The sequence below is a fragment of the Canis aureus genome, chromosome 37, assembly GCF_053574225.1.
Source record: "Canis aureus isolate CA01 chromosome 37, VMU_Caureus_v.1.0, whole genome shotgun sequence".
Lineage (NCBI taxonomy): Eukaryota > Metazoa > Chordata > Mammalia > Carnivora > Canidae > Canis > Canis aureus.
The window spans coordinates 22,666,169-23,224,932 of record NC_135647.1 but is presented as its reverse complement, the minus strand read 5'-3'; the positions used below and the strand labels follow the sequence as shown (position 1 = coordinate 23,224,932).

The following is a 558,764-nucleotide window of genomic DNA, read 5'->3' as shown; positions in this document are numbered from 1 at the left end:
CTCCTTTTCCTCTCTGGGGCCAGTTTCTCCAACCATAAAATGATGATAATTATAGGTGCCCTGCAGCCAGCTTTGTGAGTAGGAAATGAGAAGCTCTGGATGAAAGCAGGTCAAATTTATGGATCAAGAATACCCTATAAAAGCCGAGGTGATGCTGCTGCTGTAGGCCCGAAGCCTGCTTGCCGGGTTGGTAGTGGCATCCAGCGGCGGTGGCCCGCGTCCACCTGTGGCCTGCGGCTGCATCACAGTGTCTTAGGGGGCACCCGGGGCACCCAGGTGCTGTCTCAGGGAGGGAGGGGGTTCCCGGCTCCCGGCTCCCTCCTCCTCCCCCTCTCCTCTCCCAGCACAGAGTCCCCGCTCCCCCCCAGTCCATCCCACTGACATCATTGCTAGGTTCTTCGGCTTGGCCTCCACCATCTCTCCATCTCTATCTCCAGCTCCCATTTCCTCCCGAGCTTCTAGAGCCTTCCAGTTCCTCTCCAGAGAATGGCCCTGCTCCCTGTAGCTTCACTAACAACACAGAGCTACAGAGATTTTTCTGGAGGTAATTGCCTCTTGGTCTTTGTGGTTTCCTACAAGATGAGGATTTGGAGCCAAATAGGAGAAGAATATGTGACCTGGAAGGGACCATCTTGGGGACGTGGGACCCCAGTGGGTGGACATTTCCCCACCTGTGGCAGGGAAAGATCACCCTCGTGGGGGGTGCCCGCTCCACTTCGTCCTGCTCCGGTCGCTAAGCAAGTCACCTACCCTCTCTGAGCCTCTGTTCCCACATCTGAAACAGGGAAATCTGTTTTCCTTATGCTGGGAGGCAAGAGTCACTGCCTGTGACCGGTCGGTCGTTTCGTGAGCATGCGGTTGAGAAATAAATGACAGCATGGGTTCCCCGGGCCGCCCGCCCCTCCCCCAGGCCCGCCTGTCCTCTGTCCTCGGTCGGCACATCCTCAGAGGCACACAGGCAATTTATTCAATGATGCCTGCCCGGCCTAAGGTGACTCATCGAGGGCTGCCAGCTCCTACCGTCCTCCTCGGGGCCAGCGCCGCGCCAGCAGCTGTCACAGCAGCGCAGCTGTGGACGGGGGAGATGCTCCCCTGGAGCAGGCCTTGGGCAAGCTTTGGGGTCGGGGGTGTTCTCCGGACCCTCCCGTCCAGAAAGGAGCAGCTCTTTGGGCCCTTGGGCAGGGTGGTGGGGGAGGAGAGCCAACGTCGTCCCGCCATGTGTCATTTCCTGCTTTGGACTTGATGTCACTGACATCAGGAGTGTGAGCCGGGCCCTGCCTGAAGGCACTTTGGGGTGATGATGACAAAATTCAAACTGGAAAGGAAAGGAGTGAATTCCCGGTAGAAGGCTGGGCCTTGCCTGCGTCGTACAAACGGGCTCAGAATCCTGCCCCTGGCTCTCGGGGCCGTCGCCTCCTGCCCTCCCTCTGCTCTGGCCGGGGTGGCCTCTGCACGCCTGGGCTGTCCTGCGGGCCACTGCTGTGAGCCGAGGCCGTCTCTGCCGGGACACCTGTGATCTGGTTGAAATAGATCTAAATTGGGATCCTGAAATTTCGAAAACGTCAATAGGATAATGAAGAGCCAAGAACCATTCCGGCAACCAGGTGGCATGAATTATTCGGGAGCAGCCTCACAGCCTGTTTGTGCCCTCGGAGAGGGTCCAGGGGACAAGGCGCCTCAAAGTCTCTTTCCTGTGAAACGCTCCTGCAGCTGTGAGCACACGTTTGCAAGCTTTTAATAAAAGCATCTCCATATGAAGATGGAGGAATTTTACTTAAAGCTTTGGAAGTGCTTCCTTTTTAAAAAGACTTCCTCAGGGGCACCTGGGTGGCTCAGTAGTTTGGCACCTGCCTTGGGCCCAGGGCGTGATCCCGGGATCCGGGGATCGAGTCCCACATCGGGCTCCCTGCATGGAGCCTGCTTCCCCCTCGGCCTGTGTCTCTGCCTCTCTCTCTTGAATAAATAAAATCTTAAAAAAAAAACCCAAAAACCTGACTTCCTAAACTATAAATAGCCTGGCCCCAGTTTAACTTGCTTTGGAAACATCAATGCCAACAAGTTACAGTTTATAAATTTTTGCACCAGATAATAATAATTTGGAGTAAATGCACGGTAATGTTTTTCAGCCCCTTTCTGCAATGTTTCATGTCCCGGGATGTGTTATTTTTACTAGAATTGTCGCTCTGGGCCTTTCGAAGTTGAAAACAACAAATGTGTGTGTGTGTAATAAACACATACATTACATATACATATATATTTTATCATGGTAAGAAACTTATTTTTATATACATATTTTCTGACTATGAAATTAGAAGCTTTAGAAAATACAAAAGAATGGAAGTGTGTCTTTCTGCTCTTCTCTGTGTATACTTTTTTTTCACTGTGTTTGATGTACTACCTTCTTTTCTTCTTTCTTTCCTGGTCATTTGGGTGTTTTTGTGTGTTCCTTTTTAACGTCATTTCAGTTACATTTGCCTCGGACATTAAAAAAAGAAGAAACGCTGTGTTTTCTTTCACCATGGCTTACATCACAATCTCACAGATTCTCAAACATATATAACCTTCTCCCAACTGCTACCATTTTGCCCATAAGCTAGAGCATCTGGAACATACCAGGTTCTCCGAGCAAGCCCTGCCTCATGCAGCCAAGGCTGTTCCCAAGGCCGGAATGAATGTCGCCCCGTTTGGCGCAGCCCCACATTCCCCGGATGGAGTGAAGAACACAGGCCGTGGGTGGGGTGGGTGCAAATCCCAACTCTGACACTTATTAGCTGTGTGACTGAGAGGAAGTCACTTAAACTCTCAGTGCCTCACTTGCTTCATCTGGAAGATGGGAATAAATGGCAGTACCTACCTCCTCGGGTCGCTTCGAAGACTGAATGACGGGATATGTGAAAGCACCTAGAATCCACCTGCTGTGTTGCAGCAACCTCAGCCGTTGGAATTAGTATTCCTATTTCCTTCCTTCCTTCCTTCCTTCCTTCCTTCCTTCCTTCCTTCCTTCCTTCCGGGGGCTCCTCTCCCTAAATCAACTCCAGTGACGCTTTCCCCATGAGGTCACTTGCCCTCCTTTGTGCCTCATAATATGGTGTCCACATCTTCCTATCACAGCCCCAACCCTTAGTTCCTGGGCTTGCAGCAAGGAAGGCACCAGGAGAAATAAAGTCACGGAAGAACGAGCTGAGGCCCCTGTGCAGGCTGCAGCCCCCTCCCAGAGCCCAGGGCTCCGCAGGCCAGTGGGTGTTGGGGGGGCTTCTGAGCCCGCGCGCTGCACAGGCCCGGGAGGGCCCTGGAGGGCGTGCAACACGGGGGGCCTATTGCTGTCACTTTGCGACCCCCTGGCCCCCTGGCCGCCTGTTTTCCAAATGTGAGCCCTTTGCACGCCACAGTGTGAGTTGCCAAGTGTCTGGGTGAGGCCAACCATGCCGACTCCCACGTGGCCAAGCCCTGGGTGCACCCAGGGTGCAGGGCATTTTCCTGGGAGCCCCAGGGCTCAGCGGTGCCCCGTCTCACCGCCAGGCAGCCGGGTGGGGGAAGGCTGCCGTCAGCAGGTTCCTCCCGGGCTGTGCAGGCCGCGGTCGTGCGGAGCCTGATGGCTCTGCCTCGTGCTGCAGGTGTGCTGGGAGGCTGCCAGCAGTCCGGGGCGGCGGGGGGGCAGGGGGGGGCTCCCCTGGTTCCCTGCCCCGCCTTCTTGCTGCCCTCACCTAGACTGCCAGGGTTTTAGCCCATCACGCAGGAGCCCCCCTGCCCCCCGACACAGGCCGCACAGCTTTCCCCACGATGGTCTTTGCAGGGGGAGCATCAACCGGCCCCCACCCCTCATTAGATACCCCGGGGAAAGTGCACTCAAAATATGAAGTGCCTTTTTTTTTTAGCTATAAAATGATCCTGAGGCACATTTTTAAAAGTGTTTATTGGACCTATAGTGCATTTAAATTACAGTCTGCCGAGGTCTCCCTCATTGTGCAGCCAGGCGTCTTCAGAGAAGCCTCGAAACTGTTTCTCATTCGTGGTGCCCTCCTTTTTTCCCAACTAAATTCCAGAAATGCTTGCTTTGACTACTGTGTAGGAATACTATTTATTTGTAATCATTTTCATTTTATTTTATTTTTACGGGAAGCCCGTGTGTCCTATAATCTATCTCACTCTCTATTCTCCCATCTGGCAAAGATCAGTTTGTTCTGTGTTAATAGGTTTGATTCAGCTTTTGCTTTGTTTATTTTTTTTTATTTTTTATTTTTAGATTCCAATATGAGTGAAGTCATGTGGTGTTTGTCTTCTTTATTTCATTTAGCATAATACCCTCAGTGTCCATCCATGTTGTCACAAATGACATGAACTCGCCCTCTTTATGGCTGAGTAACATTCCATGGTGTGTGTGTGTGTGTACCACACCTTCCTTATCCATCCATCTATCGATGGACACTTAGATTGTTTCCATGTCTTGCCTATTATAAATAATGCTGCAAGAAACAGGAAAGATTGGTGCTTTCACTTTCTCTGGGTAAATACCTAGTGGTGGAGTTATTGGATCATATGGTAATTCTATTTTTAATTGTTTTGAAGATCCTTTGCACTGTTTCCCGCAGTGGCTGCTCCAATTTACATTCCCACCAACAATGCACAGAGGTTCCTTTTTCTTCACATCTTTGCCAACGTTTGTAATTTCTGGCCTTTCTGATTTGTGCCATTCTGACAGGTGTGAGGTGATCTCTCACTGTGGTTTTGATTGGCGTTTCTTTGATGATGCGTGAGGTTGAGCATCTTTTCACGTGTCTGATGGCCATCTGGATGTCTTCTTTGGAGAAATGTCTAATCTAGTCCTCTGTCCGTATTTTAATTGGATTGTTTAGTTTTTGGCAGTGAGTTGTATAAGTTCTTTATATGCTGTGGATATTAACCCCTTATCAGATATGTCATTTGCAAATATCTTCTCCCTTTCAGTAGTTTGTCTTTTGTTATTTCCTTCACTGCGCAGAACCTATTTATTTATTTATTTATTTATTTATTTATTTATTTGTCACAGAGAGAGAGAGAGAGAGAGAGAGAGGCAGAGACACAGGCAGAGGGAGAAGCAGGCTCCATGCACCGGGAGCCTGACGTGGGATTCGATCCCGGGTCTCCAGGATCACACCCTGGGCCAAAGGCAGGCGCTAAACCGCTGCGCCACCCAGGGATCCCAATTTGATGTACTCCCAATAGTTTATTTTTGCTTTGTTTTCCTTGCCTTAGGAGACATTTCTAGAAAATTTTTCTATGGCCAGTGTCAGAGAAGTTACTGCGTGTGCCCTCTTTATAGTTTCAGGTCTAACATTTAGGTCTTTGATCTATTTTGAGTTTATTTTTGTGTATGCTAATAGGCAGTGGTCAGGTCTATTCTTTTACAGTTTTCCAAGCACCATGTATTGAAGAGACTGTCTTTTTTCCACTGTATTTTTTTTTAAGATTTTACTTGTTTATTCATGAGAGACACAGAGAGAGAGGTAGAGACACAGGCAGAGGGAGAAGCAGGCTCCCTGTGGAGAGCCCGATGTGGGACTCGATCCCAGGACCTGGGGTCATGACCTGAGCCGAAGGGAGGCCCTCAACCACTGAGCCACCCAGGTGCCCCTCCCTAGTATGTTCTTGTAATCAGTTATTCCTTATGCCTAGTTGTCATGTAGTACAAAAATAGTAATAGGCAGCATTTCAAATATGTGGTAGATTAAGTCTGTTAAATTTCACTGTACCAAATTTTGTTGAACACTCAGAGTGTGATGCCTGTGTAACGTGCTAGCAATATTCTTTTGTTTTTCATGATTACAAGGAATATTTGCTACTTCCACTCTTTTAATCTTACCAGCAAGGCCAATTTTACCCATTTTACTATTTTACCACTATGAGCATAGCACTGACTAGTTTTCAAGACCTAAGAAATTATTTCAGATCAGTGGTGGTGGGGGAGAGGGGATAAAACTTGAAAATATGAGTATGAAAACAAGAAAACTGCAATAATAAAACTAATAAATGTTTAATTACATGTCCACCAAACATGTCAATTAGTCAAATGCAACTTAACTTTTATATCATAACATAAATTACAAGTAGTGTAAACATTTTACAAAACAGGTTATTTTCTGGATACAAAGAAATAATTAGATGTTTTTTCATAACTATAAAAAAAGGAGATTAAAGAAGATGGAGACAGATATGTTGGGAAAGGCATTCTCTGAAAGAGATTCATCAGAGCTGTGAATGTTGAGAGAGGAAAGGGAGGGGCATATTGTGGGCGAAAGGATCTTGGTGAAAATGAAGAGGAGGTGTGGTCGTGGACCAGGAATTTCCTCTCAGTGGCCGACAGGGGACACACTGGCCAAGGACAGCTTGGTGGGTGTGGTATGTTGGGGGAAGAAGGGAGGCTAAAGCCGTTGGGAGAACTGGAGGATAGAGAAGCAATGTATAACCAGAAATTTCTAGGTACTGGGCGTTTCAAAGTCAAATTTTTGTTAACTCAGGGAATACTGTGCTGATTCACAGGTGACTTTTAAGGGTGCAATTAGTGAGGCATCTGGGTCCCATTGAGATGCCGATACTGATAGAGGAGAAATGAGGCTGAAAATAGGGCACAGATTGAGAGTCTCCACAGTGAGGAGAGCCCACTACAGGCTGAGGAAGAGGCCCAGCAAACCAGGAGCTGAGTCAACCAATGAATAGTCAAGTCTCACTAGATATTGATGCCGGGACCAGAACCTGCTGCCCAATCTTAAACTGGAGCTGAAAGGAAGTGAGGGAGAAGCAAGACAAGGAAAGAAGGAAGTACATGTGAGAGGAAAGTTAGAATGGGCCGTTGACCCTGCGCAGCTGTCTCAAAACACCGTATGCTGCTACTCTGAGCCCAGCCCAAGATAGACGTTTCCACTGTAGCCACCTGCAGTTGCAAATTTAACTTACTGAGTTGGAACTAGTTCTTTTTTTTTTTTTTTTTTTAATTTATGATAGTCACACAGAGAGTGAGAGAGAGAGGGAGGCAGAGACACAGGCAGAGGGAGGAGCAGGCTCCATGCACTGGGAGCCCGATGTGGGATTCGATCCCAGGTCTCCAGGATCGCGCCCTGGGCCAAAGGCAGGCGCCAAACCACTGCGCCACCCAGGGATCCCGGAACTAGTTCTAAGTAGAACTGTTAAGAGCGGTTGAGTTTCTCTTTTGACTCTTTTTCCCACCTCTTGCTACTCCTTCCCAAATTTGAGCACATGGGCTCCATCCCCTTATGAAACTCTGTACCAAGGATACAGCTTAATACCAATCAGTTAAGGTCCTATATTGACGAGTATATTAACTGCTCCAAGAATATTCACATAGATTCTTCGACTTCAGTGGTCAAAAGGGACCTCAAAATCGTATTTTCTAAAATTAAAAGATACTCCAAAATTCATCTGTCTTGGTCGCCTCTTGCAGAATTCCCAACAGGAAGTCACATAGCCTATCCTCGAACACCTCCCTTAATGGGATGCTCACAGCAGCATCAACTGTTGCGCTGTTGTGTGACAAGTACTTTCCGTATGTTATGACGTTTAATCCCGACAATAACCCTCTGAGGTAGGTGCCATTATAATCATTTTCTGGAAAAAGGAGCTAAGGCTCAGAGAGATTGAATGCTTGCCCAAGGCCATACAGCTAGTAAGTAGAAACACCGCTTATTCTGTGACCATAGGTTCAGAGGTTGGAACCAGTTTCAAAGCCCATTCCCATTCCCCCAAACCGTCCACTGGGGGAAGCAGAATTCTGACACAGCCCCCAGAGCCACCTGGCCCTGGTGTGTACATACCTTTTTCCCACTGTTCAAACACTAACCTAAGGGATTTTGCAGATGTAAGTAAGATTCCAAGTCGACTTTCAAATAGGGAAATTGTGTGGGTGGGCCGCCCCTAATCACATGAGCCCATTTAAAGCAGAGAATTTGTTCTGGCTGAGGGCAGAAAAGGATATCAGAATTTCAAAGCAGGGGCACCTGGGTGGTTCAGTGGTTGAGCTTCTGCCTTTGGCTCAGGGGTCCCATGATCGAGTCCCGCAATGGGCTCCCTGGGAGGATCCCGCTTCTCTCTCTGCTTATCTCTGCCTCTCTCTCTCTCTCTCTCTCATGATAAATTAATATACTCTTAAAAAAAAAAAAAAGAATTTCAAAGGAGTAGAGACCCTCTCCCGCTGGCCTTGGAGGAGCCTGCCACCATGCTGTGGAGGGCCCTGTGGCAGGGAAAGGCCGGCAGCCCCGGGGAGCGAAGAAAGGCCTCTGGTCAACAGCCTGCAAGCAAACAGGAACCTCGGACCCATGAGCGTGAGGAACCGGATTCCACCGACCACCCTTGGGCCATGGAAGAGGGCCCTGGGCTCCAGATGGAGAAGCTCAGGATGGTCAGTTCAGCACGTGGGTGGAAGACCCACGACTCTCGACCCCAGAACCTGTAAGACAATTGTGATGCTTGAAGCCACGGAGTTTGTGGTAACTTGTGACCTAGCAATAAAAAACTATGGCTTCTCTTCTTTGGGGAGTGTCATAGGTCAGACCGCCAGAAGCTAACCTGAGACAACGCTTTGGGTGACATTAACCCCAGGAAGCAGCAGGAGGGCAGTAGGGGCCTGAGCCAGGAAACGGAAGCCCCCAGGCCGCACCGGGGCGGCCACAGGGCTCCAGGCTGGGGGACCTGTAAGGGGCGAGGTGGACCATCACCCGAGAGGTCCCCCCGAGAGCCGGGGGGCTCACCTATTCAGCCTGTCCTTCTCTGCAGTCCTCCTTCCAAAAGGTGTCAGGGGCAGAACATGCGGTAGGGAGTCTGGGAAGAGCCAGTGTCACAGGAATGTGGGCAGGTGCCAACAGCACCTTCAACCAAGACATTCCTTAGAAAGCTCCTTCATAGCCACTGACCCGCGTCATTTGGCCACCCGCCCGGGCTCGGCTCCTTAGCTAACGGTGTCTGTCCTCTCCATACTTTTCAGATGCCCCTAGTTTCCATCCTCCTGAAGTGCTGGTTCCGTCCCTTCCTGGGCTCCCTCCCGCCAGGCCCATGGGACAGGATTTGGAGTCAAGGACTAGTTCGACTGTCTTGATGGTGAGCTGAGACTGCAGCCCTGACCGCGTGGCTTCTGGGCGGCCTCGTCGTACCGGTGACTCACCCGAGGCCGCCTGGTTGTCTGTGGGGCTGCTGAGAACTGTGTCACCCTTCCTGTTCCTCTACTGTTAGTATCGGGATTGCAGGGAAGGACACTGCACCTCTGGGTGAGCCTGGGCACCCTGAGGGGCCAGGAAAGGCACCACGTCTCTGACCGTTGGTGCAGGTCACGATTTCAGTATTTGACATATTTACAGCAGATGCAATAAACAGGCAGGAGCAAGGGCACAGTATGATCCGAGGAGACGGGCCCTAAGCAGCTGCCTCCACTTCTGGGCATAACCTGTGCCCCTGGCCTTTGGCCTCCTGAAGTGGCTGCCCGCTGGCCCTGGGCTGCGATGCTACCAGAAGCCCACCGACTCCTGTGGGGACGCTGGTCCCGCTCTGTGTTCTTGACCCGTCCCAGGCCGCTGCGCGCTGGGAGGGCTCTAGAGGCCGCCTTGGGCCCACACTGTCCCCGGAGCTGCCCGGAGAGGGGCCGGGGGCTCAGGCCGGGACCCAGGCCTCTGTGGACCCCCAGTCTTCACCTGGCAGGCGACGCTAAGAATCGGGACTTGCCCGGCATTGAGGAAGGAGACTCCTGGAGCCCGTTGCCCTGACCGTGACTACGTACCGAACACGAAGTTGTCGGGCCTGAAGATCTGGCCAAAGGGCCCGGACCGGACCGAGTCCATGGAGCCCGGCTCCAGATCCACCAGGATGGCCCGAGGCACGTATTTGTTACCTGCGGGGAACAGAGCCGGACTTAGACTGGCGGGGGGCACAGGGATCACAGCCCGGGCTGTGCTCCATGCGCCTCTCACAGCAGCATCATTAGAGAAAATTCTAGCACCAGAGACAAAAGGCAGCGAACAGAGCTGTCTCTCTGCCTTAGAAGAGGAGCCAGCGGCGGCTGCTTAGTCATGGCCAACATGCAGGAGTCAGGGGGGCTGCGCCGGTCATTTTTAGCAGCCGACACTTTAAATGCATGCAAGCAGCCTCTCTGTGCCGGGGCCACCGGCTGTCCCTAGGACACTGCGTCCGCCCCAGCGTGCAAAGCAGGGGGACTGGGCAGAAAGCATGGCTCATCACCTGCAGCTTCATTGTAGTACACGTTGATTCTCTCCAGCTGCAAGTCGCTGTCTCCATGGTAACTGCCAGTGGGGTCGATCCCGTGCTCGTCACTGATGACCTCCCAAAACTGGGGAAAGACACACAGGTCAGGGAGGGGGCTGGCACCCTGGATGCCAGTGAGGAGGGCGGCCCCTGGGTCCCCTCCCTGTCCTTGGAGCAGGGGCCCCATGGGGGCGGGGGGGGGGCTAGAGCTGCACCCGTGTGCTGCGGGGGCTGCCGCAGGGGGGCTCGTCGGGGCGCAGGGCGGCGGCCCCTCCCCCAGGCTGCCAGGGGCACTGCCCCGGGAGGGGGGGCGCGGCGGAGGCCCCGGCAGGGAGAGCCCCGGATGCTGGGGAGGCGGGCGCCCCCGGCAGGGCTGAAGGTCACAGCCGCCCCTGATGGGCAGGGAGGCCTGCGGAGACCCCGCCCCGCCACTGCCTCGGGGATGCGTGCTCCTGCTCGGGGTGCAAACCCCACCGAGCCCTGTAGGCAGCAGCCCGACCTCGGACAGCAGCGGGCGGGTCGCCCTGTACCCGCGGGGGGGGGGGGGGGGGGGAGGGGGAGAGGGGACAGGGGAGGGTGCCGGGGTGAGGAGGGAGGGGGTAGAGGGCAGGGGGCGGGAGGAGTGGTAGCTCCGCTGGGGGGGAGAAGGGAAGGGGAGAAGAAGGGAGGCGGAGGGAGGAGAGGAGAGGGGGAGCGGCAGCCCTGCGGGGGCGGTGTCAGAGGAAGGGGGTGGGGGGGAGAGAGCAGGGGAGGGGGGAGGGGAGAAGGGGCGGGGGGAGCGGCAGCCCCGCGGGGGCCGGTTGGGGGGAGGGAAGGGGGGAAGAAGGGAGGGGGAGGGGGGAGAGGAGGGGGAGCGGCAGCCCTGCGGGACCGTGTCAGAGGAAGGTGGTGGGGGGGAGAGAGCAGGGGAGGGGGAGGGGGAGAGGCGGCGGGGGGTGGGGGGAGCGGCAGCCCCGAGGGGGCCCTGTTGTGGGAGAGGGTAGGGGGCAGGGGTGAGGAGGGAGGGGCGGGATGAACGGCAGCCCTACAGGGTGGGGGAGGAGGGGGGACGGGGAGGGGGAAGGAGGGGGTAGCGGCAGCCTTGGGGGGGCTAGTATCAGGGGAGAGGGGGAGGGGGAGGGGAGGGGGCAGGGGTGAGGAGGGCGGGGCGGAGCAGCAGCCCTACAGGGTGGGGGGGAAGGGCGAAAGGGGAGAGGGAAGGGGGCAGGAGGGGGGCGGGAGGAGAGGCAGCACGGGGGGGGGGGGGGGGGGGGCGGGGGGGGGCGGTGGCCCAGCCGCCTGTGAACGTGCAGGGTTGGGGGGAGGCGGGGGCAGGGGGGCGCCAGGGCCTGGGAGAGCCGAGGCCTCGCCCCCCCCCCTCCCCCACAGGCAGCGCCAGCCACAGCGGGGCTGGGCTCTGCGGCGTCCTGGTAGGGCAAAGCCGTGGGGTTCCGGTCTGAGAAGTGGCAGGTGTCAGTCACCCATCAGAACAGGCTCTTCTTTTACAGGCCGAGGCGGGCGGACCAGCAGGGACTGGGCAGGGACGGAGCTGGTGGGAGCAGGTGCAGAATCAGGTGGCCCAGCCGCAGCGTTGCCTCCTGGTCAGCAGGTTCTCAGACTGGACTGGTGAGGGGGGCAGTGCTCCCCTAGGCGCTTGTTTAAGCTCGGTGCAAGCCAAAATATGGGCTGTGGGCCGAGGAAAACCTGCCTACAGTTGGGTGAAGCAAAGGAGAGGGGGGAGTGGGCATCTGTGATCGCCTGGTCCACCTCCATGGTTTCTTAGGTACAGTGTGTGAACGCTGTGGGGTCGGAGTAACAGTCATCCTGAGGTTGGTGTTGGTTGGGCCGCAGGGGTGGGCTGCCTTCCATGTTCTCACTGGCTCTGAAGGACCCACTGTTACCATCGGCTGGGCGGGCCCCAGACTGACAAGTGTTGGAGGGTCTTCAAGATCAGGGGTGTCATAAGAGGCATACTTAGGAATATACTAAAAAGAATAACCATCAAGGGTTAAATGAGGCAGTAAAACCAGAATTTGAAGCTTGAGGGGAGTAGTTGAGCCGCCTCTGAGATGTTAGGCTTGAAGCATCCTTCGTGGCAGAATGGAGATGACAGTGGCAACCTGATGGATTTCCTGGTTCGCACTGGATATTTCTGGGGGGGCGGGCAGAGACATTTATGGGAGCTCAGGCACAGTGGTTACTTCTGAACCCTGCCCAGGTGCCCCTTCGGGAAGCCAGAATCATGTCCAATGCCAGACAACTGTTGAGGTCTATTCACTGGACTTTCCTATAGTTCTGTGGTGTTGGTGTCTTTGGTAACAGTGTCTATAGTTACGCTCTTTTCCAGAAGCAGAACATAGAAAATGTAGGAGTTCTGGCACACTTGCCGAGGGGCCCACATAGCTGCAGCTCCAGGTGCGGAGATTGTCCACGTGCAATCTGCTGTAGCAGTCAAGCCTTCTGAGAGTCCTCCAAACTCCGAGCCCCTTGTTCTAGGGCCTCTTGATAACCTGGCAAAGAAGGAAAGGAAAGCCTGTCAGGGGCTGGGGTTCCACATCCAGGCTTATAGGTGTAACATGCTTTTGAAAACCTTTTGGATCAAAAAGGCGCTGGAAAAAATGAAATCAGAGAGGAGAATATAGCTATGGTGATAAAAGCAGGCAGTCTGGCTAAAGATTTGCTATGGGCTAATAAGATTAGCTCAATAAAAAATAAAGAAATAAAAATTAAAAAAAAGATTAGCTCAATAATTTGATCTATCCCAACTATAGACTTTTTTTTTTCCATACTGCTCTCTCTGGTAGACAATGTAGACCCACCCAAAGCTTGCACCCCTCTTTTAGAACACGTCCCAAATCTAGGATGTCTGAATTTCCTGCCCAAACTGCTCTAGCTCATGTCTAGTGTGTGTATAAGTCTTTCTCCCTGAGTGTCCTGGAGGGCAGGCCATGCCTGCAGTATGTGCCTCTAGAACCACGTGGAAAATGCATGTGAAGATGGGGGGATAGAGTTGGGATGTGTGGTCTGGGACACCCACAAACATGCACATGAGGCACAATAAAAACTGAACACTGAAGCTCAGAGGAGCTTCCCTGGTCGGTGACACTCCCTGCACATTTCACACATCAATGCAGTGAAAGTAACAGGTCTTGACTCCACGGGAGGACAACAGGAACTGTCTACATAGCCCTCCCGACTCGGCCCCGGGTACTCTTCCTTGACCAATTTAATTTATATCTTTTATAAATGTTACCTATAAAAACAAATCTGTAACTGTGAATATAAGAGCTTTCAGCAAGTTCTGTGAGTCCCCCCAGTGAATTATCAAATCTAAGGGTAATTTTGGAGACCCTTGACCTTTTTTTTTTTTTAATTTTATTTATTTATTCATGAGAGACATGAGAGAGAGAGAGAGAGAGAGAGGCAGAGACACAGGCAGAGGGAGAAGGAGGCTCCATGCTGGGAACCCCGACCTGGGACTCGATCCCGGGGTCTCTAGGACCACACCCTGGGCTGAAGGCAGCGCTAAACCACTGAACCGCCCAGGCTGCCCTGGAGACCCTTCACCTTGCAGCTGAGGTCAGAAGCAGGAATGTTCTTGGGGGGCCTGGGTAGCTCAGTTGGTTAAGTGTCTGCTTTGTGCTCAGGTCATAATCTCAGGGTCCTGGGATGAAGCCCTGCATCAGGCTCCCTGGTTAGTGGGGAATCTGCTTCTCCCTCTCCCTCTGCCCCTCCCCACCACTGGTTCTCTCTCTCTCTCTCTCTCTCAAATAAATAAAATCTTTAAAAAAAGAAGAATTTGTGGAGGCTGAGAAAAATCAAGGCCATCCCACCTAAAGTTTAGCATTAGCACAAGTACAGCCATCTTAGGCCCCTGAATAAGAGCTGAACTTTATAGGAAAAACTGCAGAATGTCCTTGGCAGGGAATCCCATATCAGAAAGACAACTGAGCCCACGCCCGTAGTAGAAAGTCCCATATTAGAATGAGAACAGAGCTCAATGCCCTTAAGCCCCATATCAGAATGTAAACAGAACTTGAGAAATTCCTCCATCCCTTCTGAAAATCCCCTAGACCAGCCTATAAAAAACCCAGCTGTAACCCACTTCGGGGTCCAAGTCCCTGCTCCGCTGTGTCGGGTATACTTGGACCCAAGCTGGAGCTTGCTAATAAACCCTCGTGCGCTTGCATCGGTGTCGGCTCCTTGGTGGTTTCTCGGATTCGCAATCTTGGGCACAACAAAGTAGAGATGCTTTTAAAGACTATTCCCTCCGACTTCACAGTTGGCCCAAATGCTTCCCAGTTTGTGTCAGAAGTGGGATTCACTAGCCTGACTCTGACTCACTGAAACATATGGCTCAAGAAGAGGAGGATGAGTGAGTGGGGGATGGTGAACCTTTGATTCTGGAGCGACCCTTGGATACAGGAGGGGATCTATGCTGCCATTAGTCATTGGAGATAAAAGTTGCCAAAAGAGGGGCATCTGAGTGGATCAATTGGTTAAGCATCCAACGCTTGAATTCAGCTCAGATCGTGATCTCAGAGTCATGGGACTGAGTCCCATGCCAGGCTCCACATTCAGTGTGGAGTCTACTTGTTCCTTTCCCTCTGTTCCCCACCCCTTGCTCTCTTTTTCTCAAATAAATAAATTGATTAAATATATATATTTTAAAAGTCACCAAGAGAATTTAGAAATGTTGGCTCCAACTCCTAAGGAGTATGGATACATAAAGAAAAGCAAAGTAACAAGAAACGAGCAAATATCAATCTCTTGGTTGTTGTTATCTGTAATAACTGAAATGAAAGGTAAAGTGTTGGGTGGATCTGGAGGCTGAGCCAAGCTTGGAATCAGGCTGTTCTGAGTTATCTCAGAGCTGCCACCAAAGGAGATAGTTAAGCTGAAATCACAGATGGCCAAGATTTGCAAGATAGTGGTAGCGGGAGGTGAAGAGGAGAGTCAAGAGACTCATCCCAGGATGGAAACCTTTAAACAGTTATTGGATAAGCACAGCAGACACTGATGGGATCAGAATAAAGGTCTCATTGAAGCACTCTCAGAAGTTGGACAGACTGATGAGAACCTGTCTGCTGCCTGCCCCACCGCCTGCCCCACATCAAAAAGCTTTAAGCAAATCTGCTTTATGGCAAAGATGAACATGGGAAAGCCACTCTAGAGTTGCCTGAGGTGATGGTCCCACAATCTAATCATGTTAAAGATTGACAGAAGTCCCAATCTGCAACTAGGGACCCAAGGGCATGTACACATGAGTGAGTAAAATGGTCAGGGAGTCTAAGAATGATATTTCTGGGACTCCCTGACATGAGAGCCTCGTGCCCCATGATGCCACAGCTGGTGAAGTCCTAACAGGGGTTGCAGTTAGATTGGGGGGATGTGGAATGACACTGTCGGTGGGACTCAGGTGAAAGTTTGGATGAAGACTGAAATGTTTGAAGAGACTGTGTGGAGTTGTATCTCCTTTACCTGAATATATTAGGGGGTGAATATTTGTCTAATGGGGGAACGCTTCCCCTAGTATTATGCCATGGAAGTCATGTCAAGCCACCCTTCAGCCATTATTAAGTAGACAGCCAACGGAAGTCAATAACATTGCCTGAGCTCACACGATGTGGGCTGTTGTTCATTTGAATGGGGTGACGATACAGACATATTGTCTGTACAATAACACTGTGTGGGGTGTGGGGTGCAGACTGGGGCTCCTGACAAAAGCCTGTGAGTGCCAACCAGCAGTTACCATTGGGATTTCCATTTGAAAATTCCAGAACGTTCCCACTTGAATGACAACTACTAGCTCGCTATTTGACATTAATTGAAATTTTTCCTATGACTGAAAGACATAAAATAATCTTGAAATACCCATAATGTCTTGGGTAATATAAAAAAAAGTACTGTAATGGGGAAGGGAGTGCTGAGAAGTGTTCTATAATATAAAAGAAAGCATTTATTAGGGAATGGTACCAAGGGAATCCAAGGAGAAGTACTCATGAGCCGGGAGCTCCTTCTCCTCTAGGATTGACTTTGGAAACATCTGACCCACTGCTGGACCCTATGGCCACTTGGATGTTGCCATATAAACAATTCTCCATTGACCAACAAAGAGCTGCTTGGGTTTATGGATAGCAATTCCCAAATGAACATTTCCAAGCATCCTGTTTGGAAAGCTGCCACTCTTATTGAGGAAGGTAGAAACGATTCAGTTCAGTGGGCTGGAATGCATGCTATTTGCCTCTGTGTTTGGGTTTTGACTCCTGGTGGTGACCAATGGCTGTGCTGTGGGGTCAGGCAAATAGACTGTGGAAAGCTGGCCTATTAAGGGATACCCATATGGGACACAGCCCTAGGAAAATCACGATGGGAATTTGAGGGGTACATTAAAATGGGACATGTCAGTGCCCATGAGAAGAACCTCCTCCTGGTTGATCAGAAGTGTTTGGAATTGGCAAGTGGGAATCATTGAGGTGGTCTCCTGAGTCTATGGGATAAGTGGATGGGTAGGTCCTATAGCAATGTAGAGATGGGCTATGTTTAAACATATCCCTCCCAAGGCACAAAATACCAACTGTATAGTCTGCCCACAAGAAAGATAGAGGCTTCAGGTGGTTCTGGGGCAGCCTCCAGGGGGAAGCCATACACACAGCTGTCAAATCCGGCTCATGTGGGGTAGCCCCTAGACACTACAACTGCATTCCTGCTCTAATAGACACTTGCTCTGGATTGGATTGTGCATACCTGGTGGTGGAGGTGAATGCTCCAAATACCATAAAGGGACTGGACTGGAAGCCATTGTACAAATTTGGACCATCAAGTCATATTTCTTCAGCTTAAGGAACAGACTTTCATCCTCAGAGTTTGAAGATGACTAGAACAGGCAATGATTAAGGCATGAAGGGCTGGTATACAGGCCTTCATGAGTTTGGGCTCACACGCAACATGAAGGGCACCAATGAAGTGTCCACATTAGATGGATCTCTCCATTTTCCTAAGGGATCTGGGGAGTGGTCTGGGAGAGGATGCGATTACTCTACAATTCTTCCCCATGTAACATCTGCTTTCTTTTTTCCTACCTGATGCAGTGGTCCGGGGATCAGAGCAACAACCACAGATGCCGGTAGCAGGGATGATCTCTAAGCAAGAAACTATCACTATACCCTTAAATCTGTCAGAATTACTAAGGGCCTGATGGAGTGGGTGGTGCCTTTATCTCCTTTTAGAAAACTGAGGTTAACAGTGAATGCAGCTACATGGCCTTGAGGTCCAGAAAGTACACTATTTCTGTACCTACAGCCCTGTATACCTATATAGAAATGAGAGTTGATTGAGCAGGAGGTACTTGCTAGACTAGTATTGCTAATGGCAATCGAGACCAGCACAGTAGCCAAACCTGACATCCTTTCCCCAAAACAGGTGGAAATGGTCAAATTAGAATGGTAAATGTGGAGAGGGAGGAATGGTATATGAGGATAAAGGAATGAATAAATGGTTTATGCAGTGAAGGAAATGCACTATTAAATTGGTGACTTGAGAGACTCAGAGCAAGGAATGGTATTGTCTCTTAGCTCAATTATACCAGATGCCTTAAAAGGTGGCGTCCACGTTGGTGGGCTACTCTTGCCTTTGGAACCTTGAGAAGGTCGAACGAAAGCCTACAGATTGAGTGGCACGATGGAGGGAGAAGCCGTAAGATATGGTGATGGGCTGGACTAATTATTAAGGATTCAGTAGGGCTCTGGTCACGTGGCACATCCTTTGACTCTTCCTCTTCAGGTTGCCATGCTGTGATACGCGGTAGCACTGGCCTTGTTGATGACATTCAACCATCTAACGTAAACAGGTCTTCCGGTAATACTGATATTCGTAACTGAATATATTGAGAAATTGAGTTAAAGCCTTATCAGGATTAATAAAATGACTTTCTTGGGGGGAACAACTGGATTTAACTAACCATCAGCTAATTTTTGTGCTAAATAGTTCTACATAAGTGTATGGTAAGATACAAATAACAACATAAAAAGACGGGAAAAGAGTAATCAACCTAGTACAAAAATGCGAATATCTATGTCATGGCTTTCTAGGGTGAATTGATTAGTTGGTTACTATTGCTTTGTCTAGCAAATACTATATTAATTATGGATCCCCAGACAAAGGTGATTATTTTGCTGTTAACAGAGTCTTGCCCAGAAGCCAAGAGGTGCCACGTATCCAAAGAGAGGTCTGGCCTCTGCTCTTTGCTTCCGGGAGGTGATTTCTAGGCCCCTGGAATGTCTAATAGGAGCATCTTTATTTGCCTGAGGGCTTTGGCCAGAATGTCAATGTGCTTCATGATAGAGGCTTTGTACTTGTTTTGACTTCCCGGCAACTAGAAACTGAGGTTATCAGATAACCTCCAGGAAGGACTGGAAACTAAAGGTTGGTCATGTAGGGAGTATGTGTCCCTGGTGGCTGGAGATAAAAGCCTCAATAAAAATTCTGGACACCACTGGTTCAGGTGAACTTCCTTCGGTTGGCAATCCTCTACGGACGTTGTCATACAGAGATGCTGGGAATTAACATTGTCCTTGACTCCATGGGGATGGGACAACTGGAATCTCTGCATGCAGACCTTCTGGGACTCTTTCTCAAGTGTCTCCTCTCTTGGCTGATTTTAATCTATATACTTTCCCCATAATAAACCATAACCACGGGCATAAGAGCTGTCGGTGAGTTCTATGAATCCTTCTGGCAATATTAAAAGTGAGGTTGGTTTTGGGGGGCCCCTTGAATTTGCACCTGTTGTCAGAAGTGAGGGCAGTCTTCTGTGTGGACACTTTGTGTCCTTTAAGGCATACTGTGTCCTCTAGTTGGCCATACTTTATTCAGCAGATTAAGTGAATATTTACATTATGAATGCTGAAAACTCCAGCCTTCTACTCAGCAATTAGAATGCTGGCAGCCAGGCAGCAGAAGAAGCAAATATTGGTGGGATAATCTGGGCTATAAGATCATTTCAAGAAGATGTCATAATAATGATTATATACGCTATCTTTTGCTGCATAAAAATCCACCCCCATATTCTGTGGATTAGGACAAAATTTGTATTATTAATTATAGGTTTGAGGGTTGGCTGAGTGGTTTTGTTACAGGCCAGTTCATTTGGGGTTTGATGTTCTAGGGTAGCTTCACTCACATGTCAGTTGGTTGGCAGGCTTGTTGGTCTAGTGAGGAGCTCACTGTCATGTCTGGCAGTTGGCTTGATGTCAGCTGGAAAAGCCATGTATCTTTCATCATCCATCAGATTAATCCTGCTTGTTTATATGGTGGCAAAAGGGTCCCCAGTGGCAGAAGAGGGCAAGCCATAATCCATAAGTGCTTTTCCTACGCTTCCTTGTACCATACTTGCTAATGTTCCATTGGCAAAAGCAAACCAGGGAGCCAAACCCAGAGTCAAGAGGTGGAGAAATAGACTCCACCTCCTGATTGATAGAGTGGCAAAATCACACTATAAAAGAGTACGTATCAGTCAGTTTCTCTAGAAACAGAACCAGTAAAGCCTGAAATCTGTAGGGCAGGCCCACATGCTAGAAACTCAAGCAGGGTTACCATGTCAGAGTCTTGAAGGGATTCATCTCTGGGAAACCCCAGTTTTTGCTCTCAAGGCCTTCAACCATTTGGACGAGGCTCATCCCTATTACGAAAGGTAGTCTGTTAATAAAATGTAAGTAAACTGATTGCACATGTGAATCGTGTATATGAAATACCTGTTCTGCAACATCTAGACTAGTCTTTGACTGAAGAGCTGGATTCCATAGCTTAACCGAGTTGACACACAAGATTTCACCATCACAGAGCAAATATTCACTGTCACTGATGGTTCCCTAAGCAAATAACCAGACAGATTGCCCATAATTCACCCAATGAATCCCATGCTCAAAAAGCTCTATGCATGAACCCAGAGATCCCAAATAGTTTCTTAGTGTCTCTTCCTTAAAAAAAGAGCACAGGGTCCCCTGGGTGGCTCAGTCGGTTAAGCATCTGCCTTCAGCTCAGGTCATGATCTTGGGGTCCTGGGATCAGGCCTCACGTTGGGCTCGCTGCTCATTGAGGAGTCTGCTTCTCCCTCTCCCTCTGCACTGGTCCCCATGCTCTCTCTCTCTCTCTCTCTCTCTCTCTCTCAAATAAATAAATAAAATCTTAAAAAAAAAAAAAAGTGAACACACAACTGAAGATGACTAGATACCTGGAAGACAGAGGCTCAAACAAGCAAAGATTAAGAAGAATGAAAGAAGCATGAAGAAGATTATGAAGGGAAAAGAAAACATCCTTCAAAAATCTCATGGACTTCCTCAGAGAAGAGATGAGAGTGTATCTGTGAAATAAGAACAGAGCACGTTAAAAATAAAATTAGGGACGCCTGGGTGGCTCAGTGGTTGAGCGTTTGCCTTCGACCCAGGGTGTGATCCTGGAGTCCCGGGATCGAGTCCTACGTCGGACTCTCTGCGTGGAGCCTGCTTCTCCCTCTGTCTCTGCCTCTCTCTCTCTGTCTCTCATGAATAAATACATAAAATATTTAAAATTAAATTAAGTGAAATTAAGGAATTGAGAAAGATTCTTAGAAATTAAAAAAATATAAGAGCATAATTAAAGACTCAGTTGAGACGTTGGAAGATAAAGTCAAGCAAATCTAAAAATTATAGGAAAGAAGGGTGGGGGATGGAAAACAGGAGAGAACTTGATTAAAAAACTAGAGGGCTAGCCAGAGGGCCAACAGCAGATGAATAAGAGCTCCACAGAGAAGTGGGCGTAGAAAAAAAAACAACTGGGGAGAAATATGATCATATAAATATATGAAGAAAATGACAGAAGACTGTGAGTCCAGCTCTAGTTCTGTACGGTGGAGTCTATCACCTCCTTACCATCTGAAGGCATGATCTACTTGAGAATTCCTGGTCTCCCGTTGGTCTCTCAGGAAACAAATTCGGAGAGATTTGCACCGGAAGCACACTGGAGAACCCAGGAGCCGGACTGAGGGACTGTGCCCCTCCCCCGGGATGCCCGGGGGCGCTGATGACCCTCCAGGGACATCCCAAATTGAGGCAAGGGTGCTGAAGCTCTGCTCCACCCCCTCGCCTGCAACAGGTTCCCCAGGAAGGATGAGGCCTGTGGCTGAGGGCATCTCACCCTCCGGAGCCCAACCACAGGGAGCCTCAGGGTCCTGAGGGGGGAGTTCACTTCCTTAATTCAATTGGAAACTTCTAGTTTTGAATCCTCTGGAGTCCTGAATGCAACACGTGATCCCAGCCCCCACCACGCTGTCCAGCCCCGAGGCAGCACCCTGCGGGGGTGGGGTGGGGTGGAGTGGGGGGGTGGGCGGTGTGGCCTGCGGTGCCAGGCCCAGGCTGAGGGGGAGCAGGCTGGAGGGGGTGGAGGGGAGGCCTAGGCCCAGGGGAGGCCCAGGCTCAGGGGAGGCCCAGGCTCAGGGGAGGCCCAGGCTCGGGAGGAGGCCCAGCCTGGGGGCGCGTGGAGGCTTTCCAGTTCTGAGGCGCAGCAGCAAAGGGCCCATTGTTGCCACCCGGTCAATAATATGGTTTTATCTGTAATAATGCTGCCGTTTTGCTGTGGCCGTGTCCAGCCCACACCCATCCTTCACTCGGTCTGAATTCCAGCCAAGGGAAAGGGGGTGCTGGTGACCGGCCCTTCGCACCCCTGCCAGGCAGCTGCCCGGTTGACGTTGCATCAAAGACATTGTGTTTAAAACATCTCGGATTTACAGAGGTGCCCAAACTAGAAGTATTTGCATTTTAAATGATTTTTCAATTCACAAGAGATTTATCCTCCAGGGCCACATACCACACTTTCTGATTAGCTGTTAAATACCACCGCAGTCACAGAAATTGAATTAACGTCTCATTCGTAACCAGAGCAGCTTCCAGCCCAGCTCCTCGGAGGCAGCTGTGCGGTGAAGTGTCTGCCAGGTGAGTAGGCACGAGGGAGAGCCACGCCGGTCGGATAGTACCATCAATCAAGGCACTCACCCGCACACATGCACGCACGGATGCACACCTGCACACCCACACACATGCACGCACACATGCACACCCGCACACATGCCTGCACACCCGCACACATGCACATCTGCACACATGCACACCCGCACACACACACGCGTGCACGCGCACACCTGCATGCACACACACAGGAGGCGGAGATGAGCTCGTGGAGGTGAAGACACCGGTTCAGAGGCCGTAAGGAAAGGGCCGGGCAGCGTGCGATGCCAGCGAACAACTCCGCAGTTGCATCCGGAGCCGGCTGACAGCGCGGTTGCTGGAGTTTGCCATTCCGGTTTCCTAGGTAACCAGCACCCAGCCTCCAGGACCGGCTGCAGGCAGGGGAGGAAGGGGGGACCCCCGCTAGCCCTCACCGACCAAGGGCGGGGTGCCCAGGGTGTGAGGCAGCAAGGCCCAAGGCTCCCCGCGGGATTCTGTTCGCAGTGCGGGTTTGAAGCGTCCAGAAGCTTTCTGCCCTCACTCACTCCCCTGCCCTTTCCGCCTCTCCTGGGCGTTTTGTGCCTGCAGCCGGCTCCTTCTCCCTTCTGGAGGGGAGGGCCCGAGTCCTGAGTGCCTGTGCCCTCCAGAGCCTCCCCCGGCAGAGGCCTGCGGCGGCCAGTGCCTGTGCCACCCGCCCGCCCGGCCTGGCGCCAGGCTCCGGCCGTGCTGCTCACTCAGGCCCCCCCACCCCCCAGGCCCCCCCAGAGACAGGCTTGGGCTGAGGGAGGAGGGAGGAACCAAGCGGGGGGAGGACAGTCGCCCCTTTACTGAGAAGCTGAAATGCGCTTGGCTCGCGAGCAGCTCTCTCCTGACATAAATATCAGGGACCCTGGCGCTCCTGGGTGATGCTGCTAAAAGCCATTTCGCTTCGGTAGCGCTGCGCTCCGGGAACAATCGGAAAGGTCTATGGCCAGGCCGGTCAAGGCTCAGCACCTGCACCGGAAGTGCCGAGGGACGCCGGCCCGTCCACAGGCCACGGCCAGGGACGGCAGCCTCGATGCAGGGCTAGCCCACAGGGGAGGGCAATGCTGGGCTCAATTTTCGGTGTGGGAGGACAGCAGCAGCCAGGGGCCCGAGCTGGGCATGAGGGCGGTTGGCACCGTCTCTGGGCGGTGCAGTGCCCCAGGTCAGACTTTTAGTTTTGGACAGGCAGTGGCCACGGCTCCGTGTCCAGGCAGCAGGGCTGGCGGCAGTTCCAGCAGGAAGATGGGCTGAGCCAGCTCACAACCCCAGGACACTGCAGCTGGCAGCCTGATGTTAGGTGACCCTCTTGAATTAACGGGAAGTTTCCTGGGAGTAGTGATGGCATTGTGGGCATCACAAAGAGAATGTCTTTGTCCTTAGGAGGTGTACACTGAAACTTTTAGGGGTCAATTGTTATCAAGCCTATAATCTACTTTCAGATGATTCTGCAAAAAACATACCTATATATATTATATAGACAGATGAAGGTGGTTGGCGCATATATACACACACACATATACACACAAGCATTAAAATGTGTATTATTAATTTAAATAATCTATTGCACAATGGGCAAAACATGAATAACTTGAAATTAGAAAAGTAGTCAAGAACTGACAGAGTTATCCTTTCATCTTGTAGGTTTTAAGTGTTATTGTTTAAATACGTTTGTTGCTTTTAAAAAAAAATTTATTTATTCATGAGAGACACAGAGAGAGGCAGAGACACAGAGAGAGGCAGAGACACAGGCAGAGGAAGAAGCAGGCTCCCTGCAGGGAGCCCGATGTGTGACTGGATCTCAGGACTCCAGGATCACACCCGAGGCTGAAGGCAGGCGCTAAACTGCTGAGCCACCCAGGGATCCCCTGTTTTTTGTTTTGTTTTGTTTTGTTTTTAAAGATCTTATTTATGTATTTGACACAGAAAGAGCACAAACGGGGGAAGAGCAGGCTCCCCACTAAGGAGGGAGTCCGACTTGGGGCTTGATCCCAGGACCCTGAGATCATGACCTGAGCCGAAGGCAGACGCACATGAAACAGATTTATTTTTATCCTAAGTGGTACAGCTGGTTAATGTTTTGCCGACTTCCTCTTTATAAACGTGGTGGAGTCCAGAAAGGACAGAATAAGGTAAAAATGCTACCTTCCACTCCACCAGATAAAAATGTGTTCCATAAAGCAGGCTGGTGCGTTCTATTTTTATCTTGTGTTTTCTTGTTCCCGCATTTTCAGTGCTTAATTGTTTTTCTCATTCAAAAGAACGTTTTATCTGACTACCCATCCTGTGGCAGGAAGTAGAAGGGAGTGCTGTCTGGAGATTAAACCACAAAAGTGGACGGCAAGTCTTCTAGATCCCGGTCATGGTTCTGCTTTTGTAGCCCTGAGGAATAACTCGATCAACCAAAACACACGGAGCTGCCACACTTGGGGCCACTTGTACATAATTAGCAAGATTATTAAAAAGGGGAGGGCATTGCTATTTAGATGCTCGTGCAAATAGAACATGAATACATGGCTCAGATGGGTAAATGCATGAAAATCACATGATCATATCTATCTCCCCTCCTAGACTAATATCCTTACGGGCAGGAGCAGTGTCTCTCCTGTTTATATTTGTTTTCCCATTGCCTAGCTCCATAAATATTTGTTGATTAAATGGGTCAATCAATAAATGAAAAATCTAGAATAAAGAGATGTGACGATATTTGAATTTCACAACAGCCAAGGATTGTGCAAATCCACAATACAATTGTTTTTTATGTTTTATCACGTCTGTGGAATAAATATAACAGACCGATGTGCAATGCCCACAGGAGAAATGCTTAGTTAATGACACAGCATGATACGCAAGTAAAATAACTGTGTAGTTAAACAATGATTCAAGCTAACGTAAAAAAAAAACGAGACTAACTGCTGTGTTGGAGCAGTGGGATTTCAGGTAGCCTTCCTTAGCGTGTGGACCATTTGGTTTTTAATCAGAGTAATTTATAAAGGGGCATGGCCCGTGCAGGCAAGCGAACGCAGGCTGCTTAATATATAAGAAAACTGCACAACGTGGAAAATCATTTGCCTCTGTCACGAGAAACGTAGATTCCAAGTACATGTTTGTTGTTATTAGGATATGGGGAAGGAGAAGAGAGCCTGGGGAAGTAACAAAATCCTGAATCACCCAGAACCTAGGGCCCTGGCCTTGTTTCCACGAGCCGGTGGGCGGCGTGGATTGGACGGCCCGGGCAGCGCAGTGCACACATGAAAACGAAGTGTGACTTCGGCGACAAACAGCCGCAGCCTGCGGAACGGCAGGGGGTGAGTCTCAGGAGGAGGAGGACATCTCGTAAGTGGCCTGGTTAAGGCTTGACAAACTCTAGGTCTCTTCACTGCAAAGGTGAAAGCGGTGACCCCTCGTTCTGCGCGACAGGTTCATCTGCAGACCCGAAGCTGCGAACATGTTGACCGCGTGGACCACACGTGGGGGGCTTCAAAATAACGCCCCAGCAGCCTCGGACGGGGCTCATCCTCACCAAGAACCAAGAGCCAAATAGGAACAAAATGAGAGTGAGGTGCTTTTCATCAGGGTGGCTCCGTTTTTGAATCCGATTATGTCCATTGTTGGAAAATAGGAATGTGTAGGGCACCAACATGGGCATATAACAAATGTTCAGTCTTCCTGAAATTGGTCTTCATTTCCATCTCCAGAGCCGCTCTTGCGTTTGGCAGAAACAACAGCTTCAACGTAGTCAGGGTGGGTTGGTGTGGGTCGGGTCAGGAGACCCTCGGGTCTCAGGTCCCCCCTGGCCCGCCCGGGCGGAGGGGGTTTGGTGTGGGCCAGGGTGTCCGCCCTCCAGGGTCACACATTTCAGACCCCCGCCCCTGTAGGCTCACGTTATAAAGTCCACACTGACCTCTCCGGCCTTGTCCCCTTGTGATGGTTGATTTTATGTGTCATCTGGTCTGGACCACGGGGTGCCCAGATATATGGCTAAACATGATTTCTGAAGGGTGGTTCCGGATGAGGTTAGCATTTGAAACACTAACTGGGAGAGCAGATAGCTCTCGCCAGCGTGGGCAGGCATTAGCCAATGCACTGGAGGCCCCAAGAGGATGGCGCCTAGGACGGGAGCATTTGCTTCCTACCAGACCGTCGGGGCGGGATGTCTACCTCCTGCTCTCAGACATGGACTCGCCCGTTGGCTCCCGGGATTCTCAGGCCTTTGGACTCACACTGGAACTGCTCCATTCGCTCTCCTGAATCTCCAGTTTGCGGATGCCAGACCACAGGACTTCTCAGTCTCCGTAATCGTGTGAGCTAATTTTTTTTATAATAAATGTCTTTGTATGTATATACCCTATTGATTCTGTTTCTCTGGAGACCTGTGATGAACATACCCCCTGTCCGGAAAATGACTCTTTGGCTACCTCCGTTCTTCCCATGAAAACACAAAACTTTCCGTAGCTCTTTTGCAATGTTCTGGGGTCCCGCAGGGCTCCTGGGGGGCTGCTTCAGGACCTCTTGGCCCGGACATGCAACCTGTGATGTCTACTCTACTGCTGGCACATCAAGAGCTGGGAGGGAACGCGGTTCGGTTCCAAACCAAAATATAATCCAAATATCCAAAATAGAAACTGGTATGCAGATTTCTGGCTTGAGAAACTACCTAGGACTTGATCAGCGAGGAGGCTTTTGGCTGGAGGAACAGAAGATCCAACCGAAAATGCCTTTAACAGTTAAGGAATGCAATATCCCACGTGACAAAAATATTACAGCAGTAGCTCAGAGTGTGGTCTAGTGACCCCTGGAGGTCCCTGAAGGCCCTTTCAGGGCCTCTGTATGGTCAACACCATTCCAAGCGCAGGACAGACCAACAGATTTTAATTGTAATAAAGCAGAAGTTAGCAGCTATTTACAAAAGGTTTATTTCAAAAAAAGGTATGGGTTTTATTGAAATACAACCACACTCCTGTGCTTCTGTATCACTGTGGGTGCTGTTGAGCTACACGGGCTGACTTCGCAGTTATAATGGAAACTTCAAGTCCTGCAGAGTGGGAGACATTACTCTCTGGCTCTTTAGAGAAAAAATTTACTGAGCCCTGTAATAAAGTATAAGTATTTTTGGAGATCATTTCACAGTTCACATTATAAATAACCCTTAAGGAATTAGAACTTGTTAAGTTTTTGGTGTCTACCAAAGAATACCCACAATTATCTGAACATGCATAAAAATACTCCTCCTTTTCTCCACTGCAGATCTGAGTGAGGCCACTTTTGTTTGTTTTTCAACCAACACAACAGATACTAACAGACTGAATGCATAAGCAGTTATGAAAACCCAGTCGTCCCGTATGAAGCCAGACATTAAAGGGATTTGCAAAAATGTAAAACAATGCCACTCATATCTTGAGGCTACTTTTTGTTGTATAAAATATTATTTTTCACAAAAATGTTAGTTATGGTAATGTGTAATGGGTTTTCAATTCTGTAATAGATTATTTAAGTTAATAATTACTCATTTTAAAATGTCTTCAATTTCAGTTAATAATATGGTAAACTTTGATGACTATCACCCCCACACACAAAAGCTTGTTGGGATCTTCGGTGATTATTAGGAGTGTGAAGGGGCCCTGAGGCAGACATGTTTGAGAACAGCTAGGTTAGGGCTAGGGCAGGTCCAGGGTTGGTTACTCCATCATCTCACTGACGTTCCCACAGACCCAGGTTTTTTCTAGACTGTTATTCTCAACACATTGTTGGCCTTCCCCTTAGATTGGCTTCCCTCACGGGTGCTATGGCAACCCTTTGTGGCATCACATGTTTTGAGAGGCAGAAAAGGCACGACTTATTTTTGCCCAACTATTTTTTAAGAGCAAGGAAAACCTCCCTCAGAACCAGAGTATTCTTTTTTTTTTAAACCACATATTAATCCCCCCCCCCAAAAAAAAGCCTCATTAAAAGGAGTATATGGAAAGTACATTGATTCCAGACCAACCCTTGTGCCATAAACAACAACAGCACCAAAATCTGTGAAACAGCCATTTTCGCTCCTTGGAAAACAGACCCATGGGGACTGTAGCTTCTGAAAAAAGAGGAACAAATGAGGTGAACCCAACAATCATTTCCTTGTGCTTTCTGCCTAAAGAACCTTCTAAACCATAGTACAGAGAGAAGGAATCCAGGCGGAACGCAGCAGCCTTGCTGAGCTGGGAAGACAGAGATGGATGTTTGGAATGCTGCGGGAGGTCAAAGTTGCAAAGCCACGCAAGGAAATAGCCCCATAAATCTGCATGGCACCTTTGAAGGTTCAGGCAGAGGGCCGGCTTTGTGATGTACAGGTGAGATTCCACAAGGCCAAGCAAAGCACAACCACCAGGGAGAAGGGCAAATGTTTGGTAATTATAGCTTGCAGGGGGCTGGAGACAGGTGAGTTCTGACCAGCCGCATGGAGATATTTCAAAAAACCCAGAGGATTTCCAGTAGGATTCCCAGATGGGTCCCACCTTAGGAACAGAAGGTAAGTAGCACTGAAGGACAGGCTACTCCAGAGCCACCCAACAGAGCCTGGAAACAAGCCGGGGAAGGACCATGCTGATGTACAAGTTACCTAGGGCAAGCACAAAGCCCAACACTCTTTAAAAGAACGCAGCACAATCCAAATGCTTAAAAATAAGACATTTGCAGTGTCCTCAATTCAATTAGAAGACGCTAGACAGGAAAAGAGGTAGGAAAATGTAACCCATAACCAGGGGGAGAATCCAAGCAACAGAAAGGGAGCCAGAAAGGACAGATTTTTTAAATGTCAGTATAAGACAAGGATTTAAAAACAGCTGTTCCGAATATATTGGAGGATCTAAGCGGTCGGTGAAGCGGGGCTTGGAGACGGGTGCTGGCCTGGCAGCCGGTTGGGAGCAGGTCTTCCTGAAGTGGACTGGGCGGGGCTGTGGGGTGGGGCGGGGCCCTAGGGAGAGGGGCGGGGCCCGAGGAGGAGGGGCCGTAGGGAGAGGGGCGGGGCCCGAGGGGGCGGGGCCGTAGGGAGAGGGGGCGGGGCCCGAGGGGGCGGGGCCGTAGGGAGAGGGGGCGGGGCCCGAGGGGTGGGGCCGTAGGGAGAGGGGCGGGGCCCGAGGGGGCGGGGCCGTAGGGAGAGGGGGCGGGGCCGAGGGGTGGGGCGGGGCCCTAGGGAGAGGGGGCGGGGCCCGAGGGGGCGGGGCCGTAGGGAGAGGGGCGGGGCCGTAGAGAGAGAGGGGGCGGGGCCGTAGAGAGAGGGGGCGGGGCCCGAGGGGCGGGGCCGTAGGGAGAGGGGCGGGCCCGAGGGGGCGGTTCGGGGCCGTAGAGAGAGGGGCGGGGCTGTAAGGGCGTGGGGGCGGGGTCGTAGGGGTTGGGGCGGGCCATAGGAAAGGGATGGGGCCAGAGGGGCGGGGCCGTAGGGAGAGGGGCGGGGCCCGAGGGGCGGGGCCGTAGAGAGGGGCGGGGCTGTAGGGGCGTGGGGGCGTGGCCGTAGGGGTGGGACGGGCCATAGGAAAGGGGCGGGGCCGTAGGGTGAGGGGCGGGGCCCGAGGGGGCGGGGCGGTAGGGGCGTGAGGGCGTGGCCGGAGGGTCGTGGGGGCGTGGCTGGAGGGTGTGGCCCCAGGGAGAGGGGCGGGGCCCCAGGGTGGGGCGGGGCTGGGGGTGGAGACGAGGCTGGGGGGCACCGCGGCCTGTGAGCTGGGTGCGGCTGCTTCATCACTCTAGGCTGCGAGCACAGGAGTCCCTGCCCGACCCGCCCCCGCCCCCCGCCCCCCGCGATGCCTTGCACCGAGGCCTCTTCTGCTACCCAGACCTACGGGGCTGAGCCGCCTGTGAGGTTTTAGGAATCAGCTACCCAGCAACAAATTTTGCTCACCTGAGCCACCTCCTGAGACTCCTCCCGCACAGGCCGGAATAGCCTTGTGCCTCCCTGGAGCGCTCCCGGTGCTCCTCTCTGGGGCCGCGGCTACCTGGGCCCTCACACCTGCTCCAAATGTCACAAGGCACATTCCCGCAGTGGGTACCATCCAACTCCAGACTGGAGACGGGGACGCAAGCAGGCTTGTACACGAAGGTGGGATTACACCTAAATTGTAGAAAAGGGTGATGTCGCAGAGATTAGGGGAAGCGTGGGAGAAGTGCCTGGAAGGGAATTGGATTCCATAGCGAAAGATGAATCCAGGGAAGATAAAATGGAGACGTTTAAACCTAAAATAGCTTTTCAATCAGGACAAATTCTCAGAGATTGGCAGAGGGATTGTCCTCATCAGGATTCCTGATGAAAATATCCCTCAAGAAAAGGATATTCCAGATTGCGCCTGGAGTGCCAAGAGAGTTTGAATTCCAGGCCGTGCCCATCTGCTCAGCTGCTCCAAGCAGACCTGCTGGCCTCCGCGGTACTCAGAGCTGAGACTGGGCACTGGCTACACGGAGGAACTTGTACAAGCAAGATGTGGCAGGTACATCTCAAAGACATCATCGAAAAGCCTAAAGTTAAAAAGTTAAAAAGATTAACATGCTGCTAATCTCCTAAACTTTGCAATTCCATGTCTTGGACTTTATCCTAAGGAATAATTATGCCAGAGAACCAAGTTCAAAAATGTTGTCTTAGGCATTGCCTAAGTATTAGTGAAACAAAAATTTCCAGTGACAGGGAATTAAATAACTTTTGGCATATCCATGCATTGCAAGGCTATGCAGTCTTTAGAGACCTGTATGGACACCGAATAAGAGATGGATCTATATTGACACCAAGGTGCCATTATGAATGGGAGTCATAATATGATCATATTTTCATAAAAATATTTATTTGTATGTGCACAGAAGTAAATCTGGAAAGATATGCAGTAGGTGTGAACTGGTTACCCTACAAATGGTGGGACCAAGTGAAATGATCTTCTCACTTATACATGTATGTCTTTCTACAATAAAAACAGGTGAAACGTGTCTAATAAAGGAAAAAGAAGTCTTTATTTTGTGTTATTGTTGGGGTATGTGTCTGTATGATTTTTGAATGGGGGTTGTGATTTCAAGACAGGAGCAAGAAAATTATTTTCCAAAACCCTTTCTCCATAAAAAGGAAGAATGGGCTTTTAGCAATCCAATGACGCAAAGTGAAATGGTCACAAAACTTGTCAAATTAGGGCAGAGTAGCCATGCCAAACACTAGGTGAAGCAAGATAGAACTAGTTTTAGAAGGTACAAAGTGTTTGGATTTTTCTTTCATCACATTATATCCAAAGTTGAGAAATTTCCAGGGTAGGAGCAGAGCTAAGATGCGTGACCCGCTCTGTCTCTCAGTGCTTGGCAGTAGACATCAGCGTCATGCCCTCCGGTCCTTCGCTTGCCTACTTTGTCTTCTCCTTACCCTGTGCTGACAAGCGTTTTATTGATTCTGTCTTGACAGCTGGGCTGTAAAATGTCACATAGCACGGATGACGCACGTTCACCCTGAACATTTCTCATTCCTCAGCAGTCTGAGGCCAGCTATTCACCAGCTGCTGTGAGGCCAAAACTAATGACTTGGAAGCGGGTCGAAGTCCATGGGCATCTCAGATGGGAAGCTCTGCAGGCAGGAGTTCTTACCAGGAGCCGCGGTACTTGTACCAGAATGCAGTTCAGCAAAAAGTGGCTGATGGGGAAATGGTTGGACATTTGTCTACGCTTTAGAGACTTAAAGTTTAGCAGAGAGAGAACCAGAATCTCAATGTAAAATTGTCAGAACTAGGGGGTGCAGGGAATCCACCTGGGTGTTCGGAAAAGAATTCCTGAAAGGAGTGGCAGGGAGCCACATGTGGAGGTGAGCAATGAATGTCTATAGCAAGCTGGAGGGACCAGGTGCCAAAGCTCAGAGCCTCCGAGCAGGAGACTCGGGGGACAGGTTTCTGGCACTGGGCAGGGCATGAGGTAACCGAGCTGTCCTTGAGAGGAGAAGTCTGCTTCCAGAAGGTATCAGAAGGGCCAGGTTAGGGCACTTGCCCTTTATGTTTGCAGAAACAGAATTGTAGGGTTGTTGGTTTTTTTTTAGATTTTGTTTTTTTATTTATTCATGAGAGACACAGACCGAAAGAGAGGCGGAGACACAGGCAGAGGGAGAAGCAGGCTCCATGCAGGGAGCCCGACATGGGACTCGATCCCCGGTCTCCAGGATCAGGCCCTGGGCTGAAGGCGGTGCTAAACTGCTGACCCACCCAGGCTGCCCAGAAACAGAATTGTAAAAAGAGAAATAACAGGGTCGGATTTCATTTCCAATAATCTTTCCTGCCACAGGATGAAGTATGGGTTGAGATTTTTCTTCATTGCACAGGGCCTCTCACATGGTAGGTGCTCAGTAAATACCTGTCGAATGAAAGATCAGTGAAGAAAGGAAAGAAAAAATTCCTTTCTAATAGGCTTCATGGGTTTGCAGGAAAAAAAGATCATGAAATTGCAGACAGGTGGTTTGTGGGTGGGGGAATGCGACACAGATGTGACAGGCACAACCGGCTGCAGCTTTGTTTTATTTTGTTTTCACTCTGCTAATGTTGCTTGGGAAAGAGTCACCTTGCCATCCTCAGAGCGAGAGCGCTTTACACTCTGCCTGCGGCTTCTAGAGCTCTGCACTCCCAGGGAGGACTGGCGGGAGCACCCCCTGCCGCTGCGCTGGGTGCCTGTCAGGCGCAGGATCCCAGCGCCCCCCCAGCCGACTGAGTCAGAATCTGCATTCTAATGGGTTCCCGGGCCAGGAGAAGACAGCTTCCAGTTGGAGGTGCCAGTCTGGAGGCAGAAGCTCTACCCTGCGTGGGGAGCCCTCGGGAGAACCGGGGAGCGCTGGGAAGAGCTAGAAGCTCCCATTTCCTTAGTTCTGAGGCTAAAAGTGGAACCAAACAGGAATCTATGGTTTGCTCCTCAAACCCTAGCAATTCCACCCAGTTCAACCTCATATTTGCTTTTTTTGTTTTTGTTTTTAGTATATGAAAATTTATTCCTGTCATGCATGCACCATGAAACCTATGATCTTGGGCTTTCCTTCTCGCCTTTTCCAAAAGTAAGACATTGACTACTTTGACATCCTTAATGTCCCCAGGGATGTAAGTGACAGCATGACCTTTCCAACCAAATTCAGCAACCAGAACTTGATCATTTTCCTCAATAAAATTCGAACAACCATCATTGGGTACAAAGGCTTTGATATGATTTCATTTCTTTTCTTTCTTTTTCTTTTTTTTTTTTTTTTTTTGGCCATTCTTGATCAGCTGGACCCTAACGTGCAGAATTTGGCTGTTTGGCTTCAATCCCCCCTTTTTCCAGCACAATTCCCTTTGCATGGGAAGCGCCTCCAAAAGAGTTGGCCTTCAGGTCTGTGCCCACATGGGCTCTCTTGTACTGCTCATGACGCCGCTTCTGATCCAGATGGTGGCTACAGAGCTTCCTGGTATATGAAGCCTGCAACCCTTGTCCGTCCTGCCAGCACCACAGGCCTGAGCAAAGGAGCTCACCTCACACTTTGGGAGCACCCAGAATGAGTCTCGTGTGTCCCTGACTTCTCTTCGCTCAGCTACCGTGTGTGTGTGTGTGTGTACGTGCACCCTCCTGCTCCCTGACCTGAGTGCCAGCCATGCCTCCAGAGGAGAGACAGGCGGGAGGCTTGCCTGGAACGGCACTCCGTTTAAGAGATGACGGCTCTCCTGTACCATCTTTAATGCTGTCCATAGTTGTGACCACAGTCAGGAATGATACCAAGCACTGCCATGTACCAAGTGCTGTTCTAGGTGCTTTGTGTGTATTTAACCTTATGGAGCAGGCTTAAGGACTGTTCCTATTTCACTGACGCAGAAACTAAAACCCAGAGACGTGAACTACCCTGCCCAAGTCACACAGCTGGTAATCAGAATGATGCCTGATTATCACTTGGGCCCCTGGGGCGAGCTGCTTGATGCCCTAGTGGACAGAGCCTTTAGTGAAAGATCTTCACTTATTGCTGGCCATAAGAGCTAAAAGCTAGAGAAACTCCTCAGCAGGAGCTAGGGACTTGGTGAACAGTTTAAAACGAGTTAAGACCAGGACATAGAGGGAATCTGACAAGAAAAGAATCCTGTAACTTGGAAGTCCTTTGCTCCCAAGCTTTAGAGTTTCTAATTTCTTCCGTGAAGTTTCTAAGCTCGTCTTATGGAACTATCTTGCGAAAGGGCTCCCCACCTGGTGAGGAATGGAGGGGTGTCAGTGGACTCGTGGATTGCAGGAGCAGAGGTGACCTGCGGTGGCCTGCCTTAAGGCCTGGGCATGGGAGCTGGCACAGGGTCAGCAGGATCCCCAGAAAGGCCAGGGTGAGAGGCAGCTAGAAAGGCTGCTAGTCCTCCTGGACTTTGAATTCTCTTCCTCTTCCTCCTTCTTTGGTCAAGAGCTTCAGGCTGCATTTACTCTCAGCAGGTTCCCCTTTCTGGAAGGTCATTCTTGGGGCTCACAAAGGGAAGGCCTTCTTTAGTCCACATCCTCCTTTCACCCACCTCCTGCCTGGCCTTGCGGTTACTTCCGAGCTTCTGGTTCTGTAGGAAGCAACAGCATCACAGACCAAGAAAAAGCTGCAAAAAATAACTACATCTTTTATGTTTTTAAAAAAAATTCCAGTTGAAACCTTGCATAATTGAATACAGGACTCAACACTTAAAAAAACCAAACCAAACCATTCTTATGAATAGAAGTGAGACACACACATTGGAACTGCATAACGAAGGTCCGCCCACAAGACTGCTCTGGGTAAGAGCCGGGTAGATGGCAGCCTGCCGTCTGTCTGTGCCAGCACACACATCAACCCATTGGCTTTATGAGCATATCCAAACAAAGGAGCTTGATTCTGTGACATGCCAGCCTGGCTCCTTCACAGCCCAAGTCCACCCAGGTGATGCAGGGCTGGGGGTGAACATCACAGGTCGGGGGTGCAGGAATGCTCACTACAGGACTCCTCTTCCAGCAGAAGAGCTATAATCTGCTGGGTCTCCCACGAAGAGAAACAGATAGGATCTACAGCAAGCAGCAGCCATCCTGTCTTCCTCCCAGAGACCTGTCAACATTGCCAGGGGAAGAGGAAAAACAGATAAAAGAAGAGGAGGCCGGGATGACGGTGTTGAGAAGCACGCAGCTCTGCAGAGGAGACAGCGCTAATTACCTCTCCGCGTGTTCTCTAATAACACAGCGTGGCTGTTTCAAAAGCTGCTGTTTAAATGAGTCCACCCTCCTACCAGAACCCCGGTTCCTATGATTATGTGGATCACATCAGACTTTCTAGTTTGGGGATTGTAAGTGTGGCTTCTTTCTGAAAATCGCCCTAGTCTCAGACCAGTAAGTACTAGTTGATGTCATCTCGAGGTTTCCATATTTTTGTTTTTGTTTCAGAGGTAGAAGTGAGTGATTCATCAGTTGTGTACAACACCCAGTGCTCATCACGAGTGCCCTCCTTCAAGCCCACCACCCAGGTACCCCACCCCCCACCCACCTCTCCTCCAGCAACTCTCAGTTTGTTTCCTAGAATTAAGAGTCTCTTATGGTTTGCCCCCCTCATCTTATGTTTTCCTTCCCTTCTATGTTTATCTTGTTTTGTTTCTTAAATCCCACATGAGTAAAATCATATGGTATTTGTCTTTCTCTAATTGGCTTATTTTTTTCTTAGCATAATACCCCTAGTTCCAACCACGTCATTGCAAATGGCAAGATGTCATTCTTTTTGATGGCCGAGTGATATTCCATTGCATACACATGCCCCATCTTCTTTATGTATTCATCTGTCCATGGATGTCTGGGCTCTGACCATAGTTTGGCTACTGTGGGCCTTGAGGCTATTCCATAGCATCTTCACAGCAGTCACCGTAGCCTGGTTGTACTTAATTGTGCTTGTATTTGCCTTCCTGACTAACTTGGAAACTAAGGCTGGAGTATATTCATTCATATTTGTAATTTTCGCACAGTGTCGCACATAGTGGGTGCCCAATACATATTTGTTGAAGTAAATGGGTAATGAGATAGAGACACGACAGTCAGAACTTCAAGGCTTTAGAAATGACTGGGTTCTGGGAGATGTGGAAGGTGGTGGAGGTGGGCCATAGGTTTCAATCTCCCTTGACCATCTGCCTCTCCCAGCCCCCATCAAAAAACAGACGAAGGGGCTATACTAAATGAACTCTCAAACTAAAAAAATCAAAGCTCCCTTTCAGAATAAGCTGTACGGAGAGTGAAAACGGCTGGCAGCAGACTCCATAATATGGAGGATAGGATTAATAGCAAGGAAGGAAAAAGAAGAATCCCAGTAAAAAAAAGGAGGGAGCATTAAAGATCTCTAAAGTAGCTGTGGTTTCTGAAAACAACAGAAGGGGGAGCTATAGAGCCACACAGCTCCTAAAGCTATCCTGGCCTTTCTCTTATTCCTAAAACTACAATAAGACCCATTTCACTTAAACATGGGCAACAGAAAAGGATCATGATCAAATGGATTACAAAATTATTAATAAAATCAAGAAGACTTAGGAGCAGAATAATGTCTCTGCAGATGATGAGAGTATGCTAGAAAGACAACAGATACAAACTGGTGACAACTGTAACCTAAAATTTCAAATTAGCTAAAATGTAAAAAGAAAGAAGAAGAAGAAGAAGAAGAAGAAGAAGAAGAAGAAGAAGAAGAAGAAGAAGAAGAAGAAGAAGAAGTTGTTGTTTAAGCAAAGGATAACAAATAAGAAAAAAATGAGAATCTCTCTGAAATGAGATTCTTGGAGAAAAGAAATATTTGTAAATAAGTAAAAGACCAGGGATCCCTGGGTGGCACAGCGGTTTAGCGCCTGCCTTTGGCCCAGGGCGCGATCCTGGAGACCTGGGATCGAATCCCACGTCGGGCTCCCAGTGCATGGAGCCTGCTTCTCCCTCTGCCTATGTCTCTGCCTCTCTCTCTCTCTCTGTGACTATCATAAAAAAAAAAAAAAAGATGTTGAAATATGATAAATGGTAATTACACCTAAGCGGTGAGAATTGCATAATATATAGAAGTGTTGAATCACTATGCTGTGCACCTGAAACTAATATAACACCGTCTGCCAACTATTCTTAAATTTAAAAAAATTTTTTTAAAAAAAGAGATCATCTTAATAAAAGCAGCTAGACATGAGAATGGAACATTACATCTGGGGAAACAAAGTTGGAAATGACTAGTGACTGCTCATACAGCACAAGTCTGGAGACAATAGAATGGCATCCTCACAAGTGCTGGCGGGAAACAAGGTGTCTACGTAAAATTCTATATCCAGCAAAAATATCTGTCCAATATGGAGCAGAATAAAGACTTTTTCAGCCAAACAAAAGCCGAGAGATTCGTCGTCAGCAGATGTGCACTACAAAATCATATTGACGGAAGTTTTTCAGGTGGAAGGAAATGTGACCTGCCCAAACAGGTGAAGAGACCTGAATTGTAAATATGTGGATAAATATGTTCTCCTTGGGTTTTTTTTCCCCTTCGTTTTTAATGTCTTCTAATGAAAACTGTTTGAAGCAAAAGCAATGACGGTGTATGGTGGGGTTTTCAACTATGTGAGAATAAGATACGACTACAGAAGACAGGAGGGCAAGTGGGAGCATGCTGCCTGTAGGAATCTCACCCTGTGCATGAAGTGAGGCAGAATTATTTGAGGGTAGATGATGGTAAGTTGAAGATTCCTGTTTAGAGTCCCTGGAGTAACCACTAAACACACACACACAACTAAACCAATAGTGGAGATGAAAATGGGATAAAAAAAGCCCCACTCGGGCAGCCCGGGTGGCTCACTGGTTTGGCGCCGCCTTCAGCCCAGAGCGTGATCCCGGGGTCCTGGGATCGAGTCCCACATCGGGCTCCCTGCATGGAGCCTGCTTCTCCCTCTGCCTGGGTCTCTGCCTCTCTCTCTGTGTGTCTCATGAATAAATAAATAAAATCTTAAAAAAAAAAAAAAGGCTCCGCTCATAATAGAGAACCAACGAACAATAACCAAAATTGAAATTGAAAGTGTCAGGACCAACCTGAGATTGCCTGGCCCCCACAGCTGTGCTCTTCGTATTTCAAACATGCAAAGGCTGTGCCACGTGAGGCTTCGGTGTAATAGGTTTCTGAGAAAAAAATGGAACCTTAGCAAAACTCTAAGAGCTGAAAGCATTTGGGGAAGAGAAGTAAAGTGAGCTACTCTTGGGAGGGAGAATGGTAGGTGCAATGATGAAGGTACGAGAAGAGGAAGTACGACAGTTTTAGTTGGATAAGTTCAGCCGGGAAAGCGTTCGTGGGAGAGTAGCAGAGATTATGGAAAAGTGACGGGAGGTACAGAGCTTTGCCAGACGGTCCAGTGCTTTGAATGCAGACTTGGGCCAGTTGGTGAGACGGAGCATCTCTGAATCGGGCACCCATCCCTGGCTGCCACCCTGGACACCCCAGTTAGACGGGCTGCAATCCAGTTTTTTGGTGTTGTATCGCAAATAGCATGCACTCTGGGGCCAGAAATCCCCGGGGTTAAATCCAGGTCCTCCACTTAGGGCTGACTGATTTGGGGGCAAATTATTTAATCGGAACTGTTTTCAAAACTGTCAGTTCCCTAAAAGATGAGACTGCCAGTCACATGGCCCTTCCCTGTCCACCGCACGCCTGCTATGTGGCAGTGGATCAGTGTCTCCTTCCCCCTGCCCGCATTACTGATTCGGGGATGGGCACAGGACACGGGTCTGCCCAGTCTGGGTTCTTTTCTTTTTTTAATTTTTATTTATTTATGATAGTCACACAGAGAGAGAGAGAGAGAGGCAGAGACACAGGCAGAGGGAGAAGCAGGCTCCACGCACTGGGAGCCCGACGTGGGATTCGATCCTGGGTCTCCAGGACCGCGCCCTGGGCCAAAGGCAGGCGCTAAACTGCTGCACCACCCAGGGATCCCCTGGTCTGGGTTCTTTTCTCTGGGCCTCTAGCAATAGGGTATGAGCTTCAAGTGGCCACAATGTGGGGAGAGCCTGCCAAAGAATGAAGCCAAAACAGATGAATGCAGAGCTCAGAGAGTGATAAAGGATAAAGTTCTGGTAACATATTTAGAGGCTGCAGATGTGGTCGCGGTTGGACTTGAAAGATCTGCCCCTGGACTTTTTGATTATGTGAGTCAACAATTTCCCAAACTTACTCTTTTATAAGCAAATTTTTAAATGATTTTGGGCACCGTCGAAAGCACCTAAACTAGGGTTGCCTGGGTGGCTCAGTTGGTCAAGTATCCAACTCTCGATTTTGGCTCAGGTCATGATCTCGGGGTGGTGACCCTGCCCCGCCTGAGGCCCTGAGCTTGGTGGGGAGTCTGCTTAGGATTCTTTCTCTCTCCCTTTGCCCTTCCCTGCACCCTTTCTTGCTCTCTCTCTCTCTTTCTCAAATAAACAAGTCTTTAAAAAAAGAAAAAATTCTAAAAGCACTTAACCTATACAGGATTTCTGTAGGATGAAATGAGATAAACGTGTAACAAACAGCACACATTTGATTAATTCTAGCCATTATCATTTTCTTATTATTATCCTTAATGACATGTAAAACTCTGAACACGTAGATAGTAAAAACTTGATTTCATAGGAGGATTTATTTATTTATTTATTTATTTATTATTATTTTTTTTCATAGGAGGATTTAGAGAGGGCAGTTAACCTGTCAAGGTCTCAAAGTTAACAAATGACCTAATTGAGCTCTCTCTCCATTCTACACAACAGTGTCTGCAGTGACATTCCTGGCACATGGCAGGGAGATGTTGATACTCTTCCTCTTTCCTGCATATGAGATCCTAAAATCATGCCTATCCGCTCAGAGATCTAAAGGAAAGCAGGACCTGGAAAGTTGCTTTTCTGGATCTGGCTTGCTTAGGTATAGTTCACATTAACTCTGACTGATCTTACCTACTTAACTCTTGACTCCTTCTGTCTTAACCTCTGGAAGCTCATCCCCCTCAGCTGACCTCCCAGATTCCCAGCTACCTCTGGATGTGGGCATTCCATAGAGTCCCTGGCATGGGCTGGGCCTCTGGTGCTTTGACTGCATGCGTCACGGATGCCTACCAACATCCTTCCGAGCAAGTGTGTCCCATAATTTCCTCCATGTGACCCACGTGGTCCTACAGCTGCTCATCCCCGGTGTGCTCCCTGGTGCCCTCTCCTCCCACCCATTTCAGGGAAGCAGTCTTGGTTCTTTCTCCTCAGTGATCAGGTTTGTGAATCACAGTGAAATATGTTCACACACACACACACACAGATTCCACGGCCTTAGCCGATAAATGTTCACGATCAGCACAACCTAATATGAACATTTCACTATAGGTCGTTGGAAGGAATTTCTCCAGAATCTCGGACGTGTGCCGTCATCAGTTGACTATGAGTTAGAAGTGCTGAAAATTAAGTGGACATTTTGATTCAGAAATTTGAATCAAGAAATCATCTTTCATTCAGTCTTCGGCTCTCTGTTTCAGAAAATGGGGATTCTTAGCATGGAGCACTTTGCAAACTTATGTCTATGGAGAGCACTGGAAGAGGAGCAGAGAGATCTGGGTCAGTGTCATTTCTTAGCCACTCTTTAATTATGGAAGAAACTATCAGTTTCCCATACAGTGTCCATTCAACCCTTCCTTCCTTCCTTCCTTCCTTCCTTCCTTCCTTCCTTCCTTCCTTCCTTCCTTCCAATTGTTAGGGAGGGGGGATAATGTGCCCATCTAAATGCCTACTTTGTGCAACCTTCCTTGCAGAAAAGGAAATGTAAGTAGAAGTCATTCGGGGGACTCCTGACATGACCTTTAAAGTTGCTTACTCAGCTGGAAAGTACCTTTTTATCCTTCTGCTTCCTTCTCTTTCTTGCTTAGAATCCAGGTATCATGGCCAGAGCTGCAATAGGAGAACACGAAGTTGAAAGCCAGTGACAATGATCAGAGCAGAAAGAGGATATTGTGTAGCCACATGCCCTAGTCTGTGTGTCTCTAGACTCTTAAAGTGAGAGGAAAAAAAATAATTCAAAGTCATTGTTGCTAGAAGCCAAATATCAGCCCTAACTGATACAATGACCTGGGACAATGCTAATTAAGCAATGAGGCTTCATTTCCTTGTTTGCAAAATGATGGAATCACATGAGATCCCTATAGGACCCTCCATTTCTGTAACTACAATTTTAAGACTCTACAGAGGTGCACAAGTACAAAAGCCAGGGCATGCCAGGTCTCTATTCTATCTTGGCCTTCCGGGCAAATCTGAAAGCATTTATATCCTGAGTGGAAGTCAAAATAATTATGAACATAGAGTAACCACCATGTGACCCAACAATTCTGCTCCTGGACACATATCCAGGAGAAATGAAAACAGACACACACGTGCAAGCTAGTAAATGAATGTTCATAGCAGCATTATTCTTAATAGCTAGAAAGTGGAAACAACCTAAGTGTCCACCAGTTGATGAATGGATAAACAAAATATGGCATATCCATACAATGGAATAGTATTCATCCATAAACGGGAACGAGGTCCTGAGACATTCGACAACACGGATGACCCTTGGAAACATTGTGCTAAGTAAAAACCAAAACCAAAACCAAAAACCTGGACACAAAAAATCCCCACATGTACTATATGATTCCATTTTTATGAAATGTCCAGAAAAGGTAAATCCATAATGACAGGAAGATGGGTGGTTGCCAGGGCTTGGAGGGAGAGGGGATGGAGAGGAACTGCCAATGGCCATGGGGTTTGGTTTTTTGGGTGATGAGAATGCTCTGCTGTTACATGCTGGTAATAGTGGCACGACCCCGTGAATACACCTACGCTCGTTCACTTGTACTCTTTTGCGTGGTGAATCGTATGGCATGTAAGTTCTATCTCGGTTAAAAGAAAAATAGGGCTATGAAACATTTTGAGTGAAGTAGACTGCGCCCAAACCAACTTCTCTGGGTATGGGTTGGCCATTGTGCTTTCAGAAGAATGTGAGAAAAGGGGCGCCTGGGTGGGTCCGGCAGTTAACGCGTCTGACACTTGATTTCGGCCCAGGTTGTGATCTTAGGGTCTTGAGAGGGGAGCCCAGTATTGGGTTTTGCGCACTCAGCAGAGAGTCTGTTTAGGATTTTCTCTCTCTTCTTCTTCCTCCCCTCACCCCAGCATGCACATGTCTGAGCTCTCTCTCTCTCTCTCAAACAAAACAAAACCACATGATGACTAGGGTAGACAGGGGAAAGCCTCTGAGAAGCAAAGGTATGAGTGAGTCAGTTTTTCAAGTAAAAACCAACTCAGACATACGCATAGAAAAGCCTGACCAAAAAAAAAAAAAAAAAAAAAAAAAAAAAAAAAAAAGCCTGACCACGCAGTAGGCTAGCTCTTAAACAATGGGAATAAATCAGCATTATAATAGTCGTCAAATAGCTTTGTCCAGCATATGCCACTTCTTAACTAAAATGGGGGTGTGTAAAGTGCCACTTTCTACTCATTAAATTCCCACTCATTTTCACAATAACTGTGCCCCAATAGAATATTCTTGCAACCATGATTACATTAGGACATCGTGTATGTGGTGTTTTAGAACCAGGAATTTCAGCTTCATCCACCAGGGACCCCACGGGAGACCAAAGCCCCGCAGCGCTTCATCTGTGCCAAGCCCATCCAAGGAGGTTGAGCTACAGACCAAGGGACAGCTTTGGGTTTTTTCTGGAAGCCAGGAAATTTCTCTTTCCCTCCTTCATGTGGCCTTATACGTAACAGGGCCTGAGAGATGAAGCTGTAAAGAGAAGAACACTGAGTCCGAGATCTGATTTGCACAGACGAAGTTCAGAGATGTTAGGTCTCTGAGCCTCAGTCTCTTTCCTTACAAAATGAGGAGGTCAGACTAGAGGATCTCTTAAGGTTGCTTTTGGGTCAAATTTCTATTAATCTAGCATACTTGTAATGAAATGGGAAATCTAACATAGTCGAAGATCACCTCTGGGGCTGATGTAGAGGTGCAGGCAAATTTGGAACATGGTAAGGTTCCTATTCCTTCTAAGACTCCTGGGAGGACCTCAGGGTAATTCCAGCTCCTCCATCCTCACCCCAACCTTTGCAACATGCATCACATCCCAGTAGGTGTTATAATTTGGATACTGTGTCTGCCTAGAAGTGAATATCCTCTTGGTGGCACATCGGGGAGTAATAGCACATTTCCTTTGTACAGAGTTGAACACACACACACACACCACCACCACCACCACCACCATCCCTACCGTCACCGCTGCCACGACCGTCACCTCGACTACAAATCCCATCACACACAATGGTCATGTAACAAAGGAAACTCAGAGTTTCAAAAAGCATCTTTTAGGGGTTAGTGTGCATCTTCTTGCTTTTGAAGTGTTTTCCTAAGTATGGATTTCAAGTCATCTGGTACAACTGTGCTTTGAAAGCTTTGCCCCAGAGCATCCACTTGACTGGCCAGTCTGGCACCCATGGTTCCAATCACGCTGAAGTAAGCTCTAGCAGCGCGCGGACGTGCACATGCTGGCGGCTGGCAGGCTGGCCTGCTGGGCGCCTGCCTGTCCCCTTCTCACCAGGTGAGAAAGGGAAGCGGGATACTTAGAGCACTCCAAGGAGCACCTGGCAGCAATCCCTGTCTTCTCCAAAGCCACTGATTCATGTGGCTGACAGGTGGTGGGGAATGCGGGCCAAGGATCCAGGGGGTCTACGCAGCTGACCCAAGTGTCCAGGGCATTTAAAACCAATGTTACCCTTCAATTAAGTTCCTGGAAGCTTTACACCAGCTTAGCAGGACTGGCACCAGCCAGTTCACTGTTCTAGAGAATCGGGGAAGTCACTGAACACCGACCCGTTTGACCCTACTCATCACTAGGTCTAGTTTTTATAATATGTAATACTTGTAAGCTGCTGTTCTTGTCCATTTTCTCACTACTTAGACCCTGTTCACACTTTTCCTTGGAACTGTTCTTATATATACTTTGGCCTCTTTAATGTGGAAATTCCTGATGTACCCCTCACCTTTTCTCCTCCTCCTTCTTTTAGAAAAAATATTTATGTAGGAGTAGATCCAAGTAGAATGAAATAAATTCAGGGTCAGATTCAAAGTAACATTTTTTTCCTAGTTTTGCATTTGTCTACAAATCAGAAAAATCATAAGGCTACGGTCTTATTTATTCCTTCTTTCTATAGGGGTATGTAAATAGGTTTTGTGCACTTGTTTGTAACTTAACCCTCTACTTCTGTTCCCCAAATGGGAAGCTGGCCCAATATAAGGCAAAACACGGCACCATTTGGCAAAAATCTCCAGAGAAATTTGCAGGATAGTCTTCCTCATATACAATGATATATGCACAAATTTATTCTTTGGGGCACTATGAGAAAGAAGCATAAACAACCTACAGGGCCATTGGTAGGGAGGGATTAAATGAAGCATGGCACAGTTACATAACGGATACTGTATCCATCTCGAGGAGGGAAGGTCTGCATTTTAAACACACAGTTCAGTGAAGAAAAGAGGCACAGCAGTGTTACTATCATAAAATGTGTGAAGAAAGAAAAAAAGGGAATCGTCTCACACATTTGAAGATATGTGGAATATTTCTGCAAGGATGCTGCAGAGAGATCAGTGATAAGAATGTTTCCAGGGAAGAAAACCATAGCAAGGGACACGGGAGGACGAGCCGGATTTCCCACTCTCTTATCCTTTAGAATTGTGTGCTCTATGCAAGTAGTAACTATTCAAAAAAAAAATTTTTTTTTTTAAGGAAGAAAAGTCATAATGGGATTTCCTCATGAAAATTCACTTAGTCTGCTTCCAAGTAGGCATCCTTCCAGTTGATAAACTGTTTAAGGGCATTTGCAAATTTGTTTGATGTCACATCTCAAATTGGGTATGATTGTGGTTGGTTGAGTTTTACCACACCGACAGAGTAAATTCATTTGAACTTTTACCTATCCCTTCTGTTTCCTAGGGGGAGAATTTAATATAAATTTAATATTTGTTCTGAAAGTTGATGGACAATACAGAGGGATGTCTGGGTGAGTCCGTGGATTTGGCTCGGGTCACGATCTCAGGGTCCTTAGGATTCCAGCCCTGCATAGGCCTCCCTGCTCTGGGGAGTGGGTTGGGGGTGGGCATGGGGGTGGAATCTGCTTCTCCCTCTGCTTGTGCTCTCTAATAAATAAATAAAATCCTAAAAAAAAAAGAAAAGAAAAACCCAAACCAAAAAAAAAAAAAAAAAAAAAAAGAAAGAAGTCAATAAAGAGAAGGAGACAGAAGAGAGGACACCGTTAGGACACAAACGTTTATGTGATTTTAGCCATTACAACAGTAGTTCAGAAATATCTCAAATGTTACATTGATGTGGTCAATATTACAAAAAGAAAAAAACAGAAACAAACCAAAATGACAGGCAACAGTGAAGAGCACCAGAGAACCAGCGCACACACCTAGAGAAGACCATGCTTCTTGCCTTCCACTGCCCAGAGATTCTCCGCACTAAGCCCCCCTCCCCCGCGCTTGCCTCCTGCAGGCCCGCGCCCTGGGGCGCCCTGGGGCACCCTGGGCCACCCGGGGACCTCAGGCCTCCCTAGGCCTCGTCCTCGCCCTCCTCCTCCTCGAACTCCCCCTGTTCGTCGGCCGTGGCGTCCTGGTACTGCTGGTACTCGGACACCAGGTCGTTCATGTTGCTCTCGGCCTCGGTGAACTCCATCTCGTCCATGCCCTCGCCCGTGTACCAGTGCAGGAAGGCCTTGCGCCGGAACATGGCCGTGAACTGCTCCGAGATGCGCTTGAACAGCTCCTGGATGGCCGTGCTGTTGCCGATGAAGGTGGCCGACATCTTCAGGCCGCGCGGCGGGATGTCGCACACGGCCGTCTTGACGTTGTTGGGGATCCACTCGACGAAGTAGCTGCTGTTCTTGTTCTGCACGTTGAGCATCTGCTCGTCCACCTCCTTCATGGACATGCGGCCGCGGAAGATAGCGGCCACCGTCAGGTAGCGGCCGTGGCGCGGGTCGCACGCGGCCATCATGTTCTTGGAGTCGAACATCTGCTGGGTGAGCTCGGGCACCGTGAGCGCGCGGTACTGCTGGCTGCCGCGGCTGGTGAGCGGGGCGAAGCCGGGCATGAAGAAGTGCAGGCGCGGGAAGGGCACCATGTTCACGGCCAGCTTGCGCAGGTCGGCGTTGAGCTGGCCCGGGAAGCGCAGGCAGGTGGTGACGCCGCTCATGGTGGCCGACACCAGGTGGTTGAGGTCGCCGTAGGTGGGGGTGGTCAGCTTCAGGGTGCGGAAGCAGATGTCGTACAGGGCCTCGTTGTCGATGCAGTAGGTCTCATCGGTGTTCTCCACCAGCTGGTGCACCGACAGGGTGGCGTTGTAGGGCTCCACCACCGTGTCCGACACCTTGGGCGAGGGCATGACGCTGAAGGTGTTCATGATGCGGTCGGGGTACTCCTCGCGGATCTTGCTGATGAGCAGCGTGCCCATGCCCGAGCCCGTGCCGCCGCCCAGCGAGTGCGTCAGCTGGAAGCCCTGCAGGCAGTCGCAGCTCTCCGACTCCTTCCTCACCACGTCCAGCACCGAGTCCACCAGCTCGGCGCCCTCGGTGTAGTGGCCCTTGGCCCAGTTGTTCCCGGCACCGCTCTGGCCTGCCGGGGGGGGGAGAGATGTCATAAAATCACTGATGACTGGATTACATTCTTTCTTCCCTTAAGCCCTTTAATATAGATCAGTGAGTCAGTATTCAGATAAGATCGTTCCAGATGACCACCCAAATGGCCAGACGCTAAAATACTCGGTTATGGATATAATTACAAATGAGGAAGACTAAGAATACCTGGCTATTAAAGGTTGAAAGGCATGTTTGTTTGGTTATTTTAAAGATTTATGTATGTATTTAATCATGAGAGACACAGAGAAAGAGGCGGAGACACAGGCAGAGAGAGAAGCAGGCTCCCCGCAGGGACCTGGATGTTGGATCCCCGGCCCAGGATCCCGCCCTGAGCAGAAGGCAGATGCTCAGCCGCTGAGCCACCCAGGCGTCCCTTGAAAGGCAAATTTGCTTTAGCTTATCTGAAGACTGCATGGGCACACAATAGGGTGTTCCTCATGCAGGGCGTTCCCGCCGGCAGTCCTGCCCTCCACCCGGAGCTGTACAGTGTCAAATGAGCCTCCCCTGCCATCAGCCGTGCGGGTCACTCACCAAACACGAAGTTGTCGGGCCTGAAGATCTGGCCAAATGGCCCAGACCTGACCGAGTCCATGGTGCCTGGCTCCAGATCCACCAGGATGGCCCGAGGCACATATTTGTTACCTGCGGGGAACACAGCTGGACTTAGATGTGCAGGCAGAGAGCTCTAAGGAGAAAGGCTTGCCTCCCTTTTGCAGGCACAGCTGTCTCCCCAAACAAAGAAGGATGCACAACCACCAGATTCTCAAGGCTTTGGTTGTGAACCGCCCACTGAAATCCTGCAGTGAAACAGTGGGAATCCTAAATCCGCTAGCCTCCTCTCCCCTGGGGCTGCACTCCTGGAGTTAGTCCTGGGGAGGGGACAGTAAAAAAATGGTGGGGGGGGGGGGCGGGGCGGCAGGGTAATTACCAGTAGCTTCATTGTAGTACACATTGATTCTCTCCAGCTGCAAGTCGCTGTCTCCATGGTAACTGCCGGTGGGGTCGATCCCGTGCTCGTCACTGATGACCTCCCAAAACTAAGACACAGAACAGGTTTGCATTTAGCGGTGCCCATCCCCTCGCAGAGAGAGAGAGAGAGAGAGAGAGAGAGAGAGAGAGAGAGACCGGGTCTCACAATGGAAAGCCCTAGACTCAGTTCCAAAAACCCTAACCCTCAGGCTGCGCGACCCGGGGGCTTGGCCGCAAAAGGCTTGTATTTTTCAGGGTCAGAAAGTTGAAATTGGGCGTTTCCCCGGCGAACAGCTGCCGGCTGCAGGAGGTGGTGGGGGGGGGGGGCCGGGGCAGGGGGCGGGGACTGCAGGCGGCGCGCAGGGGGTGGGCTGGGAAGCGGGGCCCGGAGGGAACGAAGGGGAGCGGTTTGCATGCGGAGCACGTCCAGGGGCCTCCAGACACTCGCTGTCCTCCCCTCCCCCACGGCCCCACTGCGCCCCTGGCCCCACTGCGCCCCTGGCCCCTAGCCCCGCCCGGCCCAGCGAGGAGCGCAGAGGCCGCGGGCGCGCAGCGGGGCCGGGATTCCCGCTGGGTTACAGCAGAAAGGAAAGCGAGCCCCCCCACCCCCACCCCCGCCTCCGAGCCCACGCCCCACACCGCCGCACGGAGCTGCCCGCAGGGTCGGGGGCCGGGACCCCGGGGCACGCTCGGGTCGAGGCTCGCGCCCCAGGGCGCCGAGGGCTTCGGGCCCGGCACCCCCGCCCCCCCCACCCCGGGGCGCGCCCACCTTGGCGCCGATCTGGTTGCCGCACTGGCCGGCCTGGATGTGCACGATCTCACGCATGGTGCTGGCGAGCTGCTTCTGGCCCTGGTCGGCGTCTGGTCAGTCTGTCCGTCCTCCCTTAAACACCCACTGCGGGGCCACCGGGAACGGGCTCGGGGACCGCTTGGCTGAGAGCGCCGGCCCCGCGGACTCGGCCTTTTATGCAGAGAGGGCGGGGCGCCCCGCGCAGGCCGCGCCCCCAGCCCGAGCCCCCCCAGTCCCCTGCGCGCTGGAGCTCTCCAGGCCTCGCTGACGTAATGCTCGGCGCCCGAGGACCGTCCTGGGGGCCGGACCCTGGGCCCGCAGCCAATCAGCACCGGCCTGCAGACCTGGCGAGGAGCGGGGGCTTAGGGTAGCAGGGGGGGCGTGGGCATTGTCTAGGACTTGGGGCGGGGGGAGGCGGGAGAGCCGGGTGCTGAGAATTGGGGGTCGGTGAGCGAACTGGGGGTGGGGGTGGGGGTGGCGAAGAGAGGGCGAGCCCCGTGGCAGGCCGCAGGTGGGGGCATTGCTGGCTCTGGATGGCGGGGGGCGGGCAGGGGACCGACCGGGGCAGGTGCAGAGCCCTCAGGTGCGCCGCGCTGCGGGTGCGGCAGGTGCAAGCGCGGAGGGTCGGGTGGGTCTCACTGCACAGCCAGCGCTTAGGGAGGCGCCTCCTCGCCCCCCTACCCCCGCCCGGAGGTCCCTAAGCTGCCTCCCCCCCCCGGACACCGCTGCCTCCTGCCCAGCCCTGGAAGCCGCACTGTCCCGAGGCGGAGCCCTGGCCACACGGAGCCTTCGGAGCACGGGCGAGCCCGGGAGAAGATCGCGTGGGGTCAGGCCGTTGGGGGCTGAAGGGCCGTGCCCCCGGACCCCCGAGCCCCGGGGGGGGGGCCCTCCGCCCTGCCCCCAGCATCGCCCGCCCTCGCTTTGTCAAGGGCTCCGGGCTCCCTCTCCCTGCGGTTGCTGCATCCAAGGGGTGGGGCGAGCGCCTCGCCCCCTGCAGCCCCACCCGAGCCTCTCCAAGAGTCCCCAGCTCCCCGGCGGGCACCGAGGACTCCTCCACCTCCCGGGCTGGCTTTTGTTCCCGGGGAGTGGACAGGGTGGGTGTGGCTGTCCGCGCCCCGGGTCCTGTCCGGCGGTCGGAAGGAGGGTGGGGCCCGGGGGGCGGGGCTGCGGCGGAACAAAGGGCTCGCTAAAGTGAGGGGTCCCTCCCACAACTGAGCAGCACACCCCGGCGCCCTCCGGCTCTGAGTCGGGTTCACCCATTGTCCGGGAAGGAAATGGGTTCGACCGGCGGTCGTCGGCTACAGCCTGACCCCGCGGCGGCCCCGGGGTCCCCCAGCTCCGTGCTGCGGATGGGGTGAGGGACACGCCTAAAAACTGCGGCACCCGAGACCCCGAGGCGCACGGCGCGCGTGCGCGGACTCAGAGCGCTGACACCTCCAAGTCCCCAGCTTCTGGGGGGTCGAAGAAGAGGATCTCTTTGTTGCTTTCCGCGTGTCTGGGGGTGGGGGTGGGGACACCCTTAAACCTGCCTGCGTTGGAGGGTGGCCGCGGAGAGGGTGGGCTGGAATGTTCCTGTAGAGCTGGGGCCGCGCCCCTGCAATTCCACGGGGGATGCGCCCCTCCCCGTCGGCTGGGGACGGGTCGCCTGCGAGGTGACAGGACCCCTTTCCATCCTCGGGCGACAGGGGCCGAAGGGCCCGCGTTCCCGCGGGGGGAGCCGAGCCTGCAGCTGTTGAGAGCCTCCCAGACCCATCAGCAAGCTGTCACCGCCTCTCCCGCGGGGAGGTGGGAGGGGGGCTTCAGCCCAATTCCGGAGCACAAAGGGAGACCGAGAGAACAAAAGCCCAGCTCCCCCCCACCCCCACCCCCAGCGCCCAAGGCGCCCAGACTGAACCTCCGGGGGCCCCACTTCCCCAGACCCCGCTTCCCTCCTCGGGGTTGGGATGGGGTCGGGCGGGAGGCTGCGGAGCGGGGCCGGGGGGCGCCCACACGCCCCTTGCGGGCTCCAGGCACCCAGGCCCCTGAGATGCAGAAACGTGGAGGGTGAGCGGTTCCCAAGGTCACCCTGCAGGTTAACGGGGCTCAGGCTGCAGTCCTGTCCTGCAGGCGCCCCAGCGCTCGGGGAGGGGGACCCGAGCTGTGGCTGCTGCGGACACCGGGACCTGGGGATCCGGCTCCGGTGGGAGCGGGCAACGCTGGGAGGCACCCGTGTAGACGCGCGCCCCAGGGCATCTGCTGGGGGCCCGGAGGTGGGAGCCAGGCCCAGCCCCCCTCACCTAACGGTTTATTTTCTCGGCTTCGGTTAAAGAGCCAGATTTCCGCGGGGCGTAAGGTGAAAACGCGAGTTGGAGGGGATGCGCGTGAAAGGAGGACCCTTTCCCCTCGGGTTTATTTTAGGGGAAAAGGCCTGGGATGGGGTGAGGCTGGAACAACGTCTTCTGAAAACCCTGATGCCCCCCCTCTCATGCACCTGCCGGCCCTGCCCAGCCGGCATTCCTGCTAAGGGCTTTACACCTCCCCGTGCCCTCCCCTTCCCAATTTGGAATTAGGATGCTGCACACTTATAGCCTCACGAGAAGCTGATTTTGTGCGGGGAGGCTGCAGGCCGATGACAGCCAAACGCCTCCCCGCTCCGTCCATTTATGTGCTGATCCTTATCGTCCCTGTTCCCGCAGCTCGGGAGGAGAGGCTGGGTCGGCGCCTCCAAAGCACAAACAGATCCGGCCTCCGTTGGGTCCTCCTGCATTTCTTTTTGTGAATTATACCCAATTCTCTCCACCTGGGTCATCTTCTATCAGACGCCGAAGGTGTCAGGACAATGTATTTCACCATCGCAGCTGTTTGCTTTAACGATGGACCAGTATTTCTCAATTTCCCCTTCCCCGGACAGTCGTAGAAATAAAGGCAGCGTAAAATAAAATTCAGCATTATATTTTATGCAAAACAGATTGGGTGGCTGAGGTGAGACACCCCTTAAGCTACTAAAGTTGTATTTGCTCTCAGCACATTAAGAGTATTTTTTTCCTCTTTTTTCAGAGTGTTTTCAATGGCAAATTTTCAAGTGATTTTGCATGTCTCTACTATTACACGTAGAGCCATTATTTTAATTAACTGAAGTCTGGCGGAGAGCATTGTATTGCTGATTTGGAAGTACATTTTTAAAACATTGTTTCCTTAAAAACAGGTTTTTGTTTATTTATTTATTTATTTATTTTTAATTTTTTTTATTTTTAAATGCACTTCTCGAGACTACAGGACAGCTAGCTTGCGGACTTCCCTGCTGCCTGCCTGCATCCACCGCTTGATACGCAGCTCAGCCCCGGGAGCCTGACCGGCTGCTCCGCAGGTTTCCTAGGCAACCGACACTTGGCCAATGAATGAAGAGGAATTGAAAGAGACTGCAAATCCATCCTTATTCCTTTTTTTTTTTCTCTTCTCAATACTCTCCAGCTAGAAGTACTGGAAAGCTACCAATCCTGCCATCTCTGTGTGAAGGAGTCAAATGCCCGGAGGGAGGGGTCGCAGCCCCACTTTGTGACAGTGTGGGGAAGCGGTGCCGGGCTGCCTGGGCCCCGCCGAGGGCTCCGCTTCCTCAGCTTTGTCAGCCTCCCTGCCCCGGTCCCACCGTCCTCCCCCTCCTTTCCCAGGCCTTCCCCTCCCCCATGAGAAGCCCACGGCTCCAGCCTCAGGGGCCTGGTCCTTAGCAGTCGTGGGGCCCCGTGCGGAGCAGCCGGCCCAGGTGACAAAAGACCAGAACGAGCAGGGAAAAGGCTGAGTCCGTGAATGCAGGGCAGTGTGGAAATACTTTTGTTCCTCGGTAAGGCCGGCTGCTGTCCCGTTGCCTGCATTCGAATTTGGGTTAAAATGGCCTCAATCCAAAGAAGAGTGCTGAGCTTTCAGGCGCCAGATCTGCCTTCTTTGTCATACAAATGGGCAGAGGCCTAGAACCCGGGCTTTCCGGGGCAGCGCCTCTCTGTTGCCAGCAGCCTCTCCGCACCGCATCCGATCCCGAGGCTTCCTGGGCTGGGGGAGGGCAGGCCCGAGAAGCGGGCTCCGGACTCCCAGGTCACTGGACTTCACCGAGCAGAGACAGGTTGTCCGGGACGGAGGCCGAGGGGTAGAAGGGGCTCTTAGGGGGGACCAGAGAAAACGCCGACTGACGGCGGGCCCCTTGCAAGGTGCAGTGGGTGCAATGGACACATTTCTACACGAATCCCTTGTGAAGCAAGCCCAGGGCACACCCACAGATCGGTTCCGGAGCCATTCCCGGTGGCCGTGGGGTGGGCTGCGGGTACTAGGCCTGAGGCCTGCCACCCCCCCCCCCCCCCAGAGGCGCTTCCCGGCACCTGCTGCTCAGGAGGGTCTGGGCAGCTCACCCCGGCTCTTCTACATCTGCCCCTAGCCCTCTGCTTGCCACTTAAAATTAAAACTGTGTATTGAGTCCCTGGGGGCCACAGGTAAGCCTCCCACTCTTGATCTCAGCTCAGGCCTTGGTCTCAGGGTCATGAGTTCAATCCCTGAGTCCTGCTCCAGGTTGGGCATGGAGCCTACTTCAAACGAAACAACACAAAATAGCCCTGTGTATTCAGATGGCTAGGCACACACATACATAGGGTAACACCCTTCGCCTCTTGGATTTAGCTACCTGGTGGGTATTATCTATGTCTTCACGGAAAAGAAACTGGTCAGCTTCGGAACAGGAACTTTAAAGGGCTTGATATGGCCAGCCTACTTTTGAGAGCCACCACATATTTGTGGCACATTTTCAAGAAAATGATGCATTAAGGGAATCTCCAGGAAAACTCACTACCTCTTTCAAAATAACTCCGTAGAAAGGAAACTTATTAAAAGATACTGCTTTTCATATATGCCCAAAAGAATTGAAAGCAGAATTTCTTTTTTAAATATTTAATTAATTAATTAATTAATTTAAAAGAGAGAGAGAGAGAGAGAGAGAATAAGCAACGGGGAGGTAGAGGAGGTAGAGGGAGAAACAGACTTCCTGCTGAGCAAGGGCTTGGTCCTAGGACTCTGGGATCATGACCTGAGCCCAAGGCAGACCCTTAAACAACCCAGGTACCCTGAAAAACAGAATTTCGAAGAGATATTTGTATACTCATGTTCACAGCAACGTTATACCCGGCAAAAAGGTAGAAGAACTTAAGTGTTATCAACAGATGAATAAATAGAATGTGGCTTACACATACAATGAAATATTACTCAGCCTTTTAAAAAAAGGAAACCCTGGGCAGCCCAGGTGGCTCAGCGGTTTAGCGCCACCATCCGCCCCGGGTGTGATCCTGGAGACCGGATCGAGTCCCGCCTCGGGCTCCTTGCATGGAGCCTGCTTCTCCCTCTGTCTCTCTGCCTCTCTCTCTCTCTCTCTCTCTCTCTCTGTGTGTGTGTGTGTGTGTCTGTCATGAATAAAAAAATAAAATAAAATAAAATAAAATAAAATAAAATAAAATAAAATAAAATAAAAAAAGGAAATCCTGACACATGCTACAACATGAACTTTGAAGAGATTAAGCTAGGGAAATAAACCAGGTATCAGAAGACAAATGCTGTATGATTTCATGTATATGAGGTCCCCAGAATTGTCAAATTCAGAGTCAGAAAGAATGGTGAGAAAAAAAAAAAAAAAAAAAAGAATGGTGACTGCCAGGGGCTGGGAGGGGAGACAATGGGGAGTTCCTGATGAATGGAGCAGAGTTTCAGTTTTGCAAGATGAAAAGAGTTCCGGGGGATGAATGGTGGTGATGGTTGCACAGCATTAGAGACTATACTTGATGCCACTGAATTTACACTTAATAATTGCTATGATGGCAAGTTTTGTGTTCTGTGCATTTTATCACAATTAAAAATGAAAAAAAAACCCACTCAGGATTAGTTTCTTAGCATCTCCTAAATATTAAGCAGCATTTTTGTCTTGGTGCTAATATAGTGCTCTAAGTTTCTCAATGAAAGATAGATGATGATTGATAGATAGATATTCTTAAAACCAATGTCAACATCACCATTTATTGCTCCTTCTGTTACAGGTGAACTGGGGAGGCCCTGGGCCCTGGGGGCCTGGACCCAGCCAGACTTGAAGGAGTAACGGGAGCTTCTTAGTCTTGTCACAAGAATGAATTCAAGGACAGACACACAGCATAGTGGATGAATAAGAGAAGCAGGGAAATCTATTGGAGCAAAGGTGTACTCTCAAGATACGGAAGTGGGCATGGGCGAGCTCCAGCTCTCCAGAGAGAAAGTTGTTTGCCCTGGGGGTTGGGTTCCTATCTTTTATTGATAGTTGTTAACCAGAGGACAGAATATTCACTGGGGCAGGAAGCAGGGTTTCATGATTTTACTTCCTAATTTGGCCGGGGATTTCCTGTCAATGCACCCGCCATCTTGGGCCTGTCTCGTTTGATTGCACGGGCCTCAGGCCGGCCCAACAGCTGGTCATGACTTCCTCCCTGCTGACTTCCCGCTATCCTATCCTGTTAGAGCCTGTATAACCGCCTACTCTAACACTACCCTGGGCCAATTTACCACTGAAAGTGATGTCAGAGACAACTAACCTACTCATTGGGCCATGGCATTTCCTTGCTCATGTATCTCCACTGACTCACTATACCTCATTGTGTATGGTCCAAATTCTTAGCATAGAGTTCAGATCCTTTGAATCTGGATGTGATCTACCTTTCCAGGGTTACCAGCCAGCCTTCTGCCTAGACACAGTACATTCCAGGAGACTTGGACTTGCCCATTGCTCTGTTTTCTAGGTCATGTTCTTTTTTTTTTTTTTTTTTTTTATTCATGAGAGACGCAGAGAGAGGGAGAGGCAGAGATACAGAGAGACACAGGCAGAGGGAGAAGCAGGTTCCCCACAGGGAGCTCAATGTGGGACTCAATCCCGGGACTCCAGGACCACACCCTGGGCCGAAGGCAGGAACTAAACCGCTGAGCCATCCAGGGATCCCCTCTAGGTCATGTTTTCTGAGCCTCTGAGTCTCTGTTCACACTGCTCCCTCAACCTGGAGTGAACCTCTTCTCTTCTTCCTCCAGTGACGTTTCATGCATTCTTCATGACACAGCTCAACTATCTGTGATCTATCTCCCTGGTCACCAGGAACAGTGAATTGCCTACGTTATGCACACCCAGAAGTTTCTTCCTACACCTACTACGGGTTCTGCATTTATTACGTTAAAACAGTGGTCACCACACTTTTCCAGTGAAAAAAGAAGAGTTGAGCGCACATTCCCAATATATGCATATTTATTTATTCACAAACCATATATGCTTATTGTTGTAAGCCAGCATTTTAAGGTGTGGATACTTAGTATGAGATACATTGTTAATGATATCGGGTGTTAATATTTTCAAATAACGTTTCTAGAACTTTTAATATTATTTTGGTCAACATCTTGCTACGCTTGAGTTCCTCGTGGTTTTCTTACCTGGCAGTGGGCCTAAGAGCTTGTAAGAGCAGCAGGGTGTCAGCTCTGCCATTTCCTTATGTGTTTACATCACTAAAATCTGCTTCACCTTGCTACTTCTTTGCTGTAGTGTTTTAAGCCTCTGGCCCAGTTGAGAGGATCAGTGGAGCAAAATCGAGCTGATATGATCAGCAAACCCACTGTCAATTTCTCCTTCATGGACCTCCCTTTACAAGGAATGATTCATGACAGGTGCCCTGAAGACATAAGCATCCTGTGAGGACACTAGCCATTTGGAACATTAACTATTTAAAGAGTAACTTGTTTTGCTAGGAAATAAGTCTGAAAAGGAGTTCTCATAGTTTGTTTTCATGCTACAAAGGATGCTCTTGCCTTCCCCATCTGAGACCTTCAGATCAGATTAGAGTTAGTTCCATAGATGCCTCAGTTTCCCGCTGGTTTGTGACTTCTTGATAGCAGGGACCACACCATGTCATATTAGCCTTCATATCTTCCATGTTGCCTGGAATTTGCCTAAGTATAGGCAAACAACAACTAGTCTCTGAGTAAATGAAATACCTCAAATATGGGGCAACCATAAAAAAAAAATCTAGCTATTTCTAATCTGAAGCTGGAGCAGGTTATTCTGCAGGTAGGTAGTAAGAAACTGTCTTTCTCCTTTACCATTATCTTCCAGTCCAGCCAGGCTGAGTCCCATTCTTCCCAGACTCTGCTGCTCCAGCAGGATGGTGGATACTGTAGGTTCCACAAATGGGGGCCTTCTCTGGAATGATCTTTTGAATCCCTCCTAGCAGCTGTCCTGCCCTCCCCTTGCATTTGTGCCCTCTCTTACTCACGTTGGTAACGCCTAACTGATATTCCTGGTGAAGACTACCTAATAAGGCAGAAAGGAAGGAGAGAAGGATATTAGCCCTAGAAATTGGCATCAACTGACTAATTGATGGTGTCCTCTTTCTCATCATCAGAGGACTTAGTTCATGAGCAGGTTTGGAGATGACAGAACAAAATGGATTTTACCCCTTCTGAAAAGAGGAGAAAAACCAAAAATGTAAATTCCACCTTTCATGAATCTAGGGGAAAGATGGAACAGTCAGTATCAACTTTCTGGACCTCACTGGTAAAGAAAGAATCCTCTGGGCAACCCAGAAGAAAAGATCAAGTCATTCATAAAGGTGGGGGAAAAAAATCACAGTTGTTCCAGACTTTTCCAAACAATATTCAGTGCTAAATTCTCATGATTTTTCAAATTCTCATAAAATTTTTAAAGACAGTAAGTAAGTCCCGATATTTGTACATCCAGTTATACTGCTTTTTAATTTTAAAGGCAACAAGTATTTTTGAACATAGAAGAACTAAGGAAACATAGTATCTCTGAGTCATTTTTGGGGGGAACAAAAGGTATCCCAGAGAATGCAGAAATAGACCTTAGAAAGGTTGGCTTTTTGATAGCTTGTGACCCAAGAGATAATGAATGGGGCCTCTGAATAAAGCCTAGAAACAAGTATGGCAACCCTTCAGGTGGAGGAAGTTCTGCTCCTTCAGCAAAGGATGTTGGAAATGCTATTCTGTGATGCTGGTGATGACCCTGGCCGAGGACCTGAGGCTGCCAGACCTTTGAGTCCCCTGCAAACTGGGAATTAATTGGCCGTTGGCCAGTTTATTCTGGAAGCTACTTCTGCCGCAAAGAGCAGATGTCGGGTGACAGAACAGCAGACTGTAGAGAGGGTCAGAAAGGTCACATGATAAAATAAATCATTAACAAGTTGTAGGATTTCAGACATAAGATCAGAGCAACAAAGGCACCTTTTGGGGAACTCAGTAGGCAAATAAGAGTCTGTCTGAGGTGAGCGGCTTTTGTGACACAGTCAGAGGGCTTGAAGAAAGGAACACACTGCAGCAAAGAATCGGCTTCTTTGACAACTCAAGACAAATGCCACGTAAAGAATCAGGACAAGCTATCAGGGTGTCAAAAGTCTATAAAAATATCACTTTTTAAAATATTTATTTATTTGAGAGAGAGACAGTGGAGGATAGGCAAAGGGAGCGAATCTTCAAGCCGACTCCTCACTGGGTGTGGAGCCTGATGCAGAGCTTGATTCCACAGCCCATGAGATCACGACCTGAGCCAGACCATTCAACTGAGTGAGCCACCCAGTGCCCCCAACGAAGATCACTTTTTTATAAGGAATTTTGTAAAACTTTCAGAGGCAAAAGTATGCTGTAATGAAGCTAAACTAGCAAAGAGAAGGTGATGTCCAAACACCAGGCTTAAGAAGCGAATGACCAAATTTAAGAGAAATCTGGAACAGTTATTACGGAAAGATGACTGGAATAAGGAGCACTCTGAGCTCAACAGACTAACAAAATTATAACAGGAACCCTTAGAAAGATGTCTAAGAAGACTTGCTTTCAGAGGGAAGGAAATTAAAACTTTAAATCATTACATTTTGCAGTTGAAACTGAGGCAGATTATTGGAATGGGATTTTTTTTTTTTTTTAATTAGAGAAGGAGGAAGATAAAGGGCTCATAGACAAATCTTTGCTAAGTCCTTGTTTCTAACATGAGCTGACTGGTGACAGATCATTTAGGCATGCTCTTTGGCCACAATTCTGCTGGGAAACAAAGTACAGCAGCGGACATTACAGATCTTTAATGACCTCTAGCTAGAGAAATCCTTGGTTCTGAAAAAGAAGCTGACTCATTATTGGGATAAATAGGAAAAAGAAACAATGGAAGTTACCAGCTGCAGAAGAAGTGAAAACTTACAAAGGGGAACGCAGACACATTGAATGAATTATGGCCAACAGAGATATCTGATAAAACCCCAGACTGCTCTTCATGGTGACAAAGCTCATGACAGCTAGTCCCCTGTCCTCGCTGGAAGGGGAAATATGCCAGCCTGAGACAGAAATTCATGCAGCTAAACCAGGCCTCCCAGAGCGAAATCCTCGTCGTCGTGCTCCTCTGCTGCACCCACTGAACTGAGGCACACCCAGGACTCACATGGATCATGTAACCATAGCTCTGAATTTCTCTTCTCTTATGGAAGAGATATGCCCCCAAATGATCTGTCCTGGGGTGGGGGGGTGTCATATGAGGTTTCTAGAAATTTCCTAGGATGTGAGCTCCAGGAATCTTCATCAATAAATGCAGGAAACCTCTTTTTTACAGTGATGAGTATCAAAGGTAATGCTGGTATCAGAGAACCTGGGTTTTCAACAGAAGATGCCCACAGAGTCCACTGGGACACCTTGACCCTGCAGGTGGCTTCTGGGCCTCTGGGCCTTCTTTCACATCTCATTCTTATGGGGCTTCTCATCAAGACTTAGAGAATATTGTACACGTATGGCAGGTTTCCCCATGGACTCGGGGACATGTCTTCTGGCCCTGAAGACAGTCCAGCTTTGAGAACTGAGGCCCCCATACACTCTCCTTCTGACCTGAGAAGACCACTCCACCCGCAGGCCATCCCAGGACTAGGGACTATCGGTTTCCACCTTTTGCAAGATTAGGAATGTCTTCAGCCTCCAGACCTCACCGTCCTCTCCCGGCTGGTCACAGGACAGCTCACAGGCCTCTCTCTCAGACCTTCCTTGTGACAACAAACAGGTTGTTGGAAACATCCTCTATCCTGCAACCCATTTCCATTGTACTGTTTTTATTGAATTTCTTATTTGCTTAGGCTGATCGAAGCAAATCATGCATTGTGAGCCACAAATAAAGTAGGCTCTGACAATAAAGCTGCCTGCGACATGACCCAATCGTTTCGTTTTGGTTTCTCTAATTTGACTAACTAGCAAATTAGTTTAAACATTAGGAAAACATCATGAAAATTAAATGCCTTTTAAAAAAGATTTATTTATTTGAGAGAGGGAGAGTATGAGCAGGAGGGAGAGGTGGAGAGGGAGGAGCAGACTCCCTACTGAGCGGGGAGCCCGACTTGGGGCTCGATCCCAGGACCCTGAGATCATGACTTGAGCCAAGGGCAGGTGCTTGACCCTCTGACCCACCCTGGAACCCCTGAAATATCTTTAATAAATATTTTTAAAGTTTAGAAATGTCAAGGTACTAGAAAATGGAGAGAAACCCACCTTACTGTAATTTGAAGTGTGGTGAGGAGGTCCGCGCCTCCACTAACATCCTCACCCAGGAAACAAGTGGCCTGGAGTGCAACCACTCATGACTCATTCCTTTGTACTGGTAGTTGCCTTTATTCTAGAAGTGGTTTGAAATCATATGTGCTCCTAACAGTGGTAGCATGCTGCCATTTTAAAGGGGGTAGGACTTGTGTGACCAGGTTTTCTCAGGATCAGAAGAACCCAGGGAGGGTGAGTGGTGCCACAGTGGGAGGTGAGGTAGGGCAAACAGTGCTTGCCTCGTGGAGCTTCCCAAAGCCACCTTGGGTCTAGGTGTAGCAGCAAGGGTGATGTACTGGCGCTGTTCCTCGGTGGGCAGAGGAAAAGGCCTGGTAGGCTTTCCAAGGAAAATGTGATGGCGCTGGCCTCCTCTTGCGGAAGAACTAGGAAGCCCGTGGTAAGATGCTTCGGGCCTTTGGAAGCACAGCTGACCCCTGAACACTGCATCACGGGTTTGAACTGTGTGGGTCACTTACATGTGGATTTTTTCCCCAATCTATACAATGCAGGACAGTCGATCTGTTTTCTCTTCCTCATAATTTTCTAAATAACATTTTCTTTTCTCTAGCTGACTTTATTGTAAGAATGCAGTGTGTAATACATGCGGCATACAAAATACATGTTGATCGATTATTTCTGATATCACTAAGGCTTCCAAGTAGCTACTAGTAGTTAAGCTTTGGGGGGGGACTCCCTAAGTCCTGTGTTGCTCAAGGGCCAACTGCACTGTCTTGTGGCCCTGGCACACCCAGTCCATCTTTAAAACAATGTCGTTACAGGCCATCGAGTTCATCCAACAAATATTTACTGCGAGCCATGCACTGTTCTGGGCATCAGCGGGACAGCAGTGCGAGAATCAGGCTTAAATGCCCGCCCTCCTGGGAGCACTTCGCTGCCCTTGCCAACTGGGTTTCTTATTTCTTTTTTTTTTTTTTTAAGATTTTATTTATTTATTCATGAGAGACACACAGAGAGAGAGGCAGAGACACAGGCAGAGGGAGAAGCTGGCTCCATGCCGGGAGCCCGACGTGAGACTCGATCCTGGGTCTCCAGGATCACGCCTTGGGCTGAAGGCCGCGCTAAACCGCTGAGCCACCGGGGCTGCCCAGCTTTCTTATTTCTTTACCCTTCATAAGTTTTTTTTTTTTTTTCATCCCGTTTTGATTCTTTTCCATACCTCATTCTTTGCACGTTACTTAACGTGAATGATGAGAGGGAGTAACTAAAGGTCACGAAGGACGCAGGTGGCACTGTAACACCGCGGAGTCTGGGACGGCTTAGCGCACAGGTGCAGTCGACCTATGCCAGCTCGCTGCTGCTCCCTGTAAGGATGCCGTTCCAGCCTCCGATCCAGCTTCCCTTCCTCCTGCACCCTCACTGCTCTGTTTTCTGACCCCCTTTCCTCCATCTAAATGGCCTCAGATTACCTCGTCGAGGAAAATAAGTGACTGATCCTGGGATTTCATTGAAAACAAAGAAATAAATCCTCAGCCTAAAAATTGGCGTCTTTACTTATTATGGAATCATCACTAAGGTGACTTCTAAGTGTCTGAGAAAGTCGTGTTGGAGAGCCCCAGCCTGACCGCACTCCCACCGCCACCCAGTAGACTGAGGTCTCAGTGCTAAATGAATTCCACCTGCGGGGCTCCTCCGTGGGTCAGGTGTCCAGAAGACCGGCGAGGCTCCTTTCCCAGACATGCTCGCTCCCTGCCAGCTTAGCCAGGGGAAGGCTTGGAAGGTAGGGCCTCTTCCCAGGCAGCTATTTTCATAATGGCAAATTGATTCGGAACACAACGAGAGGCCGCTTCGCTCGCCAGGAAGGAGGCTTGCCCATCCGACGTCGCTTCCTCGGCCTTTCACCGGCCGGCTGGCAAAGCTCGAGCGAGCCGGCCTGCGCCTCCCGTGCCTCCTTCCTCTGTAGACGGGAGTAGCCAGAGAGGTAATGTGCTTTCCTGAGATGAGATAAGGTCGCCACGTGCTTTGGACGCTTCCCAGGTTGGCCCCACAGGGTCCCGGTGTGTCATTTCAGCCACCGAGGTGACACATCACCTTTGGATGGACATGGCCTGGGGGGCTGCACGCTGCACCGTACCTTTGTCGACAGTCTATATTCTTTGATTTTATGCTTTTTAGTCTATATTCTTTTATACCCTTGGCCTGCACAAGTGGAACATAAATTCAATCGGAAATTGTTCATTTAGCTTCACTGAACTTTGCTTTTTTTTTTTTTCTTTCCTTTGTTCCCCCACGATTGTCAGTCTCGAATTACTGAGCGAGCGCTCTTGCGGAGAGAGGGTGGCTATGCTGTTGGAGCAAATCTGCAATTTTATCGCACGCAGGCGCGTGTGTTCACAAGCGAGCCTCACATGCCTAACTTCAGTCCTGCTTGATGACCTTCGGGACCGTTCTCTGCACCGTCGATGCTTCTCTAATCTTGTGTGTGTGAAATGTTTGCACCGTCTTTCCTTTTATTGAACTGTCTCCTCAAGCTACGTTGCTGTAAGTAAATGCAGAACGTGCTACCATTGCCCTGCCATGTTTTTACTCATAATTCAGCTCAAACCTGTGTTAACACGTGACTTTATGACTTCTACCTTTTTCAGGTCTCTACCGACTGAGCTTTATTTTCTTCCCGTTTAGTATGTACACCTTTTCCCTATAACCCCAGTACGCGGCACTTCTTTATGCTATTTTCAGACTCCTGCTCAAACCCCAAGTTCTTCCATCCATAAGGGGTAATCTCTCTCTCTCTCTCTCTCTCTCTCTCTCTCTCAGAGATGGATTGTTTGGGTGTGTAGGCTTGCCCTGAGTTTGACTCCGGGATGAAATCAGGCCAGGCCGCCTCCACACCACTCACTAAGCTCTCTGTCTCGCTCTGCCCGGGACTCAGCAGCAATTTAGAGTTTTCAGTCCCTGGAGCAACGCCCGTGGCAAGATCCCCGATGGGAGAAGTGTGCTATTCTTCTGTGAAGTCCCAGACTGGCGAGTATGAAAGCCTGGTTGGAGAAGCTGAGCCCTCAGAACACAGACGACCGCAGGCAGACACTGATAGAAAAGACGTGCGTGCGAGGCCTCCATCTGTAACGAGGCCTTAGAGCTCTCCCTCACTCTGCACGCCCAGCAAGCCTCCGTGCTCCCTGCTCAAGTTTTGCAGATTCCCCTTTGAAGTCCTCTTTGCCACATTCCAGCCACCCAGAGAGACAGCTAGAGAGAGAGAGTGAGAGTGAGCGAGAGCGAGCATGCTGAGGAGCCCACCGACGTACCCGTGAGCTGGGGGTAGGGGTGGGCTTCTCCATAAGCGTGTGCACTGGGGTGCAGCGGGGCGGGTGCTGGTAGCCGTGAGTAGACACCACCCTGTCATGTAAGCTGGATCGTGCTTCCGATAGCTTATGCCTTTACCAGCTATTAGAGTTTGAAGGTTTTACCAAGACTTAGGCCTGTACAACGGGCCCCGTCCTCTGCTCTGAGCCCTACCTTAGCTACAAAGTTCGGAAAGATGAGAGAGGAGCCAGAGAAGGTGCTTCCTCCGCCCTAGGCTCGTCTCCCACCCGCTGCAAGAATGTCCGTGGCGTGCATTTGGGCAGGACAGATCTGCGGGAGGGCGGGATTCTGGAGCGCTGGCCCATCCTTCAGCCTCAGGTGGACCTTGATCCAGGAACGGTGCAGCGTCCATCCCAGAGGGTACGGACCTCTTTCCCATGGGCCGGTCAGCAGGTGCATCGGGTACGCACGCCATGCACAGAAGTTTCATTGCTGTTGATGTGGTTGTTGGCCTAGAAATCAGGCCCAGTTGGAGGCCCAGAGGGAAGGGGCGGGCTGGGCAGGATACGAGAGAAGCAACAGGTCTAGGAGTCTGTGACAAAGTTACATTGTCTTTCACCTGGGGGGCAGCCTCACGTCCAGTGCCAAGGGGAGCCCAGATGGCAGGAGTGCAGCAGAAGAGCAGAGTGGGCGAAGCACCGGGTGTGGAACGGAACAGCAAGCTCCATGGTGAAACTGAGGAAGATTAGCACCTCCCCTTTTGCTTGAGGGAGCCCTTGACTCTCAGAGCACAGTTCCCGTGGGGCAGGTGCTCACTGATGGGTAACTACCCTCATGGTCGTTCTGTTACAGGTGGAAGGTCCTCTGATGTGCCAGACGCTTGGGGACAAAATCTGGGCCCAGGAACGTGTGTTTCAGTGCTGTTGGCAGGAGAGGCAGGACGAGGGAGTTCGGCGGGGCGAGTGGGGTGAGCGGGGAAGACGCAGGCTGGCCTCTTGTCTCAGCCCGGGGGCTGTGGGCCCGTGAGCCAGTTATTCACCGACCGCCCCTTGGCTTTGTCAGTCTCCCAGTGAGACGCTGAGGTCTCCTCGTGTTGCCAGCATGGGGGCCAGAGCCGGCCCGGGTGGGGTGGGGGGTAGTGAGGGGTCCTCAGCCGTGCTTCTACTGTCCTGAGAAGCTGTGCAAGGTGGGACGGCTTCCAGAAAGTGGCTTTGGCCCCATGGGGCTCTCGGAAACGCTGTCGATTCAGAAGCTAGGAGGAGTTTAAGTAGGGTCATGTTGGAGTCAAGAGTCATTTGTGGTCTATTCTGGTTGTTGGAGGAGGACCTGTTATCCTTGGGACAGCCAAGCACACAGAAGCCCCATAGGGCGGTGGTGCTTGGTGACATTGGCTCAGAAGATGGCTGATACTCCAAGCCAGGAGTTTTCCTTTTTTCCTTTTATTTCTTTTTAATTGCGTTAAGACACACATAATAGAAATGTACCATCTTCATCGTTTTTAGGGGCCTGGTTCAGTGGCATTAAGTGCACTACTTAATGCTGTGGGACCATCGCCACCATCCACCTGCAAGACTTTTCTCATGTCGCAGAATTAATCTCTGTCCCCATTAAACACTGACTCCTCCGGCCCCGCCTACTGGCAGCCCCCCTACTCTCCTCTCTGAATCTGAGACTGTGACTGCAGCAGGAACCCCTTTCACACGGCGTAACTGGCTCATTTCACTTCAAGTAACGTCCTCGCGGTCCCCCATGATGTAGCCCGAGTCAGAATCCCCCTCCTGTTTGACACACGGTCGCCCCTCTCAGTGGTGCCCAGACATTCAGCTGAGGGGTTTCCACGGCGTCATATTGACTGGGGGCGTTTTGCTGAGGGCAGTTCTTTTTATTTATTTATTTATTTATTTATTTATTTATTTATTTATTTATTTATTTATTTATGATAGTCAGAGAGAGAGAGGCAGAGACACAGGCAGAGGGAGAAGCAGGCTCCATGCACCGGGAGCCCGACGTGGGATTCGATCCCGGGTTTCCAGGATTGCGCCCTGGGCCAGAGGCAGGTGCTAAACCGCTGCGCCACCCAGGGATCCCCTGCTGAGCGCAGTTCTGTTCTTCTCTTCCATAGGCTGCCCCCTCTTAGCTCTCCCCCTAATTTAGTAACAGCTTTCTGGGCGGCTGTGTCCTGTGGCCTCACCTCGGTTCCCAGTGTCCCCATCTTCTGATCACCTTGTCCCCACCTCCATCTGCCTTCCTCCCCCTCTCAGGCCTGGGGCCTCACTGCCCTGCCTGCCTCTCCAACCTGGTCCATCTGACTCCTCCTCCTCCCGCTCCTCCTCCCCTTCTGCTCTGCTCTCACCTCCTCCAGGAAGCTCTCCCGTGGGCCCCACCTGGGTTTGGTCACTCTTTATTTTTAGCGCAGCATTTCCTATGCTGTGTTGCGTTTTCGCTGGTTCATTTCTTTCACTAGAAAGAGCTTTTTCGGGATGGCTGGGTGGCTCAGTGGTTGAGCATCTGCCTTTGGCTCAGGGCGTGACCCCGGGGGGCTGGGATCGATCTCTGCATCGGGCTCCCCGCATGGAGCCTGCTTCTCCCTCTGCCTGTGTCTCTGCCTCTTTCTCTCTGTGTCTCTCATGAAAAAATAAATAAAATCTTAAAAAAAAAAAAGAGCTTTGTCTTCATTTTTTGCTACCCTTGCTGCCTGGCACACAGTGGGAACTCAGCAACATTGGGAGGATAACCGTGTACGAATAAACGAGAAGCTGCTTGGGGACTCGGCGTAAGAAGGCTGACCTTCTGTGCCAAGCAGAGGCCATCCCTGTGATCAGTGGGCTCGACGGCTGCGTTTTCTGGGCTGAGATTGGCCATAAAGAGGACCTTTCAGGGGGAGACATATTAAAGTTTGGGGTGAAGACTGAAGGTGCCAGAACGAGCTACGGCCTTGAGCGGAGGGAGTCCGTAGAACAGGTGCCTTTGAGGGCCTCCCGCTCCCCGGGTCAGCGCGCGAGCATGTGAGGACGAGCCTAAGGAGATGCTCAAGCTCCGAAGGCTGGATTCAAAACGCCTTTCGGGTCACAGGTGTGCAGCTCGGTGCGTGTGGCCGTCCAGAAGCCGGGGCCTTGCCTCTCCCTCCTCCTGCGGAGTGTAGCTGCTGCCCTGACCTCTAGCCCCCAGGCTCGGTTTGTCGTCGGGCCTTATGGAAACGGACTGGGACCCCAGTGCTCTCTGCCTTGCCTCCCTCCTGAGATCCTTCACCTCGGGCACAGTCCCCCCCCCTCCCCTCCCTCCCCTCCCGCCAGCTCATCCTCATCGGCAGGTGCGCAGGTGCCCTGGATGGCGAGCTTCACCCGGCCAGGTGTCTCCCCCTCCGCAGGCGCCTGCAGGGAGCTGGGGGGAGCTGCGGGGAGCCGACGGCCCCCAGGACGTGTGGCCCCGGTTTTCAAGGGCGTCTTTGTGTCCCTCCAGCACTCAGTGCGGTGCCTGGAGCACAGATGGCTTCAGTAAATGTTTGCTGAGCGAACCCCATGAATGGACATTTTGTCACTGGATCTTTTCACTTACCCCTTGGCGCATTCCCTGACTCCCCTCGCAACAGCCGCTTTCATGGGCTGCCGCTTTATTTATTGGGTAGTCGGGCTTGTGTGCGGTGCCAAGAGGAAAAAACAAGTGCAGAAATGGGTCCTCCCGGGCCACCGCATTCTCCGCAGAGGAGATCTCCTTTGTGCCAAGAACAGAACCATCTAAGGACGGGATGGGTGTTTAGAGTCCCCGGGGACTCAGAGGGCCATGTGTGGGGAATTGGAAGGGCCGAGTGACCCGGCTGGCAGACAGGCCCTGACTCACCCGATGCTGTGATGCTGCAGGCAAAGGCTTTCAATGTTCTCGGAAGCCCCCCCATGCCGGCCACCCAGCCAGCCCCCCCCTCCCAGCCGCAGGCCCTGCAGAAAGAGGCTGCTTCAGCATCATGTGATCTGCTTCAGCAGGAGGGAGGGGGACCGGGTGAGGGAGGAGAGAGAGATGGAGAGAAGCCGTCTTTTGTTCTCCCTTCCTCCATGAGCGCTTGTCTCTGCCTCAGGGCTCCCAAGTCAGGCCGAGGATTCTAGTACCTTCTAGTACCGCAGCGCCAGGTGCAGCCGGCAGACAGCGCGGGCTTTCCCTCGGCGCTGATTTGGACGAGGGGTACAGGTTCCCTCTTCCTGGGACCCCAGGGCTGTCTCTGCTTCCTGGTGAGTCTTATTGTGTCTTATTAACCCTACATGCCTTCCAGAGCCTGAAAGTAACCTCCCAGCACAGTCACACATATGGACGATCCCCTATTTCCCCAGCACAGTCACACATATGGACGATCTCCTGTGTCCCCAGCACAGTCATCACACATATGGACGATGCCCTATGTCCCCACCCAAATGAGGGTACACACTGTGCATGGAAAGAATGCCTCCCTGTGCATGGGGGAGATACATGATGAAATCATATTGAGGCCTATACTTGATATGAATTGAGATACATGATGAAATCATATTGAGGCGTATCTAAAAAGAATTCTAAAAAGAATTGAGATACATGATGAAATCATATTGAGGCCTATACTTGATTGAAATATTAAAAATCAGGTTTGTGTGGGGAGAATTCCAGGATTCGGAGAAGACACTTAGAGCAAAAGGCAGCACACATGTTCCACTGGTGTCGGTGACACGGCCCCAGGGCTGCTGTCCACCTCCATGGCTTGTTGTGGATGAACAGCCCTTGGCAGCTGGTGTGGGGAGGCCCCTTGTCCGGAAGCCTGTGGCTCCCTGGCCTGGCCCCCATCCCCCCAACCCCTCCCCCCATCCCTTACGTCCTCAGCTTCCTCAGGTCTGGCTGGGGTGGGGTGAGATGAGTTTCTGGGGCAGGTGCAGGATCTAAGGCCCAGCCCCACCACAGGGCCCAAGGACCTCTGTGCACCTCGTCTATTCCCCGAGGGTCCACTTCCTTGGGAACCAGAGCACCCGCCTCACAGGATTTTGTGAGGCATCAGGTCTTTGCTCCTGTCCCATTGGGCCACTGGCCTCCCCAGGCCCCGCGCCGCTGCCGGAGGCCCTCCAACACCCGTCTCCCGTGGCCCTGCACCCTCCTGTCTCCTCTCAGCCTGGCAGGCCTAAGCCCCCACCCCGTGGCAGGTGCCCCACCGCCCAGACTCAGCGGGCCCTGCTCCGGCCCGGCCTGCCCGCGTTGTTAGTCGTCGGTTGTCCTGCGACGGCCCGTCTGTGCTGGAGGCGGAGGTCAGGTCTCCGTTGCCCAGAGCTCAGGATCGTAAAGGGCGCCGAGAGGAGCAGAGGTCAGCAGGGTGAGGCCGACCTGCCCCCGTTCTCCTGCAGCCCCGCTGCGCTGCGTGGCCTTCCCTGGACAAGGCGGCAGCCTTGGCCCGCGGGGCAGGAGCCCTGTGACTCGGCACTCAGGGCTGCCGGCAGGTGTGCGGTGCCAGGGGAGCCTGCGGGGCCGTGGGGTGGCTGCAGGGAAGAGGGGGTGGCCGCTCGGGCCTTGGTGGGCTGCCCAGTCCGATGGTGGAGGCCGCGCTGACTTCCCAGCCTTCCTCTGGGGGGCGGGGGGCAAAGCTGGACACCAAGGCGCAGGTGCTTAAGGGCACCATTTGACATTTTTCAAAGAGTTACAAGAATCTCTTTGGGGTTGACTCCACCTGTGACTCACAGTGACACCATTTAGCTTGTGGCCAATCCACTCTGAGCTATAAAATCTGCTTCTTTCCTCCTCTGGAGCAAAGTGTTAGGATTATCTTATTTTCCTTTTGTGCCAGAGCCTGATGACATCAGAACTTGGGCAAGGGTTTTTCTGTGTGCTAAGAAACGGCGTGGGACAGCTGCTGCCAGCAAAAATATTTTGTCTGCACTTAGGAAGAGCGTGTGGGGGAAGCCGAGCGGGGCAGGCGGGCCTGGGGTGCGGGGCAGGGAAGAGGTGGATGTGCTTGAGAATACTGGCCTTGGAGGGGGGGATTCAAGGACTGACAGGGGAAACTTTTAAACACATAAGCGGTTCTTACAGCACCGAGAAAGTCTACCATTCTAGAAATCTTCCGTGGAAACAGACTGCTCGTATTTGATGATTTGGGGATGCGAACCTAATCCTCCTATTTCAAAAACGAGGCACGAGGAAAACTGCTTTGAAGAAATCACTTTGACTGTCATGTGGGGAGGAGGTGGCAAGGGGATGAGGGTGGAGGCAGGTGCCCGGGGAGTCCAGAGGAGAGTCGGGGTGGAAGGGCTGGGGCTGTCAGGATCTTGGGGGGCCAGCGGGATTTGCTGAGGAACGGGCATGAGCTGGGGGAGGATGAGGGGGTCCCAGGGAGGATGCCAAAGTGTTTGACCCAACTGGAAGAACACAGGTGCCGTTTTCTGAGACGAGGAGGACTGTGGGAAAGGCGGACTTTGTTGGGGACCCTTGTTGAGTTTCCAATACACGTTCAATTGGGGGTGCTGGTTAGACAGCTGACGCTGGGACGGGGGCTCAGGAAAGCTCAGAGACACAAATGGGGAGTCATCAGCGTGTAGAAGGGATGGAGGAGGGTCCCTGATAGGGAGAGCAGCTGGAGAGGACAGCAGCCACCGGGAAACTTCCACGGGGCCGGATGGGACTCTGAGTGAGAACCCACAGAGGAGCTGGAGGCTGGGGCCTGGAGGGGGCGGTCGGCACCCCAGCCCGAGGGAGATACTGATGGAGGCTCTAGGCCTTGCCACCTAGAGCTCTTCAGCGACCTTGGCAAGAGCCGTGTAGTGAAGGGAGGACAGCCTGATGGGAGTGAGGCTGGGGCAGGGAGGGAGAAAGAGGATCTGGAGACAATCACAGGGTCGCTTCCCAGGGGTTTGGCTGACGAGGAGGCCTAGACACGGGGCTGGAGGCGGAATGACATGACACAAAGAAAGATATCTCGTAAGATCATGTCTGTATGTTGATGACACTCATCTAGCACAGGTGAGAAAATCCGTGATGCAGAAGAGACAGGTACGGATCGCACCTGTGCTGTGTCTGAGACGGTGAGGAGGCAGGAGGGCAGGTGCACAGGTGGAGGGCTAGCTTCAGGTGGCAACAGCAGGCTCATCCGCAGTAACTGGAACAGAAGCGGGCTTCATGGGCTCAGTTGTAGACAGTTTGTTGGGTTTGGTGGGAGGAACAGATTTGGAGCAGAATGTGAATTATTGTACGTTCTTTAGATTAGAGAAAGGCCACTTGGGAGGGCAGGCACAGGCTACACCTCTTTTTTTTTTTTTTTTTAAGATCTTATTTATTTATTCATAGGAGATACAGAGACAAAAGGCCGAGACCCAGGCAGAGGGAGAAGCAGGCTCCATGCAGGGAGCCCAACGTGGGACTCGATCCCGGGTCTCCAGGATCATGCCCCAGGCTGAAGGCGACGCTAAACCGCTGAGCCACCCAGGTCACCCATGAGCCCCCCCGGGCTGCCCCAGGCTACACCTGTTGACCCCAGGTCCCTGGGACACCTTAGTGGAGAACCTGGGCAAACCCTGACTGGCAGGTGTAGGGACTCTCAATAAATCCTATATATATTTGCCAGTGTGGCAGGTGTAGGGCATTCTGATCGGCACGGGTGGTGAAAGAATTTACCCAAGCCAGGTCAGAGGAGATTGAAGCTTTTTGAATACATTGCCGGGGAGCAGTGGGCAGGTCAGCAGAGGAGAGGCGGCTGCCAGGAGGCGGCGCGGGGCTGTCGTGTGGCGTGGAGTGAGAAGGCAGGGGAACCCATGGGATTGTCCCTTTGTTGGTCACTGTGCCTGGTAGTAAGTAGCCCGTTGGTCAGTTAGGGCCTGTGGCCATTTCAAGGTGAGTCACTTAAGGAGCCCTTTGCGGCAGCTGAGCAGTCGCTGGGGTCCTTCGGCCTTGCTCCAGTTTTCATTGCTCAAGCCTGTTGCCTGCGGCCCCTAGAGCAGGGACATTTGGTGCCCATCAAGTGCTGTGTCTGCTTTCCAAATTTTGCACACGATCCCTCCTCCTGTCACAGGGCGGCAGCAGCAGGGGACCATTTCTGGCTATTGGCCACAAGAAGCTTTGATGTGTCACTTCTAGGTCAGAGCATCAAAGGGCCTGACCCGTCACGCAGGCCCCTCTTCTGCTGCCGTGACCCGAGGTGTCATCTGGGTTCCTCAGGACTGTGTGGAGCCGAGTCCTCCCACCTTACATCCTCCCCTCCCCCCTACCATTGCCCTTGCAGGATCGAAGTGTCACTATAGCCTCGCCTAGCCTGTGACGAAACCACGCACCACATCACCAGTCACGGCATGTGGCAGCGTTTGACTCACCTTTCTTCACCTGGAAGGGAGGGACCAGAGAGCCGTTTCCTTATTTCTCCTCTAAAAGAATCCCGTCATTCTTGGTTCCTACTGAAATTCATGCCAGACCAAGTCTCATCACCCCAGCTGGTGGCGGAAAGAGGACAGGGATGAATGAAAGCATCGGTGCTCCCCCCCCCACTTCTCAAGCAGAAGCTGGGAGGCTCCTCGGTGTAGCTGTGCTGCCCGGGGCTTTTGCATCTGCTGGTGTGGCCGGCGAGAAACAGGACCTGCTTGTCCCCTCCAGTCCCCCCGAGCGTTCTCAGACTGCAGAGCCAGGAGACAAGGCCCCCGGGACACAGGTCTCGAGCTCAGAGTGGGAACCGGGGACCCACCCTGCTCTCTGAAAGCCAAAGCTGCGCGGCACTTGGACCCCTTCCTTCCCACCTGCCACCTAGTGGGTCCCTGCGGCATCTGCACCCTGGTGCCCGGCGCCGCGAGGATCTGGTTACCATTCCGCATCCGCACCTGATCTTCAGGGGGCAGTGGCCTGGGAAGGCGCCTCAGAGCCAACCTGAGCCAACCTCCTCGGGTTGCAGCCAAGTAACAGAGACCTGGCTGGTTAGCGGTGGAGCCAGACCCGAGCCCGGGCCCGGGAGGCCCTTCTTCTTCCAGCATTTATTCGTTTACTCACTCAAGCATCAGTCAATATTTGTTTTGTGCTTTACCAGGTGCAGGGCCCGTGCTGGGCAGGGGGCTGCAGGTGGGAGACCCTGTAGCTGCCCTCGAGGAGCTTCCTGAGAAGGACGATGAGCACGCAGACAGGCCAGCAAAGAAAAGGATTGCTCTGCGGTCGGTACACGCAGGGCCGGGGGAGATGTGGCCCGGCTTCCCGCGGGGTGCTCCTTCAGGACGAGGGGCTTCTAGCAGCTGTGTCAGGGGCAGGCCCAGGCGGGGGGCATGGATCAGGGTGCCCAGGGCAAGCAGGTGGTGGTGAGATCCACAAGCAGCACTGTTTGCAGTGATAGGGCAGGGTCTTCAGTTGTAGTTGGGGAACCTGGTCGGGGGGTGGGGGGAGCATTCACTATCAGAGGGAATGCAGGAAGCAGAGGGCTGGGGGAGGGCAGGAGGGAGAGGGTGCATTGGGTGCAGACACACCGAGGGTCCAGGCGCCTCGGGGGACAGTTAGGAAATGACGGCCTGCAGGCAGTGGGCCTGTGTGTGCCTCCGGGAAGAGCCCTGACGGCCATACAGTCATACTTTTGAGATTCGGTGACAAGCAGATTCATGGCCATGATGAGCTGGCCCAGGGTATGCGCCAGGTGAGAGGAGAGCAGGCTACAGAAGGAGCCTGTCCCAGGTGGGGCTCGCCAGAAGGCAATGTCAGAAAGTTTAGTCCGTGTATTTTTCTTTTAAGATTTTACTTATTTATTCATGAGAGACACACACACACACACAGAGGCAGAGACACAGGCAGAGGGAGAAGCAGGCTCCATGCAGGGAGCCCGACGTGGGACTCGATCCCGGGTCTCCAGGATCACGCCCTGGGCTGGAGGCGGCGCTAAACCGCTGAGCCACCCGGGCTGCCCATCTCGTCCTTATGGTAAGGGTGGAGTCCCTCTGCCAGGATGGTGACTATTTAGGAATTGCTGGGCTCTGGACACAAGAAGCCCGAAACCCAACAGAACTCTTGCCGTGTCCCCCGGAGGAAGTGTCCTCCGTTTGCAAAGCAGAACCTCTACTGCCGCCGTCCCTAAGTGCAGGTTTGGGAGGGATAATCCCCTATTCCGTTCAGGCGTGATAAGAGGGGCTGCTCCTGCCCCCCTCTTGGATCCCTGACTTACCTGGTCTTCCTACTGGGAACGCAGCACCATACACAGCACTTTGGTTCAAGCTTCATGAAGGGTTTTGGAGGATGATTCTCCATCCTCGTGAATTACCACGTCTGAGCTTTTCGGCCTGCGTGGGCAGCTTGTGGGTGACGCAGACGGTGTGATGTGGCCTGTGGCTCCCACGGTTCTGGGCCCGCTCCCCCGCCTTCTTGGCTGTCTCTTGTGACGTGTGCAATGCCATGCTGCACGATGGATCGCACGCCCAGCACTCAGGTAATGGCCCGAGGGCTCTGCGGACAGGAAGGGCAAAGCCACAGCTGGAATGTGTTCTATCAGAACAAACTGTTAGCTCTTCTGGGTGGAAAGAGCCCAGCCTCACCAGCTTGCTAGGTTATGGTGCCATATCAGCCTCAGCCCGGCTTCGGTTGGTAGGTAGGATGTCTGGTGACAGCAGCAGCAAGAACAACTTTGGTAAGTGGAATTCCATGCTGTGGGCCCCTCAGAACCACCACCTCTGCTACCAGGGTTCCTCCGTTGGTGGCCCAGCCCTGGCTGGCAGGAGACAGGCTAGCCAGCATCAACTGGCCAAGTCATTTTGTCTCCTCATGTTCTCTGCTGGATGATAACAGGTGGCACAATGATCTTCACACTTCATGGACATTCTAGCCACAACCTCTTCCCCTGACCTCCCTGTCCTGTCCTCTGTCTTCCCATCTTTCTCCCCAGAGTTTCCCCGATCAGACAGGCCAATGCCTGGCCCTCTGCCCATTGGTCTACGAGTACTCTAACCTCAGGCCACTGCTCTGCCCACACCACGTGGATGACCAGGTACCCTGCCTGAGTAAGGCTGCAGGACCACTGCACCTGGTGTAACATGTACCCCTACACTGACCCATCCAAAAACCAGGCTCAGGCTTTCACCTCATTCGTCAGCCAATTCTGTGGGATCCCCCCTTACAGCCAGAGGTGCGAACTAAGACGGGGCCTGGGTGACACAGAGGTGACAGCGCTGTAGCGCATCAGTGTGATATTCTGTGGGATGTCTGGACAGTCTACATCTCTTCAGATGACATTCTGGTAGAGAGTGGATTGTTAAGACTATCTGTGAATATTGTGGTCCATCCCGTGCAGATGCAAGCTGTTTTTGTCCTCTTTTCTGACTGGAAAAGAAAATGTATTTCCCAAATCATTGGCCACATGTTATGTCCCTTTTGACAGGTCCCTTATGAGGCCTTATTATACTGCTCTTGCAGATATCACATCAGCTGCAACTGGGGCTGCTTCTTGGTTGAGTTTGTTGTAGTCTAATGTCATCTTCCAGGATTCACCTGGTCAAGTAGGAATATGATGAAGACCACCACCACCGCATCCTTTGGATCCTTGTGGCGGCACTAATTTCCACCATCCTCCCCTTGATGCAGTATTGCTTGGCTGGGGAAGGGGCAGTTTCTTAGGCTCCCACATAGCCTTCTCTGCTATGACAGCTCTCACCCCACAGGCCAAGGACCCACGGTGGGGATTGAGCCAACTTCCAAGTACGCCTATCCCAATTATATACTCAGGGACTAGGCAAATGATCCTGGGCGGGTGTGCAGACCAAATGAACCCCTAGCCAGGACTCTACGTATTGTCTGGTTCCTGTCTGCCCCTACTGTAGCAGGAGGACCTTGATGACGCTCCAGGTCTCCATATCTCAATTCCAACTCCGACTCTTGAGGTGTTCGGGTCTTCCTCTTTCCCTTGTGTAGTGCTACCTGAGTAAATGATCTTTGGTCTCTTTGAGGAGGGACCAGGAGGTCAGAGTGTGTATCCTTAATATGGTGTCGCAGGCAACCTGGGCATGTCTTTAGTTACTGGGTTCCAGGTCCAGGCACTGAACAAGGGACCATAAGATTTCACTGGTGTGACTGCACTCAGCCTCCTGATCATCCATCCCCAGTGTCTCCTGATGGTGTAAGGTGAATCAACTGTAGCCGTCGGAATCCATGGGCACTTTGATGCAAAAAAGGCCCATCACAGTTGACCTGCAATGGGCCCGCATGGCCTGGCCCCTGTACTGCCACCTGCATCCAGCACCAGGTGCGAGCTGCCCTGGGCAGGGTGTGTAGACAGACTCCAAAGGAAGTGACAGTAGAAGCCTTTCTGCTGACAGCATTTCTAGCAGCCGGGACAAGTCCTTCTGGAAGGCAGGTCTAGGCGGCCCATCTCAGAGCCCAGCACACAGTCTTGGGAGAAGCCACCAAAGTTGACAGGGTCAGGCTCTTGAGGATGTAGAGGAGCACAGGGGCAGAGCTCAGGTGGACAGATTAACCTTCAGCAAGCAGAGGGGAAACTCACCCTGATGGGGGAGGAGAAGGTGGTGAGAATGGGGTCAGATGAAGATAAGGGTTTGAGCAGAGGGACAAGGTGTTGGGGAAATCAAGCCTAATAACCTTCATTTTATTTGTAAAATTAGAAGCACCTTTGTGGTGAGCTTGAGCTTGGGGAGGGTTAGGGCTTGAGGAGAAGAGCCCCTGAGGTCACTGCCCTGCCCCTGACGCTGACCGCTGACCGCCGCAGGTTCTCAGCAAAGCCCAGCGCAGGAGGGCGGCGATTCTCCCTTCCAGCCCCGCCCCTCCCCCGGCCCCGCCCCTAGCCCCGCCCCTCCGCCTCCCGGCCCCGCCCCAGTCCCTCCTCCCGTCCACGTCCCTCCCAGGCCCCGCCCCTTCGCCTCCCGGCCCCGCCCCCTCTCCCAGGCCCCGCCCATCCTCCCGGCCTGGCTCCCCAACACCGCCCACCCGCCTCCCGGCCCCGCCCCTATCCCCGCCCCTCCGCCTCCCGGCCCCGCCCCGCCCCCGCCTATCCTCCTCCAGGCCCCGCCCACAGCCCCGCCCCTCCGCCTCCCGGCCCCGCCCCGCCGGAGCCCCGGGGAAGCGAAGGCGCGCTCGGCCTCTCGGCGCTCGCTTGCTCGCGTCTGGCGGGGGCGGGGCGGGGCGGGGCGGCGGCGGGGGCGGGGCCTCGGCGGGACTGGCGGCCTGGGGTGCGGGCGGCCGGGCGCATGGAGGGGCCGCGGGCCGCGGCGGGCGGGGACGTGTCCCTGCACAACTTCAGCGCGAGGCTGTGGGAGCAGCTCGTGCACTTCCACGTCATGCGGCTGACCGACTCGCTCTTCCTGTGGGTGGGGGCCACGCCGCACCTGCGCAACCTCGCCGTGGCCATGTGCAACCGCTACGTGAGTGCCGGCGGGGGGGGGGGCGGGGGGGCGGGGTCCTGGGGACCGGGCGGGGCGGGGTCGGAGGGGGTCAGGGTGGGGGCGGGGTCGGAGGGGGTCAGGGTCGCGGCGGGGTCCTGGGGACCGGGCGGGGCGGGGTCGGAGGAGGTCAGGGTGGGGGCGGGGTCGGAGGAGGTCAGGGTCGCGGCGGGGTCCTGGGGACCGGGCGGGGCGGGGTCGGAGGAGGTCAGGGTCGCGGCGGGGCGGTGGGGGGGGGCGGCGGGCGGTTGGTGGAAGGCGGAGTCCCGGGGGTCAGGCCGGTGTGGGGCCGGGCCGGGCCGGGAGGGAGGGAGAGTAGCCGCGGTGCCGGCCCCCTGGGTCCGCGGGCTGCCCTCAGGCCTCTCTGCGCCCAGGGACCCCTTCCTGTGATGCCTTGGGGAACGGGTCGGGCTGGGCCTGCAGCACCCGAGGGCGGAGTGAGGTCAGGCCCAGGCGGCCGCCCGCCGGTCAAGGCGCCCCTCCCTGTGGTTGCGGTGCTCAGGGCCTCAGGGCCTCGTGGTGCGCCCCCTGCTCTCCCGTCACACTCTCGCCCTGGGCGAGGGCACCCACCTCCGGGTTTGATGCCTCCTCTATACTGACCGCACCGAATCGTGCGTATGTTTCTAGGCCAGCCCTCTGCCCAGTTGTGGACTCCTGTGCCCCGGCCTGGAAGCCCGGTAGGCACCTCCCACTAGCCGCCCCGGGGTGGGGTGGCACCGCCTAGCCTTCCCGACCTGCTGCTTGCAGGGCAGGGCAGCCCGTCCGAGCCGCGGAAGCCCCACCTGAACCTTGACTCCTCTCTTCCGTGCTCCGCCTGGCCTGTGTCCCCGCATCTGTGGGCCCTGCCTTCCATCAGACCTGAGGGGGAGTCCATCCAGCCCGTAGGGCGACCCCAAAGGGTAGAGGCCTGGAGGCCGGGAGGCAGGGTCAGGGAAAGAGTTCACCCACCGCAGAACAAAGGAGACAGGTTTATTGGATGCCCCACAAGGGAGAGGCTGTCCCCCAGGAGGCAGTGGTGGCAGGGGAGGAGGTATGGGAACATAAGGCGTTCTCCTCCTTCTCTGGTACCTGTGTTGGGGGGTTAGCTAGGGCTTAGGCGGGTCACCTCAGGGGCCTGTTTGGGGCTGGAGGTCACTGTGGGCCCTTCTACCTTACTTCGGTTTCCAGTGTTCAAGGTGACGACCTCAAAGGGATCTCTGCACACCCATCGCCTCCTTTTGGGCTTGTCCCCCTGGGCCAAGCCTGCAGCATCCCCTTGGCTCCTGGCCTGATTCCCCCTTTGCTGCCTCTGTTAATTTCTTAGAGCTGCTGCAGCCAAGTGCCACAAGCTGGGCGGTTTAAACCAACCAAGATTGATCCTCTCGCGGGTTAGAAGGCTGGAGGTCTGAAATCGAGGTGTCGGCAGGGCTGGTCCTTCGGGAGGCTCGGAGGGAGAACTCTTCCCGTGACTCTCCCATCTTTTGGGGGTGCTGGCAGTCCTTGGCATTCCTTGGCTTGCAGCTTCACCACTCAAGACTCTGCAGTGCCACTGGCCTTCTTTTCTGTGTGTCTTTTCATGTAAAGACACCAGTCATAATAAATTGAGAGTCTACCCTATTCCAGTACGACCGCATCTTCAATGACAGCTTCATTACATCTGCAGAGACCCTATTTCCAATTTAAAAAAGTCACATTCACAGGTGCTAGGGGTTAGCATGTGCGCTTGTCTTTTTGGGGGACACGATTCAGCCCACAATGCTGCCTTATGGCCATTTATAGGGCAGCAGACAGCAATCAGATATTGTCATTCCCTGGCTCCAGGCCTTTCAGGAGGTACACTCGGAGCACAGTTCAGAGACTTGACAGTGACCCTTAAGCTCTGTTACCTGGTGGGGCTCCCCTGCTCCCGCCCTCGCCCTCTTCCCGGCCCACTCACAGGCCTCTTGGCTGCTCTAGTGCATGGGCTTGTCCCCAGGTATTGCTCCCTCTGCAGATTGCCATCAGTATCCATAGTGGTGGTGGTGAGGTTTGTCTTTTTATGGTCTTTGTAACCTGAATGCTTGACAAGCCACTCATTAAATTGGTTTTGAAGGAATGAATGAGGCCCCCCTCGGGGAACTCCAGGTTTGCTAGGGAAGGCTACCAGTAATCTGCATCCTGGTAGGCAGTAGGGATTGTAATCTCTGAGGGGCCTTGGGGTGGTGGGAAATCAGAGGAGTGAGCCATCAGGCAGGACCGGGGCAAAGTTTCGGGAAGGAGATAGCCTCTGAATGGGACTTCTGGATAGCTTCATACAATATCCCACTTCTGCCTTTGTCCTTCTTGCTGTTCTTTTTCCTGGGCAGGTTTTCTTTTATTTCTTTTCTAGTGGGTACCGGCAGCTGGGCCTTTGGGCAGCTGGCAGTTCCTTCTTTCATTGGAGGAGAGGTAAAGGGCCTGCAGGGGCATGGGGTGATGGGTGGGGTTGTGTGTTTGGAGGTTGTGGTGCCCTGGAGCCACCTCACCATCTCTCTTTTCTAGTCCTTAGACTGTAGTGATAGACAGTGGCTAAGGCTGTGGGTCACATGGGGCCCAGGACTGCTCATTGGTAAGACCAGGCATTGCTTCCTTGAGTCAATTTCAAGATTCCTCCTGTGGGCTGCTTTGGCACACTAGCAATCTGACCATTTGGGAGTTATAGCTCCTACTAGGGTTTATTTTCTCAACTGGAAGGTCACACTAAACCAAGATCAGGTAGGAAAAGGAAAAGGGGCCAGTCTCTGTTACCAGACCTGTCAGAACTTCAGTCCTACTCATTGGCCTTGTTGTGTACTTGTATGTTGTCTTCTTGGGCAGAGAACCCACTCTCCAGCTGGAGAGAAGAGGTATAAACCATAACTTAAGGCAGGAAACACAAGATTCCTGTGGAACAGGGCTTGGCAAACCATTGCCTAGGGGATGGCCTGCCTTCTACTTTTATAACCAAGGTTTTGGAACATAGTTCTGCCCATCTATTCCGTAATGTCTGTTGCAGCTTTTGTATATTGATGGCAGAGTCGAACAGTTAAAATAAAAACTAAGTGATTTATCCTCTGGCCCTTCTTAGAAAAAGGGTTTTGGACCATGCATGGAGAGTGAGACCAAAGGGTCGCTGACGTCTCCTCCTCCTCCCTTCCCCCTCGATCCCCACATGTAAGACCATGTAGAACAAAACCATACTACTCTGCTGCTCTTCCAGCTAGCCTGCCTTGCATCGAGTGGTCTATTTACGGCACTGAGAGGCATTAGAACAAGGATGATATAGAGTCCCTCAACATGGTGGAGGCCCATGACCTGGGAAGAAGGGACACTGGGGCCCTGTCTGCTCAGATGATTTAGGATGTGGTGAGCACACTTTGAGTGGACAGTGGTGCTCCAGCCATAGTAAAACTGAGCATGTATGTGCCTGGGAGACCAGCTGGGCATAGTATGATTTTGAAAATAATAAAGTACTGAGTAGGGTAACAATATGTGGTTTTTAGTTTTTTTTTTGGTGGGAAACGATCACCTTAAGGTAGATTTTCTGTTTCTAAAAGTTTAACTGTAAATACTGTTAGCATACAGCTGAATATTGAACTTGAAACTTGTAAACAGCAAATTCATTAATTGAGTTCACGATTTTGTTATCTTTTCAACAAAAAAGCTTGCAGTAAATGCTTTCATTCTTATCCTCTGTTTTTTGATCATCTCTTATAGACCTCAACAAGTTCTTTCTCCTTTTGAAGTGACTTTGAACCCCTAGGAGACAAGGAGCAGTCTCTGATCTGTGCCCTGCTCACAGTATCTGGCACATAGTAGGTGTTTATTCAGTTTACTTGTCTCTACCTGGACAATGTGGGGGAATGGGTGCCCACCCCAGAGCCTCTGGTTGCACAGGCTAGTTCCTCCAAAAATCTTGCCCTGTGGTGGGGGAGGAGTTAAGATGGTGGAGGAGTAGGGGGACCCTAAGCTTGTCTCATCCCTTGAACACAGTTAGTGATCAAATCATTCTGAACACTAAAAGAATCAACAATAGGTCTCAGAGAACAAAAACTGCAAGTCTACCAGTAGAAAAGTGACCACCTTTTGGATGGTGGGAGGTATGTAGAGTTCACTTAGGGGAGGTAAAGCTGTGGGTACAGAGGTGGGGAGGGAGCCTGCTTATGGAGGCTGCCACAAAGTATTTGAGCAATGGAGTGCAAAATCTGAACTTGTAGCAGTCTACTGTCGTGGGGGTTGTGCCTGGCTTGAAGGTGCTTAGGTGGTGAAGCAGGGCAGAGTGCCAGAAGTGACAGGGTGGTCTAAGGATTCCCTGGGTCGCAGGAAGAATGGGTGGCGCCAAGGTGCTGGGCTGTTCCCAGGCATAGGAGTGGGGATGCTGGCTGAGAGCAGTGGGTCTTGGTGCTGGCTTTCTGCTCTGACTTGCTGTAACTGTGAACTGCTGTGTGGTGGTGAGACTGCTTTCCTGGGATGGACAGAAAATGGCAGAAGTGCAGAGAGACCCTCTCCCGGAGGAACAATATGGGTCCATGCTGTGGGAGTCCCTAAAATTTGTAGTTTTGAAACTAAGTCATGTGCCTGAGATAAAAAAAAAACCTCAGGAACATCAGTTTCTGATGGAAACTGGGAACTGGAGGGGTGATTGATTGCTCTTCCATGAGGGCTCAGTGAAGAGTTGGAGGGAGTGAACTTTCCACTCCAGGGCTGGAGAGCCTGTGGTGGCCTATCCTGTCCGTCAGCATCCAAGGCCTTCAGGGAACAAAACAGCACCACCTAGTGGAGGCCGGGTCGCTTACAACAAGCCATGCTCCCTGGTGTCCAGGAGGCCTGTTTCCACTATGGCCAGTCCACCTGCAAATCAGCCCAGCAGGCCCCTATGCATAGAAGACCAGCACACACAACTGGCTGGCACCAAGTCTACTAATCATAGAGTGCTACAGAGTTTCTAGGGGGAAATAGGATCTAGCTTCCTTTTTGTTTGTATTCTTTATTTATTATTATTCATTCTCTTTTATCAATTCCTTTTTTTTTAATTTAATTTTATTTTTTTTTAATTTATTTTTTATTGGTGTTCAATTTACTAACATACAGAATAACACCCAGTGCCCGTCACCCATTCACTCCCACCCCCCGCCCTCCTCCCCTTCTACCACCCCTAGTTCGTTTCCCAGAGTTAGCAGTCTTTACGTTCTGTCTCCCTTTCTGATATTTCCCACACATTTCTTCTCCCTTCCCTTATATTCCCTTTCACTATTATTTATATTCCCCAAATGAATGAGAACATATAATGTTTGTCCTTCTCCGACTGACTTACTTCACTCAGCATAATACCCTCCAGTTCCATCCACGTTGAAGCAAATGGTGGGTATTTGTCATTTCTAATAGCTGAGTAATATTCCATTGTATATAATTATCAATTCCTTTTTTAATTAATATTTTAGAATTTTATTTATGTATTTTAGACATATTTTTTATTTTTTGATTTATTTTCATTGTATTTATGTATTTTTAAAGATTTTATTTATTCTTGAAAGACGCAGAAAGAGAGAAGCAGAGACACAGGCAGAGGTAGAAACAGGCTTCATGCAGGGAGCCCAATGTGAGACTTGATCCTGGGACCCCAGGATCATGCCCTGAGCCAAAAGCAGACGCTCAACCGCTGAGCCACCCAGGAGTCCCTATTTTTTAAATTTTCCTTTAATAAGCAGACCAAAACACACCAGGATCTAGTTTTTTTTTGTGTTTTTTGGTACTTTTTCTTTTCTTTTTTTTTGAGTGTGTTTTTTGTTTGTTTTATGTATTCTTTTGTGGACAAAATGATGAGATACAGAAATTCACCCTGAAAGAAATAACAAGAAGTAGAACTCATGGCGAGGGACTTAATCAATACCGTTAAAAGTAAGATGTCTGAACTAGAATATACTTATTTATTTCTAAAAAATTTTATTTATATATTTGGGAGAGAAAGAGAGAAGGAGCAAGTGCACGAGCTGGGGAGGGAGTGGTGGGCAGAGGGGCAGAGGGAGAAGAAAACGTAGACTTCCCACTGAGCAGGGAGCCCAACATAGGGCTTGATCCCAGGACCATGAGATCATGACCTGAGCCAAAGGCAGATGGCTAACCGACTGAGCCACCTACCTGTACCTGAACTAGAATTTCAAACAATGATAAGGAGACTAGTGGGGCTTGAAAAAAGCATAGAAGACACTAGAGAATCCCTTACTACAGAGATAGAAGAACTAAAATTTAGTCAGGGTGAAACTAAAAATGCTATAACTGAGATGCAATCCCAAGTGGAAGCCATAAAAATGAGGATGGACAAATCAGAGGAGTGAATCAGTGATATAGAAGATAAAATTATGGAAAATAATGAAGTTGAAAAGAAGAGGGAAAAAAGGTAATGGATCATGAAGGTAGACGTAGGGAACTCAGCGACTTATTAAAATATAATAACATTCATATCATAGGAGTCCCAGAAGATGAAGAGAAAGAGAAGGTTTATTTGAATAAATTATAGCTAAAAACTTTCCTAATCTGGGGAAGGACACAGACATCAAAATCCAAGAAGCACAAAGAACTGCCAGTAAATTCAGCAAAAGCTGACCATTGCCAAGGGATATCAGTCAAATTCAGAAAATACACAGATAAGGAAAGAATCCTGAAAACAACAAGGGAAAAAAAGTCCTTAACCTGCAAAGGAAGACAGATGAGGTTCGCAGCAGATCTATCCACAGAAACTTGGCAGGCCGGAAGGTAGTGGCAGGTTATATTCAACGTATTGAATGGGAAAACTATGCAGCCAAGAATTTTTTTATCCAGCAAGGCAGTCATTCAGAACAGGAGGAGAGATAAAGAGTCCCAGACAAACAAAAATTAAAGAGTTCATGCCCACTAAACCAGCCCTGCATGAAATTTTAAGGGGGACTCTTCAAGTGGAGAAAAAAAAAAATCAAAAGCAACAAAGACTAGAAAGGACAGAGAACCTCACCGGGAACACCAATTTTACAAGTAAGGCAATGGCAGTAAATTAATGTCTTTCAGGAATCACTCTGAATGTAAATGGACTAAAAGCTCCAATCAAAAGATACAGGGTATCAGAATGGATTAAAAAAACAAGATCCCCATCCATATGTTGACTAGAAGACACTCATTTTAGACCTAAAGACAGCTCCGATAAAAAGTGAGGGGATGGAGAACCATCTATCATGCTAATGGATATCAAAAGAAAGCCAGGGTAGCCATACTTAATATCAGAAAAACTAGATTTTAAAACAAAGACTGTAATAAGAGATAAAAGAAGGGCATTATATCATAATTAAGGGGTCTGTCCATCAAGAAGACCTAATAATTGTAAGTATTTATACCCCCATCTTGGGAGCGCCCAAATATGTAAATCAATTATAAACATAAAGTCTTTAATAATAGTACAATAATAGTAGGGGACTTTAACATCCCACTCACAGCAATGGACAGAAAGTCAACAAGAAAGTAGTGGCTTTGAATGATACACTGGGCCAGATGGACTTACCAGATATATTCAGAACATTTCATCGTAAAGCAGCAGAATACATGTTTTCAAGTGCACTATCAAACTCTTGATCTAACATCTTTTTATGATTAGCATGCATAATAGGATTTGTAGTAAAAATGGAACATTCTCCAGAATAGATCATGTACCGGGTCAGAAACAACCCTCAACAAGTACAAAAAGATCGAGATCATACCATGTGTGTTTTCAGACCACAACTCTGAAACTTGAAGTCAACCACAAGAAAAAATTTGGAAACCTCAAATACATGGAGGTTAAAGAATAGCCTACTAAAGAATGAATGGGTCAACCAGGAAATTAAAGAAGAAATTTAAAAAAAATGAAGCAAATGGAAATGAATGCACAGTGGTCACAAACCTTTGGGATACAGCAAGGCCTACTTCAAGAAACAACAAAAGTCTCAAATACAAAACTTAACCTTATACCTAAAGGAGCTAGAAAAGGAGCAGCCAGTCCACTCTCACCATTACTATTTAATATAGTACTGGAAGTCTTAGCCTCAGCAATCAGACAACAAAAATAAAGGTATCCAGATCGGCAAGGAAGAAGTTAAACTGTCACTATTTGCAGAGAGCATGATACTCTAGAAGATGCAAACAATTCCATCAAAAAATTGCTAGAAGTGATGTGTGAATTCAGCAAAGTTGCAGGATATAAAATCAGCGTGGAGAAATCTGTTGCATTTCTATATACCAACGTTGAAACAGCAGCAAAAGAAATAAAAGATGTTATCCCATTTGCAAATGCATCAAAAACAATAAGATACCTAGGAATAAACCTAACTTAAGAGGTGAAAGATCTGTACTGTGGAAACTGTAGAACACTTATGAAAGAAATTGAAAGAGGAGACAAAGAAATGGAAAAGCATTCCATGCTCATGGATTGGAAGAACAAACATTGTTAAAAAGTCTTACTACCCAAAGCAATCTACACATTTTATGTGGTCTGTGTCAAAATATGACAAGTATTATTCACAGAGCTAGAACATGTAATACTAAAATTTGTATGGAAGTACAAAAGACCCCAAATAGCGAAAGGAATCCTGAAAAAAACAGCTGGAAGGATCACAATTCTGGGTTTCAAGATCTATTACAAAGCTATAATCATTAAGACAACACGGTACTGGTAGAAAAACAGACACACTGATCAATAGAACAGAATAGAGAACCCAGAAATGGACCCACAACTCTATGGTCAAGTAACCTTTAACAAAGCAGGAAAGAATATCCAATGGGAAAAAGATAGTCTCTTCAAGAAATAGTGTTGGGAAACTGCAGAAGAATGAAGCTGGACCACTTTCTTAAACCAGACACACAAAGTCAAAATGGATGAAAGACCTAAATGTGAGACAGGCAACCATCAACATCCTAGAGGAGAACACAGGCGGTAACCTCTTTGACCTTGACCTTGGCCGCAGCAACTTTTTAGTAGACACATTGCTGGAGGCCAGTGAAACAAGCAAAAATGAACTATTGGGACCTCATCAAGATAAAAAGCTTTTACACAGTGAAGGAAACAGTCAACAAAACTAAAAGGCAGCCTGTGGAATGGGACAAGGTATTTGCAGATGACACATCCGATAAAGGGTTAGTATCCAAATTCTAGAAAGAACTTATTAAACTCAACACCTAAAAAACAAATAATCCAGTTAAGAAATGGGCAGAAGACATGAACAGACATTTTACCAAAGAAGACATCCAGAAGGCCAACAGACCCGTGAAAGGATGCTCAGCATTACTCATCATCAGGGAAATACAAATCAAAACCATGATGAGATACCGCCTCACATCAGTCAGAATGGCTAAAGATAACAACCCAGGAAATGCTACATGGTGAGGATGCGGAGAAGGGGGAACCCTCTTACCCTGTTGGTGGGAATGCAAACTGGTGCAGCCAGTGTGGAAAACAGTGTGGGGGTTCCCCAAGAAGTTCAAAATACCCTCGGAGCCAGCAATTGCAATACTAGGTATTTACCCAAAGGATACAAAAATACTGATCTGAAGTGATACATGCACCCCGATGTTCACAGCAGCATCATCAACAGCCAAACTATAGAGAGAGCCCAAATGTCCGTCAACAGATGACCGCATAAAGAAGATGTGGTATGTATACAATGGATATTACTCAGCCATCAAAAAGAATGAAATCTTACCATTTGCAACGACGTGGATTGAGCTAGAGTGTATTATGCTAAGTGAAATAAGTCAGAGAAAGGCAAATGCCATATGATCTTACTTATAGGTGGAATATATGAAAGAAAACAGAGGAACATACATTATGGGAAGTGGGGAAAAGAAGGGGAGGAAACAAACCACGAAAGTCTTAAAGATAGAGAACAAACAGGGTTAATGGAGGGAGGTGGGTGGGGAATGGGGATTAAGGAGGGTGCATGTGATGAGCAACTGGGTGTTGCATGTAAGTGATGGGTCACCAAATTCTGTTCCTGAAACCCGTATTGCACTGTGTGTTAACTAAAAATTAAAAAGGAGAGAAAAAGGCAAAAAAAAAAAAAAAAAAAAAAAAAAAAAGTCTTTGCTGAGGCTGTTTCTTTTAGAAGACTAGTATTTTGATAAAGGTAATTTTGACTATATTATAAGTTAGTTTTTTTCTTTTAAGCTAGGAATTTTAATGGTAAGGGGGATTACTTCCATAGTAATTGGAGGTTAGAGTTCTATATTTCAGAAGGGCCACATTTATTTCTTTAGTTTTACTGCTTCTTACCTGAAATGAGGATTGGTCTGACATACTCTGAGCTTTCTATTTTCATTATTTGGACGCTGATGGCTGATGCCCTTTGGCGGAGTCCTAGGGCCCTTGTTGACCTTGAAGGGCCCAGACACCTTCAGGGGAGACAAGGAGATAGGCACCCTGCCTTCTCAGCTGATGGCTAACTTGGCGGCCAGAGGGACCTGGAGGCACCTGGCACCCAGACTCTGTGATGAGCTTTCTTCAGGCTGTGCCCTTAATGATCTTGTTTGCTCCCGTCTTAGTCGTAATGTTGCCCTACAGCATTGCTTTGGAGTTTCCAACACTCAAAGAAGCCTTTTATGTAAAACAAACCTTCCAACTTACTGTCAGCACTGTGATGCCAGCTTCAGTGACCGTCTTCATCCATCCCGGCTGTCTGTTCTCCTGCGGTAGAGGGTCAGCCCACCTGGCTGTTGGTACAGGTGCCAGACCTTCTGGTGGTGAATGTCTGACCTCCCGGGACCTGCCGCTTGCCCACCCTCATGAAGAATCAGAAGCCGCAGACGCTTGGCTGATGGAGAAGCAGCATTGTGTTCTCTGTTTTCCCTTTAGGATTCCATCCCCGTGTCTACCTCCCTCCTCGGAGACACTTCTGACACGACCTCCACTGGCCTTGCGCAGCGCTTAGGTATGTACCTGTGGCCGGTGCTGCAGACGCAGCCCGATGGGGAGGGACCTTACTGTTCGATGGAACCACGAGGCTGGTCACTTCAGAAGGAGAGAATCCTTCTCCCGAGAGAGGAGCGCAGACCTCTGTATGTTGGGCCTCCTCTAAGGAGGGCTTATCCGTGCCCACGTCCCGTGTCAGGGCCGGCATGTTCTCCAGGTCAGTAAGTGACAAGGTGACTCCGCATGAGAGGAGAGTGAGTGATGCCCACAGTGCCCATCGGGCGGTGGCTCTGGGTCACCTCTGCATGATCGGGGGAGCCCGTGGAGCAGGGTGCCTGTACCGTGCAGGAGGGACTGTCCTCTGCTCTCCGTGTGGTGTCGTTCAGAGCTTGCGGGAGAGGAGGCTGGCCTGATGTGAGTGCGGTGTGGACGGTGGTGAGCAGCACTGTGAGGAAGGATGTGCCTCACACACATACTGTCTGTAACTGCCTGGGTAGTCCAGGGACAGATGTGGTGTGTACTGCCCCCCGCCAGTGCCACGGGGTGCCCGGAGACTCGGGACAGCAGGGCAGCCTGGGCCTCCCCCTGGGTCTCCGTACTCACCGGGGGTCCCCGCTGGCTCCCTGCACATGCACGTGCCGGTCGGTTCTGTCAACCTGATCCTGGCCAGGTGGGCGTTTGTGTGCCAGTGACTCCGGGGAGCACCCGCGGGAACATGGCCACACGGTGGAGCGGGGATGGGGCGTGGTGGGCAGGGTGAGGGCTGGGCGCCCTGGGCGTGTCACCCTGAGCCCTGGGCGTGAGCAGGGCGGAGACCACACGGGTGGCCATGGCCGCGCAGGAACCTAACCTCCGGTGAGAGAAACCTGGCTGGTCTCTAGTGTGCACTAGTTACCCCCCTAGTAGGTACTTGGTAACCTCTTCCTAGGAAGTAATTTTAGATTTAAAGGAAACTTGTGGCACAGATACAGGAGTTCCTGCCTTTGCCTCCACCTGCATTCCCGGTTGTTCCCACTCCCTGCGTTGATACTGTTGATTTGTTCTGAACCACGTGAAAGTGAGTGGAAGACAAGATGCCCCTTTGCTCCTCCCTGCGCCCTGCCCTGCCTGGCCCGGGGGAGCCGTGGGCGTGCTTGCGTTTATAGAGCCGGGGAACTGGGGGGACGGCTCCCGCTAGAGAAGGCTGGTGGAGCTTGTTCGCTTCGCTGTGCCACCATTCGGGTGGGCTCGGGGGAGTCCTAGCAATGGAAGCCGAGTAGCACTTTGCGTGCAACACGCTAGTTTGTGTGTGTGTATGTGTGTGTGCTTAGTTTTGTGCAAAGGATGTTTTTTTAAATTAATGTTTCTTCTCGTGTGGTTTACATCAGTTTATCATAATCTGTATAAATTGAAACAGAACATAGACAAATACGTCTTCACCAGCTTATTAAACTCAGAGATTAGCGGAGGGTCACCTCCTGCCTGTATCAACCAAACCCAGCAGCCGCAGCCCTTAGCCATTGCCCAGCAAGGACGGGCACACAGAAAAGGCGGAAAAGTCAGCGGTGTGATATAGCTGCTGGCAGCACCAAGGGACTGGTAATGCGCGGGTGCTGGGATGGTGGAGGGGCCGCCCAGTGCCACCCTGTCCTGTGCTGGTCCTCTCGAGCTTAGGTCTTGACCCTGCAGCTGGAAATGAATGACTTGCCTAGAGGGGTAACGGGAAGAGAGCGGAGTCCCGAGACAGGATGGTCTATGGAGGATGAAAGGAAGTAGGAACAGAGACCATCTAGTGGGTTCAGAGTAACCTCGGCAGCATTGGAGGGCTTTGGATGCACGGGGACGCCCTTTCTCCACAGACCAGAGGGCAGAGCTGGGTCTGTGGGTGGACGGTGCGGCCGGGCACAGTTGCGCTCCCTGTAGGGCCCTGTCTTGCAAGTACGTGGGAGTCAGAGTGTCCCCCACTGGGGGACGAGGAATTTCCTGCCACTGAACAGCAGGAGGCCAGGCGGGCTGTAGCATGACAGGTGCCACCTCCCCTGTCCTCTCCGCGTGGCAGGGCTGGCACGGTCCTCTGATGTGTGTGGGCTGGGGCGGGGGGCCCCGTGGGGAGTCGGGAGTTTGCACTTGCCCTGTGTGGGGGGAGGCCCCAGCACCCGTATGCTCGGTGCTACAGCGTCTGCTTCAGCTGTTACGGGTTGTGCGGGAAGGGGCTCACACGTGTCTCCATTGTCATTGAAAGTCGTACACTTGTGTGTGGGTTTGTGTGTCATAGAAATGTAGATGTTGGTAAGTGTTGTAGGATCATCTCCGGGAAGGGAGTGCGGTCGGCAGAGAGGGTGGTAGTGAAGGAGAACTTAAATACTTTACCTAAATATTTTAAAAAAGGAAAAAAAGAAACCAGCTTTTTAGGTAGAATGGTGACATTTGACCATTAGTGCTTGGATCCCCCGGGGGGGCTTGTGACTGTAGCTCCCCCGCCGCCCCCCACTCCCCACCCCCTGCCGCCCTCACCCCACAGCTCTGGCTCGGGTGGTCCAGGTGGGGCCTGCGAAGGTGCAGGGGCTGCCGGGGCCCCGGTGGCAGAACCAGTGTCGTGGAGTGAGGGGGCCTGCCCGGAGCGCCCTGTTCTCTCCCACGACCCCACTGGTCTCCCCCGTGCGCTCCGCAGAGGCACCCACGGCCTCCCGGCCTTTCGGTCTCGCGGCGCTGATGTGTCTTCTCTTTTTAGCCCGGAAGACCAACAAACAGGTGTTTGTCAGCTATAACCTTCAAAACACGGACAGTAACTTCGCGTTACTGGTAGAAAACAGGATCAAGGAAGAAATGGACGCTTTTCCGGAGAAGTTCTAGAATGCAGAGTGGCCGCAGTGAGGATTTGTAACTTTTGTACGATACACGTTTAAATAAACGGACGGCGTTGCCCTGCCACTGGGTCAGTGTGTTTCTGTTCTGTTTCTAAGCCTTCGTCCTACTGACTTGCCTCTTCCGCTCTGCTGGGCCCAAGGCCGCGTTGGTCGGCCTGGGGGAGGAGAGGGGCGAAAGGGCGGCCCGAGTCCCCGTGCGGCCCCTCAGGAAGAGGGGCAGGGGCTCAGAGGAGGCTTCCTTGCTCTGACGGGAGGAAGTAAATCCTCCGGACCCTGCCGTGGCCGCTCCCAATTAGAATTCAGGCAACAAGTCTTTATAAAACACGTGCTGGGGTGTCTCCTTACGTCCCGCTCCGGCTGAGCCCTTCCCTGGCTCGGCTGTTCCCGCTGTCTTCTCCCTCGGGCCTGGGTTCGACTCCTGCTCCACGCCGCTCGCTGGATTTACGGACTCGGTGAAGTCTGTAAGTTCGCTGAGCCCTGTTTCCTCACCTGCAAATCGGGAATAATCTCTACCTGGCTGGGTTATTAGGACTAAACACACACACTCCGCAGATCACGTAAGCGTCATGGTACTTCGGTCAGTGACCGTGTTTACCTACTTTGTTTTTATGGATCCAGATGCTTTATTTAGCTCCTTGCTCCTCCCGTTCCCATTGTCTGTCTTTTCCCCCAAGTCCCAAGCACCTGCTTTGGTTACTTTAACGCTTAGCCTCTTCCCACCTGCCACTTGCAGTGGATTCCAATCTCTCTAGTTCCACATGCTACACGTTTCCGTTCACACCCTTTTCCAAAATCCAGTATTTCGTGGGCCAGGGGCTCCTAACTGCAGCTTCACATCCAAATCCCCGCGGGTGGCCCTCCCCCATAGCCCAGGCCTGGCCCTTCCCCAGAGGCGCAGAGGCCCCGGAACCCAGGCTTTGGCGGATGCGAAAAGCTCTCTGTGTGCTGCTCCGTACAGGTGAGGTTGGGGACCACTGGCAAAGAACCTTCCAGTTCTCAGGGTCCACCTGGACCCCTTTTGTTGCCAGAGGCGGATGGTCCACGGCCCTGTAACACGTTTCATGCAGTGGAGTGGCAACCAGGGGTGGCTACGCCCTGGCCAAGACAGAGAGGATCAGGCCTGGGGTTCAAGAACTTGCCTCCCTCGCAGACTTCCTGTGCTAACCTCCGAGGTCGCGGCCACCACAATCGTAGCGTGGAAGCGTGGTGGGCGCCTCTCTAAGAAGAGCAAGTGACACAAAACCAGGGCTATGGAGAGAAGAGTTTGGTATAAATACTTTATTAAAGAAATAGTGTTTTCTTGTTAAAAAATACTACATTAAAGAAGAGAGTTTGGGGTTATCAGAACTTCCTCACAGAGTCACAGTGTAGGAGCGTCATCTGTTGAGCTCTCGGAACGGCCGGGCCATGGGTCAGCGGGACACCAGTACACACGCGGAAAGCACTGCAGTTGGCCGCCGGCCCGCACCCCTCGGGGGGTCTGAGAGCATCACTGAGTGGACAGTCTGTTCGATCCACTCTCTGCCTCTGCCTGCCTGGAGGCCTAGAGCCCTGCCGTCCCCGCGGGGTGAGAGCAGACTCGCTTTACCCAGGCGCTGAAGTACGGACAGCGAGAGCCGCATCGACAGGTAGAGTTTTTATTACTTGTAGTCAATGGTCGTGAAATGCCCTTCAGTGGATACCATCGGATGAGGTAGGGAAGACATTCCAGTGGAAATTTGTTAATGGGGCAACATCTTTTATTTCTGTACATTTACATACAAATTTCCCCCCAAAGGTACAACAGATGTGACATCATGCAGACGTTTAGCTTTGAACGACAGCTCAGAACTCAGCTGAGGCTTGTGCTGTGAACGAGCACCTCCAGAGTCATCCGGGTCGACGCGTACAGTAACACGGTTCGTACACAGAGACCTCCAGTGTTGGGGTTCGCAGAAAGGACAGAGGGAGGGAGGTGTCCCCCACGAGACATAACACACCGTACTGCTTTTCCAAAACACACAATACATTAACGTGAGGTGTTCTTTAAAAGAGTTGAAGCGTGGGCTCCCCCAGCACGAGCGTGCACCGCGCCACCGAGGGGCTGGCGATGCGATGGTCACACGGGTCATTTAATGGCACTTCAGTCATTTCTTGTTTGGCTCTAGGAAGCGGTAATTATGTTTGAGTGCAATGACTTCCTTTACGAGGTGGAGTTTTGCTCTTTTTTTTCTGTTCTGTGGCCAAACCAACTTACCAGCCCCTCCCTCCCCGCTCCTTGCGAGGGCGTCTACGGTTCCAGAAAACAGCCCCGAAAACCTTCCCAGTGTCTCGGGCGCGGACGCTCAGGGGATGCGGCCTGAACTGCCGACTTCTGGAAAAGGACAAAAAATAAACGAAGAGGTGTCCAGCCCTGTCTCAGGTGTTCACATTTGTGCATAAGTGTTGTTGGAAGGGGCTCGCAGCTCCCTGGTAGGCCAGCGGGGTACGGGGATGGCCGAGGGGGCTGCTGGGCACGTCTTGGGGCGTCTCCCCGGGCAGCGGGATGGGGGGTTGGGGCGTGCGGCGGGGAAGGCGGACTTGGGAGAGCAGGTGCCTGAGAAGTGTGTGCTCCCTGGCCGCGGGGCAGGCGGGACCCGGGAGTCCGCGCGCTGAGGCCTGCCAGGGCGCTGGAGGCTGCGGCCGCCTCCCACGCGGGGCAGGGCAGGGCGGGGCGGGGGTGGGGTAGGGAGGGCGGGGCGGGTTGGGCGGGGCAGGGGTGGGGTAGGGCGGGGGAGGGCGGGGTAGGGAGGGCGGGGGAGGGCGGGGCAGGGCGGGGCGGGCCTGGGCGGGGCAGGGTAGGGAGGGCAGGGCGGGGCGGGGGTGGGGTAGGGAGGGCGGGGCGGGCCTGGTCGGGGCGGGGTAGGGAGGGGAGGGCAGGGCGGGGCGGGGCGGGGGTGGGGTAGGGAGGGCGGGGCGGGCCCAGGCGGGGCAGGGTCGGGGTAGGGAGGGCGGGGCAGGGCGGGGGGGGGGGTGGGGCAGGGAGGGCAGGGCGGGGCGGGCCTGGTCGGAGCGGGGAAGGGAGGGCAGGGCGGGGCGGGGCGGGGGTGGGGTAGGGAGGGCGGGGTAGGGAGGGCGGGGCGGGCCTGGTCGGAGCGGGGAAGGGAGGGCAGGGCGGGGCGGGGCGGGGGTGGGGTAGGGAGGGCGGGGTAGGGAGGGCGGGGCGGGCCTGGTCGGAGCGGGGAAGGGAGGGCAGGGCGGGGCGGGGCGGGGGTGGGGTAGGGAGGGCGGGGTAGGGAGGGCGGGGCGGGGCGGGGGTGGGGTAGGGAGGGCGGGGCGGGCCCAGGCGGAGCAGGGTCGGGGTAGGGAGGGCGGGGGGGGGCGGGGCGGGGGGGCGGGGCAGGGAGGGCAGGGCGGGGCGGGCCCGGGCGGGGTAGGGAGGGCGGGGCGGGCCTGGTCGGGGCGGGGTAGGGAGGGCAAGGCGGGGCGGGGCGGGGGTGGGGTAGGGAGGGCGGGGCAGGGCGGGGTAGGGAGGGCGGGGCAGGGCGGGGTAGGGAGGGCGGGGGAGGGCGGGGCGGGGGTGGGGTAGGGAGGGCGGGGCAGGGCGGGGTAGGGAGGGCGGGGCAGGGCGGGGTAGGGAGGGCGGGGTAGGGAGGGCGGGGCGGGGGTGGGGTAGGGAGGGCGGGGCAGGGCGGGGTAGGGAGGGCGGGGCGGGCCTGGTCGGGGCGGGGTAGGGAGGGCGGGGCGGGGGTGGGGTAGGGAGGGCGGGGCGGGGCGGGGGTGGGGTAGGGAGGGCGGGGCAGGGCGGGGGGGGTGGGGCAGGGAGGGCAGGGCGGGGCGGGCCTGGTCGGAGCGGGGTAGGGAGGGCAGGGCGGGGCGGGGCGGGGGTGGGGTAGGGAGGGCGGGGCGGGCCCAGGCGGAGCAGGGTCGGGGTAGGGAGGGCGGGGCGGGCCCAGGCGGAGCAGGGTCGGGGTAGGGAGGGCGGGGGGGGCGGGGCAGGGAGGGCAGGGCGGGGCGGGCCCGGGCGGGGCAGGGGCGGGGTAGGGAGGGCGGGGCAGGGCGGGGCAGGGGCGGACGGGCTGGGCGGCCGGGGTACCCGTGGGCCCCGCGGCCGGGAGCTCCTCCGCTCGGTCCGCCCTCCCGGGGCCTGGGGCGCGGGCTTCGGGGCAGGTGCTCGGGGCGCGGGGCGTGGGGGACGGGCCGTGGCCCCGCCGAGACCTCGTGCGTCGGGCAGGGCGCGGTCCCGGGGGCCAGGCCTGCGCTCGCTTGTCTCCGGGCCGGCCAGAGCCCCCGGGCCTTGCGCCTTCCTCGGAGCTCGGAGCCGGCTTGCCCTACGCGAGCCCGTGCGGCCGTCCGTGTGTCCCTCTGTCCCGCCGCGGGGGGTCCGCACGGGCTAGAGGCCTGGGCGAGGTGGCACAGACGCAGGGGGTCCCGGCGGGCGCGGGAGGACCGAGGAGGCCGAGGGCGGGGCGAGCTGGGCCCACCGCGCGGCCTTCCTCTCCGCATCTCCCCGCCCGGCCCAGCACCCGCCGCGGGCGTCCCCGGCTCCCGGCTCCTGGCTCCCGGCTCGAGGCCGCGGTGGCCCTGGAGGAACGTGGCTCACGGCGAAGGCGCGTCGCAAAGTGCGGGGGGGCGGGGGGGAAGATTCTAGAAAGGAACCAGGCTGTCCGCCCGCACCTCGGAGCTCGGAGCTCGTTGGCTGGTGGCGCGGGGCCCCGAGGAGGCCGCCCCGGTCGGGCCCGCGACGGCGAGGGGGCGCCGGGAGGGGCGCGGGGAGAGCCCCGGGCTCCCGGGCGGGCGGCGGCTGCGGAACGTGGGTGACTTATTGCTGTCTCGCAACCGCTCCTGGTGCTTGCGGAGGCGGGGTGCGGGGGTGCTCGCCGAGAGCCTGAGTCCTGGTGCTTGCAGACTTGGGGGGGGGGCTCGCCCGAGAGCCCGGGTCCTGGTGCTTGCAGAGGTTGAGGGGGGCTCGCCAGAGAGCCCGGGCCCTGGTGCTTGCAGACTTGGGGTGGGGCTCGCCCGGGAGACCCGGTCCTGGTGCTTGCAGAGTTGGGGGGGGCTCGCCCAAGAGCCCGGGTCCTGGTGCTTGCAGACTTGGGGGGGGGCTCGCCTGAGAGCCCGGGTCCTGGTGCTTGCAGAGGCCGGGGGGGCTTGCCCGAGAGCCCGAGTCCTGGTGCTTGCAGAGGCCGAGGGTCTCACCCAAGAGCCTCATCCTGGTGCTTGCAGAGGCCGGGGGGGCTCGCCGGAGAGCCCGAGTCCTGGTGCTTGCAGAGTTGGGGGGTGCTCACCCGAGAGCCCAGGTCCTGGTGCTTGCAGAGTTGGGGGGAGGCTCACCCGGGAGACCCGGTCCTGGTGCTTGCAGAGTTGGGGCGGGGGGCTCGCCCGAGAGCCCGGGTCCTGGTGCTTGCAGACTTGGGGGGGGGCTCGCCTGAGAGCCCGGGTCCTGGTGCTTGCAGAGGCCAGGGGGCTTGCCCGAGAGCCCGAGTCCTGGTGCTTGCAGAGGTTGGGGGGGTCGCCTGAGAGCCTGGGTCCTGGTGCTTGCAGAGGCCGAGGGTCTCACCCAAGAGCCTCATCCTGGTGCTTGCAGAGGCCGGGGGGGCTCGCCCAAGAGCCCAGGTTCTGATGCTTGCAGAGGCCGGGGTCCTGGGGGGTCTCACCCGAGAGCCCCAGTCCTGGTGCTTGCAGAGTCTGGGATCCGGGGCCCAGGGGGACACGCCCCAGAGCCCCACTCCTGGCCCGGAGGCCCCTGTGCGGCCAGAGGTGGCGGGGAGGGGGGACGCGGCTCCCCCAGGCACTGCCGTTGGGCCAAGTCAGCAGGGGACGGTCATCTGGGCTGGGCACCTGGGGACCCCACAGGCAGGTCAGCTGGGTCCCGAGGGCTTTCGGTGGCACAGCGGCCCGCGGTGGGGGTGTGACCCTGCGGGAGCCGAGGCAAGGCGGGGGCTGGGCTCCGGCCTGCTCCCCCCTGCTCCAGGCAGCTCGCCAACCGGGACCACTGGCCACTCAGGACTTCGGTGGAAGGTTTCGGCGGTTCCCCCAGGAGCTTCCAGCCTCAAGTACGAATGGATGCTCTCGAAGGAGAAGACGGAGCTGGTTTTAATGGTATTTGGGAGCTGCTTTCCCCCAGCGCGGAGCACAAGCGCTCCCCTCACAGACACGCACACAGAAACCCCTTTAAAAACCAGACACAGACTCCCTCGCAAAAACCCAATCGATTACATTTCACTCTGTCTGCAAGGCGGTCACGGGGACAGGTCTGAGCGCCGCTGGCAGGTGGGGCCCAGAGCAGGGCCCGGTCCCTGTGCGGTGCCACCTCCGTGGCTGTGACCTTTGGGGCCGCCGCTGTCCCACAGCGTCCTCCTCGCAGCCGCGACCCGCTTCCGAAGGAGGTGGTTCTGTTTTGAGATCAGTTAGAGGAAAGGGAATAAAGTGCTTCTCGTAAAAATGACCAAAATAAATACAAACATCTCATGGCAGAAAAGAAAGTCTGAAGGGTTATCTTCCAAGAATTGGCTTCCCCAACACAACACACGATCCTTAGAGTTTTGGAAAGAGAATTTCCCCACACCGCTGACAGTCTTGGCATCCGCAGGGCTGCAGCAGCAGAGAACTGGGTTCTCCTGCCCCCCGCCCCCCAGCCCTACGTCGGGTCCCTGGTCTGTAGGCCTGCGCCCAGGCAGCCCCCAACGCCCCGGGCCGGGCGGCCCACAGTACCCCCTTCGGGGACGCCTGTGCCCAGAGCTACATGGACTTCATGCCGTTGGCTGTGGCATTCTCGGGCAGCCCGTCCCCTGCGGTGGCCGCATCGTGGAGGCCGGAGTAGTCCTTGAGCTCGGCGTTGGTGAGCAGGAGGGGCTGCTCCCCCTTCCTGTGCGACAGGAGCGGCTGCCGAGTGTAGTGCTCCCCGTTGGAGATGTTCTCGGGCAGGTTCTGGTTCCTGCTCTCGGGCAGCAGGAGGATGCAGATGATGCAGATGAGCGTGCAGCAGGCGAAGATGATGTGGTGCAGGAAGTAGCCTTTCTGGTTGTGCAGGTCGATGATGGGCGCCGTCAGCATGCCGAAGCCCGCGCTGGCCAGCACCAGCCCCAGCCCGCCGCACCTGCGGGAGAGCACGAGCGCACACCGTTAGCGTCTGCGGTCAGAGCCCGGGCGCCGCGGGGGGCCACGGTGACTCTGGGGTAGGGACACGCCTGAGCAGGATCCCAGGCATCACCCCAGTGCGTCCGCGTGTGGGATCCCCCAGACCACCCTCACCTTGGCTGTCTTTGTACCACCTCTGAGTAGCACTTTTTCTCCCCAGCTCAGAATTTTTTTTTTTTTTTACTTTATTTTAGAAGGGCAATTTTTTTTTTAATTTTTATTTATTTATGATAGTCACAGAGAGGGAAAGAGAGGCAGAGACACAGGCAGAGAGAAGCAGGCTCCATGCACCGGGAGCCCGATGTGGGAATCGATCCTGGGTCTCTAGGATCGCGCCCTGGGCCAAAGGCAGGCGCCAAACGGCTGCGCCACCCAGGGATCCCAAGAAGGGCAATTTTATAATACTGCCGTGAATGGAAAAGCAGCAGTACTCGCCGTAGACAGGCCACGACAAAGTATTATTAAATTATGCTATCTCCCAAGGTTCGCTCTCCGCTTAGAAACGGGTTAGCGGGGCGGTGGGGGTGGGTTCACAGGGGTCATAGAGGGTCTTACGGACATACCAGCACTAACAGATTTTTCTCTGGCCATGACTAGAGAGGCTGGAAGATACTTTAAAACACAACCGTGTTTCTCACTGTGAGTTCTTGTTTATTGCTGTGCCCCATGTCTTTCCTGAAAGCAAGCTGCCCTGTGTCTGAGAGCTGTCATGCCAGAAGCTGTGCCTGGTGACCGAAAGTCACAGCACACTGAGTTCAGGAAGTACGAAGTGCAAGCCTGGAGCAGGTGCCGCGTATCGCCACTCCTCTGCCATTTGAGGGAACCTACCAGAGTTCCAAAGTTCCGAGACAGAAATGAAATGCAACATTTAAAAGAACGAAGTTGGGTAACATCACACAGGAAAGTGAACCGAGAATGGATTACGGACTCAAAACGTAAGTGCTGAACCTGTAACGCTTTTAAGAAGAAAACATAAGGGGAAATTGTTGTGATCTTAGGTGAGGCAAAGATTTCCTACATATGACACTAAAAGCAGGATCTAGAAGAGAAGATGATCACTAGGACTTCCTCGTCCCTTGTGAAGGGCAGAAGGCTTTTTTTTTTTTTTAATTTCTCAAGAAAATGAAAAGCGAAGCCACAGACTGGGAGAACATGGATACTGAGCACGTCTGATAAAGGACTTGCATCCAGAGTATATAAAGAACACTTAGTAAGAAGACAAGCAATTTAAAATATGAGCCAGACATCTGAGTAGACATTACTTCAAAGACACTGTACAAACTGCACAACATTCAAAGCACCCAAGCAGATGTACAGTAGTGACACTGGCCATTGGAGAGATGCGCGCCCCAGCCGCAGTAAGGTGCTGCCTCACACGCGCTCGGACAGCAACAGTCAAAAAGGCAGAGAGCGACGGGGAGCCTGGGCTTTGTCTTCGGCTCAGGTCATGATCCTGGGGCCCCGGGACCGATCCCCGCATCATGCTCCCTGCTCAGCGGGGAGCCTGCTATTCCCTCTCCCTCTGCCGCTCCCCCTGCTTGTATGCTCTTGCTCTCAAATAGATAAATAAATAAATCTTTTATAAAAAAGGTGGAGTGGCAGCTGTTGGTGAGGCTGAGCTGAGAACGCCACCCACAACCACCGCAGCTGGGAAGGCAAAGTGGGAGCGGCCGTGGAAAAGCCTGGCAGTTTCTGAAGTAGTGACATGCAAACTTGTGTGTGACCCAGTGACTCCACTCTTGGAGACACAGGAGACACAGACCCCATGAAGACTCGGAAGCCAGTGTTCGCCGCAGCATTATTCCTTTTTTTTTTTTTTTTTTTTTATTTATTTATTTTTATTTATTCATTATAGACATAGAGAGAGAGGCAGAGACACAGGCAGAGACACAGGCAGAGAGAGAAGCAGGCTCCATGCACCGGGAGCCCGACGTGGGATTCGATCCCGGGTCTCCAGGATCGCGCCCTGGGCCAAAGGCAGGCGCCAAACTGCTGCGCCACCCAGGGATCCCCGCAGCATTATTCCTAACAGCCAAACCTCCGAAAGGACCTCAAAGCCCGTCACCTGGTGATGGATACAGCAAACATGGCACATCACGTCCAATGGGACAGCATTCTGAAGTCGGAAGAGAGTGGAGCGCTGACACAGGCCGGGACGTGGGGCAGTTTAAGATATTACACTATGTGACTGTGTGACTCTATTTTCTTTTTTTTTTTTTAAGGATTTTATGTATTTATTCATGAAAGGCACAGAGAGAGGCAGAGACATGGGCAGAGGGAGAAGCCGGCTCCGTGCAGGGAGCCCAATGTGGGACTCGATCCTGGGACTCCAGGGTCACGCCCTGGGTGGAAGGCAGACGCTCCACCGCTGAGCCACCCAGGTGTCCCTGTGTGACTATTCAAATAAAATTTTGGAAAAGCAGGGGGTTAGCAAATCTACAGAGAGTGTGATGGCCTGGGGCTGCGAATGGGGACAGACGCAGATGCAGATGGCCAGGACGGAGCTTTCTGAGTGGGAATGTCCTGGAGCTGGATCTATGGTGGCGATTACACTAAAGATGACTGGATCGTAGATTTAAAATGCGTGTATAAGACGGTATGCGAATCAGAGCTCGGTAAACCTGTTACAAGCCCCAGAACTGTGCCAGCCCGGGGACTGGGGCCTCCCGCTGACACGAACCCCCGTGCTTCCAGGGTGGGGTGGCCACCCAGGCCTCCTCCTGTCACCCCGAGCTGCTCACCCCTTCTGCTTTGCTTTGCCCCCCTTGTGGCTGAGCAGCGGCTCCCTGTGGGGGGTGGGGGGCCTTCCTGGGGCTCTGCTGTCAGCACTGACCGGAGAGCCGGCCCTCTGGCCTGCAGGTCCTAGGTGGACAGGTGTGACAGGAGCGGGGGCTCCCCAGGGGGACAGGGGTACCTTAGGGCCACCTTAATGTGGACACAGAGAGTTCATGGTCAAGACAGAGGGGGGCACAGGGAAGAAACGCTTTCTCACAAAGAATGGAACAGAACGACAATCGTGGGTGCGTGGGTGGACAACGTGGGGAGCCTCCCTTCCTCATTCTGTCATTTTTTTTTTTTTTTTAATTTGAGAGCGAGTGAGAGAGAGAGAGAGAGAGAGCCCATTAGCAGGGCTGGGGGAGAAGCAGGCTCCCCCCTGGGCAGGGAGCCCGATGATGCGGGGCTTGGTCCCAGGGCCCCGGGGTCATGACCTGAGCTGAGGCAGCCGCCTACCCCCCTGAGCCCCGGGGCGCCCCTGTCCTGTTTCAGAACAACAGCAAGACACTCCCCCTTTCTCTCAGCCCCAAAGGAGAAAGGCCTTTCTCTGCCACAGGACGGGGCTCCTCACAGCCCTGGTGCATGGGGGGGGGCATGGAGGGCACGGCCCGCAGGCCGACCAGGCACAGGGCCCTCAGGACAGGGTCGCGGCCGGGCAGTTGCCAGACTCCTGCGTCCCGCAGCCTCCTCTGCCCCACCCGTGACCGAGCCCCAGCTGGCTCCCCACTCAGGCTCCTCCGGGCCGCCCTCCCTGCACGGGCCTAGCCTGCAGCCCGCGTCCCTCAGGCCCTTTCCTCACCGCTGACGAAGTGACTTTTCCAGAAGGTGGAGTGGAGCACACCCCTCCCCTTCTCGGTCTCCCGAGGGCCCCCGCCCGACGTGCACCCCGCGCCCGGCCCCTCGGCCCCGGCCCCTCCGCGAGGCTCTGGCCTCTGCTCAGCCAGCAGGGAGGCCCGCCCGGGTTTGCTGTGGGGGAGGCCGGGGAGGCTCCTGCTCCTCGGCGACGGGCTCCGAGCACAGCTTGGGAGCCAGGGGCCTGGGTGAGAGCCCTGGGAGCCTCAGGGAGGATCTGGGACGCCGGGGTCCCCGGGGCCGGGGCTGCTGCTCTTCCCGCTGGTCTCGCTCCTTCTCCCTCCGTCCTTGGCCTCACCCAGCAGAAACGCTGATGGATTTCTAACGTCCTGGTTGCTGCGCTAATACGGGAGTGGCAAAGAGCAGGAAGGGACAGCAGGCAGGTCCATGGACTGGCTTGGGGTGGGAGGGTGGTGTCCCTCCGGAGGTGCTGGGGAGAAGCCTGATGGCAGGGCCCGGGGCTGAGCAAGTTCGAGAACTAAGAGGATGAAGAGCAGATGAGCCCTTCCCACCAGTCCAGAGCCTCCCGGGAGGATGGAGACCCAAAGTCGGTTGGCGGAGCGTGCTGGCACCACTCTGCTCCTTCGTCCTGCCACCCGCAGCCCGCGTAGGGCAGGATGCCTCTGCAGCTGCCTCACGTCCACCGCCCGCCCTCTTCCTTCCAGGGACCCTGGCTCAGGCTCCGTCTATACACACACACCTCACCTGGGCCGCCGGAGCTGCAGAAGTGCCCCGGCCCCACTGCCCGCCCGCCGCCCGCGCCCCTCGGTGTGTAGCCCAGGGACCCCGGTTGCGTTTGCGTCTCTGTGTGTCTAACAGACTTCAGAGGTTTTCACCAGGTCAGCCCAGCCCGGTGTCCCTGTGCACGGGAGGCAGCTTCCTGAAACCTCACACCTCCCAGCGTTCAGACCCTTGCATCTGGATTGTGAGCTGGGCCTAGTAATTTACTTTCCACCAATAAAATATGGGAAAGGTAATGAGACGTCCCTCCCCGTGATCAGGTTACCAAAGACCGCCTCCTAGCAGATTTTCTTGCTGGCTTTGATGAGGCAAGCTGTTAGGTCGTCATAGCAGGAACGAAGGCCGCCTCCGGTCAGCCCGGAACTGGACTGAGGCTCTGGGTGCAAGAGCCAGCGAGGAGCTGAATTCTGCTGCTCTGATCCACTGTCTGCCCCCTTCATATGTTGAACGCCCAGTGCGACCGTGTTAGGAGGTGAGGCCTCTGGGGGCTGATTAGGTCCTTTTTTTTTTTTTTTTTTTGATTTTTTAAAAAAATGTATTCATGATAGACATAGAGAGAGAGAGAGGCAGAGACACAGGCAGAGGGAGATGCAGGCTCCATGCCGGGAGCCCGACGTGGGACTCGAGCCCGGGACCCCAGGATCGTGCCCTGGGCTAAAGGCAGGCGCTAAACTGCTGAGCCACCCAGGGATCCCCGGGTGATTGGGTCCTGAGGGAGGGGCACTCCTGAATGGAAGAGGCACCCCGGAGAGCTCCCTCACCCCTCCGCGTGCGAGGACACAGAGGGAAGACGGCTGCCAGCGAGCCGGGAAGCAGACTAACCAAACCCCAAGTCTGTGGACACCTGGATCTGAGACTTCCATCCTCCGAGACACTAAGAAATAAGCCACTGTTGTTCACGAGCCACGCAGTCTGTGCTGTTCTGCTACAGCGGCACGGACACCCGAGGCAGCCAGCAACCACGGGGTGAGCGTGAAGGCCGTGGATTGTAGCCTGTGGGAGACCCTGAAGTGGGGGGCCCAGCACGGCCTCGCCAAGTCCTGCCCACAGACCCCGCGAGACAACCAACCTGAGCCGTTTTAAACCACTAACTTTGTGGGATAATTTGTTACACGGCAACAGGTAACTGGTAGGCTCAGTGAGCGACGGAATTTCCTGGCTTTAGCTATGCAAGAAGAGAGACCGTCACGGCCTCTTGCCCAGGTGGTGGTGCGTCGCCAGTACCAGGTGTTAGAAAGCCTTTCACCAAGGCAGAGACAAAGTGTGGGGGGAAGAGTCACGCCATCGTGCTACTGGGCCTCCAAGGAGACACAAATCAGGAATAGCAATATTTGGGGGGGGGGGGAGCATCTTCCAGAGATACCAGCCCCCTTCCCAGGCACAGGGTCCCGGACCACCTTTTACAGACGCTCTGCGCCTCTCTGTTGGCATTTCTTCAGATGCCTGGCGTCTGTTTGCTCTGCGAGCTTGTCAAGGGCAAGGATTATTTTCTAGGGTGTCAGCTGGCATGTGTTATTTATGCTCAATAAATACTGGATGCTGCGGATTACACTGGCTTCCTGGGTGGGAAGGTCAGCTGGCCCAGATGAATGGGGCGGGTTAAAAACAGATGACCCCCGGGAAGAGCACTGTGATGGGAGTCCCGTCTAAGATGAATACAAACACCTAAAATAGCCGGTTAGTCTTTCTGGGCGTTCCGGGCCACTCTGGAAACCCCAGGATGTTGCAAGGGACAGAGGGGCGCCGGGGAGAATGGATGTGTTTCCTCAGGGGTCTTCAGGACCAGTAAGACATCGCTTTCCCTGAGACCGTCTGGGTTTCTGTGGACCTCCTTGTCACAAAGCGTGGGTGGCCCTGACGAGCGGGGAGACGTAGCTTGCTCAGTGCTTACAAGTCCACGTGCGCGTTACGCCACAGGGGGTAGAGCACCTGAGCCGCAGGGAAGGCTGCACACAGACCCGCCGTCGAGGGGGCAGAGGTCCGCGTGCGACAAGCTTGCTACATGTGCCAAAACACATATTGATATCTGACATTAATAAATCATGTCAAGGGGGATCCTTGGGTGGCTCAGCGGTTTAGCGCCTGCCTTCGGCCCAGGGGCTGATCCTGGAGTCCCGGGATCGAGTCCCACGTCAGGCTCCCTGCATATGGAGCCTGCTTCTCCCTCTGCCTGTGCCTCTGGCTCTCTCTCTCTCTCTCTCTATCATGAATGAATAAATAAAATCTTAAAAAAAAATAAAATAAATCATGTCAAGTATATTTGGTTTACGGTAGGATTGGACAGCTCGCTTAAGTAGCCACGTCTATGTGCGTGTGCATATATATAAAATGCAGACTGTCCACGTGCATGCATCGTATGTGATATTATACATATTTTTATGTACTTTTTTTTTTCCGTGAAAGCAATTTTCTGTTTGCTTTTCTTTTTTTTTTTCTTTTTTCTGTTTGCTTTTCTATCAAGGATATCTTGCAATCATTCAGGATTAATTTGGGAACATTTCTGAATTCAGTATACCATTCTTGGCTTTGTGTTGTCTTTTTGAAATCTTGGTTTAGAGAATGGGGCCATTATTACAGGCTTGGCTTCCAGGTGCTTTACCTTCATTTTCCTCCCCTAAAATGCGGACTTGGTGCATTTCTGCTTTTCTTCAGGTCGTCACTAGACGGCAGCATATGCCCATGTTTGAATATCAGAGCCCCAGCCGCCTCAATTCATAGACAAAATAACCAGGGGGAGAATTTTGTCTCCCTGTGCTGTAGGGGCACAAAAGTTTTTAATATCTGGACTGGATATTGTTATTTCACTAGTAATAATATCTAAATTAAGGATATAAAGACTGATACACAGGCTGCTTACTATTAGCATGAAATTAAGAATTCTAGAATTTGGGACGCCCAGGTGGCTCAGGGGTTGAGCGTCTGCCTTCGGCTCAGGGCATGATCCCGGGATCCTGGGAACGAGTCCCACATCAGGCTCCCTGCAGGGAGCCTGCGTTTCCCTCTGCCTGTGTCTCTGCCTCTCTCTGTGTCTCCAATGAATAAAAAAAAAAATCTAAAACAGGAAAAAAAAATCTAGGATCTTCAAATCATTCTTTTAAACACATGAATACCAAGCATCTTCTGTTTAAACAGAACAAGCAAACCTCCCATTTCTCACTTCCTCTTTTGTATTGCTTAATTTGTCTTGACTACATTTCTTTGAAGTCAAGGATAAGCAAATATTTGTGCCGGTTTTACAGGAATCAATATAACTGCCAAAAATATTCGGGTAGGAATCATGAATAATATCAGTTGTCATCTACTGAGGCTGCACCCTTATATATACATATATATCTATATCTACTTGTTCTTCCTCAGTATCACTTCCATAGAACAAGACAGTCATAAATAGTCTCGTTTTAGGGCAAAGAGATGCAGGCTGGCAATAGGACTTGCCCGAGGCCACACGGAGAAACGTGGCCTCTGGCACCACCCACAGCTCCATCCACGCTCTCATGCCGAAGATCCAAATCTGGGGCTCTGGGCCACAGCATGTGCACTTTGGTTGTTCATCCTGCTGCCGAATTCCTGGCCTGCGTGCCTTGGCTCCTTGGCCTTTAGCATCCGTCCTCTGCATGTGTAGATTGTGTACTCACTGAGACATGCATTCATTAAGACATGAATTTTTAAAAGATGTTAAACAGACTCCAGGTGTCCCATTACACAATTCTATCCCTGTCCTTGGTGCCTCTTTTTGAGACAGGTTCAGAGCAGAAGACATCAGGCATCAGGTTCTCAGTCCGGAGGTGGGAACAGGGAGGAGTTACTCTGAAGGAATTTCTGAGAGAGGGCCAGTTCCAAGAAAGAAGCTTCTAGAAAAAGGGGTGGGTCAGCCCGAAGGGGAGGAAAGCAGAAGGTACCAGGAAGGAGCGGCTGAGCTCACGTAGAACAGATAACTAACAGCCAAGGCCCAGGGGCTCTGGAAAATGTGATGGGCTTATTGTGACCAGGGCCTGCCTCCTCTCAGAGCGACCCCTTTGGTGAGGGGTGAGGATGACAGTGAAGGCCTCAGGGGCTCCCAGATGGACACGGCATAGAGAAGATGATCCTGCACCAAAAAGCCACCAACTGCTTGCAGGTCAACCAGGCCCCGGGCCACTCGTCACCAAGCCAAAGGGGAGAGGGTGCTGCAGACATGGGCCTTCCCCAGGTGCCTGCAGAGGCGCCGGCTCCTGAGGCCACGAAGCGAACCGAGGAAGAGTGTGCTGCAGGTGGACAGCATCTAGGCCAGGCCCCGGCGGGAGGGAAGCACTTCTCTGCAATGTAAAGTGTGGGTGGGGTCTCATGAAACAGCAGTAAATCGTAAGTTCCTTAGACTCCAGTGAGTCTCTCGTTCTGGGACGAAGGGTTTCTACAAGCCTCTGTGCAAAACCCTTCTTGTCCTCCAGTTGGCTTCTAGCTGGTTAATCCTGGCATCTCAACCCCGGCTGCCGTGCTGGGTACGAACAGCCTTGCAGAAAAAGGTTCGTTCTGTATTCAGGAAAATGAAGCGCCGTGTAACGCCGTAGGTCGATTATGCTTCAATGAGTAAAAGAAAAAGCTCACCGGCCCCAAGCCACCCACCCTAGTTTATCTGGGATTTGGCTCTGTGACGTGTGAAGTGGGGTGGTGAGGGCGGCGGCGGGGGGCGGGGGGAGGTCAACTTCTGTCTCAGGGACTCGGTGGGAATTGTCGCCGAGCGTGGACGCGGGAAAGAGCCAGGCCTCTGACGGGGAGGGGCGCGGGGGTGACACCAGGACCCCTTCCTTCCCGGCCAGAGACCCCCTTCGGACTCGACTTCCTTTCATCCCTCTGCAAGAACAAAAACAGCACCAAAGGTCAAATATTTCTTCTCGCGTGTCATCGTGGCGGGCCGGATCCAAGAGCGCATTTGTTGAATGTCTAGCGCCAGACAGTCTCTGCGGGTCTGCCTCAGAGAGGAAGAGGCTACGGTACTGCCTTCGGCGGAGCTTGTGAAGCGAGTCTCAGCAGCGGGAGTTACGGGGTGGCGGCCCCCGGTCCCTCGGCGCTGCGGAGAGGCCAGAGGGCCGTGCGTGACCTCTGCTCTACGGGAGGGCCCTCCTCGCCGTGTTCCTTGGTCAGGGAAGGAGATTTTCACCGGCAAAGGAAAGACACGGAGGGAGATGCTGTCCGCCTGGGGCATCTTGCAACCTCAGCATGAACTAATAAGCTCAGGCGTCCTCTTCGCTTGGCCGCAGGAGGTCGGAACACGGTGCGTCACCGGGCGTCTCATTGCTTTTTCCCTCCTACACTGACAATCCCGTGCCATCATGTCCCACGGGCGCCCAGACTTGGCGTGTATCGTGAAAATCCGGGAGAATGAAGCAAAATGAGGTCACGTGACACTCCCCTCGTGGGCATGATTCCGGAGGTGCGGAGGCAAGTCCCCGCCTGCCCCCGCCCACGTCCCCCGCAGCACCCGGACCCACAATGTCTACGCTCGAGAAGCCCGCGGGTCGGCAGTGCCCAGGCGAGGTCCAGTGTGGCGCCAGCCGGGATGAGCCCTGCCCTGAGCCGCAACAGCAATCGCCAGGGAAGGGGCCCGGTCCTGCGGTGGGGGCCGCCCTTCTCCATGGAGGCAAACCCTTCTATTACGCTGTTATCGTCACAGCATCGGAGGGCGCGTGGCACCCGGTGCCACTCCCCGGACTGGCAAGGACGGAGCCAACCTTCCCTCAGGAACTGAAACCCCAGCCAGTGGCCCTCCAGGGGAACGGCGCAGAGCGTCCTGCACCTCGGAGAGTGCCCCACTCCCCGCTCCCCGCTCCCCGGGCTCGCGCCAGGAGGGATGCCCCGGTCAGGTGCCAGCGGACCCTCGCGGGCCTGGGAGTCAGGGCCAAGCTCCCCCCATCTGAAGCCCTGACGGCTCAGGACGCACGCTGCACCCCCGCCTGGAGGCCGGGGCGGGACAAGGGACACTTGGGTTCATTCCGCGGGAGCCTTGCTGCGCCCCCCGGCCCCCCGAAGTCCTAGGAAGAGGCCGCCAGGTGGGGCGCCTCCCGGGACCTACCTGATTACCGTGGGGGTGATCTCCGCACAGAAGAACACGCTCAGGCTTCCCACGGCGTGGGAGGCAAACATGCCCACGATGGAAAACGCGATGGAGAATTTGTCCTTGACGCTATCGCTCATACCTGAAGGAGAATCAGAGGGGGGCGGTGAGGGGGCGCCTGAGGGAAGGGAAAGGAGGCTGGCCAGGCAGGTGGGGGGCCGTGCGAGACAGCAGCCGGGCAAGGGACGGGGGACACGGGGCGCCTTCCCCTTCCCCCTCCCCAGGTGGGGGCGCAGCCTGGCACGCTCAGTTCCATCTGGAGACGGAAGAGCACCTCTGGGTGTACTAGGTCAGACCCTCTGGGCAGCAGACTTTGTTAGGGTTCCCGTGATTCCCCGTGGGCTTGATGTTGGAGCCCATGCTGACTGCCAGATTCCTGAGGCCACAAGCCTGGCCTGGGCCGGGGGGAAGGCTGGTGGCCCCCCCGGGGGTCCTAGCAGTGTCCCTCCTACCCCAGCCTTCAGAGAAACAAGGCCTCTGCACCCCAGAGAGCCCTGGCTCTTCCGGGCTCAGGTGTGACCCGTCCAGCACACAGGACAGGGTATGCCAGGTTGCATTTAAGGGAACAAAAACTCAAGCAACCCAAGCAGAAGACTTTATGGCCTGGAGGGACAGTGCTCGACCGGTCCAAGCACCTTGCAAATGGCAGCAGAGTCTGACTGCACACCCAGGCAGGTCTAGCACAGAGCACTGGCATGCTGCTGGGGTCACACATTCGGGGCACGGCTCAGTTCCCTGCAAAGCTGCATCCTGAATGCAGGGATGCCACTGCAGGGAGTCTCGACAGCACGGGGGCGGGTCAGGCCAGGCGTGTGTGGCCAGCGGGTGCAGCGGCAGCTCTGCTGTCCCCGCGGCCACGGACAAAGGCGGACAGCGGCCTCCCCTGGCGGCACGGTCAGCCGGCCTCCAGCGCTCCCCGGGGGTTCCCCGGGGGTTTCTGGTGTCACCCAGGCGCTGCCCCCGAGACATGCTGCAGCGGCGTCCTGGCGCCAGCAGGGCCCCGGGCTGACTGCCGATGCCAGGGGAGGAGGTGAGGCCATGCGTGCAAGCCGGGCACAGACGGGGCAACGAGGTGCTCTTTCTAGAGGTGAGAGGAAGTAGAGAATACAAATGTATGCTCATAGTGTCCAACCTACGGCCAACTTCAGCTGCAACTCTTGAAGGATAACAGGAGAGAGGAGGAGAGAGACAGGGAGGGAAACCACAGGTCTGTGAGTCTTCATGAAAACGCCCATTGGGGTGCAACAAACAGTGGCCGGGTGCACCGCACGGGCATTGGGGGCTCACCTGAGTCAGGATGCTGGCTGTATTTCCCGATCACTGGGCCCCCGGAAATGACGGCCCCCACGTGGACGAGGACGGAGACGGTAGGTAAAGAGGGGAGAGAGGAAGCACGTTAGGGAGGAGCCACTACAGGGCTCTTACGTGAGACTGGCTCCCAAGCCACCTCCCCGCCAGCTGGGGGCTGGGCCCCTGGGGGAGCAGGATCGACACCTGCGGGGGGGCCGGGTGCTACAGGGAAGCAGACGCCTGTGGGTGAGGGCGACCCGGGACACGGGATCGGCGCCCCCTCGACGCAGCTTTCTGCTGGGCGGGGAGAGCATGGACCCCTGCAGAGTGGAGGCCCCAGCACCGCTTCTAGACCTCACGCTGAAGGGTTAGTTTCCTCCTGAATAAAATCCTTCGGGAGCCACTGCAGGTCTGTGCTGGGGGGAGCAGCACGTGCTGCGGGGGTGGGGGGGCAGCCCGGCCGGCGGCGTGTCTGCAGGCTCTGAGCCTGGGGGTGCCCGGCCACTCGTGTGCACCACGCGCCCGGGGTCAGAGCGGCCCCGTGACACCCCCAGGGACCACCGCCTCCCTGCACGTCCGCCCGAGGCTCCCTGGAAGGGTAGGGCCTGGGGACAGACACCCCTCCTCTGTTCCCTGATCTGTCACAGCGGAATGCAAGGCCGCTCCCCCCAAGGCCCGGAAGGCACGGGAGGGGGGCAGCTCAGCAGTGGCCGGGCCGGAATCCGGAATCGGCTCGGCGGGCGCCACGAGGCCAGGCGGTTCCCAGTTCTTCCCTTTTCCTTCTGCTCCGACGCGGACGCTTGCCCCCCTGACGACGGCGGGCTTTCCGTTTCCCTGCCGCTCTGACCCCCGCCGCACCTGCGCCGGCCCAGAGCCCCAGTCCTACCCTCGGGGGCTCCCCTTGTGGAGGAGGGGAGCGGCGGGGGCACCTGTGTCCTGCGGCCCCGAGCCGAGCCGTCCTGGGGGGCCCCGAGCTTTCACACGTCCCTCTCTGGGTGCAGGGGCGCGGGGGTGGGGGGATGCCTGGCGCTCCCTCCAGGCCCGCGTCTTACAGCTGCAGGGGCCGCGTGGATGCTCTAGTTCGTCCGTGAATTATTTTTAACATTCACTGAGGAACTCTTTGGCCCAAAGACAAGCCGATGAACTTGGGAACAGCTGCTGGAGAGCAATGTCCCAATACAAGGGTGTCAAAGTTTCCCCGTATTTCCCATGAAAGGGCGCTTTGTTCTTCTGGTCACGTGATTGCAGCACAAAGAAACAGTGTGGCCCTCCGGGAGGTCACGTCCGCGGGGCCGGGGCCTCACGTGCGGGGGATGACGGTGTGGCCAGGAAGGCCCCAGCGCTGGGTGCGGGTGGGGGGTACGGGGTGGGGGGTGGGGGCAGGCACGACGCCTTCCGGCCAGGGTAGCCCCCGTGGACCTTGCAGTTAAAACCCGTGCTTCCCAGGGCACCTTCCTCGGGCTGTGGCTTTTGGGATAACAGGGCAGGTCACAGGGAACTGTACCCTAAAGTCTCACCCAGCTCTTCCCCAACAGCCTTTGGTGCAAGGCCAGCTCACGTCCCCTGGGCTCTGCCCCCCCTGCCCCCCGCGGCCCATCCAATCCCCGGGCCCCACTCACGGTTGAGGAGGCCGAGCTGCAGGAGCGAGGCCAGGGCGGTGAGGATCATGAAGAGCAGCAGCCCGCCCCTGCGCCCCAGGAACCTGACCACGACGCACATGGCCAGGCAGGACGCCAGGGCGATGCTGGCCACCGTGTAGTAGTCGGCATAGAAGTTCTCGAGGAGCGGCACCTTCACCTCGTGGCCCATCATGCTCCTCGCAAAGCAGTGGTGAATCCCGTAGCCGGTCAGCCTGTGGGAGACACGGACCCGGGGGGGGCGGGCAGTGGGCAGGGGTGCAAAGGCAGGAGGGGTCCGTGCCCGGGATGCACACGGGCAGCTCAGCCATCACAGGGGGCCTTGCCGCGAACCTGCGGGGTGGGTGCAGTGCCTGGAGGGAGACCTCAGGGCAGCGAGGGGCGCGTGCCCCCGCCCCCACCCCCACCCCTGGGTGCTTGCTCTGCTCTCCTCCTGCCTTAGCAGAAGAGTGGGAGCCTAGAAGCAGGAGGCCTGCTGTTAAAAGCACTCTCCACGCATCGACTCACCTAATCCCACGTTCGCACCCTAAGAGCTCCCGTCAGACCCATTTTACAGACGGGCTTCAGGAGGCTCCAGGAGGCTAAGCGGCCTGCACCGGTTACTTAGGCTGCCTACCTGGGCCTCTCCCTCTTCCTCCCATGCTCAGGATTCTGGAAACACGGGGGTCCTTCCAGAGAACTCCCTACCTCCCGCATTCCTGCTGCTATTGACGAACGCCCCTGGGGAAGCCTAGGACGTCAGGCCAAGTGAGGTCATCTGGCCTTGGACTCTTTGTTTCAATTCCTAAAGCTTACTACAGTTTCCCTCCCTTTGCCCTGGGGCCAGGCTCTTTCCTGCCTCCCCCAGAGGATCACAGAAACCTGCTGGGAAACGTGTGTCCCAACGGCTGGAGACAGATGTCCAGTCTGGGAACTGGGGACACTAGTGCACCCGGGCCCCCGAGGGAGGCTGCAGGTGCACGTGCACCACGAGGGCGGTGCTCGGAGAGCTCATTCGCAGCTATAAATTTCCTTCTCTCTACCCGCCCCTCCGCGCCCCTCCCTGCTCTGGGGAAATCAGAGTGCTTCTGTCACCCGCACGAGGACGCGTCAAGGTCAATGGCAGGACACCCCTGTCCCCGCAGGAGGAAGCTGCCCTTTGCCAAATGAACTCATTTCCACTCGGGAAATCCTCGGCAACTGGCGAGATTCGGTCCATCTCTGGGGACCCCAAATGACTGTCCCTGCTTCTCAGCCTACTGGGCTCTCAGGAAAATCTCCTCCCTCTGTGTTCCGTTAGGCAGAAAGTCCGAGTGCCACAGGTACGGAGGTCAGAGGGATGGATTCCCTCCCCGCAAACAAGCAGCACTCAAATGGAAACTTGGCATCTCTTCCATGTCACAGTTTGTGTTTCTTTCTTCCCCAGAAGTAAACGTTGGAAAAGTCATTCCATTTTTTTTTTTTTTTTTGTCATTCCATTTCTAATGGTCCCATCAGCCTGGCTCGCATCTGAGCCTGGACCGCGGCATGGTGGCCGGGCCCGGGGCCAGCGCTGGGTCGGGAGGCTGAGGCCTGAGGGTTCGGGCCTCCCTGTCCTCGTGTATAGGACAAGGGCGTAAAGAGGACCCCAGTATCGAGAGCTGCTTCGGTGCAGCTGTGGGGCACGGTGGGCCAGAGCCCTGGGTCTCTCTCCTTCCAGGACAGCAGTCCTGAGGCCCTTCCCAGAGGGGTGTAAGCTTCCCCCCAGGGCCTCTAACACCGAACGAGAGTTAACACACCCCTTCCCTGAGCGGAGGTCACCTGTGCGGTCGGGGGAGGGCAGGACTATGAGTGAAGATGAGAAGGACCTCCTTGGTAACGGGGTGCTGGGCCCTAACCCAGGGCCCCTTGGCCAAGGGCGAAGCTCTGGCCAGCAGCCCCCGTGTGGCCGTGGGAGGGGGCGGGCCCCACGGGCCTCTCCTCTACCCCCTCTCTTTTCTAGCCTCTTCCCGCCCTCTATGCCCTCTTGTGACTCACGAGTTCACACACAGGACCACGATGTTTTTCCACAGGTTCCGAGTCCCCACCACTTTGACGATGCAGACCTTCTTGGGCCTCCGGGAAAGCTCCTTCTCCAGCTCTGCAGGAAAAGAGAGCCTGTGACCTCCCGGCAAGGCCCCGGACACGCGGCCTCACATGCGCTCCCCAGTCTGGGCATCACGACAAGGGGAGCTTTTTTTTTTTTCTTTTTTCTTTAAGCCTCAGGATAGAATCCGGCTCTCAGGATAGAAACGTGTCCACAGAGACACTAGCTTTGCAGTTCAAACGTCCCCATGGGGCCTGAAGGGAGGCAGGGCAGGTGCCAGGGCACCCTGCCACCGAGAAGCCTTTCTCACCAGTGAGGCAGGTTACCCACAGAGAAGCCATCAGCAGGGACTCGCTCCACGTTGTGCGAGAACAAAGCTAAACGCCACTCTGGGTTACGGAGGCGCTAACCAGGCTCAGGCCCAGGCCGTGGAAGGAGCCAGCGGTTTCTCCCGGGGCGAGTCCCATCCGGCTGCAGGGCCGCTGGCTCAGGGCGGGAGAAGCACCTGCTCCTGCGCTCCTCGGGTTCGTGGGCAGCAAGTTCTGCGGCCGCAGCGCCCTTGTGCTGTCGCCCTCCAGGGCACAGGGGCCTCTGACCGCCGGGCACAGGGAAGGCATCCGCCGGAGGCTGCCGGTGCAGCTGGCACAAGGGATGGGGAGGTCCCAACAGGGAGCGCTCCAGCCTTCGGGGCCTCCCTGTGCGTTTTGGGGGCACGATGTCCCACTTCAGCCTCCTCAGTCCCTCCCTGCTCCTCCAGCCAAGCATGGCTCCGGGGAGCGACTCTGCCCACGCGTTCCCAAAGGCAAAGGACCTAACCCATCGAGTGGGCAGCCGGGGCTCCCCAGGGCCGTCCAGCCCACGAGACATGAGGCCACGGGTCAGAGGAAGCGAGGGAGGTGCGACAACTAGGCGCAATCCCGGATGGGGTCCCGAGACAGGCAGTCACTACTGGAGAGCTTGGTGACATCCGGGTGCAGGCCGGGGTTCGGTTAACAGTACTGCACCCGTGGCAGCATCTCGACTGTGACAAAGGTCCTGTGGTCATATGTTAACAAGGGGGAGACACAGGGCAGGGTCCTCGGAAATTATGTATTAGTTTTGCAACTTTTATGTAAACCAAAAATTATTCCAAAATAAGTTTATTAAAAAACAAAACAAAACAAACAAGCAAACAAAAGCAAGCAGCATGGGTGGGGAGGCCCAGGGTACTGAGAAAGGCTTCGGAGCTTGGAAGAAAGAGAATTTCCTCAGGAGGGACTCCAGAGCGGCCACCTACTGAGCGGACCGTGCTACCGAGATGCTCTCTGGTATTTCCGAGGGCCGTTCCCACCCCGACGTCCCCAGTTCAGCTCTCCTCTCCTCTCTCCTTCCTGCCACCTATGGCAGGAGGGTCACAAACCTTATTAGTTATAGTTTGAAGGAAAATATGTTGCTTAACCATGAGGGTTTAGGAGTTCCTTATTTAAACAATTTTTTTTTTTGGATCAATGTCCCCGGCTTGGGCATTGAAGGGTGAAGGAGAGGTCTTTCCAATGTCTGAGGCATGCCATGCCACCTGCATTTCCAGAATTTTCATCTTTCCCATATTTAGGTGCAAAATTGAGGTCTATGCACAAATCCAAACAGCTAGCACTTCGGCTGTCTATCCACGGATTCCCCCCAACTCCCAGGGTCTTCTGAACCTTTATTTTCCCCTCTGCAACCATAAGCTAATTTGATTTACAAACATCCTTTTCCCTTGGTCAAAACACAAAAAACCTTTTAAAGAACATGGAAATATTATGGTTAATGGATACTACTGGATCCAATTCTGAGTATCTTCATTGTTACAAAATTCATCAGGAGGGAACACCTGGGTGGCTGAGTTGGTCAGGCCTCTGCCTTCGGCTCAGGTCATGATCCCAGGGTCCTGGGATGGAGCCCCATGTCCAGCTCCTTCCTCAGTGGGGAGCCTGCTTCTCCCTCTCCCCCTCCCCCCCACCCCAGCTCACGCTCTCTCTGGCTCTCTCTAAAATAAATTAATAAAATCTTAAAAAAATAAAATAAAACTCATCAGGAATCAACTATAGCAGTCACATTTACTCACCATGGAAATCATCCAGGAAGAAAATGACTATTAGAATGTTTATATAAGTTTAATTTTTTTTTGTAATGTGGCCCAAACCCTACCTGTTAACATATTATTGTATATGAAACAGATGTTTATAAAGAAGCTGCAGCACTTGCAATTGTGACCTGAGTGATTTTTTTTAAAATAACACGAAACTGTAGAGCCCAAGGTCTAAGGAACTGACTGTAGTCTACAGAGGTAACTGCATTATTCTAAACAGAATTAAATTAACCTGTCTGGGGCTATTGATATGTTGTCTCTATTACACACATCACCAGCCTATTAACAACAATACAAACCGTCCTCAGCACTAGGTCTATTTCTCTGGGACAAAAATCTCCCAGCTCTGAGCTATAAGAACCATCAGACGGCTTTTGAGACACCCTAAGGGAACCGAATACGTCTCTTGTCATCAGAGGGAAACCCGGGACGTCCTCAAGTCCTTGCACGTGGCTGTGTGGCAGTACGGATGGGCCGTGTGAGCTGATCAGAGCCTGAGCACCGAGGAAATGACTGTTAAAGGCATTTCCTCTCCCTGTCCCTCCTCCCAAGCTCTCCCACCCTCTGGATTTACTGCCATTAGAAATATTTCAAAATAAAACCAAGCCGGGTTGCCTGAGTTTTGGCCAGCCGGCTCCATCCTGTAGCCGCCCCCCCCCCCCCCCCCGCCCTATCCCCTCTCCTCTGCATTTCCGCTGATCCTTGTCAGGTCACAACCTAACTTGGGATGCCGCGAAGGGTCCCACAGACCTAGCAGAACCCGTCATCATTCTTTTTATTGAGCTTCCTTGGGAAAGCTGCTCTGTGCCTCAGTTTCTCAGCTGTTAAGTGGGACAGTGCCCCTCTCTTGGAGCATTGCTACGAGGCCCAAAGGAAGGAAGCCAAAGAAGCCCCACGTGGGCCTCAGCGAGCAGGTGCCCTCCTAGCCAGTGCTTTGGCTGGCCAAGACTGCGCTGGCCTCCCCAACCAGCTGCAGAAGGGAGGGGTGTCCCTGCAGACACACAGCAGGCGGCACGGCCTCTGCATGGCGAAGAGGTCCAGGTGAGGAGCCAAAGCACGCTTCCCCAGGACAGCACGGGGACAAGGTGGTGGCAGGGCACTCAAGGCTCACGCCTGTGGGGAAACATACAGATGATAACTTGCATTTGTTTGGATGTAACGGGGGGATTAACTGGCCTTGCTTTTATACTCGTACACTGCTAACGTATTCCTGGTGAAACTGGAAAAGCATCAGTTATAGAAATGGGAAAAAAGAGACAAAAAGAGAAATGAGGGGAAAGGAGGTGGGAAGAAGAGCAGCAGCAGGAGGAGGAGCAGCAGCAGGAGGAGGAGCGGGAGGAGGAGAAGGATCAGCAGGAGGAAGAGTAGCAGGAGGAGGAGGAACAGCAGGTAGAGGAGCAGCAGGAGGAGGAGGAGCAGGAGGAGGAAGAGCAGGAGGAGGAGGAGCAGGAGGAAGAGGAGGAAGAGGAGGAGGAGCAGCAGGAAGAGGAGGAGGAGCAGGAAAAGCAGGAGGAGGAGCAGGAGGAGAAGGAGCAGCAGGAGGAAGAGTAGCAGGAGGAGGAGGAGGAACAGGAGAAGGAGGAGCAGGAGGAGGAGGAGCAGGAGGAGGAGGAGCAGCAGCAGGAAGAGCAGCAGGAGGAGAAGGAGCAGCAGGAGGAGCAGCAGCGGCAGCAGGAGGAGGAGGAGCAGTGGCAGGAGGAGGAGAAGCAGCAACAGGAGGAGGAGGAGCAGCAGGAAGAAGAGGAGGAACAGGAAAAGCAGGAGGAGGAGTAGTAGTAGGAGGAGCAGCAGGAAGAGCAGCAGAAGGAGGAGGAGGAGCAGGAGGAGGAGGAGCAGCAGGAGGAAGAGTAGCAGGAGGAGGAGCAGCAGCAGCAGGAGGAGCAGGAGGAGGAGGAGCAGCAGGAGGAGGAGCAGCAGCAGGAGGAGGAAGACCAGGAAGAGAAGGAGCAGCAGGAGGAGGAGGAGGAACAGTAGGAAGAGGACGAGCAGTAGGAAGAAGAGGAACAGGAGGAGGAGGAGGAGCAGCAGGAGGAGGAGGAGAAACAGGAGGAGGAGCAGCAGGAAGAGGAGGAGGAGCAGGAAAAGCAGGAGAAGGAGCAGCAGGAGAAGGAGCAGGAGGAGGAGGAGAAGGAGCAGGAGGAGGAGCAGCAGGAGGAGCAGCAGCAGCAGCAGGAGGAGGAGCAGCAGCAGGAGGAGGAGCAGCAGCAGAAGGAGGAGCAGCGGCGGCAGCAGGAGGAGCAGCAGCAGCCACCCCTACTGGGAGCCACTGTAAAACATGTGCATAAAAGCTCCGGGCAGGGGATCCCTGGGTGGTTCAGCGGTTTAGCGCCGGCCCCAGGGCATGATCCTGGGGTCCCGGGATCGAGTCTCACATCGGGCTCCCCGCAGGGAGCCTGCTTCTCCCTCTGCCTGTGTCTCTGCCTCTCTCTCTCATAAATCAATCAATCAGTCAATCTTAAAAAAATAAAATAAAATAAAAGCTCTGGGCAGAGGCTCCGAGGGCCGGAAGCGGAGGAAGCACCTGCCGCGTGTTCCACGCGCCCCTCAGGCCTCAGGTAAGGGCTGGGCAGGATGGCACGTGGCCATTTGAACAAGCGCTTCAGAAGCAAGCGGGTGGGAAGGCTGCGGGGATCTCCGCGAGGTCCCCCGCAGAGCCCACTCCCAACATCTACCCACGGGTGGGACAAGTGGCCGGCACGCTGACCCCGTGACTCCCCCTCGGGGCACGTGGCTGCCCAGGTCCCGGCCTGGAGGAGGAGGAGGTGTCCCCTAGGGTGCTGAGGGCGGGGCGCTAGCGGGGGCCAGCTGCAGGCTCCTTGCTTGCTATGCTGGGACTCTGGGCAGGGGACCTGGCCCCGGGGACCCTCAGCTCCGCACCTCACTCTGAACCGACAAGACAGACGAGCCAGAGCGGCCAGGAGGGCGCAGAACCGAGGCCCGACGCCGCGAAGGGCCGGGGAAGGCCCACCTGGGCCTGAAGCCGGGACTTGCCCACTGTCCGGGGGCCAGTCTCCGAGGGCACGCTGCAGGGACGGCCTGACGCGGGAGGACAGAGGACACCTGCCCCTGCGCGGGGCTCGCTGCTGCCACACGGGGTCCGTGGGCCGTGGGCTACGGGGCCCCCAACGCTTAGCCTCTGCGGCCCCGCTTCCCCACGTGTCAAGCAGGGGGTGGGGGTGATGCGATGACGGACCTCACTGAGGCTCTGGCAAGAAGCAAACGCAGGTGAAGTGTGTCACCCCCGCCTGCAGCCACTGCCCGGTGACTGCCCAGCGCACCACGGCTCAGGCAGGGCGTGCCCGGGGCCCCGACACAGGGTCCTCTCGGGTGGGCCGCAAGGGCACGGCCACTGTGGGGCCCGCAGGCCTGTTCTCCTGCACTCAGTGCTGAGAGTCCCGGGCATTAGGATGAGACAAGGAGAGGCGCCCGGACCCGACACCTCCTGTGACCCAGTGGTTATAGGAACGCCGCTCCGAGCGCATCCCAACATCTACCCGCGCTCGGCTAGAGGCTCCGCAGGGGAAAACTGGCACGCTCAGAGATCCACCCGAGACGGCGCCCACAGGGGAAAGGACGGGACGATGTAGGAACATCAGGTTTCCTGGTGCGAACACAAGGGGAGGAGGCAACGGCCGGGGTGTGGGCCCCGCCCGGCCCCCCAGACCCCTCCAGGCCCGAGATTCTCATCCCCAGCCACCCCGCTGGTCCCATGAGACACTGCCCAACCCCCGTCTGGCCTGCGGACACCTCATGCACTCATTCAACAGGTAACAGGGAAAGCCTGCTCTGCGGCAGGTGTCCCCTGGGGCTGGGATGCGGAAGGACGCAGCTCTGCACTCACGGCCTGCCACGCCAGGCCTCGGGGCAGGGCAGGGCGATGGGCCTAATAAGGAGCCACACCAACCAGCCTGCCACAGTGACAGGTGAGCCACTGTCCTAACTGGAGGGTGACCGGGCCCCTGAGAAGCTGGCCAGGTGAGCGTGGAGTACGCAGGTAGGAATTGGGGTGGGGGGATGGCCAGGTGAGTATGGGGCATGCAGGGAAGAACCAGGGTGGGGGATGGCCAGGTGAGTATGGGGCATGCAGGGAAGAACCAGGGTGGGGGATGGCCAGGTGAGTATGGGGCATGCAGGGAAGAACCAGGGTGGGGGATGGCCAGGTGAGTATGGGGCATGCAGGGAAGAATGGGGGGGGGGATAGCTGAGGTCACCGAGGTAACGTGGGTCGCCCCCTCCCCACCCCCAGCCTCCTGCGGGGGCGGCGGCAAAACTCATAAGCAAAGAAAGGAAAAAAAGGATTGAACACCGCTTTCTAAAAATGGGAGGAGAATGAATCAGTATAATTAGGATCGAGAAAACAAGCTTTTCCCAGACAGTATTTTACCCAGAAAGAAATGGGATGTGGTGGTTTCGTCAGGGAGACGCCAGAAGCAGATTATACCGCGGGACCCAAGGGCAGCGGGCTGCTAGTGAACTCGGGGAGACGGCTCGGGCATCCTGAACGAGCAGATGTGGCCCTGAGGGCAAGTCAGCGCGGCAGTCGTGCGCGGTCACACGGGTCCCCGTCCGCGAGCGGTCACCCCTGGGAGGCAGCAGAGCGAGGCTGGGCGACCTCCGGCGTGACGCTTGGCCTCTGCACCTGGGCGTCCTCATCTGCCGTCGGGGCCCGTACCTTCCCCACAGGACCGCGCCAGGGACTCTAAGGCCGGGCATGGGGAGCACTTAAGCGGACGTCAGTACTCGCAAACCATTCGGAAATCTGACGGACAAGCACTCTGCGAACGTCATCCCGTTTATCGTCGTCGTCACGGGCTAGGAAGGGGCCGCGGACGAGCCTCGGCAAAGCACCAGGCCTGCGTCCCGTCCGTGTGAAGCAGACCTGGCTCCTCGTGTCCTTGTCTAGGCCGCTAAAGCAAGGGCCGCAGGCTTCCGGAACCCCGCTGCTTGTGCTGGATCGCCAGGCCGACCCAGGCAGCCCCACAGAGGGACGCAGCCCCCCTCCCAGGTCAGGGGACAGGCCAAGGCATGGACGTCATCCCGCTCAAGCAGCAGCATCTGGGGAACTTCTACTGACTGGGAACCCTACGTCTGAATCAGGAGTCTAACCAAAAGCCCGCCTAGGAACCACGGAGGAGATGCTTCCAGAAGCCCTTCCTGGCCAGTGAGACGCCAATTTCTCACGTGTTCCTTCCTCATTGTGAAAAGAGACATGAAGCCAACGTTCTCCTACCTCGCTTAGGTCTCTGCTCCCCTGCTCCCTTGGAGCCAGGCTCCCCCACACACCTGCGACCCTTCATCACACCCTGTGCCTCTCCGCCCCGTGGAGTTTTCCGACAGCATCCAGCGTCCTGATGCGTCACACCTTGCACTGTCGCTAGGCCGTCCCCTGCTCACCTGTACGCTCCACCCACACGGCAAGGCTTTGCCTGGTTCCCCCTGTTCTAGAACAGTGCCTGGTCCACAGCGGGCACTTAGTACGTACCCGTTGGACAGAATTTCACATCACGGGGAGGGGGATTAGAGCTTACAGGTTATTCTCCTGGGAAATCTATAACGGCAGTACCACCTGCTTCAGGTCGGCAGGTTGTTGCAGGGGCCGGAGCTTGGCATCGGTTTTGCTGGGACTCTCAGAGGGTCTGTGCATCGTGTACACCAGAGTCTCTTCCAGTGCTTTTTAAAAATGCAACTTCTCAGAAGTTCTTCTGCTGGGTCAGAACCTCTGGGTACGAGGCAGGGAACCAGGAACATGGACTTTTAACAATTCCCTGGTGGCACTTATGGATCCCCAGCCTGAAAACTGCGATCTAGTGCGTCGTGATGCTCCTGATACACACAAATTCTATAGATCTGACTCCCGAGGGACGCCCGGGTGGCTCAGCGGTTTAGCGCCGCCTTCAGCCCAGGGCCTGATCCTGGAGACCCGGGATCGAGTCCCACGTCAGGCTCCCTGCATGGAGCCTGCTTCTCCCTCTGCCTGTGTCTCTGCCCCTCTCTCTACATCTCTCATGAATGAATTAAAAAAAAAAAAAAAAGAACTTAAAAAAAAAAAAAAGATCTGACCCCCGAACCTAATACACTACATGTCAACTAACTTGGATATAAAGAAAATGTTAAAAAAAAAATTCTATGGATCTGAACTACTAAATGAAAAGACTTCGCTTCTCTACTTCAGATGCCCAACAAATAGGTCAGAAACAGACAGTGGCATCCACGAAGGTGATACTCGGGGAGAGAGGCAGCGTGGACCAGCGCCACCCCACGCCGGGGCTCTGCAGGTGTATACACCTGGGTGGCAGGCAAGGCTGTGTCCCAGGCTCGGGTTGCATCCCTCCCAAGGACTCCTGGACGACGGGGCGCGCATTGGGCTCACACCTCACTTCTGGGTCAGGACAGGCCCTGTGGGGACGCCGCAGGGCACTGGACTCGCTCAGGAAAGAAGCCAACACCTCGGAGGTGGAGAGGATTTCGATCCACTTGCATTCCTAGTCTAGTTGCAGACCCACCACCGAGGTTGGGAAATGACACGGGGAAGACGGCGGCTTGGTAAGACGGCGGGGAGTCTGGGCCCAGGTCGGGGGGAGCCCCTCCGGGTCGGGGTGGGGCTGCCGGCTGACCTGAGCAGTACTCACCGGGCATCACACCTTTGATGTCACTCTCCGGGTTCATGCAGTTCTTCTGCGTGAAGTGCAGGATCAGCTTCTTCGCAGACTCAAACTGCTGGGTGGCCATCAGCCACCGCAGGGATTCGGGGAATATCCTTCAAAGAGACAAAGGGAACCGGTGAAGGTCTTCAGTTCTGGGGGAGGGGGGCATCCCGCACGCAGCCTCCGCCCTGGGGGGTGGGCGGCACTCACTTCCCACCCACCTGCACCCGTGGCCGTGAATGCTCGGGACTCTCAGGAGCCGAGTCAGAGAAGCGGACACCGTGGGCAGGGAAAGGTATCTACGTTTTTTTTTCTTTCTTTCTTTTTTTTTTTTTGTTTGAGCAGGTGTAAGGAATAGGATTTTTAAGGTGTGGCAGACAAGAACAAGAAACCAGTGTAAACTTTTCAAAAATAACTATGGATTTCTAGAGCAGGTTTAAACGGTTCGTGGAAGGGCTGCCTTTGTTGTATTTTGTCACAAAACCCAAATATGAACGGAACGGCTTTACGTCTAAGAAAATGCACCACGTGAGCCCCCGGACAGTTCTTTTCAGGTTTTGAACACTGGGAGGCTGCCACCGGGCGTCCCTAGACGACTGCTTGCATCTCGCTGCGGTGGTGCTGCGCTTCGGGTTTCATCAGCAACAGATTCCTTGTTTGTTTTTAGGCGGAGACCTTGTGAGGAGTCCCCAAAAACCAAAAAAACCCAAAAACCCCACTAGTGTTTTACTATCGATGCATTTTATAAGTTTACTTTTACGACAGTATTTGCACGTCGATCAAAGAGAACGGGGCGCCTGTTTGGAACGGGGGTCGGCTCACGTTTTCTGTACAATATTAGGCGATATTCTAGGCTTTGTGGGCCGACGCGGTCCCGCGGTTAAGCCCTCGACTCTGCCACGAGGGCACGCGGCCACGACGTCACGCGCAGGAAGAGGTGTGGCCGCGTGCCCTCGGGACTTGACTGCGGAACACGCGGCATCTCTACCCGGGAGAGAGAGAAAAAGCAAAAGCTGGAAATGGGGCCTGGGCTCCGGCTCCCGCCGCGGCTCGTCCTACGGCGCCCGGGGCTGCCGTCGCTACCAAGTCACGGCTGCACCTGCTCCCCGGGCCACACGAGCTCGGAGGAGCCGCTCCCTGGAGCAAACCAGCGGCCGGGTGGCAAAGCTGCCATTTGTTCGCACCGGATCCCATTGAATCAAGCGTGTTTTCTGTGTTGTACTTTCTCCAATGTGTCTGGTCAAGCCGTAGCGCCCAGGGAAGCACTAAGCGGCTCCTCCGAGTATAGATCTCGGCTCCTGGTTTGGGTAGAGCCCTTCCTCAGGGGCGGGGGGCTGCGTGGATCGCAGGTGCTTCTGGAAGCAACGCTGGGGAGGCTGGATGGACAGCCTGAGGCCTCCCGGTCTCCAGGTGTCCCGGACGGCGGCCCACCACCTGCCCTGGCGCTTGGCGCCGGGCACAGGGACGAAGTGGGGCCTCCTCGAATCCCGGACCCGGAGCTGCTTGGACTGCAGGGTGCGGCTCGGCAAGGTGGGGGTGCAGGCCCTTGCTGCCATCCTCGCCGTGCACGTGTGCACCTGCTGCAATCTGCTCAGCCGCTTCGGGAGAATCGTGGTACAAGGCATCTCAGGGGCACCTGGTGGCTCAGCAGTTGAGCATCTGCCTTCGGCCCAGGGCATGATCCCGGGGTCCCGGGATCGAGTCCCACACCGGGCTCCCCGCAGGGAGCCTGCTTCTCCTGCTGCCTGAGTCTCTGCCTCTCTCTCTCTGTGTCTCACAAATCAATAAATAAATCTTTAAAAACCACCACCGCCACAACAAAATATAAGGCATCTCAGAAAACCAGCTCACAGATTGCTCTGATATCACAAGTTGCTTTGCGGGTGGTCTCTGAAGTGTGGAATATGGTCTACAACAAAATGAGAAAGTTTCGAGTCCTTTTAAAATAATTCAAAGTAATTTACATCAAATGTTGATGAAACAAACTCTGCAGCAGGGAATGGAATTTGAAAATCAAGAGCACAGAGGAACACGATGCGGAAGAACAAGGCCCAGAGGGAAGGAGGAGGCAGGGGGAGGAGCACAGCTCAGCCCTCCCCGGGGAGGGGAGGCCGGGATCCCCAGGCCCAGAGGCTGCAAGTAAACAAGCAAGGGACGCAGCCACCCAGTGGCGCTGGGGCCCTCTTCCCGTTTGCCCTAAGGCTTTGCCGACAGGTGGGGAGAACCCTCGTGAGATGTTCACTGTCAGCAATTCTGATCCCTGAATGGGAGGTGAGTGACAGCCGCAGGACACTACAAAGCGATGTCTATTTGATGTCACTTGTCTTCCACGGAAAGCCCTGGATTATGCATAAAGAGCCAACATTTCCATCAGTTGAGGCATTAAACCCCAGTGAGGGCAGATGCCCACCTCTTACCAGGACCCACAGAGCCCTGGCCCTTCAGGGGAAGAGGCTCCTCTTCCCAGTTTGCAAAGCTGCAGAGGCCAGGGTCCCGGGGGGGGGGTGCGGGGGGGGAGGCCTCATGTGCGCTCTGGTGGCGCATGGACTCAGGGGTCTCAGGGATGCTGCGCTACTCCTGACTGCCCGGTCACCCTCTATCACTCATTTTTATCACCCCTAAATCATGCCTAAAGGCAACCGACTTTGAATAGCTAAAATTGATAAGAAAAAAATAAATGCCCTTACGGGAAATGACAGTGAGCAAGTTTCTTCCTAGAAAATCTTTGAGAATCGCGAAGCTTGTAGAAGAGGTTTCAAGGATAGCACCATTTGCAAATGCATGGCATAGTCTTCCGATTTAGGAAGTGGATGTGGGGGCAGCTGCGTGGCTCAGCGGTTGAGCATCTGCCTTCAGCCCAGGGTGTGACCCTGGGGACCCGGGATTGAGTCCCGCATCGGGCTCCCTGTGTGGAGCCTGCGTCTCCTTCTGCCTCTCTGTGTGTGTGTCTCTCATGAATAAATAATTTTATTTATTTATTTTTAAATAAATAATTTAAAAAAGTGGGTGTGGGCCTCTCTTGGAGCTCAAACATTCAGTCACCAAGTTATTTTTTTCTGATATGTGTTGATACATCCCAAACGGATACATCTCTGGCCTCAACCTAAGGGTCCTATAGAAGGAGGACTCTATAAATAAATAGGTAGATAGACAAAGTACGTAAACACACATAGACACACACACACACGATTTACAAGTGGTGCGGACAGAAGTCTGTGTATGGGGCACAGCTGGGGCCGAGGATGAGGGTGGGCAGTTACAGAAGCAGGGTGTGGGGAAGGCTTTGCAGGGTGCACTGCGTTGGGCTCCCAGGGAGACGAGCAGGTGCAGCATGCTGTGGCCGTGTGTGGGGGCAGGATCCCGAGAAGAGGTGCAGGGCCAAGGGGGGCTGCAAGCTCGTAAAACAGGAACGCTGGGTGTCAGATGAGAAGGATGAGGAGGCGGAGAGGGGCAGGACCCAGGCAGCGGAGGCCTGAGCGCCACGGTGTCCCATGGGCGGCAGCCATCTGGCCAGAAGGAAAGGAAATGAAGAAACGGTGCCTCTCAGAAGATGGGGACATGAGAGCAGGGCCGAGTCCCCTTAGCCACCCAACCCCGCTTCTGTGGCCAACGGCAGCGCCAACCGCCTGCCCTAGGACTGGACTTACAACCAGCGGGCACTCTTCCGCACGGTTCCCACATACTGAACGCTTTCAAGCTTGTGATGGGGCAGCAACAGCAACATTACCCTCCTTTCACAGATGAGAACGGTCAGGCACAGAAGGTTCGAGTTCACCGCCTAGACTCCAGAGCTGGTGAGGGGCACAGATTGATCTGCACCCAGGCGGTGATTCAGGAGCCGACCTCCTTCACTTGGGTGGAAGTGGCAAAGGAGCCCCCGCATGCCCAGATGGCGCGCAGGTGACGGGGCTCGGGAGGCGCTGCTCCAGCGCGGCTTCCCCAGGTGTTCCAGGGCGCCAAGAGCCCAGAGGGTGCAGGCACGGAGAGGCTGGGGTTCTAGGATGCCCACCACATCCTTAAATTTACTGCAAAGTCGTAAGAACTCGCTGGACTATGAGAACGCCCAGAGGCGGCTTTCTAGTTTGGATACTGTGCAGTGGGGCCCCGTTACGGGAGCTTAATGAAATCTCTTCCGGCAAGTGCCGAATGGAATACTAACGCCATGCAAATTAAAAAGCCGGCCGACAGCCCAGGAAGCAGGAGAAACGTAGCTGAACCTCCGAGAAATCGATCATTTTCAGCGAAAATAAAAGAGCGTGGTGGGCAGCGGGAGGCCGTGTCTGCCTGGCGCAGCCTCCCGTGCGGATGGTAGCAAAGTGACCTTGAGGGGGACTTCTGGTGACCTTGACAGGGACCCGGGCGTAGGAGCCACAGTGGCTTCTCTGGGAGGTCGCTCTGCAGTGGGCTGCTGAAAGCGGCCGTGGCTCCGGGAGAAGGGAGTGTCCACGGAGCCAATGGCTCGCCTCAACCCACAGGAGCAAGTCTCAAAAGCTGGAACTATTTACTTCTTTCAAGCTCATTATGTGGCAGTATTATTATTATCCTACTTTTTCAGATGGGGAAACTGAGGCAAAGAAAGTACGAGCACCTGGCCCAGATGACACAGCTAGTAAGTGGCAGAGCTGGATTTGAACCCGTGACTACGGAGATTTTCAGGCCAGGTGGCTCCATGAGCCCCAGGGCTTCTGCCAGAAGGATGTGGGCACAACTGCGCTCCATCTGCTCTGGTCCCACCCCCCACACAGAGAGCGAGCACGGAGCACAGCAAGGGTGGATGAGGAGCACTGCCAGGCAGGTGCCCCGTCTCTCCTCCGCCCGTGATCGCGGGTTGGATGTGCCTATTGCTCCAACGCAAATGGGTTGTTCGGAGGCCTTCTCCAAGCTACGCTGGGGATGGTCAGAAGGTCCATGATCCCGTCGTCATAATTCCAGAATCCAAAAGGTTCTGAAATCCCAAAACCTTACTGTTTGACTTGCTTGGCAATGAGACGGGAAGCGGCCTGACCTCACCGGAGGCAGAGCCAGACCTACTGTTCATGAGCACCTGCGTCTTCAGGCTCCGCTCCTCCTCAGTGCAGACACTTCCCTGCAGGAGTACTGACTCTGATGCGGAGTAGCTGAGGGCGTGATGCGGGCTGGACACCTCAGAATTTGGGGCAGGAGAGGGTGGAGCTGCACGCGGATGGCGCAGGGGGCATCTGTGGGGCGGGCGGTGTCCTGTCTGGCTCCTCAATGGCCTCCCGGCAGCCCTCAGAGGCGAGCCACCACCTGCACCGAGCTACGTCCGGGGACACCGGGCCGAAGCAGCCATGAAATTAATTTTTCATTAGCAAATCACAGATAAATCCAGTCTCTACTTAAAAATTAAAATAAGGGCGCCTGGGTAGCTCAGGCCTTTAAGCATCCGACTCTTGGTTTCAGCTCAGGTCGTGATCCCGCAGTCGTGGGACGGAGCCCCATGTCAGGCTCTGTGCTCAGTGTGGAGTCTGCTTCAGATTCTTTCTCTCTCTTCCTCTGCCCCTCCCTGCTCTCTCTCTCTCTCAAGTAAATAAATAAAATCTTTAAAAAAAATCAAAATAGGGCAGCCCGGGTGGCTCAGCAGTTTAGCACTGCCTTCAGCCCAGGCCTTGATCCTGGAGACCCAGGATCGAATCCCACATCAGGCTCCCTCCATGGAGGCTGCTTCCCCCTCTGCCTGTGTCTCTGTCTCTCTCTCTGTGTCTCTCATGAATAAATAAATAAAATCTTTTTTAAAAAAATCAAAAATATTCCAGCCCTCTCAGACCCCTTGCCCCAATCCTGGTGTCCTTACGTGGCCCCCGTCCTCCTTCTAGGGACTAACACCTGCCTGGTGGCGGCGATCCTTCCAATCCCGCTCTGGGCATTGTACTCTTACATATCTTGGTGCTTCTTTTGCTGCATGGCACTGCCCCCACTTTCAGCGCAAAATGCCAGTTTCGCCCTCAAAAATTCCCTTCCTTCCAGACTGGCGCATGTCTGCCCACTGGTGGACCAGAGACCATGACTCATAAATGTGTGCACAGGGGCTTCTCTCTTGAGGTCCTGGATAAAACCCACACTAACTTCCTACTTGTGAGCTGGGAACACCTGACACAAGGCTCACCCAACTTCAGAACCACCTGAGCAGCATCATTTCCCAGCATGCACTTGGAGCATCATAAAACCACCAATCTATAGAGGTCACTTACCCTGTGGCTTCAATTACTCTACAAAAAGCCAAGAACCCGCAATAAAGTGAAAAGGGCCTCTGACTCATCAATCCCATGGAGCTTTCAAAGGCCATCCTCCAGAAGGCAGAGCGAGGTTCCCGCTCGGACAGCCGTGTTCTAGGTTTGAAGGCCCCAGGACAAACAGGAGCGGGGGAGAGGCTGTTTGGAGCGGAGGGGGCACACCGGCTCGGGCGGACAGCAGGCCAGCCGCCAACGTGGGGAAGCACTGATGTTCCAACCTCCATCAGTGGCACAGGGCTTCACACATCACGAAGGCTCACACTACTAGAACACACGCGCCTCGCACCATAGTGCAAGTCCTCTAATCGCCCACGAGAAAAGGCAAAGTTACAAAAATGAACTTCAGAGTCAAGAGTGGTGTCTGACTTGCACTTAGGCCAGCATCACAGGGGAAAGCACACGGGCTGCCCTCCCCCCCATGCCTCTCATGGTGGGGGTACCAGCGGCAGAGTCACACCTGGACCTTGGTCTTCCTCTAGACCTCTAGACCATAGAATTTTCTCCATGTCACACTCTGTTTATAGCATTGCTTAAAAAGCAGGACAGTCTATTTCAGAAAGACGCCCACCAAATAGCTACAATAAAATGTTGACTCTTAAAGGGTGATGTGGAAAACTTATTTACATGGAACCATTTTCCCAATGGTATCACGTAAATGATGTTACCACGTCAGGGCTGATAAGTCTTCCGCGTTCTCCTAATTGCTACCACTTGATGGTTGTCCTTCAAAGCTGTGTGTCTGGGTGCCATTCAGACAAGGTGAACACTGTCTGCTCCTCCTCTCCAGCGCTCCCTGATTCACCACCTGCTTTTCAGATCACAACACTCTATGATTTGATAGTAATGTGTTGCTTCTAATACTCTTCCCCGTCTTTGCCTTCATTCCTGCTTTTTCTGTTACTTGGCTAAGTCTTAAGCCCATGTCATTTCCATCCATGGATCCGTTTCACACCTTGGGGTCTAAAACCTAGGTAGTCACTTAGTAGAATGAGGAATTAAAACTCAATACTAAAAAACAAACAAAAAACAAACAAAAAACCCTCAATACTGTGACCCTTTCATGATACTATGAAGTCAGTATTTTTTCCTTGACATTTAAAGATAAAAATCAAGTACTCCTTCTACTCAACTGGAGAACTAGACACAGACAATACTATCTGGGCCGTCTTCTTGCTAATTCATTTAACACCTGCTCTGATAAGACGCCAACTTGGCAATTCTCTACATTAAAAGCATGTCTGTACTCTTTAAATTACTGTCGTAGAATATTTATTCATAAAGAAAAAAACAGAAAGGAAGTTAAGATTAACAGATAATACTCTATTCATTTCATCCTCATTTGTTTTTCTGAAGTATTAATTTTAGGGTGATCTGTGTGTGGACAGATATGCCTTCACGCTGTCAATGCACCATTACATCATTCATGGAATAAATGTATATGGGGCATGGATCAACCTGCCAGCAGAGAAAAACATGTCAATTAATTGACGCTTTTTACAGGGTAAGAGCCTTCCTTAAGGAGGTCATCCAATGTAGAGGGAAGGACACGGGGGTGGGGGGTGGGGTGTTGGTAGAGCAGACTCATGAAAGTCTTTGTAGAAGTGAAGCTTCCCTGAATATGCATATGGGAAAAAAAAAATCTCTGGCTACTCTAAGGGTCTTTCTGGTTCTAGCTGTTGATACTTCAGGGTATTACCAAGTATTACAATGTTATGAAATGCTGAAAAGGGTCTCAGAGTTAAAAAAAAAATGAAATCAACGCCTAGAATTGAATGAAATACAAGTTGGGAGGATGTCTGAAGTTTTTGGCCCAAAGCTCTTACAAAAATATAGGCTTGGTTCCCGTAGATAAGCTTTCACTTGCATTCTTGTTAAACTTTAGTTCTGTCTGGCATGTCTATAAAAAAAAGGTACGGCGGTTTAGTTCAGGGGAGAGCAAATGAATACAAATTAGGTCTTTTTTTTTTTTTTAGCAAAAATTCAAATTCATGGTTTGGGCTAAACTTAGTAATTTAGGGGGAAAGGATGAGTATCATAGGATCAAATAAAAATTGGCTTTTGGGATAGTTAGGCCCCAAAGTTTTCCTGAGGCAAATGAACTCTTTGCAAATTTCTTTATAGAATATAAAGTACTTTCCTAATTAAATGGCCATCCATTTATTTGTCACATAAACTCAAAACTTTGTGTCTCTGATGTTTCCCAAAATGGTATACACCTAACTGCCACAATTCTTCCATCATAGAAAAATTATACAGGGAATGCACCCGGGGCTCCGGCTTTATACACCAGTTTTGTGACCTTGAGCCAATCACTTAACCCATTGGGACTCAGTTTCCCCACATCTGTAGGACAGGGTATGGGGTGTGGAAGGCACCTCACCCGGCACCAACATTCTCCACGTAGACTTCTATCAAGAAGCTAATGGTAACTGCTGCCTTCTTCTGAAAGGTTAAAAAAGGGGATCCCTGGGTGGCCCAGCGGTTTCGCGCCTGCCTTTGGCCCGGGGCGTGATCCTGGAGTCCTGGGATCGAGGCTCACATCAGGCTCCCAGCATGGAGCCTGCTTCTCCCTCTGCCTGGGTCTCTGCCTCTCTCTGTGTGTCTCTCATGATTAAATAAATAAATAAATCGTTAAAAAAAAAAAAAAAAGAAAGGTAAAAAAGATGCTGATCACAGCAGCGCACTGTAGGAATATTCTAACGCTGCTTTAGGTCTTTGCGGCAGAGAGAAGTCAGTACTGAAAATGTCTCTAGAAGCTAGCCTTTTAGATAAGCAACCCAGAACATTTAACAATTGATAAATAAAATCTTAAGATAAATTTAAAATCTTCCTCAGTTCCCATGCTAAACATGAAGGCTTCGAATTTGCCCCAAAATGTCCTGTAGCCTTGAGTGTCCCTGGGTTCGTTTTCTCCCCCTTCTGTTTACATCCTCTTTCTCCTGCTCCTCTTACTAGTTAATCCCTGTAAGCAATTATCAGGCTGCAGAAAGTATAAGGCACCCAGGGCATTCAAACAATAATGCTGTGGGGGGAATTACTTTGGCAGGCATTTTTGCAGCTGATAAATAAGAAAATGTAATGTTGAAAAAGAACTGGAGGGGAGAAGTGGGCAGAAGGAAATGCAGGCTTTGCGCCCCTTCTGCCTCTAGCTGGAATGGTATCGGCTCCTCTGACTTAGCAGGTTGTCCGGGGAGCCAGCTTCTCCGGACCCGTTGGCTCCCGTCTTGATGATAAAGGAGCCCATGGAGGCCACAAATTCACTGACTTGTCCCCGAGGGGCCTCTGCTGCTTCCACCCTGACCTCGGACCTGGCTCTGGGAAGCAGCTTCTTGCCATTGGCACGCCCACCCCTCCCAACCTCAACAGGAACTTGACGGAGCGAGGTCAGCCCCGTCTCATCCAGGACCCCCGCTTCTCGTAGCACCAGACGAGCACGTGCCAGGGTCCCCAGCTGACGGGGCTGGGCGCCCTTGGCCTCCCCGTTTCCATCCGCGTGGACTTTCGCCAGCGGCCAGCGGGGCATCCACTCAGCAGCTATCGTTAGACACCTGTCACCAGAGGGCCATATACCTGCTTTCCGGCAGCCCATCCCCACCACTCCCACCGGACACAGGTGCACACTTGCACACGTGTGCGCACACTGGCCCCTGAGCTCGGCCTGGTTTCAAGACTCTGTGATCCTGCACGTGGCCTGAAGCATCCCCAGTTTCCAAAAGGGAGTAGTGAGTGGAATGTTGGGGCGCAGCCTAGGCGTGGGGACAGTGAGGACGGGAGGACGGTGATGCTGGCCTTTAGAGCAGAGGCTACAAGGTATATAAGGGCCACGTGCTCCTACCTTCGCGGTCTTTCTCCACTTCGATTTGGAAGCAGTCTTGTGGGCCGCAGGGGTTCCTGTCATCTTACATAATCTCTGCCGACGCAAAAGTCAAAAATGGGGCAGCCTCCTGCCCGAGGGTTCCCTCAAATTCCATGCCACTAGCAAATCCCCAACCACCAAGTCAGAGAACATTTTGATCTCACTTTTAATTGCTCATTCAATTGTTCCGACTGAAATGTGGGCTCCCGTTTTTATTTTATACATTTGCCTTGGTCAGTATTAACCTCCCCCACACCACCGCCATGTAGATAATTGGCAGACAAATAGGATTTAAGTTTTTTTTTTTTGGCTTTAAATTTCCTAGAAGTCTTTCCAAATTACCTGTCGGATAACCTGTAAAAATAATTATTGCAGATTTTCTGGCTCCCGGAGACTATATGCTTTTTATGATTCACCTCTTCTACTTTCCTTTGAGGAAAACATTTTCTCGTGTGACTTTACTGTTGGTCTAAGTGAATTGAGTCTCCCTCCTGCTGTGCTGGGAGCTCCTGCAGCCCTTCTTGGACCAGTAATAGACTTTGCAGCATGTGGTACTTTGACCCGCTTCTGAAATAAAACCGTTTTTGATGGAAGAAGGTATTATGTCCCTCAGTGGTGTGTGGGCAAGAAAAAAAAAAAACTGATAATACACACACACACACACACACACACATATATATAACGTTTTAAAGGGTCTTTTAAAACCATTACAATGACAAAAGCAAAATTAATTCATCCATTTAACAATTTTTTTAATTGAGTCCCCATTAGGGAAGGTACTGAAAACTCAGTGATTTTAAGAATTTTTTTTTTTTTTTTTTTTTTTAAGAAATGTTTTTGTAAATGTTAAGCGAATGCTGAATCAAAAGAGGAACTAGGGGCAGCCTGGGTGGCTCAGCAGTTTAGCACCGCCTTCAGCCCAGGGTGTGATCCTGGAGTCCCAGGATCAAGTCCCACGTCCAGCTCCCTGCATGGAGCCTGCTTCTCTCTCTCTCTCTCTCTCTGTGTGTCTCATGAATAAAATAAAATAAAATAATAAAATAAAATAAAATAAAGGGAATTGGAAGAGAGAGCACTGGTGAGAAGCATCGCTCTGTGCCGGCACGGGGCTGCTCTTGGCGGGCCAGGGCCCTCCGCACCTGCCTGGGGAGCTGGCTCCTGCCCCCGGCGCCCAGCAGCACCACTCCCCGTGGGGCAGAGCCCAGAGGCGGGCAGTCCTCATTCCCTGCTGGCTTTCACTCCTCGGCTCCAGGTGCCAGGTCTAGGACAGCAAAGCAAGCTGTCAAATACCCCCATGCCTCAGTTTCCCCCTCTGTACTAGAGGCCTTCCTAGTACCTACTTCAGAGGGTCACTGGGAGGATCCAAATTATTGAAAGTGCTTGGCGGTGCCTGGCTCAGGGCAAACCCTCCAGAAATGTGAAAATTTAGTATTATTCTGGCTAAAATATTTCTGCTGATACTTAAAAAGAGCCAGTGTTACGTTGGACCATTTACATGTTGGAACTGTTGGTAATATTTTTACACTAGATATTTATCGAATCTGAGGCCATTTAAGTGTTTTACAATGGCTTTTTTTCCTTGAATTTTTTAAAAATTAAAATCCCTTTCAGCACATACCTTTTCCCTAAGGGTTTTAATGGTTTCACTCCTCCACCCTGTGAGCTTCTTACGACAGCGAGCTCTAATTTCCCCCGTTTCAAGGGTTTGCTTTCATTTGGGGAACTGATACTATTACTTATTCTCGGTGCTATGCAGTGCAGCTTGATCTTCCTCTAATTTCCTCATTATTTCCCATATGGTTTATTATCTCCTTCTTACTGCCTCCCCAGATGCTTCTGACGATCTCGCTGCCCGCCAGCAGCACTTTTTCTCCCATCAGGATGAAACTGCAACTGAAGGGGATCCCTGGGTGGCGCAGCGGTTTAGCGCCTGCCTTTGGCCCAGGGCGCAATCCTGGAGACCCGGGATCAAATCCCATGTCAGGCTCCCGGTGCATGGAGCCTGCTTCTCCCTCTGCCTCACTCTCTCTCTCTCACTGTGTGCCTATCATAAATAAATTAAAAAAAAAAAAAAAACTGCAACTGAACAAAGTGCGGTTCATGATTCACCATCTTCCCAGATCTCCACCAGGCCTGTGGTCTCTCGAAGCAGCGCATGCAGACCACACGTTAGGGGAGTCTGCGATGAGAGGCCTCCCTGGCTGGGTCCTTGGCTAAAGGCGTTGGAGGAAAACTGTGGCCAGCGTTCTCCGTGGGGGTGGGAGGCAGTGCTCAGAGGACAGGGGAGCCAGGGGGAGAAACCTGGCCCTCGTGACCCTTCATCACAGGCTGCGATCTAAGACTCCGAACCATGGGCGTGTGGAGGTTCAAGTCCTCATAGTGCGGATAAAATTATTAGACCCAGGATCTGGAATTTTTTTTTTTTTTTTTTTGCCTTCTTTCATCAGTGTGGAGAATACCTATGGCCTCTGCTGCTCTGCGAGGATAAGTCACACTCGCTCTCTGCACGGATCTGGGTTGCACAGCGGGGTCTTGCGGGACAGCTCATCCCTCCTCAAGCTTGGCATCTGGCTCCTTTCCCTACAGAACCGAGAAACCGGGGCGCCCGGGGGGCTTGGGGATGAGCATCTGCCTTTGGCTCAAGGCGTGACCCCGGGGTCCCGGGATCGAGTCCCGCAGGGAGCCTGCTTCTCCCTCTGCCTGTGTCTCTGCCTCTCTCTGTGTCTCTCATGAATAAATAAATAAAATCTTTTTTTTTTTTAAATAAATAAAATCTTAAAAAAAAAAAAAAAAGAACCGAGAACTGTCTTCTGGTGAGAAGCGTGGCTCCTCCCAGCTGACTCGGATCTTCCCTTGGGCCTTGACACCATCTTTTATTTGGGGCGGGGGTTTCGGTCCCTCAGTCCACGCCAGGACGTCTGGCTTTTTCCTCTGTACCCATCCTCCTTCTCGAACTTGAGCGCTCAGCACCCCCAGGAGGGCCTCTGAAGCCACAGAGCTGCTCCCAGGGCAGGGGCTTGGGGTGGACCCTGGGAATGTGTGTTTCTGACCAGTTCCCAGGTGGGAATGGGGCTGCGGGTCCAGGGACCCCACAAGGAGAACTACTGATGTCCGAAAAGCAGCTTCTGGTGACTTCCTCGTGCTGGAGTGTCCTGGAGAAGCTTCCGGAAGCCCTGGTTTCCCAGCTAAAAACAGCACTAGTCCCACCAGCCTGATCCAGGGGTTAGTGGCCGGTAGAGTGTCACACACGGAGGCTAGCAGCTGATCTCGGGGAAAGCGGGTCTCTAAAATTTTAAGGCACGTTTAAACCAGCATATGCTACAGGGCCTTTGCCCCGAAGGAGGCACAAGATGTGAGGCGCGTGATGCTTCCCTTCCTCGCCGAGCTGTGCCACGATGACACCCCGACACCGGCACATGCTGCTGATGGAGGCCGGGTGTTCTCATGTCGCAGTGACAGCGTTCGTTGAGGACCTTACGGGATCGACGCCGTAGTGGTCCCCCAGCCCACGCCAGGCCCGGAGCTGACGCGCGCATGCACTTGGGATTTAGGAACGATCACCTGTACTCAGCGTCATTAATTCACATGTTAAGGCACGGTGATGTCACGCGCCAACGTTTTGGAAGAGTGGCACTGCCACCTTCATGTCTTGCGAGTCCTGCTCTGCGTCGCTCCCTGAAAACGCTTTAAGGAGATGCCCTGTGGGTGCCTCCCCCACAGCCTCTCGCCCGGGGCCATCCTTCAGCAGGGAGATCCGCCCGGAGAGCTGACCCGGCGCCGCCCGGTCTGGGGGTCAGCCTCCTGATGCTCCAGCCGGCAGTTCTCTAAGATGCTGTCCCTCGGCGCAGACCTGGATCCCCAAATACACCGGCCCGGGCTGCGCCTTGCACGAGGGTTCCTGGCCGAGAAGGGCACAGTGTCACCGAGCCGCGCCCTGGAGCGGCTGCAGCGGGAAGGGACACCGGCTCCGCACTCGGCGCAACTGGAGAGCAGCAGCCCTCCAACCACTGCTTCTTCCTTCTTCCATCTGGGCTCATCCGCACGTAGCAGGTAGCAGCACATCTGAGCAGAGGTTCCCTTCCAGTCTCCCTTCACCTGTATTCGGGGTTCTGAATCTGCACGCCCCCCACCCAACCCCACTTGTTTTCTGCGGCCCTGGAAGAAATCCACATTTATTCTGGAAAAAAAGTCAGTGGGAGTTCCTTCTAGATCATTCCGGATGCTCCGCTGCCTTTTCTTAAGTGATAATGCAGACCCGGGCAAGATGACTAAGCCAGTACTTCTGTTAGGTTCTGGTGTCCCAAAGAGAGTGCGGCCCGCGGCCGCGGGCACCAGTGGGGATCACCCACGGCCTCGCCAGGATTTCCGTGCGGGGGGTGGCGGGGTGGGTGGGAATCTCTCCTCCTGTTCCTGCCTCGTGACGCTGTGCCTGAATTGGACTCCGCGAAGCATCCAGCTCCCAAGCAAGCACAGCCTTCGGTTCTGCTGGGCCGCTCAGCCTCTGCGGCTCGTCCCTCCCCCCGGCCCCGCTGGACAACAGCAGCTGCTCCTGCCGGGCCCCGGGAGGGAGAAGCGTCCCCCTCGTCGTCGTTCACAAGCCACGTCCTCCCCGGGATGCACCTGTACTCACCACACCCCCCGTCAAACCCCGTCCAGTCCGTGGGCCCCTCACGCCCCTTCCCTGACTGGCCTCTTCATTCCAGAGCATTCTGCAACCCTGGGAGCTGCTGCGGGGCTGCGTATTACTCATGCCTTATTTCCTGTACTTCCCGATGTTTCTGGAAGACTGCCCCCACCTCCGGTTAGCCAATTCTTGGGGACAGGCAACACTTCACCTTTCTTTTCTTTTCTCTTTTATGATTTCACCTTTCGAGTACAAACCGACCAATCAGTGCCCGCACCCCAACTGCCCACCTCCTCCGCGGGCTCTCACGTTCCAGCCACTGGGCACCTGCTCTCAGCGCCCCAGGACCAGGTGCCAGACAGCAGGGACGGCCCCTGGGCCCCAGAATCTGCAGAAATTACTCACCCTCGCCAACCCAGAGCCGGCTTACCCGGCCTCACCCCGTTTATTTCCAGCCAGAACTGCAGTGAGGGCTCTTGCCCCGTTCCCCTCCCTCCTCCTCCTCCTGCCTGCGGACCAGCTGATGCTTCCCTGCGGGGAGGCCCTGGGATGTGATGCGCCCCCTTCTCTTGGGGACTGAGAGCAGCACCCTGTCTTCTCCACAGCCGGTGGCCAGCATCTCCTGACCCTCTGGCCTCACCCGTCTACGCTTCCAAATGGGCTGGGTTGCCCTCAGGGCTCCTGGCTCCCCTCGGCAGGGGCGTCTCTGTTGCCTGCGTAATCGGACCCTCCCTCTCCCCGCCAGTCACCCCCTTTCTGCTACTCTTCGGGCTTCCCCCAGGTCAGGACTCGATGCTCCGGGCCCCCGATGGCCCTGTCCCGCCGCCCCAGGAGACTCCGGGTCCTGGCTCCTCGCACACCTGGGCCCAGCCTTTGCAGGTGAGCATCCACCCTGCCTCTGGGCCCACCCCGGGCCACCCTGGGGCCACCCGGGCACCCAGCCACCTAGTCAGAGCGCCCCAGGGCACATTCCTCCCCTGCTCCAGCCTCCATGTGTTTTCAGGGCTTTTAGGACCAGCTCATGGCGCTGAGGCCCCCGGGGTCCGACCCACCTGGGCTTCTGAGTGTGTCCTTGGCCCTTGGCCCTGCTGATCGTCCTCCTCCTCCAGGAGCAGCCATGGGGAGGCCACCTTCAGTCCCCTTTGCTTACTTTTTCACCCAGAACTTCGTGTGACTTCTTTTTGGTCATTCCTTGAGGCGTCAGCCTGAACGCCAGTCCCGCAGAGATGCCTTTCCCGAGCTCCCAGTCGCTCTCGGTCCCACCGCTTGAGTCCATGTCTTCCTAGTGCTGGTTATTCGGAAGAATATTATTTGCTCCCTTAGGAGATCACGGTCTTTGGGCCCCCCGGCCCCACATGCCCATTTTGGCCCACGTAGGTCCCAAATGCGGAGAGATTTTCGCCCACGCGCCTGTGTGGTGTCCGGGATACTTGGTGTCAAGGACGGCACTCGGCACGCGGTTGTGGTAACAACCTTAACAAACTGAACCACCTTCTTTTTCAGGTTGCTCTACTTTCTAGAGTTCCTGAGACGCAAATTTCTCAATTTATAGTCTCAGGCCCTCGCCACCATGGATTCCCACGGACTCTGTGAATTTTGGCTCGGAGTTCATCTTTGGTGAGAACTTGCTTCCCCGCGAGTCTCGAGGGCCTGGCTGCAGCAACCCTCCCCTGAGGTTTCCTTCTTGACCCCGAGGGTCCAACGAGCTCCTCTGGCTCTTATGATAATTTCCCAGCCTCACAATGCGGTGGGAGCGTGGAATACACGGCCATGTGCGGCGCAGACTTCACGGCTCCACTGTCTCCCGGGTGGATCATTTCGCCCACAGTCCGAGGCATCAGCCAGCTTCGGAGGTGGGTCCCTGCGGTGGGCAAAGGTTTTCTAATCCTGTTATTAGAGCAGTTATCAGAGTCCTGGCGTCATGCATGGAGCTCAGTTAGAAGTGCACGAAGGGCCTGGGATCTTAGCTCCAGCCCTCGGTGCAGGTGTTGAGACTCCAGCTCAGTTCAGATGCCCCGCAGGCCGCTCCCGCGTCCACTCCTGCTTGAATGTTCTCCTTGGTCCGGGCCCTCGCATGCCCCCGTCTGGCACTGGAGCTGAGCATTGTGTACATATCTGGTTGACGCGATATCTCATCCAGCACTGGGTGTGCAGCCCACCATCTGGACCAGAGAATCCCTCCCGGTCAGTCTCCACCCCTTGTCTTATTGCCCCCCTGCCAAGACCCTACAGGCCGGGGACTCTGCATTGCACAGTTTGGCCTTTGGTCCTTGTCAACACACCTGCGTCCTCGTCCACTCTCAGAGGTGCTCCAAAGTACAAAGCCCACTGCCGGGCACCCACCATAAGTACTTGCTCATTAAAGGAAAGAGAGTTTCAGTATTTTGTCATCCACAGCTGGCCTAGGGCATCCCCCCCCCCCCATCCTGGCAAACTATGGAGCCTGCAGGAGGGAGGAACTTCCTACCGCAGCAGATGGGAGGAGGGGTGGCGGGCGAGAAAAAGCCCAGGATTCCTAGGCAAAGGTGGAATGCATCTCTCAGCACTGATTTCTTTAGCCGGCCCCCAGCTTCACCCTGGTTCCCATGCATGTTAAGGGGCGACACAATCATAGCCATAAAGCCGCTGACCTTTGCCAGCCCTTATAGGTCAGACACGTGTCAGGCGCCTTAGAGAATAACATAAATAATAAATAATTACCACGATGATCACGGCAGTTGCCATATTTGGGCAGCGCCAGAGCTGTGACCACACGGTGTCAGTGACTTGGAACGGCCGTCCATCTGTTCGTCTGCGTACGAGTCTTACGTATCAAAGTACCCGAGTGCCCTTTTGTACTAGAAAGTTCTGTTTTTACTTTCAGGAATTTCAAGGAATTTTTTTTTTTTTTAGCTTTTATGGTATATTTAAATGCACGAATGTCTTACCTGCCATGAAACCCTGATAGACAAAGTCTGATATACTTTTTAAGTTTAAATAAGAAAATGAAATAAGATTAACAAAAACCCCAGTCCTTTAACCATGTGGGCCAGTCCCCCAGAGCCACCCCAAACCCTTCCCTGACGTCTCTCCCTGCCAGGTGTCCTCCTACTTGGGGCAGGTGGGAACAGCGCCCAGCTGAGCCTTATAGGAGTATGAGCCTCTCAGAGGCTGTGCCACTCCCTCCCCAGGCCTCCAGCATCCCCCACCCCGGGGGCCAGCAGACAGCCCTGGGGGCCCTTGGACACTGAAGTGCGTGCGGATGCCAGGCCTCACAGAGGCTCCTCCGGGGCGACAGTGCTTTTCTCCCAGAACAAGGGTCTCCAGTGGTCAGAGACAAGAGTCAGCTGCTCAGGGAAGGCAGGAGACAGCACTACGTATGGTAAGAGTGGCCCGGGTTCAGGGGCCAGCTGACGGCCTCAGTTTTGTCATCCGTATAGTGGGGTGACGAAATACAAAGATTTGAATAATCTCCTATTTGTACAGTGCTTGCAATTTGTGTTTGACATAAACACAGAATAAGGATTTGTTGAATAAATAAATGCCCTTGAATTCTGAAACAAGCAGGGCCCAGCTCGAGGTGCAGTGAGCGAAGGAAAAGGAGGGACTTGCCTGGAAGACAGAAGGAAGAGCTGCCCATCCCACCCCGCTTTGGGAAATGGTTTCATTCTTTGCCTCTTAAGACCTTGCAGGAGGGAGCAGGATGTCTTGACATATGCATGGCTCCCGCAGGAGGGGGGTGATGAGCAGCGCTGGAGCAAGACACACCTGCACCCTCGTGCACCGCTGCCTCTCTGCTGGAGGACCTCCTGCCAGGGTGGGGTCAGGGCCCAGCATCATGAAGCTACGAGGCAGGGCCTCGTTCCTCCTCCCTGGCACCTCAGAAGAGGAAGCCCAATGAATAGCCCTCTCTGCTCCAGTGGATGCTTAAAGCTGGTCAGGTCACAATCATAGCCGGACAGACCTGACCTCTCGCCAGAAATTTGGTTTTCATTAGTGACCGAATAAAAGCAACACAGTGTAGTATGTATTATCCACACTACAGTGTCTCACACTCACGTGTGACGTGAGTGCTGGCACAAAGAGGGGCGGGGAGGGGCAGGGAAAGAAAGAACTTATTTATAAAAAAGGTCAAACGCTCGTTTATTTCCCTAAACATCTCTCTATCCAAGAGCAGGGTTTTTCAACCTTGGCTAAACATTAAATCCTCTGGGGAGTTAAAAAAAAAAAAAAAAAAGTCTGGTCGCCATCTGGTTGCCCAGGTCACACGGCCCAGCCCAGTGTGTTCAGTTGTTTTTTCCCTATAGTCAACCAGCCGAAAGCCAAAGTTACACATGGTTCTCAAAGTCCTGGCGGACTCGTCAGGAGCGGGGGTGGACAAACTTTTCCTGTAAAGGACCGGAGAGTAAATATTCAGCTTTGTAGGCCAATGGGACTGTTCTACGTGTGCAACTGTAGCGTGAAAACAGCCAGGGCTGACACCTATGCAAACACGTGGGCATGGCTGTGCTGCAATAAAACTTTATTTACCCCAACAGATGGTGACGGGATTCGGTCCGTGGACTATAGTCCCTGCCCATCCCTACCCTAGAGGAGAGAAGGGGGGGGCTTTCCTAAGTCACTCCTTGAACACCTCTGTATTTCCCCCTCCCAACGCAAGAACCCTCCTTTTGCAAATCCATTCATAAAATTCATATCAAAATGAGCCAGCAGGCAGGTGTCCAACCAGATGGGCGGGGGGCAGGTTCCTGGAGTTGGATGCAGGGCACCCAACATGCATGTTTCAACACTTCCCAAGATACGAGGTTTAAAACATGAAATTTTATAGAAGAGGGAAATCCCTTCACACACACACAAAAAGCACAAGCAGAAGCCAGCAAGAAGCTGGGGGACCTGGGACCCAAGTCGGCGATGTCACGCGTCTCCTCCCCGGGGGACGCGCCCTGCAGAAAGCGTTGGCAGATGCACAGGCGGTGAAGCCTGTGGGGACGATACTCACGACCAATAGAGCAGCATGAGCAGGAAGGGGCAGATGATGAGGGCCTGCAGGACCTGCCAGTCCCGGCACAGGGCGGCCAGCCCCGGCATGAGGAACTGCCCCGCCATGGCCACGAAGCTCGCCACCATCGTGATCATGAACCGTTTCCCAGGGGGGCACAGCTCTATTCCTGGAACACAGAAGGGACAAGAGAGACGTGAGCGCCCTGCCCCATAGCCCGGAGGGGCCACGGGTACACCAGGGTCAGTGCACTTCTCAAGCAACCCCGAGAACCATAAAATCACATTTATTTGCCGGCCGCCACGAGAGCCCTACATCGCACGTCAATGTTGAAATCCTTGTTTTTACAGCTGGATGGGCCGAGGCCTGAACTGGGAAGGGAGCGATCGTCGGTTGCTCAGGGTCACAGAGCAAGTCAGTGGCAAAAGAACATTGTGATTCAGAGTTGCCGAGCCCAGAAACTAAGAAGCGCTGCTTTGTGCAGGGATACATAGTATTTGCACCATGCAATTGCTCTTCCTCTGCTTTCGGGATGTTCCTGAGCTTGCTGTAGGGCAGGATCTCTCTCATGCCCGTGTACATTCCTTCCCGTGACGATGCTGTATCAGGGGCCCCCGGAACCCCCAGATGGAGCACCAGGAGCGCCCATCTGCTCTCTCTCGCCACCTGCACCATCCCTCCTCCTGGTCCCGATGCCGGTGCTCCTTTGGAACCAAGTTCCAGGCAACCTATTTTACACTGTGAGACTAAGACAGACCAAGGGCATCACAGGTAATCTATCTGGATAAGACAAAAAAAAAAAAAAAAAAAAAAAACCCTGCAGAAAACAATCAGTAAAGCAGATGTGGACTGCGTGGTGAACTCCTCCTCCATGCTGGGACTCTGCGGGCCACTGCGAACGGGGGTGTCACGCGGCCCTTTCTCTGTCCCTACTAGATGGACAGACAGCTCCTCCGGCAGAGCCAAGCCTGACTCATCTGCAGGGCTTCAGAACAACACCACTGTCTGCCCTCGATGAACGTTTCCTGAATGCAGGGACACCACGGGCCCCCTTGTTGGCAAGAATCTATGCTTTTGATTTGACCTCGAGTAAAAACGATGGTCACAGAGCCTTCGGCTGGAGCCCCCGCGTGGCAGCCAGGGCACATCCAGGACGTGAAGTCCTGGAATCAAGGTCCCCAGGCACTGGAACACAAGCTCGCTTTATGTGTTTCCCCCCGCATGGAGCCCGTCATTTGTTGGCCAGTCTCCTTCTACAGCACGCAGTATTCTCTAAAGCTAGTGGGGATTTTTTTTTTCAAAGTATAGTTAAAATGACTCTTTAAAAAAAGAGGAGAGGAAAAAAAAAAGAGGAGAGACCCTTGGGAGACAATACTTTTTCTGCCCCTGTTACCAGAGACTGCAGATCCGCGGCTCTAGTCCATCTGCTGGTTGTGCAGGGATGGAGCAGAGGTAGCAGGTTGGAGGGGAGCAGGTTTGGGGGCGGGGGGGGGGGCAGGCAGACAAACTGCACTTGGCCACAAGGCCACCGTCTGCCCTAACGAGGAGAGGGCACCAAGACGGCTGGTGTCTACCCCGGCTTGACCACAGGGAAAGGATAATAAAGTCACCAAAACGTCCCCTGCTACACTGCCACAGACACACAGATGATCCTCACAGCCAGGGGGAGCGGGCCTCGCCGCACAGAGCCTATCCAGGACTTTCTACCGGTTAACTGAGGACACGGGACTCAGCAGGCCTCTCCCGGCCACTTACAGAGATGCTGTTCAATAGGCACGGGCGGGGGGTTCCTTTAAATGATCACTTCCTAGCGGGACTGGGGTTTTCACGCCAGACCTGGCGTTTCTGCTCCTGAAAGTAACGGATCGGAGTCTTTCCAGAAAAGCCACACCGGTGCAGGTGCCAGCTCGCACTTCGCAGGCGTGAGCAGTGGACCCGCTCCGGGCTCGGCGCAGGCTCATCTCAGATAAGGGGACTCGGCCCTTGGCCCCTCGGGTGAGCGTCAAAGTCGGAGACGCCGTCGCAACCGCACGTGGCTCCATGTCCGGGGCGTGCTGGTGCAGCGGGCACGGCCCAGGGCCTGCGCGATCTCTCGCTGCGCTCCCTCCAGGGCTGCGTGCACCGGGCGGGTCTGACCCTGTCCGCAGCTCCGGCACCTGAGCACGTGCAATCCCACACGCCCGTCTACACTCCGGCTATCGCACGGAGGATCACAAGGCAGCTTCCCCGACTAGGGCGCAGGCTTGTGGCGGCCCAAGGAAGTCTGCCCCTTGGTGGGCAAGTGATGCCCCACCCCCTGCGGCAAATGTCACGCTGTGACCGGCCCATACGTGAGCCTTACTGTTCACATGACAATGACTAACCCGCATAGCCTGTCTCCCGTCCGTCCTCTGCAGGTGGGCTGCGAATGGATGCTCTTACTCCTTGGGAGGTCCTGAAGGATCTACACCACCCGAGAGCTCCCCGGAGACGCAGACCTCAGGCCCCACCCAGACCTCCAGAATCAGTGTCTGCATTTTAGCAAGAGGCTAACCATACTTCCCCCAAACACGGTTACCCTCCCCCACAGCGCGGCAGGCGGCGTTCTTGCCTCCCAGACGCAGCGTCACAGAGATGAGTAAGCAGCATCCTTTGCTGACCTCTCTGCTCCTGTTTTTGCAAGGAATCTTAGCAGAGACCTCATGCTCTATTTCGCCAGGTAGAAAAATGGAAGAGCACCCTAGCTGATACGTGCACTTTAGCATTCCTGCCAGGGCAATGGAGAAACACGACAATCTGATGTAAGGACGCAGGTATGACACTTGCACATAATGACCTCTCTGCCTTGGCTCACCAGGAATTCTTTCCAAACTGCCTGAGATCAACTGTGTTCTGAAGGTGGCTATAAAGATGTTAAAAAAAAAAAAAAGCAATTATCAAAGAACCACAGGCGCTTCAGGCTTGCCATTAATCACAGGTTCCTTTTGGATGATGAGAAATCAGTTTTCCTGAAGTGGAAGAGAGGAAGAAATACATCAGGGCATTAAGGCCTTAGGTCGTGGCATTGGCAGCAGGGGGCACGGAAGGCCGGTGGATGGTTCCTGCCCACCAAGGGTCTGCTCCCAGCTCTGGCAACAGGAACACTTGGTGCAGAGGCTGACACACCTTGGAGACACCTACGGCCACCAGGCCAGGGCCATGGGCCTTGGGTTTGAAAGGCAGGGAAACCTGCCAGCAGCAGGGACTGGCGTCTCCGGTGCCGCTGCCTCCCCAGGACCCGGGGATCGTGGAGAACAGGCCACCGGCAGCACCTGGGTGGTAGGTCGGCCCCGAAGTCATCTTAGCAGGGTTTCACTTACGGGTAGCAACAGTCTTCCTTCAATATGTAAAATAATAAAGGTCACACGCACAAAAATCATCTTAGGTGAGGGACTGTAGATTCAAGTATAAAAAGCCCAGATTCTGGCACCAGACGGCCTGGGCTGGAATCCGTGCTCAGCACTTAGAGCTTGGGACCTTAGAGCTTGGATCAGCCATATGCGAGCTCCGTGCCTCAGGCTGGTCATCTGCAATATGGGCTATTGCGAGCACTAAATAAGCATAGAGTGCCTGCGTATAGAAAATGTGGTACGGCGGCTTTTCTTAGCAATACTATGGATTATGACCACACGTAATAAGATAATTATTGCCAAGTCGCTCTTTGGTCTCATTAGATCTTTTTACTATTTACCTGATCTGGTGAACTTCAGGGTAGGATGGAAGGGGCACCTGCCTGGCTCAGTTGGTAGAGCACACAACCCTTCATCTCGGGGTTATGAGTTCGAGCCCCACACTGGGTGCAGAGATTACTTAAAAAAATATAAATGAACGAATGAATGGATGGATCAATTCAGGGTTGGACTAAATTTTGTTCAAGGAGACTCAACAAGAGAACCTACGATGACAGTCTACACTTGTTCTTCTCCATGTATTTTATTTCACTGTTCAGGCCCAGCAACAATCCATCAATTAAAAAACAGAACCAAACGAATCCAAGAAAACCATATCAGAAACCTCTACTTTTAAATTACTTTTCCCCTAACGCCGTAACAGAGAAGGCTGAAAAGCTACTCTTCCAAGCTTGACAGACTGACAGTAGGCAGAGGAATCGCAGAACCTTATGAGAATCAAGCAGCATGGGACTGCATCTTAGTGGAGGCATTCGGCCTGTAGAACAACGAGGGACACAACCACAGCAGTCTGAGCATGCCTGGTACAGGGGCAGCCCCACGCCCCTCTGGGGACGTGTGCGGAAGCATGGCTCTGGGGCGGGAGATCTTTCCAGGGGCTGTAACCCTGGGGAGCTTTGCTTTTCAGAAGCCTTTGGGTTCCTACAAATTTCCTGGAGGACAAGAAGTGTGCTACCCAGATCAGTTGGTCTAGGTGATGGAGCTGGTCCTCCAAGTGTGAGGGGGTCACGAGCCGGCCCACCTGGCTCCTCCTTGGGAGGAGGGTGTGAGGATCAGTGTGATGGGTCAACGTGATGAGGCTAGGTTCTCAGGGATTCAATCAACTGTCATCTAGGTGTTGCTATCAAGGTATTTTTAATAGATGTGATTGAAGTCCATAATCAGTTGACCTGAAGTAAGAGCGATTATCCAAAAGAATCTGGGTGAGCCTGACTCGCTCCGTAGCCAGGCCTTACAAAACAGAGCTGAGGCTTCCCCAAGGAAAAACAGAGCATCCTGCCCATGGACCCCACACCCGAGGTCCAGCCTGTCCTTCCTGCCCGCCTGCCCTCCGGATTTCAGACCTGCCTAACCTGCCCCCATAGCTGTGGAAGCCCATTCCTTGTGGAAGATCTCTTCCTCTATGTCTCCTCCGGGTTCTGTTTCTCTGGCTGAGCCTCGATACAGAGGTCAGGCTTCTTACACCACATGGGGTCACACAGAGCCCCCACGAGACTAGCAGAACCAGATGAAATCAGCCCCAAGGTCTGAATGGTGTTAAGGGTGCAGAGCCCCCAGGTGGGTCCAGGTGGCTCCAACAGTCACATCCAGCTCCATGGTGACCTCCGACCCAAGGGCTCTCTACTGTGGCCTCAACTCCACGGCTGGTGACAGGGCACCTCTGGGGGAACCTGGCCCACTTGGAGGTGCTACAGGCAGAGCCTAGGATTCAGGGGACAATTACAGAGAAAAGTGAAGTTCCCCCAGAGAACCCCCTGAATGTCCACCAAGAACCTCACCCTGTGGAATATCCTTAGTTCACACCAAAGGCTCTGGCTTCTCGTTTATGCACTCTGCGTTGTCACGTTTAGCCTAATGGGGTTTAAAAGCCTACGGTTTAGCTGGTATTCAACGCCAAATAGTAACTTTGGAAGCTCCTTGCTGATACAATTCAATGAGGAAAAAAAAAAAAAGATGCCCTGTTCAGACAGAGCAGAATGTCTGCAGATCTGCACCCTCAGCACCAGCAGGTGCACCTGACCCCCCGCCTCGGGCCCCTCTGGGGGTGTTGGACCAGCGGTGCTCCACGGGCCGAGAAGCTTCCAGGCAAGGAGCACTGGGTGAGAGACAAAGCTCTGCACCAGCATCAGAGGAAGCTCATCTGTGCTTGGTGTCTAAGGGATCTGCCAGCAGGAAATATTCTCCTCCCACCTTCCCCACCCCCGCTGGATTACCTAACTGTTCGCTGGATTCAGGAATTACGATGGTTTGGTTTAAAAAAAAGTGGAACCAGGCTTAAAAAGACATGTCCCATCCTTCTAGAATATCTAAGTGAATGAAACATAGTCCTAATTCTTTCTTAAAATACATATTTCAAAAACTCTGTGTATGCTTGCGGATGGCTCTATGTTCTTGGGATTGTCCAATGCTCCTAGCCTCTTCTAAAATGAGTCTACGGGGGACACCTGGGCGGCTCAGTGGGTGAGCGTCTGCCTTCGGCTCGAGGTGTGATCCTGGGGTCCTGGGTTCGAGTCCCGTATCCAGCTCCCCACTCAGCAGGAAGCCTGCTTCTCCCTCTGCCCCTGCCTGCCACTCATGCTCGCTCTTTTTCTCAGATAAATAAATAAAAATGATTAAGTTAAAAAAAGCACACCCTCCTCCTAACGGGTTCAGCGCGCTTTCAGTGTACGCCCTACCTTACGAGACAAGTGGCCCTTGCAGCTGCCCTTGCTGCCCTGCCCCGGGTCACTCGGACTAGACCCAAAACACCCGTGCACACAGGCTGAGACCTCACAAGTCTCGGGAGAGGGAGGCGAGGCCCACTCAGGGAAGGACAGTGCCTCCCCAAACCTCAGTCAAGCACCAAAACATGATGCCTGGGGTGCTGGGGGGATGGAGAGACCCACGGAAGCACGTGCGCTCCGGCCGGCCACACGGGGGGCGAGCCCACAGGACGGCGCCTGGGCCCGTGCGTCCACACCGCACGGCAAGGACACATGCCCTTCACACAGGCCGCGTGTCCAGACTCGCGGTCCTCACGGAGGGCGCCCGCTCTCCCTCTCCTCTGCCAACCTTCCTCCAGGCCAATCCAGGAGCTCGGAAGCACCGCAGGCTGTAGGGGGAGGCCCTGCTATCTCCGGGCCGTCCTCCCACCTCCTCGGGGAGACCAGGCGTCGGCCACACCACCTGCCGCGCTCAGGCTCGGCCCAGGGGGCCCCCAAGCAGCTCCCGGGTCCCTGTGGGCTCCCCCTCACTTCCCTGCCAGCAAGGAGCACTCCCGTCCAATCTCTCCGGGCCTCCCGGCCTCCCGCCGCCTGGCACCTGCGAGTCCCTCCCCGCTTCCCCTCAGCCGCCCTTCCGGCCACTTACCCAGCCGGGCCTGGCCGCCCACGTGCCACTCCGTAATTAGAGGCCTGGTGGGGGACACAGGGCCCCCGGGATCCCGAAAACCAGACCTCCGGGCCTGTGACTGTGGAGTTCCTTATAGCGACAGGGCCCGGGACTGCCAGTCGGGTGGACTCCAACAGCCTTCAAGGGTAAGACTGTAAAGGGCTGCTGTTATCAGACGGAAGGCTGCAAATCCTCCCTTCCCCGTGCAAAGCTCCCTTTTCCTCTTCATTTAGGACCTGCCAACACAGAGGAGTGGTCGCGAGCGTCTGAAAGGCTGTTGGCTCTATTTAGAGACAGAGGAAACAAACACCGAGATGGAGCTGCTGCCTACAAATCGCGCTCCCGCGTCTGCCAGACATGCGGACAGAGCACGTGAAGCCCGAGTGGAAGTGCCGCATTCATTACCAGTTGGGCGACCTACTATGGTGTCTCCACTGCCGGCCTGGGTAACAGCTCCCACGTATCGGGGGTCAAACACTTCGGGTGGCATTTGTCACATGTTAAACTCAATCCGCACAACGACTCTATGATCTAAGTTTTTTTTTTTTTTTTTGATGCTCATTTGACACAAGAGGCCCCTGAAGCTCAGAGGGATTATGTGACTCATGGAAGATCACAGAGCTGGGGAAGGCACTAGGGAGGCGGTGAAGCCAGGTGCCCCCCCCCTCCCGTGCACCCTTCCTCCACCTGCTGCAGGCGGGAGCTGTCTCCCAACAGAGCCCCGGTGGCTGTGGCCTCCGTGCTGCGTTCCTGCCAGAGGCTCCTCCGCCTTCGCTCACCGCCCTCCCAAGGGCCTAGGACATTGCCTGGCACAGTAAATCTGTAGAAGCTCGTCTTCCATGTGAGTCCAGGATGGTCCACACAGTCTCAGGCTGATCAACATTTGGGGAAACATCAACCGTAAACCCCAGCTGCCCAATGTGAACCATAAAGTTCAGTTTCCTTTCTAATAATAAAATTATTTCTATTACTTCACTGTTTTTTTTTTTTAAATAACATTACAATTCCTCAAAATAAGGAATGGGGATTTAAATGCTCACTGTTTCTGCTCAGAAACACTATTTAAAAACAGCTACTGATGTTCGGCAGCACATCCTTAAGAATTTAAATGAATACCACTGTGTTTTTTTTTTTTTTGGTCTCCTGGTATTTAATGAGAAGAAAAATCCAAGGAGAGAAATGACTTCAAACACCAGAACAGCCTCAAGCCCACTGAAATCCCTGCAGTTCAGATCTGCGGCTCCTTTTCAAGCTCAGAGAACTCACAGAGACAGAGAGTGGGTGATTTTAGGGTCAAGAACACACTTTAGAAATTACTGTCCAGATTCTGCAGCTGCCAGTTCCAAAGTAACCATCCTCAGTCCTCATTTTCCCTGGTACTGTCCATGCTATGGATCAAGAACACACTTGCTGATTGATCCTGTTTGCATAATTAGATTATGCACGGGGGCCAAAGGAAGCCTCCCAGGCCTTGCGATTTGAAACAGCAGGTGTGGCCAAATAAAAGAGTCCTAAATTAGTTCCAGCCCTGACTTCCAGCAGCATGCACTGAGCTCCCCAAATGTCAGAGGGCAGAGATTACCCAATTTTCATTTCTCCCCACCACCATCATTGCCAATAGTGTCGTTATTTTATGAGACCAGCAAGCAATCAAGAACTTGGGGCTGAGTTTATGGTGACTAGAATATATCTCGATAGGAGTTCATAGGATCATCACTCGTAACGTGTAGCCACAGTAAATGCATTTCATTCTTTGGAATAACATTCCTAAATAGGGAAGAATTATTAGTGACTTAGTCCTTCTAAACGAGGCCTTCCTCTTTCCTTATTTTCTCATCTTCCCATCTTCTCTTGTATCTGTACTTTGTAAAAAAACTTTTGTAAGTTTGCATATTCGAGAAGAAGAGAGAAGAGTGTAATCAATCCCCATATACCATCTGCTAGGGTCAGCAACGATCAATGCTTTGCTTCTCTTGGTTCTTCTGTTTCTTTTCTCTCTTTCAATCTTTCCTGTAATATTTTAAATCAAGGGCAGCGGTTTAGCGCTGCCTTCAGCCCAGGGCGTGATCCTGGAGACTCGGGATCGAGTCCCATGTCAGGCTCCCTGCATGGAGCCTGCTTCTCCTTCTGCCTGTGTCTCTAGACCTCTCTGTGTGTCTCTCATGAATAAATAAATAAAGTCTTTAAAAAAATATTTTAAATCAAACGCTTGATATCAGGTCTTTCCATTTCTAAATACGAATGTATGGATGGCTCTTTATAAAAAGGGGACGCTTCCTTACATAAAGACATCATCACATCCAACAAAATCAACCATAATTCTTAATATTATTTCATATCCAGTCTGTGTCCACATTATTCAATTTCCTCAAAAAAGTCTCCATCTGGTTGTACTTTTAAAAATCAGGTCCAAATCGGGTCTATATGTTGCACATCTCTTAGGCTTCTTTCAAGCTAGGGAAGCCTCTCCCCATCTCCTTCTCCTCCATGGCACTGTCCTGTCGAAGAAGCCAGACGGGTTCTGGGTTTATGGGATTACCTTCCTGTGGTTCTTTCATACCCGAAACTGGAGGCTAGACCTAAAGATCTGGTTGGACTCCAGTTCAACGTTGTAGGTAAGAAGGGTTCCTGGGTGGGCCTGCACTTCCTGTCGCAGCATCCAGGAGGCACATCTGCTTCAAATGATGTGAAGATTAATCAGCCATGGGGGGCGGGGGCGCATCTCAGCCTCCCGTCCTGGAATCATTCACTAATATTCTTGCTGCTAGTTTTGATCCTCTGATGATCAATGCCCACATCCATGATTTCATTGGGGGCCTCGAAATGCTGATTTGGTTTTCTGATTCCCGTATTCATTTTCTCACCTTGAATTATCTTGTAAAGGACTTTTATTCACCAACGAGTGTGATTTCTTTACCTAGAAACGTAGTTAATTTGGAAGAGGCCGCAGTATATAATCATGATCACTCCGGGTGATGGATAATTTCACATGTCACGTCACCCTTCCACTGCACTCAGCAAAACAGAGCCTTCTGCGATTACTCAAGACCTCAGGTGATCTCCACCCCCCACCCCCCCCACTCCGACATCGTCATCTGCCTCCCTTCCCCTCCTTCAGGCCACTCTGGCTACAGTGGCCTCCTTGTTGCCCTTATTGGCCATCCCTGTGCCTGGGACACCGTCCCCAGAGTCACATGGGTCTCTCCTCCCTTCCGTAGGGTCTCTGCCCAAGTGGCACTGCATCAGGGAAGCTCAGTCTATGCCGAATAGTAATCCTTACCCCTTCTCACTCCCTGAGTTTCCCCCGATGACTTATCACACGGGTGATCTTAGAACACTGCTTCTCAAGCGTGGACCACCAACACCAGCAGCATAGGCATCACCCGGGAGCATGATGGAAATACAAATTTGAGGGCCTTTCTCCAGATCTACCAAATCAGCATCTGGGGTTGAGTCCAGCAAGCCGTGTTCGCCAGCCCTGCAGTGATTCCGATGATCTTCAAAGTTCAGACCCACTGCAGTGGACTTTACCCATACTGGATCACTTCATCCTCCTCTCACCCTATGAGGTAGGTAGGGTTCATCGCTGCATTTTCAAGGTGACAAAACATAAGTTTCCAGGCCCTAGGCCTGTGGGGATTTGGATTCAGGGGGGGCCCAAGGCAGGGTCTCAGAATCTGCATTTCTAACAAGTTCCTGGGTGATGCAGATGCTGCAGGTTCAGGGGCCGCACTTTGAAAATCATTGCTCTGAACCCTGCAGGCAGTTGTATACACCAGGATTAACTCTCCCTCCAAAGCATTAGCATATGGATAATAGAGCAAAACAAAGCTACCTTACAGCTCCTAACACCTGTTGGCTGACTGGCCTTGGAGGGGCTGGATGCTTGCTTTTTTTCCCTATCACTAGGATAGGAAAACTGCCTGATAGGCAAGGCAGGCAGGGGCATAAAAGACCTGGAATTGCAAAGAAATCTATTTTCTCCGTCTATTTCACAGGAAAGGAAACTCACAGAACATCCACCAGGGCTGGTGGAGTCAAATGCCCCGCGGGTAAGAACCTGGCGTGAGGGGTGGGGCCTGAGGCGAACCACCCAGTGCTTGCCTGGATTACAGACCTTTAAATTCCATTAGACAAGACAACACTGTCTGGGTCACACAAAACATGCCCAGGGTCAGGGTCCGACCACGCGTTGCCGGCCTGCAGCCACTGAGCCTTGCCCAAACTGCTCATTCCACTCAAGGGGAACGTAAGGTCGCGGGGTTACTTGGCAGCAGCAAAAGCAAGCGGGGGTTCCAAGCCCCGGGCTCGCTGGGCTTTACTACGTGGCCTCTGGACAACACATGTCCCCTGGATTGCTTCTGGTTTATTTTTAAATGGAGATTGCAATAAAAGCAAAGATCAAACTTGATGTGACATATGTCCATTAAAATGAGCTCTCTCCTCCTCCACCAGAGTGGAAAACCCCTTGGCGCTATATTTAGCCTTAAGAGCATCACCCAATAAAGAAAAGGTCACATCAGGCCAACAGCTGGGGAGAGATTCACGAGAACTAGGTCTGCGGGGAGGGGATCCGCGGGCCAGAAGGAGCACGAGTGGTTTCCTCTCAACCCAAGTGAAGTGGAGGGTTCTCGGCAGAAGTGAGCAGGAGGTTCCGAGAGGCCCTTGCATCCGGCGCCGTCTTGCCTGCGGGCCGTCTTGTTTCCAGTTTGTCTGACTTGCTGCTGGACTTTGAACTTCCTGCGCGTGGGGTGCGGGTGGGGAGACGAGGAGACGATGCGTCCTCCGTGGCCAAGTGTCTCCTCCCAAGTGGGAGAAGAGCCTCCGCGGGCACAGCTCTGAGGTCGCCCCCGGGGACCCGCACAGGCCGTACCGTGTTGGTCACAGCCACAGCCCTGTGGCTCGTACAGCGTGGGCTCGGCCGGTACAGGCTGAGTGGCCCGTTATAAGCTTCAAGTGAGGCTTAGGGCCCTCCGCAGCCGAGGGCCCCGTGTTTGCCAAGCTCCTGCTCCGCCGGGCGAAGCCTACGGTGACGCACCGCAGTGTGGCCTCGAGGCAGCCGTCTGTCCGGGCCCAGCCGAGCAGGGGCCTGGCCTTCCCAGGGGGGAGCACGCCCTTCTCTGCTGGGGGCTCCGCGCCCTCCGGCTGTAGGCTCAGGTCCCGACCCCGGGGCACCAAGCTCAGGTGCTGGTGTGTGTGTGTGTGTGTCCTCCGGCGTGTGGCCGCTTACCTGGGCCGCTCCCCGAGCTCCCCAAGGAGCTGGCCCAGGGACATGTCCGAGCCTGTGGCGGATCGCGGACCCCACCACACAGCTGCGCACAGCTGTTACACCGCAGGGTGGCTAGCGAGGCCGGGTCACGTCCACCCCAAGCGCGGCCTCCGCACCCGCCTGCCCAGCCCGCGGCTCTCCCACGACACCGGTCCCCGCCGCTCCTGGCCCTCTGCCCCCTCAAATCCCCTCCCAGCCCCCGCGGCCCAGCTGTCCCTGCACCTTCCCTCGCCAATTCCCAGGCCACCCTGCCAGATGTGACCCCCTCCCTCTGGACCCCAGGGGCGGTGCCACGCGTTCCGGAACCTCCTCCTCTGCCTTGGCCCGTGCAGCCGTGGCCTCCGCGACCACGAGAGCCCTGCTCGCTCTTCTCTGCGTCCTTCGTACTGCCTAGCATTGCGCTCAGCAGCTGCCAGATGCTCCACAAATGTTTGCTGAATGCAAACAGCAAAAGTGAGAGAGGCACGATTTTCCACGGGAGCCAGAAAATCTGGTTAATTGAGAAAGGACCACAGGTTGCATTAAACAGGTTGACGTGAGGCCACCGGCATCTGTCGTGAATGGAACCTCTGAGGGCTCTCTGCACCGGACACGAATGCAGCGAGCTCCCCAAAGCCCCTCTACAACGTAAGAGGCCGCGGGCTCATCATTAGAGGGCACCTCGGCCCCCACTCGGGCCCCCACTCGGGCCCCCCGCCGTATCTGCTGCTTAAGGTGGAGCGTTCACGGAGCTGCTCCGGTGGGGCCGGGCCACGGTGATGGCACCTGGCCCTTACACAGGGCAGGCACCTGTCAGTCACTGCGCTTGGCCCCTTTTCTTTTTATTCTTCTTTTCTCTTCACTCCCGCAGGGCAGCTATTAGGTCTGTTCTGTATGGATGGGATGAAGCGGGCTTGGCCAGGCTCGGTGACGCAGCCAGGTTCACGTGCAGCGGGGCGAGGGACCTCACCCACGTCCTGCTTACACGGCATCTGCAGGACCCCCCCCCCCCCCCCGCTTTGGGAGGCGGGAATGTCCTCACGTGAAGTCCAGCAAAGGCCCCCGACGGGCTCTCACACAACAGCTGCTAGAGGGAAGGGGCAGATTTGAAGCCCAGGTCTCTGTGAGCCCCGCGGGGGAAGTAGCAGGAGGGAAGGCAGGACTCCTGGGTCCGTACTCCCTGCGTGCTGCTGTGCATGGGGTGTGTGAAGGGTGTAGACAGCCAGTGTGGGATAGTCCCCCGGGGACTAAGTTTTCTCATCTGGAAGAGGAAGGTTGGCCATGTGAGGATGCCACCCCAGGACATGCCACTTTGGTAAAAGCACTGGTTTTGAGCTCAAGCAGCTGAGAAACAGCAGATACAGGCAAAGCGTCTCTGCCCTCCTCCTCCTTTCTGCCTAAAGGCAGGGCGATACATTTTTCTTTGTGAAGGTGTCCCTTTCCCTCTCTTGTCCCAGGAAGAGGAAACGAGATGACTCTTGTCACCGGAGGTGACACCGACTTGAGTCCTCATAACACGGCCTTATCTCCTACTACTTCCCCTACAGAGTTATATCTCCACAAAGTGCCAGCCCTAGAGGTCTGAACCTCTTTCCTTTTGAAGGCAACCTCCCCCTATATTACTGCTCTTCGTTAAAATTATATAATAAGCTCTCAGGCCTAAGTGAGAAGTCTAACCCCTTCTTTGGGGTTTTACTTTCTTTTCTGTGAGACTTTGTGTACACACGAAAATTAAAATATTACCATCAAATAAAATCTGCATGCCTTTTGTCAGTTTAACTTACACGGCCCCAGACACTGGACCTAAGAGGGTAGAGGAAAAAGATCTTTCCTCCCCTACAGTTGCACTCCTAAAATCGTAATATTTTTTAAAGATTGTGTGATAATTTTTGGTGATTTTTATTGAAAAGGAACAATGCGGGAACCCTGGGTGGCGCAGCGGTTTAGCGCCTGCCTTTGGCCCAGGGCGCGATCCTGGAGACCCGGGATCGAATCCCACGTCGGGCTCCCGGTGCATGGAGCCTGCTTCTCCCTCTGCCTATGTCTCTGCCTCTCTCTCTCTCTCTCTCTGTGTGTGACTATCATAAATAAATTAAAAAATAAATAAATAAAAGATTAAAAAAAAAAAAAAGAAAGGAACAATGCTGTTCGAGAAAGGAAAGCCTGTGCAAAGTCAAAAGTGCTCAGTTATATGAGAAGACGGTAGACTTTTGGATTTCTTCCTTTTGTCTGAGAATGTTGGCTCTTTCCAGCCCAGAGTGCTACGCCATTAAGAATGCTGAGATGGAGAGTAAGAGGCAACAGAGATACCAAGGAAGGGGCCTCAGGAAGCGGATTGGGGGATCCAGGAGGGCTTAACAGAGAACAGAAATCCCTAAGCTGAAATCTAAGAGACGTGGTGGTGGTGCCAGATGGTGGGCTGGGGAGAGAACACAAGAGAGAACAGTGGGGTCAAAGGAGAGGGTAGGCAGTCATTCCTTAGCCCACACGATGGCTTTGTGGCTATTATTCCCACCACAACTAAAATCCATGCCAGCTTGTTGCCTGCCGATGGGGATTTCACATCCCTTAAAACTCCCCGCCAATTCTGATTAAAAGTAAAACTGGTAGGCTTTCCCCTGGCCTCCCCACCCTACCCCCACTCCAATAACCGAGCACCATGCACGGAGGCCTTTGATGGAGACAGATGATGGTCTATCTTCAAAGACTGTGTCAAGCTTGGCTATAAAGCTTTGTGTTTCCTGCCCACTCCCCAGGTGCAGCTGAGTTCCCAGCCCTGGCCCCATCCCTCCTGGGGTGAGAGCCTCAGCTTTCCAACTCATCATGCCTCAGAGCATCTGCCCAAAGGCCAGGTTCCTGATGCAGATGTATGGGATTAAATACGACTATATCCACGAGAAGCTACCTTCTTTCTCTTGCTTTCCCACAGGATCGCCTACAAAAAGAGTTTTATCCAAGAGAGACAGGCTGGGTGGGGAAGGCAGTGGAGAGAATGGAAGCTTTGAAGCTGGTTGGACTTTCCATCTTCCAAGTAACAGGTACATGGCATTAAGCAGGGTACTTAACATACGCATGTCTCTCTTATAAAAGGATCGTAGGTACTGTCTGCAAGAACTAGAGCAGGAATGAAAGAAAATGATGACATTCGGCAGCATGCCTGGAATGTCCGCTCTAACGCCTTGAAACAGCACATCAGTGTAATTCAAGGACACTAACCAACTGTGTGCTGGCCAGGGGGCCCGCTCACAACCATAACAGAGGCTGTGACCAAAATGCCCCTTTAGTTCCAGGTAACCATGACATAAAAGAACTTTTGTAGAAGTTTCTAACTCTTGCAAAACTTGGGGACTTTTTGCATAAGAATGGCAACTTCCAAAATGACTGGATTTCTAACCACAGTATAAAGGCCTTGCTGAATGACCTACTGTGTAAAGGGGAGGTGGGGGGGAGATTTCCACGGTCTCTTGTGAAAAAGGATGGGACAATTGCCATAGCAAATTTACAGAGCAACAGAGCACAATTCTTATGGAAAACAGACGGGGTTGATGGGGAAAGCACAGCCCCACAATGTACCGAACACAGACCTTCCCAAGGTATCTGTGGATTTTGATGGAGATCCATTTGGAATGGACACATTTAGGGATCCCTGGGTGGCGCAGCGGTTTGGCGCCTGCCTTTGGCCCAGGGCGTGATCCCGGAGACCCGGGATCGAATCCCATGTCGGGCTCCCGGTGCATGGAGCCTGCTTCTCCCTCTGCCTGTGTCTCTGCCTCGCTCTCTCTCTCTCTCTGTGTGTGACTATCATAAATAAAAATAAAAATTAAAAAAAAAAAAAGGAATGGACACATTTAGCATTTGGAGAATGGAAGTCATTTAAGTTTAGAGTATTTATGTTTAAAAGAGTAGTGTTTTCACACTGCATTCCTTCTTTAGGGAGAAAGCTGAAGGGTAAGGAGCCCCATCTTTCATGTTCTGTAGACACATGGTCATTAACATCACATTTTGCATGCAACGATGCCTTCCGATAGGTTCATACTATTAAAAATGGCCTGCTGTGAAGTCAGGGGTTATACGGCTCCTTCGAGTTCTTGGTTCTGAAGGAAAAAAATGTTGAGAACACACAGTACTTTGTGAAGTATACGCCAAGGCCGCGGACAGGCTGACCCGACTCATAGATGCCCTGACGAGGCACAGTGGAAAGAGCCTCCCAGAAACCATTCTTTTCTATCAAGTTGAGAGGAAAATAGTCAACACAAAGGATTTAAAGTCTAGAAAAGTTACGCCACAGAAATTCTTTTTTTTTTTTTTTTTGTTCAAAAGATTTTATTCTAAAAGCCTACTTCTCACATGGTGCAAGACGAAGTCTTGAGGGCACACGTGAAGCTCATGTTTAGCAAGACAACTGTCAGGCCTCACTGGAAAATTTCTTAGTGGATTTGTTTTGTCCTCTCGCCCCCTCTCTCTTTGGTCCAGAACATAAAAACACAGAAAAAGCCATTCCATTACTGCACTTTGGATGGGAGTGCAGTGGGCACTGGTTAATCATTTCTGCGGTATCAGGCGACATTCAAATGTAAATGTTGTCACACAAAACGATCCCAGACGTCTGGGGGTAAATGTTCAGCCAGCACTTCTGATTCACGCTGGGTTGCCTTTGACCAAGTTGACAGAAGAGGAGGAGGCAAAAGAGCAGAAACCAAATGAACAATTCATTTATCATCTCCATGTGTGACCAAAGCTTTCCCGCCTGCATTGGGGGTGGGGCGGGGTGGGGGCAGGGGGCGAGAAGAAGCTGAGGGGAAAGCACAAGGGGAGAAACCTCCCAGCCCAGGCCTTGCCTCCCCCACATCTGATCTTAGAAGAACCAAATCCAACCTGTGTGATGTGCGTTATGCAAATAAACCACCCAAGTCAAGTCTTTAAAAAGAAAAGTTAACAGTTGTTTTTTTTTTTTTTTTTTTGCAAAGCCATATAACCAAGCTCCATGTCCTTCTGTCATTTCCTAACAACTCCTAGGGCTCAAGTGATTAAACGTATTTCAGTTCTCGGGGAGAGGACGCAATGTGCCTTGCAGAGTTAGGAAGATAATCTAAGCTCAAAAACTCCTACGCTAGGAGCCTTTTGTCCTTCTAGGTAGATGGTATTGGTTTAAATTCTAGATGAGTCCTGGTCCTCTGTCTAACATCAGAGAGAAGAACTTAATTGGAAAGCACAGACTGAGGTCAAAATGCAGGGAGCTGAGGTCCTGATTCACCAGCTTAAAACAAAATGCTGACAAAAACTAAGTTTTCTCTGGGACATACCCTCATCTCTCTGCCTGTGGATTTTGGATTTTGTTGGCGGCCCGCTGGGGACCTCGGAGCCAGGAGCCCTTGCATCCCTGCGTCCTGGTTCCAGTGGAACTTGAATTTCAAATCAAACCTGTTACGGCTTGATATTTTACGGATATATGTCTCCTTGACATAACATCGCTCTTTCAAGAAGCCTTTGTGTACTGTCGGAGAGAAAACCAGAGGCCCAAAATGGAGTCACTCTTGCCAGGCCACGTCACCAAACTGGGGCTTAGTATCTAATCTGATTGTAGTTTCAACCTCTCCCAGGAATGTGGTTCCTCACCAGCCAGTCAGGAATTTTCTGGTCACCACCAATCAGGTCATCTGTCTCCAGGGCCCTCTCTGTCCCCCCAAAGGAGGCTGAAGTAATCTACTAATAAGACCCCTTGCTCTTTCCCCTAAAGGAGGTGACCTGGCCTAAAACAGTCCTTTGTTTTGCCAATTACTTCCCTGTCCTGTCTTCCTTCTTCCTTCCTACAAAACCTTTATTTGTGTCCAACTCCTTGAAGCTCCCCGGTACTTGCTACACGGGTGCTGCCTGCATCATGAATCAATCAATAAGGCCACTTAGATCTTTAAAACCTACGCAGTTGAATTTTTGTTATTTCACAGTAGCTAACAAATGGAGATAAAGCAAAACTAAAAAGAATATCTCATTTCATTTAGGCAACCGAATACTAAACTTGAAATGCAGAATGAAGTACAATGAGCCTCAGAAGCCATGCAAGGGAGGCCACCCCAGGTCATCCCCTATACTTTCTGGTCTTCCTATGTGCAGAGGTCCCGGAAAGCATCCTCCAAGTGCGGCTTCTTTAACCCTCTGCATCAGATTTCCCTGGGGCCCTATGCCCAGACCTATGGAACCAAAACACTTATAGGATAGAGCCCCCTGAGGCCAGAGTTTAACAGGGGGAGCCAAGAGATTCTGATGTACCCTCAAGGTTAAGAACTTTTGTCCTTAAGTGTCAGCAAAATTGCTGGGATTTTCCATCTACCTCAAACTACTACTGCATGAGGAACACCTGTTACTTTTGGGGAGGAAAAACTTTTCTATATCCTCTTAGGTTCAATCATCAGGGCTGGTGAATTAAACTAATAATAGGTTAGCAAGAGAAAAGACAAAGTTTACTGGTGAAGGTGAGTATGCAAGGGCTCGTAAAGAAGGTGGCTTAGAGAAGTGGTTAGAATTTAGGGATTATATACCATCTTAACATGGGGAGGGAGTTAGGGTTTTAAGGAACGATAAATGGTAGGAAATGACCGCAAGATAGATGAGTGAAAGTACTGGAATGTAAGGTTTGTCTTAGTAAAGTCTGAGCAATTTCTCATCTCGGGGGACAGGAGTCATGCTTTTTGTCTGGAAGGGAAGCTTCTCTTAAAGGAGGATTTCTGACCGTTGAATTCTTTTGGAAGGATCTGCTTCGAGGCTGTCAGCAGAGTGCGGAGAAAGCTTCTTCCTGCATCTGTCCATTCTCAAATGCCTTCATCACAAAATAATCCTTATGCCACAGTGGTATAGTCTGGATCCTTCATTAGCAAATGCAGTCACCTGCATCACTGCATTTATGCCTAACTAACTACATTCTTGTCACAGAAACAAGAGTCGTTCTCATTTCACGGGGTGGCCCCCAGGAGGCTGGTTATCAAATAGGCTCCAGTCATATGGTTTATAATATTTAGAACTTGAACTCACACCTTTTGATTTTAAACACCATATTTATCCTTTAACAACAAAGCAAACAACCCCACCTTCCAAACACACTAGCTTCCTTTTAGTCATCTCTTTTCAATAAGACTAGCACAAGTTATCACCATGACTGTTAACGAGATCAGCCCTTAGTAAACTACACTTATCGACGAGGCCTCTATCCAGTGTTTGCTGAGACATAATTACACACTCAGCAACCAGCCAAATGTCTAAGGACCATAGGTTGCTCTTGAATTGTCCATCTGCTTCCAAACCTAATGACACTGACTGATGACCACAGGGACTAGGATGTCGTTAAACCTAGTGAAGAGCTAATCATTGTCAAACACTAGTACCTGCTAAGCGAGCAGCTCTTACACAGGAAGGGAGAAAAAGGTTTCGTTTGGAAAAGGACAAGTAGAAATACAAGAGGGAGCAGGAAGGAACTCATACTCTATAAATATTTAGGACATTATTTCCTTTAGTACATTTTAGACTTGGTTCGTTAATTCCTACAATCTTTTAAGAGGATTTTTTTTTTTTTTTTTTTTTGCTGAGGAATGACACACAAATTGGAATATACAGCCTGGTGTCTGATAGCATTGAAGAAATAGCCTAGTTGCTGCAGCTTTTTCTTCCAGAATTGCACCTGTCCAATATGGCGATCACATACGACTATTTAAATTTTAACTTAATTAAAATTAAATAAAATTTAAAAAATGTAGTGGTTCGGTGGCACTAGTCACATTCCAAGTGTTTTATTGGAAGCACTGATCTAAACTCTGATGTTAAAGTGTTGAAATAAGGACACTTTGCAAACATTCTTGAGAAAATGTAAATACAAAGGAGGTTAAAATTGAACTCAAAAATTTTTTTAAATCATGAAATATTTCAAGTACTGTTGACTCTTGAACAATGAGGCATTAAGGGGCACGGACACTCCAATGCAGTTGAAAATCCAGATACAATTCTTGACTTTCTCCGCCAAACTTAACTACCAATAGCTTACTGTTGACTGGTAACATAAATGGTAAATTCGCATTTACATTTTGTATATGTTTTATGCATAGTTTTCTTACAATAAAGTATAGAGAAAGAGTGTTATTAAAAATCATAAGAGAAAATACATTTATAGTACTGCTCTGTATTTTCTTAAAAAAAAAAACAAAACAAAACCCAACAACCATGTATAGGTAGACTGATGCAGTTCCAACCTGTGTTGTGCAAGGATCAACTGTATAGTAAAAAAGTGTAAGAAATAACAGAAAACATGTGGGTCCCCAACACTGGGCTTGGTCAAATCTTTCCATTTGCCATCTTTTCTCTCTCTGCCTTTGCTTTCAGTGAGAAATAAAACACAACATATATATAGAAGCCCCCATTTTAATGAATCCAATAAATGCTCTACTGAGAAGTTCAAAGCCTATAAGAAATGGTGTTCAACCAAACCATGTGGTTAAGATCCTGGGCTCTGGAAGCAGACAGCATGGGTTCTAAGTTCCCTGGACAACCAAGAACAATCCTAGAATGTTTGGAGTTCCATTGAAGTTTAAAGCAAAACTAATTTGGATGCAGAAGAGTGATTCAGAAAGATCCTTCTTCTAGAGGTAGAAATGGACCACACATCTTAGAAGAACCAATTTCAAACTTAAAGCGTATTAAAGTAATTGGACACACTCTTCAATATCACAACCTTCGGTCTTTCTAGCTTCAGGAACAAGCTTCTTGCAAGCTATCGGCCCGCTGCCTCCTTAGAACGAATAAAGGGGCTTGGGTAGCTCGAAGCAAATGCACAGGAAACATGAGTTTTTCTGGCAGCTCTGGGAACCTGAGCAGAGGCAACCATCTCTCTACTCTCGGTAAATCATTCCATACGTTTTAAGTGCCAGGAAACAAGGGGACCCCTCCCTGAGCAACCTTACATTATACAAAGAAAATGGCTATTTATCACCCAATGCCTGACAAAAGATCCATTGCTAAGTCTGTAATAAATATGACCCAATCCAAATGTGAAGAATCTATGGCTTTGTCAGAATTCTTTATTCTCTTCCACGTTAATGTCACTTCTATTATGCCCTCAAATCCAGAAGAGTCCAGGCATCAGCATTTGGGGAATGAGCACAGAGGTGTTTCAATGGCCACAGAGATTGCAGCATTTGAGAAACAAAAGCGAAGACACATGTTTGGGTTTCATGCAATCCATCTTTACTCATCCCGGGAAAATAGTTTCTTAGCAGGACGCCACTCACTTCTAACTCATGAAAGTACACGTACACGCCGTCTTTCCCAGGATGGGGAGTGGGACTTGTACGCACCCAGATGCGAGGCGGCATGGTCCACACGGTCAGAGCAGCTGACTACGGTAATACCCTTCCATTGTTTAGAAACGGTTCTGCCCCAGATGATCACTGTAACAGAACCGGCCTCCCTGATGCTAAACAGATTTCAGTTCTTGGTTTTACACGTATAACCTGCTGTACATACAGCTGAGCCTCTCCCTTATTTGGGGGTTTCCTAGTCTCTACAGCATGTAGTTTGCTATACGCTTCTTTGATTTTGGAGAATACACATGACCCAGAAGTGACATGGAACCGACGCTCACTGTCAGCTGTCCTATGCTACAAGGAGCTTCCATGCCAGTAGTTAAAATGTTCCAGGGGCGCCGGGCTGGCTCAGTCGGTAGAACATGGGACCCTTGATCTTCAAGAGTTGTATATTCAAGCCCCGTGTTGGGTGTAGAGATTACTTAATAAAATCTTTAACCAAATAAAATAAAATAAAAAAAATAAAAAAATAAAATATAAAATAAAATAAAACAAATAAAATAAAATAAAATATTCCATTTATAACCAGTTCACCCTGGTCCTGCTGAACCTCTTCCCCACTGTTACCTGCTCGAAGCCAGAGATGGGCTGCTCTCGCTTAGAGGCACGGGCTCCCCTCTGGTATGTGAGTGAGGCCGCCTTGCCCTGCCATAGGTCACAACTGTCTTCCAAGTTCCAGCTCTGCATTTCTGCTTGTAAGTCTCTGCCACACTGAAAACCCAGTACTGAACGTCTGGAACTAAATTCACCATGGCCACCCTCCCCGCTGCCTGCTGCCCCCTGCACAGAAGTCAACCCCTCTACTGACCTCTTCTGTGTGTTGATGGCATATGCACCACTTAATGACCCAGGTAAGAGCTGGGGCCTCTTCCTCTCCCTACCTGGACCCAGTCTTTAGATCGCACAAGCTTTCTCCCTACAGATCCTCTTAGATCCACCTTATTTCTATCATACGGCTCCAGCTCAGGTGGGGTCCTTCACCTCATCCAAATCTTTTGTCACAGAGGTTGCTATTCAGACTGGCATCTCACTCCTATGGTCACTAGAATTCCAGCGTCTGCAGCGACTCTTCTCGCTCCACCTTCCCACCACCACCCAGGCGCTGCACCCGAGCTGCGCTCCTTCCCTTGCCATCCTGCTGACTGCCTTCCGGTCTATTTTCTGTGATGCCTTTGCTAATCCTAATCCTCCTGGTAACAAATGTTACCCACCTTGCAACATCCGGCTCAGGAATCCTAGGACCTGGTACAACTGATTGGGGTCAGGACATTCATCTGACATACAGTGTCCACCCCCTTGTAGCATTTAAAGAGCAACACACACATTTTAACTTTAAACATTAAGGCACACAGCACTGTAGGACATTTTGAAAATATAGGTAAGTCTACATTAAGTGAATCACCAATAATCCAAATGCCCAGTGTTCATATTCCAGAGTATTCCCTCCTGATCTGTTAGAGTTATTTAAAAAACAAAACACATTATCAGCTTGCTCTCCTTATTTAGCACAACACTGCAAACATTTCCTCAAGCATTAAATATGCTCTTAAAACGTGATGTTTTGGGGCATCTGGGTGGCTCAGTCTGTTGAGCGACCAACTCTGATTTTGGCTTAGGTCACGATCTCAGGATCATAGGATCGGCATCTGGGTGGCTCAGTCTGTTGAGCGACCAACTCTGATTTTGGCTTAGGTCACGATCTCAGGATCATAGGATCGAGCCCCACGTCGGAGCCTGCGTGAGAGTCTCTCTCTCCCTCTGCCCCTCCCTCCACTTGCATTCTCTCTAACACAAATAAATAAAACCTTTAAAGTGTGATGTTTCTCGAGGGCATGAGGTGGGACTCAGCTACACCATGAGTTACCTTCCCCCCTGCTTCACCGCCACACATCTGGCTTCTTCCCATGTACAGTCACTTTATCTAAAATGCGTAGGTATTTATCTCCTCAGATGAACCCTGACTTGCTTCAGGGTCAGGTCCTCCCAGGAAGGCCCCAAGATCTAGGTACAACCGACCCAGAATGGGCCCCGGGTACATGCCAGCTGGATGAGGGACTTGAGGATTGTACCTGCTAACTCGTGAGCTGCCCCAGAGCTTATGTCTAATAGCAGAGCTGGACGTAGAGTATGGAATCCAACTGCAACAGCAACACCTGCTCATTTCCCTGGGGAACCGGAAGCCGGACCCAACCACCCCATGAATTTCCCAGCGGCTTGGATCTCTGTTTGGGTCTCTTGGAGCTCTCACACTGTTTCTCTTCCAGCTCCCCCTCCTTAGTAAGAAGCACCTGCTCCCACTCACAGCTCATGCTGGACACCTAGTGATTCTTCCGGACCCTGTCTTCTTCCTCCCAAGCCATCCCTGGCCCATGTCCTCTCCCTCTCTGCCTGTCCCCATGCTGAGCTGGTCTGCTCGCCCCAGGACGTTTGCGGCCGAAGCCTCTGCCCAGATGCGCTTCTCCTGTCCTTCCCCATCGCTAACCCTCCATGTCCCTCCCTGTAGCCTTTTTCTCTCCGCCTCATGATCTAGATCAGGTCTTCCCACATTCTTTCATACATAGCACCTGTCACACCTGGGGGACGTAACTGATTATCCGCGTAATGGGATGTAGCTCTTCTGCCCTAGACCTATGGGGACACCGTCCTACATCTTCAATACCGTGTCTCTGAGCCTCAGTGCCTGTACCACGTAGGTGTTCTGCGCTCGCGGAAGGCAGGAAGGATGTGGAGAAGGGAGGGACAGAGCTGCTTCCTGAGCATTGCCTGCTACAACGACTCCCATTTATGGGGTGGAGCCCTAACTTTACACCCAAGCCCAACTACCATCTTCCCTGGAGCAGGGGCCACATTTTCCGCGAGCTTCTGTTTTACCTTCTTGCATCTGCAAGGCTGTGCTCTGGTGGACTTATGGCCATTGGCTTAGAATGACAACAGCAGTCTGTATCTTACTCATTTTCCTCTCACGATTCTGTATTTCGCTAGGCCACTGCCTGGTTCCTGGCTCCCATCTGTGCATCTAAGTGAGCACACACATAGGGCACTGGCCCTGTTGACAGAAGACGCATCCTGCCATTGTGCATTTACCAGCTCAGCAATTCCTTGAGTGTCCACCTTGTTTCAGAGACTGAGCTGGGTGTGGTGCTTTCTCTACCTCCAGGACACACCTGCCAAACCCCTGAGGCTAGGCACCTCACTACAATGTCCCCTCCAAAACCAACTGAGCACCTGCCCCGGGGGAAATAGGGCTCCCAATCTTCCACCTGCATAAGGGTCACTGTGTCAGGGTCCTTGACCATGCAGACCTCCCAACCAGCCTACAGGGCAGAAGCAGTTAGGTCAGGACCAGGGCAGGGGAGAGGATGTCTGGTGTCCCTTAGATTCTTTGTTCTGGAGGGGAAGCCACTAATGCTCTCTTCCCTTCCACCCTTCACTTCAACCTTCATCACCACCCTGGAAATAGAAGCTAATCTTTCATTATCCCTTCAGAAGAGTAAACATTTCTCCCTCTGCGTAAACACGGAAGCCACAAAGCAACATCTGAGCCAGAGACACGGAAGCACGATGCTCCCTCTGGCTCTGCTAGCGCTCCTTTTCTCCCCACGGCTCTTACGTGGAACATTCCCCACTTCTCGGGCACTAGCATCCAGCTGGCCTCAGGGCTACTCTCTGTTCCTTTCTTCCTCTCAGTGGAGGCCTTCAGAGCTGAGGAAGCCCAGAGCCCTCCAGGGAGGCTGCCCGCAAGCACCAGGAAGCACAGGGCCGAGTTGGAGCTTCACACTGTTCAGTGGGAACCTCCAAACAGGTTTCTATCCCTCGCTTTTCCTTCTTCCTCCCCATTCCCATTTTCTAGAACTGGCCCAAGGCAGGAAACTGAGGATCTGTCTCCCCGCCTCCTCCCTCCCTATCCTACCTACTAGAACACTCTTCAGCCCAACTGGCTCTGAGCACCAGAACACAAAGCCAAAGCCGCAGGAGAGCCCTGGAACTCTCTCTAGGATGTGGATGGCCTATGAGGCATCCCCCGTGGGCCCTGAATTATTATAGGGCCCAAATATTCCTTCCTTCCTCCTCCTCCACCTCCTCACAGCCTGGCTTGCAGTTAGGCTAACAGTTAGGTTTGACATAAGGTGTTTGTATCAGATTAAAATGCATCATCCCTCTTCCCACACACAATTGTGTTTCTGTTTGGTGAAGAATACTGAACACCCGAGTACTTTAAATATCCCTGAGTCTGGGGAGGCAGAAAAGGACAGAGATGAAGAAGGATTCTTAGAACTACTTAGAAATAAGCAGAACATGGAAGTAGGAAACTCATTTTCAGTGGGCGGTGCAACCTAATACCACCAGGACACATATTTGCTTGTTGCTCCCACTTCTCTCCAGCTATAGACCGAGGAGAGTCAACCTGTGCTGAGTCTTGACACCTCTGACACCTGCCAGAAGACGAGCACACTCACCTCCGACCCCCCTCGTCGGCTAACAACCCTAACACTCCGTTGATTCTGAGTCCGTGTTCCCTGGGGTAGACAAAAGCCTGGGGAGGGCCACGGCTGACATGACATTTTTTCCAAGTACTCCACATGGGGACCCAGTACACACATTCCAGCAACAAAAGTTTCACGATACAACCCCTGACACTCTTACTATGTGCCATATACTAAATTCTATTTTTTTTCTTTTAAGATGCTAAGAAGGATCCCCCAAATGGGTCTTATTACTGACTAATGTGTTAAGAAGTGCGGCTTGAAAATGCTGCTTTACGATCAAGTTTGGAATCATTTCTCAGCCTTTTTGGCTGAGAGCAAGGGTAATGCAAAGCTCAGAAAACCATGACCCGCGGGCCAAATCCCACCCGAGGCCTGTTTTGCACCTCCTGCTGCCTATTTTTATTTGGCGTGTGAGCTAAGAATGGTTTTTACATTTTTAAATGGCTCCAAACAACCCAAAGAAGAATAATATTTCTTGTGTGAAATTTATGTGAAATTCACATTTCAGCGTCTGCCAACAACGTTTCACTGGAACTCGGCCACGCTCATTCACTCCAGAGTGTGCGCGGCTGCCGTGAGCCCAGAATGCCAGTGCCGAGCCGTGTGACACCAGCTGCGTGGCCCACGTGGCCTGAAACACGGAGTTTCTGACCCTTTACGGAAGAAGCGCGCCGGCGTGTGCTCTAAGGCTAGGCCAGGTGCAGACGGGATTATCTGGGTAATTGGTCAAATTGGTTGCCAGACCTAGGAGGTCACGGTTCTACTCCAGTTTGTAACAGCAAAATCAGTGGTATCACTTAAAGAAAGCAAATCATGATTTTTATTTGGGGAGCAGAGCCCTCAAGGGGGCTGAGCCACCTTCCTATCGGGGAGAGGACGCAAGTGGAATTTCTCAGGGCCTTGGGGAGACAGCCCTTCTCACTCAGGAGCTCCGAGGGCCGTCAGTTAGCATCGGCAAAGGGCATTTTAATTTTTCACGCTCTTCTCTTTCTGAGGCATTCGATTTGTCGGTGGAAGAGGAAGATTTTTAAAAAGCCATCCCTTTTGCGTTTAGTAACTGGCAATCCTGAGCCTGCATTTCCTCTACAAGAAGTTACACCAGGCGGATCAGAACGAATTTCACTTAAAATTCAAGGAACCAACATCAGCTGAAAAGTACTCTCAGAGTGGCTGCAAACAAAGGCCTCGGAAAAGGCTAATGCCATTTGTATAGAATTTCAGGAAAGAAAGTGAGAGCCGGAGAGGCCCCGCAGCTAAAGCCCGGCTTTTGTGAGGCTCACACTGCATAGAAAAGCAATCTCCCTGTTAGCATCGCAGCCCAGAGTTCTTTGTGCAGTGTAATCGGAGTACGGTGGAAAATGCGGGGGATTTAGCCTCTTGGGGGGGAGGGGGAAGGAGGGGAGAAGGAAAAGGTAAGGGGAAAAGTAATCTGATGTTATGGCTCACGCTGGCAGAAAGACAAATCTCAAGGTTTACGGGGGTGGGCGGGCCGCGCGGGCCCGGGGCTCCCCACCCGGGGTTCCGTCTGGGAATGCCGCGCCAGGCGGAGCCGTCACTGCATGTGCACGGTCGGAACTAAGGAGCAGCCACTGTGGCGGGATAAATGGCCCTTTCTTCCCCCACCTCCATTGCCACCCAACCCCAGCAGCTCTAGGAACCTCTCCTCTTTGCCTGCCCCAGCTTCAGCTCAGGAATGTGCCACTGGCTACTTGGAAGACTCCCCACGTAGCCCCCCAAGTCCTCCCCTGCCCCCCGCCGCAGTTGGCCTCATGGAGGCCATAATTTGTTGTTTGGTACCAAAGTGGTAGCCAAGGAGCCTTGGTGCTTCCTTGTGGGCAGTCAAGAGGCCAAGGCTCTAAGATATTCTCATCAGATATGCTTACCCCCACACGGGCAGGGTGAAGGAAGACAATGCCAAGGCCTGTGTCTCTCTCTGCAGATGGTGGGACCCTCCTGAGGCAGCCCTAGTTCCCTTGGGGCAGCAGCAAGTAGGAGAGCAGGAAGGAGCGCTCGGGGTTGATGCTCGCCCAAGGCCCAACTAGCAGGGCTGCTGCTTCTCCCGACATATGTGAGATGAAAGCTTTCCCAACCCCCCGCTGCTGGAAGGTGGGCAACAGGCGGAGAGCAAACCTGGGCCTATGGGGACCGCAGGGAAGGGTAGGTCATGAAAGGAGAAGTGCAGGTGCCTCTTGTCCTGTTCTGACAGGGAAGCGCGCACACGCACAGTGACACGGTGGACACGCCAAGCTTCAACTCTAACAGCGGTGTACGAAAGGGAAAGAAAGCTCATTGCAAGGGTCCAGTCTCTCCAGGTCCTGCTCTTTGTCTCTACCTCAGCCTCATTTTTCCACCTGGGTATCAGAAACCTCCACCGGGATTCCCCCGAATCATGGAAAACGGAATCACTTGGGTCCTTAAGTCACATTCTCACATCATGTGAAAATTGCCAATGTCTCAGCAGCAAGTTGGAGTTCTAAGAACGATTAGTGCTGCTTACCAGTATTTTTTTTTTTTTAAAAGGACTGCAATTCTGTTATGAATCTCAGTGAGGGCTTTTTGCTGAGACGGGAAAGCATGTAGTGAAAGCCCAGTTTGCACAAGAGTTTGGAAACACCCCCGGGTTCGCCAGGCACACAAGTTGAGAGCACTGCAAACATCTGTGCGGGTATCAGATAGCCCCCCGACCTCCCTGCTGCTGACAACCAACCGCTGCCCACCGGCTGTGCTTCAACAGAACTCTGTTGCTGGGAACAGGGCGGGCGGAAAGTCTTACTTAAAAGTGAAGGCGGTAAGTAAATATAATTACTGTACAAATATTGACTGTCCCACAACACATTGGACGGAGCTAAGACTTGCCAACACTCTGCTTAATCTAAAATCAGACATGACTTGCTAAGGTCCAAAGGAATAACCTTTATCTCCTGGAAGAAGGGATGGCAGAGGGTGGCCAAGCACACATGACTGGGGGCTTCCCCTGGCTTCCTGCGTTGAAACCTGGTTCTCCAATAAGTGCACAGAAACAGAGAAGCTCTGTTAGATTCCCCACACCACAGCCAGAACTCCAATTACGAGGGGCTTCCGTCCCCCGAGCCCCCCAGTTGCCAAATTCACCCTTCTCTGGGGCTGTTTTAGTCTGCTTTTTTTTCTTTAAGATTTTATTTATTTATTCATGAGAGACAGAGAACGAGGCAGAGACACAGGCGGAGGGAGGAGCAGGCTCCCTGCAGGGAGCCTGATGTGGGACTGATCCCGGGACCCCGGGGTCATGACCTGAGCCCGAGGCAGGCGCTCTACTGCTGGCCACCCAGGTGCCCCTGTGGCTGTTTTAGTTTAAACAACTGCCTGCATCTCCTCAGAACCTCAGAATCTGTCATGTCACGTGGCCAAAGCAGCCTGGATTGTCCCCAACCGAGAATGCAGAGACCCTGGGCTTTGACTCCTACTGCTGTGATTGAGGTGTCTTGCTACCCTTTTTTTTTAAAAAAAAAAAATCACATAGATATAGTTACCAGAAAAAAAGTCCAGATGAAAACATAAAGACTAGAAGTACTGGGGTTTGGGGGTGGTGGTGAGGGAGAGAATGTTAAGCAGACCCACCCCCCCCAGTGAGGACCCCATGTGGGACTTGATCTCACACCCTGAGATCATGACATGAGCTGAAGTCAAGAGGCCGATGCTTACTGAGCCACCCAAGCACCCCTAGAACTACTAGGATTTTGGTCCTCAAATCACCAAATGGGTCAAGTGTTGCTCTCCCAGGGCAGGGATGGCCTCCTCTTACGGAAGCTTCTGACAAGTTCCTTCTGTTCCTCCAACTGCCACCCCAATGCGCTCATGTCAGTCTTGCTCCCAGGACTGCTGTACCCAAGGGCCCCGATGCAGGGAGCCCCTGCAGCCCCTTTCTTAGTAGGGGTGGACCCCTCTTCTCCACCACTGACCGTCTCCAGGATCCCAGCTCTGGCCCCGAGCATAACAGCACCGAAGAAACCACACGCAAGGACTCCTTGCACATCCTAGCCAGTGATTTTTCTAGATCTCCTGTGCGTGGACTGTTTTGCTTTTTCTAAGAAGACAAGGGTGAAAAATGCCGTTCCTTGGGCAGCTTGACTCCTCGAATGTGTTCCCTAGAGTGACAAGCGGCAAAAGCATCTTCCGATCAGGTAAAGCTCGTTGGCCGACTTGAATGGCTCGTGGGGATTTCAATGATAATCACACCTATTTATTCCTCAGAGTTGGCAAGTCCAAGGCAAGAGCCCCATGAAAGGGTCAGGGAAAACTTCCAACCCAGAAACACACAGACCGCTTAGCGTGACGGGATGGAACTGATCCTTTCCCCCTAGAGGCAAAGATACTCCTTTCAAGAGGACTTAGTGGTAGATTCAACAGAAGATGTACATTTGCCAAGAAGCCAGGAAATAAGGGCACTCTGACACTGTCCCTTCTCCTGCCTTTGGTTTAATGGCACCTTTACCTAAAGGTGAAGGAAAGAAAATCCCAGAAAGCTTGACATCCTCCTTCTCCCCTGTCCCCACTGCATTCAGTGTGTGCCTCCATCGTAGCGAATACCGTAGTGCGGTCAGATGCTAGCGTCCGACTAGAGCCTGTGCCTCAATGGCAGGACAATGTCTTTTTATCTTCAGAGTCCCAGCATCCAGCCAGCGCTCAATAAATGGTGACACACCATTTGTTAGTGGATGAACTACATCCATAAATCAAAACACGGTCTCTGGGTTTTAGGAGATGCCCATTCAGAGTCTTAGGGGAAAGACAAGGAGTTGGAGGGGTTGCTCAGATTTCAATTATTCACACCACCTCTAATTTCCTACTAATCAATCAAATAATTAGTGAATGTCTACAATGGGGAAGGTACTGTGCTGGGCCATGTTACCATGTAATTGGTTGCTGAATCTCATAATTCAATGTCATCTTCTTCAATTAATACTCATCCTTCCACATCAATTAAGAGGGTAGCTTTGTTGGTTCATGGGTAGGCAAGATAGCGTAGTAGAAAAAGTAATGATCTGAGGGCCGGAGGGGTTAGAGCGTTGATTCTGTCTCTAAAAGCACGATGTGTTTGCGTGCATCTGGGCTGCACATTTTCATTTAAATTGGAAACAGGAAAAATACGCAGGCTTCTGTTATTGAGCTCACAAAAATAAAAACAAAACAACATAACAAAGAGCCCGAAACAAAACACTGCCTCTGCCTGTACAGCATGTTAGTATTTAAATCCTTATCTTCGGGTTCTTATCCTCCAGCAGCTTGGAAATGGTCTCCTCCCTTTGTGGTCACTGCCCTCGCCAATCAACAGAATAATCTCACTCCCCGATACCGGGTGGAATCTCTTCATCTTTATGTTGTGAAATAAGATGAACGGGGGAGGCCGTAGCACCATCCGTTTCCTTATCTCCGCGCTGAAAATCTGAAGTGAGAGCACCAGAGGAAAGAGATGAATGTGTTCCGTACGGCTTAAGCCTTTGAACTTAAAATAAAAAACCGGAGAAGACAAATTTCCAAACTTTAACACAGACGAAATAGAACCATGTTGTTCGATCCTGAGCAAACCCTAACGATCAAGATTGACGTCATTCCGGTTCATTCCTTCTATACCTGTCAACAGGTAGGAGCCTCCCGAACATGAAGCTGAGTTTTAAGAAAGAAAAAGGAGGAGGAGGAGGAGAAAGAAGAAGAAAGATGGAGAAAGAAGAAAGAAGAAGGAGGAGAAGGAGAGGAAGGAGGAAAAGGAGGGGGAGGAGGAGGAGGGGGAGGAGGGGGAGAAAGAGGAGGAGGAGGAGGAGAAAGAAGAAGAAAGACGAAGAAGGAGGAGAAGAAGGAGAGGGAGGAGGAAAAGGAGGGGGAGGAGGAGAGGGAGGAGGAGGAGGTGGAGGGGGGAGAAGGGAGAGGAGGGGGAGAAAGAAGAAGAAAGGAAGTTCAACAAGAACAAAGTAGGGTGCCACTTATTTTGAGCCTTTTAAACAGGTGAAACGGCACCCACGGGACACGAGACACCGGTGAGGGATGAGGAGAGACGTGGTAAAACCGAAGGGGATTCCCGGGGACGGGAGCCGGCAACGCGAACCTTCTGGGAACAGCGGGAGGAGGAGGACTGAACTACAAATGCCTCATTTCTGGGTCCGGGAGGTGGGTGCGCGGTACTGACACCTGCCCTGCTCCACAGTCATCGTACAGGGAGAAACCCAAGCCCACACGCGCCTCTGGCCCAGCTGCCAGCGCCCCGCGGGGTGTGGGAGCGAGGCCGCGGGAAGGGCTGGCCTCCGGGCGGGGGTCCCCGCAGCGCCTCCCCCTTGGCCGGTTCGGCCCCCGGGGCTGGGTTTCCCGGGGCCAGGAGCTGCTGGGGCAGCTGGGGCAGCTGGGGCCACGCAGGCCCTCCCGCCCGTGGCGCGGCCGCGGGCTCTGCAGAGCAACCACCCCCCCAAATACAGCGGGTGTCCGGTTACGCCTGAGCCCTGCAGAGCCCTCTCAGTCCTATAAATAGGATTATGAACATCACCCCCACCTCCGACATGGGGAGTGGCCCCCTGGAAGGTCAGGGCGCGGGCACAGTGATGCCAGGCGGCACCTCCGAGGGGCGCGGGTTTGGGACGCCAGCCTCGGGCCGCGGCAGCCCAGACCACGGGGCCGGGCAGCGCACAACCCAGGACTGAGGCGCAGAAGAGGAAGCCACGCAGAACAGGCGACAGCGCAGGCACCGAGGAAGCGCTCACACGTCGGGCAGCGCCCACAGAACATGCCCACGTCAAAGATCCAGCAGCACCGAAATGCCACGGGAGTGTTGATCACTGCTTTGGCCAAATAAACCCTCCCTTACCTCAAACAAAGGTCACATGCACCGTAAAACCCCCACTGCCAACAACCAGCTGCAGGACCGGTCAGGGCCCGGGGCAAGGCTTTGCTAATGATCACCCCCGGCTTTCACCTGCGAACACGCGCGGCCCGGCCGTGGGCCCCGGGTCAGTCCCTCATCAAGCAGCAGGAGGCAGGGACTTCGGGCACACGGCAGGCGCGCGTTCCCTAGCTCGTCACACGTTGCGCTAGCCACGGTCCCAACTCTTTCAAAAACTCAGCTGCATATACTGTGCTGGTGATGCCTTTCTAAATATCAAAAATAATAATAATAATAATAATTAAAAGCATGTCATAAATAGAAATGGACAGTCATTCTTGCTGCCTTTCTTTCTTTTTTCTTTTAGATCAGATTAAAATCTCCTTCAGTTAAAGACCATTGGACGCCCCATGCCCGGCTCCTGACCCGGAGAAAACACTGAATAATGGTGAATAAGGGAAAACGGAATGACAGCTGTGCATAATAAGTGCATTCCGTCTGCTTGCGGAGCCAGGAGGACGCAGCAGTGCCGTGCAGGGGAGAGGCAGGAGGAGCCCCTGGCCTCGGGGGCTGGCAGTCGGATGGAGGCGGCTCAAGGCCGGGAAACAAGGCCCTCCCTAGGGGAGATGCCTCTGCGGCAGGAGCCAGTCCGCCAGGAGACGCCACTTTGCACCTGCTAGGATGGCACCAAGGTGGGGAAGTTGGAGCCTCTGGGCACCGCTGGTGGCAACGCGACATGGCACAGCGGCGGCGGAAAACAGAAGGCTGGAGCCTCAGCAAGTTAAACGCAGGATTACCATACGACCCAGCAATTCCGTGGGTACCCTGGAAACATACCCCAAATAACCGGGAGCGGGGACTCCAAAAGATACTTGTGTACTCGTGTTCGGCACGAACAGCGTTACTCACGGTGGCCAAAATGTGGGGACAACCCGAATGTCCACCCACGAACGCACGTTAGATAAAACAGGGAACACGCCTGGAACAGGACAGCGTTCCGTCTTAAAAAGGAAGTTAGGCTCAGAGGAATAAGCCAGTCACGAAAAGGATTAATGCCGTATGATCCCGCTTACAGGAGGTCCCCAGAGTCACCCCAATCACAGAGACAGAAAGCACAAGGGCGGCTGCCCGGGGCCGGGGGCACGGAGACGCAAGAGGTCGGTTTAACGGGTACAAGTTCAGTGTTGCAAGATGAAAAGGTTCTGGAGATGAAGGGCAACAACGTGAAGCACTCTAGAATGGTTAAAATGGTAAATTTTATGTTATGTGTATTTTACCATAATGATAATAATAATAATAATAATAATAATAATAATAATAATAATAAATCCTCCCCTCAAACAAACAAAAGACCAAAATTTAAAGTAGGTGTATTTGCCCTTGGGAACTGGGCCCCCCGCGGTCTGTGCCCGGCCCAGCCCTATGCTACCCACGCAAGAAGGATCCTCGCGCAGGCCCCTCTTCTCCTTCGGGAGGATCGGAAAAACTCAATCACCACGAGGTGGAACGATCCACAGAGCCTGCTGCGCTCAGTTCTCAGTCCGGTGTGGCTTAAAACAGAGGATTACCTTCGAGTGGTGAGCTTTTGGCACGGGCCCAGGCGCAGGGGGTGGTTGGTTTGGGGCCTTTTCACCCCTGGGGTCGGCCCTGACAATCTCACTCCACGCATCCCCGTGCTTGGCTTGTCCGGACCTGCTTGCTCACCTGAGCCTCGGACGCTGTCCCAGGTCGTCAGGGAACGGAGGGCAGGAGCTGAGCCCTCTGTGCCACGGACAGGCTCCCCCAGACAGACGCCAGGGAGGTGGGCATCCTGCCTGGGCCAAGAGCAGGCCGGGGAGGGCGAGCTGAGGGGGGCTTCCCCGGGATGGGGGCGAGGGGCGCCACGAGCTGCGGGGGGCAGTCAGGAAGAGGAGCGCAAGGCCGGAGGGACCCCACGTCCGGGCTACAGAGAGCACCCCGCGTTTTACACGTCCACGGTTCACGTATTTTCTGTTTCTATGTATTTTAGGCTTGCCCCCAAGTGAAATGGCTCAGCTGACGTAGGACCTGGACCAGCTGGGATTCAGACCAGGGCTTCCTTCCCCTCCAGAAGCCCCGGAGCTGCACCTCACAAGGCGTACATACCCTCTGCATCGCCTTTCTACCAAAACAATGACCCACAACCAAACGGCACCTTGAGAGGGAGGACGCTGGGTCCCCCAAGCCCTCCCTTTTTAAAACAAGTTTTACGATGGTTCCTACATCACTTTTCATCTTTAAAAAAAAAAAAACTAGAATGAATTAAATCTGGCCAATGGGTGCTTTAGCCCACGTCCTGTCTTTCTCTGTCACAACCTCAAGTGCCTTGTGTCACCTCAAACAGCATCACTGTTGGCCAGGTAAGGACCAGCCCGTCGCGGTGATGGAGACGTCTAAAAGGTAGCAGCTGGGGGCCAAGATCCTGAGAGGGAACGGGGACCCTACCTGTTACCAGTTCCATCTCCAAAATTCTGGGGTTTGGGTCTCCAGGTTTGTACTTTCGACCCCAGTTTCCTAGAGGGCCAGGGACAGGGCTGATGCCCTGGCGAGGTCTCTCCGTACCACCAACCCCTCACTCTCCTCCGGAAGGGCCAGGAACATCCTATCTGTGAAGCACAGGCTTGACAACAACCGCGTTCTTTGCCAACATGCTTTCTGTTGAATCGCGTTGGACAGTAAGAAACACAAGGACACCTCAATGGACGCACAAGCCATCCATGCAGTAAGCGCTAGCGAAGTGTGACACAGGAGCCAATTCCCATGCTAACAGTTAGGAGCGTGTGGACGCAGTCCCTACCCTGGGGGAACTACAATCAGATCCAGAACACACCCCAAATCCCAATATCGTGCTGCCTCGGGCTGCCACGCAGAGACCATAACACACGTTCTTCAGAGGTTCATATGGGTACGAGTGAAATCAAAGGCTCTGCGAACCCTTATCAGGTATGCATGTGCGCACACACGCATGCACACACACATCATCATCGTAAGGTACATACAAAGTCCATTAGTACACATTTCAACCAGGCATTGAAACACCTACTGAGGGAAGCCCTCCTTGACCCAAATGGGTGTTCCAGGGGCAAGGGCCTGCTGGGGTGCTCGCTCGTAGGGTCTCTCCATGGAGCCAGACTCTGTAGGATTAGGACTGATGAGCCTCACAAAGCTCCAGACCCATCTTTTTAAAGAAGATAGCGCAGGGCCAGAGCTCTGGGGCCAGGAGATCCTCAGTCTGTCGTCCACGAACGTGGTCTGTCTCTCCAGTGCTCACACTGAGCCACAGAAAACGGCGGCCCAGCTGTAGGTCCCAGAAGCCTGCAGCACTCCCGTTAATCAGAAGAGGAAATCTTCCATTGCCACGGGTGTGAATGAAATATTAAACGGGCTCAGCCAATTAACGGCCTTTCAATGATGGATGTTCAGAGGCCGAGGAACTGAGTTTTGATCCACATTTGCACTTGATGGCTCAGCACTCGGCTGGAAGCAGTCTCCTGTTCTGCTGTTAGCATTCTGCTCACCCCCCTTCCCACCAAGCTGGCAGCGCTCGGTGGGACCTGTGCCCACCACGGCTTCTGGAAGGGCAGGGCCAGCCCCGGCAGCCTGGTCCCGGTGCCTAAAGCAGGTGCCGTTCCTGCCCGAAGAAGCCTAACGAGGGCCTTTCACTGCTACCCCAGGGCCTGCCCGCCCACAACTTCTGGAAAGGTCAGAAATGGGCTTTCCACTCAGCTGAGGACAAGAGGTGTCTTTGTGTGTGTGTGTGTGTGTGTGTGTGTGTGTGTGTGTGTGGCTGTGCTCCAATAAAACTTTATTTACAAAAACAAGTGGCGGGCCATAGTTTGCCAAGCTCTGCTCCAGAGGCAGCAGTGAATGGGGTCATCGTTAGCAGACAATTGCAGGGAACAGGGTGTGGTGGGTGGTGGGAGATGGCGAGATGAGGACCCGATCCAGGGGCTGCAAATAGAGGCCAGAACGCCACATTCTTTTTCAATTTGGAAGGCGTTGTTCAGAGAATATTTATTTTGCTTCACATTACCATGAGCTGATGGTTGGGCCAGACCAGGAGAACCTTAACTTCTGCGGTTCTTCTAAGATGGGATCATTAGAATTGCAATTTCAGTATTTGAAATCTAACAACTGGACCTCAGTTGTTGTTGTTTTTTTTTCTCCTTTAGGACCCTTTCTCTTTGTTTTGTTTTTGTTTGTTTTTTTTTTTAAATGACTGTGACCACCTAAGCAGTGGCAATTTTCTCCTGTGACTCAGCTTCATATTGTTTTAAAATGAATAAACAACCACGAGCAGTTGGTTCTTGCCTCCACCAGTCAGGTGCTTCTTCCTGTAGCCCTGGCTCGTCTGTCCCCACGCACAGCAGCAGGGGAGACGCTCAGACAGCGCAGAGAGCCATGTCACGTCGGGCTGATGGCCAGCAGGGGCCTGTGGGGCTCTGTCCCAGGGGCCAGGCCACCAGCCAAAACAGGACATAAGACATGGCCCCACTGGGATGCTGCAGGCTCAGCAGAGAACAGTGATGCCCCAGGGGGCAGAGACTGAAGAGAGGCTGGGAGGGAAGTAGGGGGGTGGCGGGGGGGGGGTGGTGGTCAGGAAGAGGGAGGAGGTCAGATCGTGGCTCATGGGCTCGCTTCCTCACTCGCTGCCTGGCTGTCCAGGGGTCACCTGGATGGTCTCATCAGGGGCCCAGCAGCCACACCTAGACTAGGACTCGGCACCCAGCGTGGAGGTGCCTGCCGATGACTCTCCCAGGCCAGCGGCACTCCGAAAATGCAAACCTAGCACTGCGCCTGGCCCCTCCTTGCTCCAGCCACTGCCCTGCCCTGGGGAGAAAGAAATAGGCTTTTCCAGGGGCAGGGGTGGGGGGAAGCCCATCTCAGCCTCTGCTCAGGCTGCACGTCAGCAGGTAATCTGTCGCCCACTCCCTTCTACCTGCCCCCGCCCCTCTTATCCTGGCACACTCAGGGGCACTAGCTTTACATTCCTGAGACGACACAGGGACATGGGATAGAGCCACAGCCTGCCCGACCCCACGAGTCATCAGCCACCTACTAGGCGCAGCCAAAGGGCATGTGTAAACTTTAGGCTACAAGACCTGAGTCTGGTCTAGTTGGTGGCACAGATGGGTGCCGACCTCACCTGGCCTGACCCACGGGCCCAGGAGGCACAGGACCGTGGCGTGGCCCAACATGCACGCACCTTACCACATCAGGCCTCCCTCGTCCAGCTCTCCCGGGGTGCTTTTCTCAGTCCCTTCAGGATAGAGGAGGTAAAGCATATACAGAGGGGAAAAGCCCACCAGCCAATCTGCAAACAAACGTGCAAAATGATCTCACTTGAAGATGAGCAACAAGTGTCTTGACAAGGCCACTGAACACCTGCACAGTTTCCTGGTCTGGAAGAGCCTTTCCACATAACGAGCGCATTTGATCCTGCATCACGGGGGGAGGTGAAACACGTACAATTCTCATTTTATGTTTTACCAACCTGAGGGTCAGCTCTCTGTAGTAAGCTGCCTGGGCACAGAGTGAATGAAGGCCTCACTTGAGGACCAGAATCCATGTTTTCAGACTCCTAGGTTAAGACTTTCATATTTAATTCCCTTCTGAAAACAAGAAACAAGGGGCACCTGGTGGCTCAGTGGTTGAGCATCTGCCTTTGGCTCAGGTCATGATCCTGGAGACCCGGGATGGAGTCCCACATCGGGCTCCCCACAGGGAGCCTGCTTCTCCCTCTGCCTGTGTCTCTGCCTCTCTGTGTCTCTCATGCATAAATAAGTAAAATCTTTAAAGAACAACAACAAACAAATAATAGTTGGGGTCAGAGCTGGTAAAACACCGTGGGATGAAGCTACACCTGTCTCCCATGCTCTGCTCACACCGTGTGAGGACACGCCTGGGTCTAGGCAGCTTGTCATACTACAGGATGAGGCCATACCTGTCCCACGTGCCCTGCTCACACCATGGGATGAGGTCCTACAGGGCTTAACTCAACACAGACCTAGGGGACAGTGTCCCCACTGCCACATTTCAGGGTCAGTTCACAAAGTGCGTATGCGAAGGAGCAGTGGGAGAGGGAGAAGTTCTCCAGGCCATGGAAACCACCAGGGCAGGAGGACACATGCCCCGTACCCATCCCTGGGCCTGCCGCTCGGGATGCGCCCGGCTGGGAAGTCCAGTGCAGGGGGTGGCAGGAGATGTGTGGCCGATAAGCCTGGGGCTCAGGTCGCTGAAAGGATTCTCAGCCTCATGGATGATGGGATGGGTTCAGAGTGGTCACTGGCTGTGGAGCGGAGAGTGGATCCGAAGGAGGGTGAAGCTGCTCTGAGTCCTTGGGAGCCAAGTGGAGATGAAAGGAACGAGAGAAAAGGTGGGGGGGGGGGGTCGGCTGCATCGCTAAGGTGGTAAACGGCTGTGGTGCACATGCACCGGTCCCCCGTCCTGTACTCTGGGCTGGGAAGACACGGGAAGATGCTGCAATCGTCCTCGCTCGGCACAAAGCTTGGAGAAGGGGAGGACTACCTGACATACCGGCTTCTGACCAGCCCAGCCAGTCACCAAGTCTTCGCTGAGCCCCCACCGTGTGCCCGTCCCACAGCTGCGGCGGGGAACAAAGCTGGCAGGGACGCCTGCCCCTGGAGCGCACCCACTTTCTATCTGAGAGTGTTTGCTGGCAAAGAACTCAACACTAAAGAATACAGACTAAACCTATAATTATAGAAACCATCCATTATGGGTTTTCTAGAATACGTCTGTTAAAAAAAACTTGTTTTCTGTTGTTACCATAAGACAAGCATTAAGCTGAAGGCGACCAGACTCACTTCGACCTGCTCCACGAGCGAAACAGCTGCCCAGAATATCCATCGTAGAAGAGCACTAAACCCCAGAGCACCCCTGGCAGCCAAATCTAGCCTGAGCAAGCGGCCTCTGGGTCCCACCCCATCCTCTACTTAAAAATACAATTTCATTGAGATTTGTCAATGTTGCGGCAATCGCCCCAGGTATTTCCTGTGGAAGGAAAGGGCAGGCGATGGTCTCAAGTCTCAGGCAGTGAGCACACGAGAGGGTCCTAAGTCCACGCAGACACAGTCTCGGTCAAGCCGTTCAATCCTTTCAATCCACGGACCTTGATACGACCTGTTTTCCCTCACCAGACGTTGGTGTCCGCAAACCTTTAGAGAAAGTGCACGTGTAGCTCGAGGGAAATGCTCTTTTCCACGGAGCTTCCTGCTTTCCCGGGCTTCTTGGAGGTCACAGGTGCATTATTCTCAGAGGTTTCGGAAATTCCAAGCACATTTCTTACGTAGTCTGGAAATCAAACTTTTGAGGCAGGCGGAGGGTCCAGGCAGGTGCAGTTGGTTGGCTACTCAAAGCCTGTCCTTTGGTCATCATTGAAAATGTCTATTTCTCTACGCCGTCACCACAGGCGTTAGTGAGCCAGGCCTGATGGCACCTGCAGGGCCATCCTGGGGCCCCCTGTCCAGGCCTCAGCAGCACTTGCCGAGAGCTCTGTGGTCACTCCCTATGTGTGTCCCCAGAGCAGCGCAGGTCCACGGCCACCCCAGCCAGGACTGAGCCCCATCTGGGTCACAGAGAGTGAGAGGAGGAGCCAGGTAGTCACTACATGGCTTAAGCACCACCTGGACAGGAAAACATCAGTATTCATCACGTGGACAGCCCATCACTGGGTTCCAGCGAGGTCAAGGAGACTGAGAATGTGAGAAAGGGCAGGAAGTCACGGCCACTAGGTCTTCAAAAGGACAAAAGGTGTTTTCTGGTACCGGGGTTTTCAACCAAACTTTGACTCCTTGGTTCTATGTGATAAAAATACTTGAGAGCACGTCCCTCTGGGAAATCTGCTTCCTGCTCTGGTCCTTCACCTAATGCACCTTCACATGATCCCGGCATTTGGGACACAGGTCAGGCTCCCCACCCTATGCCTGGCCCTGGCCCTGGCGCTCAACCAGAGCCATACACTTTTCATCGTAGGATCCACAGACGTGTTTCAGGGATACCCATGAATATTCTGTACTTTTATGTAAGATGACATGGGTGTGTGGGTCTGTGTGATACGCATTTTTCCAGGGGAAGGGCCCACAGTTTTCATCAAGTTCTCATAGGGGTCTCTGACCCAAAAAAGATTCAGAGGCCTCAAAAGCACTGCTTTAAAAGGAGCTTTCGTTTCCATCAAATTGGCCAAATTTCAATATAAAGTGGGTCAGAGCGATTAAAAGCTGAAGGAAGTCAAAGATGGGTGATTCAATCTGTAAGATTGTGGGGAAATTAAAACAAGCCCTCCGATGCTATGATTGAGGCAAAAGGATTCCAAGAGAAGGGGGAGCCACAGGCGGCACAAGAACAGGAGCCAGGCAAGGGGAGCCAGGAGCAGGGGCAACAGCAGACAGAGAGGAAGCTCTGCGCGGGGCTCCACGGTGGCCTGAGATGCGTGCAGCTCCTCAGGTGGGCCCTCGGGCGGCGCGACGAGGGTGCGCTCCTATTTTTACTTACACGTACTGAAACAAAAATGTGTATACAGCACACCAGTCCTGGCGTCCCTCCAGGCCCACGCTGCTGACATGTCAGGATGGCTCCGAGTGATGAGCTAATTAAAATTCTATGGTCTTTCCCAGAGATGGCTCTATTTTTGACCTAATTCTGTCACTTAAAGTGTGAGGTTTACTTTTTTTTTTTTAAGAAAATACTTTCTTTTTCCCTTCTTAATATTCCCATGAATCATTTAGCTTAGCTGATCATTCCTCCCGACTCCCTCAAGCATATCTTCACAAGACAGAAAGGGACACTTCAGCCAGAGGGGGCTAATGAGAGCAGCTGGATCCCGTGTCCCACCCCGCAGGACCTGTCATTACAAATACAAGGACCAGGGACACCCGGGTGGCTCAGCGGTTGAGCGTCTGCCTTCGGCCCAGGGCATGACCCCAGGTTCCCCGGATCGAGTCCTGCATCGGGCTCCCTGCATGGAACCTGCTTCTCCCTCTGCCTGGGTCTCTGCCTCTCCTCTGTGTCTCATGAATAAACAAAATCATTAAAAAAAAAAAAAATACAAGGACCAAAAAATCACCACAAGCAAGGACAAGAGTCATCAGCTCCCTCTAATTCTCCTCCAACCCTACGTTCAAGGCAGTCTCCACCTCGCCAATGCTTCCCCAAAGTTCAGTGTAACTTGCTTATTAGAAAGAACGGTGTAGTAATAACGTGTTTTTAGGTTCCCAATGTGACGTGCTTTTTTTCAGAGGCCCTGGCCTAGCCCACAGGAGGATTTTAACACACAGACTGCTGAAATGCCTCATCCTCCATATGCGTATGTGTTGAAATCACACGGCTTCAATATCAGAACTGGTTTTCTTTTTTTTTTTTAAATACCTTCTTAAATTTTTTTAAATTTTATTTATTTATGATAGTCACACAGAGAGAGAGAGAGAGAGGCAGAGACACAGGCAGAGGGAGAAGCAGGCTCCATGCACCGGGAGCCCAATGTGGGATTCGATCCCGGGTCTCCAGGATCGTGCCCTGGGCCAAAGGCAGGCGCTAAACCGCTGCGCCACCCAGGGATCCCCAGAACTGGTTTTCAATGTATCTTAAGCGCAACTCTTTTCCTGTGAAAATTTCCCTTCCACCCAGGGACACTTCCATATTCACGAGAAAAAAGAAAAAGAAAAACTCAGTACACCACAACTACAATGGATAGGTGTGGTGCATCCCACTTTTCTTTTAGGAGAAAGGGGCAAATGATACGAAAATAGATCCGGTTTTGCGAGGACGACGGTCTGAGGGTGGATTATGGTGCGCTGAACCTCACTTAATGGAATGCATGCTTCCATTAAAAAAAAAAAAAAAAAAAAAAAAAGCCTTGGTTTTTTTTTTTTTTTCCTCCTAAGCTTATTTTTCCATTGATCTTCTATACAAAACTGAAGGTGTTTAGGCACAAAAATTCTTTAAAAAATTTGTTTTGGGGGAAGAAATGACTTGAAGGAAAATTATTTTAATAAACAATTGTAAATCCTTAAAACAAGTTGTGAAGACTCTTGAATTGGTCCTGGAGGAGCTTCAAGTCTTCCCGGGGGCCCGGGGGGTGGGGCGTCCTCACAGACTTCCGAGGGCAGGTGGCCCTGGCTCTTGGTTCTGACTCGGTAGGGCGCTTTCTCCACGCGGGTGTAAAGACTGATGCTCTCTCCTAAGACCCCTGAGCTCCGGAGATGAGTGTCCAGTGGCCGAGGAAGGAGGGCCGTACCTGGTGGAGCTGCTCAGGGCATCGGCCCCCTGTGCCAGCCCGCAGCTGCCCTTGCGGCCAGGGGAAGCTCCCAGGGTGCCCTGTGCCTCTTGCTGTCCACGGTCAGAGGCAGGGGAGCCCCTCGCTCACCTCGGCACCATCACCTGACTGTGCGCCCACGTGCCCAACAGTTGACTCAAAGTCCAAGTTGAGCAAGCCCCAACCGTGACCTTGTTGTGCTGATGCTCACCTACCCCGTCAACATTTAATGAGGAGGGGACATCGATCCTGGTTTAGTTTCAATAATCTGATTGATCTCCTGAAATCAACAGGGCCTTCAAAGCCAGGACGGCACGGATTCACTCCTCCATGCGCCTGCTGAAGGGTCTCCTGACCGCCGAACCCCCTGAGGTCCGCACTGGTCCTGGGGCAGCTGTGCAGTAGGCCTTCGGAGGGCCGACAAGCAGCCAACTGCTAAGCGCTCAGTTTTCTGAAAACACCTCCTACCTGAGACTTATTTACCTGCTCAGCTGCTCCTGGAATGTGGCCTCATTCTTAGGAAACCACTTGATTTTATTTATTCTCTCGGAGATGCTGCACAAATATGAAGCACAATATGAAAGTTGGAAAAGGTGTCTGGGAGCATCTCTGTAACTGGTTTTCCTCTCCTGGAGCTTATGAGCATTTTATTTTGATGTTTATCTGGTGCCGTGGTAACCGGCGTGTCTGGAGGTTGACTTCCTAGACAGAGGACCGATTACAGACAGTCAGTGTAGCAAGCACTTACCTACCAAGTATGCAAGACACAGCGACGAGGCACTCTCTTCCCACAACGGACACGCATCAGAGTGCAAAGAGCTAGACAGGGAGCTGGCAGATTTTCCCCTTAAAAAGCCAACTATTTCAGGTGTCGTGTGGCCATGCGGTTTCTGATGCGTCCCCTCTGCCGCTCTCGTGCAAAGGCCGCCGCGGATGATAAACGTATGAGCAGGGCTGTGTTCCAATAAACCTTTATTGAACAGACCCTGAAACTTAAGCTTCTCATAATTTCCATGTGTCACAAAATATTCACCTTCTTCTGATGTTTTACAACTCATAAAAAATGTAAAAGCCACTCATGGCTCACAGGCCACATTGAGAAGGCAGCTGGCCAGAGCTGGCCGGCGGGCCTATGGCTTGCAGACTCCAGGTCTGCGCCTGGCCAGCTCTGTGGGGGGGAGGAACGTTGCCCGGACTTCCCGAGCCTCACTTTGCTCATCTGCCAAGTGGGGATAAGAGTCTTTGCCTTGTGAGTATTAAAAAATCAGATACCGGGCAGCCTGGGTGGCTCAGCGGTTTAGTGCCGCCTTCAGCCCGAGGCCTGATCCTTGAGACCCCGGATCGAGTCCCACGTCAGGCTCCCTGCGTGGAGCCTGCTTCTCCCTCTGCCTGTGTCTCTGCCTCTCTCTCAATCAGTCTCTCTGTCTCTCTCTCTCTGTGTCTCTCATGAATAAATAAATAAAAATCTTTAAAATAAAATCAGATACCTGAACAGAAAAAACTGATCTCCCTCCTGGAGGGGTGTCCTGTTTGATGATGACAATGACACTGACCATGGCAACGACAATGAACGACCCTGAACATTTGTTTCCTGCGAGGCGTGTGTTAAATGCTACCAGCTTGTAGAGCATTTCATCTCCTCTGTGGTGCCATCCCTTACCCAATGTCCCACCAAGAAAGGAAAAGCTGCCGGCGAACCTCTGACACAGCACCGAGAATGTGATGCGTTCTGGCTTCACCCATGCCCCAGTGTGTGTATGCAGCACGGAGCGGGATGCATTTTAGAACCAATAACAACGGCATCTCTGTTCAGCCCCAAACTATCTGGCGGGCCAGGTACTACCTAGGACCTAGGTAGTACCTATCGTTCCTATCGGGGAGACCGAGAAACGGTTTCGGTCTCTGCTGGCCCAGAGCTGGAAGCTCCGCTGTGTGGGCCTGAACACAGGGAAGAAGGTGAAGGAAGACAGCTGGTACTTTAAATATGAAATCCAGGGCAGGCCGGGTGGCTCAGCGGTTTAGTGCCGCCTTCGGCTTGGGGCGTGACCCCGGGGTCCCGGGATCGAGTCCCACGTCGGGCTCCCTGCGTGGAGCCTGCTTCTCCCTCTGCCTGTGTCTCTGCCTCTCTCTATCTCTCATGAATAAATACATAAAATCTTAAAGAAAAATAAATATGAAATCCAGGTTGAGGACTCTGGCACAATCGAACTCTCTCCTGGGTGAGGGGACACTGATCAGGCCAGTCGGTCACATCCGTCCGGTATCCCAGAGTAGGGTGTTAATGCAGCAGGAGGTGACGGGAAACAGCGCCCCTGAAATGCAGAATAAAGTGGCAAGGCAGGCCAGCATCTGAGCTTGCATAATGGGAATCCTGTCCAGGTCATGGACGGAGCAGGGCAGAGGAGGACGGGGACACATTTCCTACTCTTGGCTGTGTTTTCCTGCGTGGAAGGAATGCTTGGGGGTAGAGCCCAAAGGCCTGACAGCGGCTCTCCTGGGGGGAGGACCAGCCTTGGGGGGCGTGCTCAGGGCGTGCGGGCCTCCCACCTCCGCTGGTCGCTGGAAGCACGACACAGGTGCACGTCTGGGGGACGCAGAAATTACGAACAATTTAGGCCAAAATTCTCTTTCAAGTTGTGAATTGTTTTTTCTCTCCGCATTTGAGCTTTACATCTCTTTCTCCCTATTATTATTTCATCACCAAGTATTAATGAAGTGCTTAAAATATGCTCAAGGGGATGCGATTTCTCTTTCTCCTGTAAAATTCCAATTAGTCAAAAGCCTGCCCAACACGTACCTTCAGTCCAACTTGCTGTGCACAAAGGAGTCCGCACAGCAGACCTGACGCCGCTCTGCCTAGGAAGGGCTCCTCGCGTGGCCAGCCCTTGGCCGGCGTCTGGGAACCTGGACGGGGCGAGTCCCGCCGTTCCCTAACTGCCAAGCGTGGCTCGCTGCGGCCGCGCCGGGCGTGCAGACGGTGCGCTCTCTGCTGACCACCTGCTTGCCTTCTGCGAGTCTGGGATCTGGGACGTGCTGAGCAGAGGGTGCCGGTGTGACCGGCCTCCAGCAAAGACCTTGGGTGCTGGTCTCTGATGAGCTTCCCCGGTAGAGGAGCATTTATCACGTGCTGTCACAATTCATGGCGCGAGCAATGAAGTGCATCCTGCCTGACTCAGCCTCCGGGGGCCTCCGGAAGGCTTGAGCCTGGTTTCCTCCAGACTCTGCCCCCTGCACTTTTTCCCTTTGCTGATTTTGCTCTGTACCCGTTTGCTGTGATAAATCACAGCCAAACGAGACGCTGAGATGCTGAGTCCTGTGAGGTCTACTCACTCCCCCATCAATCCCAGGGGTGGTCCTGGGGACTCTGGACACAACCGTCCTCAGCCAATTCATTGAGGCAACGGTGCTGCGCCAGGCACAGGAAGGCCTGGGGGAGGGACACAGCCACGTACTCTCCTGATCTTGAAGCACGAGGCATGAGAAACCAGGTATCAGATGACCTCCTGTTCCATTCAGTGTTGACCAAGCACCCATCACATGCTCAGGGAGATACTAACCTTGTGATCCCTGCCCTTGAAATCTGCAGGCAAGTGTAAGAGACAACGATGGGGAGGACGACAAGAATGAGGTGATGGTAAGTAGGGGAGGTGACAGCTAATGCTTCCCGGGTGCTTACCACATGCCAGGCCCTCTTCTGAGCACTTTCAGTGTCAACTCACATAATTCTGACAGCAGCCCTGGGAGCTGGGTGCTCCTACTACCTCCATCCTTACAGATGAGGAAGCCAAGCACATAGGGGGAAGCACCACCCCAGGTCCCACAGCTAGTCACTGGCAACACATCCTCTGGCTTCAGAATCTGACTTAACTATTATGCTGCAGCGTCTTGCTCTCTGGACACGAGAGAAATCTGAACAAACATAAACAGGCTCAGTTGTACCTACATCTTTAACAACCATAGTGTTTACTATACACTCCTCAGTAGTAAAATTATTTGTATGCATGTGTTAATGCCTGTGCTAGACTCTAAGCTGTGTGGCCGGGCTCCTGCCCAGTGCACGTCTTGGTTTCTTCCACGGCACCACACCCGGCATATGGTAAGCACTCAGGGGCACACAGAAGGTAGAGGACAACCCTTCAGGAGTGGGGGGTCAGCACAGCCTAGAGCTAGGTCTCAGGGAGCACTGAGGGGGATCTCAAAGGTGAGCTCTGAAGAGTCAGAAGAGAAAACAGGTAATCCACGTGGTGGTAGCAGTGTGAGCAGAGAGGTGGACCCAGCAATGACCAGGGCATAGTGCAAGGACCAAGAGAAGACTGGCTGGAGTGAGGGGTGTGCCTTGGTAAAACGGAGTGAAATCCAGTGATGACAACCTCGTATGAGAAGTTGGAGATGCAAACCTAGGGGCAGCCAGTGAGGAAGAGAGTGACAGCGTTCAAAGGGGCCATTTGGTAAGACGAAGCTGGGGAAGAAGAGATGGATGGCTTGATGGGCCAGGGCCCTGGAGCCAGGTAAGGAGGTGAGAATCTTCTGGACGATGTGATGCCACCCCGCAGGAGGCGAGGCCCGAGCCCGAGGGCAGGGCCAGGGCCAGGTCTGCTGGGAAGACGAGCAGGGTCCCAGACAACGTGCCCTGCTGGTCCTTGACCATCTCAGACATTCCTTCCCGCTCTGACCCTTTAGGATCCCAATCGATTTGGGTTGGAATTAGGATGGGAACTGTGGGGTTTTAAGGACTGTTTCTGAAGAGAGAATGGGTGGACTCTGATAGCTAATTACAGCAGCAGGGGTGTCAAAGGTGGGTGCGGGCAACCGAGCGAGTCATGGTGACACGGACACCCGTAGGGAAGCCTGGGAATAAAATACAGACGTTCTCTATTACACACACAAAATATGTTTATACGAACCGTCTTAAGAGCTGTAAGAAGTGAGACTTTAAATGACAATAAGCTTCAAGAAAAAAAGCAGAAAAAAAATGTAAAATCAAGCCCAAGAGGAAATGTATTAGTTGGTAGTTGCTTTATCCACCCCTATTCATCATGTCACGTCTCCAGTACGCCCAGCTTCAAAACAAACCACCCCCTGTCAAAATATTGCTTATACAACTGCAGTTGGGTCTGATTAATTCTCATGATTATATCTGAGCACATTCTGTGTTTGGAAATAGAATATCAGTTACTGACCCTCAGGAAGCTAATTGCTTTTCCACATATCCTGCCTGGTGACGCATCCAGCTCAGTCACTCGCCACGACGACGATAGTGAACTTGATCGCCGGGGGAGCATCACGGGCCCGCGGGCCGGGGCTGAGGCCCCGAGTGTGGCAGACAGAGGAGCTCAGGGCAGGACCGGCTGCGTCCTACGGTGCAATCACCGGTCGGCACTTGTAGCTACGGCCACGCGTACGGTCTCTCTCCCCGGGGAGGGCACGTAAAGCCTCTGATGTGTGCATCTGCATCCAATATACAAGGCTGGCATTAAATAGGACAGGACGAGCATTTCTGCACAACGGCCCCCTGCCGGCTAATTACCTTGCCCTGTACACACACAGTAGGTCGCTACTGGCAAAGACCAATTTCTGGTTTCCTGGGGCAGAAAGAAGAGATCCAGACATAAATGTCTATCAACGTCTCTCTTCTGATTATAATATTCCCCTTAGAGGAAAGCACATGCCTCTTCTGTTTACTTGAATTTGCCCTTTAAGTAGTTGGTAGACCAGGAATTTTAAGAGTGGAGATGACTTCATTTGGTGCTGTGTGCATTTCAATTCCATTTCTAGCAGACATTAGGAAGTTTTTTTCTATATTTTGTCTTTGAATGCCTTATAGCCATATATGTTTCTCTAGGGAAACACACGGCATTTGGGGAACTGAAGATGCTGCAGATTTCATTAAACAATCGTGCCAGTAAGAGCACAGCCGTAAATACTACTGGCTGGCTTCAGAATACAAATGCTTACTGTGTGATCCTCTCAGAGTGGCACCCGCCAGCGAGAAGCCAGACCAAACACTGGACACCAGCCTCCTCCCTTCCCTCTTCCTTCCACGGCCCGACCTGAGCAATTCATATCAGCACTGCCGTGCCTTGGCCAAACGAGGTGACACCAAATCGTGCTGCTAAGTGAATCCCCCCAGAGCTCTCCTCTTCGGCCGACCCTTCTGAGCCACGAACGAGCCCCTCTAAGCCCCGCCACCTGCCACCGCCTCTGTGCTCACGCTCCAGCTTGCATTTGATACTGTCACCATGCATCCTCTTTCGCTCTAGAATGTGTCTTCTTGTCCCTGCCATGAAATACCTCCAGCCCTCCTTCCCCTGCAGGAAGGCCTTCCCAGCTCTCAATGCTCATGTCCTTCCCTGCTCCTAAATTTCCAATGACTTTTAGCCACCCTGCATCAATCTTTAGTTCATGCACTTGTATTACAAACATCTGAGTGTCTGCAAAATGCGGCTCAGTGTATTTAGGTGCAGTTCACTGCGCAAACACCGTGTTGGGTCCGTCGGACAAAACCCGACAGGACGCACATTCACCCTGCAGCCTGGCTGGAGAGGGAAGGGCCGCTGATCCTGCAAAAGGCAAAGTTAGGTGGGGCAGGGGCTCCGAGAGTCGGGGACCGCACCCTGGCATGGGGGGTGGGGAGATGGAGGACCCGTTTGGGAAGAGGGTGTCTTGTGCTCGCCCGGGCAGCATGTGTACTAAAACCGTGGCACAGAGAAGATGAGCAGAAGATTAGCACGGCCCCTGCGTAAGATAACAGGCAAATACATGAAGCAATCCATATTTTAAGAGTGGCACCTCCTCCAGTTGCCCCCACAGGGTACACACTTTGCAGAGACCAGGTGCGGATGCCTCTCCCTCCCTCTGGTCTGTAAGCAACACGAGGATGGGCAGGTGCCCGCGTCCCTGGCTCTCGTGTGGGTCATGTTCAAGGCAGCCCACGGTACCAGAGGTCAGGCTGCTCCTCCAACTGTGGGTTGCAGCAAACTAGTTCAGCTGCAGAGTCGGAGCGGTCACGCCGTGCTCCAGAAAGACCACGGGCGCCCAGAGCCATAGTGGCCAAGGAAGAGGCTGGGGTGGGGGAAGAGTCAGGAGGCCAGGGAGGCGAGCCGGAGGTGTGGGTGCCTCACAGCTGGGGTCCCGTCTCCTCCAGGGAACCCGTGCTCCGAGAGCACAGCGAGGCCCTCCCGCGGCCCGGGCCGGTGGCCACTCCGAGAGCAGGGGACATGGCCTGCCTCTGCCACTGTTAGCACACACAGGTCAGGGCTAGGTGACACCGCCACGGGGTCTGTCTGCATCGCTGTGCACAGGGAGTAGCCGGGCAGTTCTCCTAGGACTTAGAGGCCGACAGGACATGAGACCCTCAGCCCGTGAGCAGCAGCATCCGGCAAGACTCAAGCAGCACTGGAACAGGACCTCCTACAAACTGCCACTGCTGTCATTACCCCCCAGGCCGCAGGCCTCCATCCTCCTGGAGAAGCCAACAGCTCCTCCCCTTTGCACTCTCCTAGACAGCTCCAATCCCCCTTCACCGTCTGGGGGGCCATCAGAGTTACTCAGAGGTCTCCCTTCTAACTCGGGCTGTGGGTACCTCTCTTAAGCTCTCGGGGCGCCAGATTTTAGCAGGAAGGACAAGCGGGGCTGCAGTCTGGCCCCACGCTGCTGCAGCTCCAGCAAGCCCGTCTTTACAGGACAGCCTGGCCTGGGCCTCCCCGCCAGCCCGCCCCTGACTGCGCTGTTTCCTCCATGATGTAAGCCTGAGTCCCCTAATGAGCTCCCTGGAGAGTCCGTCCTATACCTGGCCTGCCTCTGAGACAAGTTCCACTCTCCAGTGCTGTGTGCCGACTAGAGCAGAAAGCTAAAACATCTTTCTCTTCTACCCAAGGGGCCTGAGCATCTTTCCCCCCAGAGATGCTCTTTCTCCTCTGGGCAAACGTCTTCTAATCTGCTAGATTAGAAGCTCTCTGAGGGGAAGGCCCACTTTTTAATGATAATCTCTAAATCTTAAAAGATCATCAAATGCTTTCTGAGGAAGCTCAGGCTGGTGCTTCTTATTTTCAAGGATGAAATTTTTATCTCCTGCTTTGGGACGCTGTCAGGGAAGCCGAGGACCCCGTGCACCAAGCTCAAGGTGTCCCATTTGGCTTGGCGTGGGGTGGGAGATGGGGAGGACAGATGGAAGTTCTACTTGCTTTTTTGGAAATTTTAGCTTCTGTGAAAGAGAAAGGCAAACATACCTCGTGGGGACTGGAACGCTGCCATGTTTCTTTTCCCTCAATATTAAATTTCTCCCACTAATTTTACCCCTGCTACGTATCACCTTGAACACAAGTTGAAAACCTAAACCAAAAAAAAAAAAAAAAAAAAGAAAAGAAAACCTAAACCTCTGGGGTTTGTGTTTAAGGCAGAAACTCATGCAATTCGCACCTGAAGTCATGCAGCCGGGTGGGCTCGGATTACTGATGACTGCTCCAGCCTCCCTCAGTTCCCAGCAGACGCGTTTCAGAGGGTTCCTGCCGTTTTGCTCATTAGGGTTGATGAACAACGTGCACACCTTTCCCCAGGGTCAGGGAACTTAGAACAGGATCGATTTAAATCTTTGGGGAGGGGGCAAGCAAAAGGGAGAGAGAATGCCTGTGTGTGAGCAAGAGAAAGAGAAGACTATAAAGAACATGATGATGGATAAGGAGGAGAGAAGGTGAGAGACACAGAAACCCTAAATGTCTAAGACACCGCTGATAAGAAAACAGGTTCCGGGCTGGGACAATGCTTGATATGCCAACAATGTACTAACTCTACAGGGCTAACGGGTGAATGGTTTGCCCAAACTTGACAAGTTAAGCAGGTTTGGGAAATATTTAGGTGGGAGTTGCAAATGAAAAAAGAATTTAGGTGGAAGCTGCCCAGTTTGGGCAAATGGAAGTGACGTTGTTGAACACACACCTGTGCCGGCCTACCCTGTACTGTCTGACACAGCTGGGTGAGAGGTGAGTGGAAGGTCTTCCTATAGAGAATCATTTCAAAATTATTTCAGTTTGAAATAATTCTCAAACCACAATAATAAGGAATGGATAGAAAGACTATCAAGGAAATAGCTTGCACATATCAGGGAACAGTATTTCTATACACTGGAGCCCCCGGACGACCGCCTGCCAATGAAACAAACACTTCTTGACCGTATCAGGAAGTCAGCTATTTTGGGATAAGACTTTGTAGTGTCTTATGGAGCTGGACCCCAATTTTGGAACTTATTTACTCTCTATAACATTTCATACACCCAAGGTTAATGCTAATACTCTTTCATGCTAGTCCGAACTCACGTCGAGTAATAACAATAATTAAAAAAAAATTGTACAAACGAGTTGTTTGCCAGGACAGAAAACTGCAGCAGGTTTGTGTAGTAGTCACGGGCTATGTCATGGTGCAGCGAAAATCAGCTCTTAACAATTTCAGAGGCTTCCAACATCGTTAGTTTATTTCTTGCTCACACTACATGCCCACTGAGGGTTGGTAGGGGGCTCTGCTGATCACGGTCACTCGGGACATGGGTTCAAAGATCAGACCATCTTGAATGTTCCTGGTTGACGTGTTACAGGCCTAGAGGCTGTCTCATTGGTAATTAAATGCTCCGGACCAGAAGGGACATGTCAGTTCCGCTTATAGCTCATTGGGCAGAAGTAGACACACGGACCTGACTGATCTCAAGGGAAATTCTGCCAAAAGGCACCAATGACATCCACACTTTGTGATGTGCAGCTGACTCTTTTAAGATGTTTCATATACACATCGTATGTGAAGACGCCGAGGCGATTTCCTGGCTGTTCTGTCCTTAGAGAAATGGCTGGCATCTCTAGGCCACTTTGTGTGTCAACACAGGAGAGCAGAATGGGGCTGACTAAGTCACCTCGGTGGTGAGGGGTATCAGGGGCATTCCCCAATAGAAGGTAACGACAGCCACACTTTAAAAAGGGTCAGTGCCAATACCAGGAGAAGCAGTGTCCCGGCGAAGGGTGGGGACTCTCCAGCTACACACATGTACAGCAATCCTGGTTCTACCGCTTACTAGCCAAGCGACCTTGGCCAAGTGACCTTTCTTCTCCGTGCTTTATTCAGCATCTGTGAAGGGGGTAATAGTACCTTCCCCCCAGGGTCGATGTAAGAGTGGAATGAGGAGCCAAGAGCTAGAACAGTACCTGGCAGTGCACGGTAAGCACTCGCTTTTGTCAATCCTGTTCTTTTTCTTAACCTCATCATTTGCACCTCCCTTCAGCCATCTTTCTTTCAAAATAACTGGCTACCACAACAAGCAAGTTGCATTCCTCACAATCATCCTGCGAGGTCGGTGTAAGTAGCCCCGTTTAAATCATGAGAAAACCAAAACTGACTCAGGTTTCAAATCTGTCTGAAGCTGCCTTGTTTCACTGCAACGTCCTACCTGGTTTGCTCCCGTATCATGAACTCAAGGGCGTGGCGTCCACGTCAACGTATGGAAGATGACCCGGCATGTGTTATTTCTCCACTTGTACCTGGACCTCCCCAAAGAAGCTTTTCTGCTCAACCCACCATTTTCTCCATCAGGCTATATGCAGTGTGCTTGGTAGAGTTAGGACGTCCACCCTCACTCTCTGTGCAGAGCCAGGCAGGCTCAAGCCTCCATCGCCAGCAATGAACCAGGAAGGAGAGAGTTGGGATGAAAGATGCTAATGTAGAGATGCAAACTCTGTCCCAGCCTACAACTCAAATATTACAGGAGTATTTTCATGCGTGCCTTTAGTCTATGTCTTATGCATATACATAGTCTATATGTTATATGCACACATGACAACCTAAAAGGGGCATTTTGGTTCTACTCTGAAAGGTGCTACTTTTCCACCTTGACGACAGCCATATCATTTTGCCTTAGGGCCTGATAAGGTGCCATAAGCCCACTCTGTTTGTCCTTCTCTGTACCAGACTTGGGGGGGGGTCCCCTCTGGAAGGTGCAGGATGATCAAGTAGCAGTACCGATCGATAGGTAATTAAGTGCTCCGGGCCAGTAGTGATGTGTCACTTCTGCTCACAACTCATGGACCAGAACTAGACACATGGAACCAAGGAAATCCTTTAGAGCAGAGGTTGGCACACCGTAGGCTGTGGACCAAATTCGGTCCAATGTTTATTTTGTAAATACAGTGTTACTGGACCACCCGTCTGTTTATGTATCATCTGTGGCTGCTTTCATGCTACAACGGCAGAGCTGAGTAGTTATGTGAGAAACCATACGGCCCCAAAGCCTAAAACAGTTACCACCTGGCCTGGTACAGAAAAAGAGTGCTGCAATAAGGGAGGTGCAGGGAGCAAAGGCCTCTGCCAAGCAAGCATGGGGTTGTGCTGGGACCCCCATGGCTGGCCCAGGTGGTCGCATCTGACTCTTGGTTTTGGCTCAGGTCGTGATCTCAGGATCCTGAGATCGGGCCACACATCAGGCTCAGCACTCAGCAGGGAATCTGATTGGGATTCTTTCTCTCCCTCCCCCTCTGCCCTCCCCTGTCTTGTTCTTGTGTGCGTGAGTGTCCACGCTCTCTTTCTCTTTCAAATAAATAAATAAATAAATAAATAAATAAATAAATAAATATCAATCTATCTATAAAACAAAACAAAAGGATGGGATTGCATGGATTACCATTCATGGGCAAACCCTCACACCAAAGGGGCACAGGGCTCACTTAACAAATGTTTCTTCCATGCCAGTTATTAGGACATCACAGCAGGCAAGATAAACTCAATCTCTGCCCTTCAGGAATTTAAAATTGTGTGTCAGGATAAAGATGGGGCATGAGGGAAAGAGAAGGCACAGAAATATGTAAAAAGGCAATTACAGGCCAAATAACGCTGGTATATTCACAGGGAAGTGAAACGAATGAATTGTAGCTATAAAGGTCAACACACATGCATCTGGGGAATAATGCAGAGTGCAAAACAGTGCTGTATGATTCGACTTACTAAAAGCCCCAAGCCATGCAAAATGAAATGATATACTGCTTATGGATCCTAAAAGATGAAGCAAATTGTAAGGAAAAGCAAGGTAAGGAGTTAACACCAAAGCCAGGCTCAGGGTTAGCGGGAGGGTGGCAGGGAGACAGAGGTGGCCCGGAGGGGCATACAGGGTATTTCATAAGACACGACCATATTCCTTTCCTAGAACTGAGTGATGAGCAAGCAAGTGTGCATGGTGTCAGAATCCTTCACGTCTGATCTGTACTTCGCTCGCTCTCTTGTATCTTCTAGATACTGAAGCGGACTAAGTTTTACAAGGAGAATCAATGTGATGAGCGCTAGCGTTCGGTGGGGAGTGCTGTGGGCACACAGAGGAGGGACCACTCACTCGGATGCTGTGGCTGGTAGGGGAATCCCTAGAGAAAACAGTACATGCCCCTTGAGGACTGGAGCAAATTTCACCCTGAGAAAAAGTCTGGAAAGCGTGTTCTAGCAAAGACTAGCCCGTGCAAGAGTCCAGAGATGCAACAGATTACAAAGTTCTCAAGGAACTGAAACCAGCAAACCAAGTGCTGCGTAGGGAAAGCAGGCTGGCAGGGGTCCCCAGGGCCCACTCTAGTGAGCTTTGCCAGCCACGGAGGAAAAGTGTGCACTTTATTCCAAAAGCAACTAGAACCTTTGAAAGATTTAAGCCAGAGAGTGTAGAGACATGATCGGAGCTGTCTTTTGAAAAGACTGTTCTGGCTGGGGCACCATCAGGTTACTCTGCTGCCCTCAAGTCCCCTCCGGTGTCTGCTGGGCTGAGGACAATGCCCGTTCCTGGATGTGTGTGTGTGTGTGTGTGTGTGTGTGTGTGTGTGTAGCAATGACCTGCACCCCTACTACTTAAATGAGCAAAACCAAGACGGTGTCGAGGCCAAAATGACCAGGTGCTTCATTAATATAGCAGATGCTTATTGACTATAGACCACGATAAGCAGAAATGTAGAAGTTTGCGGTAGGTCAATTTTTTGTACTTTGAAATAAATACTAGTGCACTAGTATAGGTAAGTAAGGATCAGTAAACTAGCTTACAACGGAGAAGAAGCGCCGCGGCGAATCTCTTTCAAAGCAGATGATCCCTCCCTAAAATAATCTCCTACCATATGTCAACTTTATAATAATAGATTTTTAAATCTATCATTCTCATTTTATTTGTTTTTTAACGATTTAATTTATTCATGAGAGACACACAGAGAGAGAGAGAGAGAGAGAGAGAGGCAGAGACACAGGCAGAGGGAGAAGCAGGTTCCATGCAGGGAGCCCGACGTGGGACTCGATCCCAGGACCCCGGGGTCACGACCTGAGCCAAAGACAGACGCTCAACCGCTGAGCCCCCCAGGTGTCCCTATCATTCTCATTTTTAACAAGCATTCTGTCTCAAATGCCTAATTCTAATAAATAAGTAAATAAATAAATATTTTTAAAAAGCTCGAATCTTTGAAACTATAGCTAAGTGAAGACTATAAGCACTCCAAGTGCTCTTAAGTCATAGCAAAGGAAAATCAGTTAACAGCCACGGTTCTCTAGCAGCAAGAACAAACATGGGTATACAGGATGCTACAAAGAAAACAAAACAGAAGACCAGCCCTGACTCCTGGTTTCATCATCACACCACTCCGTCCAAACTTGTACCTTAATTACTAAATAATGACTGTGTTTTTTTGCTTCCTGTTACTTCTATTTGGAAAAAAAAAAAAAAGTCAAAATCATCTCTTATTTGTTAACGCGGACAGTAATTTAGGCCAGGTCTCCAAAGATCGTCTCCGAAGAGGAGTTCTCAACACTGTACGACCGGCGACTCTGGTCCAGAGGATGCAAAAGAACTGAGAGCAGGGCCTCCAAGGTGGACAGCCACGTTGACGGCAGCGTCACTCATCACAGCCAAGAGGCAGACGCACGCTAAGTGTCCGCCAACAGGTAAGTGGATAAACAAAACGTGGTGTGGACGTACAATGGAACATTATTCAGCCTCAACAAGGAAGGAACTTCACACATGGGTTGGACCCTGAAGACATTTTGCCAAGTGAAATAAGTCAGTCACAAAAGGACAAATGCTGGATGATTCCACTTCCGTGAGGTCCCTAGGGTTGGTCAAGCTCATGCAGGAGGTAGAAGGGTGGTCATCAGACTAGGGGGGTGGGTGCGGAGGGGGCGTTAGTGTTTCGTGGGTGTAGGAGAGAGACGGTGGTGACGGTGCACGACGGTGAGAGCGCACCTAACGTCACCGAGCTGTACACTTCAAAACGGTGAGAGTGCTAAATCTTGCGTTATGTGTGTTTTATCACAATAAAGCGAAGAGTTCCAAAATACGGATGCCTGAACGAACCACACAACTGCTGAGGTTGTTACAGGCTAGCCTTGTCCCTCATTGCTGGACCTCATTGTCTTGGTGCCCTTAGAAGTCTGTGGGCTCCTCGGGGGAGTCTCCCAAGGTCACGGCAAGTGCTTGGCCAGGGGTCAGGGCCTCCCGATCCACCTAGCGATGGTTCCCACGTGCGCACCTGCTACCGGCCCACATGGGAAACAGAAACCTCTGTCTTCCGAGAACACTTAGTTGCCAGGATGCACTCGAGGTGGGATGTTGTGAGGGCAAATCTGGTCGCCAATTTTTTTTTTTTAATTTCTTCTCTAGAGAACATCCGCAGAAGAATCCACTAGGCTGCCAAACCACAGCAACAAGTGGCCCTGCTCTGAGCTCAAGCAGCCTGCTGCCAAACTAAACGCATCGCCCTCTCACCGACACGGCAAGCAAGCTGCCCACGAAACATCAGTCCCTGCTGGACACGGAGAAGAGACGTCAATACGTTTTTAAAAGTATCTTTCCTAGGGGCACCTGGGCGGTCCAGTCGGTTGAGCATCTGCTTTGGGTTTAGGTCTTGATCCCAGGGTCCTGGGGTCGAGCCCCACGTTGTCGGGCTCCCCGCTCAGTCGGAGTCCGCTTCTCCCTCTCCCACTAACCCTGCCCCCTGCTCATGCTCTCACTTCCTCTCTAGTTCTCTCTCAAATGAATAAATAAAAAGTCTTTAAGGAAAATACCTTTCCTAGATCTGTAATTACTGGCAAGATGAATTCTTAAATGACCCAACTCAACATTAGGTGGAAGTGTGACACCGATGCCACCAAGGCTCAGAAAGCATGGTAGGGCTTTAGAAAGGGGCTGGAAGGAAGGTGAGGGGGGAGGCAGGAAGGGCTGCCTGGAGGAGGCGGCCCTCGCAGGCACCTCAGAGGTCGGGGGCAGACAGGCCTCCCAGCTGGAGAGAGAGAAGAAAAAAGGAAAAACTCACTTGTTCCCCAGAAACCATAAATAGGGCCGACATGTATGAACTCTGCGAGGGGCCCCTTGTAACTGCTTTCTCCCTATTCCTCCTGGAAAAGTTGGCTTCTTCGGAAGGTCGGGGGAGGGGCTCAGGACAGAGCAGGCGTGGGAGGCTCGAGGTCCATGTGAGAGCCTCGTTCTCAGGGCCCCAGAGGGGCTGGCAGGGCCTCAAGCCCCCCCCCCCCCCCGCCCCCCGCGGCCCGGGCCCCCCACAGGCAGGGCAAGCGTGGTTGGAGGCGGCCCCAGGGCTCAGGTGAAGAAAGGGCGTCCACAGGACCCAGCAAGCCCGCTTCTGGGGGGAAGGCCAAGGGACCGAAACCCCCAGAACGTGTGCAGCCACGTTCACCGTGGCGTGACTCACCCCGGAGCGGGCAGCCCCCGGGGGCCAGGCCGGATGGCAGGACACGCACACGGCGGTGTGCACACGTGCTGGAGCACCGCCGAGGCACGGGAAGGAGCAGTGCGGCGCAGGCTGCGACCCGGGGGAGCCCTGAGGATGTCGTGCTGAGTGCGACAGGCCGGTCACCAAAGGCCGCTTGCTGCAGGAGTCCTCCCGGAGGGCCCTCGGGTCGTCAGGGTCATGGGGAAATAAAAGGGCGGCAGCCGAGCAGGGGAGTCCGTGTCCGCAGGGGACAGAGGCCCCGTCGCAAATGGATGGTGGTGACAGTCGCACAATGTGAACGTACGTGACACACTTAGATACGGTTGAGAGCGTCCATCGTACGCATTTTCTTTTTCCACAATTAAAAAAAATTTTTAGGGCATAGGCAAAGAATGAGAGTGCGAACAGAGAACCGACCCAGGGGCGTCCGGGTGAACCTCAGGGAAGGCCTCCCTGCGGAGGGCGGCGGGGGGGCAGGTGTCCACGCAGGGCTCCGGCCCCTCTCATTTCCGCGACTCCCCGGCCACTCCCCACAGGTTTACCTCTTCAGGCTGTTTTCGGGCAACCGCCTCCGCCTCCAACCTCAGGAAGGACTAAACTCATCAGGGTGACAAGAGTTAAGGCACCTCACTGGTCCCGGGGTGCGGGGGGTGACTGGTGAGAGCGTCGCACACGCCGAGGACACCAGCCTCGCGGGAAGGCGCGCACAGAAGTCCTGGCCACCGCTGGGAACCCCCCGTTAGCAGCTGCGAGGAACAAGTACCCGCCGGAACCGGTGGCGGAGATCTGCCCTGCCGGTGGCGTTTTTCTTCCTAACTCTGCGAACGTGTGGTCACTTGTCTTCAGAAGAGGACACTCAGCCAGTCGAAGGGGGAGCTAATATACGAGAGTGATGTCGTTATTTTGTGCCCAGTTTGGGATGAAATGATCCGACTTCGGCTGGCACGGCTTTACCAGGCCGGCTGCCACCGTCTGTCTGGTGGCTCACTTGGAACGGCGACCAGCCTGGAAGCCACAGCCAGGCACCAGGGAACAGGGCTCCCTCCACAACCTCTTGGCCTAAACTCAATCCTGCATCCAGGGGCGCTGAGGAAGAAGAGGCCTGGAAGGAAAACGCGTGACTGCCTGGAAAATTCACACACGCTCAGCCATCTCAACTGGCTTCAAATCACAGGAGGCACTAACCAGACTTGTAAAGCTTCCCCTCCAGGAGAGCGGAGAGGGATCGAGGCACATCCTACATTCCTCCATCCGCCTTGCTGCCTCTTTCCTCCAGGCCCGAAGCCTAGCCAAGTCCCCATTCAAACCCTACATGGGGGACACCTGGGGGGCTCAGCGGTTGAGCATCTGCCTTCAACCCATGGCCTGATCCTGGGGTCCTGGGACCGAGTCCTGCATCGGGCTCCCTGCATGGAGCTTGCTTCTCCTTCTCTCTCTCTCTCTGTGTCTTTCATGAATAAATAAATAAAATCTTTAAAACCAACCAACCAACCAACCCTCCATGGGCAGGCCCAGAATCCCATTCACATCTGCAGTGACCTCAGTCCACAGGCCCTCCATGAGGAAATGTCCTCAGAGCCCAGAGCAAACCTATTTCTCCCCCAGAGCCAGAGTGATGGGGTCTACCTCACGCTCACCTGCAGGTTTAAATATCTGCAAAGGAGAGCCGGAGCCGAAGAGACATCCCCTGCAGCCACCCTGTCTCCAATTCATGATCAACCTGTGTTCTATACAAAGGCTGGATAAAAACCGGGGAGCTGGCATGTCCCCCCCCCACACTGGACACTTGGCATTCCCGAGTCTGGGATACATCACCGGACCCTGAGGCAGGATATATAGAATTCTGCTTTCTTTATTTTCAAAACATTAGTTTCGGGTTCTATGGGCTTAAATTAAATGCTGGCTGTGGGTCAAACCACTGGCTGGACAACATTAGAGCCAAGAAGCTGGAGTCCTGCCTAAAAGCCCCACACGCCAGTACGAGTGAACCAGAATACTTGCCGTTGATGTTGGTTCCACTCCTTAAATGAATTTGCTGAACTGCATGGATGGAATATGGAGGAACAATACCCTGACTCTTTATAATGATGAAGAGTTCCTCAAACTTACGAGAAACCCCTGATGAGATGTCTTTTCCCATCTTTTACGTGAGATGTATTACTCATCCCTCCAAAGTTCTTGTTGGGTTATTGGTCTACTGGGCAGGCACCATGGGACACAGAGGATGTGAGATCAGCTCTGTCCCCTGTCTTGTGGAAAATGACGAAGAGACTGCTAATGAACCACGGAGAAATCGACTAAGAATGGTGAGGAAAGGGACGATGGTGACCCAACATCCTCATTCTTGACCAGCCCCTAGTTTTACGCCCGTTAAAACATTATCTGCACACCAATGTCCTCACCAAGTCACCGAGACCTCATTGTGACTGCTACCAGTTCCTTCATCAATGGTGGTGGGGCATGGTTGAGCTCATTTTTAAATCCAACCAACTCTTTCGGTGTCCTGCCCAAATCGATCTAGCCCACGAGGGGGTCACGAGAAATCCGAGCACATTATCTCTACTATTTACAACCGCCAAACGACAACCTCAGTTGTCCTTCACCCTTACGCTTACTAAGTGGGAATTGAACTAACAAGCTCCGGCCCATCCGGCGTTACTTTTTTACGATCACACACCTACATCTATTCTGTACTGCGCATAGATTTCCATCATGTTCCATGAATTCATTCAATGCATCCAACTCATATTGAAATAACCTTTCTGTACCAGGTACACAAGACGTAGTAGAGAAAAAGAATGGTGAGGGGCTGCTTTTGTGCAGCTCACTCTATAGAGTGGGCGAGCGGTATGCATGGAAATGCAAATAAATAGGTGTATTTTCAAGGAGTGGTAGGTGTTGAGAACAAGGCAGATGATTCTAAAGGAACTGTGGCCTGCTGATTGGACAGATGGTCTGAGAAAGCTCTGCAGATGTCATATGAGCAGAATCAGGGTGACAAGATTCAGGGAGGCAGAGGGGCCCGCAGAGGTCAGGGAGGCAGCATTTCTGGCAGAGGGAAAGGGTCGTACAAATGACCTAGGGGACAAGTGAGAGCTAGCATGTAAAGAAACAAAAGGCGGCCAATTTGGAATATGGTATGAGAGCAGCAGGGGTCAGACCACACAGAACCTCTCGGGCCATGGTCCGGAGTTTACACGGCATGATAAAAGCTGTTGGAGGGAGTGGCAAAGACCACCAGCCATCCCTGACCGCCCCCCCTTCCTGCAGGCATATGTCTGTACAAAACAAGACAGCATTTTCCAGCTTGCAGTTGGGCCTGGGCAGGTCACTGAGCTATGGCTAGACGGATGTAGGAAGTGGCACCTGCCAGTTCTGGGAAGTGACCTTAATGGGAAGCAGTGCTCCCTCCTCTTCTTGGCCACCCCTCTGCTGCCTGGACATGGATGCACGTGGCGGCCGGATTAGCAAACAAGGAGAGTCTGCAGCCCTAGTGTCACGAGATGACCCCTGGCAGCCCTGGACAGACTACGTTGGTGGCAGAAATAAACTTCTACTCTGTTTAAATCCCCGTTGTTCTGGTTTTCAGTCTTTTACCGTGAAGCCACTGTGAACCAACATGCAGTGCTTGAAGCAGGCGAGCATGAGGTGTGATTCACGCTGTAGAAGTGTCACCCTGGGTGACAAAGGGGAGAATCCATTGAAGAGGTGCGGGCAGGAGGCAGGCAGATGGGTCAGGAAGCTACTGTGATTCGCCAGGCAAGAAAGGCTTTGCCTCAGGGGGCTGCTGTGGAGGTGGAGAGAAATCGAGAGACTCAGAATACAATCTGGAGGAAGAGCTCAGGGGACAGGCTGACCACAGAAGAGGGAGGAAAGGGGGACTCGAACATCTCTGCCTGAGCACCTGCATGGGTGGTGGTTCTCCTCACTGCGATGAGGAAAGACCAGGCAGCAGGAGGCCCGAGGATGTGGGAGGGTGAGGGGTCTATGCTGGCCACGGTGGAACCGAATGCCTCCGGAATAGCCACCAGGCAGCTGGATATGTGAGTTTAGGACTTGGTGGGGAGGGATCCCTGGGTGGCACAGCGCTTTGGTGCCTGCCTTTGGCCCAGGGCGCGATCCTGGAGTCTGGGATCGAGTCCCACATCGGGCTCCCTGCATGGAGCCTGCTTCTCCCTCCTCCTGTGTCTCTGCCTCTCTCTCTCTCTCTCTCTCTGTGTGTCTATCATAAATAAATAAATAAATAAATAAATCTTAAAAAAAAAGAACTTGGTGGGGAGGTCAAAACAGATGATATAAATCATACGGAGATGATTTAATGTCGTGTTTCTAGCAGATCTACCAATAGAGTAGATCTCCAGCCACTTGCAGCTACTTAAATCCAACTAATTAAAATGAACAAGATTTTAATTAACAATTACAGACTCAGCTCTTCAGTCGCATGAGCCACATCTCTAAGGTGACCAGTGGTTAGAGCCCTGGCCAGCGCACAGAGACAACGCTTCCCTCATTACAGCAACGAGAGGCTGGTTTGGGAAGCACTGGTCTGAATCTCTTTAGAGATAGTTTATGGGGCGCCTGGGTGGCTTAGTCAGCTAAGCGCCCGACTGTTGGTTTCTGCCCAGGTTGTGATTTCAGTATCATGAGACCGGGCCCTGCATTGGGCTCCTGCTCAGCTTGGAGTCTGCTTGGGACTCGCTCTCCCTTTCCCGCTGGCTCTGCCCCTGCTCGCTCTTTCTCTCTTCCTCTAAAATAAACCTTAAAAAAAAAAAAAAAAAAAAGAAATAGTATTACGATCTATTTGCCTTGCCTCATGGGATTATGTGTGAAAGAGCATGAGACAGAAAAAAAAGGAGCATGCATTTTCCCGTTTGGCTTTTTTCTTTTATAACGGACGTGCAACAGCTATCGTTCCTCCTCTTTTGCCCAAATGCTTCTGGTTCAGCTTTATAAACTGTTCGTCATAATTTTCAATATTTGAGGAAATCAGAGGGCTGCACAACTTTAGGTTTTCATTTGTTCTTTCATTCTGAGTTGCTGTAGGGTGCTGGAGGCGGCCTCGCCTGGCCTTCTCGCGGCCCCCTCTCTGCACTCCACACCGACGCCAGAGCAGCCGTGATGGAGTGGAAGAGCCAACTGTGCAAACATTTGCTTCCACTGTCACAAGACCAAAAGGAAAAATGCCAAAAAGGAGAATCTGGAAAAACAGCAAAAGAGCAATTATCCCCTGAAGAGAACATGAAATAAGACCCTCCAGTGACCTCACAAAGGAAATGGAAAATAAGATCCAACCACGAACAGGTCAGAGAACACCACTGTGTCCTTGGGTAATGATTACAAAGGGAAAAATGGGATTTGGGCACCGTGATACCCTGGGACTTCAGCTTGGGACTCCCTGGGTGGCGCCTTCCGTAATTCAATTAAACCTTTTTAAAGAGCAAGATTCACGTATCCTAGAGTAACTTGCTTCTCTCCACCAATTCCGAGCTCACGTGAAAGTTCTAAAAATAATCCTTCTATGTGGCTAGCAGGCTCTAGTGTGTGAGCCTCGAGAAACCACCTAGAACATGAGGAAGCTGTGTGATGATTCCAAAGACCATCCAGTGACAAAATGTCAAGAAGAGGAGTGGTTTTGGTAAATCTCGTTTATGGGAACCACAGATTAAGAAGATGTGTTCTGCAGTCAACTTTCGCCCGGGATGCCATAGACTTCAAGGGGGGAAATTGTTCTGTCAAACTTGTTAAACTGCACAAACTAGTATTGCTTTCTGGCAGCCCGTGGCACAAGAAGGGAAGGACCCCTAGAGTTCTCTCCGCAAAACAGAGAACAAAAACCTGGCGATGGCTCCCCACTGCCCACAGAGAAAGCCCAAACATCCTGCTTCCTTGGCCTGAGCTCTCTGGGAAAGCCTTCCCAGCCCCTCCTCTGTGGCATCTCTGCATGGCTCCCACCGTCAAGAGGGCAGATCCGGGCTGGCCGGGCTCCCCAGTGAGAGGGGCGAGGTCAGCGTTGAGAAGGTGCCTTCCCCTCAGCATGTTGGGAGCAAGGCCAGAGAGCCACGGCGGAACCTGACCTGTGAAAGAGACAGGGGAGCACGGAGCAGACCTGAGCACGTCGTCTGCACCATCATGAAGTGGGAAAGGGAGCAGGAGGAGAGAGGACCAGGGAGAGTGGGTCACCCAGGTGGGGCCACCCTCTAGGACACCGGCTTCAGAAGTGGGGTGGGAAGACCGTGGTCATCTGTGGATGCATTCTTGGCAGTCTACAAGAATTTCTAAATTTTATGTCCTACTGTCAGTGAAAATGTTAGTCTATGTTAACATTAGGTGTAACCTGGCTCATGCGGATGAGCTGCCTGTAACCCAGGGTGGGCCTGAGATGCTCAAGCCCATGTCGCATCTAGAGGTCCACTCCCGAAGGCTGCATGAACGCTGGCTGCAAGTGGTCTGCATACAGTGGCAGGAGAACTGCGTGGCCGCACATGTACGACGGCACAGGCATAAGGACCTCGGCGGGGCCTGGCGTCAGGCAGAGGATGGGAGTTTTGCACCTGCCGCCTCTGTGAAGGCCAACTTCGTCGGCACTGGAGTACCAGGAACAGGCAGGTGTGAAGGTTTCTAGTCTCGATGCCAGTCATAAATGGATTAAATACCAATTTAATGAATGTTTCAATAATGATGAATCTACCTTTATCTTCAAGAGGAGGAGGCAGGTGAGCAGAGCATCAAGGAGGCACCCCATCAGTGTGAGCGAGTGAGGCATCGGGCAGCAGGGGGAGCCGGCAAAGCCTTAGCACGGTAACATCACTTTAGACAGCAAAATTCTGTGGAGAGGCATCATGTATGCTGGAATTTTTCAAGTCCGGAGGCCAAAGGAGATTAAATATGGAATTGCAGCTGAAGCTAGGTCTTTCTGCTATTTAACCCAACAAGGGTGAGCGGTGATTCTGTTTCATGGAAAGCCCTTCATCCATCACATTAAAGTACTGCTATTAATTTGGACTGTATTGGCTTCCAAATCGGATGTTGTTAACATTTTGATGTTACAGTTGGTTAGAAGTTATAGACACTAACGCAAACTCCTTACTCTGTACACATTTAAATAAGCTTATAATAACATATTTTAAGACGAAGAAAAAGGACTGTTGGAAACAACCCAACAGCAACGATCACAGACCCCGGAGCCACACAGACCTGGCTCCTTTAACTCTGGTGTAGGACCTTGGACAGGTTACCTCACCTACAAGTCAGGTTTCCATTTGTCAAATGGGGAAAGTAATGGTGCCCACACATAGACTTGTGGGGTGGGTGAAATGAAGGATTTATGTTGCATTAGCACGGCATCAGTGTGCAGTGCAAAGGCCAGTATTAGCTCTTGCTTAAAGGACCCCCTAGTGAACTAGACAAGGTCTAGGGACTAGAGGTTTCAGTTTCCTTATCTGCAAAATGGGGCCATGAGTAGGCTCTACTTTATATAGTTGCTATGAAATTTAAAATATACGTGTGGAGGGGTATGCGTGTGTATGAATGAGTAACTTGGCGTAGTATCTGAAATTAGAAAACGTTCAATAAATACCTTATGATTGTCCCCAAACAACTATAGTCATGACTCTTCAGTTTCTCCTTTTCATTCCTTCACATCAGAGGCCTACTCACCGTGCTCTATACACACTAGGCATGTGCTGGAGCACACGAGGAGGGAGTCAGCACACAAGGTTTCCCTCAACTATTCTGTTTAACCTTTGCTCGTCAGGGCTGCCTGTGATTCTTTCTAAAAGGAAAGAAGAGAGATTCTCTACCCACCCACCCACCCATCCATTCACCCACCCATCCATCCACCTGTCCATCTGTCCGTCCATCCATCCACCCATCCATCCATTCACCTACCCTCCCATCCATCCATCCATCGACCCATCCACCCACCCACCCATCCATCTATCCACCATCCACTCACCCATCCACCCATCTATCTACCCACCCATCTATCCGTCCATCCATCCATCCATCCATCCACCCACCTGTCCATCTGTCCGTCCATCATCCATCCACCCATCCACCCATCCATCCATTCACCTACCCTCCCATCCATCCATCCATCCATCCATCCATCCATCCATCCATCTACCCACCCACCCACCGACCCAACCATCCACCCACCCATCCATCTGTCCATCCATCCATCCATCCATCCATCCATCCATCCATCCAACCAAGTGAGGTATCATGAGATAGCAGACAAAATCATGCTTCAAGCACTGAGGCCAGCTAAACAGTGAGCCAGTGACCAGGGACAGAGGGCCAGGTGGCCTCCCGGCACCACCTCCCATATACCAAGGAAAAGCAGTCACAGGTGCCCCCCTCCACAAAGAGGCCGATAATATTTATCAACAAGACAAATCATTTGTACCCTCACCTGCTGCTCCATCTCAGGAGCCTCTGTGGTTGCAGCCCAGGGCCTCATATGTGCAGACAGCAATGCCAGCTTGACAAATGACAGAGATGTCAGGGAAGAATAGTCAGAAATTCCAAGTCACACCAGGATCGGCAACCGTCCTCTCTTTCTTATGCAAAACCGCTGCGATGGCAGAAGGGTGGTGGGCTGGGCCGGAAGAAGGGGCCCTAATTCTTGCCCTGCCCCCACACTGACAAAGGTTTCCAGAGAGTTCTGAGCCCTTTCCCAGAACTTGCACAAAACAAAAGATCAAGCCCTGAGGCTTTCAAAAGGCACAGGTTGGGAGGGACACAGGCACCTTTCAGCTTTCAAAGAAGGGCGGGCGAGACCAGCTCTGGTTGGACACACAGTACCCCTTTCTCCAAGAATCATCCAAGAATCTTGCACAAAACAAAAGATCAAGCCCTGAGGCTTTCAAAAGGCACAGGTTGGGAGGGACACAGGCACCTTTCAGCTTTCAAAGAAGGGCGGGCGAGACCAGCTCTGGTTGGACACACAGTACCCCTTTCTCCAAGAATCATCCAAGAATCATCAAATCATCAAATCTCCAAGAATCATCCCAGGGGAGGAGGAAGGGACCTTGAACAGAACAGCAGCCGTGGTTGGGAGACCCGTGACTCTCCAGGTGCTGTGTTCCACACAAGAGGCCCAGAGGAGCCCCACAGCTGGCCTCTGAGCTGTCCCTCTCGGGCCACCAGAGAACGCTGCCCGCAGGGGCCCAGCTGTGATGCTTCCTGGTTCCTTGGACCCCCCCCCCCCCGAGATTGGTTTCTCTCAGGGTCGAGGGCACAGCTTTAATGATGCTCAGAGACCCTGGGAGTCCAATGTCACAGAGAAGCGCCACATCCAGTCTCGGTCAGCAGGAGCCGCAAACCTGGCCAAGGGAGGGCCCACCTGTCACAGGTTTGGGGGGCTCCAGGGAGAAGAGCTGAATGGGTCCCCGCAACCCAAAAGAGAGCCTGGATGCTGGGCTGGGGGGCTAGCTCTTGTGGAAGGAACACTTCTCCAGACGGGGCAGCAAAACCAAAATTAAACACGGTGCCGTCCATCATCTCACCCCAAATACAGGGCAGGTCTTACACGCTCTTGGACCAGTAACTGGAAGGTGGCTCTGACAGCTTTTCCTCCCAAAGAGTCATTTGAAAAGAACAACAGAAAACCCTGTGCCATTTCGAAGTAAAGCTCTTCTTCATGCCCCACTCACCCCTGTCCTGGGTGCGTACGTTTTTCACACCAATCACATCAAGAACAAGAGCTGCCATCGTCCCGACATAGAGGAGGGCAGATAGACTTTCAAAAGTCACAGGTTTAGGGGCACCTGGGGGCTCAGCGGTGGAGCATCTGCCGTTGGCTCAGGGCATGATCCCAGGGTCAGGGGATCGAGTCCCACATTGGGCTCCCTACATGGAGCCTGCATCTCCCTCTGCCTGTGTCTCTGCCTCTCTCTGTCTTCTGTGTCTCTCATGAATAAATAAATAAAATCTTTAAAAAAAAAAAAGCTCACACCCAAGCAACATGCCCCCCATTTCTCTGGACCATGGTTTGCCAATGGTGATCACATCCACCTTCTGTGCATGATCCTTCACGGGTGAGACAATGGATCAGGCTGTGAGGTCCCCTGTGGCCAAGACCACAGTGGGTGAGTGGGGGCACGGCTTGCACCCCACCTTGGGGTCCCTCCCAGGAGCTTTTCCGTTGCTGACACGTGCTCGCGCACACGTGTGTTGGTGCTGAGAGGCTGGGGTGCGCTCCTCCGAGCTGGCCTTCCGGGCGGGCCACGAAACATCTCAGGGAGAGCAAGACCGTATCTCTGATTCACCGTGGCTCGGAAGGCCCCGTTGTTGGGCCGTGAAAATGTACTGTTTTGGGTGACTTCAAGGAAGAATAGTCATTACGGATTTGCCCCCTGATTCAATTTTTCTACCCAATTATAATGAACATTTGCCACTGTTAAAAAGGTGTGTTCTTGCACAGCAAGGATGTACTTAAGCCACTGAATGGGACCCTTAACGGCTAAAATGGTAAATTGTATGCTATATACATTTAATCACAATAAAAAAGCCATTTTCTTTGACATGGGGGCAGGACAGGATTCTGTGCAGAATACATAGAGTGAAGCCTGTACTGGAGTCACTAGATTAGGTTCCTCACTAAGTTGAGCGGTGCTTGCCTTTGCCCAGTCGCCTCCGACCTACCAGGCGGTCATTGCTACATCTAATGGGAGTTTCCCAAGCCCGGTCTTGCATCATGTCCCACCCTGTAGGCTCTTCCCTAGCTGCCCAGGTACCAGCCTATTCGGACTCTCTGCCGACTAGTCAGGCTATCACCTCCCATCTTCCCCAACTGGTTCTTCTACCTCCACCCGTTTAGTCCTCGTGTTACACGGTCCCTGGGTGATGTCAGTTATTATTCCCCGGCCCTTGACTGCTACCTGTATGCTCAGGACCCACGGATCCTGCTCCTGAACTTCTGAGTAGCCAACCACTTGCTAAATCAGCCCTCGGATGTCCTGAAGGCACCACCAAGTCATCATATCTGCTCCCGCCAAGCCTGCCAGAGGAAGGCAGTGGTCAGGAGCTTCCAAATCTACAGGATTTGGAATCAGTGCCAGGGCTGCATCCCTTTGCCCTCCAGTTGGAGGGGAATCCATCCAGCTGTCCAAGCTGGTCACCTGCCCTCCCCCCACCCCCGTTCTTCGGTCAGCTAGGCTGTGGCCACGGTGTCTTGAGGCTCTTCTCCTCCCTCACCTGCATCCTGCAGCAGCCTCCCAGCCTTGAGCCTGGCCTTCCTCCTTGGTCTGCTCTCCTCTGCCACAGCCTGAGTGATCCCCCAAGGCATACAATGGTTCGCCTGTCTTGCTTGAGACCCTTGGCTAGCCTGGCGTTGTCCCAGGGTTGTGGAGGACAGGACCTCTGGGCGCTGTCCCAGCCTCCGCCCCAAGCACGGGGCCCAGAATATACTAGGCTCTTTGGCGTCTGAGCACCCACTGCAAATAGCAAACACCCACTCTCCCTGACCTCACCAGGCTCACAGCTCAGGGGTTGCCTTCTGACACTCTCCCTTCAACCAGGCCTGTCCCTGCATCTTTACTCACTAACATCTGAGTGTCCTGGAGGGCAAGAAGTATGTGTGCCTCTGTGAGCTCAGCACCCGACAGTGCCCCGTAAGTGCTCAGGCCATTCTCCCCCCCGGCACGGAGTAGGCCCTAGCATGTCTCCCGAGTGAATGTGTGAAGGAGAAAGCAGTCTTGTGTTTCCACCAACGTCACCAAAACCCAAAACATAAACTATCTAAAGCAGAGTTTATCTGGCATGGCACAGTCACATGATTCAGGGCTGAGTACACCTGGTTTCATGTCCCTCCAATGCTGAAGTTAAGCTTAGAACTCAAAAGCCAGGGATCCCTGGATGGCGCAGCGGTTTGGCACCGGCCTTTGGCCCAGGGCGTGATCCCGGAGATCCGGGATCGAATCCCATGTCGGGCTCCCGGTGCATGGAGCCTGCTTCTCCCTCTGCCTGTGTCTCTGCCTCTCTCTCTCTCTCTGTGTGACTATCATAAAAAAAAAAAAAAAAAAGAACTCAAAAGCCAAATAAGTGGGGTCCCTGGGTGGCTCAGTGGTTGAGCATCTGCCTTTGGCTCAGGGCGTGACCCCGGGGTCCTGGGATCGAGTCCCGCATCAGGCTCCCCGCAGGGAGCCTGCTTCTCCCTCTGCCTGTGTCTCTGCCTCTTTCTGTGTCTCTCATGAATGAATAAAATCTTAAAAGAAAAAAAAAAAAAAGCCATAGAAGCTGCAGTAGAGACCAGTGGATTTTCATGTGGTTTTGTCCTTACTGTTACAGCAGTATTAAATGTTGTCATATAGGATCCATTGGGGGTTTTTGTTGTTGCTTTCCATCCATCTTCCCCACAAATAGTTCCAGGAAGGGATCTCACAGCTCCATAGGATGTAATTTGAAGGCCCATGTGCCTTGACTTAAGAGACAAGGGAGACAGAAGCTTTCAGATAAAGCAATTTGTCACTGACGTGGAGTAGGTCCACGGCATATGGTCCGCCGTTGCTCGATCTCCTGATTTCCAGATCTTTTTATCTCTCCTGCTAGTGTGGTGAACTGCTTTGTTTCAACGGAAGCACCACTGAAATTCTATTCTGGGAAAAACCCGGTCCTGAAGGATGCGCATGGCTTTTGTAACACCGTCCACTATGTGGAAAAGGCATCCAAATAGTCTCATTTCAAAATGCCAGATATCAAAGTATCTGTTGTTTTCCCCTCCAATTTGGAGACAAGATTATCTTCAGCAAATTTAAAACATTAAAAAAAAAAAAAGTGCTCTGAGGCGTACTTATACCCGTTGGCAACGTATACCTGCTGTCTTGCCCTAACATCTGGACAGAGGAACACGGGTGCATGGGTTACAAGGATGGCATCCTGCCCCTCACTCTTCCTCTGAGTAAGACCCCATGTTCCATCTTGACGCCGGGGGGTGGGGGGGCCTCAGTGGTTAAGCATCTGCCTTTAGCCCAGGGCGTGATCCCGGGGTCCTGGGATCGAGACCCGCATTGGGCTCCCCACACAGAGCCTGCTTCTCCCTCTGCCTGTGTCTCTGCCTCCCTCTCTATGTCTCCCATGAATAAATAAATACAATCTTAAAAAAAAAAAAAAAAAGAGGCTTTGTCAAAGGCTTTTGGTAAACTCTGACTCATTTCCTTGGTTGAAAAAAAGCCATGTCAGTAGAGCCGGTCCCACCAGAAGAACGGGGTTCTGGCTCCGTCATGCTGCTCTGGGGAGGGCTCAGGAATCTGAAGACGGGGAGGACTGAGAGAGGAAAGATGAAGGCCATGGTGACCAAGCACGCATTCTGTGCAAAACTGTCCCTTCACCCAAATGCAGTGCAAATATTTATTCCTCAGAAGAAGTGAACCAGAAGCCACTGGAAGCCACTTGTACTTGACGGTGGTAATCACCATTCTATTCATTCCATAGCTCAGCTGCTTGCTATGTGAAGAGTTCTGGTTCAGTCCATTTTTTTTTTTTAATGTACAGCATGGCATTGATGCTTTACAACCCAGTTGACGGAAATATGTTCTGAGGAGTAATATTTCAGAAAGACATCAAGTCATAGAAACACGTGCAGTAGTGAGGAAGAGTCACCCTGCATCAGCATGTTAGGAATTACTCAAGCACTTGGGTGAGAGGCTAAAGCTATCAGTGCCGTGCGGGGCATAGAACATCACCCCACCCAGAGCAAACTCAAGACCTTCCTGAGTCTCGTTGCCAATTAGACTTGGCTTCTGATTTTGCAAAATACTCAGTGACTTAGTCATCGGTGACATTTCTGGTCACTGCTTGATTATGTGTGAAAATTCATCCAGTGAAGCCAGTGGGGGCTTAAGGAGGGTCATTATAATGAGAACATGAAGCTTTGAGAAAAGTTTAAAAAAAAAAAAAAAGATTGTTCACTGTTGTTAGGTCCCAAAACAAAATTAAAGGATTGTTCATTTGCCCAAAGTAAGATATGGTCTCTGCCCCCAGCAAAAAGTAGATCAGAGTTCATTATTTCAAATTTGGGTGGCGGTGGAGAGGGGGGCAGCGACTAGGGGAGGCTGTCAATGATGGGGAAGGGGGAAGATAGATCAAATGAAGAGAGAAACTAGAAAAAGTATTTATATTGGAAAAATCGGTCTCCCATAGGACTTAGTACATCCAACATGAAGTTAACTTAAAAGGCGATAATCTCTCATGCGCTTCTTTTGAAGAAGAACATACCCTCTGATGTTAGGTATCGTGTCAGCCTGTACCGAAAAGCGACTATTTCTTTAGTGGCTGATAAGGCTTCCTTTTCATAAACAAATAAGGAGACATGACCCACTGCTTCTTTTCTCCACCTGTGGTTCCCCACCTTTTGCCCAGCAGAGTCAACATTTTCTCCCCCACTTTTTTTCTCCCTAGTCCCAAGGTAAACGGATGCAATTAAGCCACTGATGTAGCCCGAGTGTGTTTAATTATTTCGGTGTCTCCCGACGGCTTCGCGGGCAGATGGGAAGCACGACGGCATCCCTACACCATGCCATCCGCCTTCACGGGTTCTTCTTGTTCGCGCCAGCGTGCACTCTGCTCCCATGTAAAGGCTCCTGGGGAAGATGCCAATAATCTCTATTTTATGTCCTAATTACACGACCACGTCTCCCTTTGATGACTCGAAGGAGACAAAAGTTTAAAGGAGAGCGTATTTAACTGCAATGTACCTTAGAAAAATTCCAAAGCAGGAAAAAAAAAAAAAACCCCTCCGGCAGCCTTGCACATAAAGCTGAAAACTTTCACAAGTCAGCAGCATTTCGCAAGACGAAGAGTCCACCCTCTCGGCAAGCTACACAAGGAACAAAATCTGCACAAATCATTACTTCCCCTACTTCCATTGCCAAGCACCTGCAGGACTCAAAGAAGGATACTCAGTTCTCTCCTGAGAAAGCACCTGCAGGACTCAAAGAAGGATACTCAGTTTCTCTCCTGAGAAAATACAGGCCTTTCCAGCAGATGCATTAAGTGAGATTAAAACAGCAGCAGCAACAAAAAAACCTTATGGTTGAAGGGGTTGGGGAACGGCAGGACCATTAAAAATGTATTTTCCAAATAATCAATGCCCCCAATTTAAAAAACTTTTCTTTAGAGTCAATAAATACTTGGACCCCGTGACCGGGTTCTCAGTAATTTCCTTTAAGCCAAACCAGTTCCCGAGCTCTAACTAAGCGCATATACTACCCGCGTATGGGACATCAGTGTGCACGCTAGTTTGGAAATCCAGACCCAGCCTGCGCCCTAGACCTGGAGCCGGCCTCTTCGCTTCTCAGCACCAGCCTCTGTCTTTGCCTAACGCTGCCAGAGAGGTGGGCTCCTCTCGCCCAGCACGCCCCGCACCCTGCCCGAATCGCAGTGCCCGCTACAACTTCATTTCCAGTTTTGATTGCCCTTGCCAGTCTCAGCTCTCCTGCCATCGGCCAACCTCTCCCTAATTTACACTTGAGCTTCAGTATCCCCTCAGTGAACCCCGAGTCCTCACTGGCTCCCTCTCGCTTTATTCTAACTTTGCTCTATCACGTACTGCATCTGTTCAGGCCGTAGGTTGCTGGTTGGTACCCGGGAATCCTCATTGCCATGATGGTGGTCATGATGGTTGGCTGGTAACCCCAACTTAAGGAAACATAATTATTTATTTATGCCCTAGTCTATTTCAGAAAGAAACCTAAGGCTCCTTGCACACACACGGGGGACAGAGTAGCCCTTGCATTATGGAAACAGGAAAATGGGACAAAGGAAAAATGAAAGGAGGAAAGTTCAGGTGAAATTAGGAGAGAAGCCAGAATTTAAAGCTCAGCTCGTCAGGCTCATCACACACATGCCTGGATTAGATTCTAAGCTCTTGAGCTTCCTAGAGGCCAGTGAAGGACAGAGACTCACTCCTATCGGTGGCTGAAATATTATGGCTCACAGGTCCAACCAGGCCCACTTTCTGTTTCGGTTAAGTAAAGTTTTATTGGCACACAGCCACGCCTGTTCATTTAGGTATGACTTATGGTTGCTTTTGCCATATGGCGGCGGAGTCCGCGGCTGCTACGGAGACCTGCAAAGTCTAAAGTGTTTAGTTTGCACTAACGTTTGCAGATGACCAGGTTCTGTGATTCTGTGCACACGGGAGCAGAGCAAAGCACCTTCCGAGGATAAGCACACTCTTTGACAGAGAACGCTCTAGGATAAAGCACTCACTGTGCAATCCTGTGAAAACACATCCGAAGCTTCGTTTTCCGCAGTCAACCCAGCAAGGGGTTTCACGGGGCCGATGGCATGATGTCACAACACCTGCCAGCGAAACAGCCCTACGTGAGGCTAGAACAATACAGGCGAGGGGCAATTCTCTCCAGCTCTGGCTTAATTCAGGGAGAGTTGCAGAGGTGGCAAGTGCCATCACCCCCTCCTTTACGCACAGCAGACACGGCCAAGGACTCTGGGTGCCCTCTCCCAGGGAGCCCTGAAGCGTCCTCCTTAGTGTTCTCTACATTCCCTGGCAGCCGTGGCCAACTGCTAGCGGCTGGCATGCAAGACAGGACTGCTCTGAGGCAGTTTTCCATCAACACCCTGAGTCTGAGAAGCACCGAGCTGGTGACAAGGAGGTAATGCTCCTGCTACATTCCTGAGCGCAGCTCTTCTACTCATTCAATGTGCAGAGCCATCTCCATGAGTGGCATCTGCAAGGATGTGCTGGCCCCCTGCCATCCTGTGGGAACCAGGAGCCTCGTGAGGACAGCTGCCTGAGGAGCAAACCCATCAGGCCTTGTACATGTGTAGGGCAAGTCAGCTCTCCTCCAGAAAAGAGCATGGAAACTGCTCCTCTGCACGCAAGGACACAGGGCGTGCAAGGCCAAACAATGGCACTGGCATTGGGAACCTTCAAGCTCATTGCCCATGTTGTTTGTTCAGAGAAACAAAGCCTGCAAACAGCCATCACCCGGACCCAATGACCTTGAACTCACATAATCCTCAGGAATCCCTCCCTGCTGGACACAAGGGTCCTCAAACACTAGTAAAGTGGAAATGGTGATTTATAAGAAAGTACGATTCGGTTCCAGGTTGGAAGAAGAAGACACAACCACCAATTGTAGATGTGAAAGGACACATCTGTCATGTTCCCAAGCTCGTTCCTGGTTTGTGACTCTGAAACGATGTTATAAATTGATTCTGAGTCTCAAACAGGCACATGTCCGAGAATCAGAGCGACTGGGCACTGTCTCTGTGTGTGACTCTTACCCCTGTTGTCAAAGAGGAAGAAGCAGGCAAAATACATTGTAAATCATTTTATGTTATTCCTAACAGACATTTCCACCCAGTAGTGAAAAAGTATAAAACCAGAAATTAAGGGACGCTGGGTGGCTCAATGGTTGAGTGTCTAACTTCGGCCCAGGGCGTGACCCCAGGGTCCTGGGATTGAGTCCCTCTTGGGGCTCATTGCATGGAGCCTGCTTCTCCCTCTGCCTGGGTCTCTGCCTCCCTCTCTGCATCTCTCATGAATAAATAGAGTTTAAAAAAAAAATCTAAAAAAATAAAAAAATAAAAATAAACAGAAAATAAGTAAAACTTCAGTGCCTAAAACTTCTCTCATGAATAGATTTTTAAAAATCTAGAAAAAAAAAACCCCAAAACAAATAAAAAAACCAGAAAAATCAGTAAAACATCAGAGCCTAAAACCTCTGTCCTCACCGTGGGTTTGTGGCTATTTTGGTCAACACCAACGACCAAGAAATGAGATACAAGCACACCTGATGAGGGCATTAATACAGCCAACAAACACGTTCGATCAGTGGAGGAAACTTCTCTTTCCCCTAAAAAGGGCAGACGCTAACGCACGCTGCCCGCTGCTCTCCGGGAATGGGGCAGAGGCTCCCGCGCAGAGCGCAGCAGGTGGCACGTGAGCGCAGCCAGCGTGGACTCGACTCGGCGTGACCGCAGGGAAAGGAAACAGGACAACCTGTGGGAGCGGCGGACCCCGAGCCGGGCCAGGCCGCAGCAGCCGGGCCTGGAAGCGCGGGGTCGGGGGAGCACCGAGCACCCCGGGGAACGCAGAGGCCCGTCCACGCGAGCCCCGGCTGCACCTGGGCCGGGGTGCGGGCGGCGCCCCGGGGCCCCTGGAGCTGGCGCCTCCCAAAGCCCGCGGCCCCTCCCGTGACCTCGCGGCCCGGAGCGTCCTGCAGGGGGGCTCCGACTTACGTAGTGCGTACAAGGTGAGGATTATTCCAGCCAGACAGAACCCTTCGAAGAACCTGAGGGTGCTGAACATGGTCACGTTCACGGACAGGGCCACGGTGAGTCCAAAGATCAGAATGAAGATGATGGAGAAGAGCAGCACAGGCCGCCGGCCGACCCTGCACACGGAGAGGGCGACAGTTAGGGGTGGTCGCCGCGGACACGCTCGCCCCGGCGCCCACCCCGCGGGACGAGCAGCCCAGCAGGCTCTGCGGCCTCCAGGCCCAGCGACGCGGAGCCCGGGAAGGGCCCTCGGAGCAAGTTCAGCCCCAACACCTCGCTTTGCATTCAAGGGGGCACAGGTCAAAACAGTGTGGATAAGGGGGTGATTCAAGGCAAGAGTGACAGCATCATAACAGCTCCCCAAGCCCAGACCTTGGAATCTGCTCCAAAGTCAGCTGGGGGAGCCAAGTCGCCTCGCGTCCTTTCTCTGGGCCGCTAACCAGTCCTACCTGAGCTCAGTGCGGCCCGCCAGTCGGGGCCCTGATGGCTCCTGGTCTCTTCCAACTACATGATAAGAAATGCTTTTTAAGGGATCGCAGACTAAACCAAGAGAGTTTGAACAATAACTAAGGAGCATGGGCCTCAAAGTGAAGCCCCCACCCCTGCCCCGCCCCGACAGGTAGCCATGGGGTTGGAAAGGACCCGGCCTACTGTGTTTCTGGAAAGGGCAGCGCGCATGCTAGGTTGGCGGGGGTTACAGAGGGGCTGGTGCAAGACTGGTGATGTTTAGGGGGCGATGCGCTTCGAGCGTGGCAGGCAGGACAGAAGGGGGGGGTCCTAGGGCAAGGGGTGTCACTAGTTCTCCATCCTTCCAGAGGTATCTTGTCATCTCTTGCTTCATCAACTCAGTAGGGGGAAAAAAAACAACCCCAACTCTCCATCACACAAATTAACATTACAAATTCAGTTTGAACTGGAAGGATAGCTCACAGAAAAATGGGAACAGGGGACTCTCTGCCAAGGGAAAAACCTCTACACCTGGTACCCCAAACGCCTACAGAGCAGCTCAATGGCTCAGAGTGGCCCAGACATCCTTGTGACATTCTCGTGACAAAAACAGAAAGTAGATTCGTGGCCTACGGCTGAGAATAAGAATAGAGAATGCCTGGAAGCGAACGAGAGACTTCCGTCTCAGGTGATGGAAATATTGTAAACGTAGAGTGTGGTGATGGTTGTAGGACTCTGTAAATATACTAAAACTCACTGAATTACATGCTTGAAATGGGTGAGCTTTAGGGCATGTAAATTCTCTCTCAATAAAGCTGTTAAGAAAAAAGCAATTAGTAACGCATCTCTGTGTCCTGTGAAAGGAATGGATGCAATTTCAAGAAAATTTGGGGGAGGAAACTGCAGAGCACAATTTCTTTCATAAATTCTTAGTCACGCTGGTTTAATGAAATGAGGCCAGGACTATGAACTCAACGCCAATGCGAATCCACTCTCATCTGTGCTTTTACTAGGCACTGCTTCTCCCGACTGGTGCTGGGGCCATTAAGCCCTGGTCACTTAGGACCCTATAGGTAGTTTCATCCGAACCCAATTCACTTAAAGAAATAAATTTAGGATATGGCTTGGCTGGCCTCCTGAAATGAGGAGAAACAAAGATGAGATCTAACTTCTCCGTTGTTATTTCCCCTTCCTCGTCTGTAAAATGGGGATAACTGTCTGACTTCACAGCATTACTGAGATCACTACGGGAGATGATGGATGTGGGCACGATGCCTGCCACAGAGCGAATGGTTAAATGTCCAGCTCGCATGACTCCTTCTTACATCTCTACAGTTTGGATGCCCACCAAGCAGGGTTTGCCCTGTTCTGATACTTTAGAAAAGATCCTTGATTTTTTATTTTTAACTCGAAGAAACTATTCTAAATCTCTCCATCCCAAATGGCTGCTAAGATCAGTAAGTAAAAATTATTTTTAGCCCCTATGGGGCAGATGTGGCCTTTAAAAGCAGCCAGCGCAGTCTTGAATACAGGCTCACCACGTAAGAGCGGACACCTTGGTCTTGAACGCAAGCTCTTGGGAAAGAGTATGCTTGTTCAGGCGAGCCTGGAGTCTTCTTTGGAGGAGGACCGGCTAATGCTGGCCGAGCGGGGTTGTTGGCAGGTGTGAATATGTGCAGGTGATGTAGCAAGTGTTCAACCAGTGCGATGATCATCGGAGTTTTAGTGCGAACTGGCTTCCTCCAGAGCAGAATGCCCTCGGAGATGACTGACAAAACCACACTCCTAAACCCGTAACACAGAGCTTGGATCTAAAGCGGGTGGAGTAGTGGCCCTCAGGGTTGTCCACGTCCTACTCCTCAGAACCTGGGAGTATGTCACCTTTTATGGGCAAAGGGGGCTCTGCAGATGCGATTAAGGTTAAAGACCCTGAGACGAGGTGATGATTCAGGTGGATCCAATCTAAGTACCTGGAGACCCTCTTCTGACTGCAGGGGGCAGAGAGAGGCGGTGTGAGCAGGACCCAAATGCCACTGCTGGCTTTGAGGCTAGGAGAGGGGCCGCGAGCCAAGGAATACGGGCGGTTGCTGGAAGCTGGAAATAGCACAGGAAAGGATCCCTTCCTGAAGCCTCCAGAAAGACCACCCTGCCCGCACCTTGACTCTAGCCTAGTGTGAACTGCACAACTGCAAGTTCATTAACTCAAGCCACTGAGTGTGTGTTAATTCGTCACGGCAGCCATAGAGAAATAACACAGGGTCTCAGCAGGAAACAGATGGCCCACTCAGAAAGAGTGATTTGAGGAGATTTTAATAAAGGGATTGATTGCAAAAGGCTGGGCAGGCTGTGAGAGAAACCGTGGGACTGGCCACAGGAGGGGTGTTGGAGGGAGGACGGTCTGGGAACCCAGGGAGAGAGGCGCTGTGTGGAGGGGCCCCTAGCGGGAGGGAGGCAGCCAGCCCCTGGAGGCCCTGCGGAGGCCCAGCTTGGGACAAAACCCCGACCCCCTTACTCTGGTCTCTCTCTTAGACCTCCAGCTGGTGCTCTGTCCCCGGGCCCGGGCTTGGCCAGGAGCGAGAGGGCAAGGGGTCCTCTGGGGCAGTCTAGAAAGGCCAGGGCCCAGGGCCAGCTGGAGAGGGTGCAGAGGGGTTCTGGAGGGAGCAGCACACACCATTCAGAACAGAACCAACACCGAGGCAAGGGAGCTCATCCCGCCAGAGCGCTCCCTGGGCTGCTCCCTCTCAAACATCTCAACTAACATGTCACAGGGCAGGACATAATGTATATCCCCAAACAGGGCTTGTGTGGAAGAAAGGTGATTTTTTTTAAAGAAAAAAATGTCCCGGGGCACCTGGCTGGCTCAGCCAATAGAGCATGAATGTGGATCTCAGGGCCATGAGTTTGAGCCCCATGCTGGTGCAGACATTAGTTTTTAAAAATTAAATATAAAAGTGTTATTGCTAAAGTTTCATTATATGCTGACTTCGGTTTTAAAAAGCTCAACCTAGGGGATCCCTGGGTGGCTCAGCAGTTTAGCGCCTGCCTTCGGCCCAGGGCCTGATCCTGGAGACCCGGGATCGAGTCCCACGTCGGGCTCCCTGCATGGAACCTGCTTCTCCCTCCTCCTGTGTCTGTCTCTGTCTCTCATGAATAAATAAATAAATAAATAATCTTTAAAAAAAAATAAAAAGCTCAACCTGTGACTTGATCAACTTCCTCATGCAGCCATGAAATGGGTGCAAACAGCTGTGAAGTTTGGAGTTCCCTCCATGTGCTTATTTCCCTTTCAGCAAGGCTCTAGCAAGGAGAAAGGGCCAAAAATAAATGAATAAATCCAGGGTGGAAAACACCAAACTTTCAAACTAGAACTGAGGTCCACTTAAGAGGTTCAAAAACCAAGGCACAAGGCGGCCTGGCCTGCCTCCCTGGGTGCCCCTGCCCACGCACCGCGGACCGTGGAAAAGCAGCCGCAGAGCTGTGGCTTTCCAACACCAGGCTCTGGGCACTTGCTGAGGAAGCCCTCTGAGCTCCTCTGTCTTTTGTCCCCAGACCTGGGGGGTGACCAGGTATGTGCAAGAAGCAAGAAATTACAAAAAGCAGCTTCTAAGCACTTGAAGCCATTACAGACTGATCTATTCACCGAAGGCCAGATTTACTTTCCTGATTGTGTCTCTGAATAAGGGCCCTAAAAACCTCACCCAAGTCTGCCTTTTTTTTTTTTTTTTTAAGAAAGAAGTGACATGGATTATATGATTATATCCTCACAACCTATTCCAGTGTAGAATACTGGGAAACCAAAGTCCTCGTGGTTAAAATATTGGGATTCCAGTATATTTCAGATTAGTGTAGTTTACTCTGAAAACCTATATAAGCTCAAGCACTTTGTTTAAAAAAAACGCTACACTCTCCCTACTTCCCCACTTCACTCCCTGGCTCCCTGCAAAAAAAAAAACAAAAACAAAAACAAACAAAAGAAACACCAAAAAACCCTCAAGGGGGCCCTGGTATAGGTTTTCAGGGGTCACTGACAGCTTCTCCATCACTGCTCCCAGGGAATGTGTCCTTAAGAAGAAGCCTTTACAAAGGATGATTAAGCAAATTCTGAACACGCAGGAAATCACTTACGCGTGAATACAAAGCAACTCGCACATAGATGTTTGCTTTCGGGAAGAAATTTCCAGAACTTGAAAGTGGTTTCAGAACCCCTCTGGGCCCCCCTGCCTGCCGCCCCCAGGCTCTTGCTGGAGTGCCTTGACCAGCTTTGTCAGCTAACCAGGGGACAGCGGGCAACGCAGAGCAAAGCCACAGATGGAAGGAGTTTGCTCCATATCACTCTTGGCTCTTATGACATTGGGTCAAGATGTTCTTATTCACAAAAAGTTTCCTTAAAGATAAAAGAACACCAAGGTGTGTGTGTCTGGGGGGGGGGGTGGGGCGGGCAACTACCCCACACACCTCTCAACTTGGCAGCCCTGGTACTAGAAAACCACGTCCACACCGGGGCACTGGGCTCCCTGCTCAGATGTGAGCTGTGACCTTGTGACCACAGGGCCCCTTGAATAAAAGTGCTGTGACGCAGTCACTCGTGAGGAGGCAGGCTCTGGAGCCACCGGGCTTGGGTTCAAATGTGGACTTGCCAACGTAAAGCTGAGTCAACTTGGGGATTTTACTTAGACATCTGGGCTTCTGCTTTTCCACCGTAAACAGATACTAAACAGTACCTACCTAACGGGGTGCTGGGAGGGTGGGGCATGCTGATGTGGGGCAATGGTCAGCACGGTGCTTGGCAGCCACAGTCCATCAGTGTGAGTTAGGGGCTGATATCGTTGCCATCATGATTATTATTGCTATGATTCTCTCCAGGGCTTCTCTCCGTCTTTCTAACCTTGTGGCTTTATCATGAACCACACACTTCGCTCCAGGAAGCGAAGGACTAGGAACTCCTTACCCACCCACGTCTGAACACCCGCGTCTTCATTCTCCCCTCTGGCCACCACCCATCCTCTGCCTGCAGCAAGCATCCGCTATTCAAATGCTGCCCACTTGCCGAGGTCTAGCTCCCCACGGACCCTGCAGAGGCATCTCCTGGCCAAGCCAGCTACGGGACTGTGCCTCTCTGAAATCTGTGGAGTTCTGAGATGCCCATCGGCACAGCCCTACCCGTTCAGTTCATGTGGGTAGGATCCCTAGCTCCTCCTCTTCCTGATTTTGGATGCATCTCGTACCTCTACCTCCTGGGGCCCAGCCCACAGAGACCTGAACCTCTGCCCTCCAGCTCTTCCCGACTAAACAACAAACATCAGGAGCAGATGGGACTGTAGGTCACGTGCAGGTTTTGCTAGATTCTAGCAGCTGGAACATTGCAATGAATTTAAATTCTCACTTCAAATATTCTGTTATTCTGTTATCTGCACTGGCCAATCCTTTTAGTTCTGAATTGTCCAGGTGACAGCTTCGGCCCTCTGTGCCAGCACCAACACCGGGGCTGAGAAAAGACTCGGTAACAGTAAGCTAACACTGACCACTCTTCTGCAGCCAGCAAAGGCTTGCTGTGGCTTCCAAAGGTTCGTGCACTGGGCACGTTGGTACTCACCAGTCGGCAATGCATCCAGTTATTAGGTAGCCAAAGATTAATCCAACCAGTAAGGAGAACTTAGCGATATGGACCTTCCAGGCATTATCACACACAAGATCCCACTAGAGGGGGCAAATAGAAAATAAATCAGAGAGAAACATATACAGATGCCAGTTGTAGTTAATCACAAGGATAATACAGTCACTACGGTAAGGTGCAGGACGCCGTCTGTGGCACCAAGTCACACACACCATTAAGATTCCCTTCAGTGTGTTTGGAAATCCAACAACAAGAGAGAGAATTTGCCCACAAAAGGCAGCATACCGTTGTAGTCTGGGACAGTTTTATAAAAGTCTGAGGGAGTAGCCCAGGAAATGTGGGGGCGTGCGTCCCTCTGCACCAGCCACCACGGGGACCGTAAGGAGGCCGGGCGGTCCTCATCGCCGGCACCCCGTCCCACCCGCGGAGCTGTCACACGCCCGCAGAAGGGAAGGCCCCGCCAACTTCTCAAACAGGGCACCATGACACGAGGCAATTCAAAGCAACCTCTGTGTTTGCATCCCCAAGACCTCCCCCACGCTTCGTAAGTAGTCTTAAAAATAGAGCTAATAGTTAATGTCGAAATATCACCTAATAAAGCATTCTTATTTTTTCCCCCTTGGAAATATCCCTTCCGTGTCCCCCATTCCATTCCAAAGGGACCTGCTCCACCTGGAGGGGAAGCCAATCGATTAGTAAATACAACACTGAGACTCTTTTTACAATTCTGTTTTATTATTCAATAAAAAAAAAAATAAAACAAGTCTCCAAATTTTTTTGTCCTTCTGCAGAAGCAGGAGACAAACCCACGTTTGTTCCCTGGAAGCGATGTGTGTCCAAGTGGAAGACATGTGAGGACGTGGCGCTCATGTCTACATGCAGCTTCTATGTGGGCTTCAGGAGCAAACCGGCAGTGCCTCGGCTGGTGATGCCATGAAGACTGCACCCCCCACCCCACGTCGCCCCGCTGGACGCCCTCCTTCTGGCTGAAAGAAGTGGCTAAAGAACCTCAGGTCAGTGGAGGTGGAGAGACGCACCAGGAGGTAGGGGAGTTGGAAATGTCAGAAGTTCTGGAAGCAGAAGCGGGATTTGTTGGGGTGAAACCTGATCTTAGCTTTGTCTTACTCACTATGTCCCCCTGCGCCCTTGTCTGCCCATCTTGGGACCCACAGTAGAATGCAAGGGGGTCCTTACAAGGCATTGAAGCTCTGGTCCTGCCCCATTTCCAAACTTCTGGTCAGGGTGATGGAGCCCCTCACCCTGGGAAGGGGTGCCCTTAGCTGTGTGTGGGTCTCCACTTCACGGGCTTTGGGAAACGCCAGGCTTCTGCACCTGCTGTTGGGGACTGAAGTGCCTGGCCTGGGCGCAGCAGGAAGGCAGCCGCCTGTCCCACCGCTCCCTGGACTCCTCGGGACACACATTTGCTCACTGATGCCCCCAAGGCACATTTGACTTTCCAGATTCCAGAGACTTGGGGAAATGACTCCTCTACTGATCTGCTTCCAGAGTGATGTCCAATGCCAGGCTCAGGAAGAAAGGGAAGCACAGACCCCACGGGGCCTGGTCAACAATGGGCGGTTTGGGTTTGGTTCTTGTCAAGATCATGTGTTTGGGGACGGGCGCTGCCGGTTGCACAGATCTCATCGTTAAGAATTCAGAGACAGGAGCTCTTTAGGAGGTGAACGTCCTCCTGGGTCTATTCCAGTGGTTCTCAAAATGTGCTCCAGCGGCCAGCAGCCTCGGCATCACCTGGGAACAGGTCGGAAATACAAATTCTTGGGCTGCGTCCCAGACCCGCTGGAGTGAATGTAATTTGCAAGCCTTCTAGGCCATTCTGAGGCCTGCTCAAGTCTGAGAACCAGTGGCCAGCCCTGTCCCGTCGTTTCCCTCTCATTTTGAAGACGATGAATGAGCTTTGCAGTCCTGGGCTGGGGTTCAACCAACCCACCAAGAGTCGGGTGCGGCCAGATGCTGCACGAAGCATGCACAACAGGCCTGTCCGTTATTTTGTACTGCAGAGGCAGGACTGAAAAACCAGACTGTACGTGCGCTTTTGGAGGCAAGTCTGGAAAACCAACATTCATATATATTGTTTTCTAGGAGTAAATATATTTTTAATAATAAAAAAATACCACCCTGCAAGGTACAGCCCGGCTTCAGAAACGCAGGCCCTGCTTTCTTGTGTGAGTTACAGCATCATAACTAACTGCATGTGTAATATCCTGCTTCCCCTGCCAGGTTCATACATTCTGAAGCCATTTCGGAATCGATTTCTCTCCTCTCTGCCCAGCCCAGGACCCTGCCCACAAAGTAATCAGTTCCAAAAGTAAGAGCTACGTCTCTAAGCGCATCTGGCTAATCTGAAGAAGAGGTGCTGACAACACCAACACCTGTAATCATTAGTACCCCAATCACATCACATGGTCCCGCGCCTCCGCCTGGCACATTCTTGGCAGGAGAGTGACCTGGTCCCCTGGCTGCTGCCGAGGAGGAGGGCACCAGCTGCTGGCTCCGTGGCGGCGAACCACCACCCTCTCTCATCTCCACCCAGACTTCCCATTGATGAGTTTATTTGAGGTTAAGAGATGCAAAAGAGCACATTATGCTGAGATTCGATGGCCAGGAGACAAAAGAGATTTTAATAAAAGCATTCAGGGAGACGGGGGAAATGCTGATGCTGCTGTGAACTCAGCCACGTGAGCGATAACCATACCTGACCTTGGGCAGCCACGACTCAATTTAGTTGCTACCTAATAAGACGTCCTGCGGTCACCTCAATGCACAACTTCTATCAATTAACAATGCTGAGCACTGGGTGTTATGCTATATGTTGGCAAATTGAACTCCAATAAAAAAAAATTAACAATGCTGAGAAAACAGATGAGAGAGACAGACAGCACTGTTCTCACGGCTGGTGAGGAAAGGAAGCTGGGCCAGAAGTATCTGCGGGCACTGTTGTCCTCAGCCGGCGGGGAGGGGGGCCCAGGACGGGGCAGCCAGTGGGGGCTCCAGCGTCTCAATCGGGCACAAGAAGAGAAAACATCTCCGACTCAACAAGCTAACAAACTAACTCTAGACTCTGCAAGATAAGGTTCCTCGTGCCTGGGGATCTGTCTGTAACACCACCCTTGGTGTTACACCCAAGGTACACATTGTACACCCTCAACGTGCCCTGAGGCACATTCTAGAAGCTGGGGAGAGTGGGGCCAGAGCGATCCACTGTGATGACATCCCTTTGACTTCCACTTCGTGTATTGATCAAAAACGAACTGGGAAGACAAAATATGTTCAGACATGGTAATATCTCCAAAAGAATTTCAGAAGTATGAGGAAGCTTTGAGATCACCCTCGCTCTTGAAATTTGTTCCCGCCACTCTTGATAAGATACAGCTACTGGTCATTTTGCTAACCAAGACTGAGAGACTTAAAAAAAATCTAAAGTGTACAAAACCAGGACACCACGCCTGCCTCTCCACCCTTTGCACACCATCAAATCAATCATCAAGTCCAGAGGGTTCTCCCTTTCAAACATATCCTGCACCTGTCCCCATACTCCATCTTGACTACAGGCGATCTGACTTATCTGGACACGCCAGGGAGGCACTCACCATCCTGGTGCATGTTCCACAGGGTGAGCTGGAAGGCTAAAAACAAACCACTTCCGGACTCCCTTCCAGCTAAGGATTTGAATGTGACTTAGGTTCCGTCAATCAGTTGCACAGCCCAAAACAACTTGTAGTACACAAGCTAGATCTTAGTTTTGGGGATGACTTGAATCACAGTGTTCAGTGAGGAATACACGGGACATCCACTTTGCTGTTTGGAGCTGGCGGTGGTTGGTCTGGAGGAGGCTCAGGTGTGATCTTGAACCAGCAGTTGGACAGTGACCTCCTGACTCCCTAGCTTCCTCCCTGTGACCTGGCCCCCTGGGCAGGCTAGTTCTACAGAGTTGTTCTAGGAAATCTTCTGGAGGCCCAGCCTATAGCTGCTCCTGCACTTCAGGGAATACTGTTTCCCCATATTCAATTCCTGTCTCCTTAAACACTTAGTTTCTGTTATCTGCAAGTTAAACCCTAGTTTCTGATGAAACTTCCTTGGGATGGAGTTTGCAGGGTAAGAACAGGATGTAGGCCACGCCACCATCCTCTCTTCCAGAACTAATACAAGCATCTCTGTGCATTAACTCTGGCTTCCCTCAAATCCATTCCCCACAGAACAATGAAAACAATCCTCTAATTAAACATGTTAACACTTCATCAGCAGGTTTAACACAACCACAAAAGTGCTAAAGTCATGGCCCCATTTCATAATCTTAGGCTTGCTTTCTTTGCCATTGTCCCAAGACCAGCGACATTCTATGGTGAGGCCACGTGACACTTGCTAGCCATGACTAAATGGTGAGACAGATGACCCTAAAAAGTGGTCTCAATTTTAGCTGCACATGTTGTTTCCAAAAAAAAAGGCAGAAGTTATGGAAAATCTGGCAGACTTTTTTTTTTTACCTATACATTTCAAGGATAAGCTAAAAGAAATAAAATTTACATTATTTTCCAAGGAATGATCTAACTGCTTGACTTGCCAGAGTAGAGAAACACTCCTCAAGGAAACTAATGAAATTTCTAAAGAAGATGCAAAATAAATGGGACATAAGGAAAACAATCCCATTTTCAGTAATAAATCCTATGATAAAGCAAATGTAAAACAGGAACATAACAATATTGGAAGAAAACAGATAACTTATCCAATTTTGACGCAGAGATAAAATCCCTAAAGATAAGAACTAAGCGGAGAAACAGTTTACCTCTTACTATTTAATGACTATTCATTTAAATTATTATTTAAATTATGTGAATTTTGCTTAAATTATTTATTTAACTTATTGTTTAAGACTTCCATGCATTAGGGACATGTCAGTGGCGCAGTCAGTGAAATGTCTAACTCAGTTCTACTAATGAAAATCAAAGCACAATATTTTGTTTTCCAAAAAGAAAAAAAAATGTTTTTTTTCCCTAAATTGGCCAAAGATGTAGGAGACCCACAGAGGCACAAATCCATACTGGGAGTGTAAACTAGACACTGTGTTTCTGGAAGGCAATTTAACAATACACATCACATTACTTCAAACAGTGTACACTCTTTATCCCAACAACTCCCTTTCTTGGAACTTTCCCCAAGGACATGATCAGAGATGCCCCACAGAGATCCCAGTGCCAATGATGTTCACTGGTTGTTAACTTATAAGAATAAAAAGCAGGAATTTGACTAAATGTGTAGTGATACTGTACAGCCATTAAAATTCCTGCTTTTGATATACACAATGAAATATTACTCCACTATAAAAAAGAATGAGCTCTTGCCATTTGTGACAACAGAGATGGACCTAGAGGATCTCATATCAAGTGAAATAAGTCAGACCAAAGAAAGACAAATACCATATAATTTCACTTATATGTGGAATCTAAATACAAAACAGATGAATGAACAAACAGACACATGCAAAAACAGACCCATAAGTACAGAGAACAAAGTGGTGGTTGCCAGAGGGGACGTGGGTGGGGGAATGCGTAAAACTAGGGAACAGGGATTCAGAGGTACAGACTTCCAGGTAGACAATAAATAAGTCACGTAAATGATAAGTACAGCATAAGGAATAGAGCCAATAATATCATAATAATGGTGTATGATGATGGTAACTTTACTCATGGTGATGAGCACTGAGTAATGTACAGACTTGCTGAATCACCACGTTGCACTCTGAAGCCAATATAACACTGTATGTCAACTATACTTCAATTAAAACAAAATTTGCCTTTGGAAATTAATGACTGAGAAAAACGCTCATGATGTTAATGGTATGAGAAAACCTCAGAATTAAAAAACCTCCAGTGAATAGAAGAGACATTTAGGTACACAGGGGAAATTATTAGAAAGTATTCCAAACTCTTCAAAGTGATCATTTTCTGGAGGGTTGAATTAAAACTGAGTTTTATTTTTACTTATTTATTTTTTAAAGAGAGGTATTTTCTTTTTCTTTTTAATTAATTTATTTGACAGAGAGAGAGAGAGAGAGACGAGGGAGGCAGATGGAGAGGGAAAGGGACAATCTCAAGCAGACTCCCCACTAAACGAGGAGCCTGACGTGCGGCTCGAGCTCATGACCTTGAGATCATGACCTGAACCAAAAGCAAGATTCAGCCACTAACTGACAGAGCTACCCAGGCACCCCAAGACTGGAGTTTTATCTTTTGATTTCATATTTTTCTGGATTTTTTCAAATTTTCTACAATTGACCTATGTATCTTATAATGAGAGAAAATATATGGGTAAATATGCTGTAAACTCCCATGGTGAAAAGTGGAACTGGAGGTAGTGAGGGTAAGACAAAAATCATTAAAGATTAAAATTGACACCCAAAAAACCTTGCCACCTTTTCAGGAATATGCATTTTAACACAACCTAAGAACTGGAGCCTTAGAGGAAGCTTGTTTGGAACCTGACTTGAAGCAAACCAGATCTTCAGACTCTGAAGTTTACTCATGTTAACGCTCATTGACTAAAGCAAAAAACATTTCTTAGAAATGGGAAAAAAAGAAAATTTCCCCCCAAGTGTCATCTCTTGTAGTGGAGATCCCCCTTTGAGCTGACTCTGTTGGAAATCACATGCTTTCACCAATCCTCCCATCAGGCCTCTGTTCTAAACCTGAGGACAGTCATTTGAGATAAAAGGAAACATTTCTGCTCAGCACTGCAAAGGGGATAATGCCACTTAAAATTTCAGAAGCTTAAACAAACCTCCTGAGTTATAGGAATTAGAGAAATATAGGGTGAGCATTCATCTGCCACAGTTGCTCCCTGCAAGGTGGCATTTCAGCGGCCTCTCATGAACCACTGTTTTCTTTACCACGGACTGGCCATCTCCACATTTTTTCACTGGAAACCACAGAAATGGTACACAAACACACACACACACGCACACACACACATCCACTCACAAGATTAGCAGGGATGGACAGAAGAAAACAGCCCGCGTGAGCTAGACTGATAAAGCACAGCAGCTACAATGAACTTTTCCATGTTGAGGCAGCCTAGGCCATCCTGTGTTTTTAAACATAAATATTTTTTAATCTAGCAGTACGTGGATTTTTTTTTTCCTAAAAGATTCCAGCAAAATTCAAGATACACTGCATGTTTTGAAAACCCCGAACTGCTCTCTGCTTTTTGCCTCTAAGCTCATCCTCCAATTTTAGGAGATTCACTGTCAACAGTAGCCAACACCACTGCCAATTAAAGCTGGCATCCTTGCAAACTTCCTTAAATGACATAATGGATGCCCTTGCCAGGTACTCTGGGAGAATTTTTTTTTTTTTTTTAGTTTTGTTTCTCTGTTTTTCATTAATTGCTACTCAAATTGCTTTTCAACTTTTTTTCTTCACTTTCATTCCGAAAAACCAAATGTGGCCTGTGAAAGGAAACAGCTGCGCTGAAAATCGATTGCAAGCCCATTCATGCTAGAGGTGAGGCACACTTTGCCTCGAAATCCCGCATTTCCAATTATTTGCAAGAAACTCAAACCACAGCACTGAAGTTGCTTACACTTCTTAAACTTGACATAGTCCCATTTCTGACTAATACAGTAATTTAGACTCATTTTATCTTTCATGCGGTGATGTCAGTCTTGTTTATTTGCTTTTTCTAATGACACCTGTTACTGCCGGCTGCCCTTTGGCTGTCACCTTCCCTGGAAGAGAAACAAAAGCTACAATGCTTCAGCTGTTGATACTGGGGACTTCCCCAATTCTTCCTGAATTCAACTATTTTTAAAGGGCTAGAAATATAAAATCTCTGTTGAAGAGGATTTTAAAAGGAACCAGAAAAAGAACCACCCGAACAGGCCCTTTGTAACTGATGTAGCATCATCTACGGGAGACATGCTTTCTCCTTGACTTTTTCTTAAAGGAAATAAAGATATGTATTCTAAGAGGAGGTTTACATGATTGAGTGTTCTTATTCATTTGGTGTAATGCCCCCTATGGCATTTGGGGAAACTGAATATATCCCATAAGGCAGCAAAGATCATAAATAAGTAATGTCCTTCTATCATCCAAAACCATGGAGAGTCTTTCCAAATTCTGCAATGCATACTCTACTAATGGCCCTCACCAACTACCTCTAAAAAGGGAAATTAAGAGTAAGCCCTACAAATTAAAGAGGCCTGTTGCAAAACCAGGAAGGAAGGAAGGCCGAAAGGAAGGAAATAAGGCAGGCCCCCACAGTCCTAAGCACTAAACAGGAGGAACTATTAATGCCCCGAGTGAAATCAACACGGGCTTCTAGCTCACTAATTATACTAAGTAACTGGAAAACTTGGACTTGCAAAATTAAGAAGTTGCCTCCTATGTTACCAGAGGGTATCTTTTGGTGTGACATAATGCATGAGCAAAACTGGACTGTAACATTAACATTGAAAATAGCGCCACTAATTCCAGAAGGAGCCAAGCATGGGAAACTTTGCACCATGGGACCAGGGAAGCTTTGGAATGAGAAGAATTTGATGACCAGGTGATCGATCACAGAAGAATTCCGAGGCAGAAGGAAAACCATCTTTCACTGGCTGAGAACAAACGCCTCCATCCCTTCCCCCTGCCTGGTGGGCTATGCTCTGACTTGACACAGCCCCCTGAAGTTCCCTTTATGAGCCAAGTTGCCCCCACCCCCGATTCACATACCTGTCCCACCTGCTAGCCAACCTTTGCCATGATCCGGCTACACCAAAGCCCCCTCCAGCCCCTAAAAAGCCTCACGCTCTTTGCCTGCATTGCTCTTCTGCACCTGCCCCACAATATCCACATATACCCCAATTTTTCTGGCTTAATGCCTATTCCAAGGACAAGACTCATTTCAACCGAAATAATTTAGCATTGTAGATCACCTGTGGGTCACAGTACACTGACTCCCTGTACGGCTTGCGTTTTTTTCCTTTCAATGAGCATATATTACCTCTGTAAACAATGAAGAGGCAAAAGGGTACAAAGTCACAAAGATTCAAATGAACACATTTCCGTATCTCTATCAAGTTTAATAAACTCAACGGAGAGAGTCTTCTTCCTAAACAGGTCCGGTACCCCTACTCTGTACTTCTTTTTTTTTTTAATTTTTATTTATTTATGATAGTCACAGAGAGAGAGAGAGAGAGAGAGAGGCAGAGACACAGGCAGAGGGAGAAGCAGGCTCCATGCACCGGGAGCCCGACGTGGGATTCGATCTCGGGTCTCCAGGATCGCGCCCTGGGCCAAAGGTGGGCGCCAAACCGCTGCGCCACCCAGGGATCCCCTCCTCTGTACTTCTATGGCATCCTGGATCATGATAAAGACCCAGAATATGGATCACGATACCTTGTAATTGCCTATTGTTTATAAGTTTCTCCTCGCTGGCTTGGGGGGGCGGGGGGGTCAGCAAACTACAGCCTGTAGGCCCAATATGGCCAGACCACCTGTTTTGTAAATAAAGTTTTATTGGAACACAGCCACACTCATTCATTTACATATTTGCCTTTGGCTGCTCTGGCACTACCACTGCTTGTGTAGAGTTGAGTAGTTACAACAGGGACCATATGGCCTGCAAAGCTTAAAGTATTTATTACTTGGCCCTTCATAGTTAAAGCTTGCAAACCCTGGAACTAGACTGTAAGTCCCTGGAAGAAAGGGGCCCTAGTCCCCAAGCTCATGTGGCAGGAGGTACAAAGGTATATCTTGTGTAGGAGCTCCCACTCCCAGAAGTCGAAACATTCCTTGTGTTTGCTTGTGCTCACTGTGCCATGCACCTTCTTTTTTTCCCCTGTGATTATTTCTTTGACTATAACTTAAATAATTAATACATAATTATTATACAAAATTCACGTAGGCAATATTGTTTAAACGTTTCCACTTACCTTTCCACTATTAGCGATTTTCCTCCAGGGAGAGAGATCGTTCTAGTTTTATTATAAAAGCCAACAGAATAGTGGGTATGTGAGAAATCTGTTTAAAACAACGAATAGTTCTCTTAATAGAACTAATCTATTATACGAATTCAGCATTGTTTTAAGAAGAAAGGAACTAACATTTGTTAAGTACCTGCCATGGTCTAGCATTCTGCTAGCTGCTCTGACTAGACTCTCACATTCAGGCATCAAAATGATTCTATCACCCATGTGCCCATTTTACAGAAGAAGAAACCAAGGCCAAGAGAGGTGAAGCAACTAGTCAAAGGTCAAGTGGCTCTTCCATAGGAGATTACAAATCCTCGTCTGATGAAAACTTGCATTCTTTCCCCTCCATAAATTTAAAGAAATGGCTCTGGTTCATGCAAATAAAAACAATCCCCAGGTTTCTATTACATTGCCATGGGCTACACAGCATTCGTCTTGCCGGGGCTACACCACTTGCCGTACGGAAGCACGGTACCATAGCGGAAGTAGGACAGGCTTTGGTGTTATTTTGTCATTACGGTGACTAAACAAAAATAACCTGTAAAGAGCCTGTGAATAGCAGGTGTTTCATAAACGGCAGCAGTTAAAAATAAAAATATCCCAGTGTCTTTATTTTTCTTAGGAAATGTTAGCACCAAAATGCTAGGAAAAGCCAAGGTCAACATCTTAACTGAGACCAAATCTTGTCCTTCCTGTCACAGTCATCTGTTTTCATAATATATGAATCAGAGGAGTTGAGAAGCTAACCCGGCCTTTCCCCTGTTTCAACACTGCTCTCACCATCTTGAGCGGACATGAACGTTAGGTGAAAAGGTCTCTTCAAACGAGGGTGTTTTTGCTTCGTCCAACTCAGACTGGAAGGCAGGACAGCTGTGAATCTACATGATCCCCTTTCCCACGTCCAGCTACCTCATACAGGTCGGGGCCGCACCTGCCCCATGCCCTGGCCCAGCCTACTGAACCCACAAATGGTCTGATGAGAGGAAAGTATGATTTTTTTTAATTTTTACCAATCTGACCTTTGTCTTCCCAGCACTCGGGCAGGGCTGCCGGCCACCATCCTCCCTGAGGAAGAGCATCAGAGGAAGAGCCTTGGAGGGAGGTTGAGACTTAGGACCCAACAGCGGGGCTGAGCCCAGGCCCCAAATGGGCCTGCCAGTGGCTGGCGGTGGGGCTGACAGCCCAGATTCCGGGTCAGGGGCACCTGAGGTGAGATTCCAGTTTCGCCCTCTGACATTCGTGGGACCCTGGGTAGGTCTTTCACCTCTTGGGGCCTGGGCTGCAGTGTCTGTGATGTGGGCATCACAAGACCTGTAACGTAGCCTCCTTAGGAACCAGACTCCTACAAAGAGCGGGCCTCGTGCAGTAACGGGCACAAGGTGGTCGTCACTCGTTAATTTTGCCTGTCATTCCGGCAGCTCCTTGGGGGCCCCCTCTGTTGGCCAGTGACATCTGAACGTGGGCGAAATCAAGCAGCTACTTTCTCAAGGGGCCCCGATATTTCGCATCTGCTTATCCTGCAGCCTCTCCCCACCCGATCTGCACGAAGGGGTGTCCGTCCCATCTGCGTAGGCGGCACCTGCACACAAAGTAGGAGTGGCCGGTGTAGAAGCTGCCCCCAGGGGGCGGGCAGAGCCCCCAGGGATGGGTGCAGGGGGGCACGCGGGTGCAGGGGGCACCAGGCCTCAGGGCGCGGTGCCCTTCACTATGACCTCGTCAGCGGCGCAGCAACACCACTCCGGTTCCCAGACCCCACGATCATTTATTTAGATACACTGTTCCTCTGACCAAAGGTGGGGGGGGAAGATAGCAGACGATGCTATCCTACCCAAAACAGTGTTTACATTTTTTTTCTCCTTGAACTATTAATCTGCTAAAACCACTGTGCCGAACTGGCAACGTGACAGCACAGTGTGACTGTGCAGTTTGTCTCCTCAGCTGCCTGGAGCCCGGCGGGGAGCACGAGCATGCAGATAGAGCCCAGGGGGACCAGCGGGGACGGGCAGCCAGCAAGGGGTCCCTCGCCTTCCACTGCGGGGGCCTCGGATACCCCGGGCAGGCGGTTCTCCAAGCTCCGGCCTCAAACAAAACTCCAAAGCATCCTCAAGTCCAAGCCGGGCTCACCTCCCGGGGGGTCCTGCTCCCCACCGTGGATCAATTCTCCCCAGGACACCTGGCACAAGCCCACGTGGGCCTGGCCACATGTGTGGGAGAGGGAAACGGAGAGTGTGCTAGACAGTCTGAACCTCAGCAGGAGGAGAAAGTGGGCACCGGGGCCCTTGCAAGCCAAGGTAGCTGCACCGTGACCGGGCTGTGCGAAGTGACCAGTGGAGCCCCAGTGTGGCTTTGGTGGATGTCCTCAGCCCTTTTCCCTCTTCCCACTGCCGCGAGGTCACAAGATTATGCAAGATTGAAGGCTGGCGGCAGGCCTGGGATGGCCAGCTGCGGAGAGGTCACCATCCTGCTGTTAATGGACTGGAATGACAGGACGTAGGAGCTTGTCATGAGAGGCCCCTTCCGGTGACCACAATAAGCAGCTGTTCTGCTTCTGGGGACCCTGTGGTCTTTGTGCGATAGCACTGACCACTGGGTAGTTGCAGTGTCATGAACGTGGCCTTGCTTACCTGAAGCCGGGGCACCTGAACTCCATCCCACCCCTACGGTGTGCTCTGAAAAGGCACGACTCCGACAACCCAAATTAATATCCTCCTCAAACTGCTGACGCAACAGAGCTGCCTTTACGAAGCTTGTCACGCGTCAACCAAGTCCACTTATTAGGTGTGCCTCCTTCTTCCTCTCTCCACGGCAAATAGGAAGAAAAAGATGACAGGGTGAATGGTTCGTAAGTGAAACCTTGCCCCTGGACCGTGCTCCCCTGTGTAACTGCATCTCTGAAGCACAGTCGCCTCTGAGTCAGCAGCTGAAGCATCTTCTGGAGGCAGCATGCCTCAAAGGGCACCAGCAGGTGTTCGTTTCCCGAAGGGATGGCCAAATAATGTGACATCCAGCTAAACAAGGTGAAGCGGGGGTCTCATTTGCAGGAGGTCTCAGAGCCTTGACTCTGGTAACACGCTTCATGAATTCTGCGGAGGGGGGATCCGAAGGTGGCACTTCCCCGACTTATTTGACTTGGGAAACCTTCTTGTCCTTTAGAGGGCATATTTTTGGATTGTTGGATATCAGAGACGTTGCCTTGTATATTTTGTTTGCCCTTCACGACCTACTATCTCATCGCAATGCAAATCACAACACGTGACAATTCTGGGATTTTTAAGGCTGGAGTGAGACGGTCCTGTCACCCGTGGCAATCCACACGAGGGGGGGCAGGGTGCTAGCCGCGGGGAATCAAGGACATTGAAAGTAAGCACGGGGAGGGCCACCTGGGTGGCTTGGTCAGTTAAGCGCCTGCCTTCGGCTCAGGTCATGATCTCAGGGTCCTGGGATCGAGTCCCCCATATGGCTCCCTGCTCCGCGGGGAGTCGGCTTCTCCCTCTGCCTCTCTGCACTCCCCATCATGCTCTGTCTCTCTCAAATAAATAAGTAAATTTTTTTAGAGGAAATAAAAATGATAACTATTTTCCTCTGTCTTTGCAAGAGATTATAAAGGCTAATTGGTAACAGATGGACAAACATTAAACACTCTTAGGAAATGATAGGCAAAAGGTCAACCACAACAAGAGGCACTCAGCTGTGTAAAAATTCAGCCTCCTCGAAAAGCAGTGTGACTGCCCCGCACATCTCTGCCTTTCTTGCGGGAGGCCCTTCAGCAGCAGCCCAGGTGCAGCGGCACTTACGTACTCAGGGAAACTACAAACCCTCCCTCGTCCTGTACAAAGGAGTCTATGTTCCCCAAAGGAGCAGCGTTTCAGTCGGGCAAGATGCAAAAGTTCTGGAGACGTGTGGTGGCAATGGCTGCACAATGACGTGAACAATGCCACTGACCTATATACTTGAACGTGGTTAAAATGCTAATTTTTATTTTACGTATATTTTAACACAATTTTAAAAAATATTTATTTATTTATTTATTTATTTATTTATTTATTTATTTATTTATGATAGTCACACAGCGAGAGCGAGAGAGGCAGAGACACAGGCAGAGGGAGAAGCAGGCTCCATGCACCGGGAGCCCGACGTGGGATTCGATCCCGGGTCTCCAGGATCGCGCCCTGGGCCAAAGGCAGGCGCCAAACCGCTGCGCCACCCAGGGATCCCCAAAACTTTTTTTTTTTTAATGGATCTTTGAGTCTTAGCTTGAACCATTGAGCTGTATTCCAGTTCTATCAATGACAAACCCAAGATGTGCAACGGGGGAAACGGGCTCGTCACTCGGACACAGATGGCACTACCACTTTCAAGAGAACCCCAAATTAAGGTCTTAGCGGGAAGTAACGGTGCCCTCTCTTCCTTCCTGCATATTCTCAGTCCTATGGGTAATAATCGCAAGAAAATCTGCAAGGTCCAGACCCCTGGTGTGGCATCCTCTTGTCACCACAGTGACCAAACCTCATAGCGAGACAGACGTTCTCCTCAAACATGCCTGTGAGTGGAGGAGTGGAAAGGAAAGTCCCTCTCAAGAAAGGAAGCATGACTGTACCTTCCTATGTCATATAGTCACCCGCGCCCCTCAACCTTTGCCTTCAGCTCACAGGACATTCAAGGCAGGTGACCCCAAGTGCTTGGGTCCCGTCCTCACGCAAGTTGGTTTTCCTTCTCCTTTCGAGCCTTGGCCCCACGGCCGGCGGCTGGCCCAGGCCCACGGGGAGCTCCTTGGCAGGTCACAGAGGGTGGCACGGCCTCAGTAGTTAATGACTCTTCATTACTCATCTACCGAGTGCCACACCCCATGGAAATAACAGGGTGTGACCCCAGGGTTCCGGGATGGAGTCCCGTGTCGGGCTCCCTGCATGGGGCCTGCTTCTCCCTCGGCCTGGGTCTCTGCCTCTCCCTCTCTGTGTCTCTCAGGAATAAATACATAAAATCTTTAAAAAAAAAAAAAAGGCGTGGAGGAGGACTAGCCCCAGCAGTCATTTACCCTGTGGCGTGACCGGCGCTCCTGTGCCCACTACAGAGTGGCGCAGTTTGGCAGGTAGCAAGAGGGGGGCCCGGGCAAGGCAAGAGGCCCCTCACGGCGAGACAGCGGGCGGCCCTGCCCCGGAGGCTGCTGGCCGTCCGGACGCCGGCTCGCGGCTGTGCAGGTCCCCGTGGGCCGCCGGGCCGCCCGGCCCCTGGGCTGCAGTGCAGGTTCCATGTGGGAGCGGCCGCGAGGCCCACGGGCCGGAGATGCGCTGAAGTCCCGCACGGGGCGGCCTCTCTGCCCGGCGATCGGTGCCTGGAGGGTCCCCCCCAGCCCGGCACTCGGCCGAGGGGACGGGCAGCGCCAGCTCTCCACCTGCCCCCCGGCCCCCCCCCGGCCCCCGCACGGCCCCCCGAGGAGGCCTGGGGCCCGCATGGTGCCGCAGCGCTCCCGCCTCACGGCCCCGGGGAGATGGGGGGGGCGGAGCCCGTGAGTGAGCCCACGTTTAAAATCACGTCTTACAAATGTCTCTTTTCACGTCGCAGGACCGCGGCCTGCGCTCCTCTGCGCGACAGTGTGGGTGCGAAGGGCTGCCACCTCTGCTCGGGCTCCCGGTCCCCGCACAGCCGCGCCGCCGGGCCCCACGGTCGCCTCACCTGCCTGCTCAAGCAAATGTGGTGCGCGTGGGTGACACGGGTGTGCGAGCGCCGCCGGGCGTCCCGACCACCTGCCGACCGCTTCGCGAACACAGAGCGACGTGAAGACCCTGTGAACCCGCCACACTGTCGTGTGTTGAAGCGCGGGGGTGTCTGCCTACAGGTCCTGGCTTCCCGGAAGATCCAGACAGCGGCGACCACTGGGGGGACTCCGTTCTCCTGCTCGCATTCCCTCGGGCCACCGAGAACCCCCCCCTTTGATCTGAGGAAGGGAGCTGACAGGATTCTGTGGGAGGGGATCCCCTTGCCTGGGGTCCCCACACACCGGGCCTGGCTTTGCCCCGAGGTCCTCTGACCCTGCAGCGACCTGCCCTCACGGGCCTTACGGGGCCTCCCTGTGCACAGACGGGAAGGAGGTGGCGGCAAGGTCCCCACCAGCAGGAGGTGGCCCCGAAACGGCCAGGGAGCCCCGGCTGCTCGGAAGGGCTATGTGTGTCACAGGGGACGGGATGACACCACAGCCGACCTTTGAACAGCGCGAGGGTCGTGGGGTACTGACCGCGCCCCACCCCATGCAGCCGAAAACCCTCGCCTCGCCTCTAACTCCCCCCAGCCCTACTGCTGACCAGAAGCTTGGGGATTAGACGGCCGATGAACCGTCCTTCGCAAACGCACCGTGAACCGCATTCTTGGAATTCAGCAAGCCAGGGGAAAGGAGTGCAAGCGAAATCATAAGGAAAATACAGCTACTATTCTGTATTTCCTTTCTTTTTTTAAGATTTTATGTATTTATTCATGAGAGACACAGAGAGAGGCAGAGGCAGAGACACAGGCAGAGGGAGGAGCAGGCTCCATGCAGGGACCCTGATGTGGGCCTCGATCCCGGGACCCCGGGGTCATGCCCTGGGCCGAAGGCAGAGGCTCAACCGCTGAGCCACCCGGGCGCCCCACTGTTCTGTATTTCTTGAAAAACACTCCACATACAAGGAGACCCTTGTAGCTCAAAGCTCTGTTGCTCACGGGTCAGCCGTGCGTCACAAGAGCCGGGAACTCGCCCTTTGGGTGACAGGACAGCGGCTGGCTGGCCACATCACTCCCCGGCCTGGGCTCGCCCCGCCTGCCCTGACTCCTGGGCTGTCACCCCCGTCCCCCGGCCCGTTCATTCCTAGGGCCTCCTTCTCCACCCGGGGAGCGAGTCTCCGGAGCCCTGGTGCCCCAGCTCTCAAGGGCCGGGAAACCATCCTGAGGTTCCCACCCCACAGAGAACCTCCGCCCAGGTTCCCTGTCACTCCAGCGTCTACCCCTAAAAAGAAAAGACAAAGGAGGACACTTACCTCGATGATAAACCAGATTTCTCACTAGCTGCTCTGATTCTGTCAATCGACTTTCCAACATGAGAGCTGCGAGGTAGTGAGGACCGGAAGGGACGTACACAATTCGGGTCACGGTGCTCATGGCATCCCCGTGTGACAGCACAGACGGGGTGGGGGGGCACGCACGGGGTTCGCCAACAGGCGAGGCGAGAAGCTGAGGGTCTCCGCTGGGCCGCGGAGGGGACAGCTGCGGTTTCCCGCCACACAACCCAGTGTGACTGGTGTCCCTATGCTCAGAGGTGGTGCTGGAGCAAGGGGCAGACGCAGCGGCCTGCGCACCGCGTGGCTCCGCTTCTGCGATGCCCTTCGCTCGGCTCAGCTCGACTCCGCTGTGGGCCCGTGAAGCAGCAGCGGCCCGTGGGGGCCTCCGCCGGGCTGGAGGCCACGCTCTCCATCTCCCCCCACCCCGGGGGCTCATGGGTGGAACAGGGGCGAAAGCCGCCAGACACTGAAAATCTGTGCCTTTGACCAGCATGTGAATTACACTCCCATTTCCCAAAATCTGGGCAATTGTCTTAAATGGGTCCCCAAAGACGAGACCGCAATACCCACCCGACTGGGGCCTCCCGGCTTCTCCCTCCCTGGCGGCTCTCAGAGGGGGCGGCAAAGGGCAAGGGGCTGCAGGTGCGTCGACCGCTCGCTGCCAGATTAGCTCCAAGAGCTGGATTAACCGCAAGGAGAGGAGGCATCTGTTTGCACTTTCCCTCTGTCCCCGCAGGTCCCCAGGCCGGGCACTCGGGAAACAGAGGGCGCACGACTCTCTCAGTTGCTTTTTCAAGGCCTGTGGTTCTTAACCAGCGCGGTTCCAAACAAGAGCGTGATTGTAAGCGTATCAAAGGCAAGCAAATCCAGAGCCCTACCCTGGGCGTCCGCTGCTCCCTAGAGCCCCAGGCCTAGAGGCACCCCAGGAAGGAGCCGCGGAGCCCACCCCGCTCACACAGGCCGTGGGCCCGGGCAGGAGCTGGACCGCAGATGCTCCGGGACCCAAGGCCGCCCCTGCCACTTGGCCTACCGGGGCTGCTTAGCCACGTGCTCCTAGCCTCCCTGGACCCAAGTTCCTTACGAGTAAGCGGGAGCCAGGCCCACTTCTCAGGAGGGCTACTGTCAGGACTCCGTGGTGGCACGTGAAAGACCCCCGGCCCAGGAAACCTGCCCTGGCCGCCCCCCCCATCTCCCCCGCCGAGAGGTGCTCCACAGGCACTCCCACCCTGTTTGCAGCCACCTCTTCTCTGTACCTGCCCCTTTGTCCCCACCGGGGTCCCAACAGCACACATAACACACCACCGACCCCTTGATTTCACAGCCCCTGGATGCTTCGTGCGGCCCCTGCCTTCGCTGATACTCCAGTGGGCCTGGCTCCTCCTTCTCCAGCGCACCTGCTTGGGTCTCCAGGACCAGCTGCCACCATCCCCTCGCCTTCCCCAGCGTGGCCAGCCTTGTCTTCTGAAAATGTGGCACCGGGGCGCTGGAAGGCGCGCGTAGACGCTGGAGCTGGGGTGATGACCCCCAGTTCTCGGTAACGTGTTCCCTGGCCTCGCGGCTCCACCTCAGGGTCCTCCCCTGGCAGATGCGGCGCACGGGCCGCTCCACTGGCTCGTTTCACGGGGAAACGAGCGGCCTGCTCACAGCAGCCAGTGCACGGCGGGGGGAGGAAGGGCGCCCGGGAAGGGCACCGCCGTGGCCCTGCTCGAAGTCCTTCCGTGCCCTCCATCTCCTGCCCAAGTCCGGACTGCTCTGCAGAGAGCGACGGGCTGTGTGGTCATTTACATGCCTCTTCCCGCCAGCGCCATTCTCTGCAGAACCGAACTGCGTGGGTAGCCTCCTCCCATGTGACTCGGGGTGAGTGGCCCATCCGAGGGCACAGATGGCATCCCCCGGTGAGCGGTGCTGGTTCCGGGGGCGGGTATGCGGTGACGGAGGGCAGACGACAGAGAAAGATTCGGGCACCGTGCTCGATGCTCGAGGAGAAGGCTGCTGTTTCCTCTTTTCCAAGTCACGGGGGGTTGGGGGTGAGGCATCAAATGGGCTGCCACCAGGGGAAGCCTCCTTGCCACAACCAGGAGCTTAGCATTGCATCCCCTCAAAATACATCTGTTGGAAGTCCTAACCCCCTGGTTTCTCAGGACGTAGCTGTATTTGGAGAAAGGGCTTGTACTGTGGTTTAAGTTAAAATGAGGTCACTGACCAGCGTCCTTATAAGAAGAGATTAGGACACAGACACATGCAGGGGACGGCCCGTGTGAGGACACAGAGAGAAGGCCATCTGCAAGCCAAAGACAGAGGCCTTCGAACGAACCAACCTGCCAACACCCTGGTCTTGGACTCCCAGCCTCCGGAACCATGAAGAATAAATTCTGTTGTTGAAGCCACTCAGTCTGTGGTACAGACTCCTCTAGCATTAGACCGCACAAGGCCTGGAAGCATGCAGGGGAGCCTCTCCTATCTCTGGACTTCTAGAAACATCACAGGTGTTTCTCTGTATGTGTTTTAAGCTTGTCTGATCTGAGGTTTTCCACGATGCGCAGCAGACAGCACTCTAACGACCCCGCCAAGCTTCCAAGGCCTCGCCAATACTGTACGTGTCCCCTCCTAACGGAAGAGCAGTGCTCCCTCCCCGTCCTTCCACGGGACGCACATTCTGGTTATTCCCCACTCATTCCCGCCCTCGTCTTCGCCATTCTTTTGCTCCACGCTCCCCTGCGCGCAGACCGCTCCCCTGCTGCCCACCTCTGCCCACGGGGACGGCCGCTCTTCAAGGCACGACTCGCAGGCTCCTGCCCCCAGAGCCTGGACATCACACACGACTCCGGGCTTTCCTTGTGGAGTATTTTCCCTGCATCGGCTTTGCACTGTACGAGATTAGGCCACTGTATAGACCCTGTAGACTCACACGCATCACTCAAGAAGAGGTGGCCGTGCGTCACTGCCTCCCCACATGAAAGGAGAAAATGCCTTTTGCAGATTTTGCAGTGTGATACACTATGAGGCTCTAAATTCCCCGGTAACCTCCTTGCCTGTTCAAGGTCATTTCCGTTTCCCCCAAAATTGCTTTTGGAGATGAGATTCGTAATGGAGGTCACGGTTTTCCCTTTCACCATCCCTCCCGTTAGCCGCTTATCTGAGACTCTGTCGAAAAAGAACTAGAATCATAAATGGGGAAGAATCCGACGGCAGATGAGAAATGAATTACAGAGCGAAACCACCGCTTCTACTTAAACCACAACTCAAACGTGTTATCAGCAGATACACAAAACCAAAAATAAAACAAAAACAAACCCCAAACACCCTCATCGCCTAGATGATGCGCAGATTTCCAAAGCTGCTTCTTATGGGACTTCCTGGAAAAAGACTAAACATAAAACTTCTATTAAAATGAAATAATAAAAGCCTCACCTGGGAACACAGAAGGTTTCATGACTCACCAAGCAATCTGGCTGCAGAAACAGCCAGGGCCCTATGAAGCCACATCACCCTCCTGCACGTTACCACCTCTTGCTGGCTGACCTCTAGCTGAAGAATCTTTATTTACTACTTGCAAGTTCCTTCTGAGAGCCAGAGCAGACCCTCTGTGCCGCCCCAGGGCACTAGGCTGTCTCACCATCTGTGGCCCTCGACGGTTCTTTAGTAGGGATACCCAGCACCACAAGCACAAACTCCCGAAAAGTAACACAAATGAGCAGGACAGACAGACGATACCATGAGCACCCAAGGAAGGAAAGATCTCGCTGGGGAAGGTGCCGAGGCTGCCGGGGTCTGGACCTCCATGACGTGGGACGGTTGGCTTCGGTGAATGAAGGCGAGCATCTCCCCGGCAGCCCGGCTAACACCTCTCACTCTTACTTTCACAGGTGCTGGCCCTGAGCACAGGTGGGTGTCACGCCAGGACCACTTCACGTTCACTGCCTGTGCCCAAGGGAGAGGTCAAGCCCGATCTGTTACTCAGGGAATGTAAATAGCGTTTGTGTTCGACTCTGGACTCTAGTACTTGGTGTCTGCGTCCCCTGGGGGAGTTCTTGTTTCCTGCTGCTGAAAACATTATCAAACCACCTTAATGGGAATTAATTATGGAAAAGGCTAGTCTGAATTAGAGACATTTTGAAAATAAATACCTTTTACTTCCAAATAAATGTTTCCTTTTCAAGTAATTAACCATTATTCTGAGCAGAGGTTCAAAGGACCTACTTTAATGAGTGACTTGGTCATTGGCAACATGCATTTGTACATAAATACGCTAAGGCAGTGTTTCATAACGTGCTTCCCTAGGTAGGCTCCACCTGCCCGCTGACGCGCAGTTACACCACTTAGCAAACCCTTTCTTTGCAGAGGGCAAAGGGGCCCTGGCTGCCCTGTGATCATTCCTGGTGCGATGAATCGCCCTTCTATAGCTCCCGAGCCTTCATACCAACGCTTCCCTTGTGGGTTACAGAGGAGCCAAGGTCTCACCCGGGCTGACCCCGGCCATCTGTTGGGTAAGGTCAGGAAATACAATGAACTTTTGTATTAGCCTAGACCAGGGTTTCTCAAACTTGGCATGCCTAACCGGATCATTCTTTGCTGCGGGGGCCATCCTGTGCATTGTCGGATATTCAGCAGCATCCCTGGTCTCTACCCGCTGGATGCCAGTAGCATCCCCTTTCTCAGCTGTGACAACCACAAATGTTTCCAGACACTGCCAAATGTCCCCTAGTGGGGGGTGGGGGTGGGGACTTTACCACTTGGAAATCATCCAGAGAACTTTCGAAACAACTGATGCCTGGGTCCCATGGGTAGTTCCAAAAGCTCCCAGGTGACTCTAAGAGCTCCAGCCACCACCACTGTGATCCTAGACTCAGACCAGTTCACTATATCACTTTCATGAGAAGACAAGGCTCTGGAACTTAAAGTCCTGAAAAACAGTGACTTGGTGTAAACATAATAACCCACTCCACAGCCCAGTAGGAATTCAAGTTTGATTAGCTGCTGTTTCTTAGTTTTCAGTAACTCATGAAATTTGACTTGAGGTCTAAGTTGACCCATGTGACACCTGTCCTCTTCTTCTTCTTGTCATCCTAGAATTAAATCACCTTACCTTGCCCAGATGAGAGTAAGGACCCCTCAACTATCGCTTTACCTTTGCCATTCAACAAATGTTAATTGAGCACCTACTAGGTCCACGTTCTGGGGATACAGATCTGGGCCAGGAAAGCAGGGGCAGAAGACTGGAGGGGGATTGGAATAGGGAGCCAGGAAAGGTTAAGAAGGTGAGAGTATGATGGGGAGGGGAGGTGGATTCTAGACTGAAGGAGTTCCACCTGCAAAGGTCAGGTTGCTTGAGAAACTGAGGGCTGGAACAGGGTCCCTGCATGGCCATGATGAGGGCAGCACCGGAGAAGCATGGAGGGTACAGACAATCAAGGACCTTGAAAACCAGCCAACCAAGCCCAAACTCATCCTGAAGGTCATGGATTTGAAGCACAGAAGTAAAAACAGCTTATCATCATCAATTTAGGACCAAAACACTGGGATTTGATGCAAGGTTGCGGGGGGTAGATAAGATCAGGGGCCAGATGAGAAGTCCAGTCTGGTGGGTAACCAAATACACAGAGCCAGGGCTCTGAGGAAACATCTGGGTTATGGATAAAGATCTGGTGCTGCCCTACTCAGGGTGTGTGCTGGAACTCGGATGGTATGAGCTGAACTACGTCCTCCTGTGCCCGCTCTCCCAAGATAAACAAAAAACCCCCTCCAAACCCTCAAATGTTGAGTCCTGACCCTGAGGACCTCAGAATGTGACTGTAGTTGGAGATGGGAGCTTTACAAAGGTAATTAACTTAAAATGAGGTCATTGGGATTGGCCTTAATCCAACAGGACTGGTGTCCTTGTAAAAAGACACTAAAACACAGACGCACACAGAGGGAAGTCCGTGGAAGGTCACAGGGAGAAGACGGCATGCAAAAGCCAAGGAGAGAGGCCTCAGAAGGAACCAGCCCTGCCTACACTTGATCTCAGACTTCCAGCCTTTGGGATTGAAAGGAACTTAATGTCTGTTAGTTAAGCCCCACCACCACCACCACCCTGTCTGTGGTACTTGTTATGCAGCCCGAGCTGACTGAGACTCTGGGGAACCATCTGAAGGGAGTGGGTGGTGGAAAGGATTCCCAAAGGAGAAGAGCAGCCAGCGGAGGAGAAAAATCAGGACAAGCAGCCTTCCCCCATCATAAGGAGGGAGCGTCAAGGACTGAATAGTTACTGGCCATACCATGAAGAGGCTGATGGAGATCACCAAAGCAGGCTGCTAGCTGACCCTATCTGTGCCACAGAGACCATGAGGGCCAGCGGGCAAGGCAGGGATGCTGGACAAAGCCAGCACTTTCCAAGAGCACCAATCCCTAGGATGTGGCCACACCTGTGATGGGGGCTTGGTGATGGTTCTTCACAGAGGCCCAAACTAGTATGTGTGCTACAGGGGTAGCATGTGGCAGCCAGACAGAGGCCAGGAGGGCACGGTGACACACAGACCCACCCTGGGCCTGGGCATACTTCTGCCCTGGTTCTCTACTGTCTCTCTCCACAACCTCAGATAACTCACTGTCTACTGGGGTAAAAAATCAAACAAATCCCCAAGGACTGATTCTGGGGGCCTGTGCGCTTGGGCCCCATGTTCTGCTGCACGTGTACCCCAGCCCTGGCCCTGCACTACTCTCTTCCTAGCCTTTGTCAGCTCCTCTGCAGATGAGGCCCTTTCTATCTTTCAAGACCCCAGCCCGCCTTCAGGGCCCAGCTAAACTTCCACAGCACCCGGCTCTCCCTGCCTACGATGGGCATTTCCAGGGCTAAGCACATATCTTGAGGGCTTTCTCGGGCATGCTCACCTCTGCATCACACACCCTCAGCTCCCGGCCCTCACATACTTGTCCCAGTTGCTCCCATGCTGGGCCTAGAATCCTCCATATACCAAGTGCCTTGGCTCCACCAGGAGCTCCTGTTCCAGGGCAGCGACCATCTTCTGCCCATTTGTGTCACCCACCTAAGGCGGAGCAGGAGGCCTGCCTACAGAGCAGATGTTCTGGCCGAAGGACCAGGGCCAGGCACCACACAAGTGGCTGCAGAAATCACCTCTAAAAGCGGGGAGGGGAGGGACGAAGGGGTTGTATGTAACTGTCTTCCAAAAATAGGACAATACCTATGTGCATAGCAATGTCATTTCCAAGAGCCAAAAGGTGGAAGCAACCCAAGAGTCCATCAGTAGATGAAAGGATAAACAAAACGTGGTCTATATATACAATGGAGTATTGTTCAGCCTTCAGAAGGAAGGAAATTCTGGCACATGCTACAGCGCAGACGAACGCTGAGAACGTTACGCTAAGTAAAATCAGCCAGTCGCAAAAGAACAAGTACTATAATGGTTCCACTTATGTGAGGTCCCTGGACTGGTCTGATCCAGAGACAGAGAGTGGAGTGAGTGGTGGTTGGCAGGGGCCGGGGGAGAGGAGGGCACTTAGTGGTGAATGCAGGAAGAGTTTCAGTTTGGAAAGATGACAAAGTCCAGGAGACGGATGATGGTGATGGTTGTACACACTGTGACTGTACTTAATCCCATTCAACTGCACACTTAAACATGGTTAAAATGCCAAGTTTTATGTTACGTGTATTTTATCACAATTAAAAAAAAAACTTTTAAAAAAGTAGGACAGAAACTTTGTGTTCACTGCAAACGCTCATGTATATTCATTGGCGAACCGTGGAGTTCCTCAGTATGTAACAATCAAGGGTGCCCAATTTGTAAAGCATCTTTTAAACACACAGAAAAAAAGCAGCTTTTAATCTAATCTGGGAGGAAACACTCTGTAGTGCAAATTAGTATGCGGAGTGCATAACCCATCCATAATTTAATATGACCACTGGGACGCTTGTGGCTCTTGTACGCCAGCATCATCTTCTTTGCTCTTCTGGTTTAAATGATACTAAGAAATAAAGTGTGGCGGTTAGCTAGCAGAATTAAATTAGAGGAAGGACTGACCTTCCTCTCCACTTAAAAAACAAAAACCAAAAAACAAAAAAACAAAAATGGCCGATAGACACTTAACTAGCATTCCTATGACTTAACATTCTTTACCACACATTCCTATGACTCAGCTGTTTGGTTCACTGCTCAGATAAGTAAACCAACTGTCTCACTTCTGGGGCAGTGTTTTCAAATATAAGAAGGCTCCATGGATCCTTCTTGCTGTTGCACACCTTGAGCGAACTAAACGTTCAAAACTAAATTGGCTAGGGCTTTGTGAAGCTGTTCCCTGGGAAAAAGAGACCCACAAGAAGTATGTTGCACTTTTACTACAAGAAATCTAGAAAAAAGATACAAAGCACAACCTAAGAATAGAGAAGCAGAGAAGACACTGAAAAAAAAAATCAGGAAGAAAGACTTGCAAGAGCTCGGGGATACTTGCTTAGCTCTGCAGCAGATAACAGCTGGCTTGGTGAAAGATGACAGGCTAGAGGTCACCAGAAGCACCGCGACTCAGAAGGTCCCACGTCTGGCCTAATGCTAGGCTGTCATGTGTTGATCTTCATAATTTTTTGAACAAGGGGTTCTGCATTTTCTGCATTTTGCACTGGGCCCTGCAAATTATGTAGCTGGTCCTGACCAGCAGAAGGGTTTGGAAAAGCAAAGATACTCACTCTTTGGGGGTGGGGGGTGGGTAGGGCGAGGGTGGGGGCAACGATTTGTTAAGCCTGCTGCAGTCTCGTTCCAAGCTCTGTGATCTGGAGCTAATAACTGAGACCGTTTATCATTATTTCTAGAAAAGAAGCCTCAGAAAGAGTATCCTTGCCAGTTCCATACTAAGCTTAAGTGGCCAGTTAAGTTACATTCCGAGTCTTTGGGAAGAAAAAGAATGCTTTGTTTAAAGCATTTAATGGCTAAATTCTCGAGATTCGATTATTCTCGATTCATTGGCAAAAAGATTCGTCTCTAATCCCTTCCACGCCAGTGAAGAATAGCTCCTACCACCCCCGTCACATGGTCTGGAGGAGATCCCCAGCGCGGGGTAACTGCATCCCCTGCTCTGCAACCTGCTTGGACATCTGATTTGCCCCCAGGAATCTGGAACTCACAGAGGAATGCTGGCCTCTGTGCCGACCGCTGCCCGACCAGGTAAGCAAAAGCCTGGACAAAGTCAGTCTGTAGGGGAACAAGCTGACTTCTGGAGATAGGGCTGGGAGCACATGTGGCTTCTGACAGAAGGGCGGTGGCAACAGAGTTCCCGGAAGACTTACACGCAGCCCCCACCGCCACCCCAATTCTCTGGTTTCAGATCCCACCTTAGCTTCCCTAAGCCATTCCTGCATCTTTCCCTATTTTCTTAATGTAATGTGAAATTTTTTTCATTATTTGCAACCAAGAGTCACACAAGAGGTCCTGCGGAATATAACGCTACGCAAACAGAGCGGCCTGGAGAGCCCTCGGGCCGTGTTCTATTCCAGCAATGGTGTATTTTAGGGGAAATCCAGCTAAATCAGTCAATACCCATCGCCTCTCTCTCCTAGAGATATAGGCCTTGCCAATCTCCGGGTCACTTGTTCGGAGGAAGGTCTGCCCATACATAACGAGCAGCACTGAGCAGCCTTGAGCACGTAAGGGACAAGCCCCAAGTCACAGATGACCAGAGTCTGAAGGCTGCTGAGGCCGGTCCCGGCCCTCCAGTGAGCAGTCAGCAAGGACAGCATTCGGGGTGGGGGGACCTGCCCTCCGGGGGCACCTGCTCCTGGGGTTGGCTCTGTGCCTCAACCTCCCTGCCGTGAGGTCCAGAGTTACCATCCACTCCCCTAAAGCTCCAGTTTCTCCCACCCGCTTTCACCAGCACGGCTAGCCCGGACTTGTTAACACGTTTAGCTCGCTCTCCATTTAATGGCATCATCTCAGGTTTCTGAGCCAAGGCCTCCGTGGGGGTGTGAAGCCCCCAGCAGAGCCCTGCTCCCCGTTCCTCGAGGTCGGCCAGGAAAGCATTTTCCTTTTCAGGTCCTCTGGAGCCCTGTGACCAGTGACCTGAAAACAAACCAAGCCATTAAATGGTCTTTTTTTTTTTTCACCCGACTGGAGGTCCTCTTTGGTCAGATTCCTGAGGCCACCCTGGATTACGGTGTCCTGTGTGAAGGGCACACCTGGCTGGCCACGTTATCAGTTTCGGGGCGAGAGGAGGGGACAGGCGCCTTGGAGAGCCCAAGGAATAAATCACCCTCAGGTGTGGCCTATCAGCTCCTCCCCACCTAAGTGTTTCTCAGATGACTCACTCAGCTGGTCCTCACCCCGCAGACAGGAGGGACAAAGGGACCCGAGATTCCCAGGCTCCTCAGGGTTTCCCAGGCACCTGGAGGGAGGGTGGTGGACTCTCCCCAGCTGTCCTCATTCTGGCCTCACGACGGCCCCGGAGGGCAGGTGAGCGATGACCCACTTTCCTGATGAGCGTCCTGCTGCTCCCAAAGACAAAGCTGATGGAGTTGTACCTCCCACTGCCGGTAATATCTGCTGGTTCCAAGCAGCGGCCCGGACCGGAACCCACTCCCGCCAAACTGCAAAGCCCTTTCTCCTCTCTACATGGTATCAAATGCAGGTGAGCTCAGACATTTATGGTGAAGGCTTTTGTGGGTCAAAGACGAGGACGACACAGCCCCAGTGGGGAAAGGGGCAGGTGCCACTCTGGCCACCACACAGCTCGTGTCAGGACAGAGACACAGCCACGTGCTCGGGGCATGAAATGAGGATGAGAGACCTGAAGGAGGAACAGGGATTGGCTGGCTGGAGGAGGGAGGAAAGGGCGTCCCAGGTGAGTGGGCCAATGAGGCAGATGCAGCAGAGGTCAGGGAAGGCGGCCCGAGAGGCCGTCGGCACAAAGCCACAGCACAGCCAAGCCCACCCTGCTGGGCAGCTCCTAACGGGTGTGACCCTTCTCAGGTGGCGACAGGAGGACCTTCCTGGACAGACCAGTTACAAGGAACGAGCCCAAGCGAATGGGCAGGAGCACCCACCGGCACTTCCCGGCCCCTGTCCCTGGTGGGGGCTGCTCCTGGGCAAGAAGACCCTGCAGGGTGAGGGGAACTAGGTTCTAGCCCCCCAAGAGCTGGTGGCTCTGGATGGGTCAGTGACACCCCCCACATTCACTCTAGCCTCAGTCTCCTCATCTGTAAGCTGAGGACGTTGGACTAGGAGGTAATATTATTCCCTAGTCGTGCCTGGGACGATTTTTCACCTGGCACTCGGTACAGGGAAAGCTGGTTGAGTCAAAGTAAACTCTAGACTGATGGTTTCCCATATCAGGGTCTTTCGGCCCGGTGCAAAGTCCATCAGCACTCTCCCCCTTCAAGCAGGAGGGCAGGAGAAAATTCTAGAACACTCCAATGGGCCAGTGCTGCTTCCTCTCGATAGCCCTGGAAAGAGGCTCCAGGCCCACTTACCCCAGGTCGGGCCTGGACCTGCAGCTGCCTTGCGATTTCCCACAGCTCCCCCCCAGAACCTCTCCTTGGGCTGGCCGGCCTGCTTCCCACAGCCCCAACCACCCAGTTTCCCCGGGACCTTTGATGAGGCTGTGTCTCCCCATCAAATGCTGTCCCCCCTGCCCTCTGCTTCTCCACAGGGCCCCATTCCCCATCCTAGGCCTCCTCACTTCGCCGGTCTGCCTTGCGGCCCTCCATCCCTACTCATCCTCCTAGCTGAGTTGGTTCACCTCATGGCTGGTGTTCTGAACGTGACTCCCGGCCACCCTCCCCACGTTCCCACCTTCACTGCCTCCTACCAGTTCTAAGCTCTCACATACCACAGGGCCCTTGCAACTGCCATTCCCTCTCCTCTCTCTCCAGCTCAGCCCTCTGATCTCAACTCAGATGTCAGTTGCACTCAGAGACCAGGCGGTGTAGGCCGGGCTTTTTGTTCCTTCATTTCCCTTTCTTTCCACATACTTAGCTCCGTGTGTAATTAAAGGATTATTATTAATTAGTTAAGGTGTGTCCCCCCTCATTAGTCTAGAAGCTCTATGGGAGTGGGGCTGTCTCTATCATTGTATCTCGAACACATAGCACAAAGCTTGGCCCAACAGAGGGACTCATCTATGAAAGGAAGGAAAGAAAAGTCTATAAAAAAAAAATGGAAAGGAAAGGAAAGGAGTGGCCTGGGTCTCACTTAGTGGCATAAGAATCATTGTAACGACTGGATTGTCTGCAAAACCTTGATGTGTAGTGTTTGCCACTTGCATGGTGTAAATGTTCCCGCCATGGCGGAGCGGGAGCCACCGACGAGACATCCCTGAGTGCGCAGTTGGATAGAGACGCGCTGGCTCGGAGTCAGCAGAGGCCAAGCTGGCTCTAGCACACTGCTGGCTTGTGGTGACGCCACGGCTGACATTCAGAAAGCCCATCATGTTTTTAAATGACATCAACTTTTGACTCAATCCTACTTTGGACTGAAGACCAAAATGAATTGAGGCCTGCGAAAGAATGCTACAGACAAAAGAGGGGGTAAAAAAAAAAAAAAAGAAGAAGAAAAAAGAGGTTTCACAGCTAGATCAGAATGAGAAGATGCAGAAAGGTGAGCCCCGCTGCCTGGGCAGGAAGACTGCTGTGCTGGCTCCCAAAGATGACAAGGGCTGCCAAACAACCATTTAGCTTCTGGTCTTCCCACTGGCGCCGCTGCCAAATGCAGCGCCGAGGACATTGTTGTAGCAAGTCAAAAGCTGCATGAAATGCTGGTTATATCCAGGGACCTAATATTTATTTCCCTTTCTAGCAATTTATCCTACTGGCTCAATAAAAGCAAAATGGGCATCTGCGACACCAAATCACAGAAGTACCAAGATCAAAAAGTATTGGGAGAAAGTAGGGGTTCCCCCCCCCAATATCCCAGGATTATGGAAGCCCTACATCTAACGCAAAACCCAGAAACTGTAACGGATAAGATTCATTTGACTCTAAAGAAACCAAAAGTTTCTGTGTAACACCACCACCATAAATAAAATAAAAAGACAAACAAAAAGCCAGGGCAAAAACATTTACCAGACATCCAGAGAGTTAATTTACTTTATGCCTGAAGTACTTCCACAGAAACGTTTGTGTACTCCTCCCCCTCCAAAAAAAAAAAAAAAAAAAAAAAAAAAAAAAAAACAAACATACACAGGCAAAGGACCTCAGGAGCCAGTTTAAAGACATGGAAGCAAATGGCTCAAAAAACTTCAGAGACGTGTTTAACCTCCTTCCTCGCAAGAGGAATGCAAATTATAACAACAACCGAACACACCTCCCAGGTCAAACTAGGAGACACTGAAAAGTGTGCTAAGTCCTTGGTTGGGGAGGGTGTGGGGAACAGGAGCTCCAGGATTACTGATGGAAGTGTAAATTGGTAAGATCTCTAGGGACAGCACCGAACAACATCTATCAAAATTAAAATGTCGCAACTTTGACCCTCCACTTCGAAGAATTTCACGCATGCCAGATTTCATTATATAGTACACAACGGCAAAGAGGGGGAAACCACCTCAGCGCCCCCTTATTAGGTGCCTAATGGGGTCAATTACGGCCTGCCCACGCCGTGGAGGACTGCTGCTCGGACACCGTGTCACCGACGCGGACGGAGGGGCTCTCCACGTAGTGACAGGTGCGCATCCCCAACACTGGTGGCGACAGGCACAGAACAATGCGCAGATCATGTCATTGTTTGTGAGAGAAAAATACACAAATGAAAATATACTTGGGCTATTTCTAGAAGGATACATAAGAAACTGGTAACCATGGTTGCTTCTCAAGAGGGAAGCCGGAGGCAGAGATGGCAGGCAACGCCACTTCTACGGTCTGCTTTCTGCACCACGTGCATGCATTCTCTATCAGTTTCTAAAAACAGGCATAAAGATGTTCACCGTTGTGTTGCATACACCAGACAAAATAAGTAAAACACCCCTAGGATGACCTGACACTGGGTTATTTTTAAGATATTACTATTGCAATGAAATTGTAATTATTTTTAATCCTAATTAAATTGTACCGAATCGCTTTAAATACTTTTAGACTTGAGCCCCAGAAAAAGAATACAAATTACTTCCCAGGATATTTAAACAACCCTTAGATGTACTTACAGGATGAAAGCCAGCAATCTTTGAGACCTCATGGAGAACAGAAGAAGGAACAGAAGATTGGGGACAAACGTCCCAAACTTTATATATACAGAAAGAGAGTGGACCTTAGAAAGTTGAGCGGCGGACACTGATTTTTTTGGCTACACTCCAAGGACTCTTCAAGGAAGTGGTGAGCGTTGGAAACCAAGGGGGGGTTCACTCAGGACAACGCAGGGTCATGATGCAAATTATTAAGAGGAATATTGCAAGGTCAGCAGCATGGTTTTTTTTTTTTTTTTTTTTTTTTTTTTTTTAACCTCGTGTAAAATCTTTGACAATCCGAGCCACCAGCGGATGCTGGTGCAGGGACAGGGAGCCATGTCCAGCCTGGGTCCTCCCAGAGTCGACCTCTAACTGACTGCAGAACTCTGTTAGCATTTGTTTCAGGAAGGCACGGCAGGGAGATAAACCGCGGAAGTATGAATGTCACTAGGAAGTTGAACACAGGGCTCAAGGTACACAGCACCAGGCCCACTCAGGCATGTGTTAACTGATTATCCAAGATAATGCTCTGTGTGCAGACCGGCCTTGGGTTATTCAGCATTCTTAACGAAAGAAAGTAACATAATAAAAGGAAACATTTGGAAAACTTTATAGGGTCTCACGAAAAGAAAGGTGATATTATTATCATTATTATTTTGAAGGCACTGAAAGGTTTGGAACAGATAAGAAATACCGAAGACCAAGGCGCACGACAGAAATAAAGTAGATCCTAACAGGAGAGATCTAATAACCCAAAACTGTTACGATGAGGCCTAAATCGTGCGCCACGTCGCAGAAGTGTAGCCTGAGAAATCCTGGACGATGCAATCCCATAAAGATTTGGTGCCTGTGGTCTCCAGATAGAAGCAGCTTGTCATGTTTACTGAAAGCCTTCATGCATCAGCTGCAGGCTCCATCAGGGGAAGCCGAGTGTCCGTCCACGCTCTTGATTAGAGACACGGTGTCCTCCAGGCTGTGTTCTCAGTGTCCCGTTAAAGAGACGCATATGGCAAGTGCAGCAATCGGTATGGCCGACTGTGTCATGTGTGCAACGGCTGAAGTAGCTGGAGACTTTTTAGCCGGAAAAGAAACCTGGGTATTCTCAGATAGCTGGACATGTATTATGTAGAGGAAAAAGAACCCGTCAGGGGAGCAAGCCATACAAAGAGGCGTGAGGTGACCTGAGCTATATTCACCCAAAAGCACGCCTGCCTGCGAGGAAGAGCGACTGCGGAGTGAGCCGCCGAGCCAGCGGGACCCTCTCCTCCCAGCCTGGAGGGGGGTGCCCATGTCAGGGATAGTAATCAGGAGGGGAGACAGGCTTGTCGGCCCCAAGATCCCTTTGAACTATCATAACTGGAGATTCTAACTGGCTTGGCAGATCCACCTGTGCAGGTGCTACTTACAGCCTACAGGTGATGGGCCGTAAAAAGTATAATATGCAATACATATATATACACTATATAGCAGGACATGCACATACATTAATAATACGGATTTATAATACGCTGTCTTTGTAATACGACACGTACTCATAATAAAACATACACTCATAATACGATGTAACGTATGCCCGGCAGTTTTTCTGTATCCCCTGCCCACTGCACACTTGGGGACAGAAGGAACAGGACCCAGACTGGAGCGGCACATACAGGCTGAGGGACACCTAATGACAAGGACACTGTGTGAGTTTATCTGCAGGTGGATCGATCGTGGTATGAAGTGGGGAGAGAGGGTACAAAAGGCAACGGCTCAGACTCTGAACTTTCATCCACTGACGGAAGGTGAACCTTTCTGCTTCTGCTCTTAGAAACGAAGCTGACGGGCACCTGACCTCTAGAGCTGCACCCATCACGGTACACGTTCCGTATTTGTACACCTGATACAGCGTCCAGTGCCCACAGCCAGCTGAAGCGATATGGGCCTCAGTACCTGCCAAATGCGCCTAAAGAGCTCCTCAAGGCATTTGTCACGGAATAGAACATTGTAGAAGGACAGTCCTTTATTTAGATCTTATTTGTGCGTGAAAATCAATATGTCCTTTCTAGCCTTTATCTTGCAAGAAAATGTGTCTCTAACTGTTGTGCCGGGGTCTTCAGCTCCCAGTTTTGTCCCGCCAGCTACAGGTAACGGTGACGTAGCCACGAAGCAGCCCCAAAACATAGTGCACCCATTACTGCCATCTTTGACTCTCCTGAGTGCTAATTTAGAAAAACTGTCCAGCTCTCCACTGTGCCTTTAAAGCCTGTTTTCAAGGACTATTTTAGTTCTCTCATCCTGCCATCCGTGGCAGAGTGTGAATAGCTGCTCCTGGGTCCCCACCACTAGGATAATGATGCTCTATCCCACACCTCCTAACTTTCAAGTTCCCTTCCCCTCTGACCTCAGGGCAGAGCACCCTCTAAACACATTGGCTTTGATCTCTATTATTCCTCCTCTCCTTTAAAAAGGGGTTTAAAGTATTTGAAAATGTTGCCAAATCCTTACTTTCACAGACATACAAAGGGTATTAAAATAGTCACTGTAGTCATTGTTCTGAATTTTTCCATGCTGGTAACAAAAAACAAATGTTGCCCAGCACGGATGGGAAACAGAGTCACAGCAACACATTTGCAAAGAAGCTCTGGAGCTGGGGGGTGGGGGGGTGGGGGTGTCAAGGTGAACCGAGCCTGAAGGATCTTCCCCATTAACAGCTAATCCTGTCAGTTCCCACAGGACAGATCATTTCTTGCCAGGTTGGTACAAGATTAAAACAGTGATTATGATGATGTAAGAGTTTCATCTTACACATCCATGAGCTACAACTGTTTACTAACACTCATTTTGGGGCGGTGGGGCGGCGGGGTTGGGGGGAAGCACACGCACATTGTCACATTTCAGTCTCACGTTTAAACAAAGCACTTAAAACTCTGCCCGGCTGCTGCCCAGAAGGAGGGGGAAGGTCTACACTTACTTTGAAATGCAAATCAGTCATTTAAAACACAGAAGGGGCAAAAAAACACACATTGCTTAGCAAATGGCTCTCACACGTTTAAAAAAAAATCGGGAAATATAGACATGTCAGGGATTGATTGTCTAACAGTGCCCAGTCTCCATTTTTTCTGTGGGCCCCACATCTCTCAAAAAACACTGCTGCTCCTTTTCACACAATGCGATACCCCTGCCCGAGGGGTTCCTCTGGACTCCGGGCACGGCGGCCGTTGCTCAGCCGAAGCTTCCCAGGGGCTCAGTGTTTCAGACAAAAGCAGCTGCTGTGTAAGAGCCTCGGTGTCAGGGAAGACAAAACAAATTCCTAGTTTCCTTCCTGTCCTCTAGAGAGACGCCGCTCAAGTCGCGAGGAAACATTTGAGGGGACACTCGAGTGGCAAAATGTGAAGTCGATAAATACCCATCTTTGGAGAGCAAGGAGCGGGATGAGGAGGGAACAAGAATTTGCAAAAGCTCTTTGCTTCTGCGGCTGTAACTTAGGGGGAGGCTTTGGCCGCCTTTAGTCTGCACACCCAGCCTGGGTGCAGAGGCCGCGCGCAGAGCAGCACACCTGGGGCCACGACAGGGCTGTCCCGGGCAGGTATCTGTGTGCAGGAGGCGGCTGGCCCGGGCCGCGGCCGTCAGACCCTGAGCCAGGCGAGCGCTGGGCGGGCCGGCGGGTCGGCGGGTCGGCGGGTCGGCGGCCTCACCTTTCTGCAGAGCCACCCGGGGCCGGCGGGAGCGAGCGAGGGAGGGTGACAGCTCGCAGGGGAGGGGGGACGGGGCTCGCCTTCCAAACGTGCACCGGGGGCCGGAGCTGGGGTGCGCACTAGCGAGGGCGCTGGAGCCCCGTGCAGGGCTGGGAGGCGGCGTCCCCGGGGCAGGCAGCGAGCAGCCCCGCTCCCCACCCAGGGGCCAAGCCTCGGCGGGTGCAGGCACGCGCTGGCCGTGGGTGGCGTCCCCTTCGGGCACCCTGCGTGCCCCCGGGTGGGGTGGGGGTGCGGGTGCGGGTGCGGGTGCGGGTGGGGGCCGGGGGCCGGGGGCGGGGGGCCGGGCCGGGCGCAGCCCTTACCTTGCTCACCACGTTTTGGACGAGGCCGGTGCGGATGCCGTAGTCCCACGCGTGGCAGTCGCAGTGGGAGGCGTTGTCGGGCCTGTCCGGGGGGGACGGCAGGGGCGGCGCGTCGGCCCCGCCGCGGCTCGCGTTGCCCGGGGGCGCCCACGGGGCGGGCGCGGGGGCGGGGGGCGAGGCCGCGGGCCCGGTCCAGTTGGCCGCGCCGGGGACCCCCGCCGGCCCCGCGCCCTTGCCGGCCCCGCGGCACCAGAAGTTGGGCTGGTCCAGCAGGAAGGAGTCCGAGAACTGGCTGAAGCCGATGAAGAGCGCGGGGATCCAGGTGAGCAGCACGAGGGTCCTCTGGTAGCCGCCGCCCAGGCCCCCCAGGAACGGCAGCACCGAGCCGTCGTAGTCCAGCAGCAGGAGGCTGGGCGCCGCGGCCGCGCTGCAGCCCGGGGGCGCGGGGTGCGGGGCGGGCAGCGGCTGCAGGTCGCCGGCGGGGCCCGCGCGCCCCCCGAGCGCCGCCGAGGCCGCCGCGTCCCCGGGCGGCAGCGAGCCGTTCTCCTCGGCCGGGGGCGCCTGCCGCCCGGGCCCGCCGCCCGCCGCGTCCCGCCGCCGCTCTAGCGCCATGGCCCGGGCCCTGGGCGCCCGCAGACGCGCATAGACGCGCCCGGGCGGGAGGAGGGCCCCGGCCGCGGACGCGCTCGGCCGCCGCGGGGCCTCAGTGCGCCCCCATGCCGCGGCCCGGACCCTGCGGCCCCGCTCGGGCGGACGGCGGCCCGGGCCTCAGCCGCCGCCGCTCATCGGCGCCGCGATCTCCGGGGCTGCGCGCCCGCCGGGAGGCGAGGGCGGGGGCGGGGCGGGGGCGCGCGGCCGCTCCCCGGGAGCCCGCGACGGATCTGCCCGGCCTCGGGCGCTCCCGGAAGCCGCGAGCTCGGGTCCCCGCTGCCCGGCCCGCCGCGCTCTCGGGCTCCGGAGCCGGCCGCCGCCGCCGCCGCCGCCGCCTCCTCGCCCTCCGCCTCGCCCTCCTCCGCCTCCCCCTCCTCCTCCTCCTCCCCGGCCCGCCCCCTCTCCCCCCGCCGCGGCGGAGGTAACCGCGGCACCTGCTGCGCCCCGCTCCGGCGCGCGAGCGCCCCCTCCAGCCGGGCCGGGCTCCGCGGCGGGGGGCGGGGGGCGGGGGGCGGGGGGCGGGGAAGCGGGGAAACCGGGCACCCGGCGGCCGCCGGGCTGGAGGATCCCGGGCTCGGGCGGGCTGCGCGCGGGGCGAGGCGGGGGAGCAGCGCTGGAGACACGGGGGCCTCCTCCGCGCGCCCTCCTTGGCCGCGCTCTGCGCCCTGCACCCTGCACCCCGGGTCCCGGCGGTGACCTCGGCGCGCTCCAGGGGGGGCCCGCTCCCCGCCGTCCACGCCCTGCTCCCGGAGCCCCAAGTGGCCGGCGTGTCGGAGCAACACCCTCGCACTTTCTTTTTTTTTTTTAGATTTTTTTTTTGGGGGGGGTTCAGATGATGGTTGATGTGTGTGTGTGTGTGTGTGTGTGTGTCCGTGGCAGGAATGCGCATCGGCCAATTTTCAGGCCGCCGGTCCCCCGCTCCCCAAATCTCCATTTCGCCCCCGCTCCCAAACGCGTGCGGTGCAAGCACCCCGCCAGCGCGAGTTACACGGTGCGCACCGAGCCTCGAGCCGGGGTGGCCGCCCCGCCCCCGCCCCCGCCCCCTCCCCGAGGTCTCGAGTTCCCGTCTGCAACGCCAAGTGCACGGGCGCGCACATCCACATTCACACACACACGCACACGCACACGGAGCCGAGGCTCTCCCCCCTCTCCGGGGCTCCTGCTCGAACCTTGCCCAGCCCTCGCTATATAAATAACACCAGGCCTGCGGCAACCGGCTGCATTAGCATATTCCCCCTTGCAGGAGCGAGGAGAGCGCGGCACCTCTCACCCCGGCGGCCCCACATGCAGGAGACATTTCACATTCTGGGAAGTTTATTAATGGGAGTCTTAGAGCAGTCCATTTCCAGTAGGATTGGGGGAGGTGGGGGGGTGGGGGGAGGTGGGGCAGTTGGAGAATGTGGAAGACAGGCTCTTTCTTGCTTGACAAAGGGACACACTCTGGGCTACAGATGCTGAACGCGTTCGTGTGCATTTCCATCATTTGCTTATATTTTTAACCTGTTTGTGGGCATCGTGCGCTTACTACTAAAATACTGGCACATGGGGGAGGATTATTTCTGAAGTCTGTTAGGGGAGTTGGGCCTTGGGGATGGGAGGAGGTCATGGACTTGCCCAAGTGGCTGACAAGGGGAGATTAGATAACTGTGGGCCGCAAGGGGCCCACGGGGCTGCAGAAGACGCCAAACCTCTGAGAAAAGGATGTGAAAACCTGCACATGTTTAAAGAGCTTTGAGGGGGGTGGGAGGGGGAGGTGATAGGGCACATTGTAATGATTTCTATTCCAAATTCATATTATTTATTACTTTGATTTTTTTCTTTTCTCCCCTCTCCCTCTTAGAAGAGATAAAAAAAAAAGCCAAAAAAAAAAAAAAAAAGAGAGAGAGAGAGAGAATCAATGCAAAGTGTTTACTACCATGCCTGGGACAGAGAAAGTGCTTAATAATTGTTAGCTGTTTCTTATTACCACCACAGTTACTATTCTATAAAATCTACATTCTATTTCCGAATTTAAATATGACTTTACAGATATTTATTTCCTGTTTGGTGGCTGGTTTTTCCAGAAGAGTTCTATTTTGTGTTGGGCTCTACCTCTGTACCCGAAAGTCACAAGGACCTGTTTGTTTTCTTAGAACTCATCACAAAATAAGCATTGCCAGTGATAGTGATGGCCATTCCAATCATAATAATAAACAATATTAAACTCTGCAGGGTTAGTATTCAGATACACAATCTCATTCTGTCCTCATGGAACCCCCAAGAGGTGGTCTCCCAGATGAGGCTCCAGAGGTTAAATGCCTATCAGATCAAAGAGCTGGCCTACAGCAGAGCCAAATAACGGACTTCGAACCCAGAGCTTCTAACTGAACATTCCAGGGTGCCTCTATTTTAACATGCAGGGCCAGATTATAATACTATAGGAAGAATTTGGGGTTTTTTCTTTTTTTTTATTTTAAAAAATTTTATCTTTAAGTAATCTCTATACCCAATGTGGGGTTTAAACTCACAATCCTGAAATCAACAGTCACACACACTACCAACTGAGCCAACCAGGCGCCCCAGGAAGAATTTTAAGAGATATTTGTTAATTTGCATTTTTAGGTGGGAGAAACCCTAACCCCGGGGCGAAGTTTCATTGCCAAGCTGTTATTAGTCCTTGTCCCAAAAAGGTGATAGTAATCCTCGGATGGAGGGTGCCTGGCTGGTTCAGTTGGTCAAGCATCTGCCTTCAGCTCAGGGCATGATCTTTGCTGTCAAGCCCCACCAAGGCTCCCTGCTTAGCTGCAGCCACCACCCCTCCGCCCCACCATGCTTGTTCTCTCTCTCTCTCAAATAAATAAATAAAATCTTTTTTAAAATTCCTCAAATTAGAAGATGCACTAGAAGATGGTCCCCTATAAGACCCAAGCTAAAAGGAACCAACATAAAATGTTTGCAATTAGCCATCTGCCGTCCTGACCTGGCCCTGACTTGACTTGTAATTAAGTTCCTGATTAGATTAGAGGTTTCCCTAAATCCCTCTCAGATCAGCATGCTCCCCCCAAATGTAGTCAAGAAGATAAAAAAGTAACTAATTAAAATTAAACTGGCCTTCAATTCATTAAGACATATCATAAATGACTTCTAGAGGAACCTAGAATGCAAGGAGTAAGAAAGAGGAATTTGACCCTCGGATAACCTCCAGGGTGAGTATGTTCACCCGCTAGTGTGGGGCAGCCAATCAGGCACCCACTATCATATTACTTTTCTGGGTGCTAGCTGTCATTAAGTGGTAGTTTTCTCATTTACTTCTTTAGTTACTACTTCCTACATCTAGATAGATCCTTTATATTTGTACTAAGCTGTATTTCTGGTGCCTAAAACAGTGCTTGGCACATGCAAGATGCTCAATACACTCAAGACAATCAATTTGCTGAATACATTAGCATATTAAGTTATTATCACTTGATAGTATCATCAAAGACCCTACAACTCTGTTTACTTTGATTCTTAAGTCACGGAGCAACCTTTTCCTATCTGCTTGGTCTCTCATATACGGTGCTCAGATCAGCCAGCATGAGAATCCATTTGAACAATTATATTTCTGATTACAAGTTATTGTGGTTAATGGATTAGCTCCCAGTATGAAGTTCTTGTGCACAGTTATCAGCTTGCAGATAATTGACCTGGAAGCCAAATGCAGCTCACAGACCACATGCAATGTTTCCAGAAAAAATAGCTGTCAACATTTGAAAAGCAGGAGACAGAACATTTAAAAAAACAAAACAAAACAAAACATAAAACAACAACAACAACAGCAATGAAGTAACCCTGGCCCTTTTGCCCATTTTTGCAGGGCTGTGCTTCCTTTGAATATAGTAGATGGGCAGGTATTTCCCAGCCACCCCTTGTCCCTGCCTGGCACACACCCTTCATGCATGCCATTTGTCTGGCCCCCAAAAGCATTTGAGTTTTTGACCCTAATTTATATTATTGTCCTGAACTCATTCATCTCCATTATGAAAAAGAAAACCACAGACCCAAATGGAGTCACTTATGCTAGGGCATGTCGTCAAACTGGGGCTTAACATCTCACCTACCTGCACTTAGAGCCTCCTCCAGAAATGTAGTCTTAGCTGGTCACTCAAGAATTTTCTGGTCAGTACCAATCAGGTCATCTGTCACATGGACCCTTTCCATCCTCCAGAGGTAGATGAGATAATCCATGCATGAAGACTTTTTGTCCCCGAAAGAAGTTTCTTCACCTGGAAGAAACTTTTTGCTTATGACTTCATTGCCATCTTTGAAAACCTTTTCCTTTCTATAGCCCTTTGGAGCTCTCATCTGTGAGCATGAATCTGTAGCCCAATTCATAAATGAATTAAGAAGGCCTATTTGATCTTTAAAATGTACTGTGTTGGGGCAGCCCCGGTGGCACAGCGGTTGAGCACGGCCTCCAGCCCAGGGCGTGATCCTGGAGACCCTGGATCGAGTCCCACTTCGGGCTCTCTGCATGGAGCCTGCTTCTCCCTCTGCCTGTGTCTCTGCCTCTCTCTCTCTCTGTGTGTCTCTATGAAGAATAAATAAATAAAATCTTAAAAATAAAATAAAATAAAATGTACTGTGTTGAACTTTTGTTATTTAACACTGTAAAGAAGCTGAGCCATTTCTCTCTTGCTTTGGAACCATGTTAGATAATCTATCAGTTTGCAATTTCCTAAAAATGGAGAAAATAAAGGAAAGATACAACCTAGTCATGAATATAACTTGAACAATTTTATTTCCTTGGAGATGATGGCAGGGAAAAAAAATTAGCTTCCTTCTAAAGTTGATAGAGATCTAATTTTAAGTCCTCCATAATTCTGTAAAGGTTAGTTCCAAGGAGTTGGTGTCAGGGTTAATTAACCTAGAATATATACTACTAGTCATAGCAAATGGGTTTCACATTAATTTTACTTGTATGTTCACTTTTTTTTGTTTATTTATTTATGTAATCTCTACACCCAACATAGGGGTTGAACTCATGACCCTGAGATCAATAGTCACACACTCCTCTGACTGAGCCAGCCAGGCACCTCTGTATGTTCATGTTTTTTATTTATACTTGAAATTTAGATAGATACCATAGTCTGGAATATCAGGTGTCTTTCTTTTTTCTTACTGCAGTTTGATTTCTCTCTTTCAAATAATTGGTTTGAAAGTGGGTTATCTTGATTTGGGGGGGCAGGAAAAAGTGGTATGAAATTACCTCAAACTCTACATGTGTGTAGTTGAACATGACTTATATCATCCTTTGACTTTTGGAATGTTAACTCTGACTTTCTAACAAGGAAGTTGACATTTACAAGACCTATCATAAATGAAAATGAAAAAGCTACTTTTGTTCAGTGGCAGAAGTAATAAAAATGTCACATAACCTATCCAAAATAAAACTACAGGTAATATCTTAAGAACTTACTCAGTGAGTACAGCCAAATTCATCCTTCCTGATCAAAAGACCAAGTAAAATAAATAACAAAATGAAGATAAGACTTCCACACAAAAGGCTATTCAATTGTAAATGTGATTGATAAATCCAAATTACTTTTAAAAGCTTGGTCAAAATTTAAGTGTGAACTCTTTTAATTGAATTAAAAAAACAATTAGTATAACAAATTGATCTAGAATTTGATGTTGGCTTCTGTTTGCTAAAAAATCACAGATTTTTACTTTTTTTTTTTTTTTAATTTGCTTTATTGTACTTCACAATGTTCTTTGTCTCTCTCACATACACAGAAAAAGGATAGAACGCGGGACTGACAGGTGAGCATTATGTTTCATTCCCGCATGGAAACAGCCTCTGTTGCTTGGGAGAATCCTCCCAAAATTTGCAAATGAACTTCAGCTGTCAAGTATGGATTGGGGCTCTCAGCAATGAATGGGCAATCTGAAGATCATCATTGTCAGGAGGGTGTGTGGGAACAATCAAATAACAAAGATTTAGAGAAAGAGACTGCCACTTCCTAAAACAGGTAAAATGATGCTCTTTAAACAACTCTTTCCCTGGGACTCCTGGGTGGCTCAGCGGTTGAGCTTCTGCCTTTGGCTCAGGATGTGATCCCAGGATCCTGTGATTGAGTCCAAGTCCCACATTGGGCTCCCCGCAGGAAGTCTGCTTCTCCTTCTGCCTGTATCTCTGCCCCTCTCTCATGAATAAATAAATAAAATCTTAAAACAACAACAACAACTCTTTCCCTACTAATTCTAAATGAAGATGAAGAAAAATTCTCAACTGCATGGTTTAGGTGTCCTAGCCAAATCTAAATCTATTAAGCTTATTTCCTTCAATGACTAGAGGCTACAAGAGTATGAGAGTAAGGAATAATTCTAAATGGGGTAAATTATAGATCCAGAATATGCTTTCTGAGGCAAGAGCTTTTGACTAAAAAAAATTTTTTTTAGATTAATTTTTTTGGTCTCTAATAAGGTTAGAATTGAATTAGTTTGAATTTATGGCTCTGGTCCTGCAGGACCTTTGTTTGTAAAGAATTAGCCATATATGCATAGGATTGTCACTGTACATTGTGGGTCACCGAATAGGGCTTTGAATAGAAATGTAGTGCTTCTAGAGCAAAGTAATATATAAACATATAAAGTCACTGAAGCATCTTTTTTGTTAACAATATTTTAAACACGAAACTAAGCTTTTAAACTTGAGCAAAATACCCTCGCTATTTCAAAAGGTCAAACAACCCAGTAGCAATGAGCATACCTAGTACTGGTTCTTGGTTTCTAATACCATTCTCCAATAAAAGGAACCAAGGCTCCTTGAGAGAAATGGTTGATTCTAGGACTGGGCTGGGAAATATATAAGCTGAGCCCAGGGCACCTGGTGATGCCTCAAAGTGAGAAACTGCTGAGCGCCCATCTACCCCCCCCACTGTGACAGGGTTGTGTCACAGGAGCCTATGGAGCTCCTAATTTAACAACAAAATAGTGTTGTATAGTAACCCAAAGTATAAAACAACTACTAATGAATACATATGGATGTAAATAAATGATTGAATAAAGAAAGAAATGGGAGGAGGAGACATATTTCCCATGCAGAAGAGTTCCAAAGAACGTGAGTAGATGCATGGCCCTCGAGGAGGTCAGACATAACTCTCAAGTGTGGGCTGTACAGGGTATTTCTTTCCAGTGCAGAAAGTATGGAAGGGGAGGGACGGGAAAGAGAAAAGCTCAGTGGAGAAACCTGATAATCACTACCTGAGCCAGGCGAGCAAGATCAACATCAGTAGTGATAAGACATGTTGATAGCATGTAGCCTCCACATGATGTGATGAGAATGGCTCTTTACCTCTGTGATCTTCCTTCCTGAAACCCATAACCGCAGTTTAACCATGAGAACATCAGATGAGTCCCAAATCCAGAATGTTCTATGAAATACCTGACCATGACCAGTACTAAAGAACAAGGAGAGTTTGAGAAACTATCCCAGCCAAGATGATCAAAGTGTCAAGTGGCTTCTGCATGAGATCCTGGAACAGAAAGAGGACATTAGGTAAACACTAAGAAAATCTGAGTGAACTATAAACTTCAGTTAATAAAAATGTATCAGTGGTGGTTCATTACTTGTGACAAATGTAAGATGACAATAGGGCAAATGAGGTAAGTGGCATATAGGAACTGCCTGTCCTGTCTTTGAAACTTTTTCTATAAATCTAAAACTATTCTGAAATAAACACCTGGTTTTTTTTAAAGAGGATTTAACAGTCTTTTCAAGCATCAATATTTCATTTAAGTGTAAATCAGTAATTTTGCCCTATGATGATCTTTTTGTGTGTGTGTGTGTGATGATCTTTTGAATCGAGTAAACATCTAATGGTTTGTAACCCAGAGTTGATGGGGGAGCAGAAGAAAATGTAAATAATTGAAAAATGTTAATAAAGTCTTGTTATAGTGACTGATTTTTTAAAAATACTCCAAAATGTTAAAAGATGCCACCAGAAAACATTGTCAGCTGTGGTCCAGGCTCTGGTCTGTCTGAAAGGCCACCAAGCCGGGGTGAGCCTCAAGCCCCATCTGAGAAAGTCGGCAACTATAATTTTGTTTCGATTCCCCTTTCATTTGAGTTCACGTCCATAGTTTGCTATGTTTTCTCCGTACACTTAGAAATGCACTCAAATTTCCCTTTAACTTCTCAGAGATGTTTTCCTCCTGTCATGTTAACCTCCTCAAAGATTCCATTTCTTTAAAGTTAACATAGAACCTTAAGGGAGCCTGCAAAATACGTGGGTATGGGATAACCAGCACACTTTTAGGAAATGTAATAGAGAAGCCTGTGGCCTCCAGGTTAACGGTCTTTGACAGAGTCTTTTTATCAGCCAGAAAATGCTGGGAATATAAATCTAAGGGCATTCAAGTAAAACTCCATTTTCTAGTATATGTCCCTAAAGGTCCCGGTCCCTGATTTATATGCCTCGACAGCCCCACTGCCTGTCACAGGGCCTGGCACTCAATAAATATTTGGGGAATGAATGAATGAATAAATGAAGAATGGGATAATAGATAAGATTTTGTCAGGGAGGGCAGCCCGGGTGGCTCAGCGGTTTAGCGCCTGCCTTCAGCCCAGGGTGTGATCCTGGAGACCTGGGATCGAGTCCCACGTTGGGCTCCCTGCATGGAGCCTGCTTCTCCCTCTGCCTGTGTCTCTGCCTCTCTCTCTCTCTCTCTGTGTGTGTGTGTGTCTCTCATGAATAAATAAATAAAATCTTAAAAAAAAAAGATTTTGTCAGGGAGAGAAGAGGGAACAGTGTATTCCAAGTTGAAGCGGCAGCAGGAATAAAAATATAAAAGTAGTAGCAAGAATTGCATGTTTGGAAAATTTTATGGACCTCACGCATTTCTATAATATGATTTAGTTATACTTGATGGACTGAAATTTGATGATACTATTTTAAACATAAACATTATGAGCCTTGAAGTTAAGAAAATCCTAGGGAAATACCTCACTTTAAAAAAAATTTTGTTGAGCTAGATCTTACATAGACACATTTTAACTGTGCAGTTTTATGGTGTGTACACACCTGTGAGACCATCACCCCAATCAAGATATAAAATATTTCACTCACCCAAAAAAGTTCTGTTGTGCCTCTTTGCAACAAATTCCCCAACCCCACACACGTCCTTAGGCAACTACTGATCTGCTTTCTCTCCCTATAGATACGTTTTTCCTGTTCTAGAACGTACAATACGAGGAACTGGGCAGCATGTGCTCTCTTGTGTCTACTTCTTTTACTCAGCATGACGCTTATGGAATTCACCCATGTGTTGTTGCATGTCCCAGTATTTTATTCTTTTTCATTCATTGCTGAGAATTGTTCCTTTGCGTGACTATGCTAGAACTTGTTATCCATTTTGTTAATGGGTGTTTGGGTTGTTTCCAGTTTGGGGCCACTTTGAATAAAGCTTCTAAGAACCTTCGTATGTGGTTCTTCATGTAGACATATATTTAAATTTCTCTTGGGCGTAGATCCAGGAGTAAGACTGTGCGTTGTATAGAAAGTCCTATCTCACTTTTTGAAAATGATACCTGGGAGGTCACCAACTCACAAAAACTGTCCTTATGACCACTATTAAACAAAGAACCCAGGGCTGGCGAGGGCATCATCTGAGCCAGCATGGAACAGCTTACAAGTCTAAGAAATCAGAAAAATGCTTGTATTCTTTGAGGACGCAAGTAACAACGAAGAGATGCCACAGGATATGCTGGCGAGTGAGTCTAAAGCTAAAGTGAATTCTTTACGTGTCAGTATCTGAAAATTGATTTCTTTTAGGTGGCATGCGAGGGTCTCATCATACTTTCCTACATAGCAAAAAAAGGTATAGGAAATTACCAATACTGGACGAGCATTAGTATTCTTTTTCATACCCAAACTATAGAAAACCCAAGGCAAACTGACTTATGCAAACAAGGGCAAACACGTTAGCTAATGTAACCGGGAAGACCAAGGCTTGCGTGGCTTTAGACATGGCCGAGTTCTGGTCTGTTTCCACCTCTTGGATTTATTTTCTTCTCTGTGACCTTCATTCTTGGGCTCGCTGCTGTGTTTCCCCTGCTCACGCTTGGCAGTTCCAACAGGAAGAGAATGCCTCTCTCCTAAAAGCTCCAACGATATCACAGCCAATCTCATTAGCTCTGATTTATGGCTAGTTGGGTCATTACTATTTTTGACACTATCACTGTGGTCCCCAGCCTACGATGCTCTGGTTGGGCAGGCTTAGCCAACATGTCACAGAGGTGGCCGTAGCCTAGTGCGAACCATGAGGATTGAAGTGGAATAGTAGACTAGCCCAGGCACAGTACGGGAAGGAGAAACAACGATGGCCATTTCCATCGTTCCTGTTAGAGATTATGTGCAAATTCTAGATTTCTAAATATTTAGAAATCATTGTGGGCCTCCAGGCTAAAGCAGAAAGTAGGTGAGGTGTTAGTTACAAACTGTGTCAGGAAAGCATCCTCCTTTTCAGGATAACACAGTGAAGAAATTAGAGAGAACTGTTACCATAAAAACCCCAAGGACCCCAAGTTAAACCCTATCTTTCATCTAAAGCAAATATGAGAACACTATTAACACGGCCCATCGTTAGGTGAAAGGGATGGAAAGGGACTTCCAAGGCCCTCCCGGTTAGGATGACGGTGGGGGATGACGTCAGAGCTTTGCTCGGATCCCTCAGGCACCTCTCAACTATTTTTGGAGGTCTGGGGGTTGGAGAGAGGGAGGCCAGCTCTCAGGGGCTTTTAATTCCATCATCCCACAACTCAGACTTTTTTCCCCCAAAGCATCACTCTTGGATTATTGAAGCTGACTTGCCAAGGAAAGAGGAAGTCTCTGGGAGTTAGTTCCCCCTTGTCCTGTGACAGGTGAGTGTGGAACAACAAAAACCCCAATTCCCTTGCTTGCTTCCTGGTGCAAGAAGCCTCATTTCAGGGTCGACTTTTAGTCATCAAAGCCCAAGTACGTGAGGATAAAAGTCTCAAGCCCAAGAAATGCTTGGTAGGAAAACAGAACATCTGAAGCCAGACTTCCTGACTGTTTGTCTAGACCTTATAACCGTCTGGTGATGTGAGCTGGAACAAGCCATATCACATTCTTCAACTGTAAAATGGGAACAATCGTAACATCTGCCTCACCCGCCTATCACGCAGTGCTGCTCTGGGAGCGAATGAGATCATGTGAACCAAGGGACTTGCGAATGTAAACAGTGGCACAAACACCCAGCATTATTTAGGTGCTATCAGAAGCAGTCATCTTGACCCCAACCACCTGAGATAGCTCTACTGAGTGTATCTGACGCTTCATCACCACAAGCCCAAGGTCAGATTTCAATAGCAATCAAATAGAGAAGGAGGTTGGAATCCCCAGCAGACATTTCATTCCATTAGCTCTGCTAAATAATTCTACAGTAGAGTCAGACAGACACAGAGCTTGAGTTTGCTGCCTGTGGTCAGACTTCCTGGTAGCGAACGTTTGCTGGCCCAGACCTTTGTGTATTGTCCTGAATGCCCGGTTGGCTCCCTTCGGCCAGCAGCAGAGGAGCCGGTCCTCCATCTTGTCTTCTAGACTAAATAAACATCATGAGGGGTGGAGAATCGGGACACCGTGTCTCGTCCATCCGGCCCAGCATTTCCTGCTCCCTGCCCCTGATTTTATCCACTGGGCAGATCTGATACTAGGTCCTGGCCTTACCTCATCCTGCTTACCTTATCTTGCTGCAAACGCATTGCTCTGCATCTTTGACAGAACCAGAAATCTGAGCCATTCCCAATAACCTGAATAATGATCGTAGCTACCATACGTGTGTTCCCTCACTTAAAGGACCCAGCACGTCTATGGAGGTGCACACCACTGGGCCATTTGGGAATGAGGAGGGCTAGTTTTAAAGATGTTAGGTAAGTTGCCCAAGGTCACACAGTATCAGAACCAGGACTCAGGCCCAAAATTCAGAGCAGCCTTGTGGCAGAGCTCAGGATCCTAGTCCACTACAGGCCCCCGCCCCAAACTTTGGTAGGAGGGAGCTCCCCCACCCCCAGGTCTCTGTGATTCAATTGGATGAATGTCCAGATCTCACAGGGCTCATCCCCAGCCAGAAGGCTGCTGCCCCTCTCTCTCCGCATCCTCCCAGCAGCAAGTCACACCTACTGGGCTTCCTTGGCCCCTGTGAGTGCCCTTGCTTCTGGAACCAGCTTCCTCTCTGCTCTAACACCAGTGGCCTTGGGAAACCCCAAAGTGCTTCCCTACAGGAAAATGTCCACTTACAGATAGATCCTCAGGCCGTTACTGTCACCCACTGCCCACCCGGGAGACATCTCTGAGCCCTTTGAGCTCTCCTGGAATTGTTTACCTAGTCAAGGGGGTGATTTCGGCATTAACCTTTAGCCAGTCAACAAAACAGAACTCTATCCAATGAGAGTTTCTTATACATTTGCCTGATTCCCTTTTGTTTAGGTTCAGAAACATTCTGAACATTCTCCCACTGAAAAGACTCTAGGATACAAAATTCTGTGTCTCCCTCTCTGTCTTCATTGTGTGAGATGCTCAGAAAATCCCACTGTTGCAAACAGAACTAACCAGAAGCACAGGTGAAGCACCTCAATCCCTCACCTTTCTCACCAGGCCTTGGGGATTCACCACCTCAGGCTGGAGCCAGAGCTGGTTTGAGTCATCGAGCATACATCTCGAGATCCTGGGGGATGCTTCCTACTGGAAAGATCCAAGAAAGGAGAAACTAAATTCCACGACCAATGATCCTATTTTTTGTTTTTGCCCTTTCCCCCCACCTCATTCATTTAAAAATGCCTTGCATCAGATGAGACTTTGACGTAGAAAAATAGATATTTTCCAATGAGCAGGCCTGAATGTGTACATGCGAATCTCTCTCCTCTTCAACGGAGGACAATAGTCTTATAAAAAAGTGCAGCCATTGTTCAAACGTTTGTTGGCCCTCTCTTCTGGAAATTGCATTTGGAGTCTGTGGCACAACCTTTTGAATAGTCTCTCTTGTGATTTTTTTTTTTTTTTTTACGCTCTCGACTTTAAGAAAAAGTAGCTAAAAGTCAATTGAAACCAAGTTTACCTATTAAACTGAAAAATAGTATTTGAGGCTAAAAATGATGTGAGAGTGTAAAATAAAGAGGAAGAATGTCTTTTGTTGTCCTTACGGTGGCTCTGACGGTAATGATTTTCTTCTGAGGCACACAAAAGCTTTTCGGGAGAGAAACCCTCACCCTGTGACAAGGCAATTTGAGATCAGGCTCTGGCTAGCTGCTCCAGAGCTTGCTTTCTTCTCCGTCTCCACTATACAATACCACCCCTTTTTGATCTTTGCCGAGTGTTTATCATTCACATTTTCATTTAACGAGAGTGAGGAGTGTCTGAGCCCCAGGAGGAATTGGTGAAGAATTTAAATCTTTCCTTGCCCATGTGTCCTCCATATAAAGGCATGTTTGATATTTGCCTTTAATCGGATGGGCCTTGCTTTCTAACTGAGGGAAGATGAAAGGTTAGCATACAAAGTCCTCTCCCTCTGCACTCTCTCTTCCTTTTTTATGTTTCCCTTCTCAAAGGAGTAAACATGTGATGGGTTCACATTCATTCCCACCTAATGAAATCCCAGGGTGTGCAAGCTCGCTGATGGTGAGCTGGCAAGTTTCAACAGCAACTCACCTTTATCCGTAGTTTGATAGGGATCTTTGGTTCCGGGTAGCATGCTGATGAGCTACTTAGGCCATTTAGGGAAAATGATTCAGGTGGCCCCCCTTCCTCTTCCAGCTACCACGGTTTCTGGACTCCAATAGATGGCTCTCATTTTCCCCTTCAACGTTGATTCCTCACTCCCTTCTGGAAGTGTCTACACTGGCATTGAGCTTCACTGTTTCAAGTTCTCTGTTGCTAAGAGATGCTGTTCTGCTGTAGACCCAAGTGTGAACTCACGCTAATTAAGGCCTCTATGTAGCTTTGCAAAGAGCCACTTGCACTTTTGCCCAGGGCAAGGAGGACATTCTTTTCATTTGTTTCAAGAGCTGCCTGTAGGTGGCCACCATTGGTGGCTGATCAAAATATCAGAGGGGAAGGAGCAGCTTGTTTCGGGTTGGGCTTGTTACTGATTTGCTAATGCACCACACCTGGTTTGCTTGCAGGATAACAAAATATGACTGCTCCCTTTCTCAAGCAGGAAATACAGTTGTTGAATGATAACAGATAAGGAAGGTAAATGGAACCTCTCGTCACCTACCTGAAGCCTCCTCTTCTGGGAGAGGAAACTGAGGCCCCAGAGAAATGGAATCCTTTGACCTAAATCAAAGAGTCCATCAGATGTCAGCCAGGGACTAGGGCTCAGTTCTTCGGATTCCCAGTAAGACATCCTTGATGCTTGCCTCCCTGGAAACTGAATTTGTGTCGAATACCTCTTGATCAATAGCCAAACCATTGATATACAACCATTCATGTTCCCCTTTAGCAGAAATGATGGATTTTCATTTACCTCTGATGATTCTCCTACGTTATCTCTCTGAAAATAAATAGCTTACATGAATTAAAATAGGCTTCCTCCCAGAGACTTCAAAATCTCTGAAGACCCAACTGTGTATCCTTCATATTCTGTGCCTGGTAGGGGCTCAGTGAATAGTGAGTGGAGGGATGGATAACACAGGGTGAAACCAGCTAACCCACAAAGGACTGCATGGACTCTCCCGTTAGTGTCAACGAATTTAGTTAACTGGCCACACGTGAAAGCAAGTTCCGCCACCATCGTTTACCTCTATTATTTTGATGAAGTTGGCTTATTTTTAAAACATCAATGCAATACTTACAGTAAATCAAAATCCAAAATGAAATGTTACTCATTCAAAGTTTCACTTTATTTCCAGATTTTTTAATTATATGAGTCCCAGAGAGAAAGGTTGTTCTTCTGAAAAGGCTACCCTCTTTCCTGAATTCTGCCCTGCTTGAAGTTTCTGCTCTTTTAAAAATTTCTCTTTTTCAATCAACCTCTGACCTCACTCTGATTCTAGGAAGAGCTGACTTATGTCCCCAGGGAATCATTTCACAAATATCTGAGAGCTCCACACAAACAAGGCCACAAACAGCCCAGGCTCCCATGACTCAGCACTAATCTAGAGCCACACAGGTTGGGGGTTCCTCTAACGGCTTGTTAGGGGGGTCCAGGGCCTCGGTGGAGAAAGAGGGTCCTCTTTCTTTCTGGCAACAGAATTAAAATGCTAGACCGACACAAAGTGAAAGAGCTTTGCAAAGCTGAACACAGTGCAAATGCTCATTATTATATTAGTACTGTTATTCTACTACAAAGACTCAATGTCAGGGGAAGTGAGTACTTCTGGAAGGTGGTGTTCTTCCCCAAGGGCTTGAGGGCCACTCACCGAGAGGCGTGGGCATTGCACTCTTCTTTGAGGCAAATAAGCACCAACCTGGAGGAGTTAAACCTTAGGATCAGGACTTCTTACATCACCGGAGTCTTAGGCAGATGGCTCCTCCCATCTCTTGATTCCTTTGGGCGTTACATGTTTTTTATGCTTACACCATGTAGTACTTAGAGGGTGCTTATAAACAGACTAAAAGATTCCCAAAGGGTGCTTTTCTGATTGCTACCAAGGACCTTAAGGGGTGGGGGGGAAGCTGCTTGATAAAATACTGTTTGGATCAGGCAACTGAGGACAGGACTCACTCCTTGCTCGGGCCCATGTGTCTCCTTTGTGACTGCCCCAAATGTGTTGATTCTAGTGCTGACTTCCTGTCTTCTAGACTCATAGGTAGGAACTGTGGGATTAATCCGAATTTAAAACACTTTATTAGGGGTACCTGGGGGGCTCAGTCAGTTGAGCATCCAACTCTTGGTTTTGGCTCAGGTCATGACCTCAGGCTCCCTGTTGAGTTGGGAGTCTGCTTGAGATTCTCTCCCTCTCCCTCACCCCTGGCCCCACTCACGTGCATGTGCGCGTGCACACTCTCTCAAATAAATAAATCTTTTTTTTTTAAAAAAAAACAACACTTTTTTAGCCAGTGATGGTAAAAGTTTTTAAAGTGTTCATGATTTTCAGTGGGTTGCTGGGATTGTTTCTGTAGCAAGAGAAATGAGGTTGCTGTGAAAGGTGTCATATGGTCACAGACACATTTTTGTTTCCAGGACATTGTGGAAAACTCTAGAACAATGCAAGGCAAGGCCTGCACCATCTTTTAGACTTGACATGGAGTTTGTAGATACTGGAATTAAATTAAATTATTGTGTTTGTGTGTGTGTGGGGGGGGGAAGATCCACATTTTTCATCAGGCTTTAAATGGGGCCCAGACTTCTGGAAAGACTAAGAGTTTCTGAAGTGGAGAACTTTTTTACACCAATTTACTAAGGTGTGCCATTAAAACACACACATAGCGCTTTGCTACGAAATTTTAAGCAGGCACATTTTCTTAAATGCTGAAACTTTATAAGTAAATTTATTTTAGATTTAGAACTTAAAAAGGGGGTAGGATGTGATTCCATATATTAAAGCGCTTTAGAACCATCCATTCCCTGATGAACTCTTTGAGCAAGGTGTCAACAAATGTGATTCTAGTTGATTCATATAACTTTCTTTGAGTTCATGTCATTCGCCATATATTGTGATAAGAACGACTGCCCCAAAGAATCCATAGTCCAGTTAGCAAATGAGGATAAGGCTGTTTGTTTTGAGAAAAATAGATGTATTGCATACACAGACAACTCTCGACCTAGACAGGGGTTCAGAGAAACCTTAGGACAGGTGACTGTTGAAGTATATCCAGATCAGAGTTTTCGGAGTTGGCCAGAACCGGGGACGGCGGGCAGGAGGTATGGAGGCAGCAGGAGCAGTTTCATGGAGGCTGCTCAGACTAAAGTCTGTACATTAGGAATAACCTGAGGCTTGTTAAAATGCAGATTCTGAATCTTCAGGTCTGGATTGCACCTGAAATCTGCCTTTTTAAGAAGCTGCTAATGATCGCTGCTGGGCACCCCCACATTGTGTCTCAAGGGGAGGAGAAGAGGTGTACACGGGCCGTGTAGGGACCAACCAGCAAGTAGCCTGGGGTGGCTGGACCTCAAAGAGGGCTCAGGGTAGCTTTGCTTCAGACACCTGGAAGAGCCTTTCTCTCTCTCTGAAATGCTTCAAACACACAGAAAAGTACAGAGAGTGATATAAGCATGTACCATCCAGACTTTACAAATGTGAACGTAACCGTTTCATGTGTTTTATTTTGTAAAGTTTACATATTTATTTGACAGAGCACAGGCAGGGGGAGAGGGAGAAGCAGGCTCCCTGCTGAGCAGAGAGCTGACGTGGGGCTCTGTCCCAGGACCCTGGGATCACGACCTGAGCTGAAGGCAGACACGTAAGTGATTGAGCCACCCACGTGCCTCGGCTTGATGTTTTTTAGAGGAACCTTTGAAACTCCTTTCACACCTTCCTTCATCTTCCCCTTATCCTGCCCTCAGCAGCCCCCTCTTCTGATCCTGGTCTCTCTCTTCCATCCATGCTTTTACGTATGTAAAATATGTGAATAATCAATATTTAGTGGTGTTTGGATTTTAGGTAAGTAACACTTTATAAGCTTTCTGCACCTTACATTTTTACTCAATTCTATGTTTTCCAAATTTGTCCCGGTTGACACTTGAAGACCTAGTAGATTTATTTTGAACGGCTATTTTAGTATTCTTTCTTTTCTTAAAAATTATTTTTGTTTATTCATTCATGAGAGACACAGAGAGAGAGGGGCAGAGACACAGGCAGAGGGAGGAGGAGGCTCCTCGAGGGGACCCCGATGCAGAACTTGATCTCAGGACCCCGGGATCACGGCCTGAGCCGAAGGCAGATGCTCAACCACTGAGCCACCCAGGTGCCCCTATTTTAGTATTATTTCTATAAATGTATTACAATTCATACATTCATTTCACTACTGGTGAAGATTTGGTTCCTTCCCAACTGTTCATTCTTAAGAGCAATGACTTAGTACACTGGGTACTAACCCCCGATCGCTCACGTGCGTTGTGAGTACCTTCTCCCAGGCTCCTGCTGATTTCCTTGTCCTTATTGGCTTTAACTTCACTTACGGGGCCTTTTGTTAGATGGAAGTATTAAATTTTGATGTAGTCCAATTTGTCAATCTTCTTCTATTGTTGGTGCTTTTTAGATATTATTTAAGAAATGAAATTGTGCTAACTCAGTATTTTGCAAACAATAGAAGTCGGTTGAGAAGAGTTGATACAGTGTTTTGGGTGAACTTGACTGTGGTTTTCTTAACTATTTTCTGAATTGTTAGTACAACAATGTCTCTTTACAATAGTTACTGCACAGAGGCGGTCTTATTTGATCTTCTTCTCAAAAAAGGCTGGTAAGTTCTTCTCAATAGATATAAAGGTAAGTCTTACACTTTTTATTTCTTTTTTTTTCTTCTTTAAAGATTTTATTTATCTATCCATAAGACACACACAGAAACAGGCAGAGACACAGGCAGAGGGAGAAGCAGGCCCCATGCAGGGAGCCCGATGTGGGACTCGATCCCAGGACCTCAGGATCATGTCCTGGGCCGAAGGCTGGCACTAAACCGCAGAGCCACCTGGAGTCCCACACTTTTTATTTCTTAATCTTCTCTTAGTTCTTTTTTTATATAAATTTATTTTTTATTGGTGTTCAATTTGTCAACATATAGAATAACACCCAGTGCTCATTCCATCAAGTGCCCCCTCAGTGCCCATCACCCAGTCACCCCCACCCCCGCCCTCCTCCCCTTCCACCACCCCTAGTTCATTTCCCAGACTTAGGAGTCTTTCATGTTCTGTCTCCCTTTCTGATATTTCCCACTCATTTTTTTCTCCTTCCCCTTTATTCCCTTTCACTATTTCTATATTCCCCAAATGAATGAGACAATATAATGTTTGTCCTTCTCTGATTGACTTATTCACTCAGCATCATACCCTCCAGGTCCATCCACATAGAAGCAAATGGTGGTTATTTGTCGTTTCTAATGGCTGAGGAATATCCCATTGTATACATAGACCACATCTTCTTTATCCATTCATCTTTCGATGGACACCGAGGCTCCTTCCACAGTCTGGCTATTGTGGACATTGCTGCTAGAAACATCGGGGTGCAGGTGTCCCGGTGTTTTACTGCATCTGTATCTTTGGGGTAAATCCCCAGCAGTGCAATTGCTGGGTCGTAGGGCAGGTCTTTCTCTTAGTTTTTAAGTGTGTTGCCCACTGCTGGGGTCTTTGGCTGCTACTCACTGGTAGGTGGGAAAATCCCCTACTCCTTCAAAATCTTCAGCCCAGCCCCGCACACAGTGACTTCTCCTGCCCGCATGGTCTCTCCTCATGCCTTCTCTTTCCCTGGTTTCCACTCCTATTTCTTGTTTGTCCAGGTCTGGGGTGGACACCTTCTCTCTTCCATCCTTTCAATAATTCTCCATTTTTCTGACACCAACTCGATGTCCCATAATTCAGTTCAATCTTGACACTAACTGCCCAGAGTTAGCGCCGACTAAGGGACTCAGCCCCACAAGACAACCCCCGCTTCAGATGCCGGTTGCAGGTCCCAGGTCTCCAGGTGACCCATACTTCTGTCCAGCTTGGCTACAAATTCAGGGGTCCCCAGAATGCATCTTCAGATTTGATAACTTCCTAAAATGACTCACAGAACTCAGGAAAGCACTATACTTACAATTAAAGTTTAATTATGAAGTATACAACCCAGAAACAGCCTAATGGAAGAGATGTGTAGGACCAGGTCTGCAGAGGCCCTGAGTGCGAGCACTTGTGTTCCCAAGGAGTTGAGGGGCATCAGCCTCCCAGCACACCACTACGCTCACCAACCAGGATGCTCCCCCAAACCTTGTTGTTCAGAGTTTTTGTGGAGGTTTCATTACCTCGACATGATTGATTGGCCATTGATGGTTGAACTCAACCTCCAAACTCTCTCCTTAGAGGTCAGAGAGTGGGGTTGTAAGTGCTAGTCCTCTAGTCACATGGTGGTTTCTCTGTGGACCACCACCATCTTAAAGATGTTTAGGGACCCACCAGTAGTTGCCTCATTAGCATAAACTCAGGTATGGTCACAAAAGGTTCATTGTGAATAACGAAAGATATGCCCATCACTCAGGAAAAGCCAAGCATTTTAGAAGATCTGTGCCAGAAAATACATTTTTTTTATTATACCACAACCCCAAGTTGTTTCCCTTAATCCTACCCACACCTTCTGATGAATCATCTGGGGGGAATTTGTTTCCCAACTACATACCTGTGACCTCCTGCAGACACAATGGCCATCCTTCGTTCCTCCATGTGTACGTACCATCACCACAACATTTGTAACGCCACATCACAGCATCCTGAGTGCCTACGCGTGCTCTTCTCTAAATTGTAGACACCTGGAGACAGAAACATGTTCTACGCACCCCTGTATTCTCATCACTCCAGCCCAGCATCTTGCCCATAATGGTTGTCACTCATTCTTCTAATGGATTAGTGAATTATTCCATTTCTCATTCTGGGCATTCATTCATTCAGCATCTCATATGTGAGAGACTGCCCTACGTGCTGGTTACAGAGTCACTGCTAGCTGAGTCCTGATGCTCCCGTGGGCTTGGACTTCATCTTGGAGTAGACAGAAGGACTGTCCAGGTTGATCTCTGTTTCTACCACACCTTGGACATGCCTCAAAAGGAACATAGGTCTCCTACACAGATATTGAGACTACCTGTGGCAGTGATGACCCCTCTGTGGCTCTCTGGCTGGGGGACAGTCGTTGCTCCTGTACCCTCATATTACAGGGACCTCAATGGCCTCTCTTCTAATACCTGAGGATCAATGGTTTATTTGACTCTGAAATGGTTTCTCCTCTTGGAGAGAACAGAAACTCTGCAGATTTTTCTCTCTGCCTGAATGGAAAGAGGGGAGAGGTTAGGATCTCAACCCCGCCTGGTTCAAATCCTGCCTCTCTACTCACTTGGGCAAGGTGCTTCATTCAGTTTGTACTTGCCTCAGTTTCCACATCAATAAAATAGGGATGATAATAATACTTATCTTTTAGAATTAATTTTTGGATTAAATGAACACTTAGAGCATGTTATAAATACCTAATAAATGTCATCTGCAACTAGCGCTTCTCCTTTATAACCATCCTTTCTGGGAGGAAATAAAATATATCTCCATGTGTACAAAGGAACGCTGGAGAGACATATCAGCAACCACTAAATAAGAGGTAGGAGAATGATTTTTTAATACACAAATTGTTAAATCAACGTTTTCACTTGTTCTGAGTTTTAACCATGAATATCTATTTTAAAAACTCTTTTTCTGTTATACCTGACAGATTTCAAAGTCTTTCCTCTGTATGTATCTATGAGTATCTGAAGCTGAACATGCACACACACGCACACACTTTTGCACTCCTCCACCTCCTCCCTGCCTGACTACTTCACAATAAACATCTCCAGTGGCTTGTCTTGCAACTTCTCTACTCATCGGGGTTGAGCTAGAAAATGAGCACTGGCATTAATGGCGGGCGCAGAACACATCCCATTGGCAATGTCCTATTTATGTGAACTTGTACTTCTATCAATGATGGCAAAGAAAAACAAATATCAAAGCAGGGCCCGGATTTAAAATGATTTGAATATATTATAGAACATTAATTCCATAGAGGCTTTCAAACCAGACTGATCATGCATTTGAAAATCATTTATCTTAAGTGGGTCTCTGAAACGTTCCAGGACATTAAAAATGACGGTGAATTATGTTTACTTCATGTTTTACAGTAAAAAAATAGGAAGCATCACAATTCTTGTTCGGGATAAGGGCATTTTTTTTCTAATCCCATAATTAGCTCTGTGAGCATCCAAAATAATATCTAATTCCAGTCTTTTGAATAGCCACCTCTTTTTTAAAAACCCAGCTAATGTATGCGTTTGCAGACACAGAGACCAAAATAAATCACATGGTGCCACTTTGGTTCCTTTAGTGATGGGATGCAGGGGAAAGAAATGAGAAAAGGAAGTCACGGCTGGCATATCCAGCTCTGGGAGCTTGATAGCACCCCTCCCGTATATCTGCTGAGTTGTCCGTCCTACACACAACCCCACTGATGTGGGAGATGGTGGACCAGGCTATGGCAGCAGAGATTAAGAGGGACTTTGGCCCTCAGGAGTTTGTTGTTTAATGGGAGAGACAAAACAGAATTAGTGACTCTAATACTCCATGGGAAATCCTAAATGACGGAATGACCGAAGTACTCTTAGAGCATACAGAGGTGAGGTGCGTGTAAACATAGGTGAATCTGCTTGCAACTATTTATTGGTTTGATTATCTTAAGGATTTGTCTTGTTGGGGTTGATGTGTGGCAGTTTTCTGTTTGCTTTCTAATTCACGGTATGATGCTTGAGGCATGAAATCTAGCAATGCTTCCTTAGCAATGCTGTGTTGTGTGCGTGTGTGCGGGAATTCACTCATCATGCCTTCACCTGGCGGAAGGCTCTATGCTCGTTTCTGGGAATACGGAGAATCCACGGGATGTTAGTTTGTGGTTTAATTATTAAACAGTGCTTACTACCAACCGATATTATGGTTCCATGTCCCTAGACAACAAATCCCCACACCGGAGAGTGTTAGCAGGGTGACTGAGAACCTAGAAAATTAAGAACACGAGAGCCCAGTGACTGATAGCCAAAGCCTCAGGTACTCTGAGCTAGGTCGCCCTCCCCGAATGCCCCAGGCAGGCCCAGCCAGGCCACGCTGAGACTGAACACTGCCGAGACTCCTTTACAACACAGTATTTGCTCTCCTTGGTCTCTGTTCTAAAACCGTGTCCCCAGGGGACGCCTGGGTGGCTCAGTCATTGAGCGTCTGCCTTTGGCTCAGCTCATGTCCTGGGACCCTGGGGTTGAGCCCTGCATTGGGTTCCCTGCTCAGTGGGGAGTCTGCTTCTCCCTCCCCGCTCCTCCCCTTCCCCGCTCATACTCTCTGTCTCTCTCCCTCTCTCTGGAATAAATAAAATCTTAAAAACAAAACCAAAAACAGAGTACACAAAAGAGGATGCCGCCCTTTTTGAACTCAGCATCAGGCAAGAGGTCATTGTGAAGGGTGTGTCCCCAGGGACGAGGATAGAGATGGACTTTGGCTGTTCGACCATTAGACTTATGGGATCTTGGAAAGCCGTGACTAGGGATTCCTTAGGTGTGCAGGGTACTAACATGCCTCCACGTTCACGATGGGATTTATCCCTTTATACTCTAGGATAAAGTTACATTTCCCCTCCCACAACAAAACTGAGACCTATTGTGGTTAAATGGCTTCCTCCTGGAAGAAGGGCCAGGATGAGAGCAGAAGTTGACCTGAATGAAGTCCACGCTCCTTCCACGATGTCATCTAAACAGATATATGCTGTTATGGACTTAGTTGCGGGACGAGTTTCCTATGCTGAAGCCCCAACCCCCAGTGTGACTGTATTTGGAGATGGGGTATTTAAGAAGATAATTAAAGCTAAATGGGGTCATAAGGTAGGACTCTAATATGAAATGTGACAGAACTGGTGTCCCTATAAGAGGAAGAGACACCAGATCTCTTTCTCTCTCTCCACATGTGTGCAGAGAAGAGGCCACATGAGGATGTAGCAAGAAGGTGGCTGTTCACAAGTCAGGAAGAGAGCCCTTGCCAGGAGCTGAATTTGCCAGCACCTTGATCTTGGACTTGTAGCCTCCAGACCTGTAAGGAAATAACATTTCTATTGCTTAAGCCACATAGTCTATGGCATTTAGTATGGTAGCCAGAGCAGACTAATACAGATTTTGGTACCAAGAATTGGTGTACTGCTGCAACAAATTCCCCAGGACTGGAGTGGCCTCGAAACTGGGTAATGGGGAGGGGCTGGAGGAGTCTCAAGATGCGTAACAGAAAACAGCCTAGGTTGCCAGGCATGACTGTTGGTAGATGGATGTTAAAGGTGAATGTTAAAGGTGAGGATGTTATGGTGAATCTGGTGAGGTGTCAGGAAGGAAGGAGAAGAGCTGGAGAGAGAGACTCTGTCATCTTAGAGGATGTGTATATCACCATGGACAGAATGTGGGCAGAAATACGGACAGGAATGAGGAATGTGTTATTGGAAACTGGAGGAAAGATGATCCTGGGCTCAGCTGTGTTCTTGCGTTCTGTGGAAGGTAAAACTCGCAAGCAATAAAATTGGATATTTTGCTGAAGAGATTCCTAACCAAACTGTTGAAGAAATGATTTGGTTCGCTTACAGTACAGCATGAGGGGAGAGAAATTGGGAACAGGGACTCGAACAGCTATATTTGTATGCCCAGGGTTATAGCAGCACTCTGCACGATAGCCAAGAGGTGGAAGCAACCCAAATGTCAATCAGGGGTTGAACGGACAAAGAAAACGCATTCTAGATGCACAATGGAATATGATTCAGCTTTAAGAAGAAAGGGCGTTGTGACACGTGCTACAATGTGAAGACATTGGCCTAAGTGAACTAAGCCAGACAGAAAAAGACTAATACTGGATAGTTCCCTTCATACGAGGTTCCCAGGGTAATCAAATTCACAGAGACAGAAAGTTAGAAGGGTGGTTGCCAGGGGCTTGGGGAAGAAGGGATGGGAAGTTAGTGATTAATAGGTAGAGAGGTTCATTTGGAAAGATGAAAAGGTTCTGGTGATGCGTGGAGGTGATGGTTCTACAACATCGTGACTATACTTGATGCCACTGGACTGTATACTTAAACAATGGCTAAAACAGTAAATTTTATGTTATGTATTTTTAGCACAATTTTTCAAAATAAGAAACATATTTTTTAAATATTTTTTTTAAAGGAAGAAAATAACTCTTCATCTAATTTTTAGGTCACAAGAATTTGCCCTAAACTTTTGACCCAGAAGAGTCAAAACTTTTTAATCTCTCTTACCTAAAGCCTCTCTTTTCTCCATCCTTTGCACCAGATCCTGCCATTTTTACCTTGGAGTTGTCCTTTCTTTTCCATCCCCATCCTGCTACCCCAGGCCAGGCCAGGCCGGCAGCTCCTAATGCCTGCCTGACTCTTCTCTGGTGAGTGTCCCTGTGACCTCTGGTTGCTCCTATTCTGCTTCCTGACCAGTCTGAATTACCCGCCTTGCTTCATACATCAAGGCTTTGCACACCCACTGTCAGCTGGCCCCACCTAGCTGGTCAACCACAGTCAGCTGGCCTTGCCCAGCTGGGTAACCCTGTTGACCAGTTGTCCCAGCACACACCTGCTGTGCAGGCAGGCCGGCCTCCCAGAGGTCCCCGAGACAATGCCTTTCCTGTCTCTGTGCTTTGTGTCCATGTCATCCTCACACCCCACAATCCCCCCTCTCAGTGCTTCCTCTGCTCAAGTCCCAATCCTCCTCCTCCACCTGCCGCTGTTCCCAGTCATCTCCCTGTCCTTCAGCTGCTTTTACCTTCAGCACCTACGCTGCACAGTGAAGCACCTGGCTGCTGTCCTCGGCATTACCCGGCCTCCCCAGGTAAGGGGGAGAATGCTTCCTGGTGTGGACCACCAGTAAAATGCTTTTCTGCTTTCTTTGGACCTAGCAGAGTCCTGAACTCGCAATTGATATTCCATAGCTGCTGGTTGATTGATATGAATAGGTATCAGCGTAAGAGCTGAGCTGAACAAGAACATCAGGTTGCTAATCAGTTTCCAAAATATCAGCTGAGCTGTTTTGATTTTATTTAGGATGCACTGTCCTGGCCTGAGGGTACCTGCCGGTGGCAGAAATATGCTGGGTCCTCATTTGGAAAAAGACAGCTTGCAGAGTCACTTGAGGGCAAGGCTGAGAGCATCAGGGCAGCATTGCGTGGGAAGCAGTTGAAATGTAAGACGGAGGAGCCGTCAACAAGGACTCTTCAGTCATCTTGTACAGAAACACCACTTTATGGAAAGGCAGCTTAGATTCCAGACTCTCAGATCTCAGTGGTGGGCAGGAAACTAGGTGGCCAGGCTGTCGGAGCCTAGACTGTCTTCAGGGGAAAAGGGAAGGTCAAGGTCGAAGATGACTCACCATCCCTGCCTCGCACAGCAACCACCTCCCATCCTTTCCATTCTCTCTCCTGCTGAAGCTGCATCCATCTGCGTAAATGAAATAATCAGAAGTGTTAGAGGGTAGGGCATGTCTCTGGATAGTGAGAACTTGACTTTTGAGACCTCAGTGCCCTGATACTCGTTCCTCAAATACTTGCTGGACCCCTCTATGTGCCAGGGGCTAGAATAGAGCAGCGATTCTGCAGAGACCCTGTCCTCCTGTGATGTTGCCGTGTGGTAGGCACTGTGCTAGATCCTGGAGACTCTGGGGCAGATAAGGTGGCCTTACAAGAAGGGACTTATGGTCATCCAAAGAGACAGTTGTCAGCAGGCAGTTACAGCAGTGAGTGCTATGCATTCTAAATAAAGTCCTTGTTCAGGGACTTGTTTGGGACTTAGTGCTCATGTGTCCTACACTTGGTCAAAGAGGCCAATAGGGCCACATTTCATCTTTGCTTGTTTTGTTTTTTCAAATTCCATATGATTTTTCAAAACCACCTTTCTTTGGAATACCATTCTCCAGTTTCCTCAGATCTCAGCCTCTTGCCTCCCTGTCAACACTAACAGGCCTACATAGGCCAATATCTTGATGATTTTCAAGCACCTGATCTCGGGACTGTCCTCCTGGGTCATGGTCCCTGGAGAACTGGTGGCAGAAGGCGCACTTCCATCCAGACATCCTCCTTCTGTTAAAGCACCTCCAGCAATGGAAAGACTATTTCCTGTCCTTTGAGGATTACAGGTGTTGTATATAGGGTGGGAGCTAGAGCACAACTCAGTGCATTCTTGGAAAATGAGTAAATGTCTCTGTTCTAAATAAGGGAACTGACATGATAGCCTATGTCTCAGCCCCCTGTACTTTCAGGCAAGGATGATCTCACAAAGCACTAAAATGACCTCATTCTGTTATTGGAAGAACAAATGATTTGTCTGTCCACAGATATTTTCTCACCATTAAAATCGGTGGTTGAAATTCCCACAATTAAGGTCAATTATTGAACAAGAACACCTGTTAAAATGCAAACATATGACCCATGGGAAGGGTACCTGAAAGCAATGATGGAAATGCCTGGGGGACTTTTTAAAAATTCTGAGGCCCATCCCAGACTAATCTGGATCTCTGGAAGGTGGGACCATAAGGACCTTGCTCAGGCTCCCTAGGTGGGTCTAATGTGCTGTGAAGGTTGAGGGGCTGCTGCCCTGAGTTCACAGAACACAAGGAACTGTTGAGAATTGGCCAGTCTTACTCACACATCAGCAAATCCTCTTCAAAAAGAGAATAGTGATCCTAGGAGAGGTCCTATTCCTTCCACACTCAAACTATTGTTCATAGACCACCAGCTTCAGCATCAGCATCATCTTACCATTTGTTTTAAAAATACGGAGTCTAGGGCCCACCCAAGATTGACTGGATCAAGAATCTGTATTTAAGGAGGTCTTCAGATGACTCCTGGGCATATTCCAGTTTGAAAGGGGCTGTACAAGATGATGTCTTTCAAAGACTTATTTATTTATTATGGAGAGAGTGAGTGCATGTGCATGAGCAAGGGAGGGGCAGCGGGAGAGGAAGAGGGAGAGAAGCCCAGTCCCTGAGGAGCGCAGAGCCTGTCCTGGGGCTGGATCTCATGACCCTGAGATCATGACCTGAGCTGAAATCAAGAGTCGGGCGCTTACCTGCTGAGCCACCCGGGTGCCCCCAAAGTGATGTCTTTCAAAGTCTACTTTGGTATCCACTCAGTTACTCACTGTCACGGCTGAATTGTATCCCCTCAAATTCCTATGTCAAAATCATTCTCCTCCAATACTTCAGAGTGTGAACTTATTTGGAGATTAGGGCCTTTACAGAGGAAGTCCAATTAAATTGGGTGACCTCCCACATCATCAAGGTGAGTGCTAATCCAGTAGGGCTGATGTCCTTATAAAAAGGGGGAATTTGGACCCAGAGAAATACATATAGAGACAGCATCATATGAACATGGGGATGCCCTTCTACAGGCCAGGAGAGAAGCCTGGGGCAAATTCTTCCCTCACAGCCCTCAGGAAGAACCAGCTCTACCAGTACCTTGCTCTCAGATTTCTGGTCTCCGTAACTAAGAGACAATAATTTCTTGCTAAGCCTCCCAGTTTGTGGTACTTTATTACAGCAGCCATAACAAACAAACAACAAACAAACAAATTCACCCATGCTGCCTCCTATCTATTTTATATACAAACTGCCCACAAAAGGACCAAAATCTCTCCATCCACCACTGTCATTCCTGGTCCCCAGAACCTTCAGGTCAGGACAGTTCATGGACCACTAGCCAGCCTATAGATTGGCTGCCCAGGGTCTCGAAGCCCAGGGAAAATTCCATCAGCTGTGGGTAGCGTAGTGGTGGGACCCATGACCAGCTTTCTCAGAAGGCTGAAGGGTTTCCTGGAATGGTCAGAGAGATGTTGCTGTCACCAAGTCCCCTAATCAGTCTTGAGCACCCACCATGGCCAGCACACTCTATAGGACACTGTGGGGACTAAATTATTCTTATCATTATCAAACTGCCCAAAGTATTTGCAGACTGGTTGGGAGGAAGTCTTGGTAACCCAATAGATAGTTTTGGGGGCCACTCACCTCTCTCGAGGCATCTGCTTATAGTCCAGTGTCTTCAGCCAGGTGTTGTAAGACTCAGCCCCTCTCTGCCCCAACCCCAGACCCAATTTCAAGAATTTAGCAAAATACAGGTTTTGTTGGGAGGCGGAGGAAAGGGTTGCTCCCACGGAGGCAACCGTCTTCAATATATCTTCCAAACCTGTCTCTCCCTTTGGACATTACCAAACTTCCCTTCTTAATCTTTAATGGCTCCACTTCATCTTCTTCTTGACACCTCTTCTTAAAATTTTGGCTTTTTAACATGTCCCACCCCATCGAACAAAAGCCAATTGAACAGCATTGTCGAGGGGCTCGGGCCACGATCACGGGGGGCACACTTGGTGTGCACTTGCACGTGGGCAAGCGGGGTTCATTACTAGCTGCAGTGAGAACCTCCCTGTGAGGAACCTGGGGATCTCAGTAGGAGGGTGCTCGAAAGGACCTGTTATAGGATTGGGGATGTGGCGGCATGATAAGGAAGCCAGGGTTGGCTCTAAGATGGACTGGTTGGAGGTTGGATGCTGTCAGAAAGTGGGAGCAATTCTTTGGGCTCCTCAGTCAATCGTTACGAGGAGGGGAGACTAGAACAACATAAAGCTCTGATTGGCAAAGTAGCAGTTGCTCATTTTAGCCCAAAGAGAGGCCTGTCGGGGGAATATTTTTGTGGGTGGTATAGCAACCTCGTTTTTGTCTGCGCTTGGATGAAATTATGAGGTGGCCTTGCTTTGTCTCATCTAATTGTGGTTTCAGAGTGATACCTGGGGTTGGGGTTCTGTGCCAACCAACGCTATGGGGGGCTAGTCTGAGAGGAGGATAGCGCGGCCAGGCCGGCACCTGGCTGTCAGGGGCTGCTCTGTTAAAATTGTCTTCACATTCAGCAAAAGTAAAACCTCTGTGTTTTCAGCCCATCCCGTTTGTCTGTTGGTTTTTTTCAAATGTAGCTCTGAGCAGGGGTGCGAGGCCTGTTGATCTCATGTGTCTCTTACATCAGGGCTTTTTTAATGAAACGTCAGGACAGTGTATATATGGACACGTCTATTGATCTAGTCCACATCCACTTACCGAAGGCCTCCTAGGAGCCAGGGACTGACCCGGGCATGAGGGCTTCCGGGATGAACAGTACTGATCTCCAAGATGACAAGGGGTTTATTACGCTTGTTGGAGGTGGGTGCATGAGTCTCCTGCGGCTGCTGTAGCAAATGCCATGAGCTGAGTGGCTTCGACAACAAAAATTCAGTTCTTCAAGTTCTCGAGGCTGAAGTCCAACACCACGGTGTCAGCAGGGTTCGTTCCCTCTGTGGCCTCTCTCCTTGGCTTGTAGATGCCGCTCGCCTGTGTCCTCACGTTGTCTTCCCTCGGTGTGAGTCTGTGTCCTGATCTCCCCTTCTTATGGGAACCCCAGTCATGCTGGAATGGTGCCCGTGCTAGTGATCTCAACCCTAATTACCTCTTGGGGTTAGGGCTTCAGAGGTGACTTGTGTGTAGGGGGTGGAGATGGGAGGGACACTACTTAGAGGGAGGAAGGGTCAGTGCAGGGTGAGGGCGCAGAAACCCCATAGAGGGGTGGGGGCCAGGCCTTCAGGATGACTAATTACCCAGGGGGCACAGGCTTGGAGGGAGGAGGCGCGGGTTTCCTGACCACAGGGCGACAGCTGTGCAGAAGGAGCAACGAGGAGGGGCAGCTGGTTACCCCTTGCTCTCCTGGCAAGCTTTTTGGGGCAGAGATGAGGGGTGTGACCCCCCCTCCCCTCGTTGAATGGCTGAATCTGGGATGATTGTGTCAAATTGACTCTGAGAGCTGGTTTGGCAGCCATGTGAAGAGAGGGCCCGCTCCTGCTGGACCCTTGGGGACCTTCTGGTTTGTTCGTCTGTGTCCTTCATGCCCCTGCCTCTGCGGGCCGCCCCCCTCCTCGGGCCTCTGAACAGGCTCGGACTGCAGCCTCGTCGCCTGGCAGCTGGGTGACTCCGCGCTGGTTGCTGTCTTCCTCAGCTCCCGGCCCTCACCGGAGCATGGGGCGATGCCAAGTGCCCCCTAGAGCTGCCCTGAGGATGCTGGGGTACAGCGTCCGCCTCGGCTCCTTCCCTTCCTTCTGCTATAGCGCAGCGGGGACGCAGGAGACCTGGCTGGCAAAGAGAAGGGGAGCACCAGGGCAAGTGCACGCCGTCACACGCTCCACCTGCTGCGGCGCTGACACCTGTTGCATCTGAAAGTTGGAGAGGAAGGTGTGACAGGGTGTAGTTCACAGCCTAGGCACATTCCAGGTGCTACGTGTTTACGTTAAAAGGAACCTTGAGGGATGCCCGGGGGACTCAGTGGTTGAGTCTCTGCCTTTGGCTCAGGTCGTGACCCCGGGGTCCCGGGATCGAGTCCCACGTCCGGGTCTCCACAGGGAGCCTGCTTCTCCCTCTGCCTGTGTCTCTGCCTCTCTCTCTCTCTCTGTGTCTCCCACGAATAAATAAATAAAAATTTTTTTCTTTTAAAAAAGGAACCTCAAAACCAGCTATCCACCGCCCCATTTTATGGTTGAGGAAACTGAGGCCCGGTATGGATTGACCAGTCTCAGTGTAACAGCAAACAGCTGAGGAGAGAACGCGGGTTCGCATGCAAGACACAGCAGGGCAGGTTGGCTCACTGGGCCAGACTGGGGTCACCGAAGCAAACAAGGCCATCCTCTAAATTTAAGAATTGATCATCTTAGCTAATACTTGTGCATGGTTTTTACCACGGGCCAGGTGTTGTTCCGAGTGCTTCACCCATGTAAATGCATTCAGTTCTCTTGACGGTGCCCTGTCATAGGGGTGTAGCCCTCATTCCCATTTTACAGGTGAGGACACTGAGGCACCAACCAGGAATCGCCCAGGGCCACCCCGTGACGGAGGTGGAGCGAGGACTTGGAGCCAGGCGGTCTCGTCTGCCGGGTGTGTGTTCTTCACCCCTGTGGTTTCCTGCTCCGGGGCCGTGGCTCCCAGGGGCTCTGGGCGAGCAGCGCCTGCATCAGCAGCAGCTTGTGGAGGATGCAAGTCGCTGGGCTGGCCCGGGGGTGGGGGTGGGGGTGGGGGTGGGGGTGGGGGGTCAGCGAGCTGTGCTTTCACAGGCCGTGCGGGGGCTCTGACCTGGGCCCCAGGTGGAGAGCCTCTGCCTTTCTCTCCCCTCTTCCCTCCGAGGGCCTGTGCTGGAGGTGGAGCGGGAGGCTAGAGGGATCCATTAGCGAGGCTCTGGGAAGTTTCCTCCAGGACACACTTGGATCACTGCTTTTGAATTTTAATGAGTGTAAGAAATGATCTGGGCTGGGAAGGTGCCATATTGGTATTTCGTCCATTTATTTCTGCAGAAGTAAACTTGGGGCTTATTTATACTTTTCCTTCTTTCCCCTTGCCTAAGTACCTACCACAGAGTGGACCATTGGTAATCAATAAGCTTTTATGGTGCCCCTAAATTACTTCTTTTCCACACCAAGCTAGCCTGAAAGCAATAGATCACTGATGGAGAAAGGCTTTCGGGATGGAAATCATGTCTGTGGGAGAGAAAAAAGGACTCTGGTGTGACGAGGTGGGGAGACACTCAAAGCTGGCCTGCCTTCATGCCTGGTTCCTTGCCATTTGTTCCCTTCCTTTCCTTCCTTTCCTTCCTCTTCCTCTCTTCCCTCTCCCCCTCTCCTCCTTTTTCTCCTCCTCCTCCTCCTCCTCCTCCTCCTCTTGGTAAAAGGTACAATCCAATTCCATCATTGCTATTTAAAAAGTGACTTAAATAGGGTTTTTGGCACTAATTTAGAGCATCAGCCTCAAGAGCAGAGATAAGAGCTTAACCGAGGGGAGCAAAGAAACCAGGAGCGGAAAGAAGGAGCAGCGTACTAGTTGATTTAGATGGGATTTGACTTTACCTTTTCTTTTTGATGAAGGAAGAAGGGATCCTTTATGAGTCACGCAGGAAAGCGAAGCTGCCCTGTGGAATGCCATTGCAGATTAGTGAGCTCTGGGGTCTGTTGGGAGAGCTGACGGCTAAAGTGTGCAGACCTGAGAAACCCATTTGGGGGCTTCCGGGAACAGACTGACTCACGACAACACTAAGGAAATTGTTTCTGGATTGTGAGAGAGGGATGCCCCAGCGGGAAGTATTCAGGAAGCCTACTGAGAGGCAGGGGGCGAGGTGAGGAATGAGTCTGCAGGGCCCCAATCAGCTGGGAGGAAGACCCCGCCGCACGTGCGAGATGGAGGAGCAGGAAATTTGCTTTCTTTCAGTCCTTCTTTTATTATATCCGTCCTGAGAATCTTCATAGCCCCTTCAAGATCGTTTGATTGTAGCCCTTCCCTCTTGGCAAAGAGAAAGACGCCTGTAGAGTAGTCAAGCAGATTCCACTACTTTGTATTCATTGCTGGGAGTAGGGGTCAGCTGGATTGGAAATCTCCATGCACCTGATTTCAAATACTCTCTCTCATAAATCTAACCAGCTGAAATGCAAAGTCTTTCCAAGTGGAGGTCTCCCTGGACCTACTTCAATAAATATAGTATATTAAGAAAAGAAACAAATTGCTGTTTGAAATCAAATCCATCTGTTTTTTTTTTTTTTTTTTTTTTAAGAGATTGGATTCTCTGAAAGGACGTGTTAGGAGTAAACACGGGATGTTGTGCTATTAATGAGGAGCCCCCCCCCCTCCCATTTCAGCCAAGCCTCTTGATTTGGATTTGTACAGGAGGAGAGTCCAGGGCTGATCTGGGCATAAGGGCTGCGGGAGCTGAAGAGTTGCTCTACAAACCAGGGCGGGAGGCACTCGTGGTTCCTGGCAGCAATTGCGGGGGAAGGAATGAGGCAAAGGGGGAGGAAGAGTTGGGCTGACCCGGGCGCGGGTACAGGCCTGGGTTGGGCCCGGGAGGGCGCGGCTGGCCCGCAGAGGAGCTGAGCTAACATCAGGAACAGAGCGTTGACCTCGTTCTGTAAAACCTTCCTCCGTGTCCTCCCGTCTTCGGGAAGTGTGCTGGGCATGCACAGGCCCTGCGCCAGGGCGGTTTCTCTGGCAGAGATCCAGGAGGGGCCCGGCACCCACGTCGGGCCCCGGGGATGCTGCGCGGGCCCCCCTGTGGACTGACATCACCCGGAGTGGGCGTGGGCCCAGGGCCAGAGGGAACCGGGGAAAGCCTGGCGATGGCACTGAACTTGGCCACGCTCTGCAGCAGGGGTGCAGGCCGGGCACGAAGGGCACTCGAGGCGTTGAGGGCGATGGTGCCACCGCTGATGTGGGTTACAAATGAGTGAGGAATGTCGCACCTGTCGCACCTTACGCCACGTCTGTGAACGACGGTGGTTGGTGAGTGGTTTCCCGTCTGGCTCCTGTCGCTCTACAGATAGACATTCTGTGGAAGAACAATGCTATTTTGTGGGTATAGATTAAAATAATTGAATTCAAATGAGCCTTAGGTGGTAACTCCCTATGTGACCCCTGCAAGACCCTTAGTTCACTTTGTCAGGGTTTTCTTAGTGGAAAAATAGGTCTAATAGTAACATGTGAGCCTACTTTCCTCTGAGAATTATTAGAACAATACACATGTGAAGGACCTGAATGTGTTTTGAGCCAGGAGAGGAAGATTCTAACGTGACCCTGTGTTGGAATGCTGCCTCTCTTCCTATTTTCTTGTTTTCTGGACCCAGACCAGAACAACACAATAAAAGCACAACCCAAACCAAAACCAACAAATGCAAACATAACAACAAAAAAGAGGGTCAGGTTCTTATGAGAAGAGCCAACCCCGGAGAGAGGACGGATGTTTTCTGAGGCTGCCAGCGTGGGCCACCTCCTGTTTCCTGCAGGTCTTCGTACCGAACCCAGGAACCTGGTGGGGAAAGAAGGCTTCCGAGGAGGAGCTGTTGGACGCCGGGTGCCACGGAAGGGGGGACCCTCCGGTCCACACCGGGGCGGGTGAGGGGAACTTTCAGAGAGTCTGTGAAGGCCCCGGTGCCTGGGGGAGCCCGAGGCAGGCCTGGCTGGAGCTGCCCCGACGGCAGAGCGCAGGGAGCCGGCATCTGCAGAGGCAGGACCTGGGGAGTGCGGGTGAATGGATGGTGGAGAGTGGCCGGTGCCATCTCTTCCGATGGGACCATGGCCTGGGACCTGCCTCCGGGAGAGACAGAGTCGAGTGGCAGCTGAGAGGATGCTGGCGTGGCCGGGCGGAGGGGGGCACAGCCCACACCCAGTGGTGGGGCGTTGGGAGAGTCCTAGGAGGAGAGGTCTCTAGGGAGCCACAAGGCCACCTGTGGGAGAAAGAGAAGCCACCAATGTGCCATTTTCCTGGGTCTCCTCTCTCCCCTCTGGCCACCCTGCAGGCCAGAGGTGACATGGAGAGGGGAGTGGAGTGGAGCTTCGAGGCAGAGAAATGGCCAAGCAGCCACCTGGCTCCCTTGCCCACCCTGTGTGCCCTGGAGCCTGCCTCAGGTGAAGCTGGAAAGCAGCAAAAGGCTTAAGCTAACATTAAAGGCTTGATTTGGATCCCATGGAACTTTTTGTACCAGAAGACCATTCATTAAAATCACAAAGGTCAAGGCTTCTGAGATATATAGTCTAGGCAGGGGAAAAGGAATTTGACCTGAGGGTGATTTGGGGGAACAAGAGAAAGAAGAAGGAGGGGGGGGAAGGGCGGGAGGGGGAGGGGGAGGCATTTTGAGGTGTGTCCCTAGTGGGGCAGCTTGTTCCAACAACTGCTCATGCCTGTGTCAGGTGGCACATGAGCACGTGGCCGTGGAAGAGGGCCAGGCTATGAGCTTCATCAGCCTAAAGCAAATTTGAGCTTAAAATGAGTTCAAATAACCCATGATGACTATTACAGTGTTCCAGGAGTCCTGTAAAGCTTCATGTCCACGAGGGGCCACTGCATGCTCTCCAGTTAAAAGTCTCCAAAAAACCTTAAATCATGCGTATCCATTAGTTGAAGAAACTAATCGGTCTTATCAAATGTATTCATATGTGATTGTACAAATATATTAATTATCAAACATCATAACACACAGGGTTTCCTTGCAGATAGGAGAAAATTTAAGCAGGAAGGATTTAATACAAGAAATCAGATGCATAGAAAGAGGTAGGGAGGAACAGGCTGTAAGAGCCAAGAAATGATTCCTAGAACAGCCCTATAGGATGGATCTGGGAAGCGGGCTTTTATGTCCCACTCAGCCTAGCAGTTGTGGGGTCAGGGTCTCCTGGCTTCAGCTGCGGAAGCCTGTGACTTTCTGAGTGCCTAATCCACCGGCAGCAGAGACCACCCCTGAGGTCCCCACCATTCCCTGGGGGGACAAGCCAGCCACGCGGGGCGGAGTGGTCACATCAGGGCTCTTCCCTCACGGAGGGGCCAGAGATTCCTGCTCACAAGGGTAGACAGCAAATCCTGGATGTAGCTAGGCCTTCCGCATCTGTGTTGTCTCCGCCACGCTGTTGCTGTGGACCTGGCATGCCTCATTCACTGTCGCGGGCTTCTGCACAGCGTGGCTTCTGACCCGGGAAACGGCCCCACGGCGAGGGAGGTGTGGTAAGGGCCTCGCACCTCCTCATTAGGCACATGCTCCATCACCTGGAAAGCAGCCGGGGCCGGGCTGAAGGGCGGGCTGGCTTGCTGCAGACTTAGGCTGCCAGCCGGGACACAACACACTGAAGGTGGGATTCTCTCTTAAAGGATGCTTCTCAAGATCCGCAGATCCAGGAATCAAGAAATGGAAGTAGAGCTGCCCTTCCCTCCATTGTCACTAATAACCCACCCGCAGAAATCGTGCTTCTTGTTGCAGCATCCCTGAGCTCTGCTACGTTGGGGGTCTTAGTCCAAGAGTTAATGCTTCCATCATTGGACATCGCTGAGTTCTGTGATGAGACTGCCACTGGGCTGTTTTGGGCTTATTATGCCACCAGCCACTGGGTAGAAGAAGGGGTCACTCTAATGGCTGGAGTGATCAATCCCAATAACCAAGGGGGGATCGTGTTGCTGTTGCCCAATAGGGCAACAGGGACTATGTCTGGAAGCCAGGGGGTTCCTTGGGTGACTCTAAATGTTTCCATGCTTGTAGTGGAGGTTATTAGGGAACTATAGACCTCTCCCCCTCCCTAACAAAAAAAGGAAGAAGAACTCGTTGAGATTCAGACCATTTTGCCGATGAGGTTTCGGGTCATTTTACCAGGTTATGATGTAGACGAGCAGTTGCAGTTCTGGCTGAGGGCGAGGGAACTACGGGATGGGAGGTGGAAGAAGGAAACCATAGGCACCAGTTACAGGCTTGGGACCAGGGACGTGAAGGAGGCCTGAGGTGGCTCTGCCTCTTTTCTCTTTGCTTAGATGTCTCTTTACCTGTGTCTTCTCTCTTCTCCTTCCATTGTTATTTTATAAGTGAATTAACTTTATCATTTAGTCCTTAGGCTACAGAACATTTGGTGGGACTGTGACTGACTTGGAGGAGCAATGACCACATCCAGTGATGGGGACCATGGCTATGGCACCTCCTCATGAAGGGAAGGGCTGAGTACGACACTTCAAATGTGTATAAAAGAATGCATCTGGAAGCCTAGTAGCCAAAGGGGCCGAGTGTTGTCAGTGATCAATTTAGTACTTTGTATCACCAAATCTTCCCTTCTCTGAGCTTCTTCTTGATTCTGGAGCTGGATCTGTGTCCTGCAGTGCCTGGCAGCCGGAAGGTCAGCAAATCCCCACCGGTGCTGCTTCAGGTGGCTTTGGAGTGGAGGAAGTCCACCGAGGCATCTCCCAGGATGTCTGGGAGCTTTCTGAGGTACTTTAGAGACCAAAGTTCCAGCAAAGTCTGCTGGCAGAGGCACCCTAGCAACTTGTCTGCTATCGGCCTGGCCGCAGCCATGACCTCAGGGGCAGGGTGCGGATCCCAGCTCGGGGAGGGGGCGCGCTGGCCTTCTCCAGCGCACTGGTCAGCCCGACAGCTATGGCTCCCTCTCACATCTGCGCTTCCTGGAGTTCTTAGAGTTCTCTTTGCTTCTCATAGCCACCCCTCATCATTCCCTCCCCCATGATGGCTAATGATTCTCTTTGTGGAAATTTGCCTGTTTAAAATTACTGGGTGGTTTCTCTCTCTTGATTGGGCCCAGAGGGATAACATTGCAAGAAGGGGCTTCTCTGCCTGGACTCAGGGTCTTTTCCTCTTGTACCTGTGCCCTGGCTCTCCTCGGAAAGCTCCCCACCCCCCACCCCCCCCCCCCCCCCCCCCCAGTGGCACAAGGCAGAGCAGAGCACATTCCCTGTGAGGGGTTTCATTGGTGGTGGCCCAGGTGACCTCCTGGAAGGTCTTCCTGACATCCGGAGGGTGCTCCCCAGGGAGCCTCTCTAGCCACTTTTGCTGGCACCACGGCCAGCAGCGTCCGGCCCCAGCCTGTGGCCCTTGGTGAGCTCTTCCACCTTCCAGTAAGCCTCACCCCACCTTGCAATGAGGTCTGAATCTCAGCCATGGTGGGGCGAGGGAAACCCTGTGCGACTGCGCTGCTTCCTGGGATTTGAGTCCTCAGCCATAGAAGTAGTGGCTGCCACTTACATTCGCTACTTCTGTTTTTTTCAGTGTTTTTTCTACCCCTCTTAGGAGTGAATTCTGTGTTACTTAATAATTCTACATATTAAACTTTCTCTGTTCCAATGACTCCTGTGGCTTCTGTCTCCTGATGGGATCCTGCAAGATACATTTACTATGAAATATCGTATCTGGCAGGGTTGCTTGTGCATAACAGGAAGGCCAAGCAGAGATATAATCCAGAGAATCAGGTGCTTAAAAAAGCTGGAGGAAGATAGTCTAGGCTGGAACATGGGCAAGGCCTCCAGGAATGCACTGCAGACCAAGGCTCACAAGGGAGCTGCTACCTTTGCCACTCAGGGCATTGTGGGGTCAGGAAGCATGAACAGGGGATCCCTGGGCTCTGGGAACAGGGCGCCTTAGCAGCAAAGCAGAAAGCAGAAAGTCGCTGCCATGCTGCACCTGGGTGGCCCAGGAAGTGGATGTCCCACTTATTCCCTCGCTTAACCTTCCAAATCCAAGTCTCCTGTGATTGCAGCTGATTGCAGATGTTTTACAATACAGAGCATTAATACAAAATTAGAGGTAGATTGAGGCCAACACATCAGGAAATGATTGCCATTGGAAGGATAGCTTATTTCTCATAGATCCCAAGAGAAGCACGAACCATGCAGGACCACAAGGGAGGCAACAGGGTCATCCAGAAGGCAGAGGAAGAGAGTGGGAAACATAAATAAGAGAGTCTTTCTTGTGGTTTCTGCAGCATAGAGTGGATGAGGTGGGGTAAGCAGGCTTGGGATTGGTTAGGTTAGAAATTTTCTGCAGGCTCTGGGGCCCACTGGCTGTCCCTGCTTGTCTGGCATCTGGCCCTGGGGTGATGAGAGCAGGTGCACTGTGGCTGGAGTGGGAGAGCCCACAGGGGAGGCGGGAAGTTGGGGTGCAGGCTCTGATTAGATGGTTTGTGTTTGGAAAGTGCTCCCCACCCCAGGAAGACTCCTCCTGGTGTGCATGTGGAGGATGGGCAAGCGAGGCAGGAGGCCGAGACAAGGTGGCTCAGGCATATCACTGGGCTGTCCAGGATATGGCTCATTCAGTTTGTGCACATAGGGCAGATGTGAAAGTTTATAGAAATGAGAAACATGGTCCATACACGAAGCTCAAATACCTGTGGAACCTTAGCCATGAGGGATCCAGCAAGCGTTTTTCAGCTTTCTACGCTTTGCAATCAGGAAGACAAACCAGCAAAAGCTTGGAACTGATGCTGAGCTAGCCAGTCTCTCGTCAAACACAAACTCACACACTCACACACACACACTCACACACACACACACACACACACAGCACACAGCACACTCCACAAATATGCGGAAAAAAGAGAAATTAAAAGTTGAGAGTTAAGTTTTAGGCACTCTGATAATTTCTCCCTGCACCACAGGGTCCTTTTGCAGACCTCTCTAAGGAGACTTTAAAGAACAATACTAAAAAGCCACATGACAATGCTCCATGGCAGGATGACCTCACCCACTGCAAAGGGCCCCACAGGCTTGAAATCATTTGAATCCAAACACAACATTGTGAGGTAAGCCAATCAGGTATTACCCCTATTTTATAGATCAGGAAACTGAGGCCCAGAATGGTAAGTCACTCATCCGCCATTATATCGTAAATAGTAGCAGACCAGAGGCTTGAGTTCTGATGTCTTCTTGGCCGTGCACCATAGAGTTTCATGAATATTCGAGAAGAGTTGTCAGTCTAGAAAAAAACTGATCTTGATATCTGGGTTCTAATAATTATGTATATCTTTGATTTTCTTTTAGCTTAAGGCCAAAAGCTAAGTAAATGTTTAGGGAAAAAAAACCCTTCATTTGAACTTCAGATAACATATTATCTAATGATGCACTGCCATAAAGTTTAATAGCTTTAAAATCCACAGCTAACATTATCCTTAATGAAGAAAACCTGAAACCTTTTTTCCTAAGGTCAGGAATAAGACAAGGACGTCCATTCTCACGAGTTTTATTCGACATAGTACTGGAAATCCTAGCCACAGCAATCAGACAACAAAAAGAAATAAAATGCATCCAAATTAGTAAGGAAGAAGTAAAACTTTCACTATTTGCAGATGATATGACACTATACAGATAAAACCCAAAGACTCCCCCCTAAAATTGCTAGAACAGATAAACAAATTCAGTAAAGTCACAGGATACAGAATCAATGCACAGAAATCTGTTGCATTTCTACACACCAATAATGAAGCAGCAGAAAGAGAAATTAAGAAAACAATCCCATGTACAGTTACACTCCAAATAATAAGATACCTAGGAATAAACCTAACCAAAGAGGTGAAAGATCTGTACTCTGAAAACCATAAAACATTGGTGGAAGCAATTGAAAATGACACAAAGAAATGGAAAGACATTCCATGCTTATGGATCAGAAGAACAAATACTGTTAAAATATCTGTACTACCCAAAGAAATCTACACATTTAATGCAATCCCTATCAAAATACCAAAAGTATTTTCCATAGAACTGGAACAAATAATCTTAAAGTTTATACGGAACCACAAAAGACCCCGAGTAGCCAAAGTAATCTTGATGGAGAAAAGCAGGCTGGAGGCATCACAATTCCAGACTTCAAGCTCTCTTACAAAGCTGTAGTGATCAAAACAGGCACAAACTGGCACAAAAATGGAGACATAGATCAATAGAACAGAATAGAAAACCCAGAAATAAACCCACAATTATATAGTCAACTAATCTTTGACAAACAGAAAAGAATATCCAATGGGGAAAAGTCTTGTCAACAAATGATACTGTGAAAACTGGACACCACATGCAAAAGAATGAAATTGGACCCCTTTCTCACACCAGACACAAGAATAAATTCAAAATGGATGAAAGACTTAAATGTGAGACCTGAAACCATAAAAATCCTAGAAGAGAGCACAGGCAGTAACTTTTTTGACATGGGCTGTAGCAACTTTTTCCTAAATAATGTCTTCTGAGACAAGGAAAACAAAAGCAAAATGAACTATTGGAACTACATCAAAATAAAAAGCTTCTGCACATTGAAGGAAACAACCAATAAAACTAAAAGGCAGCCTATGGAAAGGGAGAAAATATTTGCAGATGACATATCTGATAAAGGGTTAGTATCCAAAATACATAAAGAACTTATACAACTCAACACCCCAAAACCAAATAATCCTAAATCCAGCTAAAAAATGTGCAGAAGATACAAATAGATATTTTTCTAAAAAAGACATAGGAGTGGCCAACAGTCACATGAAAAGGTGCTCATCATCACTGATCACCAGGGAAATGGAAATCAAAACTCCAATGAGATACCACTTCACAACTGTCAGAATGGCTAAGATCAACAATGCAAGAAACGCAAGTGTTGGCGAGGATGTGGAGAAAAGGGGACCTCCGTGCATTATTGGTGAGAATGCAAACTGGTGCAGCTACTGTGGAAAATAGTGTGGAGGTTTGTCAAAAAAGTTAATGAAACTACCTTATGATCCAGCAATTGAACTACTGGGTATTACCCAAAGAATGTAGAACATCAACTCAAAGGGATGCACGCACTCCTGTGTTTATAGAAGCATCACTTACAATAACCAAGGTATGGAAGCAGCCCAAATGTCCATTGAATGATCAATGGACAAAGAAGATGTGCTATGTACACACACACACACACACACACACACACACACAGGAATATTACTCAGCCATAAAAAAGACACCTTGCCATTTGCAAGAACATGGATGGGGCTAGAGAGTATTATGCTAAGTGAAATATGTCAGACGAAGAAAGATAAATACCATATGATTTCATTCATATGTGAAATTTAAAAAACAAAACAGGCAAAGGGAAAATAAGAAAGAGAAAGCAAAGCAAGAAACAGACTCTTAATGATAGAGAACAATCTGATGGTCACCAGAGGTATGGGGGGAGGTGGATGGGTGATGGATGAAATAGGTGATGGGGACTAAGGAGGACACGTGCTGTGATGAGCACTGGGTGTTGCATGGACCTGTTGAATGGCTATATTGTACACCTGAAACTCATGGAACACCGTATGTTAACCGGAATTAAAATAAAACTTTAAAACGAAGTTTAATGGACTTGAAATGGTGTGTGTAGACTCTCACCCCTGTATTCTCACTTTACCTTTCCAGTATGAACAGGCACATCCAGAGAGGGTGGCCATTTCTGATTTCTCTGATGAAGCAAGGCCAGCAATAACATGCACCGCTGCACACCAATGCAGAGCTGCAAAGGCACAGAGTGCATAGTTTTGACGTTTCTTAAGTCATATGAGCACATTCTGAAACAAAAAAAAAACATGGGATGCCTTGAGTTCTTGCTGAGTAACCTGTTTCTAAATAAACCACATGCTTTGAAAAAAAAAAATAGTCCATTGAGATTGAGAAAGAACCAGTGGAAAGATACCCCGAGGGAACTCGGTGACTCAACATTGTAGACAAATAAATTACACCTCTGGTTCAGACTAATTCTGTGTGTGAGCTTCTAAAAAATAGGCAAACAAATGTGAAGAGTTACTTAGAGTTTAATTGGTTTAATGCATTAATCACTGCATTGCAAAACAAGGAGGCTAAGCTAGCAAATTTAATTGTGGAAGGAGAATCCAATTGAAGGTTTCATTTATCAGGGAAATATTTACCTCCATTTTCTCCACATTTCTATTACAGCAAGAGTAGTCCTTCTTCATTTGAGGCCTTTGTGTCACTCGAGAAACCAGAATGCTTATTTCACTTTTGTAGCACCGAAATGGAAAAAGAAATAGGTAGCTTAAGTGGGAATCAGCTAGAAGGATCAAGTTCACCTGGTGGGGAAAATCCACAGGGACCCAGTTGGCTGTTGTTTACTCTTCATGTTTACACGAAGGAGTGCCATGTCACCCCCAAAAGGGAAAGAGAACCCACGGGGTTGCCTCTGTGGTTGTTGGAGAAGTGGTCAGTTCCGGAAAAATGACGTTTTAGAATCAAATGTGCAGGAGAACGCAATACCTTTTGCCCATTAAGAAGGTATTCTATGGATTACGAATCTTTGCTGTATTCTGTGGAGAAACGTCGAATCTTAAAATACTTTTTTCTAGCATCCAGGAGCCTAGATTTTCATTTGCGTCTACCAGGGAGATTGAAACTAACCGTCTCCCTATGGGCGCAGAAAGAGTGAGAATGGAAAGCAAAATAATCTCAAGTCTGGGGTGTGACACCAAGGGCACGCAGACATCTCGTTCTAGCAGCTGGTGGCCTATCCTTCCTTCTTTCCTCTCTGACCCCTTTTATAATTCTCCAGGGGACCACTCCAGAATCTTAATTAAGAACATGAGCTTTTAATTAATCAATGGCTGAATAAAGAAACTGTCATATATATTCACACAACAGAATATTATTCAGTCATAAAAAAGAAGGAAATCTTGCCATTTGCAGGAGCATGGATAGACCTAGAGGGCATCGTGCTAAGTGAAGTCAACCAGACAGAAAAGGACAAATACTGTATGATCTCACTTATATATGGAATCTTAAAAAAAAAAAAAAAAAAGAAAAAGAAAAGAAAAGGAAAAGTAAAAAAAAAAGAAACCGAGCTCATAACTACAGAGAATAGACTGGTGGTTGCCAGAGGTGAGGGCCGCAGGGGTGGGGGAAAAGTGCAAAAGTGGTCAAAAGGTACAAGCTTCTACTTATAAAGTAAATCAGTGCTGGGGAGATAATGTCCAGCATTGTGACTATACATACACAGTAACACAGTACTGTAGATTTGAAAGTTTGTAAAATAGTAGATATTGAAAGTTCTCATCGCAAGAAAAAAGCACTGTCACTCTATGGTGATGAACATTAACTGGACCTTGCGGTGAGCATTTCATCCTGCATACGTGATCTGAATCACGGAGTCCTACACCTGACTAATATAACCTACTACATAAGTTACACCTCAGCAGTAAGGGTGGCTCAGGGCATGACCCCGGGGTCCTGGGATCGAGTTCCGCATCGGGCTCCCCACAGGGAGCCTGCTTCTCCCTGTGCCTGTGTCTCTGCTTCTCTCTGTGTGTCTCTCGTGAATAAATAAATAAAATCTTAAAGAAAAATAAAGTATGCAAATCTTAAGCATAGAGGTCATCTATAAAATACATAACTTTCTGGACAGAAAATCCATGAAATGGCCAGCACGATGAATGAAGAAAGCACATTGCCAAAATGCGTAGACACCAGTAAGAAGAGAAGGCCCTGAAAGCTTCCAGAGAGGAAAAAAAAATGGTCACATGCAAAGCCAAGAGAATCCAAATGTTATGGGGGCCTCTCAAAAACTGTAGTAGAAGCCAGAGGACCAGGGAGAAATGATTCTCAACTTACCGATGATCAGTCCAGAGGTGGGGTGGAGAAAGACACTTGTCAGATGTGCGTGGTGGAAAAATGTTGATGTCTCATGAGCAATTTCATGAGAGTTATTAGAAGATGTGCTCTTGAAACAAGGTGCACCAAGGAAGAGGTGGCTGACTCCAGACCAGAGAATTTGAAGCCAGACTGATGCTCCCGGCCCTGACGGAGGCAGGAGGACTGAGGGTCTGGGAGAGATGTAGCCTAGAAAAAAAAATGGGATAGTTAAGTTAGATATCTGATATGCTCGGCCACGTGGGTAACAATATTCAGAAGGTTTTCATAATTTGTTGAGGATTTTGGGAAGAATTGACAAAGAAAGCAAACAAAAAATATGATTGGCTCTAGAAATGACAGCTATCATTAGATCCAGGGGAATAAATGTAAAAATATGTGTAAGGAATGAATTAAATCACAGTTCCTGGTCATGATATTGTAAGTGCAGATGATTGATGTGACCAATAAGGGAAGGTGGGAGTGTGTGGGACAGGAGACAGAGTGCCAAGGTGATGTAATACGCAGTTTTCATGACAGGAGATCAGCAGACAATGTCTAAAATCAATAAACCAAGAAATAATGATCCAATGATATTATTTAGAATTAGGGCTGCAAATACCGGAATAGCGAAGAGTTCAAGGTACCATCTTTCATCACAAGGCTTATTCTCTTTGATTTTAATTGTGAACTTTATCACTTTGATGACTTTTAAAAGGACATGGCAAAGAGAAAGGAATTTCGGAGACGGTAGTGTTGGGAGAAATGGCTTCTGATTTGCAAGAGCAGGTGCTCGGGGACTTAGAAAAGGTAGTGCTCCGAGGGTGCAGTGAATGCCACAAACGGTGCGCTGCAAAGGGAGCCAATGGCCCAGGCTGGATGGGTGGCTCCTCGGAGCTGGATGGGTGGCTGGGGGGTGGCTGGGGCAAGGCGCTGGAGAGGGAGCCCTCCCAGCAGGCCCAGTGCGGGGGGGGGGGGGGGGATGCCTCCTCGCCCCCTCCCCTCTTTCTACTTTGCGGCCCGTGGGTCAACCCTTGTTCTCTCTAACCTTAGATTTGCTACAAGAGGGGGTTGGGCTGGTGTCTCCTAAGGTCGCTTCTGTCTCTAAGATCCAGGTCATCTGTGACTACAGGGGCCCAGAGCAAGGGAGGCGAAAGTAGAAGCCAAAACGGAGAGACAATAAAGAGGAGGAGGAGAGGCGACAGGAAGAGAGAGGAGCCAGGGGGGTGGGGAGAATGGAAAGAGAGAGGAAACCCCGACACCCTGCATTCTTGAGAGTGAAGCCTGTGCCTCGACATCCTGTATCCTTAATGGAGACTAATTAAATGATGGGAGCGCAGCAGAGCAAAGAGCCCTCAGCAAAGCATCTGGAAATAGAAGGCTCGGTATTTATTTGGAAGACAGTAATTTCATTTTCCAGGGAGAATTTTCGGTAAAAAGAGTTTACACGGGCAATTAAATTCTTACCTTTCAGCATAGCTGCCTGAGAGCTATCAAAACAAGAATGTCTCGTATTTCCCATGAGTCAGCACTCTCTGGACCCACGGTACTGGACTGGGCCCTCGCGGCACCATCGCGAAGTCCTACTACTCTCCGCACTCACCCAGCAGGTGCGCTGCGGCTCCCAGAGGTGGGCCCATGCGGCCAGCAAGAGGGCAGAAGCCCCGAGGGTCAAGCCAAGGTCTCTTTTATTCCCAAGCCATGTTCCTAACCTCTCCCCCCCCACCCCTGCAGCTCTCCTAACTTCTCCCACTTCTCCATATCCATCCCCATCCCCATCCTCTTTGTCTTTGTCTACTTCCTGGTCTTCCTTTTCATTTTCTCCATCTGAGCCTTCTCTGTCTCCTCCCCCCTCCTCTTTTATCTTCTTCATCTTTTGGAACAGGCACCGCATTCATATTGTTCAAAAATGGAACCAACAAGGAAGGTAGGCGCTGAGAAATCCTGCTCCTCCTCTGCCGCCCAGCCACCCACTCCTGCCTCCACTCCGAGGCTCTGCCGTCGTTGGTTTCTTGGGTATCCTTTCAGGGCATCCTTCCGCCAACACAAGAAGACAGAAATGATGTTCCTGTTTCCTACTTTCTTACCGCAAAGTTAGCATACCACGTTATTACATACTTTTGCATTTTTCTGTTTTCACTTATTGATGTGTCCAGGCGATATTTTTATTTTAGATCGCATGGAGCTTCCTCTTTTTTTTTTTTTTAAATTGCATGTATATTACAGGGGCAGGCTATTCTAGGGTGTGAATAAATCGTAGGTTTATTTAGCCAATTCCTCAGGAATGCACTTGGGTGGTTTCCAGGTGTTTTACTATCATAAACGATGCTGCAAGGACTGGTCTTGTCAGATGTAGTCCATACCGATCAGATACAGCGTAGCTCCAGAAGCAGGGTCGCTGGGTCAAAGGGGAAGCGTATTTGAAGTTTCCATGGCGACACCTCCAGGGAGAGTTGTACCCTTCCTGGCTTCCACTGAGGACGAACAGCATCTGCTTCCCTAGCATTTGGCCAGTGGGGTGTTTTGTCAAACTTTTGGAAGTTTTCCAATTTGACCAAGGACAAATTGTGCCCTCGTGGAGTTTTAATTTTCATGTCTGTGATTATGAGTGCTCACACATATTTAGGACCATTGGACTTTCTCCTCCTGTGAACTGCTCACGACCTTTGCCCATTTTCCTACTGGTCTTATGGCTTTACTCTTTATTTCTCGCAGCTCGTCACATCTTTCAGAGAAAAATCCTTTTCTGTGTCATGAGCTACAAATGCTTCCCCTAGTTGTCTTTTTTCTTTGTGTTGTGCTCTGATGACATTTTCTATATAGAGGTGATTGTTCTTGGTTCCAGTCACGATTATGAGCTTTTTTCCCCGTTGCTTCTGGAGTTTGAGACACAGATATGCCAATCTACTCCAAGGTTATTGGATCAATCAGAGTCCTAATCAGAGTCCCAATTAGGATAATTCCAGAAGAGTTTATGTACAAAGGAATTAGTTACAAGGGGTGTGGGCAAGATTTAGGCCTCCACCCCTCAAGGGCAGTACAAGAATCAGGGCCTAGGAGCAATAGAGGTGTCATTACCCCTGGGCTTCAGGGGGCAATGAGCAGAGGGGTTATTACAGCCCAGAGGGAGAGAGAGCTGTGTAGACCAGGCCAGCTAGAGAAGAACATTTGTGTCTGTTGGGGAAACAGTGGCCTACAAGAGGAAGCCAAGAAGTGAACACCCTACCCTTATTTCCCTCGGGCCCTCCTGTGTCCTGCCATGGCTCCCCATTGGCCAGAGGGTGCAGGATCCTACTGGAATCATCCATGCGAGCAGCCTTTCACAGCGGACAATAGGGATGGTGAGTGGATCGGAACTCTGCGGGGTGGGGGTGGGAAGTGGAGGAGACCCAGCACAGTCAGAGAATGCCTGCTCGTAATACCTCCACAGTTTTATTTTTTACCTTTAAAACTGACCCATTGGAGTTTGCCTTGATATACTTTACTAGGTGTGGCATGGTTCCAACTTTATATTTTCCCTAATGGCTATCCACTTGTCCCAACCCTGTTTGTTACAAAGTTCGCCTTTACCCACTGATTAGAGTAACCATATTTGTCACATGATGTCAAATGGAACATCTCATGTAGATTTGGGTCTATTTCTGGATTTTCTCTTCTGTTGCATTGGACCCTCGTCTATTCACGTACCATTCTGTATTAACTACCAAGGCTTTATGATGGGTTCTAAAATCTGGGGAGACCAATCCCTCCTCATTTTTCTGTTTTAGGTTTTTCCTGGGCTCTGCTCACTGGTTTGTTTTGGCTGAACCTGCTTGTCTATTTCTGAAGGAAGGAAAGTTATTAGCACATTTTGGAGGATTATGTTAAATCTATAAATTTATGGATGGATGCCGCACATCTCTAAACCACAGTAGATTTCTTCTTTGAAACAGCGATTTGTCAAGAAACCTGGCAGGTGCTACCCTACCAATGAGAAAGTTACGATATACAATAATGGGACTGATATCAGGTCCCTCCCTATGGGATGCATTGAGAACACACCACTCAGAATAATGTTCCTGCCAAAAATGTCTAACCTACAACTCATCTTGAGAACATATTATATAGAATCAAACTGGGGACATTTCCTGAAAGAGATGGTCTATACTATTCAAAAATATCAGTATTGTCAGTTACGACTCAATTAAGCTGAAAAACAATCAGTATCTTGAAGGACAAAAAGGGATAAGAACGTTGTTCTAGATAAAAAGAGACAAAGGACATGACAACTACAGGCACTATGTGGTCCTGTTTGGATCCTGGATCAAGGGAAAAATATCCGTAAAGGATGTTAATGGAAGAAGTGACAAAAATTGAATATGTGCTGCCGCTCAGGTCATAGTACATTGGTATCAATGTCAAATTATTTGAATTTGATAAATGTACTGTGGTTATGTAAGAGGATATTCTTGTTCTTACAAAATGCATGATGAAATATTTAGGGGCAAATGGTGTTTGCTACTCACTTTCAAAATACTCAGAAAAAAATGATATACATATGCACTTAGATAAGAGTAATAAGGTAAATACGGAAAAAATGTAAATAATTGATAACTGGGTGAAAATATATAAGAACTCTTGGCTTTATTCTTAAGACTCCTTGGTAAATTTAAAATTACTCAAAAGTAAAAAGTTAAAACAAAAGAAAGTTTGGGTGAGCGGATAGAGAGAAGATAATGCTGAAAGGTATGAACTCCTTCCTGCTTTTAGCCAATTTGAGCTTGATTCTGTCTTGTAACCCGTTGTCTTAAAACCCAGAGGAATATCAAATTAATCAATATTAGTCAAGCTTTCTTTCTTTCTTTCTTTCTTTTTTTTTTTTTTAAAGATTTTATTTGTTTTGAGAGAGAGAGGGAGGGAGAGCACAAGTGAGGGGGAAGGGCAGAGGGAGAGGGAGAAGCAGGTGCTCCACTGAGCAGGGAGCCCAGTGGACCAACAGACATGGGGCTGGATCCCAGAACCCTGGGATCATGACCAGATGCTTAATTAATTGAACCAGCCGGGTGCCCCTGAAATCTTATTTTCAATTCCCATAGCTAATCACAACTCTGACTGCAACACACACAGCCACACACACACATCTGCTTCCACCTGAAGCAGCTCCAACTAGTGAGTTGTTATTGGGCATTGCCATGCACTGAATGCCTCCTGCTCACAGGACCAAGAGAACGTGCAAGGGAGCCAAGCTTGCCCCTGGGATTTGAGTGCTCCCAGTGCCAATGACCAGCCAATGTATTTGATTTTGGTTCACAAAACCAGAGGGAATCTCTCTGATGTTCTTCTTTGGGCCGATCCCCACAATAATAAGAACAGTGGCCTCTGTGACTGCGCCCACCACGACTAATTTCTGGAATGCTAACTGTGTTCCAGACTTTGTGTTGTTCACTTAATCTCGCATGATCTTGTTTTCTTAGAAGAACCTGGTGGGTAGTTACTATTATTACCCCCATTTGACAGATGGGCAAAGTGAGCTAACTCCCCCCTCTAACAAGTGGTAGGAATGGGACTCAAAGCTGGCCATCTGCTTCTAGAATATGCTCCTTATATTCTCTGTGGCATCTTCACAATGCCCAATGTCAGATGCAGTCTCAGAGGTAGGAATCCACCTCCCAGCCAGCAGGCGCTGGGCTGGCCACAGTGAAATTGAGAGAAGCTGTAATAATCACTAGAAACAGATAGCTCATTGCCTTATAAAGTGTGGACCACTGCTCCAGAGGATCAGAATCCTTGTTGGCCAAGAACACGGCCTCCAGGAACCTGTGAGAAGGGTTTGAGAAGGGTTTGTATACAAATTGTGCATGCTCCAGGAAAGGATTCAGAAATAAATCCTCTGGATGAAAAGGAAGAAACAAGGCCAGTGACAAAAGGAAACAGGATTCAGGGAACAGATGCTCTTTTGCAAACAGACACAGAAGCTCTAAGGGGTGGGCACAGGAAAAAGCAGCGTGAGGGACAGTGATGCCGCACGGTGAGACACTGGATGTGGAGCAGGAAGGAGCCGACTCCCACCTGGGCGACGCTTCTCAAAGCCGTTAGCAGATGAAATCCAGCATTTACTGGCCGCTCTTCTGCTGCGCTCTGAAGGCAGTCGGGAGCGTGTGTGTGCACATGTTCCATCCCCATAACACACACACGCACACACACACAGATTGCATGGAGGCTCATCTGGGTTACCTGAGGATGCCGGGGTTAACTGGATTCTTGTAAACTATTAATCCCCAATTCTTGGCAGAGCCAGATTAAGGAGCGGCCCAGCTGGGCAGCAATTGCCCGAAGTGCCACTCCACATGGGCCACAGCAGCGGCCACTCTTGGTCTCTGCCCAAGTCCCCAGAGGCCCACTTGTTCTTGAGTGCCCAAGCCCCGGCCTCCCTGTGCTTTGCTTCTGGCCCCTGTGCCTGGACAACCCACGGGGGGACTAGAGAGGTTTGCCTGCATGTGCAGTCCCACTAATGTGTGGTGGTGGCGGCGGGGGGTGGGGGGGCGGCTTTAGCAACAGCTCTCTAGGGAAGGAGTATGAAAACCCAGGTCCCCTGCTTTGACAGAGGGCAAAGTCCAAGGAGTAATTTTCACTCTAGATCGATCTGAAGAACAGGCTGAGGCAGTGTTACAGCCCACTGTGGCCGCCTCCCATTTCCTGTTCGACTCTCCCCACCCTGAATAAATCACAAGCACACAAACCCTGGCCTCAGGCTCTGCTTTGAGGGAGTCTGGCCTCCAACAACCACTATCACCGTTGGAGAAATGTAACGAGGAAGAGAAAAATGACATTTGCCTATAGAACTTGACTCAGGGTTATTGCCCAATGTGCTTGGAAAGATTTCCCGATTATTTACTTGGGTGTGAGGGGTGAGCCCCACCCTCTCCAATGTGCTGGCTCAAGTGTTTTCTAGAGAATGCAGATCCAGTCCCTGTGGGCTTTTTGTTGGTGTGTTTTCTGGGCTCGATACATAAATTGGAGGGGGTGGGCTGAGCAGAATTGCTTGGGATGATGGTGTGGAGATTGAGCTTTGCCGGGAGGGGACAGGAAGGAAGAGGCTGGAGCGGCGCTGAGCTCCTCCTCGATGTAGATATTGAATGGTATTAAATTCCATTAAAACGTTAGTTTTCTTGGAGCACCCTCATGCCTCCAGCTGCCCTTGCTTCCTGGTGAGAAAGAGGCGAGTTTTCTCTGAGCTCTCTGAAGAGGAACTAAGAAAGACACAGGGCCAGGGCGGGGAGTGATGTGCATGGAGGCCCATCTGTGGCACTGCAGTCCTCGAAGGTCTGCTGCCCATCCCAGTGGCCTGAGGGAGTCAGCGGGACCAGTGGGGACCCTCCGTGACTGTGGGACCAGTCACAGTTGGGGGAGGGGGTCTGGTGCAGTCCTGGGCAATGACATCTCATCTGTTAGCGTAGGGACATTCTCTACAAGGTAGAGAGAGAGAGAGGAGCCAGCCCCTTCCATGTCAACAACCCATCAGACCTGTACTTTAAGTCTGAATTTGGGTGGAACTTCCGTGTTATGAGCAAATTAACAGGCTAGATGACCATCCTACCAGCTAATGGATCCAGTGACTATACCTGAGGTTTAGCCAAGCTAACGTCTGCAGCACAACACAATCAAGAAATGTATGAATCACTCACATGTTTACGTATCAACTCTCCAGATGGAGTGTTAGCTTGCTGTGGGAGCCCCGTGTCATCCAACCCGACCAGCTATGGACCAGCTCCTGTGCTGCAGGTAAACAAAAGGAACAGGCCTCCCTCTGGCTTTTGATGTGCTTCCCAAGTACCTGGGAGTTATGACTTGTGTCCTAATTGATATACGAGGGGACAGACTCCGTGGCTTGCTCAGCAGCAAAGGGGCACAACGAAAGGACTGGTGTCATGAAGGGAAGGCTCAGGCTAGATTCAGTCTCCCTGAGTGGGCGGGCGAGGTGCAGACCAGCTGAGCTCATAGAGCTGTGGTGGACAGTCAGTGGAGTGGTGCACGCTCCACGCAGAGTGTCTGGGAGAGTAGCTGGCCCAGAAAGGATGTAGAGGGTATTGTTCTTATGTACGCACACGTACACACGTGTAGTTGTTCATACTTTGTTAAATTGTGATATACGAACACTCAGTAATGGGTAATAATAAATGATTAGGTTATAGCTCATTTTTATATGATATATGTGATGCATTATTATTTCAATGGTTACATATACGATCATGCTTTATGTTAATATGCTATGTACGATATATTGCTATGTTGTTATATTAACATATCATGTGTAATAGCCTACAGTTCAGTAATTTATTATGAAGCATTATATATTAAATAACACTACCATTTAATTTTATATATTTAGTTAATGTATAAAATCGAACAGTATTGTGTACTAGGATGTTATATATGCAGAGTACGTATACACAGTGCATATTATTGTGGGCAAGGGTCTCATGCTGGGAATGTTCCAGCCTGAGGAGAGAAGAGGCGTCAGTCTGCTAGGTGTAGCCTGTTCCAGGACACAGAGTGGGAGGGAAGGATGGAAGGGGATTTTAGGATTCCTTTGTCATGGCTCCGCGGGGATCTGAGCTGCACTCAGTAAAGACCAGGGGACGCTCACTCCCTCACAAGCATGCCCTGGGCGCTTCGTGCAGGCCAGGCACTGTGCTAGCTACGGGAGAAGCAGCCACAAATGACATAGGTGGGGCCTCTCCCTGGTGGAGGCCATCAGTGCACAGAGGGAGTCCAAGGAGACCTGGGAGGGGGTCACCCTGAGAAAGAGAAGAGAAGCCCAGGGTGCCCCCACGTGGAGTGAGGAGGGGCTGAGGCCCGACAGCTATGGGGAGGGGTCTCAAAGAGGCCTGGGCTCCGGCACAAGGAGTTAGGTAGGTGAATGGTGAAGAGAAGGGCTGGCTGGTGCACAAAGAAAGTCTCATACCCAAAGCCAGCTCCTCTGAGGTGCGTAGGGGGGGCCCCTGGGTGGGTGATGCCAAGCGGTAGCTCAGGGAGTCAGGGCCCTGTGCTGTGGGCCGGAGAGGCAGCCTTGTACCGGAGCTGGGGCCTGGAGGCTGAGGAAGACCTGGAGGGCTCACCGAAGCCAGAACAGGGGCTCAGTGCTGAGGGGTCCTGCGCACCTGGCGCCGGGGTGCAAGAGAAGGAGGCATCAAGGGAGACTGGAAGGTTCTGGGCTTAGTGACCTGAACAAAATCCATCGTTCTTGAAGATGGGGGATGCATCTTGGGAAAAGGCTGAGCTTGTTTTAATATTTCCAGCATCAGCTTTGGAAGAGTTGGCTGAGCTTGTGTTTTTGGCTTGTTTCAGGATTCATACGTTCAAATAGACTGACGAAACAAAAACACGGTTTTTGAATTAGTCACGGATACCCTCTAACTGAACAAACCACTGGCTTGCTTGCTAATTGCTTGTAGTCGCCAGGATCATACATATGGACGATGTGGGAGTTCCCGCTCATCACACGCACGCACACAGCCCGTGAATGCGTTACAAAGGTCTAGTGATCTGACTTCTGAGAATCATGTGGAAGGATTAGAATAAAGACTAGAGGTTTAAAAAAAAAAAAGGCTAGAGGACACGGGTGCCCCTTCTGACTCCATGTGATGAACGTCTCAGCAGTTAGGGCGACGCGTGTGGACGAGCTCATCTGCAGGGAGAGGGGCACCCTCCTGCCGTGGTTCGAAGAACCCTGATCGAGGACACAGTCTGACATGTGCACGAACGGGCAGATGGCCACAAAGGTGGCTCTCAACCCCGAGTCTACGGTCCTGGGCCCTTGCAGCCTTATAGAAGGGACCTTGGGGTCTTCTCTTACTCCCCCAGGTGACTACTTCCTGTCCACAGTTGCGTCAAAGCAGGGGCCCCTATGCACAGTCTCCTTTGGGAGACCCTGGGCACACGGGCCTGGAGTCCCTGCTGGTCCCTCCTTTCTCCCCCTGGTCTGTGAGCCGGTGCTCCCCAAAGCCCTGCCCTGAGCTCCAGGAACCTGCGGCTTCCACAGTCACAGCCCAGCGGCCAGACTCAGCCTCTTGCCCTCACATCGGCTCCTTGCCCCATCACACAGCCACCCCCCTCCTCTCCTATCTCCCCACCTCGTCACCCTTCACTCCTGCCCCCCGCCCTCACGTCACTGACAAGGGAGCAGAGCCGATGGGAGCCAAGCACTGTCTCTGCAGAGATGGCCACAAGGCTAGGAGGAGGACTCTTCCCAGGAGACCATGCTGCTCGGTGGCCTAAAGATGCAGAAGGCCAGACTGCTCGTGGCCTCCCCCAGGGTACCCGGGTAAGGCCATCCTGTCTGTCCCCTGCCCCTGAACTGGCACAGAGAGGCAGGTGGGAGCCTCGGCCCGTCATCCCCGGAGGCCGCGGGCTGCAGCGTGGTGGCCGGCCCGCTGTCCCCAAACAGGGCTCTCTGTGGGCATCACCGTCGGCCAGCTGTGCCAGACCGCAGGGCTTGCCCAGGAAGGTGCGTGGCCGCGTTCACATTCGGATGGTGGTGCACAAAGCGCTCACACCTTGAGGAGGCGGGAAAATGGCCCTGCACTGACACGTGGGACCCTGTGCCCTGGCTGACCTTGGAGACGCGGCCCACCGGGCATCCCTCTGTCTCCTCCTCTGTCTCCTCCTCCGTGGCTAGAGGTCGTCGAAAGCGGTCATCTCCCAGGCTCAGCCAGCTGGAAACCTCCATCGCCTGACAGCTGGCATTCTAGGAAGGAATTTAAATGAGCGTTTACTGTTCTGCACCCCCGTAGTGCTTCTTAGGTCACAAAATTACGAAGTCAAAGCAAAGCTGGACACAGAATATGCCCTTCTGGGTGGCAGCTATTTCTAGTGTGTTCTTGGGCTCCAGAGCTTGCCCTCGGTCAGCAGGGTTTGTGCTTCCTCCTTTTCAGCAGCTGCTTCTTGATGCTGGCCAGGGACAGCGCTGCTCCCGCACCCACGCCTGTGTTAATGCCTCTCTGGGACCCCGGGGTGGCAGGGCACAGGAGACCGACGACATGACATTTGGGGGCAAGGAAAAAGGAAACTGATGGGAGCAGAGATAAGCCAGAGTCCGAGATTCGACCAAAGGGCATTTCCGGCCAGAGGGAGCCTTGGCCTGTCCCGGGCCCCCGGATGAGTTAGCACCGGCCGGGCAAGCACAGCCTGTCAGGCCCCGAATCTGTGATGGAGCAGGATATTGATGGTGCTGGGGTGCAAGTGAGAGAGAGCGAGGGAGGGAGGGAGGGAGAGAGGGATAAAGAAGCAAGAGGCATTCAGCCCCGGTTTTCCTTCCAAAAGCCGTTCGTGACCGCGAATGCCAGTGCCACGCGTGCAGGCGTGTCTGTACTAAGCCCCGAGCAGCCTCAGGTGCCGCCACATAAGTGGGAGGTGGGCTGGCGTGGAGGGGAGGGCGGACCCTGGAGGCCCAGGCCTGCTGCCACCTGCCCATCGGTCTGCACAGCTGGCCACCTCTGGCCGCAGCAGCAGCGGCTGCTCATCCCAGGCCCGGGCCCGGTTCTGCAGCGGTAGCAGTGCCTCGGGGAAGGTGCTGAGCCCAAGGAGCTCCCGGCTCACCCTTGCCTCTTTCCCGGCAGATTCTCTTTTTTTTTTTTTTTTTCCGGCAGATTCTCTTGTCGTGGACGGGGTGGCCACATTGCCAGAGAATAGGAGCCTGGAGCAGGGGACACAAAATACATTCCAGACAGAAAGAAGGGATTCACGTTTCCCTTCCTGTACGGGGTCAGCCCATCTAGGACAACAGGGCCATCTTCCCCCGCTCCTGCACCCCCCCACGGCTGTGTCTGGGATCAACCTCCCAGAACTAGGGTGTTGGGGAGAAAAGAGAAATGAAAATGTAGTCTTTGAAGACCGGGCACCATGCACTTGTACAGGTGCAAGATTCCAGGGGGCACGTCGGTCTTGGTTTGGTTGGACGACATCTGGTGCAACACTCTGCATAGTTAACAGCACGGCAATCCAATGCAGCGAGCACTTACTAACTAGCAACTGTGTACCAGGCACGCTGCTGGCTGCGGTGGCTCAAATATGACTCAGACTCCGACTTAGACGCTTTCTCGTGGTCTTGGAGGTTGTCAGGGAGGAAGGTCGTGATAGAAGTGCTTACTGCAGCAACCTCGTGAGTGGTCACTAGAATGTTGGAAAGAATGGATGAAGACGGGGCGGTCTGCATGTGCAGTGGAATATTCCTCAGCCATCAGAAAGGACGGCTACTTTTTATTTACATCAATGGGGATGGAACCAGAGGGTCTTATGCTGAGTGAAATAAGTCAATCGGAGAAAGACAATGATATGGTTTCACTCATATGTGGAATATGAGAAATAGTGCAGAGGATCCTAAGGGGTGGAGGGGAGCTGAGTGGGAAAAAATCAGAGAGGGAGACAAACCACAAGAGACTCCTGACTCTGGGGAACACACTGAGGGTCGCCGGAAGGAAGGAGGGTGAGAGGATGGGGTAACGGGGTGATGGGCATTAAGGAGGGCACGTGATGGGGTGAGCACTGGGTGCTACATGCAGCTGATGGATTATTGAAAAGTACACCTGAGACTAATGAAAGGGAAAAGAACAAAAATCATTGCATTTAAATTTTACTTATTTTATAAAAGAACAAAAATAAACTGAAGTGCTTGAACCCTAAGTAAGTGTTTCTTGAGTACATATTCTCTAAATAGAAGAGTTTATGGGAAAACTCACAGTTTGGGGTTTTAGAGCTGTCCACACACACACACACACACACACACACACACGCGTGCGCACCGGAACCCTATGTCTGGATTTCAGGACATCCCTGGTCGTCTCTTCCCGAATGAAGATGAGGATGTTGGCATTCTCCTAGTGCTTCCATTTCTCTTCCTCTTCCTCTTCATTCTGTCCAGTTATATTGTTATTTCTAGTTGAATGGAGTTCCCTAAAAAGAGAGGCCCTTGTCCTAGCCCCCCGGTGGATGTGACTCTATTTGGAATTGGGGTCTTTGCAGATGGAGTGAAGTTAATGAGGTCACGGTGGGTTACGCTGGGCCCTAACGCAGGGAGCGGTGTCCTTGTAAGGTGCGGGAAGTTTCGGCACCGACACGCAGAGGAGAGAGGGCCGTGGACAGAGGCAGATGTTGGAGTCGTATAACCGTCGACGGTGGAAGGCCCAGTGTTGCTGGCAACCCCCGGGGCCTGGAAAGGATTCTTCCTTTGAGCCTCCAGAAGGAATCAACCCGGTCACCACCCTGATTTGTACCTCCAGCCTCCAGAACTGTGGGAGAACAGGTTCGTGCTGCGTAAGCCCCCCCGGTCGGTGATGCCTTGTTAGGGCAGCCCCAGCAACCAGAGAGCTATTTTTACATCGTCCCAGTTTGCATTGTCTGTCTGTCCGTCACGTCCTGGTTGGGAACCACAGCTCTCGTTGGTGTGTGATGTGTGTTGGACCCTTCCACGGAGTCACTGTTCACCTGCCGTTTCCTGAGGCGTGCGGTCTCCCTTTCCTCTTGCCTGGTTGTTTTATCTTCCCGTCGTGGGAGTCTTGGTGACTTCCCCCCACCCCCCCTCCACCCCCCACCCCCTGTCCTTCACCCTGTTCTTTGTGCTATGTGTCTGCTTGGCTGCCCAGCCATTCTCTCATCGGCCGCGTGCCCCGGCAGCTCTCCACAGACCTTCTGTTTGCTCTGAACTAAAGAGGATAACTTGACATTTCTCCTTCCTTCTCTGAGACCAAGTTGTTTCTCTCTATGAGCAATTTGAGGCCTGAGGACTTTCCTGTCTGTTGCCTCAGAGAATTGCAGGTGTGGAGGGAAGGTCCATTCAATGGACGTGAGCTGGTATACGTGTTGGACTACCTAGACTTTCTTTCATGAGAGGAAGTTGCGTTCACCACGTGGCGACAGGCTCTACTGCACATGGTTAGGGCATACCCGCTCTATTGGAACTGTGCTGAGGGTTTCAGGTTATTGCCCTAAAGCAATGTGCGCTCCCCAGCGCTTTAGGTCAGGCCCTACTTCACCCACTTCCCTGTTTTGCCCATTTTCATCCACAACTGACTCCTCTACTCCTCTGTCAGAAGAGGACAGAGACAGCTCTTCTTCTAACCTGGCTCTCAGGATTTGGGGGACCCACAATTGTGGCTCTGGGAGCCGTGTGGCGCCTGCTTGACCACCTGGCTCTGCTGGGTCTCTGCTCTGTGATCCATGCTACATTCTTCCTTGCCTTGGCTTCCAATTTTTGAGATGTGTGTTTTTTTGTTTTTTTTTTTTTTTGAGTTATACTCATTTTCTCCTTGGTTGCTATTTGGAATATTCCTTTTTTTTTTTTTTTTTTTTTGCCAGTTTAATTTTTTTCCCTTGCTTGTGTTGAGAATTGGGAAAATTGGGAAGAGAGGGGGTCCTGGGTGGCTCAATCACCTAAGCATCTGCCTTTGGCTCAGGTCATGATCCCAGGGTCCTGAGATTGAGCCCTGACTCAGGGTCCCTGCTCATGGGGGAGTCTGCTTGGCCCTCTCCCTTGGTCCCCGTTCCTGTGCTCTCTCTCATGCTCATTCTCTCTCTCAAATAAATGGATAAAATCTTTTTAAAAAGAGAGAGAGAATTGGGAAGAGAAATTCTGTAAAGCCATCTTAACTCAGAATTTCACTGCTAAAAGTTATGAACTTATGTTGAAGCTGTTTAACATCGTAGCAGCTGATGTTGACTAGGTCAGTGGGTGACACTACTGTCAATCCAACTTCTAATTTCATCACCCTCCCCGCCTTTTTTTTAAAGCTTCTATTTATTTATTTGAGAAAGAAAAAAGAGAGAGTACAAGTGATGGGAAGGGGCAGAGCTCTGGAGAAGCTGACGCTCAGCTGAGCATGGAGACTGACACAGGGCTCGAACCCAGGACCCCAGGATGATGACCTGAGCCAAAGGCAGATGCCTAACCAACTGAGCCACCCAGGTGCCCCTCATTTCATCATCCTCAGCCTAGGGAATTTCTTTTCCCAATTCTCTCTCTCTTTTTAAAAAGCTTTTATCCATTTATTAAGACATCCTCATCTTAGAAAAAAGAACCACAAAGGATGAGTTTTGCTTGAGAGGCAGTGTATTAGTCAGGGTTCTCCAGAGACACAGAACCAACAGGATCAATTTACATCTGTATGTGTATCTAATTAGAGATTTATTATGAAGAATCGGTTCATGTGATTATGGGGGCTGAGAAGTTTCACAGTCCATGTGCAAGAGCAGAGACCCAGGAGAGTTGAGAGTGCAACTCCAGTGTGAGTCCAGAGGCCTGACAATGAGAGAAACCAATGGTGTCAGTTCTGGTCCAAGTCCCAAGACAGGAGAAGATCAAGCTTAAGAGTCAGACAGGGAGAGATGGAGAGCTCCCTGTTCCTCCACCTTTTTGTTCTATTTGGGACAACAGTTGATCTATTTGTTCTATCTAATCCAGCAGATGGATGAGGCCCACCCACACTGGGGAGGGCAATCTGCTTCCATGAGGCTATGGATTCAGATGCTAATGTCTTCTGGAAAAACCTTCACAGGGACAGCCCAGGCAACACTTAACCAGAGTCTGGCCGTCTTGTGACCCAGTCACGTGGACACATAAAATGAACTATCACAGGCAATATTCAGCATGATAGCTAAGAATTCGAACCCTGGAATCAGAAAGACACAGGATTTGACTTCACCTTTCCGCACCATAGATCCCCCATCTGTAAGACGGGAATGAAAAGAGTGCTTGTGATCAAGGGTAGTTGTGAGGATGGAAGGTGATAAGGCATGAAAGCCATGAGCTTTATGATTGGCTTTATGAAGAACACTTGGGCTGGAACGTATTGTAAAGTCCATCTGATCCTTTCTTGTATATTATATAGGAATGATGAAACTGGACCCCAGACAAACTCAGTCTATCTCTGAGGAGAGCGTAAGGTAATGGAATTTGTGCATAGTGTCCAGAATGGAAATAAGAGATATAAAGCGAGATTATAGATCATACCGTACCAGGCAGTGTATTTGTTTAGCTGCATTGATGAGTCCAGCTGTCAGGGCTGCAGGGGCTGCCGTGGGCAGTGTCTGGAACAGGATCTAAAATCAATCAGGTATTTGGGCCCTTACTGTCAGATTACTGGTGTAAACTCCTGGATTTATCCCAATGGGGCGGTCTTCATATTCCTCCATTTCTCCATTAGCTTTATCTTTTTGCTTTTTACCAAATATGCCCTTTTGGGGAGGAATTTTAGAAAAGCAATTAGGTGAGTGCTATGGGAGCCCAGCCATCATCAATAATGGTGTCAATACTCAGCATGATTTATTTATCACAACAAAACTTCTGAGCACAAGGCCCTCACCAGGCATTCCTTCCTTATCCTTATGCGACCTGGGGATGCAAAAGAAAGGGGTTTTTCCTCTTCTTTGGGTCTTTCCTGGGAAATGGAGGCACACAAGGGTCCAGGGTTGGTCTGGGGCACTTGCTTATCAAGAGACACTCAACAACTGAACAACTCAACCTGAAGATCACCTCCTGAGACAGGAAGTCTCAAGCCCATCGTGTCTCCTTGCAGACCACACCACCTCTCAGGTGGTCTCATCACCCCCCCACCCCCCCCATCCACAGCTAGGGAGTGGGACTCCTCAGGCAGAAAATAAGGCTCATTGACATGGTTTGGCCATGGATTTTACATGTGGTTCCAGTCACCAGGATAGCAGGTACTTTCATTTCAGTACGGTGGTTTCCAAGGAAACAACTTTATGACTTAAGACTCAAGTCTTCTTGGTGTCTTCCCAGCCATGCCTTCCACTCGGCTTTAGAGGCATAGGTGGCTGCAGAGGTGTTCCTGTGTGCCCTAGGGTATCACTTAGCTTGCTATCTGTCCCAGGCCTGGTCATTCTATCCTGAGCATACTAGGTGCTCAACACATATTTGTTGAACTGACTTACATCAATGAATCTATTCATATTCAAGGAATAATGGTTTGGTAACACTGAGGATATTCCAAATAGATTTCAGAGGCAATACCAAAAGGACACCTTGCAGGGGGGCGGGGTGTCAGGGAAATTAAATAAAGGAACATCGGCTACTGTAAAGGCTTAACGCAACAATGGTTTATTTTGCCACTACATGCTAGTCCAGGGTAGGTTTGGGGCACCTCTCCCCCAGGGTCTGGGCTCTTCTGTCCCTGTCCTACCTGCAGGTAATTCCTACAGAGAATCCAGCTTCTGAGCCAAATACGGATGATGAAAGCTCTAACTTCAATCGAAACTGTCCTCTGTCTCTACAAAATGCTAGACTTACAACCCAAATACTGATTTTATTTATTTTTAAAGATTTTATTTATTTATTCATGAGAGACAGAGAGGCAGAGACATAGACAGAAAGAGAAGCAGGTTCCCTGCAGGGAGCCCGATGCGGGACTTGCTCCTAGGACCCTGGGGTCATGCCCTCAGCTGAAAGCAGATGCTCAACCACTGAGCCACCCAGCTGTCCCACAAATACTGATTTAAAAAAAAACAACAACAACTGTATTTATGCTAGTGGCCAGGAAAGCCTAATTAGAAAGTGTCATTACATTCCCAATTAGTTTTATCAAGTTATTTTGTTCTTTAAAAAAATGTATTAAATAGGTAATGGTGCAATACAATGAGCAGAATGCAAAAGAAGTAGAATGCGTTGCCCACACAAGTTAAGAATCTATCTTGGGGGGATAAACGGATAGTTTGGAAGGAAGTAAAAAGTGAGAGTGTCCTGTCTAATGGGTATCTGAAGCTGGAGACCATGTACATGCCATTGGTTTTGTTGGAAGTGGGCACATGGAGGCATGAAATGGTGCTGTACCAAGCAGTTTGCTGACTCAGAGAGCAGATTTAAAATCATCTCCTTAACAATGTATTTGATTGACATTTTTTTTTTTTTGGTAATGTGATAATAAGTGGTCACAGAAGAAGGTGCAGGCTTAAGAAATTAACATTTATGAGATGTGAAAGACACAGTTACTAGGGTAACGTTTTTGTGGGTGGGGCCAGACAGGCAGGTGGTGGTGTGTTAAGTGGGTCCCACTGTGTTTATTTGGATATTTTTGGGTTTTTTTTTTTTTTGGCTTGGCCAAAAATTCATTTTTCTGTGTACTGTGTTTTGCAGAAATCATGTGCTGATGGTTCTTAATAATAAAAAAAAGGAAAAAGAAAATATGTACATTTGTATAATGGCCAGAACTTCATTGTATATGACAGTATTAGCACTGCTTCAGCTAAAGGTATAATTTTTGTGTAAACTAGAAGCAGGACAACAGCCACAGAGGAAAAGAGATAGTTTCAGCCGCACGTTTACTTTTTTTGTCTGCCTCCTTGTTGGTAACGCTAAGAGATGGTGTGGTTTACATGGTTTTGGAGGAAAACATTACTGTTTACTTTAATCTTAATATGCAAACTATCAGATTGAAAAGAAAAAGTGAGCATCTCAGTAGGGGTGAGTCAGGGTCTTTTAGGAACATCTTGGAGAGACCCTACCTGGATCCTTGTATGACTGGGAAAGGACAAGTAGGTGAGAACTGACCGGGCAGTAGAACTTTCCAGCAGAGTGGGTTGGGGGAGGAGGCAGGAACGGAGCTCTGATAGGGGAATAGCACGGGGGGAAGACCCGAGGCAGAGAGAGTGTGGTGCTTTCAGAGGCTGGAACAATTTCCTGTCACCGGAACATCTGGGCAGAGGAGGCAAGCGTGGCCCAAGAGCTGAGCAGGTGTCACGGCTGAAGTCCTGCCGGCTGCGCGCTGGTCAGGCCCTTGGACATGTGTCTCCCCTTGGCTGTGTCTGGCCTTTCCTTTGCAGCCCAGCGATGCCGTCTCGGGTCCCGCCCGAGCTCTTGAGCACCTGGCAGGCACGAGGCTCAATGACCCCAGGTGAGGGGCTAGCAGAGAGCTGCAGGTGCTCCCACATCAGAGACGAGCCTCTGGGCGGGGAGGGGCATTTGCCACGTGTGTAACCCATAAAGGATCAGGGCCAGAGACCATGGAGAAGTGCTCCGAATCGGGAAGAGATAACCCAACAGAAAAACTAGGCCACGCCGCGCAGACTGCGCGTTTCACGGAAATGGAAGCGCGAGTGGCCGGTGACGAAATGAGGAGATGCCATCAGACCAGTAAGCGGGAGAACGTGCGTGATCTCGGGACGTAGGCCCTTGCGTATCGGGTCAGGCGGGCCGAGGGGGTGTTTAGGGCAAAGAGTGCCTGGTTTTCATCAAGTGAGAGACCGCTGCCTTCCTTTATGGCTAAGGAGGCAAAGGCTGCGTTTTTGGTTAATCCAAGCATTTCATTTAGTTTAATTTTGGTTTCTGCAGAATAGTGAATGCAGCTGCCAGAGTCACCGGGAGTGGCAGCCTGAAGCTATCGTTGGAAGAGGGTCCTGACAAAGTTTTCCAGCTCGGCCCCCGCAGCCCTGCTCCTGTACCCATGTTCCAGGCAGAGACTAAGCCCGTGGACTATGCTGCAATGTTCTGAACCCCTACAGTGCTGCATATGCCTCCCGCGCTGGTTGGACAGACGCCTTCTACTGCATCCCCTGCCTCTGGGAAACTCCTACTCAGCCCTCAAAACCCACCTGAAAATTCCCTCTATGACACATTCTTTTCCTGATTTGCATTACTGCGGCCCCCCTTCTGGACTTCTGCCCTTAAAACAGAAAGAAAACTCTCTTCTACTCTAGCGCTTATAGTGCTATATAGTGCATGGGCTCCTCGTGTAGGGACGCTCATGTATCACTCGTCTTCTGCTTCCAGGTGTGAGACTCTCAGGATGGGAATTGCATCTCTTCACTTTTGCGTCGGGACGGTGCCTGGCCTTTGGGGGGTAAATGAGCGACTATCCTTCTACGTGAAAGTGAACATCCGCAAGGTCTCTGAATATTTTTAGGCTGATCATTTCATCTGTGAGGCAGTCTTGGTAAATGGGAACTCGGCCAACAGTAAGACCAACAAACAAAAGGCATCCTTCCAGGGACTGGTGGGTACTTCGACATTAATTCTCTCTCCCCACCCAGAATCGAGCATAACTGCTTTTGGCACCAGTGCATGATGCCCCCTGCTTCAGACTTGGGGCAACTGGTCTTCATGAGCTGCAGTAACAGTGGAATTGCACCAAAGTATTTGTCCTTTTTGTGCCTAGAGGTCACACAGGGACTCCTTCCTCTTTGCATCCACGGGGTCCTTGCCGCCTGCAAAGACCTCACCCCACCCTGGGCAGGTATGCAGGAAGGGGACGCAAATGCCATGCTTTGCCTGTGACATTTACTCAGCTCGTGGCAGCCTATTTCAACAATCCTAGCCCAGGCCGTCACTGTCCTGCTGGAAAGGGCTCGGTCACGTTATTAAGCAAAACTTCCAGAGAGCAGACTTCTTTCTTTCTTTTTTTTTTTTCAATTTTATTTTATTAAAATTTTTTTTAAAGATTTTATTTATTTATTCATGAGAAGACACAGAGAGACAGAGAGAGAGGCAGAGACACAGGCAGAGGGAGAAGCAGGCTCCATGCAGGGAGCCCGATGTGGGACTTGATCCCGGGACCCCAGGATCATGCCCTGGGCTGGAGGCAGATGCTCATCTGCTGAGCCTCCCAGGGATCCCATGACTTTTCTTCTGTAGAGGGGAATCTGGATATGCTCCCAGGGCTTTGACTGGGAACAGGGCTTCCCTAGTGTTCCGTGGGTGGGGACAGCCATGAATCTAGAAGCACAGTGCACCTGCAGCATCTGATGCAGAGACTTGCTCAGCTCCTCCCGAGTGGCCAGGGGCCACGGCAACCGTCTGCCAACCTGCCCTCAGCGGTGAGTTCACCCCAGGCTCCTGCTCCCAAGGCCTCCAGGGATCCCCAGGGAAAGGACTGTGCGTTTATTCACCCGGCCTGGTGATTCAGCCCTGCTGACGGTGGAGATGGTCAAGTTTGCTTTAAGGGTGGATTAAACCTCTTAGGACCCCCAGAGGGCAGTTAGATTCCCAGACAAGGGGATTCTCAGAAATGTCCTTGTAGAGCCTGAAAGAGTTCATTAACTCCACTTAGTGAGGTATTTACTGCTAAGGATCTCAGGCCAGGTGATAGTTGATAAGATTATCTGGATAATAAAGATCAAAGAAATCCTTGCTCCGGGAGTGAATTAGCTGGACAATGCTTCAATACCCCACCATGGAGCCCTGGCTAATAAACACGTTTTTCTGATTTGGGAGTCAGACCTGTTTATACTGAAATCGACACTGGGGGCAGCAAACCTTTTTCATAAAAGGCTAGGTGGTAAATATTTTAGGGTTTAGTAGATTTTTGTTGAGAATCTACTATGTGCTGAGCGCTGGGGAAGGTGCCAGCCAACGGTTAATAAAAGGCACAGTCCCTCTCTTCATAAAGCTTATAATCAGGTCTAGTGGAGGTTACAGAAAAATGAACAGGCCTTGACACTGCTGCATGAAGAGCCCTGGGTGGGGTCATTTAAGTTTCGAGAGCAGAGAAGGACTCTCCCTGCTAGACTTGAGAGGTCCTGGAGGCGGTGGCCCCAGAGCTGTCGCTGGAAGGAAGACTACGAATTGGCCAGGCTGTCCAGGGGGATCCGGATCTGGGAAAGGACAAAAGGGATCGTCCTGATGAAGGGGAAACACTGAACCTGAGAAACAGAAGGAAAGGTGCCGAGTCCCGAAGCATCGAATTCTGGGGCAAGCCGTGAGCGGTTAGCCGGAGGGATCCGGGAGGCCTAACCACGCAGGATCCAGGGAGCCGTGGAACCAAACCAAACCAACCAACATTCGATTGAGTAAACCTGAAGATCTAATGGGCTTTATGAAGCGATTCATGAACCAGGCAACACCTCATCCTCCTCTAGCAGATATTAGGGAGCTCTGAGGAGTGGTACAAAAAGAAAGGTTTTGTAGGAAGGTGGATGGGGCCAGAAGGTCGTTAGCAAAAAAAAAAAAAAAAAAGGGACAGAGAGAATTGTTTCAGGCAAGGTCACCTTCCCTTGGGGAGATGGCAGGGGTCTTCCTAGGTGGGGGCCTTCCTCTGGGCGGTGGAGAGGGCCCTGGCGAGATTCTATCATTGGTGAAGATTCCTGACGGACTGGTGGGGAACCACGTTGCTCAGGGTGGTTGAAGCGGTCGTGAGATAAAAGCAATACCATTTTGAGCCGGTGGTGTCCTTTTCGTTTTTAAATTCCAGTAGAGTCAACACACAGTGTTCTCTCAGGGTCAGGCGTACTAGATAGTGATTCGGTTGTCCTCTGCATTTCGCCGTGCTCATCAAAATGAGCGTCCCCTAATTCCCACCACCTATTTCACGCACGCCCCCCACCCCCGCCACCTTCCTTCTGTCAACCACCAGTTCTCTATAGTTAAGAGTCTGCTTTTTTGTGATTCTCTTTTCAACAGGATGATGGAGAAAAGATTGCACGTAAAGAGAAAGGCATCTACCTCTGGGCTGCAGTCCTACCTCCGTGCTGCAGGGAAGGACCGGGAGGATGTGGTTAGGGACTTTTTTTTTTTTTAAAGATTTTATTTATTTATTCATTAGAGATGCACAGAGAGAGAGAGAGAGAGAGAGAGAGAGAGAGGCAGAGACATGGGAAGACGGAGAAGCAGGCTCCGTGTGGGGAGCCCGATGAGGGATTTCATCCCAGGACCCCAGGGTCATGCCCTGAGCCCAAGGCACATGCTCAACCACTGAGCCCCCCAGGCGTCCCCGGTTAGGGACACTTGTGCAGTGATCCAGGCGGGGACCGGTGTTGGTAGCCAGATGAGGTGATGCCAGCAGACGTGGGAGAAGCACCTGCATTCGAGTGCATTAGGGCTGCGCAGGAGGCCACACAGGCAGACACTAATAAGTCTACGTTGATGATCGGTTCTCTTTCTCAGAGGACGAATGAGCAGGTTGGAGGTCTGTGAGGATGCAGCCGTGGGCATGGAGCCAAACTTGGATGTAGGGTCAAATGCCCCTGGGGAACCCGAAGTGGAGAGAGTGGCTCTGAGAGCCTGGCAGGGAGGCCGGCAGCGGCGGCCAACGTGACAGTTGTCGCCCGAGCCAGGCTCTAAGACCTTGGGCGAGATGAAGGGAGCTGCTCGAGTGGCTGAGTGGGTGATGGGCCCGAGGGAGCCTGCGTTCATCCCGGCCGGTGACGGAGGCAGGGGGTCAGGCCCCGTGGCCCTCCTCGCCGCCCGGGCAAGGCTCCCTGGCAAACCTGCCCCGCACATCTTCCCTTCCTTCCTCGGGGCCGGAGCTCTGGATGAGGTACTTGCTCCCGGGGGTTCCTGGCCACTCGACGTTGCTACCCGCCGGTCAACAGCGTGGCCTCTTTGCACGGCTGCCCCATTGCCTTCTCGGGGGAGCTGCCGGCTCGGGAAGGGGAGGGAAGCGGAAGGCAGCCTGGCTTGGCTGCATCCATCCTCTTCCTCCGGCAAGTGCTCCTCCTGCACAGAGGCCCGGGTCTGTGGGGAGCTCAGGGTGCGTGGCCGTGACCGGAGCCGTGGAGTAAGGACCACCTCTCTAACCATTTCTCATCATCTCTCTCTCATTTCTGGCTGAGCACTCAGCAGGAGCACCGGGACGTTCATGTTTCCAGCAAGATCCTGTTCAGGATGCTGTGCGTATTCCCCAAGACAACGGGCATCTCCTCTACAGCTCTCCTTTTTTTCTTTCTAGACCCTTACCAGAATCGTCTTTAACGTCCCTATTTCTACCAAGAATTTCTCAAGGCAATCTCGGTTCTTCTAACACGTACCTCAAAACTTCTCCAGGCCGCTCCCCATCACCCCATCCTAAAGATACTTCCAGATTTTTAGGTATTTATTAGAGTAGCACCCCATTTCCCAGTACCAAAATCCATATTAGAAAACAAAACAAAACAAAACAAAAACAAAACCCATATTAGTTCGCTAGAGCTGCCTTGTGCTTACCACAGACTGGGCAGCCCAAACAACAGTCTGAGTTAATTAGTCTTAATCGTCTGTGGTGGATTATTTTCTGTGTCACTTTGACACTGGGCCACGGGATTCCCAGATATGTGGTCACACGTTATTCTGAAGGACCACCACAGTAGGTGAGGTTGCCGTTTACACTGGTAAACCAAATAAAGAAGATTGTCTACTCTCATGTGGGTGGGCCTCGTCCAATCAGTCGAAGGCCTGAATAGAGCAAGAGGACTGGCCTCCCCTGAGCAAGAGACGATTCCTCCTACCTGACTGCCTTTGACGTGGGACATCAGCTTTCTTCCTGCCTTCAGACTTGCACTGAAAGATCAGCTCTTCCTGGATCTTGAGAAAGGTCCAGAATGCACTCAACTTTAGCTTGTAGAGAGATACACGGAGGCATTCAGGTGTTTCAAAGGGAGGATGAGGGGAGAGGGGAGGGATGAGTGGGGCTCACTAGTCAGGGGAGAGCAGAGTTCCAAGAGGCAGGTTGGTGGGCTCTGGTCCGCGTGAAACCCATTTGGGTTTGCTCCTTGTTGCTTATTGAAGTCAGGTTCCTACCCTCCCACAGAGGCCGGGAGCGGGGACCCTCTCTTCAGGTGTTGGCTGGAGCCAACGAGTCAGTTCCTTCGGCAGCCTCAGGTTTTCTCCGGTGGGTGCTCTGGGGGGCACTAGATCATCAGAGGGATGTGGCCTTGAGCTGCCAGGAACCACATCGGTGTTTTGTTCAAGGCCACAGTGGGTGCCTAGTTTAGAAGTGGGCTCAGAGGAGCCTGGCTAGTGTGGTCAGCAAAATGCCTGGTTCCAACCGGGACGTCTAGAGCGGGGTGGCCCTGCAGAGGCGCGGCCCTCGGAGGAGAGGCCACCGGCGCTGTGCTGTGACCGGGCCTGGACGTGCTGCCTGTGACCTGCAGGTCCCAGCTCTCAGCTGCCACGCTCCCCGCCACCAGCAGGGCCGGTGCCCAAGGCTCAGACAGGGTGGGGGTCTGCAGCGTGAGAAGCCCATTCCTGCGGCCCAGGGGCAAGCGCTGACACCCCTAGGGTTCCCAAGAGGTTGCAGCTGAGAGGTCTCATGACTTAGCTCCTTATTCCATCCCTGCTGACGGGGTCAGAAGGCCCGCGGAGGCACAGAAGGTGCAGAAGGAAGATGCAGAAGGCGAGGGAGCAGCGGTGCGTTCACTGGGCTGCCGAGGACGCTGTGGGTTCGCGCTCCCCATCTGGGGGCCCCGGTGCTCCCACCACGCGGCTTCATGTCCCATTTAGGGCCTTCCTTTGTTTGACTTAAGACTAACTTGGCCTTCGCAGCCCCAGTTCTGAATCTCCCTCACTCCAGCAAGGACTGAGGGAGGCGACGAGAGCCCAGGGCATCCCACTCGCCCACGGGGAGGCTCTGACACAGGCCCCAGGGAGGGGGGGGTTAGTCTAGTAACAGGATGGGAGAGGCCACACCCCCTTGCTGGCCTTTGGTCGTCTTGCGGGATCTCACTGGTCGTCCGGACGTTAGGGCAGCGACCTGGGTTCTGCCCAGACACTAAGGGCAGGAAAGGCGCTTGTTTTGTTCTGTTTTGCTTTGTTTTCAGCTTTCATTGTACGGGGATGAATGCGGAGCTCAGTGTGGACGGTTTCTTTTATGATGATTCTAATCCCGGAAGAAAAGCCAACTGCCGTTTCGAGTGGAAAGAACCAAACTTCGAAGCTCGCTTGGCCCAGCTGCAGGAGGCCCAGGCCGGGGGAGCCGCCCGCCGGGACCTGGGGCCTCGAGCACACACCGGACCGCCCTCCGGCTCCGGCCTGCGCTGGGTGCACCTGCAGCCGCCCACAGGCCCCGCTCTCTTTCTCTTTCTTTTTCTTTGTTAAAAGAATAATAATTCTTTTATTGAAGTTCGATTTGCCAACATATAGTACAACACCCGGTGCTCATCCTGCCAGGCGCCTCCGTCCGTGCCGTCACCCAGTCATCCCATCCCCCCGCCTGCTCTGTCCCCAATCCGGGGACAGTCAGCCTGTAGATATACTATGCTGCACTGTCATTTTTTTTTTTTCAGATTAAATCAACTTGACAAATGGACATGAAGGAGAACCGTGAAGGGGATGACTGAGGTATCCCGGAGGGTTTCTCCACCTTGCGTCGGTGTAGGAGATCCCAAAACATAGGTCCATCAGCAGTGTCCCCAGAAATTGCCCAGCTTTCCAGAGACCCCAGAAAGGAACCGGAAAACCTATGTCGCCAGTGACGGTGTTGCATGTCTTGAGCGTAGGGAGGATAAAACCCATATTTCAAGCCGTACGATCGTAAGAGATTATACGTCATTCGTCAGAATAAACGACCAAAGTCGTAGCGTTACAAGAAAGTTGGCTCCACGTAGCTGGGCAGTGAATTTAAGGAAAAAACACCTGCTCTGAATTCTTAGGTCAGCGCGACAGGTTGAATTGGAAAACATCCCCCCTCCCACCACCACTGCTCTGTCACTCACCTGGCTTCACACCTGACGGGGGCACAGAGAGGGCCCTACCAGGGGCCTCAGGCCCGGAAGTGAGTGCTCGGTTTCCTTTCCTGGAGGCACATAGAAGGCCAGGGCCCTGCGGCCTGGGTTAGAATCCTGACTCTGCCGTGGCTCCGCAGGCCGAGAGCAAACCCCTCGCGCCCCCGGCTCGTGCTCTCTCACACCAGGACGGTGGTGGCTCCTAGCCCAGGAAGCTGTTTCCAGATTCGGTGAGTGAACGGGTGCTGAGTACGTAGCAACCGGCAGACAGTAAGAAGCCCACAAAGTTAGTACTGTCTCCCTCCTGTCTGGGGGGGGGGGTGTCCTGAGATCAGGGGAGCTGCCTGAGATAGCATCACCCGTGACACTCGACAGCTGTCCAACCAGACCGTGCCCTGGAGCTGCTGGTCTACCTGAATTACATTGTCTTGTCTTTTTCTTTTTTTTTTTTTAATTAAAAAAAATTTATTTTTATTTTTATTTATTTATGATAGTCACAGAGAGAGAAAGAGAGAGAGGCAGAGACACAGGCAGAGGGAGAAGCAGGCTCCATGCACCGGAAGCCCGATGTGGGATTCGATCCCGGGTCTCCAGGATCGCGCCCTGGGCCAAAGGCAGGCGCCAAACCACTGCGCCACCCAGGGATCCCATGACTCTCAAGTTTTAATTAAGAAATTCCAAACAGAATTTGGTCCATGACAGCAAATTAGTAAAATGTAATAAGAGTTATTTATACAGCCTTCTAAGGCTCTGAATGTCCTGCATCTGGTGTCTCTACCCCCTGGTGGTACCTTTCACATGGGAGATTTCATTCCTGTTTTCAGGGGGACATGGGAGGGTCAGAGTGTCCTCCGTGCACAGGCTGTCTCTTAAAAACGTCTATTTTAAATAATCAATATGCCTAAGTGACACATTTCAGGTGGCCTGCCATGGCTCCCACATTTGCATCCTGCAATGACTCACATATTATAAAGTATCACACAGAACGTGGCCACCACAGTGAGTACTCCCCAAGGTTCCTATATTGCATGCTTTTAGGGCCACTACAGTACTTGTATTTATTTATTTATTTATTTATTCATTCATTCATTCATTCATTCATTCATTCATTCATTCATTTATCTATCTATTATTTTTACAATTTATTTTGTTTATTTATATTATAATAATTATATTATTATAATTATATTATTTATTAAAATTTATTTTTAAAGTTTATTTATTTATATTATTTATATATTTTTTTATGGGAGGTCGATTTGCCAACACATAGCATAACACCCAGTGCTCATCCCGTCAAGTGCCCCCCTCAGGGCCCATCACCCGGTCACCCTGAATTACATTTTCTTACTTGCAACATGAGCTTTTTACGACTCTTGTCAAGAACGGGGCTCCTGAGCCCAGCCTCCACGGACGGGTGACCTGTACTGTTAGGCGGGTGTTCCAGAAAGGCTTTCCCCTTAGCGGCCCCTGGGGAGTGCAGAGCCCTGAGCCAGGTGCTCGCAGCTGCGAGCGGTGGCAGGGGAACCTCCCCCGGATCCCCAAAACCCCCAGAGGAGCAGCGACTGGGGACGTGGCTGAAAGCTGCAGTGAGGGATTGGATGCTCAACCCCACGGCGGGCTGCTGATGCTGGGAAGGACGGGGTGGCCGGGCAGGGAGCCGGGGGTCGGGAGGCCTGCTTAGTTATTTTTGTCCTTTTCTCGGATTGTCCTTTAAATATGATTTCTCCCCAGGGAACGATTGCCAGGAACAAAAAAACTGGGGTGAGGCAAGCAAGGCAATGATGCTGCCCTGGTGCCTGGGCCTCGGCCGCCGATCTGGGGTGCCAGACGGGCCTGGGAAACGTCGTGGGAAAGGAGAGCTAACGTCATGGTTCTTGTGCCAAAGAAGCTTTGCAACTTTAAAAGAAGGGAGACCAGAGTCTAAGGAGAGCGAGAGGCACACTAAAGTGGCAGTTTCTGGTCTGACCGGTCACTGAGAGAGGAAAACCTAGAAGCGGACTCTTGGCGATGAAAGTGCGCGGAGGGCAGGACAGTCAGGGCCCTCCCGCAGGTGCGCACGTGGCGTCCTACCAAAGAGCAATCGTCTCTCCAAATACTTGTTGGGTGTTTCTAGTTCAACCTCTCCCAATTTGCGAAATTACCTAAAAAGTGTAAGGTCGGCGAGGTTGGAGGGCAAGGCTGCGCCAGCCCGGAGCCCCTGCCCGCTGTCTGCAGAGCCCGCCCCGGCCCGGCCTGCCCTCCCTCCGGGGCCCTTCCCCAAACAGGTGTGGGCATGTGCCCCGACTCGGCACCCCCGCCGCCACCCCGAGGTGCAGAGGTTCTGGGCTGTATGGACACGCCTCTGGCCTCCTTCTGAGTCCTGCCTGCCGGTCCGCACGGGGAAGTTTTGATCAAGCTTTACTTTTTACTTAACAAAAACATAAATGAGTGTCCAAGGTGACTCGCATTCCGATCGGAAGACGTGAGGTTTGTGGAGATCGTTTCACTTTCGGCCCACTTTGTGGGCCAGTGTGTCCACACGGTCAGGGTGGCCGCGCTTTCTGCAGCTGTCGCGGGGGCAGCGGCCGGGCCCCACGGGCGACCTGGCCGTCTGGGCTGCGTAGTCGTCGGCTCGGGGTGGCCCATACCGCCTCGGTGGCTGCCCTCGGGCCTCTGCGGCGGACGCCGAGCTTTGTGACACTCACAGGCTGGTCTCCAGCGCGGCTGCCCCTGCAGAGGGCGTGTCCTGCCACATGTCCCCGGCCTGTCCTCCCTCCGGGGCCCGCCCAGCCTGGCATCTGCTGCGACAGGCCCACGCGGGCCCGGCTCCTCCGCCAGAGGATGGGCCCTCCGGAGGCTGTGGGGGGCAGCGGGGCAGCGAGGGCTCCTCGAGGCCTGACACGAGCCTGGAGGCCCAGGCCCGCGGAGGCTCCTTGGGCCTGGGCCAAGTCAGAGGAGAAGAGACGCCGCCACCCGCCCTGCCCGCCCGGGGCCTCCTCCCCTCCATCCCCGGCCGCCCGTCCCCTCTGCTACAGCGACTGCTTCTCTGACGCCGACTCGGGCCCTCGGAGGGGTGGAAAGATACCCCTTGTGCCCCCCGAGCGAGAACTCCAAAGGGAAGGAAACCTCGTGGAAGGTCCTCTTTCACCACCACACCCTGGTTGAGAGCCGTCCTGCCGCAGAGAGCCGTCCTTGTCCTTGTCCTCCCGAGCCGCCCTTTCTGGTTTGATCTCCCCTGCAGCAAACCCCGATCACCCCCGGGCAGATGGGACCCTAATGCATGGTGCGCTTAGGGAAGCGTGGAAAGTCCTTAGTGATAGTGGGGATGTAATCCTGGTGTGTGTGCGAGCATGAGTGTGTGAATAAAATAACTCTTAAAAAATAGAATCCGCCCGGACATGCGGCCCTGCATGCGTGTCCTGCTTTGTTCACGCAGCAGGTGTTTTGCATCTCACCTGTCAGGACCCACGGGCCCTTTCTTTGAATGGCACCAGGCTAACCCGCCCTATGGGTGGAGGCAGGGGAGTGCACTTAAGCCCTTTCCTGTGATCTTTCTTCTTTCCTATCAAGAACAGTGGAGGGGAAGGTCCATTGGCTCTTCCTAAAGGCAGGGGAGTAAGGGTCTGCGTCGGTCACCCTGTGCCTGGGGCCCAACAGAACGAGCAGGTGGACGGAGATCAATGAACGTGCAGCAGGTGGCTTCGTCGTGCCCGGATGGATGAAGGTATCCCCTGGCTCCTGCTGCACGTTGGCCGCAGGGTGCATTTCTAGAAGTGGAACTGTAAGCCGGGGCTATGCGCACGTCCCCGGACTCTGAGTCGCCAAGCTGTGCTCCGAGTGCGTGGTGCTAACCCGCCCGGCCTCCAGCACATCCTAGACCGACCTAGATTTCCTCAGAGGCTCGAGCCTGTCGGGCCTGGTGTGCAGGCGGCTTCCCTCGGGAAGCGATTCCGGGGAGTGGGTGGGGAGGAGGGAGGACCAGCAGGGAAGGAGGGGGAGCGGGGGGGGGGGTGGTTACTGAGCTGGCCACTGCTGCATCGGGCGGCCCTTCCCTCTCCCGGCGCCCAGGAGCTGTGGAGCGTGTGCGCGGAGTTGCTCTCCGAGGGATGGAGGGGAGAGCACGGGGTCTCAGCTCCCGTCAAGGCGTCGCCCCCAGAATGTGTTGCCTCTGACTTCTAGTGTGTGGCTCGCATGCCCAGAGGGGCCCAGGAAGCTGGGGTAGGGGACAGGACAGAGGGCAAGAGACTGGAGCCCACAGAGGAGAGGGCCACGGGCCGCACCTCACAGCTGGTTGCTACGGCAACGGCTGGACCGCACCGGTGGGCAGCGGGGCGGGGGGGGGGGGGTTGGTGGTGGTGGTGATGATGGGTGACCCATGCGCTCCTGTCACCCGGACCTTGGCTCACAGCTGAAATCCTCATGCTGCTTAGTTCTTGCCGGACTGACAAATGAAAGGAGGACCCTTGCCATGTGAAAAATGTGCATGTCTTGGGGCCCCGGGGCGGGGGGGAGCGGGGGTCCTCAGTCGGTTAAGCATCTGCCTTCAGCTCAGGTCACAATCCCGGGGTCCTGGGATGAGCCCCACATGGGGCTCCCTGCTCAGCGGGGAGCCTGATTCTCCCTCTGCCCCTCACCCCATTTGTGCTCACACTCTCTCTCTCTCTCTCTCAAATAAATAAATAAAATCTTTTTTTTAAAAAAAGAAAAAATTGCGTTTATTTGTAGATATGGCTAAAAAGCTTATTGGCCAATTTTATTTGTTCTGTGGATTTAATATATATATAATCATGTATACATATAGGTATGCATATGCATACATATATATAAATTAATTAAAGACTCCCTTCTTGTGAAAAATTAAGATATGATTGTGACCACCCACCCCTTCCTCAGAGGGAACTACTCTTCTTATTTGGTTTTTGTTCTTTTGGATTTTTAAGCTATGCCCTTGCATAGTCATATGTTTCTATAAAAGTACATGGTTTTGTGGCTTCCCCCTCCCACACACAGACACACACACACAGGCATGCAGACACAAATACACGTATGTGCGTGTATCTGTGTATCCGTATACTTGTAAACGAATGCTATTATAGGTATTATTCTGAAGGCCATTGATTAACTCAAACACATGGTTATTTTTCATATCAGTGCATATATTGTTGCTTTGTTCTTTTAAAACACAATGTGCCACTTTATAATACGGACACAGCACATCACCCCTTGAAGATAACTATTTGGGGTTGTTTATGGAAGATCATGATTACAATCAATGCTTAGATGAACACACTCCCTTTTTGGCACATGTATTGGCTTTTTCTGGGGTAGGTACCCCAAAGGGGGTTCATCTGCTTGAACTTTAATAACATTTTTAATAAATTCAGCAAAACACTAATTGCTTACTTTGGCACAGATGCTTGCACGCCAAGACTGCCTGCCTCTGGATGGAGCGTAGAGGTCTTAGGACACGACTGGGTGACTTGAGGCTGACGGTGCTGGGACCTTGCAATGCAGGAGCTACTGAGGAGTCCAGATCAAGACCCATCAAGGATGCTTGGCCATGCCTGTCCACAGTGTGGGGTGTGGAAGTGGGAGGGCAGGGCTCCCAAAGGTGTGGACTGTGGGTTGGCAGAGTCAGGATGGCTTCCCTACATGGGTGGCTTGGCACGGTGGGAGGCTGAGGGCCTGTTTGAAGGGGCCTTAAGTCTGATGGGCCTAGTTTGGGGGGTACAGGGCAGGAGGGAAATGAAGATGCAGGCCCTGAGACTCGCCAGTATTCCCAAAGCCCAGGGAGGAGCCAGGGGAGTGAGGAGTTGGCTCCTTCCCCTAAAGTGTATCACCTGGTGCACACACGGAATCCCACCCCTGGGAAGCCACTACCACCCTACAAGCCTCCAGTGGCTGCTGCCTCCACCTAGGCCCAGGGTGAAAGGTCCAGGGATTCAAGACCAGGTCCTAGGGTGTCTGGGGGTGTCTCTGACACCTGTCAACCTGAGCCTTCCGCCTGGGCTAGCTGTGTCCTCATGGAGTTTCTTTTAAATTTTAATACATCCTGACAAATTGTTCTTGTACTTGGTTGACCTCCCACCAGGAGTGAAAGGCCTGTCTCGACACCGTCACAGACGCTTAATGTTGTCTAGCAATTTAGACGAATGAACTTCACTGCTGCGATAATTTGTCTTTTCTTGTTTAGAGTGAAGTCTCTTTTCATATGCTTTTTGGTCACTTCATTTCTTTTTTTTTTTTTTTTTAAGGTATTTTTATTAAAGGATAGGGACAGGACCTGTGGGCAGAAAGAGCTGCTTTGGCCATTTCTGCTTCTACTGTGGATTTTCTGTTCCCATCACCTGTTCATTAAAACAATTATTTTGTCTTTTCACTATAGATTTGCAAGAATTTTTTACATATTGAAAATACTGTTTTACCTCCATCTGTCATGTAGGTTGCAAATATTTTTAGTTGTTCAGATAGTATTTAATTTCATTTCTAAATCTTCAATATTTAAGTAGCTATGCAGTTTTTATTCATGAATTTAATTTTTTATGACTTATGGGTTTTGTTTCATGCTTAGAAAGAATTTCCCCCTACACAAAGAGTTGTTTGTATTTTCTTTCCTTTTCTTTTTTTTAAAGATTTATGTATTTGGGAGAGAGAGAGAGAATATGTGCACGAGCACATGGAGGGAGGCACAGAGGGAGAGAATCTCGAACAGAATCTCTGCTGAGTGCAGAGCCAGATATGAGGCTTGATCCAATAACCCATGAGAATATGACCAGAGCTGAAATCACAAGTCAGACTCAACTGGCTGAGCTACCCAGGTGTCCCAAGAGCTTTCTGTATTTTATTTTATTTTATTTTATTTTATTATTTTATTTTATTATTTTAATTAATTAATTAATTTATTTATTTTGCTTTCTGTATTTTAAATAATTTTACGTATTGTTTTGTAATATTTAATACTGTGGCTATCTGGAATTTATTTTCCTCATGGCAGCAAGTTATGCGGTGGAGGGGGACCATCTAACATTTCTTCCTCCCACCTTCCCCATTGTGCCAGCATCATTTATGAGGCCCCTACCTTTCCTTCACTTACGTGAAAGTCTACACACGACTGGATTCCCGCAGACTCCTATGGGTGAAATCTTCATTTCCATTCTTTCTTCCCACTCCTCACTCCCTTTGGTAGCTCTTCCTCCAAAGAGGAAAAGTCATGTTTTATGATTGGACAGGCTTTGACACCTGAAATACTGATGAGGTGACGTTTGAGCTTACATGTGGTCATCTCTTCGCTCTGTTGCTGGGATCGGCCCATTCGGCAGACCCACCTCCTCTTCTGGGCTTCCTTCCTCCTGTGGGCAGTGGGCTGGGCTGAACCAGCCTTTTCTCTCTTCTCCTCCCCTCCCTGCCTCCACTCTGACCAGGCAGGTCAGGAAGGCTGAAGAGAGGTCAACAGTTCGAAGGTGGTCCTCAGGGGTCGAGGTCTGTGAGGCACTGAAGTGGACCCTGGCTGTGTACACTCCATCCCGGAGATTCAACTGATGGCGCCCTGGCAAGAAGGGGCAACTCCATGCCTGCTCACTTACTGAGAGTTATTTTTTGTTGCCTCTTTAGCTGTTGCACGGAAACTTCTTCGGGAAGGAAACTCCAAGTAGGAGGGTTGAGTTGTGGGCTAGGAACTCCCATTCCACGCAGTGAATGCACGTGTGCACATTTGTGTAGGTTGCAAATATTTTTAGTTGGTCAGATAGTGACCAACTAAATGTGTGTGTGGGGGTTTCTGTTTCTGGTGATCTTCTTGTGCATTTGTCTGGCAGCATCAAACTAGATACCATGCTAGCCTGCGGAGTGACGCTTGGCTAAAGGTTAAGCTCTAAAGTAGCGTATAGGGCTAATGTGGCACATAGGCAAAATTGCTGCTGAAAATTTCTTAAATTGACCATAAAGTGCAGTGGACAGAGTGCTGGGCTCAGCAAACGCTCAGCACAGACGGTTTTCCCTCCATTGCTTGATCTAATTTCTGTTCTTCCACTTGGGTGAGGGGGGCGAGGGGGGCGAGGGGGGCAGTGAGGAGGATGGGTTTCTTTAGGAGCCGTGTTGTGTAGAGACACACACCTGCAGCATTAGGCCCACACACGGCTCAGTGAGAGGCTCACATCACCAGAAACCCGGCCATGGAGACTTGAGGGGAACCGCAGAACTCCGGCTCCTGCCCCTTCACACCGCCACGGTGGGCAGGCTTGCTGGCTGGCACTGGCTGCATTGATCTGATAGGGTGGCTATAGCCAGTCCCATGGGCTGGGGGGCTGACCCAACACAGATTTGCTTCCTTGCTGTTCTGGGAGCTAGAAATCCAAGATCGAGAGGTCAGCAGGTTGATTTCTTCTGTGGCTTCTCTCCTCAGCTTATAGATGGCCTTTTTTTTTTAAGATTTAAAAAAAGTATTTATTTGACAGAGAAAGATTGCACAGGCAGGGTAAGTAGCAGGCAGAGGAAGAGGGAGAGTCAGGGGAAGAGGAAGAGACCCCGATTTGGGGCTCCATCCCAGGACTCCAGGATCATGACCTGAGCCGAAGGCAGATGCTTAACTGACGCGCCCCTGGATGGACTTCTTGATGCTTGAGTGTCACCTGGTCTATCCTAGGGAGTTTCTGTGTGTGTCCAAATTCCTCTTCTTATAAGGCCCCAGTCAGATTGGATTAAGGCCCAGCCTCATGATCTTGTTTAGCTTTCATTATCACTTACAGGCCCAATCTCCAAATACAGCCACATTCTGAGATACTTGGGAGTTAGGACTTCAACATGTAAGTTTTAGGAAGTGGGATGAAACCCAGCCCATAACACTGTTGAAATCTCTGTCAATCAATCAATCAATCAATCAGGCAACCAATCAATCAATCTCAACTTTCTCTCTCTTTCCATCTCTACTATCTACCTATCTATCCATCTATCTATCTCTATCTCCCCAGAGACCCCTATGGAAGGACACCACATGGAGTACCTCATTTCATTTTTTTAAAAGATTTTATTTATTTGTTCATGAGAGACACTGAGAGACAAGCAGAGACACAGGCAGAGGGAGAAGCGGGCTCCCTGCAGGGAGGCCGATGTGGGACTGGATCCCTGCACCTGGGATCACACCCTGAGGTGAAGGCAGATGCTCAACCGCTGAGCCACCTGGGCGTCCCACCTCATTTCATTTTCGCAAAGCACTTATGAGTGCTTTCAAGTTTCTAGGTGGATTGGGGGCTATATTTTGGTGGTTTACCTTAGCTATGTTATCAGAGAATAGCATATGTCTGATTGCCATCTATGTATCTGTCTACATGAACTTGTTAAGATTTTCTTTATGGCACAGTTTATAAGCAATTTCTTTAACTAGTAGATGAATATTTTGAAAAGATTTTCTTTTTTATAATTTTATAATTTTCTTTTTTATAATTTTATAATCTTAATTTTAATAGTATAACTATTAAATAAAGCATATTGTGCGACTCATATGCTCTCATCATATTAGTTCTTTTTCTACTGGATTTGACATAAATTTATAAATCTCATCATGATCTTATTTGAATAAACTTGAATTCCTAATTTTTTTTGTTGTAAGTACTGCCATGCAATATAATTTAGTGTTTGTCTGTTACAGTTTATTTAGAGATAGTATGTTTTATCAATAAAGTTCTTCTCAGCCTTATTTGATGTTTTGACCTTAAAATGTACTCTATGTGGGGTTACTATTTTTGCCATTTGAATTGTTAGCAGAATTCTGATATATTCTTGCTCACTTTTATTTTTTACCTTTTTCCTTTAACATTTTTTTAATAGATAATACCTTATAAGTAGCATTTAGCCGTTCTTTTGCTTTTTTATTTAATCTGTTTTTTTTCTTTGAATATAAGACATGGCAAGGAGAATAATTTTATCCATGAGCACTATTATTTATTGCGATGAATGATATACTTAATCTTTCTCTTGCCATCTTATTTTATGTTTTATGTTCTTTGTGATTTCTTATTGCTTCCTTTTTTCATCTTCCCTGTCTCTTCTTTGTTTGATCATTTTTTTGGATTTTTTTTCCTGCTCTAGGGATATGAAATATTACACCTAAATGTTAGTCTAAGAATGGTTACTCTTAAATTATTACAAACATATTTTTTCCTACATTCTTCTATCAAAGTTAAGAATTAAACATTATTTATAACCAGCAGCCTTCATATAGCCAAGAATTCAACATGCACTTACTTCCCTTTTCTTTCCCTTATCACCTGTTTTTTATTAAATAATCTGGAATTTTATTCATATTTCTCCTCCCATTCATTCCTCAGAAAATAGTTTAAAACTCATTAATTTGCAATGTTGTGCATAATTATGAGGATTGGAAGTTGCAGTAGTTTTAATATTTTTAGGATGGAGAAGAAAATCATTTTGGAGTGTATACCACTCTTCATTTTACGAAGTAAATTTGGTGAACTCCTTTGGTCACGTAAGAAAGTACTCATTAGGGGAAAGGTTGAGTCAGCCCACATGGAGCTGACTCAGACTGAGATGTGAAGTGTTTTGTTCAGTAGATATTTGTTAAACTGCATTAAGACTCATCTATGGTGGAAATCACTATTCTTAAGTGGTGTGTACGTCTTACAAGTCATTTATCCAGGAATCAGTTGGGTCTATAACCTGGGTTTTATGCAAGGCTGATTTTTCTCCACCTCATGTAGAAGGAATGAGTGGGTTTTGCACAGATCTGGCTGTTTTGATCCAGTGGTGTCCAGTGCGGGTTGTTCAGGAGGGAATGCCCAAGTGTTTGGGAGAGAGTATTGTGGGTCGTTAGAATTATCTTCACTGGCCCATGAGAATAGGACTTAATGTTTTGTGTTGGGTTGGGTTAGGGCAACTCGGAAGAAAACAAAAGTTTTTACTGTCAATAATTTAGTATTTCTTAATAATTGTTTTGCTATCATGTGTGTACATTTTCAATTTATGGGACTGCTATTAAGAAGATGTTGGTATTGACTCTCTCACAACTTCTGAGTTCTTTACCTTTCTTCGCTGTAATTTCTATCTCTTTTCCTCTTTCATCATGTTGAGGGGGTACTTTGTTCCACTGATTTACCAATTGTAAAATTTTATTTTTAACAATGTTCTTTCTGGGGCAGCCCAGGTGGCTGGCTCAGTGGTTTAGCACCGCCTTCGGCCCAGGGCCTGATTCTGGAGACCTGGGATCAAGTCCCGCGTCGGGCTCCCTGCATGGAGCCTGCTTCTCCCTCTGCCTGTGTCTCTGCCTCTCTCTCTCTCTCTCTTTGTGTCTCTCATGAATAAATAAATAAAATCTTAAAAAAAAAAAGAAACAATGTTCTTTCTGCTGCTCAGTTCCTTGATTAAATGTTATATTTATTTGATTATTGTTCTTTCTACAATTATTTTTTATGTCTCTGGTGGGTTCTTTTTCAGAGGAGGCTTCGGATGTTACTGTGAATACTATTCAGAATTTATTAAAGATTATCTTCTGTTCTTCACATTAAATCTTTTTAATTGGGAGCCATTTGTGCTGGTTGCCTGGCTTAGTGTCCTTTCTGGTTGCTCATTCTCCTCAAGAGTCTAGTAAATTATCTTGGCTTTTTCATATTTTTAAATTATAGTTCGGGCTCGTAGGACTCTCTTAGCACCTAGAAGAGGTTAATATGTAATTCTCTCTCAAGAGCATGCTGATCTACACCAGCCCTCCCACCCCTGTGAAGATGCTAACTGGAGAATGTTCTAGACTCAAAGAGGGCAACCAGTTACTTTGCTTGAGAGCCTGTGAGGTGTCCTAGTGGCTCCCTGCCTACCCTGCCTCCCTGACAGATGATTCATTCAACATATTACATTGTATTCCAGTGAATAAAGATGGCATTTAATTGAATCCAAGCTGTGTTTCCTTTGGCTAATAGTCTTTCAAGTTGGTAAAAATGACAGATTTCCTTAGTTTCAGTGTAGTTATAATTCCTATGATTCATTTTTATGTGTTTGGTAGTTTTTTTTCTTTTCTTTTCTTAAAAGTTATAGATATAATTACCATTCCGAGAAGCCTTCCAAAATATTTCAATAGAGTAAATGTTTTATGTATATTTTTATAATTTTTAATGATTGAAAGCATTAATTAATAACCTGAACTGCCTCTAAATACAGAATTGAAGTGTAGCGCACTATGAAGTTTCCCTAGGGCTAGGATTCAGAACATCTGGGTTCCAGCACTGGTTTGACACAAGCTGTGTGACTGAGAAATCACATCTGCTCCTTGGGCTTCTCTTTCAATTTTCTCATCCATTAAATGAAGGTAGATATTTCAGACATCGTGAATCCTACCAAAATTATTCATATCTTCATTCAGTAAGGACTCATAGCCAGATAGGGAACTATGCACAAAAATAAAATATTAAAAGGGAAGAAAATTAAGGAGGAAAAGAAGGAGGTAGAGGAAGAGGAAGAACAGGAGGAAGAGGAGGAGGAAAAGAGTGCCCTCAGTATGTCCTGAGTCAATCAGGAGAGACGACATTAACCCATTCAATAACTGTTATACTACAACAATGCATAGTGTTTAAGAGAGGAGTGAGATCTTCACACCTCCTGGAAGTTAGAGAATAGTTAGGATTTCTATTATAGAGGTGACTCCAACTTGAGTTCAAAGGCTGACCAGGAGTTTGTCACAGGGATAAGTGAACAGCCAGGAGGAAGGACCAGAATGAGCCAGTTGGCTGGAGACTGGGTAAGGAGAGGCTAGGAGGGGCAGTGGGTCTGGGGCATGGGTGAGGAGCCTCTGAGACCTGCTAAGGATGAAGGGCTGTGGGACACTGCTAGGGACCATCTGGAGCCCAGGAAAGGAATGTTAGAACTTATTTGGGAGGCGTACAGCAGACCTGGTGGCATGAACCATGAGGGGAAGATTATTGGTTTGTAGAAGAGTAATGGGACTGGGTGGACTGTCCTGAGGATGAGGAGACGTGGGAAAAGGACGTGCACACTTGGATGGAGGGGCTGGAGAGGCAAAATCTGCAGGACGGAGCTAGATTTTTATAGGTGCAGGAACATTTGATGAGAGTTTAAAACATCTCAGGAGACAAAAATCCAGAGGGTGCCAAAGAGAGGGTAGGGAATATGGAAATATTGTTATATCAAGTGGAAAAAAGTTGGGATAGTTGCTTGGGGATGGCAGTACCAAGAGAATAGGTGGCCCACAGGGCTCCCAGCATAGGGAGAGGATAATGGGGATGATAAGGAATGTAGGGTCAGTTGGCCTTAGCTATCACTGTCACAATAGGCTGGGCTGTTTTCCAACATGAAGACAGAGAGAAGCCAGTGACTGGCAAGAATTCCTGCTTAATAAGTCATCATAAGTATGATATTTACACTTAAAGGCACAATAGATATTTTAATTAGGTTGATGGCACGTCCAAGCAGTCATTCTAAATTAATGGCAGCCTGCTTGTGGCTGCCTTTCATCAGCCTGAGTGATCGCCCTGTCCTCTTCCTGGTCATGTCATGGACACTCCTGCTGACTCCCCATTAGCAATTGGTGGCAATCGCATCTACAAAGCTCTACCAATGCATAGCCCTTGAGTTAAAAATTGTCCACTGAAAATGGAGCAGACTCCTATAGATAACACATTGGCCTTCAGAAGCCAATTGTCATGTAAGTATTTCTAATTATGCAAACGGAACAATATTTCCAAGCAGTGCCAATTGAGTAGTTCCACTGTGTTTCACGTGGAGTCCTGCCCAGGCAGGGGGAGCATTAAAGTCGAGGCACAGACTCATGTAGGGAACACTCACAGCAAGACAGGCAGGAGGATGACATTCTATCATAGAGTAAGTACACACTGTGGATACTGTTGAAAATAAGCTATTATACTATGTACACAGTCTCCAATGAGCTGTCTCACTCCATCTAGAAAATAAACACATCTTACTTTCCCCTCCTATGGTTTTTCTACTCTATTTTGTTACCATGCTTACCTCATGTTGGCTCCCCCAAGTATTCTGGAGGCATTTGGAACAAACTGCTTCCACTTAGGAGGAACTGCCCGATCAGTGCAAATCTCTTCCCCTCTTGGCAACTCCTAGGACGCCTCCCGCTCTGGGTTCCCAGGAGGGCAGGGGGTAGGAGGGTAGGTTGACGGCCAAGACTGCACTAGGATAAGTGTATTCCTGGCATCCCAGGTCGGAATGATAGTGGCTTTTCAAAACAATGTTTAGAAAGAGTGATTTGGTTTTCTGGAATAATTAGTAATGCAGTCCTGCTAATTAATGGGCTAAACAGATTTTTTTCCCTCTCAAATAGCCTATCCTATTTACATAATGTCTGCTTATTACAGTGCTTGAATTTTTCAGTAGCTGACTTATAATTTTTAAGTAGCTGACTTTTAAGTAGCTCAAGCTGACTTGAGCTCTCAAGCCAGACTCTGGTGGAGACACCCAGGATAGGAAAGAAGCATGCAAAGAAGATGCCAAGCACATCACACCAAAGACATTCCTTGTTTTGCCATTTTGTAATCAAACCAAACTCTACCCCTGTTGCTGGCAACCACCGATCTATTCTCCACACCTATGGTTTTGCCTTTTCCGGAATGTCGTGTAAATGGAATTATGTACTATGTAACCTCATTAGTCAGGCTTTCTACATTTAGCATAATGTACTTGAGAGTCATTTTATTTTATTTAGTATATTATTTGTTTTTGGTTTTTCGTTTCTCTGCCATGTTTTGTTCTATTCTCTTTTTCCCGGTCTTTGGACTCTTGGAAAATTTTTTCAGCATTCTATTTTTGTTTAGCTCTTGCTTTTTTTGTCTATAGATCTTTGCATTTTTATTGTTTTTTTTTTTTTTCTGAGAAAGAGAGAGAGAGATAAAGAGAGAAAGAGGAAGGGGAGGGTCAGAGAGAGGGAGAGAGAACCCTAAGCAAGCTTTGTCCAAACTCACCATGGATTCGGAGGCAGGGCTCGATCTCATGACCCTGAGATCGTGACCCGAGCTAAAATCAAGAGTCGGGTGCTTAACCAACTCAGCCACCCAGGTGCCCCAATCTTTGCATTTTTAAAGTATTGTTCTAGATCCTTTGTTCTAGATCCATGTTCTAGAGCATGTACAATATACATGCTTTTTAAAAATATAGTCAACTTATCAACTTTTACCATAAAAAATATAACATAGGGATCCCTGGGTGGCAGCGGTTTAGCGCCTGCCTTTGGCCCAGAGCGCGATCCTGGAGACCCGGGATCCAACCCCACGTCGGGCTTCCGGTGCATGGAGCCTGCTTCTCCCTCTGCCTGTGTCTCTGCCTCTCTCTCTCTCTCACGGTGTGCCTATCATAAATAAAAAAAATAAAAATAAATAAATAAATAAAAATATAACATAGAAGCTATACAACTATGTAGTTCATATAATCCTGTATATGTATTGGAAATGCCACCAGACATTGTACTGTTTTATTTTGTTTTGTTTTCAATAGTAATAAATATTTTAAGAATGTAAGGGAAGAAAAGTTATTTATTTATTTAATGTATCTAGTTGGGTTATTTTGATGATTTATTTATTTATTTATTTATACTATTTTATAGTTTTTGTAATCTCTGCCCCCAATGTGAGCTCAAACTCACAACCCTAAGATTAAGAGTTGCATGTTCTATTGATTGAGCCAGCCAGGCACCCAGGAAGCTATTTTATCTTATTTTATTTTTTAAAAATTAGTTTAAGGGTAGAATTTATTGATTTATCAGTTGCATACAATACCCAATGCTCATTACATCACATGCCCTCCTTAATGCCCATTACCCAGTTCTCCCATTCCCCCCACCCACCTCCCCTCCAGCAACCCTTGGTTTGTTTCCTAAAGTTAAGAGCCTCTTATGGCTTGTCTCCCTCTCTGTTTTCACCTTATTGTATTTTCCCTTCCCTTCCCCTATGTTCATCGGTTTCGTATCTTAAATTCCACATATGAGTGAAATCACATGGTATCTTTCTCTGACTGACTTATTTTACTTAGCATAATACCCTCTAGTTCCAAACATGTCATTGCAAATGGAAAGATTTCATTCTTTTTGATGGCTAATATTCCATTATATATATATATTCACAACTTTTTTATCCATTCATCTGTCGATGGACTTCTGGGCTCTTTCTATATTTTAGTATTGTGGACATTGCTGCTGCAAACTTTGAGGTTCATATGCCCCTTTGAATCACTGTGTTATATCCTTTGGATAAATGCCTAGTACTGCAATTTCTGAGTGTTAAGGTAGCTCTATTTTTAACTTCTTGAGGAGCCTCCATACTGTTTTCCACAGTGGCTGTACCAGTTTGCATTCCCATCAACAAGGTGAGAGGGTTCCCCTTTTTCTACATCCTCACCAACATATGTCCTTACCTGACTTGTTAATTTTAGCCATTCTGACTGGTGTGAGGTGGAATCTCATTGTGATTTTGATTTGTATTTCCCTGATGCCCAGGGAGGTTGAACATTTGAAAGAAAAGTAATTTAATGTTTATACAGATCTTTGCCAACCTGATTGCTTTTCCTTGACTCTTGAAGTTACAAGTTTTCCTCCAGCTTATAGAGCTTTATTCAGCATCCTTCTAGTTGATGTCTCTTGATGACAAATACTTTTAGTTTTTAATCATTGAGAATATGTTTCATATTAATTCCTGAAGATATTGCACTTGATATAGAATTCTGGATTGGTGAATATCTTTTAGCACTCTTAAGATGTGCTCCAGTCTTCTAGCCTCCATGGTTATTTGATGAAAAATCCAGAGTAATTCAAATTGTTGTCCTTTTGTAATACTTTGTTTTCCTTTGGCTGCATTCAAGACATTTTCCTCATCTCTGGTTTTCAGAATTTGATTAGGTGAGTCTGGGTATGGTTTCCTTCATATTACATTTTGCTGCACTTCTTAAATCTTTAAATTTATGTCTTCTACAAATTTGGACAATTTGCTATTATTTCTTTAAAACATTTTTTTCTTCATCAATCCTTTTTTCTTCTCCCCTAGGACAGTGACACAAATGTAAGACATTTAATAATGTTCTCCTGATCCCTCATGCTTTGTTCATTTTTTCCCCAATATTATTCTTTTTTCTTCAGACTGTATAATTTCTATTTATATTCAGTGTCACTGACTTTTTCTTTGTCATCTGCATTTTGCCATTGAGCCCACCCATGATTTATTAATTGGAGATGTTATATTTTTTCAGTTTTAAAAATTCCATTTAGTTCTTATTTGGTCTTTATTTATTGGCTGAGATTTTCTATTTTCCTGTTTGTGTAGAGTGTTCCTTTTTACCTCATCAAGTACAGTTACAATAGCTGCCTTTAAATACTTTGGTAATTCCAACAGGGAATTGGACACATTTTTTCTCTTTCTATGTCACTTAATTTTGGATGAATCCTGGACATTTTGAATATTACATTATAAGGCTCTAGTTTCTGTTAAAGTCAAGAAGAAATATAAAATCTGAGGATATGCACAACAAATAAGACACTGAATCAGTAATTTAAAATTTCCCCCAAAGGAAAGCACAGGACCAGATGGCTTCACAAGTGACTTCTACTAAGCATTTGAGGGAGAATTAATACTAATTTTTCTTAAACCCTTCCAAAAAATAGAAGAGAATACTTCCTAACTCATTCTATGAGGACAGCATAGCCCTGATATCAAAGCCATACAAAGACTTGACAACAAAAGTAAACTATAGACCAATATCCTTTGTGAATGTAGATGCAAAAAATTCTCAATAAGATACTAGCAAACCAAATTCAACAGCTTATTAAGAGGGTTAATACATCATGACCAAGTGGTATTTATCTAAGAAAGCAATGCTGGCTTAGCATGTGGAAATAGTTAATATAATATACCATATTAATAGAATAAATTTAAAAACTTATATGGATATCTTAGCTGATAGAGAAAAAGCATCTAGCAAAATCCAATACTCTTTCATGATAAAAACATTAAAAAAATCAAGAATAGGATGAAATCTCCTTGACATAATACAAGACATTTATGAAAAACTCAACAGCTAACATCATACTCAGTGAAAAAGAATAAATTGTATTTCCCAAGATCAAGATATTGGGAATCAAGATATTGCTATTCAACAGTGTATTGTAAGTTCTAGCTAGAAAAATTAGGTAAGGAAAATGAAGAAGGAAAGAAAGAAACAAACAAAAGGCATATAAATAAGAAAGGAAGAAGCAAAATAATCTCTATTGGCTGATGCCATTATCTCATATATAGAAATTGCTAAATAATGTATATACAACTACTTGAGCATATAAAGTCTGCAGAGTTAGTTGTAGGGCACAAGGTCAACACACAGAAATCACCAACTATAAACAATGCAAAAAAAATTAAGAGAACAATTTCATTTATCATAGCATCTAAGATAATAAAATACTTAGGAATAAATATAACCAAGGAAGAGTAGAAATTGTACACTGAAAAGTATGCAACATTGCTGAAATAAATTAAAGAAGACCTAAAAAAATGAAAAAACATCCCATGTTCACGAAATGGAAGATTTAATATTTTCAAGATGGCAAAACTACCCCTAGCAATTTACAGATTCAATCAGTCTCTACCAAAATTCCAACAGGCTTTTGCAGAAACAGAAAAGACCAACCCTCAAATTCATATGAAATTGTAAGGATCTCTAAATAGCCAAAACAATATTAAAAAAGAAAAACAAAGTTGGAAAACTTATGCTTCCCAACTTGAAAACTTACTACAAAGCTATAGTAACCAAAATAATGTGGTATTGATGTAACAACAGATATGTAGATCAATGGAATAGAAATATGTCCAGAGATAAACTTAAGTCTATAGTCGATTGATTTTGACCAGGGAACCAGGACCATTCAATAGGGGAATGAATAGTCTTTCTGATAAATGGTGCTAGGACAACTGGATATCCACATGAAAAAGAATGAAATTGGACTGCTTCATACCATTTATGAAAATTAATTTCAAGTGTATCAGGTATTAAAATATAAAAACTGAAACTATTAAACTCTTAAAAAGAAACAAATCTTTATGAGTTTGGATTTGGCAATGGTTTTCCAAATAAGACAACAAAAGCATAAGCAAAAAATTTAAAAATAGATAAGTTGGACTTTATCAAAATTAACAATTTTGTGCAGTAAAGGACATTATCAAGAAGGGAAAAGAGAAAATATTTGCAATCTTTTATCTAATAAAGGCCTCGTATCCAGAATATATCAAGAACTTTGCTTCAACGTGGATGGAACTGGAGGGTATTATGCTGAGTGAAGTAAGTCAGTCGGTGAAGGACAAACATTATATGTTCTCATTCATTTGGGGAATATAAATAATAGTGAAAGGGAATATAAGGGAAGGGAGAAGAAATGTGTGGGAAATATCAGAAAGGGAGACAGAACGTAAAGACTGCTAACTCTGGGAAACGAACTAGGGGTGGTGGAAGGGGAGAAGGGCGGGGGGTGGGAGTGAATGGGTGACGGGCACTGGGGGTTATTCTGTATGTTAGTAAATTGAACACCAATAAAAAATAAATTAAAAAAAGGAAAAAAAAGAACTCTAACAACTTCATAACAAAATTTCAAAAGGCCCATTAAAAAATAGGTCAAGGACATGAATAACTATTTCTCCAAAGGAGATAGACAGTTGGCCAAGAAGCACATGCAAAGATACTCACCATCATTAGTTATTAGGGAAATGCAAATTCAAACCACAGTGAGATAATACCTCGCACCCCTAGGATGGTTACAATAAAAAAGACAATAACAAGCATTGTCAAGAATGTAGTGAAACCGGAATCTTCACACATTACTGGTGGGGATGTGAAATATTACAGCTACTTTGGAAAAGAGTTTGGTGATTCCTCAAAAAGTGAAATATAAAATTCACTCCTTGGTGTACCTAAAAGTTTGAAAGCAGATATTCAAACATAAACTTCAGATGCCACTTTGTTCTGGTTGTAGCCTGACCTAGCTGTACTTCTCTTTCTGGACATTTTTTTGTGTCTTCTAAACCTCCTTTGTTGAGAGTTTTTATCATGACTAGATGCGTCTTGTCAAATGCTTTTTCTGCATCTATTGAGATGATCATTTGATTTTTATCTTTTTTCTTATTAATTTGATCTATCATATTGATTAGTTTGTAATATTGAGCCATCCTTGCCTCCCTGACATAAATTCTACTTGATTGTGGAGAATATTTTTTTTAATGTCTGTTGAATTCAGTTTACTATATTTTGTTGAGGATATTTGCAACTATGTTCATCAGAGATGTTGGTCTATAGTTTTCTTTTTTTTGTAGTGTCTTTACTGGTTTTGGTATCAGGTGACACTGGTGACATAGAATGAATTTGGAAGCTCTCTGTTCTTTTCCATTTTTTGGAATTGTTTGAAAAGACTAGATATTAACTCTTTTTTTTAATTAAAATTTTTAATTTAAGTCTTTAATTTTCCAGTATATTTACAGTGTTATATTAATTTACAGTGTACAAAAGATTCAAGAATTCTAACATTATTCAGTGCTTATCATGATAAGTGTCTTCTTAATTCCCTTAATTACTTGTTTTATTCATCCACCCAGCCACTTCCTCTTTGGTAACCATCACTTTGTTCTCTACAGTTAACAGTCTGTTTCTTGAATTTGTTTCTCTGTCTCTCTCTTTTTTCTCCTTTGCTCATTGGTTTTGTTTCTTAAATTTCCCCTGTAGTGAAATCATATGGTATTTGTCTTTCTCTGACTTATTTCTTAGCATAATATCCTCTAGTCCCATCCACATAGTTGCAAATGGCAAGACTTCATTTTTTTATAGCTGAATAAAATTCCATTGTATAAATATACCACTTCTTCTTTATCTGTTCATCTCTTGATGGATACAATGGCTGCTTCCACAATTTGGTTATAGTAAATAATGCTGCTATAAACATAGGGGTGCATGTACTCCCTTGAATTAGTGTTTTTGTATTCTTTGGGTAAATACCCAATAGTGTGATTGCTGGATTGTAGGGGTGTTCTGTTTTTGATTTTTTGAGAAACCTTCATATTGTTTTCTACAATGACTGCACCAGTTTGCATTCCCACCAACAGTGCACAAGGTTCCTTTTTCTCCACATCCTCGTCAATACCTATTGTTTCTTGTGCTGTTGATTTTAGCCAATCTGTCAGGGGTGCAGTGATACCTCATTGTGGTTTTGATTCTCATTTCCCTGGTGATGAATGATGAATGGTAATGAGCATCTTTTCATGTGCCTGTTTGCCATCTGCATGTCTTCTTTGGAGAAATGTCTGTTCATGTCTTCTGCTCATTTTTTAAATTGGGTTAGTTGTTTTTTGGGTGTTGAGTTATATAAATTTTTAAAATATGTTTTGGATATTAACTCTATTGGATATGTCATTTGTAAATATCTTCTCCCATTCAGTAGGTTGCCTTTTAGTTTTGTTGATTGTTTCCTTCACTGTGCAGAGGCTTTTTATTTTGATGTAGTTCTAATAGTTTAATTTTGTTTTTATTTCCCTTGCCTCAGGAGACATATCTAAAGAATTGTTGCTACTGCCAATGTCAGAGACATTACTGCTTGTATTCTCTTCCAGGATTTTTGTGGTTTTAGGTCTTGCATTTAAATCTTTAATTTATTTTGAGTAATTGTGTGTAATGTAAGAAAGTGGTCCAGTTTCATTCTTTTGCATGTTACTGTCCAGCTTTCCCACACCGTTTATTGAAGAGACTGTCTTTTTTCCCATTACATATTCTTTCCTCTTTTGTTTCAGATGAATTGACCATATAATCATGCTTATTTCTGGGTCTCTACTCTGTTCCATTGATCTGTGTGTCTATTTCTGTGCCAACACCACACTGTTTTATTCACTACAGTTTTGTAGTGTAACTTAAAGTCTAGAATTGTGATACCTCCATCTTTGTCCTTTTTCAAGATTGCTTTGGCTCTTTGGGGTCTCTTTTGGTTTATACAAATTTTGGGATTATTTGTTCTATTTCTGTGAAAAATGCTTTTGGTATTTTAATAGGGGTTGCATTGAATATGTAGATTGCTTTGAGCAGTATGGGCATTTTGACAAAATTTTTCTTCCTATCCATGAACATGGACTATCTGTCCATTTCTTTGTGTCATCTTCAATGTCTTTCATCAGTGTTTTAGAGTTTTCAGAGTACACATCTTTCGCCTCTGGTTAAGTTTATTGCCAGATGTTTTGTTATTTCTGGTGCAATTGTAAATGGCATTGTTTTTTTAAATTTCTCTTTCTTCTGCTTCATTATTAGTGTATAGAAATGCAAAGATTTCTGTATTGATTTTGTATCCTGTGACTTTATCAATTTCATTTATCAGTTCTAGCATTTTTTTGGTGGAGTCCTTAGGGTTTTCTGTATATAGTATCATGTCATATGCCAATAGTGAAAGATTTATTTCTTTATTACCACTTTAGATGCCTTCTATTTTTTTTGTTGTCTGATTACTGTGGCTGGGACTTCCAGTACTATGTTGAATAAAAGTGGTGACAGTGGATATCCTTGTCTTGTTCCTGATCTTAGGGGAAAAGTTCTTGGTTTTCCCCCATTGAGTATGGTATCAGCTTTGGGTTTTCATATGTGGTTTTTATTATGTTAATGTATATTCTCTCTAAACCTACTTTGTTGAGGGTTTTTATCATGAATGAATGTTGTACTTTGTCAAATGCTTTTTCTGCATCTATTGAAAGGGTCATATGGTTTTTATCCTTTCTCTTGTTGATGTGATGTATCATGTTGATTGATAGGTATTAATTCTTCTTTAAATGTTTGGTAGAATTCACCTGTGAAGCCATCTCTTCCCAGATGTATATCTGTTACGAGTTTTTTGAGTATTGATTTGATTGCTAGTAATTGGTTTGTTCAAATTTTCTATTTCTTCCTGATTCAGTTTTGGAAGATTATATGTTTCTAAGAATGTATCTATTTCTTCTAGGTTGTCCAATCTGTTGGCATATACTTTTTCATAATATTCTTTTATAATCTTTTGTATTTCTGTGGTGTTGATGTTATTTCTCCTGCATTTCTGATTTTATTTATTTGAGCCCCCTCTCTTTTTTCTTAATGAGTCTGACCAAAAAATTTTCAATTTTCTTTATCTATTCCAAGAACCAACTCCAGGTTTCATTGATCTTCTATTATTTAGTCTCTATTTCTCTATTTGTATTTATTTCTGTTCTAATCTTTATTGTTTCCTTTCTTCTACTGGCCTTGGGCTTTGTTTATTCTTTTTCTAGTCCTTTTAGGTGTAAGATTAGTTGCTTATTTGAGAGTATTCTTGTGTTTTTTTTCTTTTTAAAAAGATTTATTTATTTGTTCATGAGACACACACACACACACACACACACACACACAGAGAGAGAGAGAGAGAGAGAGAGAGAGAGAGAGACATAGCCAGGCTCCCCACAGGAAAAGGAAGAAGCAGGCTCCCCAGAAAGCCTGATGCAGGACTTGATCCAGGATCCCAGGATCAAGCCCTGAGCCAAAAGGTAGACACTCAACCACTAAGCCACCCAAGCATCCCAGTTTTCTTGTTTCTTAAGGAAGTTTTATACTATTATGGTCAGAAAATATCCATGTTATGATTTCAGTTTTCACCACTATCTAATTTTAACAGGCCTTCATGAGGATGATTGAAAGGAAGGACATTTCCAAACTGTTGATTATTCAGAATGAATGATATACACTTACTTTTCCTTTTCCTTCTAGCTACTTCTTAGGGCTAAATCATCCACCAATCCATCTATCCATCCACCCATCCACTTGTCATTTACTGAGTACTTACTGTGAACCACTCTTGTTGGTAAACACTCACATATAAGTAAAGGAAGACGTTGTATGTATTTCTGAGGACTTCAAGATCTATAAGCAGAAAATAATTCTGTCTGATACACAGGAATCAATGCGCAAGTGTGTGAGTGTGTAGGTGCTTCTACCTCTCTTTTCAGTGACTCAGGATCATGTTATGATTTAGTCCATACTGAATCCTTCTATTTATTTGGGTTAAGAAAAAGAGAAAGAAAAACTGAGCCTTTCTCTACCATACAAAAACTCTTAAATCTTAAAATCAGAGTGGAGGCCAGTGTGTTTTTTTTTTCATTGCATTGAGAATGATCAGAAGGAAAGAAAACAGCAAGTCTTAAAATCTTTTCTTGTTTTGTACCAAGTTTGGATTTTGTTTTTCCTTCACATTTTCTTTGTTCTTTCCCCAGTTTCTTTGTTGTTCTCAGGAAGGCGAAATATTCTTCCATTTTCAGCCCAGCAGAGTGGAATTTATACCCAAACATCCTCATCAGATTGACAAAGCATCCTGCAGGGACATCATGGAGCTCATTTAATCTCTGGGAGAGGTAAGAGAGCAATGAGAGCTGGACAGGGGAAACCTGCAGTGATTTTTGTTGATGTATGGTTGCTTTGTTAAAAGAGAGAAACTTGCATTTCTGTTTCTTTTTCTTTTATGAGTTTAAAAGCTAATTCTAGACCCAAATTGGAAGAAGTTTTAGAAGCAGAATTCTATAGCAGTTTGAGAGCAAAATGATGACAAATGGCATTAAAAGTATGCCTATTTTCTGACTGGAAAGGGAACTCTGGTTTATTGTTGCAGATTTTCTTTCTATATTCTGCATAACTCTAACAGTGACAGTGATTGGACCAGAAAAACAAACAAACAAACAAAACTAGTCTTCTGGGGCCCCAGAGGACCTGTGACAGTCTAAAGGGTATGAACTGTACTCCAATTTTGCCTCCTAAGTATCAGCAGAGGAAGCAGAGAGAGGGGTTGGTGGGATAATAATTGCAATAGATTTTTTAAAGATTTATTTATTTATTTTTAAGGAGAGAGAGAGAGAGAGAGAGATGAGGGAGGGGCAAAGGGAGAAGGAGAGGCTCTCAAGCAGACTCCCTGCTGAGCACAGCCCAGTGGAAGTCTTGATCTGACAAACTTGAGATCATGACCTGGGTAGGAATCAAGAGTCAAATGTTTAACTGACTGGGCCATCCCAGTATCCCACAAATGATGTAGACCAGGCACTGTTATGAGAGATTTGTAAATGTGAACTTATTTATTCCTCACAATACTGTGTGAGATGAACATTATTATGCACATTTTGTGTATAAGAAAACCAAGATTCAGAGAGGGTGAAAAACCTGCCCAATATCACACAGCTAGGAAGGCAATGTAGTTTAAGACATCCCAAATCACAAAATTATAAAGAAGAGGACAGGGATGTCTGGGTGGCTCAGTTGGTTAAGCATCTGCCTTTGGCTCAGATCATGATCCCAGGGTCCTGAGATCGGGCCCCACGCCAGGTTCCCTGCTCAGCAGAAAAGTTTGCTTCTTCTCCCTCTACCCCTCCCCCAGCTCATGCACATTTATTCTCTCTCTCTCTCTCTCTCTCATATAAAGAAATAAAATCTTAAAAAAGGGGGACATTTACAGGAAAAAAGGAAAGATGATAATTACTTACATGTTTGAAACTCTGCAATCTTTAAGTTACTTCATATCTCATTTGGTACATTCATTCAACATATATTTATGGAGAAACTACAGATACTACGGTGCCAGATACTGTGTATTTTAAATATATAATGTATTAATAGAAAATCTGAGGTATAGTAAGGCCAACAGATCAGGGGATGATTGCCTCTGAAGACCATGGTGGGACCACATGAGAAAGCATGAGGGTTAATCAGGAGGGGAGGGGTGGGGGAAGCTGTGGGTAAGAGCCTTCATTATGTTTTCTGCAAGAAGGAGCTGGTGAGGCAAGGTAATCAGTTTTCAGACTGGCTGTTTTGAATAATTTCAGTGGGCTCTGGGACATAGGGACTGTGCCTACTTGTCTAGTACCTGACCCTGAGATGATTAGGGCAGGGAAAGAGTGGTGTAAAGCATGAAGAAGATGTTGGGATGTGGGCTTTGTATTGGTTGGTTTGTATTTGAAAAGTACACTCATGGGTGAATTGTTTACAATCTCTAGGAATGGAAATTGGCTGTTCCTGGGAAAGAGTCTCTTCAGGATCAGTAAGGTGCTAGATATCAAAGCATCAAAAGTACAGAAAATAAAAGATGTGGTCAATATACTGTGCTAAATGTTAGGGAAGTAGCAGTGAACAAGGCAAGTAACAACAAATGTGTGTGTGTGTGCATATACAAGTAGTAGATATTAAAGAAGTATATGATTTAATGATTAATTGCAATCCTAGTAGATTCTGTGGCAGAGAAGTTCAAGGTTCTAGAAAAACATTCAACAGGGAACTGGCCTACCTTGGGGGTTGCCATTAAGATGTTGACTCAGTCTTCCCACCATGGACCTCTACACAGGCGATTGCTAAATCATCCTTGTGTGTCCTTACCTAGATGGCTAGGCAAGTGATGAGAGAGAAAGAGAATATTGCGGGTGGCAGCTATTCTGTTCATTACCTACCTTTGGAAATCATATTGTACCACTTCTGCTCAATTCCTTTCCTTAGAGGCAGATCACTAAGTGCGGTGCACCTTCAGGAGAGGAGAATTAGACTGAAATAAGAAGTGTCAAATAATTTTTCAACATATTTTTAAAATACTAGTCTCCTACTGTCTAATTATTTTACTTCTACAGATGCCTTAAACCTCATAATAAAATAGTTTTTAAAAATTTAAGACATCAATTTCCCTTAAAGAAAATAAAGGAAGAAAAAGATCATCTTTTATATTTTCTTACACATTTAGCATTTCCAGTGCTCTCCATTTCCTATACACAGGAGTTTCCTTCTGATATTATTTCCTTGCAGCCTGAAAAGTTTCTTTAGAATTTTTTGTTATACAGGTCTGCTTGTGGTAAATTTTTCTGAGCTTTTGCTTATCCTGCAGTCTCAATTTTGAATGACATTTTCTTTGGGTGTAGAAATATTTATATACACATAGGTTTTACCTTCAGCGCTTTAAAGCTGTTTTCCCCCACTGTTTGCTGGCATGCATTGTTTTATGTGAGAAATTTTTTGTTTTCTGGCTGTTTTGAATATTTTATCTGTATCTGTGGTTTTCAGCAGTTTGGCTATGATGTGTCAAGTTGTTGTGCTTTTGTATTTTGTACTTTGTGTTCAATGGTTGCATTGAACGCTCCTTCTTATTATGTAGGCTGATGTTTGTAACCAAATTTGAGAAGTGTTTATTTTAAAATTTTTTTCTATTGATGTAGGGTAATACATTGATTACCACCCTTGCCTTCTGGGGCAAATTCCATTTAGTCATGGTGTATGATCTTATAATATGCTGTTGAATTCAGCTTGCTAAATTTTGAAGGATTTTTGCATGTGTTTGTTCTTAATGGATATTGGTCTGTAGTTTACTTTTTTTTTTGTGATGTCTGTATGGCTTTGGTATTAGGGTGATGCTGGTCTCATAGAGTGAATTAGAAGGTTTTTCCTACTGTTCTATTTTTTTTTTTAAAGAGTTTGAAGATTGGTGCTTATTCTTTAAATGTTTGGTAAAATCCACTTGCATAGCCATCTGGTCCTGAGCTTTCCTTTGTGAAGATTTTGATTATTGGTTCATTCTCTTGGCTTGTTATAGATCTGGTCTGATTTTCTATATTCTCTAAGCCACTTTTAGCAATTTGTGTTTTTCTAGGAAGTTGTCCATTTCATTTAGGTTATCTAATTTGTTGGAAAATTGCTCATAGTATTCTCTTATAAGACTTTTTATTTTCTGTAAAGTCAGTAGTAGCATCAATGAATTAAAAATTCAAATATTGTCATTTTCAATTCTAGAATTCTCACACTGTTCTTTTTATAGTTTCCATTTCTAGGGTGAGATACCTCATCTGTTCACTCATTGTATTCATTTTTCCCTTTAAGTCCTAGGCTATATTTATAATAGCTATTTATAATTCCTTATAGGTAGATTTCAGCATCTAGACAATCAGAGTTTGTTTATATTGTTTTTTTTCCTCTTGTTTATGGCTTACATTTCCTCCTTCTTTGTATATCTATTAGTTTTTTAATTATATGACAGACATTATAGATAATAAGTTTTCAGAAGTTTGGATCATTTTCTCTTCCTTTCATGTATATTGGGTTTTGTTTTTGCAGATAGGAAATAACTGATGGGTCTTTTTGATTCTGTAAGCTTGGCTCCATTCTTTATTATTGCTTCTTCATTTCAGTTTTTTCTTTCTCTTTAGCCCTGGGGCAAGGTTTTACTCAGCGAGTTATCTTTGTTATGAAAACATTGGCTTTTTGGGTTTCAACTGAATGCTCAAGTCCTTGGTGAAAACTCTATGACTTGGCCAGAATTTCACCATTTTTCAATTCTTTGCAATTTCTAATCTATTTTTTCATTACTAAGCCTCATATTGGTCTTTCTTTTCTAGGTCTATGTGGAAACAATCTGCATGCTCATCAGTGTATGAATAGATATACACATGTGGATATTATTCATCCATTAAAAGGAATAAAGTACTGATACATACTACAATGTAGATTAATCTCTAAACCATTATGTTAACTGAAAGAATCCAGGCACCAAAGCTCGCATATGATTCTGTTTATTTTTATTTTTTAATTTTTTAAAGATTTTATTTATTTATTCATGAGAGACACACAGAGAGAGGCAGAGACACAGGCAGAGGGAGAAGCAGGCTTCATGCAGGGAGCCCGACATGGGACTCGATCCCGGGTCTCCAGGATCACGACCTGAACTGAAGGCAGCACTAAACTGCTGAGCCACCCAGATGCCCATGATTCTGTTTATATAAAAATCTAAAACTGGTAAATCCACGGAAACAGAAAGCAGATTGGTGATTGCCAATGGCTAGGGAGAAGGTGTAATGGGCAGTAACTCCTTAGTGAGTATGAGGTTTTATTTGTGGCTGATGATTCAATTAAAAAAATAGCTCTATAATCCATGCCCTCATATTTCACTGATAATAATTCACTAGTGGCCCTGGTGTATGTGCGTATGCATAGATTATGTAGAACACTGGAAAAGAAATGTCATTTCCAACTAAAATTTTAGTTTATTTGAATATTAATTTGTTTAGTGACATTTAAGCAAATGACTTCTCTATTAGTCTGGCAGCAACCTAATAGATGTGGAATGTGAAGTCCAATATTTAACTCAGGAACTCTGTATATTTGAGAGAAACCACCTGGAGTCTCAAATACATGAGACCTTGCTAGGGCTTATCGGAGTCATGGTGAGGAGACTTTGGGCTATGGGTTGAGGTTTAGGACATTTGACTCTTAAAGACCTGAGTGGTGTAGTGGCTGAGTGCCTGCCTTTGGCTCGGGGTCCTAGGATCGAGTCCCACATTGGGCTTCCTGCATGGAGCCTGCTTCTTCCTCTGATTGTGTCTATGCCTCTCTCTGTGTATCTCTCATGAATAAATAAATAAAATCTTTAACAACAACAAAAAAAGATGGAGGTGAAAGCTGCTCCTGACCTATGTGGGGCATGTCAGGACAGCCATAACTCTTTTCTTGAGGAGGGAAATTCTCTCCTTATGTGTCCTTTGTTCTGATGGGTGCATTCTAACAGCAGAACCCCCAGGAAGTGGGACCATGACATTGAGTGACAGGCAGGGGCAGTAACGTGGCTGGACTGTCTTGGTGGAGAGAGGCTCTAGTCAACTGAGGGACCAGGAAATCATACCTGAGATGAAGATTGGAGGAAAGGAGAAAGGAAAGGAATTTTAGGAGGAAGAGAGAAGAACAAATAAGGAGTCAGGCCTGGAGAATTTGTCCTCATTTCCTAAAAGAGGGAATGATAATCTGAAGAAACAAATGGCCCTTCTAGAAATCAGAAAAGGAAGCTTTTGACCCTGGTAGGAGGAGAGCTGTTCACACGTTGGTTAAAGAGTCAGTTACAATGGGGCAGGATAAACAACTCAGGGTGTGTGCAGGGACTACACAGTGGCGCTGTGGATTATAACAGAGAACACAGTTCCAGACGCACATACCAGCTACATTTCCTGTGCCACTGAGAATTTCAGTCATTTAGACATGATTTTTGGTTACCATCCCAAACTGAGTAGCTAAATCTCATGATTTGGTGGATTGACCCGGAGGATTTTTTTGCTTTATGTACTCAAGGGACTGGAATAATTGGAAAGTCCAAAATGGCTTCAGTCACGTGGTAGCAGTTGGTGCTGGCCACCAGCTGGGAGCTCAGCTGGGACCACCAGCTGGAGGGTGGGGCCCATATGGCTGCGTGGGCTTCCTCAGAGTACAGTGGCTGGTTTCCAAGAAGGAGACTTTCAAAAGGCAGAAAAGGAAGCTATATATCTCTTAAATCCCAATCTTTGATGTTATATAGTATACTTCCATGATTAGTCTATTGGTTAAAACAGACAACTGGGCCAGTCCAGATTCAAGAGAAAGGAACATAAACTTCACCTTTTGGTAGAAGAGTGGTGAGGTCATAGAGCAAAAGAGCATTTGGAAAGGGTGTCATGCTTGTGGCCGCCTTCCGGAATGTGTTCTATGGCAGGGTCTTTCTGGGTGAGAGACAGGACCCGGGAGAATGGGGAGCTCTCCATGATCGTAGACAAAACTCTGCCTATCAAGAAACTAAACTATTTACTTCTCATAACACTTTAACAACATGCTACTGCTAGTATGCCCATTTTCTTGGAGAGCGGGGAGGAATGAGTCATGGAGACATCATGTAATTTTTTTCAAGGTCACTTAGTAAGTGGAGTCAGGATTCCTACCCTGTCAGTATGGGTCTGGAATCTGCATCTCCGCTGCAATTGGTACCATCTTGACCTTAGGTTCTTCTTCACAGGTGTTTGATGCGTGGAAGGGTAATGCCAGGACTTCAGCCACAGAAGTCTTGGCTTTCTGGCATGAGCAATAAGAGCTGACAAGATCCAAGCCTCCTTTGGCGTTGCATTTCATAAGGTTCTTCAGCAAAAAAAGAGCAAAATTTAGCATTAATTCATTTGGCAAACATCTAGTGAACCTCTACTATGTGCAAATCTTTGGACGGTTAGAGACAAAATGAACATAGAGCCCCAAACAGAAAAATGACAAGAATTGTGTGAACTTTGACATTGGAACTATGAAAATCAACAAGAAGAAGAAGCAGATGGATCTCTCCTTACACAATCATTTCCCACCTTGTCCTTGTTCTCGGGTCACTAACACAGACGTTGTATCTGTTGTGTGCGTGGCACCTTAGTCTCCTCCAAGTACCATTGTGGAAATGAAGGGAGAGAAGCACAAGCCTCTACTGTCATTTCTTAAAGAACAAGAGAGTATTCACTTGCTTTTCTTTAGACTTCAAATTTTGTTTTATAAAACACAGACATGCATATGTATGCACTTACCACCTCTCCAACAGTAGCTAAGCCTATTACCCCACTCCATTTGGAAAAAGAAAGAAGAAAGAAAGAAAGAAAGAAAGAAAGAAAGAAAGAAAGAACAAAAGAAAGAAAGAAAGAAAGAAAGAAAGAAAGAAAGAAAGAAAGAAAGAAAGAAAGAAAGAAACCAGGTTTACTGGAGAATGCAGATTACAGAGCAGGGCTGAAGTAGTTGCTTTCACCACTAAAGCAAAAATCAATGGCTCACCTGTACTGTTCCCACAATGGAAGCCTTTAGTTTTCCAGAAGCGTGTGAAGCCAAGCGCCTGCAAGCTTGAAATGCCCTCTGTGTCACCAGCAGCTGCTCCTTCAAGGCTGGAAAATATCTCTGAATACAATTACCTGTGCTCTGCTGAGCAGGGAAAGGTCACAGATGGAGGGACTGTGGAATTCATCATCAACATGCTTTTCGTGATAAGGAGAAAGCAGACCACATTACAGGGAGCAGGGGAAGCCTGCAGATTTCAGCACGATGAGAGTGAGAAACCACAAAGATATAGTAGTTAGAGTATAACAAGCCTAATGAAAGGAGATAGGCTTTAAAATTGGCACGTGTCACCTTCTCTGCCCTCATTAATACTAGATCTTATTGCTAACACCAGAACGGCACAGACCTCTGTGGCCGAAGTGCTGGCATCATCCGTCCATGCATCCAGCATCAGCCAGCTGGACAGGCAAAGTGGAGGAAGGGACCGGGCGACCAGCGTGCGTGGTACAGAGAAGCCCAAGTGAGGGCCCAGGGAGCAGCTGCGGTGTGTCCCCAGTGACCTCGTCTCTGCGAAGATCACACGCAGAGCTGCCCAACACGTGGCCGGGTAAGTGGCAATCCCATCCAGATTGCCAGAGGCAGAGAGGCTGGGGAGTACACACTGGAAAGCTCCAGAGAATTCCACTCGCGGCAGGGGCTCTCATGGAACCCACTCGTCCTTATTGGGCTACAGATGTGGTTGTTCCATTTTCCACTGCAGGTTAAAAGCTGCAGGTAAAGATGTGTGGGGAGGTGCCACCAACGCAGGCAGAGCGAGTGACATTGGGCCCTTCCGTGTCTTGGTGGAGGCTGCTGTTTGGTCAGGCCACGTGCTGCTGAACCAGCGTGGCCTTGACCGATGCTACCGGGGGAGGCACGGCGGGCACAGTAGAACCTAGTTTTCTTTGCTGCTTAGAGGGGTCCCTCTCACAGCAGTCAGGAGTAAGGCCTTGGACTGGACTATTTGAGAAGCCAGTTCATTCTTCCTTGGGCAGGTTTTTTTTTTTTTTTTTAATTAAAAACATTTTAAAAAATTATGTTTAGAGTTGGTAGTTTTAATGGTTCAGGATCATGTTCATAATTTGTTCTCCATTTTATGTACTGTGGTCAACTTTTCCTTTAGTAAAAAAGCCAACTTTTCAAACTTTTGCTATCACGGCCTTGTATCTGCTCTTGCATTTTCCACTAAGAGAGGTGGAGGGACAGATGCCTAGTTTTGCTTTTAAGCATGCATTTTTGAAATAGTTTTTGTGGTTTAGGATTATAACCACGGTCTAACTCCATGTGCCATGAGGACAGAGCAAGAAAAGGATGCTTTTAAATGTGTTTGCAGAAACAAACCCAGAGGATCTACTCTATGAGAAGGAAAAATTATCAGTATTTAAAGTTATTTCTTTCTTGGAAGAGAAATAAGTTGGCTTTTTTCCCCTGATTAAAAAATATCATGAAATCACTTTCCAAATTCAGAAAATATTTGGAAAGTATAAGAGAATACAAGCCACTGATTGTATCATCCCTCAAGTAATTCATTAAATTTTAATGTATATGCTCCTCACGATACTTCAGATGTGTGCCAGACACTTGCTTAGCACTTTCAAATATGTGACCTCAATTTTGGGGACAGGAGTGTTCATCTGAGATCTGCATTTAGTTTTTAAGACACTATTATAAAATTATACGGGGCATCATAGGGGCACCTGGGTGGCTTAGTCGGTTAAGTGTCCACTCCTGATTTTTGTTCAGATCATGATCTCAGTGTCCTGAGATGGAGCCCCTTTCCAAGCACACACCAGGCTGCACACTCAGTAGGAAGTTTGCTTGAGCTTCTCTTTTCCTCTGCCCAACCCCGCTGCCATGCTCACTTGCTCAGTCTCTCAGATTAATTAATTAATAGATAAGTTTTTCTAAAAATTAAAAAAATCATGTAGAGCATCATAAACAACTAGAAAGGTGTTTTTTTTTAAGGCTTCACACTTAAAAAGGAGAGATAAGGACTGAAAATCAAGCAACTTTTCCCGATCATTCACATCAAATCATAGTTTTTTCCCATAGATCTTATGTATATATATAGTTATATATAGTCAAATATATATATTCAGTTTTATTATAGTCAAAAAGATGTATATATGTACAGATATCTATCTATCTATCTATCTATCTATCTATCTATCTATCTATCTATCTATCATCTGTGCTTTGACTCAACCAAATCATAATGTTCCTCTTCATTTTACTACAACTAACTTTAGCAACTACCTCTTTGGGACAGTACAGAGGACCACAAGGTTTTGTGGAATGGAAACTTCTAATTAAATCTCCCTTTTAACTTCTTACAACAGCAGAGCAGAAAAAAGAGTGTCACTGGAATGGAGACAGTCCGTCCTTCCAGGGCACACAGACACAGCACCACCCTGTGCTTTGTCCTGGGCCGGCTCACGTCCACCTGGCAGGCAGTATGGCAGGGCCGCCGATCAATGAGACTGATGTTGGCCTTGGAGGTGGGATGGGAACAGGGTCTGGGACACCCCAGGGGCTGCTCATCAGCTTGTTAGTCACGGCACGGGTGGGCCTGGGCGAGGGAGGCCACTGAGAGCCTTGGCACCTCAGCTAGGGCCCAACTCAAGCTTTTGACAGCCTGTTTGGTTCTATCAGAGGATATCAGGCAAAGGTCACCCCCAACCAAAATGACCTCTGGGTTTTAAAAAAGAATAAGTGAGGGCTCACTTGAATAGATGTGCTAAGAAGCAAGCTCCTAGAAGGAGCACTTGTAGAGTTCTCATCCCGTAGGTTAGTCAGTCTCTCGGTCTCTCTTGCTCTCTTTCCTGAGTGCTAATTTCCCTCTGGTGTCTGCTGCTTATTTGACCCTTACCTCATGCTACCTGTGTTTTATCCCCCTAAGTGACAGCCTTCTTAACTAGACTATACCCTTGAGCACGACAGTTACCTATTGCTGCAAAACAAACACCATAGTCCTAGTCACTGAGGGTCGGGAATCTGAGAGTGGCTTAGCTGGGTGCATTCTCCTGAGGTTGCATTCAAGCCATTAGCCAAGGTTGCAGGCATCTGAAGGCTTGATTGGGGCCGGAGAGTCTGCTTCTAAGCTCCCTCCCCTGGCTGCGGCAGGAGACTCGTACTTCCTCAGAACCTCCCTGTTCGTCCCTGTGTGGGATGCTCCACAGGACAACATGGCAGCCGGCTCCCATGACTGAGTGATCCAAGAGAGCAGGACAGAAGCCAGTGTCTTTAATAACCTAGATTCTGAGTGACCCCATCACTTCTGTCCTATACTATTAGTCACACACCCTAGCCCCAATGCAGTGTGGGAGGGATCCACACAAGGATGCGAGTGCCAGGAGACCACACTATTGAGGCTCATCTCAGAGGCCGGCTACCATGATCCTTCTCTGAAGAATGGCTGATTCTTCGACATCTTTTCATGGCTAATATGTAGTACAGTCTTGTTAGGTGGGAAGTGCCCAGTCAGGTCTGTTGATGATAAAGAGATGCTGGGCCCTCAGTGTAGGCTAGAATAAAAAAAATACTACTAAAAAAATATTCAGGATGATAAGGCATGCTTGCAACTATTTGCCAATAAACATAATAAATACTGCAGAATATTTTTCTGATTTTCAATTGTTCTTATTTACATTAATGAGGTAAGGCGTGGATACAATTAAATGTCTGGGGGAAGATCTGAAATGGGGTCTAGTGGGTTATTTCTTAACTAACTACCATGGTAGGTAGCAATTCTATTCAAAATCTTCAGAAGGACAGACATCATTAGAGAAAGGTAAACCCCATGCACAGCCACATTATTCCAAATGAATTCATAGTAGGTCCTTGCCTTTTTTATTCACAGAAAACTGAAGCTGGACTCCCTGACAACAATGATGAATCTAAATTCAACAACCATTAACCAAGGATTTGTTGATTTATATGGACTTGAGGGAAGATATTATCTCTTCGACTAAGTTTGTTCTCGATAAGTTCTTAATCCTCAAGACCAGGAAAAATAGAGTATTTTTAGACTGAGCTTGGTATAAGAAAATTCCCCATCATTTTTTTCCCATTGCTTTCCAATTTACAGAAAAATAAAACCAAAATAAAAATAATGGCATTTATTCTACTCTGCCCTGTACTGTATTTTGAGGTGGATTCTTTGTTTTTTTTCTTCTATATTTCATGGTATAAATGGAGGTAAAGTAATTTGCCTAAGGTCCTAAATGTAGCATGTGATGTCCAGCTCTCTTAACTACTACCTTATCCATCAGAGTCTACAGAAATATAAATCTTCCTTCAAGACCAAATGGCACTGAATTCTAGAGTTTAATAAAACTTCATGTGAGAAATAACTGGAAGTTATATTTTTAAGGATCTCACCTCTTTTGGTAAGTTAGGTCTCAGTATTTAATGTTTTGGAGAAGGCAACCATACCCTGGCATTTTTTCTACTGGATACCTGGAGGTAATCCACAGAACATCTTTTAAAAGTGAATGTGAGCAACATAAATTCTTATTTAATAGAAGCCTGCTCTTCTCTTGATAAGCTTGATGTTGGGTTGAAATATTACCATGAAACTCTAGAGCTGATACAGCCCATTGTCATCAGAATTTGGCTTACAAGTGAGATTTGGAGTCTCTCTCTATATATTGAAAGTAAATTTTGCGAAGAAAGAAAAGGGACAATGGAAAAGGTAGGTGCATTCATCAGCCTTTTCTAAGCTCAGCAGTGCAATGGAGCGGGGCATCTGAGCCTGTCACTTCCACCATTTTGAAAATTGCCACTTAATCAACTCTTGACCGATTGACTATTTATTCTTTCATTCTTCAACAAATATTGATGGATCATGGTATTCTCAAATTATGTCATGCCTCCAGAGCCTCTCACTCCCAGCTACCTACACCAACAACTCCCAGCAGAGAGTTAAGTATGTGGAAAGGGTTGATGTGTGGGTATGCTTTTTGGGAAATGGCAGTTTTTGTCTCTAAGTGGAAGGACCCAATAGAAATACTTAGAAAATGCTCTCATGAAAGGCGTTCCTTTCTGTAGTTCCTTTATGAGTTCCTTCTGTAGTCTTTTCTGAGGCTGATGAGCACCTGGAGGTGTCCCTGCTGTCTCCGGTCCAGGCCCCCAGAGCCTCATAGGTTACAGCAACAGGATGTGGGAAAGAAATGGCCACACAGGCTAACAACAAAGGCCTGTCTGATCTCTTCAGTGGGAAAACATGTTCTTGGGACTCCCTGAAGCTGTTTGCATGGTCATTCTGATTTCCAGCATGCTGGCTTGTTGAGGTGAGCAGTGAAAAGTGAAACTCCTCTGGGTATTACTGATCTTCTTTATATTGTGGCTATCCTTGGAAGTTTCTCGATTCTTTTTTTTTCTTTAAGATTTTATTTATTTATTCATGAGAGACACACACAGAGAGAGGCACAGACACAGGCAGAGGGAGAAACAGGCTCTGCACAGAGCTTGATGCAAGACTCGATCCCAGGACCCCAGAATCACGACCTGAGCCAAAGGCAGATGCTCAACCATTAAGCCACCCAGGTGCCCCAAGTTTCTATAAAATAAACAGCAGCTTCTCTCAAGCGAGCACTCACTATGTGAGAGGCAGGCCAGGTGGCCACCTAGTATAAGTGCTCAGGAAGCCCACAACCAGAGTCACCACAAACTTAGTCGTTGTGCTGACTCATGCTACTGTGACCCGGGCCTCAGTTTCTTCATCTGTAACTTGGGGGGGGGGGGAGAGAGGACCTGCCTCATCAACTTGTTATAAGAATTAAATGGGAAGATACATCACTAGGAAGAGTTCCTGGCTCACGGCAAGTGTTTGAGAACTGTTGGCGTTATTTATCCATGTGGTTGAGTGCATTTTGTTCAATCCCCACTTGGTGAGTGAGGTGTTGTTATGATTCCATTTCACAGATGACAAAATTGAATTTGAAAGGAATTCGGTTACTGGTCTGAGGTAGCTATGAATGGCAGTATTTGGAAGAGGAGAGATTTGAACCCAAGGGTGTCTGACTCCAGAAGCAACGTTCATCGTGGAGACAGCACCCTGCCCCACGTGCTGTACTGTAGCAAGGGGCAGATGTGTGGAACAAAGGATGCAGCACTTGCTCTGTCCCCCCTTCATTCATTCACTCATTCATTCAACACATACTAAGCACATGCAACATGCCAGGTATTGTACTGGACACGGACAGGGGAGTAATGAGCAATACAGACTTGTTCCTGCCCGCAGAGAACCCACAGAGGGTCAGCAGAGCTAGACCTCAATCGCACTCAAATCTGTGAGGCAGATCCACTGATGAGTGAGGTGGAAGGGCAGGGTGCTATACCAGTGTGGGATACTTCCTGAGGAGTGGCTTTTGAGCTGAAATTGCAAGGAGGAGGGACGCCAGGCAGGAGATACTGGCAGAGAAGAGAGTCTTTGGGGCCAGGAGTCCTGTGGGTTGTCTGGCCCAGAGAGAAGGCCAGGGAGGCTGTAGCTCAGTGAGAGGAGGATGGGGATGAGGCTGGAGGGGAAGGCACAGGCCGGACAAGGTAGGGCCTTAGGCCTTGTAAGGCTTGTACTCTTTAAATGTGTTAAGTAGAGGATGGACACAGGGATAACTTTGGGGTTTCTATGGGTCCATTCTGGCTGAAGCATGGAGTATGGTTTGGAGGAGTACCACAGGATAAGCTGAGAGACCAGCTGAGGTCTTCGGCTTTCTGCTCATCAAAACCTTTGTCCCCCACAGCATCTCCCCCCAGGGAAACAATGCTTAAGGTCTGGAACTCATCTTTCAGGCCCTAAGAATGTGCCTTGGGGGCTTCAATCGTACGCATCTTCTCAGTGCTGGTCAGCATCTGGTCCCTTCTGTGTCCCCACCGTGGGCTGTTCCATCACAGCCGCTGCCCTCATACGTCCTCCTCCTCTGACCGTCGTCTTCTCCTCTCTCAGCCTCCCCGTCTCTACCCTCAGCTGCTGCTCTTTTCGTAATAAAACAGTTTTACAATGCCATCTTCCTGGCAATTCTTCTCCATTAAGATCAGAATTAAGGATCTCAATTTGATTTTTCAGGGGCTCATGTTTCATTCTAACATTTCCGGAATTAAAAGCATTTTAATAAAGGCTATTTAATATAGCAGTGAAGTCCAAAATAGAAAAATGATTTAGTTTCGTAGCACGAGTCTTTTATTTTTTCATAAAGTGAAAAAGAAAAGTGTTACCAGTGAGAATCTCCTCGCCTTGACCATGTTCTCACTGTAATTTCATTAAAATCGTCTCATGCATTACATGGCAACATACTTTGTAAGAGGGAAACGACAAAGACCTGGCGGTCACAAGCCAAATTCAAAGTTGCTGTTAGCACTTTGTTAGCACGTCTTTGTCCCCTGATTCTGGGTGGGGTTGGCGACCCCGTCAGGGTAGGGTCATCATTCTCCACTCAGGGCCTGTGTCACCACTCCTTCCTTGTCCTGTCCTGAAGTGTGGACCATGAAGCAGGATGGCCTTACTTGCTTCTAGAGAGCGGTAGAAAAGGGGCTGTCCTCTTGCTTAAGATAAGCATCTATGAAAAATAGGATTTCTCTCTACATTATATTGAGAAATGAAAATGCTGTGTGTTTTATTATTTGATCTGAATATCACATCCCATGCCAAATGTGGGTTTCATCACCCCAGCAGCTCCAATTTGAGGAATTCTGACAAAGGAGCTCCAGAATGATTCTCCAAAACATTCCCCTCCTCCCACCCAACCCCCCAAATGGCACTGCCCGTTCCCACCTCTATATTGACCCTGGTACAGGCAAGGACTTGATCCTTTCTACTGTAGGCAAATAATCAAGGAAAGATGTGGTCACACGTTTCTGCAATGAGACAACGTGGTGGGTGTCCTGCCTGCCATGACCCGGGTCCCCCAAGGCTTTGGACATGCATCCTCCACCTGAGCCACAGGTTGTCCATTTCTGTGTGCAGCAGTACCCATGACCTGTCTGGATGTCACCGCTCTTTACTATCTTGGCTGATGGCTCTTACCTTGACCCCTCTCTGGTCTCCTGCATTTGCTGTTTGTCCACGAGCTCTCTGTGTTTGAACTTCCCCCGGGGACTTTGGCTTACCTTGGCTCAGTCCCTCTGACTGAGCACGGGCTGTTTTACATTAATTCTGGTAAAGGAAACATCTTGTCCTTGCTGGGACTAGAACTCTCTCCTCATTGACCCCCCCAACCCCCAGCCCCAGCCCCCGTGTACACTGTGGGCCAGCTGGTCAGTGCTCTCTGCCAAAGGTGCAGGAGTCAGAGACATTTTTGAATGTTGGGATACTTCTGGGCTAATTCTCCTTCCCCCGACAGCCTAGCGCCTAAGATGACTCAGAGCTTGGCATCATGCATCTGTGGTTCTCAAGCCGGAGCCCGCCTCAGAATCCCCTCGATGGTCGTGAAGACAGATTCCCAGGCCCCAGCCCAGAGTTTCTGATTAGTAGGTCTGGGATGAGGCCAAGAATACGTGTTTCTAGCCAGTTCCAAGAGGTACTGAAGTTCCCGTTCAGGTATTTGAGAGATGAGGAGGCAGCCAGTCGGTGGAGGGGAGAAGGCTGGCCACATCCTCTGTGACCTGCGGCGGGAGGGGTCACCCAGCACGAGGACAGGACGCGGCCCAGCGAGTACCCTTTGGCCAAGCCCCATGGGGTGGTGGAGGGAGTGGTGTTTTGGGAGAGGACACTGCTCTGCGGGCCCTAAGGACAGGGCCGCCTTGACCGTGTAGCTAGAAGACCACAGAAAGAACGAATGCTCTGGAGTCAAGCCGTTGGTCTGCATCCTGCCTCCATACCTTAAAGTTTGCGTAGCCTCTCTGGACACAGAGAGGGGGTGAAAGCAGCTGCCACATAAGGCTGTTGTGGGACGTCGATGACGTAGCCCATGGTGGGCAAGGGCTCCTCAGGAGGTCGGTGGGGCAGCTCCCTCCGATGCCCACTCGGGAATGAGCGGTGACGGGGGCGTCCTGTGGAGGCCTCCTGGACGTGCTCTTCCTCAGCACTTCCCGCGCCCACGGTTTCCACTAGGAGACCCCTGACAGGCCCCGGGAAGAAGCAGCCAGATGACAGGAAGGTGCTCGCAGGGCGGGGACAAGAAGAGAAAGGAGGCGGGAAGGGCCCCGTGGTGGGCCGCGGGCCTCCTCTGTGTTCAGTGTTGTGCGACTTGAGGAAAGCAGAGCTCCCGGGTTCGCTCCAAGCCACCTCGTGTCCCAGGGGAGGCAACCAGAGAGGTTAAGGAGCTTGCCCAGGGCCACGCCGCTGGTTTGATGGCCGGTTTGGGAGAAGCTCAGCCACAAGCCCAGCCTCTGAGAACTAGGCTTGTCGCGCTGTATCCGACCTTCCTCCACAAACTCCACCTGAATAGTTAAACCGGGAGAAAAAGTTCTGGAGGCATTTGAGCTCTAAATAGCATTTTTGGTTTGGTTGTTACTGTTGTTTCAGACCAACTGGAGCCCGCGTTGGTTTCCCCTTTCAGGAGACAAACCATTGCTCACCACGGAAGGCTGGGAGCGGCTGTTCTGACGACGGGCCCTGGCGAGGCCCCCCGTCACCCGCTGGTCATGCTGCATCGGAGGAAGGACTTATGACTGACCAGGGACCCCTGCCCAAGGTGGCGGTCACTTTCAATAAATTTGGATCTCAAAGTTTTGTGAGAGTTCATTTGTATAGACCAGGCAAAGCATGATACGTGGCAGCTCCATCCCTGGGGCAGTTCCAGAGGCTGGTGGAGGAGGTTCTAGTCCTGGAGAGCTAGGAGCTAGGGAAGAGATCCCGGCTCTGGAAAATTGGGGTTGGCCCCCACTGAGCAGACTAGGCTCACAGTTACTACGAGGAGATCTGTCTTCTTGATTTCCCCTGTAGCTTAATCACCACCCCCTTACACACACACACACACACACACACACACACACACATTTCCTCTCTCATTCTTTACATCCAAAGTGGAGTCCAAAGGTTATGCTTTCTGAATAAGTAACTTAGTGAAGTCGGATAATTGAAGTGTGGTCTCATGCTACTATTTTGGGTATTTCCGTTTAAAAATCTAGCAGTAGGGACACCCGGGTGGCTCAGCGGTTGAGCATCTGCCTTTGGCTCAGGGCCCGATCTCGGAGTCTCAGAATCAAGTCCCACATCGGGCTCCTTGCATGGAGCCTGCTTCTCCCTCTACCTGTGTCTCTGCCTCTCTCTCTCTCTTTCTCTCTCTGTGTGTGTCTCACATGAACAAATAAAATCTTAAAAAAAAAAATCTAGCAGTAGGATGCATTAGCTCATTAAAACCCCATCACAATCTAATTTCACTGCTCTCTCTCAGAGCCATTGCACAAATATTCATTGCACATTTTCTCTGCGGCAGGCATAGTTGGAGGTGCCTGGGGTTACGTCAGGAAACAAGAAAGACTCCTGCCCACCTCATCTTAGCAATGACAAGACAGACAGTGGGCAATGGACTTTATAAACAAGTACATTTGTAAGATGATAAATGCTAAAGAGAAAGAAAAAAGCAGAACGGGAAAGAGGGATGAGGAGGACAATGTCGACAGTTATGTGTGTGTTGGGGGGCACTTTTAAGTAAGGTGCTCAGGCTGGGCCTCACTAGGAGGGGATATCTGAGCATGAGCCTGAGGGAGGTGATAAGGGAGATCTGAAATGAAGAGCGGAACAGATTTTTCTCTCGATTTCTGGAACAACCATAGAAGCAGTGTTGGAACGAGGATTCTTGCTCATGAAAACATCGAGATGTACTCCCGTTGTCTTGTTAGGCTTTGTTTAAATATGTCAGCCACTCATATGGAATGGGATTTAGAAACACCCTTTCAGAGGTGACCTGTGCCCTCCTCCCTCAGGGCCTGACTCGGATGCACTGTCCTGACATGACTTTGGATGGCACTGCTCTGCATGAGGGCAGGGCAGGGGCGCAGGAGAGGCTGCTGCCGGATTTGCTTCACTCCGGCTGGAGGCTGCTTTTATTGCCAGAACACACAACCTCTCCTAGTCAGGGACGAGACGGGAGGCCAGGGCAGCAAACAGAGGTACTTGTCCTGTGGATCTAGGGGGCGTGCGATGAGCGCCGTGGAGGAACTATATGAGGGGAGCATGAACAACAAGCAAACACCCAATGGAAGATAGGCGTCCCCCACTCCTCTCATGTGGAGCCTTAGAGTCAGCAGCGGTTGGGCTTCGAGTGATCTTACCCCGTCCTCCAGGGGGAGGACACACAACCAATGTTTGTTTTTTGTAAGGGGAGTCACTTTGTGCCTCTGATGATGTTGAAATACACAGAGGTCCCCAGGCCCCGCCTCCTACCAGCTCAGGTTGGCCACCAGGCCACATTGGACCCACGGGAAATCAGCTCCTGGGCAGAGCTGTTCTCCGTGGCACAGGGCTGACCCGGCTGCCCTGCCTCGGGTGCTGAAATTCAGGGTGTGGGCCCCAAGAGTTTGTCAGGAGCCCACTTGGCTGCCTGGCTGAACAGCAGCCCACCCTGCATCCTGCATTATTCACAACTTGCCCCAGCACCCGCAGACCCCAGTGTGGCTGACAGAAGGGAGCAGGGAAGCTCTGCTGGTGTTGGCAGTGCCTGTGCCTACCCTCAGGCCGTGGAAACGGGGAGCTGCTCCGTCAAGTTCCAATTACCATGGTCTCTAATGTCACCACAGATGGAAAAACGGATCCTCAGAGCTTGGCTCCCCGCTGTGCCTAACTTGAAAGATAAGCTTTAAAAAACTCCTGGGGTGACTGAAAACAGCCAGTTGGTGCCTCACATTCCCTTAGAATAATCGTCCTCGATGGAATTGTACAGGGAGTTCTTTAGAAACATCACAGTGATGCATGAAACAGGAAATGCAAGTTGTTCACATCAAAGATATTCAAAATGCAGGTTTGACAGTAATGGAAGTCCTTTCTCTTTTGATTTTCAATTCCAAGTTTAATTACTGCCCAGAGAGATAGTCCTGAAAAGTTGTGAGTATGTCGAGTTCTTATACATGCATCGCTTTTACTGTCTTGACTTATAAAGTCAGTACTACCCTTTGATCCAGGCAAGCTGGTCCTGCCCGCGGCATCTGGGAACGATGGTGCTGTCAGGCGGGCACCCTGAGCCGGGCCTGAGATCGTGTGGGCCCCAGTCCTCATTTCTTCCAAAGTCCAGGCCACTGTATTCCATCTGTTACATGTGGTTGACCAGATGGCCCTGAGCTCTGGGACTTGCATATGGGATCACCCGGGAGGGTTACCTGGCCAAGGAGTTCCTGCTGACTGGCTGATACCAAACTTCTTTCATGGGATCTTATGAAATTGGGGACCCAAATGATGCTAAAGAGCTTATATTGAGTGACTTCAAATGATCAATATACGTAATGGTCCCACCCCCAAAAACTGTTATCCTTGCCCCCCACCACCCCTTGGTAGGTGTGCATAGAGTAAAATTTCCATTAATACTGAATTTCCAATTATTTAGCCAGATGATTCGACATTTTACTTTTTACCATTAAATGTAGAAGTGGTTGTTAAGCACACTGGGCATATAAACACAACATAAACACACTGGTTGAAATGTTTAAGAGAAAAAGAATTACTTCAAGCATCTTTAAAGGTCCTCTTTACAAATGATGGATCTGAATTTTAAAGTGTTCTTGTCAATTAGTTAAAACATATTATAAGAACCTCTGTACTTAATTGTATGTATTCACAAGTATGAAATGCATCTCTTTAAAATAATCCCTCTGGACTTTTCAGAACTTTGTGTGTCCATTCCCAAACTGTTAGGTCAGTGAAATTGTTTTGTATTTTTAGCGATCTTCTCTCTTTGATTCTAAGTGATATTCAGATAGTTACTGATGTTTTAAAAATTATGCATTTGGGGGCAGCCCGGGTGGCTCAGCGGTTTAGCGCCGCCTTCAGCCCAGGGTGTGATCCTGGAGACCTGGGATCGAGTCCTAAGTCGGGCTCCCTGCATGGGGCCTGCTTCTCCCTCTGCCTGTGTCTGTGCCTCTCTTTCTCTCTCTGTGTCTCTCATGAATGAATAAATAAAATCTTAAAAAAATTATGCATTTGGTTAATGTCCTTCCCTTCCGGTTGCCTTTCAGAAAAGCAGCATGGAATACTAGTGAACCCTGGATGGGGTTAGAATATTACATTCACCTTCTAACTTCTTAGCAAGACTCTATTTCTCTGTTCTTTGGTGTCCTCATCTGTATAATGAATGATGTTAGACCAGGTTCATGGTTTTTAAAAACATTTGTCATGTAATCTTTTCTTCAACCCAAACCTCACATGTGGAAGCCCGACACAGAAAACAGAGTAATGTGTTTTGTTTTTTCTTTGCTCTCTTTGAAGTAGGGGTTGAAAATTCAGTACAGTGGCCACTGGGGCATCTCCGCAGAGCACACACACGACTCCATGGAACTCAGTTTAAAAAAACCACTGGACTCTCTCTCTCAATCCCACATATGGACTTAAAGCTACTGATGGAGGGAATTCTGTGGTGAAGAATCCTTGCTGGTACAAGAAATTGCTTCATGGGGCATTATTATAAATTCAGCTTTTTATATTTTGAGTCTCTTTAAAATAAAGCACACTTCATGCAATTTTTATTATGACATCTTGGTCTGTGGTCTTTACTAGATCATGTTTACAGTGAATGAAATGGCATTAGTGTTTGTAATGAAACAGTCAGCCTAGTGGGATGAAATCAGTGTAGTGAAAAGTTCCTAAGTCCAGCCCTGGAGAAGGCTCAGAGCTGCTGGGCTCCACCCCGTAACCAGCCCTCTCCAGGGACTGGCTGGTGGTGATGGAGCAGGGAAGAACCATCTTGTACCATCTGCCCTAAAAGGACTGGGCTGGGAATGGTCTCAGATGGATTTAAACTGCATCTGGAAGTGTGAAAACAGTGAGGAGGTATCAGCCAAAGCAAGTCAACAGATATAGATCTGACATGTGAACAAAAGCTTCTTGATAGATTCCTTTCTTATTTGGCCTTAGAGGCAAGGATGAGGTGGGAGTGGTGGGGGTGGGGAAGAGACGCCAGGGCTCTTTGCATTACAAGTTGATCGTGTTGGAGAGGAAAAAGAGAAATAAAGTAGGCAATAAAAAGAAATGAGGCTCTTGAGCCTAACATGTATCTTAGGATATCCATAACACGGATATATATTTCACAACAGACTTGCAAATTATGTATTTCCATTTTGTACTACAAAAATGGAAGTAAGTCCAGCATCATGCTTGGTACACAGTTAGATGTCAATATACACCTTCTGACTTCATTAGAAAGGAGCCATTTTTTTAGATCAGAGGAGGAGAAGTGGCCACAGCCGACCCCTCTCACAGGTTAGCTTCCAGCTCCCAGTCCCATCATCTTTGTCTCTGTCAGCCCACTCAACACCAGGTAGATTTGACCATCCAACCTACTGCTTGGCCAGATTCTGACTTCCCACTCCTCACTTCCCAAGGTCAGCCAGACCAGGCACATGGGTGGACCGAATCTTTAGAAGGACCCGTAAGGTTTGGAGCCAAGTCTCCCTCAGAGCATGAAGCTTCTCAGCTAAGAAGTCTGTGTTATCTCTAGCAGAATTCTTGCTCTCCAACACACAAGTGCTCCCAGGAGCAACATTTAGTCTGCCTCCTGTCCCGATGCAGGATACCTGGGGAACTCAGGGCCATGGTTGAGCAGCAGTCCCAAGAGGGTAGGTGTCTGAGCTGATGAGGAGGTGAACCAGGCACTTTGCTTTCTCTGAGGCTTGATTTAAGGGGAGCCTTGTTGTGAAGTCACCACTGTGGCAGCACATAGAGGCTCTTCTAGGCAGAAATGTTGTTTTCCCATGGTTTTTACTGAGTCAAAATTCAAAGATTTGGTGGGCTCTGAGAGGTCCTAAATGTGTGCCCCTGGATATTGAGAGTTGGACGGGGCCCATTGGAGATCACTCTCTGGGAAGAGTCCAGAGAGAAGATAGAAAGTCCTTCCATTACCAGATGTAACCAAGCTATAACGAGGAGGTTTAGGAGAAAAGAAAGAGACATCAGGTCTCCCCTCAAACTCCACCCCGCCAAGGCCTGTAAGGACACAGTCAATAGGCAGCCACCTGCAACTCAAGGAGAGGGGCTGAGGAGAAGCTAGCCTTGCTGACACCTTGATCTGAGACTTCCAGCCTCCAGAAAAATAATTCTGTTGTTTACACAACAGCCTGTGTTACTTTGTTATGACAGCCTGCACAAACTGATATAGGGGCCTTGCCTAGACCCTCCTTGTCCTACCTTTGCCTTCAAGCCTGACCATCATGGTCTTCTATGAGATGGTATTATTATGGTTGGCCTTATGTTCCTTGTTTAGTCCCACATGCCCTCCCCCCAGCACCCAGGTCGTCACAGATGAGTGATAGGTTCAAGACTTAGCAGGTGGAATTTGATGACCTGAACTCCATAACCTCTCCATCTTCCTCATGAGAACCACAATTAATTGTCTAGATCATAGCAGGTGTTCTCCAGAGTGTGTTCGCACCAACACACTCCTGTGATGCCTATAAGGGCAAGTTAGAGATCACAGATTTCCTTCCTCATATGGTTCTTACAATTTGGCCTTTAATGACTGTGCTATGAACTAAGTCTTTAAGGTTTTGTCTTCTCAACTGGACTGTAAGGGGAGGTGCGGGTGCAGACGTCTTCAGTATTTTTGCCGGTTGGATTCAGTATGAATACAGCGGCATTAATGAGCCTCCCCAGTCTGGCCCCCCAAAAGAGTTAACCTCAATAAGGAGAAGGAAATTAACTTTTTCCAGATGAATGGCTGGTTTTAAATCTTCTCCTTCTTGAAATGCTATTTCTAAGCGATCTATTCATATTTAATATTGTATGCAAAACATATTTAATCACGAGAAAACAAAAAGAAATTAGAAGGATTTGATGCAGGATAATGAGAGTTTGCAAATGTTTTTAAAATATAACAAATATCTCATTTTTAAAAGTCTCTCACTCCACAAGAACAGTATTTTTCATGCCCAATTTGCTTAAGCTTAAGTTTGTTGTAATTTTCTTGTGTTGGTTGCAGAGTGCTCCTGTGAGGATTTTCTTATATTTTCTAAGCATTTTTTAAATTACAAAAGTAATATATGCTAGAAATCATAAGAGTGCTTGCCTAGAGGAAGGGAATTGAATTGAAGAGGCATGAAGAAACTAGACTGCAGAGCAGCTTTCCCACAAACAGGCAAAACAGACCAGAACCCTATTTAATATTTTCCAAGCTGATATTTCTTAGCTTACTGATGAGATAGATCACCTTTTTCATCAGTTTAATGGCTATTTAGTTTCTTCTCCCAATAAATTTCTTTTTACAATCCTTAGACTCTTTATTATAATTTCCCAGGTTTCTCTTATTAATTTGCAAGAACCATTTCAGAGTACAGAGACATATTTGTGTTACCTATGTATTGCTACTTTGTCATTTTTCTATGAATTTTGGGTAGTTCAGTCATACACTGCCAACCTCTTTCTCCATCTTCGGAGACTGCAAAGAGAGATCCTGGTTTTCCTAGTGTCTAGGATTGGCCTGGTGGCACACATATAAGCAGAAGTCAGCCTGAGAGAGTTCTGAGACTCTTTTTGCTTCTTATAAGACCAAACAAGCAAACAAAACAACAATAACAACAAAACCCAGTTATGGTTTGTGGGGCTCCTTCTGACTTATTCTTGCCTTGAATATAGATTTGACTGTAGAGCTTTGGCAGCCATTTTGCAATATGAGGTGATCACCAACAGCAAGAAAAGCCCACACTTAAAGGATGGTGATGGTGGAGACACGAATGGAAAGAATACAGGTCACTGACGAAATCAGTGAATTACTGTGCCAAACCTGGGACCACTTTCCTCCAACTTTTTGTTAGATAATGAAATATCTTTATTGCTATAACCTCTGATCCTCCAGTAATTGTTACTTGTACCCAAAAGTGAGTACACTTTTTGTTTTGTTTTGTTTTATGGTTATATTTGGGATGAAGGGGGGAAATTAGCATTTATGACTTTGAGAATTTTATGTAGCTAATGGTTAATCTTATCTCTGTGGCTTATGACAGAGAGAGTTGTTTTGAAGCTTTCTAATTTCATATTTATTAGTCCATCTGAGATTTATTTTAATATATGAGAAAGAATCTAAGTTTTTCCCCAATGGGTTAACCATTTGTTTCCATTCTACTGAGATGTTGTCAATTTCATGTATTATTCATTTATATTTAGGTCTGACGCTGGCACTGCTTCATTTCAAGACCAGGCTATTTTCATGATCATAACCACATAATTCAAGACCGTATTCTCATTACCTTTTAAACAAATAAACAAAACTGAATACTAAGCTGTTACAGTGCATTTAATTTTTAAGATGAACTTTACAAGTGATTTAGTTAATTTTCTCCAAATCACTCTTTTTCCCATCATAAAAAAAACAAAACAACAACAAAAAGTAAAGATAAAAAAAACCCTTTCAGGACTTTGAAATTCTGATTGGAATTGTATTAAATTATAGATCAACTGGGAAGAATTGATATATTTGCAGTCCTTCTTTCTAGAAATATTTACCCTTCTATTTAATAAAGTCTTTTTTTTTTAAAAGCTCTTAGTTAATTCCTTGGTTTTCTTCACATTTAATATTTTGGTTAATACTTTGAATGCACTTTCTCCTATTTGTTTTATGACTGGTTATTGCTGGTCCATCAGAGAAACATTGAAGTCCTTTATAAGCTCCAATAGTTTCTAAGTGGATTCCTTTAGGTTATTCAGCAGATACTCATGTCACCTAAACATGTGGCTGCATTTACCTTTTCTCCTCCAGCATTAGCTTCTCATTTGCTTTTCTTCCCTTTAGGACAATGCTTCATCATGGCATTGGTAGGAGGCACCTTCTTTAAGGTTGTGGGATCTCCCAAAGATAAAATTTATCAGGGATAATGTACATAAAGTTGGGAAAAGATAATGAAATAAAGCCAAAAGTTTGGGGGTTATAACTGAATTAAATATATTTTTTCCTCTTAACATATATATTAGCAAATCACCATATGATTTGTCAGGGAAAAATTTGTCTCTTTTATCTTAGAGTCAATTTTTTTGTTTTGAAAACTGCAAGAACATCTAAAATTTGTAGAAAAACTGTGAACCATATTTTTAGAAAAAAATTAAATGTAAACTAATTTAACTCTTGATTTTAAATCTTATCATTGATATCATTGTTTCTTGATTTCATAAGATAACAAAATGTGCTTTTATCTTGATGTATCATTTAAACTAAAATTTACCTTGCTCTTCTAAGAAACATCATCATATAGAGAAAAAAATACTAAACAGAAAGCAAAAGAACATGTATTCTATTTTTTCTGCCAATTAACAGCTGTGCAGTTTTGGTTATTGTCTTTTCCCCGCATCTATAAAAAAGGTATTAAGATTGCTTAGCTGATCTATCCTATGTTTTGGGGAGAATTTAATAAATGTCTGTGAAAATTTTTATTAAACTGGAAAGTCCCATGCCCATTTAAAGGATTATAATTGTGCTATATTGCTTTAATTGTACTTTGAAAGGCCTTTAGCACGCATTATTATTCAAAAAAGGGGTACTTGGTAGAAAGAGTGTAGAATTTTGTCTTTTTTTTAATAATAAGTTTATTTTTTATTGGTGTTCAATTTGCCAACATACAGAATAACACCCAGTGCTCATCCCATCAAGTGCCCCCCTCAGTGCCCGTCACCCATTCACCCTCACCCCCCGCCCTCCTCCCCTTCCACCACCCCTAGTTCATTTGCCAGAGTTAGGAGTCTTCATGTTCTGTCTCCCTTTCTGATATTTCCTACCCATTTCGTCTCCATTCCCTTCTATTCCCTTTCACTATTATTTATATTCCCCAAATGAATGAGACCATATAATGTTTGTCCTTCTCCGATTGACTTATTTCACTCAGCATAATACCCTCCAGTTCCATCCACATTGAAGAAAATGGTGGGTATTTGTCATTTTTAATGGCTGGGTAATATTCCATTGTATACATGAACTTGGCCGCAGTAACTTCTTGCAAGATACATCCACGAAGGCAAAAGAAACAAAAGCAAAAATGAACTATTGGGACTTCATCAAGATAAGAAGCTTTTGCACAGCAAAGGATACAGTCAACAAAACTAAAAGACAACCTACAGAATGGGAGAAGATATTTGCAAATGACGTATCAGATAAAGGGCTAGTTTCCAAGATCTATAAAGAACTTATTAAACTCAACACCAAAGAAACAAACAATCCAATCATGAAATGGGCAAAAGACATGAAGAGAAATCTCACAGAGGAAGACATAGACATGGCCAACACGCACATGAGAAAATGCTCCGCATCACTTGCCATCAGGGAAATACAAATCAAAACCACAATGAGATCCCACCTCCCACCCATGAGAATGGGGAAAATTAACAAGGCAGTAAACCACAAATGTTGGAGAGGATGTGGAGAAAGGGGAACCCTCCTGCACTGTTGGTGGGAATGTGAACTGGTGCAGCCACTCTGAAAAACTGAGTGTAGAATTTGAATTCAGTGCAAGAGTAGTACAACATTCATCACAATTTCATTCAAGATTTGCAATCCTTATTCTTGTTTTGGAGAAAAGGGGTGGCTGTAGAGAGATCCTTCATGTCATGAGCTTCTGGATAAAGGAAGAAAGATATGTATTGATTCAACTGTTTCAACTGTTATTTGAATAATCTTAGGAATTATTCCTTTTGATTTAACTATTATCATATAGTTGTTTTTTAACTTCTCATTATGTTTACCAAAGAAGCACGATAGAGCCTAGCATAATAAATTCTCAGGAACTCTCTAGCTTTAATAATTATTACTTCATAAGCAATATGGTTTCATTTTTAGCTCACCTACACACGTCCTCCTATACTAATTGGAAGCAAATCCTAGAAGCCTCATCATTAATATCTAAATGTTTTAATATGTGTTTTTGAAAGAGTAAGACTCTGGGGTGCCTGAGTGGCTCAGTCAGCTAAGCCTCCAACTCTGGGTTTCAGCTCAGGTCAGGATCTCACAGTCGTGGGATGGAGTGCCACACTGGGTTGGGCACTGCTCTCAGTGTGGGGTCTGCTTTGGATTCTTTTCTCTTTCTTTCTCCCTCTCTGCCTCTCTCCACTCTCCCCATTGTCTCTCTAACATAAGTAAATAAAATCTTAAAAAAAAGTAAGAGTAAAATGCTTTTCCCCCCACATAATTGTAATACCATTTTCATACCTTTAAACAATCAAAAATAGCTCCTCAAAAAATCAAATATTCAGTCACAATCAAATTTCCAATTGACTCATGAATGTCATTATTTTTTTCCCTTTTATGGTTTATTCACTTTAATCAAGATGTAAATGAGACCCACACTTGTGATTCAATGTCATGTATCCTATCTCTGCCAGTCTAAAGGCTCCTCTTGCATTTTATGTGTGGTGGAAACTGGGTTGCTGTCCTGTGGTTTCCCCAGATTAGTTTGCCGATGGCATCCTCACAGTGTGGATTAATATGTTCCTCAGTCCTCTGTATCTCCACTCAATCGATCAGTCAAGTTCCGTATTTAGCAGAAAGTAGGGGGAGGGTGATTATTTCCTAGGTAGTGGTGAGTTGCTTCATCAAGAAGTACCTCATTGCTCCTTCTGTCCTACAGCAATGGTCACTGAAGCTCGATGCAGGCATCCGTTAGTTTGTTACAAGTTGCAAAATAGTGCCACTCCATTACGCCTTCTTCATTTATTACTGGAATACCTCTGTAAAGAAAAACTTTCCCTAGTCTATTTGTTTACTGATAGTACAGTGTGTATAGAAAAATGAACAAATGGTTGATTTTTTTTTCTTTAGGTATCCATTAGAAAACAACAACAACAACAAAGTTGAGGGCTTTAAGCCTCCCCCAATCATGGATAGTTAGTTTTTAACAATTATGAACTCAGGATGTAATTAGACTGTGTGTATTTTTATACCCTTGACCTATTGATATTCCAACTGTCCCATCTTCTTGGGCCAGTGGGAGGCTTTTTGGGTTGGTTCATGAGTCTTACTGGCCTTTAACAGTGTCCTAACTATCTGAGGGGACAAGATAGTCCAGGGTCATTGTCTCCATTCTCCACTGCAGACCTAGAGTCTCCAAGGAGATTCCATTTCTCCAAGGAGCCCTGTGAATTTTCATATTGTTTTGTGGAGAATAGTGCTTCAAGACCATCGTCTGGGAGCTGAGAGGTACTCACTGCTACTAGGCTAGACATTATTTCTGGGACATTTTGGCAGCCAGAATTAAAAAGAATATATACATTCTAAAAAATTATTTTCAAATAATACATTTTGAAATAATTAATGATATGAAAATGATACATTTTCAAATAATTAATCACAAAGCAAGTTAAGGCAAAGATTAGAAGCCATCCTCAATGATACAGTTATGTACTGAATCTCACCCGGGCTTGTTTGCGTCACTGAAACAGGCAAAGCAGTGACAACCTTCCTGGCCTGGAGCAGCAAACTTGTAGCATTGTCTTTAAAAAATTGTGACAGATATTATAGCGGGCCTGGATGCTGTCTCTATAGAAATGTTGCCAGTTTTAGTTTTAGAAGTCCCTATCCTATTTGTCTCTCAGAATAAAAAGGGATATAGACTCACGCTCTTTCTATCCATGTGTAAAAATTAAGTTACTGTGTTTGTTCAGAGAGAGAGCACAGCAAAGTACATGAAAGAAAATGAGCTTTTGCTGCTAAAAGGTGTTCCCATGCTAATGAACAAGGTGGAGAAATAAAAAAGGAATCATCTTGGCTTTATTGAAAATAACATTTCCCGGCACTTGGAAGTCATGCAGCCATGTGTATGCAAATATATTTTTACTAACTTGTTTTGCTCTGTTAAGTAGTCATTTTTGCCTTGCTATTAATGAAACGAAAGACTGGTGATGACTACTTGTAATCCTTTTTTATTGTGTTTGTGTGGTATGATAGCACAAACAAAATAAAAAAGAAATTCAGGTGCCAACTAGTCCTCACTTACGCCATGTGTCGAGTACTGTACTTAATGTGTTTTTTTCAGAAAACATAAGCTCTGAATGACCACCTGGAAACAACCCTCGAAGAAAACCTGATCATTTTGATCATCTCCCTCTAGTCTGGAAGGACTATGCGTAAGTTTGATATTCCAGAAAAACCAGTCAATTTATTGTGGTTCTGAATTTTGGGTTTTCTCTGACACCAGAGTATTTTCTCATCTGTCAGAATGAATTTTCTAAATTCTTTCCTAAATTTTCTAAACTTTTGTTGACACCTAGGAGGTTGGTAAAGATTATAATAAAGCTTTATACCGAATCAGACCTCTTACAGAAAATATACAATTTAGGAGACCCTGGATGGCTCAGTCCATTAAGTGTCCGATTTTTGATTTTGGCTCAGGTCATGATCTCAGGGTCGCGAGGTGGAGCCCGGCATCGCGCTGTGCCCTAAGCGTGGAGCCTGCTTAAAATTCTCTCCCTCTGAGTTTCCACTGCTCATGTACGCCTACATGCGCTCTCTTTCTCTCTAAAAAATAAATAAATAAAAGACTTTTAGGAAAATTTACAATTTATAATTATATTTATTTTTTTTTTAATTTTTTTTATTGGTGTTCAATTTACTAACATACAGAATAACCCCCAGTGCCCGTCACCCATTCACTCCCACCCCCCGCCCTCCTCCCCTTCTACCACCCCTAGTTCGTTTCCCAGAGTTAGCAGTCTTTACGTTCTGTCTCCCTTTCTGATATTTCCCACACATTTCTTCTCCCTTCCCTTATATTCCCTTTCACTATTATTTATATTCCCCAAATGAATGAGAACATATAATGTTTGTCCTTCTCCGACTGACTTACTTCACTCAGCTATAATTATATTTAATATTTTGTTTTGTTTCTTCAATTTTATTTGTCTTAATAAAAAGTATAGCTCTTAAAGTTGACGGTGTAATATCTATGAATTTTTTTTCTGATTCATTTGTTCACTGGGATTAGAATAATAGAAAGCACAGATGTGGCTGTTAAAAAGCTTGAGTTACCTGAAAGCCCCTTTTCTCACATTATTAGTGATTTATTTTTTCCTCCAACATCTGTGTGTCTCTGTGAAAATCACTGGCTTAAGATGAATTAATAGTCAATTACAAAAATAATTTTCCCTTTACTTTTTTTTTAAGATTTTATTTATTTATTCATGAGAGACACACACACACACACAGAGAGAGAGAGAGAGAGAAAGAAAGAGAGAGAGAGAGGCAGAGACACAGGCAGAGGGAGAAGCAGGCTCCATGCAGGGAGCCCGATGTGGGACTTGATCCTGGGACTCCAGGACTACACCTTGGGCTGAAGGCAGACACTTAACTGCTGAGCCACCCAGTGTCCCAATTTGTCTTTCACTTTGACTAAGAGATGAGGGGTGTGGCTTTCAGTTTTAACGGGGGGACCCGGGGACAGGTTGTTTCATCTCTCTCAAGGCCAAGAGTCCACAGCCGAGACGTGATGGGCTGGGCCAACTGGGCTGGGCCAGTTATTCTGCGTCCTGCCCCTCCTAGGTGTTCCCCGAAACAGCATCCTTTGAATCCTCCCTTCTACAAATTCCGAGCACACATTTGCCTCCTAAGGTTTGAGAGATGCTGCACCTTCACTCTAGTTAACCCAGTGTGCCCCAAACTCGTTAAAACACAGAGAGTCTTCTCCAGACAACATCCTTGGACACCCGCAGGGCTAGCGTGCAGCAGCCCACTCTGGGGAGACGCCCCTCCAGTGCGGGGCACACGGCGAAACCGCTGAAAAGCAGGAAGTGGACTAAAAATCAAAATGGCTGCACCAAAGCTTCAGTGAGGCTCGATTTTAAAGTAACGATTTCCCTCTCTTCTGCCAACGTCTTAGCCTCTTGTTTCGGGAACCCGGAACCACCTTAAAGACGTGACGAAGGAAGCTGCCAGCAAGTACACGGTTCTCATCACAACCCGCTAGAGCCTGTGCTTCCACGTAAGGCCCTTCCTCCGGGCAGGCTCGAGGGATTGAAGGCCGGGGCCTCCTGTAGCCTCCTTTGCCTGGAAGGCGATGAAGCTACTGCTCTTCTTGATCCCAGACTCCGTCTTTGAGTTATATTTTGGTCCTGAACCGTAGAGGCCGGTCTCCGACAGCCACAGTAGATACCCAGCACGCTTTGCTTTTGGTCTCCTGGCCAAGGTGGGTCGCTAGGGCTCTGGGCCTTCTGTCCACTGCACCTCCCAACTTATGTAGTTTCCAGTTAGGCCCCAAAGTCAGGCGGGGATGGAAGATGTTATTCTCAAATGGAGGCTGTGCGTGGGGTGAAGCAGGGGAAGCCACTGCGGGTTCGGCCTGCTGTCTCTGGTGCACCTTCGGGCTGACAGTCCAGGGAAGAGCGTCCACAGGCCACACGTAACAGCAAGTGTACATGTGCCGGGGGAAGGTGATCGGGGTGGTACGAGGCGGGCCAGGGGTCAGTGCCAGCTGCGGGGTCAGTCCCCGTCCCCAAACACACATGCACGTGCACACACAACCCCTCAGGGACACCTGTAGGGTTTGCACACACAGGTTTCAGGCCAGAGAGAGAATCAGCACCACAGAGGAGGAAGGGCAAAGAGGTGATAACCCCTGGGGCATGTTTTCTAGAAATGGGTGTGAAGGTCTGGGACTGCCCTACCGGATGGGTTTAGAGAAGACAGAAAGAGAGCAGACCCAAGAGGTCCTGGGGGTCCGCTGCCTCATTCTCCAGGGGGAGGCTTGGAAGCTGAGCGCTTACACGGCTTACCTGGCCAGTGAGTGTCGGATCTCCTGATGCCCAGGTCAGGGGCCCTCCTGCCGCCCGGCTCCATCCAACGCAGGGCTGAGGCAGCCCCGTGCACTTGGGGACTTGTTGGAGGGAAAGGAGGGGACCGACATCCACAGGCTGCTCCTTTTTGTTTCTTCAGCCTCTTTTTTCTTCTTTCTATGCTGTAGTCCTAGAGGGCAATGCCTTCGTTTTCTCTACTCATGCTTTATTGTCAGAAAGTATTCTTCGGCAAACTGATACTTTTTTTAGGGCCCGCAAGTGAAAACATTTTCTCAGTTTTATACTGTCCTCCCCCAGACCTAAATCTAAGATTATTAGTTTAATCTCTGGCAGGTGATGTTGAAAGAAATCCTTTCCCAGACATTCGTAGGAGAACCTCCACTCATTCAATATTTGTGCCAGACACTGTTTAACCTCTGGGGTTCATCATGAATAAAACAGGCCCGAGCCCCAACCTCATGGAATTAACATTCTAGCACAGGGACTTAGGGCCATAAATAGTAAATATGATAAAGAAATAAATTATGTTGTCTTTTAGAATGGTGCTTCTCAAACTTTAATGTGTCTACAGGTCTCCTGGGACCTTGTTAAATGCAGACTCTGATTCTGTGGCCTGGGTTGGGGCGTGAGGTTCTGCATCTCTAACAAGCTCCCAGGGGACGCCGGGAGCACACTCTTAATCACCAAGCGTTTGAAGGTGTACGCAATATGTGCGGGGATTGCAAAGGATAAGAGCAGCCTCGCTTTACATGGCGTTGGTCAGTGGAGGCCTCCCTGAGAAGTGACATTTGAGCAGATTCGGAGAAGATGAGATGTGAGGTGTCTTGGGTGGGGATTGGGGTGGGGATGGGGGTTCCAGGCAGAAGGAACAGTCAGGGCAAAGACCCCGAGATGGAGACATGCCTGAGGTATGGGAGAGAAGGCAAAGAGGCCCGGGCAGCAATGTGGGGAGTGAGGAGAGGAGGAGGTAGGCGGGAGGGCACAGCAACGAGAAGTCCAGGACACCAGAATGTGTGACCCTTACAGTCCATGGTGGACGCTGTGACGTCACTCCGATGAGGACAGGGAGCCAGAGAAGACTCAACAGAGAATGACAAGGCTTCCATTTTACCAGTATCCCTCTGATTGTTCAAGGTAGCTGACTTGGGCGCGGGTGGGATGAAGACCAGTTAGAAGTCATGGTGGACACTGGCTCTGGCCCTTTTGCTGGGGTGGAATGACTTGTCTGCTTTTTTTCTCTCTCTGAGCTCACTCATCTTATAAAGTTGGGCAGTATGGGGTGCCCCACCTTGTAGCCTCCCCCCAGCTCTCCCTGCTTGTGATACTGGAGATGGATGGAGGAGTAGTGATGTCACCAAACCAGCAAGCAGCTCGGACTCAAGCTGCTTCTGCCCTTCCTAAGAGGCAGCTCTGCGTGACCGTACACTTGGGCCATATACCTGGGCGTTTGCCTTCTTCACGGGAGGACTCCACTCAGGCTTCCATTTTCCGTAGTATGCCTGGCTCTGTTCCTGCTCCTTGAATGAAGCATTTTGATCCGTGTTATGTTGCCTGAATGGACCTCCCAACAACCTTCACCTGCTTTAGGCTTCAGAGCCCAGCAGGCCGGCTCCGTGGCCCCACTAACTGGCTGTGTGTTTGTTCTGTTTCTGGATGGAAAAAGTGTTTTCTTGATTTGGGGGACTGCTGTGGCATTGTAACTTTCTTGGTTTTGCTTTTTCTGCTGCCGTCTGTCTGTTTGGAGCCTAGGAGGTGCAGGGCACACCCCAAAGAGGCAGCTTGCAATGCCTTTTAGACTGACACCTCCCTATTCCAGTCCACTTGTAAACAGCTTTAATCTTTCCAACACGGTGATTTGTAGAGCGCTGAAATCTGCAATTTCAGTGTGTGTCCACCTGTCCTAGTTGTGTGTCCTGGAGCCACTTTAACATCTTGAAACTTGAAAGAAAGGTGCTAATGTGAAACATTTGACGTAATTTTCAACGGACAGTTCATAGACTCACAGAATGTTAGGGCTGGAAGGATTTGAAAGGCCAGCTGTTTATAACCTCATTTCATGGACAAGGCTTCGGAGAGCAGGAGCAGATTGTCCAAGGTCACACAAGTGGTTCGTGGCAGAACCAGGACGATAACCCAAGTCCATCGCTTTGCCCATCCCTCCAAACCAGACATCGTGAGGAGGCCTGGTGTGATGAGTCACAAGCACCACAAACTAAAACCACACAAGTCGCGTACCTTGTCATACCACTGTCCCTGCTGTTCTACCATTTTAAAACTCTTTGTCACAAAGGTCACTTGTCCCGTAAACTGATGATTCATTTTGCTGGCACTACCAGTGAAAGAAATATTGTTATTTAAAAGAAATTAGAGCTTTGCTTGGAAATAATCTTACAAAATAGTAATTGGGAAATTTCAAGTTAGCGAGCATATGTTAGGATATTTAATTCCTCCTTGAATTGGATGAAATAGCTTGGAACACATTTGCCAGAATAAAACTGCTAACATCTGCAAATTTCATGTTTCCGACTGATATGTAGATAATAATTCAACTCCTTGCTCTCTGTGTAAGGAGGTATTCTTTATTATTGAACATAAGGATTATTAACACGTATATCTTGCATTTGTGTGGCACTTTAATCTTTTTAGACCAGTTTTAATTATATTTTTCCCCTCCTCTTTAGTCTTATAAAATCCCTGGGGATAGATAGTGTTTGTTTTATTATCCCCTTTTAAAGATGAGAAAATTAAGGCGTGGAAGGAATATGGAACTCATTTAAGATTGTGTATCTACTTAGTGGCAGAGTCAGGACTTATCTTATCTCCTATCCGTGCAGTCTTTACAGAACACACAAGTTATACAAGATCAGGCCTTGTCTGACCCGTTTTGGTGTTCTGTGTCTGAGGCTGACATCAGGAAAAAAAAGAAATGTGTGTAAAAATATGAGCTCACTGCCTGGTGATTATGAGTTACAGCAAAATAGTTTGAGCTCCCTTATCACCATCCTGGGTTGCTCATTTACGTCCTTACACGTTTATTGAGGACCTACTCTATGTGAGCAGTGTATTTTTGTATTAGATCATTTTAGGACCCCGTGAAATTCTTTCTTCTTGTGAAAAAATGGAATTTTCCAGTGGACTTGGAAAATCGTACTTCTATTAGTTTGAAGGGCAAAATACACACGATGAAATTAAGCCTGTTTTCCTCCCAAATGTATTCTGAAAAGTTTTAAATCTAAAAGGAAAGTTGAAAGAGGTGTACAACAAATACCTATATACTCGTTAACATTTTATGACATTTGCCTTTTCTTCCATATACGGGGGTTTTGTCGTTGGTAGCTTTCTTTTTCTTTTTCCATTGAACTGTTTTCAGTAGATCGCAGATATCATGACACTCTACCCCTAAGCAACTTAGCATGTGCTCCAAAGACGGACATTAATCACATTGTCTCTGTATTCCAAATAAAAATTAGAAGTTTTCAGTCCTGAAAAGAAAATCTTTATTTGTGGAAAGGCAGCTAAGCTGAGTAGACCAACTCCTTTTCAAATTTCTTCAACACACACACACACGCTCATATTAGCCCTTCTTCATCCTTATGGATTTCCCTCTTTTTAAATTTCATTACGTAATCCTATTTCAGTGATTTTTCAAAAACAATCGTGGAAAGAGGAAGCAGAAGACAAGAGCTTGTATTTATAGACAAGAGATCTTAGAGTCATAGCAAATGATGGATGCATCTGTTCATAATTTCTGAGCTCCAGCTTGTTTGTCAATTCATCAGTGCAACCCTTGTCTAGGCTGGGGAGATTTGCAACATTTTTCACACCTGCAGAGTTAAGAGACCAATCTTTCTGAGCATGTCCCCTGGCTTGCTAGGATCAGGGCAGCTGGTCCTCTGGGCTTTCTGCATCCCGTCGCTGAACTTGGCTGTGTGGTATGAACTCACACAGAGGCACTTAGATTCCAGGCCAGGTGGTCCTGTAACCAGCACCCTCTCCTGCATTTCCCCTGAGCATCAGATGGTCCAGGTAGCCTTAATGGTGATGCGGGACAGAGTTCCTATGAATCCTAAGCTTGTGTGAACAGCTTGTTCTACGGAGAATTTACATTTTATAAGCCCTATATATATATATTTTTTTTTTTCCACTGGCCTCTGGCCCTGAATTTGGAAATACGTCCTTGTATCTTACAAGGGCACTGTTGATCAGTTGGCCCTAGTTCTCTGGGCATTTTAATATGCACTTGGATTTTTGCTCATGGGATTCTAACCCATGATTAGTATTTTAAGGTGATGAGGTAAGAAGCCTCAAGCATTAATCCAATATAATATCCAAGGGGAAAGAGATTTAAAACAGTTCTAAGAAACTCAGGAAATCTTACAAGTATTTCATAAGTCCAAAAATCCGTAAGTCATAATGACAAAATTATAGGACAGAGTTAAGAGTAGTCTAGGGTTTTTTTCCACATCTTTGGCAGTTTTCCTGAGGTTTGGTGCACATACAATAAACTATACACACTTAATGTGTGCAGTTTGATGTTCTGACCCGTGAATGTACCAATGAAACCATCACTACAATTCAGATGATGACCATGTGACTCATCCCCAACTTACCTCATTGCTGGAGTTTTATATAAATGGTATCACATAATACACACTTAGTTGTGTGTCCGGTTTTGTTCACTCAGCAAAATTATTTTGAGCTCATGCGCACTGCAGTATGTGTCAGTAGTTCATTTCTTTTTATTGCTGAGTGGTGTTCGTCACAGGCCATAATTTGTTTACCTGCTCAACTGTTGATGGGCTTGATCGAGGTTGTCTTCAGGCTGGGGCTTTTGCGAATAAAGCTGCTAAGACCTGCCTTTGGCCCAGGGCGCGATCCTGGAGACCTGGGATCGAATCCCACGTCGGGCTCCCGGTGCATGGAGCCTGCTTCTCCCTCTGCCTGTGTCTCTGCCTCATTCTCTCTCTCTCTCTGTGACTATCACAAATAAATAAAAAAAAAAATTTAAAAAAAAAAAAAAAAAAAAAAAAAAAAAAGCTGCTAAGAACATTTGTGTGTGTATATATGTCTTTGTGTGGACATAAGCTTCCATTCTTCTGGGAAAAATGCCCAGGAGTAGATGGTGGGCCATAAGGTTAGCAGCCTTTTAAAGTAACTGACATACTGTTTTCCGAAGTGGCTGTGCCGTATTCCATTCCCACCCGCAGTGTACAAGGGTTGCAGTTCCTCGCTTCCTCTCCAACTTTGGGCATACTTGGTTTTCTAAAATTTGGCCACCTGATAGGAGTGTGGCACTATGTACACAATAGCTTTATTTTGCATATAGGGCTACCCTTAAAAATGTGATTTAGAACATCAATGGGAGGATTATCATCTGCTGTACAATGCCTATACATCCCCAGGTAAGTCATTTAATGTCTTACAATTCCGTTTTGTCATCTAAGACTTGGAGATATGGACACCCTACTTCTATGAAGAATCACCGTGAATACAGAGTAGTTTGTAGTCAATGATCAGGGTTCGCTGACTCTTCCTTCACCGCTCCCCCACCGCTACGGGATTGTAATTTCTATGGATGTATCTCACGCGTGCTGTTGCATCTTTTGCTGGGTGCTGCTGTGCCCTCCAAGCTGCTCCGCCAGGCTCAACAGACCCTCCCGGTGCTGTGCTGGACTTCAGTGGGGTGCGTCTCTCAGGGGCCACCAATGCATAGGAGTCGCTGGCATTTTACCAACCAGGCCCCTGCCCTGTTGTTGCTCTTCATCCTTCATGAGCCATCCTATTCCATACTGGAGGCTGCTGCTGATGCCCCGCCAGTATGGTGTCCTGAACCCTCAAAACTATAGGGAAGGGATCCCTGGGTGGCGCAGCTGTTTGGCACCTGCCTTTGGCCCAGGGCACGATCCTGGAGACCCGGGATCAAATCCCACATCGGGCTCCCAGTGCATGGATCCTGCTTCTCCCTCTGCCTATGTCTCTGCCTCTCTCTCTCTCTCTGTGTGACTATCATAAATAAATAAATAAATTTAAAAAAAAATAAATATTAAAAAAAAAAACTATAGGGAAGTCTTGGAGTGCTTGGGAGGAGAAGTGACACTTTGGTCCCAAAACAGAGCTTCAATGAGCCTCATTTTAACCTAGAACCTTCTCTCCCTTGAAAATACACACTTTCTTGTAATAAAAACTGATTGTTTTATTTATTTTTTTGTTTTTTGTTGTTTTTATTTATGACAAAATTTCAGATTGTCAAAGTGACTTGCCCAAGATTACCTCCTGAGAAGATAGTAGAGACAGGAAATACATCCCACATAAAACTCATTCCACTAAACAATGCTTCTGTTCCATGTTTGTATATGTATATAAATATATCTATGTATTTATTTAAAACTTGCAGAAAAGTTAAGGCATATCACCCATAGCAGTTGGTATTCTTGTAACATGCTATAACATGAGGCAGCTAAGATGAATTTTAATGCCCTTTGATTCAAAACAAACTAATAGGTGTTTCAAAACAAAGTAATAATCAGTTTCATCATGCTAATTAGCAATAATTGAATAACTGAAAAAAATTGCTGAGGGTAAGTCATGGGAAATAAAATGAATGCTTAATTAGCAATAGTGTCAAATGTTTAAAAACACAATTAATATTAAATGCACATGTTAAGGAACATTGCTTTTTTTTTTTCCTCTCCCCTCAATGTTCTCATGAGCAGGCCTTTTTAACTTTTTTTCTTTCTGAGAAAATAAAGTGCCTTTTAAAAGTACTTCATATTAGCTGTACTTACTACAAATGATGAAAATGAAAAGCTTTATTTTTATTGTCAGAAATCTGACAATCCACAATGATACTTCTGAGAACTCATACAGTAATTTTCAATTTTCAAAACATTTTGGAAACAAAAATTCCCCGGAACCTTAAATAAAATAATTGTATATCTCATAGAGCTCTGAAACTTCTGCATTGAACAAAGCTGGCAATTGAAAAGAACAGTTAATTTTCCTGGGCTATGAAGGACAGTTTTATTGGAACACGGGCTTTACAAGCTCAGGTGTATCATCATATCATATTATTATTTAAAGACAATGTGTAGCCGAGTGGTGAAAGAATAGAAGCCAGAAACGCGAGGCTTTGTCTCTCATGTGGAACCTTTGTAAGGTTCTTGGAACAGGGTTTCTTGGCATGTGGTCTGTGAATTATCCGAATCGGAACGACCATGACAGCTTGAGAATTCAGATTCCTGGTGCTAGTGCCCCTGAACCAGTGTCTGGTGGAGCCTAGGATTATGCAATTAAAAACTCTCTGTATGGTCCGAGTCCCATACTACCTCTTGGGAAACTTCTGAGACAAACAGGAAACTATACTGAAGGTCTGTTTTCAACCCAACCTACTAAAGAGCCCAGAAGCTAATACACCCCACTGAAGATTAGTACAGTCCAAGGTTACAAGAAAACAACACAAAGAAACAATCCAACATGAGCAACAGTTGGTGGAGCAAACAGCAGAAGTCTCTCAACCCTGTTGCATAATAGAAATATTATTGGAGAGAAACTATTCAAATATTATATGGTAAAATAAACTGTATTGTAACTATAGTATTAATCTAATAGAAAATAATATGTTGTGAGATATTTCATAGTTTAATATTAAAAAACTATCAATATAATGTTTCTCAGGTGGCCCAAATCATAAAATAATTTACATAAAGCAGGAAGTGAGCAAGATACTATGACCAAAAAACAGATAATTTGGTGGAAAAAAATCACATATATATTGAGAAAATTTCAAAAAGATACATTCTTTAAAATTATAGGTGTTGATCAGATGATTATTTAACTGGTATTGTATATTTGAATATATTATTACCCAGAAGGAGAAACATAGAAATAGATTCTGAAAAACCTAAGATAAATGGACTGAGAAGTTCTGGAGCTGGAAACAGAAAAGCGCCTCCTCAAAAGATAATGTCAGAATTTTGCAGAGTTGACGAGAGACATGAATCCCTGACTTAGGAAGCATTGGGGGCCAGAGAAGTTAAAAAGAAAATGACACCTAGGAATTCAAGTACAATGAAACAGCAGAATATAAAATAGAAAGAGATCTGAAAGGTGAAAAAAAAAAAGGCACTGTTCACAGAGGGACAGCAATTAGACTGGCAACACTTAAAAAAAAAAAGCCAGAATATGGTAATATGTTCAAGATGTATGGTAATATGTTCAATATGTTCAAGGCAGGAGCTTCTTTATGATAAAGAGAAAATCCTTTTTTTTTCAGATTAGAACAAAGAATTTTCCACTAACAAACCTTGCTGAAAGAAATTTTAAAAAGGATATTCCAGAAGAAGTACAAAATGAACTCAGAGGTAGGATGTGAGGTGCAAGACAAAATGATAGCATTGGCATACAGTAGACCAGTGAGACCCCTAAAGTAGAGAATCAAGAAACAGATTGCACTTACACAGCGCACCCGTATGACAAAGGTGACGTTGCCAAGCGAGAGAGAAGGTACGGACTCCCTTGGATATTCACATGGAAAAATTATGCCTGACATCTGCTTCACACCATACACAAAATTCAATTTCAGAAGCTGTCAAATATGTAAAACATAAACGATAAAGTTTTCGAAAGAAAACAGCAGACTGTCTTCATGACCTTGGAGTTGGCAAAGGTTCATTAAACAGAACAGTAAGAGTAATAAACTGGATTCTATTAAAGTTAAAAATTCTTATTGAACAAGAGGTATCAGTAAGAGTTAAAAGATGAGCTACACAGCAAAGGAAGCTATTTGTAACACCTACATCTGGGTGAGCACTTATATTCAAAGTAGATCAAGGACCTCTTTAAATCAATCACAAAAAGACAGAAAGCCTCATAGGAATATGGGGAAAGAGCACTTCCAAAGAGGATCTCCAAATGGTCAAAAAGGCGTATGCAAAATACTTGCAAGCAAAAGTAAAACTGCGGTGAGATACCACCACATGCATACTGTAGTGTTTACAAGGAAGAAGACAGGCCAAGTGCTGGAGATCAACTGAAGCAACTAGAAAGAACTCTTACACTGTTAATGGAAGAACAAATTAGTATGACCACTTTGGAAAACTGTCAGGCACAGTCATAGGTTCATGTGTGTACCTTAGGTGCTGGTGATTTTGAATAAGCTTCTGTTTGCTTACTGCTAAAATGAAGACAAGATCTATTTCACAAAGTTATTGTAAGTGTGAAGTTAAAAATGCTTATATTTTAAAAATTGAAGAATCCTTAGTATTAGTTTGCTTTATTATTCATCATGGGGTAATGACAGTATTTTGTAGACTCTGGATGCTCAAAAGTTGATTGAATCAAATACTTTATAAATTAAAGAAAGTTTCTTATTTTATTAATTAGGGAGAAAACAAAATAAAGTTTTGCTCAGAAAGGAAAAAAAAAGAAAGAGAGAAAGAAAGAAAGAAAGAGAGAGAGAGAGAAAGAAAGAGAGAGAGAAAGAAAAAAAGAACATTTCCATACCCTCCATCATTTTTTATCCATACTGGAGTGTAAGAACCCCCATCTCAGGAGTCATTCTTGCTCAAAGTGTCCAAGCAACCAAGAGTGATATGGAACAATGACCAGAGGAGAAGGGGTTGTGGCTGCAGGCAGGCATTGCAAAACACCTCTCTTATATTCTGAAGTCACCTGATGCTGAGTCCCAGGTATAGATACAGGTCAGCGGTCTGCAATAACGTATCATCATTTTTAAACAGTTCAGTAGAGTGCAATTTCTCCACCTGGAAACCAGAGCCTCAAACACATAGGTGACACAATTCAAGCCCTGAGCACCTCAGATCAAACCTATTGTGCAATCACCAGAAAGTATATTATCGTCATACCCACTGGACTTTGACAAAACCCTCAGCAGACTCCCTCCGCGGGTAGCCAAGCCAGTGGTTTTGAGTGGATAGGCCCTGCAGAAGGTCAGAAAGCTGTGGCAGTGAGAAAATTCTGTCCATCTCCTTTATTTTTTTCTCTTACACTAGCTGAGAAATTATTTAGTTGAATTCAACTTGATGTCCACTAAGAACTTAGCATTTCATTTAAAATTTTTATTTATTTGATCTAGGAGCCCAAAATCTAGGAGTTAACCGTTGCTTGCGCGCTAGACACTGGGCTATCTTATTTATGTTGTCTTTAACGGGCTTCTCAACCCCATAGGGAAGGGATTGCAATTAACTTCATTTTACAGGTGGGGAAACAAAGTCTTGAGAAACCAAGAAACAAGGTCATAGATTCAAGCCTTGAAGCCATGCCTGTGGCTCCAGTGCTTGCATTTGTAATCACTACACTGTACCGCCCCTAAAACAAATGGAGGCTATAGCTCATCAGGTTTTTCTGCAAGGATTCCGGGTGTAGAAGTATTTTCCCATTCAACACACAGTTACCGAGAATCTACTCTGCGCAAGCCTGTGCACAGAGCTCAGCAAATGGTTATTAAACCGAATGAGACCGAATTGTAGCTCAAGAAAGCAGAAGTCAGTAGAATAAGGAGTCCAGTCCTCCAGGCACAACCCCTGCTCCCAGGAGAAGATGGGAGGAGAAAATACAAATGCATGCAAGTGGTTCCAGTTTCAGGCTGGAACACGTCACGAAAGTGACAAGAAAATATGCTCTGAGAGTCTGGTAGGGTGAGAAATTAATTCTGACTTGCAGACAGCTCTATCTGAGACTATGGCAAACCCAAGGATGTTCTATTGAAAACAGTGCAGAGAGCCACCTCAACTCTAATAATAGGGAGCAATTAGATGTATGGTTATGTACCCACACAATGTAATATTAAACAGCTATTTGAAATCACACAGTGACAGAAAAAGGCCTATTGGTGTGGAAAGATGTGCACCGCATAAAAGTGAAAGTCAAAATAAACCGAAAATATCAGGATATAGTAGACTAGCTTATATATCATCTATTTTTAAAAAACAAGAGCTAAAAAAAAAAAAAAAACAAGAGCTACACACAATAAGGTGATATGCATATCTTCAGTTGAGCATAAAAGACACACGTGAGGCTCACATGTTTGTATGCATATTAGAGACATGTCACGTACATATATAGTTTGCATCCTATGAAAGTCACGTATGATAAGCATGTGTGTTTGTGCACAAGAAAGATATATGTGATATGTGTGTGTACATGCATGTGAAAGAACTGTCTGGTGAACATGGATATTTGCATACCTACGGCAGAAACACACGGTATATATCTATAGGTTTATATACGAGATACCCATGTAATACATATACGTTTGCATGGGCAGGAAGGTCCATGTGATAAACACACACGTTTGTGTGCATATGAAAGATGCCTGTGTTGAGTACATTTGTATGTATAGAAAGATACATCTGATGCACACGTGTGAAGATACAGGATGTGTAGGTACGTTTCTATATAGGATGCATACAGTGTGTGCATAGGTTTGCATGCACATAGGAGACACATATAGCGTACTCATGTTTGTGTGCTTGTTAATGACACATATAGGAAACACATATGATGTGCATATCTGTTTATATGCATATGGATGCCCTTGGAATGAATAAATAAAGAGGTTCTATCAGTGGCTGTTTCTAGATGATGGGGATCGTAGCTGTTTGATATGCTTCATTTGCTCATCTACATTTGCTGACGTTTCTGTAATGGGTATGTAATTTCCTTTGTCATAAGAAGTAACAATATACAAAACTCCATTTCAGAAGCCCTTCGCATTTCATGGGTTCATATCTTTCTGTGGGTTTAATATCTTTCCATGGGTTCAACATCTTACCGTGGGTTTAGTATCTTCCACATCTAGGGATATGTATTTGTTTTAAGATTTTATGTATTTGTTCATGAGAGACACAGAGAGAGGCAGAGACACAGGCAGAGGGAGAAGCAGGCTCCATGCAGGGACTCGATCCCAGGACCCCAGGATCACGCCCTGAGCCAAAGGCAGATGCTCAACGACTGAGCCACCCAGACGTCCTGCATTTGGTTCTAAGAGAGAACCAGGCACACTGTTAGTGACACAAAACCTTGAAGAGCTGGGCCATAGGGATTTTTAAAATTAAGTCCCCTTTTAAAGGTAATTTGCTTCATTGTGAATAAATAAAAGCATTTATTCAAAAGATATTGGATTTAAACTTAAGGGGAACTTTTAACTATGACCTCAGAAAGTCTTGGCTACCTGACCACCGTCCTCGTTCCTCAGACACCTTCTTCGAGGGTCTGATATAACAATAAAGCTCCATCCATCAAAATCCTAGAGAAGAACACAGGCAACACCCTTTTTGAACTCGGCCATAGTAACTTCTTGCAAGATACATCCACGAAGGCAAAAGAAACAAAAGCAAAAATGAACTATTGGGACTTCATCAAGATAAGAAGCTTTTGCACAGCAAAGGATACAGTCAACAAAACTCAAAGACAACCTACAGAATGGGAGAAGATATTTGCAAATGACATATCAGATAAAGGGCTAGTTTCCAAGATCTATAAAGAACTTATTAAACTCAACACCAAAGAAACAAACAATCCAATCATGAAATGGGCAAAAGACATGAACAGAAATCTCACAGAGGAAGACATAGACATGGCCAACATGCATATGAGAAAATGCTCTGCATCACTTGCCATCAGGGAAATACAAATCAAAACTACAATGAGATACCACCTCACACCAGTGAGAATGGGGAAAATTAACAAGGCAGGAAACAACAAATGTTGGAGAGGATGCGGAGAAAAGGGAACCCTCCTTCACTGTTGGTGGGAATGTGAACTGGTGCAGCCACTCTGGAAAACTGTGTGGAGGTTCCTCAAAGAGTTAAAAATATGCCTGCCCTACGACCCAGCAATTGCACTGTTGGGGATTTACCCCAAAGATACAAATGCAATGAAACGCCGGGACACCTGCACCCCGATGTTTATAGCAGCAATGGCCACGATAGCCAAACTGTGGAAGGAGCCTCGGTGTCCAACGAAAGATGAATGGATAAAGAAGATGTGGTCCATGTATACAATGGAATATTACTCAGCTATTAGAAATGACAAATACCCACCATTTGCTTCAACGTGGATGGAACTGGAAGGTATTATGCTGAGTGAAGTAAGTCAGTCGGAGAAGGACAAACATTATATGTTCTCATTCATTTGGGGAATATAAATAATAGTGAAAGGGAATATAAGGGAAGGGAGAAGAAATGTGTGGGGAATATCAGAAAGGGAGACATAACGTAAAGACTGCTAACTCTGGGAAACGAACTAGGGGTGGTAGAAGGGGAGGAGGGCGGGGGGTGGGAGTGAATGGGTGACGGGCACTGGGTGTTATTCTGTATGTTAGTAAATTGAACACCAATAAAAAATAAATTAAAAAAACAAACAAACAAACAAAACAAAACAATAAAGCTCCAGTCCTAGTGGGGGGTGAGGGGAGGGGCACTTGTAGAAGAGATATTATCAGTTAAAATCAGGTCTCTGTTTTAACTCAACTGCTCAGGATTTCACATGTTAGTCTGTTTAATTTGTTTCTGCCAGTTATCTCCTTGTTGGTGTATCTTTCAAACAAAAAAAGTCGCCTCACTCTAACAAAACTTGGTTTATTGTCAAATGGTACCCGTGTGCATCTTAAATTTAACTGAAGTGGGTCTTAAAACAATAGGCTGGCTGATGTAAGTGTGCAGAGGTATACACCCTCTATCATTTTGAACAGAATTTGGTGCATCGCATCCCTGCAAAGGCTATACAGATGAATGATTTCACTGAGACACGCAGTCTACGGGAAAGCTGACTCCCAGCAATTAGGAAGAAAAGAGGGGCAGGGAAATGCATCCTAGAGAGCTCTGATGGGTGTTCCCTATCCCTTCTCATTTCCTGTGCCCCTCTGGTGGGCTGTCTTGGCAGGCACATTCCTCCTATGGTGCCAATAAGCCAGCGTCCCATGACATTGCTGAGGATGGATGATGCTGCAGTGGCTTCAGGCTCTGGGGCGGCCTGAGTGCCATCCTGCCAAGTACAGCATCTGTGATGTGGAATTCATGCATCTTAGAGACAGAAATCGCTCTACAGCATAACCGAACCTCTGGATCAGCAAGGTGTTTCAAAGCAGGACTGTACTAGAAGTTTTTTTTTTTTAATTTATTTTTTATTGGTGTTCAATTTACTAACATACAGAATAACACCCAGTGCCCGTCACCCATTCACTCCCACCCCCCGCCCTCCTCCCCTTCTACCACCCCTAGTTCGTTTCCCAGAGTTAGCAGTCTTTATGTTCTGTCTCCCTTTCTGATATTTTCCACACATTTCTTCTCCCTTCCCTTATATTCCCTTTCACTATTATTTATATCCCCCAAATGAATGAGAACATATAATGTTTGTCCTTCTCCGACTGACTTACTTCACTCAGCATCATACCCTCCAGTTCCATCCACGTTGAAGCAAATGGTGGGTATTTGTCATTTCTAATAGCTGAGTAATATTCCATTGTATACATGGACCACATCTTCTTTATCCATTCATCTTTCGTTGGACACCGAGGCTCCTTCCACAGTTTGGCTATCGTGGCCATTGCTGCTATAAACATCGGGGTGCAGGTGTCCCGGCGTTTCATTGCATTTGTATCTTTGGGGTAAATCCCCAACAGTGCAATTGCTGGGTCGTAGGGCAGGTATATTTTTAACTCTTTGAGGAACCTCCACACAGTTTTCCAGAGTGGCTGCACCAGTTCACATTCCCACCAACAGTGAAGGAGGGTTCCCTTTTCTCCGCATCCTCTCCAACATTTGTGGTTTCCTGCCTTGTTAATTTTCCCCATTCTCACTGGTGTGAGGTGGGATCTCATTGTGGTTTTGATTTGTATTTCCCTGATGGCAAGTGATGCAGAACATTTTCTCATACGCATGTTGGCCATGTCTATGTCTTCCTCTGTGAGATTTCTGTTCATGTCTTTTGCCCATTTCATGATTGGATTGTTTGTTTCTTTGGTGTTGAGTTTAATAAGTTCTTTATAGATCTTGGAAACTAGCCCTTTATCTGATAGGTCATTTGCAAATATCTTCTCCCATTCTGTAGGTTGTCTTTTAGTTTTGTGGACTGTATCCTTTGCTGTGCAAAAGCTTCTTATCTTGATGAAGTCCCACTGGGAGCCTTTCCCCTAAGATCAGGAACAAGAGAGGGATGTCCACTCTCACCACTGCTATTCAACATAGTACTGGAAGTCCTAGCCTCAGCAATCAGACAACAAAAAGACATTAAAGGCATTCAAATTGGCAAAGAAGAAGTCAAACTCTCCCTCTTCGCCGATGACATGATACTCTACATAGAAAACCCAAAAGTCTCCACCCCAAGATTGCTAGAACTCATACAGCAATTCGGTAGAGTGGCAGGATACAAAATCAATGCCCAGAAATCAGTGGCATTTCTATACACTAACAATGAGACTGAAGAAAGAGAAATTAAGGAGCTAATCCCATTTACAATTGCACCCAAAAGCATAAGATACCTAGGAATAAACCTAACCAAAGATGTAAAGGATCTATACCCTCAAAACTATAGAACACTTCTGAAAGAAATTGAGGAAGACACAAAGAGATGGAAAAATATTCCATGCTCATGGATTGGCAGAATTAATATTGTGAAAATGTCAATGTTATCCAGGCAATTTACACGTTTAATGCAATCCCTATCAAAATACCATGGACTTTCTTCAGAGAGTTAGAACAAATTATTTTAAGATTTGTGTGGAATCAGAAAAGACCCCGAATAGCCAGGGGAATTTTAAAAAAGAAAACCATATCTGGGGGCATCACAATGCCAGATTTCAGGTTGTACTACAAAGCTGTGGTCATCAAGACAGTGTGGTACTGGCACAAAAACAGACACATAGATCAGTGGAACAGAATAGAGAATCCAGAAGTGGACCCTGAACTTTATGGGCAACTAATATTCGATAAAGGAGGAAAGACTATCCATTGGAAGAAAGACAGTCTCTTCAATAAATGGTGCTGGGAAAATTGGACATCCACATGCAGAAGAATGAAACTAGACCACTCTCTTTCACCATACACAAAGATAAACTCAAAATGGATGAAAGATCTAAATGTGAGACAAGATTCCATCAAAATCCTAGAGGAGAACACAGGCAACACCCTTTTTGAACTCAGCCACAGTAACTTCTTGCAAGATACATCCACGAAGGCAAAAGAAACAAAAGCAAACATGAACTATTGGGACTTCATCAAGATAAGAAGCTCATACTAGAAGTTTTTATTTCTGTTTTCTGGCTGTCAGACAAATGGGAGAATCCTGAGGTCCGGTCACCCCAACATCACCCACACCCTTGAAGCTGAGCATCCGAAAGATTTGCTTTTCTGATAACAAGGAATGTGTCCCCTGATGTAATGATGCCTTCTTGTTGCAATCACTCTTCCAGAAACCTCCCCGGACCAGGAATGGAGTTTCCAGAATTACCACCCAGGGAGCAGAGCATCTGTCAATCAACCACTAATCCACATCAGCTTCCAGGCAGCAGCTTTTTTTCTGAAGCTGTCTTAGGGCTTGAGTTTTCTATGGAGCTGGGGATTTCCCCCAGAAAGATAAGGTAAAAAGCATGGGATAAAGCCACGTCAAGTTTCCAGGGCCCAAGTAAGGGAAGCTTCCATCCCTCACAGAGACTTAAGGGAACAAGACAGACAATAGCATAGGTCATTGTGAATCATGAACCTCAAAAGGCCAATGGGATAGTGGTGGTTTCCATGAAGATCAAAGGGAGTGCATTTTAAACCTCTAGATAATTTTACAAAAAAGCTATTATTTATTGAGTGCTTACCTCTGCATGTGGCACTGCATTAAACCACATTAAATACATCCCCCTGTGGGGCGGCAGTGATTATCATATGTATGAACTGAGGCTCCGAGAAGCCACCTAATCTGCTGGAGACCAGGCCATTCATAAATGAGAAAGCCGGGATTCAAACTTGGTCCATCTGCCTTAAAAGCCCGTTTGTAAACATGATGTAAGAAGACTTTGGCCTTTTTGAAGTCCAGTGATATGAGTTTAATTGAAAAAAATATCTGTAAGTACAGACACACCCTAGGCCCCATGAGAACTTTGTCTCCCACACTGAGCTCTTAAAACTTTATCACATGTGTACCGCTTGGCTTTAATTCTTCTGTTTCTCTTGCAAAGAAGCCATGATGATTATCTGTATGTATCACTTCGGCTCGGCCATGGTGCCCAATTGTTTGGTCAAACATCAGTTTACATGTTGCTGCAAAGGTATATTTTTAGATGTGCTCAACACTTAAATCAGTTGACTGAGAAAAGTAGATTACCCTCCATGACGTGGGTGGGCCTCATTTAATCAGTTGAGGGTCGTAAGAGGAAAGACTGAGGTCCTGCAAGGAAGAGGGAATCCTGCTTCCAACCCACAACATAGGAATTGTGACTGAGATTCCAGTTTCCCCTGAAGATTTTGCACGCAAGGCTGCAACATCAAACCTTACCTGAATTTCCAGCCTGCGGGCCTGCGCCATGGGTTTCAGCCTTGAAAGTGTGTGAGCCAATTTTAAACAATATTTTCCCCTCCCTTTCTCTCTCTCTTTCTCTCTCCCTCTGTTATTGTAATAATAGTTATTGTATATTATTGTAATTATATTCCATAGCACACTGTATTGCATATCATTATAATAATGAGTATGTTGTTGGTTCTGTTGCTCTAGAACTCTTACTAAAACAGTAGCAAAAAAAAAGACTCATGGGACTCTCTTTAAAAGATCTTTCTTGGGATCCCTGGGTGGCGCAGCGGTTTGGCGCCTGCCTTTGGCCCAGGGCACGATCCTGGAGACCCGGGATCGAATCCCACATCGGGCTCCCGGTGCATGGAGCCTGCTTCTCCCTCTGCCTGTGTCTCTGCCTCTCTCTCTCTCTCTCTGTCACTATCATAAATAAATAAAAATTAAAAAAAAAAAAGATCTTTCTTTAGAGATGAGGAAGTGCACATAAGGAAAAAGCTGGATATTTTCACACCATTTGCTCTTTCCCTCAATGTGTAGAACCCAATATATCATCACAGCTACCTCTGACCCAGGAGTTCACATCATTTTCTCCACCTTGACAGGCTTAAAATAGATTCTCACCTTCCAGCAGCACATTTCACTGCTGCAGAAATACTATGTATGGCAGGCTCTTGTCTGTAATGAGTATGTGTCTTGTTCACTGTATTTACCCCCTCTTTCTCCTGCCAAGCTGGAAGCCAGGTCTTTAATAGCTCCTGCCTATTGTCAGGTCTTTTGCAGAAGTTTTAGTCACTGGAAGGGTGAGCCTGGAACAAGGGAGTTTGGGGGAGTAAAAGGGACAAGATGGGGTTGCTGCTATCCAGTGCAAAGGGGATGAGGTGTGCTGGTCCCGTGAGTGGTGGACTGGCACCCTGTCTCCTGCCCCATCCTTCACGATCCCTGCAGGGAGGAGAGATGCTGCTCCCTAATTTTTATGCCTCTGCAAGGAGTGGAACCCACAGTGGCAGGGAGAAAGCAGAGGCCCTGGAGTCATCAGGAGCCATGCAGAGAGATCTCAGGCAGGTCGGAAGTGGCCAGACAGGATGATGATGGAGGGGAGGAGTCCCATGATTTTTGTTACTGTAGAAGCCCCTGGGGCCTCTCAAAATCGTGATAATAAGAGTGAATGTATTTCAGGGCACACGAGTGCAAGTGGGTTCAGAGCATTACTGGTGTCAATTTAAGGAATATGTGTGTATTGTGTAATATATACTCACACTATATATATTTATATGTATATACAACCACACAAACATATATACATATGTATCACACACCCATCTAATCTATATATAAAATTTTAAGTCCTTCAGCACTTTAAAAGTGTTATTCTTTTATTTCCTGGCCTCCATTGTTTTTATGAAGGGTCAATCAGTGTCCACATCATTATTCACTATACACACAGTGTCTCCTCCACAACCCTTTCTGGCCGCTTTTATTTTTCGTTTTATCTTTGGTGTTCAGTGGTTCGACCGCCAGTATGCCTGAGTGTGCTTTAGGTTTTTGTCTTTGTATTTATACTGACTTGCGATTCACTAAGTTTGGGCCTGTTGGTGGATGTTCCATAAATTTGGGGGAAATTCTCATCTATTATCTGCCCAAATTATTTCCCTTCTCCTTCTGTGACTTCAGTGACCTGCATCTGCAATCATTTCCTATTGCCCTGTGGCTCTTCTATTCTTTGCTTCTCTTTTCTGCTTTTTTTTTAATTTGGATAATTTCTGTCAATTTGTCTTGCTACATCCAGTCCGATGTAAAGCCCATAGATTGTATTCTTCATCTGTGTGACTGTGTTTTTTAAATCTAGCATTTCCATTTGGCCCTTTTTTTGTAGTTTTCATCTCTGTGCTGAAATTCTCCCTCTGTTCACACATATCACCCACCTTTTCCACTAGATCTTTAGCATAGTTACCACAGTTATCTTAAAGTTTAACATCCAGAATAAGTCTCGATGTAATAATATTTACTGTTTTCTCTCTTGACCAAAGGTCATGTTTTCTTCTCTTGTTGCATGTACCGTAATTTTCATTGTGTGACAGACATTGTTTGTAAAAGCATACGTGGAGACCGAAGTCAATACTCTTTACCCCCCTTTCCTCTGTCAGAATCATTCTGGTCTGTTGCTGAGCTGGGTCTGGGCTTTGTTGAAGATATGCATTTGTTTTGTTTTGTTTTTTTAGGATTTTATTTATTCATGAGACACAGACAGAGGGGCAAAGACATAGGCAGAGGGAGAACCAGGCTTCCCTTGGGGAGCCAGATGTGGGACTTGATTCCAGAACCCCGGGATCATGACCTGAGCTGAAGGCAGATGCTCAACCACCCAGGTGCCCTGCATTTGGTTTTAAGAGAGAACCAGGCATGCTCTTAATTACTTTCATTCACCACTGGTTTAGAGGTGAGGAAGAGATCATGACATTCCCTCAGCACAACTTAGTACTTGAGTACCAGCAAGACTCTGGGATTGCACAGACTGCTCAGGCCTATGGGCATGGGATATAGTGTGGGCATCAAGCAATTTGTCCATGGCCTGGCCAGGTATGCATGTACACGCCTTGGGGCCGTCCAGGGCACTGCAAGGTGGCAGGTCAGAACTTAGGCCCAGATTGGCAATGGCAATGGTGGGAACAGAGCAACAGCAGCTGTTGCTATGGCTGGGGAAGAGAAAAGGGCCTCTGGGTGGGACAACATGGGGCCCTGAGGTGGGAGACTGGTTTGTCTGTCCACCCCCAGATCCTATCTTGGTGGCATCTGTGCAGGTATTCAATCTCTGGCCTGAATGCTAGTACAAGAAGGGCCAATGCTCAGGCAGGAAATAGTAAATTATTATTGAAAGCACAGACACATGGACATTGCAACTTAAAGTTACTTTAGCAGCTTCCACCTAGGAATATGTTGGGTTGGGCAACCTGGTCATAAATCAAACACTAATTGAGAACATGAGCATGTATGTGGCTTCAGTACACAGCCCGCTAGTCCCTTGGCATGATGTTTTCTTGTTCTTATGAAAGAACAAGAAGGGAGAAGAAAGAATTTGCTAGAAATTTAAAGGAAGTTGTAAAAGGTAAAGAAAAGATTTACACGGACAAAAAAAAAAGTTTTCAAAAAATAAGAATAAAGCAAAATATTTTCTGAAAGTGGAGATTTTTGGAATCAGTTTGATATAAGATTAAGACAAGAGTGAAAAGTGTTAGCGGAAGACATACTGAAACAGGAGATTAAAGAAAGTAATCAGAGGTGGAAACTTTCGAATGGCTTGATGGCCTCTCACCCCAACCAGCAGCATGGCCTGGCCCAGCCTGGCACCCAGACCGCAGGCTGCTTTTCTGGGATGCAGCCCGTAATGGGACCACAGACAGCTCGCATAGGGTCTCTTGCCCCAAACGTGGCATCAGTGCAGCTGAGCACCTGTGGGAGGCAAGCATGGAAGGGGAGCCATTCCTGGCTTCCTGCTGAGCCTTTCCTCACGTGGGCAGCTCCGATTGCTTGTGCCCAGGCAAAGAGCTGTATAGTGCGCTTCTCCCTGAGGTGGAGAGAGGTCGTGTTCATCCATCTGCAGTCAACTAATTTTCCAACTACTGACCAGGATAGTCTAATCGTGTTCAGGCTTTGAAATATTGCTTGGTCTCTGTGGATTTACCACATGTAGACAACCCTGTTGCAAAGTTCCCTTGGAGGCACCTTCAGACCCATCAAAAGGGAGGGTGGGTCCTAGGGTCATGATGGTTAGGTGATATGACCCAAACCACTTCAAGACCCCCTGAACTGGTAAGATGGTGATTCCCATTACATGTGGTGAGTCCTTTGACGGAGAAGATTTTTTTATCTGTGTTTCTCCAGCACCCATCATGGCACCTCAAACAGCAGGCACTCAGTAATGAGGATAGAATGAAAAGGAAGCAAAAGATTGGAAGGGGATTTAGGACCAGGGAAAAAGGAAAGCATTGTTCAGGGCACCATGCTCACAAGGGATAGTGGTATTCTTGCTTCTAATGGGCAGCTCTTGCTTCAGAGTATGGTCAGTAGGTAGAAACAATGTCTGTGTTCCCTACTTCCACCCGGTACAGGTCCTGCAGTGTGATAACCAGGGTAGACAGTCTCCTCTCCCCATGGCACCTCCCCAGGAAGACGACAGTGTAGAGCTCCACGGGGGCATTAAGTACAGGTTCTAACATCATTTCATTCCGCCTGCCTTTGGCTGAGACAAGCTTGCAGCTCATCTTCGCCCTTGTACCTGAGGGCAGCAAGGCAAGTCATAAATAATCATAGTAATAATGTCACGTAAACACTTTAGCTGAGGAAGATGGAGGCGCCAGTTTTGAATCTCCAGGATGCAGAAGATTATATATAAGTGATGATTCATTCTGTGTGTCAGCCCAAAGGAGGAATGATTTTGCCTGCCCCCCTCTGCAGAGCCCTCGATGACTGTGTGTGTGTGTGTGTGTGTGTGTGTGTGTGTGGTGGGGTGGGTGGGGTGGGGGCTGGCTTTCCAAATGCTATCTTGCAGAGAGTGTCCATTTGTTTCTTGAAATTGAACAATTTGCTTGGAGACTTTCTGATTCAGTTTTGGCCCTTTGTCTTGGTCATAGGCTACCTTAAAAATTCTTATAATTAGACAATTTATTCTGTGAGGATAGGGAGCATGCCAGTCTTGTTCTAAATTAAATCCCCAAATACCAGCTGTGTAGTGGGGGCCAGGATAAGAGAGATCTTGAATGTTGTAGAAAAGTTACACATCTGATTAAACAAACCAAGAAAGGGCATGGGTGGAGAAAGCGATTCAGTGGAAGGGGCTGAGTCTAAAAGTCACTGGACTAAGGACAAAGTCTTCTCCTCTCTGAGACTGGTGGTGTGCCCTAGAACTTCAGATCCTCTCCACACCAGCTCGTCCCCTCTCTACACCAGCTCATCCCACATTTTCTATTTGCAGCACTCTTTTCCTCATGCCTGGGATATGCTAGCGCAGGCATTAGAGGCAATTAAAATTAAGACTAGGAAAGTGTTCTCTTCACCATGAAAGACCAGCTGATGAGGCAATGAAGAGAATTTATGGAATACACTCAAGTAACGATCCTCGTGCTTCCATAGTACCTTGCATCTGAGGATCTCAATGTGTTTCTTTAATTTTAATCACATTTTCATCATGAGGCTTCATATCACAGATGGAACACCGGACCTTTGCCCCAGGATGTTCCATATGCTGCTGACAAATTTACTATCTTTCTCAAACCTCTTCCTTTCCTTGGATTTCCCTTCGTGGCAAATGGCGCTTCTCTCCAAGTTGTTCTGAAGCCTGACACCTGGATATCATTCCAGACTTTCAGTTCTCCCTCACTTCCTTCCTCTATCCCACATCTATCTGTGGGACTCTATCCCACAGATGTCTTCCAACCCCTCCTTTGCCTGCCTATAGTCCCCCCCTTCACTCTGGTCCTTGGATGTCTTCCTAGAAAGCAAATCTGATTATGGCAATCCCTCTGCTTAAAATCCTCCAGAAGTTCTCCATTCTCTTGTGAAAAATTCAAACTCCTAATCATGCCACACACGGTGTGTCTTTGCCTACCTCATTTTCATTGGTTACCACATGTTTCCTCAGCTGTTCTCTAACAACACACACCTGCGAGCATGAACACACACACACATACACACACACACACGCATGTCCCTATGTCACGAGTTGCAAACACATAATCCCCTATACTTGCCATTTTGTTTCAAACCCCCATGCCTTTGTACTCATTATCTACCCTCCTCTCTCCCATGGAGAACTGCTACCCATCTTGTGGGACAAGCTTAAGTGAAACCTCTTGCATGCAGTCTCCTATGCCACCAGGAAAAATGGGTCATTTCTTTTGTGTCATCCATATAACTTGAGCTTGTTTCATTACTACTGCTTACCATATGGGGTGGTAATGTTTGGGTTCAAGCTATAGTTTTTACTAGACTGAAGCATCCCTTGAGGGCAAGGCTCGAGTCTTAGTCATCTTCATATCCCAAGCATCTTTGCAATTCCTGGCACACAGCAGAGGATCCTTAGATGTCTAATGGCTTCAATGGATCGACAAATGATGGAGTGGATTCTTTCCAAAACTAGGGCAAAAGGAGATTAAATACCTCGCTCCAAAGACAGAGACAAAAGAGATGGACTACAGCCAGGAGCAATAAACTACACTGAGGCTAGCTCATTCGGGCAACTATTGAAGGATGCAAATCTTGTTTTGATGTCACCACTTCAAACCAACATCTGTAGGAATGATGACTGGGAAGACTTATACCAAACCTGATAATTTCTAGAAATGAGAGTGGGGAAAGGAGAAGGGGGTCAGATAATCCCATGAGTCATTAGGGCGCTAAAGTATCTTTTGACAAAGAAAGATGCCAAAATACTTATCCACCTATAAATTATGCTGTAGTCTCACAAAAACAAAACAGGAAAGCATAGTGGCTGGATTGAATTCGTTACCCATGGGCTGGAGTGATGGATTGTAATGGCAGATTCTGTGAAGGGGCAGTCTGGAGAGAGAGTTGCCTACTGGTTAGTAATGGGATTGGAAATTGGGAATTAAGGATATCATTCTTGAATTGGCTGACCAGCAGACCCTTTGTTGACTCCAGAATTTTAGAGCTAGAAGAAATAATAAATATCACATGCTTCATCAGTTCTCACCTGGAGCATTAAAATACACTGAATTCTTGAGCAGTTCTGGGAAATAGGAACTTGAACCACAAACTAGAAATAACCACTCAAACTGAAAGTTGAATTGCCAATGCCATCAAGTTGGGTAATGTCAGTGGAGTTGTCTCCAATGTCAAGGTGGATCATGCAGAAGACACAGATTTAGTTCAATTACTTCATTCTAAGAAGAAAGAAACCAAGGGCCAAAATAAAAGTGACTTACTCACTGTCACACTCTTCCAGGGTCACAGAGCTCTATCAAGGACATAGGTCCCCAGACTTGTAGTAACCCAATGCTCCTGTGGCTCCTCTGGGCTCATCTTTGATAACATTTACCTCCGTCCCACAGCTATCCTATGAAGTGCCCTGAATTTTAATAATGTTCCAGAGGTTTGGGGGATGGGAGGGTTGGGTATAAATGCTGACATTTTTTAGTAACCCATCTACTTTCTGTGCTAATTTTATAATATTAATGATGTTAATTGAACTTCCTTCTGTGTACAATTATTGTTAGAATAAAATTATTTTTTTCCAATATTTTATTTAAATTCAAGTTAGTGGGACGACTGTGTGCCTCGGTGGTTGACTGCCTGCCTTTGGCTCAGGTCCTGATCCCAGGGTCCTGGAATCGAGTCCTGCATTAGGCTTCTTGCAGGAAGCCTTCTTCTCCCTCTTCCTGTGTTTCTGTCTCTCTCTGTGTGTCTCTCATGAATAAATAAATAAAATCTTTAAAAATATTAGTTTCAGGGGTAGAATTTAGTGATTCATCAGTTGCATAGAACATCCAGTGCTCATTACATCACGTGCCCTTCTTCATGCTCATCACTCAGTTCCCCCAATCCCCCCACCCACCTCCCCTCCAGCGACCCTCAGTTTGTTTCCTAGAGTTAAGAGCTTCTTATATTTTATCTCCCTTCTGTCTTTATCTCATTTTCCTTTCCCTTCCCTTATGTTCATTTGTTTTGTTTCTTAAATTCCACATATGAGTGAGATCAGATGGTATCTGTTTTTTGTCTGATTAATTGATTTCACTCAGCATAATACACTTTAATTCCTTCCATGTTGTTGCATATGGCAAGATCTCATTCTTTCTTGAGGGCCGAATAATATTCTATTGTGTATATATGCCACATCTTCTTTATCCATTCATCTGCCAATGAACATCTGGACTCTTTCTATAGTTTGGCTATTGTGGACATTGCTCTTATAAATATTGGGGTGCAGGTGCCCCTTCAAATCACTATGTTTGCATCCTTTGGATAAATACATAGTAGTGCAATTGCTGGGTCGTAGGGTGTTAGGATAAAAATTTTAATCTATAGTAATCTAAACAGTGATTCTCCACTGAATGCAATTTTGCAAGCCCCCCCCTCCCCCCCCGGAATGTCTGTTAATGTTTGGAGACATTCTTGGTTGTCACGACTTAGAAGATAAGTGTTCTCGGCACCTGGTGGGCACAGGCCAGGGATGCTGCTAAACATCCAACCTTGCACTGGACAGGCCCCACAAGATGACCCAACTCAAAATGTCAGTATGGCCCAGATTGAAAAATATTCATCTAAAACAAACACCTCAAATTAAAACAGGGATCTCCCAGCTGGTTAAATAGGCTCAAATAAAAGCTCCTTATCTAAGTAAATCCAATCTTTTGAGTAATGTTGGCCAGAGAGGGGCATTCTGGGGAAGGTTTCCCTCCGTATAAATTCTCCCCAACTGGAGGCTCATCATAAGGTGTATAGATAGGATGAAGCTAACAGCGGTGCAAGTCATGAGCGAGACCTCAAATCACCCACATTAACGCAACCAGGAGAAGCAACTTTTGTACAGCAAAAGATGAGACTCTAAGGGGCTGAAGGAGAGAAAGCAGCTCTTCCAGCCTCAGGGAACCTCCGGGAGAAGTCCTGGCCCACTCTGGTCTCGGGTTTGGAAGGGAAGAATGTGAGCGGGGAAGTGGCTGGATTTGGGATGATACTTGGATGCAGGCTTTTGATCCAGTGATAACTATCTCCTTGACACTATCTCCTTGCTACTGCCCCTTTCTGCTGGAGGGAGGTGGGACTCTGAGATTACAATGTTAATACAGAAGCTATTGATACACTGTGGGTGATGCTGGATACAACGGGATTGCACCCCTAAAGACACACCATGTAATTTGCTCCATCCACCATATTTTCCTTAGGGTTCGCAATCCCAAACATGACAATTAGTTCACCTGATGGAGCCTGTGCCAGAGTCCTGCTGATACACATATTGTGTGATAACGATTATGAGGAGTAGAAATACTCCTTACTGAAGTGTTTCTCTCCCACATAAACAGTTCTCTTGCACCGTAAGTTCATTATATAGAAAGTTCCCTGTTAGTCCCTACTTGTTAAGGGAGAAGAGAAGAGAAAACTTGCTTGTTGCTCCTAGTCTTTTTAACAGGAAGACAGAGTTCCAGGCTTCCTGCCCTTAAACAACCAAAAATTACATGAGATTCTTCCTTCAAATGTCAGAATGGCATTTAGCCTGACAGCGTGCTCATTATCATGCACAGAGAGCTTCTCTAACCAAACCTGTCAAAAATTTCTAACAGGCAGAGGCCTTGTAAACTGGGAGTCAACGTCTCAGGCTTGTGTCACGGTTTTGAAGCTTTCCGTGAGTTAAGGAGAGACACTCACTTGGGCAGTCTATCACACGGGGGAACCACAGGCTATTCCTGCCCATCACGTTCTGGAAGGGGAAGGAGGAAGGCTAACGTGGGAGGGGGCCTGGAGGGACACGTTCAAGGGACCGTTTTGTGGAAGACCCTAGATGTTCCTTCTGTAGTCAGTACAGAGACAGAACAAGGGGCAGTCCAGTGGGAGAGCTGCGGAGGACACGAGTCCATAAGGAATTCTGAGACCTCACTGGGATAAGGTGGAGTCCTGCTGTCAGTTAACAGAGTTTTCTATGTCGCCCCCCCTACATGATCTGTGGTATGGGCATCAGGGACACTTCTGCTGAGGAAGATGGTGCTCCAGTTGATGGAGATACGCCAGGCAAAGCCTACATGGTCCTTTAGTGTGAGGAGGTACACACCTTTTCTACTCCCTGACATCGATGGAAGGTGGGAGAAACAAGTGCTCACATGGCCCGAGACCACATCTCCCTGGGCCTCTGGCTTCCATGGCGGCACCCATGTTGCACTGGAACCAAAAACACAGGGAAGAATTGATGTGCTCAGTCAAGAAGCTCTCTTTTGTCATAGTTATAGGGCTTCTGGACCATCTTGGCTCTTTGAGAGATCCAGGCTCTGTGCCTGCCTGCCCTCCAGATGCAGCTGTTCCGACTGTCCCCTGAGACTGAGTGACTCAGGCCCCCTCCTGCCCTCCTGCCTGGTGGCACAGGTGCCACACTCCATGGGACCGTGGTGGTGGGACCCCTCTCCTGATTATCTGGGATGAACAACAAATCCAGCCTCCACCTGTTAGATGGCAGACATGGGCAGCTGGGAGTCACCTAAAGCCAATAGCCAGAGTCAGCTAAAATTCTGAAAACAATAAGGCATGGTACAGTGCTTTTATTTATTTATTTATTTTTATTTTTTTAGAAATGTGTGATTTATTTAAAGCAGTTTAACTTGTTTATGACTGCCAATAAATTGTGTGGTTTAGAAAGTGACATCTAATGAATGCATGTAAATAATCCCTTATTTTGGACATCAATAAAAAAGGTATAATATTAATTTGTATAAATTGCCACTTCTGTTAAATAAATGTTGGGTTACTATTTACAGAACATTGTCTTTGGGCACCTGGGTGGCTCAGTCACTTAAGCGTCTGTCTTCAGCTCAGGTCCTGATCCCAGGGTCTGGGATGAGCCTTGCATCTGGCTCCCTGCTCAGCATGGAGTCTGCTTGTCGCTCTGCCTCTGCTCTCCTCCCCCCACCTGCCCCTGCCTCGTGCTCTCTCTCTCTGTCTCAAATAAATAAATAAATAAATAAATAAAATCCTAAAAATAAAAAACACATTGTCTTGAAATGGTCCAAATTATTCTCAGGGTGCCCACATGTCTTGGTCCTGTTGTGAGGGCAGGAATAGGTAGGGATTCCTCATCATTTGGGGAAAGATTGTTTGCGTCTCCGCACTCCTTTGGAGATGATGATGGTCATTTCCTTTTCTGCTCCTTGAGGTAGCGGCGGGGGGTGGGGGGGTGGGAGGGTGGGGAGAGAGGCCCACCCCTAACCCACGGAAGGAATTTGTTATGCAAAAGTGGAGTCTTTCCCTATCCTCCGGGGGAGTCCAGTGCCACAAAAGAGTACAGAGGAGAAGGGTGTGTTGTGTGGGAGAGGTCACCCCCCTCATGATTGAGAAACTGTGACTTGGCGCGTGACATACCTGCGTCAAGGCTGGCAATAAATTTAAGATATGTCAGCTCATTACCATCACTTTCAATGTCTATCTCTGGAGGAACTACGACATCTGTGGAGAATTTTCCATTCGGAAGCACACGCTCACTTCCAGGTCAAATTCCATGCAGCTTGCCCAGTCTCACATGTTCACCCGCCTCAGGCCACGAGCGGAAAATGTGCAGCCCCCCCCCACCCCAGGGAATGTCTAAGACAAATGTCATCTCGGCCACACCGTCCAGAGATCCTCTGCTACGCTGTGGGGAAACTGAGGCTGCCTTCGTAAACTCAGCTGCTTGTGCCACGGCGGCAAGGGGCATGTGCATGCCACGGCCACCCGGCTGGCGGAGTGCTTGGCCCCCTCGGGGCTCTGTCACAGGGTGGAAGGGGGTTTACCTGCTGTGCTCATTCCTACCAACCGCTGGTGACTCCCTGGGGGTGCTGCACTGAGGCTGTAACCCCAAGGCTGGACAGGGCCGGGACAACAGTGCTGTCCCCCGGGAGCGAGGTGGCGCTTGCGTGGTGTCCCCAGCGTTCTGGGATTTCTGTAGTGATATCCTCAGTACAAAGATAGGAGCTCTTCTTTCAACTCCCTGTCCTGGTAATTCAAGGCTGAGGAACATTTGGGTCCATTTCATGGAGAGCCAGGCACAGTAAAAGGAGAATAAGCACAAGTGCATACAGCTGGGAAAGCTGGCTTACAGGTGGGGAGCCCTGACCTGCTCGGCAGGTTCAGCCGGGCCTGCTTCAGCCCCAGTCCTGGCTGGTGTCATTGTAGTAATCTGGACGCCAGAGGCCCTGGGCTTCCTCCCAGCAGAATGTTCCTCCCAAAGTCTGGAACCAGATTTCTGTGGATTATTCACGTTGGAAATATCTGACACCTTTTGAGAGAAGCAGATGTACAGGGGGGAGGGTGTGGAGAATAATGCTGCCAATACAACACCAGCGGGGGTGGGAGTGGCAGATGGAGAAGGGGAGCTGGGTTTGGCTGACTTGCCATCGATGAGCGGCTGGGGATCCCAGTCCTCGTACTTTGAGCCTCTAGCTCATGGCCAAACCGATGAGAATATAGGGTAAGAAGAAACTGGGACAATGGAAAGAAAGAAAGAAAGAGAAGTAGACTTCTAGTCTTTCTTTTTTGATGGGCCCAGTGCTAGATTATTTCCCAGGGATTATTATTTTAATTCTCCCTATAAGTGTATGAGGTAGCATGTTAGTCTGTTAGTACTGCCATAACCAGTATCCCAGATGGGGTGGCCTACACCACAGAAATGTATTTCCTCACAGTTCTGGAGTCTGGAGGTGCAATATCAAGGGGTGAGCAGAGTCGATTCCTTCTGAGGCTCATAGATGCCACAGTCTTCCCTGTGCGTTTATCTGTGTCCTGATCTCTTCTTCTCGTAAGGACACCTGTCAGACTGGATTAAGGCTCACCGCATGACTTCATTTAACCAAAAGCATATTAAAGACCCTGTCTCTAAATTCAGTCATATCTGAGGTCCTGGGAGTTAGGACTTCAACAAATGAATTCTGGGGAGGGGGCATAGGTTAGCTCTCGAACAGGTAGGTCGAGTGTTGAACTGGATGGCACTGACTGGTAAAGGACAGTGCTGCATCCACACGTGGAGTGTGTGTTCTCTCTATCACGGGATGCTCCCATGTGCCCACTTTCCTAATTTAAAAATCAGAGGTTATATCTATACAAGGCTACCCCCGCCTCCATCACAGTTTTGGTGTCGGAACGTAACCAGAAAGTCAATACAAGAGAGTGCTAGACAGATAAAGTACTGATCAGGCTAAAGTACAGCACTGATTTGATTGTCCGACTGGGAGGAGGAGGGAGGAGGAGGAGGGAGTCGGGGCAATGAAGCGAAGGTTACCCACTCAGTACACGTTAGGGAAAATAGGAGAGAAACAATATGGAGACTCGTTTTAACTCGTCATCTCTGTGCTACTCAAAACCCATCCCTTCCATGCCCCCTTTTTATGTCCTAGCCTGTACACCGCCTGCCGGCGCTCACTGGGCATCAGAGCTCAGCTGACCATATCCTCTTTGAACAGCATCTGCTGAAAGCCTGGCTCACATTTTAGTGAGCGTGTATTATTTTGTGTCTCCACATCCTCTTGCTCCCCCTGTGGTCTGAGAACTCTTCCCCTTGGAGTCCAACTATGTGTGTCTCAGGAGAGTCCTGCCACTTTGTCACATGACCTACATGACTTTCTTACAGGATGGTTAGTTTGTACCAAGAGGAGTGTCCGGTCCAGGTTGGCCCAACCCAGGATCTTTGGTTGGCACTGGCTGCTGCTGGCAGCTGTGACAGGAGGTATGTGTGCCACCAGGGGCCGAGCTCCTTGCCCTACAGAAGAACCAGTCTACCAGGGGAATGAACCTGATTCTCAGAGATGGGCCATGAGGGCCCAGGGATGGCAAGAGACCTTTAGTGGATGGTCAAAGATCCCGGTTATTCCGAAGACCAGGGTTCTCGGCAGAAGTAGGGTACAGGGAGGTTCAGCTGCTATAACTAAAGGTCAGCGACAAGATTTTCCTCAGTTCAATGCTTTCAGGAGGAAGCCTCCTAACAGCTTCCACTAGCCCCCTCTTGCTGACACACTGCCGGACCGGCCTCAGGAAGAACATGACCTACGAAAACATGGTGTCCGTGTTTCCTGGGGCAGCAGGTCAAACTCACGTACTCGTGTCACCAATCGGTGTAGATGTTACCTTGAATGTTCTACAATATCTTGGTTGGCAAATTCTTGACACTTAGACTTTATTTCGTTTTACTTAGGCCGGATAAAAACCAGTCGCACTGTTTGTGGTTGCACAAAGGCAAAGGCCCGTGTTACGAACGCGTGGAGACAGGCTTGGAAAACATTGCTCGTGCCCTTCATGACGGTCCACACTGCTGGGCTCCCACGTGGAAGACAGGGTGGGCAGAGGCTGAGCAGAATCTCAGATCTGCCCAAGTAGCCTATGCTCTTTGTGACGATTTTCTTCATCCTTAGCAGGAACGCCCCTGAGCACAATGTCTCTGGGTGTCCCTAAACAACATCCTGGAAAGAAGAGACGAGACAGAAAGGATGAAGTCTAGATACTCAAACGTTGCTTGAAAGTTGGAAGAAGGGAGATTCCCCCCCTCTAGAAAATGCCTGAAGCTCTGCATCATTTGACTCTTAAATATAGTTCTTTTTCTGCCACCACATGACAGAGGGAGGCTTCTTCTGGCAAGAGGCAAGGAAGCCTCGCTCTCCAGCACTCTCTCAATGAAGTGAAAATTCGAATGTGCCGGCCAGCGAGAGACCCGTAGGCAACGAAAGGAGCGCTGAAGGCTTCCAGGGCCCCTTCCTGCTGTAGCCGTGACTCATCCAAGCCTCTTCCCACGTTCCACCTTCCTGACTAAAGCAGCTGGGTCTCTTGTTGGCTTTCATAATTTCTCACTGAGGTGAACTCAGAAGAATGAGGCACTCTCCAGTTTGGGCACATTGCATGTTCGCAGTCTTGTTGGTTTTACTGTTGTCTATTTTCACAGGTGCTTACGTGCATAAACAAACCCAAGCAGTGCAAACATTCTGAGAGGAACTTCTACACAGATAGGAAAAGGTCCAGGCCCTAAACTAAGCACCACTCGACATCCTGATCAGAGGTTACATCATTCCCATAGCCTTCTTCATCCTCTGTGGCCCCTGACCTCAGACTACATGGAATTTTCCTTAGCTCCCCTAAACCTCAGAGAATGCAGCACTCTACCCCCCACATCACCAGCTTTCTGCCTTCCTGAACCACAGCCATTGTAAGAAAGAGGTCATACATTGGAATATAGTACGCACATGTATGCACACGCAGACACACGCAAACACATTTATACACAACATAACAAAGTGCCATGTGTCCTGATATTTTCTGTTCTATTTTGGCCACTTTTCAGCCTTTATTTAAAACTGCTCACCACCGACTAACCCAATTTCATGAACCACTAATGGGTCTAAACCCGCAGTTTGAAAAATGTGACTCTAGGCTCTACCAGGATTACCAGATAAAATAGAGCCTGCCCCATCTACCAGGATTAGCAGATGAAATAGAGCCTGCCCCATTCTGTAAAATGGTGGGATTTCTGGTCTCTACCCATGAAAATGTCTCCAGCCCTCACTTACAGAGTGACATCACTCAGGCCTCCTGGGCATTTTACTTCTTTTGGGTTCCTTGTGAATCTGCCTCAAGTTGGCCTATGTTTGGGGTTCCCTGTGGCTCCTTCCTCCCATCCTACATGTCATCACCCCTTTGGTCCTCACTTTCTCTGACCACTCTGAGACCCGTGAGAAATGGCTGTGTGTCATCCAGTCCTTTACAACCTAAATTCCTAAAATCCATATTTGGGTAAAAAATTCTGCCTCTGCCACAATTAAACTGTAATACACATACGTCATTTCCCCACACACCACAGGATTTATTGAAATTATACAGAGAGATTTAAAAAAATAATCGTATGCAGGCCACGGTTTTGTTCTTAAATGTGAACAAGCTTTGATGACACCTTTTCCTAAGTGGATGTTCTTCTTGCCTTGATCCCGTGCTTTGCAATACATTTCCTCTTGAGGAGGAATTGGAAGCTGGTGCGCTGCTGGTGGGAGGGTGAAATGGTGAGGCCCCTTTGGAAAACGGTATAGTGGTTCCTGAAAAAAATTAAGTGTAGAATTACTACATGTGATCCAGTAATTCTACCTCTGGGTATATTCCCCCAAAGATTGGAAGTAGACACCAGAGCAGATATTTGTGCTCCCATGTTCATAGCAGCATTACTTACAATAGCCAAAAGTGGAAGTAGCCCTGGTGCCATCCACAGATGAATGATACACAGAATGTGATGTCTACGTACAATGCAATACTAGGCAGCCTCAAAAAGGTAGGAACTTCTGACGCAGGCCACAGCATGGATGAGCCTTGAGGAGATGGTATGATGCTCAATGACTTAAGCCAGTCACAAAGAACAAACACCGGATGAGTCCACTTATATGAAGTATCTAGAGTAGTCAAATCCACAGAGACAGAAGGTAGAGTGATGGTCACCAGAGGCTGGGGGTGGGAACTTAATGTTTAATGGGGACAGAGTTTTAGTTTGGGAAGCTGAGTTCCATGGGCGGATGGTGGTGATGGTTGCACAACAGTGTGAATGCCGCTGCACAGAACACTTAAAATGGTTTAAATTTCATGCTATGTCTATTTTACCACCATTAAGTAAAGAATTTTTTATAAACCCCATATCATCTTGCGCAGGCTGGGCACCCAGAAGAAGTAGATGGGGCAGGCCCAACCCAAAGCATAACCCAAAGCCTCCTACCTCGTGGCAAATCGCCACCATGTCTCTTGTTCTATCCTGATAGTCATGCAATCTTTCCTTTCCTCTCCATAAAGCACCTGTTTGTTACAGTATGGTAGCATTTTAGTTATTTATTTTGCCAACTCTTCACGTGGAAATGGTTCCAGTCGGATGTGCCCAGTCAAGCCTGACCTACAACAATAGGAGCATCTTACTGCTTCGCACAAGAATCCCTGAGGTAGGAGATTTCCGGGTGTGACCAGGACAGCAGTTCAAAGCCATCATCAAGGACCTGGAGTGCACGTTCCAACTGGTCCTCCCATGGTCCAGCTTTGTTCTCAAGGTGGTGCCCTCAGGATTGGAGGGTGGCCACCACAGTTTCAGGCACCATAAGCGTTCCTCATAAATGTCTAGCAGTGTGCTACATGACCTTGTTGGCTACTTGAGTTATTTTTTTTTTTAAGACTAAAGATCATGTCCTAGAAGCCACTCGCCAGCCCTCCCCTCCTCTCTCATCAGCCAGTCTGGAGCCAGAGGTCCAAGAGCAATGGTTACCAAGATTAGTCTGTTCTAGCCAGGACCCTCCTCCAGTCATGATGGGCCTTTTCTAACAGGACCTACCCCCCAGCACAATTGGCCAATTCTAAGAAGACCTTGCCACCACTGAGACTATGACTGAAGTCTTCAGCGCGGAGAACACCCACCATCACAACCGGTCTGTTTCAAGCAGGGACACCCCCCCTCCCATCACAATGACTGGCTTCACTTGTGCAGTGTCCTCCCTTGTCCCCAACTTCTCTGTGGGAAGGCCACCGGACACCTGAGCCAGGCGGATTTCTATGAGAAAGGAGACAGGCTCGTTGGATTTTTGAAAAAGGAAGAAAAGACTTCGAGCTCAAAACCTCAAATTGCAGGTGCTCAGAGGCTCAACTTTTGCACAATCTCCTCTCTGTCTCCTCAGCTATAAAAGAGGGCGATGCCACCTGCAGGGTGCGCCTTCTAGGCTGTGGTTTGGGATCGGCTGGAGTACGGAATGTGCACACACGTTCATGCCGGGTGTTGGTTAGAATTCTTCCCACGGGGACAAAGACAGATGTCTCAACTGTGGGGTGGTTCCTCAAGGTCACATTCGCCTGGGACGATTGTTTCCCTGTAGACCCGGCCTCTTGTTGTCAGAGGCTTGTACAAAAGCGCTCTTACTTGCAACTCTCTGCAGTTGTGACAGTTGGGGGGCCCAGGCCACCGCGCAGCTCCCCCTCGCATGGGGGTAATGATAGTTTCCAGCCAACTTGCAAGAAAGACGCAGGGAGGAAGTGGTCATTTTCACAGCAGAGCTGGGAGCAGGAGAGAAGCACATGTCATGAGGCATCTCACGCATCCGGTGTTTGGCGAAGTTGCCGGAGCTGCCCGTTGGTGGGGCCAAGCCCTGGTGGTATTTCACCCCCGAGACGCAGCCAGGCTGTGTTTGCAGCAGGATTCCTTTTCCAATTTTGTCTTTTCTGGGTCTGAGTTAAAAACAGACAGGACACGAATACATTGAGCTGCCTCGAAGACAGCTTAGATTTGCAACCCTGTGATTTGGAGAATTTCCTCTGCAGTTAGGTGGACGTCTCCACCCCTTTGAAGCCTTTATGGATTCAAGATGTGGGACTTGATTTTCAGAGTCGAGCGCCACGTGTCAAAATGCTGAAGGGCTGACTTAGTTCTACCGTCTGCAGGCAGAGCAGCCCTCCTGGAGGGCTCCTGGGGGGCGGGGGGCTCATCACCTGCCTCCACTGACTCAGCCCCCACCTCCGAGCGGTCCTCACCTCCTGCCTGCTACCCTAGCTCGCACATGCATTTTTATTTATTTTTTATTTATTTTATTTTATTTTTATTTTTTTCTCATGTATTTATAATAATGATAATAAGAACTGGTTCCCCCAAGCCCCCTGGGGAATTCGTGAAACACCAGCGCTCTTTGTCCTCAACAGCAAGATGCAGGAGACCTGGGCTTGAACCGGAAGGAGTCTGTATTTCTTTTTCTTATTAACATTCTTTCATTTTGTAAGTTTTGAAATTGTAGTGGAACACACACGAAATTTACCCCTCAACCTATGTCTACCATGACGGTGACACTTGGGTGGCACTGAGTGCAGCCACGTCATTGGGCAGCCGTCAGAACGCTTCTTGGGTTGTGGAATGAGACTCTGCACCCACCCAACACCAACTCCTGCTTCCTCCTCAGCCCCCCGCAGTCCCCAGGCTACTTCCTATCTCTAGGAACTTGCCTACTCCGGGAGCCTCACAGAAGTGGAATCACCCAGTGTTTGTCCTTCTGTGGCTGCCTTGGCTGCCTTATTTCACTGAACATAATGCCCTCTGGATCCTTCCATGTTGTAGTGGGCGTCCAAAGTTCCTTCCTGTTAGAGGCTGGTAATATTCCATGGTCTGTAGACACCACATTTTTTCATCCTTTCATTTGTTGATGGACACTTGGTTGCTTCTACCTCCTGGCTCTTGTGACTGGTGGCTCAGAGAGCCAGGGCCTGCTTTGGGGTAGAAGCCTTGGAATCACAGTAAATTAAAAAGGTTTAAGTGTTTGGGGAGCCCCTTAATGTGCTGTGTGATAATGTTTAGTAGTTGTGGGAATTGTTTTTCCCTTATGATTCTCCTTACCTCTGCCTTTTCCTTCCCCGTCCAGACAGCTCTGAGGCTCTTCTCTGCATTTGCAGTGGGGCTGCTACAACAGGGCAGCAAAAGCAAAAATGGGAGTCGATATTCGGCATCTGGATTTCAAGACAGACTTTGAAAACCTATCAGAGAGGCACTAATTTCAGGGGAAAAAACAAAACAAAACAAAGCAAAACAACTTTTTGAGTTGTAAGAGTCTAAAGGTTTCTTTCTTTTCCAAAGCCCAGACTCAGAAGGGCCAAGGACATGAATTTAATGCCTAAATGACTTGGGAAGATGAGCTGTGTCGACAGCGACCCTCACCCCACCCTGCTCCACCCCCTACTGGGTACTAAGTACCCTAGATGGATGGTTGAGGGCAAGGTGGCAGGGAGACCCTGCGGAGGCACCAGAGCTGGTCAGCAGTGCTGGTCTAGGGCACGGGCCTTGCTCTGTGTCCTCCTGTGCCCAGCCCCCTGGACAGAGGATGAGAGGACCCCCAAATATGCTGGGGACTTCAGGGCAGAGAAGGTTATGCCTCACTTTCTGAGTGAAGCCTGGGGAGGCTGCAGGCCTAGCAGATGCCCCCCACTCAGCCTGGTGGAGTCAGAATAGAAATGTGCATGGCCTTTGCAGGGAGGGCCCAGAGCCTCCTGTGGGCTCAGACAACATGGGAGGGCATCCAAAATGGACCCTGGTAACTGGCTTAGGAGTAAGTGAGGAGCAACTGGGTGACCAGGGGCCCTAGAGGTCAAGGTGAGGGGATGTGGAGCTCCTGCAAGGACCAATGACTGGGCCCCAGGTGTGGAGCATGCGTGTTTTCAAGATGCCAGCAGGAGAGGATGCCCGTGGTTGCACTGGTGGGGTGTGGGAAGTGGTGGCCACAACAGCGGACAGATGGCAACAACTCAACCCCCTCCACTGATGCCTCAGTGATCTGTAAAGCCCCCAAAATGTCACCCAGCCCCAATGAGAAAGGGGAGAGGGTAAACCCAACTAAGAAAATGATTTAATCCTGAATTGAAGCTTCATTTTGGAAAAGTAGAAATCGTTAAAGAGAAATTTAGTTCTTCTTTCTCCTGTCCCCTTCCTTTCTTCCTCTTTGCCGTAATTGGTGGCCTCTGAAGACAGCATGCCCACGTGTGACTCAGTTTAATCGTCTGGATTGTGGAGATTAAAGCCCTGATCAGTGTTCCACCCCGGGGACTAAGGGGTTGTGATGATCACATGAGCTATGGGACGGCTGACTGAGAGGTCAGCATCACATTTCTCCAGGACCTACATTCTGGGACGCAAGTGAAACCTTTTCAAGAATGACTGTTCTGCTTGGCTCCCTGAAGGGCTACTTCTTCCTCTATTTTCAAGGTGCCATGGGTCCCACTGGGTGACCCTGCCCCACTGCTCCCACTAAGGAGCAAGTGTGAATTTGCTAAGGTGGCCGTAACAACGTTCCACAGGCTTAACCAACAAACATATTTCCTCTCCATTCTGGAGGCCGGAAGCCCAAGATCAAGGTGTCGGCAGGGCTGGTTCCGTCTGAGGCCTCTCCTCTTGGCTTGCAGATGGCCTTCTCCTCGGATCTTCACATGGTCTTCCCTCTGTGTCCACCTCAAAAGTCCACTGGGACTTCCACATATGCCTCTTGGAGGGGTGGGGGACACAGTTCAGGCCCTAACAGGAGCCACACGTACACTGAAGCTGTGTGGGACGAGTCGCTGTTCTGCTTCAAATCTAAATTGTATCTCCGTTTCTAACCAGCTGCACTGGACAGGCCCTGGGAGCATGTTAGGAAATGCAGAGTCTCGGGCCCCACCCCAGACCTAGTGACTCAGCTCTGCCCCCTAACCGGTTCCCCCGGGTGACTCATGCACTGTTAGAATTCCAGAAGCACAGATTGAAACCACTCTGCCAGCCGGGAGCCTGCAGGACTTGCACAATCCCATGCCAGCAAAGCAGCGCTGCAGTCCTCACTCGGGGAAAGCCAGCAGGGCTGGGCTCTGATGGTGGAGGAGAGTCTGACTTGTCCCAGGTGAGGTGAGACGGCATCCGAGAGCCAAGCTGACTGCAGGTCCCCCAAAGGCTTGGTGGGGGTGGGGGCGCGGTGGGGAGGTGGGTGAGAGTCTCGATCTCTGGAAGCTGTGAGAAGGGGAGGGGTCATCTTGATGGAAGGTGTGGAGAACAGGATGACAAGGTGGAGTTGCCCGATTTAGCGAGTAAGAATGCAGGCAGGGCCGGGGACACACTTACACTTAAAATGGTTTTGCTGTGGATCTGAATTTCAGTTGTAGCTGAGCATCCGGTGTCTTACCTGCAGCCCTGCCATGGAGGCCCGACCTCCGGCAGGACGCTCGTCTCCTCTTTCTTTCCTGCCCCTGCTGCCTCTCCCTGCCTGCCTTCTTCCACAAAAACTAAAGACAGAAACAGGAGCCTGGAGGCCCGGGGCACAGAGCGGAGGCCCCTGGATCCGGGGCGCTGATTCTCGCTGTCCGCCTTACGGGCCCGACACAAGCAGGTATGAGGGCCCGGCCACCCGGCTGCGTGCACTTGTCCCTCTGGGGCCACCTCCACCTGCCCAGCCTGACGCTCCCAGCCTCGGGGCTCCTGGACGAAGGGAGAGGGGAGGCTGTGAGCAGCTCTCCGGGCCTCCCCGTCACGGCCTTCGGCGCACACGTGCCTGCAGCTTCTATGAGACTCTCAACCATGAAAGCCTCCAGGTCCACGTGGGGAAAAGCTTGGGTCCTCGTGGCACAATCACCTTCTCAGCGGGCTCGTCAGCGTTGGCATGATGAGCAAAGGGGGGGATTCCGGGAGCTAGAGTCAGGTCCTGGGGTGAGGGGCCAATCGACGTCTGACACACGGAGGGAGGCGGGCAGGGAGAGGAGCCCACCCAGTGGGCCCTGCGGTGCTGTCGGGTACCTGTAGTGTGCAATACCCCCGTGGCACGCCCTCCCGGGGCTGCCCCGTGGGCCCGGGCTCCTTGTTCCTGGGGACCCGCCCGGGCCTCGAGGAGCGGGAAGACAGAAGCTGTGGGATGTTTTATGCGGGTGGCAAGTGGGTTGTCAGACTAGTCATTTACGTTGCTCACATCCAGTGGGATTCGGAGCGCTGCAGAGCTTATGGAAAGATGCTTTAAAAAAAAAAATGATCCTTTCCCTTCAGATAGGGAGACCCCATACTTACATCACTAAATCCGAAACAGGGGCCATCGGGAGGCTCAGCGGTGGAGCATCTGCCTTCGGCTCAGGCCATGACCCCGGGGTCCTGGGATCAAGTCCCACGTCGGGCTCCCTGCAGGGAGCTTGCTTCTCCCTCTGCCTGGGTCTCTGCCTCTCTCTCTCTGTGTCTCTCATGAATAAATAAATAAAAACCTTAAAAAAAAAAGTCTGAAGCAGAACCTCAGCTGTTAAGTGCTGCTTCCTCACCAAGCGCACAGCTGGATGCAGGAGATGGAGGCAGCTCTCCAGATGCTGGCCGTGTGCCTGTGATGGATGCTCCTCGGCTGGCTCCAGTCGCCTGCTCCGACCCAGGCCACAGGACCTGCTCCCTGGACAGGACACCACTTACCCCTGCAGCCACAAAACTGAAGCCCTTTTCCTTTGAACGTGGGCATTTCCAAAGTACGATAATGCTGGGCCACCCTGTTCATATTATGTCTAGAACCTTTAGTGTGGATTAGATTTCCTTCTGCCCGAAAACCCTGTAAGGCACCGTGGTGCCCTTCGTCTTACATTCTGCAAACGCAAAAGATTAAATAAGAATCAGCCCATCTTTCCACTGTGTGCCTACACGTCTTTGCATGCATCAGCCTGTGTCACAGTCATCCACCCCGTGGAAGGTACAGAAGGAGATGACGGCCAGTGACAAGTCCCCGAGGAACATGGACTGTCTCCTCAGGACTGGGGGCAGAATTAGGGAAGATAACCTGGGAGAGGGTGACGTCCCAGTTGCCAACCCAAGAGAGAGTTTTGTTGTTTGTTTTTACTAGAAGGAGGAGACGCTCACCAGAGAGCGCACACTGAGGGGTCAGATTGGCCATGTCCTCATCTGCATGTGCAATATCCAGGACATCGTCTATTGCCCATTAGCCTCAGTTTCCCCATGAGGGAATGAGGACACTGACAGCACCCCTGATCCCAGAGGGTTGTTGAAAAGATGCAGTGAGCTAGCAGGTGTGCGCTGTTTAGTCCCTGGCATGTGGAGAGGCTCCCTGAGTTTCATTCCTCTGGAGGGAGGATTTCTCAACAACCCCAAATCGGCAGCAGATGACAGGGATGAGACTTACCACACTGTCACCCGGCTATTTATTCACAGGCCTGTCTCCATAATTAGAACATGAGTTTCAGGAGGACACAGACAAGAGCGTTAAGAGGACAAAGACAATGCCTTATTCATACATAATTGGCATTTAATACATGTTTATTGAACATGTAGCTGAATAGATGAATGAATGAATGAATAATTAATAACAAAGGGGACTGCCCCTGAGAGTCAGAGTTTTGTTCACAAATTGAATGCACGTGGAAATAATCAAAAGAGATCCTTATTCTCCTGGCGATTATCTAAATCTCTGTCACCCTCCCCCCACCCCTCCCCTGCCTCCAGGGCTCCAGGAAGCAGGTCGAAGAGGGCAATAGGAACATCACACACCTGTATTCCAAGGACAGGTATAGTCAAGCGTTAGAAAAAGAGCCACAGGAAGAGGTCAGGCATTCAAAAAAGGTAAAGGGCAAGGCTTGGCTTGGCGATGCTAATAATATTTTTTCAATCCAGGAATATTTGGAGAAGGATTCCCAATTCTGTGCTTTTGAAGTCAGTTGTTATTAGTGAGTACAGAAGTAAAAATGCCCACTGGGAAGCCTGGCCCTGACTCCCAGAGACGGCACTCAGAACGCATGCGTGGGTGTGACTGTGGCTTCTGTTGTGTTACTGTCCCCACAGCCAATCAAGCCGCGCCACCACCCCAAGTGCCCTCCAGCTTTAGTAACACAGTGAAACCATTCCAGGTTCCCTTCTCTGCATGAGGGACCGGGCCAGGGCAGTACTGTGCTTTCCATTTGGAGGGTTTTTTTTTTTTTTTTTTTGCAAAAAGATGCACACAGGCCAAGAATGCTTACAATGTGCATTTTTTAGAAAAGTCATGAACATTTCATGTTGCATGTGAAAGAGGAGTCAAAAGTTAAGTAAACAGGATTAGAAGCAAGATAAGAATAAGCAATTGAGAAATACTGAGTCACAGGTGGGTTTGCCAGCGTTGGAAAGGCCCAGAGCCAGCTTATCTTCCTAGTGACTGCAGTAGGATTCCTGCTATTTCACAAACAGTTCCCACCCACACCTCCCTTCCAAGCATCACCTACAGACAGTAGAGATGATCTCCCATTAATATTCCTTTCTCTGAGGGGCAGGTAGGGAGTGGTATTTGCTGGAGAAAGATTTGCCTAATTGCCCACAATGTCACGCTCTTAAAACCTATATCGATTGCCAAGGTCCTTCATAAGCTAACGCTCTCCTCGCCCTACAGCTTCCTCAAGTGCGTATTGGTTCCTGGTTCACCCACCACCACTAAGTTAACTTTGTAAAATAAAGATGATTAAACCCAACTGAAACCCACTTTTATTTTGCCTTAGAAGTTCCCTCTTAATATTTGTCTGGCCATCTCAGAGGAAATTTAATTTATTAGCTATTAAATCACTGGAATGCCACCTTATTTGAGAGGGGCTGCCTAGGTGGTGAAGCCCTCCTTGAAAAGCAAGCATGGAACTTTCCAAGAGTAAATTAAAACGCATTTCTTTTCCCTTCCGTTAAGATAAAATGCAAATGAGGAAAATCCAATTCGAATTAATTTCAGCAAAAGAGCAAATCATTGGATCTTGTAATCAAGGACAGAGATGGAGTCAGCTTCGGGGACGACTGGGTGCAAGATTTGAATGCCCCAGCTTCCCTCGCTTCCTTTCCTCCCTGTTACGGTCTATACTGCAACCCCATTCTCTCCCACTGGATACCCACGTTCTTCCGCAGGTCCTTGGGAGTGGGTCCTAGCTCTTCTTGAAAAATCCTGGAAATGGACTTGGCCACCTAACATAAGCTACTCACTCCTTAGACAATTGCTAAAACCATGGAGACAAGCATCTAGGTGGTTCAATCATTTAAGCATCTGCCTTTGGCTCAGATCATGATCCCAGGGGTCTGGGGATCAAGCCCCACATCAGGCTCCCTGCTCAGCGGGAAGTCGGCTTTTCCCTCTCCCTCTGCCCTTCCCCCTCATGTGCTCTCTCTCTGTCTCTCTCTCTCTCTCTCTCGCATAAACAAAATCTTAAAAAGAAATTTAGAAGATAAAGCCACGGAGACAATTATGTGAGGCAATGGCATCTGCTCCTCCATCATAATGTAGAGAAAGGGAGACAGTCCTCAAGAAAAGTGCCAGGCAGAGAAAGCAATAATTGTTTTATAATACTTACTTTTTTTTAAAGATTTTATTTATTTGTTCATGAGAGACGCAGAGAGAGAGAGTCAGAGAGACACAGGCAGAAGGAGAAGCAGGCTCCCCGCAGGGAGCCTGATGTGGGACTCGATCCCAGGACCCTGGGGTCATGACGTGTGCAAAAGGCAGATGCTCAACCACTGAGCCACCCAGGCTCATGATGAAATTTTGACATCTTGGGGTCTGTCTTGCTGGCCTGGGCAGATGCCCCTCCCAGGGTTAGCCAGTGCCCTCAGATAGCAGAGAACTCACCTGCCAGTGGGCGTTTCACATGCAAACCACCAATCCAGGGCTCACATTCCCACCACCTTCTCTACTGAGCCCTTACATCAGGCCCTGATCACCCCAGGCCCAGGTACCAGACAACCAGAGGCAGTCCCTAAGCCGCGAGAGTCCACTGAAATTATTCCTAGCCAATCCTAACTAAGCCTGTGTGTGCCCTCCCACAGAAACCATAATAAAGACCCTTGCTCACCCTCTTGCCCTCTGCATCCTGACCAACCCCCGTGCCTCCCCACGTGGCTGTGCATGGTGTGCAGCACTGTTTCTAGGGATTTGTGAACATGCAAACTTCTTTCTTCATTTCCATGTCTGCATGTTTTATGATACTGGACTGAAACAAATCCCATTTAAGAGCACCCTTAAATCATGTTTGGTACCACAATCAGCCCAAAACAGAAGCTGCTAGAAGAACCTTTACACTCATGAGCTCTGGGACCTGATTCAACATTCAGGTCCCAAATTCTAAAGTAAGCTTGGTGATAAACAAAGTATATGTAGGTAGGGACCCAATACAGAGTTTGCTGGAATCAGAACCTGTCAAATGAGGCCATCCCCTAAAGCCAAAAACATCACAGAGTGCTTATAATGGAGAGACAGACTGGGAGAAACACAAGGGAGCCATAAATGGAGACTCCTCTGATCGTACCACTGTAGCAGAGCGGTTACGGGCATGGACTCTACTCAGACTGCCTGGGTTTAAGCCTGGCCTATTCCTGCAGTAGGGTGCATGGCCTTGAATAAGGTGCACAGACCCTGTAAGCTTTAGTTAATCTTCGAAATAAAGACAATAATAGTGTCTTCTTTCTAGTATAAAGATTAAATGATATGATTCTTGGAAAAGAGGGAAACGGGCCTGGCGAATCTTTAATGCTAGCTATCTGCTGCTAACGTCTAACTTTGTTTTTATGACAAAACAAGTGTAAGGGTAGCAAGTTAAATCATAAAATAATGTTTCTATCCCCACAGATTTGTATTTTCATTCCCTCGAAGAAAATAAAGCATTTCTAAGAACGACACAAGGCACAAAAGGCAAAAAGGAAGAGATGGACAAATAGGACCACACTGAAATGGAAAAAGTAATTTAGAGTAAAACCACTGAAAAGAAAGTTAAAAGACAAATTACAATGTGCTACAGAAAAAAAAAAGTGTGCACTATGGATTCTAGACAAAAGGATATTTTTCTAATATCTAAAATAATAAGAACAAAGTGTGGGCGAAGATGTGGAAAAAAGGATGCACTCTCATGCACTGTTGGTGCGAATGCAAATTGGGGTATAGAGGTTCCTCAAAAAATTAAAAATAGGATTACCATATGATCCAGTAATTTCACTACTGGATATTTACCCCCAAAAATTTGGAAACTAATTCAAAAAGATATATGCATCCCTATGTTTATTGCAGCATTATTATAATAGCTAAGATATGGAGGCAGCCTAAGTGTCCATTGATAGATGAATTGATAAAGTGTGGTGTGTGTGTGTATGATGGAATTATGGAATGTAATGCATATTATATGTACACATCTATAATGGAATGTTATTCAGCCTGTAAAAAAGAATGAAATCTTGCCATTCACAACTACATGGGTGGAGATAGAGGATTGAATCCTAAGTAAAATAAGTCAGACAGAGAAAGACAAATACCATAAAATTTCACTTCTATGTGGAATTTAAGAGAACAAAACAAAGGAAAAAAAGAGACAAACAAAAAGCCAGACTCTTAAATACAGAGAACAAACTGGGATATGGGTAAAATAGATAAAGGAGATTAAAAGATACAAACTTCTAGTTTCAAAATCAATATGCCATGGAGGTGAAAAGTACAGCATAGGGAATATTGCCAATAAGATGGTAATAGCATTGTTTGGTGACATTTGGGGATCATCCTTACTGTGATGAGCACTGAATAATGTACAGAATTGTTGAGTCATTATGTTGTATACCTGAAACACATATAACACTACATGGTAATTATACCTTAATAAAAAGTAAATAAAATAAAAATTATATTTAAAGTGAATATGATGTAAAAACCTAGTAGCATTGTATTTTTAAAAATATATCTGCATGTGAAATAAAACACACACACACACACACACACACACACACACGAAGGAAGTGACCCAATAGAAAAATGAGCTAAGAACATGAGCAGAAGAAAAAAAAAAAAGAACATGAGCAGAAGATTCTCAGAAAGAAACCAAGCAGCCAATCAACATAATTCAAGGTGCTGTGTCAGGAGAGCTTATGGCTGCAGGCAAGAGCACCCAAATGATGACAGCTTAGGCCAGTTTGGGTTACATTTTCACGTAACGAAAAATTTACAGCAGACAAGAGGGATCCTTTAGTGAAAGGACTGAAAAACACTGAAAAACAACATGAGGAAAAAAAAAACTCTTTCTGTATTTGCCCTGTTGCTTTAGTTGTCCAAGCTGTAATAGAGCTCCAAATACTGCAATTAAATTCAAGTTAAAGAAGGAGCACCTGGGTGGCTCAGCGGTTGAACGTCTGTCTTTGGCTCAGGTCGTGACCCTGGGGTCCTGGGATCGAGTCCTGCATCTCCCTCTGCCTGTGTCTCTGCTTCTCTCTCTGTGTCTCTCATGAATAAATAAATAAAATCTTAAAAAAAAAAATTCAAGACAAAGAAGAAGAGGTGGATTGGTGGAAACAGAAGGTGGTAAGAATATTCCTTTCCAGCAAATGTTCATCCAGGTCTTAGCAGCTAGGGCTGTGTGCCATGGCCACCTCCAGCTGCAAGGGAGACTGAGCAGTTCAGGGATTGGTGGGTACTTAAGAAAGTGGCTGGTGTTTGTCCCCAGTTTCTAGGAGGCACTCTTTAAACCCTTGGAATTTCCCGAGTGAGGATGTCTTTGTTATTCATGGCAGGCCCTTCCAATGATATCTGATAGATTAGCTAACGAGGTTGACTTGATATGGTAGCTGATCATGCTGGAAAGACCAACCATATGATAGAGGGTTGGGGCTTTGATCCATTTGATATCAGCCCAGCCTCTGGGGAGAGAAGGAAGCTGGAGACTGAGTTCAACCTTGTGGCCAATGATCAATTAATCAACCTTACATGGCAACTCTGGATTGGCCAAACTCAAAGTAAAAGGCATAGCCCTCTACAACCTGCCTTCATTTCAATCACCAGCTGCAAGAGTCCCCGGGGTCACCCTCGCTTCTGACAGGCTGGCTACAGATTTGAGAGTTCAATGACCACTTTGATAATTCACCAGAGAAACTCATAGAATTCACTGAAAGCACTGTATTCATCACTGAAGTTTCATCATTGCAAAAGGATGCAATCAGAGCCAGCCAAAAGAAGGACGCATAGGGCAAAGTCTGAGAGGATTCCAAAGTGAAGCTTCCCTCTTCCTTAGGGATATAGTACCTTCCCAACACATCAATTCTTTGGCGGCCATTGGCTTCCTGTGTTTCTCCACAAAGTACCATCTGCATTTGGTGAGAGAAAATTCTTTGTTGAGAGGACTGTTCCTTGAATCAAGAGACGACACTCACTATTCTTGACCCATGGACACTAAATCACTTCACCCATTCCGCATCTCTGTGGCAACCTCAAATTCTCTCATATTTCCCAAGGCCCCATAGGAGCCAGTCCCAATACTCCAGTTGAGAATTTCCAGCTAAGATTAATCATGAATGATTACCCAGGACCAGGCACACTGTCCTTGCAAACAAATCAGAGTTCTGTTAACAAAATAGAAGGAGAATGGACATCGGATGAGTAACTGACCGTGTTGCCCAGATTTCATTAAAGAAATGAAATTTTGCACTATAATAATGTATCATTTTTTTATACTGGTAATTGTTAAACATTTTGATAATATCCAGTGTTGGCAACAGTGTGGAAGACTTGTATTCCACTTGTAGCAGGAGTGAACAATGGTAGGATTTTTCGAGGGTCTTTTTTTCCAATATCTATCAAAATTTTAACCACCATGACCCAGCAACTCAACTCCTAAGTATACACCCCAAAGAACTGAAAATAGGCACTCAAATACTTGTACACAGATATTCATGGCGATACTATTGACGGTACCAATGTCCATTGATAGAGAACGGAAGAAGAAATTGTGGTCTATACATATGATGAACTATTATCCAACCATGAGAAGGAATAAAGTATTGATATATGCTACCATGTGGGTGTACTCTGAAAACATTATGTAAGTGAAGGAAGCCAGACACAAAAGAACACATATTGTGTGATTCCATTTCTACGAAATCTCCAGAAAAAGCAAATTTATAGATACAGAAAGCAGACTGGTGGTTGCCAGGGACTGGAAGGAGGCGGGGAAGTAAATGCTTAATGGATATGTGGTTTTATTTTGGGATGAAAATGTTCTGAAACTGTGAATGCACTAAATGACACAGAATTGTATATATTTTAACATGTATGATTTTACGTTATGTGAATTTCTCCTCTACTTAAAAAATGAAAAAAAATTAATGATCACTTTTGACTTAGCATTTCAGTTTGAGGGATACAAAGCCTATCCATTTGCACACATATGTAAAGATGTATGTACACAAATATCCCTGATAGCAGCATTTGAGAAACTGAAATGTCCTAAATTCCTATGAGTGGGTCTTTCCTCAAATAATATGATGTATCCACATGATGGCATACATATGACCACTGACCAGAATGGAGTGGATTTTTATACACTGATACAGAAAAACAGTCTTAAAAAAGACAAGTGACACATCAGGCGGGTCAGAGTTTGGTTTCTGTGTCACCGTCAGTAATTTGGGGAAGTTACATAACCTCAGAGCCTTTCCTCTTGTCATTAAAGTGGGAGCTGTAGGATCCCCATTTGTATACTTGCCATAAATAAGGTCATGCCTAGGAAGGGTGTAGCCCAGTGTCTGGTACACTGCGGGCTCTTCCCAAAAGCTGGTGGATATTACTGCTGCTATTTCTCACTTAGATGGGCTTGAGCTGTGCTTTCTTTGGCAGAGACCCTAGTTATAAGCAGCCTCTACTCTCCATCCATGACCAGCAGCTGCTCAGCAGCTGGCTGAGCTCCTGTGCTATGTGCAGACTGTCTTGGCTACAACTGCTGTTGACCTCAGGGACTCCTACTCTGGGGGGACCTATCCGACAGCAGAAGCCAGCTTAGGCTTGCAGCTCCAGCCCTGCCTGGTCCAGGCATGATGGGGCAAGGAATTCTTCCTACAGCTTGGCCGCAGAGGAGGGAAGTGCTGGGAGGCAGAGCAGTGACCCGCAAGACCCCTGCATTCACATATGTCTCCAGCACAGGAATTTTGAATATGTCCCAGGCACTGGTGGGATAAGAAGCTAAGGGAGAAGGAAGCTCTCAGGCCCTGGGACTGGAGAAGATGATGCTCTCCAGCACGGACTGCTAGAACCACAGTTGTTTGGGCAGCTCAGCCATCACCAGGCTTTACCATCTTGATGACTCAGATGTCTTCTGGGGCTTCTAGGGTGTCTGCTTCTGGGGCTCTGCTGCTAATTAATTGTTTGCTGCTGTCTTCCTTTCTCTGTCTCCATGTGCCATGACTCCTGGGTACCATTGGTTGCTGGCGTCCAGTTTCAGCCTCCGGGGCTCTGGGTTGGTTTGATTGGTCTCTCCCGGCCTCTCATACAGGTGGCACATTGGCTGCCCGGCTCCGGTCAGCTGCACCCAGGGCAGTGAGTGGATGTCACAGTGTGACAATCACTCAGGGGGTTCCTCCCTCCAGTACAGTCAAGTAGTGTGCTAGGTACTGGAGACGGTCCTGGAATAAAGAATATCCTTTTCCACTGGATTAGAACCTGTGATACCCGAGAAGGACCCTTGGCAGCCATACGTTCCATTCCGTGAAATAGAGCAGGGGTTTCAAAAAGGCAGGCCAGATGGTCAATTATTCACTTTCCCTTGGGGGAAAGGAGATACAGTGGCTCCTTTTCAGCCACATGAAATTTTCCAGCTTCCAGTGTGGCTTTGTGTAAGGTATTAATTATTGGTTATTATTTTAGGACAGACCAGCAGATCTGAGGTTGGAAGGGAGGAGGCATGTATCTGAGGAGAGGGCGGGAAGACCAAGGACACAGCTCATGTGACACCAGGAAACCTTGGGCTCTCTCTCAGAGAACCCAGCCTGCCTCTCAGTTCAGCCTCCAATATATCCTATAAACTAGGGGACAGTTCCAGAACCTCTGTTTCAACTATTTATGGAGCTGTATTGAACATAATTTTTAAAAAGTAATTATAATGAGCTCCAATATTTTTACTATTATTTATAAATTTGTACTTCCAGAGCCTTCCTCTTTAAATCTTACAGGAAATGGCTCTCTCTGCTAAGAAACTAATGAGGTTGCCAGGCTTGTGACCAGGCAGTTCAGGACTTCAGGTAAGTGGCTCCCAGCTGGAACCATGAAGATTTTTCTGGGTCCCATTTTTCTCAACAGTCATATGGCATGGGCACACAGGAGGACCACAGTCAACCAAAAGAATTGGTGTGAGAATGAAGGAATGTGTCTATAAAGCACTTCAGAAATTTTTTTGACACTTCTAATGTTGGTTGTCAGGATAAAAATACATGGCTGGGTAATGAGAAGTGACTGTCCAGTGGGTACAGGAGTTTCCATTTTGGAGTGATAAAAAATGTCTGGAACTAGATAGTGGATGGTTGTACAACACCATAGATGTGCTTCATGCCACTAAATTGTACATCTGAAAATATTAAAATTGTAGACTTTACAACATGGGTGTCTTATACCATAATAAAAATAATTTTGGAAAAAGAATAAATGGCTGAACTTCTTCCATCTATGACCAAACAGCTCAAATCATACCAACTAGTATACAAACTCATACAAACAAAAAGTCTGGTTACAATTGTTTGGAAAATAGCCATTTGAAAACATCAAAAGAGAAAATAATGCAGTCAGGGCTTGAGGGCCAGAATCCTAGGGGGAAAGTAGATGCTTTGAGGTGAGCTTGACATTCTCTACTGGGTTTCCCCCCTGAAGGATAAAGATGGAAGACTTACAGCACCAGATAGCAAGATTAATTATAAAGATAGAGCAATAGCATTAGCATAGCATGGCAATTGGATGAATAGACCAATGGAAGACAATAGCAGGTCCGGAAAGGGCTGTATGTGTACTATATCCATGAATATGTATGTATGGCATGAGCTACTCTTTGCCTGTGGGGAAGAGTAGCTGGGTCAATTGGATAAATATATGGAGAAAAAAAAGTACATTTTGACTCCTCTCCCAACTTAACTCCATATACACAAATCAATCCTAGATGGACCAAAGTCTTGAATAATGACAGGGAAAATAATAGAGCTTCTGGAAGATAGTATAGGAGAATGTTTTCATCATTCTGGGATAGGAAAATATTCTTAAACAAGAAATACAAAGGGAAAGATAATTTAGATTGCATTACAATGAACTTTTGTTCATCAAAAGACACCATTGAGGACACTGAAAAGGGAAGTCTTAGAATGGGAGGTATATTTTAAACATATATACATGTTTTATATTTGTATAAATATATACATACCAATGACTCATAGCCATAATACATCATTACAAAAAACCACCTACAAATAGTCAAGGAAAAGGCAAACCAATATTTTCAGAAATTGGCAAGAGATTCCAGTAGAAAGTTCACAACAGAAGATATCTAGGTGGCCAATAAACTTCTGAAGGGTAAAAATGCAAATTAGAACCATAAAAAGTCACTATCACATACGCTCCAGAAGGGTTCAAAGCTACAACAACAAAAGTTGATAATACTATGTTTTGGGGAGGATGTGGGGCAACTGGATGGTCAAACGCCGGGAGGATAATTTTTTCAACCATTTTGGAAAACTCTAGGGCTATATCCACTAAAGCAGAATAGTCTGTGTATATATTCAACCAAAATGCCCACATATGTACACCAAAAAGCATGTATGAAAAAGGATTAGAGTTGTGCTATTTATAGTAACCCCACACTGGAAACAACTCTAAAGTCTACCATGAACAGAATACACAAACAAATAATACATTTATTTTTATAGTTCACTCATTATTTATTTGTATGTTCACTCTAATTCAAATACATTATAGGGTACTTCTATAATGGAATATTTTATGCAATACAAGTGAGTGAACTTCTACAAGCACAAAATGGATGAAATCTCATAAACACAAAGTTGAGCAAAGAAGTCAGACACCAAAGAACAGTCAGTATGATCCTACTTATATAAAATTAAAAATCTGGGGTCAGAGAAGGGAGATTACTTGTTCTCTTTGGTGGGGATGATGAGTGGGAAGGGCAGAAGAGGCACTGCTGTGGTGTTGGTCATGTTATGTATAGTTCTAACCTGGGAGGGACCGTACTGCTAAGTTCAGTTTTTAAAAATTCATGGAGCCATACACTTATCATTTGTGTACTTTTCTGTCTATACTGCAATAAAAATAAGTTAGCTTAAAGATAAATATATAAACAAATAAATAGTTATCAAAATATACATAAAGATCTCTACAGAGAGAAGTTAAAAAGCAACTCCCTTTTTGTCCATTGCTCTTTTTTTTTTTTTAATTCCAGTATATATAACATAGGGTTGTATTAGTTTCAGGGGTACAATATAGTGATTCAACAATTCTATACATTACTCAGTGCTCATTGTGATAAGGGTCCTCTAAATCCCCATCACCTATTTCACCCATTCCCTCACCCACCTTGTCTCTGGTAACCATCAGTTTGTTCTCTATAGTTAAGAATCTGTTTGTTTATTGATTCATCTCTTTTTTTTATGCACTGTGTTCATTTGTTTTGTTTTTCAAATTCCACATATGAGTGAAATTATATGGAATTCATCTTTCTGTGACTTATCTCATTGAATAGTGTCCTCTCTATGTTGTTGCAAATGGCAAGATTTCATTCTTTTTTTGCCTGAGTATTATTATATATAATATATATAATATATTATATATATGTGTATATATATATATATATATATATATATATATATATATATATATATCTCCCACATCTTTTTGATCCACTCACCTACCAATAGACACTTGGGCTGCTTCCATAATTTGGCTATTTTAAATAATGCTACAATAAACATAGGAGTGCGTATATCTTTCTGAAATAGTGTCTTTGTATTCTTTGGGTAAATACCCCATTATGTGAGTGCTGAATCATAGTGAAGTTCTATTTTCTATCTTTAAGAATTGCTTTTGGTTTATTTCCTTCTCTTTCCCCATCATATTCATCTGTTTTGTTCCTTAAATTCCACATATGAGTGAATTCATGTGGCATTTGCCTTTCTCTGACTTATTTCACTTAGCATAATACCCTCTAGCTCTATCCACATCATTGCAAATGGCAAAGTTTCATTCTTTTTGATGGCTGAATAATATTCCATTGTGTATATATACCACATCTTCTTTATCCATTCACCGGTCGATGGACCTTTGGGCTCTTTTCATAGTTTAGCTATTGTTGATAATACGGCTATAAACACTGGAGTGCATGTACTTCTTCAAATCTGTATTTTTTGTATCCTTCAGGTAAATACATATTAGTACAATTGCTGGATTGAGGGTAGTTCTATTTTTAACTTTTTGAGGAACCTCCATACTGTTGTCCACAGTGGCTGCACCAGTTTTCAGTCCCACCAATAGTACATTTTCTCCACATCCTTGACAACATTTGTTTCTTGTGTTTTTGATTCCAGCCATTTGGACAGGTGTGAGGTGGTATCTCTCATTGTAGTTTTGATTTGCATTTCCCTGATGATCAGTGATGTCGAGCATCTCTTATGTATCTGTTGGCCATATGTATGTCTTCTTTGGACAGATGTTCATGTCTTCTGCCCATTTTTTAATTGGATTATTTGTTTATTTGGCAGGGGCAGAGGAAGAGGGAGAGAGAGAATCTTAGGCAGACTCCCCACCCAGCACAGAGCCTGTCACGGGCTCAGTCTCACAACCCTGAGATCATGACCTGAGCCAAAATCAAGAGTCAGACACTTAACTAACTGAGCCACCCAGGCACCTCACTATTGATATTCTGATAGGGATTTAATTAAATCTGTGGATTGCTTTGGGTAGTATGGATATTTTAACAATATTTGTTCTTTCAATCCATGAGTATGGAATGTCTTTCCATTTCTTTGTGTAATCTTCAATTTCTTTCATCAGTGTTTTATAGTTTTCAGAGTACAGGTCTTTCACCTTCTTGGTTAAGTTTATTCCTAGGTATAATTGAGAATGAGATTGTTTTCTTAATGTCTCTTTTTGCTGCTTCATTATTAGTGTATAGAAATGAAATGGATTTTTATATTAATTTTGTATCCTGCAATCTTACTGAATTAATGTATCAGTTCTAATAGTTCTTTGATGGAGTCTTTAGGGTTTTCTATATATAGTATCTGTCCTCTGAAAATAGTGAAAGTGTACTTCTTCCTTACCAATTTCGATGTCTTTTATTTCCTTTCCTTGTCTAATTGCTGTGGTAGGACATACGTACTATGTTGAATAAAAGTGATGAGAGTGGACATCCTTGTCTTGTTCCTGATCTTAGGGGAAAGGCTCTCAGTTTTTAACCATTGAATGTGATTGTAGCTGTGCGTTTTCATATACGAATCTTTATTATGTTAAAGCATGTTCCTTCTAAACCTACTTTGTTGAGGACTTTTATCACGAATGGATGTTGTACTTTGTCAAATGCTTTTTCTCCATCTATTGAAATGATCCTATGGTTTTTATCCTTTCTCTTGTTAATGTGATGTATCACATTGATTGATTTGTAAATACTGAACCACACTTGCATCCCACACTTGATTGTGGTGAATGGTTTTTTAAAATGTATTCTTGGCTATGGTTTACTAATATTTTGTTGTGGAGTTTTGCATCTATGTTCATCAGAGATATTGGCTTGTAGTTCACTTTTTTTTTTGGTGGTGTCTTTTTCTGGTTTTGGTATCAGGGTAGCTGGCCTCAGAATGAATTTGGAAGCTCTCCATCCTCTTCTATTTTTTAGTATAGTTTGAGAATAATGGCTATTAACTCTTCTTTAAATGTTTACTAGAATTCACCAGAGAATTTGTGTGGTCTGGTCCTGGACTTTTGTTTGTTGAGAGTGTTTTAATTACTGATTCAATTTCATTACTGGTAATTGGTTTGTCAAATTTTCTATTTCTTCTTGATTCAGATTTGGAGGGTTATATGACAAAGCAAATTTTTAGAAAGATTTTATTTAAAAAAAAGATTTTATTTATTTATTCATGACACACACACACACACACACACACACACAGAGGCAGAGACATAGGCAGAGGCTCCATGCAGGTAGGGATTCAATGATGGGACTCCAAGATCATGCCCTGAGCCGAAGGCAGAGGCTTAACTGCTGAGCCACCCAGGTGTCCCCAAAGCAATTTTTTTAGTCAACTACCTTTTCATTGTGGTATTGTCTGGATTTTCTGCAACTGGGATGCTTTATTTGTATAATGAAAATTTATTAAATACATCTTTTAAGATAGTATATTAGGTATAAAAATGACATGGAGAAATCTAGATGACACATTAATTTGAAAAAGTGGATTTGAAAACTGTAGGCTCAACTACTTCGACATAATAATGACTACGTATGAAAAGCTAGCATCATACTTAGTGGTGAAACACTGAAAGCTTTCTCTCTTAGATCAGGAACAAGATAATGATGCCTGCTTTTGCCACCTCCATGTAACATGGTACTTGAAGTCCTAACCAGAGCAATTAGGCAGCAAAAGAAATAAAAGGCATCCAAACTCAGCAGGAAGTAGTAAATTTATCTCTGTTCACAGACAAGGTGACTTTATATGCAGAAAACCCTAAAGATTAAACACACACACTCACACAACCTACTGAGCTATTAATAAGTGAATTCAGCAAAGTTGCAAGACATAAAATTAGCATATAAAAATCCATTGCATTTCTATACACCAACAATAAACAATCCCAAAAAGAAATTAGGAAAAAATTCTATTTACAATAGCATAAAAAAAAAGGAATAAGCTTAACCAAGGAGACAAAGTCTTGTATACTGGAAACCACAAAACATTGCAGAAAGAAATTAAAGAAGACACAAATAAGTGGAAAGGCATCTGTATTCATGGATTGGAACACTTAATATGAAGATGTCAATATTATTCAAAGGCATTATTTATTTAATGCAATCCCTATAAAAATCCCAATGATGTTATTTTCAGAAATTGAAAAACACATCCTAAAATTCTTATGAAATCTGAAGGGAATCTAAGTGGCCAAGGTTGAATTCTTAAAGCCTACACAAAAAATCAACTCAAAATAGATCAAAGACCTACACATAAGTGCTAAAACTACAAAACTCATAGAGAAAAAAACTTCAGGACATTGGGTTTGGCAATGATTTATTGACTATGACACCAAATGCACAGGCAACAAAAATGAAAATAGATAAGCTGGACGACATCAAAATTTCAAACTTCAGTACATCAAAGTACATAATCAACAAAGTGATGAAGCCACTTATGGGAGAAAATATTTCCAAACCATATATCTGATAAGGGATTAATAAGCAGTTAAAAGAAGAACTCCTACAACTCAACAGTGAAAACAAATTTATTTATTTATTTATTTTATTTTTATTTTATTTTTTAAATAAATTTATTTTTTATTGGTGTTCAATTTGCCAACATATAGAATAACACCCAGTGCTCATCCCGTCAAGTGCCCACCTCAGTGCCTGTCACTCAGTCACCCCCACCCCCTACCCATCTCCCCTTCCACCACGCTTAGTTCGTTTCCCAGAGTTAGGAGTCTTTCATGTTCTGTCTCCCTTTCTGATATTTCCCACTCATTTTTTCTCCTTTCTTCCCCTTTATTCCCTTTCACTATTTTTTATATTCCCCAAATGAATGAGACCATATAATGTTTGTCCTTCTCCAATTGACTTATTTCACTCAGCATAATACCCTCCAGTTCCATCCACATCGATGCAAATGGTGGGTATTTGTCATTTCTAATGGCTGAGTAATACTCCATTGTATACATAAACCACATCTTCTTTATCCATCATCTTTTGATGGACACCGAGGCTCCTTCCACAGTTTGGCTATTGTGGACATTGCTGCTATAAACATCGGGGTGCAGGTATCCCGGCGGTGAAAACCAATTTAATCTAAAAATGGTCAAAGGGCTTGAATAGATATTTCTCTAAAGATAACAAATGGTCAATAAGCAAGGGAAAAGATACTCAACATCACTAATGACTAAAGAAATGCGAATCAAAATCCCAATGAAATACCAGCTCAATCCCATGAGGACGCCTACTATAAAGCAAGCAAACAAACGCCCAGAAAATAAGTGTTGGTGAGGATGTGTAAGAATTGGAATCCTTGTGTGCTGTTGTTGGGAATGAAAAATGGTACAGTCATTATGAAAAATAGTATGGGGATCTTTCCAAAAATTAAAAATAGACTTGTTCTATCCAGCAATTCCACTTCTAGGTATACACCCAAAAGAATCAAAAGTCAGATCTTGAGCAGATATTTGTACTGCCATGTTCATAGTAGCATTACTAATGGTAGCCCAAAAAGTAGAAGCGACCCAAGTGAACACTGACAGGAGAATGAACAAACAAAAGGTGATGTGTACATACAATGTAATATTGGTCTGCCTTTAGGAAACCTCCAATATGCTACCACATGGATGAACCTTGGAGACATCGTGCTTAGTGAAATAAGTCACTCACAAAAGGACAACTACTATATGACTCCACTTACATGAATCAAATTCATAAAGACAGAAAGTGGGATGATAGTTATCAGGGACTGGGGGAAAGGGAATGGGGAGTTAACGTTTAATGAGTCTCAGTTTTGCAAAATGAAAAATTTCTGGAGATGGTGGTGATGGTTGCACAACAATGTGAATGTACTTAACTCTCTGAATTGTACACTTAAAATAGTTATGATGTTAAAAAAGACAGTTATGATTGTAAATTTTATGCTCATGTATTAAGACGCTATGTGTAAAAATAATAAAACACAGTAGGCCCTACGGTCTCAGTTTTGGGGGTGAAAGGGAGAACTCATTTACAAAGAAAAAGCTAGAAGATCATAAACTAAAATAATAATTATAGGCAAGATTAAAAATATACAGCAAAGTGTTAATTGTTGAATCCCTGGGATAGATATATGAATAGCCATTGTAATATTTTGTAATGTTTTGATATTTAAAAAAATTTTAGAATAAAGGTTAGGGGAAATGATCATGGTAAGTGTTTCTGAGTAGTAAGATTATGGGTATTTTAGAATTGTACGTTTGCTTTTCTGTAATCCCTCCCTAAACATTTCACTTGAATGTTAATTACTATTATAATTGGAAGACAGACTTTCAGAAGAATCGCTTGCTTGTTCACTGGCCTTATTTCCTTATTTCACCAGTGGGTGAAAATCTTATTTCTTCCAGTTCCAGTGAAGACTAGAGGGCTTCTCAGCAGAAATAGCCATAGTCCTCACCTGGGATGTGACCCCAGTGAGTTCCATTGTCTTGGGGGTAGTGGTTTGTAGATAATTACAGTAACTATTATTATCCAAAATACTACTTAATAAATAACTCAAGAAGTTTCCAAGGAAATCCTTACAATAACATTACATTTGGTCTTATGTATTTGGATATACTTTTTTTGAGAAGGAAAGGGAAGGCATTAGGGTAGCGTCCTGAGATGTGCACGTCACCTTGAGTCCTATCCCCTCCTTGGAGGTAGAAAATGCACCAGTCATGTGTCTCGACGGTAAAAGGTTGGAGATTCCCAATGGTAGCAGGTATAAACTGTTGGTGGAAACAGTAAGGGCCACCCTCTCCACAAAATGGCACCATGGGTTTTCCTTGTTTCTGTTTCTTTCTTGGCTCATCTTCCCCAGTCCCCTCCCCCTACACTATGATGTCAGAGGGGAAAAAGAACTATCAGACTGAGGTGTATATGTTTTACAATTAAAGTAACTGATCTCATAGAGGGGGTTTACATACGACTGTGTTACTCCATTATATTTTGTGTGTATATATATATTTTATAATGTATATATATATTTTTTTATATGCTTACATGGAAATATTACTTTGGACTTGATAGTGAGGGCTGAAAGGCCAAGTTTTCTGTGTGAGCATGTAAGCAAAATTTCACTGCTATGCCCCTGAAATCCACTGCATTTAGGGGCAGAACAAGAGGTTGTTTGTTTGTTTGTTTTTGCACCAATGTTCCCGTCAACCTCCTCACAAAGGCATCTACTGACTTAGGAAGTAAATTGCCGGGTTTTTTTGCACTGTCCTACCGCACTTGGGGACTCTGACCTTAGTGGTTTAATAGCTAAGCAAACAAAACACAGGCTGACTTGGAGCTGTAAGAAAGCCCAGGGCTGAAGCCAAGAAATCCAAGGAATACTTAGAAAAAATTCTGCAAGTTCTGGATCATCTCTTCTTGTCAAATGGCTGTCCCTCTCGCACCTGGGCAAAGAGACCGTCTGGCTGCTCAGCTCACAGTGTGTGTAGCTAATCACAGCGGTGACTCAGGTGCCAGACAGACCCACGGCTTCTGGGAAGTAAGGCCCAGCCCTGTGCACTTTAGAGACTATACAGGGATGTTTGAAGTAGAAAGTATTGGGTCTAAATCTAAAATATGAAGTAGAGAAGGGAATGGACTCCAGAAAATGAAGTCTTGGTCTTCAGAAAGAGGCCACACATTCGAATGCTCTGTGCCCTCCTGTTGCTCTTAGAGGTTCAGAGAATATGCAAACAGTAGGTTAGGGCATGCCCCTACATCCCCTCCCAGGACACCCTAATTCTAACTGTTTTACTTTCATGGTGATTGTTTTTAAACAAGTATTTCTTTTCAGCAATACTGTTTTCTCCCCCCTGTTCTGGTACTTATGCCTGTTCTCAGATAATTTACCTTAGATTATGGCGCTGGGTTGGTCTATGGCTGTGTGTAAATTCAGCATCTCCAGTCATAGCATAAACTCCTTGAAGGTGGATCCTGATCTAAACTTTCTTTCTGCTTTGTTGCCTCAGCATCTAGATAGACATATGTAACAAACGATCCCTTTTGATCGAATTAAAAGAAAGATTTGGACAAGCCACATAATTTCTGGAGCCCAGAGCAAATGAAAAATGTGCTGTTCAAGGCACTAAAATACAGGGTTTTTTTCTTTTCTTTTGAGGTCTCTCATTTGACCTGTCTTGGTGTTTTTTATTTGGTCTTTAATGTTGTTTTAAGTAAAAAATAAAGCAAATCTTTAAGTTACTAGCATGATTTTTTTTCTGTTCATCTTTGGGTTGGACAATGTCAGCTTTAATTGTCGGTGTAAAAAGCATTTAACTTGTATAGGGAATCCCTGAAATGACCCACTTCCTATTTCATAGCAAATACACCCATAGGTATTTTATTCTTACCTGAAGAATGGAAATTCTGCACAAAACTAGCTCAAGTGTTTTTCCTTCACTTCCTAACACACATAGATTTTACCAAAACTGACAAAGCCGTCCCAGGGGCTCAGAGTCCAAGGGCTTCCTACCTCTCTGTGGAGGTCAGCCTGGCAGCTGGGGCTGGTGGGAGCGATGGTTCCAGACCTGGGCCTCCATTTCCCCGAGCCTGCAGGTTCAAACCCCTAAATTATGACTGAAGGAAGGGGGAGTAAGGCTGACTCCATAAACCAGCATGTGTGGGCTCATCCCCATACCCCCTGCCTATCAATAAATGTGCTTCTATTTCTGTCTCCTGGCCCAGAGCGACCGCTCCACGGCAGGCGTGATGGCCATGACCTGTTTAAGGTGATGCCTGGTGCAGCTGATGTGCTGGGAGGAGGGAGGGGGTGGGGAGGACGGAAGGAGAGGGAGAGAAGAAGGAGGGAAAAAGGAGGGAGGCGGGGGAGAGGAGGACTCTTACCCCGCAAGACTTGGACTCATGATGCTCCCTGTTGCAGGACAGCTCTTCCCTCCTCCTTACCCGGCCCCTCTCACCCACCTCCTCTCAGGGAGCCTGTCACCTCCCCAAAGGCCACCTGAGACTATCAGGCCGCAGAGGATGTCCGGGCTCACTATTCTCTTTCTCTATACGGTCTTCTTTCTCCTTCCAGGTCCTCACGAGAAGTGGCCAGGGATGCACAGGTGGCTTGTGTGTGGGCAAGTGACTTCCTGAGTGTCCCCGGGGCTCGGACACAGAGCTTCCTGCCTGTGCCTGCCCCCACCTCGCCTCCACCCTGCATTCCCTTGGGCAGAAAGTGAGGCCCGCTGCAGTGACCCCAGCAGAGAGTCAGGGGGAGCCAGGAGTGCCAAGCGAGGTAGCCGAGTTCCCCCCAGATCTCACTAGGGATCTGAAGAGAGCACAGATCAGCCCGTGACCCGGTCAGGGTTGGGGCTTCTGACCCATAACAGGGAGAAGATTTTTTTTTTAAGTTTTTATTTTAATTTCAGTTAGTGTGTATGTTAATACGGTGTTATAGTGGGTTCAGGTTACAACACCTGAACAGTGCAGCGGTTCCATACACCACCCGTGCTCACCGTGACAGGTACCCCCTTAACCCCATCACCTATTTCACCCAGGCCCCCACCTCCCCTCTGGTAACCGTCTGCTTGTTCTCTAGAACAGGCGTCTATTTCTTGCTTTGGCTCTCCCTCTCATTTTTTTCCTTTGCTTGCTTGTTTTTTTTTCTTAAATTCCTTATATATGAATGAAATCATATGGTTTTTGTCTTTCTGAGACTTATTTTGCTTGGCATTATACACTCTAGCTCCATCCACGTCATTGCAAATGGCAAGATTTCATGATTTCATTCTTTTTTTAGGGCTGAGTAATATTTCATTGTGTATTTACCTCATTGTCTTTATCCATTCATCATTCAACAGATACTTGGGCTGCTTCCGCAGCTTGCCTGTTGTAAATGATGCCGCTGTAAACCCAGGAGTGCATGCATCCCTTTGAATTGGTATTTTTGTATTCTTTGGGTAAATATCCAGTAGTGCGATTGCTGGATTGTAGGGTAGTTCCACTTTTGACTTTTTCATTTTTTTTTTTCAGAGAGAGAGAGAGAGGAGAAGGGCCAGAGGGAGAGGGAGAATCTTGAGCTCCACGTACAGCATGAAGCCCTGTCTCACAACGCTGAGATCATGACCTGCGCCAAAATCAAGAGTTGGACACTTAGGCCACAGAGCCACCCAGGCACGTCTCTATTTTTAACTTTTTCAGAAGCATCCACATTGTTTTCCACAGTGGCTTCACCAGTCTGCAGTCCCACCAACAGTGCGAGACGCTTCCTTTTTCTCCTCATCCTAGCCAACACTTGTTGTTTCTCTTATTTTATATTTTAGCCATTCTGACCAGTGTGAGGTGAGATTTGCATTTCCCTGAAAAGTGATGTTGAGCCTCTTTTCACGTGTCTGTTGGCCATCTGTATGTCTTCTTTTTTTTTTTAAATTTTTTTTCTTTATTTATTTATGATAGTCACACACAGAGAGAGAGAGAGAGGCAGAGACACAGGCAGAGGGAGAAGCAGGCTCCATGCACCGGGAGCCCGACGTGGGATTCGATCCCGGGTCTCCAGGATCACGCCCTGGGCCAAAGGCAGGCGCCAAACCGCTGCGCCACCCAGGGATCCCTCTGTATGTCTTCTTTGGACAAATGTCTGTTTATGTCTTCTGCCCATTTTTAAATTGGATTATCTGGTTTTGGGGTGTTGAATTGTATAAGTTCTTTATATATTTTGGATACTAACCCTTTATTGGATGTGTCATTTGCAAGTATCTTCTCCCATTCAGTAGGTTGCCTTTTAGTTTTGTTGATTGTTTCCTTCACTGGGCACAAGCTTTTTATTTTGATGTAGTCCCAATAGTTGACTTTTGTTTTTGTTTCCCTTGCCTCAGGAGACTTATCTAGAAAAAAGTTGCTACCGCTAATGTCAAAGAAGTTACTGCCTATGTTCACTTCTGGGATTTTGATGGTTTCAGGTCTCACATTCAGGTGTTTAATCCATTTTGAATTTATTTTTTGTGTGATGTAATAAAGTAGTCCAGTTTCTTTCTTTTGCATGTTGCTGTTCAGTTTTCCCAACACCATTTGTTGAAGAGAATGTCTTTTTCCCATTGCATATTCTTTCCTGTTTCCTTGAAGTTTGATTGACCATATAACATTGGGTTTATTTCTGGATTTTCTATTCTGTTCTACTGATGCATGTGTCTATTTTTTTTTGCCACTACCATACTATTTTGAACACTATAGCTTTATAATATAATCTGAAGTCCAGAATTGTGATACCTCCAGGTTTCCTTTTTGTTTTTCCAGATTGTTTGGCTCTTCAGGGTCTTTATGGTTCCATACAAATTTTAGGATTGTTTGTTCTAGTTCTGTGAAAAATGCTGTTGGTATTTTGATAGGGATTGCATTAAATCTGTAGATTGCTTTGGGTAGTATGGGTATTGTAACAATATTTGTTCTTCCAATCCATGGGCATGGAAAGTCTTTCCATTTCTTTGTGCCATCTTCCATTTCTTTCATCAGGGCTTTATAGTTTTCAGAGTATAGGTCTTTCACCTCTTTGGTTAAGTTTATTCCTAAGTATCTAATTATTTTGAATACAATTATAAGTGGGATTATTTTCTTAAATTTTCTTTCCGCTGCTTCATTATTAGTGTATAGAAATGCAACAGATTTCTGTACATTGATTTTGTATCCTGAGACTACTGAATTCATTTATCAGTTCTAGCAGTTATTTGGTGGAGTCCTTAGGGTTTTCTATATATAATATCATATCATCTGCAAATAGTGCAAGCTTTACTTCTTCCTTACCTATTTTGGATTCCTTTTACTTCTTTCTGTTGTCTGATTGCTGTTGCTAGGACTTCTAGTACTATGTTGAATAAAAGTGGTGAGAGTGGACACCCTTGTTAGGTTCCTGACTGTAAAGCGAACCTCTCAGTTTTTCCCCATTAAGGATAATGTTAGCAGTGGGTATTTTACATATGGCCTTTATTATGTTGAGGTATGTTCCTTGAAAACCTATTTTCTTGTTTTTTTTTTATCATAAATGGATGTTGCACTTTGTCAAATGCCTCTTTTGCATCTATTAAGAGAATTATATGGTTCTTTTTCTTTCTCCTTTTTATGTGATATATCACATACAATGATCTAAGAATATTAAACGACCCTTGCAACTCAGAAATAAATTCCACTTGATTGTGGTGAATAATTTTTTAATGTATTGGTGAACTTGGTATGCTAGTATTTTATTGATAATTTTCTCATCTATGTCATCAGGGATATTGGCCTATACTTCTCTTTTTTAATGGTGTCTTTGTCTGGTTTTGCTATCAGGTTAATGCTGGCCTCATAGAATGAATTTGGAACTTCTTCCTTTTCTGTTTTTTGGAGAAAAATAAACATTAACTCATCTTTAAATGTTTGGTAGATTTCACCCATGAAGAAATCTGGTTCTGGACTTTTGTTTGTTAGGAGCGTTTTGACTACTGACTCAATGTTTTTATTTGTTATCAATCTGTTCAAATTTTCTATCTTTCTTGTTAGGTATTGGGAAGTTATGTTCCTAGGAATTTATCCATTTCTTCTAGGTTGTCCAATTTGTTGGCATATAGTTTCTCATAGTATTCTCTTACGATTGTTTGTATTTCTGTGGTGTTGGTTGTGATTTCTCCTGTCTCATTTGTGATTTGTTTGAGTCCTCTCTTTTTTTCTAAGTATGGCTAGAGATGTATCAATTTTATTGATTTTTTTCAAAGAACCAGATCCTGGTTTTATTGATGTTCTCTATTGTTTTTTTGTTTTGCTTTATTTTTGTATTTTTTTTAGCTTTTATTTCATTTATTTCTGCTCCAGTCTTTATTATGTCCTTCCTTCTGCTGGCTTTAGGCTTTATTGGTTATTCTCTTTCTAGCTACTTTAAGTGTAAAGTTTATTTGTTTATTTGAGATCTTTCTTGCCTCTTGAGACAGGCCTGCTGCCACAAACTTCCATCTTAGAACAGATTTTGTGTCTTTATCTCATTTGTTTCCGTGTATTTTTAAATTTCTTCTTTGATTCCCTGGCTGACACATTCACTGTTTAATAGCATGTTATTTAGCCTCTATGTATTTGTAGTCTTTACAGATTTTTTTTTCTTGTGGCTGATTTCTAGTTTCATAGTGCTGTGGTCAGAAAATATTCATGGTATGATCTCGATCTTGAATTTGTTGAGGTTTGCTTTGTGGGCTAATATGTGATCGGTTGTGGAGAATGTTCTGTGTGCACTTGAAAAGAATGTGTATTCTGCTGTTTTAGGATGGAATGTTCTGAATATATCAGTTAAATCCATCTGGTCCAGTGTGTCATTCAAAGACTCTGTTGCCTTGTTGATATATAGTTTAGATGCTTTGTCCATTGATGTAAAGTCCCCTGCTATTTTTTATTATTATCAATTGGTTCCTTTAGGTTTGTTATCAACTTTCATGTATTTGGATGCTTTGATGTTGTATGCATAGATTTACCATTTATATCTTCTTATTGGAGTCTCCCCTTTATTATTACACAGTGTCCTTCTTTATCTCTTGTTATAGTCTTTGTTTTAAAGTCTATTTTGTCCAATGTGAGTAATGCTACTGTAGCTTTCTTTTGACTTCCATTTGCATGATAGATATTGACATTTCTCCATCCTCTCACTTTCGATCTGCAGGTGTCTTTAAGTCTAAAATGGGTCTCTGGTAGGCAGCATAAATATGGCTCTTAACTTTTTTAATCCATTCTGCCAGCTATGTCTTTTGATTGGAGCATTTAGTCTATTTACATTGTTGGTAGCTATCTATTTATTGCTACTTTATTATTTGATTTGTTGTTTCTGAAGATTTTCTCTGATCCTTTCCTGTCTTTCTCTTTTTCATGTTTTGCTGATTTTCTTTATTGATATATTTGGATTTCTTTATCTTTATTTCTTCACATATTTATTAGCAGTTTTTGATATATGATTACTGTTAGGTTTGTATACAGACTCTCCTGCATGTAGCAGTCTATATTTAGTTGATGGCTGTTTACGTTTGAACCTGCTCTTTGCTTTTCTCCTTATGTTTTAGGAATATGTTATTATATTTCATATCCTTTTCTTGTGAGTTCCTTGACTAATTTTTTTTACAGAAATACTCATTTTTATTGCTTTTTTGTGTCTTCCCTCTACTGTCACTTTTGGTCTCTCCTATTCACTCAAAGAGAGGTTCTCTTTAATATTTCTTGCAAAACTGGTTTAATGGTCACGAACTTTTTTAGTTTTTGTTTGTCTGGGAAACTGTATCTCTTTCTATTCTGAGCAATAGTCTTGCTAGATAGAGTATGCTTGGCTGCAGATTTCTCCCATTCAGCATTAGATATATCATGCCATTCAACAGGGAGAAGAATGTTAAGGCAAGCTAAGGACGATGTCATAAACTGGATAATGGCCCCCAAAGATATCCGAATCCTAATCCCTGGTACAAGTGAATGCTACCTCATATGGGGAAAGGGACTTTGGAAATGTGATTAAATCAAAGATATTGAGAAGGAAGATGGTCAGGGTGGGCTCTAAATGTTACGACAAACATTCTGCTATAAAAAGGCGGGCAGAGGGAGAGCTGATACTACAGAACCGGTAACGTGATCCATGAACTATGATGCTCCTTACTGGCTTTGAAGATGGAGGAAGGGGTCACTAGTCTAGAAGCTGGAAAAGGCAGGGAAAAGGATTGTTCTTCAGAAACTCTGGAGGGAGCAAGTCCTTGCCAACACCTTGATTTTGACCCAGTGAAACTGATTTTGGGCTTCCACTAACTGGAACCATGAGAGAATAAATGTGTACTATTCTATGCAACTGAGTTTGTGGTGATTTATGATAGGAGCCACAGGAAACTAACATGGAAAGGTTTGTTCAGGAGCTAAATTTCCTTCTCCTACTAGACTTGCACCATCCAATATGACAGCCACCAGTTGCAGGTGGCTATTTCAAGCAATCAGTAAGAAATAAAATCAAGAAATTAATTCCTCTGTAGCACGAGCCACGTTTCATGTGCTCATGTAAAGCTAGCTGCTATTGGATTGGTGCTGTCTCATTTCTTACAAAGATCTACCGGACTCCAGTAATTTCTCTGGCATCAGCCATACCAACAATTTTCTAGATTTGTCTCCTGAGGCAAGAGAAACAAACAAAAATAAACTATTGGGGCAATGAGAATAAAAACCTTTTGTACAGGGATCTCTGAGTGGCTCAGCGGTTTGGCGCCTGCCTTTGGCCCAGGGCATGATCCTGGAGTCCCGGGATCGAGTCTCGTGTCAGGCTCCTGGCATGGAGCCTGCTTCTCCCTCTGCCTGTGTCTCTGCCTCTCTCTATCTTTCTATCATAAATAAATAAATAAATCTTAAAAAAAAACCTTTTGCACAATGAAGAAAACCATTAACAAACCAAAAGACAATCTACTGAATGGGAGAAGATACTTACAAATGATATATCCAATAATGAGTTTATATACAAAATATATAAAGAACTCATACAATTCAATACCAAAAAACCATAACAATCCAATTAAAAAATGAGGAGAGGACCTGAATAGATATTTTTCCAAAGAAGATATACAGATGGCCAACAAACACATGAAAAGATGCTCAACATCACTCATCCTCAGGGAAATTCAAATAAAAACCATAAGGAGGTAGCACCTCACACCTGTCAGAACAGCCAAAATCAAAATGACAAAATATAACAAGTGTTGGCGAGGACATGGAGAAAAAGGAATACTTACGCATGTTGGTGGGAATGCAAATTGGTGCAGCCACTGTGGAAGAGAGTGTGGAGGTTTTTCAAAAAATTAGAAATAGAACTACCTTGTGATCTAATAATTCCACTATTGGTTATTTACCCAAAGAAAATGAAGACACTAATTTGAAAAGATATATTCATCCCTCTATTTTTGGCAGAATTATTTATAATAGCCAAGATATGGGAGCAATCTAAGTGCTCATCAGCAGAAAAATGTTTAAGGGAAATGTGCACACACACACACATACACACACACACGTGTGCGTGCAGGTGCACAATGGAATAATATGCAGCCATAAAAAGGATGAGATTGTGCCATTTGTGACAACATGAATGGACCTAGAGGGTATTATGCTAAGTGAACTAAATCAGGCTGAGAAAGACAAATACCACACAATTCCACTCATAAGTGGAATCTAAAAAATAAAAACAAATGAATAAACAAGCAAAAATCGGAATCAAATCTATAAATATAGAGAACAAACTGTTGGTTGGAGCTGGGCAAAATGGATAAAGGAGAGAAGGAGATAAAGCCTCCAGTTATAGGATGAATAAGTCACGAGAATAAAAGGCACAGCACAGGGAATGTAGTCAATGATATTGCAACAGCGATGTAACAGGACAGATGGTAGCTATATTTGCTATGAACATAACATAATGCATGATTTTGTCAAGTCACTAAGTTGTACACCTGAAACTAATGGAACATTGTGTGTCGTGTATAGTCAAATTTAAAAAACTAATTAAAAAAAAACCCAGGTGGCATGCCAACACGCTTACATACGTACATAAAAATGCACTGTCACCAGAGATTAACAAAACTTTTTTTCTCCTTTTCAGAACTGTGAGAGTGCCCCCGGGCCTGAATTTTCACCTTAGAGAGGTAGGAATGGGATGAGAAGAGCCAGTGCAGAGGAGGTGAACACGAGAGCCAGGAGCAGGCAAGCACAGCATGCAGCTAGCACCGAGCAGTGTGGTTCCCCTGGACCTGGGTTCTCCACATTGGCTCTATTGACTTTGGGGCCAGATGATCCTTAGTATGGGGCCATCCTAGGCACAGCAGGGTGGTTATAAGCATTCCTGGTCTCTACAACCAGATGCCAGCAGCAAGCCCTTCCCGAGCTATGACAACCAACAACGTCTCCACATATTGCCAAATGTCTCCTAGTGGGGACAGGGGGAGGGGGAGAGCAAAATTGCCCTGGTTGAGGACTGCTGCCATAGACCCTTCTTGGGGAACCTATTGCTTCTTGTGGCTCCTAGGTCTATGCTTTCTGACCTAGTCTTTTGCTTGCGCCTCAGTCCTATCACCCAACCCTCCGCTAAACTTGTAAACACTATCCCACCCCACCATATAATCATTCTATCTTGTTTACAAGAAGGTTTACATTTTTACAGGTTTTTATTGTTTGGGTATGGCTCATAGTCATGCAACACGACGATCCTTGATTTCTGTCATCCTCCTTTCAACTAAGAGCTTTGGGAAGAACTCTTGATGGGACACGAGGCTGATGTCTGAGAAGGGCAGGAGGAGTAGGAAGATCGAAGAGGACAATTGGAGCTGAAGTTTCCTTCCACTCCTGCCTGCCACATTCTCCCTACGCTCAGTTTCCCACTGCAGACGCTCTAGAAGTCGTGTCACCAGTTACCTCCCCATCCTCATCTGAGAGCTGAAGATGAGTCAAGAAAAGCCTCTCAGTGTGAAAAACATCACACACAGTGATGATGTTCATCTTTGCCGTGGTGTGGTCAGGGTACTCAGGTGGAGGAAACACCTGACCACACAGCTCACAATTGTCCACAAGCCAACAGAGGCAAAGAGGAGCTGTCAGAGCCTACTCAGCACAGCTGGAATCAGATGCCCCGCAAATCAGTTAGGATGCATTTGGTTTCAAGAGCCAGAATATCCAACATGAGGTGTAAGCAACGATGGACACATATTATCACACATGAAGATGCCCAGGTGTGGGGGTTCCACAGTGGACTCATTCAGGAGAACAAAAAATTCAAAAGTCCAGGTTTGCTTCTCAGATTGGTTTGATTTCCCTCTTAGGACTGGAATCTGGCCTTGTCCTGTGGTGAATTTCAGATCAGATACTTAGCAAAATGATGGGTATATAAATAAAAGGACTAAAATTTTGGACACATCACACCTAGGCTGCGAAAGTGTAGAGGAGGTCTCTGCGTTGCTTCATGACCATCTTTAATCAAGGGCCAACTCTCTCAAAGAATCCAGCCTGCCTCAGCAACCCACTCCAACCCTCCTCTTTAAGGAAGCAGGCCTCCTTGGATTCTCAGCCCCTGTTCATCAAGTACAAGGTGGTCATTGATGGTTGAAGCTCAAGCACACTGTAAAAACTTGTAAGAGGTTGGCAACAAAAACAATAAGAACCATTCTTCCGACAAACAATTGCCGAGTGTCTTCTCTGGGCATCTCTGTGGCTGGTACGATGCACACAGAAGATGCAATTGCAGAGATTCGAGTCAGCCAATTCTGGCTCCCTCACCAGCCAGCTCCCCTGCCTGGATACTTTGGTAGAAACTCAGTGTACACCCCCACCAAATGACCCACCACTCCTTTTTCCCTTTGGTCACCTTTGCTCTGCCTTGTCTGAATTTGCAACAAATTATTAGTCTGGATGAGGGGAAGAAAGTGACATTTCTTTAATTTTTCAGTACAAGGTAAGCACACTGAAGATAGTTTTATCTTGTTCATGCACCTGCTGTCGAGTGACCACACAGGTCAGATTGTTCAGAGGTTGCCAGGCATCTTCCCATGCCTGGCACCTGGCCCAAGCCCCAGGATGACGCCATGCAGAAGCGCATCCTCATGTTTCTTCCCCTATCAGCATGTGCTGGCTAAGGTTGCAGTCAGCCCCGTAAGACCTGCCAAGAAATAGTTGCAAAACATGAGGCATGTTGATCTTATCCCTTGGTGGAGAAAATCAATTCAGTGCTTGTTGGGGAAACCTCATCTTGGATGAGGTCGTAGGCAATGTCTTTTCAGGTTATGCCTTTTTTTTTTTCCTCTCCATCAACACATACAGGAAGGCATCTATGTGGGTTTTTAACTGATATTCCCTTTTAGTGTCTTGAGTCTGAATTTGAAGGGAGGGAGTTGTGAGACTTTGCTTCAGATAAAGAAAGAAAAAAAATACTCCCTTGAGAGAACTGCTATCCTCCTGGAGCATGACTGTCGATTCCTAGATGCAGGTTGCACATGCGTGTATCACGGATACTGCACCTGGTTGCATTTGTAGGGGCAGGAGATCAAGAGGGTACTCGTTTCCATCAGAGTTCTAAAAATGTATGCAAATCTCCCAAGAGTATATGCAGATCTTGCAGAGATTTAAGACAAAGGTTATTTTTATATACTATTTAACCCTTCCCTGATATGATTGAGTGACACAATTCAGAGCTGTCATGCCCTCCATCAGAAAGCTGAGCGACAAAGATTGATCCAGACAGCTCTCCCTGGAGAAGTGGCCCAGAAGGAGGCAAAAACATCTCTCTTTCATTGGACCCATGACCACAATCCAATAATGCAAATGCCAACTTGTGAGATGTGCTCAGAGGCATTTTACTCACATCTCTAACCAAGGGACCAATGTTATTAAGTATTTAAAAGTCAATCTTCTTCCCTTCTATCTGTTCTTGCAGTGCATATGAAATTTGTTGTGGGTCTCATTCATTCTGTCAGTATTTATTAAGTGCATATTAGGTGCTAAGCGCACTGTGTTAGAGATTAAGGTTCTAAAGCCAATGCATTTGAAGGGCTGGCAGTGTTTCATGGAGACAAATGCATAAACATATTGGTCCAGGAGCTGAGTGCTGAGATAAGTCATGAGCCGGCTGTGGACTCCAGTACGTGGGCATATTCATCATCCCCCTGGTCCCTTTCCCCTTGACAAGTTAAGACCTCCAAATCAGTAAATCCCTAAACCAAGAGAGGTCTCTAATTCAAATTCTAGTGATATGGCCCAACTGGTATTTCCTGCTTTCGTTCACACACACACACACACACACACACACTAAGCACAAATGACACCAATTCTCACTTATATGACATTGTTGCACATTTGGAGACTGTACAATTTTTGATAGTTCTCCTTGTCAACCTAGGTTTGCAGTGATTATTTTAATTTATTGAACCAGGCCTTCAGTTCTTCATCCACTTCCTTGGCAAGTATCACAGTGCCCCATGGCATCCCCCATGCTGCCCCCACCCTTCTCCTGAAAGGGGCTGCTCACTTAGGTCACACAGATCTTGTAAGTTTCACTGTAATGATTTGGCAACTTTGAATGTGGGGTCATTAGAAGTCCTAAAGAATCAGCTCAGCCTTGAGCTTTCCTCAAGCTTCCATGGCAAGTGTCAAGATTTGTACTGAATCATGTACTTCTTAATAACCCCAGCTCTCAAAGAGCTACATATTCACCTCACTTCTCAGATCCCAAGCCTGCATCCCACCTAAGACCCTGTAGGCAGACTTGTCTCTTTTTCTGGACTCAGTACACTGACCCAGATCTGAGATCATAAGTATCCTTAATTCTTTTTCAGAGAATCTCCTACCTGGACCTGGGTCTCCAAAAGGACTTTACCCACAGATTCAGTTAGAATGCATCTGGTTATAAGTAAAACTCATTTATTAGTGGCTTAGAACATAAGAACATTTATTCCAAAATGCCTGGCCTCAGGATTGGTTCATTGGCTCCATAATGAAAGCAAAAACCCAGGTTCAATCTTCTCAGCTTGTAACCTTGGGATGTGGAGACTGTCCTCCACATTGGTCGCAGAATCTCAGGAGCTCTATGCAAAGGATCATCACACAGTGGCATCCAAAGCTTGAGCACCCTCCTTTTAAAACATATAGTGGAAATTATTGTCCAAAGTCTCTTCTCTACCTAGCACACTTCCAGTCACACTTCACTGGCCAGGAGTGATTCACATGAGCAACCCTGGAACAAGCGCTGCAAACGCAAACATTAATCACCATTTGACTTGGATCAATTGGAAGTTATCCCCTGGAGTCAGGCACATTGTCAACCCCTTTTCTTGAAAATGAGGATTCTAGTAGCAAACTGGAAGAGGCAACGACAGTGGGGGTGGCGACCAATAGTATTTGCTATGGTTGCTTTCTCAAGAAGTTATTTAAATATAGACATAAATCTAATATTGGGTCCAGAGATTTCATACCTATTGTTTGCCACAGAATCTCTGTGGAAAGGCAGTACAGTTACATGTAACCTGCCAACTTCAATTCTATCTAGAACATTTTCTACCTCTCCATTTGCCCCTACTCCTCTAAGTGGGCTAAAAAAAAGAACATATGTATCCTTTTTATTATTTAAAAAATGGTAAGAATAAGATAATATCATTTGGAATTCATTAAATAAAATTAGAGAAGATAATTAGCAGCACTAGTATAATTCTAGCATCATTATTTTGATGGAGGAGCCATTGACCTGATCATCATAATTTGAGTATGAGAAATGCTCTAGTGTGAATAGAGTATCTTGTGTCTGTTCTAGCTAAATATACTAACCATTAATAAAGGGGGCAAAGCTTCTCTTGTCCCAAGCACATTGAATACTGTCTGTGGCACCCTATGAATATACCTGGGAGGAGACTGTCATTCTAGATCCTACTGGACCACCAGGAAGGAACAACTAACTGTGCCCAGGGCAGGTCAGGAAAGGCTTCTAAGAGGGGGTAAGAGTCCATTGATCTTGCAGGATGAGCAGGAGTTCACCACAGACAAGGAAGAAGGGCACTTCAGTCCAAGAGACAGAGCACCAGGGCACCAAAGCATGGACAGCATGGTAGATCCCAGGCCATGAGCAGCTGGGACACGTGAGTTCTAGGATAATGAAGAGGGATCACAGAGGGAGCTGAAAAGGTGGGTGGAGGGCAGATTCTGATGGGCCCCCACTGGAGCCTAACAAGCCCCAACTTTAAGTTACAAAGAATATGAGCTGAGAAGATTCTGCAGAAAGAGAGTGATGTGGCCTGGCTTGGGCTGTGTGGTTGTTCTTGAATCTGACCGACCTTCTGTAAGCAAGAAGAGGAGATGGATTATGAGCGCCTCACATCCACAGGTAACCTGAGGTCTAAGGAGTTGATAGCATTGTGTCCATACCGTATTGTGATAGAAGTGACTCTGTTTATTATACATCATGGTACTGTTCACAGGCTGAAGCCAGTCTAAAATCCCTGTGTCTAGGAAATCATTGGCTTTCTTGGTTTAACACAAACAAAACAAAAAACAAAACAAAACACCTGAGCAGCAAACCTATTGAAACAACATTGCTGGCCTGCTTAGATAGTTATACATAAAATCAATAAATTCAAATCCTTTATAGGTAGCATAGGTAACATATCCTTCTGAATGCTGGGTTAAGGGAGAGTCAGTGAGAAGCTTTGTGTCCATGATTAGGCTAAGAACATGAATACAGGTATAGGGAAGTCACTATCCTTGCAAAAATGGTTGTAGAGATGCAAATGTCTACTGGTAAGTGGTCAAATAATCCTGTTTACCGTTTCAGTCCTATGAAATTGCTATATTTTTAAGATTTCAGGACTCTGTGAAGCTGTACTTTAAAACATCACTAAAAAAATGAAAAAGAACCAATGGATATCTTGCCATTGGAACTGCTTCTGTCAAAGATGGCAGATAGCTTTTGGCACTCATGTAAGCCAAGCAATTGGACTGATTGGGAAAGAGTTCTAGGACCCGGCCAGGGGCAAAGGGAAGGATCTGGGATGGGTTGCAGGTACTGCCACAGGTGAGGAAAGCCAAGTGGCCTCTTGATCACGACATAGCTGCTATCCCTGGCCAAAAATGTACCCCTGTGGGAGGCTTACTTGTTGCCCAAAAAATCAACATAACTCCTTGGGTTCCAGACTTTGCCTTATCTTTGAAAGAAGAAAACCCAGATCTCCAAATTTGCTAGCCCTATTAGTCTAATGAACACTCTGACACCCATTTCAAAACAGTAGGAAAAAAAATAGGTCTGTTAAATAGTAAAAACCATAGGAGCTATCATTAATTGTGCACCTACTGTATGTTATAGTTATGGGGCTGAGCTCTTTACATCCATTATCCCACTCGATCCTTACAAAATCCTGTTACAGAGCGGCAGTTACTCCAATTTGCAGGTAAGAAAATGTAGAGTCTTAAATACCTTGCCTAACTTGCCTCATCCAACAATCACAGCTAGATAACTATTGAATCATCCTAAATATCCCATAAGTTGACCTGAAGACTGACAACAAACTGTACAACTACAGGAAGAGAGGAGGCCAAATCAAAGAAGGTGAGAAGGGAGGAGACACTTGGTTTGGGGGTGAAATGGATCACAAGTGGAGGGGAGGGAGCCCTAGTCGTGCAGGAGGGCAAGAGAGAGAGAGGAGCACACAAGGGAATGTACTTCCCCAAAGCCATTGGCTGGGAAAATGAGAGGGGCTGATTTTCCTAAGTTCTTAGGATGACTGGGGCTTAAAGACTGGAGTTTTAAAGGTTGGTGGCCTTGGCTGGGGAGCCCGAGGGCACTGTGTTCTCCTGGGGAGAAGGTAGGCAAATAATCCAGAGGACAGACAGTGTGGAAACAGCAATCTGAAGAATACCTGGGGCACACAGGATTGAATTATCAGCTGTTCTGGAAGCACATCCCTGACAGGCAGCACTCAGGGAAATGCCTCTCCAGGAACAAAGGAGCCAGCTGGTGCCATTTCCAACCCTGCCTCTCAGCATAGTCGCAGAGCCACCTGCAGGAAGCAGCTCAGCCCCAACACTAGCTGCCTAACATGATTACACCACATCCCAAACCCTTGGGCTCTGGTGGTATGGTCCTTTGTAGTCAAGTTTGCCTCAGTTCCAGCACCGTGAGACCCTTACCCAGAAGGGAAGCAGAAACCCATGCCCACAGAATGCCTCCCAACCAGAGAGTTCTGTAGGGCTTTAGTTCTGGTAGAAGTAGCATCAGGTCTCATTTAACAAGCAGACCAGAGCACACCTCGTTAGAACTCAACACATTCTGGCCAAGGTCCAAACACTGCCTATGTAGGCAAGGAGAGCCTCTGCAGAAGACTGAAGGATAGAACAGCCAAAACACAATGGCAGAGGACACACAGCACACACCAGAGACACTCCCTGAAGCACAGGCCCTGGGCACCATACAACCTCTTCTTCATAAAGCCATTATGCTCAGAAGCAGAGAACATAACAGTTTTTCTAACAGAAAGAGACAGAGATGTAGACAAAGTGCCAAGATGGAGGGGTTTATTCCAAATGAAAGAATAAGGTAAGGTCACAGTCAGGGATCTAATGGAAAGAGATAGAAGTAATACCTGATGAAGACTTTAAAGCAAAAATCATAAAGATACTTGCTGGGCTTGAGAAAAGAATAGAAGACTTCAAGGAGACTCTTACCACAGAGACAAGAGTTAAAAAAGAATCAGTCAGACATGAAAAATGCAGTAGCTGAGATTGAAACACTCTTGATGCAATGAAGCAGGCTGGAAGAGGCAGAGGAATGAATGAGTGGTATGGAAGATAGAATAATGGAAAACAGCAAAAATAACAAAAATTCTCAATGAAATACTGGCAAACCAAATCCAACAATACATTAAAAAAAATCAGTCACCATGATCAAGCCGGATTTATTCCTGGGCTGCAAGAGTGGTTCAATACTCACAAGTCAATTAATGTGATATACTGCATTAATAAAGAAAGGATGAGAACTATATGATCCTTTTAATAGGTGCAGAAAAAGCATTTGACGAAGTACAACATCCATTCATGACAAAAACTCTCAACAAATTAGCATTAGTGGGAACATATCCCACCATCATAAAGGCCTTATATGAAAAAATCCACTCTTAATATCATCCTCAATGGGGGAAAAACTGAGAGCTTTCCTCTCTACAGTCAGGAATAAGACAGAGATGTCCACTCTCCCCACTGTCATTTAACATAGTACTGGAAGTCCTAGCCTCAGCAATCTGAAAACAAAAAGAAATAAAAGGTATCCAAAATGATAAAGAAGAAGTAAAACTTTCACTATTTGCAGATGACATGATACTCTATGTAGAAAACCTGAAAGACTCCACCAAAGGATTGCTAGAACTGATACACGAATTCAGTAAAATCACAGGATACAAAATCAACCTACAGAAATCTGTTGCATTTCTCTACACAAATAATGAAGCAGTAGAAAGAGAAATCAAAGAATCAATCCAATTTATAGGTGCCCCCCAAATAATAAGATATAATCATTATTATTATAATTATATTATTATACATAATTATTATATAAATAATAAGGAATAAACCTAACCAAAGAGGTAAAAAACCTGTACTCTGAAAACTATAAAATATTGATGAAAAAAATTGAAGATGGCAGAAATAAATAGAAAAATACTCCATGCTCATGGATTGAAAGAACAATATTGTTAAAATGTCTATACTACCCAAAGCAATCTACACATTTAATGCAATCCCTATCAAAATACCCACATTTTCACAGAGCTAGAAAAACCATCCTAAAATGTATGTGGAACCACAGAAGGTCTGAAATGGCCAAAGCAACCTTGGAAAAAAAAGCAAAGCTGGAAGCTTCACAATTCTAGTCTTCAACTTATACTACAAGGCTGTAGCGATTAAGACAGTGTGGTAGTAGTGGCACAAAAATAGACACATGCATCAATAGAACAGAATAGAAAAACCCAGAAATAAACCCATTACTATAAGATTAATTAATCTTCAGTAAAGCAGGAAAGGATATGTAATGGGAAAAAGTCTCTGTAACAAATGGTGTTGGGAAAACTGGGCAGCAACATGCAAAAGAATGGAAGTGGACCACTTTCTTTCATTATACACAAAAATAAATGAAAAATGGGTTGAAGACCTAAATATGACACAGGAAACGATTAAAATCCTTGAAAAGAACACAGGCGATAACCTCTCTGACATTGGCTGTAGCAAGTTCTTAACTAGATATGTCTCCTGAGGCACAAGAAACAAAAGCCAAAATAAACTGTTGAGACTTCATCAAAATAAAAAGCTTTTGCACTGAAGGAAACAATCAACAAAACTAAAAGGCAATGTATAGAATGGGAGAAAATATTTGCAAATGACCTACCTGATAAAGGGTTAGTATCCAAAATATATAAAGAACTTCTAAAACTCGACAACCAAAAAACCCAAAAAATCCAATTGATAAATGGGCAGAAACACGAAAAATACATTTTTCCAAAGGAGACATACAGACGGTCGTCAGACACGTGAAAAGATGCAAAACACCACTCATCATCAGGGAAATACAAATCATTAAAACTACAATGAAATATCACCTCACACCAGTCAGAATGGTTAAAATCAACAACACAAAACACAAGCGTTGACGAGGATGTGGAATAAGGGGAATCTTCATGCTCTGTTGGTAGGAATGCAGACTGATGCAGCCACTGTGGAAAACGGTGGAGATTCCTCAAAAAGTTGAAATGGAACTACCCTATGATCCAGCAATTGCACTTCTAGGCATTTACCTAAAGAATACAAAAATACTAATTTGAAGGGGTACATGCCCCCCAATGTTTATAGCAGCATTATTTACAATAGCTAAATTATGGAAAGAGCCCAAATGTCCATCAACTATGAATAGATGAAGAAGATTGTATATATATATATACATATTCAAATCTATATAAAGCTTTTAATTCAAAAAGTCCTATAAAATAATAATAAATGCAGATTTCCCCATCTAGTGTAGTTAAGAAAGCAAAGGAGGCTGAAAGGCACACATTAATTTAAAATTTCATCATAGGAAGTCACATGACCTTTTGCACCCAATATAAAAAAAGTCCTCAAGTTGCTCTTTGGAATAGATGGCACATTCAAGGTTTTTTCTTGACACACTTTTATTCCTTTGGGAATATATATATATATGAATATTATATATAATGGAATATTATATATAATGGAATATTACTCAGCCATAAAAAGGATGAAATCCTGCCATTTACAATGACATGGATGGAGGTAGAGACTATTATGTTAAGTGAAATAAGTCAGTCAGGGAAAGATAAATGCCATATGATTTCACTCACATGTGGAATTTAAGAAACAAAACAAATAATCGTAGGGGAAAAAAGAGAGAGACAAACCAAGAAATAGACTCTTAACTATAGAGAACAAACTGATGGTGACAAGGGGAGGTGAGGAGGGGAGTGGGAGAAATAGGTGATGGGGATTAAGGAGGGCACCTGTTGTGATGAGCACAGGAGTTGTACGTAAGTATTGAATCACTAAATTCTACACTTGAAACTACTATTATACTCTGGGTTAGCTAACTGGAATTTGAATAAAAATTCACTACTAAACAACTAAATCAATAACTAAATTACCTAAGTCACACAGCTAAAAAGTATTAGAGTCAGGATTTGAACCCAGGTCCACCCATCTGCAAACTCTGGCACTCAACCTCTCCAATACACTTTTTACCTGGGTGAGAACAGCTGTTGAACTCATTTGGGGCAAACACATTTAAAATAAATAAGGTTAGGTATCTTCTCTCCTAGTATATACCTATACCTAAAGGGCATCCTAGAAATCTAGAATGTAAGGGATGCTCGTTCCCACAGCGTCCTGGTCCCTAGAAGAAAACCTGACGTCGAGTATTACATTTTCCACCAGTAGCAAGGAACTCGGACCCAACTGTTTCCCTGTGATCATTTGCTTCCTTTAGCTGAGAACATATTTAAGGACCACATGATATTTGGTCCCTTTGATCCTTTGTCAGTCTTTGATTCAACAGCCAGAAACTGCGTAGACCAGGTTCTACAGAAGATTTTCTAGTTTAAAGCCAAAGCAACCGCATCACAAAGGTACCGCATAATCCAGTTAGAGTCAGCGTAGGAAACTGTCAGAACAGACCCCACCTCCCGCCCTTGTAAAGCATTTGTAACTGGAACAATTTAGAACAGAAACCAAATGCCTCACATAGGCGTTTCACACCCAGAGCAACCGGGAAGGCAGGGTTCCTGGGGTACCCCGCTGGCGAGATCGGTCACCCCGAAGAAGGAGTGGCCATAAGACAGAGCAGTTCAACCTGCTGGCCATCTTAACCTAGTTTAACACTGCAATGAATCCGATTTACAGAACCCAGAAAACATTCCAATCACAGCCATGCACACCTTCAGCTCAGGACTCTGGGGTGCAGAGGAAGGGAGGGCAGCTAGGGGAGGAGGGGTACCTCTGTGTTGCCTGCAGGGAAGGCGGTCGTTAGGGATGCGCTCAGGAGCCATGGAAGCCTCTGTAGAGAGGGCACCACGCAGACCCCACCAGCTGCCCCTGCGATTCGCTCTGGCCTTCTTTTCAGTGTTTTAACCCCTTCTCATGCCTCAGGCCTCGCCTCCCACCTTCTCCCCGGACAGAGAACACTGATCCAGAATGGGACATTGAGGCTCACTGTGTGACAGGTGGTGTCATACAAAGAGCAGGGACTTCGATTGCGGAGTGGACTCTCTCACCTGTGTGGGCCTGAGGGCTGGCGGCTTTCCTGGCTGAGCGCAGGCTTCCCTAGCAGACCCGCGGGGAGGGATTCCAGCTCTGACTCCCTATTTGCTCCCGGTGGGTGTCACTTTCCTTCTCTGCAAAATGGGGATGTTTTGAGCATTAATAGAGAAGAAAATATCACCACCCACTGGCTGTGTGATTATGGACAAGTTGACTTCTGTGCCTCTATTTCAGCATGTATAGAACGGGGACAGTGATGATGGTCTTGCCTAGCTCAGAGCATGTTGTGAAGATTACAGACTGGCTTATACATATAAGGGGGCTTCTAAATTGTGACATTACCGGGATTTATGCCTGCACAAGGATCCTAGGAGCTGAAGCTCATTTCTTTGACCTGGACCCCTCTTACCCACGGCTTTATCCTCCACAACCTTCCCTGTGCCATTCCCTGAATCCTGCCCTATCCAAGTGGCATTGGTCCTGCTCCAACCCCCATGCCCTGGGCCATGCTTCCCATATATCACACACATCTGTCCACAGCTGACTTGCCCAGCACACAAGGGAGCAGGGAGTGGGTGACCACATTCCACACAGACTTCTCTGATGGGAAGTAGGGGGATGGAGACTGGGATCTTGAGCCCCAGAGTAAGTGCAGAAGGGACGTGGGGATCTCCTGAGCACTGAGGCATTGCAGCAGGATGTTTGCCCCCTAATATCCACGGAGCCAATGAAGACGCCTGTTTGTCCATCCCGCGTTGTTGATATTGATGGATCCCAGAGAGCTAATAAAACAAGGAACAGCTTACTCAGCTTAGCATGAAAATGTCAATAAGATCCCTACCTTTATAAAGTCTGCTTACCGCCCACGGCTACTTACGGTGTGCGGAGACGCCTTACCCCTGGATGTGGATTGCATCAACACGGTGCACGTTCATTTCACCACAGCGCTAAATTCCGTGACTGTCCTCCCCTCTGCTCCTCTTACTCAATAGTCATCTGCCCATCACTTAAAATATTCAAGAGGCACGTGTAACTTTAATGTATTAATAAATTAAATTAATAGATTCAGGCCAGTGTTTCTCAACTTTTTTTTTTTTTTCATTAGCATCCTTCTAAGGGGCGTTTTTGGACATTTTATTCCTAGTGGCCCACCCTATGAAATTTTAGTACCACAGGTATTCAGAATATCCATTTACTTCATATATGTGTATCTGCGATTTATACAGATATAAATATGTATAATCATTTATATAAGATGATCAAGGTGTTTTCTCACCCATTAGAAACCAATTTTCTCCCTCTTGGGGGTAATACTGTCCCACCTGGGGGAGTACACAATGATCACCAGTGGTTGCTAGCTGTCCAAAAGAGAGACAACCAGACACCATGTGACCTCTGATGGAAGTCTTGCCAAACAGCAACACCCAGCAGCCAGCTACATCTCAGCAAGCATCCAGATCTAATTATCAGGTCATAAGAAAAACGGGGCATTGAGGAGTGTTCGATGATAGAATGAGGATGCAACCCGCCAGATTGTAGAAAATCCTACAGGACACACAACTCCCCTTTTCAACAATTAAGTTGTGGGGGGAAATGAGAGATGGAGGGGAAGCTATAGAGAGAGAAGTCAGAGACACATCAGTGAGCCTGCACTAGCACACAACTGCCGCGTGTGCCACGTATTAGGATCTGGTCCAACTGAGACAAACAGGGTCATCTGAACACAAACTCAACATTTGATGATGTCAACAAACCACGGCTTTTAGGTGTAATGGTGACATCATTGTTTTATCTTGAGTCATACATATTGTAATATTAAGGTAAAGTTATATTAAATCTAGGACTTGTTCAGGATACTCTGGAATGAGAAGAGTGTGGGGATGTAGTTAGTTGATCATTGTTGAACCTGTGTAATGGGCACACGGAGGCTCCTTGTAGTTCTCTCTCTCTCTCTCTCTCTCTCTCTCTCTTTTTATATATTTCACAATTAGAAGTTTAAGAAATATAATTAGGTTGCCACCCAGAGGTCTTCTCTGGGGGAGCTACCTGGACTCATGGCCCATCTCTGCAGCAGGTACTCCGGGGGAGATGCCAGCCAGAATGCCCGCAGATTGGTCCAGGCCCTGCCATCTGTGGACCCACAGAGGGTAAGCAGCCTTGCTGTGCAAGCCTTAGCTTCTGGCTGCATTTGCACAAAGGCCCAAGTTTTCCTTTCTTCATCCTCCAGAGAAGCCAAACGACCTTTGGTATTTTCTACTCAGAGCATGAGGAGCTGGTGCTTGGACCTGGACAAGCTGGCATGCAGTCCCAGCTTTGCGAGGGGGGCCACGTGGCCCTGCTCTGTGCCTGCCTGAGCCTGCTTTCCCTGTCTGTAAAATGGACAAGGTGAATAAGACAAGGTTCTTTTTTTTTTTTTTTTAAAGATTTTATTATTTATTTGTGAGAGAGAAAGAGAGAGAGCACAAGTGCATGAGCAGATGAGGAGCAGAGGGAGAAGCAGAGTCCTCGCTGAGCAGGGAGCCTGATGCAGGGATCATGACCCGAGCTGCCTGACTGATCCCCCAGAGGCCCTTAAGGGTTCTTAATTGTTACTAATAATACCGCACTGCCCCGTTTAGGCAGAAAAGGACCTTAGTTAAGGAAAGGGTAGCTCATGGCATCATCCGAGGTGCGTGTAGAGGGATCGGGTCTGGAGGCTGTGCAGAGAACAAGTGCACCCACATTACATGGCCAGCCTCCCCCTCGCACTGCACACCATGCCATCGGAACCCACGGGCCCTGACCGCCCTCTCCAGGCCCTGTCTGTGCAGCACGGTCCTCTCCATGCTGACATCCAGCAGAAAGTCTCCTGTGGTATTGCTGCCTGGCTGAGCATAGCTCCCATGCCAGCACCCTGGGGAGGAGTCTGGGAAAGTGAGTGCTGTCTTCTAACTTAGGGGCAGGGCCAGGGGAGACCCAAACAGAAGGGATAGTCAAGGACGCGGGATGACCAACAGCAATCATGACCTACCTAGACATGTACCCTCTGCCACTCCGAGGCCTCCTGCCCACCCTTTGTGCAAATCCCCAATCTCACCTCCTTGGTTTTCCTCGCCACCGCATCGCCACATCCTCTATTGTTTTTTGTTTTTATTACAAAACCCTCTAATTACGGAACTCATCCCCTTCACAGTTTTGAAACAAGGAGAAAAGCAGAACTCTACTCACATTAAGGATTTCAGGATTTATGTAGCATTTACCAAAGCTTTGGGGGTGATGGGGAGGGAACTTCTAGTCTCTTTCTCTTCTTTTTTTCATTTGTTCCTTGTCCAGTTCCACACAGAGAACTTCTCCTTCTCACTCCCAGGGCGTTCAGGATCCTACCTTCCAACCCAAACTCTCTTCAAGGTATAATTCCTAAGTCAATGCAGTTCTCCTCCTAGGTGTCAATTTAGTGAATATAATTTTCTTCATCTCATTCCAGAGCATGATTTTGAGGGTCAAATTATATAATGATTATAAAGTATTTAGCACATTATATGTTCTCAGCAAATTATTAAGCGAAAGCATATGAGGTCCACTCAGTATGTGGGGGGAATAGAGCGTGGTTCCAAGGATGGCTTTACTGGGGTTCTTGGTTAGAAGTGAGCTGGTGATGAGCTTCAAGTCTCTGATTCCTAGGCCTGTGATTCTATCGCTACATGAAATTTATGTGGTATTTTGTAACTAAGGGATGGCTCCTTCCAAATGACAAAGGAGTCTCTTTGGGCACTTGACGGGATGAGCACTGGGTGTTATTCTATATGTTGGCAAATTGAACACCAATAAAAAATAAATTTATATAAAAAAAGAAAATAAACAGAGCTTCATGTCTTTAAATCAGGGAGGATGGAACTTTCCTGATGTCAATTTGTTCACTTCACTCTGTAAGAGAGCAGGGAAGTAAGTCTAGAAGGTGAACTCTGATTTTGTAGGCTTCCATGTTAACTGCCATGCCTCTCTAGGCTCAGACCCATGACTGCATGGAATTTCACACAGCTGGCGACATCCAGGTGCCACGTTTGTTTTGCCAGACCTTCTGGTTTTCACTTCATTCTTTTTTTTTTCTTTTTTTTTTTATTTATGATAGTCACACACAGAGAGAGAGAGAGAGGCAGAGACATAGGCAGAGGGAGAAGCAGGCTCCATGCACCAGGAGCCCGACGTGGGATTCGATCCCGGGTCTCCAGGATTGCGCCCTGGGCCAAAGGCAGGCGCCAAACTGCTGCGCCACCCAGGGATCCCCACTTCATTCTATTTTTCAAGATATCTCAGCTACTTACTGATAAACTCCTGGCTGAATTGCAGCTCTCTCAAAAGCAATTTCTTCTTGAAATCCTTTCTTCTGAGCTACAATACTGTGAAGGAGACTTGCTTCTAAATTTAATAAGGAATTTAACATAGAGCCCTCCTTCCTTCTCTGTCCCCATCTCTCTACGCTCCAACCTAACGAGTGTTTCCATTCCTATATGAGAAATTGCCCAAGTTGTCCAATGTTGACCAAATAGCAAACATGGTGGGAAGGTGGCAGGTACCCCTCAATTAGAGCCTGACCAGGCTGCCAAGGAGGATTGAGTCTGATATTTGGAGATGAAGCTAGATCACTGTCACTGTGTGATCCATTCCTCTGACAAGAATACAAAGTAGTTGTAAAAACAAAAACAAAAAACAAACCTGTACTCTTTTATTACTTTTGTCATGATTAGGGAATTTGAAAAATTTGGAACTCTCAGTAACTGAAACTCTTGCCTGTCCCTCTTCCTGACCCTACGTGCAAATCAGCATCTTCCTAGCTTAAATTTAAAAAATGTGTTCTGCTATTTCCTGAGAACTATTCTTGGCCAGGTCATAGCCTGGCGGTTCTGTTGTCTGCTCTGGCATACACCAGCATCCAACCCCCACCCCCCACCCCCACCCCAGGCCCTAGAATCCCAATTCAGAAGCCGATTATCACACTGTACCAGCCACCACAGATGGCATTAGTTGACCCTAAGCTGGGAGCAGAATTCAAAGAAGTCATTCTTCTGTAGGTGAACTCCCACTTGTGCTAATCTCAGGCAGTACACTCTCCAGGGAAAGAACACCAAAGTCCAGGAGCTTGGTGTTTACATTTCATTTTCCACCCCACAATTTGAGTCTAGTAAATGCTTTGTGTTGGTATATACAATTCCAGGGAGCTGGCTACAAGTTCAGATCCTTAAACCAGCTCCCTGGTATTGGTGCCTAAAGAACCCGAGAGAAGAACCTCAGGGATATCTAAGAGTGTGCTTGGAATAGTAGTGTTTATACTAATGTGGAGAGTAGGGATAGTATTGGTAATATCAACACCTGATGTTTGCGTAGAGACTGTGGGACACAGGGGAGACAGAGAGTGGATCATCATCTTCTCTGAGCACTGAATAAATTGTATGGATACTCTTTGTGGACATTTTTCTCTGTGTTTACAACTACTGTGTTTACAACTACTCATCCAAGGAAGATGGCAGAAAGGCAAGAGAAGGGAGGAGTAGCTGCATGGGAAGTCATGTGGACAAGTTATTTATCCTCCCTAAGACTGTCTCCTTATCTGTGAAATGTGGTTATAACAATCTAACATGGCTCTCGGGAAGATATGTGAGTATGCCTACATCTAAGTTACTAATACCTATTATGGGCCAGGCACTGTTCTGTGCACTAGAGATTTACCAGTGAACAAAACACAGGAAGCTCTTGCCTTCATAGGTAAAAAGAAAATTCATCAGAAAGGCATAACTGTCAGAAGTAACTGAATGATGAGATACAGGAGCAAAAACTAGAAGAAATAAAGGAAAAAATAAAAAAAAATGATGCCATGAAATTTGAGCATCCTCTTCCAGTAATTGGTAGAATAATAGATTTTATAAAATAGTAAAGATATAGATAATATTATCAACCAATCTAATCTAAGCAATATACTAGACTACACTCTATATAATATATATTTTCTTTCAAGTATACATGGAGTATTCCTCTAAGTCAGGCCATATGCCAGTCTATTAAATAAGTCTCAAAAATGATCAAAAGTTTGAAATCTTACATAGAATTGAATTAGAAATTAGCAACAATGAAATATCTAGAATTATTCCTCCAAATATTTGGAAACTCAAAACACAACTAAATGACCCATTAGTCAAAGAGAAATCACAAATGAAGCTAAAAGATAGCTTCTCATTGGGTGATAATGAAATCAGAAGACATGAAAATTTCTGGGATGTTGTTAATGCTGTACGTAGAAGGAATTTTATAGTTTTAAAAGTCTATGTTAGAAAAGAATAAAGGCTTAAAGCCATGATCTACATTTCTACATTAAGAAGTTAGAACAAAAAGAGCAAGTTAAACTCGAAGCTAAGTGGAAAGAATTGAAAAGTAGAAATCAATAAAATAGAAAATGAAAGAATTAACAAAGCCAAGATTGATTCTTTGAAAAGATTAATGAAATTGATAAGGCACTAAAAAAAGACTAAGCAAGAAGAGAAAACATAGATGATCATATCAGAAATGAAAGAATATTATTCTGGGGGCCCCTGGGTCGCTCAGTTAGTTAAGTGCCTGCCTTTGGCTCAGGTCATGATTCTGTTGTCCCAGGATTGTGCCCTGTGTTGGGCTCTCTGCTCAGTGGGGAGCCTGCTTCTCCCTCTGCTCCCCATTTGTGCTATCTCTGTCATTATCTCTGTCTCTCTCAAATAAATAAATAAAATCTTTTTTTTTTTTAAAAGAAAGAATATCACCATGGATACTATAGTCATTAAGATGATACTAAGGGCATAGTCTTACTGCCAGTGAAGCACATTATTTTAGATGAAATGGAAACATTTCTTAAAAGACACAATTTACAAAAACTATTTCAGGAATAAATTGAATATCTGAATATCCAATATCTATTAAAGAAATTTATTTTGTAATTGGAAACCTCCTGTCAAAGAAAACTCTAAGCTCAGATGGTTTCACCAGCTAAATATGTCAAATTTTAAGGAGTGAAGAACACCTGTCCTATACCATTTCTTTTAGAAAATAGGGAAGCTATGCATTCTGTCATGTTTTATGAGACTGGAATAATCTCATACCAAGCACAAAGACATTATAAGAAAAGAAAATTACAGACCCATATCCCTCATGAACACAGATGCAAATATCCACAATACAACATTAGCAAATTGAATCTGGCAATGAATAAGAACAGATAATACCTTATGACCAAGTGGGACTTACTTGGGAATATGAGGTTGTTGCAATGTTTGAAAATCAATCCAGGTAGGGACGCCTGGGTTGCCCAGTGGTTGAGCTTCTGCCTTGGGCTCGGGTCATGATCCCAGGTTCCTGGGATTGAGTCCCACATGGGGCTTCCCATAGGTAGCCTGTTTCTCCCTCTGCCTATTTTTTTTGCCTCTCTCTGTGTGTCTCTCATGAATAAATAAAATCTTTAAAAAAAAAAAGAAAATCAATGCATGTAATGAGATAAAAGAGAAAAATTATATCATCATTTCAAAACATGGAGAAAAAAATTTTTTAAAAAGATTTTACCTATTTAATCATGAGAGACACAGAGAGAGAGAGAGGCAGAGACATAGGAAGAGGAAGAAGCAGGCTCCATGCAGGGAGCCCGACATGGGACTCGATCCCAGGAACCTGGAATCATGACCTGAGCCCAAGGCAGACGCTCAACCACTGAGCAGGTGCCCCGAAACATGGAGAAATTTAATACCAATTCATGACACATAAAAAAATAACAAAGAATTCAGCAAAAGGGGAGTAAAAAACGACTCCCTCAACTTGATAAAGGATATCTTTGAAAAATCTATAGCTAATCTCATGCTTAATGATGAAATATTGAATATTTTCTCTAAATATCAAAAACAAGGTAAGGATGTCCACTTCTATCCAATACCATATTGGAGATCTTGGCAATGCAGAAAGAGAAGAAAATGAAATAAAAGGCAGGCAGGAAGGAAGAAGAAAAATTATTATTATTTTTTTTTTTGGAGATGATATAATTGTATCTAGGTCAACAGCTTGTTAACTGAATACCAATACTCCCCTAGCAAGGGTGTTGCCTACCATGTACTACAAGGGAACTTTAGGAAAAGAAGGATAATCTTTTCTTATTATGTCTTTGTGTTTGGTATGAGATTATTTTAGGCTCATAAAACATGATTCAAGCTGCAATTTTGGAGCTTAGAGCTCTATTCTAACAAAGTAAGGCAATTGTTTTAATACACACATTTATTGGGGTCTTCTATGGTCCAGGCCTTCTACTAGAAGGTAGGGGCAGTACAAGAATGGTCTTTGCTCTCAGCAAGGTGTTTACATTTTATGTAAGGCAGACGGATAACATAAACAGTCATTAATACCGAGTCAGAACATATCAAAAGGTGGGTCAGCTCAACATTGTCCATTGGTGGTTCTCACACTTGAGTGTGCATTGTGCTCATCCAAAGAAGGACTCTGAAACACCAACTGAGAGTCCTCACTCCCAGAGCTTCTGATTCAGTAGGAATGAGGTGTAACCTGAAAATTTGCATTTCTAACAAATTCCCAAGATGAGGGGGCAGGGATGCTGCTGGTGGTCTGGGGATCTCATTTCAAGAACCACTGGTGTAGATGAATAATTCTCTACCCTGGTTATATATTAAAATTATTCAGGGAGCTTATAAAAAAAATAACTGGTGCTTGGGGCTCAGTCTAAACTAATGGAAGTAGTCTCTAAGGGTAGTGCTGGATCACCCTTTAAGAAGTTTCCTCAGGTGATTCCAATATAAAACCAGGGTGGAGAACCACTAGGACAGATGCCACTTGTGTGACCAACCATTCAGGTTTGCTCAGGACTGAGGGTTTTTCTGGGAAGTGGGACTTTCAGGGCTAAACTAGGACAGTCCCAGGCAAATGAGGGCGAGGGGAAACCCTAGATGCTATAAAGAGGATGTATGTCTAGGTCAGTGGTCTTCAACCTTGAGTGACATGGAAATCACCCAGAGAGGTTTTTTTTTAAAGATTTTATTTATTTATTAATGAAAGACACATACAGAGAGAGAGAGAGAGAGAGGCAGAGACACAGGTAGAGGGAGAAGCAGGCTCCATGCAGGGAGCCCAACATGAGACTCCATCCCGGGACTCCAGGATCATGCCCTGGGCCGAAGGCAAGCGCTAAACTGCTGAGCCACCCAGGGATTCCCACCCAGAGAGTTTTAAAGAGTAATGATGCCTGGGCTCCACTCCCAGAGATTTTAATGTAATTGAATTGTTCTGGGTGCAGCTAGGGCATCTGCACTTTTTAAAGCTGCACAGGTAATTCTAATGTACAGCCAAAGTTAAGACCCACTGAGCCAGATGAAGACAAGAAGAGGTTGGATTTTGCACTTAAAACTCCACTGGTGACCTCTGAAAGATCCATTTCCGAGAAGTGTTTTAAATAATAGCCATGTTTCAGGGACCAGTGTATATAAATGTAGGAGCGTGGGGAGAAAGAGGAGGTGGTGAATATAAGACGTTATTTTGAAAAGTTTGGCAGAAAGGAGTGAGCTTGATTGGAAAGAGTTTGGCCTTCTTCTGTGCATGATACAAAAATTTCCATCCATATATACGCTCTACAGTTAAATCTACAAGTACTTCAAGGGCTCTTGTGACTTGAACACAGGAACCAGGAGAGAGTATACTGAGGTCCCCAAAGCATGTGGGGAGTAGGCTTTGAAATTCACATTTTTGCATCCATCCTCCTATGTCCGCACTGGGTAGCAGCAGGGCAGCTTGGGGTATAGACTATTTCCACAGAAGGGGCTTTGAATAAACCAACTACTCATGATTAATTCCTCTCCCTTTTCATTTTTTGGGCTCAGGAATCCAGACCTAAGCCAGTTTGCAAACGGCATTTCCGTCACAGTAGATACTAGTCAGAAGTTAGAAAGTGACCCCAGAAGGGAAGACTCTTGTTTTATGGTTGGAGGAGAGATGCTCGCCTACTGAATGTGAGCCAGTATGTAGCCAGGATCGCCACCAGGTGACCTTCAATATCCAAGGGGGAACAAACCAGCCTTAGCATAGCACTGACGCTGAGGACAATAGATGAGGGACATAGAGGAACGTAGCTCTTGGTGATGTCATTGATGCGTGCAAGCCTATTCTTACTTGAAGATTCCTGGTTGTGTGAGCTAAGCAACTGGTTTTGTATCAGCTTTTCTATTATTTACAACTGAAGACTTCCTAACTGATATGTGGGATCAGAGGGACTCTGAGAAGCAAGTGCTGGGAAAAGCAGCCTCGTTACAGAGGCAGCTTGATGAGGGCAACCAGCCATTTCAAATCACGGTACATTCGGGGGTGATTCAGACAAGCACTTGGTGCCACAGGAGCCAATCTCATGGAACAGGGCACAGCAGCAAGAAAGCAGGCTGTGGTGAGACACTCAGAAGCCAGGTAGACTGCGGTTACATTCCGCATGCCCCGGACCCACACAGCAGGCCCAGCCATGCAGTGACACAATGCAGCCCTTGGGCAGGAGTGGGAGGTAAGGCGGGGGTACTTGCAAGAACTAGCAGTTAAATGATGACACCTGCTGCAATGTATTAAGGCCTTGCCACATGTCAGATGCGGTGCTGAATGCTTTACATACGTTATATCACCTTGAATCCTCTTTAAAAAAAAAAAAAAACAACCCTTAGAAATTAGTCATGATTGCCCCTGTTTTCACAGGAAGAGGTTTAGCATTTAAGTGAAGTTGGTTCGACATTCAAAAACTACTTCATGTCACTCACCGTATCACAGACCTAAGGACATGACCATCTCAATAAATACAGAGAAAGCATCTGGCAAAATTCAACCACCATCTATGAGAAAATCTCTCAGCAAACTAGGAATTAAACTAGGAATTTCCCCAAATTGGTAAAGGGCATCGGCAAAAAGTACAGCAGCTCACATCATACTTAATTAGCAAAGACTGAATGCTTTCCCCTCAAGAACAATAACAACGCAAGAATGTCGACACTTATCCCTCCTATTCAGCAATTTACTGGACTCCCTAGCTAGCGAAATACAGCAAGAAAAAGAAATAAAAGGCATCCTAGGGACTAGAAGAGGAAATAAAACTCTATTTGCAGATGATATGACTGTCTACACAGAAAATGCCTCCAAATCGAGACAAACATAACTAAAACTAATAAGTGAGATTTTCAAAGTCAGAGAGTACAACATGAAGGTACAATCAATTGTATTCTTATATATGAGCAATGATCAATTGGAAATTGAGATTAGAATTAAGCGTGGGGCCACAGGTGGGTAGTAGAAATCCAGAGAGTGGAGAATCTGGTTGGTTGCTGAGTACTATCCTGCCTGCTTCCGGTTTCTCCCTATACTCATTGCTAGCAGGAGGCAAGGAGACTTGCACCTGATGTGTACATGGGATCACAGCACACGTCCCTGAGCTAGGTGCTGTGACCTTGATGCAACGAGACTGGATTCCAGGCATTTAGCTGCTGGGACCGAGATATCTGACATGGTCCTGCCCTCAAGATTGCCTCAGGACTACAACAGAATAGAAGCCGTAAGACAGGGGCTCTAGACCCAAATTCAAAGATGTAAGAAATGGGCGGTGGGGACTGACAGTCTTGTTGTGAAGAGACCATTTTTTGGCAGATGTTTTTTATCCAGGTTCCTGCGAAGTCACCTAGTGAATCCCCTTTTTCCTAGGTTAAGTGGAACTCAACTGGCTTGAAAAATGTCATGGTGACCCAGCAGGCATGCTGGCTCCCACTCACAGTTTGGGCAGGAGGAACCTCAGCAGCATATGACAGTCCCCACTAAGTGAGGACAGAAGTAGATGGGGACAGAGGTGCCCAGGAGGAAATGGCCAGGCAGAGAAGAGACAAACAACAGGAACGTTAGGTATCCAGGCAACCCAACCCAGGTGTCGGAGTGGGCACCATGCTTGAAATAACACTTTCGCCTTCTGGGGAGTTTGACAGCAAATCCATGCTGACAGGGATGGCCAGACTGGTGCAGAGAGGGTAGCGTACAGCGCCCAGAGATGTGACTCGGCCACAGTGAACCACGAGCTCAGATGTTCCCTTTACGTTGGCAGAGTGGAGGGATGAGTGAAGGAGGGGGATGAACGTTTACGGGGCCACTCAAGATGCTGTCATGATGCTCAGTACTTGCCTTATTGGATAAGCTGCAAGGCATCCAGGATGCTGGTTCTGGCCTGCCAGCCCTCGGGTCTGTGTCCAGCTTTCCCTTCCCGTGCTCTGCACAGCAGGCCCGATCCTGCAGGCTCTGCTGCCCAGACTCCAGTGTCATCTGGCTCCCCAGCCAGCTTCAGTCAAAGGAAGACACTGGCAGGAAGATGGAGCAAGCTATGTCTCCTTCCTCTCTACCTCAGGCATCATCTTGGACCGCCTTCTCGGGACGCATTTCCCATCCCCCAGGTCTACTACATGATCCCAGCTCCTGGGCTGCAAAGATACAGCCTCCTCCCTTTGTCTCTCCAGTTTGGGACTTGAGTTGGCTTCCTGTTAGTGCCAACCTCTAGGTAACCTCACCCTTGTCTGCTTGGCTTCTTGCCTGCTGCCCCACTTGCCTGACCCATATCCTGCATCAGATCCCTCTGATGGAAAGGTTCGCAGTCACTTCTGTTTCCTTGGTTCATCTCTCACACTCCTACTAAGCGTCCAATAATTCAGAGTGGTTTTCTCCTATACTGTTATTATCGCATCATTTATTCACCAATGGCCTGAAAAATAACCATTATTCCCCCCGTTTTAAAGAAGAGGAAACCAAGTTTCAGATATATTAAGTAACTTGCTCAAAGAGAAGATAGAATTTAGAAACAGGTCTTTCAGACTTTCCAGGTATAATTGTTCCCACTGCGCTACGCCATCTGTCTTGTTCATGATCTTAATTTTTCAAAGTGTGGAATATTTCCCTAAAGTTTCAGCAGGGATGTTGACTCAGTCAGAAAGAATGTCAGAGGAACAGCGGCATTCCATAAGAATCTACAACTTCTAAATCCTGCTAGACAATGCACCCCAGACGAGATTTCTTCTATTACCTAGTAAATTAGTTTTGCTACCAGAATATTTTATTCCTTTCCAGGATCGTGATAGAAATGAATCTTCAAATATTGACATCTAAATGGGCACCTGTCTGCAACCAGCTATAGGAGTGCTTCTGCAATTGAATCATTATGTTCGGAACAGCCTCCCAGCACAGCAAAAAAATTACCTAGGTCATCTGTGACCTTAGATGTCAATTAAAAAACAAACAAACAAAAAAAACTAAAACTCAAAACTACATAAAAAAGTTTTCTGAAAACCAGAGTCCCTACATTTCTACTAACAAGATTCAAACTTAGAAGGAAGCAGCACCCAGCATCTTGGACTTCCATCATATTAGGCACTGGTCTTTGTAGTTCCCCGGGGAGTAGAATGCATGCAAACAAATTCATCATGGAAATGGCGATTTCTAGAAAAACCTATGACCCAACAGAATTTGTTTCATTTGAATGCTTTTAATTCTGCAGGTTTATGTCCTCTCAAGTTTGGTAAGACCTCATGAAACCACTTACACCAACCCTCACTTCCATCTTCCACTGTCATACTTGCAGGTCTCTGGTAAAGCCCTCAATCCTTCTTCTTCTTCCTCTTTTTTTTTTTTTTTTTTGAAAAAAAATACCCAGTTTTACTAAAGCAAAACTGACTTACAGTAAATTACACATCCTTAGAATGTATAATTTAGTAAGTTTTGACATGTGTCCATAACTATTAAACCATTACCACAGTCAGGATAGTGACATACCCACCAGAAATTGGGGGTGGGTGGTAGATATGTTTACTCCTATTTTGGTTAAGTACAAATAATATGTTTACATATTTTGTGAATTTTTTTCTTTTGTTTTGACTTGTTTATGTATTATTTTAAAAATCATATGTTCAGTGTTCTGTAGCGGTCACATGGCGGTGCTTTCACTACCACTATCTAATTCAAGAATATTTCCTCAGCCCTAAGAGAAACCCTATACCCATTAAGAGTCATACACTCGCTCTTCTCATTCCTTCCTGCCCCAGCCCTTGGAAATCACTAATCTACTTTCTATCTCTATAGATTTGCCTATGCTGGACAGTTCATGGGATGGGATCATTCGTCTTTTGCGTCTCGTTTCCCTCACTTAGTGTACTGTTTGCAAGGTTCGTTGATGTTGTAGCATGTGTCAGTGGTTCATTCCTTTTTATTGCTAAATATTATTCTAGTGTATGGACATACCACATCTTGTTGATTCCTTGATCCATTGAGAGACATTTGGATTGTTTCCACTTCTTGGCTATTGTGAATAATACTGCTATGAGCATAGCAGAACTCATGCCAGAACTCCTTATAAAGTGTTGAATAGCAATGGTGAAGGTGGGCATCCTTGTCTTTTCTCTGGTAATTGAGAGAAAGCTGTCAACCACTAAATAAGACACGATGGTGGTTCAAACTGGAGTGATAGTAGTAGGGATTGTAAAAGGTGGTCTGATTCTGAATACGTTTTGATATGGGATGTGAACGACTACATGTGATATATGAGCAAAAAAGATTGCTATACAGTGGTACCAAGATTTTCACCCCAGAGCCTGGAATGAGGGAGTAGGTATTACATGAAGACTGTGAAGTAGGGCAAGCTTAGGCGAGAAAGATCAGCAGTCTAAAAATCCCACTTGATCTCAAGAAGTATGCCATCTTTGACAAACACTGTTAATTACAAACCCAAAATCTATTCTCTCCTTGTTGGAGTGGCACTGATTCTGGTCAGGGTGGCTTTATGCTCAACCAAACAAACTCGTCATTTTCAAGCCTCCCTTGCTGCTAGGATTCAGAATTCTAGCCAATTGGAATTTTGCTTAGGGAAATCTTAGGGCATTCTCGGCTTTTTGACATAGATGCTTCTCCATATTCCTTGCCATTTACTTAGCCTACTTCCTACCTGAAATCTGGATGTGTGGCTAGAAGTAAAGCACCCATGAGGTACCCGGAGAATGAAACCCACATAAGGGATGACACAGAAGAAAGAGAAAGTGACCAGAGCCTTTAGGACAGCATGAAACTTGGACCAGCCCTAGACTCCTTCTGTTGGTTTTCCTGTTGATTGTCAAAAATAAACTCCTGTTTGGCTAAGCCACCATTGTTGAGTGTCTATGACAAAAAGCCAAAGACAATCTATGTTAACACAATGGCTTTAAGTCACCAACTTCAATAATGGTAAGCTGAGCTCTACAGGTCAGCTCTCCTTAGATAGGTACAACCTCTACTTTTTCATGTTTTACGCTGAATTCACTAACCATATTATCATCTAGCCCTCGAAACTGCACTGTATCCACAAAGACATAATAAGGAGTTCTGTTTTCTAGAAATCCAAATACGCTGTGCCCATGTCATTTTAGTAATGCTATCTGAGTTTAGTAATGTTATCCAAAAAGGGTCTGCAGTTTCCTGGTCTTCCTTGTTCTTGGGTGAACACAGCTGCCCGTGCCTCCTCTTCTCTTTCTAAGAGTTCACAGGCCACTTATTGGATTGTCTGTATCAATGCTTTTCCTAGGATCCACGTCAAGCCTGCTGGCCCATAATCTGTGGCACTACATTCTTCCCATTGTTCAAAACAAGCACCACGTCCCTTTCCATCTCCGCTCTCAAGATGGCTCAGCAGACTTTGTGTTGTTTGTCAACATCACACTATCCACTATTCCTCTTTCTCTTTTTGTTCCAAACATAGCACAGATGCCTCCTTGTTGGCATGACAGGCTGCATGTGGGTTCTAGGATTAGACTTCCTGACCCTGTCCTTATAGATCATGGCTCTCTGTCGTGTTCATTTTCAGGATTTGTCCTTCCTCCACTTTCTGTGTTCATTTTCTTGACTAGCCTCTCTGCTCTGGGATAATTTTAGATTTACAGAAAAATAACAACCATAGTACACTGAATTTCCATATACTCCTAACCCAGTTTCCCCTAATGTTAACGTCTTATGTAACCATGGCACATTTTCCAAAGCTGAGACATTAACATTGGCACATTACTATGAACTCAACTACAAACTTTATTCAAATTTCTCCAGTGTTCCCACTAATACTTTTATTTTGTTGTTGTTCCCAGATCCAGTCTAGGATGCCACATGGCATTTAGTCTGCATTAATTTGTTTAAATCTCTTTTCAAAATCCCTTTAACAATTTGTTTTCCCTCTTTGTCAGGATTATTTGATTTGGACTAGAGGGATCACTTTGTTTCCTCTGAAGTTATTTTAATTTGCCAGGAAATGGAGGTTTTTGTTTGTTTGTTTGTTTGTTTGTTTTCTTGAAATGCTATCTCTCAAGGAGCTCATGGCATTGAATGAGTCCCAGAGATCAATGTGCCTGGAGCACATGCCCCCTCCATGATTGATGAGCTCCTTGGCTGGCTCAGAATTTGTGGCAAAGTGGTCAGCTTATCCCAAGGTTCTATTTGGCTCTATTTTACCAACTGTTCCTCCCTGGTGGCCAAAAGCACACCTTCAGTAGGCATCCACCCCAGTGATTCCTTCTCATCTTCTATCAATTGTGCCTAAGATGATTTGCTCTAAGTGGAAACTGAAAGATGTAGAGAAGCCTCGGCTCACTGTGTAACTGAGGGAAGGCTTCTCTTTCAGAGTCCTAAGGAGAAGCTTCCCAGCGGGTGTGTGAAGAGAGCAGCAGCTGTCTCAAGCACAGCATGTGCATCCTTGGGCTGCAGGTGATTGTCACTGAAAGAAAAATCTTTAGCTTCCCTAAGTTAATAAACTTTTAACTAGGTTAAAAGGTAAACGAAGTGTGATGAGCACAGCCAGGAGTCTGATCCCGTCAGAGACTTGTCAGGGCCTCCTGCCTGGACAAGTGACAAGTCTGTGATTGGTTGGGACAGTCTGCCTGCCCAGAAACCTAGCTGTAGGAAGTTAGTGCAAAATGGAAACCAGTAGAGGTATTGTATAATGACTCCATTGTGATTTAGAAATTCCCGATCATTTCATATGACATTTCTTTTTAATCACTTAATGTGAATATATAAAGAGTTTGACATTTGTTTAGATATTTTTCTCCTTTTGATGCTATCTCTATGCATCAGGATAACTGAAATTCTGAACTGGTCAGAACTCATCCCGAAAATACAGGTAGTCTTGAACTGAACTGGACTAAATTGAATTTCTAGCACCTGCAACAAAATGTAAGATTCTTGGCTGTGACTATTAGAGGCCCCGGAACCCTACTGAAGTTGTTTTGTGTGAGAGTGAATGTCACTTGAGGGCTGGGAGTGGCCACAGTCATAATATCAGAGAACAAAACCTGAATAGTTGCCAATATGCCAAGTAAATAAGACATGTATGTCAAATACTCACACTATTGAAGTTCTATGCATTTTTTGAGTCCTGCTAAATCAATCCATAGCTACCAACAATTGGTTCAGGAGCCACATTTGTTGGAAAATAAAAGATACTGATATAAAACATGCCAGAAAATTTTCAGAATTTTACCCCTAGGGCTTAGTTCCACGTAAAGCTACATGGATTTGCATTTTCTTTGGAAAGACAAGAACCAGAATATGATTGAATTCAATGAGGTCTGGAGTAAGCAGTGAGGAAAATAGTCTCTTCTACGGGACAACAGAGTCAAATAAAAGAAATGGCTCCAGGCACACAGGTAGCATCATTAGGGATTAGTCACGAGCCTCAAAGTGTGACTAATGTCTTCTGTAAGTGATGGGATGGTCCTCTCCTTTAGCAGTGCCCCTAGGAAACTACCATCCATTAAAGTGAAGAATATTTTCCTTAGACACAGACATTTCAAGTAGCTGGTATCTTCAAGAAGCCTTCAATTATTTGTGATGTCAGCCTGGAAAAACTTCACTCCCAGAATTTGGGCACTAATCTTAGAGAACAAGTTGGACAAGAATGAAAAAAATATTGAGGGGAAATGAGAGGCATAATATTAATTTTTTAGCTACCATGTCAAAATGCATATAGTTATTCACTCAAAGAAGCAAAAAAGATTGACATATTTTGGCGGATATTAAATTATTGCTGATGTGGCTACTTAAGCAGGCTCAAGAAATTCCCACAAAGAAAGACATATTTGGCTAAGGCTCAGAATTTTTATTTGGAATATGGTTCAAGGAATTACAGTAGTAATGACAACAGATTCCCTTTATATTCATGGGAAAAGTGATATGGAAAGTCATCCCTAGGCAGGTGAATGTGATGAATGCAAAATCAGTTTGACAGGTGGGAGTTCAAAATCTACAATGGAGGGGCACTTGGGTGGCTCAGTCATTTGAGCTTCCAACTCTAGGTTTGGGCTCAGGTCATGATCTCATGGGTTTTGATCTCATGAGCCATGGTATTGATCCTCGAGTTTGGCTCCTCACTCAACAGGGAGTTGGCTTGAAGATTCTGTATCTACCCCTCCTTCCCCTCAGGTGCCTGCACACGTGAGATCTCTGTCTCTGAAATAAATACACAAAGCTTCAAAAGAAATCTACAATTGAGAAATATTCAGATTCAAGCATTCATAATGGCTTTCTAGTCTAATTCTGCATATATAGTTTATTACTACTTATCAAATTATAATGTTTCATTTTTATTAAGCACTTATGTACTGGGTGCTCAGCTAAATGCTTTATATGTAGTATCTTATTTTATTCTCAAAACAGTAACATGAGCTTGAGCATATTATCCCCATTTTGCAGACTGGGAAACTAAAGCTTGAGGAGTTAACTAATCCAAGATCATATCAAAGTAGATCTGGGCCAAGATCCAACAAATGAGTGAGATGTGTATTCTAATTACAGCAAATACCAGGTCACGTGTGTGAAATGCTTAAAAACAAAAGCATATCTAATAATCAGCCTTATAATATGAAGTTTGATTTATAAAGAGCTTTTACATATATTAAGATCTTGTTTGGGTGCCTGGGTGGCTCAGTGGTTGAGCATCTGCCTTTGGCTCAGGGTGGTCCCAGGGTCCTGGGATTGAGTCCTGCATCAGGCTCCCCTCAGGAAGCCTACATCTCCCTCTGCCTATATCTCTCTGTCCCTCTCTCTCTCTCTCATGAGTAAATAAAATCTTAAAAAAATTAAACTCTTGTTTAATAAAATAGTCCTATATATATATATATATATATATATATATATATATATATATTCAGTAAGTTACTTTTGGTTTCAATGAAAACCAATTACAGCTATTTTATGCATAAAAACAAAAATTTAGAAATGGTATTGGTGCAGCTCATAAAATCCAAGGCAAGAACCGAAAGCTCAATCCTCGAGAAGAGTAAGAATGAGCTTCCCAAGCCCTGACAGTGGGAGATCCTGAAAATGGCCCTGAATATAACCCTCTTCCAATAATGCTCAGTTTCTGGGTCACTGAACAGTTTAAAATTCCCAGGAGAGAAATGAGGATTGGCTCAGCCTGTGCCAGAAACCACCTCGCATAAGTCAGCGGTGGCCAGAGGGGAAGGACCATGCAGCACAGATAGGGCAACTAGGTCCACCTCCAGGATTGGGACCTTTAAGAGCAGAGACAATCGGTGAGTGCTTTGTAATCTAAGCATCTTCATTCTCTAGACCTTTTTTCCCCCTAGAGAAAGGGGACATTCTATCCCCAGAGGTAAAATCAAGCCTCTACCTCTACAGCCCGCCTGCAACTTTTTAATGTTTTGCCCTTTCCATGCCTATATCCATCTGGGTTTTAATGAATTCTTTGGCACTAAGTGCTGGGCTTTACAAATAAGAAATAAAGCTCAGGAAGCCTGAAAGATTGCCCAAGGGCACTTGCCTCATTAGTCTAGAGCTGGGACTCATATCCGTGTCTTGTGACCACAACCCCGTGCTGTTTGCACTAGGATTGAATGCTGTCCAGTACAGCATCTGTCCATCAGGTGACTCATCCCACAGGGGCAGAGCATTAGGACAAAGGACAAATAACAAAGCTTTAAACCTTAAGCTACAGAGTGAGTCACCAACTGGAGTACTTTCTGGCAAAATGCCTGGCATCAAGCAGATGCTTCGTAAATATTTGTGTAATGATTACGTGACTTCATGGGTGATTAAGGGGATGCATTAAGGAAGCAACGTGGAAGAAGTTGTTTAAAAGACAGGAGACTTTTTTTGGTACGTAGGTGCCTTTCTTCCCCACCTGGATTTCTTGGTTGAGGTTTAGAAAGACTGAACATTACGTTTCTTCGGTGGCATAGTCACCACTGGTGTGAAACCAAAGACTTTCTCCAACTCACAAGTGTTTTCAAGAAGGATTTTTCTCTCTAGGCCACCTGAACCTGCCCGAGCCCATTGACAATTTTACTGTGAAATTTAAGCCTTAACCCCATTCCAAGCCCCTGGGGAGGGTTCCGGCAGAGTGTTCATGAACTCATACATTTCTGTGAAATCTGCTGGTTTGATAGTTTATTAACTTTTTTTCAAACTTATATGATATTTCTTAGATATTTAAAATTGTAAAATGACAAATTCAACCTAAGAGCAAAACATACAATAAAAGTCAATTGCTTAATGTAAATCAAGCATAGTGAAAATAAATAAATAAATAAATAAATAAATAAATAAATAAGAGAAAAGGGCAAAAGCCGTGTGTTTAACTTTTCCAAATATGTTAACTGTAGTCAGTTAAAACTGCTGTCTCTTTCCATCCTAATTGCCCCTCTACATATTTCTCCTCTTGTAGGATAGAAGGAAAATGCAGGTATTGCTGAGGAAAAGTTAAGTTGAGAAAACATTGAGTGTGGACTTCAGATATGAACAAAGGTGGCAGTTACTTCCATGCATGGTTAAGATACTCTTAGCCACACAAATGCAGTAGTGGCTTCCAGAAAGCCCCGACCACCCACTGCACCAATTCACCAGATTCATGGTGAAAGCGTGTGGTCAGACTGTAGCCCACAGTGCACATGAACCTTGTGTGGTGCTTGCAACAGAAACGTGTGCGAATGGAGGAGAAACAGGTTGGAATGTGCAGGGCCAGAAGCTAGTCTATGGAGAGCTCATCTACTTAACTGGACTTGTCAAATTGCAAGTAAAGGATCAAATTCTAACCAATACCTGGGCAAATTGGAAATTCTCTCCTGTCAGGAACATACTTGATAATCCAGCATATATAATAGGAAATATACTATAGTTTACTTTTTCTTTCTCTTGGAAGTTGTGTTAAGTTAGCTAGGACTTCTGGCACAGACTACATGGCTTCACCAAACAGATTTTGCTTGTCACAGCTCTGGAGGCTGGAAGTCCAGGAGCAAGGTGTGAGCAGGGTTGCTCTATCCTGAGGCTTCGCTCAATGGCTTGTCTTCTCGTGGTCTTCCCTCTATGTGTGTCTTTGTCCAAATTTCCTCTTATAAGGATATCAGTTACACTGGATTATGATCCAACTTAGCCTCGTTTTAACTTTATCACTTCGTTAAAGACATTATCTCCAAATAAGGTTACATTCTTAGGGACTAGGGGTTGAGACTTCAACATAAGAGTTTGTCGGAGGACACAATTCAGTTCAAGACATATTGGAAATAGAATGTACTTGAAATCTTGGGTAGCAGCAGCGTTAAGCAGATCTGTGTCAAGTCGCGTGTTATATGCATCCCACCATCAATAATAAAAAGCCAAATTTTGATCAGCTACACTAGAAAGACAATTGATTTCTCTTTCCAAACTCTCTATAGAAAATAATATGACAAAACTGTTGACATAGGAAAAAACAATAAAAAAAGAATGCACAAAAAATGCAGGACAAAAATATAGAGGTATGTCTAGCAATTATTTGATAAAAACATTATTTGGGGCACCTGGATGGGCTCAGTGGTTGAGCATCTGCCTTTGGCTGAGGGCATGATCCCGGGGTCCTGGGATCGAGTCCCATATCAGGCTCCCCATGGGGAGCCTGTTTCTCCCTCAGCCTATGTCTCTGCCTCTCTCTCTGTGTCTCTCGTGAATAAATAAATAAAATATTTTTAAAAATTAATAACAAAAACAGTATTCAAAGGGAAACATGCACCCTGATGTTTACAGCAGCATTATCCACAACAGCCAAATTACTGAAACAGCTCAAGTGTCCATAGCCTGATAGAAAGATAAAGAAAATGTGGTTTATATGCCATGGAATATTACTCAGCCATCAAAAGAATAAAACCTTGCTTTTTGCAATGATGTGGATGGAGCTAGAGTATATTATGCTAAATGAAATAAGCCAGAGAAAGACAAATATATGATTTCACTCATATGTGGAATTTAAGAAACAAAATAAGTGAGCAAAGAGAGAAAAAAGAGAGAGAAAGGCAAACCAAGAAATAGACTCTCAACTCACTGATGGTTACCAGAGGGGAGGTGAATAGGGGGATGGGGGAATAGGTAAAGGAGATTAGGGAGTACTCTCATGACGAGCACTGGGTGTTGTATGGAAGTGTCAAATCACTATATTATACACCTGAAGCTAATATTACACTGTATGTTAAATAATTAGAATTTAAATAAAAACTTTTTTAAAAAGAAACAGCTCATTATGTTAGTTGTCTGGATTTTGTAGTATTTTTCAGCTTTCTAAAATGTGTCATTAATTTTTATTTTCTGATCCTAAATAAATATTCACTTTTATGACTCAATTTGTATTTGCAATGCTGTGTTATTTTACTTAGAGAGGGCCTTGAAAATTATACCATCTTTGGGACATGCAGAACCTGGATCCACCTTGGTCTGTCACAAATCGGCCAATTCCCACCTGTTTTTCCCTCGGAAATAATGGTCATTTAGACTTCAGTCACATATTCTCCCAGCAATTTCACCTGCAGTGTGAACTTTGTAAGGGAGAAAGATCACCCACTCAACCCCCTGTTTTTCACAAGAACCTTTAACTGAGGCCCATGGAGTAAGAAAGAAATGCCTGAAGTCCATGAAATGTTTCTGCTAAAACATCTGACACAGGATCCTTTGAACAGGCTGAGCCAACTTTGGTTCAAGGGAGGCAACTGGTGAGAGCTCTCAAAGGCCCTCTCTGTCTTCTGAGGTCCTACTGCTTCCCGGATGCAGGGGTCTGAGAGGACAACTTTCTTACATGATCTCAGCTGGGGTCTACGCTGACTTTCCCATATTTCCAAACACTCTCCAGAGGAAAAGAGATCCTGGGAGATAGCTTCTCCCAGGACAGAGCTATGTGGTCAGGAAATGGATAAAAGTATTTAGAAGTATTAAATGTTAAGTGTTTAAATGTTTAATGTTTGGGGGAAAAAAAATCAGAGTGTGACAACAAACATGGCAGCCAAGTCTCAACTGCCAGCACCTGCGGGCAGCTGGAGGGCGCAGGGACCCTGAGCAGGTGGCAGAGCTGGATGGGGATGGGGTGGAGGAGTGGCTCAGGGGACTTCGTGAGCCATACCTATGGTGGGGAGACACAGCTTGAATACTGAGGCCCATCCCATAAAAGAAACTTCTCAGTGGAGTCTTGGTGTTTCAGCCCATGAGAGGCGTGGTACAAACTCTTCACATGGAAAAGGAAGATGAACCAAAATCATTTCATCAGAATCCAAGTGATTCAAAACAGTGATAGAACTTGTTCTTTCTTTGTTAAAATGTGTATTTTTGTCAATGCTGTTGAAGATCTTTTGCAAACAACAGGAAGCCACAGAAGGATGTTGCACAGTATGATGGAGGAGGCCAGGATGAGGACAAGAAGCCCTTCTAGACTCATTCTGCTACTTTCATTGTTTTAAATAAACACAACCATTACTCTCAAGGTTTCCTCCTGCCATTTGTAGTCTCTCTCCCTCAGCCCCATCCCCAGGCAACTGCCAATCTGCTCTCCATCACTATGGGTTAGTTGCCTTTTCTAGAATAGTATATAGACAAACTCATACCTTATGTCATCTTTTTGTCTGGCTTCTTTCGCTCAGCATAATTATTTTGAGATTCACCCATGTTGTTCTGTGCATTAATAATTCATTCCTTTTCTAATTTTTAAAAAATTTTTAAAAATTCATTCCTTTTTATTAACTCTTGAGAAATAGAGGCAAGTGAACGATTAGAGGATACACAGAATCCATTCAGGAAAGCTTGTTCCAGAACCTGACTTAAGCTCGGTAGCTATTCGGCCACATTTGCCTTCTGCAATCCCTGGATCCTAATGGCAAACAAGTCAACAACTTGACACGTGTTGCACACGCCAAGTGCCAGGCATGGGTTTGACGCTAGGGAAACCACGGTTAGCAAGTCACCTCTCTAATGTCAAGGAGTCTTTTAGCCTGGTGAGAGAGAATAGCATCTGTGGGGAGAAACCTCAGACTTTGTGAGACCTAGAAGTATCTCCTGAACAAAAGGAAGATTAGATTACTTTACCCTTAGTGATAAATACATTTTTTGACATTTTGATGTTTTTGCACTAAAAAATAACGTATTAGTTATCTGTTGGCTGTATAACAGATTTCTCCCAAAGTTTAGCAGCTTAAAAAAATCAACACTTGCTATCATGAAGTTTCTATGGGTCCAGAATCCAGAAGCAGCCTGTTGGGTGGTCCTTGCTCACGGCCTGCCAGGAGGTTGAAATCAAGCTGTCAGCTAGTGATGCCGTCACATGTGAAGGCTCAAGGGATGAAAGATCTGCTACCAACCTCACTTACATCATTGTTGATGGGCTTTACCTCTTCACTGGTTACTGGTCAGAGATTTCAGTTCCTTGTCACAGGAGCGTCTCCATTGGCTGAGTGACCTCCTGACATGGATCTGGATTCCCCCAGAGTGTATGATTGAAGAAGCAACAATCTTTCAAGAAGTGCCATATTGAATTGGCTGCACAGACCAATCCCAGTAAGATGAGGAGGAAAGGACTATGTAAGGCCATGAACACCAAGACGAGGCCATCTTGGGAGCTAGCTAACACAACAGATAACTTTGAACAGATGTATTTACTTAGTCATCACACTTGATTCTGGGGTGAATTCTGTATGAATGGAAGTTTGATATGATTAAATCTGCCAAGAACATTAAAATATCACAATGGGTTTGAATATGACAGATTGCTGGTAAAAGAGGGAATATTGTTGCCATACCATCACTTTCATCCCCATTTATTTACATGTCACGGATTTGTTTCACTAAGACAGTCCCCTAGTTACCATGGCAACAGTCTTCAGAGGTAAATTTCACTCAAGCACAAATGCAGTGTGAGAAACAAAATTAAGGAGACTTGGAACAAAGAACAGAACAACTGTCTTTATTTTTACCAATGGACCTGGGCAATTTAAAATTAGGCAAAAAAGGCCAAAGAGAGCCTTAAAAGGAGATTATGCAAAGCTTCTTTTTAAAGAAGTATGACAGACACATTAAAAAATTGAAATCTTGATAGAAAATATTTTCAGCATCCACAGCATAGGCATTACACAGAAATTTTAAAAGGACCCTGGGGTGGAGTGGGAAATGGAGGAAGAGTGGGAGATGGTGGGTGAGATAAGGAGTGAGGAGTCATGAGAAGGAATTGGTCCCAGACCAGATGTCCTGAATTAATTCTGTCCAATGTTGGGTTCCTGGTGAAGTCTGTGGTTTCAGCTAAGTCAGTTGGCCCCTCAGTGTCATGGACTCCTTGCCTCTAGCTTCTTCCCAAACCTGCTTTGAACAATATGAAACGCACAACTGAGGGTTCTCAAATGAAGGCACGTAGCCAGTTGGAGGCCACCAGAGACCTCTGAGTAGACCCCCAGTGCCTGTTCATTCCATGGTGGAATGAAAAAAGGAGATTGATGCAGGTCATGTAAAACAGGTTCATTGGGAAATGATCTCGCCATGTGTGCGGTAATAGAAAATGTATATATTGGTCTCTGCCCGCAGTTCCTGGCACAGTGCTCCTGAAACCCTTGTAATTTCCTAAGTGATAAGAGCAGAGGAGCATCTTTTATTCTATTATTTTGTCCTTGACCCTGGTTTCTGGAAAACCTTGTAATAGCATGGGTAATAGGAGTGTCTTTTGTACTAATGAGGCAACACTGGGTGGGGTCCTGGAGGGAGGCGGGTCACAGGAGAGACCAAGCCATGATTAGAAGCTTGGGATTTTCAGCCCCACCCTCCCATTCTCATGAGAAGGGACAAGGACTGAAAATGGAGTTAATAATTGATTATGCCTATATGGGGCCTCCACAAAAATCTCAAAAGGATGGGGTTTAGAGAGCTTTCAGGTAGGTGAACACATCCACAGTGAGAGAGTGACACACTCCAACTCTATGCGGGCAGAAGTTCCTGCACTCTTGACCCTTCCAGACCTTGCCCTATGTATTTCTTTATATCAGTGTTCATCTGTATCCTTCATCATACCCTTTAATAAAATCGTGAATATGAATATGAATAAGTGTTCTCCTGAGTTCAGTGAGCCACTCTAGCAAATTACTCAGACCCAAGGAGGGTGGACATTGGAACCTTCCCGTCTATTACTGGCCGACCAGAAGCACAAGTGATGACTTGGGCTTTTAACTGGCATCTGAAGTTGAGGAGGGGCAGTCTTATGGGACTGAGCTCTTGACCTGCCACCTGCCAGATTGTGTCACATGACCTGCCATGTAGCTCTCCCAGTAGATAGGGTTAGAACTGAGTTATTTTAAAAAACTTTTTTTATTGGAGTTCAATTTGCCAACATTTAGCATAACACCCAGTGCTCATCTCGCCAAGTGGCCCCCTCAGTGCCCGTCACCCAGTCACCCCAACCCCCCGCCCACCTCCCTTTCCACTACCAAGAACTGAGTTAAATAATAGGACACTCAGCTGGCGGGGCAGAGAATTGGTGGCTCTGTAGGGAAAACCCACTCCCACAGTGTAGGGTCTTAGGATCAATACATCATGCATAAATTTTAGAATCTGTGTCTCAGGAAATTGAGCTATGAACTTCTTCTAACAGCCTGCTCATGGCTTTCCTGGAGCAACGGATTCCCCCACCACTTCTTAATGGCATTCTGTTATCTAGTAAGAAAAGGGCGACTAATAATGTCTGACATACTCATTAGAATTTCCAGAGATCATCATGAGTTTGTAAATTTCCCCTTGTAATTGTGTCAGTTTTTGTTTTGTATACTTTGAGGCTATGTTTTTTTTAATATATTTTTTAAGATTTTATTTATTTATTCATGAGAGACACAGAGAGAGAGTGAGCGAGAGGCAGAGACACAAGCAGAGGGAGAAGCAGGCTCCATGCAGGGAGTCCAACACAGGACTCGATTCCGGGTCTCCAGGATCACACCCTGGGCTGAAGGAGGTGCTAAACCGCTGAGCCACCTGGGCTACCCGAGGCTATGTTTTAAAAACATATAGATTTGCCACTTTTATGTATTTGTGGCTGCTTTGTTTGTTTTTTTTTTAACCATTAACTTATGACTTTTTAATCCCTATTCCTGCTCGTTTTATAACCCGCTGTTTTCTGATATTAATTCTGCTATATCATCTCCCTCTTAGTTATGGTCTTTTTGGATTATTAAATTTTAGGTGTGTTTCTTATAAAATCAATTGACTGGATTTTGGTTTTTATCCAATTTGAGAGTCTCTGTTTTGAAATGGATAAGTTTAACCTGTTTACATTGATTGAATTATGGATATACCTGTACTTGTTCTACCATTTTCTTTTGTATTTTCTATTTATTGTGCTTATTTCCCTTCTCTTCTTTTGTTATCCTTTCCTGCCTTCTATTGGATCAAGTTTTCTTTATTCCCTCTTTCTTCTATTATTTTTAAAGTTGAACATCCAATTTCTATTCTTCTTTAGATTATCTCATTTTTGATATGCATTAATAATTTATATCTTAAAAAGGCAAAAATCTGATCGATACGTTTGTCTTATTCTTCAAAAAGTCAGGCACCTAGCCTCCCTTCCACTTTCAATTTTTTTTATTGTCTACTATTAAAATTTTACCATATTTTTAACTTTCTTTCCAGAGTGACTTATGATTAAAATTTTAAGAGCTAGTTTTTTATGCTGGTCTACCAGCAGGTCATTCTAACATTTTTGCTCAACATTGCTTCTTGCCCTCTACTTCAGTTTTGTGAATTCACTTTTCTTCTTGATAAAGTGCATCCATTCATGGCTCTTTGAGCAAGAGATCAGTAGGTAGTAAAATCTCCTAGATTTTGTTCATCTGAGAATATACTTATTTTACTTTCTCTCTTAAATGATAGATTTGCTAATTACAAAAATCTAGGTTTTCAATTATTCTCTTCTATCACTTTGAAGATATCCTTTGTGGTCTTCTGACATTTATCATTGCTAATGAGGATTCTGATGGTCCTTCCTTGGTAGATAATTTGTTCTTTTCCTTCAGTAATTTTAAAAATATCTTTTTGCCTTGGTTTTGTTTTGTTTTTATAAATTTATCTATGTTATTCTGCTTATTTGTTTTCCTTGGGATTTGGCACAGTTTCAATATAGTCATACAGATTATACCATTAGTATTATCAGATTACATCATTAGAGGTAACCTGATGAGCTTGGAGTTGCAAAAACATAGAATTAAGTTGTCTAAGCACATAAACTTAGAAGCATATTTTTAAAAACATAAACATACAATTATAAAAAGACAACCTATAACACAGACCAGAATCTTGAGCAGATAAGAGAATTTGCTGTCCATTTAGTTATGGAAAAGGTTCTGCTCTTAAACTTCTACAATTTTGTTTGCTCATGCTGAGGGGAGCAAAGAAGAGAGAGGTAATATGTTTGTAAAGGAAATGACTAGATGTATATTTAACTAATATAATGCCGAGCTATTGAACAGAAGAGAGAGGCAACATGCATCAGTTATAATGATAATTCTTAAAAGGTTACAAAGAAGGAATCAATACTATGGTGCTGGATTTATAGAAAGTATCAGTAGTAACTCATGTATCGAGAGAGAGAGAGAGATGTGTATGGGTTAGTATATAGACATTTATTTTCTAGTCTCGTTTGCTTAAAGGGTTTAGAAGCTATGATACCCCAATAACAATGAACACACATAGTGCCCAGATCTTCATTTCTAAATGACACTCCCCAATAAAAGAATTAAGTATCCATGAAGAACTGATTGATTTCAGGACTGGGACAGGAAAAAATACAATTAAAAAATCTCTAGAACATTTTGTGATGCCTGAAAGTAAGGAAATTTTCAAAACAGATAGAGCTTGTCAAAAGGGCATGGAATGAACCTGAAGGGGCAACCAATGGCCAAAGTAACAAAATAAGTAACAAAACAAAACAAACAAAAAAAGTAACAAAACAAAATATTTTGTTTAGCAACAAAATAAGTAGCAAGAGCAATAGTTATAGCCCACAGAATAGAGTCAGTATTCATGAGTCCATACTGATAAATACATAATTGAATAAATAAAAATTATGGGGAGAAAAGACAGCAAAATCCACTTATTAAAGGAGAAGGAATCAGGAAAATAGAAAATGGCCCTAAGAAACCACAGTTATGGTTATTGCAGACAAGATCCTTTGATGGGTGTCAGCATTAGTGAGCCAAAGTTTGAGGAGAAATGGGGTATTTGCATAGTCTCAGAGTGTCTCCCCCCCGAGGATAGTATTAATTACAAAGGGAAAGATAATAACTTCAGAGTGGAGAAATCCAGCTGACATTACTTTAACCAAGTGATCAAGGTCAATAGCAGTAATAGAGATTGTGACATTATCTTCCCTCTGATATGATGCGTTGAGGAGGCATATCACTTCTTGATATTCTTACCAAAAAGGTATAGCCTTAATCTAATTATCAGATGAAACCAAACTGAGGAGACATGCAACAAAAATAACCAGGACTAGTATTCTTCAGAAGTGCAAGATTATGAAAGACAAGGAAAGACTGAGGAATCATCAGAGATCAGAGGTGACCAAGGAGCCATAACACCCAGCCCAAGGTGGGAGTGTGGAGTGAATCTTGGACTGGGGGGGGGGGGGGAAAGGCATTAGTGGGAAAATATGAACAAAATCCGTAGTTTTGTGCTGTGTCATATCAACGCTAATTTCTTAATTTCGATCCATGACCACTAGTTACGTAAGATATTAACATTAGTGGAATTTCAGTGAAGAGTGTATAGGAATTCTCTGACCTATTTTGGAAACTTCCCTGTAAGTCTAAAATTATTTCAAATTAAAAGTTTTGGGTGTTTTTTTTTTAATGGAGGCAATATTTATAGTTGTGAAGAAACAGTAGTTAGGAAAAAGCTAATCACAAGAGTTTGGGCTGCTGCTGAGAGTCCCCTGTGACTATAATCTCTTCCTGGGGCTGTGCAGGCAGTAGGACAGTCATTGTGCCAGGGAACAACAGTGGAGAGTTACAAAGAAAAGATACTCATTAATGTAGGAGGCTCAAGAGAGTTTTGGGATTTAAGACTCTCTCGTTTAGGATGTTTAAGCCCAACATGAAAATGTAGATATGTGATGAAGCTTCTGAAAGTCTCACTGCATCAAACAGACCAGGTGAAGGGTAGGAAAGATGAGAGTGGTAAAGGAAGAAGAAAAGGAGAGAAGCATGTTCTAGGGGAGCCAAAGCTAAGTGATTTAGGATAGCAGGGGGCCTGCTTCTCCCTCTGCCTGTGTCTCTGCCTTTCTCTCTGTATCTCTCATGAATAAATAAATAAATTAAATCTTTAAAAAAACTTAAGAAGTATTAGATTATAGATAATAATGTAGGGTGGTTAAGGTAACTATCTATATTTTAGTGTTCAAAATTTTTTGAAGATTTTATTTATTTATTCATGAGAGATAGAGTGAGAGAGGCAGAGACACAGGCAGAGGGAGAAGCAGGCTCCATGCAGGGAGCCTGATGTGGGACTCGATCCCGGGTCTCCAGGATCATGCCCGGGCCAAAGGCAGGCGCCAAACTGCTGAGCCACCCAGGGATCCCCAGTGTTCAAATTTTTTAAAAAATCTTGCTCTAAGTTGAATTCTATATTTTGATGTAACAACGTAAAATGTTCTTGTTTAATCATTGCACTAAAAGCTTTTGTTTTTATTTTGAAGTGAAAATAGGATTGAACTCAAAAGCATGTGAAGTGCAGCTAACTGTACCTCCTGGAAGAGCCATAGCCTCCTTACCCTTTACCTGACAGGGGCTTATCCTAACATCAGGTATAACATCACAGAAAATGAGCCATTTTATACAAGCTGGTTTTATAAATCTGCAGCTTTAAAAAGGCAGCCAACAGCACAGACCAGAAGCCTGAGCAAAAAAAAAAAAAAAAAAAAAAAGATTTTGCTGTCCATTTAGTCAAGAAGAAGGTTTTGCCTTCACTCTACATTTTTTTTTTCCACACTGAGAATCATGAGAAAAGAAGCAGCAGAGTTCAATCTTCTCTCATGAGCATCAGCAGCCTAAGAGGATGGGACCTTACCTAGAATTTCCCTCCTTCACCAAGGATTCTGGGGGCAGGCTCTTCAACCCCCCTGAGATCCTTAAGTAGATATTCCCTTAAAATAGACAGTAGGTTCTCCTCATTACTCCAGCAAAGAACGGGCCCTCTACCCAATGGAGAGAGTGCCGTAAGAGAGAAGACTCAGGAGTTCAAACTAGGACTCCTTGTTCATAGAAATGAACGTCTCTGATGTTCAGATGAGACAAAAAGTGTCTCATCCTTTTTTCCCTTGGAATAAGATAAGTAATTCCATGGGTCCATGAGATGTAGTCTTCTGGTGACTTTGGAAGAAGGGAATCTTATGAGAAAACCTTTTTATTCCATCATCTAGTCAAGATTGAAGTAGTGTCTATATACCAAGCCCAGCACTAAGACAGCTTCTTATGAGAATAACTAGATGGTGAGTTTTGTTTACCAAAAATATTGATTTAGAATTTCTTGGAGGAAAGTTTTCAGTGCTAGTGAAGGCCTACACACAAGAAGCAGAAGTCCTGATGGTACCCTTCAGCAGGGATGAGTTGGAAGGTGAGATGGAAGGAAAATAGGAAGTGTGTGGGAAAGTAGCATGGCAGTGCAAAACCAGGTGATAGGAAAAGGAGAAAGAGTGGCTGCCCCAATACGGAACTTTGGAGTCGGATAATATCTACAGGTTTCTGAGAAGCTTACTCTAAGGTACATCGTGGAAAACTCTTGGAAGGGCACTCATTAAAGCAACAACAAGCTTAGAACAAAGTTCTCTATTATTCCCCTGAGCTTTATGTTCCTTGAATTCTAGTCCATGTAGAGACTGCACTTGAGGGACCCTGGCAATTTACTAGGGTTCGAAAGGAAGGATTCTGATGTTTCTTCCATATATAACATTCAGTGATTAGATGCTTCTAGGAAATGAAGCTAAGACCAAACAAGCAGATAAAGTGAAGAATGGAGACCGTATCTGACTATTTGGAGCCACTCAAATACTGCTCTGGAAAGAGTGGGGTGCCCTGAACAGTCTGGAATAGACCAGTGGCCCATCTTTGCACCATGACATCATTAGTCTCTCACTTCACTGGTTTGCTATTTTTATGAATTGAAATAGTTATTTTCCCTTTGGCTTGGTCATAAGCAGAGGATGGTGGAAGCTTGTGAACTGAGCCTTTAAGGCATCTGTCGGGTCCTCCTAGAGAACCTGGAGTCCTCCCCCTGGAGTCAATCCTCCTCTCCACAATGCCTTTTAATGTTCAGTAGGAACTAGGAATTGTCTCCCCACTTCTCTATCCAATGGGCCCTGGCACTTCTCCTTTCTTTTTTTCCTTTCCTTTTTTTTTTTTTTTTTTTAAAGTAATTTCTCAGGTTGTTAGACATGAGAGAGACCAATCTTTCCACATTTTGTATTTTTGGCCTTTTTCAACCTCAACTTAGAGATAAATTCACACCCCTTACTGCAATTACATGCTGACTCATCCATTCCTCTCACCCTCTCCTTCCCAGACTTCATAAGACTCATGTTGCAAAGGAGCATCATGGAGCCAGAGCAGGCTGGGTGATTTTATAGACCTTCCCAGCAGTGTTTTCTCAGCAGTCACTGCAATGAAATATGAGAAATGCTGGAAATGTTGAAGCCTTCAGAGTATACAGGACTTCTGTAATTTAGTCCCAATATCACTTTCTAGTCTATCCCCCGCACTGGTCATCCACTTTGTCAATACCTATTAAGTCATTGTAGGCTCCAGGTATTGAGCTACCTGAGAGGTTACAAGAGAATAAGAATGACAAAAATCTTGACTTCACGTAGTTTAGAGTCTAGTGGGATCAAGGAACATTCAATGTTAAACTGCATAAATAATCTATTTCAGCTGTAAAAAGTGCTACAAGAACTATATCTAGGTTTCATCCCAGCTCCAGGCAGAGTTTCAGAAAATTTTGGTATTTCCCCGAGTGACAAGAGTGTCTGTGCTATGCTAGTGAGGTGACCCTGGTGGCCCCTAGATAGCTTCAGGATGGGGCTGGAGATTAGAAGGTTGGAATGGTTAGCTGCCCACCCCTCAGAGAAGGCAACAGGGCTGACTTCAATTGCCTGGCCGGTGATGTAGTCAGCAATACCCAAGTAATAAGCAACAAAGCTCAGTGGAGCTCCTGGTTGGTGAGCACTGATGTGCTCAGATTCCAGATTCCAGAAAGAGAGGGCATGGAAGCTCTGTGTTTCCCCCCTCTCCCCATCCTTGCCCTGTTCCTCTCTCCATTTGGCTGGTCCTGATTCGTATCATTTACAATAAAACCATATAAATAAGTACAGCACTTTCCTGAGTTTTGTGGGTCATTCTAGGAAATTATCAAACTTGAAGGGAGGCTGCAGGAACCCCTGATTTTGTAGCCAAGTCACACAAAAGTGTGGGTGGCCTGGGGAACCCCCAAAGTGCAGCTCCCATGTAATGTGAAGATGGTCTTGATGACACTGTGCCCTCTGATGTGTGCAATCTGATGCTAACGTCAGGTAGTCAGTGTCAGAATTAAACTGAGCTGTAGGATACCCAGTAGGCATTGGAGAACTGGCATCAGAATATCACAACATGGGACAAGGGGGAACTGGCCTCATGGAGGGTCCAGGGAAGGTTGAGTCATGGCATTTAAGCTAAGATCCATGGATGAGCTGGAGAGGTGGAGGGAATATCCGTGTCTCCGGTGCTCACTCATTCAGAACTTGCACCTGGAATGCCTCTTCATCCATCCCTCCAGACCCAGTGCAAACTCACCTTCCATATGCTTTCTGTGGCTCAGCTTGAGCCCCAGAGCTCTCACCCCTCATGTCAGCTACCTCAGCCCTTCTCCTCCACTTTACACACTCAGTACTGATGGGATGTTGTTCATTTGCTGATGTGTCTGTTTTGTTCAAAGCCTAAGCACTTGGATTTCAAAGGCCATGCTTCCACACAGTGATAATGATCCCAGTTACAGTCATATCCATTGCTAACATATACTGAGTAGGTAATTTGTACCAAGTCCTGTCCTAAACCCTGTCCGGGAACACCTCACTTAACTTGCACAATAAATGAATGAGGTAGATATTAGTATTCCCATTTCAGAAATAAGGAAACTGAGGCTGGGAGAGGCTGAATGATATGAAGAGGTTTCCACAGCCATTGAAAAGAGAGAAGAACTATGAGGGCCCTTGAATAGCTCTGTGAGACGAGGGGGCCACTGGAAGCAGTCACTTGTCTTCTCCTAGCAGTACTTTGATTGGTGACAAGGCCTGCATGAAGGCAGTTGACTTTTGATAAAACAAAACCTAAAACTTTTTATAACTGTGGTGATTGCTACAAAGTGGTAATTGTGGGGTACTAATGCCAGAGCCCCCTAGCCTATATGGTGCCTCTGCATGAATTAAGAAAAGGTGCCCCTTTAAGTGAGCCCAGGGCTTGACGGCAGGACTTGTGGAGTGAAGAGGGGCCTTACCTTTGGGAGGCTGCCCCCCTCCCCTCCCTGGACCACAGAGCACAAGTCTGGCTATTAGCCCAGCTCAGGCCCCCAGCTGCCTGCCTTGAAGCAGAGCCCTGGTTCTGCAGAGATGGAAGTGCCCACAGCCCAGACTAGCCAAAAGCAGGTCTAGGGGGTGTCGCAGAGTGAGAGAGCCCATAGCAGGGCTCTGGGTCAGAGCTCAGGCCTGAGTCATATCTCACTCCCTGTGCCTCCTTGAGCAAGAAAATTCACTACCAAGCTCATTTTCTTCAACTAAAAATGAAAAATAAGGGAAAAATGGTGGTGATGACGAAGATGGTGGTCATGGTGGTCATGATGAGACTGTCCCACTCATAGTGTTACTTTGAGGATTAAATGAGAAAATCCTTGTGAAGCCCTCAGCACAGGGCAACTCTTAATAAACCTGAGTTCTCATTGTTTTCAGTAAGCCAAGACCTGAAGGGTGGATGACACCTGAAGGGTCCCCAGGAAAAGAAGGGGTAGAGCCAGTCAGTCAGTTAAGCATCTGACTCTTGATTTTGGCTCAGGGCCTGATCTCAGGGTCCTGGCATCAAGCCCTGTATTGGGTTCTGTGCTCAGCAGGGAGTCTGCTTGGGATTCTCTCTCTCTCTCTCTCTCTTTCCCTCAGGTCTTCCTCTTGCTCATGCTTTCTGCCTCTCTCTCTAAATTACATAAATAAGTCTTTTTAAAAACCTTTAAGGAGCGGAGGGAGGCCTGCCCTCACCCACAAGTCCACTGTGAGCCGCCACCACTAGCTTGTGGTCTGCTGACACTTCCAGGAGCCACTTTCCTCACCTGGACACCAGCTCTTCCAGGAAAGGATGGAGCCATGACGCTACTGCCTTGTCTTCCAGGGACGGCTGGGAAACTCATCCCTCTTCCTCTCTACCCCAACAAGGGGATGGCCAGTGAATTCTAAGGCCTGCCCTCCCTATGGATCGAGCTAGTTGAGCTCAGCTGTGTGGCAGGAGCCAAGCAGCAAGTAGGTCCTCCAAGTATCATCAGAACTCTGTCCACACTCCTGGGCATTTTTCTGAATTAAAACTAAGACAGTAAACACACCTGCTGAGTGTATGTATGTACGCGTGTGCAAGTGAGTCTGTGTGTCTGTGTGTGCCTGTGTGTATGTGCCCATGTTTAAAGAAAGATCAAGGTCAGAGGTGAGGTGGGAACCATTTATTTAGACATGTTCTCCTCCAGCTGTTCCAGGAGTTACCACCTCTGGAGAAATAGTGCATTCACAGCCCAGTGTAGGGTGCCTGTAGCCCGCGGGGGGCCCTGCAGCCACAGCTTAATCAGCCCTCCCGACGCTCCCCTTACTCCTTTCACCCACGTAGTTATACAAACAGAACCCACAAGTAACATTTCCCTAAAGACTTCTCTATGCCACCTGGTGGGACCAACCTCTCACATCAAGAGAATAGGAGTTTGGAAGCACTTCTAGAACCTACACTTAAAAACTCAATTTTATTCAGATACAATAATCCCTAAGTTCCCAGGGAAGAAAGGTCTGCTCTATTACAGCTTCGAGGTCAGGATGGATCCTAGAACCTCACTTCCCTCTGCAGGGCTGGGATGGACTTCTGCTATGACCCGAGGGAGCGTTGTCAATGTTTTCCCTCTATGAAACTCAGGAGCCACCCTAGTTTGCTGGAAGAAAATACACAGACTAAATAACAAACCCGTGGCCTGGCTTAAAATCTCCAAGATCTGATAATTCTCCTCAGCCTTGTAAATGTATTGAGCGCCTATTCGATGCCAGGCGCTGTGCTAGACCCTGGGCCACTGCAATGAACTGGAACAGACACAGCTCTGATACCATAGATTTAGGTCTCACGGGGAGCAGGCAGGTGCTAAATATGGGACAAACAAATAAATACCAAATTTCACATTGTGGTAAAAGTCATGAAGGAAAAAAGAACAGTGCACTTTGGCAGAGATAAATGGGGACCTGACACAAAGTTGACCTGAAGATGTGAAAGTTGAGAAAATCAGAGGCTGAGGATGGAATGGGGATGGGGGACAATTTAGGTAGAGGGAAGTTTGCCTTCCATGTCCCTGAGGAACTGAGAGGTCAGAGTAGCTAGAGAGAGAGAGGGTAGGAAGTGCTACCAGGGAAGCCACCCGCAGCCAGGTTGAGGAGCTGGCATTTCACTTCAGGTGTGTAATGGGAAGAGATTATAGGACTTAAAGCAGGAGGCCAACACAATATGATATTAGTTTCTAGAAGGGAACTCTAGCTTCTGTCTGGAGAATGGCTTGGAGAGAGGAGAGAGATTGCTGTAGTTCTTCTGAAAAGAGATGGTGATGACAGGGGAACTGGCGACAGCATGTAGCTGTGGGGATGGAGAGAGGTGGATGGATGGGACATATAATTTGGAAGTAAACTCTACAGGATTTCCTGGTGGCTTGAATGTGGGGGAGGGAAATGTTGTGGGGTGTCAAGGATGGCTCCACAGATGGAGCAAATGGATAGATGAAGGTGTCATGCACCCTAGATGCAGATTGCTTGGGGGAAAGTTGATTTGAAGAAAGAAAGAGATAAGTTGCTTTGGACAGGTTAAACCAGAAGAATATGAAATCAGGGATGATGATGATGATGATGATTGTTTTGTGGTAGGAAACACTATATCACATTGGCATCCAACGGATGAAGAGGTTGAAGAGGATGAGAGAAGAAAGAGCAAAGGGAATGAGATTCTTGAAAGACTGAAAAAGAATGGGATCAGGAACTCCATGTAGAGGGATCGCAGTTGAGACACTCCTGCCCACAAAGAATAATGGAGAAGATGAGGGGAGATGCAGATGAGTCTATGGGTTTGGTAGCAGGAGCTCCCATCTGATTCCACCTTTTGATATACACCTAATGTATATGGCTTCATTTTTTTTTCAATGGAGTGTGAAGTAAGGTCAATAGCTGAGAAAGAGTATGGAGAGGGGAAGTTTTGGGAGACATGAAGAAAGTAAGGAAATCATTTTAGAGCGTGGAAAGGTCAGCTTAGTGGGAAAAAATAGTAAAACTATAGGGTAGTGCTAACTATTCATTTGTGATAATGACTATGAATTTTGGTGATACAGGTCTGCTCTGCTTTCTCCAGATCCATTCTACTGAAATAAAAGGATTGAACAAGTTAATTCACATAAAGTGCTGAGAACTGTGTCTGGCTCGCAGTGAGTACAGTGTGCATTAGCTATTATAATCTTAATGGTTGCAGCAGCAGCAATGGCGATAATAGTAGTAGTAGCGCATTAGTTCAGGCAGGGAAAGGCAGACGATTGGGCACACAAGCTTGTGTGAAGAAGTGAGAAAGGAGCCAGGGAGTTGGGAATGTTTGCACAAAAGCAGTGATGATGATGGACCACAGAAGAGAACCCAAAGGAGAGGGCCGAGAAGAGCTCTGTAAGTAAAGAAAACATTCGACTAATAGAAAAACCCATCTTAAAATTGATATGGAATCTTAAGGGATCCCGAGTAACAAAGACAAGATGGAAAAAAAGAGCAAAGGTGAAAGGTTCATACTTCCTGATTTCAAAACTGGCAAAGCTACGATAAACCGAACAGTGTGGTACCGACATAGAGACAGACACATAGATTAATGGAATAGAGAGTCCAGAAATAAAGCCTCACATATATGGCCAAATGATTTTTGGCAAGTGTGCCAAGATCATTCAATGGAGAGAGGACAGTTTTCCAATAAGCAGTGCTGGGAAAACTGGTTATTCACAAGCAAAAAAATGAGGTTAAGCCCTTACCTTAGGCCATATATAAAAATCAACTCAAAATGTATCAATGATCTAAACATAAGAGCTAAACTCTAAAACTCTGAAACACATAGGGGAAAAGTTTCATAACACTGGATCTGGTAATGATTTCTTGGATATGACACTGAAAGTTCAGGCAACTAAAAGAAATAGATGGCTTGGACTCAGAATTAAAAATTTTCATGCATCAAAGGTCACAATGAACAGTGAAAAAGTAACCCACAAAATGGGCAAATTGTAAATCATATAACTGATAAGGGGTTCATATCCAGAATATGCATTTTTGTATGTATTTTTTAAAACCCAACCCAACAACCACAAAATAACCTGGTTGAAAAATGGGCAAAGGACTTGGATAGATATTTCTCCAAAGAATGTATCCAAACAAATGACCAGAAAACACATGAAGAAAAGTTCAGCATCACAAGCCATTAGGGAAATGCAACTGAGAACCATAATGAGAGACCACTTCGCACCCATTAGGGTGGCTATTGTAAACAACATTTAAGTAAGTAAATAAGCAAGTTGATAAAAATTACAAATATTTGTGGGGACGTGGAGAAACCAGAACTCTTGTGCACTATTGGTAAGGAGCGTAAAATGGTACGGCAGCTATGAGAAACATTTTGGTAGGTCTTCGAAAAGCCAGACATAATTACAAGATGGCCCAGGAATTCCACCTTTCGATATACACCTAATATGATGGAAAGCAGAGACTCAGAAAGATGTTTGTAGACTCATGCTCATGGCAGCATCATTCACAGTAGCCAAAAGGTGGAAATAACCCAAGTATCCATCAACATATGAATGGATAAACAAAATGTGGTCAATACATAGAATAGAATTTGATTAAGTCTTAAAAAGGAAGGACATTCCAACCCCTGCTACGACACAGGGGAATCTAAAAGATATTGTGCTAAGTGAACTAAGCCAGTCAGAAAAGGACAAATACTATATAATCCTAAATATATGAAGTACCCATGGAATAACCAAATTTATAGAGACGGAAAGTAAAATAGTGGGTGCCAGGGGCAGGGGGGAGGGGGTGGGAATGGGAAGATGGTGTTCTATATGGACAGAGTCTCAATCTGGAAAGATAAAAGGGGTCTGGAGAGGGATGTGGTGATGGTTGCACAACAGTGTGAATGTACCTAGTGCCCTAGCACTGTGCACCTAAAATGGTTTAATTGGTGTTTAATTATGTTGTGTACATTTTACCACACATTATTTTTTTAACAATAGGGAATTGAAAAGCTAAAAAGAATAGCAAGTTGCAGCCAGAAGGTGATGTGTTTGGTTTTATAATTTTGGAGCTGGTAATTAGATCATTAGAGTCTAGAGTGTTGCCATGAGGGTGGGTGGCCGAGGGGGAGCCGGATGAAATGTTACTGGAAGGCCACAGCTCCAGAAGCTAAGGCTGTAATGTCACCCTCCCTGTGAGTGAGGAGAGAGGATGGGCGGTGAGGAGGGTTGACCCCCGGAGGTCAGGGAGGACCGTGGGGATAGAGGAGCACCAGTCTCCTTTGTGAGCCTACGGTGCCTGCCCATAGTGTGCAAAGCTTGCAACTTCAGGGCTGTAGGAAAGTGAGCGACCATCACTGAAAGGGGTCCAGGGAAGGAGGTCCTGGGTGAAGGAGCCAGGTGAGGAGGTGAAGTCGGGCAGGGGAGGGGTGCAGGGCCCTGGAGAGGCTGCTCCCCCACCAGGGTGGGCTATCTCAGAGAATCCCAGCTACCTTGCCAGCAGAAGGAGTCCACATTTGTCTTGGGGTTGAGATCCCTGTCCTTGGCTCCATCAATTTCCAATCTCAGGCACTCCAGGCTGGGAGGAGAATTTGTGCCAAAGATCTGGTTCACGAACACATTTTTACAACAAATGATCAAGAATGCAAACACATAAGAAATCTTGGCAGAGTTCTCACCAATTTAAGACCAAATATAATCTGGCCCCAGGAGCCGTCCCCCCAGGGATGGGGTCTAACCACATTTCTCCTCCTTGTCCAGAAAATATTGGCAAAGTCCCTCTTCACAGCGGCAGAGAGCCGTACTCTGCAGTCAGTGTTAAGGAACCCCTGAGCAACCCCCCCTGTCCATACCCAGAATAAACCATCGAGGGGTCTTGTCTGCCCTACCAAACGCTGTTCACACAGCCCTTGTTTACTAGTAAACCCGTAGTGCACACGCCAGTTCATCGTCTTGAATAATTAATCCGGCACATATGAATAATTAAGGCTCAGTTGAGACCTATAGTTGAGAAATCCTACAGTCATTAGGCTTTTTCATGTGGTGTAATGGAAGGAACCAACAATTCTTTGACAAAGGGACAGTGACAGAGGAGGAAACGCTCATCCGGGGAGCTGGTCCTGCAGGGAGCCAGGTGAGGCAACGACTGACCACCTGCTGCAAAAGGACGCGGTCTCTCCCCCTCATCATTTTATAGCCCAGTACTTCTGGAGCTGGAAGTGCCTCATGCTGTGTGAGGCTTCTGGCTTCCTCCATCCGTATTGGCTGCAACATTTTCTAAATTCCAGAACATTCACTCTTTGTGAAGGAAGGAGAATTTATTAGCACTTTAATAATTGGAAGGTGGGTGTTCACAGTCCTTGGAAAAAGAGAGTACTGGGGAAAGGGTAGCCAGTGCCACAGGGCCGCAGGGTGCCAGCCCCGCGGAGGGCACTTCGGATTCACCGTTGCCTTTCGCTGGTCCTCTTGAACAATTTTGGGAAGAAGCCGGTAAACGAACTGTGCCAGATCAGTCAGGGTCAAGCTCCTTCCTGCTCAGGGGCTGTGCTCACGCAGGGCCTTCCCCTGAGCTGCTCTTTCCTACCATTCACCTCCTCACACATCCTCCCTCCACACTTCAGCTGAACCACCGCTGCCTCAGGAAAAGCCCACCCAGACCCCTGGGCTACACCAGGCTCCTACCGGATTGGCATCCCTGTCGGGATCAAACACTGCGAGGTGCTCCTCGGCTAGAATGCCAGCTGCCCAGGGCGGAGGTCCCCTTCTACCCCTCTTACACCTGCAACCTCAGGGCCTGGGGCCGAGGAGGTGCCTACACATGCTTACAGGTTGAGCGAACACAGGCCGGAATGAGGATTTCGCCCCACTTGTGTCTGACTCCTAAGTCCAGATGTTTTGGCCACACCAAAGGGCAGCAGAAAGAAAGAAGGGGGGAAGACGAAGGACTTCAGCGCTCACGGTCACAGCCACCCAGTGGCTTCATGTGAACTAAAATGTCCGTGCCCTCCTGGAAACTTGTAGAAGCTGCAGCTGGAGATGGCCGTGATAGAGTGAGGGCTTGCCTAACCCGCTTGCCCCACGGTCAAGTCCAATCATGGGGGAAACTGGTTCCTCACAAGTCCCGAGGCCACAGCTGGCATTCATTCCATCATGGCTTTGCTAAGACAATTTGAGACCCGTGCCCAACACTATTTCAGTGTCAGCTTCTGGGTATTGTCATGATACTGAATCCCCCACACTTCCCCTGCCCATAGAGACGGAGCCCTGAAATCCTACTGTCTCTCTGCCCTTTGGTTTGAGATTTTGATCCCCTGAGAAAATGTTCAATACCCAGAGGAGGGATGACACCCTCTCCTATAATCAGGCTTTTGTCTCCCAAGGTAAATGATGAGTCTGGTAGTAGTGAGAGACTCTGCCTGTGAAGACAGGCATGGGGGACTCGGGGTCAGATGGCAGATGAGCAACTGACACAGTGGAAGACGGGCCACACCAACTGATGAGATTGCAGAGCCACGTGGCGCCAGGAGCCTTTCCACAGTGAGTGTGCACAGTGACAACAGAAGGTGGGTAAAGCAAAAGTGTCCTTCACTTGTTCCTTGAGCGTATTCCTCAGATGCATGTTGAGTGTTTTCATCTGAATTATCCATGAAAAGATCAGTCAGTCCAATGATTTGTCCAGCTCATGGTCACCAACAGAGAGCACGAGGATGCCCATGGGAGGGCAGCATTTGTTCCCACCTCAAAATCCAACAGGCCTTTGTGCCCATTTCCTCAGCCTTCCTCTGAAACAGCTGTAGACATGCAAAGTGCAAGTCACTTAACCCTTCTTGAACCCACTTAGAAATAGAAATCTGTATATATATATGAACAGAGTGCTTCATCTTTAAGGAAATGAATATAAGCTGTTCTGGACCAAATTCCAATATAAATTGCTTCTAAAATATAAGCTGTTCTGGACCAAATTCCAATATAATTGCTTCTAAATAATTGGCTCAGTCAGTTGAGCATATAACTCTTGATCTCAGCTCAGGTCATAATCTTAGGGTTGTAGGACTGACCCCTGCATCAGGCTCTGTGCTTAGTGGGGAGTCTGCTTGGGATTGTCTCTCTCCCTCTCTCTGTCCCTCCCCCTGCTTTCTCACCTTTTTTTTCTTTATTTCTCTCTCTCAAATAAACAAGTCTTAAAAATGTTTTAAAAGAAATTAAAAAATAAATTGCTTCCAAAATAGATGCCCAGAGCAGAATCTATCTACTGCCCACATACTATCTTCTAGATACTACTATTAAGAGTTTCACGTTCCTATTTAATTTACTACTTATAACAAATCTGTAGAGGAGGTATTATTGCCTGTGTTTCCAGGTGAATAAACTCAGACTCAGAGATGTCATGTGACAGGCTGAATTTGTGGCCGTTCAGTGGTGTAGCAAGATTTGAACTAGGTCTCAGAAGGGGGTCTACTTGGGATTCTCTCTCCCTCTATGCCTCCTGCTTGTGCTCTTTCTCTCTCTCTCTCCGTCAACAAATAAATAAATCTTTAAACAAAAAAATTTGAGAAAATAGAACTTCTTAGGAATGCTCTCTTCAATTCATCACCAAAACTTGTTTTTACCTCGCTGTGACAGAGCGAGAAGCACAGGATGGATGATGTGGGTTCTAGGCCGTGTGTTTGGGGGTCGGAGCAGAGGCAGATTTTAAACAAAACATATGAAGTAATAAATCTACTGGAAATCAGAAGTCCCACTCATGGTGAGGCAGTGTTTTACTGTTGGCAGACGACAGGGTGGCACTCCGCGGGCCATGGGGATGGAGAGGACCACAAGCCACAGTGACAAGTGTGGAAGTTGGGTGTCTGGCAGGAGACGGGCGGACTGTCAGGGCTCCACACAGAACAACTGGATTCAGGCAAGGCCCCACACTGCCCGGTCCCAGACTAAAGCCCACCTTTCCTGGTGAGTAGATACAGTAGGGGCTGGGGCAAAGCCAGCGGCTCCTGGCCCGTTTGTGCTCCTGGGCACTCAGATTACAGCCCAGCTGCTGGTGGGGAGGAGCTCCTAGTATCCAGCTGCTCCCTGGGATCCCCTGAATCCAAACTTCCATGTTGCTCCTAGTGATCTAAGCAGACCAGTAACATCAGCCACAGCCCCAGGGCCTCAGCTGTCCTCAGGTGCCCATCACAACTGTTTTCCTACAGCAGATAAGCCAGACATAGAGAATGTACAATTTACACTTCCTCATTCTTTTTTTCTTATTTTCTTTCTGGTGAGTGAGAGGAGAAATTCTTTCTGGTAAGGGGCAGGTACAAACCCTGCCCCCATACCCTGACCCCATACCCTGACCCCGCGTGGACTACGGAAGATCGAGTTGAGCCAGATTCCCAGAGAGCATAAATACTCCCCCGGGCACTGTGCGTGTTTGGGGAGAACATACTAACCTGTTCGGGCCACAGTGACATGCTCCCTTGACGCTGACGCATCACTGATTAGCGCCTCCCAGTGCACGAGGCATCGATCTAGGGTCGCTATGACATGGTGGGCAAGGCACACTGGGCGTCTGGTGTCATTTGATCTGATCCAAGGGACTCTGATGGGGTTCCTGAGACTTTCAAGGTACTCAGCTCTAGTCTGCATGCCAATCAACCAGCGGGGAGCCTGGTGCTAAAGAAAGGAGTTCCTGTGCAAACCCCAGCACAGAGTTCAGACCAGGCTCAAGGATGAAGACCACATTCGGTGTGATGCTGCGTATCTGGCCCCACAATTGAGACCGTTCAGACTATTTTGTGAGGTGCCTGTTATCTCGAAGCTAATCAGAGGCTGAAGGAGTCGGGGCCCTGTCTACAACGGTGAGAGTACCTTCAGGTGCCCTACCACAGACTTGGGCCATACACACTTTCTCACTATCCTTGCTTTACTGCAATTATTGTTTTCTTTCTTGTCCTTCTTTTCCTTCTTATCTCTTCCCTCGCCTTTTCCTCCTTCACACTATGCTTCGTTCTGTGTTTTCAGAGGCAGGCTGTTATCTACTCAGGACTTAGCATCTTACACCTCTCTAGACACACGTGCATTGAGCGGTGCCTGGGACATAGTAGATGCTCAACACACATTACTTCTCTTTTTCCTCTTCCTGCTCCCTGTTAAGGGCCTTCTGTGGTTTCCCAGGCCTGGAGGAGGTGACAACAGTCATGCCTTATCAACCTTCATGCCTCAGTGGTTGCTTCCAACCACTGTCTAAATTGCACTGTTGCATTGTCTAAATTCACAGACGACTAACATCATGGATTTGGTTGCGGGCTTCTCTCTTCAATTCAGGAGGCTCCTGGGCTGACTTAATCAAGTCAACAGAACACACGAAATGAAAAATAAATAAATAAATTGAGTTGAGTTAGAATTGAGAGTTAGAATTTTCTCAGTGAGTCCAAATTTCAAGTCACTGGGGAACTTTTAATCCAATCACCCAACTATTCCTGTGCATTTCTGAAAGCCCTAGTTTGGATGCTGTGTGTTTCCGTTTAAACATATTATCAGCTGAAATCAGCAAAAGTCAAACCCTTCCTGCTGGGTTCCATGGGATGCCAGAAGGATACCTGGTCATCAAGTTTTTAAGTGAGGAAAACAAAGTTCAGAAAATAAAATGTATTTTCAAAGCCGCAAAAATGAAGTGCTTCCCACATTGGTTAGCAGCCTTGCCCCTGGCTCTCAGTTCCACTAAATCGCTCTCTCTGCAGAAGAAATAAACTTCAGAGGGAAAAAGCTCTACACTTGAAACTGTGCTTCAGACTCAATCAAGGACTTGGGAGATCATAACTCATGTGTCTCCCACCCCAGCACAGTACCTGGTTTTATCAGTAACAGGGACCAGAGTGACCCCAAATGCTTAAAGCAGAGAATTAAGATTAGGCCTTTAAGGAATGTTGCGGATTCATTGCAGTACGGGTTCCAACTTGTTCAAACCTCCCTGTACCCGTGTTGTTGGTAGTGTCTTCTTACATTGACTCTGGGCTCAAGCCAGTGGACAGTAACAGATGTATGGGAAAGACTTAAAAAGCACTTGCACATTGGGGCTTGCCCTCTTGCTGCCCCTGTAATCCTGAGTCCCCAGGTGAAAAAGCCTAAGCAGGCCAGGTGGGGGAGGATAGAACACGTGGAGTAGGGATGATGAGCCACCCCACGAGCTCTCCTACACCAGCTTTCCCACAGAGACCACTGCCAAGAACAGTCAAGACTGGTTCCAACCAGTAGAACTACCCAGTGAATCCCAGAACCCATTGCTGACCCACAGAACTGGAAGCTAAGTAAACAGCTGTCCAGTCACTAAGTTTAGAGCTTGTGTTATGCAGCAAAGGTAAGTGATACAAAGGCTAATTTCCTTCATTTAAAAACAAAACAAATAACCAAAAAAACTCCTATGTATCTGTCACATATAAAAATATTTCTATAGCCAATAAGGCCTTCTTCTACAAATACATTCTTATTCATGAGAAATTTTCTATATCCAGGTATACCTTTGCTTCTTATGTTGCAATGGCAAAATATTTGAAGCAATCTCATTTTCCATCAATAGAGGCCTAGCTATATTCATATGCATAGTTGGTGGCTGTGCAAAGTGGTCTGGATCCTATGGAAGACAATTTGACAATGTCTACCAAATTATGAATTAGTGTACCCTATAACACAGATGTCCCACTTTGGAGGAATTGCTCTACAGATAGATCTACATATATACTGTAAAAAGGTTATTCTCTGCGATATTTTTGTAATAACCAAAGAAGATCAGAAACAATGCACATATCTGTCTACAGAGGACTGGTTAGGGTACTCTCACAATGCGCTGTTGTGCAGATGCCAGCCAAGGATGAGGATGTTCTTTCAAAGTGGATAACTAAAGATGCTCAGGGTAGCTTGATAAGTAATTACATATTTACAAAATTAAAAAGGAAACAGAAACAGAGAAAGAATTATGGGGAAATAAAATAAAAAGGAAAATGTTGCTTAGCTAAATAAATGCATGTAGGTAAAATGAATGAGGTAACTCTATGAGTCTCCAAACCAAATTCTTTTTCTTTTTTTAAAATTTTTTTTCCAAACCAAATTCTTAAGTAAAAACTCCAGGTGCATATTTTTAAAAAATATATATGTGTTCATATATGCTTCTGGAGTGTACTCAAGAAATTGGTTATAATATTGGTCTCTTGGGTACCTAGGTCATAAGAATGAGCAGGAACTTGCTTTTCAAGGAGCACCACTTTGTAGTATTTGGAATTTTGTACCATGTGTAAACAATACCTGCTCAAAAAACAAAATCAAATAATAATAAAAGGTTGACATTGTGAGTTGTACTCCAAAATTAATACTTCATTGATTAGAACTGATATGCAAATTCTCCTTTAATAGGAAGAAGGGATCCCATGTCTTGACTGTAAGATGTGTCTGAATTATTCAAATATCTGAAGAAAGAGTATGTCTGTGAGGAAAAGAGTAGTCAGCCACAGTAGCATTGTAGAAGTAAACTTGTTCAGTGCCTACCCAGCACCATCCAGTGGAGGAATCTTGACCAACCCAACCGACTCTGAGCGTTTGGTCCAGTAGGAAGCCATAATTCCATCCAAAGAATATAAAGGGAGAACATTCCATCGAAAAGAACGTAAAGGATGAAAACTTATGAGCCCCATCCTCCCACCAACAAACTCTTCCTGAGAAAGTTTCCCTACTGAGCAAGGATGCTGTACGACCAAGAAGAGGGTCCACCCTTCCATAACCCCCATCTGAATATTTGAGTCACATCTGTCTATAGGAAAGGCCATCCTGACTTTGGAGATGTTGCTGCTTGGTTTTTCCAAGGTGAGGTCATCTCTATCGTCTCTTCATTCAGCTCTGGGGTTTCCAAAAATCTCATTGCTTGTCCATGACAAATTTTACTTGTCTGCAGCAAAATGAAAAAAAAAAAATAACACAGAACAGTCACCTTTAAAAGCTGTTAATCTGTTGACTTTCTGTGGTGTCAAAATGCATTCCATAGAACTCTAAAGTCTTGGTATCAATGATAATTCCAGTAGTACTTAATCCAATTAATCTCCTCTCTTCTAATTTCCATATTCCTGAACAAGTTTTAGGTCGTTATTCAACGTTTCCCACTTGCCAGAAGTGGATACACGGTCCAGCCATAACGTCTAAGGATTCTGATTTCTGGATCAGTTGTTTCTGGTGTAAATAAATAAATGGCCTGGCATGTTGGTCTTTAGACACTTGTCTCAAGATTGTTTAATGTGAATATGCCCACAGAAGAAAAATTTGCTCTCAGGATTTACCATCTTAAGACCAAGAGCAGCTCCTAGTTTATGGCAAATTCATAACCTCTGTCAATTCCTCCCACCTCTATCTTTTCAACCCACCCCCAAAACAGATAGGAGCAAATAATAGAAATCCAACACTTTGCCCAACAATCTGATTAAGCATGTCTAAGGTATGATACACCGTGCACCTGCCAAGTCCTTTAGTCATTCATACTCTTTGATTAGAAGCAAAATTTACCACACTTGAGCAGACTGAAGTGCTTCAGGACACATTGTTATTGACCATGAAGGCTAAGTTATATAGACTTCAGAAGAATTCTTCTAGTTATTGTCTTAAAAATATGTATGTTCATATTTGCTTGGTATTTTCACAAAGAAATATTACAGGTCTGCACTAGAGACTAATCAGTGTTAGGGAGCATAGGACGGGGATGGGAATAGGAACAATACTTTCTGTGCAAAACCCTTTAATTCATTTTGAGTTTTGTATCACCGGAATATATTACCCATTCAAATGAAGAAGGAGCAACTTTTGATCTGTATGGAGTCTTGTATCTGTTGTAAGATTTTTGCAAGAGGCATAAAGTTATGTCACAGTTTTGGTTTTCTCTGTGTCCTCAGCAGGGGATAAAATCAGATCCCTCTGTAGACCAAGGACTCATAGGGATCAATATGTGTAATAACTGCATCTTCTAGTTTCTATATTTGATCCTTAGACATCTAGGGGCCTTTGCTCATGTTGGAGGGACTGCCTCTCCCAGGATTAGCCAATTCCTAGTGAACAACTTGCCTTTGAGCCCACCTTTTATATGCAAACCAGCCAGTGCATGGTCCACACTCCACCAGCTGCTTTGTGGGCTCTCACACTTTAGGCCACCATCCACTGGCCCTAATCACCCCAAGGACAATATCAGACAACCAGGGGTAGCCCCTGGACCCCAGAGCCCACTGAAATTATTCAACCTGGACAATCCGAAACCTGCTTACCCTGCCTTACCTGTTCCTCTCTGTAGAAATCCCAGTAAAGGCTCTTGCCCACAGCTCTCCCTCCCTGCTTTTCTCTCTGCCTCCTGACCAGCCCTAGTGTTCCCCCCAGTGGCCCTGGGTGGTGGTGTGCCTCCCTCCTCTTGGGATCTGTGAATAACAAACTCTCTTTCTGAGGGTCTTGCCAAACCTGTGTAATCATAAAATCTACATTTCAAAACCGTATCCCTGAGAAAAGAAAACTGGTCTGCAGGAAGTACTTTAGCACACCCGACACGGGTCAGAAATCCTCACCTGCAATAAAAATGCTTGTAATTTGACAGAATGCCCTCTTAAATGAAGCCCAAGCATGCACTGGGTCCCCAGGAGGAGAAAGCAGCCAAGGTTAGGACACACTGCTCGGGGCAGTTTGGCTGCCAGCACCCCTGCATATATTTCTATTAATGAATGCTCTATCCGTGAGGACTATGGGCTTGTTACTGAGCCCCCGGTCTGTTCGGTTACCGGGTAGCCTGTGCCTGTCTGTGGTCCCACAGCAAGGACAAGGACTGCCCAGCGTGTCAGTTCTGCAGGTTCATCCCAGGCCGGACCCAGGTGGTGTAGCCTCACTTCAGGCAAACCTCACCTGTGACATACAGCATCTATTTACAACACAAAGAGCAGACGACCCCCCTGCCTATAAATAGCATTGGCTGAAGATTCCTTTCAAATAGGAAATTTAGGTGACTTTCATTTGATTTGCCAAAAAATTGTTTTAGCCGCATTCTCCTTTGCTGGGGCCTATCTAGTGGAGGACAGGAGTTTCCTGATATGATCCAATAACGAGGGGAGTGTCCAAGGCCCTGCTGCCAGGGGCCTCCTGGTTACCAGGGCAGTGCAAGGGACATGGCACAGAGGAAATATGAAGAGAGGCAGGTGGTTCTAAAGCAGTCTCTGGAGAAACGTGTGGGCAAGAGTGCAAACTTGCCACATGCACTTGAACTCCTCTGATGTCAATTCTTTGAACCGGTGGTTTAGAAGCTGAAATTTCCTCATTCTTTTTCTTGGAAAAGTTTCTCAGCATGCTTGTTTTTTGTAACACTTCACAATTGGAATAATTAACAAAAAAGGAGGATTTCTGGCTCCTAGTGAATACCTGGGAGGACAGGCCACAGTGGGACATCCCTAACTGGAAGGGCCTGGGGTCTGTTAAACTGAGCTCTACGTTGGCTCCCACCCCAGCACTCCACTCTGGCCCTCCCATGGTGAGGCTGAGGGCCAGCCACCAGGCACCACTGCGCTTAGAGAAATATTACCTGTCCTTCAGATTCTTTCAAACATGGCAACGTGAAGAATGAACCCACCTTGTGTGTGTTCAGGGAGAAAAAAGAATAGGAAGCCAGAGAATGCTCTGATGTGCTTCCCAGGAAAACAAATATCCAAACATCTGAGTCCTGGTTGGGAAATGTCATGGTGCACTGATGGGAAAGAGTGAGGCTTCCTGGTTGAAGAAGGCTGAGAGGAGGCCTGTGAGGCCAACCTTGGGCCCTGGTGGGGAAATCTGGCCCAAGCGTGCAGAGGAGCCGGGTCAGCTTTGGGAAAGCAAGGGGGAAGCCCCTGGGGGGAGTAAGGACAGTGGAACCATAGATAATGACCAACTAAACACGGTGAAGGATTCGAACCCTAACTGCTAGCTGGGCAGGCCGCCTGGCCCCGGGAAGCCCGGAATCTACGCCACAAGGGCAGAGAGGCAGCTGGCTGACCCCCTGGCCCCCCTACAGCCCGCGTGAAAGCAGGATGGTGCCTTACACTGAGCACAGCTGGAATTTCCCATGGAAATCCCAAGTGCTCGGCAGTCGGGTCACCGAGGAGGTTTCCTGGGGCTGCCGAGAGGCACCGGGGGAGCGAGGCAACCCTCAGTCAGAAAAACAAAAATCCAAAAACACAAGCTGTTTGTTCACTTCTCCATTTGGACGGGTCATTCCCTGGGGTGAGAACAGGACCCATTTCCTACCTGACGACGGGACCAGGGTGCTCGGGGCCAGCCCGGAGTCGGCAGGGAACAAAAAGAGCCAAATGTCCTAAGTCCACGGGTAGAGTAATATGCTTTATTTAATTAAAATAGATTAAAAAACAGACTGTGTAAAAGAATTAGGATTCTCAATAATTTACTATTATTTACATTAGCAAATGTTGGTCGTTAGTAGACACCGTGAGGAGAGAAGCACACAGAGCCCAGACCCGCGGCGCCCGCACCCCAGGGGCAAAGGGGGGCTCGGTGCCTTCCTGACGACCCCCTCCTTGCAGGTCGACGTGGCGATGACGTCACTGAGGGCTCGGTAAGCAGCTCGGACAGCCTTGGGGGGTGGGGGACAGCTCTGTCCCCAGGCTGAAGAGCTGAAGACTTGCTGGCAGGCCAGGCGGGAACTCTTCCTCCTGAGGAGAACCAGCGCCTCCCAGTCCCGCTCACGGGCACCCGATGGGCCACGCCGTCTGTCTGCGGAGCCAACACGGTTCTCCACGAAGCTTCTGTGAAGAGCCCTCGGGCTGACACAGATCCCGCAGCTTCCGGGGAGAAGATGAAAGACAGAAATGCAAGCCACACGTCCCGGTTCCGGGGACGTCCTGGATTAGCTAACACCCCCGCCTGCCACCGGGGCTCGGCGACTTGTGGTGCGAGGCGGTGGCGGGCGGCGGGGGAGGCCGTGGGCCACTGCGCCAGGCGAGGGCTCCCCCCGGAGGCCCGGCCGTCTGGCGTCCCACGTCCTGAGGCACTTGGGCTCCCCGTCACCCGGGTGGGGAGCGGGTCCGGGCGTGCAGAGACCGGGAGGGACGAGAGCCCTCAGAAGCAGCAGGCTCGGTGACCGGCTGCCACTTGCGGGCGACCTGGGGTCGGGCCTCCTTCCCGAAGGCCCCCCGGCCCGGCAGGCCCCGCAGAGCCGCCCCGACCCGGGCCTGTGCCGCCGGCAGTGGGGGGCCGGGGGCGCCCAGCGGAGACTCAGTCCAGAATGTCCGTCTCGAAGGGGACCAGGTGGTAATAGGACAGGTTGGTGACGTAGGCTGCTGGGTCGTCGCCATCCTCGAGCTCGGAACTGAACTCCCCGCCACTCTCAAACCTGCAACAGAAACGTCCAGAGGTGAGCGCTGGGGCCCCCCCGAAGTGGAGAGAAGGGCGGGAGGTCGCGGCAGGAGGGCGCCGAGGGGTCAGTGCCCAGCGCCGTGGAAGGGCCTCAACGAAGCTCCTCCCGCTGCCCAGGCTCGCGCCACCCGTGGGCACCGTCTTCTCAGTGCTGGGGGCGTGGGGAGCAGCAGGGTCACTAACCCCCAGCGGGCACTTCTCCAAAGACTATCACGGCTCTGGAGCCGCTGCCTTACAGGCTGTCCGCGCTCACCGTCTTCCCTGCGCTTTCCTTCACCCACGCACCCCACGACGGTTCTTTTTCTCTCTCTGGGGATCGCTGTGTCGAGCTCCGGGGACGCGCAGTGAGCAAGGCAGGGGACCGTCTGCGGGGCGGGAGCCCCCCACGTGCTGGCCCGCAGGCCGCCGCCCGGACCAGTGAGGAAAGCCCCCGAGGCCACAAGCTCGCGCCAACCGCATCTGTGGCACGTGTGCCCTGGAGGCTAGGGGGACGGGGAGCTGGGGCGGGGATGCAGGGGGCCCGGCAGGGGGAGGGCTCCCGCTGGACGGGGTGGGGGACGGGTGGTCCGTGGGGGGGGCAGGAAGTGCCAGGAAGGATATGTGCTCCAGGCACAAGGTGACGGACGCCTCCTGAACTCACTCCCCAGTGAACCCAAACCATTTCCACTCCTGTCTCACCCAGACACGGCCTGGGAAGCTAGAAAAGACACACAAGTGCCTGAAGGACATTCTCCCCAGAAAGGGGAGCGGAGATGCTGCTTGTGCTTTTCCCACTTTCCTCAACTAAGGATCAGCCCAGACTAAGCGGGCAGCGCGGAGGTGGGCGGAGGGAGGCCGTCCGGGGGCGGGAAGGGCCCTGGGAGCCCGCAGCGCACTCCTGTCCCTGCGCCGTCCTGGCCTCGCTGACTAGCAGGGCCGAGGGGGCTCCACCGGGAAGGTTCTGGGGTGACCAGGAAGGAGGACCGTGAACTGAGCAGGGGAGCGCCAGCGACTGCTCCGCCTGGGCCAGGGGGCCGCGTGGGGGCAGAGGAGAGGCCCAGCCCCTGCACACAGGGCCCACCGGCCTGGGCGGCAGCCTGGGGACAGACGGGCCCGAGGGGGGCACACTTCCTCTCAGTCTCGCTTAAAAGTGGAGGAGAGGTTGGAAATCAGACAGAAAAGGTGCAGAGGCACGTTTTCCTCTCTGTCCACAGTGAGGAGGGGGTGGCGATGTGTGGGGCCTGCCCTCATCCATCACAGGGCCAGGGGAGGGGCAGGGGTAGGGATACAGGCAAGGGTAGGGACAGGGGCAGGAGTAGGGGTAGGGGTGGAGGCAAGGGTAGGGGCAGGGGTAGGGGTAGAAGCAGGGCCAGGGGCAGGGCCGGCTCTTCCTCCTCGTACCACCTGCCCTGGGAGCCCTGGGAGCCCAAGGCTGGGGAGAAGGAGCCCTAGGCCCGGGCACAGGGTGCGCAGCCTCTGAGGCAGCAGGTGCACGGAGGTAAGACCAGCCCCCCGACTTCATTACAGGGCGTGCGGTCTCCTCCCCAAAACCACCGTTGGCAAGGTCCAAGAGGCCTCTCAGATGCAGGGGAGGTCAAGCAGGGCCTGCGTGCCTGCCTCCTCTGCAGAACTCCTCGCAGCCCAACCTCCTGCAAACGTGGCCTGGGGCAGGATGGCCTCTGAGGCCCCTGCCGACAAGAAAGCTGCCCTGGGATACTGCGGAGTGAGAGCCAGGACCCGCAGGACCCTCAGGATGAGGGGGCCCCCACCTGTCCCTCCCCCATCGAGGCAACCCCTCACCAGAAGCTCGTCCAATGAAGCTGAAGCATCTGTCCTCAGGTCGTGCACCTGATGCGCAGCCATCTGGGCCCTGGTGCCCGCCCCGCGCCAGCCCGCAGCTCAACCAGTGAGCTCTCTGCACAGGCCTATGGTGGGTGGATGCCGTGGCTGTCACGGCAGGGCACGCCAGGGACAAGGCCATTTCAGAGGGGGCCATCCCCGGCAGCCTGAGCAGCATATCCTCTAACCCAAGCGCTTCATGACCTGTGTCGTGAGGGAGCCTGTCCTCGTGCGTGTTTATCTGCAGCTCGGGGTAGGCGGGGGGACAGGACGGGAACTCCAAGGCCCTGGATCCCGGGCTGGACTGCTCATGGGCCCACGGGGAGACGCTGGGCACCCAGCGCTGCCTGCAGGCCCAGGCATCCCACCGTCCCCATCTGAGATGTTTACGGTGACCCAGGAGAGCACGTGGGGCCCCACTGCGAGGAGAAGAGAAGCCAGGAGATGCTAAATCACTTCCTGGAGCTCGTAGAACCAGGGAGAGCCCTGGGGTGGGCCCCGCCAGGTGGCAGAAGCCAAGCTGTCGTGTCCTCCCAAGCTGCCGCCTGCCAGGTCCCAAGGACCTGACGGAGAGTGCACCCAGGAGGCTGGGCCTCCCAGGGACCCCAGGTGTTGGGCTTTCCTACAGCACTTGTCATGGTTAGGAGTTCTGTCTCTCATCAGAGGAAGGTGGTCTTCGGCTTTCCCGCCTTCACCAATCAGTCACATCCTCCCTCCCCTCAGAGCAGGCCCGGCAGGGTCAGGCTCCCTCCAGCCCGGAGCCAGAGAGACGCCCCCTCAGAGCCTGGAGAACCTCCAGCCCTGTGATGTGAAGCCATGCAGGTGACACTTCTCCCTGCAGAAGGCCAGGCCCTTGGAGCGAGGAGGCTTACGGCCCCCGCACCTCCCCACTGCCCAGCACAGCCCAGCCCTGGACACCTGGCAACTTCCCCTGTGTGCTGCCTCACAGCCAGCCACCTGGTCACGGATCACAAGGTCTACGAACCAAGCCCTCGCCGTCTTCTGGAAAAGGCAAATGCTTTAAATAAGTATCCAGGGATCCCTGGGGGGCTCAGTGGTTGAGTCTGCCTTCGGCCCGGGGCGTGATCCTGGGGGCCCGGGATCGAGTCCCGCATCGGGCTCCCTGCATGGAGCCTGCTTCTCCCTCCGCCTGTGTCTCTGCCTCTCTCTGTGCGTCTCTCGTGAATAAATACATAAAATCTTTAATAAATAAATGAATAAATATCCAAATAGAGGTAGGATGGCTCCGTGTTTCTGGCCATACCTACTTCGTCTAGAGCTGTCTGGGCAGTGAGCTCCAGTGTCTGGCGCCGGCTGGCAGTCCCTGGATCCCTTCTATAAAGCCATATTCAAATCCATGCACTTACAAATGCTCTGTTGGGTCCACACCCAGGTGCTGGTCTTTTCCGTTTGGTATACTGTGGTCGATAACGATGGTTTCCGTGTTTGCTAAGCAAAATCCGTTGGACCTCATGATTTCTGAAAAATGAAAGCAACAAAATAAAGATTCGAGATGGGCCAGATTTTGAGCTTTTGGGCTTATGCCCATCTCCCTACTTCCCCTTCCATCTACTGCCCCAAGTTCTCCCCCACACCCCAAGAGGACGCTCTGTACCCAGGCCCATTCTGGAACTCGGCCACATGACGCCAACCTCCACAGGAGCCCCACCTAAGGACCCTGTGCAAGCCAGAGGCACATCCCTCCCCTCCCCCCAGTGGGTTAAAGCCGGGTTAGACAGAGTGCTGAGCTCACGTCCACCGGTCTGGGTCCATCACACGCTGCCGTAACGCTTTGCACAGGCTACCCCATCTTCCCTGTGCTTGAGACGGGGATGGCACCGGCCACCAGCCTGGCTCGCTATGAGGGGCAACTGAGATCAGGATGCACTTTAAACCAAATGGGCAGGGGCACGTGGGGGGCTCGGCAGCTGAGCACCTGCCTTGGGCTCAGGTTGTGTATCCTGGAGTCCCGGGATCGAGTCCCGGGATCGAGTCCCACATCGGGCTCCCCGCAGGGACCCTGCTTCTTCCTCTGCCTGCGTCTCTGCCTCTCTCTCTTGTCGCTCATGAATAAATAAATCATTAAAAAAATGTTTTAAACCAGTACGCACAAATTTTGGTAATTTAAAAAGGCCAGCAAAAAAAAAAAAAAAGCGTCTTTGTAGTCTACACCAGCTGCGTGGGGTTAGCTTCAGAGGGTGGAAGTCTGGTACTTAGGCAGCACCGGGAGAGGAGAAGACAGGCCGCCATGGCCCAGGCTGGGAGCCCGGACGCCGCAGCCCGGCCCAACCAAGCGCTGCACGATCTCGGGACTCTGTATCCTCAACTGGAGGACTTCAGAACAGTATTGGGTGATCTCCAAGGATCCCTTCCACTCCAGACTCCCATGGACTTCTGGATTCCATCACACCATCTGGTCCATTAAGGATAAGGAGCCCATGTGGCTTGACTGACTTCTAATGTCTGCTGTAGCTTTTATTTATATTTCCCCAGGGAGTGTGTTTCTGTCACTTTGGTAGATTAAATGCACTGCGAGAACTGAGCTGCTGCCCGTGACCAGTTCTTGGTGTTGGAGGTCTCCGGCCCTCTGAGAGGCTGCCTCAGCCCCTAACCGCAGCTCCTAGCTGGCCCTTGCCGGTCCTCTCCCATCACGCTTACCTCACCTTCCAAAACATGCTTAAAGTCAACTCCAAATTTCCGGGGCATTCTCAAATCCAAAGGATCATCCTCTTCCCATTCAGGGCCTCACAAACAGAAACACACAGCTCAGGCCAGCTCTCCGCTCCTCCCGGCCCGGCCCAGGCGGCGGAACACCCGTCCCTGCCCACCGTCTCCAGGGCATCTGCCACGGGAGTCGGGGGGATTGTTTGCTTTTCTCTTTTTTCTTACATCTTATCATTATACTAGATTATTTTATTCCCATGCGTGGCTGTGCTTTTCTCCCAAGTATGACTGTAACTTCCTGTTTATTTTTAATCTTCCCAGCTACCTGGTTCTCAGTTGGTCGAATCTCACTCCACGCCAAGAGAAGTAGGGAAACTACACAAAAACGAAGGAAGAGAAAGAGAAGATTTCCTCCTCACCCCCACAGGGAAAAACACTCTTCAGCAGTCAGATCGGCCAAGTAATTGCTACGACTCCACTTGACTCTCTGCAGAAGTGACACCTCCCGTCTCCTTGGTCCTTTGAAGCCCAGCAGGGTTAGTCGCACCATGGGTGGCATCCGCACGTGGCTCTTCCCTGCCCTCCCCACCCCTGCGGGCTGAAGCCCACCCGGAGCCCCCCCTGCCCTCCCCTGTAGGGCCTGAAGTCATGAGCCGGGGTTGGGGGGGGGGACCAGAACTGTGCACAGTCAGTGCTTGGAACCCTGGGGGTCAACGACATTCCTACGTGTGAGAAGATGTTTACCCAAGTCTGCGGGGACAGACTCCGGAGATGACTGCATCGTAATAAGAAAGACCAAGATTCCCCCGCCTCGCGAATCAAAACGTGCAACAGCACAGAACCACTTTCTGTATTACTTTTCACTAACTCTGCCTCAAATGTGTCTGTCTCAGACGCACAGGAGACCCCAGCCTGCTGACAGCCTCTAGCCCTGTCTCCCACCCCTTTGCTAAGGGACTTTGGAGGGGAAAATCCCACATGTGAAAACAAATGTCAGTGCAGCACATTTCTTTCTCTTTCTCTCTCTTTTTTTAAAAGATTTTATTTATTTATTTGCGAGACAGCGAGAGCGGAGAGGGAGACGCAGACCCCCTGCCGAGCTGGGCGCCCGATGGAGGGCTCCATCCCAGGACCCCGGGATCAGGACTGAGCCAGAGGGAGGCAGACGCTGCACCGTCCGAGCCTCCCAGGTGCCCCGTTTCTGGATGCAAAAAAAAAATCTATCTTAAACATGACATCTGAAGGTCTGAGAAATGGGAGTCTTTACCAGCCCCCCCAAAAACAGATTTGTAACAAATCACTCCTTAACGTCCCTTGCAAAGAAACCTCTGTTCACAATCGTGTGGTTTAACTGTTTGAAAGGCCAGCTGTAAACTCCAGCTCTGCTACTCGTGCCCGGGAGCAGGTTCCCGCTTGCTCACTTTGTTCATCTGTGCAATGGGCATGAGGTACCCAGCCTAAAAGCACAGGTGGCGATGAAACGAGCGGGCATTTGTAAAGAACGTAACGAGGTGGGGCTCTGGGTAAACGCCAGGGACGCCTCTGTTGTCGCCAGCACCTCGTGTCTGCCGGGCCACGCAGACAGAACTGAAGAAACTGTTAGGGTTACAGGGTGTGCTCAGCTCTGCAGCGTCTCTTCCAGCCTGCACAGAATGCGGATGTCCCAGAAGTCCGCTTAGCACCTGTAGCAAAAGCCAGTGGCCCGGGGACTTGTTTTAATCCCCTCCGTGACTGTTCCATGAAGCAGCTCGCTTTCAAGCTGCTTCCCTGCGTTCACATTGTTGTCACACGCGGAGCTCTGCTTCGCCGTTTCTGGACTATTTTGAGCTGATTTTCAATTTCAGAAAAGTCACCCAAACGGCACAGAGCTGTGCCGTGTCCGTCGGCCCCTGCTGGCGATGCCGACACTGCCCGTAACTGGGGTGCAGGGATCAGAGCTGGATCTGGCCACATACCTCCTGCACTCGGGCATCGCAGCCCCTTCCACTCCTGTCCCTTCCTTCTGTTCCAGGGTCCCTGTTGCGTGCGTTGCCGCGGCCTCGTTTCGTGCAAGCCCTGGTGGTCCCTTGGTCTCTCCTCCTCTCTCATGAAACGGGCTGGGGAGTGACTGTCCGTAGTCCCACCGCGTGTCTGACGCATCCCCTCCCCGCATCCGTCAGGGGCTGTGTGACGTCAACAGGCCTTGCTCCTGGGATGTCCCTCAGCATCACTTGCATGAGGAGCGTCACCATGTTTACGACTCTTTGCAGTGAACGAGTTATCTCGGGGGAGATGCACTGAGGCTGTGCAAAATCTGTTCCTCCTCACACTTTTCCCGCTCATCTTAGCCTCTACCAAAGGCTCCTTCCCGCAACAATGACAGTTGGCGTTTGAACAAACCAGGTTTGAACTCCATAGGTTCACTTCTATGTGGATTTTTGGGGGAGAAATACAGTACAGTACTATAAACGTATTTCCTCCTCCTTAGATTGTCATAATAACATTTTCTTTTCTCTAGCTTACTTGTGTAAGAATATAGCATCTAGTGGATATAACATGCAAAATATTTGTCGATCAACTGTTTATGCTGTTGGTAAGGCTTCTGATCAATAAATAGTAGGCTACGATAGTTGAGCTTTGGAGGAGTCAGCATTGTACATGGATTTTTCTTAAAGGTTTTATTTATTTATTCATGAGAGACACAGAGAGAGAGGTAGAGACACAGGCAGAGGGAGGAGCAGGCTCCATGCAGGGAGCTCGATGCGGGACTCGATCCCAGGACCCCGGGAGCATGACCTGAGCCGAAGGCAGACACTCACCGCTGAGCCCCCCAGGTGCCCTGTACATGGATTTTTGACTGTGCAAGGGGTAGAAACCCCTAACCCCTGTGTTCAAAGGTCAACTGCACTACAGTGGTGTGTGCTTGGTGATGATTTTTCTTTTCTTTCTTTTTTGCTGCAGCCGTGTTTTCATGTGCCCCATAGGCCATCATCATTCCTTCAGTTCCGTAATTCCTATGTTCTTTTTCTGCAGACATTAGCTCAGTCCTGAAAGCATTCGCACTGTAGCTTCCCTCTGTCCAAATCCTCTTTCCCATCACATTTTCAGTGTAGCCCAGCGATAGAACAGAACCCAAAGCACTGCCTTTTTATTAACTGGTGACCTGGACTAACCACGTACGGTAAAAATTAAGGTTGAGATTGTACAGATGCTTGGTGAATAAAATATGAAATTAGAATTCATTTCCAGCCTGTCCCCCCCCTCAAAAAAAATCTGAATAATTAGATTTGGGGAGTATATGTTGATTACATCAAGTAGGTGGATCACGACTGGGGTTTATGCTTCCCTTTTTTTTTTTTCTTTGAGATTTTACTTATTTATTCATGAGAGACACAGAGAGAAGCAGAGACCCAGACAGAGGGAGAAGCAGGCTCCATGCAGGGAGCCTGATGTGGGACTCGACCCCAGGACCCCAGGGTCATGCCCTGGGCCGAAGGCAGGCACCAAACCGCTGAGCCCCCCAGGTGCTCCTTTATGCTTTCTTTCAAGCATAGACCCGGCCACCGTGTAGAAAACTATGTGTAAGTTTTTCTGATTCCATAAACACTTATTCTCAGGGGAGGAAGCCTGTGTAAGGCTGCCCCCGCTTCCCCAGGAGGCTTCAGAATCTCCCTGGCAGCGGCCCCAGGATGTGGCTGGTGCCTGGCGCCACCTAGCGGAGCCCGGGCCACCCCGCCCCTCTGCGTGTGCAAGGAGCGGCTGTGCTTTCAGAGCCTCTGTGCACGCCTGGGTGCAAAGAGACACCCGGGACAGCCTAGGTCAGCAGCTGTCCCCCACGGTGCCACATCAGCGGCCCAAGAAGGCATTAAGAAATCTGAGAGCGGGGAGGAGGAAGGCGGGGAGCTGCAGGCCGAGGCGCTGCCCTAGGGAGTGCATTTAGCAGGACAGGCCGGGTGGGCAGGGTCTGTGCGATCAGATCAGCAGAAGGAAGTGGGGCCCACAGCCCAGCAAAACCCCAGCAGGGGGATGCTGAGGGCCTGGAGCAGAGGGCCTGTGCTATGACAGGTGACAGCATCAAACAGCTAGAGCGACCCACACTCTGGCATCTGGCATGCCCGGAACGACCAGAGCCCGCGGCTGTTATCATGAACGTAAGGTTTCGAGAAGATGAGTGAGTCCAGGGAGTCGGAGTCCCGGGATGCCCGGGCTCAGCATTCAGGGTCTGTCCTGGGGCAGGGGGAAGGCTGAGGGGAGGCGCGTGGATGCTTCCGGGGGCGGGGGGCGCTCTCCAGGGCCTGATGCTCTGAGCCCGGGGGTCCCCGAATCTGTGAACACCCATGAAGGGGAACAAGACTAAATAACATGGCTTGTCCATGGTAGACCAGTTCTCCAAAGGGATGTTAGTGCCATTGTAGACACAGGTTTCACCAAAAAGTAGTTTGGAATTGACCATGGTTCATCGTCTCAATATATTTATTTCGTCACTCAGTGAATAAGGAAAGTGTATCTCATGTCCCGGGGGAAATGCCCCCTCCCCGCCTGCACATCTGCACACTCAGGTAGCGGGAGGGCCGCTAGGCCTGGAGCAAACACGGGAAGGCTGGAAGCTTCCAAGGAAGAAGCCTCGGACTTGGTGCCCAAGCGACCAGGGTGGCTGAAGAGGAGAAGCTCCGGGAGACAGAGAATCTCAGGTCTGGACGTGGGGGAGAGGCTTCTCCCCGCATCCCCCCTTGGGAAGAATGCGGGGCCCCTGGCCTCTGAGGGGATGCTTGAGGCTTTCAGCAACCCACCTGCACTAGGTGTTCACAGACCCCGTCGTAAGGCAGCTCTGGTCGTTGCGCAGCGCGCCGTGCGGAGCCAGAGTCGCTGCAGCCACTGCCACCCACGGCAGCGTCCCTGCAAGCCAAAACCTGTCCTCAGCCCTCACGAACGGACCCAGAGAATGCGCTTCAAAGCTCACATGAGATGCTACAATTATCCCTGTGAAATCTCCCCTCATTATTTTCAGCCCTTTCGGATAAACATGGGTCGTGCGTTCATCCAAGCCACAGGTCAAAACAGCACAGCGGACAGAGGGCTGGGAACGTTCCAGGTTGCTGCGCTCCAGGAATTAATCAGCAGCAACCCCACGCAGCCTGGGTCCGTCCTCGTGCTTGGGGCCCTCAGGGTCAACCCAAAGCAAGGGTTCAGCTCCTGTCGCCAACGCAAGGCCCCCAAACAGTTCTGTTGCTCTTTGCTCTCCTATGTGCTCAAAACAGAAAGAAATAAAGCAAAACAGAGACACCAGTGCTGGGACGCTCCTGCTCAGGACCAAAGAACAGAGACTTGCCCAGGCTTTAGGTGACAGCATGGAAAACCCACCAGCACTGATAATTAAGGTCCTAGACCTGCATCCTATAAGACTGGAGTCAACAGACAGCCAACCAGGATAAATGGCACCATTTCTCCTATAAAGAGGGTTCTGGATCCTAGGTGCCAGCGAAGGAGGGATGCCCAAACACCCCTGTTTTTCTTCCTAAGAACACACAGGAAGCCATGTGGGGTGGACATCAGATGTAGCAGGCCCCAACAAACCAAGGCCTGACAGCCATCCTGCCCACACGCAGTCATGTCTAAATATGCTTCCCATTGCACGCCCCCACAACTTGCCCCTCTCTCCACCTGTCCCCGCACGCAATTAGGAATCTCATCCCTGCTGTGGCACGTAGCTCAGCAAGTACACTTTTCTACCAGGGATGTCACTGCCACCATCCCGACCTGTTGTCCGTCTCCCCATCAATGCCTTCCTCGGATGCAGCTCTGGGCTCGGACGTGCTCTCCTCTGCTGATGTTCTGCATCACCGTCCTGGGTCTCCCTCCTGCCCTGTCCCTTCTGCTCTCCTCCTTCCTCTGCTCAGAAATAGAACACTGGACGCAGGTCCCTCCCCGCCCCCTACAGATCAAGGCCCTCCTTTGGCCCAGCTCTATGTCCTCTTACAGCCGCCTTTTCTCCCTTTGCGCCGGCCACACCCCTGCAAGACCTCCTCTCACGCCGCCCCTCGGACCAAGCCACGCCGACTCTCCACTGCCTGGGGGAGCCCCGTGTCTGAAACTCCTGGGATGGAGCGTTTTCACCCAAACAGTAAAAGTCCAGTTTTTGAACAACACGTGCAACCAGACGTGGGAAGCTACCGAACAGGGCGAAGTGGCAGCGCGCCCTCCCTTCGCACCTACCGCCCAGCTGGGCCCCGCAGCTCCCCTCGGCTGCCTCCGCTCTTACTGCCACCGCCACTCGCCTCCTCGGTGCTTGAAGGCATGGTCCAGCGCCAGCGCCGGTGACATCCGAACCGCGCTCCCCGGCCTGTCCTGGGGCCCTAGAGCCGCATTCACTGCGGCTGTTTCGTGAACTATCTTATTTAGTGGGATAGACAGCTGATGGCAGTAGTTCGCCTCCGAATGCCTCATTAATGTTTTCATCATTACACGATTCCTTTTTTTTTTTTTAAAGATTTCATATATTTATTCATGAGAGACGCACAGAGAGAGAGGCAGAGACAGAGGCAGAGGGAGAAGCAGGCTCCACGCCGGGAGCCCGATGTGGGACCTGATCCCAGGACCCCGGGGTCACGCCCTGAGCCCGAAGGCAGATGTTGAGGCTCAACCACTGAGCCACCAAGCGTCCCCCATTATACCATTTCTTAAGGAGGTTCCCATTCATAGACCAAGTTACTCGCTTTGGAAACTGGAAAAGTGCAAACTCCAGGCAGGTGGGTAGAAAACACAGTTTCATAAAATCAGGTAACAGCCTCCACCCACTCTTATCATTCTTCTGGATCGTCTTTCCAGATCCCAAGGGTAGAAAGTGTGCCCAGCCATGAGACGGTGAACTGGAAAACCATTACCGACAGCAGCCCTGAGCCCCCACGCCTCCCCTGCAGCTCTTACCTGAGATTTTCACCGGACTCTGAAAGCTGGGTTGAATTTTATGTACGTTGTCATTTTTTAACACCTGATCCAAAGGAGATCGTTCAAAGAAGGTGAGCACAACTTCTGACCTAGAATACTGGGAAGGAGTGCATTAGTTACTAAAACCAATCGTCCTTCGAGGGGCCCTGGTCTGATCCTAATGCCCCCCTCCCCCACTGTTCAGACGCTCCTTGGAACCGACCACATCGATGAGGCCGTATTCCATTTACGAATGGCCTCACGTGGCAAAAATGCAAGGCCCCAGGGCCAGACAGGATGGAGTTACTGGAAGCAACGATGAGTTCCTCTGAGCACTTGGTACGCGCCAGTGTTTTGCACACATGTCCCTTCCCCTTACAATAAACCGAGTGCGCTGACTTTCCCCAGGCACAGCGGAGGAAACGGACGTCCCGGGACTCAGGCAGGGCCCAAGTCCACTCCAGGTTCTTAATCACTCCTCCACACAAAGCTGGCAAACTTCATTTAAAGGCCGTCTGCTGGTGTGGATGCTAGCCCTCTCCTTGGCTCCCATCCACCTTCTTCCAAAACACTCTCTGCAAGACTGGTGGGCTTCGGAACGGAGGCAAGGACGCAAAGACCAGGCCGTGGAGGGACCATGTCTCTTCCTACTCAATACCCCCTTGGCCCCTTACTTTCACTTCTTAGCAAGGAGAAAACAATAGGGCCATGAGACCCCGAGACCCCGCAGAGGCCTTCCTTCTCCCGGTCACAGCCGCCCCTCCCTGTGGTCTGATACCTCCAGGCAGGGGGCAGGCAGTTAAGCGGGCAAGCGAGCAAGCGGGTCGGTTACTGGGAAGCTGGCAGATGCGTCCCCAGCTCCACTCCCAGCCCAGCCCAGATCTTACTTACTTTGCACGGCATGCTTATGATGGTCTTGAGCAACTTCTCCACCTCGTTAAGCCTGGTCTCTATATCGTGGGCATCCTTTATGGCAACCAGTCCTAGAATTGAGACAGAAATGCCTAAAGTCCAAGAACCAGACCAGGAAACGTGCTCCTACGTTGAACACAGAGCAGCAGACATCGCAGTGACAAGGAGGCTGCTGCCCGGGTCACCCTCCACCAGATGCCCGGGAGTATTTACACAGCTCTCCCTGAAAGCCCAGCTCTCAACCTCATTCCAAGTTTCAGTGACCTAATGAATGACTCACATGTGTGCTGGGGTGGACGACGTCCACCCACAAGGAGAAGTCTGGCAGCCGGGGGACGGTGGGATGAGTGGGAAGGTAGGCGGAGGCCAGGGATCAAAGTCTGGGCCAGCCCCGGAGGCCCCCGGGCGAGGCCACAGCCTGGCCAGGGAGCTGCGGCCAGGGGAGGCTGCCCAGGACCTGCCCAGCCCCAACCACGCAAGGGGAGGGGGGCTTGCCTGGCTGGCCTCGGCTGACCTCCCCCCAGGGCCTATGCACATGGAGGCCGTGTTCAGACAGGTCATGTAAATGCTGCATTTGGAAGAGGAAAAAGGCCGACCTTTACCCAGAAAACTGCCAAAGTGGGTATGACTCACAGCACTTTCTAGGAATCTGAACAACGACCTGCATTACGGGTAAGGGGGTCCTGAGCGGCCCCTAGGAAGTGTAGCCTGGTGTTTGTAGGATGCTACAGCCGGCAGCCCGGGCCAGGTGTGCCTCCCCTCCGCAGCGTGAGGAACGCAAGTTTTCCCAGTGGGTTTCTACACAGCGACTTCTCGGGCTGCAGGAATGACATTCCCACGGACACTGGCCTCTTCGCCATCCTCGGTGGGACCCAGCAACACGGTCCCCAAGAGCCACGACCAAACCAGATGCTGGAATCAGCCCGGAACCAGCATCAGTTGCTGAGTTTAAGTTTTTCAGGTCTGGTTTGGTTTGGTTTTGCAGGAGAAAGGCTTGCTTTTCAGGCAATTCATTGATTGAGACGACATAAGTAATGCAATTAATTTCCTAAATGACGTTAATTGAAATAAGAGGCCCAGAACATAGAGTCCAAGGAGCCGGGGCCCCCCAAACATAGGGCCAGGGCATGTCTGACAGCCTGGGCTGTAGCAGGGGATCCTTCACACCGGCCTACATCCGGGACAACTTCTAGGGAGTTGTTCCCTCACCTTCCTACAGCACCGGCCACCTCGGTGTCCGAGCGGCTGTCTGGTCCTGTCCCCTCTCAGCCACGCAGGCCCGGGAGGCCAGCCAGCTGCTATTCAGGGGGCAGGAGCCCTAAGGTGGCTGGGGGGCCGTGGCTCGCCTGCTGAGAAGCCTGGGGCCTCTGTCCACACAGCCCAGGGACACACCCCAGCGTGACACCCCCCCAGTCACCCCCGCAGTCACAGGGACTGGGCCTTCTCCACGCTCTCCCCTCTTCCTCGGGTCACCAGGCCCCACCACGCCACCCTGCACAGTGTGCGAAGCAGAGAGAAGGAAGAAAATAGTGCCAGATTCTCAGGATGCTTCTTCCCCAGGCCCCAAATCCCTTGCTCGGACACACACACGCACACATGCACATGCACACGCACTCTATGCTGCCCTCTGCACCAAAATGCTTTCACCATCTGCTTCCTACAGGGGCGTCTACACAGGAAAAGGGGAGTCTACACAGCAAAACCCTCCAAAACATCGTTTTCAAAGAGGGAACAATTTATTTAATCATCCCCACCGAGTGCTTCTTGATTCTAGAATGAACAAAACTATTATTAAAGTTCAACTTTCATTACCTCTAGGATACAGGTTTTAAATCAATCACGTTTATGACACAGTGATTGCGTTTTTTTTTTTATTGCGTTTTTATATTCTGTAAGCACATTTGTAGGAAAATTCGCCTCTTGGATGGTCAGTGCATGCAGCGTATCTACACCCGCTTTCTAGTAAATAAAGCATGATTTAATGACCTTAAGTTATAGAGAGGTTTATAATTCATGCATTTTTGTCTTAGCGACATATTTTTGGTTACGTCTTTAATTAACGTTCAGCCCGTAGTTGGGTTCCTAACTTCAAACTTACATATACAGTTGGTTAAATACATTCTGCTATATATTAATTTTTTTTAGGATGGCTTGATTTAGCGAATAAAACATGGAACACCTAGTGAAATATGAATTTCGGATAAATAGTGAGTAATGCAATAGTATCATGGGTAGACTTCTACTAAAAAAAATCATTTGCCGTTTATCTGAAATTCAAACTGAACTTGGTGTTCTATATTTTATCTGGCAACCCTATCTTCCTGGTAGGGTATTCTATTTTCTGGAATGAAGCAGAAAAGGGCAAGGAGTACCCCCCACCCCCGATTGGCCCCAGCGCACCTCACAGCTCTGTGCCCTGCGACCCCCCATACCCTCGTGCCGATCTCCAAGGTCCACGTGACCCAAACACAACCCCCCGACCTTGCCCCAGCTCCAGGCTCACATGTGGGGACACCCCACCCACCCCTTAAGGGGTGCACCCATGCCACCTGTTCTGTGAAACCCTGACCACATCAGACGGCGGAACCCCAGCTGCCTCTGGACTCCCAGAGATCTCTCCAGACCCCTGCAGCATTCACCGCTCAGCACTGCGACTGCCCCTGCACCTCCGGGTCTCCCCAAGTCCCCCACAAGACAGCCGAGGGGAGCAGGTGCCGCGGCTCGTCTTCCCGCCTCATCCGTCAGCACAGGGCCCAACACTCGCAAGGGGGTCCTTGTTCGTCGGCTGCTTGTTGGCCGAGGCGGGTGGCCCGGGGAGCCCGGAGTCCAGCCGCAGCCGCAGCCGCCCCCCGCGGGTGGCCCATCGTGCACGGGCAGGACCGCGCTCGTGCTCCTGGGCTCCACGCTCGCCCGGCCGCCTGGGGCACGGGCCTCGCAGGACAGCGGCCGGCGGCACCGTGGAGGCGAGCAGGGCCAGCTGCCCCCGCCACCTGCCTGCACACCCCTTAGCCACAGCCAGACGCTGCTCCTTGGAAACGTGGACACGCCTCAGAACAGAAGGGGGCCGAGGAAACTTCACCAGGCCAAGGAAGCTGCTGGAATCACTCACTGCGAGGACAGAAATGACAGATGATTACCTTTCAGCGGGGGCACACACTATCATTTGCTCCAGCTTCCCCGGTGGCGACCGAGCTGGCAATGTGGATCGGCTTGCTTGCTTTCTTTTTTTTTTTTTTTTTTTAAGATTTTATTTATTTATTCCTGAGAGACACAGAGAGAGAGAGACAGAGACAGAGACACAGAGAGAGACAGAGGCAGAGGGAGCAGCAAGCTCCATGAAGGGAGCCCAACGTGGACTCAATCCCGGGTCCCTAGGATCACCCCTGGGCTGAAGGAGGCGCTAAACCACTGCCCCCTCCCCCGGGCTGCCCTGGATCGGCTTTCTTAAGGTGTGGTCCCCCTTTTCTGGGGGAAGGCATCTATGAGGCACCAAGCAGCACAGGCCTCTCGCCCCGCAAGGGCCTCAGCCAATAAAAGGCTGAGAGAGTCAGGGAATGACGGATCCAGCTGAACGCTGTGAACCCCCTCCTGGCAGCCAGCCCCCCAACGCCCTCTGCGCAGGGATGAAGCGCTCTCACCTCTCCAAGCATCTCCCTGCAGCCTGGCCCACCCGCCTCTCCCTTCTTCCCGGCGCCCTGGACATCCTCCTTCTCAACTGTTTCCAAAGTGCCTCCCATCAGATGGCGGGTGCCTTAAATGTGTTAGGAAAATATTCTTCAGGAAGACCGACCCCAAAACGGCCACAGTGCATATATGAAAGAAATCTCCATTTCAAAATTTCATACTCACTGGGGTTCCTCCCTCCAGATTTCTCAGTTTCACAATGGGTGGAAAATCTAAACACCTGCTGCGACACCCCAAATTATCCTAAGTTCTCAAGATGCAACAGCAGCTGAAAGGTGAAGTCGTGAGCAGGATGCACACGTGGGACACTGGGTTACTTTTCAGGGGCAGGTGGCAGGAAGCGAGCCCATGGAGGACTGTCACCCTACACGCGTCATGTGCCCGGGGGTCTCCTCCGACCCTATCTGCTTTATCTTGCCTTTGTGACCAAGCAGCTTTGGTCTTTAATGGCTGGTAAAGCTTTTCCAAATAGCAACTGTGCACGGTAGATAACTATTTGAAACCTTATTTTCAAAAACAGGCTTCCATGCAATAACGTAAATACTTTTGGCTTTTATGTTCTAAATATTGTGGAGGGAACGAGATTCCACGTCAGGACAGGGATGCTAATAACAGAAACTGCAGGCGGGCAATGCTGGCGATCTCACGCGGCCGTGGGTTAGGAGACGGTCACCGCAGACGTGGCCAGCAGGGGATGCTAGTGCTCCGTGGAAGCCGCGGGGACCGCCTGCTGCAGCCCGGAGGGAGGCCTGTCCACCCGCACGTCTTGTTAACAAGTGGACTCCCAAGACTTCACAACCCCCCGGGGAATTTTTCTAATTTCTGATAAAAGCATAGTCACTAATATAACCTCCGTTTGTAAAATTCCTCTTCCACCCTGGTTTGTGGGGTGGAGGTTTTACCCAGAGCGGCCTCGAACAATTAAGGATCTGGATCCCAAAGACCCGTATACATGAACGTATATAAAATCACAGTGCGCCGGTTTAAACATAACGGGGAGCCAAAGATTGATTAGCCATGGGCAGCCAGGGTGCCCTTTTCTATCTATACTAGTTTAGCATCAAAAATTAGGAACCTGGGACGCCCGGGGTGGCTCAGGGGTTGAGCATCTGCCTTTGGCCCAGGGTGTGTTCCTGGAGACCTGGGATCGAGTCCCCCATTGGGCTCCCTGCATGGAGCCTGCTTCTCCCTCTGCCTGTATCTCTGCCTCTCCCCCCCCCCCCGCCCCGTGTCTCTCATGAATAAACTAGTAAAATCTTTTTTTAAAAAATTAGGAACCCCAAATGTGAGTCTGTGATTTTCAGGATTAGCTTCCTTATGCAAACATAAACACCCGACTTATTCCTGGAACCCAAACTGAACATGCTGGAGTCAGCACAAAGGCTTATCAGTGGGAGGAGAAGGTGAACAAACCAGTTTCCTAAGCTCAGAAACCCTGGGTACAAAGTCCCACATTTTCAGTAAATGGAGGCCTTGGGATGAACACCTCTGGGACCTGCGCCAGGCCTCCCCTGCAGCTCGCCTCAGCATGCTGGAATCACACCTCAGTGCCTTCTCCCGTCATTCCAGAAATAAAGACAAGGTGCCTCTTGGATCCACTGGGAAGGAAGAGTGTCCTTTTGAAAGCACATTAAGAAGTGCCCATTACCCCAGGAACACGAGTGTCTTGAAGGACACTCACCCCATAGGGCCCTAGGGAAATTTTCTGTAAAGCAAACTTTCAAATGGAGTCAAATAATAAATTACATTTAAAGAGTTCCTTTTCCATTTAATAAATGTGTCCATCAACACACTAAACAGCAAGGCAGATGGCTTGGGTGGGGTGAGGAGAGCAGGGTCATCCTGCATGCATAAGACATATGTGTTCTTGGGCAGCCTGGGTGGCCCAGCGGTTAGCGCTGCCTTTGGCCCAGGGCGTGATCCTGGAGACCCGGGATCGAATCCCACGTCGGGCTCCCGGTGCATGGAGCCTGCTTCTCCCTCTGCCTGTGTCTCTGCCTCTCTCTCTCTCTCTCTTTGTGTCTCTCATGAATAAATAAGTACAATCTCAAAAAAAAAAAAAAAAGACGTACGTGTTCTTTAAGGGTGGCGTGTGGCAAGAATTTTAGAAGCAGAATACTTTAAATCTTCTAGGGACGTTTTCAACGCTGATTTCCTATGTACCTGTTTCCTAAACAGGTAGTCGACATTCAAGAAGTGGAGAGGAAGAAGTGATCTTCCTTGGAGCGTACCCTAGCTGGTCACCCTGCGCACACCTAAGCATCCCAGTGGGAGTCCTAAGTCCCCGGGAGCCCACGGTTACTCGACTCTGTGCGGGTCTCCCGGTTCCCATGTGTGTGGCCTCACACAGCATTTCTGGAAGGACAGAAACCCTGTCTGCCCCTCGCTCCCGGCTGCTGGTGGTGCCCAGCGGGTTCCCCGTCCGTGTCCACGAGGCTGCCCTCGTCTGGCGATGCTCACACCTGGCGGGAGGAGGTGGGGATGCTGCTGGCGGTTAAGCTCTCCTCTGCATCTTTCCGAGAATGAAAAGCGGGGCAGAGGAAGGAGGAGGAGGACACAGAAGAGGCTTCCCTGTGGATCCAAGTACTTCCCCGAGGATCCGAGGAGGGGCTGAGAAAGGATCCTCCTTTCCCTGCTTCCTCCTGCACCTGCGAGGTGCTCCCTTGAACCACGTGCTCTCGTATGGGCAGGAGAGAGCGGGAGCCGGGCTCCAACGCACTGGCCTGGACGGCGCCCCTCCCGGGCCCCTCCTGGGCCCCTCTTCCCGGTGCCTCTTCATTATGCTCTCCCCATAAAAGCCCGATTCCCTTACTGAGCTTCCCACTTAGTGCATGTCAGAAGCCACTCGTCAGCTAGTCTGTCTTCAAACATCAAAGGTATTTAGGCCACACCATCCTCGCAAAACAGGAAGCACGCGTTCCCCCACTCATCCTCAGCTACCCGCCGATCCTGCTCTGCGCCCAGCGCCCTACTACGTGGCGGGGGTACCGAGGCGGGCAAGACGGGCAGGACCCCCGGCTCCCCAGAGCTTTCCTGCTAGCCGGGACGATGGACATGTGGCAAACGCTGGCCACAAAGAGTAGGGTGTCACCTGGGCGGGGGGCGGGGGGTAGGAAGACTCACAGCGGGGGACCACCCTCTCCAGGGTCGGCGGCCTGAAGGGTGAGCAGACACAGGGGGGCAGGCAGGGAGGAGAGCGACAGGCAGTAGAGTTAGGACGTGCGTAGGCCCTGAGGAGGCCAGATGGTGAGGATTGAACGAGCAGGGCCTGGCAACCCGCGTTAAGGGCTTCGCCGCGTCGGCTCCGGTCACAAGAACTCCACCCACTTGGCAGTTGTACTTCTCATAGTGATACATACACCTGCCCCGAGATTCCACAGCGCCTGCCCGTTGGGACATTGCCCCCGGAGCACAGTCCCCAAGCCTGATTCACGTCAAGCACCAAATCCTAGTTTCTGGATCAATAAGGCCACAGGCTCCGTCTGCAGGGGTCCCGCAGAGGTAACGGTGGCGAGCCCCTCTGTGGGCTCTCTCTTTAGCCTGGGCAGGGGCTATCACCACCCCTGCCTCCTAGGGACACCAGGATGGGGGGCCACCAGGAAGAGGATGCCATCAGGAGCAGCTGGTGGGGCGCTGGACCAATGAGCGCCCACCTGGATGGCTCTCGGTGGGGACGCTGCGTGTTCCGGAACAAAGGACAAAAGCTCTGGGGTCCTCCGTCCAAGGCCGGCAGCTCTCACAGAGAAGAGGCTTCCCTGTGGATCCAAGTACTTCTCCAAGGATCCAAGGGGTGTCCAGCATGGTTCTGGGTACCCGGTGGCTGTCACTGCCTGGGTCCTCCTGCAGCCCTGCCCGCGATACCATCATGCGATTTCATCAATCATGCACCCATGGCTCAGGGGACCAAGCAACTGCCTGAAGTCACTGCTCTAGCAGCAGGGGACAGAGCCAGGGGCATCTGAATGCTCACCTGTCTGCTTCCAAAGACCATGCCTTCAACCTCTCGGCCTGAGCCTCTCGCACGGGGACCGTGCATTACCCCCCAGGGAGTCACTACCCCTCCCGCCTGCACCCTGTATCCCCAATCTTGCAGGGCCTTGGGGATTTTCTTCCCCAGGAAGCAGGATGGGCTTCTAGTGGGGTTAAGACACTGTCTGTAAAAGTTTTAACCACGCTGTTCCTACCCTGGGCCCTCCCTACCCTCTGTCCAATTACTGCTCCTACGATTTTTCCTGCTGATTCTAAGTTGCATATCAGCAAAGGGTGATTAAGATGTTTTGTTCTTAATACAAATATGAAAACTCGCCAGTATAAATTAGCCGAAGGGCTAAGTGGCTCTGTTCACAGTCATGACTCAGTGTAGGGGGTGGGGTAAGGAGGGTGGACAGGAGGCATCTGGGTGGAGGACAACGTCAGACAGCACGTGTGTCTGTGCTGGGGCGCAACACCACTGCGCTGCCACCGCAGTGGGAGGCCTCAGTTTGGCAGAAGAGAATGGCGCGCAGGCCCCTCGCCCCACCCACCAAGGAGAGGACAACGCCCGGGGAGCTGCTCAGGGCACGGACACGGGGACCAGTCTTCAGTGATGACAACCCAAAGTGTCCAGTGGATGCCTACTGTCACCCAAGGAAAGTAAAAGTGAGCACAAATAGCAATAAAAAGCGATTTCAGTGAACCAGCAACGCCAACCCTGGTGAGGACGCGCATTTCAGCCTGCTGTGTCCGGCACTCGGTCCCCAGGACGCCACAGAGGGCAGCCTGTGGCCGAGACCACTTGGGCAAAGTGCATGCGGGGTTCACGCTCACTACCGGCCAGACCTCACTCTCCAGAACGCCACCCCCACCCCCACTCCAGAGCTTTGCTGAGAAGTGGCAAACGATCAAATCCCCATAGTTTCACCAACTTTTGTGCATGGCGCGGTCACCTTCCACCGGCGCTTGGCAGCTTCCCTCTCCTTGACCCTTCACAATGCAGAAACACCTTCTGCCTTTTAGAGGAGTGTTTGTCAAACAGCAGAGAAACATGAGGCCCAGGCTTGTTTTAAAATGGAAGGGGACCTGGGTCCCTGTGGGCCAGCCCGGGGGCAGCCAGGGGCCACCAGGAGGCTCACCAGGCTGTCTGCCGAGAAGCAGGCCAAGCGTCTCCTTGGGAATGCGGTGGAAAGTAACTGTGACCTAGAAGCGACCTCCCTAACCACCGATGTAAGTCTCTGACCGGCTCCTTCTCTAGCTGCGAGGTTAGGTCGGGTCACTCGGGGCCCACGGCTGCTTCTGGGATCTGATGGGACAGGATCGCAGGCCCAAGAGCCCATTGAGCCGCGTGGCCACTTGCAGAGAAAGGAGGGGGCCCTGGAGCACCGGGCGGCAGCAGGGTGCACCTCTGGGAAGGGGACGCAGCAGAGGGCAGAGAGAAGGGCAGGCCCCGGGGAGGGGGACACGTGGCACTGGGCCGGGCCGCCCGGGGCCTGGGAAAGCTCTCTGGTGCACACGCCGCGTACGAGAGGCGATCCAAAACTACACCTGTGAGTCAAACCCCCTGAGAAGTGGAAGCTGCCCGCCAGAAGGGGCGGGAGGCCCTCCCGAGGAGCACTGCACAGTGTTGGGGGGGGTGGGGGCGTGTCAGAGCCAAACAGGACACAGGACGCGGCAAGAGACGGCCTGCTGCCCCGGACCCCAGTGGCAGCCGATCGTTTCCCAGCCACTCTCACCGGGAGAGTGGGCCCAGCCGCTCTGCAGTTTATCTTCCCACATTACAGGGTGTTCTCTCCTCTAGTGCTGGGAAGGGAACAGACTCCTCCCCTGCGGCCCCTGAGAGACCGAGTGGGCAGGCTGAGGGAGCACGGGGGGGGGGGGGGGGGGGGCGTGGAGCTGGGCACGTGCATCTGCGTCCAGCCCTTTCCGATACTACCCTGGGTGCCTTGACTCTGCTCCCCAGAAGCTCAACTCGAAGAGCGTGGATGAGCACGCAGCTAGGCGGACGTCCTCAGTGACAGGGATGACACGGACCTGTATGATAACACATGCCCGGGCCCTCAGTGATGGGCCTTACTTGGAGAAAATGCTGGAATGCTTCATTCCAGCTGAGTCCCGCTACTGGCCCTCCCGCCGGCGCCCGCATGCTCCCGGTGAGGGGCAGGTTCCACTTCTCAGGCTGAAAGCTGCAGACTGGTCCCGACACCCCTTGCCCCCCACATCTGGGCTGTCAGTAAATGTCTTGCCTTTCCCTGCCAGACACATCAGGGTTTGGCCACTTCTCATACCTGCAGCTGCACCTGGCACGACAGCCTAGCACCTGGCCCTACCCCCATCTCCTGGCCTCCCCTTTGCCCCACTCCAGTCTTTCTCAGCACAGAAGCCAGAGTACACTCAGACCTGCCCACTCCCTCTGGCCTGATCACCTACTCCCCGCATCCCTCCCCCTGCTCCAGCCAGGATGGCCTCCTCCTCACTACTGGAAGCCGCCGGTCCTAGGTATTGATAAAGCGGCTTGTTCTCTCCCTTCCTTCAGGTCTGGACTCAAATCACTTCCTTTGGGACTTTCTGGAGAACCCTATTGGAGGAAAGTTAACTCCTCCCCCTAGAAGTCATAGCCCCTCTCCTTGTTTACGTTTTTCCTTCTGAATACTTATCGCTGTCTGATGTATTATTTATTTATCTTGTTGATCGGTGGATTTCTCCTCATCATGATAGGAGAATGAGGACAGGGGCTCTTTTGGTCTCTTCTGATCACTGCTGGGTCCCCACCACCTAGAATGATGATGCCTGGCACATAGCCGGCATTCAGCAGACACTCGCTGAATGAATCAATGTGAAACTGAAATGCTGGATCTCACAGTAATTAAGAATCAAAGATCACTGACTACTTTGGAAATAGAATCTCTTGCTGGTAACGTGGATGGCTCAGACTTCACAAGGCCTGACACTGGTGCTATAAAAACAAAACAAAATCAAAATTGTCAAAGAGCCCCAGTCAATCAGAGATTCTGCATGTCTGCTTTAATGTGCAAACCTTCCCAAATGTCAGAGACGGAACAGGCAGGAGACCGTGAGCGTGGTCAGGAAACCCTGAACCACGTAAGTATCATGTAGAGGGAATTCAGGCTAAAGACTCAGCCCCACTGGTGTGGGGTGTAGAAAAACCAAAAGGAACCCTTTGGTTACCCCCAATATAACATCCACGATATCCACAGGAACCAGCCGTCTCCATCTCCTTGGGCTGGGGCACGAGAAAGGCTGGGGTGGGTGCTTCAGATCCAGAGGAAGAAGGGGGTGAGGTAGGAAGCTGAGATTCCAAGAAAAAAGGACGGGGGACATAGCAGGACAAGTCCTGAGGTCAGCCCTGCCCAGGAGAAGGCCAGGAAGGTAAGTGAGTGAGCACTGTCCCTCCACGCGTGGAAGGCTTGATGTGCCTTTACACGTGTGCTGCTGTGAAATGTTCAAGGCCCATCAACGGTTGCGGAGTCTAACACCACAGCGGGTGTGCAAAAGGGAGAAAAAAGCACAATCTCTCCACATAAACATTCTTCCTCACTGCAATACTTGGGAGACTAAGGAAAAGGGCTCAGCACCCCCTTGATGGCAGGCAGATTCCAAAATGCAAGCCGGGGCCAAGGCTTTCACCCCGCGAGACGGTTCACTCAGACACGTATAAGAGCTACCAGCCTGCTGCCAGCCTGAGCGCTGAAACCCAGAGCTGCTCACAAAGCTCGTTAATAAGAGTGGAGAGCGCACATCTAGCCCAGCCCAGAAGTAGTTCAATAAATTTCCAGCCAGAGAATCTGATGGGGTATTATACTGAGAAAACCTGGCAGTCCCCGTACAACACACGCATCCGGTTGCCTTTTGTATTTACACGTGTTTATCCAGACCGTCTTTTAATGCAAATAATAAATCAGCATGGAAATAAAGTAGACTCTTCTCCTACGTTACTATTAGATATGTGACTCCGTGAACAATTTCCCTGGACTTCAAAGAACCTAAGAAAGAAAAAGGGCTTCCCCTGGGATTGTACAACAAAACTCAAGTGGTGCTGGGGGGGAGGGGGGTGCAGTACCAGCGCGCCACCGTGCAAAGAATCAAAGACCCGGATAAAGAATTAAGGGCAGCCCTTCCTCTGGTCCCAGGTCCCCATGTCCTCCCCTCCAGGGGGTGCTGGGCCAGCCCTCACGGAGGTCTCTGTGAGCAGGACTCCAGCCCAGGCAAAGAGGGCCAACAGTTGCAGCACAGAGCCTGATCCACCCACCCAACCACTGGTCTTCTCCTAAGCACCTCCACCACCCCCTACCTCCCCCAGCAGCACAGCCAACACCCAGTACAGTCTCTCCCTCCTTGGGACACTTGAGCAGCTATCCTACCCCGCTGAGTCTTCTTTTCTCCCTGGGAATCCCCCTCCTCCTAAACCTTCCCTCACTTGTAAGCACTCCACTCCTCACGGACACTCTCCGTGTCTACACTTCAGGAACCCAGAACTGACCCAGCACATCCAGCACGCGCACAGAGGGGTCAGAGCCAGGGCGTGTGCAAGGCAGGTCCAGCGCCTGTCACTCAGCACCCTCCTGCCCCAGGCAAGTCGTTCTCACTACCAGATCCCAGGGCCTCCTCCTCCTCCACACTGGCCACAAGCCCTGCCGGAAGCAGCTGATGCCGAGGGTGACAATAACAGCTAGCATGCAGGGAGGACCTACTATGGCCACACACTATGCAAGGCATTTTCATCCTCAACAACAACAACAACAACAACAACAAAACAAAGTAGGAATAGTACTGTTACAGGGGAGGAGCCCAGTTCCAGCCAGCTGGCCTGCCTGGGGCGACAGCGGAGCTGTGCCACCTGACCCCAGTGCGACCTGGCAAGGGGAGGGGAGGGGAGGTCACCTGCCCTGCCAGCTTGCAGGGGCTCTAATTTGTTAATGGCCAGTCTCATTGCAGCAAGGATGTAAGTCGCCGCGTCAGCTGTTTCTTCATCTAAGCTCCCCTTTGTGGGCATTCATTGGTTAAAAAGAAAAATAAAATAAAGAAAGTACAACATACACACCCAAACAGCAAACCCAAGGAAAACTGCTGCCCCGCTTGGAATAATACTAAGCCATCTCCAGAATGGCAGAGAACGTGAGCATCTGGGGAGCCAGGAGAAGCGCGAAAGGCAGGCCCTGTGGCTCGGGGCTTTCAAACTTGCTGGCTTTGGGAGCCTTTCCAAAGGCCGCGTCTGCCAGAGGATGTGTCATGAGAACTGGGCTAATTACCCACAGGATTCAGACACGGGGGCGGGGCAGTCAGCAGGGGACGGAGGGGTTATCTTTAGGACCTGGGGGCAGAGCAGCAGCTGAGGAGACTAGTTTCCAGCAGCCTGAGCTTCAGTAGAGGCCCCGGAGGCCGCGCGACCCGCTTGGAAGACGGGGAAGGACGGCCCAGGTGAAGCGCGTGGTCAGAGCGCAGGTGCCGCACCTGGTGAGGGCGGGGAGGCTGCTCGGGGCCCCGCAGGCTTCCCGGGCCCCTTCCCCCCTGGGGGTCCCCAGGAGCCGGGGCATCCTCGTCCCGGGGAAGGTGGGGGGACCCGAGGCGCAGCCCTTCCAGGGGCGCACTCCCAGGGCGGACCCCCCTGCCCTGGGCCGGCCAACGACGGGGCCCCGGGGCCGGTCTGGGAGTCGCCGGAGCGCCCGGAGCCCCGGAGCCGGCCCCTCCGCGCGCGCGTCCCCGACCCGACCCGGCCCGACCGGCCCCACCTTGGCGCAGCGGCGCGCGCGCTAGCTCGGGCCGGTCCTCGGGGAAGGCGTCGCGGAGGCGCTGCCACAGGCGGCCCAGGTCGGCGAGGCTGCGGTGCAGGTACAGCACGCTGCGGTCCGACCACTCGGTGCGGATCTCGAAGAAGTCCTCCTCGTCGCCGCGCCGGCCCACGATGAGCCTGCGGACGCCGTTCACCCAGCAGCCGCGCACGAACATGTTCACGAGCGACGTGCCCTCGAACACCGCCGAGGCCATGCCGCGCCGCGCATGCCCCCGCCGCCCCCGCCGCCCCCGCCGGGGAGAAGCGCTGCCCGGGGTCCGTCCGCGCCCGCCGTCTGGCCGGCTGGCCGGGGTCTGTCCGCGCCCGCGGTGTGTCCGGGGTCTGTCCGGGCCGGGTCTGTCCGGGGTCTGTCCCGAGCCGCGGTCTGTCCGGGGTCTGTCCGCGGCCGCAGTGTGTCCGGGGTCTGTCCGGGCCGGGTCTGTCCGGGGTCTGTCCCGGCCGCGGTCTGTCCGGGGTCTGTCCCGAGCCGCGGTCTGTCCGGGGTCTGTCCCGAGCCGCGGTCTGTCCGGGGTCTGTCCCGAGCCGCGGTCTGTCCGGGGTCTGTCCGGGCCGGGTCTGTCCGGGGTCTGTCCCGGCCGAGGTCTGTCCGAGGCCTGTCCGCGGCCGGGTCTGTCCGGGGTCTGTCCGCGGCCGCGGTGTGTCCGGGGTCTGTCCGGGGTCCGTCCGAGGTCCGCCCGCCCGGTCCCGCCCGCCGGGCCCCGGCCTCCGAGCGCACTCCCGGGGACGCGCGCCGAGCCGGGGGCGGCCGAGCCGGCCTTTATAGGGCCGCTGCGGTCGACGTGGGGCCGCCGCCTTCCTGCCTCCTCGGGCGAGCGGACGCGCCGCGGGCTGGGGCGGAGGGGGCGGCCCGGCCCGCCGCGCCCAGGCCCCGGCACCCCGGCCGCCTCCCGCCCCGCCCCGCCCCGCCCGCCTCCCCGCCCGCCGCCGCCTGCCCCGCCCCTCCGGCCCCGCCGCCGCCGCCGGGACTGGACGAGGCGCTGGGGACGCGGGCGGGCGGGCCGGGCCCCGAGCACACGCTGCTCCCTCCCGCGTCCCGATCCCCGGCAGCCCTGGCCCGGCGGCGCGTCCCCGCGGACTGGAGGTGCGGGCGGGGGCGGGGCGGGGCGGGGCGGGGCGGGGGGACCCGGGGCCGGGGCTGTCGGCCTCGCCCTGGTCTCCGCGCCCGGGCCGGGGGGTCGGGGGGTCGGGGGGTCGGGGGCCGGGGTCCGAGGGCGGGGCTCCGGGGGACCGGGGGGCCGGGGGCGGGGGCTGGGCTTGGGGCCGGGGTCCGGGGGGGCCAGGGGCGGGAGCTGGGGTCCAGGGGTCCGGGGGTCCGGGGGCCGGAATCCGGGGGGCCGGGGGGCGGGGATCCGGGGTCCGAGGTTGGGATCCGGGGGCGGGGTCCGGGCTCGGGGCCGGGGACCAGGGGCGGGGGACCAGGGGGCGGGGGTCCGGGGCCCAGGAGTCCGGGGGCCGGGGTGCCAGGGGCGGGGGTCCGGGATCCGGGGTGCCAGGGGCGGGGGTCCGGGGCCCCCCAGCCGGACCCTGGACCCCCGCGCTCCCCCTCCCGCCCCGCGTCCCCCCGCGCATTCCAGCCGTGCCACAGCGGGGACGCGCGCTGCAGACCGACCGGGACGCGGGGGCCGGACAGCCCGGGAACGCGCGCCCCTTAGCACCTTGGCGGGCCAGCCAAGCGGTCGCTCCCCCAAAAACAGGGGGATCCCCCCACTGCTAAGACGTGGGACGAACCGGTGGTGGGGAAAGCAGCCTCCTCGGAAGGAGCCCCCCCCCCCCCCGCCAACACCACCACCCGGAAGCTTCTAGCCCTTTGAGAGTCTGGGATTTGGGAAGTGAACCGGGGAAGCTGCCCACGTTGAAAACCGGGATTGCAGCAGCCGTGATTCACAGCCTCCTAATCCTCAGGCTGTTCCTAAGTGGAAGATGATTTCGAGCGATAGTTTGAAATTGGAAGTTAGTTCCAGAAGTGACTCAGGTGACCTCACATGGCCCTGGGCAGGGTGGGAGAGCCAGGCCCGGGCCCTCCAGGCTTTGCAGAGTTCTGGAAAGCACCGAGAGCCCAGGGAGGGCACAGAAACCTCAGAGGTTGAGGGCAGGTTGCTGCTCACTTGACTCCATCCGGCCCGCACCCCAGGCCCCCCATCAGCACCAACGGGCTGTATTCAGACTGTTCCAGAGGGTTCACCATCTAGGCTTAGCTTTGCCTCCGTGTCCTGGGTGTAGACGGGACAAGGAGTGGTCCACCGTTGGGCCTGCCGGGTGGGAAGCCGGACCAGTAAGTGTGGTGTGATGGATAGGCCAGGGCAGGACTCAGCACAGGCCCCGGGGGTGCCTGACCTGAAGGAGCCAGCGGGGCTGCCCTCCACCTTCCCCAACAAAGCCCCATTGAGGCCTCCCCCTCAGCCACCCTCCCAGGACACACCCCCTTTTCTCTCTCACCACTGAGCTGAACAGCCATCCCTAGTACTTTAAAGGCCAGAATTAAGGTGCTTTTATGCTTTCCGTTAAATCTTTCCTAGAAACAATCAGATCTTCGGTCCCCTGTTGCCAAGGAGACCTAACTTTGTGAAGCTGCCCCTCAGTCTGTGCCAGGCATTCCTGGTCACTAAAGAGAAGAAAGTATTTTCCTATCAGTCATGTTTCTTTGAAGAGACCCAGAACCAGAGAAAACTAAAAGTAACACCTGCCCCAAAGCCACTAATGATTACAGAAATTCAGACTAAAACACAATGAATTGCTATTTTTTAATCCATTGCATCGATACAGATTTCTAAAAATCAGTTAAAAGTTATCCCAAATCTGGAAAGAAGGCAAAAAGGATTGTTACCCTCGCAATGCATGTCCTTTCAAAGTTATTGGGCATTGTTTTAAAGCCCAAGGATTACTTCATTTTCTAGGAGGATATACCATTGCTTGATGTTGCTATTTAGTATTAATGAAGGCCTAAGACCCTGTAAGGATATAGATTAACGTGTAGATCTGTGCTTGATAGAAATGCAAATAATTTTTGCCCCAGAAAAGAGATAACTTCTCGGGTTATCATTTTAGTGCCCTGTAGGACATTAACCATTTTTATATCTAGTCTAGCAGTCTTATTTTAACATATTGCAAGGACTACATAAACCTGTTACCCCAAATGGTCTTTGAATCAGCTTTTTCATCTTACAAATTTTCTCCTTAGTTAACGAGGAGGAAAAAATTTCTGACACATGTGCCTGCCATATTTGTAGAAGCATTTGAGAATCAGGCTTTTGAAAATTATACTTGGACAACTCTGACAACAGGAGTGTTTGCAAGATTATGGAGAGGCAGGTACCCTCATATGCTGCTGTTGGGTGCATCAGTTGGAGCAGGCTCTTTGGAAGGCAGTTTGGCAGTAGTCGTTAAATTTGAAAATGTGGGGACGCCTGGGTGGCTCCATGCTCAGCAGTTGAGTGTCTACCTTTGGCTCAGGGCGTGATCCCGGGGTTCCAGGTTCCAGTCCCATATCAGCCTCCTTGCGGGGAGCCTGCTTCTCCCTCTGCCTGTGTCTCTGCTTCTTTCTGTGTGTCTCTCATGAATAAATAAATAAAACCTTTTTTTAAAAAATGAAAATGTGGATCACTTGTCACCCAACAATCCCTAGGATTCAATCCTAGGCACCAAGACAAAGGTATCAAGACACTTATCGTTGCAATGTTTTGCCATAATAAGAAATTGGAGAGAACTTCAATGTTCATTAAAAGTGGGATGAATAAATTATGATACTCAATGGAATACTATAAAGCTACAAAAATGGATGGATTATACAAGTATGGATAGAGCTCAGAAACAAAATGACCGATGGGTATAGTGTAGTAATAAAGTTATGTATAACAAAAACAATACTAGATTTGGAAGGGTACCTGCCAAATTCATAAAGGCACATTTGGGGTGGTGAACGAGTCCAGAGGGGAGGGTGTCAGGAACATTTACCTATAACGTTCTTACATACGTCTCTGATCACATGAATGTGCACGCTGTGTAACTTAAAAGGGACGTGGGCGCTGTGGAGGGTAGAAGTACACGGCCAGAGTGCCCCCAAGTGCTCACTTCTGGGTGCTGGGAATAATCACTCATGAGACTTCCTTCTTTTTTTTTTCTTTTTTAAGATTTTGTTTTATTTATTTGAGACAGAGAGAGAGCACAAGGGAGGGGAGGGGCACAAGTAGAGGGAGGAGAAGCAGGCTCCCAGCTAAGCAGGGAGCCCAATGTGAGGCTCCATCCCAGGACTCCAAGACCACGACCTGAGCTGAAGGCAGACGCTTCACTGACTGAGCCACCCAGGCGCCCTGAGATTTCCTTCTTAGTATTTTTGTTACTTAAATATTTGATGATGATGATGATGATGATGATGATGATGATGAAAAAAAAAAACAACAACTCTGAAATGTGCAGCAGAATTTCTGACTCCTGGTCATGCCCAGACACTGAGTGACTCCAGCTATTTACTCTCCGATGTCTCATTTGAACGTTCTTGGCCTGGGTTTTCCTTTCTGCGCATTAGGAATCGTAAACAAGAAGTTTTGAGAAGCCTGAGCCTGCCGCAAGGACACAAAAGGTGGCAGATGGCAGAGACTGTGCTGTGAACACCTCTGAGGGCCTGTGGGATAGAAATGTCAGGACCAGATCCACAGGAGCAGAGCGGTCTCGGGCTGCAAATCCAGCTGAGGAGCTGCCGGGGCCTGCACCTACCTAACAGGATGTGAAATGGAGAACAAAGAGAAGCTCTCTGGGTCACCTGTCCGTCTTCCAAGCCTGGGGTAGAGTTACACAGGTGCAGTGGAGGAAGAGCCTTGGAAACCAGATACTTGAATCTGATTAATAAGAGCAAATGAAATTCCAGGCCTTTGCTTTTGAAGGGATGTTTGTCTCTCTGTCCTGCAGTTGTTTTGTGTGGGCTTGTTGTTTTGTTTTGCTTTGCTTTGCTGTAAGCTCTGTCTTTTCCCCCTAGCCCTCGTGGTCAACAGCCTGTGCAAAAGTTGGAAGCCGCTTCTCCAGGTGCCCACCCCCCGCCCCCGTACCCCATTCCATCTGTGTCCAGCAGCACCACGGAAAGCCGGGAAGCGAGCCGGGAGTGGGGGAGGCTGTCCCAGCCCCAGGGCAGCCCTAACCCCACAGGCTTTGCCATTTGTATCCCCCTCTCCCCACTCTCTGCCTCCACCAATTTGCAAAATTACAGCTCAAGAGGCGTTTTTCGTCATTACCTGTGCTTGGGATGCATTTAAGGAACTATTCGTATCCACACCAGGATTTACTGTTGGGTTCCAGCTCACCGGTTGCAGACCCGTGAAGGTAATTTGGCGAGCATCTGCAGACCACAGCTCTTCTCTGTTTGTCTTTAAAAGAAGAGCAGTGAGGGAAGCCTGGGTGGCTCAGCAGTTGAGTGGCTGCCTTTGGCTCAGTTCCTGGGATTGAATCTCACATTGGGGTCCCCGCAGGGAGCCTGCTTCTCCCTCTGCCTGTGTCTTTGCCTTTCTCTGTGTGTCTCTCATGAATAAATAAATAAAATCTAAAAAAAAAAAAAAAGAAAAGAAAAGAAGAGCAATGAGAGGCCCTACAGCTGTGAACAGTGCAGCATGTTAACTGCTCTGATCCTCCCTACAGCACCCGGGCATGGGGCATGGGGAGGATAATTGTCCCTTGGCCAATAAGGAAACTGAAGACTCCAAGAGGATCTAAAGTGGTCCCAATCCATGGCTAGCCCCATACTGAGGGCCTCCCTTGCTCATCCCACCAGCCTCGTCTGGCCTCCGACCTTCCGCATTGGCCTCTCTCCACTGTCTGCGGGTGCTTCCACCCAACGCCCGCTCACGGGCCTGACAGGCCTTCCCCATGCCCCCCCACCACCACCTGCCTTAGACTGCTGACTGCTGATTCCCACCCACCCTTTAGACCAGGCTTTCTCAAACCCTAATGTGCCTCTGGATTCTGGGGAAGCTTATTGAAAAGCCGATCCTGATTCATTAGGTCTGGATGGGCCTGAGAGTCTGCATCTCTGACAAGTTCTCAAGAGATGCCAGCACTCATGGTCTGCAGGATGCTCTGGGTAGCAAGGCTAATTCTAGCATAAACCAGACCAAGCGAGCCTGGGAAATGTCAGGAAACAACGTTGTATAGTCTCATAAGGCCTGCATTCATTCCTAATTGTAAGTAAACATTCATAATGATTTTCTGGAGAGAATGTAATCTCCACGGGGACAGGGAGGGGCTGTCACTGTCTCATTCATATTTGCATGACGAATGCCCAACACAGAGCCAGGCATCTGATGAATGCTCACTAAATATCTGTGGAATGACTGAATGAGCCAGAGAGCCAACACCGTTCTTCCCACCAAAATGCCATCCCTTGATTTCCAACAATTAGACTTCTGGGAAGTTTCATAATTTATCATCAAACCCCAGGCATTGAACCATTTTTAAAAAGGGACAGGCTAAATCGTTCACAATGGGATTTTATTTTCTTCTGTGCACTTTTATGTTTTTCCAAATGTCATGCGATAATCAGGCATAACTTCAGTAAATCGAAGGTAATTTAAAAGTTCAAGTTCATCTAAGCAGATTCCTGTACGGTCTACACGGTCACTCCTCCTTTGTCACTGCAGATGCTCAGCTTGCTGTGCTCCTAGCATCTGGTTTCTGGCTACGAAGGAAGGTCGGACTGCAGGTGAGTACTGAGACTGACTCAGGTATCAAATCTCTCTGAATCGGTCCTTTTAATCATTTATTCCCTCTCATCCTTGTTACCCCTGAGGGATCCTAACCCTATTCCTATAGTGGCGAAGGCAAAAAAGTCCCTCTATCTTTTGAGGTCTTCCAGCTGGACTAAGAATTAAATTACATGAGACAAATTAGCAAAAGAACCACTCCCCCAAGCTTTTATTAAATGTGCATGGAGAGGGAATCCTTGGGTAGCTCAGTGGTTGAGCACCTGCCTTCAGCCCAGGGTGTGATCCTGGAGTCCCTAGATTGAGTCCCACATCGGGCTCCCTGCATGGAGCTTGCTTCTCCCTCTGCTTATGTCTCTGCCTCTCTCTCTCTCTCTCTCTCTCTCTTGTCTCTCATGAATAAATAAATAAAATCTTAAAAAAAATAAAAATAAAAATAAATGCGTGTGGAAGCCCAATAACAAAATGGAGACCTAAGGAAATGACCACGCAGTCAGTTTTTGTACTTTTTTAGACAAAGAGACAATAAATGTGCAAGGAATTTACAGGACAAAGAAAACTTTGGGAGGGATCCCTGGGTGGCGCAGCAGTTTGGCGCCTGCCTTTGGCCCAGGGCGCGATCCTGGAGACCTGGGATCGAATCCCACGTCGGGCTCCCGGTGCATGGAGCCTGCTTCTCCCTCTGCCTGTGTCTCTGCCTCATTCTCTCTCTCTCTCTCTGTGACTATCACAAATAAATTAAAAAAAAAAGAAAACTTTGGGAGCTTCAATTAGTAAGAAATTCTTTTTTTTTAAGATTTTATTTATTTATTTATTTATTTATTTATTTATTTGAGAGAGAGAGTGCATACAAGCATGCATTGGGGGAGGGCCAGAGAGAGAGGGAGAATCAGACTCCCTGCAGAATACAAAGCCTGAGCTTGATCCCAGGACCCCAGGATTATGGCCTGAGCCAAAGTGAGATGCTTAACCAACTGAGCCACCCAGGCACTCCACAATTAGCAAGATGTTCTTTTTTTTTTTTCCTTTTAAGATTTCATTTATGTAGCCCAGAAGCTGCTCTATTGCCTGAACAAAGAACAGTCAGGACCCCAGGATTGCCCACCTTCAAGTTGGTCCATGGTGATTTGGATCTGGGGAAATTTCAGAGCAATGTGTAGTAATTGCTGCATATCTGTACATATAGGCAAATAACCAACGTAGATTATTGGTGATCCCACTAGACTGACTTCATTGTCAAATAAAATATGCTTTTAAGTAATTGAGTTTGGAGTACATTTACCACAAATGAGAATTTGGTATTAGAACAGTCTCTGGGCACCCGGGTGGCTCAGTCGGTTAGGTGTCTGCCTTCATCTCCTGGTCTTGGATCGAGCCCACATCAAGCTGCCTGCTCAGCAGGGAGCCTGCTTCTCCGTCTCCCTCAGCTTCTCTACCCCCTTCTCCCCATTTGTGCTCTCTGCTTTCTCTCTTAAATAAATGAATAAAATCATTAAAAAAAAAAGAACAGTCTCATAAGCCACGCTTTTTGCCAACAGAGTGAACCGAGTATTGATAAGGTCACCTCTGATACATCAAAGTAAATCTACATAATGAACATACAGAATAAGTTTTAGACCATTGGAAAGATTATGCACAAGATGTTAAATGGTATTCCAGAATTTTTGTTTATTTTCACAAGTGTAATAATGGTGTTTTGTAATAAAAATGTCCTTGTTTTTAGGCTCTGTATGCCAAAGTCCTTGGTAATAACATGCCATAATATTAAAAATTAGCTTTCAGTTGGCCCCACAATAAATAGATGGATAGGCGAAGTGAATGTAGCAAGATGTTAATAATTATTGAATCCAAGTAAAGGATTGCAGTCCTTTATTATACAATTTTATTCCTTTAACTTTTTCGAATACTTGAAAATTTTCACAAGAAAGAAATTAGAGAGGGAGGATATATATTTTATTTCTACCCCTTTATAGTATCCAGATAATCTAAATGTGATTTCAAATAAGTAAGTCATAAATTAACAAGAAGGGGGTGGGGAGTCCTGTCTTCTGCTTTGAGAAACCATTTATTTCTGTTGATATTCTCAAAGTGATATTAAGGTTCAGATTCCGTATAAGCATCAGTGGGCAAGGATTTTTATCAAGCACATTAAAATCAGTCCTAGAGTAGTTCCTTTTTTTTTTTTTTTTTAAGATTGTATTTACTTATTTGTTCATGACAGACACAGAGACACAGGTAGAGGGACAAGTAGGCTCCCTGCAGGAAGCCCGACATGGGGCTCGATCCTGGACCCGGGGATCACTCCCTGAGCCAAAGGCAGACACTCAACTGCTGAGCCACCCAGGCATCCCAGTTCCAGAGTAGTTCCTATTCAATGCGTTAAAAGTCAAGGAAAAAAAGCAAAATCAAACAATCCTGCATCTCGTGTATAACTTACAGCTATGCACAAGGTGACAAAGAGTGTGGGGACAGCCATATTTCAAGGCTTCTCAGTCCTTAGTCCACCCAGTTTTTTTGCACACTCCATCACCATAGGACACAAGATCCCCCCAAAAATTAAGTCCAGGATACTGCATTTTATACCCTAGTTCCCCAAGTTAGGTATTCAACTAAATTTTAATAGAATCATTTCACCTGCAGCTAAAGGGAACTTTAATGATTATTATTATTTCACTGTAGTGAGTTGGTTGTACAATTATTAATGCTGCTGAGGGTAAAGATACTGCCCTAAGCATCCTTGCTTTAGTTGAATGACAGAGGGATTCCAGATTGGTCCCAGAGAAACATTTTTTGCTACAAGTGAATGAAAAGGAGATTGAGGCACTTCAGGCTTATTCAGAAAATTTGGGGGAAAGATTTGGGTCAAGTTTACTCCATTCGATATCTGCTCCTATCTGTCTACCCAACATCTTGTCCATTTAGAGCCTTTTCAATCTAACACATCAGCCATCAGCCGTGCAGGTGAAGTGAGCAAGGTCTCCTAGTCAGGAAGGCTCCTTATGGTGTAGAGGTGCTTCTGAAAAGATTGGATTGACTCAGTGTCCATAACTTTGATTAGAATGAACAGGCATTTATAATAGGGTCTAGGGCAGCCCCGGTGGCACAGCGGTTTAGCGCTGCCTGCAGCCCGGGGTGTGATCCTGGAGACCCGGGATCGAGTCCCACGTCGGGCTCCCTGCATGGAGCCTGCTTCTCCCTCTGCCTGGGTCTCTGCCTCTCTCTTCGCTCTCTCTGAATGAATGAATAAATAAATCTTTTAAAAATAATAATAATAGGGTCTATATTTTTCCACTCAACCTCACCCACATACAGGGCCTTGTGTTTGTCCCCAAGAGCGTGGCTGAGCACCAAGGACCTGCTCTATTGTGGGGGGAATTGTATGGTTCAGGTCATTCAAGGGAGGAAATGTGAGTCAGTCCTGGGGCTCAGACTCAGCAGATGTTTGGAGAAATGCGCATCCTACCACTGGCAGTGGCACTGGAGGTGGAGGTGTCCGTGAGGGTCGTGGCCCAGGAGGACGTGTAGAACAACTCCTTATCACTCACAATCTGCAGGTGTGACTTGGCTTCCAAGCAGTAGTCTGTGCTGCCCGCCAGGTGATCCTTTCCACTCCCATTTTTTTTTCTTCCCCACCATGGCCAAGAGCGCTCCTGCCACCATGTTCCCTGCCATACACCCCAAGTGACTTAGACTCTTCCTTTCCTCCCCTTCCAGGGCATAATGTCTTGTCTCCCGCCCCTCTGTGCCCTTCCTTTTGGAATCTCAAGAGCATCATTTTGGGGTGGGAAACGCTTGTTTATTTCTCTTTGCCTTCTCCACACCATGACTCTAGCTTCTTGAGGGTTAGTCTAAGAAATGGGGGAAAATTTACATCAAGATAATGTTTGGAGATATCTTCCTGCAAATCAAGAGAACTTTAGAGCGTCTCAGGTGATCTTCCTTTGTAAAGCAAATAATCACCTGCTAATTTTCTTTTTCTGCTTTTGTGCAGATTCACATTTTCATCCTGAGATTTGCTCAATGCAGGTATGGCCACATGGATGAAAGCCTCTGCTTTTACCTTCTCTCCCTCTCTCTAGCTGGCCCCTCTCTAGCTACTTGAAAGTAGCAGCCCAAATTACTGACATGTCTGCCCAGTCCAAGTATTTCAGCTAATTGTCAAATTTCTCCTATACGTTACCTCATGACTGTGAGGACCTCAGCAATAGGGCTTAAGATCTGCCCAGGCATAAAGGGTTCGGTGAACTGAAATCAGAATAAAGCTCAGGGCAACAGAACAAATGCCAGTGTCTTGGTTCAAGGAGTTGACTTTTATAGAAGTGAGTACATTTGTGTTAGTTGCTATGATGAATTGTTCTGACACTTACCCAGACAGGAAAATAATTGAAGTTTCTTTTCCCAAGGGCTCTTTAACTCAGACATTCAAAATGACTTGGCTCCGGTTCGCCCAGAGCAGAAGTCATGAGACTTGAAAAAACAAGTAAATACATTTTTATTATTTTTTATTTTTTTATTTTTTTTAGTAGATACATTTTTAAAGAGACGGACAAGGCGCTGCTTCCGGACAAGGCGCTGCTTCCCAAAAAGCCTCCAATTCAAGCCAATGATTGAAGAGGAGCTAAGAATAACTGAGATGTTTGCTTCCTCCTTACTTAGATTTATGTTAAGTTGTTATAACACTTGCATTAAACTCCCCAGTGAGAAGAGCACATGTGTGTGGAAAGTTTATGCTTGAGGGACTATCCACCACCCCAAATTACGTATATGCCAAAGAACCAAGGCTAGTTCTGAAGACCAAATTGGGCGACAGCTATAGTTTAGAAACTAAGCAATCGCAGACTACTCCGGTAGGTTTGGGGTTTTGTTAATAACCTACTTTAAAGTGCAGCAGACCAGCATCTCCTTTGATTCTGATTATACTCCTACATCTCCAAGTTCAGTGTCAGCAGATAACGGAGCGATGGTAAGTGAGTGTTTCCCTGGCTTGCTGGTGCCCCGCATTCAGGAGACAGACTCCGTACGAAAGCAGCTGCCCTGGCAGGTCCACACGGCCCCTGGTCAGACCATGGCCCTGAGAGGGCGTCACTGGAAGGCAGCCCCCCTGACCGTGCTGGCCGCCCGGGGGGGTGCTGTGTGGGCATGCCTGGGGCAAACGGCCAGGGCTTCCAGGGGAGCCACACATTTCACACCCGTAACCACATCCTCCCCTGAAATGTAAGCACAGTCTAGTCTTCAGAGGCCTTTATATCGTTTTATATCCAATGATAAGAGCTCTTGGTGATTAATTGGGCAGCTTTTGGTCGCTTCTGGGAAACAGATTTTGACATGTCATGAGTATTTTTCAAATGGATAGAAAATGGAGTCAATGGGATCCCTGAGTGGCTCAGTGGTTTGACGCCTGCCTTCGGCCCAGGGCGTGATCCCGGGGTCCTGGGATCGAGTCCCATATCGGGCTCCCTGCATGGAGTCTGCTTCGCCCTCTGCCTGTGTCTCTGCCTCTCTCTCCCTCTCTCTCTCTCTCTCTCTCTGTGTCTCTCATGAATAAATAAAAAAATAAAATCTTAAAAAAAAAGAAAAAAAAAGAAAATGGAGTCAAGTTAACTCCAATGATTTTAAGTCCCATGTTGAAGAAATGTAATTATTCCTCGAGTGCAGCCACATGCACGCAGTTCAATTAGTTATTGTAACTTATTTCATTCCAAGAAGGTTCTGAAGTGGCTTCCAGCACAATGAACAAAAGAATGATATTAGTAGTTAAACTAGAAAATTAGGCAGAAATGGAGCATATCTGAATTATTTCACTTCCCTATTGCTCTGGCCCTTCATTTTGGTTCATGAGGTATAAGGGTGATTGTTCAGGGAAAAATGACTCTGAGTCTGGGAACACCCTGTTCCAGCTAGAGGCTTCAGGAAGGCAAATAGGACTAAGTGTATTATTCAGGCCATTTAACTGTCACATACAAATACGGAATTAAAAGCATTTTAATAAAGTGGGTGAAAATACTTACACATTATTCCAGATTATCCCAAATCAGATACTCCATGGTATAGGAAGCTTGCACTGTCTTCTTGCAGCCCGAACACCTCCCACCTGCGGGGTTTATTCCTCAACAGCTGGACCTCCACTCTGAACTGGCTCCTATATGGTAGGCACTTCCAGGGGCCCTTATATCAAAGAGAGGACTAATCCTGAATTCTGTTAGTGGGGGGAGTGAGCAGGAAAGAGGTAAGAGTGGGAGGGTCCTCTTGACCCAGTATGTGGTGGCCTCCTGGGTTCTTCAGTCGAACAACAAAATGGCAGGAAAATACTTAAGGATTTGTTTCTATGTGGATGTGGTATGAATAAGCACACTTCCTAAGGAAATGAAACTTCTAAGCGCCTCCGTCACTTTATTAGTGATCTTAAGAGAAGGGTTTTTTTGGTTTTTCTGTTTGCTTGTTTGTTTTTCAGCTTTCCAGTTTTTCAGTTTATAAATAAATAAGATTTATTTATTTATAATAAATCCAGGTTCAAAACCTATGATGATTTACCCAATTAACCAGGTTTTTTAAAAATTCTTTTCACTCCTCCAATTTAATTTCTTAAGAT

At 48.6% G+C, this 558,764-nt stretch overlaps 5 protein-coding genes, 7 long non-coding RNA genes and 1 pseudogene across 20 annotated transcripts; 6 read left to right on the top strand and 7 right to left on the bottom strand.

Moving 5' to 3' along the window:
- Positions 1-6,153: 6,153 nt before the first annotated feature.
- Positions 6,154-12,725, bottom strand: LOC144306328 (tubulin beta-4B chain-like). 2 transcript variants are annotated; one of them, XM_077885772.1, is made up of 4 exons: positions 11,986-12,725; positions 10,216-10,324; positions 9,758-9,868; positions 6,154-8,437 (listed from the first exon to the last, which is right to left on the bottom strand). In XM_077885772.1, exons 1-4 carry the CDS (start codon positions 11,989-11,991, stop codon positions 8,391-8,393), a joined length of 273 nt encoding a protein of 90 aa, XP_077741898.1. In that variant the 5' UTR covers positions 11,992-12,725; the 3' UTR covers positions 6,154-8,390. The 2 variants fall into 2 exon arrangements, with proteins under 2 accessions (XP_077741898.1, XP_077741897.1); XM_077885771.1 differs by lacking the exon at positions 11,986-12,725 and having other exon boundaries at positions 10,216-10,429.
- A 20,478-nt stretch (positions 12,726-33,203) lies between these two features.
- Positions 33,204-33,905, bottom strand: LOC144306708 (small ribosomal subunit protein uS12 pseudogene; annotated as a pseudogene).
- Positions 33,906-45,476: 11,571 nt separating this feature from the next.
- On the bottom strand, positions 45,477-48,775 carry TUBB2B (tubulin beta 2B class IIb). The gene is made up of 4 exons (XM_077886233.1): positions 48,598-48,775; positions 47,788-47,896; positions 47,391-47,501; positions 45,477-46,836 (listed from the first exon to the last, which is right to left on the bottom strand). The coding sequence occupies exons 1-4, from the start codon at positions 48,652-48,654 to the stop codon at positions 45,776-45,778; spliced, it is 1,338 nt and encodes a 445-aa protein (XP_077742359.1). The 5' UTR covers positions 48,655-48,775; the 3' UTR covers positions 45,477-45,775.
- A 21,601-nt stretch (positions 48,776-70,376) lies between these two features.
- Positions 70,377-72,276, bottom strand: LOC144306434 (uncharacterized). Its single transcript, XR_013373553.1, has 2 exons — positions 71,766-72,276; positions 70,377-70,558 (listed from the first exon to the last, which is right to left on the bottom strand). It is a non-coding gene; the product is annotated as an uncharacterized LOC144306434 (long non-coding RNA).
- A 4,280-nt stretch (positions 72,277-76,556) lies between these two features.
- On the top strand, positions 76,557-90,588 carry PSMG4 (proteasome assembly chaperone 4). The gene is made up of 3 exons (XM_077886379.1): positions 76,557-76,778; positions 87,622-87,697; positions 90,389-90,588. Exons 1-3 carry the CDS (start codon positions 76,605-76,607, stop codon positions 90,508-90,510), a joined length of 372 nt encoding a protein of 123 aa, XP_077742505.1. The 5' UTR covers positions 76,557-76,604; the 3' UTR covers positions 90,511-90,588.
- Positions 77,046-87,593, top strand: LOC144306789 (uncharacterized). Its single transcript, XR_013373898.1, has 3 exons — positions 77,046-77,473; positions 80,490-80,587; positions 87,331-87,593. It is a non-coding gene; the product is annotated as an uncharacterized LOC144306789 (long non-coding RNA).
- A 5,969-nt stretch (positions 90,589-96,557) lies between the features above and the next one.
- SLC22A23 (solute carrier family 22 member 23) lies at positions 96,558-260,736 on the bottom strand. 5 transcript variants are annotated; one of them, XM_077886117.1, is made up of 11 exons: positions 259,708-260,334; positions 224,520-224,623; positions 218,441-218,595; positions 141,516-141,684; positions 121,792-121,919; positions 113,004-113,106; positions 110,991-111,223; positions 109,369-109,401; positions 109,214-109,237; positions 108,040-108,163; positions 96,558-97,581 (listed from the first exon to the last, which is right to left on the bottom strand). In XM_077886117.1, the coding sequence occupies exons 1-11, from the start codon at positions 260,317-260,319 to the stop codon at positions 97,224-97,226; spliced, it is 2,043 nt and encodes a 680-aa protein (XP_077742243.1). In that variant the 5' UTR covers positions 260,320-260,334; the 3' UTR covers positions 96,558-97,223. The 5 variants fall into 5 exon arrangements, with proteins under 5 accessions (XP_077742243.1, XP_077742244.1, XP_077742245.1 ...); XM_077886118.1 differs by lacking the exon at positions 109,214-109,237; XM_077886119.1 differs by lacking the exon at positions 96,558-97,581 and having other exon boundaries at positions 109,218-109,237.
- Positions 151,452-152,723, top strand: LOC144306658 (uncharacterized). The gene is made up of 2 exons (XR_013373755.1): positions 151,452-151,881; positions 152,311-152,723. It is a non-coding gene; the product is annotated as an uncharacterized LOC144306658 (long non-coding RNA).
- On the top strand, positions 259,872-362,740 carry LOC144306662 (uncharacterized). Of its 2 annotated transcripts, XR_013373757.1 has the most exons (6): positions 259,872-260,029; positions 312,656-312,729; positions 318,038-318,247; positions 330,925-330,979; positions 355,596-355,733; positions 362,147-362,740. It is a non-coding gene; the product is annotated as an uncharacterized LOC144306662 (long non-coding RNA). The 2 variants fall into 2 exon arrangements; XR_013373758.1 differs by lacking the exons at positions 355,596-355,733; positions 362,147-362,740 and adding an exon at positions 333,097-335,325.
- On the bottom strand, positions 354,538-363,194 carry LOC144306663 (uncharacterized). Its single transcript, XR_013373759.1, has 4 exons — positions 362,932-363,194; positions 362,073-362,265; positions 357,807-357,877; positions 354,538-355,693 (listed from the first exon to the last, which is right to left on the bottom strand). It is a non-coding gene; the product is annotated as an uncharacterized LOC144306663 (long non-coding RNA).
- LOC144306661 (uncharacterized) lies at positions 362,798-367,113 on the top strand. The gene is made up of 2 exons (XR_013373756.1): positions 362,798-363,538; positions 366,830-367,113. It is a non-coding gene; the product is annotated as an uncharacterized LOC144306661 (long non-coding RNA).
- Positions 367,114-518,674: 151,561 nt separating this feature from the next.
- PXDC1 (PX domain containing 1) lies at positions 518,675-545,721 on the bottom strand. 3 transcript variants are annotated; one of them, XM_077886468.1, is made up of 6 exons: positions 545,431-545,721; positions 532,004-532,095; positions 531,113-531,230; positions 522,913-523,024; positions 521,507-521,631; positions 518,675-519,704 (listed from the first exon to the last, which is right to left on the bottom strand). In XM_077886468.1, exons 1-6 carry the CDS (start codon positions 545,684-545,686, stop codon positions 519,376-519,378), a joined length of 1,032 nt encoding a protein of 343 aa, XP_077742594.1. In that variant the 5' UTR covers positions 545,687-545,721; the 3' UTR covers positions 518,675-519,375. The 3 variants fall into 3 exon arrangements, with proteins under 3 accessions (XP_077742594.1, XP_077742595.1, XP_077742596.1); XM_077886469.1 differs by lacking the exon at positions 521,507-521,631 and having other exon boundaries at positions 519,444-519,704; positions 545,431-545,712; XM_077886470.1 differs by lacking the exons at positions 518,675-519,704; positions 521,507-521,631 and adding an exon at positions 521,645-522,547 and having other exon boundaries at positions 545,431-545,717.
- Positions 545,722-546,480: 759 nt separating this feature from the next.
- On the top strand, positions 546,481-556,881 carry LOC144306483 (uncharacterized). The gene is made up of 5 exons (XR_013373567.1): positions 546,481-546,573; positions 550,690-550,802; positions 552,113-552,174; positions 556,167-556,201; positions 556,699-556,881. It is a non-coding gene; the product is annotated as an uncharacterized LOC144306483 (long non-coding RNA).
- The last annotated feature ends 1,883 nt before the right edge of the window (positions 556,882-558,764 follow it).

What these genes read in the sequence shown, in the direction of transcription:
- SLC22A23 (XM_077886117.1), bottom strand. Translation starts at nt 260,319, where the DNA reads ATGGCGCTAGAGCGGCGGCGGGACGCGGCGGGCGGCGGGCCCGGGCGG. An exon ending in CAGCCAGCATCCTGACTCAG is followed by an intron (nt 109,238 to 109,368) that starts GTGAGCCCCCAA and finishes TTATCCTTCAAG; the next exon opens with AGTTGCAGCTGAAGTTGGCC. An exon ending in ATCACCCCCACGGTAATCAG is followed by an intron (nt 97,582 to 108,039) that starts GTAGGTCCCGGG and finishes GCTCTCCCGCAG; the next exon opens with GTGCGGCGGGCTGGGGCTGG.
- PSMG4 (XM_077886379.1), top strand. Translation starts at nt 76,605, where the DNA reads ATGGAGGGGCCGCGGGCCGCGGCGGGCGGGGACGTGTCCCTGCACAAC. An exon ending in TGGCCATGTGCAACCGCTAC is followed by an intron (nt 76,779 to 87,621) that starts GTGAGTGCCGGC and finishes TTTTCCCTTTAG; the next exon opens with GATTCCATCCCCGTGTCTAC. An exon ending in TGGCCTTGCGCAGCGCTTAG is followed by an intron (nt 87,698 to 90,388) that starts GTATGTACCTGT and finishes TTCTCTTTTTAG; the next exon opens with CCCGGAAGACCAACAAACAG.
- PXDC1 (XM_077886468.1), bottom strand. Translation starts at nt 545,686, where the DNA reads ATGGCCTCGGCGGTGTTCGAGGGCACGTCGCTCGTGAACATGTTCGTG. An exon ending in TCATAAGCATGCCGTGCAAA is followed by an intron (nt 531,231 to 532,003) that starts GTAAGTAAGATC and finishes ACTCCTTCCCAG; the next exon opens with TATTCTAGGTCAGAAGTTGT. An exon ending in CTTCATTGGACGAGCTTCTG is followed by an intron (nt 519,705 to 521,506) that starts GTGAGGGGTTGC and finishes TTTCTGTTGCAG; the next exon opens with GTTTGAGAGTGGCGGGGAGT.
- LOC144306328 (XM_077885771.1), bottom strand. Translation starts at nt 10,426, where the DNA reads ATGGGGCCCCTGCTCCAAGGACAGGGAGGGGACCCAGGGGCCGCCCTC. An exon ending in GTACTACAATGAAGCTGCAG is followed by an intron (nt 9,869 to 10,215) that starts GTGATGAGCCAT and finishes TGTTCCCCGCAG; the next exon opens with GTAACAAATACGTGCCTCGG. An exon ending in GCCCGACAACTTCGTGTTCG is followed by an intron (nt 8,438 to 9,757) that starts GTACGTAGTCAC and finishes ATTGTCTTACAG; the next exon opens with GTTCTGGGGTCGAGAGTCGT.
- TUBB2B (XM_077886233.1), bottom strand. Translation starts at nt 48,654, where the DNA reads ATGCGTGAGATCGTGCACATCCAGGCCGGCCAGTGCGGCAACCAGATC. An exon ending in GCAACCAGATCGGCGCCAAG is followed by an intron (nt 47,897 to 48,597) that starts GTGGGCGCGCCC and finishes TCTGTGTCTTAG; the next exon opens with TTTTGGGAGGTCATCAGTGA. An exon ending in GTACTACAATGAAGCTACTG is followed by an intron (nt 47,502 to 47,787) that starts GTAATTACCCTG and finishes TGTTCCCCGCAG; the next exon opens with GTAACAAATATGTGCCTCGG.